The sequence below is a fragment of the Megascapheus bottae genome, chromosome 8, assembly GCF_031878675.1.
Source record: "Megascapheus bottae isolate mThoBot1 chromosome 8, mThoBot2.hap1, whole genome shotgun sequence".
Classification (NCBI taxonomy): domain Eukaryota; kingdom Metazoa; phylum Chordata; class Mammalia; order Rodentia; family Geomyidae; genus Megascapheus; species Megascapheus bottae.
The window spans coordinates 9,381,558-9,860,164 of NC_143516.1; the positions used below are offsets into that span (position 1 = coordinate 9,381,558).

Below are 478,607 nucleotides of genomic sequence, written 5' to 3' on the forward strand. Positions count from 1 at the left end.
CTTTCATATACTACCTAGAGTACTTCAAGGTTTCTTTGTCCTCAGATTTCTTTGTTCTTACACCCATGGACCAGAGTCTTTTACTCAAGAATCCCACAGTGAGGGATGAAGAAGAAGAGATAGGATTCTTGCTGTTGTTCTCTCTGGATCTTCAGTTTCATGTGTTCCTGGATTCATTAATCTATACGGCGTTCTCTCTCCCCCTACTTTACATTCATTATTTTCTGCTATATTTTATTAAAGAATTTATTAACATTGATTTTTGCATCGTATGGCAAATGTCATGTTTAACAAACTACATTCATCTATTGAAGGTTCCTAAGGCCGGCTGCCTGTCTGTGTTACCACAGGTAATCAAGACTATGACACTTAGGGATACATAAGGACCTTTTATGGCATGGATCAAGTAGTCTTCTGACCCTTGACCCTCCACTTAAACCCTGAGAATTGGTCTTAAGAGCCTCAAGTTTTAAGAAATTAAAGATTAACATCATGAAGATCATGTTGGGCCATACTTTCAGAACTGCTCTCATTTCCCTCATTTCAGTTCCAGTGGGTGCCATCTTAGTTTAAGTCTGAACTAACTCTCCTTTAAGTCTTATTTGTCCTGCTATATTGTTAGCCTGTAATTGAATGCTAACATAGTAGCTGTGTGATGAAATGTGCTAGTATTAAATTAAGTGGAAATGTCAACTGGATGTGGCAGTTCAGACTTGCAATCCCATCATTCAGTGGAGAGGCTGAGATCAGAGAGCCACAATTCTACGCCAGTCTGGAAAACTAAACAATGAAATTTTTACCACACATACAAAATCTCAATGCAATCCCTTCCATTATTGGTCTTTCATGGTTGAGAGTTTCTGGGTACTTTTTCAAATTTTTATAGCTACTTTTTTAAACATTATTTCATCTTAACAGACTTTGGTCTCCTTGGATACAGGTTCAGGTATCTGGGCTGGCTGCATTGCCAGGGACTGGTACAGTGATACAAGCATGGCACACAAGATTTTAGAACATAATTAAAATTAGGCTGAGGGTTTGTATGTCATAGATACATATTAATCTATGTAACAAATCATTATGTCTATAGAGTCATAAATTTTATGTGTTTATATTTCCAATACCATGTCCATAGCATTGGGTTCACAAATACTGAGTCAATCAAATGTTTTTGAATGAAAAGAAGATAGTGTTAAACTTGGAATTAGAGGTGTGAGGCATGCATGTGATTTTTTTCAAAGCTGTTTGCTTTTCATCTACATTAGCTGCACAAGCAGGTATTCTTTGGGTCATTTCTGCACATGTTCAATGTATGTATGCCAGTCTACCTCCCCATCTCACCACTTTCCCTTCCCACTTCTTAAAGTAATCTCCTAGATTTCGTAGTTCCATTTTTACACAACTTTCTTGTATCTAGTTCTTTTTGTAAAAAGCAATGATTTGAAAATCATTGAAAAATACTAATAGATAAGAAAAGTTTTCCAAAAAGAACAGTTGGCTGAGCCAGGTAATCCTGGCTAGTCAGGAGGGTGAGATCTGAGGACTGCAGTTCAAAGCCAGCCTGGGGAGGAAAGTCTGTGGGGCTCTTATCTTCAATGAGCGACCACCAGAAAACCAGAAGCGGAGCTGTGGTTCAAAGTGATAGAATGCTAACCTTGAGCTAAAGAGCTCAGGAATAGCACCCAGGCCACAAGCTCAAGCTCCAACAGCAACCACAACAAAGAAAAAATTGGCTGTAAGCGTGAAAAGAAGAGGCCACTGCAGGAAGGATTCAAAAGACAACATTGCTGAGTCTTTCTACTTGGTTGAAGGAATGATTTGAGTAGGAGTTATCTAGACTCACCACCAGTGAATTACAGTTCACATGTGTTCTCAGATAGAAAAATCATCTTTCCTAGTTCTGTTTAAGTACACAGGTTGCAAAATAAACAGAATTTGATTGGGTACACAAGATTCTAAAATTCAATTGTAAAATAATGAGCATTCTCCATGTTTAAAATAAGTCTTTCCTATACCATTTTCTCTTAGAAAATTGATTTGTGAAAATGTCAAATGACTATTCCACATTTTGTAAATCAGGAACTATTCTTCAAATATGTGTAGCTAGAATCTCTCCCTGTTATTAGCCTCTTATTATGCAGCTCACCCTTCAATCCACTGAAATAGTCCTTTCTGTTAATTGCATAGTATTTTATTATTTGCAGAATGTAAAATTAGCACTTTAATCATTTAACAAAAGTTGGATCCTTAATCCAGGCCTTTTTTTTTTTTTGCCAGTCCTGGGCTTGAGCTCAGGGCCCGAGGACTGTCCTTGGACTTTCTCAAGGCTAGAGCTCTACCACTTGAGCCTCAGCACCACTTCCGGCTTATTTTTTTGTATGTATGTGGTACCGAGGAATCGAACCCAGGTCTTTGTGCATGTTAGGCAAGCACTTTAACCACTAGGCCAAACTCCTGGCCCAATCCAGGCCTTTTCTAAGATGAAGCACATTGTTTGATACATAATGTTTAAGGAAAAAGTTCTTCATGGCTGCTGATACAGATAATAAGATTTTACTCAACTGGAATATGCTTATGAGGTTAAAGTAAGAAAGAGAGAGAAACACACACATTGAAACAGACAGAGACATAAATTGGTTTCAGTTTTAACCCCCTAATACTCGGTATTAGGATCGAAAAATATTTATAGCCAAGGACCATGGGTAATGATTTCTGAAATGAATTTTAAGAGCAAGGTGACTCTGACTAGACTAACCTGGCAAGATTATTTCTGAAGGAAGGCAAGAAAAACAAGATATTGATAAGTTATGGTTATATTCTGGGAACGAGAGCCTATTTCTATGTTTGTAAATATTGTAAATCATAGGTGGTAAAGGGGACTTTCCTCGGCTCTGTATTACATGGCCAGCAACTCAGAGGTAAGCCCAAAGCAAACATCTCAAGCTAATGACATTATGTAAGTTCCAGGATTCAAATCACTTATCCTGAACTTTCCAGTCATGTTTGAGTCATTTTGAGTTTCTTCCCAGAATCATGTACAATTTAGAGTTCTTACTTGCATGGAAACCGAACATAAAGAATTCTAACTAGAATAGCGATTTGGACGTGATCTTGGATGTTGTCAAGATCAAATGTAAGTGGGTGGATTTCATGAAGTATAAGTATGGTTACATGACAACAGGGAGCCTTCGCCAAGCCTAGAGCTTTGTGGGATTTAGGGAGAAGAACAGCAGAATGTTGGGAAATGTCGGCTACTCTGTCAGTCCTTAGTAAGTCCTTCTGATATAAGAATTAGCCAGGAAGTTTGAAAACCTGATAGTTGAACATGATGGCTTAGCTATTGAGCCAGAAACACATCCTAGACTGTTGACCTTAACCAAAGGACTCACGACCCATATTATGGCAGGGTGTGACTGCCTTACAGCCTACAAAAATGACAGCTCAGTCTCACCAGCCAAGACCAAAAGCTCCTCTGTCCACCATGTGGAAATAGGACATGACAATGGCTGATGTGCAGAAAGCAGTGGATGACACATTATCCAGCTATGTAGAATCAAGCACCCCATGTCTACAGACTCTCAAAAGTCTGAGGTCTTGAGGACTTTCACCTATGCACACTTTCTAGAACCTGTCCACCCTTCCTGCCAGAGAGTGAAGATTTACTTTGCTTTTACTTCACCCTTGTTAAAAAAAAAAATCTTTCCTCTGTTAACTCTTCTCTGTGTTTATCCTTAAATTCTTTTTCCTGATAAGACCCAAAATTTTCTGGCCTCTGAATTGAGTGAGATGAATCTCTTGACATAGTTTAGTGACCCTGAAGAGGAGACCAGGGAGGTTGCCATTCCAGCACATGTGACTTCCTCTCCTTTTGTTTAGTAAGTTCACCCCATTTCTTTCTCTTTTTTTAATGTATTTTTTTTTTGCCAGTCCTGGGGCTTGAACTCAGGGCCTGAGCACTGTCCCTGGGCTTTCTCAAGGCTAAAGCTCTATCATTTGAGCCACAGCACCACTTCTGGCTTTTTCTATGTGTGTTGTACCGAAGAATAGAAAAAACCCAGGTCTTCATGCATGCTAGGCAAGCACTCTACCACTAGGCCAAACTCCCAGCTAGTTCCCCCCATTTCTTAACATATGAGTAGGGAAACTTTGGTTTTACGCTCTCATCTGGAAACCAGTCAAACTTACATTACTAGCAGGAGATGAGGGAAGGGCAGCAGTAAAGATCTTCCATTCCTCCTGCCTGTGTTTGAGAAGAGCAAATAATTACCTGTAACTTAGCCTTTTCCATCTTAAACTCCCACTGAATGGTCAACACGTAAAGATTTTAGGCTCTTTGTGTATTTTCTCTCCCTTCAGCTTCTCCTGGATTCTCTAAGATTGTTTTGCTTTTCAAGGTTGGTTCCAAGCTTTGTTATCTCAGCAAGCCCCATATTCTGTAACTCTTAGATGGTTGTAAGACCAGGAGAGGAAATTTGTAAAGATATCTCATTTAAAAAATCTACGCAACAACAAAATTTACATAACAATGACGGCCATGTAGGGATAGGTGATTTTTATTCTTTTTATTCCATCATGAACATAGTTTAAATTTTTAAAGGTAAAAATAAAACAGTGAGTAGAAGATACAAAGGAGCCCAAGCTAGTTATTTAACTGGATGGAATTTTTTTTGGATGAAATAAAAGGCTTTGTCGTAGCCCCTCAACTGAAACTTCTGATGACATTTGTACCAAAGACGACAAACATCATCCTAATCTAAGTGGAAGAAGAAAGCGAGCATAATGAAAGGACTGAGATATCCTGAGGCCAAGGGAGTGCTGAGGCTGCCATGGGGGTATTTTGCCTGGTATACTGCATTCTTTCTTGAAATCCTCAGCATCACTCATTCCCTTCCATCACATCACAATTGTGTTCCTCAGGCACATCATTCAAGCTGTCCTTTGGGATTTTTCCTTCTGCTTGTGTCTCAAGCTCCTTGGAGGTATCTGCTCAGCAAACTCCCTTGCTATACTCAGTTTAATTTCCCCTTTGCAAAGTGGTTTCCACTGATCTTATTAACACTAAAAATTGTCTTCTTGCCTGCTCCCTCTCTGTCCCACCTCTCCATCTGTATCTGCCTCTGTATCTGCCCTAGTCCCTTTGGAAGGGGTACAATTTACTTATTACCCTGGTCTTTGCTGACTCTCAGACCCCTCCACTAGGGTACCATATGTGAGTCAAAGATTTATATTTCTTTTATATGGGATATATATGAGGATCTTACATAGTCAGTAAACATTTGTCAAAATTTGCAGATTAGATTTTTAACTAGCATAAATTATAACTGAAAAATTAAGAGAATTTATTGCCAGAAAATTCCCATTTGAGAAGGAGCACTTATTGACAAGAGTACAATCTTATATTCAGATTATTTAATTTAATAATTCCTTATTCTGTCAATGAGATATAGATATTTTTATTTTATGAGGATGCCTTATTTTCTTTCGCTCTTATGTATTTATTTGCCCTTTTTTGATGGAAAATGTTAATATGCTCAAAATTAAAAGGTGATATAAGAAGATATATTCGGAAATATATTACATTTCAAATTTTTTTTCATATTTCTCCCTCTTCCTGGTAATCCCTGGGTATTAATTTTGGCTATATCATTTCTTTCTAGGCTTCTTTTTATACAAAGTAATAAATGCATTCTCCTTTCCTCTCTTTTTTTTGTAGAGAAAAGTTGCAAACTATATATCTTCGTTCCCATTTTGCTTTTTTCACTGCTATTTTGAAAAATTACTCTATAGCAGTTCATGGAAATCTAGTTATTTTGTCCAGTTACAGAGTATTCCATTAGATGAGCATAACACATGGTTTATTAAGGTTTTCTATTTATGAGCAATGAGGCTGATTACAGAATTTTGCATTTAGACACATGCCATGATAAAAAGCCTGCTTCCTATTTTTATATTATTAGAAGTAAATCATCATTCATAAATGATAAGAAATGGAAGTACTGAAGCAAAGGCTGAATGGGCGTTTTGTTGTGTGAGTTATTACTAATTCGGTTCCACATAGATTTCATGTTTTTTTCATGCTTGACAATAATGTACAATCTCAGTCTTCTGAGTAGCTAGGATTACAGCCATGAGCCAGCACTGGTGCCTGGGCTTCTACCTGTTGTTAAAAAAAGTAATTTAGGGGCCGGGAGTTTGGCCTAGTGGTAACGTGCTTGCCTAGCATGCATGAAGACCCAGGTTCGATTCCTTGGTACCACATACGTAGAAAAAAAAAGCTGAAAATGGTGCTGAGGCTCAAGGGTAGAGCTCTAGCCTTGAGAAAGTCCAAGGACAGTGCTCAGGCCCTGAGCTTAAGCCCAGGACTGGCAAAAAAAAAAAAGTAATTTATGGGCCAGGGAGCCCGGCCTAGTGGTAGAATCCTTCACTAGCATGCGCAAAATCCTAGGTTCAATTCCCTGGTACCACCTACACAGACTAAACTGCAAGTGGTGCTGTGGCTCAAATGGCAGAGCTCTAGCTTTAAGAAAGTCCAAAGATAGTGCTCAGGCACTGAGTTCAAGCCACAAGACTGGCAAAATAAATTATTTACCATCACTGTAAAGGTGATGTGCAGAAGGGATACTGTTACATAAGTCAGGTGAACAATGATACCCCTTCCTGGGCTCTCTTCCAGTTTTCCCTACTATCCCCACTCACGAGTAGCTTAGTTCATTTTCAATATAATGCCTAGTGTGTGTCATGGCTTTTGCTTTCATTCACCCTTCGTCTCACCATTTCTGTGCCTCATCCCTTTGCCCTGTCAAAGACAGATAAATGAATGAACAAGACAAAAGGAAGCCCTGTGCTGGTGGCTCAAGCCTGTAGTCCTAGCTCTTTCAGAAGGGTGGGATGTAAGAATTGTGATTTGAAGCCAGCTGGGGCAGAAAAATGTCCTGAGAGACTCTTCTCTCCAATTGACCACCAGAAAACCTGAAGTGGAGCTGTGGCTCAAAGTGGTAGAGTGCTGGTCTTACATGAAAAAGTTCATGGAGAGCACCCAGATCCAGAGTTCAAACCCCAAGACCAACAGCAAGAAACAAACAAACAAAAAGGCAAAAAGAAATGGAAATGGAAAGAACAACAAAGAAGAAAAGAAACTCCTGTTTCTATTTCCTGCAAATTTTGATAAATTTTGGTAAATATTATTTTATATGGCCAAATGCACAAAGCTATTGTGGCTATATGATTCTCTCCTAAGGCTTTTCTCCTTTGGTCTCACTGTGTGAATGCCTGGAGAGCTGTATAATTGACCATGTCCTAGTGTATTCTTTTTTTTTCCTTTTCCATCCAGTGTGTTAACTTGTGTATTTACTTGTAGATTTATAGGCACATTCTAGTTACTACAACATGTTTCTTTGGGTCTGACGTACTTCGCTTAATATTATTTTTTCCGAGACTTTCCATTTCCTTTTGAATTCTCTACTTGATTCTTATGCTTTTCCTTTTATATTTCAAAAGTTACTTATATATTTAAAATGCTTTTATTTTATTTTATTGTCAGTCGTAGGACTTGAACTCTGCGCCTGAGTGCTGTCCCTGAGCTCTTCAGCTCAAGGCTACCACCCTATCCCTTGAGCCACAGTGCCACTTCCAGTTTTCTGGTGACTAATTGGTGATACAAGCCTCATGGACTTTTTAGTGCCACAGTTGGCTTTGAACTGCCATCCTCAGATCTCAGCCTCCTGAGTAGCTAGGATTACAGGCGTGAGCCACCACTCCAGCCTCACTAATCTTTATTTATAACACAGACTGTAAGTGCATTCTTTTAGCATGTCATCTTTTGACTTTGCTTGTTCTATTTTTTTGTATAAACACGTGAATTTCACTTTGGGCATGAAAAATCCTTTGGAGCTTTATTTACAATGGGACATTGTAAAAGAGAGGTGTAATCAAGGTATTCCATGTGTGTGTTATTTGCCCTTGCTGTGTAACTTCACAGAGTCTCCATCTGTGGGCTGAAGCTGGTACAGCAATGCCTGTGGTACACTTTCCACAACTCAATGGAGGCATTTAGAAATCTGTGCTAAGGCCTCACCAGCAGGTCAAATGGCTGTGGAGAATTGAAGCAATTTTCATTGACAGTTCAGTTAAACCACTCAAGTAGATAGATATTTATGAAGGTGATTAAATTGTCTTAGTGAATTTTTGTATATCCACATACTAATGGGTACTACTACATCATTTACTTCTTATTAAAAATTACTTCAAGGCTATCACTGGGCCCTTCAGATTCTGCATTGCTTTGGATGCTTGCGTTACAAAGTACTAAGGAGCTTGCTGCTATCAGGACAAGTGATTTTTCAGTCACTGCTAAAGAGGCAGTCTCACGAAGCTAGCCCTTCCCGTGTCATTGACAACTTTTACATCTTCTTTCTCTCTATCTAAATAACCAAGTGGTCCTTGCTGTGTTCTTTTCCTTTGCCAATTAATTATCTAACACAAGTAAATGCCGTAATACCTTAGTAAGTATATTTGAATGGTGTGCTTGGGTTTGTAGAATTAGGAAAGTTGTTTCAGAGATCTTTTTTTTTTTTTTTGGCCACTCCTGGAGCCTGAACTCAGGGCCTAAGCTCTGTCCTTGGGCTTTTTCAAGGCTAAAGCTCTACCACTTGAGCCACAGCACCATTTTTGGCTTTTTTTTTCTATGTATGTGGTACCATGCATGCTAGGCAAGCACTCTTACCACTAGGCCAAACTCCTGGTCCCTGTTTTAGAGGTTTTTATTTTTATTTTTTATTTTTTGCCAGTCCTGGGCTTAAGCTCAGGGCCTGAGCACTGTCCTTGGATTTTTCTCAAGGCTAGAGCTCTACCACTTGATTCTCAGCACCACTTCTGGCTTTTTCTAAGTATGTGGTACCAAGGAATCAAACCCGGGTCCTCGTGCATGCTAGGTAAGCACTTTAACCACTAGGCCAAACTCCCGGCCCTGTTTTAGAGGTTTTTTTGTTTTTTGTTTTTTGGTTTTTTTTGCCAGTCCTAGGCTTGAGCTCAGGGCCTGAGCACTGTCCTTGGACTTTCTCAAGGCTAGAGCTCTACCACTTGAGCCTCAGCACCACTTCCGGCTTTTTTTTCTATGTATGTGGTACCGAGGAATCGAACCCGGGTCTTCATGCAGGCTAGGCAAGCACTTTAACCACTAGGCCAAACTCCTGGCTGTTTTAGAGGTTTTTAAATGAGCATATTTGACTCCATTTCATTGTATATATTTTCAATGAAAAAAAAATAGTGTTTCCATTTTGATGTGATTTTTCTGTTAGTTCATACATGAAAATAGGGCATATTTTTCATAGGTATTTTACATATCTGCATTTTATTTCATGTTTCTTCACTTAATGATAAAATATAAGATCTCATTTCACCATTTACAAAATAATATACAAAATATTTCTGTATTTTTTCAGAAATTTAAATTGAATTCATTATTTAATCAAATACAATCTTTTCATTTGAATCTTTAAACACCTGTCAAAATAGAAAGGGAAAGGAAATTCAGTTAAAAATGTAAAAAGCAGAAAGTGATCAGAAAGTTATATTCCAATGGTTTACTAGCTCAGTCTTACATGGTATTCTAACAAATGTTGTAGACCTGAATGACTGAGAGAATTAAACATTTCTAGGATGCACATATTCATATATAGACATTCATATAAAACCATTTAGGTCATATACTTACTAATTGCTTTCCAATTTCATTGTCTGTTCAAAAAACATATTTAAAATAAATTAGTTATCTTCTGTTAAATAGCAGATGGGTACAGTTTCAAAGCTTTTCATGAAGATAGGATGGATAGCTTTTAAACTATTATTTTTTGCTTTTAAATTATTAAAAATAACTGTACATTTATACAGTTACAGGCATAAGTTGCCTTGATAGTGGAATATGGCGTAGACATGCTTTGTCTATATGCCTCACAGTATAAATACTGTACCTGTTTTATACATAATGTTTTATAAAATCTAGAAGCAATATTCCTGATGAAAACCTATCCTTTGAAATATCCTGTGTATGGACATTTCATTCTCTCTTTTTTATTTCTCCTTTTTTTTCTTTTTTGTACCAGTCCTAGGGCTTGAACTCAGGGCCTGAGCATTGTCCTTTGGCTTTCTCAGGGCTAACACTCTACCACTTGAGCCATAGCACTACTTCTGATTTTTTCCTGTGTATGTGGTACTGAGGAATCAAACCCAGAGCTCTGTGAATGATTGGTAAGCACTCTACGACTAGGCCATACTCCCGGCCCTCCTGTGTACAACATTTTAAAGTACTGTTTCAAGAACAACAACAAAAAAGTAAAATATATCCCAATCAGTGAAAGATTTATTTTATATTTTAAGACAAAATTTCACTATGTAGCCCAGGTTAGCTTTACACTTGCAGACCTATACCTGCTGGTCTGCAATCACTGTGTTTGATTTACCAAATGTTGAAATGATAATGACTTATTGAGTTAAATATATTGTTAAAATTAGCTTATCCCTTTTTTGCTTTTAGTTTTAAAATTATCCTTAAGTAGTTGTATAATGGAGGTACCATATAACAAAGCAGTTTATGAATATAATGCATCTTGATCAGGGTTGCCCCATTAGCATGCTTGGAGGTACCATATAACAAAGCAGTTTATGAATATAATGCATCTTGATCAGGGTTGCCCCATTAGCATGCTCACCTACCTTCACCCCACCCTTTCCCTTACTTTCCTTAATTTTGTAGTATGCACAATGAATTCTGAAATTCACTCTCCCCCCCCTTTATTTGTTTGCCTCTCACCCTTTGGTCCCATCCCCCCTTTTGATTTTGTTGGGCTAGTCTTTCTAGAATATTATACTATTTGAGCTCTCCATGGTGTCTATTATACTTCAGTTAATTAATTTGAAACCATTTGCATAGCACCCAGTGTATTTACTATTTATTTCACCTAATATAATTGTTCCATTTCTTTACAAATGGTACATTACCTTTCTTTCCAATGGGTGAATAAAATTCCATCATGTATATATAACATGGTTATACAATGGTTAAACAATCTTACATTCCCACTATCAGAGTTCCCTTTTGCCAAATTTCTATAGAGAATACACAATTCATATTTGACACCATTTCTGTCTATTAAGTCTCTTTTTTGTTGTTGTTGTTGGTAGTGGGGCTTGAACTCAGGGTGTAGGCGCTGTCCCTGAGTTCTTTTGCTCAAGGCTAGTGCTCTATCACTTTGAGCCACCGTGACACTTCCCATTTCTAGAGCTTCATTGGAGATAAGATCTCTCAAACTTTCCTGCCTGGGCTGGCTTTAAACTGCCACCTTCAGATCTCATCCTCCTGAGTTGCTAGGATTACAAGTGTGAGCCATCAGAGCCTGGCTTATTAATTTCTAATACTATTTAACTTTGTAATGTACTTGACCAGTGTTCCCTACAAGGAAATATTGTTTTTCTTTCTTACCTCCATAGCTTTTATTAAGAGCTTATATAAAAAAGGAATTGTATATTTAAAATACAGTTTCTATACACAAGGAACCAGAAAATATGTGTGAACAAATAAGTTGAAATATGAGAGCATAAATGCTTTAAACTACAGGCTCAAATCACTATGGGTCTAGAGAAGAAACAAGGAAAAATCACTATTCTAACCCTCTGTCAAGCCATGGTAGTGTGATGGCCTTAGTTAAACAGCTTTCAGACCAAAGCAATAAATGAAATTGAAACCTGGGAATGTAGAGTGGAGTCAGATTCCTGGATGCATGTTTGTGAGGGAAGAAACTATAAAAATAAAACAAAGTGAAGGAAGAACTATGGCAAAAACAAACTATATCCAGTGGGTTTGGGTGGAAGTGTTGGTTTTGTATGAAGTGCATTTGGGTATATAGGAATATAGTTCTCCCTGATAGAAAAACCTAGCTTTGTTTCAGCAAAACCAAACAGAGTAACATGAAAGCAGCCATCTTGTACCTGATAACTGCAGAGATACTTTGTCACTCTGAGTTGGAAACAAAGGCTGCCTCTTGGAAGATACATTGAAAGTAAGTTCTCCTAAATTTCAAAATGGCTTAAGTACTCATTCTCCTCCTTACTGCCCTCAAGTGGTTATGAAAATCAGTTATTTAAGCTATTATCTACCCCCACCCCCACCAACTGATTTGCAATTTAGGTCATCCTTTCATTAATTAGCTTTTGCCAAAGGAATGGATTGTTCCTTAGAAGATACAACATGGGTTAGTTATTCCAAGTAGCTATTTCCAAATGAAGGAAGTGAATGTTTGTTTTAGATAGTGGAAGGCCTAGAAAAGGACAGAATCATGGGAATTCAGTGGTTTCTTGTGACAGACAAAAACAAAAAACTAAACTTTCAAAAAGTTTTTACAATTGTTTCTCTGCTACAAGAGACATTTTGAGACTTCCCAACATTCAAGCAAGCAGTGTTATTTAAATATGACAGGATAATTATCTCTTCTCTAAGTGTACATGGTAGCTCTTTTCACCTTCCTCTGAGCTGTAGAAATGGGTACCTGGGTCATTGGTAAAGATTGTGCAGCAGAGAATCTTGGACATGGTGGAATGTCTTTGCATGTAGGATACCAGAGTGAGGAGCATATATCTGGAATGCACCACACATACAAAGATGGCATACAAGTCAGTGAGGAATCCAAATGTAAGAGTTCACAGAAAATGGGCATTTCTGCTTTGAACTATAAGAAATAAACTCATACCTATACCTTTAGGAGACAGTAGCTAAGGATCATGGGATCTGCCATGTGTGTGTGTGTGTGTGTGTGTGTGTGTGTGTGGCTTGAACTCTGGCCCTGGGCATTGTCCCTGAGCTTTTCAGCTCAAGACTACCGTCCTACCCCTTGAGCCACAGTGCCACTTCTGGTTTTCTAGTGGTTAATTGGAGATAAGAGTCTCACAGACTTTAGTGCCCAGGGTGGCTTTGAATCACGATCCTCAGATCTAAGCCTCTTGAGTAGCTAGGGTTACAGGCATGAACCACTGCACCCAATTCTGCCATGTTTTTATTTGTGACAAAACATAAAATGTTACCTCTGTAGTAAAAGATGTGTATATTGTAGCCTTCATGTTATGAATGTCAGATCACTGCAGGTGCTTTGATTTCATACATCTTGGTTTAAGATTAATGAGGCAATAAGTTCTCAGGTTCTAGTATTAGTGAGGAACTTGGATCAGGTTCTCTCTTATAGATCACAGAAAAGAAAGACAAAAATAATGATCTACCAGGATTCTAGTACATGGATTATTTAACACCATATCATTTGGAAATATATGAAAAACTATTCAAATGGCTTTGGGTGAAATTGTGGCATTAAATTTTAGGAGTTTATTAGGAATGTTAAGCAATGGTAGTTACTGAAAGAATATTAAGGTGGTACTCATTGACTATATTTTATAGGTGTCTATAATGTGTAGGCTCTTTCTTCATTTTGTCCTGTACTGATTTTAGGATTACTTTATTCTATTCTAATCTTTTCACATTCGCAACATATTTTAAAATATATAAATCACATGTCATGCTTTAATCTCAAGCCTATTTTATATGTGTCATATCATTTTAATGACAACATTTTTAACCAAAATAGTAAACTGATAGCAAGAATATTTAGAAGCACTCTAATAGATGCATTGAAATTTTTAGTTTGTATACTTCAATAGTCACTCATTAAAATATATACCCACAATGTATTGTACATTATAATGAACTTAGTAAACAAGTTGTATAATTATCACCAGAACCCATTTTTAAAACATCTTCATCACCCTTAAAATCTACTTGGGCTTTTTGTGTAGCTAACTTCCAGCTTCTACTCTCTGCCTTTAGCGATCACCAGTCTGTTTCCCACCTCCATAAATTTGTCTTTCCGGGCATCTCTTATAAATAACAGCATACACAATGTGGACGCTCAGTTTCTTAGCTTCTACGGCCAGTTTTCAATGCCCTTGAATGAAGAAAGTCAAAAGGCCTGGGGGCTTCTGGTGTAGGCCGGACACTTGCCGGAGATCATGAGAGCTTGCTTTTCTTCTCCCAGAGGCGAAGCTGAGTGGAAAAGCATTGGAAAAGTGAAGTCGAGTGGGGAATAAGAAATAAGTGTAAGGAACCAAAAAGAGCTGGGAAAGGTGTCTTTCATTTTAACCAAGTCTTATTTAAAACTATAACCGTTCAGAGATTCAACACCTGAAGGGACACACTAGAAATAGTACAATAGATTCAGCGAAATTCTAAGCAAGATAAAGCAATTTCCAAAAAGAGTTGGAAAAAAATATCTTCATATGAAAGCAGAGGGGACCAGTGAACTCCACATCCCACAGGAGTCTGGCTTGATGAAAAAACATATGCTTAATTTCCATATAGATACAGGAGAATTTAATGAGTCCTAGAAAGATTCCTTTATCCTTCAACTGCTTTTTTTTTTTCAAACTCTTAAGATGAATTATATTTTTAAGAACTTTGAGTTGGGGTTGGTAGATTGAATGGACAACCATACTTGTGAGATCTTCAGTTATTACTGTTACTTTTATTGTTATTATTATAAAGGAGATGCAAAGGGGGTTTACAATTTCATATGGTAAGAGATTTTACACACAATGAGGTGCTAGCAATAACAAAATTCTAGAAACTAGAATTCGAACTTAAGGCAGGCTACCCTGAAGGCTGAGGAAAGCCCGGCTGATAGCAGAATGTCACCCGGTACAAGGTGATTTGTTCTGTGGGTCTCTTCACAATGAGATGGATGGCAGCCCACGACGGTGGGTTGCTTGCTAGTTGGTTGTCTGTAGATGAAAAGGAAAATCCAATTTGTTTTCCAAACATGAGTGAGACTCCATGCAATGTCTATAGAAAGATTTCAACATACCAGGAAGTCGTGCAGGATACTTCCCGCACACTGGATTTCCGAATTCATTCTGACTTTAGATGAGGCTCAGGAAGGGCGAGTCCTTCCTATCTCTGGAGTCCACGTGCGTGCGCATGAGACATTCAAACCCAGCACTCTGGTAGAAAGTGGGAGCTGGAGTTGGTATTTGAATCATCCTTCTTACTAAGCAGCTGGTCTCTTTTACCAGCTGATATTTCGTATTAAATTGTCCCGCTGAAATTTCATCAGATGGCATGCCGCCTGCACCCCGCATGTACCTCCTGTCCCTTTTGTGGCTCATTGTAGACTTGGACAATGGGGAAATCTGGGAGGCAGCTGCGAATTTTCTGGGTTTTCAATACGCTCAGCACAGTTGTCAGCAATTTCGTCCCACCTCCTCTTCCTGCCCTTGCATTCTGAGTCCAGAGCACGGACGACAAATTAGTCCCCCCAGTGTGGAGAGTTAGGCCCTCCTGTCCCCACAAGGCCAAATGAACTCCTTCCAATTCGTGGAGCATGCTAATCATCAAGAATTAGAGACAGTGGAAAAGCAGGATCTCTGTGTTATGCAATTCTTTGTGTTCCCTAAAATGTTCTTCCTGGGGTGAACAGGATTGTGTCTTTAATACCTATATAAGTTTGAGGCATTTGTTTATTGCCTTTGGACTGGGCCTTTCAAACATGGGAAAACTCCCCATCAGAATGCTGGGCTGGGGGGAGAGAGGGGCTGGGAGTGATGCCTAGTGGTAGAGTAGTTGCCTCTCATGCATGAAGTCCTGGGTTCAATTCCTCAGTATTATATGCACACAGAAAAAGCCGGAAGTGGAACTGTAGCTCAAGTGGCAGAGTGCAAGGACAGTGCCCAGACCCTGAGTTTAAGCCCCAGGAATGGGGGGAGAAAAAAGAAAAAGAATGCTGGCCTTGGAGAAAGGGTGATCTCATTTTGCTTACTTTTATATTAATTTTATCTTGTTTTATCTGTTTCTTTCTTTCGTGATAGAGATATTGCCAGTCTCAGCAAAAGCTCAAAATCCTATCCAAATATAAATAAATAAATAAATAAACCAAAAAGACTTAAGGTGTGGCTGAAGTGATAGAGCACTTGGCTAGCAGATACACAGCCTTGAGTTCAACCCTCCACTACTGAAAGAAAGGAAAAGAATGTGTCTTTTGTTTCCAGATACTTACCCATTCTTCAAGCAAAGTGCTAACTCCAGCACTTTGCTTTTGGCTCAAGCAACATTAGGCAGAATCCCTGAGCCATGCTTTGCCAACTTGGCAGAATGTTGGCTATTTCTGGGGATTTTTTCTCTCTTGAATCTTCTCTGATTCCTTATCTGTGGCTGCATTTCAAAGGCCACCTTGTGGTCAAAGCCCTGACTTCATGATTATCCTTCCATGCCTTGCCAGAGACCTGTTGAGAGTGTATGATGCTCAAGGCTATTTGCTGTAAAGATCTCAGCTTCCTTCCTCCTCCTCCAAACTGTAGTACAAGGAACTCATTTTCTTTATATATATTTTATTGTAATTAATAGAAGGGTCACATTATATTCCCCAGATAGAAGGTACATTACTTCACACACATTGATACCCTTCTCATGTTTTAGTCCCCATTTCCCTCCCCTCACCCTCACCCCTCATCTTGTTTTCCTTCCTTCCCTATCCTATTTCAAGTAACCAAATAAACATATGTACAGTATATCAGATAACAAGGTAAGATACTGTAATAATATGACATTCCCAAGGGACAGCAAAAGAGCTGAGAGATAACATAGTACATTAAGGACCACAGTCACACATTATATGGCTTTTGTTTCTACATCTTGGAGGTCCTTTCATTTAGTGTCATTGTCTATGGCCTTATGTATCTAGGTTTTGCTCTATCATAAATCTATGCTAGGAGAGTCTAAGGTTTCTACTGATTATGACAAATGAGGGAAACCACTGAGCCTATGTTCAAGGAACTCATTTTCTTCCCTTCTTTCTCTGCTCTAAGGTAAGTCAAAGTCCCTCTTTGAAAAGACTAATACTTCTGTCCCACTCCCTGATCCCATTCTACTTATTTTATTAACAATGTGTTGGTAGAACATGCATCATACCCTTTTCATTGATTTCCTATGATAGCAGCATCAAAAGAACCCCCTATTTCCTCTTCATGCAAGGCCCTAAATCCTATTGTCACCATGTCCTACCAGAAGTCCCTCTGCTGGCATACCTGTGGATTCTCATGGAGAAGTACAACATGTGTCAAGAAAAGAAATGAAATTTGAATTATTTTCAAAACAGATTATCTAGCAATTTAGTTCCATTTCACGAGTAAAATAAGATGCTCTGACTATAAAAGATTTCCCTAAATCAAAGATAGATAGATAGATAGATAGATAGATAGATAGATACTTTGTTTTTGCATATCTTAGGACTTGAACTCAGGGTCTGGGTGTTGTCTTCGAGTTTCTTTTGCTCAAGGCTAGCACTTTACCACTTGGTCTACAGCACTACTTCCAGCTTTTTCTGAGTAGTTTATTGGAAATAAGAGTCTCAGGGACTTTCTGGCCTAGGCTGATGTTGAACTGTGATCCTCAGATCTCAGCCTCCCGAGTAGCTAAAATTACAGGCGTGATCATATACCAGCTCCTGGCTTTCTAAATCAATAATGTTTATGACAGGTGATTCATACAGAGAATGAAGCCAAAGCATCATGCTGTGTGGCGTGTGGATATGTACATACTAGAAATATTTAAAGAGCTTTTCCTGTCTTTCATGTGCTTCTTTCCTGAAGGAAATGTTAACCACTCTGCAGGATAATGAATGCTTTTGCAGGGTTTTGTGGGGAAAGGAGTTATATTCTAGGCTTATGATCTTTTAATGAGTTAAGCAGGAAAAAGAACTGATACTAGGAGGATTTTTCCCCAACACAATGGGCTGGAAACAAAATGCTACAGGATTGCAAAAGCTACCTGCTTTTCAATATTAAGTGTTGCCATCTCTCAGAAATGCTAAATATATTAAGTTGTATTTGCTTTACTTAGATTGTGGTGATTCGATTTCCAAGTCTCTAAACAGCAGCTACAGATCCATATTTCTCTCTTTCTATTTCATTACTTGCTGATAATTATATTTTAAGCTGCTTTGGAATTCATCTCATACGATGTTATATATTTCACATTGGGTTGTAGTGCTGCCTGAATCTCTAAAGTTTGCCTTCTTTTAAGGGCCATTTAAAGTCAGTTGAAATCTGAAAGTGAGGTAAAGGGAGAAATGATCATGTTTTAATCAAGTCAAAAACAACGAAATACTAGCCCTTATATGATGAAATCTTTTATCATAAAGAATGCATGGGAATTAACTCTTTGATGTTCAAAATATATTTATAGTGAAAGAATTTTAGGGCTAGGGATATAACTCAGATGTATGGTAGAGCATCTGCTTAGTATTCATAAGGTCTTTGGTTCAAATCCTAGCCGCGTACACACACATACACACTGGAAACTGAATTTCAAGTCAAAGCAAGTATTACATTGAAGACAATTTGCATATTAAAAATGAATGGCTGGACCCACATGAGTAGAAACCTTGGGCTCTACTAGCAGAGATCTGCAATAGAGCAAAACCTTGATACATAAGGCCATATAGTATGAAGCTAATTGAAAGGACCTCCAGGATATTGAAATTAAAGCCATATAACGAATGATTGTTGTCCTTAATGTACTATGTTATCTCTCATCTCCTTTGCTGTCCCTTGGGTATCTCATATTGTTACAGTATCTCACTTTGGTATCTGATATATTCAATTTATTTGTATTTGGTTATTTGAAATTTTGATAGGGAAGGGGGGAAAACCAAGACGGGAGTGGGGGGCAATGGGGGAGAGGGTAATAGGTACCAAGACATGTAAAAGGGTATCAATGTATGTGAATTAATGCACCTTCTATATGGCAAATATCATGTAACCCTTTTATTAATTAGAATAAAAAATATTTTAAAAAATCACCAAACTAGTGTAAGTTTCTGATGGGATTGCATGGGGTAGTTGACCAGGAGTGGAAGCCCCTCCTGTTTCTACACAAGAATCCCAGAAACCACAGGGATGGGTTCGTCTCTCAGTGTTCCCATGTGCCTCTCAGGCTACACCTCTTCCTAGAGAATGAGAGACTTTCTTTTGCCTCTGAACTACATGATTTGAATAACTTTTATCCACTGTATTATTCATTCTTTTTTGTAGATCTGTTCTTTCTGCAGTAAATCTTTTCTTTCAAATCATTTAAAAATCTGTCTTCCTAGATACTTTGCAGTAGAATAGATTTAAGACACTGAAGATCTTAACTCCATTATACAATTTGGAATTGACCAGTGATAGTCTATGTCTCCGGTATAACTATTTAAACCCCTTGACATTAAAATATGAAACCAGTCTGTCATTTTGGGCCATTTCCTGAATAATTTCCAATTTTGAAGTTATTTGTACAGAGGAAACTGCTATTTAACAAAGGATATATCAAGAGAAGACAGGAGCCTGTCATCTAATTACACGCATCCCTTATTATCTGTATTAAGTCGGCTGTGCCCCCAAACATCTTTTCTTATCTGAAACCAAACTGTGGAAAAGCCCTAATAGAGACCAGAAGATACACTTACTTACCAAAACCACCAAATGTTCAAATCCTATTCAAAATCTTTGTTTTAGAGATCCCAGGAGACACATGTTACCTATGGAATCATTTTTCAGAGACTTGTGGGAGCATTCTCAGGTAAGTCTTGAGTTAATAAGACTGCTGTCCTCAGTATAAGAGGATAAAAATTAAGAAGCATAATTTCCCTTTTTTAGAAGAAGTCTCCCAGTGTAGGGCTATAACCAATAGTTATCAATCCTGAGACCTGAATTGCTACTATAAAAATCTATAATGCTGAATTCTTCCATATTTTAGCACAACGGAGAAGTGCAATATCCAGAGGCTATCAGGAGATGGTACAAGAAGAATCTAAATAGGGGCTGGGGACACGGCTCCAATTATGGAGAATCATAGCAAGGGGGAGGCCCTGTATTCAGTCCCCAGTACCTCCAATTAAAAGGTATGCTTTGGTTTTTTAGTATTACAAAAGCAGAAGAGTAGGGCATGTACTGTGGTTTGAATGGGAAATGTTTCCGGAACTCATGTTTGTGGAGGGCCTAATCCCCAGATGGGAGTGTTATTTTGGAAGACGATGGAGATTCTAAGAGGAAGGGCCTAGTTGAAGCGGGTGTGGCCTTTCACCCCTCTCTGCTTTCAGGTCTCTAAGAGATGAGAAACCTGGCTTTGCCTCATCTTGCTGGCATCATAACCTTACCACAGGCCCACAGCAACGGAGCAAGTCTAGACAAGGCATGTGGATGCACCATTTTTAGTGGCAGGGTTTGATCACAACTCAGAAGATGAAGTTAGGTGTGGAATTTTCTACAAGGATCCATGGAACGCTTGAAAAGTTTGGGATCTTGGAGCATCTGGGGCTTAGGTTTTCAAATTCAGGATGTTCAACCCATATTACAAAGTGGAAAGGGCACTGAAGAGATGATTTTGGACCTCAAGAATTCTGTACTTTGTTTCTGGAGGCCAAGAATGTAGACCCCTAACTGTGTTTCACAGTGAGCATTTCTCAGGCTGGATTGCACATGAAAACTAAAGGCTGAAATCCTGATTCTCTGTAAGACAAAGGAAAGAATTCATGACTGGTAAGTTCTTCTCAGTTAGTGCTCTGTAGCTAGAATCAAAATCTGCCATACACCCAGCATTCACCTGCAGCTTGGCACAGTGCCTGTGGGACTGAAGTGTGAGGGAAACCCCGTGCAAATAGGCTGCCTCCTGTGATGCCAGTGAAAATGTCGTTTATCTCCTGTGTTCTGCAAGCATACGTCGAACACTAACAAGCTTATTAGATTAAAAATGAGGTCAAATCAAACTCTTGAGTCTGAAAAAGACTAGAATGACATATGTTGTTCTGCTAGAATTCGTAATTGTAAAGACAGATGGAATGTGATACTGTATTGAGAGAATCTGGAAACAATAGATTGCCTCTATTATTTCACAGTTCCTAGAATCCTAGGTCTTGGTTCTGAAAACCATTCTCTGCTAACAGGATCCCTAGAGAACTGGATACTTTTAGAACATGTGATGGGAAAGTGTAAGAAGTAAGGCCGGACATCATGATAATCCAAAGGTTCACAAGGCACAGGCAAGACAGTCTTTGTAGGCCAGCCTTTGCTAGACAGTGAGTGCTAGCCCAGATGGGGTTACTTGGTGAGAACCTTTCTCAATAGTGTGTTTGTGGTATTACAGAGAGAAATATTTTGCATCTCAGTGGCAACATGGAAAGATGGCCTGAAGGAAGACATCCCATCACCAGTAGAAAGATCTCAAAATGTAGGGACTGCTAGCACCAGTAAAGAAGAATGTGCTGCAGAGTAAGGCTATGGTTTTGAGATGGATCCAACATGGTTTCAGATTTGCCTCCTCATTATCAACAGGTGGTGCGAGCTGCTAAACCAGAAATTCCTTAGTTTCTCCTTTGGCTCCATGCCACAACCTCAGAAAAGCTAGACCAGAGAGACAAGTCCACCTCCCTCACGTTCTCAGACCTGGTTTAAGAGGAGAGAAGCTAATGAAAGCATGGTTCTTACTCTAGGCGCCTTCTTTGCAGGAAAAGAAGGTAAAAGAGCTAAAACGTGGAAAACTGCGATCAAAGACTCAATGATGCCACTTTGTGGTAGGGAAGGAATCTTAGTCTTCCATTAAAGGTTATGATTGGAGGAAAATCAAAACATTCACGTTTTGACTCTTGGGTTATGGTCTTTTCCATAAACTAGATGTACTCATGTGACATAAAAATTAGGATCATGTAATTTTTTTACTCTTTGATTCCTTCAAACTCCCTAGGGGCTGGGCGTTTGGCCTATTGGTAGAGTGCTTGCCTAGCATGCACAAAGGCTCGGGTTCGATTACTCAGTACCACATCCATAGAAAAAAGCCAGAAGTGGTGCTCTGTCTTACATGGTAGAATTCTAGCCTTGATAAAAGTCCAAGGACAGTGCTCAGGCCCTGAGCTCAAAGCCCAGGACTGGCAAAAAAAAAAAAAAAAAAGATGCCTACCAAACATACCAAGTTCAATGTATATGGACTAGGTGGGTATTTCATCATTCCCAAAGAATTAGATAACACAGAGGACCCACTAATTCCTGTAACCCAAGGCATGATTTTCCCTTCCAAGAGTTTGCGATCATCTGAAATCACTACAGAAGCCTGTATCAACCCAAAGCACGAAGGTCCAAATTCTTCCAGTGTTCATATGGAACATATTTCTTTTCAAAAAATACTGCATTTCTATAGTCTTAGGAAAAAGTTGAATATGTGTTAAATTTTCTCACAGTTTCTTCAAACACCTCTTATATATTTTCTTTGAATCTGTGATTCACTATTTGTTCTGACCATTAGCGACATGTGAGAATGCAGGAAGCAGCGATGATGAGGTGGGTTTTTTTTGTTTGTTTGTTTGTTTTTTAAGTGTGAAACACGGTCTTCAGATGGAAAATTGTCCATCAAGAGCCAAGCTGTAAAAGGCAAAGCCCTCTCTCCCATTTGTTTCTAACATCTGCTGCTCTGACCAGTCCTTGCTGGCATGGCATCCTTTATTCCGTTTGCTCCAAGAAAGGCCCATTTGATGATTTCTTGGTACCTCTGGCTCTCATTCCTTGCCTCGAAAGGCCTTTCTATCTTCATCTGCCTTTCCAGCAACTGAGTTCTCTTTCTAGAAGACTAGATTCTTTTCTTTATTTGATGCTACAATTGCCTGTAAAGACCTAGTCCATCTCAGTCCATTATGTCTGGACACTCCTCCTTCCTCACAAAGACCCTTTGTAATCTCCTACTCATAGGCGCACACACACACACACACACACACACACACACACACACACACACCTGAACAATCTTGTAATTCTCCTATATTCACTTGATTTAAGGAGCATTGTAACACAGGAAATCACATCTAAAACAAAATCAAGGTAGTCTTATGTCTAGAAACAAATATTTGATTCATTGAAAACTCGTACAGCTGACGTCAAGGACTGTTAATGCAATTTTGTTGATTTGAGGCATAGCATGACAAACAAAACACTTGAGCATGTTTAGGTATCTTCTTAAACATATTAACGTGATAAGATAAAATTTAGTTCTCCAACTGGAGCTGAGCAGTTAAGGTAGCATGCGCTGGCAGATAATCAAACTAAGGCCTGCTAATTAAATTGTGTTGTAGTGGGCCACAATGCAGTTGATGCCAGCGGCGCCATGATTCTCACGAATTGCTGTTTCTGATGAAACAGAGCAGTAGCTTTCCACTTGAATATTTTCCAGAGCAAAGAGAACTGCTTGTGTATGCATGTAGGCTTGCAGGTGTTGAGAAGCTCATTTGTAATATTTTCAATGGATATTTTTGTATCCTTAGCAAGCTTTGGAGTTTTGTGTCCCCTGCTCACTGATATGGTCAAATGCTCACCATTTACAAGAATAAAGTTAGACATTTGATATATCCTCTCAGGAAAGAGCATGTGTGCATACCTGTTTTATATACTTCCCCTAAACCTCAGGAGATAGCAATACCTTAAACTACTGTCAAATAAGCATCCTTATTACTCTAAGCAAGCTCACCAAATACAGAATATGCCATTCTAAGAAGACTCTCCTCCAGACTACAACTGTGCATGTATAGATAATTTCTGTAACTGTTAGGTTAAGTCAGAAAGTTCAAGTGCAAAGTGATGGTTGGACATAATTTTGCTAATTCTTGATCCCGATTGCCACAAAACACACAGATATCTATCTGATTGATTGGTTCCTGTCATGCTGGCAGTGTCAATAATGAATTCTACATTTTTTTCTTAGATCTAGCTGAAGTGACCCCAAAGGCCTTAGTCCCCAATTTTTGTACCACTCTTACCTTCATCTCTAGATTACCAAATAGCAGTTAATCTAATGCTTAGGAAATGTATTGTGTAATGCACAGGAAATGGCAGACATCGCAGAAATCGTTCTCGAGGTAGAAAATACAGATTCTAATTTTCATGCTGACAGCAGACCCTAAGGAACAATCATTTGTCTGGATTCTTTTGCACTATTTTCTTGACAGTCTTTAAGTAGTTGTAACAAAAGAATCTGAATTCATTAAGTCAATTTTTCTCTGTTTTTGCACCCACGACAGACCTCGAAGTATTGAATGTGAATCCTTTAATGGCTGTTTAAGAACTAGCTAGAGCTGAGAGTTGGCCTAGGGGTAGAGTGCTTGCCTAGCATGTACGAAGACTTGGGTTCGATTCCTCAGTACCACATACATAGAAAAATCCAGAAGTGGTGTTGTGGCTCAAGTGGTAGAGCTCTAGCCTTGAGAAAGCCCAAGGACAGTGCTCAGACCCTGAGTTCAAGCTCCATGACTGGCTAAAAAAAAAAAAAGAACTAGCTAATCTTTCCAGCAGCCTGAATTGTGGAGAACAAAAGCTTGCTAGCTTTTTCCTCTGCTATACACACAGGATTAGCCCAGTACCAGGCATGAGGTAAACACTCAGGTGTCTCCTGAGTACATGAATCCATGTGAGTAAGACTTCTGGGTCTTAGTTTTTCTGTATCCAAAATCCTGTGGTACTTACATGATGTCTGACTGTCATTCATACTAAACATTGGTGGACTACCATTTCATGTTCCCTAGCTTTCTGAAGCTTTCAAAATGAAAAAGCAGTATGAAACTAGTAGAGAAAAAAGTGATAATTCTTGTGGATTACTCGAGAAAAAAATGTGTAATCGATATAAACAAATAGGATTCTGCAAGATAGATTCTTTTAGCTAGCAGGAAGGATAGGGCTGGGTGTTTCCAGGTTTGAGGGAGGGAAATAACAAAAGGAAGACACGGACCAACAAAGAAGATGAGATGTATGAGGAAATGGGGAGGTTTTGATTTGTCTAGTGTGTGTATCATCATGCATATAGAATTAAAATTTCTACCTTAAAATCTGTTTGTCTTTGTTGCTCTATATAATTAAATGATGGAGTAAATGTCTTAGTCCAGGTCTTCATCAGAATTATTTAATTGTGTTTTCTACTTCCTGGAGATTCAGATAACAAATATAACATCCCAAATCTTGGGCAGACCAAGTGACAATGTAGTGTAGTCATAAGAAGAAAAGATGGTTATCCCTATCCCGCTGTGTGAAGGCTGAGTTTGACAATAGAGATGTTTGCCTCCTTTCAACGATAAAGGGAAAAATTCATTCTGAAAAGCAAATGGATAGTAAGAGTGGATAATAGTCTCTGAAATGACCAAAAGGAGAATTCCAATTGCCTTAATAATTAGAAGTAAGGCTGAAAGTCAAGAAATTCAAAGCCTGTTTACAAAGCCATGACCTTCCTATTTATTTAAGGACATAGGTGACCACAGGCACACAGTTAGAAAGTCCAGCAGCCATGGCACAATGCTTTTGATTAATAGCACTGAAATCACAAAGAAGAAGCTCAACTGGGAATTACAGCCAACTAGAGGCACATCCAATAAAAAAATGTTCCCACCAAATGTGCACAAGATGATAAAATGCTTTGTTTAACAGCAAGAGTGATGAATGTGAATGTCCTATTTATTCTTCAAAAAAAAAGAATTGACAATGCACGTTTCAACAAGTAAAAGTGTGTAGGTTGCTCCTTTTGATTGATGACATGAGTATACTTAAGAATAAATATTAAGGCAAAGAAAAATACTTCTTTTACAATCTTGGGTAGATGTTCCACTTTGAGGTATAAGAAACTAGTCTTTCCATGGGACTACACTTAGAATGCGAAACCTGAAAAACCTACAAGAAGAAAATATATGAAATGTCCTCCATGACATTGGAGATGCCTAAAGATTTTTTGGAACAAGATCCCAAACACACAGGAGATAAATGCACAAATAAACAAGCAGGTTTACATCAAAGTTTAAGCATTTCTATGTAACAGAGAAAACAATGGACAGCTTACAGGGTGTGGCGGGGAGGCAGGAGTTTCTCATCACACATCTGAGAAGTGTTAAAAGTTCAGAATGGATATAAACAACACAAACAACTCAATAGAAAAATCAAGTAATCAGATTTTGAAATGGGCAAAGCCTGGAAACTACTTTTTCAAAAAAGATATACAAGAAGCTAGCCACTGGAGGTTCCTGCCTGAAATCCTTGCTACTCCAGAGGCTGAGATCTGAGAATTGTGATTCAAAGCAAGCCAAAAATGGAAGTCTTTATCTCCAATTAATCACCAGAAAACCAGAAGTGGTGCTGTGGCTCAAAGTGGTAGAGCTAGCCTTGAGCAAAAGAGCTCAGGGACAGCGCCCAGGCCCTGAGTTCAAGCACCATGACTGAAAAAATAATAATAAAGATGGTGAGTATGCCTATGAAAAAAACAGTTTCGCATCACTAAATCATTACTACTCATCAGGAAAATGCAATTAAACCATAGTAAAATGATATCACATTGATGCAGTTAAAATGATGTTTACCAATAACAAAGCAGAAAATAACAAGCGTGGAGAGAATGTGGACAAAAATTATTTACATCATGTTAATGAAAACCAATAAAGTGATTCTCCAATATGCTAGAAATAGAAGCATGATATATTCCAGCAATCTCACTACTGGGTATACATCCAACAAAGATGAAGTGTGTTAAAGAGATGGCTTCCCTCTCATGATCATTAGAGCTCTATATGTATACACACACTACACTGTAGGTATACATAGACATGCATGAAAACAGGTTATGAATTTTGGATGTGTATTTAGCTATATGATACAGGCCTGGGAGTTTGGCCTAGGGGTAGAGTGCTCGCCTAGCATGCATGAAGACCTTGGTTCAATTCCTCAATACCACATACATAGAAAAAGCCAAAAGTGGTGCTGTGTGGTTGAAGTGGTAGCTCTAGCCTTGAGAAAACCCAAAGACAGTTGCTCAGGCCCTAAGTTCAAGCCTCAGGACTGGCAAAAAACCCCCAACTACCTGATATATACATACATATGTATACATATGTATAAGGAGCATATTATTCAACTATAAGAAAGAGCAAAATCCTATCATTTGCAATCATGTGGGAAGACATTACGGGAAGCTGAGTTGGGCAGACAGCTGGGAAGGAGATGGAAGGCAGAGTTCTTAACCTTAGAGATAATCTCCCAAACTCCCATTCTCCCATGTGAAAATGCTATGTGTGCTGGGCATCATTTTTAGTATCAGCAAATGTCACATACCGACCTTTTGTTTTCACTTCCATAACCTGCACATGGTGTATATTTAGTTAGGACTCTCCCAGCTCTAAGAAACCTATTTACCCTGCTGTGAAATATCTTTACTTGATACATAGGTTATATAGACTCAACAAATAACCTTTGTATCTTCTAATTTAAAGATGTAAGATGCTGGGCTAATAATTTTTGACCTGCAGTCATATTGTTCTCTGCTAAGAAGTGGCTTGGTGCAGTGGGTCTTATAACTAATTTGAGGAAAATTTAGCTGGTTTGAACATTTTAATATATACCTTAACAATGACACTGAGATGGTTGTTGATTTTACCAGTTTTGTAGGGTTTATGGCTAAACAGACCAATTAGCTGTACTTTTTTAGTATTTTATATTTATTTTTATACATATACAAATATAATGGATGCAAACATTTCCTTTTCCTTTCCATTTAATATTGTCTCTTACAAACAATTGTGCCCTTTTTTAATGATTAAAAAAATCTTCCTTTTCACTATTTTGAAACAATTTAAGCTTCCACTTTTTTGGTAATGGTTATTTCCATCTTCTACATTTTTTCTGATGCCTAAGCTATGATTTTGCATTATACATTCTTGTTCTTTCAACATTATTCTAAGGACAAAATTAAAAAGAATCTAGTTTCTCCAATATCATTTGACTTCAATCTTGACTCTAGAATCAGGCAAGAGTCTAGACCAAAAATGTTCTGGAATATTCTACTCCACCACTGCATGTGGGGTTATTATTTTACAACAAGAGTAAGGAAATGACTTCATGACACTGAAATGAATAAGACAGCTCAAGTACTTGCAAGTCTTTTTGGAACACTGACAACTTAGCTGCTTATAATTGTGGGAGAGAGGGTCAGCTATTTGGTACAAGAGGAGGTGACAGTCCGTTTACAACTCGTTAGTTTTCAATTCACTATGCTAGAAGAACCTTTAATATGTACAGAGGCAGCATTAGTCCAAACTTAACAGGTATAATCTTAAAGCTATACATTTTCTCATAACTCATTAAGGTTCAGCATCTGAAAGTCCAGCTTCTTAAATCTTAAAGCAAATTTTCATTATTTTAAGATCATTTTTGATGTCTTCTCTAAAATTACTCCAGTTATTTATATTTTGCCCAACCTCTTCGCCTTGTTTATAATTCCTAGACAATGGCTGTGTCCTTCATGGATTTTATTGTATTGTAATTTGAAAGGACCTTTATGAGATGCTGTGGAATTTGATTTTACAAAGAATTACTTGACAAGTAATGTACCCTTGCTACTGAACAGTGAGAAGAAGAAATGACAACTCTCCATAGGACTTGTCAGCCTATGGACAGTGATGTCACTGAAAGCGGATCATCATCCATCTCCTTGAGATGTTTGTTGAGAGGTCTGGCTAGCTGCTGTTTGCATAGTATGCAGCCCTCACCAATTAATGGTGATGTTTCCTATCCGAGCACTTAAACAGTACTTCGAGGAGTACAGACAGTGGTGACTAGATTGGCCCAGATGCTGTCTCTGGTACACAGGCATGCCTCGCATTAGGTCATTTAACTTGAAGGAAAAACAAAAGGCGGGTATTCTTGCTATTGAATCTGACTCTGTTTGTATTACTTCTTCAAGGATCCACTCTTACAGAACCTGACCTAATACTTCAAATATTCAACATTTAGAGGCATTTATGCAAATATATCTCTTCTCTTACCTTTTTTTTCTGGGTACTTGGTAAAAATCAGTTTAGCTTGTGCTCTTGAATTTGAAATCATTTCAGGGAAAATGTCCAATAGGATGTTAAATATATATGGGTCTGAAGCTCCACAGAGGAGGATAGACAATTAAAAAAAAAACCAAAGTTATTGGTTAAATAGCTTGTAATAAACTATGGAAGAAGATGATACCATTCAATAAATATATTCAGAATAAGAGGCTTGCAGGATGGAACACTAGTTAATGCCCAGATTTAAAGGAACATATTAAAATAGAAACTAGTAGAGAAACCTATGGAGAAATTTTCAGGGGAAATAAAAAGATATTATGAAAGCTCTGAATAAAGAATGACAATCTTCAAAATTGAAAGGATTGCATGGAAAGCATTCTTTGGATTTAAACATCAGCTGATCACTGTGGATTTATACTATGTGACATCGCTCTGTGGGAAGAGCTGGAAGGGGGGAGGGGAGGAGGTGGCCAGTGGGGCGAGGAAGATACCACTCTGCTTCCCAGAGGAAGCGCGGAGACATGAAGAATTATTACACATGGAGGGCACTGTGCAGTCAAGAAGCATTTTAATGTGTGGATTCTTCAAGAAATGAACAGATAAAGTCAGATCAAGAAGCATGTTAGTGTGTGAATTTTAAATATAAGGGCCTAAAAAGAGAGTACTTGCCTAAGACAAGCAAGGTCCAAGGTTCTTGATCCCATAAAATCATTTATTTATCCATTCATTCATAAATGGGGTAAAATAATGCTCATCTTCTTTAAGGAATGAGTGTGAAAATTAAATGATACCTAAGACCTCATATAGAGTCCGTAGCTCATTTGAGGTAACACAATAAACATTAATATGAATCAAGAAACAGATATGTAAAAACAATACAGTAAAACACTCGTGTAAAATTTAATTAAATCACTTATTTTCCTTTCAAATACAGCTGAGCCTGGCACTGGTGGCTCATTCAGCAATCCTAAACTACTGTGGAGGTTGAGATCTGAGGATCTTGGTTTGAAGCCACACTGGGCTATGAAAGACTATGAAACTCTCATCTTTAGCAAACCAACCAATAGCCAAACGTGAAGGGGTATTTCAAGTGATAGAGAGCTGACCTTGAACAAAAGAAAACTAAGGGATGATATGGAGGTGCTGAGTTTAAGACTTGTACTGGCTATATATATATATCTGCTCTAATTAACTGAAGTATAATTTCGTATTGTTTCTCTTATTATTTCACAAATACTCTCCCAAGTATCTGTGAAGATTAAATGTGATAACACACAGCATTCTGCGTGGCCAATGCCAGTTTTCAGATTGTTTTTATCCCTGTAAGTAAATGGATTTCATTATGATAGGATCTTTCCACATTTCTTAATATGATGCTTGAAGTCCTCAAAATGGTCATCTGAGACAAAGAGTGTGGAAGCATTCAAGTCCCTTTTAGCTATAGCTTTTCTTCAAGAGGACTTAGGTTACTGCAGGATGTAGGAAGGAATGGGGGCTGGTCTGGAAGGGTCAGGCTGGGTGGGGTGGTGGAAGAGCACTTCACTCTCCGTGCAAAGGTGAACTGTAGAGAAGGATCAGAAACAGAAGAGGGGAGCACACAGAAAGGTAATGCTGGACACAGGCCACAAGGTGCTGTGGCCTTGCCCTGAGTTTTCTTCCTCCCATTGATTAGTTCACACTGGGAATTCATAGCAAGCGTAAGTCTGAGATCACATAACTTTGGATAGTAAGAAATGAACTTTTCTTGCTGGAAAAAGGAAAGCGCATATGGTATGTAGGTTATTAGATGGAAGAGGGATGAAGACAGATGGGCTATTATGAAGAGCTTAATGAGAGTGAGATCCTTTCATTGAAATTTCAAGCCTTGGGGAAGTATCCTAGAACAGCAGCATTCTTGGTGAGGCTGCTGGAGTGTCAGGCCTGACCTCCAAGGGAGACTGAGCTCCACTGCAAACCAACAGCAGGAAGAGCCCCGAAGGAGGGCTATCTAGCAGATTTAAGGTCACACCTTCAGAAGACTTGCGCTTAGACATAGGCTGAAAATCCCAGAAGCCATGTGAATTCTCATGTGGAATTCTCAGTGGAGAATCTGAAAGGATTAATTTGAGATGCGGCAGACATGAAGTACGTGTACAGAATCAAGAAATCCTCACAAATGCTTTATTTGTCTTTGTGTCTGAGATGATGGAGCTTTAGGTGGGTTATACATGGAAACTGGAGAATTTTAGAATAGCGAACAGGGAAGAGTTGACCACAGCTGTTCAGTGCTCAAGCTCACTCAAGAGTGCAAACACACAAAAAAATATAAAATCTCTAGAAAAATAAAAGAAAGAACTATCGGGAGGTTAGGGACTCAACTCACCATCAAGAAATTATTTACAATTGAACAGCATAGGAGGGACAGAACTTGTTATTGTTTAGTAAAGGACTGATGATTTAATTATTCATTGAGTTTTGGCCACTGGACACCATGATTGTAAATTCTTAATTTACCTCTGTGATTAGGCATCTGTCTTAGAAATGAGGAGTACCAAAATGTAGGGATATCACTTAATTGAATCCCAGATTACATTATGTGGCAAAGGAAGGCCTTAGTGCAGACTCTGTGGCTCTGAGGGCTTACTCTTCCAAGAAGGACCTACTTGTGCTGAAAGTGACAGAAATAGATGCCATGCAGCTTCCCATGTGTATTCTATTATAGAGGAAGTGATCATCAATCCCAATAGAATTTCTGCACTGCTTTGGGGAAATTTCAGATCGGATGACATCTCCAGTCCCTTCCAGCCAGAGAAGGTTCTGAGTCACTACTCAGTGAATTAGGGACAAACTTCACTCTGTGACTCATTACTGGTCAAATGGACTAACCAGTTCGGGCTATCCATAAGCTCAGCATAATGTCACTGCATTGCGGGAAACATTTCAGGAAAATGAGGGAAGACAACACATGGCAGAATAAATGGAGATACTTAGGAACTGAGGTGCAATATATTTTATTGGGCCTACTTGTATGAAAAAGAATACGATCCTTTTGAATTTCTTCCACAAGATTTAAGATTAGGAAGTTGTGATTTGAACTCAGGTTTTCTACTTACTAGAAAAAAAGTTGTCCTGATGCACAAGATATAAGAAGGTAATTTGGAATTTAGACGAAGATCTCCATTTCTGTTCCTCTTCCTTGACATGTGACTATGGGAATACCAATAAATTCTCATAAATCTCATTTCAGGGTCTTGAGAGTAGGCTATTATATATTTCCTTTCCTTTCCAATATAAAATGGTTTATTTTAACTAATGTCTGACAGATACTCTATTAGTGCACTATATAGTAGATTGTATTGTAATTCATTCAATATTATATCTGTTTTAATTAGCTTAAATTCAAGGGAGAAGACTCCCCTAGAAACACTGAAATGTCCTAAATGAAGTATAAGCAACTGTCAGATGTCACAGAAATAAAAATATAGTACAGAATGCTCACTGTTTTGCCCTGACAGTCTTCAAGTGTCAGGAAACAGTGTACAGGCTTGACTCTCTAAGGTGAAGGAAACATGCTGTCAGTTTTCTAACATCATTGGATGACCACATGCTCCTTTACTGACATGAATTCTCCGAAAAGGAAGGAAAATATTGAACATAGTAGCAGAAAGAGGAAGCATCAATAAACTAGCTTTCTCTGACGATTTTACATAGGTGGATTCAACCAATAACAATCTGAAACCAAGCATTCTTCATTTACAATGGACCATGTTATCTTTTAGGCTGTGCAATGCCTACTCATGCTTGCTAACACTCGTGAGAGAAGGCATAGTCTTTTCCTCCAAGAATGTGCAAGCATCCGAAGGCAATATATAAGGTTTTCACAAAGTGACCCAAAACACCGAAGTCCACTACCAATACAAATTCTGAAAATGTTCATATGGAGCATTTTTTAGGAATGATTTCCAATTGTTATTTTTATTTTTATTTATTTATTTATTCTTAAAGATTTGACAATGAAGTGTCTTTTTATTCTCTTGCTCTGAAAATGTGCATGGAGAAATTAAACCAAGGGAAGTAATAAAATGTATAGGTCTCAGGTGTTTCAAAGGAAAACAATAAAATCAGGTAGCCACTAATACGCTCAGACATTGCAGACTTAGTGGTCCTGTATCAAAAATTAAGAATGGTTTCTAAAAGGATGGGGAAAACATCTACCACCCTTTACAAATTTAAATAGAGGGCAGCAGACATGCTTTACACTTCAAAACTATGGTAGCAGTCAGTCTCAATGTGATTAAGGTAAATGTAGAATGGAGATGTTCTAAACACAGCTAAGATTCAGCAAAATGTTAAACACACTAAAATCATGATTACATTGAAAGAAAATGCACAAAAACCAAATAGGGATTTTGAGGGTTTTTTCATTTGAAGATATTCTTAATGCTATTAAATTCACAAATATGCTAATTTAAATACCCAATCCTATGTATCTAAAACACACAATGCATACATACAAGTATCTATTCTCTCCACATGTCAGCGCCCATTCATATCATGGTTTGGAAATGAGGAGAATAGATTCTCCTTAAATTGCAAGTCAGTAGGTGTTTCTTTACAGTTAACTTTAGCAAAATTCATACAAAATAGTAATTAACAATGATCTTTACTTGTTAACTCACAAGGAAACACCTTCAAAACTGCATTTTGTTAAAGTTTCTGTACTAAAATGTAGAAAAACTGAACTGCACAAATATTGAAAAGTTAATTTTTTATTCCTGGTACCACTACCACAATTTACAGGGCAATATACCTGATGTAATGAAAAGAAAAAGAAAAAGACAAAGCTACAATAGATAAAAGACCTCAGGAATGTACATCTAATTGACACTACATTGCATTAATCAAAAGCTGCACTTTTTGCAAACTGTGGCTAGGACAGTCCTGAACAAGAAGGGTTTCCTGTTTAGGCTGCAGTAACTTTTCTGACTATGGATCATAGTTCCTTCTGTGGCAGATTTTTACAGTTCCTCTAATGCATTTGGGACAACTGTCTTGAAGTAACCTTTCCTGACAACTCCTCACTCTCTCTCCTGCTAAGAACTGTAGCCCTTTTTCTGTTGTTTTAAAACCTTCTGCTACCATATCCACCACTTCCACCACCAGATCTATAACCACCACCACATGGACTGCCAGAGCTTCTTCCACCAAAACTGCCCCCCTTCATGGGTCCATAATTTGATTGCTGTTGTCCACTGTAATTTCCAAAGTCATTATAGTTTCCACCACCACCGTAGTTACCACCACCAAAATTTCCTCCTTCATTGTAACCATCATATCCTCCTCCTCCACCACCATATCCACCACCTTGGTTTCCATAACCTGGTCCACCTCCACCATAGCCGCCTCTACTACTATAACCAGGACCACCGCCACAGTTGCCACCATCACCTCCAAATCCATTGTATCCACCATCACCTCCTCCCCGTAGCTTCGTCTGCTGCCACCACCCTCACCACCATAGCCTCCTCTTCTACCAAAGTTTCCACCACGTCCAAAATTACCTCCTCCACCTCCAAAGTTTCCTCCACGACCCATAAAGTTGCCAGATCCACCTCCATGACCTCTTTGTGATCCAGCAGATTGCATCTCTTGTTTAGAAAGAGCCTTTTTCACTTCACAATTATGCCCATTAATAGTGTGGTATTTCTGAACAACCATTTTATCAACCGTATCATGATCATCAAAGGTTACAAAAGAAAATCCTCTCTTTTTTCCACTCTGCCTGTCTTCCATAACTTCTATGGTTTCAATCTTGCCATATTTTTCAAAGTAGTCTCTCAAATTATATTCTTCTGTATCTTCTTTAATACCACCAACAAAAATTTTCTTCACTGTTAGATGGGCTCCTGGCTTCACAGAATCCTCTCTAGAAACTGCTCTCTTTGGTTCTACAACTCGCCCATCAACCTTGTGGGGTCTAGCACACATGGCTGCATCAACCTCTTCAACACAAGAGTAAGTCACAAAACCAAAGCCCGTGGAACGCTTTGTCTGAGGATCTCTCACTACCACACAATCTGTGTGTGTGCCCCATTTCTCAAAATGTTCTCTTAAACTGTCATCTGTAGTTTCAAAGCTCAGACCACCAATAAACAGCTTCCGCAGCTGCCCTGGTGCCTTTGGATCATGGCCCTCCATTGTGAGACTGGACTCGCCTCTTCCAACTTGAGTTCAATATGGCACCGAGAGGAAAGTTAATTGTTATTTTTAAAGGTGATTTACAGAAGGGTTACAGTTACATTAAGTCAGGTAATGAGGGCAATTTTGGGCAATGTCAGACCTTCCCTTGATCTCTTTCATTAAACTTCCTTGGGAAAGGATACTGCCTGTTGAGGCTGGGGCCTCCGTTTCTCCTTGGGCTAGAGCAGGGAGCAGGGAAGATGTGGTGGTGCTGCCTTGTTCAGGGAGGAATCAGTTGCTCTCTTCCAGCAGCAGAGTCTGTTTCTGTTCTTCATAAAGATTAACACAAGTTTATCTCAATTTACACTGCATTTCCTATACTTGGATTTTCAAGAAAGGAAGGAAAAGTGTCTGGCATTATTTCAGTTCATATTTTCACTTGTAAAGTGCCTTTCTTACTGTTCTTTGCTGCAAACAACACAGCTCATATGTACCTGCGTCAGGTTTGCACATTGATCTACACAGCCAAGCCTTCTATCTTTGATGGGGCCCTAGGTTAGCTGGTGTCAGGCTTGAGGAATGCCATGCATGAAAGAAAGCTCTGTAAAATCCTGTGAGCTTAGCGTGGATGGCAAATAGAAGTGTTTATCATTCCTGAATCCTTCAGAAAACCAAAGGAATAAAAATAGAAGATTTCCTGTCATTTATGAATAATGTTAGTCTGAAACCAGATATTGACTCTTGAAAACTCTTTTGGATATGAATGAATTTTGCCTCTTTACAAGTTAGTATCATTGGGAAATTGGAGAAACAATTTATAATTTAGGTATGTAATTTTTTTCATGTCAACTGTAACAAGCCTTTCCTAGGGCAGACAAAAGGCTGGTTTCAGAAATCACTTATGGATTGCCTTTTGGTAAAATACTACTTCAAATAAGATCAATAAACTAAAAAAATATGAACTAAGATTGTCTTGACCAGTCAATGACAAACAAATTGTGTTAGAATGCAACATTCGCATCTGTAGTCCACAATGAAAGCTGAAAGTGAAAGAGCAAAAGATGACCAAGACTTTGGTGAGGCCAATGCATTATCTCAGAAAGTTCTTAACTGTTGTGAGTCTGAAAATGTCCCACTACGAAAGTCTGAAACGTTTTGGCTCGTTCAGTGCTAGTTACCTATATAGTAGGTAAGCTAAGGCTTCATACCAAGTTAAAGCAAAGCAGAAACCCCAAAACAGTCCTCCAACCAAACATTGATAGTTCCTACCAAGCAACTCAGGAGGCTGAGATCTTAGGATTATGACTCAAAGCCAGCCATGGCAGGCAGGAAAGTGCATGAAATTCTTATCTTAATTAACCACCCAAAATGCTGTAAGTGGGGCCAGAATCTGGCCTAGTGATAGATTGCTTGCCTAGCATGCACAAAGACCTGGGTTCAATTCCTCAGTACCACATACATAGAAAAAAATCCAGAAGTGGTGCTGTGACTCAAGTGGTAGAGCTCTAGCCTTGAGACAGCCCAAGGACATGGCTCAGGCCCTGAGTTCAAGACCCAGGACTGGAAAAAATGCTAAAAGCGGAACTGTGGCTTAAGCAATAGAGCTCAAGCCTTGAGCAGAAAAGCTCAGGGATAATACCACAGTCCTGAGTTTAAGCCTCAAGTGGCTGGCACCAAAAAGAAAAGTTCTCAAACATCACATTTACTTCCACCTGCCATGCTATAATCCTATACATCCCATACCTGAAATTCTACCAGTCCTTACAAGAATCGTGAGCTTGGATCATTGTGTTTGATATGCGGATTCTTTAGCGACTCTGAATATGAAGGGTTAGCTTGTGATGGTCATTGCCTGGTTTTATAATAGTGTTACAAACCTACTGTGATTCTTAAACATATTTCTCTTTGGCTATAAAGAGGAAAAGGGAGTCTATGTCAAAAGTTATCAGTAGTGAGTAGTTATAATGGAGTAGATTTTTTTTTTTGCATTTTTAAGGTCACACACCAAGGATGGATATAAATTGAAATTTGTCTTGTAGAACCACCAAGTTTCTTCCACTTTGAGATTACTCATTTGTTTATGGCTTTACTTTCTATATCAGCAGAAGAAGACAAAACAGGCGGAGGATTCTGCTGTGGCCCTGGGTCTGTGGCATGGTATGAGTCAGGAAATAGCATTCATGTACAAGAGAAGTCAGTTACTGCCGAATCAGTTCACTGACATTTGGGACAGGGCTGAAGAAATTTAAATGGCTAATCTTACACATTAGAAACACAATCCTTGAAATGAACCTGATGAAGCAGAAATTTCATAACTAGCCAACAGAGAAGCTGAGTTTTGAGAAGACAAAATGAGGAATGGCTCTCTCCCAATGTTTTTCCTCAAGCTGCTCACCTACAGCCAGGAATCACTTCCTGTGCTTCTAGAATTAATCGTAAGGATCATTTCTTATACATTCCCTAGAATTTATGTTGAAAATGAACTCAATAACATTTGGGGGAGTGAGGGGAATCAGGAGTGAAAAACAGGGAGAAAATGAGGGGAGAGGTGACACTAGTCATTGCCTGACTTAAATTACTATAATTCCTCTGTATATCACCTCCACAATAGCAATTTAAAAATAAGAATGGTAGAACCCTGATGTTCAGGCCTTGTGGGAGAATAGAAAGCTTTACTCCCCAATTAGTGAACACAGATGGCCTCACCAACTTCACTTCAAAAGGTCTTACGCATTTCCCCCCACTTTCTCTCCCATTGCTTAACCACATCCCCTCCACACATTTCAGCAGAGTTGAGCTGGATTTCTTTTCTCTCTTGCAATGGTTGTGGACTAAGAATTCCCTGCCTGTCAACTCTCTGGTGCAACTCTTCTTTGACATGATGCAATGGCCTTTCCCCTCAGTGGTCTCTTTGGCGGAGGAGAATCTTCTTGTTACACTTCAAAGAATGGTTATGTCTAACCTCCACACACTTTACATAAGCTTAAAAGCTACTGCTGCTGAAAAGTGGTGACTACTTACTTACCTGAGTCCACAAATTAGCTAAAGGCTTGGATTCATTTGTCTTTGCTCTAAGCCATTCTCTCTGCAATTACTTTACAATCACTTCGAAATCCAAGAAGATCAGAACATCTTTAAGACAAGCAACAATACCATGTACCAGGCTATCCTTATTTTTCCTGACCTGTGATGAATGATGATAAAAACATAAGAATAATATTTTAATATATATTCCATATTTTCCTGTCTTAAATTGTCATGAATTTAGCTGTATTGTGTTGACTTGTGGTATTTCTTGTTCTCTAGTGCTGTTCCCTATTTTTTTTTTGTAGGGGGGGAGGCATTCAGCCTGAAATATCTGTAAACTATTCCACTGAAGGGTTTTAGTTCAATTAGTTGGTCATCTTGTCTTTGCTATCCAAATTAAATGTTAAATTTCAAGGTGGGGAATTTAGTCAATGGTAGAGTGCTTGTCTAGGAAGTATGAAGCCCTGGGTTTAATCTTCAGCCACAAAATAAATAAGTAGGTACATAATATATTAAATAAAGTAAATCAAGTTAAATTACCTAATCAAAATTTATCACAATAGCATATTTTTAAAAAGGTTGGTAGACAAGGAAAACCCAATGCTTGACTCGTCCTCTGTAGATACACTTTTTCAAGATAAATGATAGATTCTCAAATGATGAAACAGATGATCTCAGAAAGGTGGTTAGAAGCCAGGAAGTTTAAGAAAGGAAGTGAAGTCTTTGAGGTGGCACCCCCGGGCTACGGGGCAGAATCAGACAGGGGTGTCTGTGCCAACAACTGTACTTCTCACTCCTCTCTTCCTTTGCCTTCTTCTTTCTTTCTTTCTGTCTCCAAGGAGTGCCTGAACCACTCAAGGCCTGAGAACATAGCAGTGGACAAAACAAAAGAACACAAAAACCTGCCAGATGCACCGGCTAACATCTGTAATCCTATCTACTCAGGAGGCTGAGATCTGAGGATCTTGGTTCAAAGCCAGCCTGGGTACTAAAAAGTCTGTGAGGCTCTTATCTCCAATTAATCACTAGAAAACCAAAAGTGGTGCTGTGGCTCAAGGGGTAGGGCAGAGTTCAAGTCCCACGACCTACAAAAACAAAACAAAACAGAACCCTATTCTTATTTAACTTACAGTCTACTATGACATTCTCCTTTTCTATGGAATCAGATCTCAGAACCCAAATCAAAGGCTTTGTGTAACTGACTGGTGTCATTTGGATCTGGTATAAAAGGCGTTAAAGGCTTGTTTGTGTCTTGTTCAGTGGTTGCTTGATTTGGGGAGGTTGTGGGGCCTTTAAGAGGTGGAGCCTGTGAGCTCTCAGGTCCCCAGTGGATATATTCTAGACTCAGGAGGGACCTCAACATCTTTCACTCTTGGTGCACTTAGCCACAAAAGCAACAGCTCTCCTCTGCCTCTGTCTTCTCTGCCTCAGTCTTGCTTGAATATGTTGTCCCCCTAGGTCCATAGCAACAGGTCCAGTGAGTCACTCACTGCAAGCTCTGAACTGTGAGCTACAATAAGCCTTACCTTGTCCTAAGCTGTGGGTCACAGTTCTTGCTAGAGTGACAGGAAGCTGATGAACATCCTGAGAATGAAAAAACAAATGGCTTCTATCAGACAGGTTGATGTTTGGCCTGGGCTGTTTGACTAAATTTCCCCAGCTTCTGTTCGAGCATTCATCACCACTCAGAAAGACATAAGCCTCTAACTCATAGGGATGAACATACTGCAGGAATTTATGTGAGACCATGGGATTTGAGACCATATTCAGAAGGAGGTCTGCTCATTCTCCAGGGTTTAAGTAACTCTCAGCTCCAGCAGAGTAACTCCAGGTGGGCCGTCGGCCCTGATGCTCTTGAGCCAAAGGCTGAGTAACAATACTAGAAGAATACCTAACACAAGATTTCACAACCCCAATTGGGGCCTATGCTTGCTTCCACTGTCTATGAAAACAAAACAAACCACCCCAGAAACCTCCCATTTCCATGTTTCTAGGCTCTGTAACATACTTGTTTTTTCCTATTAGCTTCTCATTTGTTTTTGGAGATACTGGAGTTGAACTCAGAGCCTTAAGTATTGTAGGCAAGCCCTTTACCACTTGAGCCACACTTCCTGCCCTGACTCCGTATCACTGCACACACACAAGTCAACTAAACCCACCTAGATTCTTAACATGAGACGGTCACACTGGTAACATTGTAATTGTTCTCTAATATAGAGGATATATTGACAATTTTAGTGTGTGGGTTGCTAGTTATAACTATAAGAGATTAATTATGATATGCAATACAAATGTTCCTCTGGGCACTGTTACATATTTCTATGTGAGTAATTTTGTAATCTTTTCATTTATAAAGGATATGCCAATATGCTTATATTTAATTTCACTTAACATATCTATATAACATTCACTTATGATTTTCCAAAGACATGAATGAAGATAATATGAAATTTGTAACTAAGAAGTAAAATATTATTTAAATTTTTAAAATTTTTATTGTAATTAATAGAAGGGTTACAGTTATATTTACCAGATAGAAGGTGCATTATTTCACACACATTGGTACCCCTTCTCATGTTTTTGTCCCCATTTCCCTCCCTCCACCCCTCCCCTCATTTTGTTTTCCTCCTTCCCTTTCCTATTTCAAATAAATAAATAATCATATACACAATATACCAGACAACAAGGTAAGATACTATAATAATATAAGAATAAGCAAGGGACAACAAAAGAGATAAGAAATAACATAGTACATTAAGAATAACAATCACACATTATATGCCTCTTGTTTCCATATCCTGGGGGTCCTTTTATTTAGCCTCATCCTATATGGCCTTATGTATCTAGGTTTTGAGCTATCATAATCCTCTGCTAGACGAGTCTAATGTTTGTACTAATTATTACAAATGTGGGAAACCATTGAGCCTATGTTCCTTTGGGTCTGGCTTATCTCAATATTATTTTTTCCAAGTCTTTTCATTTCCTTACAAATAGGGTAATGTTATTCTTTCTGACAGCAGCATAGAATTCCATTGTGTATAAATACCACATCTTGTTGATCCAGTCATCTACTGAGGGGCATCGGGGTTGGTTCCATAACTTTACTGTGGTAAATAGTGCTGCAATGAACATTGTTGTGCTAATGGATTTAGTATGTCCTTGTTTCTGGATGATGGGTAAATGCCAAGTAGTGGAATTGAAGGGTTATAGGGGAGCTCTATGCTCAGTCTTTCTATTAAAAATTTTTAAAAACCAGGTTGGCTTCCAATGTTACATAATAATTTAACAAACATACACTGTGGATAAGTATGATTTCATATAAAATATAAAAATGTTAACTTGTCTATATATGTATCTGGAACAAAGGAAGAGACATATATGCATTTTTGTTTTGTTTTTTTGCCAGTCCTGGGGCTTGAACTCAGGGCCTAAGCACTGTCCTTGGGCTTTCTCAAGGCTAGAAGTCTACCACTTGAGCCATAGCACCACTTCCAGCTTTTCCTAGGTGGTATATGGTACTGAGGAATTGAACCCAAGTCTTTGTACACTAGGCCAAACTCCCAGTCCATATATGCAGTTTAAAGTGATAAATCTTATGCTATTTTTATTCTAGTATTTTAAAAAGAAGGTTTTGAGTATAAATATATATATACACTTTAATATATGTTACATATTAATGTATATATGTACATATTATATGGACATATATGTTATATATCTAGAAAGAGATCTCCAAATATCTATTACTAGAAAACAGATTACACAAAGGTCCTAGGGGAGTAAAAGTACAGAGTACCAAAGTTTTATGGTTCTCATGATTTGTTGTTTGTATTATAATCAATACTGCTTAGAACTCTGGTGCACATCTGTTTGTGAATTTGTATAAAATATGGTTGTTTTCTTTTTCTGATCTAAAAATTTATTTCTAGAAAAAGTCTAGCATACAGTACAATATTGTGAGCTAAAGTCCTCAGTCTGTACTTATGGTCTACACATTTATTCATTCTCTGCAAGCACAACCTTCTACCCTTTTGCTAACTTCTCCCTTTTCCTCCTCTCCCCATACCACAGCCATGCCTCTAGCACCCACTGTTCTATGGATTATTACTGTGTACTTCTGACTGACTGACTGAGTGATTGATTGAATGATTGACTGGTGCCAGTGCAGGGGCTTGAACTTGGGGTCTGGATGCTACGTCTGAGCTTTTTGGTTCAAGGCTAGTGTCCCACCATTTGAACCAGAGCTTTGCTTTGGGCTTTTTGTTGTTAATTGGAGACACTTTCCATCCCGTGGATGTGGTTGAGCCATGATTCTCAGATCTCGGTTTCCTGAGTGGTTAGGATAACTGTTGTAAGCCACCATGAATCTCATAAGCTCAAGTTCATTTGAAGGGTATCTATTCTGTTCCATTAGACTATGTGTCTTTTATGTCAGTGGCATTTAAAAGATTATTATAGCTTGGTAATATAATTTGAAATCACCAAGGTGAATCCAACTTTGTTTTTCTTTCTGAGGATTGTTTTAGAGCTTTATTAGTTTTTCTAGTTCCACATTAATCTTAGAGTTGTTCTTTCTATTTCTGTGGGAAAAATCCCATTTGGAATTTGGTGTGGCAATCACTTTGCCTAGTAGAGACATCCTGCTGCAACCAGAACTGACTGGATACACTGATCAGTGAGCACGGTCTGTCCGTTAGATCAGTGGTAAGGAACACACAGCCATACCCTGACACACATGCAAATTATCCTTTGATTTTTTTTTAATCAAAAAATCCAATTAAATTTGAGAAAGAATTTTTAGACAGAGTGTATCAAGCTGGGGGGTAAAATCCTCTTCTACATAACTAGTCCTATTACTGCTGTTTTGAGCATGAATCGAGATCATATATTGAATATTATATTCACACTGCTGACACCAAATGGAGACAGTGAAATTGAACTTATTTAGGGTCAGGTTCAGAGAGGGCGAGGATTGCTGCAGCTCACTGACTTTTCTATTTGCACAGTTCTCCAGCTCCCTACCATCGCCCAAGTCCACTTGGCTATGAAACAATTTGGGTGTCATTGTGGCCTGCCTCTCTGGCCACTACACACAGGAAAAATTGTGTAACTCTCCTGAATTCTACTCTTGAGTAGCTAGACAGCAGTAGATATGAACACAGAGTATAGTAAGAGTAGATGTTAACTTCCTCTAACTTCTCCTAATATTAACCTCCCCTAACTTCCTTTAATATTCCAGTCTCTCCTCTAATAGGGCCACAAGTTTTTTAGAAAGAATTATCTAGCATAAATCATCTGAGCAGATGAGTAAGCAAACAGTTGGGACAACAGTTAATAATAATAATAGTACAATTGCCATTCTAAATTGACTGAACAGCAAAGTCAACGAGGTCTGACTTTATTTTATGGAAAAAGATTTGGAATTTGGTGGGGCTTTAGTACACCATGCTACTGTTAAGAAGAGTAGATTTTGCCTATAAACGAGTTTCAAAATTTCAAGTACCACCAATTTTCTACAAAAAGTCTATAATTATCATTGAGGTTTTAATAGGAATTAAAATGAATAGGAATTAAAATGGGATGGAACCGGCTGAAGTGGCACTGAGTTACTCAATTCCAAAAACTATTTAGTGTGTGGGGAGGGGTGGGGGGGGATTGATTGACTGCATTTGCAGTTGGATTCCTTTCTTCTGAGCAGAATTCTAAGTGCATCCACGAGTTCCTCCCTAAAAGTGGCTTGGGGTTTCTCAAACAAGCAAGAACTCGCAGAAGTAGGGTGTGAAATCTAAGCACAAGCACGGAGTGTGTTGCATCAATTCCCGTAACCATGCCTTAGAAGAAAATAAATGTCAAGTCGGTGTTCCCTCTGCGGCTGGAGCTATTCCTGGGCCTGAGCAGAAATGAACTGTGGACCGGAGTGGGGGGAAAATCTCTGGGGTCTCCAACCCCTTCCCAGTGGACTCCGTGCTGGCCTCGTGCTGGACACTGGGGCGGGAGGAAAGGTCACTGCCCAGGGAGACACAAACACAAGGCCTGGCTGAGAGGCCCTGGCTGCAGGATGCCCTGGGGAGGGAGCCTCCCTGCACACAAGCTCCCGGAAAGGTGCGCTTGTGTCTGGGTCTACCAGGCCTGTCCATGGATGATCCCATTCCTTACCCCTCACCCTGACCTGGTCCAGGCAGCAAGACGGTGTCCACACAGCAGTCAGGCTGTGCCCTCTGCCTGGGGGGAGGCTCAGCCCGAAGAGGCCAAAAAGAAGGCCAGCCTTAGGGGCCTGTCTCCTACTAATCACACTCTGGGTCACCTGGAGTGCCCTGGAAGACAAGGACTCTCTGCTCCTCCCAGGCCTCCTCTTCCCAGTCAGACCCAGGGCTTAAGGATGAAATCTGATGACTTCAGACATTCATTCTTATGTGACAAACTCTCAGTTCCGTCATGTGCCATTTAAAAAAAAAATCATATTATATCTGGTCTTGCCAAGACAAGTGCAACTCATTATCGTAACATAAATATCACTACCAGCTAATATCACGTGTCAAAAGCCCTTGAAGAGAAAAAAGCTTCCCACCCTGTGAGGAAAATTCTTTCCTTCCCATATGGTAGACTGCAGAAAAGAATCAACTTCACTGGTCACAAATACATTCTAAAAAGTTGGCAATTAAGCTCCATAATTTAGAAATTAGCATTCTATTGGGGATTCATTTTCTCTTCTTAAAAATCATTGTAGCTGGGTGCGGTGGCTCACGCCTGAAATCCTAGCTAGTCTAGAGGCTGAGATCTGAGGATCAAGGTTCAAAGCCAGCTCAGGCACAAAAGGACCTAAGACTCTTCTCTCCAATTAACCTCTAGAAAACGGGAAGTGGGGCTTGGCTCAAGGGTAGGGCAGTAGCCTTGAGCTGAAGAGCTCAGGGACAGCGCCCAGGCCCAGTGCAAGCCCCATGACCCACCCCCCCAAAAAATCATTATAGGGTTTTACTATAGTATGTAAAACATATGATTATGGACCAGGAGTGTGGCCTAGTGGTAGAGTGCTTGCCTGGCATGCACGAAGCCCTAGGTTCAATTCCTAGGTATCATATACACAGAAAAAGCTGGAAGTGGTGCTGTGACTCAAGTGGTAGGGCACTAGCCTTGAGAAAGCCTAAGGACAGTGCCCAGGCCCTGAGTTCAAGGCCCAGGACTGGCAAAAAATATAATTCTGACAGCTGAGCATGGGATGCTTGTCTATAATCCCAGCTACTCATGACACTGAACAGAGTGGTCTTGATCTTGACTTTGAAGGCAACATGGGTTACATAATAAGACCTATCTGAAATATACATATACACAGATATGTGTATGTGTGTGATGACTGGTACAATAACACCTACATAAAAACAACTTTTTAAAGTTTTTGTTTGATTGAGACTAGCCACACCACACACACACACACATACACACACACACACACACACACACACACACACACACACACACACACTATCTTGACCAGAGTGGCTAGGATTTTGCCACCATACCCAGCTCTAGGTTTTTCAATCACAATTTAATTATCATGTTGCCTTTACTCTCCAGGAACATTCTTAAGCCAGTACCTATCTAAGTAGCTGCTCTGTAAAACATGAGTTTTTTAAGTGAACATTTCCTCTGTCCTCAGTAAATGTCTTAAGTCTTCTCTTCACCACCTGCAATTTCAAATTTCTTCTTCTGAGTAAGCTCTTTTTCACCCTCTCTGTTCCAATTCCCATTTTGCAACCTGCTAGCCACCTTTCTAGAGGCATGGCTAGAATCCCCTTATATGCATAAATATCAAAGCAAAAGAAAATACACTTGAAGTAAGAACTAAGAAGATGGGCAAAGTTATTAGTTTAGTGGTAAGTTACAAGCTTGCAATTCAATAGCAACTTCTAACCTAGAAAGTATGTTTTCAGCCTGGTGCAGTGGCTCATGCCTGTAATACTGGCTATTCAAGAGGCTGAGACCTGAGGATCAAGGCTCAAAGTCAGCCTGGGCACTAACGGACCAGAGACTCTTATTTCCAATTAACTTCTAAAAAAGGGAAGTGGGGCTTGGTTTGAGGTTACGGCGGTAACCTTGAGCTGAAGAGCTCAGAGACAGCGCCTAGGCCAAGTTCAAGCCCCATGACCCACAAAAAAAAATGCATAATTTAAAAAAGAAAGGTAAATAAAATAAATTTTGTTAAGGCCTTAACCAGTCTCATAAGTATGTATCTGGGGCCTAACATGAAGAAAATCTGAGACAAAAGAATAAGTGAGGGGTTTGATACACCTCTGTCACGAACAAATGAGACAAACCCACAGGTAGGGCACTGAGCAGAGCAAAGTAGCCAAGTCAATGAAGAACTCTGCCGAGAATGGAAAAGCAAAGGAGAAAGAAGTGAAATTATGCAACCAGGGCAAGTTTCCAAGGAAGAGGGAAAAGAAAAGAGCTCAATTGTGTGGGGGAAAATGAGAGAAGTTAAGGTATGAAAGGAGTTGCATCTTGCCAGAGACTTGCAATTACACAAAGCAAAAGAGAAGGACCAGGGAAATGTTCTCTGTAATAACTGGGGAGAGAATGTTGTTAGCTGAGGGTTATAGAAAGAAGGTCGCCTTGCTCAGTCCTTACCGCTTGCTCTTTTCAGAGAATTGCAGTTGCCACTGATTAACCAGACAAGCTACTGTTTGGGTTTAGAACAGCAAATATGGTAAACAGGCAAATAAACCAGAGTTGGTATAGTTTTCTAAAATTTAGGTTTATTAAAGTTTGTTATTCTAAAAATTCTTAAGAATTCATGGATCTGATGATAGAAATCTCAGTGTCTTGTTTTTGATAGATCCCATCAGACTTAAATTCTGTGACTAAAGTTCAGAAATGATATGTGAGTATCAATACTAATCTACTGCAAGAAGTATTCATAGAGATGCATGTTTTAGTGCACTCTAATTTTCATGTAAACAATTGTAGTTGTGTCCTGCTGCTTCTGGAATAAGTCACCAGAGATATGGTAGCTTCCATAGTTATAGTTGACAATTCTGGAGATTAGATGTCTAAAGCTCAGTCTTGCGCGACACACAAGAAGGTATCTGTGGGCCTTCATAGCTTTGCGAGGCCCTGGGGGTGGTAATGCTTTCTTGTTCTTGCCAGCTTCCTGAGGCCCTCACATCCCTGGCTCTTGATCCACTTCCAGCAATGACATCATCCCAGTTTCTTCTCGAGGATCACCTCTCCCTCTCTGGCTCTACTGCCTCCCTCTCAGGTTCATGTGTTTTCAAGATCATATTGCCTAATTGAATAACTCAGGATGATCTTCCTATCTAGGACCCCTAATTTGATCACCTCTCTAAAGTCTCGTCTGCCAGAAAGAAATCAATATATTTATAGTTCCAAGGCTTAAGACATCAGCATTTTGGGGGTCATTTATTCTGCCCACCATGATGATGTGATGAGTTTAAGTTATGGTATATGAATTGTGAATGTAATTATTATTAATAGTTCAAAAATGGTATGTTACCTAGTAAAAATAATAAGAACTTGGATTGGGAGTTTGGTCTAGTGGTAGAGTGCTTGCCTAGCATGCATAAAGCCCTGGGTTCAATTCCTCGCTACCCTATACACAGAAAAAGCTGGAGCTGTGGCTCCAATGGTAGAGCACTAGCCTTGAGAAAGCCGAACGACAGTGCTCAGTTCCTAAGTGCAAGTCCAGGACTGGCAATATATTTCTTTAAATACATATTTCCAGTCATGGGGCTTGAACTCAGGGCTCTGGTCTGGTCCCTGAGATGTTTTTGTTTTGATTTGGTTGTGAGGCTTGAACTCAAGGCCTGGGCACTGTCCCCTGAGCCTCTTTGTACTCAAGACTAGTACTCTGTGACTTGAGACACAGCACCACTTCCGGGTTTTGAGTAGTTAATTGGAGGTTAGAGTCTCACAAGGACTTTTCTACCCCAGCTGGCTTTGGAACATAATCCCCAGATTTCATCCTCCTGAGTAGCTAGGATTACAAGTGTGAGCCACCAGTGCCCAACTCTTAAATACATTTTAAAAGTTGTTATTGTAAAAGGTGATGTACAGAGGGGTTACAGTTATATATGTCTGGTCATTAGTACATTTCTTTTTGACCAGTGTCACCCCTTCTTCCCACTTTGTTATATTTACTATATATTTAGTGTAGGTGATTAAATGAGATGGTGTCTCTTTCCTGGGCTGATTTTGAACGACAATCCTCAAATTTTCATCTGGGCTATTTTTTATTGTTGCTTTTTCCCACCTGACCCCCTCCCCAGCCACAAATTGCATAGTTAATTTTCTACCATGTCTAGTGAGTATCACTGTTGCATGTTCACCTTTTGTATTTCAATCACAAATAGCGATTGCATAGCTAATTGTACAGCTGGCATTGATTTATGATGGTCTAAATCAGGATAAAATACAATCATCTTCTCTGGCACATTCTCCTTATTGTTTCTAGGTATTAGAGACTCTGGGCAGGGCAGGAGGGAGAGTTGGGGGTCAGTGTGGGGGTAGTGTTTCCACATTTATGTCTGATGCTTAGGTTCTTCTATCTTTTCTTTGTGCTTCACTTTCCTCATCTGAAAAATGGATTGAAGAATGGTACATTCTTCAGTGATATTGTATAACATTGACATAATTGCCTGACACTATGTCCTGCAAAAGTGTCTGCTATAGAATGAATGTGTGTTCTTACTGACCTTTCTTTTCTTTCTCTCTGGCACCAGTCTAGCCCAGATTGCACATGGTGTTACCTTTGATGACTGCAGTGATCTGCATTCCATTTCTCCAGATTCTGGGGTCTTTCACCATGGCACTGACACAGTCCACGGGACTCCACACACTTAGACAAGAAGGTTGAACACATACCACACAAGTACAACATGAACATACATATTTCTGAGAAGTTCGAATTTTCACTCAACTTACCAAAATTAATCCCAGATGCTTTAATGTGATCCATAGTTCTAACTCCCTGAGTTGAAAACAAAACTCTTCAAATATGAAAACTATTTTTCCTAGTTCTTGCTTGCTAAGCTAACCATTCTTCCACAAGTGTTTATCTTCCTTACATCTCACCTCTTGCCCCTACTCAGCTGAAGGTGTCATTAGAAGATGCAGAAGATGCATCTCACAATAGCCCTTTGACCCACACTGTGCTGCTTTATTCTTAGGCTATGATGGAAAGAAAGGTATACTTTTCCTTTGGCATCTCCAATTTTCCCTTTCTTGGAATTCCTCTTTCAGGGTATGGATTTTAACTCATGTTAAAATTCAGTTGCTGTTTTAATAATGTGGGGAGGTGAATGATCAGCTTCAGGTCACGGGCCCTGTCCAGATGCTTGTCTGTTGCCTGCTGTGCCACGCTGACAGCCCTTGCAAGGTGTAGGTGCCATGTTCTTGAAATTCTCACTCTCCAAATGTGTAATCCAAGCTAACTTTTATTCTTTACAACTTCTTAGTCTGTAGTGCAGTAGCAAAAGGAAGTGAAATATGTTCCCATACCAAGCCACACAGATGTGAGGCATTTCCCGCTTGTACTCACTGTTTTTCTTTTGCTTCCTGAATAGAAAAATATCCCTGAATGGTAGCCTTGAGCTAAAGAGCTCAGGGACAGTGCCCAAGCTGAGTTAAAGCCCCATGACCCAAAAAAGAAAAAAAAAAAGAAAGAAAAGAAAAATAGCTCAGAAGTTGCTCATACTCACAGCTAGAACCCTCCCTTTCTATTTTCTTTGACCATATCACTCCCCTTTACTCTTCCTATGGAAGACATTGGTGACAATTACTTCCTTCATTTCATTCAAAAGAAAAGCCAAAGGACTTTCAATCATTAGGAGGTTGGGTCTTAATACTTTTAAGAATGAAATAGCAGTCTAACTTGGGAGCTAATGCTACATTGTGAATGACTAAGATGTAATTCTCACATCCTTTGTTATTTCTTTTTGCTCCTGCAAACAGTCTTTGCTCTTCTACCATGCTGTAGTCAAGGAGATGTTGGTATAAGATAATCAGTTCAAAGAGAGCCTGTGTGTAACTTTCCCCTTGTCTATGTTCTTTCCTTTGTTGATGCCTGAAATTTCGATATACTCATTGCAGCCCTACCCGTGAATTCCGATCATTTAGGACTAATTTACATTACAACAGAATCATTCAAAAGAATCAGGGCAATCAGAAGTATCTGCAATGATAATCAAAGGTCTTTATTTTCCATGTTAATTTCTTGCAAGCATTTTGGAAAAATAGTCATATCGCCAAATATACTTTCAATGAAGGAAGTTGTTATGACCAAACATTATTCTGAGGGCAAATGGGAAAAAAAGTTACTGAAAAGCAAATGTTTTATTCTGATTACATTTTTCCCATACTTTGTACAAGCATAAGGAAAAGTCCAAGGTCAGAGCACACAGATCATTCTCCTTTAATAAAACAGAAGGTCAGAAGAAAGCATTTGATAAACAGAGATCCTAATTTAAAAGATTTTAAAACATAATTTGAGATGCAATTGTCATAAGTGTGGAAATCACATGTCTTCTCGAAATCATTTTAAAGGATGCTGTTTTTATCTCCTTGATATTCTTTCACATGCCTAAAGGTTCTTTAACACATGTTAAGTAGTTTATTTAGCATTCAAATTTCGACACTTTGATTATCTTTTTTACTCTGAAGAACTAACTACACTCTATAAAGAAATACATCGATTTTCCTCTATTGCTACACTTCTAAAAAGCATCAGATAAGTGGAATTCACCTATTGTCTACTAATCATTAAATACATTTGTATTAGAAAGAATATATAGCATATGAAATTACAAGCCTTTCATGAGCTAAAGACACATTTTACAACTCTCAAATAATATTTACAATGTAAACATCACAATTGTCACATCAGAATGAAAGAAATCACAACATTCACAACACGATGTGTTTCTTTTGGTTTTGCTATTAAAGTTGTTTTCTTGAATTAGTTATGAAGAACTCAAAATGTAATCACTTTGTCTACTGATGTTTTCCTTCAAGAATTCTGAAAGAGAAGAAAAAACAATAGTGCTTTATACACAAAAATACTTGCCTTTCAGAGAAAAAAAATGCTAGCCATTGGTATGGTGATGCATTGTCAAATATTGTAAATAGATTTGCAGGAGATAATGTAAGCATTAATGTTTATATCATCTTGGGGCAATGTATTTTGCATCTATATTTATATTGATACCCAGCGTAGCACTTTGCAGTACAAAAATCTATGCATGCTTTATCCATTCAGAACATAGTTATAATGCTATTGTGATTTTTTAATGCTTAAACACATTTCATAGGTCACAATTTGACTTTTATTGCGATATGTTTGTTGTTTTTCAAGGAATCCAATTAGACAAGAGTGTTTGGGCATTTTAGCATCAATGAGCCACTCTATAATTTGGTGGTATTTCCCCACACTTAAATTAAATGAAGAGCTAACAGACAATCATGAGACTGAATGTTAAGCTAATAAAAGCAGCCTAGTATAGTTCTCAGAAGCAAAGCCAGTTTCTCTCTTGAGTGTGAGTCAGGCTTCTCTGTTTTTCATCTCAATTCAAGGACAAGAATAAGGCTGAATAAACTAGAAAGACCAATCTGATACCAAACTGCTTATGGCGAGATATCTCTTTTATGTGAACGGAGCATGGGATGAGTCATGAGTGTTAGTTGTTTGCTGGCTTTGGCCCACTTCAGGTAGAGGTTCTTAGATGAGTGCTCAGGGTAGAAACATTATTTATTCCTATGATGTTTCTCACCAAGTGACTCTTCCCTACATATGTCCTCGGCTGATGGCTATAGGAATATAGGAAAAGTGCAAGACACACTCACCACATGTCCTTAGCTTTGGGCCAAAATGTTTTCCTCATTTTTCTAGCTCTTCAGGGAAGTCAGGAGATTCACCCTCAGTGCTACAGATTAGGAGGACATTATACATGTTAGCACTGTCACATGAGAAAGGCTACAGAGGAGCTGGTATAACAAAGTCTAGGCGATTCTTGGCGCTCTGTCTAGGCTATTCTTCATACTCTAGAAAGATCATCTCTGCTTGCTGCCCAGTCTTTGTATCTAAAATTATTCTTACATTAATGTCTTTTAATGTATAAGGATAAATTTTGTCTGATCTTACACAAACAGAATTATTTATACTATTCACTGTGTACTGACAGAGGCAGGCAGACAGACAGAAGTATGTATCTGTAGCTTAACCTTTGAAGACTATTTGTAATTTCCTCATTTTAGCAAGTTCTATGTCTTTACCTCCTCTTTCCATTCAGAATTGAGTTCAAGTATTTCTTTACAGCCATTTGTTTTCTAAGACGGGTGTAGTTGTCAGTGAATACAGCATCCGAGTGTCGTTTGATTAATGCAGGGTCTTCTGAGACATTACTGCTAAGAAATGTGAGAAAAACAGAAACCAAAGGCTGCAATGAGAAATGGCTAATACACCAATGTTCCACACCAGTTTATATAGGGTCTATTTGAATTCGGTTGTGAAGTTGCAAATGAATGGCACTTAAATATTAGTTGGGCGTGGTGCCTCATCCCTGTAATCCTAGCTACTCAGGAGGCTGAGATCTGAGGATCAAGATTCAAAGCCAGCCTGGGCACAAAAGGACCTGAGACTCTTATCTCCAATTAACCTCTAGCAAACAGGAAGTGGGACTTGGCTCAAGGGTAGGACGGTAGCCTTGAGCTGAAGAGCTTAGGGAGAGTGCCGAGGCTGAGTTCAAGCCCCATGACCCACTAAAACCCCCCCCAAAACCATATATGTGTGTGTGTGTGTATGTGTGTGTGTGTGTGTGTGTGTGTGTGTGTGTGTGTGTAGTCAGCAAACTGTATTTCTTTCATTCATAGGCTTCATATCCATTTTACTGTAGAAAATACACTTATTCAAGTAAAACAAACATTGTCAAAGAAATATTGATTTTGAAAAGTTGAATAACTTATCAACAATAAAGATACAATTTGTAGATTGAGCAATGATAATATGGCTGATAAAAGAAATGAATCATCTTTACCTAACTCGTTTTCCAATAAGAGATTCAAGGTACTTTTTAGCAGAAAGTTGCCCAAGGAGTCTGCTAAAGTCACTGGTGAAAACTCCATCAGCATGTCTGGTGTTTCTAAAACAAGGAAGGAAGGACAATTCCATTTCGTAAATGGTTTTCTAAACTGTTACACTAGCTCAGTCAGTAACAAAAGCAATCATCAGCTTATTATTAAACTGCCCATTAAAATATTGTGGAAAGCAAGGTTTTCTAATACTCAAACAAAAGACATTTTCCAGGCACTTAAATCTGCATATCCTTTGCATCGCAAGCCCAAGACTTTGAAAAATTAAAGAAATAGCTCTTGAGAACTAGATTTCCTTAAAATTAATTTCCTTTAAAATTAATCTTTCTATAAAATACTGGTGTGATAAATCTATTTATAGTTTTCATCAATTGATGGTGTCTTTTTCTGCTACCCTAAACGGAGGTTCATGTAATAAAAAAAAATGTACTGGCTGTCACAAGTTCACAAATATACTGTATAATTTATTTTTTTCTACCAAAATCTTAGAAGAAGCAATCTCTTAAGGTAGAGAAGATTTTTAGAACCTATGTACTGCTTTTTCAGGAAAATACAAAATAATGTATACTTTGTGCTTAAAGTATTTGATCTGTATTATAAAGTTACCTCTGGACAAGCATTTCTATGAGTAAACAGAAGTAACTATCAGACACCTTATGTGTACATAAAGGTGGATTTCTTTCCTTTGTTTCTCTTCCATCATGAAATAATATCTTCTATAGTTTTATCAGGATTGGCCCAATCTGTGATGTTAAAATGACATGCAACAGAAGGTATGTAAACCATATGTTTAAAATAGCCTACGTGAAAATCATACATAGTTGTTACAGGTGACATAAGTCAGCCTGAACAGAGCCACTATATAAAGAAGCATTTAGTGCTGTGATACAGTACTGTCTCTGTCGTGAGATGAAACTAGCACCTGTAAATCTCCAAAATATATTTTCCAAATGAATTAAAACAGTAAAAACAAACGCACCTGGATACATCATAATAGGGTGTGTCATTTTCAGCTAATACATTTTGTAAGATATCAGCATCTGCTTTTAATGAAACTTGCTCAGGCTCATTTCCTCCTTCAAATTGGACTCTATCATCCAGCCTACAAGCAGGAGCAGAGCAGAGGTTTAATTCACTTTTATCTCAAACCCTGGTACTCAGATTTTTTTTTTAACAATTTGGATCACCCCTTCACAATGTAAGAATGAAACAATGGCCTCTATGATTAATGAAAATAGTAAAAGCAAAGTTTTTATTCTTTCATACAGTAGATTCTACTCAGTTCTTACAAGCTACATATACCAAGCACAAGTAGTACTTGTCAGTCTTGTCAAAGCATTGGACAAATATACGCTCTTGGTGTAATTCCCTCCTAAAGAATACATTCACTGTGTAGATTTTTATACAAAGTAATGTTTTGGAGATAATTGAATATTCAGTGTGAAACCTGAGACTGATTCATGTGTGTGGTGATATTTCATATCAATTGTCCAAAATACCTTTCAAGAGTTGAGTAGTAACTGCTTTTCTTCCCTCTAAAACCCTGAGCTTTGCTTCCAAGATTTACTTAGATATGATACATTTCTCTGTATTGACAAAAAAAATACAAAGAATATTTCCATTTATGAATAGTTATTCAAATCCAATAAATTTCTGCGGACCTTCTGGCCTCTAACCTTCTATCTTAACCCAACTTTAATAAGGGATGCACCATGTTATATTGCGAGACTAATAATTATCTATCTATCCATCCGTCTGTCTGTCTGTCTGTCTGTCTGTCTGTCTAACTATCCACCTATCTAACTCTATAGTATGACACTGATGCGAATGCATGTACATCTTTAGCACAAACACACTTTTAAAATTATACATGTACATATTTTCCCCAGTAGGGTAAACTTCCAAAGAGTCTTAGCTACTGTTAAATTGTTGTGACACATTTGTGGTGATGATACCAGGCGAGGCCTGACAGCCAATGCAGTCTTCAGCCTTTGTGAGGTTATTCATGTGCTGTGATGTACTGGTTCAGAGAGAGCTGTTCCCTTTTGTTGTCAAGGCCAAATAGGAGCTGGCTTCAAACTTCTCCGCGAACCCCAGCAGCTGAGCAATTACTTACCCTGTTGAGCAATGAAGTAGCAACCGGCAAATAAACAAAGAAATGAATATTTGCCCATAGCTAAAGTGTTGCTTGTAAACTGGAAGGAAAGCTCAAACTAATGTAGTTTTGATTTACTGTGTACTTGTTTAACACAAATCTATTCTACTTCACAAAACCTTTTTAGAGCTGTGGTATGTTCTGTGAATTAGAAATATACAACACATCAAACAGTAAAAGCAAGGAAAACCAAGCCCATTCTCACAGAGTGATACTAGTATACCAAGGAACACTCACTTTTTGATATTGAAAAAGTGAGGGTTTTTTTTCTAGCCAAGATTTCTATCCAACATACTCATACATATTTCATAAAGAAACTATTATCTCATGACCATTCATTGACTGATCTTATCCAAAATGACACATTTTCCCACTAGATTCTGAACTGAACCGAGAATAAGTAACTGAATAAGTTACTAATTATTTAGCACTGATTTGAATAAAAGACAAATTTCCCTTCTACCATGTTTGAGAATGGGATCTGCTTGTTTTGCCAAAATAACTACTAATTCTGTCTCTCCTGCCCTCAAAGTTAAATAAATAACACATCATTAAAAACTTGCTATTTAGACCAAGGAATGTTCAAGTATCTGACTGAAAGTCAATCATCTTTGTAACCTAGAAGGAAAAATTAAGCTAATATAGTTCTAATGTATGTTTTTTTTTTACTTGACACAAATTGATTTCATTTCGGGCAAACTTACCTCAGAGCAGAAGGTTGCCCATAAAGGGGCCAGGCCAAGGTCTGAGAGAAGAGGACACTGAAAAGTGTCAGGAACACCAGGAACTGGGGCTTTCTTCTGGCCTCCATCCCTGCGCCTTCACAGAAAGAAACACATGAGTTTTTCCAAACACATTTGGCACTAGCACGTGATTCTAGACGTCTAGCAATATCTCTGAATTAGGAAAGACAAATCTCATAGTCAAGAAAAAGCTCAACTACACCATGACGACTTCTTCTGTCAATACTTTTCCTAGTGGCAGATGCTTGTATAAAAAATAGGATCCTTTTATTTTTTGCCAGTCCTGATCCTTGAACTCAGGGCCTGGACACTATCCTTGGGATTTCTCAAGGCTAGAGCTCTACCACTTGAGCCACAGCAGCATTTCTGGCTTTTTTTTCTGTGTATGTGGTAGTGAGAAATTGAACCTGGGTCTTTGTGTATGCTAGGCAAGCACTCTACCACTAGGCTAAACTCCTGTTCCCCCCCCCAAAAAAAAATAGGATCCTTTTTGTCTGGTTTTGTAGCTTCCCAGACACTAAGTTGACCTGAGCGAATATTGGATATTGTGTTTCAGTTGTCCTGGAAATCATTTGAGGAATAATATTTTTATAAGAATGGTAGCATCCAAGTTTATTATTTTTTTGGGGGTAATGATAATACTTCAAGAAATGGATGCTTTTTTAACTTTAAATTTAGTATCTTATTGTCATCTGGTTGGCTACCTGTTTAATAGATTTTCTGCTTTGGTGAATTATGTATGCATGCATGTGTAGTCAAGTGGGTGCATGTTTGAATCTAATGTGTAGATATACATCAGCATAAAAACAATTGTTCTGGTATATTTCTTGTTCATTCCTTCAATAGAAATAGTAGTGGGAACTTATTTTCTTATGCTTGCATTAAAAACAACTGAATTCAATTGAGAATGAAAATTAATAACCCCCACGCCACAGAACAGCATCTGTCACAGCAGCAAATTGCACAGTAATCAGAAAAACACACATTTAAGAAACAAAGCTTGTGTTTCTTACATTTGCTCCACTTAACACATTTCATTTCTAAATAGTTTCTAGATTTAAAGAAAGCTAAGTGTTCAAGTACTTTTTGTCCTGTTGCCTTTGGAAATCAGAACCTTTTAAACTTAATTCCTTAAGTTTTTTTTTTTTTTTAGTTTCTTAGGTTTAAATGAAGAAGAAAATGATGTTTCCTAGGTTCACTTAATCAACACATAAAATAGTTCTTCAAAAATAACTACACAAGCAAACACAACCTACTTGAGTGTATTTCTTTTTTTTTTTTTTTTATCTGACTTAGTAAAGGAGTCAGCACCAGTCAGAAAATCCATACCTATGAGAGAAATGGATACATTTCTATTCTTAGCGGGTGACTGGAGAAACTTATCTTTTTTTGCTATTGCAAAAGAGAAACACTGTACAATTCTTTTCAAGAGGGGGGGGAAATTTAATGTATTCTGAGAAAAGTGCCAGATGCGAGAAAAGGAAAAGGAGAAAGGGACTTACCTTGGTCAGTACTGTTCTGAATGAAGAGTCTCCCTTCTGAGGAAGGGCTGTGGAGCTGTCCTGGGTGCTGAAGCCCTGGGAGGCCTGGAGAGGTTCCACCGGTTCTCAGCCCCTAGTAATAGGAAAGGATCGGCTGCTCTTGACAGCTTCTGCTCTGCAATCCACTCTGACCAGCATCTCAAAGTCCCTCATTTTATAGGACTTGCACTTAGGACTGAGCAATCACAAAGCTCCCCGAAAGACGTCACAGTCATAATCTCATGGGATGAATAGGTCTTGAAGTTCATCTTAAATTGTCGTCATGTCTGATTTATATAAATTTATAGCGAGTAACTTCAAGATGTAAGATTAAAAAGAGGAAAGCCACTTTTAAAACAGAAGTATCAAGTTAGTGTAAATGCCTTAATATTTAATTAGGTGCAGTGAATTAAAGGAATGACTGTTATATGAAAAGTAGGGCCGTAGGACTGCTTCTGAAAAATAAGTACTGCATACAGAAACAAATACAGAAAGCAAAACAAAAAAATCATGTTCACAATGCTTAAGATGTATTATTATTCTCCATTATTACAAAGCATCAGTCCACCTATTTTTTCTTTTTTGTATTATTTATATAGACCTGACTTAGTTTCTCCTGAAATCTAGTCTAATTAGAAAAAGTACTAGAAATAAATGTCACATTTCTTGACATTATACTTTCTTTGTGTAAAACTAATTCTAGGGAAAAAGTGTCAACAAACGTTCAAAGATTTTTCCCTGAGATAGTATAATATGAGCATTATTGTATAAAACAACCACAGCATTGATATTTCATGTGTATATAAAATGTAATTACCAATTCATTTGACATACACAATATTAAATGGTCCTAAAATGATTTTTACAGACAGTGTCCTCTAGATGAGTGCATTTTTCTTTCCTTTTAAAAGCTGGTCTCATTTTGCATTGAATTATTTCATATTTCCCCTCCCTACCCAAACACACACGTCCACATCAGGGTTTGTACATTTCTGACTCAATTTCTTTGAAAGTAGTTTGCTTCAAAGAATTGCTTGAAAAGCATTCAAAGAGTATTTTGATAGTTCATTTCTATTTGTGGGTTTTTAACTCACTATATCCTAACACATTCAATTAAAGTTTATGATTACAAAATGCAGCTATCCGGAAAAGCTAGTGAGAAACAAAGCAAAATGCTACATGTTTGCTTTCATTTGTTTTTTGTTTAAATTCTGATATGCATAACCTCTTATATTTTTAAAAATCTACTCCTAAAGGAACACAGCTCCCAAGCCCTCATCCTATTTTCTACTTTAAGATTTTAGGATCTATTTGCTGCTGTCAGAGTCAGACTGATCCAGTAAAAGAATATCTTGCTGTACTTAATCATATTTTCTAATCCAGTTACAAGAAAAATTAAATGAATTAAATTTCAAAATGTCTGGAAATTTGTTCCCGAGTTGACAGCTCTGACTTAAGCCAGAGTTCCTGTGGCTTAATTCCAGGAAACCTTCTTTTTTTTTTTAACTGATTATTTCAAACTAAAGGTTGAAATGGTCCTCAGATAGTTATTTCCCTTAGCTCTTTGTCACCCAATTCTCAGAGCACCAATTTTGTTTAAGAGCAGCAAGGGCAGTGTAAGTTGATTAGAACACACAGACAAATCAGTGCTGAAAGAGAAGCAGGAAGAATAAAAAAGCATAAAAGTCGACTATTTCTTGGTCTAAGCAAGCGTTTAGCATTCACAAAGAGTGACTGTTGTAGATGTCTCTAATAGTAGAGAAAGTTTCTACCTTTACAATAATAAAACACAAAAGTAAAGACCCAAAATAGTTCAATTCTATTACCTTTGAATAAAAAGCGAAACAAATCAAAGACCTCCATTTTTTATTTTTTTGTTTTGTTTTGTTGGCACAAGTTAAACAAGAAAGCAAAACCACTTTGAGATGGAATTATAGCACCACCTGCAGGTTTCAAACCTTAATCCACAGCTTTTATGGAATAGTACTTCTCTTTTTCTTTCAAAGAAATAGCGATTAAACCAGATGCCTTTTAACCAGCTGGCTTAGGCAAGCATACAGAGAATAATTTAAAAACAAAGGACTATAGTTGAATTTATCCTAACACCGAATTACATAAAACTCAACAATACAACTGTGAGTTTATCTTTGAAATCTGCTTTCTTCCTCCTTCACACATCTTTCTGGAATTTTTCCCACATCTCCAGTAAAATTTTATTTCTTCCAACTTCTCACCAAAGTGTTATTTGTAATAAGAACTCTCACTCATCTGCACAGGGAAAAGATATAAAAAAAATCTTCAGGCTGGGAGCCTGGTCTAATGGTAGAGTGCTTGCCTAGCATGCATGAAGCTCTGGGTTCAATTCCGTGGTACAACATACACAGTAAAAGCCAGAAGTGCTGAGGCTCAAGTGGTAGAGCACTGTCCTTGAGAAAGTCCAGGGACAGTGCTCAGGCCCTGAGTTAAAGCCCCAGGACTGGCAATAAGTAAATACAGAAATAAATACATCTTCATCTCCAAATAAGCAAACTGATGTTTAGAGAGCCTAAGCACATTCCCCAAGTCACTCAAGTAGTGAGTAGTTAAGTGTAATAAGAAGTAAGTGGATCCCATGTCTCCTAATCTTGATGTTGGAGGCAGCTTCCCAGTAGGAACAGGAAATTTGTGCAGGTACTGCTGTGGGCGCTGCAGCTGCTAACATACCAGACAAGGAAGCCCAAACGGTCACATCTCCTCTTCCTTTTATTCCACCAACAGAATCAAAGGTGGGGTCAGAGAACCCACATTCTCCACTAAAATGTGCTGAGTGAAGCAAGGTGAGATGGGAGAGATTCCCAGGATCCAGCAGACATTTGGATTCGTCTTTGTCTTCTAACTGCTAAAAGCTCCTGTGGGGAGGGGTTCTTTGCATTATTATTGTATTTTATTGTTGGGGTAACAGTATAGAGTACAGTTATGAGAGGGGGTCTTACTGCTGGTGGGGACAAATGTCTCAGCTGTGAGCACAGGGGTGTGTGTGTATGGAGAGAGGGAGAGAGAGAGGGAGGGAGAGAGAGAGAGAGAGAGAGAGAGAGAGAGAGAGAGAGAGAGAGAGAGAGAGAGGGAGGGAGGGAGGGAGGGAGGGAGGGAGGGAGGGAGGGAGGGGGAAGGAGGGAGGGAGGAGAGAGAGAGAGAGAGGGAGGGAGGGAGGGGGAAGGAGGGAGAGAGAGAGAGAGAGAGGGAGGGAGGGAGGGGGAAGGAAGGAGGGAGGGAGAGAGAGAGGGAGGGAGGGAGGGGGAAGGAGGGAGGGAGGGAGGAGAGAGAGAGAGAGAGAGAGAGAGAGAGAGAGAGAGAGAGAGAGAGAGAGAGAGAGAGAGAGAGTGCTTTGGCTGCCTAATTCACCCCATGCCTCTGTGTGTCTGTCTGTCTGTCTGGCCATCACAAGGCGAGGTGTCCCAGAAATAAGTGGGCAGAGCCCTGGGCTGGCACGCCTGTGTGATGGCTGAGTGGTGAGAGCTGGGGAAGCCAGGTCCACTACGGGATCTGAGCAGGGAATGGAACGCTGGGCTCGCCCCACTCAGTGCCAAGCCGGTGCATCCGGCCTGGTGACTTTCACTAGCGAGGTTTTTTTTAAAGAATTTATTAACATTGATTTTTACATCATATTTCAAATGACGTGTTTAACAAACAAGTGTTCAAGAAGGGACTCTCTATATACAATCACTGGCACTTAGATTTTAGAGCATAATCAAAATTAGGCTAAGGGTTTGAATATCATAGGTATCTATTAATCAATGTAATAAAATATTGTGCCATAAATTTTTATGTCTATGTAGTTGTGTTTATATTTTCAATACCATGTTCATAGCACTGGGTACGCAAATACTGAGTCCTCGCTCTTGTACTCTTTGGATTTAATAGCCACATATTAAGGATACCATGCACCTTTTGATCCTTAGGTCTTGACTTGTCTCACTCAACATGATTCGCTCTAGATTCATCCACTTCCCTGCGAATGCCATTATTTTATCTTGTCTGTTGGCTATGTAGAATTCCATTGTGTGTATATAACACATTTTCTGTATCCATTCATCTGCAGTAGGGCATCTGGATTGTTTCCATCGCCTGGCTATTGTAAATAGTGCAGAGAAGAACATAGCTGAGCAGGTGTCCTTATCATATCCTGGGTTATGATGTTCAGGGTAGATGCCCAGGAGTGGTATGGCAGGATCATAGGGAAGGTCTATTTTCAGTTCTTTAAGAAACCTCCACACTGCTTTCCAGAGTGGCTGAGCTTGTTTACAATTCCACCAGCAATATAGTAGGGTTCCTTTTTCTCTACAACCCCGCCAGCATCTGTCATTGTCTGAGTTCAGAATATTGGCATTCTATTTGGGGTAAGGTATCTTACGGTTGTTTTTATTTGCATTTCCTTTATGACCATGGATGATGAGCATTTTCTCATCTGCTTTTTTTTTTGTCATTTTAACCTCTTCTTTCGATAAGTCCCGCTTTAGTTCCCTTGCCCATTTAGTCATTGGCTTGTTGGGTTTGGGGGTGGGGGATTAGTTTCTTGAGTGCCTTGTAGATGCTGTATATTAAGCATTTGTCTGATATATTATTTGTAAATATTTTCCCAGTTGGTTGGCTGTCTTTCTACTTTAGTAGCTATGCTTTTATCTGTGCAGAACCTTTTTATTTTTAGGAAGTCCCATTTATCGAGTCTCTCGCCAATCTGTTGTGTCCCTGGGAAGTTTTTGTGTGTGCCTATGAGTTCCTCACTAGGGAGTTTTTGATTGAACTAGGTGAGACTGATCATGATGAACTGTATTCATAAACTATTTTATTTTTTGTTTTTCTTTTCTGTTGTTGCTTTTTAAACCTGGTCCACAGTAGCAAGTCCTGGCCATTTACTTATTTCTGTTTATTTTTAAGTTATCCTTAAGTAGTGGTGCAGAGGAGATGCTATATAGCAAAGCAGTTTGTAACTGGGTCCTCCCTCCAGTGAGCCCAGCCACCCTTCCCTCCCATGCCTTCCCTCACTTGTCTTTTTTTCTGTTCTGTTTTTTCCCTTTTCAGCAGTCCTGGCTTGAACTCAGGTCTTAAACACTGTCCTTGAACTTTCTCAAGTGAGCCACAGCACCACTTCTGGCTTGTTCTACGTATGTGGTACTGGGCAGGGGTACCCCCTCAGCAGGGGTCTTGGTTCAGGCTAGGCCAGTTCTCTACCACTAGGCTATGTTCTTGGGCCCCCTCACTTCCTTAATTTTGTGGTATGCACCGTTAATTCCTGCCCTCCCTCACTCCCTTCATTTGTCTTTTGAGTGTACCCATTCCTTGGTGTTGATTTTGCTGGGCTTTGGCCTAGTCTTTCTAGAAGAGTATTCTGTTGTGCTCTCCACCTGCCCCTACCGCTTCCCCTTGCTTCTCTTGGGGATTTGCTATTAGTCATGGAATCCTGAGTGATCTGAGCTCTTTATTGCTTTTAATCTAGAAAATTTGGATTTATTTTCCAGATTCTTACAGTCTTATTGTATGATTGGGTGGATGTAAATGACATTATAATGAGAAAGCAAGTGAAGACAAGGGAGACCATCTTTGCTTCCTGTAGGTGGGAACTGATGTGTAGATTGAAGAATAGGCGGTAGACCCTGCTCTGTATATTAAGCTTAAGGACTGAGCAGTGGGGCGGGGTGGGGGGGAGAGCATGCCTTCATTGTACATCTGAAGTGAACATTGTTACAAAAAATAGCAAAGCAGGGAGACACACTCTCTAGGCCACAGTGTAGGAAGTGAATGTCATGCCCTGCTGGGGAGGACCTCAAATGCCACCCAGAGGCTGCCTGGGGGAAAGGGACTGCCAATGACCCAGTGTTGGGCAACCTGTCCAGCATTAATGTGAGCGGCTGTAGCCGGGGACCCGCTGTCATTGGCTGTTCTAGCACAGGACTGGACGCTCAACTCCTCACCAGGTCAGTGGAAGTCTCCCAGGTTTTCTGCTGCCATAGCAGCCTTCAGAAACCATGTTGCTACCCAGGGCGGGGCGGGGGGAGCAGGAGGGAGGCCAGTCCTGAAATGACAGATATGCAGAAATCACTGCATCCAGAAATGACTGGGTTTATGTTTTCTGTGGTAATGGAGGAGCTAATAATCAGAGAAAATGCTGTGACATGAAATGGCTTTCAGTATATCATCCCTTGTGCCCAATGACTTTGAATTTCGGGATCACAGTTTGACTGAGAGGAACAAAGGCCCTCCGTCTTATTTAGTATAAACACCATTGAAAAGCAGTGCTGAGAGAGAACCCTGGGAACTCTGAGCTCCACTCTCCGAATGGAAGAGGTGGAGGTGGGGTGGCCCCTGACCTGGCACACTGTGTCCTGTCCATTGCTTGTGTCCTTCAGCTATCCTACCTGACCTCCAGCTTTGACACTCGTTTCCTGGAAGGAGTCATCTTTAAATCAATCATTGTAGAAGCATGATGGAAGATCACTCTAGCCCCAAGCCAAGTCTGCCAGAGGTCTGAGCAATTGATTTTTTGAAGGTTGTGACTGAAACATAAATTTGAAGGCCATCGAGGCCCTTGATACTATTCAAGTTCCTTTAGGAAGCGGGCTTGGATCTGTCACCAAGACTCGTCCAGAGAAAAGGTCCACGTTCTGCTTCAATCCCCACCCAGACCTCACAAGGGACTTCTTGCAGTAGTTTAACACCTCGCAGAGGCAAACCCAACCCTTAACCTCTCCACCTCCTCAGAGTTCTTGGCACCTAGCCCTCAGGAATGGAAACTCACTATCTAAGAAGGAAGAGTGATGGCTTGTTTGATAACTTCTTCCTCCTCCACCTCCTCCTCTTCATCCTTTTCCTCCTCTTCCTCTGCATCCTCCTTCTTCTTCCTTAATTATCATACTAATATCCTGTGTCTGAACTGATTCCACTGCATTTTGCAAAATGCAATGAAATCACTAATGACCAATTACTTTCTTTTTTGGAGAAACTGCTCATTAAGTTTTTGAATTTTTTTATAAACGTGATGTACAGAGTGGTTGCAATTAAGTCAGCTAAAGCATTCATTTTTTTGCCTCCCTCCCTCAGTCTTTCTTAGTCTTCTCCTACTCACGAGTTGAATTGTTCTTGTCAGGTGTGTGCCACTGTTGCATTTGCTTGCCTTTGGTCCCTCCATTCCCGTGCCTCTCTTTCATTCATTTTTATTGAAGGGTTCTGCAGCATGGTTTCCATTCTAGAAATCAGGATATGAGTACATTACATCTTGATCAATGCTGTCATTCTGTCCTCCCCATCTTCCACCTCCATCCTTATCCTCAAGCTACTTAGTTCAGGTTTTCCATAACATACCTTGACTATAATAACTATATTTGCTCAACTTTCCTCCCTCTGTGTGCTTCCTCCCATCCTCCCCCCTCCCCTGCACAGTGTTTCAGCTTCCTGATAATTCATTTTGTTCAATAGTTCAGTTTATTAAGTTGTTCAAAGGACTTACATGATTAAGCTCTTCCCCTAAGTATACCATCCTTTAGTCAATTTATTTGTGTGTATATGCCTACAACCTTGTGTATATTATCATGTATGCAACTTCCACATATGTGTCATTTGTATCTCCATTTGCCTTTTTTTAGTTACCACATTTTTTTCTAGGCCCATCCATCTTCTTGAAAATGATGCATTATGCTTTCAGTTAGATGAATAAAATTCCATTGCATCTATGTCCCACATTTTCTTTTTAATATTATTTTTAAGATATCTTTAAGTAGTTGTACAAAGAAGTTGCCATTTAACAAAGTTGTTTATGAATATATCTTCCAATATTCTCATTCTTCCCTCCCCTATCCACCCCTTCCCTCCCTCTTTTTAAGTTTGTAGGCTAGACATTGAATTCTTAACTTTACTCTCCTCTTCTCATTTTCAATCCCTGTCCCCATTCCCCTTGACCCCACATTCTACCCAGTTCCTGGTGTTTGCTGAACTTCTACTTTGCCTTTCTAAGGAATTATACTACTTGAGTTCTCCCTTGAATCTACTGTATTTCAGTACATACATTTGTGGACACTTGCATACTACCCAGCCTATTCACTCTCAAGTTTAAAGGTGACATCTAGCTGCCATATATAAGGGAAACCATGTATTCTTTGTCTCTCTGGACCTGGATTACTTCACTGCTCAAAATAACTTTTTCCACGACTTTCTATTTCTTTACAAATGGTACAATATCATTCTTTCTAATGGATGAATAAAATTCCATGGTGTATGTATGTCCCATGTTCTTGATCCATTCATCCATCCATCCATCCATCCATCCATCCATCCATCCATCCACTAAGGGCATCTGGTCTGATTCCATACCTTGATTATGATAACTAGCATTGCAATGAACATGGTTGTACTGGTGGCTTTACTGTATCCTAGTCCTGGGTATTTACCCAGTAGTTTACAAACCAAGATACTGTACCACATTTTCTTGATCCACCGATCTGCTGTAGGGTAGCCGGAATGTTTCCATAAATTGACTACTACTATTAGTGCAGCAATGAACATGAATGTGCAAGTTTCTTTACCATATCCTAACTTGTAATTATCTGGGTAGATGTCCAGGAGTAGTGTTGCTGGATCATATGGAAGTTCTATGCTTAGTATTTTAAGGAATCTCCAAACCACGTTCCAGAGTAGTTGCACTAATTTACATTCCCACTGACAGTGTAATAGGGTTCCTTTGTCCCTACATCACCACCATTGTTTGCTGTTCAGAGAAAAGAACTTTCTTGAAGCTGGAGAATCTACTAGGAGGAACTGGAAACTCAATGTTAGTTTGATTTGTATTTCCAAGATGTTGAGTATTTCTTCATAGTTTATTGGCTATTTCATTTTATGAGAAGTTCCTATTTGTCTCATTTGCCCATTTATTACTTGAGCTATTGATTTTGGTGGAGGGGGCAGGTTAGTTTCTTAAGTTCTTTGAGTATTCTGCATATTAAGCTTTTGTTGGATGTATAACTGGTAAAGATCTTCTCCAGTTCTGTAGGTTTCCTTCTTAGCTTAGTAACTATGCCCTTAGTTATGCAAAAACATTTTAGTTTGATGCAATCCCATTTATTGATTCTTCCTCCAATTTGCTGAGCCTTTAGAACTCTGCCCAGCAAGTTCCTGCTTATGGAAATAAGTTCTAATGTTTCTCCCCTCCATTCTTTCTATAATAGTTGCAAGGTTTCAGATCTCACTTTGGGGTCTTTGGTCCATTTTGAGATGATTGTAGTACAAAGTGACTGACGGTCCAGTTTCAGTCTTCCTAACAACATTTGTTGAAGAAGCTGTCTTTTTCCAACATACATATTTGGCTTCCATGTCAAATATTAGTTGGATGTAAGTATATGGGTTTATTTCTGAGTCTTCCATTGATCTTTGGACCTGTTTTGTTTCTAACAAACACACCAAGCTGTGTTTGTTAGAGCTGTGTGTAAAGTTTGAGGTCTGGATTTGTGATACTGTTAGCATTTTTTTGGCCTATAATTGCTTTAGCTATTTGGGACCTTTTGTGATTCCATATGAATTTTTTGTTAGTTTTGACTTTGAAATTTTCAGGGGTTTTGCATTAAATTTGTAGAAGACATTTGGCAATGTGGTCATTTTTACAGTCTTAATTCTATCTATCCATAAACTTCGGAGGGCTTTACATTTCCTGGTGTCTTTTTTTTTTTTGCCAGTCCTGGGCTTGAGCTCAGGGCCTGAGCACTATCCTTGGACTTTCTCAAGGCTAGAGCTCTACCATTTGAGCCTCAGCACCACTTCTGGCTCTTTTCTATGTATGTGGTACTAGGAATTGAACCCCAGTCTTCGTGCATGCTAGGCAAGCACTCTACCACTAGGCCAAACTCCCGCTCGCCCCCATGTCTTCTTTTATTTTTTTCTTCAGTTTTATTGTTTTTTCTAAGGAGGTCCTTAACTTCAGTGGTTAGATTTATTTCTAGTGTTTTGGTTTCGAGGTTATTGTTAACAGAACTGTTTTCTTGATTTCTCCTCTCCCTCTTGTCTCTCTCTCTCTCTCTCTCTCTCTCTCTCTCTCTCTCTCTCTCTCTCTCTCTCTCTCTCTCTCCTCATTGTTGGTATACAGAAAAGCTACTGATTTTTGTGAGTTAATTTTGTGTTCTGTTACTTTCTCAAAGTTATAGATCAGCTCACTCTAGGGTCTTGGAGGTGTTGTTTACAGAATCATTTACACAGAAGTTCATATCATCTATGAATACAATGTCCTAATTTCTGATTCATGAAACCATCATTTGCAGCTAGAAGAAATTCAAGATGATTTAGTCCTGCCATTTGCTTTTGAAAAATCATAGCAATTCCATTCCCCAAAGGGCAAGTGACAAAACCAGAAACAGAACTGAGATTGGGATTCTTCTTTTCTCTCTCTGAGTAGACTGAGAAGATAGCTAATGAGTCCCCACACTGCCAAGAGGACGTGTCTTGTAAACAGAAGAAACAGGAAGCCAGAGAAGGAGTGTGTGGCCATCTGGTGGCTTGAATATCTAGATTTACCATGGATGCCTGATTAATATGTATTGATGATGTTAGCTGGCAGTTAAGTCCACCAATTTACATTTATTTGGAAATAAGTTTTATCTCAAATTATAACTAAATGAGGCTCTGGTTGAACAGCATCAGGACTAGGAATCAAGCATTATATAGATGTATAAGTACTCTTTCTGGTCCTGTTTGCTTTGGGGTATCTCGAAGAACCGCCATAATGGAAAAAGGAAAACAGCTAGTTTTCCTCTTGAGGTAATCCCGAATCTAATAACACAGGGGAAAAAAATACAGAGACTTATTCTTTATTTAGAAAAAGTTCTGTTCTTGGCATTTTTCTTGAGTAAAGAATAAGAATTAAATTCTTTTGATAACTTAATTTCTAAGCACACATATCAATAATATTTGGCAGTTATGCTTTCATGGACAATAGTTCTTAGGACATAAAAAGAGAAAAATGGCTGCTCAGTAGACTGAGATCTGAAGATGTATAGTTCAAAGCTAACCCAGGGAAGGAAATCCTGTGAGACTCTTATCTCCGAATAATCACAAAAAGCCAAAAGTGGAGCTTTGTCTCAAGTGAGAACAAAACCTCAGGGATAGTGTCCAGGCTAGAGTTCAAACCTTCCCCCACACCCAATGAAGAATCAGCCACCATTATCTCTCTCCCATATGAGCTCAGCAGAGTAAGACCCCACACACACCACCTCTGGCCTGCCAAGCTCTTCTCAACAATGCCCCCACATCATCTCTCCCCCAAATGTCTCTGCCAGCAAGATGTCACGAACCATTCGGTAGATACAAGGATGGAAGTAGGAGAGACCCTTTTCAGTGACCCACTGAGTGTTCAACTCCCTGAAATTCTGGGCATGCATGCTTAAGGATCTTTCTCACTAGAAGATTAAAGCTTCCACTGGAGGGAACCAGAAGAACCTGGTTCAGTTCTCTGTCTTAGGCACTGTATTTTCTACCTTGTTTGCTAAGGACAAATATAATAGGGAATGAAGGCCAGGAATTCAAGGCACAGAAAGGAGAGGGTCTCCCTCTCGGTAGAAGACAGAATCCATTAGGTGATCCACCAGAGACTGAGGCAAAGAATTGGAACAGAGTTTCAAGGCGTCCGTGATGTTTTGGGAGAGATTTTGGAGGTGTCCCTGTCAGAGTCTTCACTTGAGTGAAGCAACATCGTCAAGCTAAACAGATGAGTCAATGGTCTTTCTCAGACAGGTTTTGTTGTTCCTTTCCTTGGGGGCAGGTTTTACATCCCCCCAATCCCCCGCACCCTGCACCCCATAAAGGTGCTCTGCTCCTTCTAGATTCCGAGATGGCTGCAAAATGAATGGTTCAGAGCAACAGATACAAACATGGAGAAAGGACTGCCACACTTTTATTTCACATTTTTGTGTTGTTAATTTGTGGGTCACATAAGAAGGCATGGCTTTTGGATGAAAGCATTTTAGAAGACAAAAATGTCTGTGGCTGTGTATTCTGTGGAAGGCAGCCCATCCCCTCTGCAGTGTTTTAAGGGGGAAGCACCAGGAGTTGGTAATGCTTTCTTTTGTAATGTTTTAAAATAGGCTTATTACAAATGTTTTAAAACTCCCTATGTTAAGAACTTATTAACACATGGTAAGTTACAAATTTGGAGTTTCTCTAGTATGATTTGGAACACAGCCTATATCATTTCCAATGGGACATCGACATCTTTCCTACGAAGACAAGGTTGCTGCAATGAAGTATCTCTCCCTGTTCATCCTCTGTCAGCATCTAAACTTTCATGAGAAGAGATCGGTCTATCCTCATTGGCTGATAGAGCAGGCACGGGCACTCACTAATGTGACAAACAGAATTTCCTTCATTCAGAGAAATACGCAGCGAGCACACTCTAAATTGATGATCACACCCATGTATGCCAAGTTTACTTTTGAGGAGATTTTCGTGGTGGATGTGCACACTCTTCACTTCCCAACCTTTTCTGAGGAAAAATCCTTCTGATGAAAATGTACAAAACCTGTCCCTCGTGAGAATGTGTCACTTCCACCCATGTTATCCACAACGCACAAGATTGCTTAATACCTTCTTGGAAGTTATCTGATTATGTCTTCAGGGCTTTTCAATCTTGTTAGGAAAGACTGTTGCTGATGTAGAAACCTTTCACGGAAACACTGCCTAACTCAATGTGATGGGACTTTATCTCAGTAGGAGTTATATCTGCTGATTATGTTGTTGGTTTTTTTCCATCGTGATGACTGCCTGAACGAAAAACTCTGCGATAAAACTACTTACTTTCATTACCCTAAGGAGATTTATTTAGGACTCAGTTGATTGCATTTCATAGTTCCACTTTATGATAAAATCAAACTGTGGCTGCTATGGCTTATAATCTGAACTTGCTCTTCTCATTCTTGAATAAATAATTTGGATCTGCCCTATGGGCTCTGTGAATGATGTGTCTGGTCCCCTGCCTTTCTTTCGGCTCCTAATTCAATACCTAAGAGCTAAATCTGTGGTCCATAGTTGTTAAGTGTTTGTAAGCAAGGATTTGGTGTTTGACTGTTAACCTTATTACCGGCTCCACCTCACTTCCCCTTGGCCCTAATTTCACCTCTGCTTCTTTTTTATATGATCATGTCTATTTATATGACCATGCCTTTAAAAATTAAATATGATACAACCATGCAAAGATAAAAGGTAGACTCAAGGAATATAAAGAAGAGAAAAACTATTTTAGCAATTCCATTCCCTTGCATCCAGTTTTTTTTCAAAGTAAACCAATAAGTATTTGGAGCTTTGTTCTTATAGTGTCCTCTAAAACGTCAGAAAATTTAGAATGAGACAGAGAATGTGATGAAATTATTTTAGCAATGCATGTGATTTGTTGGTGGATATAGAATCTCAATTCTCCATCTCCCTTCCTTTGTCTCCTCTTTCCTATTCTCCTACTTGTCTTCCTCCTCCTCTTACCTTCCTTCATTTTATGGTACTGAGGATCATCATTTATAAACACTCTACCACTGAGTTATGTTCCCAGTCCAGCATTTGTCAAAGCTCCTTATCCTTAGGATGTGGGAATACTGAAAACAGAACTCTGATCCACCTCTATTTTGGTTATTTTGGTTATAACTACCAACATGCACAGGTGGAATCAAACGATAATATAAAGTAGTGAAACGGACTCAATTCAGTTACAACAGTTCACTATAGACTGCATTATTCAATAGCACAAAGAATGATCTAGAGAACATTCTCCTTGCAATATTGGCATAAAGAAGGTAGCATTACCATGATATATTCAGAGGACATTATCTCTAACTCCTGCCAGTATGTATTGCCATATTTTTTGAGGTTTTCATTATATAGCCTAGGTTGCTCTCAAATTTGCAATCTTCCTGTCCAAACTCTCAGAGCTGAGATTACAGTTATGTGCTAACACTAATACACTGGGCCCAAGGATTTCTTCTTTCCCCTTTTGTCGGTCATGGGGCTTAAACTCTACACCTGAGCACTGTCCCTGAGCACTTCAGCTCAAGGTTAATGCTCTACCACTGTGAGCCACAGCGCCACTTCCAGTTTTCTGGTGGTTAATTGGAGAGAAGAATCTCAAGGACTTTGACTTGGAACCGCAATCCTCAGATCTCAGCCTCCTGAGTAGCTGGGATTACAGGCATGAGCCACCAATGCCTGACCCAATGATTTCTTAATAAAGGGTCAGCAACTCAAATCATTATATCTGGTGTTTATAAATTTAAAATTAAGGCAAGCTTTTCCTCAAGTTCCTTTACAGTGTTTTTTTTTTTACATTATTCACACTTAATACTCTTCTTCTTAGTTGCCTTTTAAAACTCTGCACTCCACCCTCATCACTCACATGTTTCTTTTATGCCTTCTCCTAACATCAAACATAGCCTCAGCCTTTCATGTGCCACAAAAATATTAGAGATAAATTTCCTTTTTACAATTGTCTTTCAGCAACATTACCTCAGAAGCATTGTCTAATCTAATTAAGCATCCGTAGATTGGGGATCTGGCATATGTTGTTTTATTTTTTAAAAAAACAATGTCCCGTAAATGCAGTTTTCAGTTTACACTTATGAAGTCAAAATGTCAAGATGACTCAAAAGCAATACACTAAATTGCAAGTGAACTTTACAGATTTGATTTGGCCAAGATAGTACAAGATTCAGTGAGACGGTGTGTCTACAGTAGGCCAGAGCGAGCAATCAACAATCACTCAGGAAGATAACACCGGAAGGCCAGACTCACACCACTTATGCAAAAAACCTTAGGGTAGAATTAACCCAACAGAATGAGAATTTTCTTCTAAACAAATGTCAGAGCACTTACATTTACTTTTAGAGTCATAAGTGTAGATACAAGAGAAAATATGTATCCGCTCTGTCTCTCTGGGCCTGACTTATTTCACTTGAGTTGTATGCAAGTATATGCAAAGGGGATACAGTAGATTCAAATAAAACACCAGCAAGCAGGCACTTAAAGGGGTGAGGCAGAGTGAAGGGGAATACAAAAGAAAAGTCGATGAATAAAGAAGAAAAGAGTGGAGAATGCAGTTAAGAATCTGATGTTTGTCCTACAAAATTAAAAAGAGGGAAGAAGTAGTGCTGGTAGGAATGGGGGAAGGGTGATGAAAGGTTGGCATTGAGCAAAATGCATTTTATTCATAAACCACTTTGTTAAATGACAATTTCTTTGTACAACTACTGAGTGCCTCGCAGGCATTCCTTGGCTTGCGGCTGTACTGCTCTGGCCTTCAAGGTCATTGTTTTCCTCTCTATCTCCCCACCACTTGTTCTCTATACCTCCGGCTTCTTTATAAGGCCATTTCCTGTATTTAGGGGACACAGATATCATCTAGGACCATCTCCCTACATCAAAATCCTTAATTTAATTATGACCACACAAATCAAATTTTTTCTTTTTCTTTTTTTCTGTTTGCTTTCTTGCCAGTCCTGGCTTGAACTCAGGGCCTGAGCACTGTCCTTGGGCTTCTCAAGGCTAGAGCTCTACCACTTGAGCCACAGAACCACTTCTGGCTTTTTTCTAGGTATGTAGTACCCAAGAATTGAACCCCAGCCTTCATGCCTGTTAGGCAAGCACTCTACTACTAGGCCAACCTCCCAGCCCTTTTTTCATGCTTTAATTAATTCATTCATTTTTTAGTTTTAAGCATTTTAATTGTATTTTTTTTCTCAGGGTGATGTATAGAGGGGTTGCAGTTACATTCGTCAGGTAGTAGGTACATTACTTTTTGAACACTGAGAGCCCTTCCCATGCTCTTCTCCCTCTTGCTTTTGTTTTTTAGTGGTGTTTTACTTAATAAATATACCATGGATCCAAATGATATCATTTTACCTTTATTTGATAATTAGCAACACATTTCAAATAAAATAAAGACAACTTAAAATGTCTTCAGTTTAGGCCTTGATTTCACATTTCACCCACAGCACACTATTTACAAGGTTTTGATTCTTTTTTTTTTTTTTTTCCAATCCTGGGGCTTAAACTCAGGGCCTAAGCACTGTCCTTGGGCTTTTTCAAGGTTAGTGCTCTACCACTTGAGCCACAGCACCATTTCTATCTATTTCTATGTATATGTTACTGAGGAATCGAACCCGGGTTTTCATGCATGCTAGGCAAGCACCCTACCACTAGGCCAAACTCCCGATCCTTTATTTTCTATCTATGGCTGGGGAGCAGCCAGGCTTCCTAACACTAAAAAGCACCAGAGGACTTTTGGTCTCATTTCCTTCCTTTGAGAGATATGTCCAGGAGCTTTCCTGCCCAAGACAAGTACTCTACCACTGTGAGCCAAAGTTTCACTTCCAGTTTTTAGGTGGCTAACTGGAAATATGAGTCTCACAGCCTTTCTTGCTTGGATTGGCTTTGAACCTCGATACTTAGATCTCAGCCTCCAGAGTAGCTAGTGTTTGTTTGCTTCTCATGCTAAATTTGAAGAATGACACGCAAGTTAAAATTAACCCTCTTGCTCAGTTAAAGTTGCCTTGAAATTTTACTGGGTTATAACTTGTAAATGTCCTTATGAAAAACCCGACATTTAAGTTGTTTGTTTCATTAGTTATTATTTTTTAATTATTTTGCTTATGTTCATCTTGTCTCTGTCCTTCTTTCTTACCTTACCTCCTTTTTTCCTTCTTTTCTTGGGAGATTTAATTAGCAAGTATCTTCCTACAGACATTATGAAGAATAATTTCTCTTGAGGAACAATGGATAAACATTAACCTGTACAAAACCAACAGAATGCCCTATGGCATGTCTATTATATACAAATTGTTTACATTCTTAACTGTGTGGAGATATCATTAGTTGTGACCACTGTGTCATAAACACTAAAGTGATTTCAGTGGTTTTCTTCACTGAAAATCCCCCTGGTCAGAGGCACGCTGGAACAACAGCATATGCTAATTGTTTGTCCTTAGGAATGAACTATACCATTTCTGAAGGATTTCTAATGAGTGTCTGTCCTCACAAAGGAAGGGTAGCTTCTCAGCTCTGCTACTCACACCCTTTGGCACTCACCTTTATGGATGCCCCTACTGTGGCCATGGACAGTCTGTCTGTTCTTATGACCACATGGCCTGAATGAATCCTTTTCCAGAAATTCTTCAGAGAGGCTGGGGTTGAAGTTTACAGAAAAGCAGGTGAAGGACATGCTTGGTGACTAACATTGGCTCCAGGGAGAAGACTTGTTCATGGTTCAAGACCCCTTGATCAAGTGTTGGTCAAATCCAGACCCAGGTTTACAGAAGAAAATGGCCCCTGAAAGAAAACTTGAGCTTGATGTTTTATATATATAGTCAGTTATGGAACTTGAACTCAGGACCTGGGGGCTGTCCCTGAGCTCTTCAGCTCAAGACTAGCACTCTACCACTTGAGCCACAGTGCTACTTGCAGATTTCTAGTGGTTAACTGTAGATAAGCGCCTCAAGGACTTTGATGGCCGGGCTGGCTTTGAACCACAATCCTCAGTTCTCAGCCACCTGAGTAGCTGGGATTATAGGTGTGAGCCACTGGCTGAAAATTTGCTTTGAGAACAAATAAATGTGATATTTAGCTGCCTTTGTTGAACCCTTCTATGACATCACCACGCCATCCTATGACATCACCAAGCCATCCTATGACATCACCACACCATCCTATGATGCCAGTAAGCCAGTCTGTGCCATCACGGGACTCAACCTCCTTTGCTGGACTCTCACTGTGGGATGGAGGAACCTAAGAACTTCCTGGGTTCTGTCATTTTGTACACCTAGAAACCCATTTCAAACAATCCAAAATTGTAAAACACCACTATGAGTCACTTATCCTAAAAAAGGTGAAATAGACATTGCTTCGATTCTGGTCTTAAGAGACCAAGTGACTTTTTGTCCTTTGTGGCCATATTGGCATGTCAATGAGGATTGTAGACCACAGACATCTCCGTTTTTATTTCAGTCTACCACATACACAATGCATCACAACCTATCAACAGGTCAGAATCGCTGTCTTCAGGAAAGTTCACACAGAATACAAGATGCAGAGCTATAAAGCCATTTGAGAAAATGCTGCTTTGGTGTGAGAAATACCCAGTGTGGGTGTGTGGAAATGTATGTTTAAAGGAAATGTGTTTGACCATGTCATGTCCGCATGGGACAAGCATATGCGGTCTACATTTGATCTCCTTTCAAAAACGAAGAGGGCATGAAAAAAGAAATCTGTGCTCAGAGGAGCATCCACTCAGAGGTCTGGAAAGGCCTTGATGATGGAGTCGTAGGCGGGCGGCTGGGGGGACAGCCCGGCTCGGAGACTGTGGCTGGACCAGCGGCAGTCAGGCCGGCTGGCACTGCGGGATGCGGGGCTGGCAGCCGAGGGTGTGGGCAGGGTCATCAGCTGACTCTCGGTGTCCACAGGAAGAGGGGGACATTGCAGGAACGGGTGGAAAGTGGAGGCCCTGAAGCTGGACTTCCTGGGGAAGGAATTGGCCAGCTCCAGAGACGCTTGTCTCTGGAAAGTCAGGCTGGCCAGGCTGAGGTTGCTTCTGCGTTCACAGCCACTGTGGCGGTAGAATCCCGTCCTGCTGGGGCCGTGGCTGTAGGAGGGCCTGGACCTTCTGGGACTCCACTGAGAGATGGGGGCGCTGGCTCTTCTCCGGGACAGACACACGAACAGCGCCCAAACCAGTCCTCCCAGCACCAGCCCAATGGCCATGGAGACGCTGAAGGATATTACAAGGTCCTCTGAAAGGAAGGAAAGAAAGGACAGAATCAGTGTGGAAACACATCCTCAATGAAGCAACACTGCGGGGTAGAAACTAACCCGGGATGCAACACCAAGAATTAGGGATAGAGGCAATGGCGTTGGATAGCCAGGCGTACAGGCTGGAGGCTCATTCCTGTAAGTCCAGCTACGCAGGAACCTGGTATCTGAGGATCATTGTGGGAAGCCAGTCAGAATGGACAGATGGGAGCAATTCTTATCTCCAATGAAGCAGCAAAAAGCTGAAAGTGGAGCTGTGTCTCAAGGGGCAAAGCACCATCCTTGAATAAGAATACAGAACACCAGGCCCTGAGTGGAAGCCCCAAGGTGCAGCACCAAGAGAAAAAGGGAAAAAGAAAGAATACTCATGCTGAAGTCTTGCTTGAGGTCATCAGTTATTCCCACAGAGCTGCAAATGTCATTCAAAGATCATTTCCTCTTGAATTACAATTGTAAGCGAGGTGCCAAGAGGACAAGGAATCTGGGCCTTGCTCTGGCTTCCTCTTTCCTCCTCTGTCATCACTCACTTACCAGGGTCTCCATGCTGTCTCACTTCCTGTTCACTCTGAGTGGAGGACCATCTGTAGAGATGACTGGTTTATGTCCATTTCCTGAGCTCCCAGACCTTCATATGTATCTGGGACTGCACGATGGCATGGCCTTAACCTCCTTGCTCTCCAAATTCTGGCTCATGTTGTTGTCATGCCCTTGTTATGATCATGAAATTCCTTCCCTTCTGAATGTCCACAAGCCCACCAGGCCACACCAGTATCCTTCAATTCATGGAACTTGTTATTTGTTCAGACTTCCTGTCCTGGAGAAAGTGTGTGTGTGTGTGTGTGTGTGTGTGTGTGTGTGTGTTGTATCATCCCTAAAATGGACTTGCTACCTTAGTAGGGCCTTGGGAAATTAAAAACATATTCCTGAATACAAAGGAGTAGGTGGCTGCACCACTCCTTTGCATGTAAACCTCTCTGGGTTTTAGAAGCTATCTCCAGCCTCCCCTCCTCTGCTCTTTCCCACCTTCTACCCCCTGATCTAACCTAGGAACCATGCTGGATTTCTGCCTATTTCGAAGCCTGTCATTCTCTCTAAATTTCTGCAATATTCCATATTTTTTTCCTGCATGCAGTTAGTTTTTTGTGGTAATGAGGTTAGAACTCAGGAACTCCTGTTTGAGCCACACCTCTCAGCCCTTTTTGTTTTAGTTCACTTTTACCTAAGCGCTCACACTTTTGTCCAGGCCCTCCCACCCCTGCCTCCTCAGTAGCTGGCCAACAATTTTTAGACTTTGTCTGGAAATTTCATTCTTCAGTCTCCATATGAAGTGTCTCCTCTCAATAAAGTCAATGACATTTCTAGACAAAAATCAATTGTGTTAAGTAGACAGGTGAGCTATACATTTGTGTGTGTGTGTGTGTGTGTGTGTGTGTGTGTGTGTGTGAGTGTGTGTGTGTGTGTGTGTGTGTGTGTGTGTGTGTGTGTATTCTACATTGAAAGACCATGGGCTGGAAATTAAATGGTGAGTCCTGTAAGACTATAACCCTCTGAATCTTGGGCAATGTGACTCCCTTTCAACAATAGTCACTAACAGAAACCGAGCCTGGTAAATCCAGGCCTAAGAAGACACTTTTCAGCTCCCACTCTTGTCCTTGGGAGCCCTCTAGTGGTCATTACAGGAAAGAGGCTCAGCTGGCTTGCTGGACCTGAGACTCTGGCAACCTCTTATTGCTCTACTCCAGAGCCTAGCATCCTTGATCTGTGGATGAGTCTACACCATCAGACTGTGAGATAGGAGTAGAGACTAGCAAAAAAAAATTCCTCAGGCTGCATGAAATGGAGTTGACAGGAGATTTTGAGAGGAGAAACTGGTTGCGGTTACCCCTAAAAGTGTTTAAAGCTATCCCTTCCTAGGATGGCTTCCTTTGAGCCTCTTAATGATGTTTCCTGACAAAATATCTCAAGACAAATGTCAGCAGTGGGGTGACAGCAAGGATCCATTTCAGGACAAACGTTTAGAAACTTGTAATGTATAGTCAAGGGAAGCCAATGTTTTGTATCTTCAAATAGTGGGGGAAAATTCACAAAGGTAGCACCAGTACACTGAATGAGCATTTGTGTGCATGTGAGATTACGGTTGTATTTCCAAAATGCATTAAGAAAGCTAATGTACTATCTGAACTCCAGTGAGCAAATTAATATTATTTATTTTTTCCCTTTTTGTGTCACTGCTTTTCTCTGACTACACTGGCACAGTGCTACTTGAGTCCCTCCACCCTCGCAGGTGTGGGACACCAGCTCCTGACTCTGCAGGCAAATTAAAGAATATGGTAAAACACCACCGTCTTCTTTTTTTTTAATTTTTTTTTATTGTAATTAGTAAAAGGGTTACATGATATTTGCCAGATAGAAGGTGCATTAATTCACATACATTGATACCCTTTCACATGTCTTGGTACCCATTTCCCTCCCACCCCCACCCCCCCACCACTGTCTTCTTAAATGTAAAGGTTTGGGTTTGTGAGCAAGAAGATTATTTTTGTGACACTAAAACTAGAGCAGCACTTCTGGGGAGCAATGTGACAATGAGTATTTAAATGAATCGATGGTCTGATAACATCTTTGAAGCTGTATGGTTATTGTTGATGTTCAAAGTTGGGGAAAATAACTCCAAATATCATCAAATATAGCATTATATAGATACCCAAAGTAACTAACCACTTTGAAGTATCCATATGAATCATCAAAACAATGCTATGCACATCGATAGTGAACACTGGGTCGAATGCCAGTGGCTTGTGCCTGTAGTTCTAACTACTCAGGAGGCTGAGGTCTGAGGACCCCTGGATAGAAACAGCCCAAGAAAAAATGTCTGTGAAACTCTTATCTTCAATGAGCAAAAAACAAGAAATGGAGATGGCATTCAAGTGGCAGGGCACCTTCCATGAGAGGGAAAAGCTAAGAGATAGCTGTCAGGCACCGAGTTTGAGTCCCAGTACACACACACACACACACACACACACACACACACACACACACCCGTGCGTGCAAAATAATAAACCATTGAGTGTTTAAACAAATGTAAAACAGAATATGAAGTCATAAAAATGGGATAGGACAAAGCAGGGTGCAGTACCTCAGGCCTGTAATCCTAACTACTCAGGAGGCTGAGATCTGAGGATCAAGGTTCAAAGCCAGTCCAGGCACAGAAGGACCTGAGACTCTTATCTCCAATTAACCTTAACAGCTAGAAAAGGGGAAGTGGGGGCTTAGCTCAAGAGTAGGGTGGTAGCCTTGAGCTGAAGAACTCAGGGACAGCACCCAGGCCCAGGGGTAGGGCAGAAGCCTTGAGCTGAAGAGCTCAGGGGCAGTGCCCAGGCCGAGTTCAAGACCCATGGCCCACAAAAGAAATGGGATAGGACAATTCATTGCCTTCGATATGTATATTTTCCTAATATTAGTTTAATTGTGTATTCATATCATAGAAATTACTTTGTAATCCAAGTGAATCAAATTTGTTTTGGGGGAACCATTGTACTAATTCTTATAGCTTAGCTATCCAGGCATAATTTTTAAATAGTTGCAAATGATAATGTTGACCAAATAATTTCAAAGATTGCTGAAGACTATTGGTAAAACAAACAGCAAACCCTCATGTTGCTTCTTAAACTCTCTTAAACCCAGACAGTGAAAATAAAAGTAAAGTGCAGAAACTCAATCACAGAGAAACATCAAGTAACTAAGATATGGCCCATTCCATGGTAGCCTCCCACATATAATTTGTTATTAACTGGAATTAATGTTTCCTCTACCTGTGTACACTACAAAATTCAGAAAATATATACTGAGAGTGGTATTTCTTGGTCATACTCCATCTTCTTCATTCTCTACTGGCTTTAAATAAAGGTTCCTGAAACTCATTAGGAACCAGCCAAATCAATACACGAAGTGACTGGCACACAGATCCCCAGTGAATTCTCGCTATTAGATGTGTAACTTACTCAAATCATTTGTCCTTTGCTCGAGTCATAATAACAGCTACTATAGTGTTATACAAGTCTAAGACCCTAACGTGGGGTATGGTCAGTGTAACTGCCACTTCAAAGTCCAGGTACTGGTACTAAACTTTAGCAAAGCTCCCCCTCTAGTGGCCTTCAGATGTCATTACAAGCATCCGAAAATGACCACTAGCAGAGACAACTGAATTGATTAAAACACTCGAAATCCTTTGCAATTAGAAGAACCATCAGAGCAGCTTTTTACTGAAGTGGTCTGTGTAGTTCTCAGTATCTTAGTGGATATGATAGTTCTGGCAATGATAAGAGATTTGATGATATTTAGGCAATATTTAGGACACATAAATTTGATTAAGTAAATTCAGTAGTGAAATACAAGTATTTTTTTTTAAATAAAGTACGTTGCACTTATCTGCTGGAATATTATGTGGTCTATTTTCACACACTCTTCAATACACACAAAATTAAACAGAATCCAGCATCTTCTCACTGTCTGTTCTGCAATTTCTCTGGGCCAAGTGAGCACCATCTGTTTCTGGAATATTCCAAGTGTCTGTCAACATCTTTCTGGTTTTTACCCTTGTTGCCTGCTCTGTTCACAAGTGCAACTGCTGTCAATACAGTGGTCAGCTGGTAGAGGTCAAAACGTTAGTGGCGATGGATCACCCTTAGGTTCTGAGCTCTCCCCTTCCTGGAATGACAGTTCACTAGCTACGGCTCCATGAGGAGTGATCAGAACTCATCTCTTCCACTCTCCTGTGGGTCACTCCACTCCAGCCTCCTTCCACTTGCTGCTCCCCAAACTCCCTGCTGGCCTCCTGAGAGTGGGCTTGTGCAGGTTCTAATACATTCCTGAAAATAGTTCTGCAGCAATCCACATGACTAAGTTAGGTTTCCATTCCTAAGCTAACCTCAGCAAGATGCTGGCCATTCGATTAAAATGACAGCTTGTCCCAGCTCTAATACCTAATGGACGCTATTGATTTTCTTTTCTTAGTTTCTTGGTTATTGAAGGTATTGTTTATGGTCATAAAAAAGTAAATGGCTGAGATCTGAAGATCAAGGTTTGAAGTCAGTTCGGTCAGGAAAGCTCATATCTCCAACTCACCACTCATATCTCCAACTAACTACTAAATGTCAGAAGTGAAGCTGTAGCTCAAGTGATGGAGCACTAGCCTTAAGCATAAAAGCTAAGAGATAGTACCCAGGCCCTGAGTTCAAGCCCCAGGACTGGCACAGAAAAAAAAGAAAACGAAGAGATGGAGGAGGGGTGGGGAAGGAGGACGGGGAGGAGGGAGAGGAGCAGGAGGAGGAGGAGGAGGAGAAGCTAAATGAGATGCATAAATACACTATAGGTCGTAAGTATGACTTGTATTTAGAATGGCTAGAAAAAGCTTTGAAAGAAATAAAATTTGAGGTGCTTCTTTGTTTAGTGAGGGTAGACAAAATTTGGGAAGTAGTCCTGAGTTCACAAGGGGCAATATTCCGAGTTTCACTGGCCAACAGTATGGCAAGAATGGAGGGTGAATTCTCAAGGTACAAGATAGCACATCTCTTTCTGCCTATCATAGACTAGCCCCTGAGAACAAGTGTATAATACAAATGTAAAGTATTTTCAGATTCTCTTTGATGTCACCAGAAATCCAGCAAAATATTGAGGGAGAAAAATCTAGAATAAAAATATCCATACCATAATAATGTCTAAAAAAGACTTCTAGAAGTCTGAGCAGAACTGTTTACGAGTTCTGGGGTTTCTGGGGAGAAGGCTCCTGAGGAATTGGAGCCAAATTTTTCAGCTTTTGTGGTTAAAGGTCTACAAAGTAATTTGTTTGTGACAATAAGCAGGGTAGGGACCTAACTATGATACTACCAGGGCAATATTGTAGAACACATTCAAGATGTCCTGGGTGTAGTATGAAATGACTTGACACCTGAAGAAACAGGAAGATGTGACTCATTCTTAATAGACAAGACCCATCCACAGCATGGTTACAAGAACATGACAGTGCCTCATGCATCTGGGTTTAGTCAGTCAAAGCAACATTCTCAGAATGAATGGAAAGCCGGAAAGGGCCCGTAAACAGTGGACTTCACCTAGTTACTGCTGTACAGATTTTACTGTTATTGGCATCAGCAGTGAACACAAATACATTGGAAGTACTTGTCAGTGGGTGTCAAGAGAGACAGAACTGGATGAAGAGCCAAAGCTCCCCTTCCTCCACTCTCTCTGATTAGACTATAGGCTTATATTTGCATATGTGTGGTCACCTAATCATACAAAGAAAGGAATCTTCTTGAAAGAGAGAGGTTGGTGAGGGTTAAATTAGGTGCGTAAATGCAAATTAAGATGCCATTATTTTCTAGTTTTTCACCATGCTTATACAACAATGAATGGTAGGATAGCCCATAGAAATGACATAGGGAACTCTCAAATACTAAGGGAATGACTTGAACTCAATGACACTGGCTCCTGTTTCATGAGAGTCAGGTATAGCAAAGGTGGTGGACTGTGACCCTGCTGCCTTGATGGGAAGATTCCTAGAGAAGGGAGCAGCTGGGAGGAGAGCCAAGGTGGGTGGTGAAAGGGACGGGAGGCATCTGGGTTGTAGCTCTGGGCCACCTTTGCTGTCAGCTCTCACAAGGGCCTTTACTGCTTGCACGATATTTAGCAAGTGTTGTTCTTTGCATCTTAGAATGATCTGCCTGTTTGGGGCTTGTAGAAATCTTACAGAACTTACAGAAAGCTTAAGAACAACAGAGGGGCAAGTTACCACCTGCGACAATGAGCAGCATCAGAAGTTTCCTTTTTAGCCTTCATTAAAGGAAACGAGGGAAGTTACACATGGAAAAGCAATTTTTATATCTCCTAAATGTGTTACATTGGTGAAACTTGTACAGTTCCATTGACAAGTTTTGATTGTTTAAGCTATTTTTTTAAACTATGTTTTTAATCTTCCTAATTCTAAGTGCCAAGCAGACAATGCATTATGCTTCACTGTACAAGATTTAAAAAAAACTATCTGGCAGAAGTCAGTGATCAAAATAAATATATCAATATAGTATAAAAATAAATAAAAAACTTGACAATTTATATCTCAGAAAATGCATGTATAAAACTTTATATTTAATATGTAAGATATATTAGGTACATATTGCATTTTATACACAATTTCCTCAATCTTCCACCTATTTTACTCAAAGCAACATTTTTTCTGCTCATTATGTTTACACTGGTTTTGATGCTTATACACGAGGTTCTCTTCTTCTTTATTATGCACATCTATTTTCACTATATTCACAAGTCATGATTAGGATTTTAGGATATTTTTTCAATATAATTTCATTGTTATTATTGAGGGGTTGTAAAGTGGGGTTACAATTCCATAAATCAGGTAATGAGTACAGTTCTTCTTGGACAATCTCACCTCTTCCTTTGCTTTCTCCCTGCTTCCCTCTCTGATCTCTGCCCACAATATACACAGTTTATTTTTCACATGGTATATATTGACTACCATGATGGCATTAGTTCATTTCTGTGACCCCCTTCTTGCCCTCCCTAAAAGGACAACAACAACATAAAAGACCCAAAACAAACTAAACAGTAACACTAACATGGTGGGTATTTTTAACATATTAAGTGTAAATTCCTTTGAAAGCACAGATTTACTTACAAAGATATCTAAATTTAAGCACCAGGGGAGATACTCCAACTAAACAGCTCATTTATTTAAGCTTTAGTTATGTTTTTATCTTTAGAAAATAAATGATTTTCCTCTTAAGGTAGAAAGTTAATTCTTAAAAGTTTGAAAGAGTCAGTCTCACTTTTTGCATTCTTATTTTTGCAGTATAAGTGAATTGGCTTCGGAGTAGATTATATAGTGACTTCCTTTATAATGATGAACTTAGGTGCAGTCTCTTCTTTAGCATGCATTTAGTATATTTGCAGTCTCCATAAATAATAACTGCAAGCAATACTTTTACAAATATATATGTAGACACCTTCCCCCCCAAATAAAAAACTTATTGTTGCCTGACATCTAAATGGAATAATAATCTATAGCATAATCAAAGCCATTCTCTATAACATGTGAGCACGGATTCTTTTTTTCATCTCTGATTTTTTTTTTGCCAGTCCTGGAGCTTAAGCTCAGGGCTGGGCACTGTCCTTGGGCTTTCTTAAGGCTAGAGCCTCTTGGTCCTCTGATTAATTTTATTATATGCTTTTATTAAGACATTCATCAGTAAACCTCCTCTTCAATCTTGAAGTGAACAGAAATAGCTATTGCTGAGAAGAACACACGAATTCATCTTTGCTCATTTCTGTGGCCTTGGGCCACTGGACTAGATCAGCAGGGTAGCTCCCCACTTCTCACCTTATGCACCTGAAACATCTCCTCCGCAGACAGAAAGAAGCCTCATATGGTTTTCTGATGGGATTCACCAAACTTGCTTTGAACATGTAAATACGATTGTAGATATCTCTGTAAAATTATTGCTTTCAATTTGACACAACTTGTCCCCCGATGTGTCAACTGCCCCTTCGTTCCTGAACCTCAGTCTGGAGTTAGTAGTGAGGGTTTCACCCCAGCAGCAGGACCTCTGGACAGGTCACTGTCACTCAACTCAGCCAAAATGTATACTTTCCTACTGTCCATCTCCTCTTCCATTGTGAGCCACACAATGTTGCGTCCACTTCAACTTGTCTAACTTCCAAACATGTTCCTGTGTTGTAGGTGTCATAATACTTTTGTAAATTACATTAAATACAGAATTACCACGTAGATTCACTTCAACAATTCTGAGTATAGCATATACACTGTATATTCCTTATATAGAGTATAGCACTTACACTGTAAATTGTAAAACAAAAAAACTGAGATTATCTTGTTTCCATTAAATAAAACATATCATCATAATTTTTAGGCATTGAAATATAATTTTCCCCTAACAACTGTCTCATCATGTTCCAAAAGCCAGTTATTTCAACCTTAGGTTTCTTTTCTCCTTTTATTCTGTTTTATGGTCTCGTTATTGTGTTAATTTTATTTTCTGTCACTCCAGCCAGCCAAAATCTCTATCCCAGATTCTTAATGTTTCCATAGTCCCACTCTAGACACCTTTATACAAGTATATTTTTTGTAATAAATCTAGGAACACTGTCAGTGATCTGTTTACAGAAAACAAAAGCATTTCTCTGCATGTGATAAGTTAAAATTAAAAGCAATTAATGAAAATATCTTACCCCAAAAGTTCTCTGGCCAAGGACTCCCTAAACTTGTCGTGTTATTAGCCATTGTCTTCACAAACAAGAGAAGATAGAAAGCAAAGCCAGTATGTTCAAAAGAAGCAGTTTGATTCTATGTCTTTGTGGTTCAGTAAGAGAAAAATAATTTTCACACAACCCCTCATAGACTTGTGTTTGCATAAAAGGAAATAAGTGTATCATGTTTCCTGCTTTTATACTCAAATTAGCAACCCGTTTTTCTTATCTTGGAATTCCACATGGTTCCTGAGACACAAAACAATTTCCTTCTCGTCATTTCCTTGGCTAGGTTACCAAGTACCCTCCTCTTCTCTTGCACCATCAGAGCTGTTTCAGGACAAGAGACTTTCGTGGTGTCTCCCCAGGCACTGGTCACAGGGGAAATCTAAAAGCTCTCAGCTACAACTCTTTGGGTTTCCTTTACAGAACATTGAGAAACAGACAATTTTCTAGTGTCTGAAAGCCCATAGACATATAGTTCAAAGAGGCTATTCAGAACTCCATATTAGACTGAAACATGATTAATTTTAGTTACTATTCTTCATTTATAAATCTCATCTATTTCCTGAAATCCAGCATACGAGCTGCTCTACTTGGTATATTCATTTTGAAAAGTTCTTTCATAAATGTCTTTGTGTAATTTATTTGCAATCTTGGCTACACTTTTAGTTGGTATTTAAATATCAAAAACGATAGTTTCTGCACTGAAAGAATCTACTTAACATCAGGCAGGGGAAAGTTAAAATGCAAAACTTTTAGTGACTATAATATTAGTGTGTCAGCCAAGCACAATGATCCCAGAAATTTGGCTCCAGAAGGATATGAGAGAGCTGAGAGAGGGAAGAGCTTGAGGAAAGCCTTCTGGAAATGACAGACATTGAGATTCTTCAACAGTCTTTGTGAGCTTGGTGAGCATGAATTGAGTCCACCAAGTCCAGGGCGAGTGATCAGAAATGGGAATCATAGTATACTAAATACCTGTGATCTGATTGGCTCAATCTCTGAATAGCTGTGTTAACCCTTATAAAACCTTCACATTTTCCCTAAAACCCTGCCCTAAGATATTATTTACTGTGAGTTATATTGATGAAGTGCAATACATTCCTGAGAATCCCTAGGACACATGGGGCAAAAAGACATTTCATACAAGGTCTACTACCCTACTTCTAGCAAATGCTATTGTTTTCTGTCCTTTGTCTCCATTTTTATGAATTGGCTGAAATTTATCTCCACATAATTCAGGTAAATAAGTCTATTGCTTGAGAAAGGTTCCTATTTCATTTCTGCTTTTTTTTTTACACTTAGTGACAAAGATTATTGTATCTACTTTTCCAAAACATAAAGCAGAATTCTTCCATTGCTGCATATATTTTTAAGAATATATATTTTTATAATGAAAAGCTAGCTGACTTCAGTACTGCTATGTCTCCTGAAGCATATTTGTTGGTAGAATAGATAACTGGATTTCTCACAATCACCTTGTGTGCTACCCGAGTTCCTCCCATCTCCGGTTGGAGTGCTGGTGGGGATTTCCTTCCATTGTTTCACATTGAACCATGGAGATTTTCAACCAACACATTTCACTTTGACAGATGGTCAGAACCCAGTCAAAACCCTGAAGAAAAGTTGTTTTTCTGTGGAAGGATGGCCTAGCAATTTCTCTCTGTCTTGGGAATTGCATGTTAAGAGCATAAGCCCTTGCCAGCCCATGTAGTTCGCGTGGTAAGGACTTTCTGCTTTCTCCTGGCATACATCCACGGGAATGAGCATTGATGCTGTGATTTTCTGCTCCCTTGATGGGTCAGGCCAGAACAGGAAGTTGGCTTTTAGTCTTTTCAAAAATGTTAGGGATGCTTTTCTCCTGTTCATTACTTCCCAGGTTGAGTTTTTAGACCTGAGGCTCTCCATAGTCACAAAGTATATTTAGAGGATTATCTCTAACACAGACATTCCAGGGACTTGCTTGCTTTATTTAAGTCTCTGAGAGAAATCACCTTCTCCCTACTATTCACTTCCCCACTGAAACACACTATCTCCTCTGGCCTTTCATTGTCTTCAGAGTTCTTCCCTTCCTGACCTTGTGTTATGAATGTGTGTTCATCTGTTCTGGTTGCCATAACAACATGCCATAATCTGGGCATCTGTAAAACAATAGCCAGTAATTTCTCACAGCTCTAGAAGCCAATTCCCTCAGTGTGAAGCCCATGCTCTTACAGACATCGAGCTCAGGATTCTCATCTCCTACAACAAAGGTGTGAGACTTCATGCCCAGCTTCTTATGAGGTCACTCATTCCATTCACCAAGGCTTTGCCTCTGCTCAAAGGCCCTCAGAATGCCATCCCCTGTGAGTGAAGGTTTCAGCCAATGGATTTGGGGTGGGTTCAGATATTGAGGCTGTATCAGCGTGCTTTATTTGGTTGTTTGTCTTTTCCACCAGAAGTATGGTCTTGGTGTGTCGTGAAACATTAGTGTTGTGGAAGCTTGATCCCTAGTGGTGGGGCTGATGAGGTGTGACCTTTCAAGAGTTGAAAGCTTACTAGGAACTAAGTAAATCATTTATGGACTATTGCTGGGATCACAGTCTAGGCAGTGCATACAAGTGAATTTGCTTCCCCAAAATGGGATATCTTAAAAAGAGTGAGCTTTCCCTGACCTCGCTAGACTCGCTTTTGACCCTTGAGGTCACTTGCCACACGGATCTAGCTACACAGAAGAATATGTCAGCATCAAGCCTTTGACACTCTAGCACTGTAAACTAAATAAACCTCCTTTCTTTATAATGTACCACACCTTGGGTATTTTGTTATAGCAGCACAGAATAGACTATGGCACGAGCTTGAATGATCTGCCTGTATCTCTATTTTCACTGGTTAACCTGGAAGTTAAATCAGATATCAATGTTTCAAGGTCTCTTAAGACGCATTATCAGTCACGTTAATAATAGAAGAAAACAAGGTTCCTTAACACTTGAAAGCAAGTTAAAAATGATCTATTCGCCAGTGTCTTGGTGGTTTTCAGTTGTGACTTATAACTTGCTACTGCTGAAGTGAAGAGACTATTGTCATCTGTAGAGGCAGAGCGCCGAGGCTGGGGCAGCTGTCAGACTCTGGCTGGCAGGATGGGTGGTGGAGAGACCCCTGCCAGCATGGATCCTGCTCCTAGACCAAGGTGCCATAACCGCATTGAGCCTATGGCCAGCATTCATCATTTTCTTCCTTAAGATAAGAATGCAAGAAATGCTTTGTCCATTCCTCCTCAAGTCCACATTGTAAAAGAGGACGGGCCCTTATTGCCTATCATAAAAGTTGCTGACAGACACCTCTGTACCAAAAGGCAGAGAAGGACCTAATGTGTTTCTTCCATTCTAATTTCCACACGATACAGACACCTTCAAAACCCCACTCCAAAGACCCAGGGTAAGCTACCACGCTCTATGTTTAGGTATGATGAGGGCTAAAAACCTATGTAGAAATATAATTGGACAAAAATAAATGATCAGCCCCAACACTAATAGTGAGGGAAACAGAAAGGCCCCTCCTCATATCACTTTTGGCTCTGGAGTACATTAGAACATGGTGACACAGGTGTCTTGTGATCTTCATCGGACATGATGGGTCAGAGAACGTGTTTATGGCTATCTTCGCTTTGGTTCAGTGTTTTCTGAGTTCCAACAATATTCAATTCTTCCAACAAACAGCCAGGATCAGTATTTTGAAGCTTCCTTCTTGGACTTTCCATGAACTAACATATAAATATTTTTGTGCACACATTCAACTATGTTATTTTTAAAGCAACGATATATATTACCAACTTAGTTTTGTAGTGTCACTTTTTAGCTCAATCATATATCTTAGAGATTATCCTATTTTGTTTCCTACCAATTTATGTCTTTTCTCAACCATTTCTCAAGTTTTTTGAAACTTTAAATACAAAATTATGTAATTATTCCCCAAACGTCTACCATACACTGAGTGTTTCCGCTCAGATCTAGATGTCATGTGTGTTTCCCTACATTTAAAATGTATTCAGATAAAAGCACAGCTACTAAAGTAGAAGGACAGCCAACCAACTGGGAAAAAATATTTACAAATAATACATCAGACAAATGCTTAATATCCAGTATCTACAAGGAACTCAAGAAATGAATCCCCCCAAACCCAACAAACGAATCACTAAATGGGCAAGGGAAATAAAGAGAGACTTATCAAAAGAAGAGGTTAAAATGGCAGAAAAGCAGATGAGAAAATGCTCATCATCCATGGTCATAAAGGAAATGCAAATAAAAACAACTCTAAGACATCACATTACCCCAATTAGAATGCCAATATTCTGAACTCAGACAATGACAGTTGCTGGCGGGGTTGTGGAGAAAAAGGAACCCTACTACATTGCTGGTGGGAATGTAGACTAGTTCAGCCACTCTGGAAAGCAGTGTGGAGGTTTCTTAAAGAACTGAAAATAGACCTTCCCTAAGATCCCACCATACCACTCCTGGGCATCTACCCTGAGCATCATAACTGAGGATATAAGGACACCTGCTCAGCTATGTTCGTCTCTGCACTATTCACAATAGCCAGGCCACGGAAACAATGCAGATGCCCTACTGTAGATGAATGGATACAGAAAATGTGACATACACACACACACACACACACACACACACACACACACACACACACATATACATACATACAATGGAATTCTACATAGCCAACAGACAAGATAAAATAATGGCATTCGCAGGAAAGTGGATGAATCTAGAGCGAATCATGTTGAGTGAGACAAGTCAAGATCTAAGGAACAAAAGGCACATGGTATCCTTAATATGTGGCTATTAGATCCAAACAGAACAAGAGCGAGGACTCAGTATTTGCGTACCCAATGATACGGACATGGTACTGGAAATATAAACACAACTACATAGACATAAAAACCTATAACTCTATAATGTTTTATTACAAAGATTATTATGTATCTATGGCCTACAAATCCTCAGCCTAATTTTAATTATGTTCTAAAATCTAAGTGCCAGTGATTGTATATAGAGATTCCCTTCTTGAATATTTGTTTGTTAAACACATCATTTGAAATATGATATAATAATTAATGTTAATAAATCCTTTAAAAAAGTGAAGGAAAGAAAAATGTATTATGTCACCTTAAAGCACAAAATAATTACTTCAGAACTATCACATTTACCTTAATTGCTCAGTAACAGATATAATGTGTGATTTATATTTCAACTATTGATTGTTAACCTAGTATAATTAAGCTTTTACTTTGAAATGTTAGCAATTTACTATCATATATTATATAATAAGAAATTATATACATTTTAAATTATATTTTATTTTTGTTGACAGTTCTTTGGTATACTGGGTACACAGTGACCATTTAAAGGTCCTTCCCTTTTTCCTTCCTCCCCTCTCCTCCCTCCCCTTCTTTTCCCTTCCCTTCCCTAAGTGGAATTCATTGTCAAGGATAGTTTATGTGGCCACTTTGTCTGCTGTATACTTGAGACAAAGTGAGAGCTCATAACATGATAGATTGTGCCAAAGTGTCAAAGTGTTTTACTGCTTTTTCTTTCTTTCCTTTTTTTTTTTTTTTTTTTGGCTTGAACTCTGGGCTTGGTCGCTGTCCCTGAGCTCTTCAGCTCAAGGCTAGAACCCTACCACTTGAGCCATAGTAAACACTTGCAGTTTTCTGGTCGTTTTTTTGGAGATAAGAGTCTTGCAGACTTTGGTGTCTGGGCTGGCTTTGAACTGTGATCCTCAGATCTTAGCCTCCTGAGTAGCTAGGATTACAGGAATTAGCCACAAGCACCCGGCTTGTTTTACTGGTTTTTATTGGTGGTCTTAGGTATAGAGGAAGTAATCACACCTGTTCTCTTTCAACACACTGTTGTGTGTGTTCTCACCTCTGCCATTTATTATTTATTTCCTCCTTTTTATCTTCATTGATTTTCAGTCCTCTTTGTTACATAAATATCTGAGGTGTTGAATAAGGCTTGGTGTTATAATAATATCTGTATAATCATTTTGTAATCGTATGGCAAAAGTCTCTGCCACAAACATATACAAGCTATATGTATAGCCACTTAGTGCCTGATTTCCTTTTTGTTCCTTAGAACATTTTACATAATGACTCGATTTTTTTTGAGGGCCTGGGTTTGACCTCAGGCCTTGTGCTTGTTAGACAAGTATTCTACATCTCAAGCCACAGTCCATTCCCTTTTGTTCCCTAGTTTTTAGATCGGGTCTCATGCTCTTGCCTGGGCTGGCCTTGGACTGCTATGTCCTACCTCCATCTCCAAAGTGGCTGAGATTACAGATGTGGAACACCATACCCCATCAAGACTTTAAAAAACTTACCCCTTCTGGGACCGGGAAGTGTGGCCTAGTGGTAGAGTGCTTGCCTAGCATGCATGAAGATCCTGGTTCTATTGTACCACGTACATAGAAAAAAAGCCAGAAGTGGTTCTGTGGCTCAAGTGGTAGAGCTCCAGCCTTGAGAAAGCCCAAGGGCAGTGCTCAGGCTCCGCGTTCCAGCTCTACGACTGGCAAAAAAAAACCCCAAAAACCAAAAACAAAAAACCTTACCCTTTCGCCAAAATTTACCTTTTTAAGAACTGAAGCTTTATGAAATAGTCTCAGGCTTACTTCTTCCTGCTAACTGGGTACTATTGTTTCTTCTTGACCTGTACAAAACTTGTACTACGTAGGTTTTGTTGTAAGATCAATTCTAGATATTCTACTTTATTCTAATTTGATTGTGGCATGGCTACTTTTAATTATGGTGTATTTTTTTTACATTACAATTTCCTTTATTTTCCACATTCATGTCACAATTATATATCCTGGATTCACACAGTTGACAGATTACCCTTGTACTCACATCATGCAGATTTCCTCATTACAAATACCAGTGCTGTGCGTTAAGTCCTTGTCCCAAAGACACCCTCCCAGCTTGGCTGAATCTGAAACTCCAGGCCTTACTCAGGCCTTACTAAGAAGACTTCTTTATCCCCTTGGCTTTCATGCAGTATAAGTCCCCACCCCTCTGTAAATGCGCTTTACCCCCTACTTGAGCACTCCATGTACCCTTAACTTCCCTACTCTCCACAGCACCAAAGCAGTAGGTACAAGGGCCTTAAGACAATTCTTCTTCTCCTCCTCCTCCTCCTTCTCCTCCTCCTCCTCCTCCTCCTCCTCCTCTTCCTCCTCCTCCTCCTCCTCTTCCTCCTCCTCCTCCTCCTCCTCCTCCTCCTCCTCCTCCTCCTCCTCCTCCTCCTCCTCCTCTTTATGGTGTATTCTTATGAGATGTGTTTATTTGCTTATTTTGTTTGTTTGTCCTAGAGACTAAACAAGGATTCCAAAACGCAATCGCTTTATAACCTGAGCCATGCCCCTAGTATTTTATATATTTATTTATTTATTTATTTATTCATTTATTTTTGCCAGTCCTGGGGCTTGAATTCGAGGCCTGAGTGCTGTCCTTGGGCTTTCTTAAGGCTAGAACTCTACCACTTGAGCCACAGGACCATTTCTGGCTTTTTTTCTATGTATGTGGTACAAGGAATCGAACCTGGGTCTTCGTGCATGCTAAGCAAACACTGTACCACTAGGCCAAACTCCCTGCCCCTATGTTTTTTTTTACATATATTTTTTATTGTAATTAATAAAAGGGTTACATGATATTTGCCAGATAGAAGGTGCATTAATTCACATACATTGATACCTTTTCACATGTCTTGGTACCCATTACCTTCCCCCCCCCACCCCACCCCTGTCTTGGTTTTCCCCCCTTCCCTATCAAATTTCAAATAACCAAATACAAATAAATTCAATAAATCACATAACAAAGTGAGATACTGTAACAATATGAGATACCCAAGGGACAGCAAAGGAGATGAGACAACATAGTACATTAAGGACAACACTCATTCATTATATGGCTTTTGTTTCAATATCCTGGAGGTCCTTTCAATTAGCTTCATACTATATGGCCTTATGTATCAAGATTTTGCTCTATTGCAGATCTCTGCTAGTAGAGCCCAAGGTTTCTACTGATTATGACAAATGAGGGAAAACATTGAGCCTAAGTTCCTTTGAGTCTGGCTTACTTCACTTAATATGATTTTTTCTAAGTCTTTCCATTTCCTAACAAATGGGGCGATGTCATTCTTTCTGACAGCAGCATAGAATTCCATTGTGTACAAATACCACATCTTGTTGATCTACTCATCAACTGAGGGACATCTAGGTTGGTTCCATATCTTTGCTATGGTGAATAGTGCTGCAATGAACATTGTTGTGCTAGTGGGTTTAGTATGCCCTTGTTTCTGGATGGTTGGGTAAATGCCAAGTAGTGGAATTGCTGGGTCATAGGGGAGCTCTATGTTTAGCCTTTTGATGCACTGCCACACTGCTTTCCATAGTGGTTGAATGAGTTTGCACTCCCACCAACAGTGTAGTAGTGATCCCTCCTGGCCACATCCCCTCCAGCATCTGTTGTTATTTGTTTTCCTGATCCTCCTGCCCCTATGTTTTTGAGATAGAATCTCCCTATCATTTTACTCAGACTGGCCTCAAACTCATGATACCCTGCCCATGCCTCCAGAGCAACTAGTATTTCTCGTGGTATTTCTTGATGTCAGGTAGGTAATTTGAAAGTATATTTAGTTAACCTGAACAAATGGAAGCGGGACTAGGGTGTTGGTGGCTCACCTGGAATCCTAGCTACTCACCAGGCTGACATCTGAGGATTACAGTTTGAAGTCAGCCCAGGAAGAAAAATCCGCCTGCTCTTATCTCTCCAATTAACTATCCAAAAGATATAAGTAGGTATGGGCCAAATGGTAGAGCATCAGGCTTGAACAAAAGAAGCTCAGGTCCTGAGTTTAAACCGCATACATATCTTTCCCCCAGAAAAAGAATGTGAGTGGGTTTCATGGGGCAAAACTGAATTTTTTAAATGTCATAAGTATTTTGTACAAATTATATTTATGTAAAATCATTTCTAAGTAAGTGACTAGTAGGAATGAAGACACAGGAAAGGTTAAAATAATCAGGAATTTGTGGTGAATGTTAAGGTTTTTGAATGTTACTTATTCTATCTTTGTCTCACATTGGAATAGTGGCATGATTTTTCATTTTGTGTAACTTAAAATAAATTTGATCTTGTATATACATATATATACTTAAAATAAATAATTTGTGGTTTTTCTACAGGTATAAAAATACCTTTATTATAGTAACTTGTGTTAAGAAAATTCATAACATAGGAGTTTGGCATAGTGGTAGAGTGCTTGCCTAGCATGCACGAAGGTCCAGGTTTGATTCCTCCGTACCACATACATAGAAAAAAAAAAAAAGCTGGAAGCGGTGCTGTGGCTCAAGTGGTAGAGCTCTGGCCTTGAGAAAAGTCCAAGGTCAGTGCTAAGGCTCTGAGTTCAAGCCCCACAACTGACAAAAAAAATATAAAAAAATAAAACTAAAAAAAAAGAGGCCGGGAGTTTGGCCTAATGGTAAGAGTGTTTGCCTAGCATGCAGGAAGACCCAGGTTCGATTCCTTGGTACCACATACATAGAAAAAAAGCCAGAAGTGGTGCTGTGGCTGAAGTGGTAGAGCTTTAACCTTGAGAAAGTCCAAGGACAATGCTCAGGCCCTGAGTTCAAAGCCCAGAACTGGCAAAAAAAAAAAAAGACAAGGAAATTTTTTGCCAGGAGTTTGGCTTAGTGGTAAGAGTGCTTGTCTAGCATGCACAAATACCCAAGTTTTATTCTTCAGTACCACATATATAGAAAAAAAAGCTGGAAGTGGTGCTGTGGCTCCAGTGACAGAGCGCCAGCCTTGAGAAAGTCCAAGGACAATGCTCAGGCCCTGAGTTCAAGGCCCAGGATTGGCAAAAATAAATAAATAAAATTAAAAAAAAGAAAATTCATAACATAGAAACTCATATGAATTGTTCCAAATACAAAATGAACTTAGTAGTATTTTCTACTAAACATACTTTTTTTTTGGACTGGTCCTGAGGCTTGAACTCAGGTCCTAGGCACTATCCCTGAGTTTTTGTGCACAAGGCTAGTGCTCTAATACTTTGAGCCACAGTGCCATTTCAGATATTTTTTTTGTGGTTAGTTGGATATAAGAGTCTTATGAACTTTCCTGCCTGGGTTGGTTTTGAACCATGATCCTCAGATCTTAGCCTCCTACGTAGCAACGATTATAGGAGTGAGCCATCATGATTCAAATATCCTTTCAACTGCAAATCAAAATGCTTCTGGATGACTTATATTAAGAAAATATGATACTCTGAATGGTATTTTTATTTTTTTATATGTCTCATAGGTCATTAAAATTTGAAAACAGAAAGCCAACTGGGCTGGACTAGCTGTTTTTGAGTTGTATTAAATAAAGACTCATTTCCTCTAACTTGGTTCGCAGCCTAAGAGAATTCCAAGAAGGACACTCCAGAGACATGTCCTTGAACCTTGCATGCAATCAGTAGAATTGTATTACAGTGAGACTGATTGGTTTTTCTTATCACATACAATTTATATTAGTGAATAACAAACCATAAATCCAGAGTTTCCAACATTTAAACACTTTCCATCTTGTGACTGAAATTGTATTGTAAACTTTGGGAACAGAACTGGTTAGTTTATTATTGTAACTAGTCTCTTTCAAAATAATTATAATGATATATATGATATATATGTATATACAAATCATAATACAGTAGGTATGCTCATCAGGAAAAAAATAAAGCCTATTTTATTATTTTTTTAAATTGTTGTTAAAAAGGTAAAGTACAAAAGGGTTACAGTTACATAAGTCAGGTAAAGGGTTGATTTCTTTTTGGACCATGTCACCACTTCCCTCTCTCTCTCTCCCAATTTGAAAGAATATATAACCTATTTTTAATAAAATATGTGACTTCATACTTTAAGTAAGCCTTAAGGGATTATTTTGGTAAAATGGTGTTTCGTTTTATCACAAAAAAATCAAACAAAATATATGTGGATCTGAATTATATAATGTTTTATGTAACTTTCAGTTTCTATTTAAGCACATTTCATTGTATGCTTTCCTTTGTTCAGGTAATATACAATGTAAAAGTGTCATTTGTGAGGAAAATTAAAAAAAAAACAACACCAAACCTGAGTAGCAGCTTACCTTCAATTAGTAGGAATTATATTTCTTCTTTCTGTTTTTGATGTTCTTATATATGAATGACAACTAAATATCTGTTTCATACATAGAGATGTTTGTCCTCATCACCCCTTAAACTCTAAACGTATGAACACAAACACCAAGAAAAGATGGGATACAGAGGGAAAAAAAGCTGTGACTTAGTGGTGTTCAAGAAAAAACCTTTACATTACACATTGTAGCTCATTAGGCCCCAATTAAAGACAAAAGTGCTAGGGTTTTAAGATTAAGTGAAAAGAAGCTAAGCAAAAGCAAAGATGCATTGCGATTCTGTAATTGTGTTCATAACAATAATTTACAATTTGTCGTGGCATGAGCCCAGGTCTCAATTATTTCTTTCGGCCACAGTATTCAGTATAGTAGCCACATCTGGTTACTTAGATGTTTAGTTGCTCAAACGCTTAGTTCTTCCATCAGGCAAGCTAGCTGTTCTTTATCTTTACCAGCTGACATGGGTCGTATCTCATTCCGTTTCCAGCAAGAGTTTGATTGATCAGTCCAAGTTTACTTACAATCACCATGTTTTGAAAACGCATCCAAGAAATAATGGATTATATCTTCACTCAAAATTATCAAGTGTATTCCAAGTTTAAGGTTGTATAGTTACTCTCAAGGTTTTTAAGGCAGTCATATGGCAGAAAAACAGGAGTGCCATGGCATTGAAAGGCTCTATAATGTCAAGATAAACACACATACACACAATTTGGGCTGAGCTAATTCTAGTTTCTAGCCACTTCTGCTGATTAACCAAGGACACAGAGCTTTTAGGAGCCCTTTTTCCTTACTTAAAGACATGCTTATCTCATACGGTTATAAATTTTAGATATCATGTATGTAAACACTCCCTACAATACCTAACACATATTTTTTAAATTAACAAATAAGAAAACAAGCTGTTAAGGGTCTCTCTCACACAGATAAACCATATTTTTGAATAATGATTATTTGCTAGCAAAAGTACCTTATAAGGCCTTAAATCATTTCAAAGGATCATATCAAAAGTGTTTGTGATCACAAAACAGTGAGGAAATGACCAAGTTTACAATGGGAAAATATGACCCCAAAAGAGTCCCTGAGTCAGAGAAAGGCAGAGAATTCTAAAGGCCAATGAAGGGGGAGAGAGTGAGATGATAAAGAAGGTTCCAGATGCACACCCATAGAGGAGGAAAAACTAATCTCCTACGAATTTCCTCCTGGAAATACACCAAAAAAATATGTCTACACAACATGACTTAATTAGACAGGGAAGGGAAAAATAGTATCTCACTACAAGACTGTGTGGACACTGCTTCTCTATCAAATTACTTCGCTTCAGTTAGAGGTGCAACTGTGTCTAACAGATTCAAGAGAAAAGAAGAGAGCAAAGCTACTGAACAGTACCTTCTCCCGCTGTAGTTTGGAGTCTTGAACGAGTGATGCCACATTGATGTGCCATGGTTTAATGGACATTACTGACCAATCCCTCCATATCTGCTATGCATTGTTTTGGGCTCTGGCAGCCAAAGGACCCTCTGAGGTCCTTGGTGAGAGGCAGTCTAGTTGCTAGGAAGAGTTGTATGTGGGCTATGGGGACAGCAGCACTGAAGTGACACAGATCACTCTGGCTCCACCTGTCTGGACCATGAAGGAGTTGATGTGATAAAGCCCTGGAGCTGGACATTATCTTGAACATTGCCTCTGGGTCCCCGGGGCGACCTGCTGCCTGAACTTAACCTGGACACTGCAAAAGATGGGATGTTAAGGAAAAAAAAGATAATTCACTGCATTCATATAGGATTAGGCCTTTTTTTTCCTTTTCTGGTGCCACTCTGGGAGCTTGAACTCCCAGAGCCTCTTTTGCTTAAGGCTAATACTCTACCCCCTGAGCTACAGCACCACTTCTGCCTTTTTCTGAGTAGTGAGTAGTTTACTGGAGAGAAGAGTCTCATGGACTTTTCTGCCCAAGCTGGTTTTGAACTGTGATCCACAGACCTCAGGCTCCTGAGAAGTTAGGATTACAGGCCAGAGCCACCAGCACCTGGCTAGATTTTTGTTTGTTTTCTGGTGGGCAGAAACAGTGGGACTAATTTGGATGAAATCAGAAAAAAGGCCAAATACTTAGGCAGAAAATTCTTAGAAAACTGTGAGGCCTCAGATTCAGGACATGATTTCCAGTTGATCATGAAAAGAAAAGTGAAGACCTCATAAAGACAGGAAGAAAACCTATGATTGCTATCTAGCAGATGTGTGCCATGCTATAAACAGGATTCTGATGCTGCAATGATGAGAAAACATCACAGTCACAATCTTTTCAAACCTAATAGCTAGCTCTATCTAGAAATGCTGTTTTACTCCAGTCGCTATTCATATGGATGGTTTAATAAACATATATATATATATATATGTATGTGTTCTTACTGTGAAGCATATTAACACAAAAAATCTGTCTTATAAAGATTCTGTTGTAAAACCTTATTTATCTTCCATCTTAGAAAGCTCTGAAAAGGGTCCAAGAAACTCAGCAGAAGATGGCATTACATAGCTCCCTATCTTTATTCTTAAAATTACAGAAGCTGAAAACTTAAAGACTATTGCATTTATTCTCTGACACCTCCATTGTAAGCACGTAGGACTTGTTGATTTATTCGTCTGTGTTAATGACATATAGCTTGATCACTGGGCACAACTGACAGTCACATCTATAGGATTTTATTAATGACCTGTAGCTAAAAAAATACAATGTTGTAAACCTCTTAAGCCTAAGCTCTCTACTCATAAACTCCTTTGTTCACCTTGATCTATTTTCCCCCATTTTGACAATATGCAGGATTTAAAAGTGGCGAGAGTCATGAATATCAAGGTCGGTGCAGTGGTTCTAGATGCAAACCCCATCCTGTCACTCTCCTCACAAATGGCTAATGCTCTGCACAGAAATGAATACCCTGGTGTGACATCTCACCATTTCTACACTAGCCAGCTAGCATCATACATCTCTGATGGTCAGGTATAAGATTTATTTTATTTACCTATGTATTTATTTTTGTTGGGCCTGGGGCTTGAACTCAGAGCCTGGGCAGTGTCCCTGAGCCACTCTGTGCTCAAGAGTAGTGTTCTAACTCCACTTCTGGCTTATTCCGGGCAGTTATTGGAGATAAGACGGGTGCTTGAACATGAAATGTCCCCCTCACAGTGATGCATTCTGAATATTTTAGAACTTTTTTTGGGGGGGGGTGCAGACTTGTATCCTGTTTCATCAAAGGAAAGGTCCATGTACATAGTTTCCAAAATGTGGAAAGGAAGCATAGTAGTGAAGAGGTAAAACAATGTGAAGGCAAACAACAACTCTGTCAGACCACAGCAGGGTCTACTCTACGTTGGAATTAATGGGCTAAGAGACTGAGAAGAAGACAGGCAGTGGCCAGAGGCAGCAGTGGTTATCACTGAGATCATCAGAGGCAGCAGTGGTTATCACTGAGATCCTTGGTACAGCTAATTGTCACGGATGATTATGACAGAGCTGTGATCACTGAAGTTGGGGGTCAAAATAGGACAGGAATAATTATGGTGCAACAGCAGCAGCTCCTCAGGAAGCATGAGGAGAGAAGTTCTGTCCTAAAATGTGTCAGTAATGCTGAAACAAGTATTCCTTGTCCTTTTAAAAACAGCATCAAAGTGTTCATTGCAGCACTATTCACCATAGCAAAGATATGGAACCAACCCAGATGCCCCTCAGAAGATGAGTGGATCAACAAGATGTGGTATTTATACACAGTGGAATTCTATGCTGCCATCAGAAAGAACAACATCACCCCATTTTTAAGGAAATGGAAAGACTTGGGAAAAATCATATTAAGTGAAGTAAGCCAGACCCAAAGGAACATAGGCTCAATGGTTTCCCTCATTTGTCATAATCAGTAGAAACCTTGGACTCTCCTAGCAGAGATTTACAATAGAGCAAAACCTAGATACATAGGCCATATAGGATGACGCTAAATGAAAGGATCTCCAGGATATAGAAACAAAAGCTATATAATGTGTGATTGTTATCCTTAATTACTATGTTATCTCTCATCTCTTTTGCTGTCCCTTGGTTATTCTCATATTGCTACAGTATCTTACCTTGCTATCTGGTATATTGTATATATGATTATTTGTTTATTTGAAATAGGGAAGGGAAGGGGAAAAACAAGATGAGGGGAGGGGGTGGGGAAGGGAAATGGAGACAAAAACATGAGAAGGGGTACCAATATGTGAGAAGTAATTCACCTTCTATCTGGTGAATATAATGTAACTCTTGTATTAATTACAAAAAAAAAGAAAAAAAGCATCAAGGCACCACATAAAAATTCTAAAACAGTATCACCATTATCACAGACTGAAAAGATTCAATCTTTCAAACTTGAACATTTGCATTAGCCTGTTCAAGTCTAAGTTTATAGAATACTGTTCATTTGTTAATAACCTTCATTCGTACAACTTTCCCTGCCTTTCTTCTGTGTCTCAGGCATAGAAAGCTGACATCGCATCGCTCAGGCTGTCTTTCCCCAAGGGCTTAGATAAAATTTGCATTCTGCCATGCTTTCCCGGGAGGCTTAGAAGGCAGAGGGCACAGATACTGTCTCTGGCAGCTACAGCACCAGGCTGAAAATGGCTGGCGGAACACATGGGAAGGCCCTCCCAGGAGCCTGGGGCTGTGCTGCTGCTGGTGGCTTGCTGTCTTAACCTCTGGGTGGCAGTAACAACCTGCTGATTTCTGCATTTACCTGCAGTGCTGTGACCTAAAAGCTAAAGGCAGTGGCCACCCTTCAAAACCAGCTCACCAGTCAGGGCCAACATTTAGTATCTCATTCCCTGCATCAGATCCTTTGGCGCATCTCAACTGACATCATGTATTTCATGCCAGATTGATTCCAAGCCTTCGAAATAGGACTCTTGCTTTCTGATCTGCTTCTATTTCCCTACACTGGTCTCACTGACAGTGCAAAGCAGGATTCTAAACAGATCCACACATGGTGGCAAAAAGCTACTAAGTTAATAGTTCTTGAAGACACGAATTTAAGAGATCAGTTTAGCAGTTCTTGCATTAGGAAAAAGATAAAACAACAAACTATGATATGTGCCAACTACATCCAACCACTCCAGGTGTCAAAGGGTAAAAATGACATGCTCAGAAGTATCACCCTGCCGAATCCAGGCATAATCAGAGAACGTCTAGAGCCCTTTCAGCTACACCATGATTGAGTAAACGTGTGTGTGTGTGTGTGTGTGTGTGTGTGTATACATATATATGTTCATTCAATTCCAAAGTGCTATTACTGTAGCTTGATAAATCATATAGTGAGATAAATTCAAAGCATTGGCCCATGTTTTCTATGAAATCTAAAGCCTGTATTGCAAAGAATAAAATCTGAGAAATGAGGATGGAGTATTTTGAAAGGTTTGGACGAGTCTGACATGCTCCCAAGTCTTCCTTGATAAGAAAACTAAGCTCTTGTCCCTTGTCTGTCCTTTCTCCAGTTGTTAGAGGTTAATATTACTTAGTTGAAGGCATTACAATAGCAGGAGGCCCCAAAATTCCCTAGACCTGAGCCAAATCATTGTTGACCAAGGCCAGACCCTGACAGACACTGAGTCACTATAGCTTCAAAACCTAAGAGAGCTGTTCTGATGACACACAGAAAAGTGTGTTAAGACTAAATGAGGGAGGCGGGAGGAGAGACCCTCTGGGTCATGCTGTATATATGGTCCCGTGAATGAAGAGTCTCCCCCTCCCCAGCCCCCATCTCCCCCATGGCTAGATCCCAGACTGCTGCTTTTGATAAATGAGCAACACGGTCTAACTCTGGCAATTTTTCTATGGTCTTAGCGGGATCACATAACACAGAAATGATGATCAGCTGCTTTCTTATGGATATATTAGTTATGCATGTCATAGTTATGTGCCGCAGGATGATGCAGGCCTTGTGGTAAAGCTGGGCTGAGAGCCAGGTGCATGTTTTCCTGGGTTTTCCCCCTTCCTATTGGCACAGAGAGGGGGTGCTTAAGAACCCAGCTGCAGTGGCATGCTGTTAGTGTTTCCTAGAAAGGGGGATCATTACGAAGAGAAGACAGGTGAGAACAGGCCTTGGGCTTGGCAACTCTGTCAGTGTTGACTCTGGCAAGTATTTTGGCATGTTCCTGTTTTGAGAAATTAGTATCTTAGCTCAGTCAGGCCATTGGAAAGTAAAGTATAGACAGACGCTTTTCCTTTCATTTGCCAACTTAAGTGGCATCTAGAATCGTCATAACTAATAATAATGATGCTAATTATATCTTGCATTTGTAGGACACATGCCAGGCCCGGTGCCACTCATACATGTAGGTATTAGCTTATTTAGATCCTATAACAGTCCTATGAGTGACTTACGAGTATAATTCTGAATCACAGGTTTATAAAAATCTGAATTTATGAGAGGAGAATTATCAAAGAAAATGCCACACAGGTAGTTAAAGATGGATCTGGGAATCAAAGGCTTTTCTTGTAAAAACTCAAGAATACTATATTGTTAAAGTATCACTGTACTTTTTGGTTACTTTTTTTAAAGTCAGTTTGTATAACTGTTGCTGTTTCTTGATTTTGTAGAGCAGGCACTCTGTATTTGCGTCATGTCTCCACATCTGGCTTTCTGGTGGTTAACTGGAGCCAAGGGTATCATAGACATTCCTGTCGGGCTGACGTCCAGCCATAATTCTCAGATCTCAGCCTCCTGAGTGGCTAGAGTGTTGGCACTGACAGCAGAACAGTTTCAACGTTCTCCTTGCGCACTTGTCGTTTGGACAGAACAGCATTTGCACAGTTCTCATGGGATACCATAGGACAACATTCCTATCTCACTCGGCAAAGTCCCAGATCACCTGAGAATGCTGAGGGTAGAAAGGGCACATTTCCTGGTTCTTGCTGTGTCCCCACATGGCTGAGCAGGCAAGGGAGCTCTCCATCTTCTTCACAAAGACACCCATTCCCTTCTTGAAGCTCAGCCCTCCAAGGCACCACTTCCAATCCTACCAAGCAGGTTTCAACATACACATTGAGAAGTTCAGTCTAGAGCCGCACGAATGACCAGCTGCCCCGTAAGTTTTACCTACCACACATCTCTCATCAATCAACTCATTTTTCTCCTGTCACTGCTTCAAAAACAAATGTGATGATGAGATTTTTTTCCTAAAGGAAAAATGTAGCCACTTCTTAAAAACTCTTGGACTCTGGTCCACTTCTAACTCCTCCCTCTCCCCTATCATAGGTGAAAACAAAAATCTAGTGGCATTGCCTAATGAAACACTTGAATAGATTAATGTAAAGGCACATCTCTTGTAGGTCTATGTTTTTATGGTCTTCCATCATTATCATCATCACTATTTGCAGTACTGGAGTTTGAACTCAGGGATTTATGCTTACTGCGTGGTGCTCTACCAGCTGAGTCATGTTCCTACCCATTTTTGTTTGTTTTTCAAATAGAGTCTCCTCATATTTTCCAAGGATGACTTAGGATCATGATCTTAAGTAGTTCTTTTCTTCAGTAAGTCCACCCAAGGAAGCAGCCGCTGAACCTATGAATCAAGCGTGGAGACTCTTCCTATCCCATCTCTAAGGGTCAGTACTGATCATAAGAGAGAACCCACAGTCCATACCCAGCAGGCCTGAAGTGTGGACCCCCGACTGGTCATCACCTGGGTAGGAGAACACTGACCCAGAACCCCCAGCCTCTGGTGTTACCCCCACAAAAGACGTCTACTGTACCTTTAGGTCAAGTCTGAGTACAGATTAGATAGCAACCTTGCCCCCCCGACCCCCAACTCTTGCCTCATGTACCTGATGTAGCAATCAGGTTCTCAGGTTCTGAAATGATAAAATCAGTCTTTCATTTTGAAATAAAAATTTTTAAAAAAGAAAGGAAAGAGACCACATAAGATTGGTTAACCAGATTGTTCTTAGATGCTCTCAATTTGTTGGGATCCAGAAAAGAGAGAGAGAGAGAGAGAGAGAGAGAGAGAGAGAGAGAGAGAGAGAGAGAGAGAGAGAGAGAGAGAGAGAGAGAGAGAGAGAGCGAGAGCGAGCGCGCGCGAGAGAGAATTTGGAGCCAATGGGAAGGTGAAGTGAGAACATTAGTTCATACCTGAGTCCTTCCATTCTGAAAATTTAAAATTCTTCAGCTTACAGTGAAGCTTCGAGGATAGCTGTTTTTATTTTTTTTTTTTAAAGACTCTTGCAACATACTTTCAATGATCTTAGTTGCAGCCCCTCACCCCCACCCTTGGACTTCGTTGCTGGTGTAGAGAGGCTGTGTTTGACTTTGCTTGGAAACCAGAAACACCACAACAAAATAAAATCTCCCGAAGGCTACTACGCAACATCAGGACCGCTTTCAGCTCAGAAAAGTGGCTTCCTGAGGAAAGAACCTGACGGTGCCTATCCAAAGCATTATCTGAAACAACCAGTTTGAAGATAGAGGGGTCCAGCGCCTGCTAAGCCTGTATAAACAGTAACAGCACAAAGCCTGGCTCGTTTCCCTCCAACTCCGTGGTTCAGATTGATTCCGCAGCCAGCAGCAGCTCCGCGGCTCCCCGGAGGAGGCAGCGTTCAAGGAGCTGCGGAATCTGGAGTGGAAACGCATCGCCTGCCTCCCGGGACCCTGGGGACCCTCCCGGCCTCGCCGGCCTCTGGGTACGCAGAGACCTGGCCGCCCAGAGTCCGCGTTCGCAGCCAGCCCGGCGCAGCGCTGGTCCCCTCCTCCGGACCCCCGGCAGGTGAACCCCGGTGACAGCTCGTCGGAGGAGGGGGGGCATCCGGGGACTGGGGACTGCGGAGCAGCGGAGGAGGCCCTGCATCTGTGGCAGGTGAGCGGCCTCCGGGTCCCCGCCCCTAGCTGGGTGGGGGGGAGGAATCGGGTGCGGGGGAGGCCTCATCGCCCACCCCACCCCGGTGTGTGGCGGGGAGGAGACTCCGATCGCGGGGTGGGGGGTGGAGGGCGGGCGGGCAGGGGCGCGGAGGGAGGGTGTGCGCGCCAGCTCCGGGAAGCGCGGCGCCAGACTGCAGGTCGGAGCTGGGGTGGTGGTGCTGGGTCCCTGCGGCGCCTCCCCCTACCTCCCTGCCCGCATCCCTGCAGGCCGCGCCCGGGGTCCCCGCCACCGGGCTGGCGGCCAGCGGCGCGCCCCGGGAGGGAGGAGGCAGGCGCTCGCCCGCGTCGCCCCGCGGCAGGGAACCCGATCGGGATGCAGAGCCGGCGCAGGTAAATGGGAGGACGGACAGACGGACCGGACCGGCGGACGGGCCGAGCGAGCGGGGCCGGGACGCGGGAGGAAAGCTTCGCCGCCGGCTCGTGCGCAAGTTTGGGCTTGCGCGCCGAGGCTCCGCGCCCGGGCGGAGAGGGCGGCGGCGGCGGCGGAGCGCGTGCGTGACGCGCCGGGGAAGGCGGCGGGGAGGCGGTGGCAGCGCGTACGCTCCCGTCCCCGTTCGAATCCCCTCCGAGCGGCCACTTCCGCCGGCGGCTCATCCCTCCCTCCCCGGGCTCCGAGGATGCCGAAGCCCGGGGCAGCCCGGCCACCCTGGAACGGCGAGGGTCGGAGCTGCGGCTCCTACCCGACGCGGGACGCCGGGCGTTGAGCGCACTCTAGGCTCCTCCCTTCCTTCCTCCCCTCCGCCTCCCAGGTTATTCTGGGGAGAGGGGAGGTGGGCCCGGGGCCGAGGCCCCGCAGATTCCCCTCCCCCCGGGGGGGCTCCCTGGGGGCCGTGGCTTCCCGGCACCGCGGGCGCTGGAGGAGGGGCCGCCTGCCACCCAGTCTGCGGGAAGAGCAGGTCCTGCGCGGGGTGCGCCCGGCCCAGGCGTCCGGGAGACCCGGGGCAGCCCCGGGGGCAGGGAGACCGGGTGTGCGGTGCAGGTGGAGGTAAGGGGGTTCGAGGCTGGGAGTGCAGGCCTCTGCCGGGAAGGAATTCGGGGCCAGCCCCGGAGAGAGAAGCCATCAGCCAGGACAACCTCAGCTCCCGGAGTGACCATTCCAGTTCGCAAAGTTCTGTGGACCTGTCCTTTTCTCCCTCCTGTGAATGTGAAGGAAGCACAAAATGAATGCTTTTTGTCCTTTTCTAAGGCTCCCCTATTTATTTATTTATTTATTTATTTATTTATTTATTTATTTATTTATTACCATGATCTCAGAACCATTTCCTTAAGATAACATTCGCACACAGAAGCCAAAAGCAAAACGATAATAATTTGCAGTCAGGTCAAGGTTATTCGTACCGTCTTCAGCCTGCCTAAAGTGCTGGCTTCATCGTGAGTCATGAGGATGTTACCTCGGGAGAGGCGTTTTATTCCAGAACGAAAACGATTAATAATAGTAAGGGCAAAGAGTTCCTGGCCTCAGCACAATCCGGTACTGAAATGCATGTGTAGTTTTCCTGTTTTGGACTTTGTTGATTACTTTGTGGCAGACGTAGAACAAAATGTGCCAGATCTCCACTCACTGAAGTATGTTTCATGTTGAAGATAAGAAAAAAAAGAAATCTTCCAGCAGACACGGGTTTTTAGTATTGCTAGCCTTCCCCAATCATTTGCTCAACTCTTCTAGCTTGCTTTGCTATTTCTTGGCCACTGATTTTGGCACAAACTGCTTTACTTGTACTCCACTGCCAGGAGTGGAGAGTGCAAGCAGCTAGGTGACTATGTAAAATTTTGGCTACAACTGCTTGGTGCTTCTCCAGTGGGAACTGTTCTGTTCTCTGCTAACTGTGCAATATGCACAGCATTTTTGCAACTAGAAAGACGTGTGGCTACAACAGGAAATAAGGAGCCCATAACGGAGCAAGGTGGTGTTTTTTTTTTCTTTCTTTTTTTTTTTTTCTTTGCAGCTCCAGCTACTGCAGCCACACCCTGTGGCCTGAATGTGAGTAGCATACAGGGCCAATTCTCCTTGTGGGGACAGATTCCTTGTAAGTATGTTTAAGGAGGACTAATACTGGGAAAGGAGTAAAATACATACTGCAGGGAATTAGATAACTTAGGGTCTAATTTATACTGCAGGCTCACAAATCATTTTGACTCATGATACTTAATATTTTTCATTTTGGTTGACCCTGCTCTCTTTCGTGATTACTTTTTTTCATATTCTTCTGTTTCTGTGGACAGTATCTTTTCTTTTTACCCTGAGTAATTGAAAATAGCAAATAATTAACAGCATGTTAATTATCCTGGTAGCCTGCATGTGTATATTAATAGTTATAATACCTGCAATGGGTCCCTTGTCATCCCTACGTTTTAGCCATCTTAATGCTTATTCATTTTTGCCACTACTAAGCAGTGAAAAGAGAAAACTTTAAATAAAATTTAAAATTAGGCACTTAATATGGACTCATTCCAACAAGGCTTGAATAAAGGGAGGGTGGGGTTGAAATGGTTTTTCAGTTTTTACTGAACAGTGGATTTCAGTATTAGTGCTGTCTTGTACTTAAAACTTAAGGCTTTCATTAAGTAATAGCTATACTTCATACTGTTACAAATCTCTTAATGTGTTTATGGTCTCCATTGACTTATAGAATAGTCACGCTCTCTCTGGATTTTGCAGGGAATTTCCTGCTCAAGTTTCCTAATATCTATAAGTTGAATGGTCTTGCTTTAAGGTGTATGGTAGGGGCCTAGTGGTGTGTTTCTTTCTCCTCCTCCTCCTCCTCCTCCTCCTCCTCCTCCTCCTCCTCTTCCTCTTCTCTCCTCCTTCTCTTTCTCCTCCTTCTCCTCCTCATCTTCCTCCTTTTCCTCTTATTCCCCCTCCCTCTTCCTTTTTTGTTTATAGTCTTCTGTAGGGCTTGAACTCAGGGCCTGAGTGCTGTCCTTGAACTTTTTTGTTCAAAGCTAGTACTCTACCACTTCTCTACTTCCAATTTTCTGGTGGTTAATTGAAGATAAGAGTCTCACAAACTTTCCTGTCTTGGCTGACTTTGCACCATGATCCTCAGACCCCAGCCTCTGGAGTAGCTGGGATTACAGGTGTAAGCCACTGGTGCCAGATTAGTTTTTCTTTTTTTTCTACTGCTCTCTTTAGTATTCCATTTTGGAACCATAAAGAAAAATATTGCTGTAGTAACCTGTTGTGCATTTTGGAAAGAGACTGGGAATGTAGACCTGTGACATTTCACAACTGTGTTTTTCACAGTTGTTGGTGTTAAATTGTCATTCAGCTAGAAAAATCCCAAATAGCAAAGTCGAACTTCCCTTTGTGCCCTGCACAGCAACTATGGCAGGTTGTTGCGATTTGTTCCCACAGTGGACATGGATTCTCCTTCAACAAGGTCAGCTCATTGTCATATTTGTTTCTCTCTGTTTCTTCTGGAAAACTGGCCATGTCCCAGGAATTGTCCATTGGTGTACAATCTACCCATATCCACCCAATTCTCCTTTTGTAACTCAGGGCCTAGCTTTACCTCTTCCCTCCTTGTCCCTCACCATCCATATCCCACACCTGCTAAGAGCTGCTCTGATGACTGGAGTGTCCTGGGCTCCTTGGGAATTCTGGATCTTAGTACCTCGGGTCTGATTTGGTAGGTCGTGTCTGCAGCTAGTGCGCTGCTAGGTCAGTTTAAATAAAGTTCTCTCGATCAAATACCAGTGCTTGTATTGTGGTCACTCCTGCTGCCATGGGTTTTGGAACTGGAGTGGATAATCTAGAACATCCTTCCATCTTAGGACCATGGTTACCATTGCAGCTAGAGAAACTGAGGCCAGGGGAGGAAAAATGGAAAGTGAATAGATGGCTGAACCTCAACTACATGATAAATATTACAAATACCTCCTTCCTTACTTGCTTCCTCATTTATTGTTGGTTGGTTGGTTTCTCTGTACTAGGGCCTTTGTAAGTGCTACATCTCATGGCTATACACAATTCAGTGTTTTTCTTCTTCAACCTTAATTTCAGCAGGATAAACAACCTAATTTTTCCTAAATGAACCTCATTTTCTTGCTGAAACTGGGACTCAGAAAAGTTTAGTTTTCTTAAGGACCTGTGATCAGTAAGTGACATAATTAAGAGTCAGCTCCAGGCCTCTAGTCCTACAGGGTCTGTGTATTTCCTGGGCCCTGTCATCCTTGTCCAGTAGTTCTTGAAGATCTCCAGGCCCAGATCTAACCCCAAACCGCGAGATGGAACCAATGTCACCCCAGAACTCATATCTTCTAACTCCCAGGTTCTATTATCTTTCATTCACTTAAAGTCTCTTACGACACTAACCCAAAGTATCAGAAAGAAAAACATGAAAATCATAATTTTACAGTGTAGGATATATGCATACACACCAATGATGAGAAGAGAATGGTTTATCTTAGACCTGAACATTGAAGGATATTACAATGACTTCTTTGCTGGGAAGAAAGAAGTTGGTTTTTTTTTAATTCAGTGAAATAAAAAATGTATATTAAGGGCATAATGTGTAATCAAGGTCATACTTAACATCAGTGGCTGAGACATGAACGCAATACATGTGCGAGTCCTGGGCATCATGCAGAGGTCAAGGTGTAGCCTAGCATGCGAGGCCCTTGTTCCCTTCCCCGCCTTGAGAAAAGAAATTTATTTAAAACAGTTATAGATTTTGTTATCAGTAACATATTCAGTATGATTAGAGGGAGACAGGGGTGCTGGCAGGATGGAGAGGAAGTCCTGCCGCATGCTTGGGGCTGGGCTGAGCGCAGGCTCTGTGTGGGATGAGGAGCTTGGCTTGAGTGTTTAGGGGTGCCATGGATTTCTTCAGCTGGAAATAAACTCGTGATCCTGCAGAGATATTCCAAAGGTAAATCCCGTGCAGCCTCTCCTCTGCTGAGCTCCACTGATGGCTCCAGAAAGCTCGAGTATCCTCCACTTTCCCTTGTGCACGCTCTGACCCTTCCCATCTTCACCTCTAGCCCTGCCCTGGATCATGTCTAAATTGTTCTTACACTGCTGCATCTCCCGCTGTTTTCTAAGCTCTTAAAAATAGGTGCGGTGTTATATTTATCTTAGAAGCCCTAATGTTGAACATAGAGCTTAGATACCCAGAATGTATTAATTATATGGTATCAGTAAGGCTAGAGAGTGGGAGAGGGAGAGAGGGAGGGAGGGAGGGAGGGAAGGAGAGAGAGAGAGTGAGAGAGAGAGAGAGAGAGAGAGAGAGAGAGAGAGAGAGAGAGAGAGAGAGAGAGAGAGAATATGAATGAGAGGGAGATTAGTTGCTTTTGGGATTAATATTTTGGGACACAAATGTGACCTGAAAGAAGCAGGGTGATCTGCTTAGAGAAATCCCTTTTAATTCTGTAATTCTTGATTGAAAGTGGAGTCACTTTCTCTGAATTCCATTGCCGGCTCTAGCAGCTGAACTGAATTTCTTTCATCTACTTTAGATGTGGATAAATAAAATAGGTAGATAGGCAGACAGATTGATATCAGGAGGTTATATTCTTGCACATTGCAATCTACCTTTCTAAAACTCAGAAGAGCCAGTTATTAGAAAATCCTTAAGGCAAATCTCACTGTAAATCTGCCAATCAAGGTAGCCTTTGGTCTATCAACAAGTAGAATATTTTCCCTACTACAGACAACTGTTGGGCAAAGAATTTTTCCAGATCGTCACACAAGATGGTACAGTTATAAGTAATTATTTATCTTGGAGATTCTTGTTGATACATACTCTTCTAGGCTAGAGAAAGCCAAGGAATTGGCCATACTTCTGGCACATAGTTTTTAAGTAGCCAACAGACATCTCCTCAACCTCCTGTCCAATGATGCTGTTTGCTGTGTCTGACCCTGGCTACAATGTGAGGCTAGTGAAGCCTCTGGTAATTTCACATGCAGAACAGTGCACACTGTTCTGTATCTTTTGTCGATGGATATCTATAAGAAGATATTTCCAACTGAGAATTTGCACATTTTAAACAGGGACCAATAACGCTCTTTTAAGTCAAATATACTTAGCAATTACTCTTGATTATTTACCAATCCTTCATAAGTATGATTGCTTTACTTACCAGTCCTTCATAAATAATATTGCTTTACAATTCATATACTCAGCTTATAATGGTACGTACAGACTCTTCCTTCTTTTATTTTGACATCCTTTGCTTTGTTACCCCTCCATTCTTTTTCCTCTGTCAGTTCCTGGTCCAGAGGTGCTCTGCACATTGTAATCCAGTATCTCAGGCACACAGACCTGGGTGGCCTCTTGGTTTTTTCTCTGTTTGGGAGAGTTTTCGCTTCTCTTACTTCGTTCTAATTACATAGTTCATGGCGACATCATGTTCAACATTAGAGTTAGGAAATCCTTGTTTAAGTACATTTCTCAACATCAGAATTTCACCAAGGACTTGCTTACTTTTTCACCACCCACATCCACAGCAGAGAATTTGGGGAAGAATTACACGAGTGATGTCCTCTCTGTAGCTTACCCTTATCCTGGCCCTACAACTTTAGAGTCTTTTTATAGAAGGAGGTAAAACGAAGACTCAACTTGCATGGCTCTACTGGGTCCTGCCCACAATCTTAACTACTCAGGAGATTGAGACCTGGAGGATCATGATGAGAAGCCAGCCAGAGCAAAGAAGTCTACAAATTCTAGTTAACTAGCAAAATGCTGGAAGAGAAGCTGGTCTCAAGTGATAGAGTGCCAACTATGAACAAAAAAAGCCAAATGAAAAGACAAGGCTATGAGTTCAAGCCCTGGTGCGTGTGTGTGCACACACACACACACATTTTATCTTGTAAAATAACTATTTTAAAAGTCTGAATTTGTTTTATAAAAGAATATTTTGACATTTAGACTCAACTGACCAACTTGTTACTGGGAGCTAAGGTATGGTTTCATTACTGGAAATCATACAAAAACACAGAAAATGTCTTTACTAAACAGCTAAAATAAGCAAAGATAAGTGAATTGCTTAGTATAAAGGCTAGCACTCAGTGTTTTGAATGTAAGCCATAGATTAATAATTTTTTTGGTGTTAAAAGCATGGAGTGGAGTAAAGTAAATATTTCTCTTTGAACGACTAGTTTTAGTTTATATTTTATTTCTGTTGTTCCTCGACCGTTGTAGAAGCTTCTGAAATTTGCATAGTGCTTTATGTTTTCAACATTAGTTCTTTCTCTCTCCAGTCAATCAGGTGTTTAAATGGAGTAGAGATAGATATCCTTTCGGTACCCTTAGGACCCCAGCCAGATTGTTTTTGTAATTGTTCCTTTTTTTTCTTCCTTTGGTTTTCAGGTTTCTGAGTTCTGCAAGCCAACTGTCCTAATAGAAGAGGAAGGAAGCGGGTCAGTCCTCGGGAGTGCTGTCTCCTCGAGGACCTCTGCGAGTGCCTGAGACCCACTGTAACTGAGCAGATCTAGAAACTTCCCCCGGGTTTTTGGTGTGGCCTAGCCCTGCGCTGCCTCAGGGGACATCTCCAGGTGTTGGTTTCTGGCTCCATGAAGCACCATGGCCACCTCCAGAGCTGCCTCTCGGTCCCACCGGGACATTGCCAACGTGATGCAGAGGCTGCAAGGTAAGGAGCTGACCAGCAGCTGGTCTTCCCATCTAGCTGATGGTTCAAGCACCAGGTTGACTATAGGTTTCATTGCTTTGGAATTTTATTCCGTTTTCTGGAGCACAGCAGAACTGAGTGGATGGCTTCAGCGTTCGTTCTCTACTAAGCCCCTCTTGTATTGAGAAGCAGCCTTCCTTGGGTTACATAAGAAGACAAATGTGGAGCGCTTTGTGGTTTTGAATCTGTGTTAGAACCTTCTAGATGGCCACCGGCTGTCCAGTTGGGCAAGCAGAGTCACTGGCAACTGTACTGAATCTGGCCTTCAGTGACCGCCCTGAGCTGGGACAGCAAGGACAGTGTCCTGACCCTGCTGGATGAACAGCTGTGTGGGTCGGCAAAGGGAATTCAGAGGGCGTTGCCCAACTGGATGCCCCGAGATAGCTAGAATTTTATTTTATTTTATTTATTAGCAAAATGAGGCTGAAGAGACTCTGAGAGAGATGCAGTGATATGACGTGTGGTTAATGGATGACAGCTGGGTGGGTCCCACATCCTTCATCAACAGTGACATGTCATCTAGGCAGCAGTCAACAGGGAGACTGGCCTCAAGTCACATACGACCCTTAGGCTCTAAAAATAATTATCTACTGCAGATATAATTATGCAGATAGAAAGAAGTTTCCTCTGTTGTCATTAATTCCAGGGGCCCTTGTTCCCAAGCTTAGGATGTATATTGTAGGATATACAATTTCCAAAGTTAGGGAGCTCTCACTCAAATGTTTTCCCGCTGACATGAAAATAGCATGACATGTCTGTCATCTCCAGCAGGTGGTCGCTGTGGTTTTGTGTCCAGCTATCATCTCAATCTGCTGTGATCACACTTTATTTACCTACAGTGTGTGTGGTGGTAAATTTCAGTTAATTATTCTTGAATCTCAAAATAGTTACATTGATTGAAATAAGGTGGCGAATAAGACAATGCTGTCTATTTGTAGACACGAGTCCTTTTTTTTTTTTGTTGCACGAATCGGTGTATATACCATTCCTAAGCGGCTGCACTTAGACTGAAGGGTTCTGATATTTCAGTAGTGTTCTGTTTGGTGATTTACTGGTTGTAAAAGTGTGCTTATTTCTTTGAAAAAGTCTGGAGCCCTCGTTCCCATTCCCTACTCAGCATCTAAGTTCCTTGGGTGCTAAATTAGGGACAGTATCCTGCTAAGACCCTTCTAGGACTGCCTTGTGCAGTTTAGTAAGATAATGAACTTAAAGTGCCTTACAAACTCTTGCATGCTCTGATTTGGTGAACTATTCAAGTAGATGCAGGAAGACCTCAGAGGAGGAGAAGGCAGTACTTGTTCATTCTACAAAAACTTTTCTTAAAAGTTTTCCAGTCAACCAGATCTGGAAGGAGAGTGTTAACAGTTATATGCATTCTACGCTGTGTGAAACTAGTCGTTCATGTTATTATATAATGAAACAACCCAACTTGTGTACGAACTCCTCTTCTTTTCCACAAAAGTTATCACAAATCAGACGGGTATCTGAGTAAGTGAGAACACGGAGTCTTCACGTTGTGAAAGCACCCATGACTTTGTGTCTTTTGGTGCCAAATGTAAGATCTGCATTGCTGCAAAGTGAGATGTGTCTAGGCACATGGATGGAAGCGGAGTGAGATGGCAGGAAGCGGAAGGTAACAAATGGACCCATGGTGAAGTGTGTGGGTGCAGAAAGCTAGGAGATCTGTGGGCGCCCTGTCTCATCCTGCCTCCTTCCAGATGCTCTGCACACACAGGACCCAGCCCTTGTTTACAGAGGCGGCAGGTCATCTGTCAAGGGAAGTTAAACACTCTTCTCCTGCTGCAGAGCCTCTAAACAAGGGACTGAGGTCCAATTCAATGGAGGACTGGCTTTATTAGCCAGATAATGAAGACAGATGAGGACATTTATTTGAGGAAAGATTAATTCCCATTAGCTTAAGAGTCAGACTTGTTGTATTCGAAGTTCAAATCTGTAAGAACATTCCTCTAGAGTCTCTTTCCCTTCGCCTATTTCAATAATAAGTCATGTTTTTATAATCTTTTTTTTCTGACTCTGGTTTTATTGTCTTTTCAAAGCCATACTTAATGAAGGCATTTCAATATTGGTGGCTTGGCTTTACTAGGTGGCTTATGTTGTTTACAGTGATCACTGTGAACTAGTTGTTTTTCTTTTCTTTTTTTTTTTTTTTTTTTTTTGGGTGGGTCATGGGGCTTAAACTCAGCCTGGGCTGTGTCCTAGAGTTTTTCAGATCAAGGCTACTGCCCTACTCTGGAGCCAAGCCCCACTTCCCATTTTCTAGAGGTTAATTGGAGATAAGAGTTTCAGGTCCTTTGGTGCCTGGGCTGGCTTTGAACCTTGATCCTCAGATCTCAGCCTCTAGACTAGCTAGGATTATAGGCGTGAGCCATGGTGCCTGGCTGGACTGGTTGTTTTTCTGCTTTTAATTTTGGTTCCCAGGGCTGGGAGACTACAGCATACACACAAATTGCTACATAATTTTGCTGGTACTGTAGCAGTTCTGAATTTCACCTGTGCCAATATTTGTGCTTGTTTGAACATCATGTTTTAGGCTGGGATCCTGAATTATGAATGAGCAGCCAGACTGCAATGTGGAGTTTCATTTGATGCTAAGAATAATGAATGTTTCCATAACTTTACCAATTTTAATAGAAGCTTAAAAACAAACACAGGTTAACAATATAATATTGGGCTTTGAAATGTTACATATACTACATACACATATAGATGTATACACATATGTCAGATGGTTTATGGAACCATTTTTCAATTAAGTTCATATCTAAGAAAATAATGTGTCAACTCTATGCATTTAAAAAATAGTAGTGACTTTTTTTAATGTTCTTTGTAACTTTTCTAGTTCTCTTGAATAGCATTTACTGAAGAATATCATCTAATTAGTGTAACTACTGTTTACCATCATGAATATTTAGATTACTAGATCAAGGCTGCTTCTTTTATGATTGGGCAACATCAGTGAAAGTGAGAAATAGAGCAAGTGGTGAATTCTAGAATGGACACAGTACACATGCTGAAGTGTCATGGAGAATAGTTTAACATGTTAAAAAAAAGTACCAATATTCTCTGCATTGTTAAAATACTTAAACCTTTGGTATTTGGGAATAGTTTCAAAGGGGAGCAAAAGAGACAAACATTTCACCATTGAAAATATACTCAAGAACTTTACTATTACATGATAATCATGTCCTCTTGAAAAAATAAATGGATAATAACAATCTTTTCTGGTTATTCTACTTTTTTGCCACTCCTAGGCTTGAGCTCAGGGCCTGGATACTATCGTTGGACTTTCTCCAGGCTGGAGCTTTGCCTCAGCAACACTTACGGCTTTTTTATATGTATATGGTACTGAGGAATCGAACCTGGGTATTCATGCATGCTAGGTAAACACTCTACCACTAGGCCAAACTCCAAGCCTCTCTGGTTAGTTTAAAACATTTTCTCAAAGTCTTTTGTACTGTAAAAGGAAGTCTCAATCTAGCAAAACAGCTGACTGAAAAGTATAGTAATATGAAGATAAATAATGAAAATATAATTTTTTCACAGTATAAGCATAGCTTTTGAAAAGTTTGTCCTTTTGTGAAGTTTATAAGTTTTATAGTGCCAACTAGTCAAATACAAATGGATACAAATTGAGTGTATCCAAAACTTATATGCATGAATGAATCCTGTATGAGTATGGGTCCGTTTGATTGCACTTGATATATTTTATGTCAGTTCTCTAAAAGTAAGAGTGTCTAAACACTGACACAAAGAAGATAAACCATCAGAGCAAATTATATTGCCTCCATATTCTTCTTACCATACAACTTTAATCTTGTTAGTCAGTAATATTAAACACATGTAACAAAATCATTTCTTTGACCTCTCATTAGAAGTTGTAGCCAATTTTTGGCTTCTGTAATTCCAAAACCATCTTAAACTCCTAGCATTGAAGCTCCCCTACATATCCCTGTATTTTAACCGGTAAAAACACTACTAGTAGCCATGCTTTGAAGATGCTCTGACTTGTCTTCCCCTAGGGCTTAATCCAATGAACTTAATCCAGTCTTCCTAAAAAAACAAAAACAAAAACTGATCTTCAAAGCCCAACCAAAATACAAATTCCCCAGGGAAGGCATTATCATCAATATGATTTAAAAGAATTCTCCCCGCCTTTGAATTTTTCAAGCACTTTATTACATTAGCATGGCATTTATGCCTTCATTGCTTTGAATTATGTTGTTCCGTGTATGTGTCTAATGTACTCAGAATAAGAATAGTGTTAGGAGGCGCTGGACCCTTTGCACCATCTAGCATAGTGAGTATCCTATCTGTTGAGTAAATATTCTACAGTGGAAATAGCACATTTATGTTTGATGGTAGAATCTGGGAAGCCAGCAACAAGGCTATTTTTAATGTCAAAAGTCAGCCATTTAACAGTGGGTGGGTAGAGTGGAGGTGACATTCCGTATGTATTTTGAAAGTATGACTGAATAATTGGGTGATGCATCATATGTGATGTATGGAAAAAACCATTAAAGTTGGTCTTCTCACTCTCCCTTCTGTAATAAGGAAAGACAATGAAAACAGGGATGAGGGGAAAAAAAACCAGGAGCTTATTTTGGACACCCTGTCTCACTGAGAAATGAGACAGACCTAAGGAGAAAAGGTCTCTAACTTGGGTCTCAGCAAGCTCTCTCCTGACAGGGTTTGGGGCTATGCAAAGAGCTTGGAGTTGTGATAGGGTTCCTGCTGGAGGCGCTTTGAACTCCTTTGTGGGACTATTACCTCTCTCCTGCTTTCTTTCCTTGTATACCATTTCCTCTCATAGCCCACCATTGTACTCCTTGAAATCATTTCTTCTGCATTCTTCCCACACTATCTTCTTACCTTGTCCATTGGTCAGTTAAGCTTCTGTGAGACTCAGGTTCAGGAAGAGACAAGTGAAAATGTGCTATCGTGTTTGTACAGGTTATTTAACACGTGGCCCTCTGAAATTTCTTCTCAAGATTGCAAACCTAAAACTCCTGGAACTAAGTTGAGTCTGCCTTGGGGACAAGATTCAGTCATTGTGCTGGTGGTTAGACCATTCTTCCTGTGTGGGCACCTGCTCCAGGGACTTGGCTTACCCTGTATGAGGGAAGGTGGCATCACAGATGCTCCTGAACAGAATTCCCTTCAATAGATACCCATAAACAGACAAAAAGTCAATAGATTCTAAAATTCCTGGGTTAAATTCTGTTTCTATACACACACACACACACACACACACACACACACACACACACACATACACATTTATTTTTTGAGAGAGTTAAGAACCAAACATTTTCCATACAAGGTGATAGTTTTTTCTTTTATCTCTTCTTTCAGATCAGGACTGATGAGGGTATTAAATTTTTTTTAATTTTGTTTTGATACACTTGAATATCCAAATACTACTTTCTTATGTTTGAATGATAATCCATACTTTAAGCAATTATTAATCATAGTTTTACATCAGTCATTAATTGCTCATTTGTTTTAAATAGTTGAGAAGTTACTGTAGAAGAATTTATGTACACACACACACACACACACACACACACACACACACCCTGATTCTGAGGATAGGTAAATTGTTTGTTCTCAAATAAATGAAATGGAAAAAAGTTGGATAACTGTTCCAAGTTAATTCAACATCAAATTATCATAGGACTATAAATTCTTTGGATGTAGATTGCTTTTAAAATGAGTTTCTGTGGTAACATCATGTTCTTTTGTTTCCATTGTTCCCATGAACTCTTGGATTAAAAAACAATTCCTTCTTCCTCTACTGATGTTAATCTGCTATGTTTAGTAAACATGGCTCTCCACCCAAGCAAAAATCCTTCACCTAGCATTATGCAATCACTCCACCTTGTTTGCTTCTTTTCTCTTCAGATGTGAGATTCCAACATCATTCAAATGATATTTGTATCCCTTTTGGTCTGTTGATATGTCCAAAGATTTGCAAAGAAGATATTTTTAGGATTTATGTTATGGTTGTGCTTGCTTTTGCTGTGTGATTATTCTCTCCTGTGGGCCATATGATTTGTTTTGCCAAGAATTAGAGGAATTGCATATTTATTTATTTATTTATTTATTTTTTGCATTTTTTATTGTAATTAGTAAAAGGGTTACATGATATTTGCCAGATAGAAGGTGCATTAATTCACGTACATTTATACCCTTTCACATGTCTTGGTACCCATTTCCCTCCCCCCCACCCCCCCACCCGTCTTGGTTTTCCCCCCTTCCCTATCAAATTTCAAATATCCAAATACAAATAAATTCAATATATCAGATAACAAAGTGAGATACTATAACAATATGAGATAACCAAGGGACAGCAAAGGAGATGAGAGACAACATAGTACATTAAGGACAACAATCATTCGTTATATGGCTTTTGTTTCAATATCCTGGAGGTCCTTTCAATTAGCTTCACATTATATGGCCTTATATATCAAGATTTTGCTCTATTGCAGATCTCTGCTAGTAGAGCACAAGGTTTCTACTGATTATGACGAACGAGGGAAACCATTGAGCCTAAGTTCCTTTGAGTCTGGCTTACTTCACTTAATATGATTTTTTCTAAATCGTTCCATTTCCTAACAAATGGGGCGATGTCATTCTTTCTGACAGCAGCATAGAATTCCATTGTGTACAAATACCACAACTTGTTGATCCACTCATCAACTGAGGGTCATCTAGGTTGGTTCCATATCTTTGCTATGGTGAATAGTGCTGCAATGAACATTATTGTGCTAGTGGATTTAGTATGCCCTAGATTCTGGATGGTTGGGTAAATGCCAAGTAGTGGAATTGCTGGGTCATAGGGAAGTTCTATGTTTAGCCTTTTGAGGCACTGCCACACTGCTTTCCATAGTGGTTGAATGAGTTTGTACTCCCACCAACAGTGTAGTAGTGATCCCTCCTGGCCACATCCCCTCCAACATCTGTTATTATTCGTTTTCCTGATCCTGGCCATTCTAACTGGAGTGAGGTGGAATCTTAGAGTTGTTTTGATTTGCATTTCTTTTATGACCAGAGATGTTGAGCATTTCTTCATGTGTCTATAGGCCATTTTTGTTTCTTCTTCAGAGAAGGCTCTCTTTAAATCTTTGGCCCATTTTTTAATGGGATGGTGGTTACTTTGGAGATTAGTTTTGGAGTGATTCAATTTTTTGAGCTGTTGATATATTTTAGATATGAGGCCTTTGTCCGTTGTTTGGTTGGTGAAGATCTTCTCCCACTCTGTAGGCTTCCTAATTAGTTTACTAGCTATGTCCTTTGCCATACAAAAGCTCTGCAGTTTAGTGCAGTCCCACTTATCCAGCCTTTCTCTGATTTGTTGTGATTCTTGGTCCTTATTAAGAAAGTTTCGACCTGTGCCAAGGAGGCCTAGTGTATCTCCTATTCCTTCCTGTAAAGTTTTCAGTGTGTCAGCTTTTACCTCCAGGTCTTTGATCCATTTGGAGTTAATTCTAGTGCAAGGTGACAAAGAAGGATCCAACTTTAGTTTTCTGCAGGTGCTTAACCAGTCCTGCCAGCACAACTTGTTGAAGAGGCTGTCTTTCTTCCATTCTATTTTTTTGGCTCCCTTGTCAAAGATTAGGTGGCCATAGGTCTGTGGTTTAGTATCTGGGTCCTCAGTTCTATTCCATTGGTCTTCAGGCCTGTTCCTGTGCCAGTACCAAGCTGTTTTGATAATTATAGCTCTGTAATAGAGCCTAAAGTTTGGAATTGAAATTCCTCCGGCGCTGTTCTTTCTGCTAAGAAGTGTTTTTGCTATATGGGATCTTTTATTATTCCATATGAAATTTTGAATTGCCTCTTCTATTTCTTTAAAGAATGCCATTGGGATATTGATGGGTATTGCGTTGAATTTGTAGATAGCTCTTGGCAAGATTGTCATTTTCACAATGTTGATTCTTCCAATCCAGGAGCATGGAAGGTTTTTCCATTTCCTTAGTTCTGCTTTAATTTCCTTTTTTGGGTTTTAAAGTTTTTGTCAAAAAGGTCCTTTACATTCTTAGTTAAGCTAATTCCTAGGTACTTTGTTTTCTTTGAGGCTATTGTGAAAGGAGTTTCTTTCCTGATTATTGCCTCATTCCTCTGACTGTTGGCATAAAGGAAGGCAGTTGATTTTTGAGGGTTGGAATTGCATATTTATAATCTACATTTTTGGCTCCTATACTTTTTCTTTTTTTTCTTTTGGTCGAATGAGTAGCTTGAACTCTGGACCTAGGCACTGTCCCTGAGCTCTTCAGCTCCAGGCTAGCTCTCTATCACTGAACCACTTCCAGTTTTCTGGTCCTTTATTGGAGATAAGAGTCTCCTGGTGCTCAGACTGGCTTTGAACTGGGATCCTCAGATCTCAGCCTCCTGAGTATCTAGGATTACAGGTGTAAGCCTCCAACGCCTGGCTGCTCCTTTACTTTTGTGCAAATTCTCAGACATTACTTCATTTTCATTGACCTGCAAGTGGCTTAATAGACTGGAGCAGCAGAATCTGTGGAGGATTAATAGAATGGAAGAAAGCCAGGCTGCTAAGAGTCAGGTAGTAAGTCAATGCCGTAGAAACATCCCCATGGTGAAGGTCAAAACCAGCCCTGAGCACTGTTCCCCAAGTTGAACATGGACTAAATGGACCCCTGGAAACCTGCATACTTGTTCCTTACACCTCGCCATCAAAATGAACTCAGCATCTTCACTACATTGAAACTGCTCATATCTTTCTTAACATTTGTTTTAAGTATAGTGTTAATATTCCATTTCCCATCAAAAACATTTAGGCCACACTGAATAATCACAAGAAACCAGAAATTACTGTTCTTATTTCTGAATGTTCCGTGCTAATTACATCCTTTTAATTTCTCTGTTTCTACAATTAGTATCACTATAATGACGATGATTCGTGAGACAGGATGCATATAAAAAGACATGTTTAGCTGGGTGCCCGTGGCTCACATCTGTGATCCTAGCTACTCCAGAGGCCGAGATCTGAGAGTTGTGGCTCACAGCCAGCCTGGGCACGAAAGTCTGTGAGACTCTTATCTCCAGGGAACCTCAAGGAAACTGGAGGTGGCACTGTGGCTTAAGTGGTAGAGCTCTAGCCTTGAACTGAAGAGTTCAAGTCCCATGATCAAGAAGAAAAGAAAAGAAAAGACACATTGAAAATGTCTGGCTCTTGACTTTATCTTGGAGGCTGAGCGATATTGCTGAAGAGTGCATTGCTTGGGCACTGGCCAGTCTGAAGGTATGAGGACATTTCATTTAGAAAACATGGTCAAGTTCATGGTTCTCAGGAGGTATCTGAGCTCTCTTTTGTGTTCTGATACTGTAATGTTTCTACATTGTGATTGTAGGTAGACATCTATACATAAATCAATTAACTTAATAGCAAATGATCGTAAAGCAGGAATAAACCGAACTAGAAATGTATTTCCACAAACAGCACTCTGTAACACCTTGTGCTTGAGTTTTATAAATGTTTTCTAAGAAATAGTTGTGTTTCATTCGCATGATAAAGTGATCCCTTTATAAAATATGAATTGTTAATCCCATAGTAACGATCAAGGCAAAACACAGGATTATCATTCCTGATATATTTTGGAGCTTTATATAGCTTCTTTTATTAATTGAATTAAAAAACAATTGTTTCATAACAACGTGTTCTTATTTTGAAGATGGGATAACACAATTTTAGAATAAGAGAGTAATAAAAAAATCATTACTTGCCTTCATTCAGTCATCTTTGTATGAATCCAGTGGTTGTGGATATGGTTTTTGTTTTGTTGCTTGGGTTTTTTTTTCCTTCTTGCTTCTATGCCTCCATTTTCAAACAGTTTGTAGCTGATGTTCATTAAGAGAATGAATACTTAGAATTGTGCCACTAGTAGAAGGAAATGCTAAGAAAGTGCATTTCTTTACAGAGCTGTGTCATACCATCCTTTGTGCCCTCTGCTGGAAAAATAGAATCAAGTCTCAATAATGCCTTGTTCATTGTATTATAGACATAGGACAGTAATGTGTCATCCCTCTGTGAATATAAAATGCCTTGTACCTGCTTTATGATACGTGGTAGTGACTGTTTTATCAGAGCTGTTTTTTTTTCATGTGCAAGACACAAATATATTCCTTTTTATTGTCTTTAAAGTTTTCTCCAATGTATTTCAATAATACATTTGTTTTATTTGATTCCGCTATTGGTCATGGTTTGAGCCCTACACACACCCTTCCCTTTCACCTCAAAGGGGGCCCCCTTGTAGGTGGCCACACACTCATTATTAGTGTACAGATCAGGCTAGATCTGCTCCCATATCTTCTTTTTAGGGTTCAGCTCCTTGTCAGGCTCTCCAGGGAAAGCATCAAAAGTAATTCTGTCTCCAGGAACAGATCCATCTGGAGGAGCCAAAATTTCAACTTTCTCCGGTGAACTGGCGCACATCACCATCGCTTGAGATAGTGCCCCCCTCATCTTTGCAGGTTTCAGGTTACAAAGTAAAATCACCATCCGATTTTGCATCTGTTCAAGAGGAACATGATTCACCAGCCCACTGACAACTGTTCTTGGGGCTGTTTCTCCAACATCTACTTCTTCTACATATAAAGAATCAGCATCAGGGTGTTTTTTGGCTGTAAGAATGCAACCAATTCGAAGGTCCAGACGGGACACATCGATTGGTTTCAAGTCAGCACTTCCTGCTATTGCTTGCTGTTTTTTCTCCTTCTTCTCCCCTTTCTTATCAGCTTTCTCCTTCATTTTCTTCTCTTCTCCTCCCTCTCCTTTGACTTGTTCTTTGGGACCAGAGGAGATGGTTACTGGTGTAGACTGCAACACCTTTTCAGAAGCTGTAGGTTTAGCTTGCAGTGGAGTACTAGATGGGAGTGGTATTTGCTTTACTCCATTTTAAATTTCTGCTTGAGTTAGCTCTTGTTTCAGTTCTTCAATTTCTTTCTTTAATTTCTCATTTTCTATTCGAAGTTTTTCTCTTCTCTCAAAGTTGCCTGCAAAATTGCTTTCTCCTTAAGAAGAGAAACCTGCTGCTTAAGATATTTAATGATTTTATCTGCTTCTGCACCCTTCTGGTCCAGTCTCTTCAAAACAGCATCATTAGTTGCCATTTTTGCCACAAAACGGGAGAAAATCAGAGACGCCAGGTCCGGCCTCAACCAGGAGCATGCAGGGAAGTTATCAGAGCTGTTTTTAATGATGTTACTCAAGAATGTTTGCTTTCCAAATGATGATTGAGAAGCTAATTTTAAAAATGGTGCCAGGTTAAAAAAAAGAAGTCATTACTACTGGATTCTGGAGGCTCACATCTGTACCCACATCTGGAGGCTCAGATCTCAGGAGGCTGAGATCTGAGGATCAAGGTTTAAAGCCAGCTAGTGCAGGAAAGTTTGTGAGACTCTTATCTCCAGTGAACCAAAAAAGCTGGAAGTGGAGCTGTAGCTCACTTCCAGTGAAGTGCCAGCCTTGAGCAGAAAAAAATTAGTGACACACACACACACACACACACACAACTACAAAAACCTTCACAAAATATTTATAAATATTGAAGCTGAGCTTTTTACAGTGCATGCCTGATGTTACCACTGATCAACAATCTGGATGATCATGAAAGCCTGTGAGTTTGAGACAAGACTGAGCAATATAGCAAATCTCTCTGTGAAAATTTGGCCAATAATAATAATAAAAAAACTGGGCATCCTTGTGTATGCCTGTTATCCCAGCTAGGTGGAAAGCATACAAGAGTGAATTATAGTAGTCCAGACTGAGAAAAGAGAGACCATGTTCAATAAATAAAAAAGGGATTTGGAGGTATGACTCAAGAGGTAGAGCACCTGTCTAGCAAGTAAAATGCCTAAGTTCAATACCTTAATATTGAAAAAAAATAAGCAGAGAAATTCCTCAATAGTTTGTTTATTTATTTGTCACTTGTGCTAGTAAACATTAACTATTAACCTACCTATTGGTGAAACAAGTAAACATACTTTTTCTCTGGAAGCCTTTTTCTGATTGACTGATTTCTTTGTGTCTATGTGACTGATCTTTGTTTATAACGCTATGGTGATGGGCGTCCGCCGATGTCCCTTTCCCATAACCCATATGCAGTGATCATGTCCCAGATTCCAGATCTAATACTGAATCTGACCACGGTGTTGTGATTCTTGGGCACTGTGAAGGTAGTGAGACTGTAACCATGATGCTGCTCTTGGATAATTGTTGGGCCTCGTGGGGTCCCGCCTGGGCTCTGGCCTGGCAGCACCCAGAGTCTCTCTGGGCATGGCTGTGCTGAATCCCCAGCAGGGATGCTGGCCCCAACTCACTTTCGCAATCCTGCCAGGTTTTAGGAACTAGGCCGCATTCTGACTGAACTGCCAATGAGCTCCGGGTTCCACCGCACTCCAGATGGCCTTTGGGTTGTGGATGACAAACTGGCTTCTCCCTTGCTGACCTGCCAAGCCACAGACTGTGGGCATGCAGGGTGAAGGCTGCTCACTTCCTTCCCCACCTTGCGTTGCTGGTGTATCTAGACTACAGGTTGTTGGTGCCAATCTGTTCTTCCTTCTCCCAGGAAGAGGTGGCTCTTGTTCCTTGTCTAATACACAAAGAATGACCAGTGATTACATTCCTGAACTTAATGTTTGAACTTTGGTTTGGGGAAAATATAGATTTCTTGAATTGTATCCTCTGTTCATTTCATTTACTCTGAAAATGAAGCATTACCCTAATGAGCTCATATCACTCCAAGAAAAAGAAATCTAAATTTAGCAAACCATTTATATATATATATATATATTTTTTTTTTTTGCCAGTCCTGGGCTTGAGCTCAGGGCCTGAGCACTGTCCTTGGACTTTCTCAAGGCTAGAGCTCTACCACTTGAGCCTCAGCACCACTTCTGGCTTTTTTCTATGTATGTGGTGCCAAGGAATCGAACCTGGGTCTTCATGCATGCTAGGCAAGCACTTTAACCACTAGGCCAAACTCCTGGCCCCAATTTTATATTTTTTTATATTTTTATTAGTATTGATTAGTTATACAGGAGGATTTCATTTTTTATTTTAATATATAGAGGAGTTGCAGTTATATTCACTAGACAGAAGGTACATTATTTCTCACACATTTATACCCCATCTCATGTTTATGTCCTCCTTTCCCTTCCCCCAACCACTCTCCTCATCTTTTTTTTCCCCCTCTTATTCAGGAGGATTTCATTTTAACATGTCCATAGATGCATATACATTGTGCCTTGGTCAGACTCCCTCCCTTTGTGTCCCTCCTCTACCTCCCCTTTCCCAAAACAATCTCACCAAGAATCACTGTTCCATCTTCACACAGGGATATAAATACTGTGGATCACATTAATGAAAGGCTCAAGTTTTAATCACAGCTGTAAATTCCATGTTATTCCCGTAGCTCTTTAGCTACTTCTCCTGCTGAGTGCCTGTTCCATGGGGAAGTGAAGCAGTCGCTTTCTTTTCTTGCCCAGCATCCTCATCTTCTGAAGCGACACTGTGCTGTCTTCAGTTTACCTCCTTTTTCTTACCCGACAGCTCTATTGCACTGATGATCAAACAAGGTTGAATTTGCTCAACCTTTATTTCTTTGCTTGTGCTTTATCTAAGATGTTTTGATTTATTCATGATCGTGGATGAAGGCCCAGGCAAGCAGACCTCACTGTACGTAAATTAAGCCTGTGCTAGGTCAACTTATCCTCTATAAGTGCTGTCTCAAGGAAGTCAGTGGATCCTTGTCCTCTTGTGTTTAGGCACTTAACTCTCTGCTGAACTTCTTGTTCCTGCTTTTGAATGAACATCTGCTTCCTCCTTTGATGTGATATCATTTTCATATACCTTATGCTCACTTTAATGAGCAAAGGATCCTCCCTTCAGACAAGCTCACAGCAACAATATATTCTAATTTCCACTTCTTATTGTTGTTTTCTTAAATTTGGAAGGCAATCTCCCCAAATTATCTCGTTGTAATTTTGCAACTTTAAGCCAGACTGAAGGTATGGGGAAAAACAATCATAGCCTGAGTTCCATCAAGACAAGATAGAAGCTTTTTGTTCTTACCCTCACTGGATGTTGAGTTCCTTACTATTATTTTTTCTTTACTGCAGCTATATTTAACTAAGAGCTTTTAAATTTTATATGCACACACTCATTTTCCAACCGTAGAGAACTTTTCAGATTATGTCTTTTTGTTTTCTTTGTGAAATAACAGCCATTAAGAGGAATACTTCCTTCCAGTAACCCCAATTGCTTCCCATCTATTCATTCCTTTGGATCTTAAGAAGAATTTAGACAGCCTGAGGCAAGTTAAGAAGAAAGGGAATCTGAGCTAAAAGATTGTGTGGACCTGGAAGAAAAATAAAGGGGCAGATTTCCAGCGAATCAGTTCATTTCTGTTTTGGCATTACTTGCCAGAAAATCATGTTCCCTATCACTAAATGCAGTTCTAAAATCTTGCATTTACTTTTCTGTTTAAGAGAAAAGAAACACTAGACAAAGGTTGTTTAGTTTGTTTGCTTTTGCTCTGTAGACATTTTTTTTGTACATAATTGTTACTATTTGCTAGCCACATTAAAAATTCCTCGTCTGTCAGGTAAATGTCCGACTCTGTTGTCTTTAAGGAAATTGGGTGATAAGTTTTGTGCAGGTGCTCAGTGCTTACTTACTTATGGGGAGGGGGTGAGGCACCCTCTCTTCCAGGGTGTCTTGTTTGTCATCTCTGCTGAGGGTTTCTTTTTTTTTTTTCCACATCAGAGCTATACTTTGAGTATGAAACCATTCATCTTTGTTACTCTGTGTGACATTTTGGGGCCTTTCGGCTATTACTATCGCATAAAACAGTACCTCACTTATTACTGAAGGTTGCTGGCTTTTGCTGGTACTAAAAGAGACATTTCAAGTAAATGAATGAATCTCCCCAGTCTCTAACATTATCTTTGGACCAGCCCACATAGTGTTTTGTGAATAGTTCTGGTTCACCTAACTACTTCCTCTTCCACCATGGACCTACCAGATACCATGCTGTATATTTAGTACTTCCTGCACCTTACCTACCCATGGTGCTGCAGGAAGCATACAGAAGTCCATATTCATCATTGGATTCTTAGGATAAGTGGATAGTACAAGACATAGTCATGAAAATCACAGTAGCCTTGAATTAAAATGAACCTGGCCATTGATTGGGTTTTAATTCTTACCATTGATTATTACTATATTATAATTATAGTTTGATAGTAGTGTAAGGTTCCAGAGGAATTAACCAAGCTTCATGGAGCTTTTGATTTTTTTTTATAGTTGACTTATCTTTATCTGGAAATTAAGGGGAAATGCATAGAAGTATCTGGTAGCTGTAAATAGTGCTTATTCAGAGCATTAATTTCAAGAATTGACATTGTTCTTTTCTCCTTAGTCCTTTGGGAGCCAAAGATATATTTAGTTCTTTGATCTGATAGCATTACTAATATAGCATTACTCAGCATGGCAGGGAGGGAAAGGGGGGGATATGGAAAGCTCTGTACATGGGTGATAACCAAACACTATTAAATAAATAGATCCTAATACGATAAGACTGCATGGAACGCACCCTTCCTGATGTTCCAAGAGCCTCAGAGAGCTGCCTGCAGTGTTTCCCTTGGCAGCCCTGAAAGGTCCTTATTAACCATTGGGTTCCGTAGAGGACCACAGAGAACCAGTGGAGAAGCTCAGAAGTAGTTACATTTTCTGCTTTAAATGGGCTTACAGGATCATTTTCCCTCTTGTGAATTTTTTTTTATTATTGAAATTACTTTTAACTCAGTTGAAATTTCCTGGACTGTGTTGTTCACTTATCTCCCATAAAGGGTGTGAAAATTAAATCCAGATGTTTGTTCTCAATTTATGATTTATTCTGGAAGACTCAAAAGAGGCCTCCAGCCTCTTACAAAAGAGAATGACATCACTTGGGTTTGCCTTTGTTCCCTTTCTCTTTGTGACATTGGTGCAGAACAGCAAAAAACATCTGGATTAATGGGCAAGAAGAGTTGGATTAAAATAGATCTATTAATTATGTAATAGAATGCTCTGGGAGATCCTTGCATTATCTATCAGATTAAAACATTGGATGAATATTTATAAGTAGGTGAAATATTGGATGGGTATTGATAAGGCATTGGTGATCAGCATTCTTGATTTTTCTTCCTGCCTAAGATAAACCAGCTTAGGAGTGGGTGGTTAATAATTGTTAAAGTCATGAGTCATCTTCATGTTGGCCCTTCTTGCAGTCTACAAATGGATGCTTTCTTAGGAGATTATCTGTCTATTTATTCTATTATTCTTTGTGTGTAGCACAAAGATTTGAACTCAGGGTCTCTTAATTGCTTGGCTTGCTTGCTTGGCTAGGGCTGTACCGCTTGAGTCAGCCCTGCTGTTATTATAGAATAGTGATTCACATAGGAGTGAATCATCACATAGGAGTGAATCATCACATAGGAGTGAATCACTATTCTATAATGAGCAAGTGATAATATCATTGTTTCTATATAGAAAGAAACAGGTTTTTAATTTTTTTCTTTTTTTCATATATTTTTATTGTAATTAATAGAAGGGTTACATGATATTTGCCAGATAGAAGGTGCATTAATTCACATACATTGATACCCTTTCTCATGTCTTAGTCCCCATTTCCCTCCCCCCCACACTCACCCCTCATCTTGTTTTCCTTATCAGGGTTTTTTTTTTTTAATCTAGAGAAGAAAAACCATGTCATGCTACATGCTTATGTATTTCCTTTTTGATTTTTGTGGTACAGGGATTTGAAAAGGACCTTGCACTTGGCCCTGGACAAATGCTCTACTCCTTTAGTCATACTCGTGGTGCTTTTATTCCTCTAGTTCCTTTTTTGAATAGAATCGTTCGTTTTTGGCTAGGGCTATCCTTTGACTCTGACCCTATCTATTCCTACCACCTAGGTGTCATGCCACGCTTATTTGTGGAGATGAGGATCTCACTAACTTTTAGTCCAGGCTGGTCTTGAATCACAGTCCTCCCTCCTCTTGTGCAATGTAGTGGGGATTGTAGGTTTAAGCCCCTGCACCTGGCTTAAGCATAATGAGATAAAAGGAGGACTCGCGTGCATATCATTGTTCTCTATTTATATCAAAACTGTATAATTGGTATGCCCTGATGAGCTCTGGAGTTTATACTCACCCCTTCTGAGCAGGATGAGTATCTGGACGAATAAAAACAATTTGATGGACGTTTATTCTGCGCATGCTCAACTAGAAAAGAACGCTTTCATAAGTTAGAGTTTGAAGCAGAGAGGGCAGTTCTAGAGGGAGTTTGATTGCTATGTGATCCATATCTGCCGAGTGTTTTAAAATATATTTCTTGACATATGCTTAACAGGCATGCATCATGATGCTAAAACTTTAGTGTCTGTCAGAGTTATTAAAATAGCTCAGATTTCCCAGAGCAGTGCATGCCAGCAAAACCCACCAGCTCATATTCAGTTTAGCAAAAGTCCTCCACATCCTTAAAGAAATACCTATGAATTAAAAAGAAGGCAGGAGGTTTTGTTTTGTCCACAATTAGGTGTCCATATTTTCCTCAGGCATGCCACAACTCTTGTGTTCCTGGTGCAGACAATGAGCTGTTCATGCTTGGATCTTCTTCTGAGACTACCTGAGCCTTCTAAGATAAGCCAAATGCTCATTAAATGGATGGTGCTCAATTGTCGTAAAGCTTTGATAGTCAACTGGGAGGGAAACATAACAGATTTAGTTCAGCTACTTTTTAAAATTGTTGCTTTACAAGAATCATAGTTCATAAGAAGTGAAAGGCCTGCAAGATTACACTCCATCTTGACAATAACCAGTTGCTACTTCTAGTCACCAATTAGAGTGAAAAGCTTGAAGAGTATGAAGTACAGAAGCCCTTTTAGTATTTTTGAACTTCTTGTTTTATTACCTTACATTGCCAGCTCAAGTTAAAACTAGAAGGAAAGCCAGGTGCTGGTGGCTCACACGTGTATTCCCAGCTTCTCAGAGGCTGAGATCTGAGGAAGGCAGCTTGAAGCCAGCCCAAGGAGAAAAGTCCCTGTGAGAGCCCTACCTCCAGTGAACCACTAGAGAACCAGAAGTGGAACCATAGCTCAAAGTGGTAGTCTAGTCTCGAAAGAGTTCAAGGACAGCGTCCAGTCCCTGAATTTAAGCCCTATAATCGACCAAAACCAAACCAAACTAATACAAACAAAAGAAAAACTCCACAAATCCCCCAATTGTAATAATGCCTTTTTTTTTGTTTTTGCTAGTCTGAGGCTTGAACTCAGGGCTGGGTACTGCTCAAGGCTAGCGCTCTGCCACTTGAGCCACAGCACCACTTCCGGCTTTTTCTATGTATGTGGTACTGAGGAATTGAACTCGGGTCTTAGAGCATTTTAGGTTAACTCTACCACAAGGCTACACTCCCAGCTGTGATGTTGTTTTTAAAATGATAAAATATACTTTAAATTCTTTATTATACAAAGTTAGTCTTTAGATGCGTATCGATGTACTCTCTAGCCAGGGAACAGAAATCAGAGGGGACCTTTTTTTTTTTTTTTAAATCATCCTCAGGGCCAGGCATTATTTTAAAAATGAGTGAAGAAACTTATTGGACCAATCTGGGCCCCAGCTCTCTACAGCAGTGCCCTTCATTAGGAAAGTCAGCCTCCTGCTTCCTCATTCCGATGTACAAGCAAATAGAACATCAGCATCTCCAATTAGCTGCCTGGGATGTATGATTTTTGAAGCGTCAGTGTGTGGAATTTCAGAGTGGGACAGGCTTAAGTTGGAGAGACAGCTGTGGTTTGAGTTTGGTGTTTTGTTGGAGCTGGCCGCCCAGCACACTTTGTGCTCTTTTTCAGCATCTCCTCTAGGGGCAGATGTCGCCCAACTCCATTTCCTGCTCTGTTGACAGATTTCTGTTCCAGTGTTTCCAAATTTGGGAAAGGATATATCGTTTCTGGCAAGGCTGTTTGGAAGAGTTAGTGGCAGAATGTTTAGGTATTATAATTTTTTGTAAAATATATATACTGCTCATTTATTCATTTACCAACTGTTAGATAAACTTTACTTACTACTTGAGATGGAGTGGCCAACTGAGGCATATTTAAGGGCTGACATTCAATCAGAGACCTGAATAACAAGAACGGACCCTGAAAACAGAGAGGGGAATCTCCAAGGCAAATAAACAGCAAATGTAAATCCTTGTGAAGCAAAGTTGTTTCACTGTACCTGGAGCATGACAGATGAAGGGTGAACCCAGTCCTTAACATTGAGCTATCAGTGTTACCCAGGGCCAGGTTGAGAATCAATTGTATGACACAGATTTGGACTCAGAGAATTGCTTAAGGCAGAGACTCTGTGTATTTGTGATTGTGGAATAAACAGATGGGGTCTACCAGAGGAAGATGATCGGTGTAGAACGATGTGGGCCTTTCTCACTTGGCCCTTCTCAGTGTATATAGTTCAGTGAAAGGAGAGGAGATGGCAGTGGAGACAGAATAGAGGTAGCAATGAGAAACAAAGGAGGAGATGAGGTGGCATCCAGGTGAATGGGTTTTGAGAAAGAGGGTGAAATTTGGAATACCTATGCCCCGAGAAGCCACTGACAGACTGACTTGTGTAATGTGGTGATGTGGAGGTGTCTTCACTGGAACAGTAAGGATTATGTTCTGATTGAAGTAGATCAAGACAGTCTGAGAAGGATGGAGTGTTGAACTTCCTTAGAAGATTATTTCAGGTGCAAGGGAGTCGAGACATTAACGGTCAGTGGAAGGAAGCATGACCATAGGAAGATATTTGTAACAAGGAACTATTGGAATGATGTTTTAAAATGAATGGCCTGGGGCTGGGAGTTTGGCCTAGTGGTTAAAGTGCTTGCCTAGCATGCATGAAGACCCGGGTTCGATTCCTCGGTACCACATACATAGATAAAAGCCAGCAGTGGTGCTGAAGCTCAAGTGGTAGAGCTCTAGCCTTGAGAAAGTCCAAGGACAGTGCTCAGGCCCTGAGCTCAAGCCCAGGACTGGCAAAAGAAAAAAAAATAAAATGAACGGCCTGTAGAGAGTTGTGTCACGCCAAAGAAATTCTTTGAAGATTGGATAGACTTGTAGGCTAAGTTTGAAACGATTCCTTAAGTTACCATTATCTCAAATCCACACCTCCATCTGTCTTTGGATCTCAGCCTTCTAGCACTTTCATTCCTCCGTTCTAGTTTTATCCCCCTGGGCCATGCAAGCCACATTTGGTCACCTGTGGATGTGAGGTGACCCTGGACTTCTGGACACCTCTCTTTCATAGACCAATACACTTTTTGTACAATACTCTTCCATATCCCTTCTCAGATTTGACAATTATGTTTTCCAGTTGTTCACATCCTCTGGAAAGAAAATGGTATAACTCACAGATTTCCTGTATGGGAGAAACATCAGCTTCATCACGGGCTTTGTGTGCCAGACAAGGATTCTTCTATTCACCTATTTTTGCCTCTCTAGGACCCAGCCGAATGCAATAAAGAAGGATATGAAAGTATCAACATTTCCTTCATATAAAACCCTGGTAAAAAAAAAGAAGTCACTGAGAAGGTGGGTGGGTTAACTCTAAGAGTCTGAGGGTTTGAAAGAAAGATAGAAGAAATTCATAAGTCATAGTACATTCATGCCTCAGTAGCTATTAGAACTGGTCCCAGGAACCAATGAACGTGCGAAAATGTGCAGATACTCAAGTTGCTTACACAAAATCGAACAGTATTTACATATAACCTTTGCGCACTGAAGTCCTTATAGGATTTAATAGCATGTACATGATATATAAATAGTAGTTAGGGAATAATGACTAGAAAAAGGCCTATCTATGCTCCATACTGATAGAACCAACATGTACCTTCTGTCTTTGGTGTATATTAGCAACAGTATTGAGCCTTTTTGATCCATGGTTGGTCAAATACATAGATATTGAATCTGAAGGAAGTTGAAGAGCAACTAACTATGACAAACTGTGGAGAGTTGTCCTGAAGACAGGCACTCACAAACTGTAGAGTTGGTGAGGATGATAACCAGTGGGGAACTTGACATTCTTCATGAAAATCTTAGGATGTGAGGGATGTTGGAGTAGATGAACACTGTTGTCTGCTGCAGTGGGTATCCCACATCTAGAGAACGGAGGAATGGGTGGGCTTGGGTAGAAAGTCAGGCTCATTCTCTCTCCTTCAAGGTTAACTGGGGAAAGGAATTTATAGCAGCAAGGAGTGACAGACAGGTGAGGAAAGAGAGGATCATACTGACAAAAGACTCTTACCTTGTACTTGCAAAAAGGGGGCTAAAGGAGGTTTTCTTTGTTTGCCAAGGCAAAGCAGTAATTTTCGAATACATTGAAGCTTGTGAGTTTTTTGTTGTTGTTGTTGTTGCTTTAGAGAAATTACATTTATAATTATTGTAAGAATAATTGTTTTTGCCTTTTGGGTGCCACTCTAAAAGAGCAGTGTAACATATGAAAGTTGCTGGTGTGATCTGCACTGTGGAAAATCAGAACATCTTAATTTACATGTTTTGCTGTGATTGAGATGTTTTATTGTTATACCTTTAGAAGGCATTTTCATTCAAATGAACACCTTTAGCGTTTAGGGGAAAGTTGGTTCTTATACCTCTACTTAACTAAAGCATGCTTTTATATATTACAATGTAAGTTCAAAGTCACAAACAAATGGATGCAAGATCAAAAGAATCTACCTACCTATTTATCTATGTATGTATGTATGTATGTATCTATGTATGTATGTATGTATCTATGTATGTATGTATCTATCTATCTATCTATCTATCTATCTATCTATCTATCTATGTATCTATCTATCTATCTACCTATCTATCTATCTATCTATCTAGGTATCTATCTGTAATATAATTGAGTTAGGTTTTCTAAATATTTTGCTTCATTATGAATTACTGTTTCAAGGGGACCACTGTGGTTGGTGTCCAGGAGAGAAGGCCATTCTGGAACACCCCGCAGGGCTTCTGCTCTGCTGTCTTTTAGTCCCTCCGCATTGGCTTGCCTCAGTGTCAAACCTTAATGATAATATGAGCTGACAGATAAAATGCTGACTGCAGATGTCTCAGACCAAAAGCTCCCATTTGCGTCTATTTTTGTACCTTTGGAAAATTGTAATGATGACCTGTGGCTCTGTGTTTAGAGTTATTATTACCCAAGCTCATTTTTTTTTTGTGACTGATTTTTCTGATAAAAGGATGAAGATAGGGCAGTAGCCTTGAGCTGAAGAGCTCAGGGACAGCTCCCAGGCCGAGTTCAAGCCCCATGACCCACAAAAAGAAAGGAGGAAGAGCTTTCACATTAATATTTTTTAAGCAACCATAAATATGATGATAAGTGAAATTGTAATTTTTTTCATAAAAATGGTTCTTTAAGATTGCTAGTAGTCTTTTTCCATGTAACTAAATCTGTTCATACAAGATGTTTCTTTATCATGGAATCCTATGAAATGGTAAACGAAAGCTCTTGATCTCTTCCAAAAGGACTGAATGAGTACCCATGTTTAGACTCATCCGGGATCTACTAGTCTGCTAGGAGAGTCACTCCTGGCTTACTCTGTGGCTTCCTCGGGAGGTGGTCTCCACAAGTCTCTTTTGGATGCAGAATAGGGAAGAAAGTTGCCTTGGGAGCTGTTTTAAAATGAGGATGTCTGTCCTTATTTCTAACATTAATCAGGACTGTAGAAGGAAGCAGCCCGGGTCTGCGTGAACACAGAGCTCCTCCTGTGAGTCTAGTAAGACTCCTTTGCCCCTCCTCCTCCTTCCCCTTCTTTCTTCCTCCCTGTCCTTTCCCTCCATCTTCTTCTCTCCCCTCTCCTTCCTCTTCCCTTCTTCTCCTCCCTCTCTCTTCTTCCTCCCTTCTCCCCTCTTCCTTCCTTTCTTCTACCCTTTCTTTCCTCTTCCCATCTCTTCCTCCTCCCTTCTCCCCTCTTCCTTCCTTTCTTCTACCCTCTTTCCTCTTCCCTTCTCTCCCTCCTCCCTCAACCCTCCTTCCTTTCTTCCACTCCCTCCCTCCTTTCTCTTCCCTAGCAGGTATCATATGTAATGCAGGGCAGTTGGCCCTCTGAGAAATTTTTTTTCTCCAAGTCTAATCTTGACCATTTCTGTCCTATTATTTAAATTAACTACCGGCCATATCTCTCATTGGCTGTCTAGTTTCTATCTACTCAGTGAGTGAAATCATTCTCTCCCCCCCTCCCCCCTCTCTCTCTCACACACACACACAAGCACTAATAGACTAGTTTCTGCATTTCTATGTGAGGCTGTTACAAATTCAGAATATTTTAAACATCGCGTATTGTCATCCAGCAGAGTGATCTGTCTTCCCCAGTGCAGATCACATGACAGCCTCTTCATCCTCTCTGCCTCAGGGTGCAGTTATATAAACATCTCCACATCTCCAAGGCTTTTATTTGTTGACATTCACATCACCTAGCACTCCATGGATTTCACATGTCTGTATCTGATGAAGTAAACAGACAGGTGAGAGCTGGCAGAGTTTTCATGCCAGCTACACTGGTACTCTCGAGATTCTCCGGGAAGGTAAAAGGTAAAGGTGAAGAATTTCTAAATTTCCTTAATGATCAGTAAGCTAGACACGGTGGCTCACACCTGTACTTTCAGCTTCCCTGAGAGGCTGAGATTTGATGAATGTGGTTTGAAGCGAGCCTGGGGAGGGAACAAACCAGCAAAAAACCCAGAAGTAAACATGTGGTTCATGTGGTAGAGCTCTAATCTCGAGCAAAAAAGCTGACAGTGCCTAGCCCAGTAGTGGCCTGTACATTTCATACGCCTTGTGCATGTGCACACACACACACACACACACACACACACACACACACACACACAAATGAATAAATAAATAGAAGAAAATAGGTCCCTTCATTTTTTAAAAAATAAGTTCAAGCTCATGCATGAATATTCAAGGGCCTTATTCACTGAACTCCAGATCAACTCTAAGCAGTAGAGCAGTTTCCTCCAGACAATAACCTGACCTAATAAACAAAACAAAACAGAAGCCTAATTTCTGATTATTGCTAGTTACCCTCGAGTGCACGGAAATGGAAAGGAGAGGACTTCCTGAGCTCAGGTCCTGGCTTAGCTCCAGTTCCTCAGGTGAGCAGGCTCCCAGCTCTCATGATGAGGTTGCCACAACAGACCCTGCAAGGAAGAGGATGTGGAGAGAGCAACGGAGACTATTATACAAGAGGAACTTGCTAAAGAGATTTCATTCCCTTTCTGCAACTGTGTTCCCCTGCAGCTCACCCCAGAGAAGCAGTAGCTCCTCATTTGCAGTGTTTGATGACTCAGAAGCTCCCTCTGTTGTTCTACTAGCCATGCGTTTGCTTAATTGAACTGGTTTTTCTCCAGTTTTGGTCTATTTAAATGTCCCTTCTTTTCAGAGATATAAGTCACAATGAAAACTGAGAGCAATCTAAATATTTTAGGAGATTGGTTAGATATGTAGATCCACCCAAGGGAACAACTGTGGACCATAAGAGTTTTGGAGTGGGTGTTCTGGGAAAAGATAGGGAGAAAGGATATTGTTTCTCCCTGAGTCTGACCAAAAACAACAAACTCAGCTAGGTGCCTGAGGCTTATGGACAGCAGGAGCACACAGGTACACATGATTATCATGCCAAAAACTCTTTATCAAGTACTTAGAAATGATAAAATACATTTTCATGATAGAAATATGGGTGTGCCCAAGTGCTGAAAGGCTACAGTGGAAGCAGGCAGTGGTGGGAAGTGAACGACCTGAATTGACAAGATTGAAGATATAACCTTAGTGTTTCCGACTCTGTGTCCTTGTATAAATCCCGAGACATCATTTATTTTTTCCTCTGAAAATATAGTTTCTTAGAAATGAATATTGAAAGTTATTTATTAGTGGTTGCAACTTATTTTGCCAGTCCTGCGGCTTGAGCTCGGGGCCTGAGCACGGTCCTTGGGCTTTCTCAAGTAGGCTCACACTCTACTACTTAAGCTGCACCACCACTTCTGGCTTTTTCAGTGTATGTGGTACTGAGGGGAGGAGTTGAATCCAGGTCTTTGTGATTGTTAGACAAGCACTGTACCACTAGGGGCCAAACTCCTGGCCACTAGTGATTGCAACTTTTAAGGTGTATTTAATGGTCTTCCCTTGTGAATCAGGATATTTATATTTCAAAAGCACTTTGAATACATAATCATGATTATGTGATTAGACATGATTTCGTTTTAAATTTCCTGCTGAGCCAGCTTGATACCTCCCACAGTTCACGATTGCCCTAAATTTAAAAACATCTTTCTTAACACATGCATGCACGCACACACACTTCTGTGAACTGAGCAGGGCTAATGGTTAGGACTATTTGATCACGTTACAAGGAGGGGTACTGACAGCTGCTGTGAGATTGGGAAGCCAGTACCCTTCCATGTAGGATGAGATTACGTGAGATCCGACCTTGTACTAGGCACTAGGAAGGAGAACTCTCACCAAATTCCATGGAAGAGTAGAAAGTTTGTGAGGTGACAGGACAGAGATAATGAAAGACAGGACACCTGCAGGTAGCTTTTTTGTCTTCAGAGAATTCTCATAGCACAGTGTCTGAGTTCCCAGGATGTGTGGCCCAAGCAAGAATGCCAGGAAGAATCATTTTTGCCTGACATCGATCACACAGCATCACCATGCACTGGAAGGCAAATCCTCCTTGGGCAAATCCTCAGGCCACCCAGCTTCAGGAGGGGAAATGGTTTCTAACTCTGAATGGATGAATAGCAAGATCCCATGTCAGCACGAGGGAACAGACGTGCCCCACTGCCTTTCACTGGAAAATCATCATCTCCAGTGGGTATTACTTGCAAAGTTAGTAATGATACCATTAAAAAAGAGAAATATCATTTTTATATTTGTTTTAAACTTAACCTTTGCTACATTTAAGCCAGTGAAGCCTGTGGATTGACAGGCGGTAAAGTATCATAATTTTGTTGATTTCTCTTTCTTCACTAAAGGCATCGAATACTGAATCTCTTCTTAAATGAGTTAAGAGTGTTATCTTATTATTATTATTATTAGTTAATAGATTTCTAAGTGGAAAACTTAGAAATAAAATGTGAATCTTGCTGACAAAATGGTAAGACAAAGGAAGAAGTGACAGCTATGTATGTGAGCTACTATTAAGATGAATATATAGAAGAGACTTGTAGGTAGAAATTAGAGGTCAGAAATTCTTCATTTGGGAAGTTACGAGGAAGACGGCCTGTAGACGTCACAATGCTCACCAGGCTTAACACCTCTGAAGTTAGAGATCAAACTCAAAATGTTGAGACTAAAGAACATCCTAAAGCATATGCTATTTAAACCTCCTCAATTTTACAAGGGAACAAAGGTTTGGTACGAATTCTCTGCGCATTGCAGGAAAGAACTGTTTGTGATCTGAGCATTGTTTGTGTAGCCAAGAGACACTTCACAAATATACAGACACACCCCGTGCTTCACTCTCCAAGTACTTTATCATATCTCGGTCCAGCAGAGCAGAGACACAGGTAGGCAGGGAGGTGTATAGATTGTCATTCGAGGAGACAGTTTTTTCTGGTGGTTTCTTTCTAAAGGACTGTTAGAAGCAAGCAAAGTATAGCATCATGAATGAGTAAACTATTTTATTGGCTTCTTTCAAATAAAAAAGACAATAAAGGAAAGCGAACAAGCAATGAGAAAACTCTAGTCTGTAATAAAGGGCAAATGGGAGACGAATTATTTCACTCCACTTCCTGTCTGGGAAATCATCACAGAGCATGGAAACAGTTTCAGTGTTAGAAATGTTTGTAGACTCCTGAAGGTTGTCATGTTAGCATTCTTGCTGTCATCAGTCACAAGGAATGGCCTTTGTCGGGACAGGATGCAAAGCCTCTTGGAAAAATCTGTGGCTGAGATGCCCAGAATTCTGCCTGAAGCCTGACTGTCAGCTTAGCTATGAAACCTCTTCTTGGCTCTACCTCAGCTATAGATCCCGATAAAATTCTTCCTAGCATGGAACTACTGCAGATTTTATTCTTGGTAAGGAAGAAAAATATTATTAGCCCTACTGATTATAAATTGTCATCCTAACCAAAGTTTGGCTTACTTTGGAAGACATTTCAAGCTATTGTGGTGATACACACCTGTAATCCCAGTTCATTCCTGAAACCCCAGGTGGAGGCAGGGAATTAGGGGATCCAGGCTCATTGTGACAAAGTTTTCAAGACCCTATCTCAAAAACAAGATAAAAAGGAAAAGTCTGGTGACATAGTACAAAAGGTACTAGCATGCACCAGGCGTTGGAGCTAATCTCTAGTACTCTGTGTAGTGTGTGTGTGTGTGTGTGTGTGTGTGTGTGTGTGTGTGTGTGTGTGTGTGGTGTGAGTGAGAGAGAAGGGGGATGACATAAATGAATTATTAATTATAAAAGAGTCCCTATTGGCAATGAAAAATACCATTTTATATGTTTCTCTATTTCTAAAAGGCTCATCTACATAAAATTGATTGCTACAAATCCTGTTTGATTCAGGTCACAACCATTATCCAGAATTCTTTTTTTTTTGGCTCAGTCATTAAGTCAGAGTATATCTCCACACCCTCTGTGTGCTTTGAGGATTCTTTGCTCTTCTTTAGTATGGCCAAATGAGATTAGACTCAGGGGAGTTTGGAGACAAAGCTGGATTTTTCCACTGATTCTTGACAGCCAGATCTGAGAGTCTGGGAAACCTTTTTGAACTTCCTCTGGCTGATTTTAATAACCAGGTCAAGAAACTGGCTTTCTACCATCACACCTGCTGTGAACAAAATAATATGCCAAGGTTTGGAATGCACCTCCGTGTGTGTTTGTGTCATTGCCTTACCTGGGAATTCCAGCATCTTTTCAGATAATCCAGTTTTTCATAGTAATGATTTAACCTCAGAGTTCTGAGAAATACACCAGCAGAATAAATAAGCAGATATAACAAATAGGCAGAAAATAAAACAAGCAAAAAAATAAAGTCAAAAGTACCAGAATTGGTAGCAGGGGCATGGCTCATGTATGTTGTTAGCCTCACTGACCATGAATTGTCATCCTAATCAAAGCTTGACTTAATTTAAAGAAATTAGAAGCTGGTGTGGTAATCCCGGCTGCTTGGAATGTAAAGACAGTGGGAATCCATGGATCCCGGGTAGTTGAAGTTTTCAAAACCCTATGTCATAAACAAGACCAACATGAAAGATCTGGGACCTAGTACAAGGAGTAGAGTGCTTATGCTGAGTTCAATTCCCTGTACCACTAAGTCAGTCAACCATTTATTTATATACATTATACAGTGTACATAGCAGGGCTTAAACATCCAGATGAGAATATTCACCCTTATTTGTATCACAAGTACCTGAGAATTAGCTCTTGTGCTCTTTGTCCCCAGCCTTTTTGATGACCTTAGCCCATTTGCTGTGACCACTGTCACACTTTGCCTTCTCTGTAATACTTGAGAACTTGATCATGTAATTGAGGGTTCATTTATTTTAGAGATAGCCTGTAGATATAGAATATGAATGCATTCCAGTCACTGCAGGAAGTAAGTAGCTACTGCTGTTTACTGTTAGGGAAACAAGAATGATTGGTACAGAAGATAAATCTAAAACAAATCCCACAGCAGGAACTGTGCAAGAGCTGAGTGAATGGCCAGCAGAAAGACAAGCACGGGCATGTTCACGGATGATGCTTAACATCTTTGTCCTTGTTTGGCAGTAGTTATGAGTTTACCAAAGAGTGAAAACTTTTTTTAAACTGAGTGTGTGTGTGTGTGTGTGTGTGTGTGTGTGTGTGTGTGTGTGTACATGCACGCATATGCACGCACAATAATCCTAGGGCTAGAACTCTGGGTAGGAAAATCTTATCAGTTTATTATCTCCAATTAACTACTGAAAAAGCTTGAAGTGGCACTGTGGCTCAAGTGGTAGAGTATTAGCTCTGAGCACAAAAGCTCAAGGACAGTATCCAGACTCTTAGTTTAAACTCCAGGACAATACACACAGGATGCTTTGATGTATTTTTGGATAATCAAACAACTACAAGTGTGAATACTTAACGTTTACATTGCTTACTCTTTGGCAAGAAGAGTAAGAGTAGAAAGCATGATTCTGTTTTTCATTTACTTTGTTGTAACTTTGTTGGGGTCTTTTGGCTCCAGTCCCTCTCGGTCAGCAGGAGGGATAGGGAGAACACTCCCCGACCAGGAGGAGCCTAGAGAGGAGAGGGTCTACTGACCGCCTGAACCCAGCTCTCCTTCCCTGGAGGACAAATAGGCATCAGGGAGGTTCCTCAAGGCAGGAATCTCTAACCCCCCAGCCCCCCTGAGCCAGTCCCTCCAGCTAATATACCCTCACTCTAGGTGAGTGATAAAGCAATAACACATTTGTAACCAATGATAATCAAGTCTTGTGCCCTGCCTCTTGCTCCTTGCCTTGTCTCCTGCCCCTTGCCTCTTGGGTGTTGCCTTGCCTCTCAGCAGAAAGTTATTCACAGTACCAATGATATTGGCTCCCAGCAAACTTCATAATAACTTATTTAGTTATTAATGACAAATAATTGGAAGATTCAATAGAAGTTGTCAGACAGGGTCTACACAATCCTGAAATAATTGTTAGACTTGTTTTGTTTTGAACCTGATTCCTGTGGCATTCCACTGTAGTTTACATTATCTTGTTTAATTTATTCTTTTCTGAATTTCACCATTTTGTGGGGGGGTTACAATTTAACAGGTCCATCTCCAGGTCTGCCCAGTGCCTCTGGATCAGAATCACCTTTCCATTGTTCTCCCTATCCCATTAATTTTGTTTTAGTTTCTAACTAAATTGTATATCTAAAGAGAGATTTTTTCATATATTTTTTTATTGTAATTAATAGAAGGGTTACATTATATTTGCCAGATAGAAGGTACATTAATTCACATACATTGATACCTAAAGGGAGATTTTTAAATAGATGGAAGTCTGTAGAAACACATCTCTCTCCTTTTTTTGTCCGTCATGAGACTTGAACTCTGGGCCTGGGTGTTTTCTCCATGAGCTCTTCAGCTCAAGGCTACTACCCTACCCCTTGAGCCACAGTACCACTTACCCTTTCCTGGTGGTTGATTGGAGATTAGAGTCTCACGAACTTGAGTGCCTGGGCTGGCTTTGGACCCCAGTCTTCAGATCTCAGCCTCCTGAGTATCTAGGATTACAGGTGTGAGCCACCACACCCAGCTCAGGAACACACCTCCATCACAGGTAAGATCAGATCACCTGTAACTTTCAGGTGTATTTATTGTACTCATAGTGTGGCCTTAAGACAGCTTTCTAATATTTTTACCTACTTTATTTTCATAGAAAGTTACATAAGCCGCCTATGGTGACAGATTGTTGTTCTCCCATTAAAGAATTAAAAGACAGGGAAGTATTTCAGGTAAACAGATTATGTTTCTTTTGAAAGTTATGAAAGAAAAAAGTGAAACTCTGCATCCAGAAGGGAGAGTTGGAGGGGGTTGGGCGGTGTGAAGGTTTCAGGGAACAGGCTCCTTCCACATCTCTTTCCTGGCACTTTCCATCTGTTGCTTGATGGCTTGGGTATGCACTGCCCTGGCTCTTTTCATTAGTTGAACTGGTACCTCAGAAGAGTGTTTGAGTGGAAACTCACAGCATTATCAGAAGAAGCATTCATTCAGGAGCCCAAGACACATTAGAAACAAGAAGTGCCCTGATGGGCAATGTATTATCTGCCATGTGTTACGTCAACATCCCTTTTATCACGGAATGCCTAATGGTTCCCTTTTCTCTTTCCTGTCCTGTTGCCAAAGGCAGGTAGTTTATATTTCTAATTTATCTCCAAGTGACTACAAAACCTCATACCTTTATGCTTATCTTTCCAAAGACCTCTGGATTAATTACAGTGTGGCCCTCCATTGCCAGACTACCAGAGGATCTTCTAGGGTGCAGCTTGTGTTTATTGTTCTTCTCACTCGCTTCTACTTTCATCATCCTTCAAAAATAATAAATTTTCATCACTGCAGTGGATGTACACATCTACTCATTATTCTCATGGGTGTAATTGCCTTTGCATCTTGGAAAGTTGGGCCTACAATTTTAAAACTTATGTGCAAAGAAATCTGCTTCTCTTCTCTTACCCATAGGCCCTGATTATCTGTTTTCATTCAGTAAATAAAGGTATTTATTGTATTTCCAACTGGTTTCTTATAATTATTTTGCTTACATCAGTTCCCTACATCATTTGGAGTTTATTCTGGTGAAAAATGAAGTTCTAAGTGGGGTTTTCTAGTATAATTTGCCTTCTACTTTTATTTAAAGCATTCATTAAGTAGTCTTTTGCATTTTGTTTAGATAAACAAAAATTTCTTCTCTGGGCTTTTATTCTGCTCTGAGCTATGGCACTATACTAAGTAATGGAGTTTTTTTTTATTACAGCTTAATATTTGATAAGATCTCTCTTCCTACCATTCCCATTATTTTCCTTTTATATCTGAAATGATCTTTATGAAGGAGTCAGATCTCCCTCCCTTTCTTCAGAAAACACCAAAGAAAACTGTTTTGACAAGGTGGTAAATTTCACTTTTTATAAAAATATTGCACTGAATGGATAAATGCCAATCACTGCTGTAATAACTGGTTTTGAAGTTCAGGGAAGAAGACAGATTCTCCTAAAGGCCTTGTATCCTTTCATGTATGTAATTGTCTGTCAAAATATATTTTTTAGTTTTTAATTTGTCACCTCTAAAGTTTTATATTATCATTGTCTGTAGGTATGTACAGAGGAATGACCATTCAAGGAATCGGTTTGTGCATACAGTTCATCTTGATCAGTGTCGTTCCTTTCAGCGTTCTTCCCATCCCTCCCAACAAAAACCCTCCCCTCAATTTTCTAATTTTTTTTGCTATAGAATATTGTCACTGTACCCCCTACTTTCTCTTTGTTTATCCCATCCCATTGGCTCCTCCCATCTCAAATACCAGTTTCCTGGAATTCATTTTATTGGACGCTGAGTTAGCTTTGCAAAGGAATTAAACCACTTGAATTCAGTGGGTGGACTTTATTTCATCTAAAAAGATTCTGTGGTAAAAAAAAAATGGAGGAAGAAAAAGCTTAATTAAATGCCAAGTGCTGGTGGCTCATACCTGTAATCCTAGTTACTCAGAAGGCTAAATTCTGAGGATCATGTCTAGAAGCCAGCCTGGGAAGGGAAATCTATGACACTGTAATCTCCAGTTAAAAAAAAATGCCAGAGGTGGAATTGTGGTTCAATATAAATATCCATTTTCACTGTCGTTTTTAAAAAATGATACATGCACGGAAAAGTTACAAAAGTCTTACTGATTGCTATAAAACAATTATAAGGGCACCAGGTTAGGAAGATAATGGATGCTTTTATTATTGAGAAAAAAGAATCTACTTTTTGTTGAGAAAACATTATTTAAAAGGCAATGTTTAATTATTCATCCACATGTAAAAATAAGTACATAAAATACGTGATATGTATTTATGTAAACATAACACACATGTTTGTACAATAGAATATTATTTAACTTTTCAAAAGATGGTTGCAGGGCTGGGCATGTTACTTCATGATAGAGTGCTTGCCTAGCATTCATGAAGCCCACAGTTCTATTCCACAGTATCCCATAAACAGAAAAAGGTAGAAGTGGTATTGTGGCTTGGTAGCCTTGAGCAGAAGCTCAGGGACAGTGCCCAGACCCTGAAATCAAGCCTCAGGGCTGGCAAAAATCAACATCAAAATGGTCCTGTTCTTTTGGAACCTTGAGTGTGTTATGTTAAATGAAGTAGCCAGATGTAGCAAATAACTGTGGAAATGGCACTGCCGGCATCCGTGAAACCTAAAAGCTAGTGTTAGAAACCTCTGAACAATGGCCCCCACGTGCAGAGAAACTGGGGGACTGAGGTGGCAGAGGGGATCACAGGGAGCAAGCTGGCTTCTGCAGGCTGGGGAAGTCTGGAGACCTGTGGTGCGATCACGGTATGTGGCTAAGCATACTGCAAATCTGTTAAGAGCCTACTGTAGAGGCTGACTTGGGTGCTAAAGGTAACTCAATGTTTGACTATAGTAATTGTTTCCATATATATATATCCATATATATACATACATAATATACATAGAGATTAAGAACATTTTATTTCAGACATATGATAAAAATGTGAATGTTTAGGGGCCACGAGGTTGGCCTAGTGGTAGAGTGCTTGTAGCATACACAAAGACCCAGGTTCAGTTCCTTGGTACCACCTACATAGAGAAGCCAGAAGTGGTGCTGTGGCTCAAGTGGCAGAGCACTATCTTGAGGAAAACCCAAGGACAGTGCTCAGGCCCTGAGATCAGTCCCCAGGACTGGCAAAAAAATGTGAATGTTTAAAGTAATACCTGCAAAAATAAGAGACATGTAGCAATGGCGCGCGCGCGCGCACACACACACACACACACACACACACAGCTTCTGTGGAATGCTTTTCTCCCACAGTGATCACTCTGAAAGTCTGGAGGCTCCTGTGGCACCCCTGGTCCTGCCATGTGTGGCGCTGTTAATCCTTCAGCAATGACACCTTGCTGAAAGTACATCTGTGGTTTTTCTTCCAGCCTGGTGTCCACTTGGCACCCATGTGCTAGTAATAATTCCACTCAACCCTATCCTACAGCACTGTGAATCTGAGATTTTAGTGCCAAAAATGCTACCTTAGCTGTGCTCTTAAGCCTCTTTGAAAAGTGGCAGGAAATGGTGTGTGAATCTATACTTCACAATTTTGCATCTTCCTGTGTCCTCTTGGCACCTCTTTCCTGTCCTCCTCCTCTGTTGCTGCTATTTTTTTAAGTGCTTATTTTGTTTTCCCTTCAAGTTGCTATTGTTTCTTCCTGAAAAGAAGCAACCTTTCCCTTGATAGTACCAAGGAGAACTGAAGGAGCGGGGTTTTCTTATTTCAATAGGAGAAGTGAGAGTTTGCTAGTCTCCAGTAAGCCAGTGTCACCAGGGCACCTCCACAGCTTTCTGTGGCCTTCATTCCACCCTGGTCTTAGTGGACTGAGAGATGCCTAATTGGTGGTTCACCCACACATCATGGGTTCAACACTGGGGGCCACTTTGGTAATGAGAGAAGGGCTGACATGCCTGCTTGTGCCCACACCTGCAGCAGCCCTCTCCCCTCACACACATGTGCACACAGGTGTACTTGTTTGGGAGGAAAGAATAATTTGAGAAGGTGATACCATGTTGGCATTGCAGGTCTTTTTTCTCCACCAGATAAGGAATCATAAAGCAGGAAAAGTGGGAGGAGAGGCAAAGATTATTTGAAAACAAGTGGAAGGCACTCTACCATTTGAGCCACAGCTCCTTTTTTTTGGGGGGGGGGTGGCTAATTGAAAATAAGTCTCATAGACTTTACTATCTGCACAGTCTTCAAATTGTGATACTTTAGATCTCTTCCTGAGTAGTAGGTAGGATTCCAGGCCGGACTATGTTTTTTTTTTTTTAATGTATTTTATCTAGTTGAATAAATAATGTAAAACATCTACAGTATTGTGTCCATACTGAAAATGTTGGGATTCCCATGCAACTTGAGATAATGTATATTGCTAAGATAGCAATTAGAACTTAAAAATGATTGTTATTATAAAGGTGATGCACAGAGGGTTACCTAAGTCAGGTAAACAGTACATTTCTTTTTAAACAATGCCACTCCTTCCCTTACAGTAACTGAACTTTTTAATATGTGAGTATCACAGTATCAAATTCTATAATTACATAATCCCTCTAAATTAATAATTTTAAGAATTTTTAGAAGCTAAATAAGTTTTATCAACAACAAAACACTGAACATTACTAATACTTTTGTTTATTCTTACTTTATTAGCATGTAACTGACAAAAATCGCATATTTATATCTACAAGGTGAATGGTATTATGACTGGATACAGGTATGTGTTGTGAAATGATTAATGTAATAAACTTACCACTAAGATATTAACGTGATTAATGTAGGATGGAAAAAGCAAATTTTGCATTTCTACTGAAAATGCTTCTGGAAGTCTTCCTGTGCATCGACCCGAGTACTGTTCCTGTGTTAGGCTGGCTGGGGAGTGTGCTTTTGGTGTGAGTGCAGGGAGTCAGGCTGGAGAATGAGAGAGCTGAGCACCTTTGCTGAGACATTGCTGTAGTGATCACTGAGGGACTGCTGGGAGGAGAGTTGCAAGTTCCCTTAGTGAATGCCATGTTTGGTGTAGAAGCCGGTTGAATTAGGACAACTTACAAAAGCAGGGAAAATAGACTATGAGAAAAGCAAGCTACAAGACTCCGGGTGTGATAAAAGGTAGTTGGGGCTGTTGTTGTTCTTGCCTTGGGTGTATGGGTTTGTACTCATTTTTTAAAAACCATAATGAGTTAGAATTCCTGCATGGAATGCGTGGAGAAGACTTGGAAGTAACTTGGAAAGTTTTAAGTGTTTCTCTTCATATTGTAGCTGAACCCCAAATGCATGGAAAGTGAATTGAATAACTATGGATTTATATTTATGATTTTTGCAAAGCGTAAACTCAGCCATTTATAGAAAAAGCTTAACTATTTAGAGATTAAATGATTCACAGGTAGTTTTAGGAAATGGTATCTAAAACCTAAGACACTAGTGCTTAAATGTTTTTTCCATGTATAACAGAGCTAAATAACTTTCTCAAATTAAGGAACAAAAGTATTTTTGAAACCTGCGTCTTAGGTCAAAAACTTTCATTTCTTTTGTATTCCTAATACCAATTTTTAAATATATGTTTATGTCTTCATGTGAAAATAATAGATTTAAAAAATGTATACTTTATTATTCAAATGTTTTTCTACATTTATGAAGGTACACTGGCAAATCAAATGCACGAATTTAAGGTGTACAAGTGTAGAACATGTAATTACTAGCTATATTCATCGTGCTATGCAAGAGATCTGAAGAACTTTTTCTTGCAACATCCCCAACATTTTGTACCCTTTAACTCTCTTCCCTCAATTTCCTTATCCTCCGGTCACTGGAAACCTGCATTCTGTGCTCTTCTTCTGTGAGTTAAACTTTTGTAGATTCTCCATAGATGGGAAATCATGCGGTATTTGGATTTCTATGCTTGGCTTACTTCATTTATTATGGTATCCTTTAGTTTTATCCACAGTGTCAGACCTGTCGGAGTGTTTGTTTTATTAGTTATGGATAATAGTGGATCACATCTATCTATTCATCTGTCACCTCTGTTTTATTTATCCATTCCTTTATTGGTGGGCACTTGTGTGGATTCTGTATCTTACCTCTTGTGACACAATGAGCAATAGGAAACAGGTATCTATGATGCTGATTCATATAATTTGGGTATATATAGAGAGATAGTTACAATACAGATAGCAATATTTATATCTGGAGGTAAGCGATCATAGGATATTCTATTTGTATTGTTCTGAGGAGAGTTCTTACTGTTTCCACGAAGGTTGCATCAATTACCCTTCTCCACAAAGAAGCAAGGGTGTTCTTATTTTTCCTCATCTTTCCCAACATTTATGTTTTGGTATTTCGATGGCTCATCTGAACCTCTTAGGGGTAATATCTCATTGTGTGTGTGTGTGTGTGTGTGTGTGTGTGTGTGTGTGTGTGTGTGTGTTAACTGATGCTTTGTGATGGTAAATGTGTCTCATATATCTGTTAACTGTCAGTGTCTTATTTTGAGAAATGTCTAGTAGGATCATTGCAGAAATTAGCGTATATGAGTTCTTGCTTTTGATTTGTTTGAATTTCTTACACATATTGGATATGAGACTCATATCAAGTGTGTGATTTGCAAATGCTTTCTTTTATTTTGTATGCTGTCTCTTCTCCTTGCTGATTATTTTCTTTGCTATGCCGAGGATTTGTAGTTTGGTGCAATCACATTTATCTAGTTTTTGCTTTTGTTGGCTGTTCATTTGAAGTCATATCAGAAAATCCAGTGTCAAAATGCTTTTTTCTTATACATCCCTGATGGCTTTGGGGATTTAAGCTTCAAATATTCAATCACTTTGAAGTTGGTTGTTGTGGTTAATGTAAGGTGCAGATCCAAATTCATGTTTTCCTAGCAGCATATATCAAAAAGGTGGACTTCTTTCATGGTGTATTCTTGGCATCTTTGTCTATTAAAGAAATGACTATAACTCTAATATTGTATGCCTTTACTGTATTTTTCCTATGTAGTCTGTCCTTATATTCTTTGTGTCAGTTTGGTTCCTTATTGTTTTGGTTACTGAGAATTTATAGTTTGAAGTTAAGGAGCATGGTACATTCAGATCTTTAGTTTTGTTTTTATTAGTCATGATATTCTGGGGTTCCTGTGGCATCTGCTGTTGCCCAGATTTGTTGTATACTTCTTGATTCTCATCACAATGACTTATCCATTGGTGAAACTTGGTTTTAGTATCTTATTGCTGTCTGTTTCAAACCTCAGTTTTGTGATTTGTTGTGTAACTGCTCCAATGTTGGATTCAAGTATATTTACAATTCTGTAGGCTTTTAATGAATTGAGCTTTCTGCCATTACATGCTTCCCTTCTTTGACTTATGACAGTATCGGAGAGTATACTTTGTCAAATATAAATACAGTAACCTTATTCTTCTTTATTTTATTTGCATGGAATATTGTAATCTGTTCCTTTGCTTTCAGCTGACATGTGTCTTAAATGATACTCATGTAGGGGACATATAATTGGATTTTTTTTATTCTTTAAAAAACTAATTTTTTTCCAATACTCTATATATTTTTGAAAACTTAATTTTATTGTCAAGGTGATGTACAGAGGGGTTACAGTTATACAGTATGGTGATGAGTACATTTCTTGTCAAACATTATTACCCTCTCCCTTGTTTATTTAAAGTAATTAATGGTCTATAGAGATTTGCTACTCTTTGTTGTTTTTCTAAGGCTTGTAAATTTCATTTATTCCATTCTCCTCTTGCTGTCCTTTTTAGTGATTTGTTGATTATTTCTGGCAGCTTTCTTTCTCTTCTAGTTATCTTATGTGTACACATATAGTTCTTTTTCTGTGTTGTTTTGTTTTATTTTGGGGGAGTATTGGGGTTTGAATACTGGGCCTTACTCAAGCACGCACTATACCACTTTGGCCATGTCTCCATCCCTTTTTGCTTCACTTATATTTCTGAGATAGGTTCTTACCTTCTGCTTGCAGTGGCCTAGACTGTATGCTGCTGTTCAGGCTTCTTTCCTTAGCAGAAAATACAGGAATACTCTACAACTCTCAACTTATGCCAACTTTTTGGTTCTGTGAACTTTTTACTCAAACTTCTACCCTCCTGGTCACAGCCTTCTGAGTAACTAGGATTTCAAGCATAAGCTACTTTACCTGACATATATTACAGTTCTTTTTTATATGCACTAGCCATAAAATTTGTATGAAACAATTTTATCTTTAAGCTGATATAATTTGTGTATATATACCACACTTTCTGGATCCATTCATCTCACTGAGGGACATCTGAGTCGATTCGTTATCTTAGCTATGGTAAACAATGCTGCAACAAACATAGTTGTCCTGGTGGCTTCAGTGCATTCTGGTTATTTGGATAAATGCCCAGGAGTGGGATTGCTGAGTCACAGAGGAGTTCTAAGTTTAGTCTTTTAAGGACTCTCCATAATTCTTTCCAGAGTACTTGAGCAAGTTTACACTCCCACCAACGGTGTAGTTCTGTTCTCTTTTGGCCATATCCCCTCCAGCATCTGTTACTGTTAGTTTTCTTGATATTGGCCATTCTAACTCGGGTGAGGTGGAATCTCAATATTGTTTTGATTTGCATTTCTTTTTTGTCTAGAGATGTTGAACATATTTCTTCATTGGCCATTCTTATTTCTTCAGAGAAGTCTCTTAAGTCTTTAGACCACTTATTAATTGGATTTCTGTTTCTTTGATTTGTTTTTTTGGGGGGAGGGGGTTAATTTTTTGGCTCTTTGTATATTTTAGATATGAGGCCCTTGTCTGATCCATAGCTAGTGAAGATATTCTCCCATTCTGTGGGCTTTCTAGTTATCATGCTAGCTATGTCCTTTGCTGGGTGGAAACTTTTCAGTTTGATGCCGTCCCACTTATCCAGTCTTTATTTGATTTGTTGTGATTCTGTGATCTTTATTTTGGAAATTTTGACATGTGCCAAGGAGCCCTATCAGAAAGAATGACATTGCCCCATTCATAAGGAAATGAAGACATGGAAAAAATTATGTTAAGTGAAGTAAGCCAGACCCAAAGAAACATAAGCTACATGTTTTCCCTCATTTGTAATAACTAGAATGTACCTTTCAATCTACAAGTAAACCCCAAAGATAGTAAAAGACAAAAATTATACTTGGACATGATTAATTAGACATCACTCTAAACATTCACATGGTGATACTAAAGGAGGATACTCTTAGGAGAGGCTCACAATCAAATAAAATGATGCGTATCAAAATATACTTCAAGAAATGGAATGAAGAGGATTTTTATTGTACTGATTGTGGTTCTTCCCCTCCCCACTTTGGTTTATTCTCTTGTTATTTTTTATTTCTGTACCATTTGTCTTGTAGATATTTGGGGAGGGGAAGAGATAGCACACTATGTTAAAAATGAACTATACAGAGTTGTGGGGGAAGAGTGCCAGAAAGGGAAAAAACTGGGAGAAAATGAGTAAGGAGGTGACACTGCTCCAAAAAAAATTCACTCATTACCTGACTTATATAACTATAATCCCTCTATATATCACCTCTACAATAGAATATAAAACAGAAATGTACTCATTACCTGACTTTTCAAACTGTAACCCCTCAGTATCTCACCTTTCAACAACAATAAAAAGATTCCTCCCCCCAACAAAAAATAAAACCCATTTTTTTTCAGTTTGTCTTCACAGCAGACCCAAACAATGTGGCAAGCACACAGTAGCAGCATAAAGCAAGTCATTAAGTAATCTGAATTTCTAATACTTCTGCTTATTAGTCCATAGTTCTCTAGGCACCGTTATGCCTTCTAAATTTCTCGTGTATCTCCTGATTTTGTTTTATTTATGGGGTGATGTTTTGAGGCATATAAGGACTAGGGTAGTGACTGAATGCATTGTCTTTAACTTTTATAACTTCCTCATGAAGAGCACATTGAATATCCATTCTCTGGACTATTTTGAGATGTGCAAATGCACTGTTAACTAAGTTCATCTTACTGTGAGATGGAACTTCAGCACGTCTTCCTAATCATAGCTTAGCTCCCATTGGCTCAACACACACCTGTGCTGAGTTCCTTTGCGGGACTGACTGGAAAGACCAAGGATGACTCCCCTCATCTGGTGGTTGGTCCGTCTATCAGATGACAGTTCTTCATGTGAGTTCTCATCCTCCAAAAGAAACGAGTTTTCTTGTATGGTAGTTCTTAAGACAGTGATACCGACAAAACAAGCTGCCAGATCTCCTGAAGTCTAGCATCAGATGACACAAGTCATTTCTGCTGCATTATTAATCAAAGTAAGCACACTATGAGATCAGATTTAAAGGAAGGGGAAATCAATGCCACCCCTTTTTGGAAGGAAGGACAAAGTCACATTGCAGGGGTGGGTTCATACTGGGACAGAGGATGTTGTGGCCATAACTCAAAATTGGTTCTCTAATCCCCTATTAAGATGGCAAGAATCTCCAGCTTTGCACTGGGTACCTGGCTCCAAGTTCTGGATTGTGCAATCTGCTTCTGGCTCAGGTATAGATGAGGCCCCTAGGTAATTAGTCTGGATCTATATGCTTGTTAACATGAAAAGATGATGCTTATTTTCCATTTATCCTACAGGTGATGGTGAGACAGGGCAGTGGATGTAATGGGAACAAAAGCAAAAATAATGCAGTCATTCTAAAGTCCCATGAACTTGAATCCAGGAGCAAAGGCTGTTCCTTGTCCTTTAAAAATGTTTATGTTGATAATACTAGGGTTTGCATCCAGGATTTCATTCTTGCTAAACTGGTCCGTGACCACCTGAACCATGACTCCAGTCTTGTTTTTTATTGGTTATTTTTAAGACAAGATCTCGCTTGCCACCAATGCTTGGTGCATGTAAGCCCCAGTATACTATCTTTAGGCTTCCCACAGGCTGGGTAGCCCCACTCAGCTTCCCTCCATGAAGATGGACACTCATGGATTTTTCTGCCCTGGCTGGCCTGGAACTGTGATCCTCCCAATTTCAGTCTCCCACATAGCTTGGAATGACAGGAAGGGGTCTCACAAACTTTTCTGTTCTGACTGGCCTCAAAGCATGATCCTCCCATTAGCAAGGGAGTAGCTAGGACTACAGCCGTGATCCACTGGTACCTACCTGCTCCTTGTCTTCTTGATATGAAATAGCTTACAAACTGTGTGTATTAGTTTTTCTTAGCTTACTTCCTAGACAAATAAAGTCACGATTCTGAGTGTTGATCCTGCCCTTTACAACTTCTTAAAAATCTTGATAATTTTGTTTTCTTTTGAATTTTTATTGTAAAAGTGATAGGCAGAGGGGTTACAGTTACATAAGTCAGATTATGAGATATTTTCCCCTCATTTTTCTCCCAGGTTTTTTCTTCCTGACCTTCCTCCCCCACAAGTTGTGTAGTTAATTTCCAACATAGTGTCTAGTGAGTTCTAGTGCTGAATTAGGATATCCTTTGTCTCACCCTTTCTGTGCTTTCCTCTTGCCCTCTCCAAATCAGATAAACTTACATACAAGACAAAAGGTACAGAAATTAAAAACAGGGACAAAAGAGGAAAGACAGAAAAAGAAAAAATATATAAAATAGTAAAATAAAAAGCCTCTTGTTTCTATTTCTTGGAGTGCATTTCAATAAGCATCATTTTATGTAACTATATGTGTATAGCTATTAAGGTCTTGTGATCCTCTCCTAAGAATATCCTCCCTTGGGAAGTGGCACTGTGGTTCAAGGGGTAAGGTGGTAGCTGTGAGCTGAAGAGCTCAGGGACAGTGCCTAGGCGCAGATTTCAAATCCCACAATTCCAAAAGAATATCTTCCCTTGGTCTTATTATGTGAATGGTTAAAGTCCTGTTTAACTTATCATATCCAAGTGTAATTTTTTTGTTTGTTACCATTCATCATGATCACTTGTTGGGTTATAGGCACATTCTAATGACTACAAATGAAGGAAACCATATAATCTATGTTTCTTTGGATCTGGCTTATTTCACTTAATGCGATTCTTTTCCCAAGTCTTTCCATTTCCGTATGAATGAGGCAATACCATTATTTTTGACTGAAGCACAGAATTCCGTTGTGTATATATTCCACATTTTCTTGATCTATTAGTCCATTGAGGGGCATATGGGTTGATTCCACATCTTGACTATGGTAACCAATGATGCAATGAACGTGATTGTGCTGGTGGATTTAGTGTGTCTGATTTGTGGTCGAGAGTTGATACAGGAGTCCAGGAGTGGGATAAATGCTCAGGAGTGGGATTTCCAGGACATAGACAAGTTCTATATTTAGCCTTTTAAAGAACCTCCATACTGCATTTCAGAGTGGTTAAATAAGATTACACTCCCACTAGCAGTGTAGTAGAATTCTCTCTTGGCCACATCCCCTCCAGTGTCTGTTATTGTTAGTTTTCTTGATATTGGCTATTCTAACTGGGATGAGGTAGACTCTTAATGTTTTGATTTGCATTTTCTTTCATGGCCAGAGCTGTTGAACATCTTTTTGTGTGTCTATTAGCTAATTTTTTCTTTCTTCTGAGAAGTGTCTTTAAGTATTTAGAGAGGTTTAATTTTTGAGCTCTAAATTAGATATTAGACCCTTGTCTGATGCACAGCTAGTAAAGAACTTCTCCCATTCTGTGGGCTTTTTCTTTAGCTTGCTAGCTATGTCCTTTGCCAGGCAGAAACTCTTCAGTTTGATGTAATCCCATTTATCCAGTCTTTCTTTGACTTTATTTTTGTGATTCTGGATATTAACTGAGGAAGTTTTGACCTGTGCCTAGTACCCTAGTGTTTCTCCCATCCCTTCCTGCAGTATTTTTATGGTATCTGGCCTTATGTTGACATCTTTGATCCATTTGGAATTGATCCTGGTGCAGGGCGATAAATCGGGATCTGGCTTCAGTTTTCTGCGCATGTATAGCCAATTCTGCTATTTGTTGAAGAGGCTATCTTTCTTCCATCCTGTGCTTTTGGCCCCCGTGTCAAATACTAGCTGGATGTTGATCTGTGGGTTCATTTCTGGGTCTCCTACTCTATTCCACTGGTCCTCAGGCACCCTCGTATGCCAGTACCAAGCAGTTCTTATTTCTGGCTTTGGAACAGAGTTTGAAGTTCGCTGTAGATACTCATCCAGCACTGTTCTTCCTGCTGGGGGTGGTTTTTGCTAGTTGAGATCTTCCATTGTTGTGGACCTCACATCTAACATTGGATACAAACTTTCATCCTCTTTCTAGGCAGGTGGCTGCATGGCTATTGCTCCTTCAAGGCCCACACCTCATATCACACCTCCCACCACCTTCCTTCTATTCTGTCAGCCAGAAACAAGTCGCACATTCTCCCCATACTCTGCCTATGCAGAGTGTTAGCTGAGGTGGCCTGGGAGATCACCGTAGGGTGTCTTGAGCCCAGCTCTCCCAGGGTTACCTTCTTGTAATCTTTCATATGTACAGGTCAGTCTTGCTGCAGTGCTGAGTGATCCTCTACTATACATGGCTCCTCATTTGTCTTGCTCTGCCTCTCTAGCTTTCATGCCCCAAACTGCCCTGTTCATCTCTCTAGGGCCACTGGTACCTAGCACAAACCTTAGTACTTAGTCTCAACACACTTTTCTAAAAGAAATTTGTTGAGGATAATTGATAAGTAAGCTTTTCATAAGCAGAGAGCTCATGTATTGTGAAAAATATTCACTGATTCTTTTCAGAGGGCTAGTACAATTGCTTTTGTATTTGGTGTTCTATTAAGCTTTTAAAACAATTCTTGAGGACTGGGAATGTGGCTTAGTGGTATAGTGCTTGCCTAGCATGCTTGAAATCAATACCACATAAACAGAAAAACAAAAAAAAAACAACACTTGATAGAATGAATTCAAAGATGAAATGAATTTGTGATTACCTCTAGACTTGTACAACTGACTTTTTATTAAAGTCAAGAACTTATTTTTATTTATTTTAAAATAAACATGGAAGATTCCCCCATTACCCACAACCCTACAAAACTTTTGAACGTGGAATATTCAACAGCCTAGGTTACAAAACCAGCAAAAAAATACTCCAGTTCTCTAATGATGAATATTTGAGAATAATTGTTTCGTTTTTACAGAATTCAATACCTACTGGGAAAATTCCTTAGCTAAAGGCTAAAATTACAACTGACTTTTGGGGACATGCTTTTGAATGTTGTGTTATCTAACCAGATCATTTTTTCTTCACTGCAGATGAACAAGAGGTTGTACAGAAACGCACATTCACAAAATGGATCAACTCTCATTTGGCCAAGGTAAGAAAACCATGTAGAGTTGCAGGCTTGCAAATGAATAAACCACTAAGTCCTTAGTGTGATGAAGGTCTCTGTCATTGTCACTTGTACTGATCAATGATATCAGCAGTCCTATCCGTTGGTTTAATAGCTCTATAGATGGTTTTCAGGTAGTTCATTTGTGCAAAATATTATCACAAAAGTCCTTGAGCATACATTTCCTCTACTTGTAGAGTTTTCTGTGTAAGAAAAATTTCTATAAATAATATATTGTCAATCGACATGTACAATTAGGATTTTTATCTGCTAAGAGCTTATTGTCAAGGTCTTTTTGAACATTCCTCTAAGCTGGTTCATGTGTTCCTGAGAGGGAGGGCTGCTGTGAATACTGAAAGTCAACTTTACCTTTTCCCTCTCATTTCTGCTTTGATTTGTTCTACAAGTCTCTCATTTATGTTAGTATTTCTGACCACATGTACAAAGGAGAACCTGTCTCTTAGCTCATGTCCCCGGAATGTCACCAGGGGCCCAGTACCCCTCCCTCTGCTGTAGAACTCAGTCACCTGGCGCTTCTCCAGATCCTTCAGTAACGAGGGCAAAGTTCAGAACATTTTAAATGACTTGTTCTACTTTGTGCTTCACCTTTCCATGAACACTGGGAAGCTCTACATTGTTATACTTTGAAGGCCATGGCTAATCTTTTGAATTCTGTTGTAACTAAGAACTTGTCTGCAGTGCTAAGCACCACACAAATATGCCTAATCAGAACCAGCCAAGAGTCATCTTTTGAATAGCATAGGCATGATGAAAAAAAAAAAGAAAGAATAGCTCATTGTTATTTAATGACAATGAAATGATTAGCACAGATTATATAATGATCCATGGCTTTACACACCTGGAAATGGGTTCTACAGAGAATCAAGTCCAAAGAAGAGGCTAAAATCCACATATTTCGCCTACACTATTATTTTGGCATGAATGATGCCATTTAAATGGCTCAGAAAAGGGTGCCTATCTTGCATACACAGTGATCCATTATAACCTCAATGTAAGAGCCATTTTGGTCTTTTTCTCCCCCGCCCCCCGTACTTATAATTTTCTTTTCTTGAGAAACCTTGAAAACTGAACACTGAAGCAGAAGAGTAACTCTATGGTCATTTCCTTGAGCTTATCCATGTCCGTGTTATCGATTACTATAGTATTTTTCTAAACATAGCCTCAAACCACAGATTCACTGGTGGGCATTTCCTCTTCTGACTCCTATTGGAAAACATTCTGAATATCAGATCTAACACCATTCTGAGCTCTGGCAGGTGGGGATTTATAGTACTGATGTGAACGTGACTGCCGTCCCACAGCTGAGCTGATAATCACTATCTGCCTCTTGTTCTCTTCCTCATCCTTTGTCCTTCACTGCCTACACTGAATTTCTACTTCTAGCTATACCCCTTCATTGTCCTACTGTCCACTTCTCTCCCATGCCTGAATCACCTATCCCCCTTTTCCGTCTCCTCTATCTCCAGGTCCTACTCATTCTCAGGCTCCACCTCTAGTTTCCTTTCTCTTTCACTGTCTCTCTCCATCTCCACCTCTATTTCATCCATACCTACTCCATGTGCAAGTCTTGAACTTCTCAGCCCACTGAAGTTACATTTATGAATGGTCTCAAATTACAATGGAGGCACCCTTCCCTCTTTATTGCAGTGTGCTTTCTCATGTGACAATTCTGAAATGATACCTGCCTCAACAGAAGCAAGGTCAATTTCAAGTATGACTTTCCTTCAGGGTCAAGACATTATGTGACTTCTTGCTGCTTTAGTGAGTGGGCCTGCTTGTCATAGCATTCTGGGATGCTTGAACATGACTGGATGATTGGTCCCTGTACTGGAATACCCCTTGGCTCTAACAACACAGAGATGAATCCCCCCCCCTCTCTCTCTCTCTCTCTCTCACACACACACACACACACACACACACACACACACACACACACACACCATTGATCAGTCTCTGAGGAAGTATATTCCCAGGATCTCTTGCATATAGCTTCTTAAAACACTAACCTGTGGCTTCTGATTATCAGCAGCACAGAAATCACCCCAGACAACACATTTTCAGTTGTAGAACAGGCCCAAAGCCAAAATGTAAACATCCCCTTGTAGAGAAAATAATCCACAAAGGTGAATTATGACCTGTCTCAATTTTGAGCAATGGCTTTAACATTAGTCTCAAAAGCTTGCATTGTTTTCTGGAGTCTCTTGAAGTTAAGTTTCCCACTTGTCTGGCGTATTCAACAATCAGGCAGATGGTTTGTTATATAATGGAGAAGTCTTCTGCCACTAAGATGGGGCCATCACTACTATTGGTGTTTAATGGGCTTTCGCTGGTTAATTGTATGTAAGAGATGCATGTACTTTTCTGCCTTGTTGGTTTCAAACTAATCCTCAGATCTCAACCTCTTGAGTAGCAAGGATTACAGGAATGAGCCACTGGCACCCATCCACATACCAGTCTGTTGGGAGTGAAGAAACCAAAGCGTTTAGTCTACAACAGACTGTAGATGGAGTCTGAACTCTGACTTGAAGCAAGTGAGAATTTCTGCTACATTGCTAATGTGAACTTAGGAGCACTGTCTTAGAAGTTCAATGGTCATGATTTTATTGCCATTTTCCTAGTTGATGCTTGCTTGCATGCTTGACTCTGTTATACTAGCTTTGCACTTTAGAATTTTCAAAAAAATAATAAGCTGATTAGCAAACAATTTAAAGAATTAAGTAAAATTTTATTCTTTGCTTATGTTTACCCTTCAATTTTCTGTTGATGTGTGTTAAAAGAAAGCAAGCTAGGGAATAACAAATCTCCAAAAAAATCCCTTTATTTTCCTGGTCATCTAGATTTCAGGTTTAAATACTCCATGATGGGCCATGTCCTTCTATCAACCAAGAACTAGACAGGAGAAAATGTTGAGTTAGTCAGAGAGTATGCAGGAATTTTAACATTTCTGAAAGACATCTTGTAAATATTTTATCCAGGCTTGGTTGTCTAAGAGGCTAGGGTCATGAGCTGAAATGAGAACAATAAATTTTGAATTCTTCCTAATATCATACCTTTTAAATATTTTAAGCAATCTAAAAATATTAAAAATTTAAAAGATAATTTAAAGGCTCCAAGTTTGAAGACATCTGTTTTCTCAAAATCTAATTTTACACGTTGACTATTTCCAAGATAAGCTTTAATAATTGTTAGTGTTAGGTTTAATACCTAAGATACTGAGTTGAGAGGCAAAATCTCTGTTCTCGACGTCTTGTCTAGGGCCATTCAGTCCTGGGGTCATAGGGGAGATGTTCAGAAGTGAATTGAGACATGTGCTGGTGGCTCACACCTGTAATCCTAGCTATGCAGGAGGCTGAGACCTAAGCATCACAGTTCAAAGCCATCCCAAGCACACAAATATGAGAGTCCTTTACCTATAATCAACTAGGAAAAAGCCAGAAGTAAAGATATAACTTAAGTGGTAGAGCACTAGCCTTGAGTAAAAAAGTGAAGCAAAAGCAGATGTACACATGTATGAACACACACAAAGTGAATTGGGGGAGTTTATTTTTTAAATGAAATCATCATTTGTTTTCCTTTTTTCTGACTGCTTTTCTCAGTTGTAAATTTATAAACCATTTACTTGTTTACTGATGGTATTCCATATTGGTGTACATAATTCTTTACAAATACAATGATAGCAATTACAAAGAGATAAAGTACCACAATATGTTTTTTTGAAAAATATACTTTTCTTAAACCCAATACTTCATTAAAAATAGGGAAGAAACCCGAGGACTTTCTGTGAGTGTTCTATGACATTTTTAGTACAAGGACATAAATTATTCAAAATTGTAGTTATAATTGGCTATTCATTTTCAGTTGTTTCCTTTGTTTTGAAGTCTATGCTTCTGTAATTATGAAAAGCATTGAAATCTAAAATATACCAAAAGACTATAATAAGCATTCACAAAAGTTATTTAATAAACCTGATCACTCCTTTCAGGTGAGACTATTTTTAGGAACAGAATGTGTACTTTTCTTATTTCTTATTACAAAGAATCTTATGTCATTGTGCTCTGTGAGCTCTGCTATTTTATATTACCCCAATGTTGTTGAAATGGTGGGTTTGCAGAGGTAGATTCCCGATTCTATTCTAGCATGTCAATACAATATTTTCACATCTTTTATGAAATCTTCATAGTATGAATCCTCTTACAAAGTAAGAACCTAAAAGGCATAAATCTGAGGTTATTTAGCAAGGGATACAGCTAGATTTCCATTTCAGTCTCAGACTGAAACTCAGATTTCAAGTCCAGATTTCAGTCCCAGGAAGCCCAAACTTGGTTACTGCCAGTCAGGCTTGGCTGCTTTGTTAGAATACCACAGAGACTGTGGATTAAGCAGTATTGATTCTCTACTGTCCTGAAGATTGGGAAGGCAAAGGTGCTAGAAAGTTCATTTCTTGGTGAGGGTCATCTTCTTGCCAGAGAGAGATAGAGACAGAGAGAGAGACAGAGAGAGAGAGAGAGACAGAGAGAGAGAGAGAGAGAGAGAGAGAGAGAGAGAGAGAGAGAGAGAGAGAGAGAGAGAGGGAGGAAGGGAGAGAGGGAGAGAGAGAGACAGAGAGAGACAGAGAGAGAGAGAGAGACAGAGAGAGAGAGAGAGAGAGAGAGAAGGAGGAAGGGAGAGAGGGAGAGAGAGAGACAGAGAGAGAGAGACAGAGAGAGAGACAGAGAGAGAGAGACAGAGAGAGAGAGAGAGACAGAGAGAGAGACAGAGAGAGAGAGAGAGAGAGAAGAAGGGAGAGAGGGAGAGAGAAAGGTGTATATGTCTCTCTGTCTTTACTTAGCAGAGAAAAGCCACTTTGGTCTCTCTTCTTCGTGTTATAAAGACAATAATAAATCTAAATGTTATCATTTTCCAAAGGCTCCAACTCCAGTGAATTTGGTAGGAAGCATAAACAGCCTACTACAGGCACTGAGCATCGCGTTTATTTCATTATTCATTCATCAAATGTGCTAGGGATTATGGATGCATTGGTGAAGAAATGCAGACAGAGTTCATGCCATATGGTTCTGAGAATCTAGTAAAAGACACACACAGTGAAGTTTGTCCAATGAGTAGCATGAGAGGAAAAGTGGCTGGTGACAATCACATGACAGGCTAGTCAGAAGGAAGATATACTGGGCTTCAGAGGGGAAAACAACAAACAAACATTTAAACGGAATCCTGGGAAATGGGATTGAGTAGATAAAGGAATTAGTTCTTTCAAAGGCTCAGAGGTAATAAAGGGCATAGAACAGTGAAGGAAATGAAGAAGCTATGAATATCTGAAGTTGCAGGTCCAGAAGTGGCTTGGAAAACTAATCGCACTGGCCCTAAGCAGCATGGAGTTTGTATTGCAAGTCTGTTAATGGGCAACAGAAGACGGAAAGTTGAGCCCCTTAGGCAGGGGGGAGAAGATGACCACTTGGGATCTGGCTCCCTTCCTCTTTTTTTGTGAAGGGCAGCATCAACAGGACCACTAGAAATGGAATGTCCCGCAGTAAATCAGATGACAGGCAATCTAGCAATGGGGAGTAGAGTAGTAATGGGAAATGGAGAAGAATAGATAAAGAATGTATTCAGGGGTAGATTTGACCCCACTGAGTCAGTAACACCGTGTAAATTTTCTTCTTTGCTGTTTTTCTTTTCTTTTTATCTTATATGTTTATATAAACATCTAAGTGTAAGAGGAGGCACGGAAATGGAGAGACAAGTGGAGCAGTGGTTAGTTATCTCTGGAGTGGTTGTATACAGAAGCAAGACTGAGTATGTAGGATGTGCTTACAGTGTAGAGTATTAGCTGGGATCTGGGGAAAGCTGTTTTCACAAAGGGTGACGTGCACTTCATTTCCCTGCAGAAGAAGATCAAGGCCTAGTGAAGAGAATTGAATGTAGTGGTTCAGGTCCATAATCTCAATTCTGCTGAAGTTGGACATAGGAGGATGGTGATACCTGGCTAGCACTGAGCAAAGCATGAAATACTACCTGAAAAATAAACCAAAAAGGATTCTGGGTATGGCTTAGGTGGTAGAATGCTTACCTACACAGGGGAAGGCCCTGAGTCCAAGAAGAAAGGACTGGTAAGGAGAGAGAGAGAGAGAGGGAGAGGGAGAGAGAGAGTACGCATGGGCAAGGCAGAGTTCTAAGTCTTCTGAGAGGGGAAAGTGAGGAGTCTAGGTGGGGGCTGAGATTGCAGCACAGCAGAGTAGAGGAAGCTTGCCCCTTTTGAGATCACAGGCCAGGAGGGTGTGTGTGTGTGTGTGTGTGTGTGTGTGTGTGTGTGTGTGTGTGTGTGTGTGTGTATTAAGGCAGAGACAGAACTCATGGAAAGCAACGGATTTGAAGGGATCCCCAGGGAGGGGCCCACATTTCTTACCCAGCAGCTTAATCTTTTATACCTCAACAAAGAAATTATTTTGGGGGTAAATATATTAAGGATTTGACAGCCACAATATGCCCTTCCTGCATATTTTACAATTTATTGATCTCAGAACATTTTTACATTTTATGCCAGACCCATAGGCCAATGTCAGCCATCCAAATGGCTGCTTTAAATTCATCTTTTCCAGCCAATTCTATAAGCTTGATCAGTCATTAGGATTGTCAGTCATACCAGTATCCATATTGATTCTCTCCTGGGCTTGACATTTCACTTTTTATCTCTCATTTTGTCAAGTAGAAGAAGACAACTCGTATTTAAACTCCCTGGATGAAATCTTTGTGATGCCTAGCTGTGAAATAGATGACGTGGCAGTCAGCGCTTTGTGTGGAAAACAGGTTTCAAGTAGCCAGTTTTCAGTGTTTTTATAAATGATGTGTCTGTTCCCTATGTGGAAAGCAATCCTTTATCCATCTGCCGGCCTTATGTTTAGGGAACTGTCCAGCACGAGTATGGCGCATGCAGAAGGAATGACCTGGACACTGGTGGATCACGCCCGTAATTCCAGCTGCTCAGGAGGAGGCGGAGGAGATAGGAGGATTGTAGTTCAAAGGTAGCACACACACACACACACACACACACACACACACACACCAGAAGTGGAGCTGTGGCTTCAACTAGTAGAAAATTAGTCTTGAGTAAAAATGCTCAGGAAGAGCGAGCACGACCTGAGTTCAAGCCCTAGGGACTAGAATCGAAAAGCAGGCATAGGGAGTGGAGGCAGTATGAGAGCAGATATCATCTTCATCAAATAGTATGTAAGATTTCTAGTGATTGCTTAGGCTACCGTAGCAATCTTACATTGGGTGGATTAAAGTGAGAAATGTGTGCGCCACAGCTCTGGACACCAGAAGGCTTGGCTCCCCTAAAACTCCTTACCTCAGACTAGCTTCTGTGGCTGTCTCCAAGTCATACCTGGCATTCCCCACCCTTTGTCTCTGTGGATGCCATCATCTGTGCAGATTTTTTACAAGAACAATAGGCCCTTGAATGAGGACCCAGGCTGAAAGCCTTGTTTTAACTTGTAGACTTCTCTAGAGACTCATTTTCCACACAAGGGCTCATTCTGCAGTACTGTAGTTAAGCTTTCAACATACATGTGCGTGTGTGTATGCATGCGTGCATGCGTGTGTGTATGTGCTGTTTATATATATTACATATCTGTTGTTATATATATATACATATGTGTATATATGTGTATATATGTATATTTTTGCCGGTCCTGGGGCTTGAACCAGTGTTCTACCACTTGAGCCACAGCACCATTTCCAGCTTTTTCTGTGTACGTGGTACTGAGGAATTCGAACCCAGGGTTTCATGCATGGTAGACAAGCACTCTACCACTAGTCCATGCTCCCAGCTCCAAATATGTATTTTTAAGATGGGGGAACATTCAGCTTAGTAGAGATCCATTAAGAGCACATCTTATTTTAATATTCAGACACATTTACACCTTTAAAATGAACACACTGGATTTTTCATGTTTGAAAAAGAAAAGTTAGCTGGGCGCTGGTGTTTCATGGCTGTAATCCTAACTGCTCAGGAAGCTGGGATCTGAGGAATGTAGTTCAAATCCAGCCTAGGCATGAATGTAGTTCAAATTAAGCCTAGGCATGAAAGTACACGAGACTCTTATTTCCAATTAACTATCAGAAAACTGGAAGTGGTGATGTGGCTGAAAGTGGTAGAGCTCTATCCTTGAGCTGAAGAGCTCAGAGACAATGCCCAGGCCTAGAGTTCAAGCCCAACAACTGACCAACAACTGAGAGAGAGAGAGAGGAAGACAAAGAAGGAGGAGGGAGGGGGATGGAGGGAGGGAGGGTGGGAGGGAAGGAAGGAAGGAAGGAAGGAAGGAAGGAAGGAAGAAAGAAAGAGAAAGAAAGGAATGAAAAGTAATCCTTGGAAGTTATGATGGCATGACGCCTTGATGGTTATAAAATTTCACTTCGGTCGTTTCTGTTGTCTCTCCAGTTACTTTTCTGCCAGTGTGGAAAGATGATGTGGAAACACTTCCTTAATTGACTTTTCCTTCCATCTGTTTCCTGGCATACTCTCTGGGGAAATTACTAGTGAACTAACATGGGCGATAATGAAGCCAAGAGGCAAAGGCAAATGTGTTAAGGTACCCGGAAGTCACCCCTTAGTTATTTATATTAAAGCCACATCAAGTATTTGATATCACAAATAGGATGATTAGCTGATTTAATCAATTCACAATGTGTACACACAACAAAGCCTCATTTATACATTATAAATACATGTGATTTTTATTTGTTGATTATACCCTAATAAAGCTAGAGAAAACAAACCAATGTGATAGTCCTAAACATATGGATCCATTAGCTACTTCTAAATATGCAGCTGAGAATTGTGAAGAAAAATTGACACTTCAAACTGGACAGCATTTTTAAGTTTAAAGAATGTATGAATGACATATAAAAACTGCAGAGCTTTTGTATGGCAAAGGACATAGCTAGTAAACTAATTAGGAAGCCTACAGAGTGGGAGAAGATCTTCACTAACCATACAACAGACAAAGGCCTCATATCTAAAATATATCAACAGCTCAAAAAATTGAATCAATCCAAAACTAATCTCCAAAGAAACAACCATCCCATTAAAAGATGGGCCAAAGACTTAAAGAGAGTCTTCTCTGAAGAAGAAACAAAAATGGCCTATAGACACATGAAGAAATGCTCAACATCTCTGGTCATAAAAGAAATGCAAATCAAAACAACTCTAAGATTCCACCTCACTCCAGTTAGAATGGCCAGGATCAAGAAAACTAATAACAACAGATGCTGGAGGGGATGTGGCCAGGAGGGATCACTACTACACTGTTGGTGGGAGTGCAAACTTGTTCAACCACTATGGAAAGCAGTAAGGCAGCTCCTCAAAAGACTAAACATAGAGCTTCCCTATGACCCAGCAATTCCACTACTTGGCATTTACCCAATCATCCAGAAACAAAGACATACTAAATCCACCAGCACAACAATGTTCATTGCAGCACTATTTACCATAGCAAAGATATGGAACCAACCTAGATGTCCCTCAGTTGATGAGTGGATCAACAAGATGTGGTATCTGTACACAATGGAATTCTATGCTGCTGTCAGAAAGAATGACATTGCCCCATTTGTTAGGAAATGGAAAGACTTAGAAAAGATCATATTAAGTGAAGTAAGCCAGACTCAAAGGAACATAGGCTCAATGGTTTCCCTCATTTGTCATAATCAGTAGAAACCTTGGGCTCTCCTAGCAGAGATTTGCAATAGAGTAAAACCTTGATATAAAAGGCCATATAGTAGGACGCTAAATGAAAGGATCTCTAGGATATAGAAACATAAGCCATATAATGAATGATTGTTGTCCTTAATGTACTATGTTTTCTCTCATCTCTTTTGCTGTCCCTTGGTTATCTCCTATTGTTACAGTATCTCACTTTGTTACCTGATATATCGGATATATTTGTATTTGGTTATTTGAAATTGGATAGGGAACGGGGGAAAACAAGATGGGGGTGGAGGGGAGGGAAATGGGGACCAAGACATGTGAAAGGATATCAATGTATGGGAATTAATGCACCATCTATCTGGCAAATATCATGTAACTCTTCTATTAATTACAATAAAATATATATGAAAAAATCTCCAAAAGTTTAGGCAGATTATCATGTTTATAATATTGCCAACATTACTTATTTAGAAATCTACTGCATTTATTCACTAGCAAATATTCTGGGTTTTTTGGTGTGTGTTAGTACTTGGGTTTGAACTCATTGCCTAGGTACCTGTCGGTTAGCTTTTTTGTTCAAGATTAGTAGACCACACAAAATCCACAGCTTCATCTCTGGATTTTGGTAGTTAACTGGAGATGAGAGTTCCGTGGTCTTTCCTATCTGAGCTGCTGTTGATCCATAATCCTCAGATCTCAGTTTCCTGAGTAGCTAGAATGGATTATTAAGCATAAGCCATTGGTGCCCAGCTGAAATTATTTTTAAATGCTGTTTCATGAGCTAGGCAACATTCTTGCTGCTGAGAATGTAGCAGTGAACAAAACAGAAAACAAATGAATTTGCATCGGACTGGAGTTTGTGAAGGATCCTTGGATTCTGAATTTTGAAAACAAAACCAGCAAAGCCTGTGTTGGTCAGCCATGTTGGGTGTGAGAAAAGACGCAAAGGCATCCCAAGGGAGTACTGAATGACATAGGCAGTGTGGGAGTCTGCTACTTTTATATCACATTCTGAAAATATTCTAGTGAATCTCAAATCCAGGGCAGACTCTCCACTCCAACCCCACCCCCTGCCCACTCTACATAGAGTGGAGGGCAGTTATTGCTTTTGGAATATTTATCCAGAATTGAATTCAACCATCCAGGAAGTGGAAATGATGATCTTATCGACAGCAGGAAATGAGAAAGGATGGGAAATATCTTCTTACGTTTGCTAGATCTCTGTGTGGAAAATAATTACAATGGGGGCTTTTCTCAAGGGACCAAAAGAGTAACACATAACAATTTTAAATTATTCTACTTTGTTCCAGGAGATATTGAGAACATTCAACATAAATACAATGACAAAACCTTTTAGCTGCAACATTGGTTTTATTCAGCAACTGTCTGGGGGCTATGATAATAGTTTTAATGAGGTGGCCCAAAGCTGCTTTGGCATTTGGGGATATTTTAGTGTGGTGGGTTCTTTGTCAGCCTTTGCAGGAGGTAACCTCCTGTTCCTCAGATGGCCAATCTCTCTTCCCTTCACAGAGCTCTCTGTTCCCAGTGCTTTGCTCATTATTTCCACCCTGGAGATAATCATCAGACTGTGGATGGGACGGGAGTTTCTTCCTGTGTACTCTCACTGTTTCTCTGTCTTTCTGTCTGTCCATCCCTCCCACCTGCCATGCTTCTCCTTTTCTCTTCCTTTTTTGGTCTCTCTTTTCTTTCAGATATATGCATAGAGTTGTAAAGCATTACTAATTTTAGTATTTTGAGGAACCACCATAGTTGAAGGCTAGCATGGATTCATTAAGTTACATTCCCACTCACAGTGAGGGAAGTCTAGGTCAATGGCTTTGTAGTGCAGAGGTCTGAGGGGGGGAGGGGAGAGAGGGGGGGAGAGAGGGAGAGGAGAGGAGAAAGGGAGAGAGAGAGAGAGAGAGAGAGAGAGAGAGAGAGAAAGAGAGAGAGAGAGAGAGGAAGAGAGAGAGAGAATGTATGTGATTCAATCACATATAGTAGTTCAGAAAATGAAGTGGAATAAAATGTAGTGTTGATATAACTCTGCTCCATAAATTAAGATGTTTAGTCGCATTACATTCATTTGTTTATTTCTCTTCTTTATTCTCTTGTCCCTTTTTAAAAAGTTTACTGCTGGGTACCAATGGCTGGATCTTGTGTCTCAAATGATAGCTCACTAGTCTGGAGTGAAAAAGCTTAGGGATAGTAACCAAGACCTGAGTTCAAGCCCCAGGACTAACACACACACACACACACACACACACACACACACACACACACAGTCTTACTAAATTTAAGTGTAGAACTATCTCAGCAATAGAAATACCTACTATGTATTATTTCTTCTATGTAGTTTATATGACAATATAGCCATATTTTTTCATGCTCTAACATTTTTCATCTTGTATATAATTTATAATGATTTCCTTATATTTTCTGTCATGCAAATACTGTAATTGTTTTTGACATCTTTTGTCATTATATATTAAAATATTCTCTTAAACATTTTCCACTAATGAAAATTTTAGGGTATAAAATTGATACATAGGGATGAGAATGTGGCTTAGTGGTAGAGTGCTTGCCTAGCATGTTTGAAGCCCTGGATTCGATTCCTCAGTACCCCATAAACAGAAAAAGCTGGAAGTGGTGCTGTGGCTCAAGTGGTACAATGCTAGCCTTGAGCAAAAGAAGCTCAGGGACAGTGCCCAGGTACTGAATTCAAGCCCCAGGACTGGCAAAAAAATATTGATACATAATACAGTGAACATGGCCATCCTTTCAGAGACAAAATTACAAAAACAGATATGGATAAGGGCTAAATACACACTGGGAATTAGACGCTATTAAAGTGACTCATGTAATATACACATGTACACACAATCTATAGTCAATAATAGCAAAAACCAGATTATTTATAGTAAAGTTGGGAAACAGTCCTTAAAAATAATGCCAAAGATTCCTTTGTCTCGGAGTGAACCAAGGATGGAAATGAAGGATATGACTTGGAGGAGAGAGGATGGGGAGGGGAAAAATTGGGAGAAAATGGGGGAGGGGTGGCACTGTTCCAAAAGAGAGATACTCATTAACTGACCTAGGTAGCTGTAACCTGTACTTAAACTTTATAAGAATTTTTTTCTTTTTTTAAAAAACTTATTGTCAGGCTGAAGTATAAGAGGGGTTACAGTTACAGTTCGTAAGGTAGTGAGTCCATTACTTCTCAGTGTTACCCCTTCACATGTTTTTCTCACTTTTTCCTTCCTCCCACCCCTCCCAAGTTGTAAAGTTCATTTCCAACAGTTGTTTTATGGCTATTTGTCTCCAGATTTCACAAAGGTGTGATCTCGCTCACGTCCTAAGAAAATGGGAATAGCTCTTACTACTTTTGCCAGGGAAGCTTTAGGGGTACAAAGAAAGAGGGAGGAGAAAAAATAGAGAACAAGGTTGAGATCTGAACCATTTGGAGCTCGCCAAGCTGTGCCAACTGCCCAGCAACAGAGATGGCTGTATTTTCTCTGATGTTTTATAGGTTTAGACACTAGACAATTCTAGAGGTGGAGGAAGGGTATAAGCTTGTTTGGGAAAAGTTTCTAGAAAGGTTCCTCCTTTCTCCTTTTGCATCTCTCTCCCCTCTCTCCTCCCTTCCTCCTCCCCTCCCTCTCTAGGTTTTCCAAGACAGGTCAGGAGCCCATCTCCTATACCACCTCAGACTCAGCATAAATATGGATTGGTTCTACTCTAGAGGGCAGGAAGTGCAGAATACAACTTTCCGAAGTAATCTACACAAAAGACTGCCTATCAAAATTTCCATTAATTAAAAATGTTTAGTGTGGTCTTGAAAAGTACATGTCAGCCTTCTGTCTAGTTCTTGAAAGCAATATGGACAAAACCTCAGCCTTCATTTTGCCATTAAATCAGGCTCCAATAAATTACCCTCATTTCTGTCTTCTTTTTGGCTTCCAGCCCTGTGACCCACGTCTGGCCATTGTAGTCACACTGGTGCTGCATGTATGTTTACCACAAGAGAAGTATTTTAGCTTGAAGATTTTCTAGACGATAGAAAATTCTTCCAAAAATCAAATGAGATATAGTCACAGTTCTAGAGGTCACTGTCTGCTGCTCAATCTTGAGCTAGGTGCAAGCAATATCTTGTGAAAAATGAGAAAAAGGATCCCCTAAGTACTGAGGCATTTTTCATTACCAAGTGTTTTTTCATAAATGAATGTATTTCAGTTAGTTCACACCGTGTTGACATTCACTTACTCAATGTTTCAAAGAGGACACTAACCTTGAAGAAAGGATTTATTTAGCGGATCTGTGTCAACAACATTTTGCACTAAGAGGACTTAGGACTTGATCAGAGCTGGGAATAAGTCGGCACTGGGAATGATTGATTCTTTTTTGAATGATGTAAGTGGCTCATATAATAATTTTGATTCTTGCTGGACCACATGGCTCCCATTGTAATGGCTCCTTTTATGCTACATTATTTTATTTATATGCTTTCTAATACATGTTTGCTATATAATTATGAATGGTAAGACTTAGGAGGGACTGGTTGAAGATACACAATTATTTTTGAACTTGTATTTCACACTATGAGGATAAAATGTGTTCAAGTTGTTCATTTTATATATAGAGAAAAATACATTTAAAATTAGAATGCCAATTTCAGAGTATATAATTCATGTAGTCCTAAGAGAATTATAAATGGACCATGTCAGTGGGTAGAGAGGAAAGTTAATTTCAACACATTTGGCTTTAAAATAGTTCTATGTAAGAGCATGTTTCCAAAAAGAAAGGAAGGAAGGAAAGAAACAAGGAAGGTAGGAAAGAAGGGAAGAGAGAGATTGAGAGAGACAGAAGGAGAGACAGATTGCTAGGTACTGGATTCTAGCTGTCTACTCAAGAGGCTGAGATTTGAGGATCACAATTTGAAGCCATCTTGGGTAAGAAAGTCCATGAACTCTTCATTTTCAATGAATGATCAGAAAACTGGAAGTGGCACTGTGACTCAAAATGGTAGAATGCTGGCATTGAGCAAAACAGCTCAAAGACAGTGCCCAGGCCCTGAATTCAAGTGCCCTCTTTTTGTCCCTCTCTCTTACACAGACATACACACACACACACACACACACACACACACACACACACACACATATACACACACACACACACACACACACACGATAGCTGACATTCAGGAACTACTTGTTAGGCCCTTTACAAGATCTGTGAACATCTCTCCCCATGGCCCCTAGCATTATCATTATGTCATTATGTCTTCACTTTTAAATGAGTCATGCATGATAGACCCAAATTCAAGGTGTGTCGAGAATTTGGTAACACTCATGAAAATCAGAGGATCCTCTCAGCCCGGCATAGGTGCTGGCTCTGTTTACCCACTTTGGGGATGTTGGGTGCTGGTCACTCTACTCTGATCTACTTTCATTGCTCCAAAAGGAGGTTTGTTGGCTGTGCCAGGCTGTGACACAGAATGTACCCAAGCCCCGTGGAATGGGAAGACTGAGTCTGAGACATGGCTAGGCTAAGAGAGCTTCCACCTTAGGACGTGGAGTCAGGGAATGCCTGGAGAGCATTCAAGCCTCCTGAAGCCCCAGTACTAGGTGGGCCTGCATCACAAGCAGGTGGGGAAGCTTCTCCAGGCTGTCTGCAGTGCCTCCTGCTGCTCCTTTGGGAACTGCTATAGTCTGCTTCGTAGCCTTTGCAGCTGATGGTATCCTCTTTTCCTTCTTTTATCCCACACTCTTCTCATGACTTTCTTTCTAGAATGCAGTGAGCATACGAGTTTCTATCCTAAGCAGTAGTTTATGAGATTGGTGAATATTGACTTCTATCTTGGCTAGACTGCTTTTTTGTCTTGAAGTTATCAAGAGTAATTGGTAAATATATCCAAAATAGAGGATCTGAGAGGTAAAGCTGCATACCACTCAGTGTGTGCACTGTGCATAGATGAGGTCCTAGATTTGCTCCTTAACCTACTACTGCCAAAGTGTATATTGGTAGAATTTCTCCTACCAGTTTCAAATGCTAATGGGAAGCATTTGATTTTTCAGCGGAAGCCTCCGATGGTGGTAGATGATCTTTTTGAAGATATGAAAGATGGCGTCAAGCTCCTGGCTCTTCTGGAAGTCCTGTCTGGGCAGAAGCTGGTAAGGATTTCCTCTGACTGTACTTGTCAAGTGGTTTCTGTCTGGAATTTGGGGGTTGTGGGGTTGGGAGCGTCAGGGAAGCTGTCATCACCCAACATCTGCCTGTCTACGGTGTCTGCTCTTCTACCTGTCACTTCTCGGAAGCAAATTTTCTTTCCTGTTCCTACAAACTCCTAGAGGTTTGAAAATACTGTTTGCAGTAGTCATCTGAGAAGTAAGAGCAGGAACCTCAAATGGCTACCTTTGGCATTGTATTGTAACCAGGGACACAACAAAAATTAACCACTGTCTCACTTTAGGTGTTGTTGCCCATTTGAAAAGAATTCCTAACATGTATGTTTGATATTGGTTGAACAATTAAGCAGGCTCTTGGTGGTGACATCTCCCATTATCAGTTATTTGGGACAGGACAGGATGTTCAGAAAGACTGCCTTTTATAAACTGTGGATCCAATAGAGTGAAATCCATTGGAGAATGAGCTATCACTATCAAACTGGAAACACTAGCAGATAATAAAATATTAATTTTTCTTGTCTATGACTTTTAATTCTGATAAAGGGAGCAGTAAGTAGTTTGTCAATGTAAATTATTTATCGTTGGTGGTAATGGACAAAAGAGAAGGTTCAGGATTATTTCAGAATACTGTACTTACAAGTCTCAGATTGGCAGTGTTCTTTTTTCTAATCATTTGACCATCATTAGCGATTGTATCAATGCATTTTCAAGAATATTTTTGTCTTCCCATGGTGATTCAATTAGTTTTGTGCAGGGAGATCGCAAAGCAACTTTTGTAAGTGGATTTACTGGAAGATACAGCCTGATGAGAAGTTTGTGTGACTCCTTTGAAAGGTTCACACTGTAGCAGACCCTCGTCCCCCCGTGTCCCATCTCAGTTCCCCGATGACTTCAGATGTCAGAGGTCGACCGTCCCATACACTGATAATGATAGCTTACAGTATATGTATATATTTCCATTCATTTAATTAACATTTAGGTCCCATCAATACCAGTGGTTGAAAGATTGAAGAGCATCTATAACAGCGATTTTTTTTGCCAGTCCTGGGGCTTGAATTCAGGGCCTAGGCACTGTCCTTGGACACTGTTTTCTCAAGGTTAGTGCTCTGCCACCTAAGCCACAGCACCACTTCTGGCATTTGCTGTGTATGTGGTACCAAGGAATCGAACCCAGGGATTCTTTTTGAATGCTAACAAGAGTGAAAGAGGAAAAGAAATACATCTGGAAAGTTTTATACTTCCTACTGGCTCGTTATTCTTCTCCTTTATATTGCATCTAAGAAAAGCTGTGCTGGCCTAAGAAGATGAGAAGAATAAGAATCATCTATCAGCCAGGAGTATAACCTTATGTTCTGGGAATAATTCAGATTCACAATAGAATGAGAGTACATGAATGGCACATTTCATCACTGTCAAAAAGAATGAAGTTTGGTGAAAGGAAATGGTGTAGATGAAACTTGGGGGTGCAATGTTTGGTAGAAAAGACGTTAAAAGAGTCATGCTTTTCATTCAAGGTAAAGGTTCAATAAATGTTTTGGTGCATGCGCAGGAGTGACATGAGCATTCTATACATTCTTACTTCTTCCTGCTTTCCTTCCCCTAGCCTTGTGAACAAGGCCGTGGTGGGAAACGTATCCGTGCTATGGCAAACATCGGTACTGCCCTCAAGTTCCTTGAAGGAAGAAAGGTAAGAGGCAAAAGCCAAACCCTTAAACAAGAAGGCTTGGGCATCCTGGCATTGTCACTACTGGATGTGAGAAAATGCACAGATAGACAGTGTCATTGTATATTGATATTAGATTTACTAAGGAGTTACAAAAGAGGAAATTCACATCACTCTGCTCACCTTCCTCTACTTTTTGTTTTTGCCAGTCCTGGGCTTGAGCTCAGGGCCTGAGCACTGTCCTTGGACTTTCTCAAGGCTAGAGCTCTACCACTTGAGCCTCAGCACCACTTCCAGCTTTTTTTCTATGTATGTGGTACTTTGGAATTGAACCCAGGTCTTCGTGCATGCTAGGTAAGCACTCTACCACTAGGCCAAACTCCCGGCCACATTCCTCTACTTTTAAGCACTTCCTAACCAGAGCCTGCACTGTCATTAAAATAAGAAAGTTACAGTTGAAACTACTAACCAGAGCACAAATTGTTAACACCTTTGGCCCAGGGCTCAACCCAACCTCAGTGCACGCTTTTACTGTGTCTGCCTTCTAAGGCAAGTCCTTCTTTTCTTGTCTTCTATGACCTTTGAAGCTTTTGGCAGAAGGACCCTGGATACAGGTTTGTATGATGTTCTGTCATAGTCTGACTGAGGCTATCCATTGCTGGCAGGAACTGCAAGGAAGGCTGGCAGTGTTCTTCCCTGTAGCAGAGGAGTCTGTGGTTTCCTCTTGCTACTGGTGTTAACAGCGATCCTGTGAAGAGTGGTGGGGAGAGGGGTCATAGTCAGTTTCCTATTACAAACACTTGGGGCTGGCCATTGACAGTGAAGGAAATAATTGACTTGTCCACAGCACGATCTCATGCATCTCGCTGCCTCCCACCATAACAGAGATGTCACAGGAGAGATAGAGAAGCCCTCCTCCGCCTCTTTACAAAGCCAGCAGTCCCCTGGATTGTGGCCCCTCCCCACGACCTTATCTTGTGCCCCTTTTTAAACACGATCTTCAAGTAATTGTACAAAGAGGTTTTGATTTGTGTCCATCATTTCCCCCATCTGTCCCAACTCCATCTCTCCTTTCCAGCTACCTGGGACAATTTTCCACACAAGTACATTGAATATCATGGCTGTATCTACCCACCCTTCCTATCTCCCCTCTCCTTAACTGTCCCCTCCCCGAGGCAAATGTGTATTTTAGCTATCTGTTATTCATTTTGTTAAACCTTTAATTGTTCCAAGGACTTGCACCAGGGGAGTCCTCCCCTGTAGAGTGCATATTTTAGTCCATCTGACTGTGTATATATGTATTTGGCCTATATTGTGTTTGCATATATGTTTATATTGTGTATCTAATTTCCACATATGTGAGGGAAAACATGTGGCTTTTGCCTCTCTGAAGCTGACACACTTAGCATAATTTTTCCCTTCAAGCGACGTCATATTACCTCGGCCTTATCTTGATCCTCCCAGAGGCTTCATTACCAGTTCTCTGAGATGGAGCTTCTAATACATGAAATTTGGAGAGCACGTTTACTCACAGCAGCTGGTTCCTGTCATCCTTTTCTGTGACTGCCGTTTCTCTCATGGTTGAGAAATACCTTATGGGAGGTAACGGATACTGTCTAATTTCTCTGCTCATTTTCAAACTTTCACACATTGCCTCCAAGAGATACTTGTGAGGTGTTGCCTTGTTGGCAATTTGCGTTCCTCTCATTCAGTCTGCATTTGTTATGACAGGCATTCTGTATGAAAAAGATGACATTTCTCCCATACTTGCCCATTTATTTGTACAACTGTTTATTTCCTTCAGGATGAACTTATTTATATTTTCTTTTTCCTGTAGATGCAATCAATTATTAATAATAACTTTTATTGCATTGTTGCTCACATTGCTCTGGCTTGAGCCTTGAGATCTCATCCACTGACTTCTATGTTCTCTGGCTTGGCCTCCCTTCTCCCAGGCACGTCCTTAGTTAGTGTAAGAACACTTGTCCCAGCCTTGTCTTTTATTTTCCCTAACCCAGACCCAGAATCAGCTGGTTTTCAAAGGAAGCTTTGCTCCTCTTGGTGGTGGTGGTAGTCTGCGTTCAGCCCCGGGTGTGCTGATGGTTGCGAGAATCATGGCCCCTAGGCTCTTGCCACATTCACATCTAGAAGATATGTAGGCTTGCCAACGAATATATAAACATACGCTGTCCTCTCTCTCCAGGCCACACCCCTGTACACATCTGCACACAAACCTTGTTCGCTGCAGGTCTGTGTGCATGTGTGTATTGTATACACCATTAGGTTAAAGTGATAACTTTGATTCCAGCAACACTGTGAGATTTATTCTCTCCTTCCATATTTTTTGTCCCTGTTCTCATTTTTAATACATTTATGTATTTGTTGAAAATGAATCCACATATGAAATAGGTCTTGGAATACCAGTCCATATAACCATGGAAAACATCACAAACTGGAGAACACTCTCTGTGTAGTTCTGTCTGCACTTAACACTGTAGTATCGAGTCTAAAAGCTGTTTTCCAAATGTACTGATGATAGATCCCAGTCCTCCTTCAGTGTGCTTACAAGATGCATTTATAACCGAGTTGATTTGTATTTGCTTTTTATGTAGTATTGTGCTATACTCACAAGCACACACCATACATCAAACACACATTACAGGTGACTTTAATTCTTCGTTTACTTTAGGGAGCAGGACACTACCACAGCTCACCGACACTTCTGTATTGCTGGAATCAATTCCGTGTGTCTTCTATATTACTTCCTAGAAATATGATTACTAAGTCTAAAAGTAATGTACATGTAATATGGTTAATATTTCCTAAAGGGCATGCCTCCTACATTTAACTATTTCTACTTGGTGAAAACTTTAGGATGTGTGTGTGGCATTTGCAGACCCAAGTTTATAAGTGGATGGTCACATAATTCTGAAAAAAATATAGAATGGTATGATTTGTTCTTTTCAATCTGTATGTTGTGAATTAATTTATATGCTTACAAATTTATGATCAAATACTGAATATGAAACAGGGTACTTTAACACAAAGATTAGATTGTGAGCATTAAATAATGTACTCTGTGTGTGTGTGTGTGTGTGTGTGTGTGTGTGTGTGTGTGTGTGTGTATTCCTGGGGTTCAAACTCAGGGTCTTGGTCCTCACACTTGCTGAGTAGGGAGTACTAGGATCATGCCCTTATTTCATTGGTCTATTATATATTTTTCAAGCAGAGTCTTGAATTTTTTTGAGCAGGTCTGACCTTGAACCACAATCCCTCTATTATCCCCTCCCATGTGTCTGGAATTACAGACAGCACCTCACTTTGCTCCATTGTTTATATTTTAATAAGTTGGTGGTTCAATGGATCAGTATAAAGTTTGATGAATTCTTAAAATTTGATGCTTCATAATTCTAAACATTAGCACATGTCATGAAATCTTGGTGACAATGATTAAACTAGGAGTATACATTGTTTTTCATGTGTTTTCTGACTTTGGTAGGAATTGTGGTACCAAAGTCAGAAGACACATGAAAAACAATGTATACTTCTAGTTTAATAGTAGTTGAATAGTTTAGTAGTAGTTGAATAGTAGTTGATTGCGTGCTTACAGATTGACAGACTTACCATATATGTCCATTTTGCTTGTTATTTAAAAACTAGCCTGTTTAATAGTTGAAAAAATTGGAATTTATCTGTAGACAGAGAAATATTCTTTACAGTTATTTTTGCTCCTAAGAACTTAATGGTAAAATCTCTATTTTACCAATTCTCAACTTTCCTTTGTCTTTAAAAAGCTGTGCTGTAAATGTAATGCGTTTGTTTCCCTTTGAGCAAGTCATATTGACTTTAAAAGAGCATTTGCATCTGTATGTCATCTTCTCCCTTTGTTTTCTATGGCAGTCCATGTACAGAGGATCACCGGTTAGTATAAACTTTAGAGTTTTTAACTCCTGGTTTCTATAGGTAAAAGACAACCTAAGTTTCAGGTCTTTGGTAGCCACCTGCAACGTAAGTGCTTCTTCCTGGACCACTCATCATGGTTTCTTTAAGTGCACACAACTCCTAAATGTGAAGAAAACCACATTTTGTTTGGTGTTTTTATTAGTTAATCCCTGCATGGTTATGTGTGTATATATATATATATATATGTTTGTTTGTTTCATTTGTTTTTTAACTTTAAGCAAAAGAACTCTGTGAAATCCATTTTGTAGCTGTTTTCATTTTGCCCCAATGTCCACCAAAAACCACATGCTTGCTGTTTTGTGGTCCATGTGCGTCTTGTCATGTATCATGACACAGGATAACCAATTCTCAGTAGATAAGACCCAATTTTTGCATGATTAAGTGGATTATGACATTCTAACTTACTACTAATAGAGCGTTTCTGTTTAAATAGATTAAATTAGTGAACATCAACTGCACTGACATAGCTGATGGCCGACCATCCATTGTTCTGGGCCTGGTGTGGACCATTATTCTGTATTTCCAGGTATGGTGCTGTGGTTCCTTTTTCTAACCTAATGTACAGCCATGGGGGATGAGAATGGTAGACTCATGAGGCCCTTCTCTGCCTTTCCTTTGGGATACCCTCATCTATACACACAGTCTTTTGGAGGCAAATTCCATCACCTCCCCTGCAAAGGTGTTTTACCTATAACCTGAACCCTTAGAACCTCAGCTAAAGACTCTCGTCATAGAGATAGACTGGATAAATATGTTTCTGTATAACTGCATACTATATAATTGTAGTAGAAGATGAGGAGATATTTGTTTCTTGTTTTCTTCCGTCATGGAGAAGTTCCAGTGTCCTATCAGCTGTGATGAAAAGAATTAACTTGGCATTTCTTTTAGAATAAGGGTTCTAATTAAGTTTACTCTGTTTTCCATTGTGAACACAAAATAACTGAGGCTATTAAACTTGTAAAGGAAAGAAGGAGATTAGCTCATAGTTTAGGAGATTGAAAATCCAAGTGGCTCTGATCGGGGAGCCATGGCTCTGTCCTGTCATGGTCTATCATGGTGGGGTGTTCACAGGTCAGAGAGATTGTGTGGCATGGCCAGAAGGCAGAGAGCAGCTTATTTGTACAGCGGAATCCCATAAGAAATTCATGAGTTTGTTCCAAATGCATCTTCCCTAAGAATTTTTCAGTTAGGTTCTATTTCTCATCACTTCCCGCTCTCATCATATTGGGGACTGAGTTTCAGTATGCCAGCCATAGCATGAATCTTGCTTAGGCAACCCACACCTATGTAAAGGTGTGTGTAAGATCTAGTGATGACAACAGGAAATGTAGAAAGGAGGAAGAACCCCACTCTGACTGGAAAGACTGCAGACTCTTCAAAGGGCGTTAAGGATGCTGAGATCAGTTACTTTTAGTTGGAAAAGCACAGTTCTTTGGGAACAGAGGAACAGTGATAAATCTCATACACAGATTGAAGAGCTGACCAGCAACCTGCCCCAGCTGCAGTCACTGTCCAGCAGCGCATCTTCTGTGGACAGCATGATCAGCCTGGAGACCACCAGCCCCCCAAGTAAACGCAAGGCACCCACCAGGATCCAAGGAAATGCCAAGAAGGCGCTGTTGAAGTGGGTGCAGTACACTGCGGGAAAGTGAGTACCAAGAGCTGATGGCCGTCTGAAACTCTGTGATGACTGATCAATTTATTACTTATGTTCCTTCTCCTGGTCGCAAGATTTGAAGAGACGTTGGAATAAATAAAGGCTTAACTTTTGCTTCTGTCTCTTTGATTTAAGATATAAACAGGAGATTTGCCACTAGTGCTCTAGGAAAATGCAGTGACAAAATGAACTCATTTTTCATCAGTGTGATGAGGCCTCATGAATAAAATGAATCAATCTAGTACTTTTGATTAGAAGCATGAAGACTCACATTAATCAAATCATTGTTTAGAGTTCCTGCTTGGATTAATAATCTTTACCCAAATGAATCAGATATTTATATTAGCATATCTCTTGGTAAGACTATAATGTGTCAAAATAATATGAACAATGTGTCATAATCATAAGATAAATAAGATCAACATTCCAAATGTAACAATTTCCTGAAACTTTCTAGTCACTTAATTTCTTTTCTTCCTTTGGTCTTATCTTTTATCTGGAATAGAGTTTCCCCTGTGAACTCTAGCTATTTGAGTTGAAATCTAAATTTACCTATGTATATACTTTTGGTATAATGAGGGCTAGAAAATTAGAATTCTCAAGATGTGTACCTTCTAACAATTTCAGTGGGGTGGGGTTTCAGCTGAGAACAACAATGTTTTGTGGTCTGATGAGATCAGAGGCAATTTTCTTCACACAGAAGTTGTGCTTTCACTTGATCTTCCTAGATGATGGATAAAAATCACTCACTTGTTCTCACTTCATCTGTCTAACACATTAATCAGAATCCGATTAACTCCTGCTGGAAAACCAGTTGTAAACAAGCACTTCTTATGCAGTATTGAAATGTTAAATGGAGTTCTATTTTCAAAAGAAAATGCTGGAGGAGCAGGAAATAAGGAGGACAGATTTTTTTTTTAATCTTCATGACTTGCAAGAATTTAAGTCCATACTACAAAAACTCCAAAGAGCTAAGAGAAAATTCATCTTTTAGAATTATTGGAATCCTATGAAATTGTTTAAAAATATTGATTTGGGAAGCCCATAGTTAGTTCTAATAGTGCTAATTTTAACTCACAATATTTTACACAACCTGAATATACTTTGGGAAACATGTTTTAGAGTGAACCTTATATTTATTGAGATAATATTTACCAGTATTTGCAGCTTCCATTAGTGAGGATTTCAGTAAATACTTTTCATAGAAAAAAAGTATTTTGTCATAGAAAGTTTGAGAATGTGGTAAAATTAATTAAGTAATATTTTTCCTTTAATGAGAAATAGCTATAAAGTGAATGAAATAAATGTTTTTTTTCTATTCTTTATTTTTTTGCCAGTCCTGGGCCTTGAGCTCAGGGTGAGCACTATCCTTGGGGTTTCTCAAGGCTAGAGCTCTACCACTTGAACCACAGTACCACTTTGGGCTTTTTTCTATGTATATGGTACCAAGGAATCAGACCCGGGTCTTTGTGCATACTAGGCAAGCAGTCTACCACTAGGTCAAACTCCTGGCCCCTGAAATCAATGTTTTAAAAAGATTATCAGTTTCTAGTATCCATGCCAACTACATAGTCACATTTATAGATTTGACACTTAGTTGTGGGTTCTTGCTCATGTTAAAATCACTCTTATAACATGCCTTATACACTTTAATGCATGTGATATGACATTCTCATCTTTTTATTCCACTATGATGTCAGCCTATGTCACACAGTGTTGCTTAGAAATGTGTAAGAAGTTTCTTCAAAAATTTATCCATGGTTAGCTATGATCACCTTTGATATTTTCACAATGTTTCTTCAACACTTTTTTGTCATTAAAAAGTTTCCTTTTAATAGTGTCTATGTTTGCTTTATATTGATCATCTTAATTACTAAAAAAATTAAATCTCCTGTAGAGAATTCTAAGTCTTATTAACTTGAATTTTCCATGTGATGTGCTGTAGAAAATGGTTTTACTCAATCATGTTCAGTAACAATTAACTGACGTCCACCTCACGGATGAAAAACATTGAGGTTTGGTTGGGGCCTTGAAGAACGTGCTTTTGCTTATTGATAGTTTGACATTGGTTTTGTGTCTGTTGCCTTAGGCAGATGGGAATAGAACTGAAAGACTTTGGGCGGAGCTGGAGAAGCGGTCTTGCCTTTCATTCAGTCATCCATGCCATCCGGCCTGAGTTGGTGGATCTGGAAAAGGTGAAAAGCAGATCGAACCGACAAAATCTGGAGGATGCATTCAATATCGCTGAAACACAGCTTGGCATTCCACGACTGCTGGATCCTGAAGGTATTGTTACTGTATGCTCCTGGTAGCATGTGTTTGTATGTACTAAACCCACACATGCTGTTAGTTAAGGGCCAGAAAGCTGTAGGAAATCAGGAAAGCATAATATCTTCTCATAGCAACTTTCTTCCATAGACATTATGTGCCATCATATTTAGGAACAAAATATGACATTGCCTGAGGTGGCACTTTGGCTTTGGTATATAGCCAGCTACCAACAAATTGTAGTTCAAAACCGTGGGAACTGAACTTGTGTCTAAGTGTCAAATGAAGGTCTGGCAGAAGGTTGGAGGAACAGAGGCAGAGATGTGATAAAAAATAATTACACTGTATAATCCAAAGAGGAAAACAGAGAACATTATTAATGATTTAAGGTCATACCTTTTTTTTTAGTTGTTGGCATAATGTATAGAGGGGTTGCAGTTACAATCCTTAGGTAGTAGGTACACACATTGATACCCCCTCTCATGTTTTTGTCCCAATTTCCTTCTCCTCCTCCCCCCCAGTCCTCTTGTTTTTCCCCCTTCCCTTTCCTATTTAAGACCATATTTTTAAAACATTTGTCATTAGATTCAGGAACATTGATAACCACTCAATGCTTTGACATCAATCGAAATGATGCATATGAATTTATGCTAGTTACGTTACCAAAATAGATAATCCCTCATTAATAGGAAGTGACTTTGTCTCTTTTGAGTAAGTTTTGTTTGAGGTCTGCTGTATTGGATGCGTCTACCAGCTTCTGCCTACTTTCAGTAGCTCCTTATGTTTGGGAAATATTTTTATTTCTCCTTTTTGCCAGTCCTGAGGCTTAAACTCAGGACCTGGGCACCGTCCTTGGGCTTTCTCAAGGCTAGTGATCTACCACCTGAGCCACAGCACCACTTCCAGCTTTTTCTGTGTATGTGGTACAGAGGAATCAAATCCAGGGCTTCGTGCATGCTTGGCAAGCACTCTACCACTAGGCCATGCTCCTAGCCTACTTGGGAAATCTTTAAACCTTCGTTTGTTTTTAGCCTTGAGGTAAATGAAGGAATAGGTAGAATGAAGCATAGGTAGTATGTAAACTTGTGCATGCGTGTGTGTGTGTGTGTGTGTGTGTGTGTGTGTGTGTGCACTGATCCTGGGACCTGTGCTGTCTCTGAGCATTTTTGCTCATGGCTAGCACTGTACCATATGAGCCATAGCTCCATTTATGGCTGGATTTTCTTTGTTCTTTTGGTAGTTCATTGGAGATAAGGGTCTCATGGACTTTCATGCCTGAGCTGGTTTTGAACTATGAGCCTCCGATTCTCAGCTTCCTGAGTGGAGATTATAGATGTTAGCCATTGGCACCTGTGATTTGGATAGTATTTTTTGGGGGGGGGGCAAATTGCTAGCTTTCAAAACTTGTGTTATTAAAATCCAATGAATGGTATTTAATTTATGCACATGTGTTTTGGCTTTCCAGATGTAGATGTGGATAAACCAGATGAGAAGTCCATCATGACCTATGTAGCCCAGTTCCTGAAACATTATCCTGATGTCCACAGTGCAGGCGCCGACGGGCTTGAGGATGAGGTAGCTCTCCATTGCTTTTAAATATTGGTAGTGCACTTAACTCAGATTTTGATGAGTACTGTTTTCAAACACATTAAATGAGATTTTATTTAAATAGGATAGTAACTAAGCAAGGAACAGATATCATCCAGTGGAGAAGCAAATACTGGAAATGTTTCTCTGGTTTATATGTTGGTATGTCAGGGAGACCTTTGCTAGTGATAAATGTTAGGTATTCAGTTGCAATAAATTGCAATTAAGGAATGCCACAGTGTTGGGAGCTCCAGTTTAGTTCCTTCTTTTAATGTGAGGATTGAAATAATACTGTATGGGTCATATTATTTGTACATACAGTTTATGAGATTCCTTCCTGTATGGTATCTTATGAAATCTTATTTAAATTCTAGATTCTTTTACAGCAGACATAATAACAAAAGTCTTAATTACTTATGGTGGTTACATTTTTATCTTTTTAATCATCTAATATATTTTTCATAATGCTCAATTGACAGATTTTTTGTCACTAATAAAAAATTAGAAATGAGGGGCCGGGAACATGGCCTAGTGGTAGAGTGCTTACCTAGCATGCGTAAAGCCCTGGGTTCGATTCGTCAGTACCACATATATAGGAAAACAAAAGCTGGAAGTGGTGCTGTGGCTCAACTGCTAGAATGCTAGCCTTGAGAAAGCCCAGGGACAGTGCTCAGGCTCTGAGTTCAAGCCCCAGTACTGGCCAAAAAAATTAGAAACGAAAGACAATTTCTCTATCCATCATCTTCTTCTACACAGAAATTACCTTAGGGGAAAAAATGAACCTATTTTTTCCAAATGTTTTAAAAATATATTAAAATATAATTTTTAAACAAAATGGAATCACAGTGTGTCCATAGTTTTATACTACTACTTTTCCATTAACATGGAAAAGAGCAATGCAAGCTGGGTACATTGGTTCAAGTTTGTAATCCTTGCTGATATTGTGTTTGAGGTTAGCCTGGGTATAACATACTCAGGATCTCATTTCAGTAGAATAAAGCTGGATGGGGTGACAAGAACCCATAATGCCAGCTACAGTAGGGGGATTACAGCCTACGTCACCTTTGGCATAAAATAACCGAAGCAAAATGACCTGAGGCTGGGGCCCCAATAGGAGAGCATGTGTCTAGAAAGTATAAAGTCTTGAATTCAAAACCCTAGTCCTGCCAAAAGTATTAAAGATTTTAAAAATGAATAAAGAACTCTGCAGCCCATTGTATATGAGCTGTGAATTTCTAATTTTTAAATACCAAATCATATTAAATGGGCAGCCTTGTAATGAAACTTTGCTGTAAGAGTCTTAGAAGTGGAATTCCTAGTCAAAAGGGCATATAACATGTTTTTGCTTTTGAAATGTCTTAAAAAAAGAATTGATCCAGCTAGCTATCAAATTTGTCCCATTTTGTGCTCCAGCCAGAATACAACAGGGCCTGATTTACCAGTGAGAATGGATATTCCATTCTCTTCCTATTTTGTGAATTGTAATTTCTTTTTTTAAAATTACAGACGAGATTCACTGCCAAATTTTAGCTTACTTATAAGGGAAAATCATACATGGAGAAGCTGTGCTTCTGTCTTGTGATTGCTACCAGAGTTTTTCAGTACTTTGACATTATCATGAAAATCAGTTTGAAAAACAAAAAATGTAAGGTATACTTTTTTGAACACCAGAAGGAGATCTAAGGAAGCAAAAGGACAGGAATTCTATTCTACTTTATTGTTTTCTAATAGAAACAGATCTGATATTAATAGTAATTTTCCAGTGAGTTCATGAAATAATTAAGTAACACAGAGGCATCAGTTGTCTTGAGTTTGGGGATTATGTTAACATGACATTCCAGAGAATGGCTCTAGCTTTGTGAAAAGTATAATTTGGGGAAAACTTCACTTGCTGACTTCCAAAAGTTCAACCTCAAATCTGGATCACCAGACTCATTTGTCAATGGTTTATGGAGCAAACATTTCTAAAAAGTATTGAGAAATGAAAGAAGTTTCTAGAAGCTGCTTCCATCAGCAGGAAGGCAACACTGAAGCCGGGACGTTCCCTCCTGAAACAAGCTTCTCAGCACTCCAGTAAAGTTTAAATAACTTTAACCGTCTAGAAAATACATTTTTGATGTGTTAGACAATTCTCTCTATTTCTTTTCAAAAAGACTAAGCACCTGACTTCAGGTTTTCTCAAAATTAATTTTGAAGAAAGTATGTTTTATTGTTTACTATGAACATGTAACATATTCATAAGCATCACAATTTGGATATTTTCAATAATTAAAAATACAAATCTTTATGAAGGAAGGCTTATATTAGTTATTATGGTGGGTGGTCCCAAACTTTATCTGATGAACTTTTAAGAATTTATAAACCACATATATATTTATATATTGACCATGTCCTCAAAACATGGAATACTCAAGTAGTAGCAATTTATTTCTTCATAAATTAACCTATTTTTCTATATACTTTTGATGTCTATATCATTATTAAGTCTATTTTAGTTTAAGATATCACAGACCCCACTTTGAATATAATCTTTATACTGGTAATAAATACATTTTTTCTCTGAAGATATTCCATGGGTATAAGCTGATAGTGTGTTCATAGGAGAAAGATAAGGGTTCATATTCTTCTATTAACATAATTCTTCTCCTAAAATGTTTAATTTTATTCTCCACATGACTATTTGAAGTTAAAATAAAAAGGGTTGATATATTGAGTGTTTTAAAAACCCAAACTCTAATCCTAGCTATTCAAGAGGCTGAAATCTGAGGGTTGAGATTCAAATTCAGCACAGACAAAAAAGTCTATGAAACTTCTGCTTTCAATTAACAGGCAAAAAACAAAAAACAAAAAGCTGAAGGTGGAGATGTGGCTCAAGTGGTAGAGCTCCAGACTTGAGCAAAAGTAAGCAAGGGAGAGTACATAGGCCCTGAATTGAGCTCCTACTGGAACAACAACAAAAAGAGGAAGTTATGAAACATCTTAAAGTAATTATACCTTTAAAGCAATTGCTTGTTTGTCTATAAACAGATACCTGCCCACTGAGTTCCTTCTTATTCCCTGATTTATATTGTTTCTATATATTATCTTTTTATGTTAGGAAATATTTCCAGTTCTCTCATCCTTTGCATATTGTATCCAAAGTTTTCAGGTAAGAGTCAAACAGTCTGGAATGAGTGAACTGTCTCAAGTATCTTACATGCTGTAGCTTACAAGCCATTCCTCTGCATGCATGCATCTTATGTACACATTTCTTATAATACTTTACCAATGTTAGTTCCTTTATGTCTAATAGAAAAAAATAACACGCATGTGTGTTATTAAATGTCAGCAGCAGTTAAAGTCACTGTCATAGATTTGCCCACTAATCTTTAATCCTGGGAGGATTTTTCATTTCCTCTTAACACGTAACCACACTAATAATAAAAAGATTATGATAGCTAAATTTTGTTTCTTAAAATGTAACAAGAAAAAAATTTTAAAATACAGTTAAGGTTTATTTTTGTATCTTAAAAAAGTTCAGCAGAAAATCTTTGGAAAAGGTAAGTGTTGTGTTATTTTGTTGGTCTGAATTTCCACACAACTCTTTTGTTCAATATTAAGCCATATGGTTTAATAAATTTCACACTCTATGGTATATGCTAAAAATATGTATAGAATGAATGATTTTGAATCCTTGCTCCTATGCAAGCTTTGACTACCTCTCCCAAATTTTAGATTAAGCCATCTGCCTTGCTATTACAGCTGGGCCTGAGGTAAAACATCTGTCAATATAGTAGATTTCATGTCAACAGTTATCATAGAAAATCAAAATTAACTAATAGCATGTCAAATATTAAATCCGTTTCCTTTGTGTTTCATGGAGCATAAGTTTACATATGAACAAGGCAAAAAATATAAACATGGCTTTGTGTTTGTGAGAAGAGTGGAGGAGGTAGGAAGGGGGAGAGGAAAGAGTAAGGTGAAGGTGTAGCTACCTGCAATTTGTATGTTCTTCTTCATAGGTAGTCCTGGTGTCTTTTGAATGCATATGACGTTACCAGAAAAGCTACCGGTTGGGTTCTGGAACTCCACTGTTTGAAACTTTATTTCCCTCTTCGAAATGGGTGTATAATTAGTTACGTCTCTCTTTCCTTCTATAATATCCCAACCAACAGAAAAAAAAGCTTGTGCTAAATGGATTCTAAAAAGGTTATTATAAGGGCATAATCATCAGATGATCTGTGAAATAATTTCAGTTTGTAACAACAGCGACTCTTGGGGCAGTATGGATTCCTCTCAGATGTAGCAGTTCATGCTCAACTCGTCCTGAGAGACTGTCAGTGAAGACCCACACTCCCTGCAGACTTCCACTGTTCTGCAGGTGGGCTCTTAAGAATGCCTTGCTAGGCCAGGAGTTTGGCCTAGTGGCAGAGTGCTTGACTAGCATGCACGAACACTCAAGTTCGATTCCTTGGTATCACATACATAGAAAAAAAGCCAGAAGTGGTGCTGTGGCTCAACTGGTAGAGCTCTAGCCCTGAGTTCAAGCCCTGAGACTGGCAAAAAAAAAAAATGCCTTGCTAGCAACCTACCAGGGGCTGAAATTCCTGCAATCTTCACTACTCATGAAGCTGAGATTGTGATTCTAAGTCAGCCTGTGCAGGGAAGTCCAGGAGACTCGTATCTCCAATTCATTACTAAGGCTCAAGTAATAGAGTGCTAACCTTGAGGGAAAAAAAGCTCAAGGACAGTGCCCAGGCCTGAGTTGAAGTGCCATCAATAGCACTAAGGAAAACACACACACACACACACACACACACACACACACCTCAAACAAACAAAAAGAATGCATTACCAGTGTTTTCCTGGGCATGAAAATTGACCAATAATAACAACATGGGCCTTGATGTTCACCTAATCGGCCAGAAGAGCCATCACGGGAGAAGCTGAAGCTTTTCAAATGTCTCCAGTGTCATCTCTTCCTCTTACTATGTTATCAAGTAACCACTACTCCAGGTCCGTGGGTTGGGTGATTACTGAGGGAAGACACTGGGTTAAGTGCTGTCGATAACAACACACACGACAGTTCTGGTAATTCAGGGCACAGCAATGCATCTTCCATTTAGTTGACTATAGAAGCCTGAGTTGCTACAGAATCATAAGGACCTCCAAATGTGGCCCCTACACAAGTCACCCCGGTTCATCTGGATACCTCATTAGCAATATAAATTCCTGGGCCTTTCCACAGCTCTACTGTACCACAAAGCCTGCTTGCTGTGTGACCAGCCATTTGAGCTCTCACAAACCGTCCAGGGTGGCTTGTGTGCACATGGAAGTTATTTGAGAACCCATTGCAGAGAAGAAAAAGACCCAGATCACAGAGTTCTGGGTCAAGAGAAGTTTGGCAGAGAATGTCCAGGGAGATATGAGAAGATAAGAGTTCACATTCAGATGACTGAAAATTAGAAAGCAGGAGAAATCATGGAGTATCTCAGTAGTGTATGTCAGACCCTCTGGGTTATGTAACAGAGAGGACCTTGAACTACCACCAGCACCACAGGAAAGTCTGGTATGGTGACTGCCCAGGTGAGGTGCAGAAGATGAACCAAGGCCACAGAACTGTTGCATAGTTCAGTCAGAATTTAAGCCACTTCTTCCTGCCTGTATGGACCACACTCCATTGATTCTACACTTTACCTCTCCTTTTACCAGTGTCACCAAGCTGTGAACAAGAGACTGTAGTAGAAAACTACAGTCATGTTAAAAATATAGCTATGAGGGCCGGGAGTTTGGCCTAGTGGTAGAGTGCTTGCCTAGCATGCACGAAGACCCGAGTTCAATTCCTCGGTACCACATGCATAGCAAAAAGCCAGATGTGGTGCTGAGGCTCAACTGGTAGAGCTCTAGCCTTGAGAAAGTCCAAGGAGAATGCTCAGGCCCTGAGCCCAAGCCCAGGACTGGCAAAAAAAACCCAAAACAAAACAAAATATAGCTATGATTACTTTTGATTTCTTAAAAAACACAAAATCTTTGGTAAAAAAAAAGTCTACTAAATTTTGCCCAAATTCCTCCTGTAATATGTATAGAAAAATATGGATGCATGAATTCAGTGGATGGTTTCATAAGTCTCTTGTAGTAAATAGGTTGCAACAATCTAGGAATCTGACATTGAGCAGTATACTTGTGATTTCTGTATCTTTGGAGTTTCTAATACTGAATATCATGTTAATAATGCGGACCATTTTCCAAACTTATTGAGACAGCAACTCCCTGAACTCAATTCCTTCTAAGATGGACTTCTGAGTTTTCAATGACCTTGGGCGTAGCACAATTCACCAGCCTGTGTTTCCATCTAGCTCCTTGCCTTCTGAGTATTTCTCTCCATAATGCCTTCTGTTTTGAACACATTTCCCTTATGAGCTTATTGCTCTAACTTAAGAGAACACTAAGTTCTCTTCATGTTGGAGGAGACAGTGAAGGATGGAGATAATTTAATCAGTTAAGAAGACAAGGTCTTTTCTGAGGAGTAGTTTGTTGTATTTCTTACACCAAAATGTTGGGATGAGAAGAAATAAAAATTTTCAGAAACACTTGTGATGTGTTAAATATTAAATGTAGCCATCAATTAAATAACTTTTACATTTACTAATAAAGTTCTCATGTTTTGTGGTCTCCAGAGAGAAGACAGACTAATTTTGAAGGAAATGAAAGTTTGGATAGAACAATTTGAAAGAGATTTGACAAGAGCACAAATGATTGAATCAAACCCACAGGATAGATACCAGGTATTGTATGAGAAACAGATGGTGAGTTTTTCAAAAGCTTCTCATGACTGTGCCTTACTTATGTCATTTATCCTGTATCTTCTGTGAAATTATGCCAATTAGAAAAGCCTTTAAAGAAATGATACTTATTCTTATACCTTTGAACATAATTTAATTCCAAGTAAGCAGAAAGCTTTTACACATAGGCATTGCCTCTGCACAATGCTTTTGTGGTGGTCACCTGACGTTGAAATCCACCAAAAAACAAAGACACGAACAAACAACAACCCAAAACTGATGATGCAAATGAAAATAACTACAAAATAAGTTGGATTTAATAAAGGATTGCAACATGATTATCTGGAAAGCTCCACTGAAGAAATCAGCATGCATTATGTCCCTCAGAACTATTGTCCTCAAGTTGAGGTCACTACTGGTGTTTCCCTTAGGCTCATTACTCTGCCTTTAATTGATTTTCTGCTTCACACTTTCACTTGAAGATACAGTGTCTTAGAACAGGCTTTTCCCATTAAGGAGCTATGTTTTATTCTATGAAGCTCCGCCATGTATCACCTGTGTGAGATGTCCTACGTCATAATAGAGTCTATATATTTGTATATTCCACATAATACTTTGTAGTGTATTCTTCATGTAATATTTTAGTTATTTTTAGCTATGAAAATGGATTCAATAGTATAAGAGACTAAATACCACAGGGAATAAGTTTATTCATGGATTTTAAAAATATTTACATTGGCCTATATTAGTTTTGTACAAGGGGATTTCATTGTAACATTTCCATCCATCCATCCATTCATCTATCCATCCATCCATCCATCCATCCATCCATCCATCCTACACACATACAGTGTACTTCGATTCACCCTACTTTGTGTCACTTTCCTTTATTCCCTTTCATTTTCATAGAATAGCCTCAACAGGCATCATTTCTGTTTTTGAGCATGTATAGAGTTCTTGCTCACACTCATCCACCCACTCTTGCTCCTCCCTATCTCAACAGTAGCTCCCTCCCCCTGTACAAAATAAGACCTGTCATTCATTCTTTAAAGTGTATATTAATTGTTTAAATGAATTTTACTGTGGTTATTTCACACATGAATGTATTATACTTCAGATAAAACTTTCTATTGCTTTCTCCTTTCCCTATGCTTACCACTTCCTATAATTCCACATTTTCAGTGATTTTTTTTTTGCTAGTCCTGGGGCTTGAACTCAGGGCCTGAGCACTGTTCTTGGACTTTCTAAAGACTACAGCACTTCCACTTGAGCAACAGCACCACTTACGGCTTTTTCTATGTATGTGGTACTGAGGAATTGAACTCAGGTCTTCATGCATGCTAGGCAAGCACTCTACCACTAGGCCAAACTTCCGGCCCCTTCAGTGAGTTTTATTATATCATCTTTATCCATAGACATAATACATTCCAATATTATTCACTTGGCATATGCTTTTACCATGTTTGTAAATATGCCTGACTTTATATATTTGTGTTTCTGTTGAATTTTACAAAACAATAAATATGTGATTATTTTCCATCTACTTTTTAAATTGTTTTTCATTGATGGAGTGATGTAAATTCAGTAATCTTTTCCCTCACCCAAAAATGATTGAACTAGTAAATTGAAAACAAAGAAATCTAAGAGCAAAATTTGTATGCTTATTTAATCATTGATGAGTTTTAATACTAGTACAAATAATCAAAATATAATCTGCAAACTATAAGCTTACAAATGACTCAGATTTTATTTTATCAAAAAAAGCTAAAAATGAAAAAAAATAAAACAGAAGCATATCTTTTGAGCCAAAAATATTTGTTTGTAGTTTAAAAAACAGGCTTGGGAACTATGTGAAATTGGTTTCTTAGGGAAATTTTTCTTTAACATGTACATTATGTCATCTTCTGATTTAACTTGCAAGTTATTCTCTTTTCACAAACATAAAATCTGTGGAACAAAGTTAAAGACTGATTTTATTTTTGCCATTCTTTAAATTCCATTAAGTTAGAGGAAATGAGAGAAAATTCATGTGAAAGTTATACTCACTACCTCCCTCCAGTGGCCTTCCTGTGAATCTACATGTTCAAATGTCTCCATTTTTTTTTCTTGTTTGTAAATTTTTTAATAAATGGCCAAGTGTGATATTGCTGGATCATAGGGTAGTTCTGTGGGTTTTTTTAATTGTTGGGATAATGTATAGAGGGGTTACAGTTACATTCTTCAGGTAGTAAGTGCATTACTTCCCACGCATTGTTACCCTTTCTCATGTTTTTGTCCCCATTTCCCTCCCCCTACCCCCAATCATCTTGTTTTCCCCCTTCCCTTTCTTATTTCAATTAAACAAATAACCATAATACAATATACAAGGTAACAAAGTCAGATACAGTAGCAATATGAGATTAACAATAAGGGCCAAAAAAGAGAAGAGAAATAACAGTACATCAAGAACAACAATCACTCAAGATAAAGCTCTTGTTTCCATATCCTAGAGATCCTTACATTTAGTCTCATCCTATATGACCTTATGTACCTAGGTTTTGAGCTATTGCAATCCTCTGCTAGGAGAGTCCTAGATGTACACCAATTATTGCAAATCAAGGAAACCATTGAGCCCATGTTCCTTTGGGCCTGGCTTACTTCACTTAATAAGATTTTTTTCCAAGTCTTTCCATTTCCTTACCATGTCATTCATTCCTCCAATTATCTTAGTTCTATTTTCTGCTAGACTTTTGCTTGCATACTTAGATAATATAGTTACACCTCTGAATGATACTTTCAGTTGATAACTGGACATAGAATCACATTTTACTATGTATAAATAGTATAAAATATAGAACTTAAAAGTATTACTTCTATGTCAGCATTGTGCAAATGGTTAATCTACTTACTATAAATTTATTTTAACTATTCTCTATCATACATGATATTTCAATACCACAAAACTAATATACTTGATATGTACAGGTGATCTAATAAAATACACCTCTTCTTACAGGCTTATATAACACAGATTTCGGTATCTTTTACTAGCATGATTTTGATGTATGTAATTTCTTTTGGAAAGCTGTTTATAATTTGAAGTAAAACAACTATCTTCATAAATACCAGAGATGTACATTCTTATCTCTTCTTGACTAATACCAACTGGCATGTAAAATAGTGTAGGTAGAAATGAGAAGTCCTAGGCTTTAATCCTGCCCCTCCTATTTGTCTGTGAAGAGTCACTCTTGTCTTCATACTATTAATTCATGTCTATGTTGTTGGGTTGCATAAACATCAGAGAGGGTAATAAGTACAAGGGGTCATAGTTTCAGCTCACTGGTTTATAGCTGTCTTTACTATAATAACTGCTATTGATATTATAGTGATCCTTCACTTCTTGTGAGAATTACGTTCCAGAGACCCCCTGCCACAAAGTAGCAATGGTATATTTATTTTATTATATATATACATATATGTCAAGGCTTTCTACCTTTTTATAAACCTTTACTACTCTCTTATGAATCTTTTCCACACACTTATATTTTATATGCTCCATAGAAATACTTCTGTACTGCAAAATCCTGCCATAGAGTGGAAACTTGCAATACAGAATTAGAATTACATGAGAGTCAGATTACAGCATTTTTAAGAAAGAATCAGTGAAGCCACAATAAGTGAAGTTCACTGTAATGAGGGAAGGCTGTAACATCAACGACCTGTCTTAACTGTTGGCCAAACGGATCGCTGTTTAGGAAATGTGGCTTCCTTTGCTTTTTTTTTTTTGTGACTCATCTGTGGTTTTTCCTCTCTTAGTCATTTAAGCACTTCAGAGTTCAATATGAAATGAAAAGGAAGCAGATTGAACATCTTCTACAACCATTGCAGAAAGATGGGAAATTGTCCCTTGACCAAGCATTGGTAAAACAGTCCTGGGACAGAGTGTCCGCTAGGGTAAGTTCTCCGTGGCTCATTTTCCCCAGGCTCAAGTACTGTAGTCAAGATCATGTCACAGCTTTTCTAACATAGCATTAAGCAAGAGGTGCCACTGCACTATGTCAGGTAGGAAAGACCTATCTATGAGGCACTGTGCTCTCTTCTACACAGGTGAAAAAACTGGTGTTAGTAGCTGTTTGCCAGTCATGGAGGAAATGATAGATTGAATATCTGAGAGACTTCTAGGCTACTTTTTGCCTTACAAAGCTTACCTCTAGGTGGTTTAGAATCGGTAATTCTGGTCTTGTCCTGGAAATGAAAAATCAAACACTTGTTTTCTCCTCTTCCTCCTCCTCCTCCTCCTCTTTTTTTCCTCTTCCTCTTCCTCCTCTTTTTTTCCTCCTCCTCCTTCTCCTATCCTGGGCCTTGAACTCAGGGTCTGGCACTGTCTCTGAGCTTCTTTTGCTCAAGGCCAGCACTCAACCACTTAAGCCACAGCATCACTTATGACTTCTTCTGTTTATGTGATACTGAGAAATTGAACCCAGGGCTACATGTGTGCAAGGCAAGAACTCTACCAGTAAGCTACTTTCCCAGCCTCACTTTTCACATTCTATAACCATGTTTCATCAGCGTTAAGAATCAGTTAATATGTTCTGTAATTAAAGATGTTTTATAATCTGATCATTCATGAATTTAAAGGAAAACTGCCATCTTTCCTATTTACATCCTTTATTAAAACTTGAAGACCAAGATTTCAAAACCTCAGATCTCTTTTATCCTTATTAGAATATTGGACTCCAGATAACCATGTTATTTATTTTGGTAGCCTATTTTTCATCAACTCCACCAAAGAGTAATATAATCCCTATGCACCTTAACTCATCAGAGTAGATGAGATAGGAAACAGTGTTTGAGAGTTGGGTTCTAGAGAAGAAATGAAGAGCAGATTAGGACATCTGAGGCCCACTGACTCTTGGGAACTTATCTTTCTCTAGAGCTGTGTAGGTAACCCTCATGTTGGGGTTCTCAGTTGACAAAGAGAATGTGCTTAGCATATGGTATATTAATGACTTCACCCCTTCATGCCATTGAACCCAGATTTTCCCTTTCAGCAAAAGCAACCCTGAATATAAGTGGGTGCTTTATTGCTATTTCCATGAAAGAAAATAGCAAATGCTTCCTTTTAATATTCTTTGGTGGTCTAACATGCATTTTGTTTGTATGAAATTTGCTGTAACACTAATTTTCCTCCTCCTCCTCAAAATGTGAATCTCAGCATCATAGATATTTGCTTATTTTAGACTTATTACATTAATTTGTATTTATTAGCTTTAAACATATGAACTTTAAAAAGCATTTTTAGGAAACTTTGATCTCAGGAAGCTAAGATCTGAGGATCAAAGCCAGCCTGGGCAGGAATATCTGTGAGACTCTTTTTATCTTCAATTAGCTACCCCTGAATAGCCAGACATGGAGCTGTGGCTCGAGTGGTAGAATACTAGCCTTGTGCAAAGAAAAAAAGAGAAAAAAAAGCTCAGGGACAGTGCTCAAGCCCTGAGTTCAAGCCTCAGGATCAGCACAAAAAAATTGGGAGGACTTTGGGTATTAGGGGAATTGTCTTCTGCATGAGAAATATTTTACTTTTCTGCCTGTTTACATTTTCAGCTTTTCGACTGGCATATCCAGCTGGATAAATCTCTCCCTGCACCTCTGGGCACCATAGGGGCCTGGCTATACAGAGCTGAGGTGGCCCTGAGAGAGGAGATAGCCATACAGCAGGTCCACGAGGAAACAGCAAATACCATCCAGCGCAAGCTCGAGCAACATAAGGTAGGCGTTGTGGTTGAACCTCGTGTGAGTATCATCACAGCCTCAGAGCTCACTGACACAGAAGCCTGGTCAGGACTTAGAAGGGAGGAGCCTCTGATCAGCTATCCTATGAGACTCAGAGGCATTTTTTTTTCTTTTTCACAAAGTCTCTGATTTCCATTTTCTGTTCCTAGTAGGTGAACTTCCTGAGATAATTTCTAGTAGGTCCACTGTATTTTTTTTATCTGTTAACTATTTTGTTTATTTGTTACTGTAAACTTTTTTTTTAAGAAAAGAAAAGCTGTTGGCCATGGTGACTCATGCATGTAATCCTAGCTACTCAGGAGGCTGAGATCTGGGAATTGCAGTTCAAAGCCAGCCGAGGCAGGAAAGTCCATGAGACTCTTATCTCCAGTTAAGCACCAGAAAACCAGAAGTAGTGCTGTGGCTCGAAGTGGTGGAGTGCTAGCCTTGAGTTGAAGAGTCCAAAGACAGGACCCAGACCCAGAGTTCAAACCCCATGAATGACAAAAATAGGTATGGTTAAATATGCCTTTAATTCAAGTTCCTCAGCTTCAAGACAGCCCAGATGTAAATTAGTGAGACTCTATCTGAAAAACAAGCTGAGAATGATAACATATACATGCAATCCCAGCTAATCAGTTGGCAGGAAGCAGAGATAAGGAAGATTGTGATTTGAGATTGACCCAGGCAAAAATCATGAGACCCTCCCTAAAGCTAAAAGCAAAAATCAAATAGAAATGTGACTCAAGTAGAAAAGTACTTGCCTGTGCATGAGTTCAATCTCCTTTATTGGGGAATATTCTGCATTTCCCCAATAGTTGGAAATTAGTCCATCAGTGTGATATAACTACTCTGTGTTAGTATTTGGGCTCGTGAGATTTAACAAACATGAAAAAAAACATAGCATGGGATTCAGGGACATAAATAAGGATGCCTGAGAATATTTCCCTTCTATCCTAGTCTAAGAAATAATTCTCATTCTTGTCAGATCTTTGCAAACTTAGAATGCCTGATTTTACATGCTCCACACTTTTTAAAAATATGTTGCACAATTTTGTCACTTATTGCATAGAAGGTATTTACAAATTAGAGCTCATTTTACAGATTTCTATATTGCAAAGAGCTTTTTATTTTTACTCTGTGTGTGTGTGTGTGTGTGTGTGTGTGTGTGTGTGTGTGTGTGTGTATGTGTGTGTTGCTCATGGGGCTTGAACTCATATCCTAGGTGCTGTCTCTGAACTGTTTTGCTAGCACTCTACCACTGAGCCACAGCTCAGCTCTACTTCTGGCTTTTTGGTGGTTAATTGAAATCACATGGACTTTCATGCTGAGACTAACTTCAAACCACAATCCTCAGATCATATCCTCTTAAGTAGGTAGGATTATAGGAACGAGCCATTGGTACCTGTTTTCTTTTCACATTAGTTTTTAAGTTAATAGATGTGCTCAAATATAGTAGTTTTGCAAAGCAATAAAAAAAACAAAGCTTATATTGTCTTTTTGGTTTTCCAAATACCCAGGGATCAATTATCTTAAAAACTGATTTAAAAATAGATGTTTTTCTCTTTTACAGATGGAGGGCCATGGCTAGAGAGAAGATAGGTAATGCCCAAAGCCAGCTGATGATCCCAGTTATTTATTTATTTTTTTAATACCAGCACTAGGGATTGAACTCAGGACCTGGATGCTGTCCCTTAGCTGTTTTGTTCAAGGCTGGTGCTCTAACACTTGAGCCACAGCTCTATTTCTGACATTTTGGAAGTTGATTAGAGAGAAGAGTCTCCTAAACTTTCCTGCCTGAGCTAGAGCTGAACTCCAGTCCTCAGGTCTCAGTCTTTCTGAGTACCAAGGATACGGGCCTGAGGAATATGCTTCTGGCTGAGCCCAGTCAATTTAAACACTAAGTTTAAAATATGTGCACAAAGCAATTCACCATTACAGCACATGCTGGCTGGTGACACTGCTGAGATTTCTTGGAACAGTATTGCCTTGGCAAAGTAAGATTCTCAAGTCGTACATAATTTTGACAATGGCTGTGCGACTCCACTCCCTGATTCCACCCTGGTTGCACCATCAGCCCTAAGAAGGCCCTTTTCTCCCCTTCATTAAAAGTCTTATTTGTCAGATTTAAATGCATAGCATGGGGCTTAATAAAATCAGTAGTCCATACATGGTCCACTGTCCTGGGTTAGTGCCTTTATCTCCTGTTCCCTAGGGCCTGATCCCATCCTAGGCCTGCCTTGTCACACACTCCGTGGGGCCTACGTGTAGTCGCTGTCACTAGTAATGGACACCTGCCATGATGGCTTTGCTCAGCATCTCACTCTCCTGCCAAAGAAGGCTGCCTCCTATGTCCTGTTCTCCACTCCTCCCCATCACTCATTGTGGTTCTGTTTCCAGCCTTTTCATTTCATTCCTTCCCTTTAAATTCTGTTTAAATTCATTGTGCATAAAAGTCATCTCTTGCTGGCTCATGCCTGACAGCCTAGATTCTCAGGAGGTTGAGAGCTGAGGATCTCAGTTCAAAGGCAGCTTAGGCACATAAATCTGAGTGACTCTTTGCTACAATGAATTGCCAAGGAGCCAACATTGGAAGCTGTGGTTCAGAAAGTTAAGGAATAATGCGCAGGCTCTGAGTGCAGCAATTCCACCCCCAGTACTAGAACCAAAGTAAGTGAATAAATAAATGTAGGGTTTGTTTTTGTTGATACCTCCCTGTTACCTTCATCCACATCTCACTTTGTCCTACAATCTTGATAGAAGCAGAGCATGGGTTAAAATTCCTCCTCTGCCTTCTTCTCTCTCTCCCCATGGGCAGCCACCATGGCATGTGCTGGCAGAATGAGTTATGCAAGTGGGCTGGGCCATCCCTGGGTATTTCCTAATTCACTCCTCCATTTCTGGGACAACTCTTGCCTACCTTATCTCCTCAAACCTTCTCCACCTCCTCCCCATCCTTTCTTCCCTCCTCCTAGCTGATGACATTACTTCCCATTTCACTGAGAAAATAGAAGCAATCAGAAAAGATTTTCCGCAAGCCCCCATCACGGCATCAGCCCACCTACTTACATCTGTGCCCGACTATTGAGTCTTCGCTTCTGTTACTATGGATGAACCATCTGTGCTGCGAGCTAACCAACCTCTCCTCATGTGCCTGAGATCCTACCCCCACTTCCTCCAAAAGCTAATTCTTGTCATCGTTCCACCATTTGTTTGTACTTTGATCTATCTCTGTTGGATTGTGATTTCCATCCATATGCATGTATGCTGTTGTTTCTCTCCATGTATCCCCTTCTTGTTTAGGTGCTGGTGTCTCATGCTAGTAATCTTAGCCCACTTTGGAGGCTAAGGTCTGAGGACAGTAGTTCAAAGCCAGTCTGAATAGGAAAGTTTGTGAGTCTCAACTCCAATGAATCACACATACATACACACACTCGTACACACACACACACACACACACACACACACACACACACACACACACACGCGCGCGCGCGCGCACGCACACACGTCAGAAGTGGAGCTGTAGTTCAAATGGTAAAGCACAATCCTGGAGCACAGAAGGTCAAGGATAGAACCCAGGCCCTGAGTTCAAGTCCCAGGATGAGCACACACACACACACACACACACACACACACACACACACAATATGTAGAGTCATTGTGGTGTGGTGTTCAGGAATGTTTAAAACATCAAAAAATTAAATATAACATGTAAACAGTGAAGAAGAAAGGATCAAAGACTAATTCTTGACAGAACCCAACACTAAGAGATGAAAAAGTAGATGAACCATGAAATGTCTGAGGAAGAAGGAAATCTAATTACGGTGGTGTTTTGGAGCTATGAGACACAAGTGCAAGTGAATAAGAGCTTTCAGTAGAATAGCCACTGTGATCTATCTAACATGCACTACTGCAATTTTTGACAGAGACTTTTCTGCTTCCTCCCCCTCTACCTCTGCCCCTATCCCTGCCATCCCTCCCTACCTTTGTCCTCTCTTAGTCATGGGGGATGTGTGTTGATCACCCTCTCACTTCCCACAGTAACACCAAGTTCACAGCTTTTCTTTGTAGTTTTCTTTGGAAAGTCTTTTTTTTTCCTGTTTTGATGTTCAAGTACAGGATTACTTTATCTTCTCCCAACTTGAAAGCTGCATTCTTAAGTGATTGAATACTTTCAATAATTTCCAATCTGACATCTCTTTTGCTTGATATCCGTTTATTCATTTATCGATCTCAGAGTCTGGGGTGTTCTCTCTGAACTTTTTTTTTTTTCTGAAGGCTAGCTAGCACTCTACCACTTGAGCCACAGCACCATTTCACCATTTCTAACTTTTGGGTGTTGAATGGGCAGTCAAGAGTTTCCCAGACTTGTCTGGCTGGGCTGGCTTCAAATCTTGATCCTCAAGTCTCAACCTTCTGAGTAGCTAGGATTAGAGGCATAAGCCACTGGTGCCTGGTGAATTAATCAGTATCTTAACCTCTTAATGCAAGTTTAAGAACATGCTAACTAGATCATTTTCCTCCTAAATTATAGCCTATGAGGGTCAAACATTAGATGAATGACATATTTTTTTTTTCAGCACCATGAGCGTCCTGTTTCTGCTGGTTCTCACTCATGGTACCTTGTTTCTTGTGTCTGGAAATCTGTATTCCTTGTAGAGAATTGCTATCTAGTGGGCTATCCTGGTCTCATTCAGCTCTAGCTACAGAGAAGAAAGCTAGTTTTGCTTTGTTCTACAACCCAACCTCCTGAAGCACTGGGATAAATATATTCTCAGGTCAATCATTTCTCATTCGGTTTTACTCACTCTGTGGTCCAGTTAGGGTTATGTCTTGCTACAACTTAGAAACTTAAAACATTGTTTTCCTCCAAACCCATGAATTAGAATCCTATATTTTCCTGATATACATAGTTGAAGGGTCTTCTCAAGTTCATTGCTTCAGGGTTTCAGCTGTTTTTGCTTTATTTTCTCCAGTGGATCCACTGGGTTTAGAGAAACATTATTCATTTTATTTTTAGGGGCGAATGTGCGATGCTTTCTAGTGAGTTGAAATAATATACAGTTGAGTGTTCATTCTGCTAGTGTAATGGACTGATGTTTAGAAAATATGGCATAAATCTTTCCATTCTTGGTGCCAGCGTGCATGCGTGCATATTTGTGTGTGTGTTGGGGCTAGGGTAGGGCTTGAATTCAGGGGCTGGACAGTCCTTGAGCTGTTTTTTGCTCAAGGATAATGCTCTAACACTAGTGAGCCAGAGCTCCTCTCCCCACTTTTTTCGATTAGGTTCTTGGAGATATGAGTCTCATGGATTACTTGCCTATACATGCTTCAAACTGTGATCCTCAAATCCCATCCTGCTGAGTCGCTAGTATTATACATCCCATCAGTGCCCAGCCTTTGACAGTCTTCCTTGTTTTGTTTTGAGAAATTGTCTAGAAATTGTGAAAAATGCATCTTTTATGAAAACATAGCTTTTATAAGTGAGCTTGTGGACAGTAAAAAATACTGTAAACAAATAAAAACAGATGCAAATGAACCTAAATAAATGAATAGAGTTGATTAAAAATGCTTGTAGTCATCACATTTGTTCTTTTGGAGAAGCTTTAATACAAAAGATGTATTGTAATCTAATTGGCTTGTGACGACAAGCAAGAATTACTTGAAATTGCCCACACACACTCAAAAAAACTTTTTTTAAATAGAGAATCACAATGCCTTTTTACCACTAAGGGGTTAAGTTTCCTATGCTTAGTTTTCTGCTTTTAAATCTAGGAAGGAAGAAAAAAAAACCCGGATACTTGTTTATACCAGTCACTGCATCCTTCAGACCATGTACCTTTAAAATGTCTGAATGAATTGCTCTAAAGTATCCTGTGTGTTTAAAAGATGCCATAATTATTAGCCACAGCTCAGCAGAGTCTTTCACAAGCATGGACTTTTGTGCCAGGTAAAAGCCCATGACAGGCACCAGCTACAGGGCAAGGTGGCAGCGGGAATGAATTGTTATTACATTGACTCATCCAAGCAGCCTGGAAATTATGCTTCCCAGCCTCCTGCGAACATGATTTTTTAAAAAAATTTCTTTTCATTTTTAATTTTTTTAAAACTGTATCTTAGGATCTGCTTCAAAACACAGATGCCCATAAAAGAGCATTCCATGAAATTTACCAGACCAGGACTGTCAATGGGATCCCGGTGCCACCCGACCAATTAGAGGACATGGCTGAGAGGTAAGAGAATGGCTGATTTTATACCAAGCCCGTAGAAAAAATCTAGGAGGATGCTTCATACATTTCTTGGTTTTTTTCCAATGAATTATTGCTTGCTGTTTTCCTTTTTGAAACAGAGAGGCTCACATTTGGTAAATGAGAAGTGGGTCCCAGCTACAGAGGCTAAGAATGCCGGCATCCTAATATATTATTAACTCTCAAGGTTGAGCCCAAATCTTCCCACGGCTTGGAAAGCACAGAAATGGTTTCTTCATGGGCTGTATTTTTATTCAGTACTGTAGGAACATTATGTAATATTGCAAAAACAGCTTAGAAAAGAAACAGATGAGCGATGTGACGGCAGGGGAGAGAATGAAACCAAAGGCTTCAATCAATCGTGCTTTGCCTTGAAGCTGGGAGCTTGCAGAGGAAGCCGACACCCTGCCTGTGGAATCACCCCATTTTGGGGACCCTGTACTCAATGATATTTAAGGCTGACATCTAAGAGGTCCAATAAGCATCGCTCTGTTACTATTGGTTACATTCTGTGTTGTTCTGCTTTATTTCTAGGTTTCATCTGGTTTCCTCCACATCAGAGGTGCACTTGATGAAAATGGAATTTCTAGAGTTAAAGTACCGCCTGCTCTCGCTGCTGGTTCTTGCAGAGTCAAAACTGAAGTCATGGATCATCAAGTATGGGAGACGGGAGTCCGTGGAGCTGCTTCTTCAAAACTACGTAGTGAGTTTGGGGCTTTGATAGAGAAGTTCAGTGTTGAATTTGAACACAAGAATCCTAATGGGATAAATTGGTTAGATACAAGGTTATGAGATTTCCACAGTCATCTAAAACCTAAACCTGTATTCTTTGGAAATGGTTCTTCTAAGCACTTCTATTAGAATTTTTTTAAAAAAATTTATCTTATTCATCCTTGAACCATCGTAACTGGGTTTTATTTACTTAAAAAGAAACTTTCCATGTTATAGTTCATACCTTGCATTGCAACCCACCTATACCAGAACTATGAATCACAGTGCTTAAAAATTATCTTTGTGTCTTCAAAAATCCATGTAAGGAAGAATAAGAAGAGATTGCAGTTGTCTACTTGGGAACTCTGCTTTGTAGGTTAGGTCTGTGTGTCTCTTTTCTGATCTTTTCCTAGCATTCTTCATACCAGTGTTTACCCATGTCTAGGATAGCTGTGTCTGTTATTCCTTGTATTACCTTCTTAAAAAAATATCTCAGGTTTAGGTTATTGGTACAGATGATTCTATATGTGTCTAGAATAGTAGCACTGAATTAAATGAAAATATCCAGCTGGTCTATAAAAGTAGTCTCCTATGCATGAAAGTCAGCATATTCTATTTAATAAAGGAAATCTATCGCTTCTGTAGACATAAATAATTTATTTACAATACACATTTGCTCATAAAAGTAATGCTGATAGAGCATCTCAGTCATTTACTGATGCATTTATGGTTAAACACCAATTCCGAATGATAAATCAATTTTGAAATATCAGCCCATTAGTCACGGTGACTCAATAATAGTATGTGCTTGAATAGTTACTGACATCATATCTTCCTTCACCCAAAATCTATTTCTGTTGTACTTTAATTTTATTTTCTGAGTGCTTGATGAATGACATATATTTAAGTTAAAAAAACAGATTTAACTGGCTTATAGCAATCTTGTTTTCTCATCTTACTAAAATTGTCTAGAAAACATTTGTCAAAAACTTTTTTAGTTATTTTTAAAGTTCACAAAAAATCCATTTAAAAATTAAATACAGATCCCCATTTATATTTTTAAGTTTTGTCTTATTTATACCAAGTCCTCTGAGCACAGGAGATAATTGGACAGGATCTATTTGTAGTTATTTAAGAATAGCCAATCAGATTTAAATACCAGTAGGACTTTTTCCCTAGGTTAATGTCAGAATATAATGATGTTAAGAATGCTCCTTGAGCTCTTCAAAGGATAAAGAGAGAATTAATATTAATGATTACAGGTCATATTTCCTGCCTACTCCATAAAGTTAGAGTTCACTACACTGCTTATTTCAGAATGCTTTAGAGTTTTGTAAAGCTGACAATCACGTCCCCGAGGAGAGAAAGCCTAGTCTAAGAGTGCTAATAATGATCCAAGCTTAAGGACACTTTGTTTCTGCAGTGTTTCATATACTGAAAAAACAGACTTCAAGCACTGGGCCTTTAAATGTCCAAGTTATTGCCTGGTATCAATAGCTCACACCTGCCATCTTAGCTTCCCAGATACTTAGGAGGCTGAGATCTGAGGATTATGGTTTAAAGCCAGCCTGGAAGGAAAGTATGAACTCAGCTCCCATTAACCAGCAAAAAGCTGCAAGTGCAGCTGGAACTTACATGCTAGTCAGTTCAAGACCCAGGACCAGCACAGACACACACACACACACACACACACACACACACACACACACACACACACTCTGCACAAAATCCAAGTCATGTGCTCTAAGTGGCATAGTTTGTAAAATGTAGTCAAAATTCGAACCCAACTCTTTGGAAATTCAAATACTTTTCAAACAGGAGCATATGCCACTATCTAAATAAATAGCCTGTGAAAAATGTCTTTAACTGAAAAGGCCAAGCAATGAAAAGATCTTGCAAGTGAATGAGCTAAAGAAAGTTGTTCACATAAGTTAATTCAGTTTTCTTTGGTTTATGTTTGGAAGTATTTTACTCTTGCTGTTATTGGTGTGTGGAGCAATGTGTCTGTTCTGTAAAAAGCTTGATTTTAGTGAACTCAGTCTTTCCCAAGGTTTGAATGGTAACAATGATGATAATAATGACAGAATGATCAGAGGCCCATGAATCCTTGATGCTCTTTGGAGGTGCATGGAAAGTCATTTTCTTTAGAGCAGATGTTCTGAAAGAGTGTGCAGACTTCCTGCCATAACCATAATGGTGATAGCTGAAATGATTCCTCCTCTTAATATAATGTATTATAACAACCTACTGATACATTATCTAATAACCCACATCATAACTGTCCATAAAGTGTCTATCATTCTTTTGTCCTTAAATGTCATTATCAATTCAATTTAATCAACTTCAAAAAAGAGATGCCATGTTTTTAAGGGTGAGAGAACTAGAAAGTGTGCTTGCCAGCTTGGATAGACAGCAAGTCTTGGAAAATACTCAAAAATAGTTTCAGGGAGACCATATGTTAAATTCGTTTCAGTCAGTTGTAAGGCTTGAACTCAGGGCCTAAGCTCTGTCCCTAAACTCTATTGCTCAAGTCAGTGCTCTACCACTTTGAGCCACAGGTTTGCTGGTTTTTAATTCAAGATGAGAGTCTCGGAGACTTTCCTGCTCCAGCTGGCTTCACACTGTGATCCTCAGGACTCAGCCTCCTGAGTAGCTAGGATTACCAGCATGAGCCGCTGGTGCCGTATGCGATTGATGAATGACCACATGCTGTCAAGAAAGTCCTTGCTCATAGAATTGCTGTCTGTGACACATGACTCAATTTCCCTATAAGTAAAACATGATGTTTTAGTTGCTTATAAAAATGAATAGAACAGCTGCTGGAATTGGATTCTGTGAATTCAACAGAAGTATTGTGAATACTTACTTTTCTAGTTTTAAGTATTTAATGACTATATAGGCAGGCCTGTCATTATTATTTAAAATCTGCAGGATAGTTACTTCATATTTTTCTAGGAAGTGTATATTTATCTCACATTCAGTTGAAAGTCCAATAAAAATTAAAATAAGATTATTTTCTTTTCAGAATTTCTAGTAGCAGGCTGGGAATTTGGCCTAGTGGTAGAGCGCTTACCTAGCATTCACAAAGACCCAGGTTGGATTCCTTGGCACCACATATGTAGAAACAAAAAAAGCCAGAAGTGGTGCTGTGGCTCAAGTGGTAGAGCTTTAGCCTTGAGAAAGCCCAAAGACAGTGCTCAGGCCCTGAGTTCAAGCCCCAGGACTGGCAACAAATAAATACATAAATAAATAAATTTCTAGTAGCAATGTTCAAAAATAATGACTCCTACAACATTTTGGCAATATTCTTAAAACCCTTGGATTATAGGGTTTGGACTTTATGAATCTATAGATGTTTGTTCTCTTATTCTTTTGCAATTAATTTGTAAGCCATTTCAGCAAAAGAGTATTTAAGTTTCATGTTCACTATAGGTAAAATTTCCCATTTATTTGATACAGTTAGCAAATGCTATCTATGTATTAGACTCTGGTTCTTGGAAAAAACTTTGTCACTATCCTCGGATGGAGTAAATGAAGTATTTCCTTGCTGTGTTGATAAGTTAAAATTGAAGCATAGTTAGATTATATTATCAAAAGAACCTTAGATTATTCATGACAATGAAATTAAATTTTCATTTTTCTGGGACAATAAATTAGAATGAAATATCCATCCATTTCTTTTGAAGAAAATTGTCCTTAGCATTGTATGCAGGCTAATATTTACAGTCTTCTAACCCTTCTTTCCTAGTCTTTTATAGAAAACAGCAAGTTCTTTGAGCAGTATGAAGTCACGTACCAGATCTTGAAACAGACAGCTGAGATGTACATCAAAGCTGATGGGTCAGGTAAGCTCACTGCAGAACAATGCCCAATGGTCTCAGAGGAGGAGAAAAAACAAACTAGGGGAGGAGAGGAGGGAAGACAAGGATATGGAGACAGGATTGCTCAGTGTACCCTAAACACATGCATGAAAGTATCATAATAAAATCCAATACTCTGGGCTGGGAGTTTGGCCTAGTGGTTAAAGTGCTTGCCTAGCATGCACAAAGACCCTGGTTCGCTTCCTTGGTACCACATATATAGAAAAAGCCGGAAGTGGTGCTGAGTCTCAAGTGGTAGAGCCCTAGCCTTGAGAAAGTCCAAGGACAGTGCTCAGGCCCTGAGCTTAAGCCCAGGACTGGCAAAAAAAAAGATCCAATACTCTGTATAATTAATACATAGCAATTAAAATTTGCTGTTGTACTGACCATAGTGGAATGTAGAGCCTACAGCTTCCCACAGGCTCAGCTCAATCAGTTTCTCTTGTAGAATCTGTGTTATCATGCCATTGTTTTTGGACATAATATCTTAGTTCAATTCTTTTGAATCTATGCAATATCTACCTACATAGCCATAGTCCTCTCTCTCTCTCTCTCTCTCTCTTTCTCTCTCTCTCTCTTTCTCTTTCTCTCTCTCCCTCCCTCCCTCTCTCTTTCTCTCGCTCTGTCTCTCATCTTCCAAGAGAAGCAAAATAATGGTTCACACTGAGCATGGTGGTACACACCTGTAATTCCAGTTATGTAGGAGGAGAAAAGAAGATTATGGTTCAAGACCAGTCAGAGCAAAGTTAAGGCAAAACTGCATTAAACAATGACAACAAAAGACCCAGTAGTTCCAGTCGCTCATGCCTATAATCGTAGCTACTCAGGAGGCTGAGATCTGAGGATCAGGGTTTGAAGCCACCTAGGTCAGGAAAGTCTGTGAGACTTTCATCTCCAATAAACTGCTCTGAAAAAACTGGAAGTGCTCCTGTGGCTTAAGTGGTAGAGCAAGATGCTCGGTTTCTGGCCCAGGCCCTGAGTTCAAGCCCTCGGACTGGCAAAAGAAAGAAAGATACGAAGTGAAACAAAACAAAAACAGACTTCAAAACAAAGCAGAAAAGAAGGAAGGGCTTGACTCAAATGTAGAGTGCTTGCCTACTACACACAAAATCCTGGTTTCAGGCTCTATTACCAAAAATGAAAAAAAGAATCGTTGTTTTAAAATTGAAATTTTCCCACCTACTTTCAGTTCTAAGCACCAAAATAAAAAAAAAACCCAACAATATCACAAGTCAATGTGTGAAGCATATTGGCAAATTTGTAAAACTGTGAGAGTTGTTGGAAACGAGTGCTAGCATTTGCCATGGATGCTAAGGCTTGTGCAGGATTGCGACTGCAGGAAGGAGTGGTGGGGGAGAGGTCTCTCCGTGCAAGGATGGGTTACCGTTGTCTCCCTGTGTGTCAGTGGAAGAAGCAGAGAATGTGATGAAATTCATGTCTGAGACCACGGCGCAGTGGCGGAACCTGTCTGTGGAGGTGAGGAGTGTGCGGAGCATGCTGGAGGAAGTGATCTCCAACTGGGATCGCTACGGCAACACCGTGGCCAGTCTGCAAGCCTGGCTAGAGGATGCAGAAAAGATGCTCAGTCAGTCAGAAAGTGCCAAAAAGGTAAGACCCAGTCATCTGATGGGAACATGACAGGTGGGAGCTTGAGGGAGGACAGGCCTTGATTAGAGCAGTAGAGAGTGTTCTGCATTTGCAAGTTGACCCAGCAAATCTCCCTGTGCCTTCAAGTGAGTACATTCCTTCAGGCCAATGCAGTTCTGGCTGGTTCAGGTTCTGTTCAAGGGAATCCCTGCCCTGGCAGTGCAGGGTGTATTGGCTTTCATGAGAAGGAGAGGCAGCTACATCCACTGGGCAATAGAGGGCGCTCTGCTCATAATGAAGACCACGTTGAGTAAGGCCAGACCTGTGAAGACATGATGCTGAATCTGTGGTGTGTAAGATACCTCACTGGGATATTCTCATATCTTTGGATATACCCTTTGGAACTTTCTCCATCCCCATTCAGGAGTATCATTCTATATAGAAGTGATGTCATTTTTCACTACTCCTGAATATGCAGGTGTGTCTGTATGTGGGGGCTTAATATTTCACTTTATGTCACCTGCATGTAAATGCCAAATGAAATAGACATATATATATATATATATATACGTACATATACATATTTCTTGCAGGAATCTAGATATTCTTGCATGGAGAATAAATGTATATGTAAAAGGCATGTAAATGTCAAGCTTCAAAACAAAAATACCCTCAAGCCTCCACAAAGAAATAAAATACACACAGTAGAATGAATTATTGCTTCCCATTCAAGACGAGTTCTTCTATTAATGTTTGCACAAGGCAGATGTCTTATTTTTAAAAATGTTTTACCTTCCTTTGCTCATACAGATCAAATATTCTTCTGTAATTACCAGAGTGCAGTAACCATGCCCCCGGACAGATTTGAGCCTTATCTATTCACACCAAAAGTGCCATGGAGATTATCATTGTGTTCCTTTGTACTAGAGTAGAGCAACCAGGGACAGAGTGTTCTATTTATGTAGGAAATCTTCCCACTCATGGCTTTTGAAACGGGATTTGAATTACCTTTAGATTGACTGTGTCCTGTGTGTGCACTCACACACACACATGTGCTGTGAACTTAGCCATGAGTCTATGTTCGGGCTGTGAACTTAGAAATGAGTTGGACCGCTGTATTGCTAGTGTTTATGCCCTTAAACAGATAAGAAAGGATGGTATGTATAGATGTTCTCGAGTCCAATACTTCATCTAAAATGTCTCTTCTCAGTATTTTTACCTCTGTGGTTTTAAGCTCTCTTAATTCAGCCTGTATACTCAGATTTTAAAATCAAAATGAACAGGAAAAAGATTTATTAAAAATTTTCATGGCAGAAGGGTAAGCTTGTTTAAGTTCACTGTATGAATATATGGAAAATGTACAATGGAATCTCTTTATATTAAAGCATATGTTTGTTTTTCTCTTGTCTGTCACGGGGCTGGAACTCAAGGCCTGGACACTGTCCCTACATTTTTTTCACTCAAGGTTTCTATCACTTGAACCACAGCTCCAAGTCCAGTTTTCTGGTGGTTAATTGGAGCTAAGAGTCTCATGACTTTCCTGCTTGGACTGGTTTCTGGCCTACAAGCTTTTTCTTGTTTGTTTTTTTGGCTTTTGTTTTCGATGGTTCTGTGGTTTTAACCTAGGACATTTGCTTTTCTGGAGCTCTGTCACTTGAGCCATACATTCGGTCTGGCATTTTGCTGGCTCATTGTAGATGGTTTTGAATCAGAATCCTCTAGATCTCAGCCTCTAGAATAGCTAGGATTACAGAAGTGAGCCTTGGCGCCTGGAATCGAATTTTTTTTTTAAAGAAAGCTCTATGTTTCCCTATAATACTTCTAAAGTATTTACTAGCCTAAACACCCTGTATGAGTCTCCATCACTTATACTTTTTATCACTTAAATGATGATCTTGCTTTAAAACTAGGACTGGCAAGAAAGTCTACAGGACTCCAATGCCAATTAAGCAGCAAAAAAGCCATGCTGCAGTCATAGCTCAAGTGATAGAGCACCAGCCATGAACATAAAAGTTAGGCAAGAGCAATAGGCCATGAGTTCAAGCCCTGGTACTGTCACAAAAGAAAAGACACACAAAAAATGGCCATCATGTTTTGTTTTGCATTCAATAAGAGATATGCCATAAGTTTACAAAAGATACTGGAAGCCACACGTAGTGACTCATTCTTGTAGACCCAGGCAAGTCATTGCTTGAGGCAGGTGTTTGAGACCAGCCTGGGTCACATAGATAAGCTTGTCTTGTGAAGATACTCAGTATTTTCCAGTAGCTTGAAACTTTATTGAAAAGTTGCATCTTGGAAGAGATTGAAGATTTCTCTTCACCTGTTTGCAAACTTCCAGAATCAAATATACTTTTTTTCTCTCATCAGTTTATTCTCCTCTCAGTGATGGCTAGATGGCACCTGGTATACAAGTGTTTGCATGCATATGTATGTGTTCTTTGTTTAGGATTTTTTTCGGAATTTGCCTCGTTGGATCCAGCAACATGCTGCCATGAATGATGCCGGCAACTTTCTGATCGAAACTTGTGATGAATTGGTTTCTCGTGACCTAAAGCAGCAACTGCTCCTGCTCAATGGGCGGTGGCGGGAGCTGTTTGTGGAGGTCAACCAAGTACGACTTCAACTTCTTGTCTGTGTTCACTCCAGATGTGTGTGTGTGTGTGTGTGGACACGTGTTTGCCCGTGTATGGACATATGGGGGGTGGGATCTGTTTGTTTACTTAATAAGCCTCTACTGATTTAGGCAGGACAGGAAAAGCATTGGAAAGTGCTGCTGTTTCGCACTTGCTTATTCAGTCTCTTCCACTTATCATGGAGTGACGTGCTAGAGAGACGGTTTGATTCAAGATTATGTGGCCATATGGAGCCTGCTTGGATGGTATGATTTGCTTTGCAAATCACAGCTCTTCATTTGGTATGCTGCTTTCTTCTGCAAGGAATTGGATTTAACTTCAGAGTCCTACAGAATGAGAATGAGGACTTAGACTCGAGCTTAGAAAGCATGTGACAATGTCAGGCAGGGCTGTGAGCTCCACCCACCTGCTGAGAGCTTCCCAAACCTTTTCTCCTTTCTGGCAGTATGCTCGGGCAGACGAGATGGACAGAATGAAGAAGGAATACACAGACTGCATCACCACCCTCTCTGGGTTTACAACTGAAGCCCAAGGAAAACTTCATGGGCCCTTAGAAGTATCATTTATGAATGTCAAATTATTAATTCAAGATTTGGAGGTGAGAAGGTTCTAGATAATAAAATGAAACAAAACAAAACAACAACAAAAAACAAATAGCCAGCTGTCGGTGGCTTATACCTGTAACCTTAACTATTCAGGAGGCGGAGTTCTATGGATTATGGTTCAAAGCCAGCGAGGCAGAAAATAAATATATATATATATATGAAAAAAATCTATCATAAAACTAATGATTGACAGTATTAGTCAGTTCCTGGCAAATATTGTGTCTCTTTGTTCTAGTGATAATTTTGGCATAATTGTTGGTTTGTGCTTTTGATTAAAAAAAGTACTTGAATTTTTTAAACATATGTTTTGATTTTACAAAGTAGCTTCTAAATAGTTTTTCAAATTGATATTTTTTCCCTCAACCAAATTACACAACATTAAGAAGAACAAGAGACAGCTATAGATAGTATCTCTTCATAGATGCCTCCAACGGTAAAAAGAATTTACTGAACAAATTGTGATATTTGCATATTTTGAAGAGCCTGTAACTCTCAAAAATAAAGTGGTATTCAATCACAGTCTAATTTTACAACATAATGACCAATGCTCATCATTTTTTTCTAAAAATGGAAGGTGTAAAAAATACAATGATATTTTAGTAAGATGTTGGCTTCAGTTTTCATTTTATGAGATAACTATTAATAATTTAAAATTTTGCTACTCTTCTTTTAAATTTTTGGTAGTCCTGATATTTGAACTCAATAGCTGTACACACCAGATAGGTATTTTGTCATTTGAACAACATCTCCAACCCCTTTCGGTTCAGTTTGTTTGCTTATTTATTTATTTATTACCAGTCCTGGGCTTGAGCTCAGAACCTGAGCACTGTCCTTGGACTTTCTCAAGGCTAGAGCTCTACCACTTGAGCCTCAGCACCACTTCCGGCTTTTTTCTCTGAATGTGGTACCAAGGAATAGAACTTGGGTCTTCATACTTGCTAGGCAAGCTCTACCACTAGGCCAGTCTCCCAGCCCTAGTTTATTTATTTATTTTTTTTCAGAGAAGGTCTCACCTTTTCCTCAGCACCAGCCTAGAACAATGCCCCACCTAGCTATGATGACAGATGTGTGCAGCCACGCTTGCCTAGTTTCACTGATGGGGTATCCATTCCCTCATCTCCATCTCTGGCGTAGCTAGAATTACTAGTATATGCTACTTCACCCATCCCACTAAAATCATAATTTATGGGTTTTTCTACAATGACAAAGGTATTATTTTTTAAGGAAAAAAAGCTTTATTTTTTAAAGTCATAATTACCACACATATTGTTAGGATGCTTTTACGCCATGCAGACTTTTTATAGTATAGGATACATTCTTCAAAAATGTAAAGCTTCCTTCAACTCATCTTTTTGGTTAACTTAAGGGAAGGGCCTTTTGATTTTATTTGGGTAGCATTGCTTTTCTATTAGTAAAGAAGGAAAGCCGCAACTTGAATCTGTAAATGTTTATAGCGACCCTGGAATGCTGTCCAGCGCAAACAAACTTTATTTCTGCTTTCTGCAGAATCTTGAAATTGAAAGACAATGTCTTGTGGGCTAATGGAGTTTTTTAATTTTTCCACCATGTCTGTGCAGGACATTGAGCAGAGGTTGCCTGTGATGGATGCTCAGTACAAAATGATGACAAAGACAGCACATCTCATTGCCAAAGAAAGCCCCCAAGAGGAAGCCAATGAAATGTTTGCGACCATGGCCAAACTCAAAGAGCAGCTGACCAAGGTGAGAAAGCATGCAGTGAGCACGCACACACAGTGGGCTACCTGTGCTTTGGTGTGCCTCACGCTTCCTCTGTCACCCTCGGCAAGTCCCGTCCTCATGATAAATTACACTTTTATTTGTATCAGGATTCCTCATAGCTCAGTTTGGCCATTTATATCTCATACATAAATTGTAAGAAGCTGATCAGCATCATGAGTGATAAAATAGCATACTCTCCTCCGTTAATATAGAAGTGCTAGAGATATATTTTATTTTAGGGTATGTTCAGAATGGAGTCAAGTGTTGACACATAGGCAGTGGAGAAGCCTGAAGTGGATAAGAGGTAGCAACACAGGGTGTCAGGGAAGAAAGGAACAAAGTTGTCTTCCTGTGCTCAAAACCATCCCCAGTCCATCTCAGTGTGCAGCTAGGAAAGCACATGCAAGTCAAGCTGGAAGGTGCCTAGAGAATGTGGTGATTGCTGACTGTCTCAGGTCAGATTTCAAGGCCAACGTGGAGATGAGTTACGTGGTTTCTGAAGTGGAATTTGTACCATCTGCCTTGCCACAGGAATCATGTTAATGTGAAAGAGCTAAGCAGATGGACAACTCAGATGAATTTTCATGAGAAAACACCATTGGCCTTTATTTGTCTGAGTGGCAAAGTCATTTTGTGGGGTTTGTTTTGGGGGGGGGGTTGAAGGAAGTTTTAACAATTGAGAGGAAATATTGTTAAAGAAACGTGTTTACAGATATGTAAGCCCTACATGGCTGAGTTTTTTTTTAGAGCTCTGCACCGTGCTTCAAGCTTTCAACGTGTGGCTTTTGTGGCCTTTTGTGGGGATTTTGCCTTTGTGTCTTTAAAGGTCAGAGAATGTCACTCCCCCCTCCTGTATGAGGTCCAGCAGCTGTCCATTCCTTTAGAGGAGCTGGAAAAGCAAATCACGTGCTTCTACGACACTCTGGGGAAAATCACCGAGAGTATCACTGCGCTTGAGCGGGAGGCACAATCCAGTGCTCTTTTTAAACAGAAACATCAGGTAAGAGAACTCCCTGGGGGAGGCCTCGCTACTTTCATGCACCTATCATGAGACTGAAGTGTTGTTCACAGTTAATAGAAATTCAAAATTAACAAAAAAGATCCCCCTCCCCAAATAGTAGAGTACTAGTAACTCCACACAAAAATGCAGGTCCTGGCCAAAGATGAACCCTGCCCATGTCTACAGGAGACGTTTGATGGTCCCAGCTGTATTCCAAAGGCAAGGAAGGGAAACACGCAGGGCAGTCTGGGCTGGTAAAAAGCAAGGCTCTTACCTTCTTTATTATAAAATTTCCTGAGTTGAGCAAAATTAGGAAGTCCAGTTTCGGTGAACCCAGTAGCATGAGCTAATCAAGCGTTGACGAACACCCGTTCTGTGTGCACGGACGCTGAGCATTCTCAATGCCAAGTATAGATGCGCACGATGTCTCTGAGCCATGACATTGTGGTTGGCAGTGATTATTTGGCACTTTGTTGTTGTTCATATGGAGTTTGAATTCATGGTTCTTTTGCCTGAGCCATGACGCCAGGTCTTCTTTTTCTGGCTGTTTTTGTTTTGTTTTATATTTTTGCCAGTCTTGAGGCTTGAACTCAGGGCCTGGGCACTGTCCTTGGGCTTTCTCAAGGCTAACACTCTACCACTTGAGTCACAGCACCACACTTCTGGCTTTTTCTATGTATGGGGTGACAAGGAATCAAACCCAAGGCAAGCACTCCACGTCTAGGCCGTGCTCCCAGTCCATTCGGGCTGATTTTTGAGATAACCAGCAGTTACATTTGCTGGGCAAGTGCATACTCTAATCTTCCTATTCATATTTCCCACCATTATTGGGACAGCAGTCATGTGCTACCGTGCCCAGCTTCTTCCTTTGAGGACTGAGGTCCTCACAGTCTCCCCTATAGCTAGTGTACCAAGTACACACCAGGGTCCAGCTGTTGGTTGAGATGTGGTCTCATGTACACACCCTCGCTGGCCTTGAACTTCAGTCCTTCACATTTCAATCTTCCAAGTTGCTAGGATTACGAGCATAGGTCATTGACAGCTTAGCTTTTTTTTCTGTTGGGATTTGGTCTTGAAAATTTCTTTCCCTGGGTTTTCCCAGAACCTAGATCCTTCCAGTCCTTTCCTCTTTCATGCTGGGGTAACAGAAATGTACCACTATAAACAGTTATTGATTTACATGGGATCTAGTGGATTTGTTTTTTTGGCCACCTAGGTTTAAACTCCAATCTTTCTAATCTCTGCCTCCCTAGTAGCTACAGAATTACAAATGTGAACCACCAGAAATGGGCAGGAATATATTTTAGAAGCAGAGTCAAAACTCCAGCGCTGTCTTGAAATAGGAAGGCTGCTGACACTAGAAGGACCTTCTGTTACCAACTCATCTGCTTTGCATTTATTTAATTTTCTAATTAAGATGGAAAGTTTATTGAATTGCTACCAACAGATCTAGGCATTCTACTCCATGCATCCACAAGAAGTTTAGTGTTAAGAAAATCTCACATTTTTAAAAGAATAAGAATAGATATAATGTGTTATACATATATGCTAGCATATACATGGTATGTATATTAGACCATATATTATCATAATATATAGAAAAGTTTTTGTCATTATCTTGACTTTCATTGGAAACAAATTTGCACAATTTTCTGTATATAGCTAGATGTATATATATTTATATATATATAGTTTACATGCATACTTAAACATATAGGAAATAAATAACTGCATTGCATTTTTATGGAGTATCCATAGCCCATTTTACTGAGTTCTTCTCTTTGAGTTGGAGAAAATATCTGTTTGAACAAACAAAAAACTATGAAGTATTTAAATAATAAAATTTTTGTACCTCATTTTTAGTGACAAGAGCTGTATACTTAGCAGTCTCCTGTTGACCTAATTGATTTATTTGGCTGATTATTTTAAATGATCCTTCCTGTCACATAGAGATGAATACAATAAAGGTTTGGATTAATTGAAATAGATTCCTCAAAAAAATGGCAGCTCATTTAGTAGAAAGAGCTTAATTCCTGAAATGAGCTGTACAGATACTCTTACCTTAAAAATGAGCAGATTACAAAGTCTTGATTAACTTGAATTTTATGTTAAAATAAAGGCAGTTATTCCTAATAATGTGTATTCTGTAATTAGTATCATAATCATTGCCATTGATAGTGAAGCCAGAGTCATTATGTCACCAAAACCAATTCAAAGTACTTTTCACCACATTGGGTAAAGATTATTTCTTATTGAGACACGGTGTCGTTTCTTGCTTTCCCAAATTTCTATATAAATTGCCTTCAAATAATTAAAGTGATATTTACATTATATTGATAATAGATATTGATATATCCTAATATATTTTCAACTAATGTTATTTTTTCTACCTTCAAATAATCAAGAAAAGTTACATCTTGTTTTTAATGTGTGCATCTAGATAGCCACATAACATCTAAATGAGCATTTTGAAACATTTTTAAAAGTGGTTAAGGATGTTGACATGGAAGTAATATGGATCCAAGACAGAACACGAATCTCTACTTTAATTGAGGATGATGAATTTCCTTTCTGACTATTATCAAAATTGCCAGGATCTGTAGCAAGCTTGTCTGACAGCCTGCAGATGTGACATGTTTACAGTCTTCCACAGGCCTCTCAGCCTGCTGCCTCTTTATCAGGACCTGCAGTCCGATGTTTCACTAACAGAGGTGATAGCTTGATAAACCTAGTATTTCAGATGTTAGAAATGTAAAGTGCACAAGTAATACGTGGTCTGGTGCGTCATACTAGCACGAAAGCATTAAATATATTTAGTCTGATTAAAATGCAAAACTGGGGGTGGATTTAATGATGGTTCTATCACTAAGCTCTAGTCTATCAACCATTTGGGGGAATGCAGACACTAAATAACAGCCATGTCAATGTCCTTTTATGTTAAAAAGATGAGCATAAAATTGAAAAAAATCATTGTGATATTTAAACGTTATGTAAAAAGCTACAATGTCAGTGGTTGTTGAAAACTGAGCTCTGAAGATATGTTCCCCAGAATCATTCCTAACTGTATAATGCTGTTATTTTTTTTGTAATGTTGTCTATCCCTTCTTCCTTCTCTTCTAACATTCTCCTCCCCATTTCCCTTTCCCTCTACTCTCCCCTAGCCCTCCCCCATACCTTACTTTTCTCTTTTCCTTCCTCTTTCTCTTCTCTCCTTTTGTCTTTCCATCATTTTCTTTCCTTCCTTCCTTCCTTCCTTCCTTCCTTCCTTCCTTCCTTCCTTCCTTCCTTCCTTCCTTCCTTCCTTCCTTCCTTCCTGCTTTCCTTCCTTCTTGACTGCCCTTTGTCAGGTAACCAATATTCATTTTGAGTTTTCTCCCCTGTAGGAACTGTTAGCTTGTCAGGAAAGCTGTAAGAAAACCTTGACCCTCATTGAGAAAGGGGGTCAAAGTGTCCAGAAGTTTGTGGCTTTGAGCAACATCTTGAAGCATTTTGATCAGACAAAGCTACAGAGACAGCTAGCAGATGTTCACCTTGCCTTCCAGGTAATTTTCTTTCCTGCTTTAGTGGCACAAACCCAGAACAGCACAGGCAATCAGGACAAATAAGCAGAACTTGCCAGAATATGTCACTATCAGATATCTAGAAGGCAACCATTTTTTCTGCCTCCCCTCACATCCCAATACTGATATTGAAAGGAATTAAGTATCTTCATCATGATGAAATGTCTGTCTTCCAAGTATTTGTTAAAACAACAAAAAGTGCTATATGAAAATATTTCAACAATGATGAAGCACCATCAAATTAGGGTCACCACCTGTGTACACTGTGTGAGTTCTGCCTGTTATGAGTTGAAATATTCATGGGAAAATGCATTTACAGGGAACGTGTGCAGTGCTTCCGTTTCCTTGTCACTTCCATGAGGTTTGTGCTGTGGGAGGCATTGAAATGCAGCGTGATTTCCATGATTGACAGCCTGTTGGGGGACATGGCTAGGTCACAAGCAAACGCAGCAGTATTTTCTCTAAGAGGCCCAAGCATCTGTAGATTTGGATGCGGGGAGGGACTTGGTGTCCTCCCTGAGGACACCAAGGGATGACTGTATTTTTTTCCCATGAAGAACATGGTCAAGAAGACTGGAGATTGGAAGAAACATGTGGAAACCAACAGTCGTTTGATGAAGAAGTTTGAGGAGTCGCGGGCAGAGCTGGAGAAGGTGCTTCGGGTGGCGCAGGAGGGCCTGGAGGAGGAGGGGGACCCCGAGGAACTGCTGCGGAGACACACGGTGAGTATGCCTCTGCCCTTAGTGGCACGCCTGACCCAACGGCATGATGGGAAAGTGATCTGGATGAGAAAATCAGGGGGGGGGTGACTCTGAGCTAGGAAGGCAGGAGCTTTGTGGATAGATAACCCCCTCTCCTCACCCCCCTCAAAACACCCCAAGAACAATTGACTTGTTGACTTATCAAAGACCATTCTTAAGCTTCTGGCACAGTAAAGAGGATAATCCTGGCTCTCTGACTGACTCATTATTTAGCTCAGAAATTCATATGTAAGTAAAAATTCTCTCATTTTCTCTCTTCTGTCTCTGTGTCTTTTGCTAGTTAGTTGGGTAGTTTGTTAGATTTTTTTTGGTTAGTACTGAGGTTTGAACTTGGGGTCATGCTTGCTTGGCTTGCTCTATTAGCTGGAACTCTACCACTTGAGTCACACTACTCACTAAACTTTTTCTGCTTATTTTAGAGAGAGAGCGTTTTATGGATTCCCCCACACACCCCCAACCCTGAACTGGCATCAAACCACATCCCCCAATTTGCTGTGATGACAGAGTAGCTAAGCTTCTAGGTGTTGAGTTTTGCTTTCTGGTAGGGTCTCACTTCCTGCCTGGCACAAGCTGGGTATGCACCCTCCATGTTATCCTTCTGGGTAGCTAAGCTTGCAGGAATGTTCTACCATGTCCTGCTTACATCCAGACTGTTTTTTAAAGAAGGGATCATGGGGACATAGCATGCTCAGTTTTCCTTCAAAGCATGATCCCAGCAATCTCAGCCTCTCCTCAGAGATTCAAAAGAGATCTTGAGGGGAGTGGCCATTTGTTTTACATCCTGCTCATCATAGTCTCATCTATATTTTGACGTTTGGAGTCCAGCAGTCGATGCCCAGCTTGTCCTCATCCTTGGAGCCCACTTACTTAAATCAGACCAGCGGTGGGGAGGTTACCAGTGCACGAAGCGCTCTGTGGGGTGGCTCTGTGCAAGAGTTGTCCCAACATTTCAGGACATTTTTGTGGACCACACCTTCAGATGGTGAGGCTAGGTAATAGGATTGGAGCTTTCTAGGTTTCGGGTCAGTTTCTGTGGTCAAAGGGCATAACGCATCTCCTTCTGTTTCTAACACCATGACTGTCTGGCACTCTTTGTTTTGTAGTTTCAAGACATCTCTGTATGGATGCGCCTGAGACCAGGGGAGATACCAGTTAATATCTACATGTGAATTGCCTCTGTCATCTAAGGCATTATGACAAAATATCATAGATGGGTGGCTTCGTCAAAGAAGTATATTTCATTGCAATTCTAGAGGCTAAAAATTTGAGACCATGGATCTAAAATTGGTAGAGTTTTGGTGCAATTCCTCTTTCTGGCCATCTTTTCCATGGCCTTATATGTCAGGAAGATCACAAGCTTTCCAGGCTCTCTTGCCATACAGTCCTAGGTCCTGTCATGAAAGTTTGATTCTTTTTTTTTTTGTTGTTGTTGGTTGTGGGACTTGAATGCTGGGCCTGGGAACTGTCCCTGAGTTCTTCAGCTCAAAGCTACTGCCCTACCCTTTGAGCCACTTCTGGTTTTCTGGTGTTTAATTGGAGATAAGAGTCTCACAGACTTTAGTGCCCCATCTGGCTTTGAACTGCCATCCTTAAATCTCAGCTACCTGAGTGGCTAGGATTATAGATGTGAGCCACTGTGCCTGGCTGTGGAAGTTCTATTCTTATGACCTTATCTAAACTGAATCCCGTCCCCCTACCCCCAAACTCCCTTCCCTGCCCCAATAGGTCCATCACCCAACCAATTCCATCAACCTTGGGGTTAGAGCTCCACCAAACACATTTGGAGGAGAGGAAGGTCCCAGTGTTTCAGTGTGTGGATGAGAGGACTTGGTAATGGGCCCTAGGAACTGTCATGTCTAAAACACATTGAAGTTAAAACATGAAGGCTTGTGAGATTTAGTTCCAGCTTCTCGTCTGTGCTTCCGACCTTACCAGAGAGGAACCAGAACTCAATCCTGATAGAATTAAGGTCCTGGGGTCTTTCATTTGACTTCTAGAGTAGCCTACCTAATTGGAGAGGCAAAAAGATCTTTATTTTTCCCCACCCAAAACGTAAAATGTACTACTGGTTGATGGGCAGAGGAGATGAGTTGTGAATCATAACTGTAGAGAATTATACCATATTGCTAACAGCAGACAGGAGTTACACAGTGCTGAGAAGAGGGTTGCAGCTGGCCATGCCCCCCCACACACCCCCAGAGCCTCGCTTCTGCCCAGCTTCATGACTGCTCTTCCCTCTGTCAGGAGTTCTTCAGCCAGCTGGACCAGAGAGTGCTCAACGCCTTCCTGAAAGCATGTGATGAGCTCACAGACATTCTCCCCGAGCACGAGCAGCGAGGCCTGCAGGAAGCTGTCAGGAAGCTACATAAGCAGTGGAAGGTGGGTGAGGATGCACACAGAGCTGAGAATACCACGCCATGTGTGATGGTGGCATGCGTGGGGAGCACAGGTGTAAGAGAAATGTAGAAACTCATGAAAGTCACTTTCCTCATGAAAAATAACTGGATTCAGGGGCCAGGAGTTTCCCCTAGTGGTGGAGTGTTTGCCTAGCATGCACAGAGACCCGGGTTTGATTCCTTGGTACCACATACATAGAAAAAAGCCAGAACTGGTGCTGAGGCTCAAGTGGTAGAGCTCTGGCCTTGAGAAAGTCCAAGGACAGTGCTCAGGCCCTGAACTCAAGCCCAGGACTGGCAAAAAAAAAATTAACTGGATTCAGCCATTCACTGGATGGCTCATGCCTGTAATCCTAACTACTCAGGAGGCTGAGTCCCGAGGATCCCGCTTCAAGTCAGCACCCAAACAGGAAAGTCTGTGAGGTTTTTGTCTGCATTAAGTGGAGCTGTGGCTCAATTGGTACAGCACTAGCCTTGAAGAAAAAAAAATCTCAAGGACAGTGCTCAGGCCCTGAGTTCAAACACAGGTTCTGGCACAGAAACACCAGCAAACAACAAAAGAAAAACATACCAGAACAACAACAAAAAAATCTGACTGGAGAAAGGCACAATATAACCCAGGCATAATTTTGTTATCCCACTTGGTAGCAGCATAGAGTCTTATCATAGTATTTGGAATTCTTTCCTGCTTTGAGAAAAATAGGTATGACAGGGACGCTTAACTTATTCAACCACACTTAGTAAAATCTTCTCAGTTGAATTAATCATCTTAGGCATACTACTTAAATTACAAATATCTATGTAAGTATGTATGTTTGTATCTGGATATATATATATATTTGTTGTTTTTAATGATTTTACTATCTGCCTTATAAAGCTTGGATCTAAAAATATGAATAAAAACATTTATATGGTAAGGATTCAAAGATAGAAGAAAAAGCATAATCCTTTCCTCTAGGATTCAATTAGGGAAATAATGAGTTGCAAAGAATAAGTATAAATGTACAGATGAAGAAGATCTTCTATTTATGAAAGCTTTGAAAGAAGACTGAGCTCACCTGGGGAGGGAGAAGAGTGTGAGATGGTACCTTAAAGAGAGAAGCAGAGACCTGGAGAGTGTACACAGAGCAGGACATGGGAAGTCAGTGCGGCTAGAGTCACATGCCATAAAGAACTGTGGGAAGCCAAACTGGGCCCAGCTCATGCAGCCTGCCTGACCTGGCTGTCAATCCTGGAGGCGTAGGCCATGCCATTGTGTATTCCTAGCAGGAAGGAAGGCTCCTCCCCTTCTGCTACAAGGGAGCAAGCTATCAGAAGATGCTGTCTTCCACACATTGTATTAAAAAGTCTTAGGGACTTAGAAGACTGGCAGATAAAACTCAAAAGTATGGGATAGTACTTTGAAAATCTCAGCAACATGGGGTAAAACATCATGCTTTTTTTTTTTTTTTTTTTTTTTTTTTTGTGGATCATGGGGCTTGCACTCGGCCTGGGCGCTGTCCCTGAGCTCTTCAGCTCAAGGCTACCATCCTACCCTTGAGCCAAGCCCCACTTCCTGTTTTCTAGAGGTTAATTGGAGATAAGAGTCTCAGGTCCTTTTGTGCCCGGGCTGGCTTTGAACCTTGATCCTGAGTAGTTAGGATTATAGGCATGAGCGACTGTGCCCAGCTTAAAACATCATTCTTGTGTGTAGAAGAAGCAAAGTAAAGGAAGTACATTTTGTGCTTGCATTTGATGTCTCAGGAAAAAAAATAAAGAAAAGATTCTTAGATTCAAGCTTTCTAACAGGACTTTGAAACTCAGCCATTCGAATAGAGCCTGACAATGAAAGGTGTATGTTCCTTATGTGCACACACGTTTTACTCTAGAGATGTGATCTACTGAAGCCTTCCTTCTGCCTATCACTTTTCTCATCAGTTGGCTAGCTACTGCATTTTAAAGATGATCCTTTTCATTGCTTTGGGCTACTTAGTACAGAACTAAATGTAATGCTAAAGCCTATGTTCCTATCATAGAAGAACATAAAAACTGACATAGTGTGCGTTTGGTTGCATGGTTGTTTTTGAATACATGGTATAGGGAGAAGGAGAAGGAAGTTGTCAATAGTCCTAAGGTTTTTGTTCTTGGTGTTTGGGGAGAGACAGTGAAGGTTTCTTTGACTTTGAGGGGTGGGTCACATACCTGCCCTCAGTGGTGTACCTGCGTCAGAGGATCCATGCTGGGTAACAGGCAGCATAGCACCAGAGTGTGATTCGAATCTCCACTCAGAAGCTTAGCTTTGCCACTTACCCTGGAACCTCCATGGTCTCATTGTGAAATGAAACAGGAACACGAATCACAAGCAGGGTTACTATGAGTATTAAATAGAACCTTCACTCTGGGATGATCCTGATCACTGTGTCACCAGTGGTTGGAAGTATAAAGTACATGCGGTAGACTATTGTCCCAGTCTGTGTTTTTGGAACTTTCCCTGGCATGCAGGATCTTCAAGGGGAAGCTCCTTATCATTTGCTTCACCTGAAGATTGCCGCAGAGAAGAACAAGTTCTCAGCATCCCTTGAGGAGTGCAGAGCTGAGCTGGACAGAGAGGCCAGGCTCGCATCCCAGGAAGGCAGCGAAAAGACCATCGAAGAGCACAGGGTATGTCTCACGTGAGCACTGGCTGTGTAAACATGAGCAGGCATGTAACAATTTAATGGGTGCAATTGGACTTGGGAAAAAAAGAAGTAGCCTCATGCCTCTACATGGTCCTGTGTGTGGCAATTTTCCTTTGGGTCTTCTTTTTTTTGTGGGTCATGGGGCTTGAACTCGGCCTGGGTGCTGTCTTTGAGCTCTTCAGCTCAAAGCTATCACCCTACTCCAGAGCCACAGCGCCACTTCCCGTTTTCTAGAGGTTAATTCTAGAGGTCCTTTTGTGCCCAGGCTAGCTTTGAACTTTGAGCATCAGATCTCAGCCTCCTGAGTAGCTGGGACTACAGGTGTGAGCCACCGCGCCCAGCTTCCTTTGGATCCAGAGACACTGTGCGACTCCTCGTTGGATTCTAAAATCATTTATTGCTTACTAGATTTTCTTCAGCGACAGAGGTCCTCATCATCTCTGTGAAAAGAGGTTGCAGCTCATCGAGGAACTCTGTGGGAAACTCCCGGTGAGGGATCCCGCGCGGGACACCCCTGGAGTCTGTCACGGGGCCCTAAGGGAGCTCAGAGCAGCCATCGGCAGCACCTATGAGAAGCTAGTGGAAGACCCGGACAAGTGGAAGGACTACTCGAGCAGGTACTTGTGGGCCGTCTCCAGAGAGCCAGGCCATCTCCCTTGAGGATCTCTGTGAATGCAAAGATCATTATTCTTTCTTTCTTTCTTTTTTTTTTTTTAAAAAAAAGAGAATTAAATGACGTTTCAGTCAGCAGAGGGAGGCCTCTTATTTCCAAATAGCCCAGATGTTCTGTGTGTTGAGGAAGATGGTAAATCCTTTTTTCTTGTGTGTTTTCCTAGTCCCCCATGCAGAGGGGACTTCTGCCTCTTTGGGTTGGTTGTCTCACCCCAGTGGGGACAGGTGAGTTGGGTCTCAGGCATCCATTCCTTCCTCCATGGTCTCAGGCGTGATATCTTTGTTCTCAACTTGAGCTTTTCCAAGCTTTGAAGCCTGGAGTTGGTTACCCTGTTCAGCGCTTTGTTAAAAGTTTCCAGGAAGTTTGATAATCAATTGTTTCATTTCTGTCAGTGAATTCACAGTACAGAGTATATTCTAACCATGCCAATATTTTCCTCCTTCGAAGAAGAAAAGGTTTTATGTTTTTTCAGATTTTCTGAGTTCTCGTCTTGGACATCTGCCAAGGAGAGCCAGTTGAAGGGAATCAAGAATCAGGCCATCAGCACTGCCAACTACAGTGAGGTCAAGTGTGTCGTGGATGTAAGTTCTGGCCACTGTTTTGCTAGAGGAAAATTTCTAGTGAGAAAAAAAATAAATAAATAATAAATAGTGTTAGATAATATAGCTGATGTTTTTCTTTCTCCTCTGGAAGCATTCCCCAGGCTTCTGAGCCTTTTCTTAAAGATTACTGTGGAGGAATGTGGGCTCTTTTTCTATTGAATCTTTGATAGCAAATCAACTTTGCTACTTAGCCAGGCTCTGTGGTACCTCTTGTTCATTGTGAGCAAATGGGCGAGTGCTGAGTGAAAAATCACTTGCATGGGTGGATAAGTCCACTTTAGAATTGTTTCAGAAAACAAGAACATTGAACAGTACATTTTCACTCATGCAAACACCAGGACAGAGAAAGAGTATGAAAGTGGACAAGGCAGAGATCTCATGAGGCAAAGACAGCATGTTCTCTGCATCATGTTCAGGATAGACAGGCCCATTTCATCCCCGCTCTCTGAACAAGGATACAGTTATGGATAAACCCAGCCAGGCTGGCAGAGCCTCAGGTCTGAATGCATTTGGGTTCTATGAATGGCTTCTGGCAGGCTTCTCTACCTCTTACAATGGCCTTTGAATTTGTTATAAGTGTTTCAGCATGTTAAACTCTTACAAGTCATATAATCGTTGCTAAGAAAAATACATTTTCTTTCTTTTCCTGCTCTCAGTGCTGTTTTCTTTTTCCATACATTTTTATTGTAATTAATAGAAGGGTTACATTATATTCTCCAGATAGAAGGTGCATTATTTCACAAACATTGATACCCTTTCTCATGTCTTGGTCCTCATTTTCCTCCCTGCACTCTTACCCCACATCTTGTTTTCCCCCCTTCCCTATCCTATTTCAAATAACCAAATATGCATATATACAATATATCAGATAACAAGGTGAAATACTGTAACAATATGAGATAACCAAGGGATAGCAAAAGAGATGAGAGATAACATAGTACATTAAGGAAAACAATCACTCATTATATGGCTTTTGTTTCTATATCCTGGAGGTCTTTTCATTTAGTGTCATACTTTATGGCCTTATGAATCTAGGTTTTGCTTTATTGTAAATCTCTGCTAGGAGAGCCCAAGGTTTCTACTGATTATGACAAATGAGGGAAACCATTGAGCCTATGTTCCTTTGAGTCTGGCTTACTTCACTTAATATGATTTTTTTCTAAGAGAGAGTCTTCTCTGAAGGAGAAATAAGAATGGCCTATGGACACACGAAGAAATGCTCAACATCTCTGGCCATAAGAGAAATGCAAATCAAAACAACTCTTAAGATTCCACCTCACTCCAGTTAGAATGGCCAGGATCAAAAAATCTAATAACAACAGATACTGGAGGGGATGTGGCCAGGAGGGATCACTACTACACTGTTGGTGGGAGTGCAAACTCATTCAACCACTATGGAAAGCAGTATGGCAGTGCCTCAAAAGACTAAACATACAACTCCCCTATGACCCAGCAATTCCACTACTTGGCATTTACCCAATCGTCCAGAAACAAGGACATACTAAATCCACCAGCACAACCATGTTCATTGCAGTAGTATTTACCATAGCAAAGATATGGAATCTTAGAATACAGAGACTGCATGATATTCCACATATCTGTATATGAATTTGAGGGGATGAGTGGGTTGGGGAAAGATGAGGGGAATGATGAAAGAGGTGACATTGAGCAAGATGCATTGTACTCATAAACTTACTTGTTGGATTGAAACCCCATTTAAGGATAATTTTAAAAAAATAGAATACAGATACCATTTGCTTTTGGAAACAGCCATTTCCTGACTGATTTGCATTTCCTCTGGGAAAACCCTGGTGTTTTCTCAGCATGAAGATTACAGGCTCCTGAGCTTACATAACAGTACACACCACTGCAGTGCTTTGCACTAATCTACACTGCACTATGCTACACTATAGTGCATTGCACTGCATTACAATGCACTACAGTACACTGCACAGCATTACACTGCACTACGCTACACAGCACTGCCGTAGACTGCACTATAGTATACTGTACTGCATTCCACTGCACTGCACTCCTACACCGCACGGTACTACACAATACAGCAGTATACCACAGTGCACTGCAGTACACTGTACACCAGATCTTGATGTCAGAGAGCTGGGCTGTGACAGTTACCATAGATCTGTCCCTAATCCCCAAGTCAAAGGCACTCTGGAGGTTTCATAGTGATTTTCTTTTGGCTGGTAAACATGCCCTACCTTGATTATAGCTATAGTCCTATTTATGCATCTTAAAATGTAGGGTAGGGTGTTGACTTCTGAAAGCTCTTAAGAATGGGATATTAAATCTGACTTAAATTTAAGCCAAAGTAACTCTAGGGTATCCATAACAGTACTTAACATGTAAACTCTTCAATAAAAGAAATATCTGACAACAATAACAACAACAAAGGCTGTCATTTCTCTTTCTAAAAATATGGGCCTTCCAGTTCACAAAGACTGTGTGTGTGTGTGTGTGTGTGTGTGTGTGTGTGTGTGTGTGTGTCCCATAGTTCCTAATTTGGCATCTCGTCCAGTTCACAAAGACTGTGTGTGTGTGTGTGTGTGTGTGTGTGTGTGTGTGTGTGTGTGTCCCATAGTTCCTAATTTGGCATCTCGTCCAGTTCACAAAGACTGTGTGTGTGTGTGTGTGTGTGTGTGTGTGTGTGTGTGTGTCCCATAGTTCCTAATTTGGCATCTCGTTTTCTATTTTGATATTATTAGAAGAATCTTTGTAGGAACAAGTAAATATCTAATCCATCTACTTGTGAAGGTCCTGTCTTGTTCAGTATAGGCAGAATGGGCATCAGGTTTTGGGCATTAGGCAGCATTTTTTTTTGGACTTGGAAACTGTTGTTAAGGACACATGCAAAAAACAAAGTAAGCAAGTGTTCCACTGCTGTTTGAACAATTGGCAGTTTTGTCTGCACTTTGCAAAGCTTTTTGGACTGAGTTATTTCTTACTGGGAAGTTAGGATTTGCAATTGTACTTCTTCATTAATCAGAAACATTTTCTTTCATTTCAGGAGATCAGAAATGATGTTGGTAAAAGAGGTGAAGCTCTTAGCTGGCTGAAAACCAGACTTAAAGTTTTGATTGAAGTTTCTTCTGAGAAAGAAGCCCAAAACCGAGCTGATGAGCTGGCCAAGTTATCTAGCTCTTTCAAGACACTGCTTACTTTGCTTTCAGAGGTACCTTATCCTCTCACTCTAAAACACTTTGGGGCCAGAAGTATGACAGCTGTCCTTCATTTCGTTGTAGTTTAGCGAGTTGCTTATATAAAGGCAGTTAGGAAAGATGAATAAAGTATTTGAATAATGAAGATATTATTGTGAGATGTATTACTTCAGGTTGATAAATGGTCCCAAACTGACCAGTATACATTTAATTTAATTGTTTCTTTTACTTGTATTTTATTTTTGCAATCCTATCTCTGTTACTTTAAGGTGCATAAAGGTTAAGAAAAAGGCTTGGAGAGTCAAATAAACCCAGGCCAGAGATTAAATCTGATACCCAATTTTCTACATAACTTTGAGTTTATTTGGTGATTCCAGCTCTAGCTCTAACATGTTTTTATTGGCATTGATTCTTCATACTCATCTACCTTCAACTTGGGTGTAATTTGGATTAGTGTTCTTTTTGCTATTTTTTTTTGGTTGGACATGGAGCTTGAACTTGGTTTGGGTACTGTCCCTGAGCTCTTCAGCTCAAGCCTATCACCTTCCTCATGAGCCACGCCCCACTCCCCACTTTCTAGAGGTTAATTGGAAATAAGAGTCTCAGGTCTTTTTGTGCCTGAGCTGGCTTTGAACCTTGACCCTCAGACCTCAGCCTCCTCAGTTAGCTACTGAGAGGCATGAGCCACTGTGCCCAGTTCCTTTTTGTTACTTTATCACTAGTAGAAAAACAAAACAGAATAGAAAAGATATACTTTCTGTTTAAATATAGATTTATGCAAAAAATGAGGTTGGCAGTCATACCTATCTTTTGTCAATAATCCATTCCATCTTTAAGTTGATGATTTGCATTGTCCAGTGCAAAAAAAGACTTCAGGTGTATTCCCCATCACTATAAGGAAAAGTCACTTCTTCGAACAATGCTGATGACTTTAAACAATGAATAAGCTCTGTAGATCTAACACATGGCATGGAGATTCTAGTTGGTAAGTCAATTTTGTGTGCTCTGAAGTTTCTTTTAAAAAGTTAGACCTTACACACTCCTGGCCGGGAGTTTGGCCTAGTGGAAGAGTGCTTGCTTAGCATGCGAAAAGACCCAGGTTCAGTTCCTCAGAACCACATCCATAGAAAAAGCTGGGAGTGGTGCTGTGGCTCAAGTGGTAGAACACTAGCCTTGAGGAAAAGCCCAAGGACAGTGCTCAGGCCTTGTTCAAGCCCAGGACTGGAAAAAAAAATTAGACCTTACACACTCTTATAAATGAACACAAAAAATGTGTGTGATATGAAGAAGAGATTCATTAGCTTGACCAGAGAACTCATTTCATAATGTATATCAAATCATCACACACCGTGCCCCGTACATATGCATATTAATGTCAATCGTACCTCGATTTTTGAAAAGATTTACGTGAATCTAATTAAGTCACATCTGATTTACATTTTTTTTCATGAAAAACTAGATTGAAAAGATGTTAAGCAACTTTGGGGACTGTGTTCAGTATAAAGAAATTGTGAAGAGCTCCGTGGAGGAATTAATGTCTGGTAATCAAGAAGTCCAGGAAGAAGCAGAGAAGATTCTAGACACAGAAAATCTGTTTGAAGCTCAGCAGTTACTTCTTCATCACCAGGTAGAGTTCTTTCATTCCTGCCAAGTTCCTGCGTGAATTTGGTAGCTGGCTACAAAACAAGAGAGAAGAAGAGACACAGGGAAGGAGCTGCTTCAGTGGGTCAAAGAACTCAAAGAACTTAACACTGTTTTTTTTTTTTTTGCCCGTCCTCTTAAATAGTAAATATTTTGAAATACCTTACAAGACAAATTCCCAGACCATGATTTGATTTCATCAAAAAGTTCAAGGAATACTATCTGTATGAAACTGGCTGGATTGGCCTTTGCATAAAGTAAAGGAAACCACAGAGGAATTACTTTCGTAATACTCACTCTGCTCTTGTTATTGTGTTAAAATCTTACGTTTGTAACTTTGAGCACATTTTACTTTGGGGAGTGGTAACTTGAAGTGACAGATTTCTGGTACTAGAAGTAATTGAAATCCAATTTATGTTAGTAATAATTTTTATTTTTATTGGTTGATACCAAAGAAGGAACCCAGGGCCTCAAGCATGCTATGCACACACTATTGCTAAGCTCACCCATCCCCAAACTTTGAAAATAAATAATTTTAATCAGTTTAATTTTCAATTATCTGTTAGAACACACTAAAATATGCCTATAAATGGGATATATTGTTTATTGAACTCACTATACATAAAAATATTGAGGGGCCGGGAGTTTAACCTAGTGGTAGAGTGCGTGCCTAGCATGCACAAAGACCCGGGTTCGATTCCTCAGTACCACATACATAGAAAAAAGCCAAAAGTGGTACTGAGGCTCAAGTGGTAGAGCTGTAGCCTTGAGAAAGTCCAAGGACAGTGCTCAGGCCCTGAATTCAAGCTCAGACTGGCAAAAAAATAATACTGAGTGACAAAATTCTAGCCAACTTGATATGTAGCACAATTATAGCTGATTTGAAATATTGTACAGAAAAACACAAGTTGCTTTAACAGTATGTGTAAATTGGAAGACTCTAGATTTAATAGATTCACTTAGTATTATAAAGAGATTGTGCTCAAGAAATTAATGTTTGAGGCAACACTGTTCTCAATGATTTGGAAAATTATTAGTTTTCAGTGTAGGACAAATGTAAGAATCTAAGTATTTATATTTTGAAACATTTCATATTTCTTGGACCAAATATCTGTCTATAACATATGTACATACTCTGCGAAGATTCAGAAGCTGCAAAGATTCAGAAGATTTGCAAACCACCATTTTACACTTCAGGAAAAATATTTTTATTAAAATGCAAATTTTCGGCATAATTTCAGCACATTGACCATTCTAGATAAACCATGAGGGAAAAAAATCTCTTAATATTTGCATTTTATAGTCTAGGTGATAAAAACAGAATTTTCAACCGCTGAAATGACTCAGGTCAAAGGAATTTTGTTGCCACATTCTTTCTGGAGAATTAAACATTTTCTTGAAGCTGAAACAGCAGCCAAAACACTCAAGACAAATTATTGCCATTATTTAGAAAAACAAGTGTTATAAATAATGTCTACCTTTGAGATAGTACAGATTCCTCCCTGTTGCTGATTTGACCATCAGGTTCAACCCTGAAACATAGTTTGGGCCCAGCTGCTGTGTGTGGTAGTACCTTTTCTACTTCTTTTCCCATGGGTACCAGTGGCCCTGCCTAGTGGCTCAGGGAGTAATTTTTATTCCTATCTGTTACATGACTTCCAGCAAAAGACGAAGATGGTCTCGGCCAAGAAGAAAGCCCTGCAGGAGCAGATGGTGCATGCTGTGCAAGGAGCTGGGGGGCTTGGCTCTGGCCAGGAGGAGCTGAGGACTCTGGAGAGTACCCTGGCCAGCCTGGAGCAGGGCCGGGAGAGGCAGGAGCGACGTATCCAGGTACAGCTGGGCTGGTTCTGAGAGCCTTGGGTTATGTAGCCTTCCCCAGGGGTTCCTCTGTCATTCATCTGCACTGTATGGCTGATGGAGAAACCGCCTGGTATGTAAGTCCTCTGTGTAGATGTGGAAATTCTCAGACAGGAGACATGGACTGGTTTATTCTATGTGAATGTTGTTCATAGTTTAGGAGATGAATGAAACTGTGGAAGTGTTTTGTGATACACTTTGCTAATCTGTGATAGTGGGATGTGTTATTTATTTATTTATTTATTTCCAAATTTAGGTCACCTTAAGGAAATGGGAGCGATTTGAGAAAAACAAAGAGACAGTGGTCAGATACCTTTTTCAAACAGGTTCCAGCCACGAACGCTTCCTGAGTTTTAGCAGCTTGGAAAGTTTATCTTCAGAACTGGAACAGACAAAGGTATAGTAACAAAACTGGATAGACTCTTGTGCTCACTTTTCAGAGGAGAAAATGCACACACATGATGTCTCCTTTGTTTCTTTGTATTTACTCCTTGAATATATCCCATTATTTATTAATGACAGACTCCTGAGAGGAAAAAAAGTCAAGACTTAAATCTCAAGAACTCAGGGAAAGGTTTTCAAAAAAGTGGCAAAGGGTTAGCTTTCTAACAGAAGCAGAGATTTAAAAAATATCTAGAGGTGGGGTTAAAACTTAGAAGAATCTGAAACCAAGAACAAACAGGCATTCCTGGAGGGGGAATGACATGGGTTATCCACGTGGAGGCCACGAGGATTCTGCGTGGTAAGATGGAACAAGGAAGCGTGGGCCGCACAGTAGACTCCAGGGCCTAAAATGCCACCACCATGCAGCATGGAGTCGAGCCATGACTTTTAAGGAAAGACTCACACCAATGGAGATGATCTTTAAGGAAATACATTTCGAAGCAGATGTAGAAAACTGATTGAAGGCGTGAAAGACTCACGTCTTGGGATTCACCTAGAAAAGTTCTTGCCACTAGGCGTGCAGAAGTTAAATAGGCTGATAGGTGGCAGTCGAGGCTGGAAGATCAGAGCACAAGATGAGGTGTTGCTGACAGTAAGCTAGTCCAACAAACTAGAGTGAAGGAAACCCAAGTTTTTTTTAAAAAAAATTTTATCAGGAAGTATATTTTTTATGAATGTATGGCTAAATAAGGTTTTGTCAATTTTATACATTTTCCATTCCATTAAGTATGTACCTCTGAGAAATATGCACAATGAATGATAAAGGACATTTCTTCAGCTTGTTATTTTATTTTATTTTAATTTTTTTGTGGGTCATGGGGTTTGAATGTGACCTGAGCTCTTCAGCTCAAGATTATGGCCCTACCCTTGAGCCAAGCCCCACTTCCCATTTTCTAGAGGTTAATTAGAGATGAGTCTCAGGTCCTTTTGTACCAAAGCTGGCTTTGAACCTTGATCCTCAGGTCTCAGCCTCCTCAGTAGCTAGGATTACAGGCGTGAGCCACTGGGTCTGGCATTTATTTCATTTTATTTTTTTAACTTTTATTGTAATTAATAGAAGGGTTACAGTTATATTTGCCAGATAGAGGGTACGTTACTTCACACACATTGATACATCCCTTCTCATATTTTTGTCCCCATTTCCCTCACCCCCTGCCTCCCCTCATCTTGTTTTCCCTTTCCTATTTCAAATAAACAAATAAACATATATACAATATACCAGATATCAACAATATGAGAATATGAGATACTATAACAATATGAGAATAATCAAGGAACACCAAAAGAAATAATAAATAACATAGTACATTAAGAACAGCAGTCACATATTATATGGATCTTGTTTCCATATGCTGGAGGTCCTTTCATTTAGCCTCATCCTATATGGCCTAATGTATCTAGGTTTTGAGCTATTATCATCCTCTGCTAGGAGAGTCCAAGATTTGTTCTGATTATTACAAATGAGGGAAACCATTGAGCTTATGTTCCTTTGGGTCTGGCTTACATTACTTAATATGATTTTTCCAAGTCTTTCCATTTCCTTACAAATGGGGTGATACTGTTCTTTCTGATGGCAACATAGAATTCCGTTGTGTATAAATACCATAGCTTGTTGATCCAATCATCTTCTGAGGGGCATCTGGTTTGGTTCCATATGTTTGCTATGGTAAATAGTGCTACAGTGAACATCATTGTGCTAGTGGCTTTAGTTTGTCATTGTTTCTGGACAATTGGGTAAATGCCAAGTAGTGGAATTGCTGGGACATAGGGGAGCTCTATCTTTAGTCTTTTGAGGAAATGCCACACTTCTTTCCATAGTGGTTAAACAATTTTACACTCCCAGCAACAGTGGAACCCCAAGTTTTGAGTCTGACCAAGATAATGAGGTAGAAACTGGTAATGTGAAGGAGCAGTTACTGTGGAAAGAGGTCCAGAAACCCTCCAGATTCTAGCGTTTATAATGAGCTTGACATGCGCTCCCTGTGAACTCATACACATGGAACTTTCTCTGTAGAAAGTGGGCATAGCTATCTTTTATATGGCTGAGTTGGGGTATTTCTTTTATCATGACATGATTGAGGGTCATACATGGATTTGAACTCAATACTAAAGGTCATGGAAAGAGTGCAGGCCAGAGCCAGATCACATCCTGTCTGTTGGATGAGATTCAGTCCCTTCCTTGTGCATTCTGCCTCTCTCATGCATTGTCTTCACAGTCCTTCGCCATGAGGCCTTGCGAGGCTCATTTGTCTTACTTGTGTTTGATCAGCAACATTCCACTCTACGGATCCCTCCGCATTGTTTCCCCTACATAGCTCACAGAAGCACGTTGAGACATCATTTTCTCCATGGTCTGGGTTTGGAGGGACCCCATGGGTGGGGTGGGGACACTTTTTTACACTGGTGATGTAGTCTTGGGGCCCTGAGGGAGTAAAGTGTGCATGCACTTCACAACGGAATTGGCAGGCTCTAAGCTCACATATCATAATTGTGGGTGCTTTTATACACAGAACTCAGTGTTGGGACGTGGTCATTTTTTAGGGTGCTGCCAATCTTTTACCTAAGAAGCTGTGCTTATTTGATTTTAAGCTCCTTCTTGTAGGCTACATTAAGCAACACTGATATTTCTATAACCATATTAAATCTTTCAATCAGTAAACTTACGCTCTAATTTTATCTTTTGGGAAATGATCTGAGTAGAAAATGCTTACAACTATTGATATTAGAGCTATGTATTAGTTGTTTCTTTTACTAGAAATAAGACAGTATTCTTCTTCATTCAAGATTATCATCCCATGTGTCTTTTCTTTCTTGTAGTTAGCATTATTTACCTGACAAAATTCAGATCACATCTAAAATGTACCAGTGTGTCATGCAAATTAAATTAACTTTGAAATTAAAATAGCTCAAAATTGTTGAAAATCAGTGACTAGATTTACCAAACCATTTCCCTCGATTTTATATAAGGTACAAAGAAAGGATAAATGGTACCTGACAGGTGTAAGACACTTAAAAATGAATTTTCTAGTGGAATACTAAGAGTGGAACCCTGAGATAAACATTGTCATCTGAATTTTATAAGAAAAGGACCTAAAAGGTAATTTTCCAAAGTATAGCATGCAATAGTCAGTAGAGCCAGAATTCTAGTCCAAAATGATTAGTTCAAAATTTACTTTTTTCCAATTATGGTATATGCATACAAAATATATGGCATAATAACATTAACAATAAATTCTATCTTTTTTTTATAAAACTAATAGACAATAAGTCTTTTTTAAATCAGAAAGACCACTGGCTTGCTTAAGATGCCCTTCAATTAAACAAATGTAGAAATAAATTATCTGTATGATTGAAGAATCATTCACTATTGATCATTTCATGAAGTGGCCTGTAATAAATAAAAGTGTTTGTATAAATTAGTTATTAGAATGTAGATCTTAAGTGTTCGGCCTAAATAAGAATTCGTGAAGAGGGCTGGGAGCGTGACCTAGTGGTAGTGTGCTTGCCTAGCATGCAGGAAGCATTGGGTTCAATTTTTCTGTACAACATTACACAGAAAAGCCAGAAGTGGTGCTGTGGCCAAGTGGTAGAATGCTTGACTTGAGAAAGCCCAAGGACAGTGCCCAGACCCTGAGTTCAAGCCCCAGACTGGCAGGGGAAAAAAAAGGAGGATCCACTATGAAACCATTTCAGTAAGATTTGCCAGTGGCTATGGAGATAGAGCACTAGTTCTATTTATAAAGTAAAAATATAGGAGCCATATGAAAGTGGTGTAATTGTGCAGGAAAGTATCCATCTACACATGTATACACTTACCTATCCATTTATCTTTTTTAGAAGACATTATACAGTTATGAAATTCAGTAGAAGGCAGAATGATAGAATACTAAATTTGCAGTGTAAATGTTGTGATGTCTTTTCTCTTAGGAATTTTCCAAGCGGACAGAAAGTATTGCAATCCAGGCTGAGAACCTTGTCAAGGAAGCATCTGAGATTCCACTGGGACCCAAGAATAAGCAGCTGCTTCGGCAACAGGCAAAGTCAATCAAAGAGCAAGTCAAAAAACTAGAAGACACGCTCGAAGAAGAGTATGTGCTCCACAACTCCTAAACTTTCTTCTATGGGATAAAATTTAATTCTGTGTTTCCTGTGTCCTGTATTCAAAATAGTAATTTAAAACTTCAAAGTGTCTGTATATTTCAACACGTATTGAGGAAGTCACTCAGTTCAAAAGCAAGTGTTCTCAACACAGAAACCCATATCTATAACAGAGAAAAAGGAGAGGGGGTGAATCTTAGACTGATTATGTTCCTGAGAAAGCCATAATCTATTCAACTCTGTGGCGGTTGCAGAGGGAATCTCAAAAGAATATTTAATGTTTTGGGTTGCATTATTCTGATGTCAGCAGAGAGGAGAGATGCTTTGACAGTATAGACTCTAGACTTCAGTATACATTACATAGACCGAATATCTCCAAATCAAAGCTCACAAGCTTATTTGCAGTGCCTCAGTATTCCAATTATGGCCAGTTAATATTTTATTTTGTTGATTTTAAGGATCTGTCTTAGACTTGAGTACAGTGGCTCATACCTGTAATCCCAGTTGTTAGGAAATCAGAATACAGAGGATCATGGTTTTAGGCCAGCCTAGGTAAAAATTCACAAGACCCCATTTTACTAGAACAACTTGTGCCTGGCATCCCAGTTATGTGAAAAAAAGTAAATAGGAGGATTGCAGTTTGAGTCAGAAAATGAGGGCCCTATCTCAAAAAAAGGGCTACAGGTATGGCTCAAGTGGTAAAGCACCTACCGCTCTACCTGTTGTGAGACTCTGAATTCAAATCCTAGTACAGCAAAAAAAAAAATCTGTTGCCATTCCAGGGGTTTGAACTCAGGGCCCAAACACTGTCCCGAATCTGTTTTGCTCAAAGATAGCACCGTATCGCTTAGTACCAGACAATCCATGTCTGGCTTCTTGTTTGAGGAGTCTCACAGACTTTTGTGCCTAGGCTGGCTTTGAACTGTAATCCTCAGATCTCAGTCTCCTGAGTAGCTAAGTTTACAGTCATAGCCACTGGCTCCCAGCCAAAATCTATTTTTTAAACATTTAATATTTGTTTACCTGAAAAGCACAAGTAACCTATTGATAACCTATACATTTATGAGGTCATAGCCAATAGTCTTCAAAATAAATATAGCTAAAATTTCTACTTAGTGACAGATCAAACTCAGAGCCTGTTATTCTTAAAAAAAAATAAGCACAGTGGGTACAAAATGGAAATGGAAATATTTTTACACTTTGACAATCAATGTGCCATTATGCTTTGCTCAATGTCTTCAAGTGCCTTTTGATAAACAGACATTATCTTACCTGAAGCCCTCATCAATTCAATAATATACTGTTCATTTCTTGGTTTCTTTTTGACTTAAAGCCATATTCAGCTGCTCACATATATAGCTAACACAAGCTGAAAATCTATTGTTGAAATTTCAGTTATTGAATTTTTTACACAGAGAGCCCAAATTCTCAAAACAGGTGCTCATGGACAAGAGTTGACAGTCTTTTTTTTTTTGAATCAGGACCATAAGACATCTGAATAGCTGAGAGCAATATAGATTATAAATCATTGCCTAGCCATAATGCTGGAAGCAGTTCTACCTGGCAGGGAGGGACTCGTTCCATCATTTCTTCATTCGTAAAGATGCACTTGAGAAAAATCATTCCTGTTTTCCAGATGCTTTCAAAAAGCATCCCAATAGCATTTTTCCTTTATGAGCAAGAAAAGCATGTTGTTGAAACAGGACTATTAAAAAGCTGGAATGTGTTCTGACATAGTTCATTTAAACTATAGACCTGGAAACTACCGGTCATGTGCACAGTTTACTTAGATTATACTGATTCAAACTTCTCCAGACCAGGCCTAATTTTGTTAAAATCCCATCAATGCTCCTTTGTCAAGTGCTCATTTGGAAGTATTAGGAAGGCCTGAGTTTGACAAGCTGCTCTGATCAAGTGTATGTCGTTCTTTTTGTACAAAGTGTTCCTATCAGAAAGATTCCCACCTATCCTTACTCTCTTTTCACCTGATGACTTAAGGGGGAAAATGTGTTGCTATTCTCTATGAAAAAACTGCGTTCTTAACTTCATTTGGTTGATTTTAGTATTAAAACCATGGAAATGGTGAAAACCAAGTGGGATCATTTTGGCAGTAATTTTGAGACCTTGTCCTCCTGGATAACTGAGAAAGAACAGGAACTCAATGCCTGGGAAAGCTCCTCATCGCCCATGGACATGCAAATCAGCCATATCAAGGTGACACGCTCACACATTCCATTTCAGTCCGTGTGTAGCTCTAAGGACTCCTGTCCTACATTTGTATCATCAGAAGGTATTTGGTCCCGGGGTGGGGGAAAAGGTCTTCCATTGCTCTGTGGCTCTATGAAAAATAAATTTCCACAAAATACTAAGCTAAGAGGCTTTGATGGATACTGGGTACCTTTAGAGATGGAATTATGTATTAATAGCATCTGATTTATGCCTTGCCAGTCAATGTTGTGTGCAATATCATTAAAATATTATCTCGTTGCATTATTCTTTTCCTTGATTTTGAATTCACATATTCCCCCCCCATGGAGTACTTTTTAAATTAATTTATACACCATAAAATGCATTCATCATTCACCATTGTCTTTTATAAAAGAGCCATTCCAAATGCGTGCCTCAACTATTATGGGGAGCCTCTTGCCAAACACCAAGAAGAGCTTGAAAATTGTGTTTCAGGTGAAGCTGTCAGACTCAGCTCTTCTGTCTTCACGGGCAAAGTTGGGCCCTATGTGGAGATATTCTGTTCTGAGAACTCCAAAATAACACATGGAAATGTTGCCTCTCACCCTTCCTTCAAAAAACTTATGAAAAGTGGGTGGGAAAGAATTGAACTTGGAGTGTCTGTGTTTTCTTTCTTAGAAATAATTTGTACCACACATTTCTAAATTTTTAGCCATTTTTTTTCTAGCTGTGCTCCTTATTTGTTGGGAGAAGCAAACCCTTTGCCACTTCTTTCTATTAAACGTTGTAAACCATAAGGGGAGGAGATGAAACACGATGACTCAGAATAAGCAAGGTGGGAGGGAGCAGTGTTGTATAGCTAAAATTATGCACTGTGCAGATGGGTCCTGTATTCATCATGTGCCCTGTGTAGTCAGGTTGCAGAAGGTGGGCTACACCAGCCCACTCATCTTCAGTGAGGCGGGAGGAAAAATCAGGTGCCAAAACCCCTAAACAATGTTAGTGAAATCATTAAATCTTTAAGTCTTGAAGGAAAGAATTCTAAAGCTTGCCTTCTAACTGTTTTCATGAAATTATAAGAAATAGGAAATTTAGAAATATAACAGGAAGGAGGGAAGAAGCTCAAAGAAACAGTACCTACAATTCTGCCTCAAACATTATTTCAAAAATTAACCTATGCTTTTCAAAAATAATTAGCCTATGCTTTTCAGTAATTCACTTACTGTTATTTTAAGTTTTATTCCAGAGTATCCAAAAATATAACAGTGACCAAACATCATCTCATTGCTATTCTTCAGGAAAATTATGGTGGTGTATTGTATTATTAAATATCTACTCAGCTATGGATTATCTTTACCATCAATTGTATATAAATATGTCCAAAATGGCACAAAAATGAATAAGCGTACCAAGAAAAGGCTATACATTGGAAACAAATGATAGAAATAGGTGTCAATGTAATATGGTTTAATAAATTCATGTTTATGAATAAAGACTGCACTACAGAAATATGAAAAATACAGAAACATGAGCATTTGCTCATCCTGAATTAATGGATTAAAATTAACAATGTATTTATATTGCTGAAAAAATAAAATTAACAATGTATTTATATTGCTGAAAAAAATGCTCTAAAGACATTTGTGTTTATCATGACACGCTATTCCAAATTGGTATAGATGAACAAGAAGAATGCAGGCTAGACTCATCCACAAGCATCTTTTACTCTTTGGCAGAACTTCTTTTGTGACCACAATCCAACAGAATGTCTGTACGGTTTGTACTTAAGAGATTCTGGACAGCATGTATCAGTCTACAAGTGAAGAATTTTGTTCTTAACCAATATAGTTTCACTGACATTAGTGGGACAATTAGTGGGTAGTAGACCCTGGATGCTTGTTGAACTTGTAGAGTAATCATTCTAGAAAATATAATAAATTCCAGAGAAGAAAGATTATATTAACATTCAAATAACAATTGCATAGCAGTTATACCATGATAGCCTTTGACAGGAAAAGTCAAATAAGTGCTATCAACTACCCACTTAATCTGATGCAACTTATTTCTCAGTAGACAGGAGTCAGAAGTATAGTTTTCCCAAAATAACAGGATTGTTTATTTAAGTATTTCACATTGCAACCTGACATTATTATTATTATTATTATTAATTATTGGCATTGGTTTGGCCAAAATGATTGGCCCTTTTTCTTAAAGAAACAGTCTTCAGTCTTATAAAAAGTTTTCTTCTATATTTGAGAGATATATTCCACCACTGCTCAACATATGCACAGATGCTTCATAGCTGGTATATATAAAATGTCTGCTCTGCCTTCAAATTAAAATAAGGGTATGTAGGCTTTTCCCAGAGTGTGGACGGATAAGGAAGAAAACAATGGAATCCCAGATCGATGACATCCATATCCCTTGGGACTTTGGCAGACACTCCCAGGCCTACCTTAGCCAGAACCCCTGAGCTTGGGTAACAGGTCTGTCTGTATGGAAGCCATTGGTACAAAGAACATCTGGCAAATTTAAAAAGACGGACTTTATGTGGGAACATAATCTGAAACACATTGAGTTTTGTGAGAAAATGACGATACTCGACTATATTTTAGAAAAACTACACAACGGCGATATTAGTATTTTGGTGGGGTCCTGGAAACACCTATAGCTTCCCCAGAACAGATGATAAAAACATTTGATTAATAAGGAAAGCAGATCTCTGTATCAAGAGATTCAGAGACACTTTTTTGTTTATTTCACCACAAGAAAGAGAGGCTACATCTGTTTTTTTCTATCCAGTGATTTACATCATTTATCCATCATTTAACTTCTGTGATGCCGTCTTCAAGCCTGTCCTTACCCAGGGAAGGCAGGAAACACAGTGTCTATAATTGCTTTACACCTACCCAAGTATATTTAGATGTCAGTTAGGGAAGTGTTCTTGCTTTTTTCCCCCCTTTGTGCAGATAATCATGTTGTCTTTTCAGGAAAGCAAGCTTGCTCATCCTATTTTGTTGTTTGTTTTAAATATTAGGACACAATTCAAGAAATAGAAAGTAAGATGTGCAGCATTACAGAGTTGGAAGAAGAGGTGCAGACTTTTGTTCAGTTTATTACGGCTGGAGAATCTGCTCGAATCAAAGCCAAGTTGACACAAATAAGAAGACACTGGGAGGAACTCAGAGAGCATGCCCAGAGCCTGGCAGGAACAATCCAGGGACATTTATCACAGCAGCACAAGTTCAAAGAGAATCTTACAAAGGTGAGAATTGGCCCATGCAAGGCCAGCATTATTTAGCTCACCCTGTGCCTAGAGAGAATGCAGTAGGAAGTAGAATAATAAGAAGGCAATTTGCCCCACATCTAACAAGTTGTTAAGGATGGATTATGTTCAGGTTGATTCCTGTTTTAGGGGGTATTTTGAGATATCTGTTAAAAAAAAAACAGCAACAACAAAATACCCTGTAAGTAGTTGCACAGAGGGATTGCCACTTAACAAAGCAGTTTATGAATAGATACAGTACACCTTGATCAATGTCACCCCTTCAGCATTTTCACCCATCCCCCCCCACCTCTTTCTTCACGCTTCTTAATTTTTAGGTTATCCATTGGATTTTTAACTGCATTTTTCCCTCTTCTCATCTTTATTTGTCCACCCATTTCCTCATGATCCTACCTCAACCCTTTTGAGTTCCCCACTTCCTGGTGTTTTATCTTACTTTGCTTTGCCTTTCTAAAGAATTACACTATATGAATTCTCCCTTAATTCTATCATATTTTAGCAAATAGTTCTGTATACATCTGCATATACCACCCACAGGATTCGTCTTAATGATAATTTTTCTTTTAAAATAATGGTACTGATTTGTTTTTGTTTATTTGAAAAGGCATTTTATCATCACATTGAAATTTACCAATGAAAAGTAGGTATATTGCTTTTTCCTTTGATGTGGATTCTCACATCATGGACTGTCTTGATTCCTTTAGATCCAGCAATCTGTGTCTGAGTTTGATGAGAGACTTGCTGAGCCAGCTAAAATATGTTCTTCAGCCACAGAAACATACAAAGTTCTCCAAGAACAGATGGTAAGCGTGTGAATGTTTATTTTATCCCCTCAAAAATTGGGTAACTCTTACTTGAAGAAGAAGCAGAATGAATATTTTTAGGCAAGTGGAAATTGGAGATGTTTATGATGTTTGTTGAGGAAATATGTGGATCAGATGCACTCACTTCATGTAACACATATAACACAAGAAGTGAGCATATCTGATATTTGTATATAAACTTATGAAAATAAGATTTTTTTGTGTACTCCAGTAGTGGGACTTTGACTTAAGACATTGCACTTTTGACTGGCTTTTTTCATTCAAAGGTTGTACTCAACCACTTGAGACATACCTACAGGTGGTTAACTGGACAGAAGAGTCTCTCAGATTTGTCTGTTTGAATTGGTTTTGAACTTACACTCTCAAATCTCAGGCTTCCAAGCAGCTAGTGTTAATGGTATAAGCCACGGATCCCTTTTTATTGGAACTTGTGGTATTTTCAGATTACAGCTCTAATACAGTCTGTTACTTCCTGCCCACCTCACAAGCAAAACAGTGTGCAAGAAGAGAGTAAGGACAGAGCAGATTTCACATGTTGATCCATTGCTCTCCTTTTTATGCAATTAGCCCGTCCTCACTCAACTTTTTTCTATCTGCACTCTGAGTAGGCAGGTACTGCCAGGCTTTGCCAGGACAAGCACATAGCTCTACGAAGAAGCCAAAAGGGAGAATCAAGTCAGGTATTGGTGGTTCATGCCTATAATCCTTGCTACCGAGGAGGCTGCAATCTGAGGATGTAGTTCAAAGCCAGCCTAGGCAGAAAAGTTCACAAGACTCATATCTCCAGTGATCTACTACAAAGCTAGAAAAAGGAGCTGTGGCTCAAGTGATAGAGTGACAACATTGAGCTATAAAGCTAAAGGACACTGCCCAGACCCTGAGATCAAACCCCTGTTGTGGCACAAAGAAACATGTTAAGTAACAAAGAAAAACATAAGTATTGTCCCCATTCCATATGTGTTTGTGCAGAAACACCCCTTACGCGGGGAAAGGGATTGCACTGGTAGAAAGCAAAGGATGCATATTAAAGGAAGAATACTGGAGAAGTCAGTCTCTTTTCTCTAATGTTTGGATTATAGAAGAAAACATTTGGAAATGAGTTGTTTTCTCAGTCTTGAATTTTCCAATCTCTAGGATGAGTGCTATTGGAAAATATACCTTATAGAATTCTTTCACAGGTTGAGTAAGATAACTTGCACAATGTGTGTAGTAATATGCAAAACATAGTGTCTGCCATATCCGAAGGCCCATTGTTATTAATAATTTTGATCATTATTATTAAATTCCTGACAGGATAACAATTGTTCTGTGTTTATATCATCGTTATTTTCTTGCTATGGCTACTTTGTAAAGTCCACTTTATGTGCAGGGGAAAGCATCATGGATGTAGGATCTCGTATACACCTCCAGTTTTAGGCCTGTATCAATCCTATGAACCCCAGAGGCAATCCCATTTCCCTTTGCCCTCCCCACAGGACCTCTGCCAGGCCCTGGAGTCTCTGAGCAGCACAATCACCACCTTCTCCGCCAGTGCCCAGAGGATGGTGAACAGAGACTCATGCATCCAAGAGGCAGCCGCCCTCCAGCAGAGATATGAGGAGACACTGAGGAGGGCAAAGGAGAGACAGACTTTGCTGGAGGACCTGCTTGCTCACTGGCAGAGGTGAGCAGTGCTCTGTCTTGAGTTAGTGGAGCAAACTATTCTTTAAGTGATGACAAATGTTGATGTACTGTGTACAGTTATGTACAGATATACAATGAGTGAACTTGTGCATCTACTGTGGAGAAATCATGATCTTCATTTTAACCTACAAGGGGAAAAGGTTCTTACCTTTTACATCAATGCAAATGGCAGATGCATACACAGAAGGGAGCCCAGTTTTGTACCTTGACATCTAAGAAATGACACTAATGTTTATCCTGGTAGTGGCTGCCGAACCCTCCAACCTGGAAAAGCTTTTCATCGTCTTGCCTGAAAATGTTGGATGAGTCTGTTTATTTCCTCTGTTTTCTTCAGATTGGAGAAAGAGCTGTCATCCTTTTTAACCTGGTTGGAGCGATGTGAGGCTATAGCCAGTTCCCCAGAGGTGGATATTTCTGCAGACAGAGTCAAAGTAGAGAGTGAACTTCAGCTAGCACAGGCAAGTTCTGGCAGGGGCAGATGGGGGGAAAAGGTGAAAGCAGGAGAATTGAAAGCTCATGGTACCTTTTCATTGCTTTATAAAAATTAATTAACTAGTCAACAAAATCTCTAACTTGCTTATTTGTTTTTGTTTTTGTGGTCCTTAAAGTATAGTGAGCTATCATGGTCTTCTGAAGAAAGAGAAATTCTGATCTGAAAGGTGACAGACTGATAAATAGAACTTTATAACATCTGCAGTCTGTTAGATAACCCTGTAACAACAAGCTAGGCATGGTGGCATATTCCTTTAATCCCAGTCCTTGGGAGGCCTGACTTTCAAATAAAACTGATTTGGCAGGAGAGATGCGGAAAGGATGCACAAGTACATAGATGTCCTGGGACTGGCAGTCAATGCCTGAAGCTTTCTCCACTTTTGTACTAACAAAATTTTGAGCCCTAAAAATTGTCTCTTTTTTTTTTGCTAGTTCTGGGGCTTGAAGCAGGGCCTGAGCACTGTCCTTGGGCTTTTCTCAAAGATAGCACTCTACCACTTGAGCTATAGCACCACTTTTTTGTGTATGTGGTACCAAGGAATCTGTCTTTCTAGAAGTCATATAATGTAGGAAAAAATCAACAGCAATCATTACCCTCAAGAAAGATAAAAATACAAATGAGCACAAATCTTGATAATAGGTAGGAAGAGTTTTATTACCTCCTGGAAGAAACCAATTTTTTTCTTAACCTAAGAAAAATCTTTTAGGTATCATCGAAACTTTGGACAATGTTACTGATTTGTAGAGATTAATAACGTGCTTCAAGTAATGCTATTGGTTCTAGGAAATTCAACAGGTAAAAATTCTTCTCAAAAGAGATTTTGATCTGTTATAAATTTAGACCCCAACATTCACTATCCATAGAGTAGATTGGAGAGGAAACAAGCTTGTTTTTGATGAGCTTGGTTGTTTTCAGGGTAGTATAGCTGCAGATAAACAAGCTTCTTTTAAAGCCCCTTCTAGAAAATAGAGGTGTCTCCAGAATCTTAACCCAGTACCCATCTTCAGATTTCCTCGTTGAGAGCTTCTGACAAGGCTTCAGGTCATGCCCTCATCCTCCATACTTTCTAGCTTGTGAAACATGGATTCCCTCTTCGGGCATATATAGGCCCTGTCCTGAGGATAAAATGGGACCGACTTGTCCCTGTTCCCTTATAAACCTGGGTGAGATGGTCAAAGAGACAATGTCATTGCTCCTTAGCTTTAACGCTGACAAAGCTGAGACTCAGAGGTATCTGAGTTTGGAAAAAACTATGTCAGCGGGTCTTGATTCTGAAAGAAATCCACTACTTCCATAATTGCCCAATTTATGTCTTAGAAAACTCATTTAGGTTCCAAGAATGTTTTGTTTTGTTTTGTTTTTTAGAAAAGTGGTAGTTCTATTGCTAAATCAAGTAGAGAAAGACTCCCTTTTGCCCAATGACGTCCATTCTAAAGGGGAGACAAACCTCTGGGCATGGAGTGCCTGCTTCACATGGCCCTCTGTAGTTTGTGCTGCTGAGCCTTGTGCTGTGCTATGCCTCCTCTAGACAATACAGACTGAAGTTGTGTCCCAAGCCTCATGCTACAGCAGTCTACTGCAGCTGAAGGAATCCCTGTTCTTGATAGCTTCCAAAGATGATGTGAAGATGATGAAGCTGAACTTGGAACAGCTGGATGACAGGTGGAGAGACTTGCCACAGATCATCAGCAAAAGGTTGATCCTTAAACACCTTCTTGAGCTGTTGGGTTGTCTTTCCATGAGGGGAGCTATGCTCTTAAATGTGACCTGGGCTTCTAGGAAGTAAAGCTTTGTTAACTGTTGTTGAACCCAGGTATCTGGGAGATGATTATGAATGAGACGAAAACTGTCACTTGTTAAATCCAGGTCCTTAAAGATGAACGCTGAGATAAACCTTCCCTCCAAATTTTAAGGTTACTGTCAATACCAGTAATATTGAAGAGAGCAAGCTTACTAAAGCATCTTTTAATTACTTGTTTTCCATGAGAGAAAAGGGTCTCCAAATGTCTATCACAGGAGTTGTATATCCATCTGCTATTCCATTCCATCCAATGTAGGTCTTTGGAGAAAGCACAGAAAGTTGTTTTTTTTTTAATATTATAGGGAAGCCAAAAATAGATTAAATTTTAATTGACAAGGTGACTAATGACTGACATTTCAATCTTCCTCACTAAGAGGGCCCAAACTTTCTCTTTAAAATGGCAGTAATTAACAATATAATATTGGGTAAGCATTGAACTTCTCTGGTGATATTTAAAGTTCATTCATTCAGCCAATATTTATTGAGTTCCTGAAATAGTGGAGCCCGCTTCTGTGTGCTAGGAATCATCCTCTACTTCTGTGGAGCTTGCATTTCTTCCATTGTTTATTCATTTGTTTAGATAATCAATTAGCAACTATTTTTAGGGAACCTACTGAGTGCCAGGCACCACAGAAATACAAGAGCTGTGAAAATAAACAAATCCTGACATTGAGTACTTCACAGATCCTTATGGGGATAAGAAGGAAACCAATCAGAGAGACAATCACACGGTGTAGTAGAGATACGTATACACACGTGTATGCGTGCCCATACACACAATGGGGACATTTGAGTGGTGGGGAAATGCTATTCAAAATTAGATTATTAGCTCTTGAAAAATAAGGAATTTTCCTTAAACAGAGTAGACTCTGCCCTTTGTCTCTGTCTCCAACTCTGTCTTTGTCTCTTTCTCTCAGAGGTAAAAGCAAGGGCATCAATACAACACAAACATGTAAAGGCATTTAAAATATAATTTATGCATGTAAGGATATGTCAATTAAAAAAGTTAAAGTCTGGATACAGACCATTGTAGCAAATGTTAATATTTGATTTAGATTATTTCTAACATCATTCTGGGATCTTCAATCATCTATTAAGAATCACCTAAACTATTTGCTCTGTGAACATTGACTGATTCTTGGTCAACTCTTGAGATCAGTCTCTGAGTTACAGTAGTTAGCAAAGCAAAGGCAATATTTACTTTTGTGGAGGGTGAGGTGGGCGAAGAAGGGACTGGTAGAGGTAAATCTATAAACAAGGAATAAACAGGACTTATGGACAATTATGAAAATGAGAAAATAAGACACCAGGGCAGAGGCCACAGATGCAGCCTTCTTTACACTGCGTGGTTTACTAAGGCCTGCCTGGGGGATGGGATCTAATTAAGACATGGATCTCGCCTAAGAAGCAGACCAGGCTGCACTATAACAGAGGCAACACAAAGAGCAAAGGCTGTGGGAAGGGGAGGAGAGGGGATAGAGCTGCTGCAGATGATACTAGAGAAGCTGATCGTGCAGAGTCCCTGGTGGACCACTGTAAGACGTTTTGGAGTTTTGCCTTCTTACATGCAACAAGCAATGGCCAACATGTGGAACCATGTCAGAATCCTCTGGTCCCAAGAAACCTTGTGGTCTCACGATCTCAAGGGTGAATGGTAGTGAGATTCAGTTAGCAGAGCAAGCAGCTCTGGAGAGTGTTGGGGGCCGGACAACTGATAAGAGGATTGTAGGTGTGCACTAAGGTAGGGATAGTCGCTGTGGGAGAAGAAGGCAGGACCAGGGAGTGGACGTGGTAGTGGGATCCAGGAATGACAAACATGGGTCAGGTAAGTTGAGGGGACTGTGGGCTGCCTGGTAGTAATTGTGGGAAACCAGTCTGTAGGAATTTGGAAACATCCGGAAGTAGGATCTCTTTATCTGTGGCAACATTGCTTTGGCCCTGTGGTAAACTTTATTCCCCTGATATATCATCAACCCATTCTTTCCACTCATTGGGTGTGTAAATTTTCTCCTCTCTTCCTGTAGGATTAGTTTGCTTCAGTCTGTGGTTTCAGAGCATCGCCAGTTTGATGAGCTGCTGCTTTCTTTCTCTGTCTGGATCAAGGTGTTTCTCAATGAACTACAGACTACTTCTGAGATAAGCTTAATGGACCATCAAGTGGTTCGCACTAGGCATAAGGTAAAGTGTATTCCTGTAGGAATAAAGATCGGAAAAGAAATGCAGCCTTCTAAAACTCACTGAGCTATGATTTAAAATTTTATGTGTTTGAAACTGGTTTAAAAAATGGAACATGTGCATCCAGCCAATGTGTTATGCAGATACATTAAACAGCGATTCAGACAGCTTGGTATGGTAGTGCATGCCTGTAATCCTACCACTGGGAGGCTCAGACAAGATGATGGACTGTTAGAGGCTGGTCTGGGCCAGCCCAGCCTGTGTGGCTGAGATTCATAGGGAGTTATTGCCTTAAAACAACAACCGAACCCCACCCCCTCCAGATAAAATAGCTAGCCACTGCCAGGCCCAGTGGCTCAAGCCTGTAATCCTAGCTACTCAGGAGGCTGAGATCTGAGGACTGTGGTTCAAAGCCAGCCCAGGCACAAAAAGACTAGACCATGAGACTCTTATCTCCAATTAACCACTAGAAAATGGGACGTAGGGCTGTGGCTCCAGGGATAGGGTGGTAGCCTTGAGCTGAATTGCTCAGGGACAATGCCCAGACCCAGGGGTATGGTGGTAGCCTTGAGCTGAAGAGCTCAGAGACAGCACCCAGGCCCAGAGTTCAAGCCCTATAACCCACAAAAACAAACAAAAAAAACAGAGTTAGCCACAGTACGAAACTTATTTCCTCATAGTAGAGGAAATTATGTCTGATGCTAAGTGATAAGAACGCCCATGTTAAACTTGTCAAGTTTGTTTTCACCCAATACTGTAAATTAATACATATCCCAAGATTTTAATAATAGCATTCCTGAATGTAGTTTTCCTAGCCAGAAAGTGACTTAAAATCTGTAGCTCATTTTCATTATTTGTAAATTAGATATAGTATGGCTTTCCTGGATCCCCCACCCCCAAATATACTATGGATCAGATATTGTTCCTCAAGCACTGAGATGGCAAAGAAAAACTCCAAAGCACACTTAACAAGCTAATTGGCTTTATGAAGGGAAAAGTTTGAATACTGGTGAGAAAACATTAATTGCCTATTCTTTAAAGAGACTTGTGAGAATGGTGTTTGTTATCTTTGGGCTGATGTTTGTTCACTGTGGTTTGTGGATAGTTCCCAGGTCCCAGAAAAAGAATAATCCTGCATTGTACAATGGGCAAAGACTTTAAAAGATATATACCTTCAAAGGACAAGGAATTTGTTTACATGGCAAGTTTCCTGAAGTAAATTCTCAAGGGAAAAGAGCTTAGGTACTTGGTGGTGAGGAAGAAGCTGTCTAAAGTTCCTTGGTCAAAATGAGGGCATTCCCTAAGGTCGTCAAGGTGGTCAAGATAGAGACAGATGGGAATTTCCTGTTTAAGTGGGAGTTTGTATTGGGATTTTTGCTAATTTTTTTCTGCTGTATTTTTATCATGATTTATCATGATCTGGTCAAATTTCTATATATCATTTCAAATAAAATGGCCCTCAGATTTGAAATGGATTTCATCTTTGTGTTTGAGATGAACTATATAGGTGAGCAAAATGGGAAATTTGACACCTGTTTCTAAAAGATTCCCTGTGAACAAGGTTTAAATATGAAGTTCTCCGCTGGGCATTGGTGGCTCTCGCTTGTAATCCTAGCTAATCAGGTGGCTGAGATCTGAGGATCTAGGTTCAAAGCCAGCCTGGGCAGGAAAGTCCCAGAGACTCTTATCTCCAATTAACTGCCAGAAAACCTGAAATGGCTCCGTGGCTCAAAATGGTAGAATGCTAGCCTTGAACCAAAGAGCTTAGGGACAGTGTTCAGGCTCCCCCTCTCCCTTGCACCAAAAAAATTAAGTTCTCCAATGTATTCAAAATGAATTCTTTAATTAAAAAAATTATCCTTAGGTATTTGTACATAGGTGTTAACCATTCAACAAAGCAATTTCAACCTGAACCTTGACATCAAACAGCCTATGGTCTCTGTATGACATTAACCAAGAAAGCAACTAACTCCCTTCTCTTTCAGGACCATGTGGCAGAAATCCAGCACAAAAAGGGAGAGCTTCAATGTCTGCAGGGCCATGTGAAGAAGTTGGGGTCTCTCGGGCGAGCAGAGGATCTTCACCTCCTCCAGGGAAAGGCAGAAGACTGCTGCCAGCTCTTCCAGGAGGCCAGCCAGGTGGTGGAGAGGCGGCAGCATGCCCTGTCCCAGTTGGACGAATTCCTTCAAAACCATACCACCCTGTCCGGTGTTCTCCACCGGCTAAGGCAAACAGTGGAAGCTACCAGCAGCATGAACAAGAAGCAGTCGGACTCACTGAAAAAGGACCTAAATGCTGCTATCCAAGATGTCAAAATGTTAGAATCCACTGCTATCAGCCTGGATGGCCTCCTTACGAAAGCTCAGTACCACCTGAGGAGTGGGAGCCCAGAGCAAAGGACTTCCTGCAGAGCCACAGCGGATCAGCTCTGCTTAGAAGTGGAAAAGATCCAGAACCTTCTGGGGACCAAGCAGAATGAGGCAGATGCCCTGGCTGTCTTGAAAAAAGCATTTCAAGACCAGAAAGAAGAGTTGCTGCAAAGCATTGAAGACATCGAAGAAAGGGCAGATAAGGAACGACTGAAAGAACCCACTCGCCAAGCCCTGCAACAGAGGTATCAAAAAATGGGATGGAGGGAGAGGGGTTCATTATCTCTTCTGTTGTCTATTTGTTCTGAGATTAACTTTGGTGCAACGTTTGAATAGCACTTAAAAATGTGAAGATAAAATGAATGACTGCTTGGTTGTTTGAGAAATAATAAAGAAAAAACCTCTCATTTCCTTAAGAAGATTTTTCCTAAGGATAGCACTGCATATCTCTGGGCTCTGTCTATATAAAAACACCTAGGTCATATTACCTACATGTAAGCAATGTCTTACCAAGAGAAAAATTCGTTTGCAAAAATGCAGGCAAAGACCCAAGTTCTATTGGTAAAAAATATTACAAAATCCTTCCTTGGAAAGGATTAAGCACATTGCTGATACGAGATGGTGTGGTCAGAGGTCAGAAAATGGGGTGAAAAAGTTTTTTCTAATGGAGAGGAGCTGAGCAAGGTGACAAAAAGAAGATGGGACAATCTTGCAAGGATTTGTTGGGTTTATTAAATCTCACCATGCTAAGGCTTCATTGAGCTACTGTGGCCCAATTTCCTCTGTTCTTGTAAGGCAGGGTTCATGCTTAGAACTGCTCATGACCATTCCCTAGGGTAATTCACCAGGATGAGTCATGTATAGTTTCCTTTGCTCTCTAAGACAGTGCAGGCAGGTAGCCATTAGGGGCTTCTCTGTGGCCACTTTTAATAGATTTCCCAACATTTTTATGTTAGGGACAAAAGGAAAGATCATTTTCTCATAGTAACCTCTCCAATATTTTATTATCTATTTTAGATAATTTAAGTTTCTAGATGTTTTCCATAAAGCTTAGTAAAGGTATTGCGATTCTGGGGGAAACAAATCTGATCGTGAAATGTAATTATTTGCGAGGGCTTGTTCATAACTCAGAAATGTTTTCTTATGAATAACCATGTTATAAGAATTCATCTAGCTTTCCTCTTGGGAGTCTTAAAGCAAAGGAAAAAGAAGACAAGTTCTGTAGAAAGTTGACAGTGAATAGTGACAGTGACTTCCAAATTTATTGAGCGATAGCCTGAGTCAATTTTTAAAAATGACCCTGAAATACATCTTTATCAATTGTTATAATCTTTTTGTTGTTGTTGTTGTTGAGATTGTGGGTGTGAACTCTTGTATATTTTCCCTGAGCTCTTTTGGTCAGGGCTAGCACTCAACCTCTTTGAGCCACAGCTCTCCTTCCATTTTTTAGTGGTTAATTAGAGATAAGTATTTCATGGGTACTTTTCTTCCTGGACTACCTTTGAACTGTAATTCTCAGATCTTAGCCTCTTGAGTTGCTAGGATAACAGGCGTGAACCACCTCAAGTCAAGTTTTAAACATTTTTCTTAGGTTAGATGTTTGCATACAGCAGATATTAAGTTCACTACTTTAGGAAGTTTGCACTCAAATCACCTTCTCCTTCTCAGGTTGAGAGTGTTTAATCAACTAGAAGATGAGCTGAATTCTCATGAACATGAGCTGTGCTGGTTGAAAGACAAAGCGAAGCAAATTGCTCAGAAAGAGGTATCTTTTGCTCCTGAAGTTGATAAGGAGATCAATCGCTTAGAAGTCTCCTGGGATGACACCAAAAAACTCATTCAGGAAAAGTAAGATGCAATATCTGGGTTGGTTGGATGACTTGTTAGTAATTTTGTGACAGTAGACTTTGCCTCTACCTTTACTTTGAGACAGTCAAGGGTTGAGTAACTTTTACCATGAATGAAGACCAGTAAAAATAAACCCACTTGTGCCAATTATTATTCACAAGGCTACAGAAGCAATCTGATGGAGAATATGTTTTCTTCAGTTAAAAAAATACTGGAACATTTAATCATTCATATACATTTAAAACATGTAATTCAAAACTCCACATATCATGTACGTAAAGTGCCTTTGCTGACCGTCAGTATAGGCCTTTAAAGTTCAGTCATGACACAAACTTTATCCCATTTTATAAATACTTTCTAGATTATGATTTCTTGGCAATCCTTCCATATACACTATAGCTTATTCAATCATTGGCTGATTTCTTTCCTTTACATTAGTTCTGTCTTTTATGATAAATTATGGTGTCAAGAATATTATTTTGCTTGAATATTATTTTGCTTGACTCTTAATATACACACAATCTTGCTTCTCTGGGGGAAAATGTATGTATAGAATTGCTTGCTCTAAAAAAAGATACAAAACCCACATATTTTGATCATTTACAAGAACTCATAATCAACAAAAAAATCGTTACATTGCATTGGAAGAGAGTTCATATGTATTTTAATTACTGAACTATGTTTTGCCTTCTTTGTTTTAATTTTGTTTTGTGGTTGCATCTTTGCTTGCCCCTAACTTAGGTTACCATGAAATAATTAAAATAGCATGGTAAAATAATTTTAAAAAGAGAAATATTTGGGTGACTCATGTAAACATGCTTGAGTTGAGGGATGTTCGAGAGCTTAGAATTCAGTAGCAGGAACCAATTGCGTTCTTTTGACCTCAGCAAGGACAAGTGTAGTTTTGCTCTTGGTTTCAACATCTGTCTATAAATAGTCAGTCACGCAATGATGTCCCAGTCCCAGCCCCATGGTGTGGAATTCACTCACTCTACATTCCCTGTTACTGTCTTTAATCACTACAGCCAGAGCCAGTGCTGTGGACTTATTGACTTAATGAGGGAGTACCAGAACTTGAAGTCAGCAGTAACTAAAGTCCTAGAGAATGCCAACAGCGTTGTTGTAGCTCGAGCTGTCGTAAAAGATCAGGAAGACCTTCAATGGGCTTTTTCTAAGGTACATTTCCAACGTCCTTATGTGTATAGATTAGTGTATTTTTACTCATAGAGTATCTCTCTGTACACTTTTTCTTGTCAATATATTTAGATATGAGCTGTCTTTGCTAACAGTTTGGCTTTGTAGTTACTTTTTTTTTAGTGGGGGGCTAGTCTTAGGGCTTGAACTCAGAACTTGGGCACTGTCCCTGAGCTTCTTTTGCTCAAAGCTAGCACTCTACCACTAGAACCACAAAGCCACTAGTTTGGCTTTTTAAAATAGAATTACTGGGACCATGGCATTCCTGTTATTCACAAAAAATGTAATCTTTTCTATAAATTGATGCGTAGACCCACATACACACATATAGTTGATTAGCTCATTAGTTTCGGTAGAAGGTCAACCATGAATTAAGTATCTGTGAGGCAAATTACTGTTACTGTATTTAAGTAGATGTACAAGAAATTTTCAAGTCAACCTGTCCATTTATGAGTATATTGCATCTTGATCAATGTCACTCCTTTGACTTGAAACCCTTATGATTGATCATTTTATTCATTAAGGAACCTTTTATGTTCACAGCATGAAATTGCCAAGAATGAAATGAATTGTAAACAGGAAGAGCTGGACAGTTTTACCAGCAAAGGAAGACACTTGTTATCAGAGCTGAAGAAACTCCACAGTAGTGACGTGACAGCCGTGAAAGCAGACACGGAGAGCATGGTGGACCGGTGGCTGGATGTAAGAGCACGCAGGACATCAGTGCATGCTACATAGCTCAGCTCTGAGTGAAGCTTCTCCCATAAGGACTAGCCAGGGATATCAATTCCATTTTGAACTGTCAGTGATAAGTACAAAATAATATTCTGAAGAAAGTTAATATTCACATACGTTTAGGAATAGATCAAGAAATATTGACATTCTTTGGGGGCCAGTCCTCCCGCTTGAATTTGAGTCCAGTGCACTGTCCCTGAGCAGTTTTTTCAAGTATAGCAATCTACCACTTAGCCACAGCTCTACTTCTGGCTTATGGATGATTATTTGGAGATAATAGTCTCATGAACTTTCCTCCCTGAATTGGCTTTGTACCATGATACTCTGCTTCCTGACTAGCTAGAACTATAGGTATGAGCCACCAGTACTTGGCTGTAGTATTTTGATAAAATTTATGAAGACATTTTGGGGATTTTACTTAGTAATTTCAGTTATAACAGATTGCATCTGATTGTTTTTCTTCTCAAAACTCTTGAATTATGGCTCAAGCCTGAATAACTTACCAAATTCTTTTAGAATACTAAACCACACATATAATATGAATTTAAAATAAGGCTATAGGTTTTGCACTGGTTATAAGGCTCTAGTTTTGCATTGAAAACACAATTATTTCATTAAAACATTTTATTAACACTGATCTTTACATCATAATTCAAATGTCAAGTTTAACAAACAAGTATTCACGATTGGAGTGTATGCAATAACTGGCACATAAATTTAAGGACAAAATTAAAAATTAAGCTGAGTCTTTTATGTCATAGATACTTATAGATCTATAGAATGTATCAATATGACTATCAAATATATACATATATCCATCATAGACTTATATGTTTGTATAGTTATATGTATATCTCCCAATTCAAGTCAATGACCTGACATACCCAAGTACTGAGTCATCGCTCTTGTACTGTTTGGATCTAATACCCACATATCAAGGAGACCCTGCACCTTTTGTTACTTTGGTCTTGGCTTACCTAACTCAACATGATTTACTCTAGTTCCATCACTTCCCAGTGAATGCCATTATTTTTTCTTGTATGGTAGTTAGAAAACACTGAACTTTACACACACACACACACACACATATACAAACACACATTTGGGTTTTAGTTTTGAATGGGGAGAGGTTACTGTGGTTTGAGTTCAAAGCTTTATGTTTACCCAGCTTGACTGTGTGCCCCGCTGGTGCTCTACCACTTGAGCCATGTCTTTAACCTAAGCTTTGCTCCTTGTTTGGAAGATGGTATCTTTTGGACTTTTCCTCCCAGGCTGCTCTGGACCTGGTCATCCGGGTATCAGCCTCCTTAGTAGTTCAGAGTACAGGTGTGTGGGCTGGGAGTTTGGCTTAGTGGTACAGTGCTTGCCCAGCAAACATGAGGACCCAGGTTTGATGCCTTGGTACCACAGACATAGAAAAGCCAGAAGTGGTACTGTGGCTCAAGTGGTAGAGTGCTAGCTTTAAAAGCCCAAGGGCAGCCCTCAGAGCACAGGTGTGAATGAACCATCAGTACCCACCCCTATCATTTCCCCTTTATATGGACATGGAATACATCCGTTGATCTCCCTGAAAGTTAATATATCTAATCTCTAATACACATATATGGATATTTTTTCCCTACCTTTGAGCTAAAATACCCAGTGATTCTGTTACCTTCATATTGATAAAGTTATAAAGTTTAATCATCAATCGACTCCCTTACTTAGTAAGCTAGATAGTAAGCTAAATTTCCTAATTTACACATTGATGTTTGTGCAAATATAACACATTTGGGAACTTCAAAAAACTCTGTTTACTTCTTTTAAGATGTTTCATAGAGGAACAGCAATACTTGGAAGTTGGTTGCTTTCCTATGTATTTTCTTGTATTACAAATATGCTCAAATCTAGCCTATTTGCTACACAAATAAAAGTGCTCGCTGTACTACTTTGAACATGTATCTAACTTATGGTGACGGATGGGCCTTACTCCAGTTCACCTTTATATTGAGTTTAGTTTCTGTGGTGTCTATCATGATTGTGCTGCCATTAAAATGAAATGAAAATTAACACCAGCAATTCAAACAATTCTCCTAAGAATGGAAATGATCTATGTATTGGTTGGTGTTTATATGGTGAATCAGACACTCTAGTTAGCTTGCAAAATATTCCTATAAAACTTTGTCAGTCAGAGTGTAGTTTTCTAGACAGGAAAGCATCAGCAGGTTTTTGAGAATTGTAAAGCCTCCTGCTCTTAGTGACACTTCTGCTTTCTATCCTAGGTGTCAGAGAAAATTGAGGATAATATGGACCGGCTGAGACTAAGCCTGTCCATCTGGAATGAGGTCCTTGCACGTAAAGAAGAAATCGATGGATGGTCAAACAACTCTCTTCCACAACTAGCGGAAAACATGGGCAACTTGAATGACAGTCTCAAAGCTGAAGAATTCCTTAAAGAATTTGAGGTAATGAAGTACTCGTCAATCATTTCGATGAATAAAGGGCTGGGCACCAGGATTCCTGCCTCTAATCCTAACTACTTGGGACACAGAGATAGGAAGATCACAATTTGAGGCCAAACCAGGCAAAACATTAGTGAGACCAGTCCAAAGTCCAAGCTAGGCTCCATGTGCAGGCCTGTAATCCAAGATGCTTGGAAATGGATGGATTGCAGTGAAAGACCGCACTAGGCAAAAATGCAAGTCCCTGTATGGAAGGTAAAGTAAGAAAGATGGCAGTAAAACCCTTTGTTCAAACTCTGGAACTGACAGAAGAAGAAGGAGGAAGAGGAGAAAATGAGGGAGAGGAAGAAGATTGCCCCCAAATTAAATTGTACATGTATACACAGTCAATTATAGTAAAACCAGAGTTAAAGAATACTCAGAATCCATCAGTTCCTCAAGACTCCACATATGACTGTATTCTAGGCCCCTGGTTATTGAAAACTGTTACGTATGTATCACAGACAGCAGCTCTAAGAGAACAGAGATGCCTGCATCTTCCAACCTCATAGGCAATGAAGTTGTCCAAATGCTATGGCCTGTTGTCTGGATAGAAGGAGCAGTTGTCAAGCCAACTTCCTGTGGCTGCCCTCGGTACCCCAGGGAGCCTGGGAGCCTCAGAGCTCATTCAGTGTGACCAGGGTCAGTCATGCAGAGATGAACTTTTTGTTACTGATGGTGACATGCTAGCTAGTCCCCTTTGTGACCCAGTGTATGCTAGAGCCTGTCCCAATGCAGAGCAGGGGTGAGAGCAGACCCTTGTGTTCAAGTCCCTAAGGGCTTGGATGACTCCTGCAGAAGGTCCCTGCCACTTCTGTGTAAGCAAACTACTTTCTCAAAGGCAAAAGTGCCAGGAAGCTTGTTAGTGGTTCTAAGGCTCCCAAATGTCCTTCTTTTAAAGTGAGAAAGAACGCTTATTAGCTACTTCTTTGTAGCTCCAAATAAAGCTTTAAGCGTCTTTACTCAATAACAGGCCTTCTGTTAGTCTTTCTACTTGGGTGTGTTAGTGTTTGAAGGGGGTGGGTGTGGACAAAAAGTAAAATATGAGAGTTCAATGTTATATGCTACAGATTTACATTTGAGATGTTTCTTCTATTCACATACCAGCCACCATGATTAAGCATTGTGGATGAATGTTGCTTGAAATTCTTCTGCAACTATTTATATTGCCATGGTAATAGGGAAAGTTCCACTAATGAATAAATGACAGCCTATTAGAAATTACTGCCAACTCAAGGATTTTAGTTGGTTTTCATATTTTCCAAGAGGGTTTTCTTCCCGCTAATGAAAGAGTAGGAAGAAAATTCCACATAACCCCTTCTCCATTCCAAGTGAAACTTAATTGTAACATTTTCCACTTTCATGAATAAAAACAGTCCGCAGAAACTGAAGCAGATAGTTTTATCCCACGGGCTCAATCTTGGGTTTTTTGACTGTTAATGCTGGAAATCCTGAAATGCTAGATTGAGCTTGCCAGTGTTTTTAATGCATTCTGTGTGGCTATTTTGTCTTTTATCTTGGTAGTGTGAAGTAAAAAACAAAGCCTTGAAACTGGAAGAACTGCATTCTAAAGTTAATGATCTCAAAGAATTAACTAAAAATCCAGAAACACCAACAGATCTTCAAGTAAGTGGACAATCAGTTTTGTAATGTCATACTTATATAATAATATAGTATGTCTTTCTCTGTGTTATATATATGTATATAGTATGTATGTGTATATTGTGTGTAGGTATATTTATGCATATATGCATCTTCATTGTCATCATCATTATTACCATCATTTCAAGCACACAAGTGGACCTTTCAATACCTGGATGCAAATATAAACATCTGCAGAAATCCTTGTGCCACTATCCATCTATATCTATATCTATATCCATCCATATATGTCCATATATATCATAAATATCCCTGTATATAAATCCTTGTGCCAGAATGCTTATATATGCACACATATACATATATACATATATACACATGTATGTATATATATATATCCAGGTATATGTATATATATATATGTTTATATATGGATTCAATTAAAACATTATAATAAGAGTGTTTCTCTTTTCCTTACTAAATTCTAGGAGCATCATCAGGTAGCTTGATCCCATGAACCATTTTATGTCTAGACAGGAAGAGGAATCTCTGTGATAATAAATATATAGTCTATTGGTGCTTTTTTAGTGATTTATTCAGTGGCTGGATTTGGGAGTTGACCTGGCAAGCCCCTACTCCTGGTCCTTTGATGGCACAAATTCCTGGGAACCATGAAGCAGGACCAGACAGGCCAGGATCACTAGAAACCTGGGAGAAGTCAGTGTTTGAGTCCTCTAAGCGAGCAGCTTAGAAGGTTTCTTGCCTGTTAGCCCCACAGCGCCCTGACGAAGGGTTCTGCTGTACCTTAAACTTCTACTGTCGCCTTGCTCTTAGGGCCTTTCTCTTCATTGTCTTCCTTCCCTCTACCATTCTCACTAACTTTTTGCATTGACCTAACTAATCGAACTGGCCAATTAGCCGTGGCTCCACTTTACTCTGAGATATGTGCAAGGATGTTAGAAGTTCCACCAAAAGTAAGATCCAAAGGAGGCAATAATCATAGCCCAGGCTATAAAAGATCATTTATGGCTGTCACTTCTTACTGGGGTATTGTTGGGGAAAAGTTTGGACTATTGAAGAATGAAGGTTGAGCCAGAATTATAGAAACAAGCTTCTCTCTCTCTCTCTCTCTCTCTCTCTCTCTCTCTCTCTCTCTCTCTCTCTCTCTCTCTCTCTCTCTCTCTCTCTCTCTCTCTCCCTCCCTCTCCCTTCCTCCCTCCCTCTCCCTCTCCCTTCTTCCCTCCCTCCCTCCTTTGCTTCCTCCCTCTCTCCCTCTCCCTCTCTCTTCTTTCCTCCCTCCCTTCTTTCCTCCCTCCCTCCCTCCCCTTCCCTTCCTCCCTCCCTACATCCCTCTCATCAATTTCAAGAAGTATAGATGTCTGAACTGAGTCCAAATCACTGCAGAAGGATTTTCATGGGCACTACTTAGGGAGCAGGAGTAAGCTATCTGTCCCCTGCATTGATAGTGTCTAGTGTTTCATCAGAGAGACAGGCAGTTTGGCTGACTTACCTGTGTTTACCAAAGAGGAATTGACTCTTGGGGTTGCCTGTGGCTCCCAGTTAGTTTGGGGTGACTGCTCGGCCATGAGTCACAACAGAGGAAAAGCAGAAACCTCAGCATCCGAAGTGAAATGTGTCACAGACTGGGGAAGGACAAAGCAAAAAAGGGTCAGGAACTTGGTGGTCAGTGACTCTGTACCTCTGGGCAACTTCAGCAAGAGGTGCCAGCTACAAGGAGAATCTCAACAAATACCCACAGACTAAAGCAGGTGAGAGCAGAAAGGTGAACACAAGATTCCTGCCCCAACTCCTGTCCCATGATTCAGAACTGGCATTAGCTACTATCCCTCCTTGCCTTGTCCAGTTACTCAGTAGGCTTGGCAACTTTTACTCCCTCATTTTCCTGCCTGGAAAAAGCGTGTGCCCATTGGACGATTTCCATGGCGAGGCATATGTGTTCTTCACAAAGGTGCCCATAAACAGAATTCCTGCCGAGTGAGTGTTCAGTCTACCCGGACTTTCACAAGATCTTGCTTTCTGTTCAGTTTATAGAAGCAGACCTACGGCAGAAACTGGAACACGCTAAAGAAGTAACTGAAGAAGCCAAAGGGACCTTGAAGGATTTCACTGCGCAGAGTACGCAAGTGGAAAAATTCATCAAAGACCTCACAAAGTGGTTGGCAAAAGTGGAAGAATTGTTGATGAGCTGTGCCCAAGCCGAGACTTGCGAGGGGCTAAAGAAAGTCAAGGTAGGTAAAAACTAGCTTAAGGGATTCCAGTGGAACAGTCCTGAGCTATTCTTCTTTATGCAAACTGTCATAAAGCTATCATCTCTGCTTTCACTAATTCACAGTGGGTATGCTAGCACCCAGATCAACTCGTTTACCATGTTGATACAGCAAAGTTAGTAGCATGGGAAGAACGGAAGACAGATGTCCGGACATGAATAGAAGATCATTGCTCTCAGGCCTGCTTAGAAGCTATGCTTGTTAATACATAAGCATTTATTTTGGTAAAAGAATGAATACTATGGAAAAAAAGATTTGACTTCTCATCAGTTTTCAAGTTAGAAAACTAGATCTCTCTCTCTCTCTCTCTCTGTCTCTCTCTCTCTCTTTCTCTCTCTCTCTCTCTCTCTCTCTCTCTCTCTCTCTCTCTCTCTCTCTCTCCCCTCCCTCCCTCTCTCTCTTTCTCCCTCCCTATCTTTCAGTTCTTTTGGCTTCCTGAGACAGAGTTGTGCTATACTTATTCTCTTTTGGCATTGAACTTATTCTGAATTTCTCTCTCTCTCTCCCTCTTCCTCCCTCCCTCCCTCCCTCCCTCCCTCCCTCCCTATCTTTTATTTCTTTTTTTCCATTCAGAAGTTGCCTTTATCTCACATATTTAAAATCCCAAATATAGTGTCTTGTATATATCCACTTTTTTCTTTTTTTCATATATTTTTATTGTAATTAATAGAAGGGTTACATTATATTTGCCAGATAGAAGGTGCATTAATTCACATACATTGATACCCTTTCTCATGTCTTGGTCCCCATTTCCCTCCCCCCACCCCCACCCCTCATCTTGTTTTTCCCCCTTCCCTATCCAATTTCAAATAACCAAATACAAATATATCCAATATATCAGATAACAAAGTGAGATACTGTAACAATATGAGATAGCCAAGGACAGCAAATGAGATGAGAGATAACATAGTACATTAAGGACAACAATCACTCATTATATGGCTTTTGTTTCTATATCCTAGAGGTCCTTTCATTTAGCGTCATACTATATGACCAGTTTCTTGGTTTTTTTTTTTTGCCAGTCCTGGGCTTGAGCTCAGGGCCTGAACACTATCCTTGGACTTTCTCAAGGCTCTACCACTTGAGCCTCAGCACCACTTCTGGCTTTTTTCTATGTATGTGGTACCGAGGAATCGAACCCGGGTCTTCATGCATGCTAGGCAAGCACTTTAACCACTAGGCCAAACTCCCGGCCCAATGACCAGTTTCTTGATACAGCGTTGTGCTATACTTATTCTGTATTGGCACTGAACTTATTCTGTATTTCTAGGCTGACCCTGAACTTGATTTTCCGCTCACTCTGCCTTCTAAATGCTATGATTTCTAAGTGTATACCATGACACTGAACTCCAGATAATTTTTCCAATACTATATTATTTTTATGAGATGAATGTTTGTATCTACAAATATATATATATACACATGAACACATATAATATATATACTATATATTAAAAATCTGAAAAAACATTCTGCTTCCATGCCATCTGCCCATATTTAGAGATGGTATTTCTTGTCCATAGTTTTCTAACATACCTGAGACTAAAGATATATGTTTTTTAAAATTAAGTATGGGTATTGTTAATGTGGACTGTGACCTGGAAATAAAGCACAAGTAGCCCATTGAAAAATATTAACTATGATTGTTTCACATTGAGTGACTAAATCCAAGACCCTTGGTTAACATCCACAAGGACTTATTCAATGTTCTTAAATCCTTAGCCTACCACCCATATCCAAGCTACTTCCCAACAGCCACTTGTTACCAAGGCAGACTGAAATAATTGATTAAATTGTCAAAACAGATCAAATAATCCCCAAACATGCAGATACTACTGCATGGATTTCAATGTCATTGGATCCTGATTTGTAAAGACTATCATGGTGCCATAGTTGAAGAAAATCCTTCACAGTATACTTTTATTCTCTAGGACTTACAGAAAGAGCTTCAAAGTCAGCAAAGCCACATCAGTGCTACACAAGAAAGTCTCAATAACTTGTGCCGCAAGTATCATTCAGTGGAGCTGGAGAGCCTGGGACAGGCAATGACTGAGATGATCAAAAAACATGAAGCTGTGAGTCAATTGGGCTCCAAAACCCAGACCAGCCTGCAAGATGCCCTGGAAAAGCATTTCAATGGTGAGCTCTCATAGGCCTTAACCATTTATGTGAAAAGTCTGAACGAAAGACTGCCTAGAAACTGCCAGCCAAGCTTGGAGGAAAAGTCCCAGAAAGATGGCATTTTAAATTCACTTGTGCTTTGGGGTTTGAACAGTAGAAGTGTTGGGTGGGGGACCTTTGCCCTATGAAGAATTTGTCCTTTTTCTCCTGGGGAAAATAGAAAGCTAGCATTTTGATGTTTCTGAATTTCATCAGGATTTCTAAATAGTCACTTCCCAAATTGTATGGAAGCTTTTATATTGTAGGCTGAAATATCACTATAAGCCTGGGTACTCGAAGAGGCCACAAGCAGGGTAATGACATATTCTAGGAACTGCCAATCCCACATTTCTGCTTCTGCTTCCACACAACCATGCCTGATCTCTTACAAGGATGCAGAACAGTTCTCTTAGTGTAAAGGAGAAAGGGTTCTTCTCCACGCCATGATAATGCCTTCTATGCTAGACTGTTTCTCCCTTTACGTTCATACAATCTGAACCAAATGAAGGAAACCAGATGGGAAAGCAGGAATTCCAGGACTATAAAACGATTCACAGTCTCTTCTCTTACCTGCTCATCCCACCAGGAACATTTGTTTAGAGAATGTTGTATTGGTTCCTCCATGACTACTTTCATTTCATGATATTTTATAGGTGTATGGGGTTACATGCTGGGGAACAGGGGTGATTCTCAAAGCTCACTTAGTGTGTGTGACTTATTCTTGATTGTTGTTTCTTTCTAAAGATTCCTTGCAGGAATTCCAGGAGTGGTTTTTTAGGGCAAAAGCAGCAGCCAAGGAATCATCAGACAGAACTGGTGACAGCAAAGCTGTAGAGGCCAAGCTCTGTGATCTTCAGGTATGGAAGTCAATCTAGCATCGTCCGGGCCCCAGACCCCTGTCTCATGCCTTCCATCGGACCTAAACCAGTTCGAATCCAGATCTTCTTTTCTTCCCCAGTAGAATTGGGCTCTTGAATCAGATGGAGGCAGGCAATGAAAAAAGTCTTGGAGAGAACAATTCAGAGTTAGAAAACTGTTAATTCCCTTTGTCACTTGATTTGCTTATTGGCTACTCCTTGGATTCATGGAACACAAAATCCAGTTTTAATTTGTAGAATGGTAAAGGTATATATGATTGTATTTATTTCTTAACACTTTATTTTTCTTGTTGGTTGAACTCTGGGCTTGGGTGCTATACCTGAGCTCTTCAGCTCAAAGCTAGCGCTCTACCCCTTGAGCCACAGAGCCACTTTCAGTTTTCTGGTGGTTAATTAGAGATCATAGTGTCACGTTCTTTAGTTCCCGGGCTGGCTTTGAGCCTCAGTCCTCAGATCTCAGCCTCCTGAGTAGCTAGGATAATAGACATGAGCTACTGGTGCCTGGCTAATTATTTCTTATCACTATTATAAAAGAGGTTTCATTTTCTTTTTTAAAGAAGAAGGTGTAGGTCAGGAGTTTGGCCTAGTGGTAGTGTGTTTACCTAGCATGCACGAAGACCTGGGTTCAATTCCTTTTCTGATTTTCTGGTCTTGCTCTTCTATCTCAGCTGAGCTCTAGAGTCTCACTCATGTTATCTTTTCCTCCTGAAACAGAACATCTTGGATTCGGTCAGTGATGGGCAGAGTAAGCTTGATATGGTGACTCAAGAAGGACAAACTTTGTATGCACATTTGCCTAAACAAATAGTCAGCAGCATCCAGGAACAAATCACCAAGGTGAATGAAGAGTTTCAGGCGTTTCTCAAACAGTGTCTCAAAGACAAACAGGCCCTTCAAGACTGTGTTTCAGAGCTGGGGAGGTACGTTGTGCTTATGAAGGCAGGTTTGATCACACACAGAGCTGAGATACTTGAAATGATGAACGTAAAATTATAATATCTTTTGACCTAATTAAGTACAGATTTATTCTGGTTAAATGATTGACTGCTCAGTACCTGAATTTATCACATGGCTTTATTTTCTAGAAAAATAAAACCTAAGGAAATATACTCAGTACTCATTGTAGTTGACATAATTGCATGTTATTTTTGTCAAATTGTCTAACTCACAATCTTAAGAGCTTCGAAAAATGAAAGTGCTTGTAAGTTATCCAACCTATTTTCTTTGTGTCCACATCAGCTGGGGTAAACTCATGGCAGAAACAACTATTGAATTCTGGGCATCAAGGTTACAAAAATAATATGCGTTATTGTACATAATATAAAACTAGAAGATAAAACATCTTCATCCCTACAGGGGAAGAAGTCAGTAAAGAGCAAATCATATTTCTGAGGTCTAAATGAATGTCGACTTTCTTAGAGAGTTCATATTGCTATAAGAACTTAGAGATTTTGTGCTGAATTCAAATTTTCTTAAGAAACAAAGACAGGGTCTAAGAGTGATGAACACACCTAATAAACCTAGCATTCAGGTGGCCAAAGCTGGAGAATGGTGAGTTCAAGGCCACACAGAGTTACATAAAGAAAGAGAGGAGGGAGGGAGGGAGGGAGGAAGGCAGGAAGGAAGAGAAAGACAGAAGGAAGAATGAGAGAAAGAGAGAGAAAGACAGTTCTCTTTCCTTTCTTTCTCTGGCTTCCACTGAGCCTGTTATCTACTGGGCCCAATTGAAATGTGTCTGGGCTAAGAGATAAGGTTAGGTACCTGTTGACATGGAAATGCAATTTCATTTTCAATCACCAGCTGTGAAATCAATTCAACAAGATGACTTTATTATTTTCCTATTATATCTCAAAAAATACTGTGACACAATATATCACTTTGTTACTTAAATGAGTAATAATATAGACAGGCTTATTGTTGAGTTTCCTTTAAAGCTTGAAAAATCCTGGTATCCCAGAACCTAGCTATTAGAACTTACAAAGAGAATTTCACTAAGTCATTTTTTTTTTTAGCTTTGAGGATCAACACAGAAAACTAAATTTATGGATCCATGAAATGGAAGAAAGGTTAAAAACAGAAAACCTGGGAGAGAGTAAACAAAATATCTCTGAGAAGAAAAATGAAGTTCACAAAATTGAAATGTTTCTGGGAGAGCTTCTGGCTGCCAGGTACAGTACAGAGATTTAGAGTGGTGGGCTGGTTTTTGGCTTGGTTGTTGATTGGCTCATTGATTGTTGTTTTTGGTGGTGTTTCCTTTTGCTGAGAATGACGCACAAATGATTGTGCACCTATACTAGTATTTTAAAGTAAATGACTTGGCTTATTGAATTTTATTAATTAATTTATTTTGACAAAGGTCTTTATGAACAGAGTATAGAATGGAAATGAGAAAACTCACTTGAATCTCAGTTCCATCTTCAAACTCTTGATTTTAGCCTTTTAAGATGGTGTTAAGAATACTATTTCCCTGGAGTTCTTTTGATAATTAATATAATGTGACGATGATATGAAAAAACGTCACAAATTCACAATGATTGTAAAGATTTTTAAAAGTGTAGGGAATCTCAGTTTCCATGTATTCTTTACTACGGTAGCTTCCAGTTCTGTTTCCTATGCGCTCAATCTGGTGCTGTTGTTAGTGAAGCAAAAGTTTTGATCCTTAAGTTTCCTTGTCATTGTATGCTCCTCTCCATTGTATTTTCTGTTTTCATTGTTTCTAGGGCTCCACTCCCAAGCTGAATTTCCCATCTGGGCTCCAGGCTCTACTCTATTTAAGTGTTCTGTTTTGTTCCTTAAATTCATGCCCCACCCCTGACTGCTTATGTTCAGTACAGCTGCGTGTTCAATCCATTGCTGAGTGAATCTGCAGATGTGAAATGCAAAGATAAGGAAGCCCCCTGCAGTTGTGGTCATGCAAGTGTGATAATTACTAGTCTTCGACATCATGTGAACCCTTCAGGGGCTTTAAGTCTTCATCATCTTTAGTGACATCTTCTAGTAGAGAGCAAGAAAAAACAGGAAAAGTTTACAGAATTAGCAGAGTAATAACATCAGTCTAAATATCTAACCTTGAAAAAATTATGCTGTCCTTTATTTTGCCTGTTTTGATATTATATACCAAAAGCCAGCCTACATCTCTGTCTTTCAGACTTTCTAAATGCTACATATATCTATGGTTTTCATTGTCTTCTTCTGATGTCTTCTCTTACACTGAAGCAAGTGACTCAAATTCCCACCATTAACCATCTCTTCTTTTGCTCCTTGTTTTAATACTGTGGCTTTTAGAGAAGCACATGGTCTTTCTTGAGGTTTTTTTGCCCTTGTGATCTTCCTACTGAATCCAACACTCGTCCGTAACACCCACAACTGTGAGTTCCCCACTCCCATGTATTCCTCTCCCTGAGCAACCTAGCTTCTATCATACCTACGGTGCTATACCTCTCAACCTTCTGGGAGATTTTTTTTTTACCACATTTCCATTGCTTTATGTATTTAGAGACGATACCTTATATGAAATTACAGACCTGAGACTCGTAGAATTTTTATCATCCAAGAGGAATTCATCCTGTAGGAACTAATGAAACCTCTTGTCTTGAGTTGTTACTTAGCTCACATTCTCGCAGAATGGACCCCTGCCCCCAACCTCTCCAAACACATTGCAAGCAGAAGAAGCACCTATGAGAGGAGGTGTGGTCTGTGGCAGTGGCGCACAGTGTAGGGTCTATGTCATACCACTCAGAAAATAATAGATGGAGGAGATGCCTTTGTGTTCCATCTCAGAATCACAACTGATTGTGTTCTGACATCTCCACACTCCACACAGGAATCCCCCGGCTAAGAGTTTCAAGTTCTCTAGGTCAGAGGTGACAGCGACTTTAGGCAGAGGGGACAGAAGTAGATCACAATCAAGGGTATACAATCCCAGTTTGGCAGAATATAAGAGTTTTGTTTGGGTTTGTTTTCATTTGTGTTTTATGGGGCAGAATGGTTTATGTAATTTAAAAAAAACTCAGAAAATTGTATATTTGAAAAATGCTAAGAAAACAAATTTCAGATGTTCTCAGCACAAAACCTAAGTATTATAGGTATTGAATTCACTTGTTTTATTGTCTCCATTGTTTAAAAAATAGCACTATTTTGTACTCTGTAAATGTATGTAATTATAGTCAATTTGTAATTTTAGAAACAACACGATTAGCTAGCTTGCATTAAAGAAAAGAATTTTTAGAACTCTGTAAAAAGGGCACCAAGCCATTCTGTGATGGCATTTTTCCCTTCACCCAAATAATGCTAACTCCAGAGTGAGTGGCCATGATCACGAACACAGAGAGAACCTATGAGCACTTGACCACGGGTTGAACCCTTGCCATAGCCCTTTAAAAAACCCCTTCTGTATCTCTACCCAATGTCCTGTTGGGCCCTGGGAGAACATGAAGGGGGCAATCACTGGCATATGGCACCAGACAGCCTTAATGGATGGCACCTTGCAAAGCAAGACAGAAGTAGAAGGCACAGGAAAGGAAGCCTGCAGCTCCCTCTCCCCAGGGTTGTGGCCTGGCTTCCTGGGAACACAAGGTCTACAGCGGGCTAAAGTTGGAGCTGAGAGAGAAGCAGGAGAGCTGGAGGTATTCACAAAGGAGGCATCACCCACATGTGTGGACAGGGCAGCAGAGTGTGCATTTCGGCGGGGGGCGGGGAGGGAGGGAGGGTTTCCAGGTCAGACTATTCAACAGGATTGCACAGATGGAGCAGGTGATCTGAGACCAGAAGTCTGGGCCTGTTCTTTCCAATACATTTCTAGAGAGGTGGTAGGCTTGGCCACTGTTTTTTGGATTTGGGCACAGCATAAATTGCCTCTTATCCCTCAACAGGCCTGGACTCCATCCAGTGACCATGTAGGATGGCAAAGAACCAGTTAGGTTTCTAGCAGTTTAATTTTTAAAAACTTTTTATTGTTATTGCAAAGACGATGCATGGAAGGGTTACAGTTATAGGAGTCAGGTGAAAAGTACATTTCTCCTACATGAGGAACACGAAGACACAATGCTATGTGCATCACTCAAAATAAGACTTATTGAAATGAGCGCCAGGAAATAGGAAACAGAAGGGGTTTTTTTTTCTTTTTTGCTCCAATATCAGCAACCACTTGTCAATGTCCCCATGCTTTAGAATGTTGTAATTAGCTGGACCAAAAACATCTATTTTCTTTTTAGAGAGTCTCTTGATAAGCTTTCCCAGAGGGGACAGCTTCTCATCGACGAAGGCCATGGTGCCGGGAAGGGAGGTCGTCTGTCTTCCCAGCTGCTCACCAGCTACCAGAACTTACTCCGGATAACCAAGGAGAGACTGCGGGGCTGCCAGCGGGCCCTTCAGGAACATGAAGCTTTGGAGGAAGCGCTGCAGGACATGTGGTCCCGGGTGAAGGATGTCCAAGACAGACTTGCCAGTGCGGAGAGCACACTGGGCAGCAAGCACGCCCTGGAGAGAAGGCTGGCACAGATACAGGTAGGTGAGGAACAGCCAGACTAGCAATGGGTTGCTCAGCTTCTGCGGGATGGATCTGTCCGAATTGTTCCAGGAGCATCAAAGGAGAGCTGTACAAGTGGAGACACTGGGCAAAAAGCCCGTGGAGACCCCAATTCCCCCTTTGAAATGAAACATCTTTAAGCCAGTTGTGGTACGATGGTACATGCCTGTGATTCCAGCAAAGCATGAATAGAGGCAGGGGAAATCATGAGTTCAAGGCCAGCCTAGGCTACAAACTCTGTCTAAAACAGAAAAGAAGAAAACATGAAAGGAAAGAAAATCAAAGGAAGGAAAAGGGAAAAGGAAAAGGGTAGAGCAGAGGACAAAAAAATCAGAAGAAAAAGAAACATTTGTTGTTCTGATAGCTTTCTCTGTTCCAGGCAGTATGCAAGCTTCTGGGAATATGGTGGTTAAGGTACTGGTATTCTCTCTAGGATCCCATGGTGTAGCTGGAGAGGCCAAGTATGAACAGCTCTTTGCAGTGTGTGATAGGGACATGTTGGAAGCACAAGGCAGACCAGCATCTTAGAGTGCAGGCCGTGAGTGAAGGTGACCTTGAGATAGAGCAATCTGACAGGCAATGAAAGCAGGGGATACTTAATCTCTTGACCAGTATGTCAAAATAATTCAATTTCTCTTTTTATAACCAGTCATCCAAATTAGAATTTCTGGGCTACTGGCCCAGTTTTCTATCAATTTAATTTGACCTTGACATTTGGCTCTCAGACTTCCCATGTATAATGTCTAAGTATTAGATTGTGACAGGTTCTAGAGTATAGGTTTTGACTGTGTAGTGAACTCTACCATCCCGGGAAGCAGTATGTATGGGAAGCATACATCTATATGTGTGTGTAATGTATATATGTATGTATATGTTTTTGTATATATAGGCTTTCATATTCCTACTAACATGTATTTGTTCTTACTTCCCAGGATATTCTCCTGATGAAGGGCGAGGGAGAAGTGAAGCTGAACATGGCTATTGGCAAAGGGGAGCAGGCCTTGAGAAGCAGCAACCAAGAAGGCCAGAAGGCAGTTCAGGCTCAGCTGCAGACCCTTCAATCCACGTGGGCTGACATCATGAGCTCTTCCGCCCAGGCTCATAGGTACACAGTCTATTGTTAGTGATCATTTGCCTAAATGCACCCCAGTGACTTAAAAAGATGGAGACCAGGGGTGGCTGCAAAGTGTGCTATTTTTGCTGATCCTGTGAGCACTAGCCTTTATCTATGTTGCATTGCTGCTGTGGCCCTTGGTTGGTTAGCTTGCTTTGTTTCTAAGATTTTGGTTGTTTAAATGTTTACACCTCCCTTGTATCTTTCATGGAATTTTACATATGAGATAGGCTCAAGAAAATACTTCGTTTCGTGTCATCAAAGCAAAGTAACACACTTCTTGCTTAACTTTGTATTTCTGAATAGCAAATGTGGAAAATTGCGTTGTTGGCAGTGTGCGGAGCTCAAGTATCACTCTGTTCTTCAATTGGAAGTGAGTCAATGCACACAACGCTTGCAGCAAATGTATAGTGTTTCTATTTCTCACCATGATGGAGATGTACCAAATGGCAACAAAGAGTCAGTCACATAACCAACATCCTACAAAATATGGAGCATTCTCATAAGCAAGATATCAGCCCATCCAGAATGATGGGAGAACTTTTGTAGTACTGTAGGAGGTCCTCCAGACATAGAAGAAGTTCAGAATATAACGGTCAGAATCATGGAGAGTATGGGGAAGACAAGATTGCAAAAGGCTGGTCAACATATTGGTATAAGATATAGTTAGAGTAGTACAAGAAATTCTGTGAAAGTCCAAGGACAGTACCCAGGCCCTGAGCTTAAGCCCAGGACTGGCCAAAAAAAAAAAAAAAAAGAAAAAAAGAAATTCTCTGGTTGCTAACACACAGTAGGGTAACTTCTCATAACAATTTTCCCTTCACATTTCACAAAGCAAGAAGGAACTTACCTGAAAGATTGCACCATGAAGAAATGACAGCTTTGAGTACCTTCAAGCTTGACTTAAACACTACACCAGAGATGCATGTAGCTAATATATCATTTCCCTGTTAATATGTGTCTTATCTCATCAGTTAAAAAATAACTCAGAAAGAAGGAAGGAGAAAGAGGAAAGACAAGGAGAGAGAGGAGGGCAGGGGAACGAGAAAAAAAAAGAATCCTTTTACTGAAAAGAAAGAATTCTCTATATTGTCAAAGCACTTACGGAATGATATCCAGTACAGTCATGATAAATAAATGAGTAGCAGACTGAAGCACCTCAAAACAAAACATTCCGTTGCAGTGTATACAATAAACAATAGTTACATTAAATTCTGAGTAATTTAATTTTGTTTCTGCGCAAGCAGTGATTGATTCTCAAAGTAAATAGGACTTTAAAAATCAAGGGAATAATTCCTAGTGCATAACAAAAAAAAAGTCTTACTCTGTCACAAAATACTGGAATATAAACTAGGTTTCCCAATGTATGGTGGTAGGCCAGCTTCTTAAAACTATATAGAAATGTGAGTGAGTAATTTCAGATGTTAGAATAAAATGTGAAATACACGAAGCAAATTTTAGGCTTCCTAACCTCAATAAGAAGTTACATTTGACAACCACTTAGTTAACAATAGCAGTGTTCAAATATTGAAACAAAAAATATTTTTTGCCCTCTAAGGTGAGAATAGGAGACTTTTCAGAAAACTCTGGCTCAGGTTGAATTATTAATGTACAAGTTTTCAAAAGACACTATAGAAGAAGGCAAGTCTGGGTGTTTTCCAGACAAGTGACATCGATTTGGACATTCTAGAACATTCTTTGCCTCTAAGAATATATGATCGAGCTAACTTCAGAGGTTGATTTTCCCCATGATAGTGAGCATCATCTTTGTAATATGTGATGTTACCCTCTAGCACTCTTGAGTCTGTGATTGGCCAGTGGAATGAGTATCTAGAGCGGAAAAACCAGTTGGAGCAGTGGATGGAATCAGTGGATCAAAAAGTAGAACATCCATTCCACCTGCAGCCAAGCCTGAAGGAGAAATTCTCCGTGCTGGACCACTTTCAGTGTATTGTCTCCGAGGCGGAGGAATGGATGGGGGCCCTGCAGCGCCTCCCCTTACAGTGCCGGGAGCTGTACGAGAAGACCCAGGATGACTCCTTCAAGGAAATCACTCAGGATGAGCTGAGGACTCAGTTCCAGGACATAACCACTGTGGCCAAGGTCAGTCAGAGTCTTAACTCCAAGAAAGCTCCAAGGCCTAGAGGAAGCATAAAGAGTGGGTTAGGCAATGGGAGATCTGGCTTCTCTGAAATGACTTGCATGGTGTTCGTAGTGACATATTCCACAAACATAGGTAGTAAAGGCTCGTGCTTTACTACCTCTGAAATTCACAGCGCCATTCTCTTTTGGCAGTCTTTGATGATTCTTTAGGTTTTAGTCCGAGTCTGTTTTGATGTGTGGCTTGTGAAGTTTCCTGGGCATGAGTGTTGAAAGGCATTTTTCTTGTGCTGAACTTGTTGTATTATATGCAAGTTTACTTACCTCTCAGAGTTTTAATCATGTTTAAAATTCCTTTCTCAGTAAAATTACATTTTCTTATTCTCCAAAATCTAAGCTACTTAGCTGGCTGTGGTAGCTTACACCTTTAACACCACACTGGGGAAACCAAGGCAGGAGAAATTCAAGGCCAGATGGGCCTACACAGTGAGGATCTACCAAAAACCAAGCAGATAGATGTGCACGCGTGCACACGTGTATTTACTACTTCATATAATTAATTATCGTATAATTATCATGTAATGTGTTTACTACCTCATATAATTAGGTAGGATTACAGATGTTAGCCACTGGCACCTGGCTATTATTTCTTTCTCTATGTAAATCTTCAGTTTGATTTACAATTTTTCTTTTGCATAGTTATGAATGTCACAGAAACTAAAAGAATTTGTCAAGGTTGGTGGATGGGAAGGGATAGGCTTTCTTACTCACATTTGCTGCTGGGAGCCATGCCTCCAGTCCAGCATTTTGCTGATGAATTGTAGAGCTAGAATCTTAAAGACCTTCCTTTAAGAAAATGGTGTCTGGCTGGTAACTGCTATCCACCAGGGCCTAGCATTCTAAGAGGAGCTGAGTGAACCAATGGTGTCAAGAAGAATTTTGCTTTTGTTTATCCTTGCTTTGGTTTGCTTTTGGGAACTCTGATTTATTGATTCCACAGTGACTGACAAATGTCTGTTTAACCTTTATTTTTATCTTCATAATGACTAAGAGCTTTAACCATGGAATCAGAAAGACCTACATTTACAATGTGGCTTTCACTTTAAGTTTAATTTTGTGGCTCTTTAAGTTTTGTTCAATAGTTGTAAAAAGGGGTCACAATCCAATAGGTCAATTTAAAATTTTAAAATGCACCTTAATCAGTGGTACCCTTTTCTAGCTTTGACACTTTTTGGATGTCTGATTTTGGGCACATTTACCTAGTGTCTAAAACTTGTACATCCTTTGGTGTTAAATAGTAATTCTAACAATATTCAGAGCACAGAACTGAGGTGAGAGTTAGATGAGAAACTAAACTATGTTTAAAGTGCTGAGCAGAACACTTTATCGCAAGCTAATAGTAAGAGCTGCTTGAATAATAAGAATGGTTATTACCCTAATTGAGATTAAATGGGTCATTATGAAGCAGGATAACCTGAGGAAACTGAGGCCTGGTGAAGGCAACTCATCAGAAATATGATATTTAGAAACACAGATGTGCCATCTTTGTTTCAAAGAGAGACAACAGAATTAATACCTCACACCAAGAAGTAACACTTATCTGACAGGATGTATGTCTTCCTGAGAAAAAATACTTTCCCAAACTTAAGCTACCTCCTGCCCCCAAATGCAGATAGCAGGCTGCCTCCTTATCTCAAGGATAAGGATCTCTGTCTTATGGCAGGATGCATTCTTGCCTGGAAACTCAGAAAGTAACACCAGGTGTGATTAGAGAAAGGAAAAGCACCTATCTTTTCATAACTTTAAGCTAGACCCCCTTGCCTCATCATATAAATACCCCAATGGCAAAGAGTTGTATGTCTCTCTCTCCATGTGTGTCTCTGTGTATATGTCGGTGTGTGTCTCTGAACCTGTGTGTCTTTCGTTCTTTCCTTGTAAGAGCACCCACACTCTGCTAGAGTGTGCCCTTGCCTTTCTGTCTGCTTTTCATCTGTGCTTGCCTGCTCATTTACTTATTCAATAAAGTTCCAAGTTTTTTTTTTAACCATTGTTACGTGTCCAGGAATTCTTATTCTGCCAGCAAAGTGAAAGACCCTAAGTGAAGAGTTCCTATCTTTAAAGGAAAACTCAACTAAAACTCATCTCCATCCAGTTACAGAGATATTAGCCAACATTTATTAAACATGGATTTTTACCCTATGCTTACAGAATAACCATGACTGCTTCCTTAAAGATTTTGAAGATTTGATAATGTCTTTTTAAAATAGCAGTCTCAAGTCTGGCACCGATGGCTCATACTTGTAATCCTAGCTACTCAGGAGACTGAGATCTGAGGATCACAGTTCAAACCCAGCTCAGCACGAAAGCCCGTGAGACTCTTATCTCCAATTAACCATCAAAAAACCAGAAGTGGTGCTGTGACTCAAATTGGTAGAGCAGTAACCCTAAGCTGAAGAACTCAGGGACAGCAACAGGCTCAGAGTTCAAGCCCCACAATGACCAAAAAAAAAAAAAAAAAAAAAGATAGTAACCTCAGAGAACATGGATGAATAAGAATGGAGTCTTCTGAGATAAAGTAGACCTGTGAGGCCTCTCAATGCATGGAGTCTCCTAACTCGTCTCTCCCTTGTTTCCTAGGAGAAAATGAGAAGAGCTGAAGAGATTGTTAAGGACCACCTCATGTACTTAGACGCCGTCCAGGAGTTCACAGACTGGCTCCATTCAGCAAAGGAAGAACTTCATCGCTGGTCAGACATGTCTGGGGACTCATCGGCCATCCAGAAAAAATTGTCAAAAATTAAGGTTAGAACATAGACTACTACTACCAGTATACTACTAAAATAATACCACACCACACCATTTCATAGGTTCTAAACACAGCTGGCTTACTTTTGATGAGGTCTTGATGGATGAGGGTGTTATGAAAAAGTTGTCTTTCCTCATTTGGATTAGCCCTTATTGTTTCACTCCTCAGTAACTGAAAGTATAGTTGAGGCTTAAGAAAACAATTCAAAGGGATTTATTTACTTGTGAGCAATGTGTGGTGTTATCTGTGTTCCTTTTTGATATTATTCAAAATTCAGATTAGTAGAATTGATGATTTTGAATATTCATCTGTTTTCATGCAAATATGCTTATCGCTACAGCGCAGGGAAATGAGGCCTAATTTAGCTTTGAGGACTAAATTAGGCCAGTCATACAAAATAGTTTGCATCAGACTTAGCACCTAGAACGTGTGAAAATTCAGTGGGTTGGGTAATTTTCCTTTATTGGCTAGGGAGCGGCAAAGTGAGGGGGCCAAAGGTGAAGGTCAAGTCTGGACCAAGAGTCAGTAGATCAATCATCACCCTAGGAAAGTCCACACTTTCATGGTAGACAACAAGAAATCAATAATAACCAGGCACAATTTGATCTATCAGGTTGGGGGAATGGTGAAGAGGCCAAAAAAAAAAAAAAGAAATTTATTACTTAGTTTTAGCAAGGCATTTTTTTATTGACCAAATACCTCCTGAGTTTTTTTGTCTGTTTTCTTGCTTTCTTGCTTGCTTGTTTTGGTGCAAATCCTGGAACTTGAACTCGGGGCCTGTACTCTATCTCTGAGCTTCTTTTGCTCAATGCTAGTACTTTGTCTCTTGAACCATTGCTCCACTTCCAACTTTTGTGGTGGGTCATTGGAGATAATAGTGTTAAGGACTTTCTTGCCTGCGCTGGCTTTAAACCATGATCCTCAGATCTCAGCCTCTTGAGTAGCTGGGATTATAAGTATGATCCACCAGTGCCTAGCTCACCTTGTAAGTTTTTAAAGGTAGAAATAGCAGTAATAGATGAACACAGACAAGAGATTAAATTTAATCTTTTCATTAGGTCAGTTTATAAAGTATATAAAGCTATTTACTTCAGGTATCAGCCCATTAAGAAGGGCTCATTTTGTTTTTGTTGTGCTGCATCAGTCTGACTCCCAGTAGAACTGAAATGTGATTTTTAATCCATTTTCTTGGGGTGGGGGGTGGGATGAAAATAAATAAGAGTCTGTAAGTGGAAACACATTCCCTGTTCACTAGTCCATCCATTTAGAGGAAATAAGATTTCACTTCCTTACAGGAAAAGATCTAAGTCAACCAGTGCCTGAGTGCAGAGGCCTGGTCTGGGGTGACTGGGTGTTGAGACATCCTGGATTCTGTGACCACTAGTGCAAGCTCTCCCCAAAGCATTCCCCTGCTGTAACTCTGGAGTGTGTGGATCCACGGACTCTGGGTCCTTGTGCTCATTTGCTTAAAGTTCCTGGCAGGACAGTTCCCTCTGCACATGCTTGAAAACTTGCAGTCCAAGTGCTTCACAGCCTCCTTGGTTTCCATGGTGACATTCCATTACAGGAGCTGATAGATTCCAGAGAGATCGGGGCCAGCCGCCTGGGCCGAGTGGAGTCCCTGGCCCCTGCAGTGAGACAGAACACAGCTGCCAGTGGGTGTGAGCTCCTGCACACCGAGATGCAGGCCCTGCGGGCCGACTGGAAGCAGTGGGAAGACAGCCTCCTGGAGACACAGAGCAGCCTGGAGAATCTGGTCAGTCAGATGGCCCTCTCGGAGCAGGAGTTCTCAGGGCAAGTGGCTCAGCTCGAGCAGGCCCTGGAAGAGTTTGGGGCCCTGCTACAGACTTGGGCCCAGCAGTTAACTCTCCTGGAGGGCAAGAACACGGATCAGGAGATTGTGGAATGCTGGCAGAAAGGAGGAGTAAGTTGCTTTCCTGTTTTCTATGGGTGGTTATGGTAAAATATTTTCTTTGCTTGTTTTGCCTTTCTTTAGTTGCTTAGAAAAAGGAGACGTGCAATCTTCAGAAGTGAAAGAAGTACTTTATGTAATTAAAGTTGTAAAGTCTGATCTTTCTCTTTTTCTCAGAAACCACATGTTGGTTTTTAAAAAAAAGAGTATTGTGAGCGTTGTGGTGGGAGGAGATATTAAGGCCTGAAGGAAACATATTACAAGTGAAGGCATTTTATTTTCCTTCTTATGGTGCAAGACTCTGTAATACTGCTTCAGCCATTTAGCCTGTGGGTAGAGGCATAAATAGACAAAGTAGTCATAGCTGTTTTCTTGCCAGTTAACTGTTTCAAACAACCCATGGCTTTGAAAGACACATCAAGTAGTCTGTTTCAGTACAACTTGGCGACGTCATCCTGACTAGAGTTTTGGTGTGGTTTTGACAGCTCTGCTTTTATGAGTTTGTTAATATGCATTAATACAACATCGTCTGCCTTCACTGATTACCTCTGGGTCTTTTAAAACAAAAACAAATGGCAAGTTCTTCCAGAAAGTGAGGAAATGAAGCAGAAACAGGAGTGAAGACAGCAGAAGTTAGAAATCCTCACCTTTTCTTTCACTGCCCTGCAGTACCTTCGAAAGCTTCTGCAGTATTTGCAGTTTTAGAATGCTCACAATCATGACTGTCCTTAAAAGGAAGTTTAGTGAAGTCAACTCCTGCTTCTATTTATATTATAATCATTTCAAAACAGTTCCAGCCAGTTCCAGACAAAAGTCATGAATTTTCCAGCATTGTTTTGCTTTCAATAAAAATAAGTTTATAATCATTTCTGCTCTAGATTGTTTTGTTTTCATGTGTTAAGGCACAGCAGTTAGTTCTGTAAAGTAAGGACAAAGAAGTTGGAAATATATCCAAGTTGTCTGATTATGAGAAAGTCAGTCACAGTGTGTTTTTAAACTCCTTTTAATTTCCATGTTTTGACTCAGTTTTATTTTCTTTTCCTCTCACGGATATGAGTGCCAATCCCTCCCTCTCATTCCCTTCCTTCCTTCCCCTCCCTCCCTCCCTCCCTCCCTCTCTCTCTTCCTTCCTTCCTTCCTTCCTTCCTTCCTTCCTTCCTTCCTTCCTTCCTTCCTTCCTTCCCTCCTTCCTTCCCTCACTGTCTTTCTTTCTTGCTCTCTCTCTTTTTCATTCTCTTCCTTTCTCTCTTTCTGTACCAGTCCTGCATTGAGGTTTTTTTTTGCTCAAGGCTACCACTCTACCTCCTTGGTAACTGGTCTACTTCTTGTTTGGGGTGATTAATTGGAGGCAAGTGTCTCATGGATCTTCCTGCTTTATTGGCTTTGAACTGTGATCTTCAGATCTGAAACTCCTGAGTGGGATTACAGGCATGAACTAACAACACCCAGACCCTTTTTAAAGAAAAATTTGGTTAGCCAGGCATGGTCACTCACGCCTGTAACCCTATCTACTGAGGGGCGCTGAGATCTGAGGATCATGGTTCAAAGCCAGCTGGGACACTAAAGGACCTGAGACTCCAATTAATCACTAGAAAAGAAGTGGCTCTGTGGCTCAAGGGGTAAGGCGGTCACCTTGAGCTGAAGAGTTCAGGGACAGTGCCCAGGCCTAGAGTTCAAGCCCCATGACTGACAAAAGGAAAGAAAGAGAAAGATTTGGTTAGGCCTTGATGGCATGACTGTCTTTGCTGTTGCTGTTGCTCACATTGCTAGTGATGCTGAGTGTGAGGGGTCTGGGCTGTCACCCACACACAATCATGTAATGCCACATGTGATCAGTTACACTGACAATTCACAATGGCCACCCTCTTTCTCTGCTGGGGCCCCATCCACACCTGGGTCTTTGTTAGAGTGTCTCACACATTCTATTCCTAATAATATCATATATATTCTATTCCTAATAATGTCATTTTATATAAAATGGTAATGAAGGCGTAAGACAAATTTTTTGATATAAGTTCAGGGCTTGAACTAAGGGCTTGGGTAATTTCCTTGAGCTTTCTTGCCCAGGGCTGGCACTCTACCACTAAACCATAGCTCAGCTTCTAGCTCTTGGGGGTGTTAATTGGAGATGAGTCTCACAGATTTCCTACTACTACATGCTCAGCCTCATGAATAACTAGGATTACAGGAATGAACTACCAGAGTCTGATTAAAATAATGTTTAAGCTGGGAGCAGTGGGGCATGCCTGTAATCCTTTCTACTTAGGAGGCTGAAAAGACCGAGAGACTCTTATTTCCAATTAACCACCAGAAAACAGGAAGTGGTGCTGTGGCTCCTGAGGTAGGGTGGTAGACTTGAGCTAAAGAGCTCAGGACAGCCCCCAGGGCCAGATTTTAAGCTCCAAGATCCAACAGAAATAAAATAAATAAGTGAAATAAGATAATGTTTATAAAATAGCATGTTTTCCTGGGCTCTGGGCTCCTGATAGCAATGTTTGGATATCAGAAGTCTGTCATCATTGGCAATCATAATAATAATCTCCAAACACCACGAAGATTTATTTTATTCATTTGAATGGTGGAGCTCAAGAAATCCTTAAACACAAGAATGAATGATCTATAAACTTTATAACATGGTGTTTGTAGAACATCCTGTGTGTTGTGTTTGCTACACTTTTTTTTAAGTTTGTTGTTTTCAGTGTACTAATAATGCAGACATTTCCCTTGGCTGTAAGAAGAAAAAAATGTATTCTAGGACTTAACTAAATCAAAAGTGTAAAATACAAATTAGAATTTATATAAGGAAAATCTCTGCTAAAATTACTTGTTTGTTTTTAATTTATTTTTAATACTTATGCCTCATTTATTAAAATGCTTATTTATTAGGCTGGGAGTTTGGCCTAGTGGTAGAGTGCTTGCCTAGCATGCATAAAGACCCGGGTTCAATTCCTCAGTACCACATACATAGAAAAAAAAAATGCCGGAAGTGGTGCTGAGGCTCAAATGGTAGAGCTCTATCCTTGAGAAAGTCCAAGGACAGTGCTCAGGCCCTGAGTTCAAGCCCAGGACTGGCAAAAAAAAATGCTTATTTATTTAGTTTTATGGTACAGGGGTTTGAACCCAGCCCAAAACTTGAAACTCTTCCATGTTTGCCATATCAGCAATACATTTTTGCTCTACTTGCTTTTCAGCTAAGAGTTCACATGCTTTCCCAAGGCTAGGCTTTTCTATGCCCCTTGCGTAGCTGGGATTACAGACGCAAGCCATGTTGCCTGATTTATTCATTGAAATAGGATCTCCTATCTTTTTGCCATAGTTAGCCTAAAAACTCCACCTTCTCAGTCTCTGCTTCCCAAGTAGCTGATTACCAGTGAGAGCTACCATGCCTAGCCTTGAGTTTTTATTTTAATGTACAGTTTTGACCAAATCTTGTCACTTTTAATGTCACCCAATTTCTAAATGACCTCAGCACTTCCAGTGTAAGTGAAAAGAACTTCTTTAGATTTTACAGTGTTGTTCCTTAAAGAAAAGGTTAAATAGGTTGTCAAATAAGTTATTTGGGGTTTAGCCTTTGGAGTTTCAGAGAGAAACTTTCTAATTGCTGTTTAAGAGTTTTCAGAATTAGAATGTATTCAACACAGTTCAGGCCCTGACCTGAGTAAAGAATGCACAAACCAGGCCCCCATCCCACCTCTCCTGATAGGTCTAAGTAGAAGGACACGTCTGAAAGAAAAGGAGATGCTTTGTCAGTTATGCTCGCCAGCCCCTGTGAAGCCACAGCTGCAAAGCAGGGCAGAGGAGAAGCTAGTGTTGGTTCTAATTCCTGAGGCATGATTGTGACTCATCTAGGTAGCTAAGGTGGAGGAAAGACACCAAGATGCAAACTTACTGAAGAAGGAGATGTGGGAGAGGAGACTGGAGAACAGGATTTGAATTAGAAGAATATTGGGCCATTTCCAGAAAGAAATGCTGAAGATGTGAGCAGGGGCCCCAGGTGGTGAGAGCCAACATGCATAGGGGTGAAAATAGAGACCAGACCTGGATGTCCTAGGAATGGAGGTGACGGGGGATGCAAATGGAGGGGCAGAATGGTGCTCCGACTTCAGACAGGCATCTGTGGGTACTCAGTCGTGCCACACAGAGGGTGTGGTGCAATGCAGACCAAGAATTCTGAAAAGAGTTTACAAAGACATTCAGGACTCAATTAAAAGACCAAATATCTGTCTGATAGGTATTGAGGAAGGAGAAGAGTAGATAGCTAAAGGCACATAGAATAAGAGCAGAACAAATTCCCAAGTTTTGAAAAAAAAGAAAAGCCCATCCAGATATGAGAAAGCTTTGGAATACTCAACAGATCAGACCAGAAGAGAACCTCTCTAGGACAATTACAGTTAAAACATCATAGAAAACAAAGAAAGATGACTAAAACCTGTCAGAGAGAAACCACACTTCACTTACCTAGGAAAACTTTCTGAATGAAAGCAGATTTCTCAATAGAAACCCTAAAATCAAAGAGAGCTTTGAATGATACATTTAAAGACAAAATAAAATCATTCCATGATAAGAACTGAAACAACTGACCACCATTCCACCTACAGTACCGAAGATTCTCAAAGATATCCTGCACCCAGAAGAGGACCACGAATATGAAAATCATATAGAGGGGCTGGGAGTTTGGCCTAGTGGTAGAGTGCTTGCCTAGCATGCACAAAGACCAGGGTTCGATTCCTCGGTACCACATACACAGAAAAAGCCGGAAATGGTGCTGAGGCTCAAGTGATAGAGCTCTAGCCATGAGAAAGTCCAAGGACAGTGCTCAGGCCCTGAGCAGAAGCCCAGGACTGGCAAAAAAATATATATATAGAGAAAGCATACCTTACCAGGGTAATAGATACAGAGAAGGGAACCAGGAAGAGAGGCATATATATATATATATATTATATATATATATAATATATATATAATGTTACACTTTGAAATAACCTTTCTTCACCTCTGACCAATCCCTCATGGAATTGGTCTAGTCCAACTATTTATTAATGTAGTCTATAATGTCTTTTCTTCTCACTTTAATCCTTTGCTCACTTCAGCATGTACCAACTTTATATTCAATGTTGGAAGTCTGCCTGGGGCTAGAAAAGAATCAGCCAAGTGGGGGCTAAAGAACAAGCTCCATTCATCCTCTGAATGTACTGTGCCGATCCATCCCTCACTAATCATTTATAATAGGATTTGTGCAGACATATATGAAGATAGGGACACTACTTAGTTTCAGTGCTTGCTCTTCTTTCTCCTTACTTTCTATTAGGAGATCCTGGAGGCTCTAAAGAAGGCAGAGCCCGTGACAGAAGAGCTCAAGTCTCAACTGAATGAACTTTGCCGATTTTCCAGGGACCTGAGCCCATATAGTGGAAAAGTTTCTGGATTAATTAAAGACTATAATTGGTAAGTTTGAATCTCCTTTGGGTGATGATCTCATTGTGTAACTCAGGCTGACTTTTAAATTCCTGGACTCCAGTGATCCTTGTGCCTCTGCCTAGAGAGAAGCGGGTTGCACATCACTGCACCTGGCTTCAGAATATTTTTGTACAAAGTAGATGCTGTGCTAAGTATGGTGGCACACACCTGTAGTACCAGCCACTTAGAAATCTGATGTGGACAATCACTTGAACTTGTGAGTTTGAGAGCCACCTAGGCAGCACAGCAAGACTATTCTAAAATATTTAAGAACAACAAAAACTCAAAGAAGCCACAGAGATTAAAGTTTTTATTTTAGAGTGTGGTTTCAATAAAAGCACTAAGCATTAAATAACTGCTAAATTAAAGAACCATCCCCCAAGAACTGCTGATTCCAGAAAGCATTACTTTAATCAATTGGTTTTCCTTTCATTAAATTTTCAAATCATGTGTTCAGTCTTTGTTTGCAAGCATCCAAGAACTGCCAGAATAAAGAACAGATTTTGCAGCACAGATTTCAAAAGGCCTACAGGGATTTCCAGCAGTGGTTGATGAATGCGAAAATCACTACTGCCAAATGTTTTGATATACCTCAGAATATTAATGAAGTTTCAGCAAGTCTTCAAAAAATACAGGTGAGAGTCTTTTTCTATTGCTTCTAATCATAGTACTAAAGTGAACTAAGGTGCCGCTAGGTTTTTTTTTTTAACCATCACACTTTAAAATTTTATCAAAAAAATGAGTTTCAAGTAAATTTCCCTTGAAATGATGAAACAGAAGTTCATCTATTCATATGCACGTTGTATTATTTGTGTACTTTGGTGGCTTAGGAGGTAATAAAGGTCTTCCTTAAGGAGCAGGCGTGGTGCCTGAGCACTCTAAGTAGGATGTTTCACTGTATTTTCACTCTAGCCCTACCAGCTAGGTAGGGTTATGACTCTCAGTGTTGGTCACAGAGCTGATATATGAAATGCAGGGATATTGTGTTGGTTTCTTGGTTTGGGTCCCTTTTCTATTCTTCTCTTCGCCTAACTGGAAGGAACTTCATAATGCAGTGTCATGCAGAACTCTCAGGTCCAATCAGCTTCTGTGGTTGCATTGCCATTCTTAATTGTGAGTGTGTGTGTGTGTGTGTGTGTGTGTGTGTGTGTGTGTGTATTTATGCCCTAGCTGCTTTGACAGCGCTCTTATTCTTTTCCCCTAGATGTCAAATGTAGATGGAAAGCTACCTGCAAGTGCTCATGCCCTGAGGTTCGCCCCTATCTACCTCAGTCTTTTGAATTCTTTCTTCCTGATACCAGAAGACAACTCTTGCTCTGGAATTTTGCTTCTGTGAAATTCCTTCAGCTTTGCCCCAGGCTAGGGAATAGAACTTTGGAACTTCAGTCACAAGTTTGGAGAAATCCAGAGCTGTTTTTCAAGATAATCTTTTCTGTAACTCTCAGTGTAGATTTTTGTTTTGTTTTGTTTTTTTTGTACAAATTTTCCATCTATTAGAACAAATGTCCTATTCATCTCTCTACTTATGACTCTAATGATATATCCAAAGAAGGTTACATTCTAAAGAGCATTAGACCTTCACAATGCTGAAGGCTCAAGACTGAGGCAGTGGAATCTGCTCAGCTCTTGGAAGGACCTCATGGGAAATGGTATCCATACCAGGAACTAGCAACCAGGTCATCAGACAGGAAGATAACAAGAGGAGGAGGTCACTAGGTGACCACAGTAGGGAACTTCCAGCCCAAGAACCATATATATCCTGTGAGCAGACACATAGGTCTCTCATGGGCTTCCTGTGACCTGTCTGCCTATATTAATAATTTTGTATGACCTGAAAATATTATTATAAGGTATCAGCCTTTCACAGGAAGCCTATTCATGAAAACAAGAAGTTCCTCCAATGGCCTGTTCTCAAGGTCCTCAAGGCCTTCTCTTAATCTCTTTAACATCACCATACTTACCACTTGGTTTATTTATGTATTATCAACTTGTGAATAGTTGATAAGATAGCGCTCTAGCATATTGGAAAAAGAAGTCATAATTTTGCAATGATAAATAAAATATAATTTGATTATTAGGGGTACAATGAATGCATGCAATCACAAGTAGTTTACTTCTTCTGATTTTACTGGGAAATACACACACACACACACACACACACACACACACACACACATATGTGAAAGGATTTTAGACCACAGATTATCTTCTGGTAGTTCCTGTCCTATTTCTTTGCAGGAGTTTTTGTCAGAAAGTGAAAATGGACAGCACAAGCTTAACATGATGCTCTCCAAAGCAGAACTTCTGAGCTCTCTGCTGACCAAAGAAAAAGCAAAAAGCATCCAGGCCAAAGCTACAACTTCTAAAGAAGATTGGAAAAATTTCCATTCAAATCTCCACCAGAAGGAATCTACCCTGGAGGTATGATAGAGTCCACCCAAGAGGTATGGTCTATGTAACTCACTGTCGATGGCCATGAACCCTAAGTCACAGGGTCAGTAAATCACAGGACCTTGTAATGGTTTTTGGTCATTGTTCTTAGCAAGGGACTAGTCAATTCATATGCAAATGATAACTGAGATAAGTACCTCCTAACTAAGAGTGTCAACTGAGGTGAAGAGTTAGGTGGCTTCCCCTTAGTGGAGGAAATCCTCACAGATTTGCCCACAGGCTTTCCCAGAGGGAGAACAAGCTTTACATTTTAGCATGGTACTCCATCTTCTGCTTGAGATGTCTCCCATTTGGAGTCTGTGGTAGTAGAATAAAGGCAGATTATAAACGAGGCAGTATCAGGGGGTAGACTGATTGTAGGAGGTAAGTGTGCAAAGACACAATGCTTCTGCCCTTTAATTTCCTCCAGTTAAGTGTAAACATAGCATCAGGCTACAATGCACTAATTTTTTTTTCTACTTTGTATACCAACTCTTCTCTCAGGAGAAAATAGAGAGAAATGGTTGGTCCATGATTTGATGATGACGGTAAGTAATGAGGAAAGAAAATATGATAATAGAGAATTGCTGTTTAGAAAGAGAACTTGGCATTTCCTCGATTCTTTTCCAAGATCAAGCAGCTGGAAGTCCCAATTTACTAAAAGGACAGCCAGAGTGGAGTGCTTGGAATTTCACCCTTCACCCTCTGGGAGTCCTTAGTACGATGTGCCTGAGCTCCCACACGTGGGCTGGGTTATGTACTAATACATACAGTGTTGCTTGCAAGATTATCTTGTTCAAGAAGTGCCACCCGGGAGTTTGGCCTAGTGGTAGAGTGCTTGCCTAGCATGCATGAAGACCCAGGTTTGATTCCTTGGTACCACATACTTAGAAAAAAAGCGAGAAGTGGTGGTGTGGCTTAAGTGGTAGGGCTCTAGGAAACAGTCAAGAAAAAAAAAAGTGCCTCAGAGTAGGGAAGTAGGTTGGGAATGACTTGCTTTGTTAATCTGCCTGTGTTCATGACAGGCATAATCATTTTATTTGATCTATTTCCACTTTTCTACCCTTTTTTCCTAATATGAAGAGATAATAAATGCCCAGAATGAGCTAGGTACTACAAGAATGATACAAGAGAGCTAGTCTCTTGCTGTACCACTGGAAGGCTAAGCAATCTCTAGGGAGAGAGAGACAGTTGTAATATAATATAGATGTGTTCTGGGTTGGGATCCGGTATTCATTGGCAGCTGGCACTGAAGAAATTAAGGAAGGTGCCCAGAGAAGTGATATTTAATGGAACCTTGACACCTAATCATTCTTAGAATTTGCCAAGAGTAACATGAATTTCACATAGAAGAAACTGAATGCACATAGCATGTTATTAGTGCTAACTATGAAATGGGAATGTCAGGAATTTTTTTGATATTGGCATGAAGTTTTGCAAGAAAAACAAGATTAAAGCCAGATAGGAAAATGTCAAACAGTGTAATTTGACCTTGATCCTTAACTGTGAGTTTGAGGTCAGTCTGGGCTACTTAGTGAGCCCTGTCAAAAAGAAGGAAGGAAAGGAGGGAGGGAAGAAAGGAGAAGGGAGGGAGGGAAGGGAAGGAGAAGAATGGACTTAGGCTTAGACAAAACTGTTTAAATTGCTGATGAGTTTTCAAGCATTTCTTTGATTCATATAGAATCATAAGTAACACATTCAAATTCATCTTACTCTAGCTCCTTATAAAGAATAACCCACAGCTGGACACTGGTGGTTTACACCTAAAATCCTAGTTACTCAGAAAACTTAGATCCAGAGAATCATGATTTGAAGCCAGTGTAGGCAGAACAACTTGGGAGAGTATGTCTCCAAAATAACCAGTCAAACACTAGTCTGGAAGCATGGCTCAACTGGTAGAGCTCCAGCTGAGCAAGCAAACTGGGTGGGCACAAGGCCCTGTGTTCAAATACCAAAACCAGAGAAAAAGACAGAGATGGCAGGTACCTTTGCAAAAGTGAAATGGCACCCTACATCACATTATTGTCACACTTCCAAGCAATATCCTCCCCATCTCCCGAATATCTGTGGAAGAAGTCGTAATAATGCCAGTGAGCACATATTTATCTCTTTAATAATCAGAACCAACTTTTTAAGAGACATAACATAAATTATATATGTATCGGCTTTAAATGAATAACTCTGGTCTGGCATCCCTCCCCATTTTATCTAAAACTTGGCAGAATCTAAAGATCCAAATGAAAGACTTCGAAGTAAGTGCAGAGCCTATACAGAACTGGCTGAGCAAAACAGAGAAGCTGGTCCAGGAAAGTAGCAACCGCCTGTATGATCTGCCTGCGAAGAGGAGAGAGCAGCAGAAGCTCCAGGTGATGAGACCAGTCAACTGTGTGATAAACATCCCCATCCCTTCCTCTGCCCATTCAACCTAAGACCACATGCATGCTGGGCACCCTAGAGTTACATGTGACGGCATCTGGAGGCACAGTGCCTCCTTTCCTCTTTCCTGACCAATGAGATGTTTATCTGCCTTTTCTCTGAGATCTGATTGGTTGTCTTCCTGTAGTGCACCACTGTGTGTTGCTTGGAAATTCTCCATCCATCAGAATGTTTTATTTCCCTATCCTTCGAGCCTGAGCTCCGTCTGCCATGTGCTTTTCCCAGCATCTGGATGGTAACTCGCTGCTTGTGCATTTCAGTCTGTCCTTGAGGAAATCCACTGCTATGAGCCTCAGCTCAACAGGCTGAAAGACAAAGCTCGGCAGCTGTGGGAAGGACAAGCTGCCAGCAAGAGCTTTGTGCACAGAGTGTCGCAGCTGTCTTCTCAGTATCTAGCGCTAAGCAATGTAACCAAGGTAACTAACTCCTGCCCTGTGCTGTGTGTGAGTGTGATACCCATGTCTCTAAACTGGTGTTGCCATGGGCTATGCAAGGTGGGCACCCTGACATACCCACAGAGCAGTGACTCCAGGTCGGCTTGAAGTTCAATGTTAGCCCTGTGTTATACCTCAGTGTGGTTCTCTAAAATGGCAAAGGAGGCCTCAGAGACTAAAGGGATTTCCAGTCTCTACTATAACCCTGAATACTCCTGTCAATGTGAAAACACACCCACAATGCTTAAGGATAAGTCAAAATTTAAAGTTTCTGTTCTAAAGAACTTCAGATTGAATTGCACTTGAAAAACATGACTTCACCACAGTTTAAAATTCAGTGAGGTTAATGTTTTTTGAATTTGTCCAAAGTCCATACATTCATGACAATAGTTAAGGATGTGTTGGTTGAAGATTTAACTTCAAATCCTAAAACTGGGCTCAGAATTCATAAAACTGGTGATTCATAAAACTGGTTAAATCTCCTCAAATAGCTTAAAATAAACTAGTGGAATTCCAGAGACCTTATTGAGAACACTTGGCCTGAGTGTTGTCCCTGAGCTTCCTTTTGTTCAAGGCTAGTACTCTGCCATCTGAGCGACAGCTTTATGTCTGGCTTTTGAGGCAGTTTAGTGGAGATAAGAGTCTCACAGACATTTCTGTCTGGGTTGGCTTCAAACCACGATCCACAGATTTCAGCCTCCTGAGTAGCTAGAATTATGGATGTGAGTCAGCAGTGCCCTTCTATGAATCTGTTTTTGATTGAGTCTTTTCTTTCATGTGCCCTCCTCTGTTTTACTGAGATGTTTTTTCTGCTCGTTTGAGTCTTCAGTGAATATTGTTGGGACAGTTACAGTGCAGGTCTTCCTATAGTCTTGTTTGTACTCATGTTTATTCCATGAGGGAGTTAATTTTCTCATTCTTTAGATGATCTGACAGAGCTAAAGTTGATGAGAACAACCCTCTGTTCATTGGTATTTACTCAGATATGCCAGAAGTACTATATTCTCTAATGCTTTAGGAACTGTAAACTATTCTTAAAAAGTCTTCACAAGATAGGATATAGCATGCAGTGAGTGCACCCACTTGTTGATCAAAAGCTAAGACAACTGCGACTGGAATCCAAGGTGAGACATTAGGAAGAGATTTTGCTGAGTTTGAAAATGTTGATTTACATACAAATGTCGAGGAATAGTAAATTACAGTTACTCTGCTCTAGGGCTTACTTAGTTTAGGTCTTTTGTTTTGCTTTTTTTTTTTGCCACTTAGGATTATATCTCATGTGTGGGATGAGTTCAGACTTGAATCTTAATTCTATAGCAAATGGGTGACAGATTTAGTCATTGTAAACCAATCACTGGCTTCCTATGGTGTGTAGCCGTCGGCTCTGCTGGAGGCTCTGTGGAGTGGGTGGCTAGACGTGCATCTCTGTCGTTGCCAGGAGAAGGTATCGAGGCTGGACAGGATTGTGGCCGAGCACCATCAGTTCTCCCTCGGGATGAGGGAATTACAAGACTGGATGACCGATGCGGTTCACATGCTGGACTCCTACTGCCACCCTACATCCGACAAAAGCGTGCTGGACAGCAGGATGCTCAAGCTGGAGGTGTGTGCCCTTAGAGACCTCGGCCTTACGGAACTTGTTGGCTTCACAACGACATCTCAAGCCTTCATCTGCTGGGCCTGGTTATGCACTGCTGTGTCTCTGAGGAATCTCGAAGTGCATTCTGGGAGTGGTAGTCCGAGAGAGTCACTCCTAACCAGACCTGAATTATGTGACCCTAGACTAGGGTCACAGTATAATCAAATACAACCCCGATTAGTTACTTTCTTGATAGCAGGGCGAAGAACATTTTAAATTAGATCACAGCCATGTTTATTTGGGGGAAATACTTTGATGCTGAACTTTATAGAGTTGAAAACATTGTTCATCTTACTCAACTTCTTTGGTTGCTTGGATCTGTCAACTCCTCCCATGCTAAAGAGTCAGTTTCATTGAATTTCTGATGAAAGTAATGAATCTGTGCCCACAGATCTGTCCTTTGTCTCATGGGTGGCCTCTAGCCGATTATGACTATATCTTCACACCAGAAAATCAAAGGTGAATGTAATGTGGCCTTTGTCCTCCAGCATTTCCTTGTCTGAGACCGAGGTTGAAAGACAGGAGACAGTAGCTCAGATGGAGATAGATATGTGTGAGGCTGGTGGAGACACAGGAGTGTGGAGTTAAGAGGCTGACCAATAGCTTGGGAGTTTTTAAGGAAAGCAGAAGACTTGCCTTAGCAGATGAGTGGGCATAGATCTGAGAATGTTGCCACAGAAAGGAAAAAGGAAATGATTAGCAAAAGCCAGAGAAAGAAGTTGCTGAGATCTTGTTTTCTTTTCTTTTTTTTGCAATGGACATGGGGGGCCACATGGGGTGGGTTGTAGGCTGGGGAGAATGTAAGGTCCAGCTTTGGAAAAGAAGTAAGGCTCGGACTTTTAAGGGGAAGCTGCTACCATCTTTATTAGTCTGAGCTGAAATTTCACTCCCATATGATGGAGGCATATATATTGAAACATATATTCGATTTCAACGGAGATGCTGTGCCACTGACCTGAACTTTTTTTTTCCTTTTCTTTTTTTATATGTTTTTTTTATTGTAATTAATAGAAGGGTTACATGATATTTGCCAGATAGATGGTGCATTAATTCCCATACATTGATACCCTTTCACATGTCTTGGTCCCCATTTCCCGCCCCCCAACCCCCACGTGACCTGAACTTTTATAAGCATTTCTTTCTATGACCTTTGAGAATTCATGAATTCTACTATATAATACATTTTCCCCTGTTAAAGCCAGGATAACATATCAGTGAAAGGAAAGAATTCTTAAGAAAAGACTCAAGGTCTACAGGGCCGAATCTCCTTAGAGGCCTCAGGTGCCTCGCTCTTGTCACTCACCAGCAAAACTTCCTGGGGCACGCTGTAGATACTTCATGACACCCTGCTACCTTCAGGATTTCTGGACTGTTTGAAGCCAGGAACAGTAGGTACAATCGAAAGGTCTTCTGTGCTTGCTCTATAGGCCCTGTTGTCAGTGAAGCAGGAGAAAGAGATTCAGATGAAAATGGTAGTGACCAGGGGAGAATACGTGCTGCAGAACACCTCTGCAGAGGGTGCCCCAGCCATTCAGCAGCAGCTGCAGGCTGTGAAGGACATGTGGGCGTCTCTCCTGTCCACGGCGATTCGGTGTAAAAGGTGAGTGCGCTCAATCACACAGGCCAGCCTGTATTGACACATGGTGCCTGTGGACTCTCCTCTCCTCTCCTCTCCTCTCCTCTCCTCTCCTCTCCTCTCCTCTCCTCTCCTCTTCTGTCCTCTCCTCCCCTCCCCTCCCCTCCCCTCCCCTCCCTTCCCCTCTCCTCCCCTCCCCTTCCCTCACTTGCCTACTCTTCCCCTCCTTTTCCCTACCCTCCCCATGTTTCTTTTGTTATTTCTATTTGCTCAAAAGTCAAGAGATAAATATATGTTCAGTAATGTACAGATGCCATGATTAAACTCACATAGATTCCCCAGACCCTCTGCTGGCTGAGGAGAGCAGAATGGCCCCAGGTACAGACGTGGGCCTAGGGCATCACTATGTACTCTCCTGTGCTTTCTGTTCCCCTTCAGTCAACTCGAAGGAGCTCTTTCCAAATGGACAAGTTATCAGGATGATGTGCGGCAGTTCACTGGCTGGATGGACGGGGTGGAGGGAAGCCTGAGCGAATCAGAGAGGCAGCATGCGGAGCTGAGGGAGAAAGTAGCTGCACTGGGAAAAGCCAAGGTCAGAGACCGGGTCAGGCCTCACTGAGCTCTGATGGCATGTGAGGCTTGACTTCTAAAGACTAACACCTTATAAGACCAGAATTCTGTTTGTGCTTATTGTGCGTCTAAACGGCCTTCTCCAAGACAATCACATAAGCCTATGTGATGACCATTTAAAATTTAACCATTTTATAATACGTGTTCATCCCTCCATACTGCTCATCTTAACAAGTCAAACTGATTTCTTTTTGTTACATTTTTCTTTTTGCCAGTCCTGTCCTTGGACTTTCTCAAGGCTTAGCACTCAACCACTTGAGCCTCAGCACCACTTCCAGCTTTTTTCAATGTATGTGGTACCGAGGAATCGAACCCGGGTCTTCATGCATGCTAGGCAAGCACTCTACCACTAGGCCAAACTCCTGGCCCTTTATTACATTTTTTACATTGCCATTTTATTTCCCCACCACCCCGGGCCCACAGTGACATCCCAGCCCCTGTGCATGTTTGGCAGGTACTCTGAGCTATATGGCCACTTTTGAATCTTCATCATCATATCCAGGGATGCTATAACTACCAGAAGCTTTTGCTTAATAATCACTTTAGAGCACATCGTGTAATAAGCCATCATTACCACATTTGCACAGAAATTCTGTGTCTGGTCATTTGGATCATGCCACAATGAACATCTTAAACGAGAACAGATGGACTCTTGCCTCAAAGTCCAGCTGCCAAAAATCCCACTCAATACAGTTAGGAAACAGGCCAGAGATGACAGAAACAATATCTATAATACCAACCAGCTCTCCATTGGAGCAGAATTGGGAGATCATAGTGAACAGCCAGGAGACAGGACATGGAACCTGAGCATGGAGACACATGGCATAGCGTAATGGCGCCTGCACTGGCTCAGGCTTAAATAGATTCAGGGAAGGGTGCAGGGTCACAGGTAACTCCCAGTCCCAGGTACTGGACTTGGAGGCCTAGTAATCTATCACCCAAGTGCCCACCCCTGTTCCCAGGGATTCCGGCACCACCCATCACCTGAGGGAGGGGACTCATCTTCCCTCAGACCTTCATTCTCCATGTGCAAAGCTTTCCTGAGGCAAGCAGAGCCTCAGTCTGCATTCGATGAGTAGCCTTCCTCACTGCTAAGCTGTTGGACACAGGGAGGAGAATTCCCTCTACTTCCTGGGAGGCACTAGGATGTCTGAGATGCCAGCAGCCCCCAGCACCTGGTCAGGTACAGGCATGACTGGACTTCAATACCCTACTTCAAGATCTTTAAGGAGAAATATAAAATATTTACATGGGAATTAGTGACTCAGAAAAAGTTCTGTGCTCAATACAAAACACACAGATATATTGTCAAGTTTGCATTTGTCCAGGTACAAATATGTGTACATTATTAGTGAATGGATTCATAGATGGATGGATTATCTGACATCATTATTAACTCCCCATTAAAGTCTTCTTTTGAGAAGGATAATAGATATGATTGTGCATGAATAACTCTGTCATTCTCAAAAAATGTTCTAGTTATTAAATGAAGAAGTACTAAGTCACAGCAGCCTACTGGAGACCATTGAAGCCAAAGGGGCGGGCATGACAGAGCATTATGTCACCCAGCTAGAATTCCAGGAGCTACAGGATCGATACCACGCGATCAAAGAGAGGGCCAAGGTAGGGCTAGCCCACTGCTCATCCAAAAAGTCTTTGGACCTGTGCTTGTTTAAAAACGTGCTTTTTATTTTCTTAAGTGACATCCTAGTGGAAACAGAACAAAGCAAAATAAATTGTCACATATTCACCCTATCACAACCCTCAGCTAGTATTACAGCATCAGGCTCTCTCTTAATCATCTGAAATGCCAATTGCAGGAAGCAGTAACCAAGGATGAAAAACTTGTTCGCTTGCACCAAGAGTATCAGAGGGACTTAAAGGCATTCGAAGTCTGGCTGGGGCAAGAACAGGAGAAGCTTGAGCGATATTCCATTCTTGAAGGAGATGCCTGCACTCACGAGACAACACTTCGAGATCTTCAGGTAAAGTCTCCTTTATTCAAAAGCAGAGGATTCTTCCCTGTGAACATGGAATTCTTATTTTAACCAATGGGAGGTTACAACAGATTCCTGATACATATTTATATGCATTGAGATCAGCTCTTGCAAGACTTGATCTTAGCGATTTTGTGTCCTTGGAAGTAAATACAAGTTGAGGTCTTTTGGTAGGCATTTGTGTATCTGTGTGCGTCTGTGTGTCTGTGTGCAATACTACTGGGCCTTGAACTCAGGGCCTCATAGTCTAATTTACCTTTTTCTGTTTGAAGCAGCCACTCAACCACTTGAGCCATTTTTTTTTCCTTTTATACTTCCCTGTTTAATTGGAGACAAGTATCTCACAGACTTTCCTGCTCAGGCTTTCTTCCAACCATGACCCTCAGATCTCAGATTTCTGAGTAGCCAAGATTGCAGGAATGAACCACCAGCACCCATCTTTTGGTAGGCAATGTGAATCACCAGAACTGGCTCTCTCGGGAAATGCTTTCAGCTATTAGGATGGCCCCTGATAGGAGCAACTAGTGACCTAACTTATATTGTTGATGGATACATTTGCCTGTGTCCTGAAAGATAAGCTTTGATGTGAGATACCACAGCGGGAGTCAATAAAGTGTGACACAATGTTAAGTCAAACTGCTCAGGGTACCTTACGCCTATGGTTATGACTCCTATTCCCGCTGCTGATGATACAGTTCCAGGAGCAGAGTTCTAGGAAAGGAAATTAAATGAGCTAGAGAAAAGGTTGTGCTCAAGTAGCAGGCTGCAATGTGGGACAAGATGGCAGACACAGTGGGGAGGTTGGTCTAGCCAATTGCCCTCTTCACTCATTTAGCACTTACAATACAACGTGAAAGCTGTGGGCAGCAGATGAGAAGAATACATGTTTGTCCTGGCACATGCCACATGATTTTTAGGTCTTATATGTCACCTGGGCCACAGGTGCCCCACTCCTGCAAGATGGTAGATGGTAAATCTGTATAAAACCATTTACCAACATCCTTAATTATATGATTTTTCTTTTCTTTTAAAATAAGATTTGGTCACACTGACGATTGTAGGGTAAATCCACGGAGGTGAACTTTTGGCAGAGGAAATATATTTATACCTGGGCTTCTCTTTGGTGTGATAACCCATCCTTGCAGATTTGCATTCTTGGTATCCTCCAAATCTAATTGGATTGGTCCACAGCATTCCTATTAGTCCATCCCTGGAAAAGGATCTGTCCTTACCAAAAGAGGATCCATTGTTCCTATCTTTGTGGCCCTGAGATCTTGGATGTCAAAGCAATAAGTGTTGGGCTTCTCCAGAAGATTATGAGCTGTACTAAGTCTCAGTTATGTCTTACCATAGGGAAGAATAAAATAGTACTACCTTAATAGGAAGTACAAGCTGCCTCAGTTGGCTGACTGTGCAGCGTGAACCATAGGTAAAATATTACAGCCATGCCTTTTCCCTGAAGGAGCTGCAGGTACACTGTGCAGAGGGACAGGCGCTGCTCAACTCAGTGCTGCATACCAGAGAAGATGTGATTCCATGGGGCATCCCACAGGCAGAGGACCGGAGCCTGGAGTCACTCCGGCAGGACTGGCAGACTTACCAGCACAAACTGTCGGAGACCCGGATGCATTTCAACAATGTGGTGAATAAACTGAGGCTCATGGAGCAGAAGTTCCAGCAGGTAGATGAATGGCTCACAAAAATGGAAGAGAAAGTTAGCGTCAGGAAAGAACGGCAGTCTAACCGGGCGACCAAGGAGATACAGCTACATCAGATGAAGGTACTTCTCATGAAATTCTGACCCTCTTCAAATAGGTGCTTAGCTTACGTGCTTTGCTTCATTGCAATATTTGATTTTTGCCAGATGTTGATGGCTCATGCCTGTAATACTAACTCAGGAGGCTGAGCTCTGGGGATCACAGTTTGAAGCCAGCCCAGACAGAAAAGTCAGTAAGACTTTTACCTCTAATTAAGTATCAACTAAGCCAGAAGTAGAACACTAGTCTTGAGTGCAAAAAGCTCATGGTCATCAGCCAGCCTTTGAGTTCAAGCCCAAGATTGGCACAAAAAATTAATTTTTCTAAGGCTTACATTTGAGAAGATTGCTTTCTGCTTGTCTAAGAAAGTTAAAATAAGTAAAATGATTTGAATAGAACAGTCTATAATAGCTCAATATTTTGCATTTTTATTCACTATTGCCTGCTACTTGGTAAAAATACATAAATAATAGCAATATCATTATTTAAATTACATTTCTAATATATAGTTTTTTAAATTTGATGCATTAAAATAATACTTCATAATTATTATATAACTTTGAGTTTTGTGCATTTCTCTATGCTCATATCCACAATAATTCACAGGAAATTTTTTCCATTTTTCACTAATTTAGAAACTGTTCCAAAGCACAGGTAAAACATATATTTCAATTTTTTTTGTTGTTATTGTTGGTTGTGGGCCTTGAACTCTGTGCCTGGGTGCTGTCTCTGAGCTCTTCAGCTCAAGGCTGAAGCACTAGCTCTAGTACTAGCTCTAGCACTTGAGTCACAGTGCCACCTCTGGTTTTCTGGTGGTTACATTGGAGATATAAGATTCTTACAGACTTTTTGTGCCCGGGGTTGGCTTTGAACTGTGATCCTTAGATTTCAGCCTCATGAGTAGGATTACAGGCATGAGCCACTGGCTGGAGTCTGGCAATGTATCAATTTTTTTTAAAGTTTTTAACCTGAGTACCCCAGAAAAATTTCCAGATTGATAACCACTCAGTTTTCGTACTGTTTTGCTATAGGATAATTTTTAAAGTATAAAGTACTCAGTTATATATGACACCTTTTCAAAACCATATTTTGGTCTAATGATATTTCAGACATAAATATTGTATTGAGAAGGTGCATATGATATTTGTCTCCCTCAAGAATGAGTAGGGGTTGAGTCTTTGCCTCTTTCCTTCATTTCAGAAATGGCATGAAGAAGTGTCTGCACACAGAGATGAAGTTGAAGAAGTGGGAACCAGAACCCAGGAGATACTAGACGAGAGTCATGTCAACAGCAGAATGGGCATCCAGGCTACCCAGCTCACCTCCAGATACCAGGCCCTGCTTCTCCAAGTGCTGGTGAGAGGACCACCTGCGCTCATGGAGTCCAGCTGGCCTCAGCAGGCCAAAGGCATAGACACCTGGTGGTCCACCAACACCCCGACGTGGGATTTCATTCACAGTTCAATTTTCTCCTTATTTTCATAGGAGCAAATCAAGTTCTTGGAAGAGGAGATTCAGAGTTTGGAGGAATCTGAACTGGCCCTCAGTTCCTATTCTGACTGGTACAGCTCTACTCAAAAGAATTTCAAGAATGTGGCTACTCAGATTGATAGAGTAGATAAAGTGTTGATGGGGAAAAAACTGAAGACCATGGAGGTGAGCATACAACCATTCCTGTTGCACGTGCAACACCTGTCCTCCCCTGGCTCTTCATTCCTCATGTAGATCCTGTAAGCTGTCTGTTCATCCTGATGCCATGTGACCAGTGAGCCCCAGCTTCTCAGTTCTCTCTCTCTCTCTCGAGAGGGGGGGGGCAGTTGTGGGGCTTTGAATTCAGAACCTAACCGCTGTCCTTGGGCTTTGTCAAGGCTAGAGCTCTACCATTTGAGACACAGCACCTTTTCCAACTTTCTCTATGTATGTGGTACCGAGGAATCGAACCTGGGTCTTTGTATATGCCAAGCAAGCACTCTACCACTAGGCCAAACTTCCGGCCCTTCACTCCAAATATTGTTAACAGCTCTTCCAGGCCAGAGCTAGCTTCTGCCTGTGTGTCATCTGAATGGCTTAAGCACAGGTGCCCATGACATCTTAACATGAGAATGTTTGACATTTAGATATGAAGAGGAAAAAAGTCCAAATCCTCTCTCTAGCCTGTGCCTTAACAAAGAGTTGTGAATCATGATCTGGAGCTGGTGGCACACAGCTACAATTATATACACTTGGGAGGTGGAGTTAGAGGGATCTCATGGTGACAATATCATTGGCAAAAGCGTGAGATGCTATCTTAGAAAGAAAGTGAGAGCACGCAGGTCAGCAGTCCGGGGCAGAGTGCTTGCCTAGCAAGACTCATAATCCAGATGTCTAGAGAGAAGTCTGTAATGTAGAAATGATATATTTACCAAGACTTTTCAACTATCGGTTGACGTTTAAAAAAAAAAGTATTTCTGATTCCTGTCAAGGTCAGGCCTAGAAATAACTGTACAAGGTTTTCTGAAAGGGAAACATACCTTAAAAATGAGACTTAAAAAGAAATAAATAGAATTATAGTTGTTTATTTTGTGCTCTCTTTCTCAGGTTTTGTTAAAAGACATGGAGAGAGGCCAAAGTTTACTGAAATCAGCCCGAGAGAAAGGAGAGAGGGCTATGAAATTCTTGGAGGAGGACGAGGCTGAGACACTAAGCAGGGAGATCCACGGTCATATGGAGAAGCTGGGGGAACTGACCAGCACTGTCCGGAAAGAGCACATGACCCTGGAGAAAGGTCTTCATTTAGCCAAGGAATTCTCTGATAAATGGAAAGCCCTGACTCGGTGGCTCTCCGAGCACCAGGACATCCTTCGTAATCCTGAAGAACCCAAGATGGAATTATACGAGAAGAAAGCTCAGCTATCGAAATACAAGGTAGTCCCTGGCTGCCGATGGGAAGGTGCCTGTGGGGGTCCTGAGGGGACACACTAGGAGGGAGATGACTCAGGCAGGCTGTCACTTATTTTGTCTTACACAAACCTGTTCTCTAATACTCTGACCTAGGAAGGACTGATTTGGCAAACTAGATTCACTACCGTTGAATTATTTACCCCGGCAGGGAAAATATCCCCAAATTGTTATCAATTCAGACCTTTCCCCAACAGTATGGTATAGATTTATCCATCTCCTGGATATTCTTCTTGCCATCAGGATCCTGTACCATATTGCGCTCACCACCCATCTTTGGGTGTCCAAGGCCTAGAATGATACATTAAAAATGAGGTGCAATAATGATTGAAAGGCAGTAAATTCGAATTGACCAATAATAGCTGAACAGCTTAGAAATAAATACTAAAGAATAAATACTAATGTCCATACTGGTATACATGGTATGGAGATTTTATCTGCTAGAATTTTTGAAGCACTATCTAAGCATATGTTAGATCGCCTGTGTTTTAAGTGGACCAAAATGATAGTGGTAGTCACGGCAGTGCCGCTGGTGATACCCAATTTTTGTTTCTGCCAGAAGCTTGCGCAAGCACCTCCAACCAATCTCTATTTCCAGGCTTTGCCTCCTTCCTTGCCAAGCTTGGCAGCTTATCTTTGAAGATGCCACATCTTCCCAACCCCCAACCAAATTCCTGATCTACTTAAGTAGTATTTTTATCTTAACACAGCAAGATGCTAGCTGGAATTTATCTCCTTAAGGCCATATCTTATTCAAGCCGAAACATACTCTTATGACTCCAGAATCAAAAGAGAGTGGGCTCTCTCTATTTTTTGTTGAGATTTACTTATCTCTGTTGAAAGGAATGGAGTAGAAAGCAGAACCATCAACTGTGTCATATTTAGCCAACGGGATTCTGCTTCCTATTTTCTTTCCCACATAGTAAAGAGCTATGTGACTACTTTCCTGGTAAAGCTTATTTTAAAAGTGTATTAGCTACCCTAGCCATTCTGTGCATTTAGTGCTTTTTAGTTACTAATTCAGAAAATACATGCTAGATCTTTTTTGGAGGTCTGTTGTATTGTGCATGCCCCAGGCATCTGTATATTCATCTTGTAAGCTCTCTCTGTGTTTTATTCTTTTTGTTGTTGTCGTGGTTTTTATCATTTTAGTCACTGCAACAAATAATGTTGTCCCATGAGCCATTGGTCAACTCAGTGCGAGAGAAGGGGGAAGCGCTTTTGGAATTGGTGCACAGTGCCACTTTAAGAGACAAAGTGGACAAACTGCAGAGTGACTACCAGGACCTCTGCAGCATGGGGAAGGTAAGAAGAAATCTGAGGTTTAGACACAGTAAAGTCCTGACTCCTTTTACTCTGTCAGTTTTAAGGACTGAATGGAGTCTTTATTTTTCCTGTGAGCAGATGGGTATGTAAATGACATGAAAAAAATATCCCTTCATTTCCATTGCTCTTCTATTTGTTTCATTTTTACTTGTTGCTATGTATTGAATCTGGAGCCTTGTACATGCCCAGCACAAACTCACGGACTGTACTTCTGCTTGATTCCATTTGTTTTGGGCCATAAATAATCCTATCTGTGCATTCTGAAACTCAGCAGTATGTTTGAGTAGGTTATTTGGTGCATACCACCTCTAATGGTCACCTGATTTTACAAGGAACGTGTCCTCAGTCTGGAGGCGAAAGTCAAAGACCACGAAGACTACAACAGTGAGCTTCAAGAGGTAGAAAAATGGCTGCTGCAGGTGTCTGGCAGGCTTGTGGCACCTGATCTTCTGGAAACAAGCAGCTTGGAGACAATTACCCAGCAGCTAGCTCACCACAAGGTGAGATGTCTGCTCTGTGAGCAGAATTGACCATGCTGCCTGTGTGTGTGTGTGTGTGAGTGTGTGTGCATGGGAGAGTGTGTGTACACACATGTGAGTACATACACATGTGTGCCTGTGAATGTGTGTGTGCACGCATGTCTGCAAGTGTTGCAACTCTAGGTTTTGATGCACAGAGTCTGGTTGTATAACCCTGGATAGCCTTGAACTCACAATCTTCTGTCTTTGCGCTTGAATTCTAGCATTACAGGCACAAACAACCGCACCCAACCCCACATTCCCCCAACATGAAACTCTTCCTTGAGGAATATCCCTCTTTTCCAGTATTTTGTCAATATGTGACCACAATAAATTGAAAACACTTCCAAAAAAAACAAGAGAAGAATTGGACTGTGAAGTTGTTGATCTTTGTCTGTTTGATGACTAGTTGCTTCCACACTGACGTGGATTTGTGGGAAGTCTGAATCTGTTTTATTTGCAGGCAATAATGGAGGAGATTGCTGGTTTTGAAGACCGTTTAAACAGCCTTAAGGAGAAAGGGGACACTCTGATTGGACAGTGTGCTGACCACCTGCAGGCAAAGCTGAGACAGAGTGTACAAGCTCACCTGCAAGGCGCAGGGGACAGCTACTCAGCCATCTGCAGCACTGCCCAGAGGGTGAGCATTCTAGAACCTTCTAGAACCTTCACTCACTGTGATGAGTGAGAGAAAAGTTGGTCCAGTCTGGAGGTTTCCAAAAATAGTCTGCAGGATCATCCTGTTTTGTAGCCAGAGGCAGATTTCACAATCAACGTGAATGCAAAGGAGGAGGCCAAATCTTTGGTGTGACTAAATTTCACATACTCAGTTTTATCCAACCCCTTTCCTCAGTGAACAGATGGTAGGAAAATGTTTTTAAGATTGTTTTGATTGTTTTTAATTATTGCACACCATGGAAATATTTTTCTAATTTTCCTCTTATTCTTTAGCAATTAAAATAAATGTATTTTTCAATCTTCCCAAGCATCTTTTAAACAACTTTGTATAGTCTAGTCTCTATTCTAATACTTTGATGCATTCATATAGAAATTGAGAAGAGTCAGTATCAGTAATAGGAAGATTTCCATTGAAATGAAATCCTTAATGATAGAAATAAATTTAAGGCAAGTAAAACATCTTTTTAATAAAAACTTAGCATGTGAATTGCCTTATATTATTCAAGAACTATAAATGTTATCTTAGAAAGTTTGATAAGTTTTTGAAGATTGTTTATGTTCTATTTTGTTCACTTGTGCCATTACTAGGACTTAAACTCAGGGCCTTGATGCTGTCCCTTAGCTTTTTTGTGTGTTCAAGCCTGGTGTTCTACCACTTGAGCCATAGCTCTACTTCTGGCTTTTGAAGATTCTGATTAATTGGAGATGAATATCTTGGATTGATCTTCCCTGGGGTAGCTTTGAACTGTGATTGTCAGCTCTCAGTCTCCTGAGTATTTTAGGAGTATAGGCATGTGCCAGTGATGCCCATGCATTTTTGACTGGGCTGCAGAGAATGGTCTTCATTGGTTATTTTCAAATGAGTCCTATGTGATATAAAATTATCGGATATAGCACTTTACCTTCCAAATGTTACTTTAAAAGAGGGAAAAATCACAAGAGGAAAAGAAGAGAGAAGACAAAACATTACTGTGCATGGATCATTCATCTGCTGAACCAACAAATTGCCAGCTTATGTCTGCACTGCAGGCTTTCTTTTCTATGTATTTGAATTGTGGGGCTATGACTTAAAGTGTTTTAGGAGAGACATTAGTAAACGTTGGAAAGACCAAAGTAATTGTAAAAAAATCATCAAAAAATATCAAAAGCAGATGAGACTCTAAGAACATAGATGCACACGAAATTCTCAAAAACAATAGAGAACAAAAATCATTCTGTCTTGTTCTGGAGTAGAACAAGCATAAAAGGAGTGGGCTCAGCATCAGAGAAAAATGGTGAGCTTGACAGATGTCCAAGAAAAGCAATGTTCAGTTATTAGTCCTGTTATCTCAGTGAGGAAAAGTATACCACACAAAACTCATTTTCTAATTTTGTTGGGGGGAGGAGGGAGGTAGAGAGGAGAAGTAGTGAGATTCGAATGGAGGGCCTCAAGCATCTTAAATTTCAGCCACATACCACCAGCTCTTTTTGCTTTTTTATTTCTCATCCTTTTAGCCTACATAGGCCTAGACTTGATCTGTATGATTTCTGTCTCCCAAGTAGACAGGATAACAAATATGAGCCACCCATGCTCGACTCTTGTTTTCCTAATAGAATTTTTTTGCTCAGGAAGCATCATAGGTATATTTCACCTTGATCTGCAAGAGATATATAATTGTTTCCTAATGTGCATTGATGAGTGCATTGAAAATTGGTTGCACAGTTGAGGATTCGTTAATTGAGAAGAAATATCAAACAAGTGTGTGAATTTCTCTGGGTTATTGTTCTGAAATACAACTTGCAAGATGAGAGAAAGCATGAGTTGTCTCACCCTTCTCTGTGATCATTTAGTTCTCATCATATGAGAAGCATCAGAATCAGAAATGTTGCTTATGTTTCTTTACGATGATGCTTTATCTTCAATTTTAGTTCCTAGCTTAAACCAAAGTGTAGTATTTATACCATCTGGGGGAAATGTTTTTAAAAACCTTTGACTGAGCTGAGTGCTAGTGGCTTACACCTATAATCCTAACTACTTAAATCTGATTATTACATTTCAAAGCCAGCTTGGACAGGACAGTTCATGAGACTCTTTTCCCAAATTAACTGGGGGGAAAATACCCTTAAATTGGAGCTGTGGCTTAAGTAGTACAGAATTAGCCTTGAATGAAAATGCAAAAGGACAGAACCTAGGCCCTGAGTTCAAGCCCCCAGACCATTACAAAAACATAGAATCTCTTCACTTACATTTATTAGATTTTTATCAACAATTTTATGCATTTCAACACTCTTAGGCAGTATCACATCGAGACATGTGGCTGGGTCAAGAAATTGTAGGCTAGCATGTACCCATTAAAATTTTGGGAACACATGTGACCTCCTTTGACATGTGCACGGGATTGAGGTGGCCCCAGGGGGCACTCTATCCCTTAGTTTCGATGTGCTGGGATAGAAGGACGCGCTCACAGGCTTAGCACGACTGTCTTGTCTCAGGTGTACCAGAGTCTGGAACATGAGCTTCAGAAGCATGTCAGCCGGCAGGATACTCTGCAGCAGTGCCAGGCCTGGCTTTCTGCAGTCCAGCCAGACTTAAAATCGAACCCACAGCCACCTCTTAGCAGGACAGAAGCCATGAAACAGGTAGGAAACTCCTGAAAGTTTGCTATTCTTTTTCTAAACATAGTTTTAGTTTTATTGTGATTAAGGCACTGTGCAGAGGGGTTACCATTTCATAAGTTAGGCAATGAGTACATTTCTTTTTGTTTGTTTGTTTTGTACAATATTTCTTCATCCTTTTCTTTTCCTCAGTTTTCCCCGCTCATCCCCGCCCACAAGTTGTACAGTTCATTTTCTAAGTGGTATATACTAAATAGCATGGCTGCATTTTTGACCCTCCCTTTCTGTGCCCCCATTTGTTCCCCTAAAAACAACAACAAAAATCAAATACAGAACACCACCACCTACAAAACAATGTTATTCTTGTGAGTTATTCACTCCGTCAAAACATACTAATTGTCTTTGATGTAGCAACCTGTACTGGCTTCCTTCTGGGAAATAAGTATGGCTAGGTAATAAGGCTGACTCTAGTTCCAGCCATGAAGATGGACAGGATACTGTGAGCATGGAGACCCAGAAAGCATGCAGGTTGAGTCTGTAACCAACAATCAACTCTGAAGCTTGATCACTGACTAGCGATTGGCTACATATTTAATTTCTCTCAACCTAGTAATTTCCTACTAATTCAAGTGAAGATGCTCAGTAGAGTTATTGCTCAGTAGAAAATATGCTGTGTAACACATACTTGACCTATTCTTTCTGGCTTAAGTAATTGAGATGATTTATATCGGGAAAGGATCTAAGTAAGTATACACACTATATTTCACAAAACTTGTATCAGAACAAAGCAAATAAAAGTTGGCTGTCTCTGAGTCGATAAGAAATAGCAGAAACAGCCAGGCTTTGGGTTCACATCCACAATCCTAGCTACTCAAGAAGCTGAGGTCTGAGAATCACAGTTCAAAGATATCTTGACAGGAATGACCATAAGATTCTCATCTCCAGTAAACCTACCCTTCCCTACTCCCACCAAAACATTTCTTTAAAAAACCAGATGTGAAGCTGTGGCCCAAGTGGGAAAACTCTAGCCTTGAGCATAACAGCTCAGGGACAATATCCAGGCCCTGAGTTCAAGTCCCAGAACTGGCACCAAAACAAAAACGAAAACAATAAAACACACACACACACACACACACACACACACACACACACACACACATTCTACCTTTTGAAAATTTACAATTTTTAACATACATTAGTTATATAAAGTACAAAATTTTATTTTCCATTTCCACACATGCTTTTTTAACATACTTAAGTCAGATCCATTCTCTTCCCCTCTCTTTGCCCACTTCTCCCCATATACCCTTCCGTATTCTTTTACTTTCACACCATTTTTTCTCTACATTGCACATAGGAGAAGAAATGTGACACTTGTAATCCCCGACTGATCTCCACCTCCATCCACCTTCCTGCAAGTGCCAAGATGTCACTCTTCTTGGCTGACTAGCACTCAGTTGTGGCTGAAAAGAAAATCCCTCTTATGTAAACATCTTCATGTTCTTTCCACTCCAAGTTTTCTTAAATCATTCCTTGTCTTATGGCTCTTCATTATCAACAGATTTTTCTCCTTTGTTACTAAAAATAATACCTAAAGAGCAAATGATGGGGGAAGGTACATGGGTGGGGGGGGATCTATTCATACTATGGCTTTTTCCAGAACAGGACTTTCTCCTGAAAGTCCACACTTTCCCAGAGTAAATTTGTAACCCCTCCTTGGGTTCCAGATTCTGTAGTTCTGCGGTTCACTGTTTCTGCCCTTCTGTAACTCTCTCAGTGGATTGCCACCCACTTGGAAGTAGCCACACAAGGGAATTAGAAGTGTTAGGGATAGTTGGATCTCAGCTGCATTGCTTCTACTTTCTTTCTTGCTTTGTTGCTTTGCTAGTTTGTTAGCATTCCCCCTGGACATCTGTGATCATGTTAAACTGAATAGGCCCTTGCCTGGCTCATACACACACACACACACACACACACACACACACACACACACACACACACACACACACACACACGCACACCTGCACAGTCATGCTACTGACTCAACCACTTCAAAGGCAGACAGACGGGTTTGATTGGCATCTTGATCCTTGTCCCAGGATGCATGTTGTTTGCTTACCATCTCTCCTGTGCTAACTGCTTCATATGTGTATAATAACTGTACATTCCCTCATCCCAACAATTTAGTTCCATTAAAAATAGCATATTTTTCATCAGGCAAAGAATTTGGGGAAATGGAAACAAATATCACACTCACCTTTGAAGTTATTTTTGTATAAAAAAAACCCATTGTAAGTGTTCCATCATAAAGGATATCTAGGCTGCCTCCAGTTCTTTTGGAACTAGGCAAACTACTTAAATTTCCAAATAAATCATTATTCTTTTAAGTTAAGTACATTAAAAATAGAGTTCTGATCTTGTATTCTCTTGTCATTTCTAAAATTTGTTTGGAACCTATAATCACACAACATGCTAGATAGTGGTTGCAATCCCGGTCACTTTCTGTATTGAACACAGCACGTGGTGGTTCTGACTTAGGAATATATCTGTGTTGAGGACGTGTCCAGGAGAGTCCTGCTAGATGCACACTGTGTCATTGCTGAGTGTGCCAACTGCAGGACGTTCTCCGCATGTGCTAAGAGTGGCCTAGTGCAGCTCGTGTGGCCCCCCAGTGTCTTCCCATCACATTTGGAGTAAATTTTATATTTTGTCCCACATCCTGTGCATAGGCTGCTCTGTCCCCCCAAAAGAAGCTTTTTGATAACTGAGTCCCCTTGTCTTCATCCCACGGAACCAAAGCTCTGGCTCCTGTGTGGGAAGAAGGGCTGACTGGCCCTGGAGGAGACATTTAGCAAACTAGACACACTTCCTGTTGTCACCGCTGGGAGTGAGGAGGACGCTCCCGACCTCCCCTGGTACAAACCTGGACCAGCATAGGACAGCACAGAGCATCCCACCACGTTCAGCACGGGACTTGGCACGACAAGGCGCTGAGCCTCAGACGTCAACAGTTCTGTGTTTGGAGGCCAAGAAGCTCTACACAACCTCTTGTCTCCAACTGGGATGCACAGGCCTTCATGACTCAGCCTCTGTCCATCTCCCTGACTCCTTCCCCTTCCTGTCCACAGTGCTCCAGCCTGGAAGCTTTGCCCTTTTCCTCTTCTGGTATAGCTTGTCTCATGTTGTGGCAAGGCTGGCTCCTCCTGGCACATCTGCTGGCCCGCTGCTCCCCAGAGATCTTAGAGACACACTCCTTGTGAGTGTGAGCACTTCTTTCTCACATTTTCCTCCATGTCCACCTTTACTTTTCCACCTGCTGTTCAGCACTCCCAGACTCAGTGCTGCATGCTTGTGTATGCACCCTGCTGCTCTCCTAGGGCTGTGTGCTTTATGCCTGGCCCCTAAAACACAGCCTCCCTAGACTCGAAGATCTGAGAAATCCTTGGGGTTGGAGGTATGGCTCTGCTGATTGAACGCTAGCCAATGAGCAAAAGGGGATGCAGGTACCGAGCCTGAGTCCTGGTCTTGCACCTAAAAAGAAAAAAAGAAAAGAAAAGAGACAAGAGAACCAACAGCCTTTCTTAAGTTTATGGAAAGAAGAGAGTAAGCCATGAATTTCCTGTACAGACAGGAAGCCCAAGCCTCCTTTGTTCCTGCCTCACTCCCCTAAAGCCCCAAACTCATGCTGGCATTTGTCTCCAAGATTGCCTGTTGGATTTGTTGGGCTGGGCTGGATCATAATCAAGATCCTTCGAGCTCAGCCGCCTGAGTCGCTAGGCTTATAAGAGTGATCCACAGATATTCACAGCTTCAACAATAAGCGTGTGTACTTTATTCTGATCATTGTGTTTTATGCAGGTCAAACACTTCCGGGCTCTGCAGGAACAGGCAAGAACCTACCTGGACCTCCTCTGCTCCCTGTGTGACTTGTCCAACCCTTCTGTGAGAGACACAGCAAAGGACATTCAACAGACAGAGCAGATGGTAAAGAAAAAAAAAAAGAGCAAATTTAGAAACTTCCCTGAATTGTCCATTTTGTTGTTTTCCCTTTCTGGACTGGTACAAGTAAGGTTTAAAGAAAACAGCTCGAGCATCATTCCTATGAACATTATAAGTTCAACTAAGTCATCATAGAAGCGTAAGTATGCTGATAGTGGTGACAGGGATGAGCGAATCATTGAATCCCTTTCTACTTCTGTCATTCTCATCATCTGCCTCTATTATTTTTAATTCTTTTTCTTTTCTCACATCCTCTGTTTTTGTTATTTCCCCCTGTCCCATTGTTTTCCTTAAGTAATGTTTAAAATGTGAGCCCCTCGACTCTGGCTTTATTTTATCGAGGACTTCAAAAAGCATGGCATCTGTTATGACTCATTTAATTCCTGGCTGTGGATCTTCATGTTGAGATGGATTCTGAAGTATATGTGGCCTCTGTGGAAAGTTCTATGATGAGTTATCAAAACCCGACCTCAAGTGTAAAAACCTGACCTCTAATCTAATGAGGTGGTACACTTCTGTCATTTTGGCACTTGGGAAGGTTGAGACAAGAAGATTGTGAATTTGGGGCCCACTTTGGTTGCATAGTGAGACCCTCTTGAAAATCAGCAAGGAAGGAGGGAAGGAACAGAGGGAGAGAAAAGGCAGCACAAAATTCCTGTGCTCAGGGTTTCTACCCTGCTGCAGGCTTTAGCACATTAATACCACACACAATTCAGATGTTGTTTTCATATTGATATTGAATATTCACAGAACAAATAAAATGATCCAAAAGAACAGAAGAAAACAAGTATTGTGATAATATTTTTTTTCTACTTTATATGAGTAAAATTGGTCTGTCCTTAATCCTTATGAAAGATGATAGAGGACCGGGAGTTTGGCCTAGTGGTAGAGTGCTTGCCTAGCATGCACAGATACCCAGGTTCAATTCCTCGGTACCACATACATAGAAAACAGCCAGAAGTGATGCTAAGGCTCAAGTGGTAGAGCTTTAGGCTTGAGAAAGTCCAAGGACAGAGGTCAGGCCCTGAGCTCAAGCTCAGGACTGGCAAAAGAAATAAAAGAAAAGAAAAGAAAGAAAGATGGTAGAATCCATATAGTTTATAAATGTAATTCATTGAAATAATTCATATACTTTCCAAAATTAAGCAAAATATACCTCTAGGCAGACCCAGAACACTAATAATTCTGTTTTTTTAAGATACAAAGACAAGTGTGCCCTAAATAACAGTGTAACTTTTCTAGTTACTCCAACATCGAATAGATATGCCTAGGGAAACAAAGGCACAAAGTGAAACGTTTAGGGCATTTTCTGATCTAATAAATAGTTAAATTTTCTTATTGCTTGACCACATTAGTTCATCTCACAAGGTATAACTCTAAGACAGTTAAATTTCCGGAGGAAAGAAGGATGTGTTTCCTGGAATTATCTGTGTGCACATGCATCGGTCTGCCCATTGATCCACTGAAGGGATATTTGATTCATGGAGCAGAGGTTTTGCAAGCTGCACCTAACGTGTCATCTGTGCTTTCTCAAGATGGAGCAGAGGCTGGCCCAGGCACAGAATTTGACTCACGGCTGGGAGGAGATCAGACACCTGAAGGCCGAGCTGTGGATTTTCCTCCAGGATGCAGATCAGCAGCTGCAGAACATGAAGAGGAGGCCCTCGGAGCTAGAGCTGAACATTGCACAGAATATGCTTTCCCAAGTCAAGGTACGGCTTGCTTTGGCAGAGACAAGAAAAAATGAAAAGTACTCAGCACCTCTAGTCAACCCTTAGACCTCAGCATAGCTTGCTACGGAGGGAGAGAGTGAGCAGCCCAGCTTTGGTGCCAGGGAAAGACAGATCCCAAAGCAAACATGCAGTTAGTTGGGTGCCATGGAGGGGGGGGTGGGTTAAGTACTCTAGAGGCTGAAGCAGGAATATCTACTGGTTCAAAAACAAAAGAAGTAGAAAAAAAGGGAAGGAAAGGTAGAAAAAAGAGGTAGGAAGGATGAGAGGGGAAATGAGACAGAGAAAGAGGAAGAAAGGAGGAAAATATCGTGGAAAGAAGGGAGGGAAGGAGAAATAGGAAAGAGGGGAAGAAGAGAAGGAAGGGAAGGGAAGGAGAACGGGAAATTCAAGGGGAAAGGGAAGGAAACGACAGGACAGGACAGATGATAGAACGGTACACATAAACTTTCCTGTGTATCCTTGGGGTTCCCTGGGCCATGTTTCTCAGAGGACCTTCTCTCCATGCTGGTCCTGTGCAGAGAGCAGCTGTTACTGAGCACATGTGGCCAGAAAAGTCCGCTGCTAGATAGAAACAAACAAGCATAGCTAATACGTAATTCGCTAATATGTAATTAATTAGAATATAATAGAAATCTGATTTATGTTACATATAACTTAACCGTAGTAGAAAACTATTTTTATAAGTACATTCATAGGATTGGATTTAATTTTCAACAAACAAGACTTTTTTCTATGGCAAGGAGGCATACTGTGTATATATATATATATATATACTTCTTCTATTGGAATACTGTTTGAAAATATTGAAGAAATAAGTGATAACATGAAGTTGATTACTTTTACAAAAGTATGAGCTCCTGAAAAGTCTAGGATTCAGCCTCATGTAAAGGAAAGATACTTTTCATTTTCCTTTATAACGGAGTTATTCTGAACACAGGGATTTATATTCACAAAGTGATGTGGTGAATTTTTGGTTTCCTTTCCAGTATCTGCCTGTTAAGGAATATGAAATGTTTACAACTCTTGGGGCCAGGCTTTGGCCTAGTGGTAAGAGTACTTGCCTAGCATGCACGAAGATCCGGGTTTGATTCCTCAGTACCACATACATAGAAAAAGCTGGAAGTGGTACTGTGGCTCCAGTGGTAGAGCTTTAGCCTTGAGAAAACCCAAGGACAGTGCTCAGACCCTGAGTTCAAGCCCCAGACTGGCCAAATAAATATTTTGAAGTCTTATATCTGTTTAAGTATGTGTGTTGGGAAAAGTTCACAACCTGTGACCTATCTGATGCCTTCAGGATTTCATGAAGCAACTGCAGAGCAAGCAGGCGTGTGTGGGCACCATCGCAGAGAAGGCAAACAAGCTAACTGGGAAGCAGGAATCTCCTGAGCACAAGGAAATCAGCCACCTGAATGAGCAGTGGCAGGACCTGTGTCTGCAGTCTGACAAGCTGTGCTTACAACGTGAAGAAGATTTGCAGAGAACAAGAGATTACCATGATGGCAGGAACCTTGTTGAAGCCTTCTTAGAAACATTTACTACAGAATGGGACAACTTGGCCAGGTAGTGGGATTTCTCCAGTGATTTATCATCATGCTAACCCAGGAAGTTCTTTGTTTCTGTACACAAACTTAGAATGTCTTATTTTTAAATCTCTACCATTATCAACATCGGCCAAACATTATTAAGAGCCAAATGAAAATAGATTCAGGGGGTCCCTGGTTTAAAATTTATTACCAGCAGACAAAAGATAGATAACTGTTGGAAGAATAATAGCTGTGTTTTTCTGTGTGACTTAAAGACTACCCTTTTGTGACCTTCGGGGAGATTCTGAAAATATTCCTAATGTTGTTTAAGTACTGACTACGGGCTTTCACCCAGAGATTTATGAAACAGCTTCTTCTTGAACTTGTACAAGCTAGAGATTTCTATCCAGTCTGTGAAACAATCCATTAACTAGAATTTATGTTTGGTCATATTCTAGAAATTAGCGAGCAATTCAAACTCTGGTATTTGCATCCCATTTTCAGATTTTACTGTGGTTGAACTTTCCTGTGATACTTTTTTCTTTGGAAAGTAAAGATTACTTCCCACTCTATGATACATTCCCTCCAAACTTTTCCATGCTTTTGAGCAGTAGAATGAAAGAAATCTGCAGTTCCACTGTAATGGTGATATAATAGCTTGTGGCAATGAAAACCACTAACATTATCTAGATGTACTTTAATCATGGAGAGGATTTGGGATTTGAGATTTGTTTAGGGGCACTGTTTTCTGATTTGCTTACTTTTCTGTGATACTGATCACTTTACTGGTCTTGGAGTTAAATCCAATTGGTACATGCCAATCAAAACAAAATATACTTCTGACTTACAATAGGCACATTAAACCTAATTTTTTCAAACAGAACTTCTCATCCAGTCTCCCAGCCCTGATTCTCACCTTGTAGAAGAGACCATTTGCATATGTAAATCTTTTTTATTTTTATATCACATTCTTATTTTTGAAGATTTCTAATACTTTGGTGCATCACTGAGCAAGAATATCTAGGAAAAAAAATTTAAGACTGAGTAGCCTTTAAGTCATCAACTTTATGACTTGGGACCCCCGCTAGAGCTTTATCGTTTATTAGCTCTTGTTCCCACAAGAAAACATGTAAGTCATGAGTAACTTACTAATTTTGGTCCATACTACTTGCAGCAATGCGTAGGTCAGTGTTTCTCAATATACATCATCTAGGGATCTTATCATTATACAGACTGCACATCATTTAGCCGAAGCAAGAGCCAAAAGACTTAAGCTAAAAGCTTGAAGTCTGACATGTCTAGAGAACAGCAGAGAAGAATCTAGGCAACTTGATTTGTTCAGGCTTCTAATATAGAAATCTGTGAGAGTTCTGCTGTATTCTAACTATAGCATCTGTATTGATAGGCCTTGAGTTGACCCAAAGCAAACAAAGTCCACGTAAGGAAAATGGTGAGAAAATGGAACAAGCTGTTTGCTCATATATCTTTCAATATTTTTACAGATCAGATGCGGAGAGTACAGCTGTCCATTTGGAAGCTTTGAAAAAGCTGGCATTGGCCTTGCAAGAGAAAAAATATGCCATTGCAGACCTGAAAGATCAAAAGCAGAAAATGATGGAGCATCTGAACTTAGATGACAAAGAATTAGTCAAAGAACAGACCAGTCATTTTGAGCAACGCTGGTTTCAGCTAGAGGACCTGGTCAAGAGGAAAATCCAAGCGTCCATCACTAATTTGGAGGAGTTAAATGTGGTGCAGTCCAGATTTCAGGAGCTGATGGAGTGGGCCAAAGAGCAACAGCCCAGCCTTGCAGAAGCACTGAAGCAGAGTCCCCCTCCCGACATGGCTCAGAACCTCCTTGCAGATCACCTGGCCATCTGCAGTGAGCTGGAGGCCAAGCAGATGCTCCTGAAAGCCCTCACGAAGGACGCTGACAGAGTGATGGCTGACCTGGGCCTCAGCGAGCGCAGAGTGGTCCAGAAGGTGCTTGCCGATGCTCAGAGGCACGTGGATTGCCTCAGTGACTTGGTGGGCCAGCGAAGAAAGTACCTGAACAAAGCCTTGTCTGAGAAAACCCAGTTTCTCATGGCTGTGTTCCAAGCCACCAGCCAAATTCAGCAACATGAGCGCAAGATCATGTTCCGTGAACACATCGCTCTGCTCCCTGATGATGTGAGCAAGCAAGTTAAAACGTGTAAGAGCACACAGGCCAGCCTCAAGACCTACCAAAGTGAGCTCACTGGACTTTGGGCTCAGGGGCGTGAACTAATGAAAGGACTCACCACGGAGCAGGAAAAGGGCGAGGTGTTGGGTAAACTTCAGGAATTGCAGAGTGTCTATGACTCTGTGCTGCAAAAATGCAATCACCGGTTGCAAGAGCTCGAGAAGAATTTGGTGTCTAGAAAGCATTTTAAGGAAGATTTTGATAAAGCTTGTCACTGGCTCAAGCAAGCAGATATCGTGACATTTCCAGAAATCAACCTCATGAACGAGAGCACTGAGCTTCATACGCAAGTGGACACGTACCAGCACATTCTGGAACAGTCTCCGGAATATGAGACTCTTCTATTGACCCTGCAAAGGAATGGGCAGGCCATGTTACCATCACTGAATGACGTCGACCATTCCTACCTCAGTGAAAAGCTAAATGCTTTGTCCCAACAGTTCAATGTCATCATGGCCTTGGCAAAAGACAAGTTTTATAAAGTCCAGGAAGCCATTCTGGCTCGCAAAGAATATGCCTCATTGATCGAGCTGACCACACAGTCTCTGAGTGAGCTGGAAGGTCGGTTTGTGAAGATGAGGAAGGTTCCTGCAGATCTGGTCGTTGAAGAGAGCCAGGCGCTGCGGGACAGCTGCGGAGTTCTTCTGGATGAGGTGACCGGCCTGGGTGCCGCCATTGATGAACTGAACCAGAAGAAGGAAAGTTTCCGCAACACGGGGCAGCCATGGCAGCCGGAAAAGATGCTCCATCTTACCACCTTGTACCACAGGCTGAAGCGGCAGGTGGAGCAAAGGGCGAGCGTGTTGGAAGATACCACGAGTGCCTACCAGGAGCACGTCAAGATGAGTGAGCAGCTGGAAGGACAACTAGAGGCCGTGCAAACGGAGCAGTCCAAAGTGAACGAGGAGACGCTGCCTGCAGAAGAGAAGCTCAAAATCTACCATTCTCTAGCGGGAAGCCTGCAGGACTCGGCCATCCTGCTCAAACGGCTGGCTGTGCATCTGGAAGATGTCTCACCTCACCTGGACCCCTCGGCATATGAGAAAGCCAAGCGTCAGGTGCAGACCTGGCAAGAGGAGCTAAAGCTGATGACGTCTGGCCTTGGGGAGACGGTAGCGGAGTGTGAGAGCCGGATGGTGCAGAGCAGAGATTTCCAGACAGAGATGCGCCGCTCTCTGGACTGGCTGCGGAGGGTGAAATCAGAGCTCAGTGGGCCGGTAAGCCTGGACCTCAGCCTTCGGGACATCCAGGAGGAGATCAGGAAGATCCAGATCCACCAGGAAGAGGTCCAGTCCAGTCTGAGGATCATGAGTGCCCTGAGCAGCAAGGAGAAGGAGAAGTTCACGAAAGCCAAGGAACTGATTTCTGCCGACCTGGAGCACACGCTGGCAGAGCTCTCGGAGCTGGATGGGGATATACAGGATGCCTTGCGCGCCCGGCAGGTGGGTAGGCCTTGCTCTGCTGCTCTGCTTTCATTCTGCTGAGTCCCAGATGTGGAGAGGAAAAGCCTGGTTTGAGTTGCTTGACTGATGAACATCATTTCTTTGGACTATTTCTTCTTGTAGAATTTATGTTGAAGTAGTTGTACAAAGGGGTTTCAATTCAACATGTCAGTGCATGAGTTCAATCTTGATCACTGTCACCTCTTCAGTGGTTCCGTGTGTGTGTGTGTGTGTGTGTGTGTGTGTGTGTACTTGTATGCCTTACTAGCACTCTTTTGCTCAAAGCTCTACTTTCAGCTTTTTGATAGTTAATTGTAGATGAGACTCACAGACTGTCCCACCCGGGCTGGCTTCAAACTGAGATCCTCAGATCTCAGCCTCCCAAGTACCTTGGATTACAGGCATAGGCCACTGGTGCCTGACCAATTATTCTTTTGTAACAGACTTCCCAAATCACTCTCTGTTTGAGCCTTGCCCTGGACTGTGGCCATTTTCTGCAAAAGGACTAGTTCCTTTGATCTCTGGGCTCTTTTCCTTTACCTGTCCTCGCTCCTTCTAATGCTAGATTTTGACCTGTCATCTAGATAAATGGCAGCTTTCCTCAGAACACTATAGTAGCTACTAGATTGAAGTAATCTCTGCTTTTGCAATCGCAGATACTTGATTTTAGGCAAATGGTATCCTTTGAGTCTCAGTCAACAGCAACAATGCATCTCAGCTGCTTAGCTCAGGGCCTGATATGAGTTAGCTCTAGATAAAACATAGCTATCATTTCCTTTTCCTTTTCAATTAAGGCCAAAGCTTTAGCTAGTAAAATCTAGATCTGAATGGTTAGGTGATATAAACTTGACTATAAAATTCTAACTTTTTAAAATAAAGGCTATTGAACTTGTGTCTACTAACTATAGAAGTAAAGAGAAATAAGCTAGAGGGGAAGGTACAGATTGATGTTTTTATTTTTTAAAAACATGTCACCTAAGCTCACTTCTTTTGATTTTGTGATACTGTTATTTTAATTTTTTTAAACTGGGACTTGAACCTAAAGCTTACATTTTCACTTGGCTTTCCCACTCAAGGCTGGTACTCTGCTACTTAAGTCACAGATCCACTTTCAGCTTTTTTAGTGGTGATTAGAGATAAGAGTCTCATAGACTTTCCAGGCTGAGCTGGCTTTGAACCGAGGTCTTCAAACCCCAGCCTCCTGGGTAGCTAGGATTACAAGCATGAGCCACAGTGCCTGAGCAGATATAATTAGAATTCTAAACATTTTAAATTAAAATTCTGTTAGTTATCTCTTCTCTGTGATCTTATTTGACTGATTTTTGTCTTGGCGTGAATAACTGAAGGATAAAAGCCCAAGGGCACGTGTGGCCTCCACAAAGATTCTTGGCTCTGGCTCTGCCCTCCCCATTCTTCACTCAGTTTATCCTGCTTCTCACTCTGCTTTCTCTACCTCTTCCGTGCACTCTGGCTGGCAAGCAGAGCCCACCTGTGCATTGGCTGATAGCTGTGTGAGTGGTTCCTTTCCTACTGTTTGAAGAGGCCCGACTTCTAGACATACATTCCTAGCCTCCTAGTGACCCTTTTCTTTCCAAAAACTGCTTGTACACTTTTGGTCAGTCGTGGAGCTTGAACTCTGGGCCTGGGTGCTGTCTCTGAGCTAGCACCCTACCACTTGAGTCACGGCGCCATTTCTATTGGATGTATTGAATACTATTTTGGAGGTGTGGTGCCATTATACTTTTTACTGACTGAAACCTTATTGTATTTTTATTACACTTCCATCATGCCATGTATTGCCAAGCATTATACATATATTTTTATCTTTTTTTTTTTACCAGTCATGGGCTGGAGCTCAGGGCCTGAGCATTGTCTCCTTGGACTTTCTCAAGGGTAGAGCTCTACCACTTGAGCCTCAGCACCATTTCTGGCTTTTTTTCTATGTATGTGGTACCGAGGAATCGAACCCGGGTCTTCGTGCATGCTAGCAAGCACTCTACCACTAGGCCAAACTCCCGGCCCCATATTTTTTTTTCTTTAGAGAAAGTTTCAGAAACTGTCAGGATACCAGCATAAATTTCTAAGTAGTTTCTATCATTATTTATGATTTGCTTTAACCCCCATCATAATATTCTAATAAGAATAGCAGAACAAAGAATAAGAGTTAAAAATTGCACATGATAAGAATTCTGCCAGTTTATCAGTTCCTTTGTCCACAGACCTGTACATCCATAGGACTGAGGATTAGACAAACGAATGGAAAGATAAAACTGGTTCTTGCAGATATACCTGGAGTTGATTGTGTGTGCTCTTGTATCTCTCAGGCCACTCTGACTGAAATATACAGTCAGTGTCAAAGGTATTATCAACTCCATCAAACAGCTAACGACTGGCTCGAGGATGCTCAAGAGATGCTGCAACTGACATGCAATGGTGTCGATGTGGAGAGTGCGGAGGAAAACCTCAAAAGCCATATGGACTTTTTCAGCACAGAGGATCAATTCCACAGTAAACTAGAGGAACTCCAAGGACTGGTGGCCAAGCTGGACCCGCTCATCAAGTCCACTGGCAAAGAAGAACTAGCCCAGAAAATGGCTTCCTTGGAGAAGAGGAGCCAAAGTCTCATCCAGGACTCCCGGACTCAGTCAGACCTCTTACAGCGGTATGTACAACGGTATTATGCTTATATTTCACCAGAATGAATTTTCCTCTCAAAATCAGTCATGTAAAATGCATCTGGGTTATCCAGGAAATCCATCTTTTTTTTAAACAATCATCAGACCTATTGGCAACAGAGTTCTCTGTAAAAAGAATCTGTCATTTCCAAACTAAGCAGAACTTAAGATCCCATACCCAATGAAACCGAAGGAAGAAGGAGCAACTGAGACCCTAGCAAAAGGAAGAAAGATACATAACATCTGACTGGTTTCATTGTCAATGTTGAAAGAGTTAAACCTGTTGTTCTATGTCAATCTAACATTGATAAATCTGTAGACTAGAATGATGATGCTATTATGAAAGTAAATAAAAATGATTGCAACAGTAGCTAAGTATAACTGTGCCACAGTACTGTAAACTTTGTTTTTATTGAGGTTAAGTAATTATATAATCTGTCATTTCTTATCACTTATTGATTTCTATTGGAATCATTAAAGATGTACAGTCCAAGGCCAAGAGTATCAGAAAGCAAGGGAAGAGGTTATTGAGTTGATGAATGATGTGGAAAAGAAACTGTCTGAGTTTTCTTTGTTGAAGACATCTTCTAGTCATGAAGCAGAAGAAAAACTGTCTGAACACAAGGTCAGTTTGGTCATCTGTTCCTTGAAAATATCCTTATTTATCTTTTCCATAGATCTTAATGACACGATCACTAAATCTGCATTTCCACCGGGCTTTCTTAAAATATGAGAGACAATTACCTTCTATCACAAATGTTTTAAGTGAATGAAATGATACCACCTTTTAGGTTTCTCCTTGAAAATGCATAGCTAAGACTAACAAAAGACATTCAGAGCACTTTGCTTCTGATACCATAGGAAATTTAAGAAATGTCAATTTGCTGTTGAGAATTTAGATGAATCCAAATAAATTTTTTTAAAAAATCCATGAGTCTTATTCACCAGGCATAGGATTATTCTGAAATATCAAATTTAATTTACTTATACATTTGCTGGTGTGTGTGTGTGTGTGTGTGTGTGTGTGTGTGTGTGTGTACATGCCCCAGTCCTGGGGCTTGAACTTAAGGCCTGGGCCCTGTCCTTGAGCATTTTTTGCTCAAGTCTAGCCACAACTCCGCTTCTTTCTACTTGGAACGTTGATTGGAGATAAGAGTCTCACAGACTTTTCTGCCCAGGCTGGCTTCACACTGCAGTCCTCAGATCTCAGTCTCCTAAGAAGCTAGAATTATAAGTGTAAGCCACTAGCACTCTGCTGTTTACTGATTTTTAAAAATAAGAAAAAAATGTGAGAGACATCAAAGGCTTATACATGCAATTCTAGCTACTCAGAGTTTTGAGATGTGAGAATCCAGATTTGAAGCCAGCCTGAGTAGGCAACTCTCCAATTAACTGTCAAGAAGCTGGAGATGGAGGTATGGATCAAGTGGTAGAAGACCAGACAAGAGCAGGAAAAAAGGCTGGACACTGATGGCTCATCCTTGTCATTCCAGCTACATGCCTATACTCTCAGGAGGCTGAGATCTGAGGTTGGAAATTTGAAGCTCGCCTCAGTGAGACTCTTATCTCCAGTGAACTATCAAAAGACAAAAAGAAAAGCAGAAGCAGAGCTGTGTCTTAAGTGGTATAGCACTAGCCTTGAACAAAAAGTCAAGAGACAGCACCCAGGATCAGAACCAAAAAAAGAGAAAGAAAAAGAACAGTCTTCTCAAGTAGCCAACTTTTGTTTAAAATAAATAAGTACTATTTATCTCGCCTCTTAACAGACACCAAAACTCCATTCTAACTCAGTTTAAAAATAAAGGTAAAGCTATGAAATAGTAACCCTTTTGTACAACACTTAAATAACAACAATGACATTATATTAGAAAAAGGGAAAGCAAGAGTTGTTAGATGAAGATAAATTGATGCATGAACATATCCATAAAACTTTAAAAAGAAAACCAGCTTCTTTGCCCGTTACCTCTCTTCTCCACCCTCACTTCAGGCTTTGGTGTCAGTGGTTGACTCTTTCCATGAGAAAATTGTGGCTCTGGAGGCAAAAGCTTCCGAGCTGGAGAAAACTGGAAATGAGGCGAGCAGAGGCACGCTGAGCAGATCCACGATGACTGTGTGGCAGCGCTGGACGCGACTCCGTGCCGTGGCCCAGGACCAGGAGAAGATTCTGGAAGACGCGGTGGATGAGTGGAGAGGCTTGTACAACAAGGTAGCCTACATATTTATTACACAAGTTAGGCCTGCTTCTTTTCTCACTGATTACAAGGATTTGGGGGGAAAAGAGCATTTTGCTCCTTTTTAAAATGGGTCTTATGCATTTTTTAACCTTTCTTCATCTCCTTTTTTTCCATATATTTTTTATTGTAATTAATAGAAGGGTGACATTACATTCGCCGGATGGAAGGTTCATTATGTCACATTCTTCACCTCCTTTTTGTTGGTGCTTGAACTCAGGGTCTGGGGTGATGTCCCGGAGCCTGAGTTTTTATGTTCAAAGGCAAGTGCTCTACCACTTGAGCCAAGAGTCCACCATTTTGGTGGCTAATTAGAAATAAGAGTCTTATGGACTTTCCTGTCATGGCTTCCTCAAAACCATAATCTCAGATTCAGAATAGCTAGGATTACAGGCATGAGCCACTGTCACCTAACTTTCACCTTTTTTTTCAGTGTCATATAAATGATATTTTGAAGCAAAATACAATGTGCAATTTGTCCCCAACTCAGGGTCAAGTTATTTTAATCAGAAAACCAAGCAATGAAATTTTAAAAGACAAGCAAGGTATTTTGGGACCCCATTTGCTTTCTTATGGGATTTGGAAGTCATGCAAATGATTTTTTTCTCTGTGGGGTAACTCACTGAAAATTCATCTGATTTTCTAAATCCTGTATTTCATCTCTTCTGTATTTTAACTAGGGTCTAGTGTTTCAGCTAAGACTTCTTTTATGATTCCAAGACATGAAGTCATGCTAACTTTAATATTGGCAAGTTATTTGTTCAATTTTAAAATAATTTATGTTTCCCATAGTCTCTGATAATTCTGATGAGATTTTGAGATAAAAATTTATACCCAGAGTGAAACCAGGTGTGATGGTTAACACCTATAAGCCCAGCACTCTGGAGATGGAAGAGGGAGGATTGTGAATTTGAGGCTTGCCTGGGATACATGGTAAAACTTAATCTTAAGAAAACGACAACAACAAGCTGAGTGTTGAAAGCTTAAGCCTGTAATTCTAGCTACTCAGGAATCTGAGATCAGAGGAGAGTGATTTGAAGCCAACTCGGGTAGAAAAATCTGTCAGATTCTTCTCCAATGAATCAGCAAAAAGACAGAGTGGAGGGCTGGAAGCATGGTCTAGTGCTAGCATGCTTGCCTAGCATGCATGAAACCCTGGGCTCGACTCCCTGCAACCACATACACAGAAAAAGCCGGAAATGGCGCTATAGCTCAAGTGGCAAGAGTGCTAGCCTGAGCAAAGAGTGTCCAAGGACAGTGCCCAGGCCCTGAGTTCAAACCCCAGGACTGGCAAAACAAAAAACAGAGTGGGCATATGAATCAAGTGGTAGTGCATCGGCCTTGAGCAAATAAATAAGTAAATAAAAGTTAAATGAGTATGTGAAACCTTGAGCTCAAACCCCGATACTGGCAAACACATGAAGCTCGAACTTCCTTTTCCTGTTGAGGCGATTTCTCCAACTTGTTTCCTGAAATTTAAAGTGTGCACTGACCATCTCTAAGGTGTCTCAATACACGACTGTCAGTGTGACATTTGCTGACAGCATTCTATTTACTTTTCAGTTCATTTTTGAGCTTCATTTTGTATGCTTGTGATTAGGTCCAAAAAACCACTGAAATAATTAATCAGCTGCAAGAGAAGCTACCAGGAAGCTCAGCTGAGAAAGCTTCGAAAGCAGAGCTCTGGGCCCTTCTTGAACAGCATGATACGTGCCTGCTAGAGCTGGAGCAGCAGCAGCTGGCCTTGGGCCCTTTACAGCAGCAAGCACTGAGCATGCTCCAGAATGGAGCCCTGCTGGGCCCTGGAGAAGAGCCACCCATCCTGCAGGAAATCACCGCAGTACAAGATCTGTGCCTCAGGTAGTTGTACAGGGAATGACGTTGGGGAGGGCACCTAGGTATAGAGGTGCTTCATCATTCTACCTTCAAATATGGGATCACCACGCCCCATCTTCCAGCATGAACCCCATGCATATCTGGTAGCATTTAGAGATACCCTTGTAAATGAGCCAGACTGTGTCTGCATTGCTGTACTTGGCAGTGGAGCAGCAGAGAAGGAGCCATTTCAGTAGAGCTCACAGAATATGCTAAGGGCATGCAGTGAAGAGGCAGGCAGGGCCGTCTACGGAGGCTGAAGACTGGGTAAGGCTTGAGCTGGGCATCAGGTATGAATCCCGTAGGAAAGAGCTTGGAAGGATACATGTCATCTTCAAGAGACTCTGAGTAATAAGAGTAATAGGGGTAGAAGCTGGTATGATTCAAGGGAAATGGAAGAACTTGAAACAGCAATAGTTGAGAAGTCTTTAGCTAAAGCTCAGTGACTCAGTGGTAGCTATAAGCCACTGCATTTAGGAAATAGTTAATCTTGAGGGTGTGTAACCTGCCCGATTCACTTCTTGGGTCAGAAGAAAGGGGGTCATTAGATCATTTCGTTACTGAATGAACTGATGTTACCTCATAAATCCTACATTCGCCTCTTAGTAATTGATGAAGTCAGGGTATTTAGACACCACTAATTGAAACCTTTTTATCAGAATTACATTAGTTCAAATCCAAAGTTGAGATTTGGACATCATTAACAATGATAATGGTAAAATGTGTACATTTTGGTTCTCTCTTTAAAGACTAGCTTCTAAGAAGCTCCAGTGCTCTCAATTGCACATATTTTAAATGCTACTGACGGTGCCATCTGGGCGGATTTCCAAAGAGGAAGGATATAATGCAGCAGCATCCAGATGCTTTAGATAGAAATTCATTGGCAAAAAAATGAACTCTCAGTTTTCCAAGGATACATTTTTCACATCAGATGATGAACATTCTCTTCTTATACTAGAACTGAATCTTAGTTTGACTGATCCTTGACAGTTTGGGGTCTGTGTCTTTACAGCGTACTAGATTGCATTTTTACAGTAACTCCAACCGTCGTGTGGCCTCTGCGCTGCCAGCCAGGGGAAAGAGCTAGATTTCCCTTTTATACATGTTGTTTCAGTAAGATGATGTCATGTGGGGGTGTTCCTTTCTCTTCAAATCCACTTCTGCTTTCTCCTCCTTCTGAAGCATGCAGGAGAAAGTGAAGAACGATGGAAAACTGGTAAAGCAAGAGCTGCAGGAAAGAGACGTGGTAGAGGCTCAAATTAATTCTATAAAATCCTGGGTTAAAGAAACAAAGGAATATTTACAAAATCCAACAATAGAAGTAGATGCACAGCTTGAAGAAATGCAGGTATGAAAGTCTCCTCATTCTTATAGCCATGCAAAACTATGTCTTTATAGTTGGAATCCTAGCTACCTTCCCCTTCTCCCCTTCCCCCCTCCCCTCTGAAGGAGATCTAAGGATCAAAAAAAAAGGTAGAGATCTGAGAAGTCAGGAAAGTCCAGCAGATTCCCATCTTCAGTTACCCAGCAAACGCTGTAATGGAGCCCAACCTTGAGTGTAAAAGCCAAGGAACAAGCCTCCAGGCCCTGGGTTCAAGGTTCAATCACCACACACACACACACACACACACACACACACACACACACACACCACTTGCTCCTTTTTTCAATTACACATTCTTATTCATATTTAATGAAATATTTTGGGACATGTATAAAAGACATTAGGGACTTGTATAAAAGACATTTAGCATTTGTTCATTTTTTTCTTTTGTCTTCTATAGTGGGATATACTTTAATTCAGTTTACTTTTCTTTCCAGATATTTTCCTAATCTCACATTTATTCATACATAGAAGGACCAGGGATAGCTTTGTGTTTATATACATAGAAATTGTGCTTCTTTCAGGCTACCAGAAACTTCTGATTTTAATCTTGTCTTCAGATCCTCCTGAGGGAAGCCACAAATCACCGTGAGAATGTTGAAAAGATGACTGAAGACCAAAAGAATAAGTATTTGGGTCGTCACACCATTCTGCCTTCTGAGATCTCCCTTCAGCTAGCTGAAGTAGCATTGGAACTGAAGATTCATGAGCAGGTAAACTTATGCCCAAACAGTAGCTTTCTGTTCTTTTACATGGTTTATCTTTTTATATGAGAGCACTTGATTTCCATATACATCTTCTTAGCATCAAATAACTAATCACCGTAAAACAATCAGTATTGTTAGCAAGAAACACAAAAATTATCATAGATGTAGATAATCATGCCATCAAATGATGATAATTTATCTGCTTCCCTGTTTATTCTATGAAAATGAGGGTTCAAAGACATAAAAATGATGCATTTCATGATTCAGGTATTTATTGAGAACCCAGAGTGTGCTATACACTCTTTTCTTATTTTAGTTAAGCAGTTCAGTGAGATAGAAAGTAAATAGGTGGAAGTAGCTGAGTAAAATTAGTAAATAAAAGAAGAACAAGCCTGACTCTGGCTCAGGCATGTGATCCTAGCTACTCAGGAGGCTAAGATCTGAGGATCACAGTTCAAAGCCAACCAGGGCAGAAAAGTAGCCATGAGACTCTTATCTCCAATAAACTACTAAAAAAAGCTGGAAGTAGCTCTAGTGCTAGAGTGCTATCCTAGAGCACAAACAGATTAAAAGACAATGTCTAGGCCCTGAGTTCAAACCCCAGGACTTGGGGTGGAGTGGGGTGGAAGGAGAACAAATCAAAATTCATATTGTGGGTTCAAGGAGGGGACAGAAAGAGGAATTTCAGTCAAATTAATGAAGGAAAGAAGTACAGAGACAACAAAGAAGTACCAATAAACAACATATTTTAAGTGGTTTTTAAAGAAGAGTGGCAATGTTATTTCTGTTGTTGAGACCAGAAAAAGATTTTCATCATAAGGAAGACACAACTTCATGTAGTAAAAATAGCTTTTGAAGCATCTCCATGAACTTTTGGGACTGCCTTGGTGGCTTAAAATTAAAGTCACTAAACTTTACATAGAAACATTCTGAATGCAACAAAGAGAATATGTATTATAGAAACTGATCTGCTGCATGGAATTGAATTACAAAACATTTAAAATCCAAGCTGTGCTGGACTTTGCAATCTCCAATGTAACATAAAAGACAGGGCCTTGTAAACAAAATCTCATCAAAGCCCAATTTTACTGAGTCAGCACTTTCATTTTTACCCCTACATTCTGTTTTCTATCTTTTGTGTGTGAGCTAGTACTGGGGATTGAACCCAGGGCCTCCCTCTCTCAGTTAGATTTTCCACTTATGGTTGGCATTCTATGACGTGAGCCACATTTTCACTTTCTTTCTTTCTTACATTCTTTTACTTAGACATACGAGTCTCTAAGGTTTCTCTGAGGTCTTCAAATCATTATATTTAAATCTCAGCTCCCTGAGTAGCTGGGATTGCCAGAGTGAGTCATTGTCATACCTGTCACTTAACTTGTCCTACTGTTGAGAAGTCTCTTGGGACAGATGACTTGGTTAGTTTGGACTTGTAAAACATTCAAATTTCTCTCTGACTACATCTCACTATAATAGTGTTAGTCAAATGCATTCCAGTCACTTTAGTACAACTCAGAGTGGTGGGTTTGGTATATTAAGATTTTTCATATAATGTCTTTACTTCCTTCTTCTTGACCATCTTCTTGCTAGCATTTTACCCAAGCAAATATAGAAAAGTTTGCCATCAAACTAACTACACCAAGTCTATGAGTCTATCTCAGTGCTGAGGGTCTACTCTAGAACCTCACACAGGCTAGGCTGGAGGTCCACAACAGAATCACACCTGTAGCCTAATCTTGCTTCTTACCACCTTCCTCCATATTGGATATGCTTTCAATGAAGGATGTTGCTGCAAAGTTTTAAAAAATGTTAGTCACTAAGAGACATTATCAAGAGGTAATTTGGAGAGCCAGAGGCATAGCTCAAGCAGTAAGGGAACCTGTCTAGATGCTTATTAAATGCAAGGTTCAATCTCCATACAGAAAAAAAGAAGTGTTATTAGGAAATAAATCCCTGTGCCTGCAATGACTAAGGATTTCTTACTATTTAATGAAGTAAAAGGCTTATTTCTACTTACTTATCCTCTAAAGGAGTTTGTGTGCTGAGGGTCACAGGGTTGGTACAGAGAAGCTAGGATGTGGCTGCGTGCAAATATTCACTACATGAATTGTGGCCCATGCATCCATTGCTGTTTGCCTGCTAAAACTACAGCAGAAAGAATGCAGTAAATGCCTGAAGCTAGTGGGAAGCAAGACAGCCTGGAAAGCCAGGGGAGCTTGTCACTAGTCCATTTGCCAAAATACCATTCTTAGCTGAGTGCCTCCATAGAATTTCAGTACCTATTATCCTATTTTAACCATGATCGCTTTTGCTCTTTTCCTCAATTATTTAGATTCAAGACAAAGTAAAAGAAATTGAGCAGAGCAAGGCCACGAGCCAGGAATTCAGCAGGCAGATCCAGAAGGTAGCCAAAGATCTCACAACTGTTCTGACAAAGCTGAAATCCAAAACTGATAACTTAACTCAAGCGAAAGCTGACCAAAAGGTAAGGAGGAGGGGAAGGGAACTATGAGGGGTGTGGGCAATCAAAGAAACTGTTCTATTGAAGTTGCTTTGGTTTGGGATTCAAAAGAGGAAAAACCCCACATGTCACTGGCAGACTTCACTAAAGCCCCATCATTAAGTAGGCATATTGTCAATGTACTAGAATGTTTCATTATAACCAGCTACAAGTACAAATATACATGCATGTGAGTATAAAAGAGAAGAACATGAAAAGATGAAATGGCTTTGGGGTACAAGTTTATAAATTACAAAGTAAATCTGTTTAAATTTTTTTTCTTCTTTTGGTGTTTAAATGTGTGTTTGTATTCTAATGAGAAGTTAAATGACTTTAACTCATCTGGGGAGGCCTCTCACTCAGGAAGTAAACACAAAGATTCCAGGACATCCTGCTCTGGCTCCCAGCCCAAGAAACCAGAAAGATGGGGTCATAGTTAAAATGGTCCTTTTAAATGCTTGGCTTTTACAGAGGTTATTGAAAAATATTATCCTTCCAATCTTAGAAAATCCGGAGAAACTTATTTTCTATAGCCTAAAAGTCTTTTATTCTACCAACTGTGCAGGTGCTGGGAGAAGAATTAGATGGCTGTAATGTGAAGTTAATGGAATTAGACACCTCAATACAAAAATTCTCAGAGCACCACAGCCAGCTGGGCAAGCCCTTGGCCAAGAAGATTGGAAAACTAACCGAACTTTATCAGCAAACCATTAGGCAGGTGGAGAATCGGCTCGCTAAGCTCAATCAGGTATGTGCGCCAGAGTAGTCATCAAAATGCTCTAAGGAACAAACTATAACCTGACATTTTCCTCTAATAAGAAAAAGTCACTTAACTGTCATTTATTTCCTACCATGCTTTTATTCCTGAAATTTATATGTAAATGTATATGTGTTCCGTTTCAAACCATGTAAGTAGATTGTGACAGGGAACATTCTAGAAAAGTATTTTATGAAATGAAAACCAGTTACTAACCATCTTTATTAAATCACTTGAAAACCTCATGCATTCTAAAGTAGGCTATATTTATTAGTTTTCATTTTTCAATGGGTTCAGATAGCATATCATTTTTGTTTTTTATTTATTTGTTAATAGTACTGAGGTTTGAGGTTACTAAGCAGGTGCTATAATCCACCATGACAATTCTTTCTTATAAACTAAACTTTTGCACATAAATTAAGTATTCTTCTATAATGAGGGTCAAGATAAGACTAGATGTTGAGTCTCAGGGGAGGGAAGAGGAAGGACAGGGGAATATGATGGAAGGGGTTTCTAATCAATATCACTGGACATTTTGATGGACATGTTAAATTGCAACCTTCTTGTACCACCTTTTACAATCAGAAAAAAATAAATATACAATTTTATTTTTAAAACCAGGACTTGAAATGTGATAGAATGTGAAAGTGATAGGAGAAGATTAGAGCATCAGAATTTACAGGTGATAAATGTTATCTGAATCTACATGATATCTTTTTCAGGCAACAGCACATTTAGAAGAATACAGTGAAATGCTTGAATTAATTCTGAAGTGGATTGACAAAGCTAAAGTCTTGGTACATGGAAAGATAGTATGGAATTCTTCCAGCCAGCTTCGGGAACAGTACATTTTGCATCAGGTAACTTTAAATAAAGCACTTTCAAAGAGGAACTTGATTTAACTGGCTAGACTGACACAAAATTTAGAGGGCTATGATGCATTGTAAGTATTGGGGAAGCAGATGAAGAAGAATTATCAAGGGTTTGGGCTTAACAGAAAGTAGCTACCCATGAGATTCTCTATAAATAAATATCCACCGCTTCCCACAGACCTCCCTTCCCTTAAGACTAAAAATGCATCTTTGAGAGGGAAATTCTTGAGGGAAATTCCTCCTCACAAAGAGATCTTGCAAAGCATAGAAAGATTACAGGCTCCACACTCAGACTAAAGGAGAAAAGGAAGCACAGCTATCCAGGAGTGTGCAAGAGACTTTTCCTCTCTTAATTCTATGTTGTCACTTGTGAGTGTGGGGTAAATAATATGCATCTGCCAGACAGAAGAAGATGAAGTCACTCCACCACTGAGCAGATCCTGCCCCTGCCCCTATCTACCTGGCACGTTTAGGTCCCTGAAAGCAGTTTCCCCCTTCTCTCAGTCTTTCTGCCAGGCCTGAGGCCTTCCTCAGGTCTGGGGGTTGGAAGGCACCGCTGGGAGCAGATGAGGAGTCTATATCACGTGATGGCTGAATTACTTCATTTCCTCTCAAGTCTGTGCCAAAAGTATTCTTTTACTTTTGGCTGTGTTACCCAGGAAATTATTTCATCCTTTTGTAAGTTGGACTTGACTTAGTTGGCTAGATGCAGATACATAATGAGCTAGTTGTCTGGTAACAAAATATAGACCGACTTTTATTTTTATATGTACATCCTCACATATGTGAGATTTTCATCTATAACTTACATATACTTGTTCCTTTAACCCTTTCTTCCTTTCCAGTTAATAGAGTTCTACACGAAAGCCTCCTGCTTTTACGTTAACTTGCAAGCACTCAACTTCATTAGAAATCCTGAAATGCAAGTTTAAGTAAAAAAAAAAAACAAGAGAGAATTTTATTTTCAAGTTAATAGTATTTAGGTTTTTTTAAAGCCTTAATTAAAGAATGAAGAGCTTTCAGTTCAGTACTAGTATCTTATACCTAGCTATTCAAGTGGCTGAGATTTGAGGATCTCAGCTACAAACCAGCCCACACGGAAAAGTCCAAGATACTTACATTCAATTAACCAGCAAAAAGTTGAAAGTGGAACTGTGGCTCAAGTGGTAAAGCTGATCAGCCTTGAATGAAAAAGCTAAGGGACAGTGCCCATGTTCTGAGTTCAAGCTTCAGTACCAGCACAAAGAAGGAAGGAAGGAAGGAAGGAAGGAAGGAGGGAGGGAGGGAGGGAGGGAGGAAGGAAGGGAAGGGAAGAGAAGGGAAGGGAAGGGAAGGGAAGGGAAGGGAAAGGAAGGGAAGGAAAGGGAAGGGAGAAAGAAAGATGAGTTTTTAAAAGTCTGCATTAGGAATACAGCAAATAAAAGACTGTGACCCTACCCCATGGAGCAGATCAATTAGGGGAGAGATAATTTTTCCTCTACTCTTTTTAGTTATTTATTTTTGGCACTGGTACTGGGGCCTTGTGATCTATCTTGGCTCCCCATACCCTGCCCCTACTTAAAGCGGCTGTTGCTCTATAACTTAAGCCAGACCAAGGAAGGATCATTTCATTACAGTTTAGCAGGTACAGGGAGAAAGCATTTGGAGTGTTAAAGCAACAACAGGAAGCTACCTCCCAACTCCATTCGTTTCCGCTCTTCTCTTGACCTTGCAGTTGGTTTTTACATCTTTTGTTTTACTTGTCACAAGTACTCAATGATTTTTACTCGTTTCTATTGCTCTTGTTTCAGCTTCTTTGAATGATAGACATCTAGATCTTAAAGTACAATGTAAGAGCTGACAAGTTTGTGTGTGTGTGTATGTTTGTGTGTGTGTGTGTGTGTGTGTGAGAGAGAGAGAGAGAGAGAGAGAGAGAGAGAGAGAGAGAGAGAGAGAGAGAGAGAGAGAGAGAGAGAGAGCGCATGCACACACCAGTCCTAAATACTGTCCCTGAGCTTTGAGGGCTGTGCTAGCACACTACCCCTCTTTGAACCCCAGCTCCACTTCTGGAGGTAAGAGTCTCACAGACTGGACTTTCCCACCTGAGCTGGCTTTGAATCTCGATCCCTAGGCCTCCTGAGTAGCTGAGGATTATAGGCATGAACCACCAACAGCTGACTCAATCAAGTCCTTGTTCAAATGTGGGAAGAGGCAGACCTAGAGATGTGGTCAGGGTGGTTGAGTACCACCTCTGCTGGAATTCTTCTGATCTGGATGCAGCCTGAGTCCCATGGTCCTACATCTAATAACCCAGGTGCTGGCAACCCATGAAGGTTCCTGGGCTTTGCTTTGCCACAAAACAGGGCTGGCAGTCAGGTAGTTACTGAGTAGGAGACAGGAATAGCTGTGTAGGTCAATCATGGTAGTAACCACAGAGGAACCTGCCAGGGGGGATTCGAATTCAGTTCTCCTGGCTCCCCTTCCCAGCCTGCTAGGCTTTAGCCACATGAGCTTACTGATTGTAACCCCTCTGCCTGTCAGCCAGTTTCATGAATACTGACAATTGACTCTAGACCCTGCTAGACGAATCCGAAGAAATCGATGGTAATCTGGAAGCAATGGCTGAGAAATTACAGTGCCTTGCTAGCATGTACCACATAGAAGAAATGTCTCAGCAAGTGGCAGATCTGGGCCGGGAGACCAAGGAGTTAGAGCAAATCATCAGAAGTCGATCACAGAATCTCCAAGATGCAGCCAAGGTAAATCTAAACATTAAAAAAAAAAGGGAAGGCAACAAACCTCCAACCCTTTTTGCTTTCTTCATTTCTAGAATAAGAGCTCACTGCTCTCCTCCTACTTAAACCTCCTTTATAGCTTGGATGACAAGCGCACATCACCGGAAGCAGTGTTTATCGATTGGGATGTGGTGGGGGGTGGGAAGGGGTGGGTCTTAGAAAACTTTCCTCCCCAGGTTAGGCTTAAACTTGAACCTTCTCATCTCAGCCTCCCAAAGAGATGGGATTACAAGTATGAATTGCCCTACCTGGCTGTGGTTTCTTGACTAAGATGCTGGCCCTCTTCATTTATCACTTTGACCTTCTGTGTTGCTGTGCACCTGGCTTTTACTCTCCAGGACATGAAAAGATTTGAGGCTGAGCTAAGAAACTTACAGGCAGCCTTGGAACAAGCCCAGGCCATGCTGACATCTCCAGAAGTTGGCCGCTTTACTCTCAAGGAGCAACTGTCCCATCGACAGGTAAGCAGAAACATTTGAGGGTGATGATGTGGCCTGCATTCTAAACCAGAATGGGATGGAAGGGTATGCATTCTACATGCCATTAGAATCTCAGCACGAGATGCGTGACTGAGAAAGATCTCTTCCTTACAAAATGTAGCTACAATCCAGTAGATGTTGTGTGTGTGTGTGTGTGTGTGTATGTGTGTGTGTGTGTGTGTGTGTGTGTGTGTCTGTGTGTGTGTGTGTGTGTGGTGTGCACATGCACATGTATCTCTTAGTATGCACAGGTGTCTCTTAGTAATTTTATTTAAGGCTGCTCTACTGCTTGAGCCATAACGCCAGTTCCAGCTCTTTTTTTGTGGTATGGTTAATTGGAATTAAGTGTCTCACTGACTTTCCTGCCTGGACTGGCTTCAGATTACAAGCCTCAGATCTTAGCCGTATGTGTAGCTAGGATTCCAGGCGTGAGCCACTGGCTAGGATCTTGTCCGTATTCAGCTTTTCAGTGGTGACCATGTCGTTGCAGCATTTGCTGTCGGAGATGGAGTCACTGAAGCCCAGAGTGCAAGCTGTGCAGCTGTGCCAGAGTGCGCTCCGGATCCCAGAGGATGTGGTGACCACCTTGCCACTGTGCCATGCTGCCCTGCGGCTGCAGGAGGAAGCCAGCCGGCTGCAGCACACGGCCATCCAGCAATGCACCATCATGCAGGCAGGTGCCCACATGGGCCGGCATGGGGTTCTGCCAGCAGGGTGTGGCGGATGAGTCATTGGCTGCTCTTCTTAGTTGTGTGTGGGCTCAGCCATCAACACAGGTCCCCAGGGCTACCTCTGACAGACGGCTTCCATAAAGTGAGATTTAAGTGTCATCATTTGGATCAACCACAAAAGCCTAGGAAGCGCTCTATCAAAAACATCCTTTGGTGAAAACTAACTTTTGTTGGTTTTGTAAAAATATATATATATATATATATATATATATATAAAGGATGACTGGTAGAGCAAATTGTATATAATGCTATTTATATTCTGTCTTTTATTCATCTTCCAATCATTTGGAACCTGGTGATAGAGGCTATTATCAAATATTACAGAATATTCTCTCCATTTTAGCTTCTTAATTCACTAAATACATTTTCTTATACCAGAAAAATGAACTACTGAATACCTTTGCCCCCCAAGCAAGACTCTTTGCCTTTTCACCTAATAAGATAAAAAAAAAATCACCGACTTCAAAGAAATGGTAGGATTTACTACAGATCCTCTTCAACTACTATTTATGTTTTATCAAAAATAGCAGCCTTCTAAAATCAGTATTGTTTATTTATTTGGGGATAGGGTTTAACTATGTCAGGCAGGCTGGCCTTGAACTTGCTACCCAGCCTGGACTGTTGGCAAACCTCCCATCCTTCAGCTCCACCTCCAGAGGGTTGGAATTATTACATTGACACTAGTGGTTCATTTTTCCCCCAACTATCCTCACTCCTTACACGTATGCACGTTCATGTTTTTTTTGTCTTGTACTTCAGCACTTGTCCAAGAGTTTATTTGTTCAGTATTTCTTCAGTGGAGAAAAAGAAGCACTTCTCACTTTCCGACCACTGCGTATGTTCTGAGGATGAGCAGGCTGAAGAGAATCTTAACCATGCACCTATTTCAATTCCATCAGTGATTCTGTTGTAGGATTTGTATGTGTTCCTGTTTAGGGGCTTGAACTCAGGACCTGAGTACTGTGCTCTACCTGATGCTCTACCACTTGATCCATAGCTCCACTTCTGGCTTTCTGGTGGTTAATGGGCGATAAAAGTCTAACAAGCTTTCCTGCTGAGGATGGCTTTGTACGTGAATCCTCAGCTTTCAGTCTCCTGAGTAACTAGGGTTATCGGCATAAGTCACTGGTGTCTGGCTAGAATATTTTAAAGAGAAAGTTTTGACATGGCTGAAGTTGAGACGTTGAGACATCTAAAGATTCACAGGGGAATGGGAGGTAACACTGTACAATTACTCGGGTGGTGATCTCAAGAAGGAATGATAGTTTTTTCTTTTCCCTTTCAAAGGAGGCTGTGGTGCAGTATGAACAATATGAGCAAGAGATGAAGCATCTCCAGCAGCTGATAGAAGGAGCTCACCGGGACATCCAGGACAAGCCTGTGGCTACAAGCAACATCCAGGAGCTGCAAGCCCAGATTTCTCAGCACGAGGTGAGAGGGGCTGGAGGCAGAGCACCAAGGACAGGATGAAGCAGTCTTGATTGACAACTGCAAGAGAGAGGCTACCCTGTCCTGCATGTATTGAGCTGATTCCTGGGCAGTATTTGGCTGTCTTTGCATTTCAGTTGTGATTTGTAAGCAAGCTGGCCTATGATGCCAGTGCTTAAGAGGCTGAGATAACCAGAAAGAGACAAGAGGAAGGAAGAAAGAAAAGATGAAGGAGAGGGAGGGAGAAACGAAAGGAGGGAGAGAGAGGGAGGAAGGAGAGAGAAAAGAAAGGAAAGGAAAGGAGGGAGGGAGGGAAGGAAAGAAAGTTAAAGGATACACACACCTTTTTCTGAGATTGATTAACTCATTAATTCACAAGCACTACATCGCATTTCAGTGGATTTGCCACAGTATAAATGATCAGCCCACAAAAATCATGAAATACTAGCCAACTTAACTAGGTTAACTTTGAAATGCAAATTTTGATAATCCATTAAATTAGTCATTGGAGGTGGTAGCTGAGCTGCTGCTGTGTGTGTGTGTGTGTGTGTGTGTGTGTGTGTGTGTGTGTGTGTGGTACTGGAGTTTGAAGTTGGGGGCTTGGACTTGCAAGGCAGTTGCTCTACTACTTGAGCTATACCTGCAGCCCTTTTTCCTTAGTTATTTTTCTCGTAGGGTCTCCTACTTTTGGCCTAGGGCTGGTGTTGGACTTGTAGGGTTACAGCCGTGCTCCATGATACCAGCCCTGAAGTTATACTTGCATTACAGATGAGATTTTCAACACAGGAAAGGACATTCACTGTGATTATGTGTGTTCATGCAGGGCCTGACAGCAACAACTTGCTAGGGCACTGGTGGGAATGGACAAAGTCTAATTCCAACCGCTTCACAAAGGATGGCCAGATTTACGCTCTAGGGGGAAGGCACTAAGCCATTCTTTGTAGGAAAATTCAGTTTCCTTGTATTAAAGGATGCAGTGAGCTGGCAGATGGCCTCAATATTCGTGTGAACCAATTATAACAAATGCCATTTATCATGCTCAGGACCTAGCCATCGGAGTCCATATATAAATAGCCGTTTAGTGCAAAAAGCCAAAAACAATTCACAATGAAATCATTGAAAATTTCTGGCTTTAGCAGTAAAGAAGTGGTGGCACCTTTTTGTTTTCTTCTGGTCCTGAGGCTTGAATTCTGGGCCTGCGCATTGTCTCTGAGCTTCTTTTACTCAAGGCCAGTGCTGTACCACTTGAGCCACAGCACCACTTCTGGCTTTTCTGAGTAGTTTATTAGAGATAAGAGTTTCACAAAGTTTCCTGCCCAGGCTGGTTTTGAAGCAGGATCTTCAGATCTCAGCCACCTGAGCAGCTAGGATTACAGGCGTGAGGCACTATTGTCTAGTGTAATGGCTCCTTTTAAAAACTATATTTTAAACATTCCTATTCTGCTGTACACTGGAATAAAGAAGCCAAGCCAGGGTTGACTTCTGCTGGACTGGACGTCCTGAGAGACAAAACAACCCCAACATCATGGGAATAATGTGTGTGACACATCCAGGTACATTACTGAATGTGAAGTACACAGCATTTAAACATGCATATGATTTCCTTATATCCCATAGGATATAGTCTATGCACAATGACATATATGACACAAAATGACAGCTTTCCCAGGCAGAGAGGCCAAGTAAAAGGAAAAGAATAATTGTTTTGTCTTCTTGTATGAAGATGCATGAAAATACTTAATCTTTAAAATGTATATTCCAGCAAGAAAGTATCTCATATTTAAGATTACGATACTCCTAAAAATAGATCTTAATTACCCTTTATGAGAACTATCTTCTCTCAGAATGAATTTCCAATAAGCTCTTAATAGAAAGTCTTTAAACTTCTGTCTCCTATTCTGTCACATCATTTTTCAAACGCAAATGCAATTAAAAGCCATTCAATTAGAGTAACACTTTTAAGGCGTGGAAGGTCACAAATAGTTGAAATGTGATAAGAACGTGGGAGGTAAAAAAATTGACAGAATGCCTATAATTTTATTTGGGGAACAATTTCATATGTACCCTCTAGCTTAGCAGGATTCATAAAAACCATTTGGACAGGCACTTGATTTTGTGACCCATCCAAAATAAATGACTTGACTGCCATTTCCTGGATGGACTCGGTGTTAAAAGCTGATGGCTGCTTGTCTTTTTTTTTTTAGTTTTCTTTATCACATGACCTAATTTCCATGGCAGGAACCATCTGGTTAATTTCAAATGCCTTTAGGAGCATTTAGAGCAGGGAGCAGGTTCTGGAGTGTTGGTGATTCAGGATGGTAAAGAAAGCATCTCTTGGAGGGTTAGCTTGGTTCCCGAGCTGGGTCTGGGCGGCCTGGGCGGGGCTGGCAGGTTTGCCCGGGTCTGGGTCTAGCTCTGGGCTGTGATGCTGGCTGGCTGGCGGCTGCACATCCTGCCTGGCCGGCGCTGCCACCTCATTGGCCAGCGCTGCAGGAAGATGAAGGCGGTGACAAGCTCTGACACCACACTGCTGGGGCGGGGTGGGGAAATGTTTCCTCAGGAGCTGGCGCACAAAATCAAGGGCTACCAGGAACAGATCGCCTCGCTGAATTCCAAGTGCAAGATGCTGACCATGAAAGCCAAACACGCCACCATGCTCCTGACGGTGACCGAGGTGGAGGGACTGGCCGAAGGGACCGAGGACCTGGACGGGGACCTCCTCTCCGTGCCCCCAGCCCACCCCTCTGTGGTTATGGTAAGGATCCCGGTCCCTCCCTCCCGCCATGGCTCTGCGCTCTAGATTGGACTTGGCCCTGGATCCCTCTCCAAGGCTACCTTTAGGTGTCAGCCTTCTGGGTTGGCATTAAAGGGCTGTTTCCTTCATTCTCTGGGAGTCCTTTAGAACCAGAGCCAGTCTTTGACATCCCTGAACAGGGACAGTTCAAATGAAATGAAATTATTTGCTTGAGACGCTGAGTTACCCGGGTCCAAGATCTGTTCTTTCATTTGATTATCATTTAGCAATAATATTGAAAGGCTCTGTGCTTTGTGTAAATAAAAAAAAATTCCTTTGCATGGGTGGCGGTCTGGTTTTCTGAGGGATGGGAGAATTGCTTGTGCTCTGTGTGTACATGTTGAATGAAATTTAGAAGGGAAACTATCATGGGCAAACAAAAATCATAGAAATAAAGAATTCAAAGTTTAGCTGGGGGTTTGAAGAAGTAAACTGCATGGATTTCTTTCCGTTCCACAGAAAATGCATTGACTGTCATTCACTTCACATTTAACCTGAACTAGTTTCTTTCCCATGTGCTATGCCTGGAGCAGTGAAACACCAAGCCTGTTGCCTGTGGAGCAATAGGCTTCTTTGTTTATTTACCTTTTTTCCCTCTTTCCTCCTGGGTACTGGGGATTGACTTCAGGGACTGACACTACTACTTAATCCCAAGATGTTGCTTTTGATGCATTCATTTCCCTAAGATATTTGGAACTTGAGATGCTATAAGACAGCGTTGTAATTCATAGATTTGTTTTACCTCACTCAGATGATTCGTGAGTGTTTTTTGATGGGGAGGAAATATTATTTATGAACACACAACACTCAAAAAGTAGATTAAAAAGAAAGTTTTTCATTAACAGCCGAACTCTTGGATATCATACACCTCCCCATCTGTGTTGGTTTTGCAAATGATTCCCTAAGAATATTCATGTGAACACAAACTTCTGCGTGCTGACACAGAATTTAATATGTCAATTAGTGTCTCAGGCAACAGCATCCATGTTATATAATTAACTGTTCTGGCCTTGCATCTAGCCAAGATTTTTGCTCACCTGGCTAACTGACTTTCCTGTCCTTCTGGCCCGATTTCCTGTGTCAGATGACAGCGGGTCGCTGTCATACCCTGCTGTCTCCTGTCACAGAAGAGTCCGGAGAGGAAGGAACCAACAGTGAGATGTCCTCCCCACCGGTCTGCCGCTCCCCTTCACCCGTGGCTCACACTGAGGCAGCTGTTACCCAGGTAACTCTCCTTTCTGTTCCCCTCTCCTTGAGCTCTGGGAGGAAGTGTGGCTCCATCCTCTTCTGTGCTCAGGAGGCTGCGGGTGTGAATCTTCCTCATTGCATTTGGTTTCTGGGCCACCAGGTGCTGCAATTGCGCAAATAGGACTGCTAGGTGAGACCTCTGGCCCAGCATGTCATCCCCTTTTCCTGTGCTAAGGACAGTGAGATAAGCAAAAAAATCAGGTCGTGGGAATTGTAGCCTAAAAACGCTTCTTTTAAACAAGACTTCCTTGTTGCTTCCATTCCACCAGTCAGATCAGATAGGGTCCTGCCTCCTAAGAGCAAATGAACGGCATCTGTCACACTGTCATAAAAACAGCACAATTCTGGAGTGAGCTTTACATTCATTGAACACAGTACTGACATTTATCACACAGAAAATGTGTTCATTGTGCTATGTTTTTATTTTTTCCTTTTTATTTATTGATTGATTTATATTTGTGGTCAGTCCTGAACTCAGGACTTGAACTCAAGACCTAGGCTTAGGTTAGCCCTCTACGTCTTGAGCCACAGTGCCACTTCCAGTTTTTGAGTGGTTAATTGGAAATGAGTCTTACAGGGACTTTTCTGCTTGGGCTGGCTTCAAATTGTGATCCTCAGATCTCAGCTTCCTGAATAGCTAGGATTACAGGTGTGAGCTACCAGCATCTGGCTGCTTTTGTTTCTTATAACATGAAGATTATATATGGGAACAATTATGAGAATCATTATGAGCTACCTTCTGTTATACAATGCATTAAGTATATTTTTTCTAAAATTATACAACCAGACTTTTAGTGAAAAATACAGGATACAATTTTTTAAGATGCATTTATGATAACTCAAATTTTAGTGCATATTAAACAATACTGTATTTTGCTAAGCCAAAGCAACTTTCAAAAATTTTAATTATAGGACTATGAAATTACATGTACTTAAAAGAACTGAACTGTATTATCAGAAAAACCACTAACCCATGCAAATATCTTATAAGCTTGTCTTTAAATTTGTCAGTCTTTTTATTTGAAGTTCAAACGTTCAAATTAGGACTTCAGTACTAAACAGAACCGTGGTCACAATCAAAAGGGAATGCACAATTATTCAAACCTTTAGGCAGTGCAACTTTCCTAGTAAAAATCAATATGGCTCTGCTTGACACAAACCCTTGAGTTGGGTCTTGCAAATGAACCTACATAAAGGTGACAGTAGCCTCACCCAAAGGACCTTAAATTCCAAAGAAAAAGACTAACAGAATGAATAATAACAAAAGTGGTAATAATAACAAAAGTGATAAGCTAGGAACGGGTAAGTAGCTCACTCTAGTAATCCTAGGTATTCAGGAAACTGAGACCTAGGGATTGTGATTCAAAGACAACCTAGACCAACAAATGTGACAGTTAACTAGCAAAAAGCCAAAAGTGGAGGTCAGGCTCAAATCCTACAGTAATAGCCTTAAGTGAAAAATCTAGACAAGAACTCAAGGACCTGAGTTCAAGGTTCAGTACATGCATGCACGTGCGCGCGCATACACACACACACACACACACACACACACACACACACACAAGACCAGATAAAATTTAAAGGCATAACAAAAGGGTAATGTTTAGGATGTCCTGAGAGATGAAGGCAACTATATTCGAAACCTGATTTAAAATACATAATATATGTTGCTCATCCTTTGACACAATGCTCGTCTCTGTACTCACAGGTTCCTAGAACTAGAGACACCACTCCAATCAGCTGACCACTATATTGAAAATTGTTATATACTATGTACAATTATTGAATAATATTGAGTTTTAAGAGACTAATAGTCAAATTATAAGTCTACATGATGCCTATTTGTTTATTTTTTTATTAGTGGTACTGGAGTTTGAACTCAGTGTCTCATATTTGGTAGGCTAATGATCTACCATTTGAACCTTACCTCCAGCCTTGCTTTATGCTGGTAATTTTGGTAGTGACCAAATTAAAAAGCTTGACCCATGGCCCGGGAATTTGGCCTAGTGGTAGAGTGTTTGCCTAGCATGCATGAAGACCCAGATTTGATTCTTCCATACCACGTACATAAAAAAAAGCCAGAAGTGGTGGTGTGGCTCAAGTGGTAGAGCTCTAGCCTTGAGGAAAAAGCCCAAGGACAGTGCTCAGGCTCTGAGCACTGGAAAAATAAAAAGCTTGCTTCAGTGGAAGCTAAGTAAATAAATTTTGCTTGGCATTGCTTAAATAAATAAATGTGGTCACTATCACCACGTGTTATTCCAGTATAGCAATACAAACGAGAAGACGTGGAAGCCCTGGGAGCAACAACTGACTAGAGAAGCCCTGGACAATGTGTTGGCAGCATTGTCAAGGCCCAGCCAAATATAACTGCTTCATGAAAGCACAGCTGTGCAACAGCTTTTGCTTGGGCTGTAAGTAGATCCCCATTACATAACAAACAGAGCCAAGTCACAGCCAGTGGGTTTGCATGCCGGCAGTAGCCCTGAGAAGTGGAGTAAGAATAATTTAGCTCACTCAGGAACAGAACCCTGGGGTGTCTCTGGAGCCTGCTGCAGTTTCCTACTCTACTTTGATGCAAACTGAGACTCAAACTCCACAGAAGCGTTGAGAGAAGAATCACCTTGAATAAAAAGCAGTAGCACAAGAGGCCATCTGGTCAGAAGCGCCCCAGTGTCTCAGCCCTTCCTGCTCAAGGTTGAGTAACCCTGGAGAGGTTCTTACCTCCTATTTGTAAGTGGGAGGTGAGGTTACTTCACTGCCAGACCTAAAAGTAAATGTGATGTTAATTACGGCAGTTCTCTGTAAACCAGAAGATATGGCTTGGTGCTGGTGGCTGGTGCCTGTAATCCTAGATTCTCAGGAGCCTGTGATCTAAGAATCTCTGAAGTCAGCTCAGGCCAGTAACTCGGAAAGACTCTCATTTCCAGTGGACCAGCAAAAATGTCAGAAATGAAGGCATGGCTCAGGTAGTGAGTACCAGCCAAAAGCAATGAAGGACACATCTCCAAGGATGGTCCCTATGGAGATAAGACGATTCACAGGGCTTGGTTTATGTTATCAGATGTGTGTGTTCCTTAAATAGACCTGTGTTATCTACTTCCAGAAGGTGGCATATTTTCAAATCCTTTTAAAATCTTTAATCACATCCTTTTAATTTTCTTTGAGTATTTGTACAAAGGGCTTACTGTTTAACAAAGCAGCTTTTGAATATACCTTGGTCAATGGTACCTCTTTCAACACCCCCCCCCCAGCTTTCCCCCTCTCTTCTCAATTTTGTAGATTATACATTGGATTCTTGTCTGCATCCAATCCTTAAAAAAAAAAATAGCAGTTGTCACTTCTTCCTACAGTAGAGGCACCAGCCATGTGTACAACAGAAAGCCAGAAGAGAAGGAATTTTTAGTAACAAATTTATTTAATTCTAGTTCTTTTGAGGACTGTATTTATATTAGAGGCTTAGTGTAAAAAGAAATTAAAAACATTTAAAGCTATTCTTTTCCTTTGTAATTGCCCACTACCCTTATCCTTGGAAAATGTGCTCTCCACTTCCAGTGGTGACTGAGGTCATGTAGCAAGCTCTAAACATATGGGGCTTCCTCTTATGCACATTACAGAGAGAACATTACAAAGTACAGCAGTGTAGCCAAACACATGGATATGTAGATCTGAAACTTGTAAAGTCACCATTGAAGAGCTGGTATGACGGTACACCCATGTAAGCCAGACTCTCAAGAAGCTAAGACAGGAGGATTATGAGTTCAAGGCCAGCCTGGGCTACATAACTAGGTCTCAGCCAAGCCTAAGTTATATAGCCCGACTTTGTCCACAATCAACACAAACAACTTAAAAAAAAAACTAGCAAAAAGAAAGGTGGAATACCCAGATCATCACAGTAATCACTGGGGAATGATCTAGAAGCTTCATCAGCAACACTGTAAGAAGAAAGTGTAAGCATCACCTGGTAGTTCCCTCTCATTTAGCCCTCGGGTACTCCTCCCCTCCCCATGGTAGCCCCTTGCTTCTGTCACTCAGCCTCTTATAAAAATATCTTGAGAATCTCAGGTGCCTGACTTGCAAGCTGGCCTTACTCTGCTGGCTCATTCCTGGTCTGCGCTGTGGCAGACCCCAAACACCAGGTCATTTCTGCTGCTGATTTCCCTATGGCTGAACTCCTTCTTCGGTAATTTTTTCCCCAGGATGTGCTTCTTATTGAGACTTGGTTATTTTAAATCGATGCACTGATGTTACACATTACAATTATGAGTATAATTGCAATTATTATAATAGTACCGCAGATAGTATTGCTAATTACTTCCTGACTAAACTTTTACTGACAGATAACTATACATAAAAGATATTGAAGCACATCAATAATACATCTTGGTACAGTAAATTTCAATACTAATAAACCACACAATGTTGTTTATAACCCAAGAGATTAAAACATTTAAAAGCTTAAGAATTTAGGCTTTTAAGCATCCACTTTGATGCTATCTTGTGGTCTTGCAGGAAAGGAGTAGAAGAGAGCTATTTGTTACCCCTGTCCTAGATATGTTCAGTTTTCTCATTACATTTCCCCGTATTTAATATTTCATTTGCATGTATTGCTATAAATTATGAACCTAGACACAGTAAACATCGGGCTACAAATGTAAAGTTAGTGTTTATAGATTTACTTATTTTAACAAATGCTTTTAAAATTTATTCAGAACTTTCATTAGGCACTGAACAATAATTTAGTTAAGTAGGTCCCTTAGATTCTCTAATGTATTTAGTACTTAGTCTTCAAATGCTTGTACAACACGTAAATCCTTTGTATTTTCATGTCATCAAATATAAAATAAGAAATAATTTTTGGCCATCTGAAATACTGGCAAAGTTATATTTACCAGGAATTTGGACCAAATGTTTTGTTTTGTTTTGTTTGGGTGAGTTATAGGGCTTGAACTCTGGGCCTGGGCACTGTCCCTGAGCAATTCAGCTCAAGGCTACTGCCCTACCCCTTGAGCCACAACTGTACTTCCCTTTTTTTAGTGATTAATTGGAGAGAAGAATCTCACCATCTTTAGCTGGCTTTGATCTGGGATCCTCAGACCTCAGCCTCCCGAGTAGCAAGGATTACAGGCGTGAGCCAGCACACCCAGCTTTGGATCATATGTTTTATTTGCAGTGAAGCCATCTCCAAAGATTTCCTTTGGAAAATATGTCCCCCCTCTCCTTAACCTGTATCTTTTTATTTTGTAAGTATTTAGTGTTCTAGGAGTTTGGGTGCTCATTTGTGTAGGGGACAACACCAAAGTCAATCTGTCATAGCACCAGAATATTTTCAACTTACAGATCAGATGTCCTCCAATAATTTTTAATTAATATTTCAAAAGGTTGCTAGACTTTCTATTATATATATAATTAAACTGGGAGAGATTGAAGGAAGAGGTGAAATGACCCAAAAAGAAATGCATTCTTTACCTGGTTTATTTAACTGTAAACTTTCTGTACACACTTTTATAATCATAATAAAATTTTTTAAAAATGTGTATTGGAGACTGAGCAGATCTCTATTTGCAGTTCTTTATCTATACATAAAATAACTTTGTAGAAAGAAAATAACCAAGTGGATAGTATTTTCTTATTGTTACACAGAAATAAATATAGCTAAAGTTAATTCCATTATCCAAAATTAAAAATAAAATAATCTGAATACTCTTTGCTTTTTTTAAATTCAAGTATGTACTCAGGCCCTAGAAAAGGGGGGTAAACTCCATTCAGGCCTCAGCTCCAAGAACTCCATTCTGCACAACCAACAGCTCCCAGAGCTGCTTGATGTAGACTGTGGTCTTTACTTCAACTGTAACACTGAGCTTTTCCTCCCAGGACATCGCTTATTACCAAGCTCTGTCTCCTGAGAGATTACAGCTGGATGCTGCCAGGATCACCCCCAGCCCAGCGGCATCTCAGGAGTCCTACGAACTAGGTCTGGAGCCATCTGCTACTGCCAAACTGGGTGATTTGCAGCGTTCTTGGGAAACCTTAAAAAATGTGGTAAGTTTCCTCTCCACCCCCACCCACGGGCCCCCCCCCCCACCAGCTAGGGATTGGTTTCAGACTCACCCACTCCTTGAGTATTATCTTATGCAATGCATGCAGTGACACAGCCAGCCCCCTGTTGGGTAAAGCCAGGAGGAAAGGAGTGTGGTAAGCTAGAAGATAAGAGGTCCCCCACTGTAGCTAATATCTCTTTCTCTCCTGTTCAGATCAGTGAAAAGCAGCGCACCCTCTATGAAGCACTGGAACGCCAACAAAAATACCAAGACTCGCTCCAGTCCATCTCCACAAAGATGGAAGCCATGGAGACAAAGCTTAGCGAAGGTCTCCAGCCAGACCGGAGCCCAGAGAGCCAGATGGCTGAGCATCAGGTAAAAGGGGTGAGGCTTCAGCATCCCGCTTGATGGATGGGTGTGGTGAGCTGCTCCCCACTGGCCATTCTTGTGGAATAAGCAAGATTCCATGCCGTGGTCTAAAAAGCAAAACTGGGACAATGGACCCTGAGTTTTCTTTTCAAAGGCTCCATGCCTCCATGTTGCTTTATTTCTTTTTCTTACACAAAGTACCTTTTCTCACCATTGCCAGATGCATTTGATGTTGTGAGCTCCAGTGTTATGAGAATAAAATTCACTCCAAATCTGCCCACTGTTGTAGTAGCGGGTGTGTGTCCACACCACGATCTTGTATAGTAGACTGTATGTTTCAGCTTTCCGTGGGCAGAGGTGCAGTGACAGCTCCTAGCTCATGGCTGTTCTGACTTGGGTCATTTTAGAAATGGCTGCATAAGCCAGACAGAGCTTCAGCTACATGATGAGAGCAGAGCTGACGATGTGAACCTGATTCAATGAGGTGATGTGGTTTCAGAAGCAGGTATCTGTGGAGATGTGCAGTCCCTTTGCAGACTGGGAAGCCAGCTGCTCATCTGTGTGTCAGGTGTTGTGAGGGGAAGATGGCCCCTACTGCAGCACAGCATGGAAGGCTGGGACAGCAGATAGCAGGGGCAGGAAAGATGTCACTGCTAGATATTAATGAAGACCTGTTGAAAAAGGAAAGAGGCCTGTTGTGGTGGCACATGCCGGAGAATTCAGGCAAAGTCAGAAAATGGCCTAGGGCGTGACACAGGTGGAGTGTTTGCACAGCATGTGAGAGGGGCCGTGTGTGTGTGTGTGTGTGTGTGTGTGTGTGTGAATAATGTTCTTTCCTTCTGTCCATTAGGATCACTATCTTTCCAGCTAGCACAGCCATAGACAAAACTTTAGGGTGCTTTTGTACTGGGGGCCCTCTCAGGATAACACAAAAGATGTGAACGTTTCATCTGAAGCCTGTACCTTGAGCAATAGTGGTTTCATGCCTTTGACACTTTTGTAACTCCTCAAGATAGATATCAACATGAACACTCACCCATCTTTAGGCCTTTTTTTCTTTGTTTCCCTACATCATTTCAGTCATCAGCTCCTTCAGAGCCGTGAGTGACCACAGCAGTGCTTTTCCCCCTTCCAGGCGCCACCCATGCCTCACCTGGCAACTACCTTTCCAGTTTTTCTCCTTCTAGAAGGGCCTCAGGGTCACACCAGCCAGCTTGGCCATTGTGGCAGCCTCCTCACTGTCATCTGAAGAGGCTGGCCCTGTTCACCAGCGAGTTCCCTGCTACTCCTGGCTGCTTCCTGGTTCCTCAGTGCTCTCTGCTCCCGCCCATCCCCAACCTCCTGCAGTTTTCATACAACCACAGTTAGCAGACTGGAAACACCCAGGATCCATGGGGTTCAGAAAACAGCTGCCAGAAATTGAGGACAGATGTCTGTCTTCGAAGGCGCTCCACATTAGAATCGACTGCCGAGAGCAAAGAGGGCCTGGAATCACGTTTTTAGAGCTGAAGAGAGAAACAGAAAGACAGTTCTTGTGTCACACCATGGAAGTGGGTTATAGATTTCTTCTGTCTTAAAATGTGGGGAAGTGATCACTTATATTCCCACCACTGAGGCAGACGAGAGTGAACACACTCCTCGAGTGACAGAGGAGCCGGTCACAAACTGGCTAACTGAAGTCAGTGGTGTCACCATATTACAACCAGAAAGGCCTCGAAATTCCAGCTGGCATCCTCATTTTGACACTCGGGTGAGCAGACCCCAGGTTGCTGGTGCAGCAGTGACTGAGGGAAAAGCTTTCTGCAGAATCACCGAGGACGTGAGGCTCAGCCAGGCTATGACACTTCTCTCCACTGGAAGTCCACCTATGAGTCTGACCCTCAATATCCCCTGCAGGCCCTTCTAGATGAGATCGTCATGCTGCAGGATGAGATCCATGGACTCCAGTCAGCCCTGGCAGAGGAGCTGGTGGCCGAGGGCCAGGAGTCGGACCCGGCGGAGCAGCTGGCCCTGCAGTCCACGCTTACCGTCCTGGCCGAGCGAATGTCCACCATCACGATGAAGGCATCAGGAAAGCGGCAGCTGCTGGAGGTGAGCTGGGGTCTGAGGCTGCCCTGGTGTCCCTGAAAACCCCTCAGGGTCTGGACATGTCACACAGTGTCATTTATGGACACGACCTCACTTCCAGGGTCAGGATGACAGCATGGCCGGTGTGTGGCCACCGTGGTCCTGGCTTGTGAGTTCTGACTGGCTGCAGGACCATATGCGTTCCTGAGAATGTGCTTGCAAATTCAAACTGCCCTGGTGCTTCAATATTGTTGGGTAGAGACACATTTTGGCTACTGTAATGTATGCATTAAAAACTCAGGGATTTTTTCTTCTATTGATACTCTAATTCTTGGTCCCAAGAATGGATAGTATTTCTATAATTTGGTTAGACTCAAGGTCTCAGGAGAGCCTTTACCACACTCGCTCTGTCTCCAGGGCCCAGAATCCTCCTGTACATCACTGGCTCTCAGTACTATGTGAATTGAATATCAATTTGTTTACCTGTTATTAAATCATAATTCACTTGATCATATATTTCATTCATTTTTATTTATTTATTAAAAGTCTTTTACTGCTCTTGGGACATGAACTCAGGGTTGCAATGCTGTCCCTTAGCTTTTTCACTTACGGCTGGCACTCTGCCACTTGATCCAGGCTTCAATTTCCAGCTTTTTGGTGGCTAATTGGAGATAAGAGTCTCAGAGACTTTCCATCCTGGGCTAGCTTCAAATCCCAGCCTGCTGAGTAGCTAGGATTACAAGTATGAGCCACCCACAGCTGACTCCTGTATTACTTATTTTATATATTATCATTGTATCTGCCCCACTTATTAATAATCTCCATGTTAGACTACTTAATAAGAATTTTAATTAAAGACTAATAAATGTCAAATATTTGTAAGATCATTTTCAAAACAAGATATTTAGTACATCTGAAGAGTTAACTTTAATTGGACCTTACTCTGAGCCCTGTCCCTAAGCTCTTCAGCTCAAGGCTAATGCTCTACCACTTGAATCACACAGCGCCACTTCCAGTTTTCTGGTGGTTAATTGGAGAGAAGAGTCTCATGGACTTTTGTGCGCAGGCTGGTTTTGAACCGTGATCTTCAGATCTCAGCCTGCTGAGTAGCTAGGATTACAGCATGAAACACTGGCTCCCGGCTGAACCTTACTTTTGTGGGGTTTCAAAATAGTAAAATGATTGGCTAGAATATTTTCAATGCAAATCATTTTATTGATGGATTGATTTACTGATTTGCTGCTGATCCTGGGGCTTGAACTCTAGGCCTAGGCATTATCCCTGAGGTCTGTTGCTTAAGGCTAACATTCTGCCACTACGGCCATAACGCCACTTCCGGCCTTTTTGGTGGCTAGTTGGAGATAAGAGTCTCAAGGACCTTCGTGTCCAGGCAGGCTCAGATCTCATATTGTGGCCTCCAGAGTGGCTAGGATTAAAAGTGTGAGCCACTGGCGTCTGCTTCAACACAGATTATTTTTAAGCATTGAAAAGCCCAGAGATCTAACCTAAAGTCTGGATTTCACTTAAGATTCAGGAACCCTGAGCCACTCTTTCTCATGAATCTGCATGGTGGCTGCCTCTTAGGTGAGCAAAATCAATGCTCCCTAGTTTGCCGCAGTCCCCACCACTCCCTGCTGAGTTCAGGTGTCTGTTGTCATCTACCAGCAGCTGCCTTATGCTCGTGCTGGGTTCGAATCCTTGGCTTATTTCCATCGTTCCCATGACCAGCTGCTTCTCTAGGTTTGGCATCTGCACGGGTCCCTTTCAGCTGGAAAGCACGTTAGAGTCATGAAAGGATCCTTTCTCAACTACTCATCTCAAGACCCATCCTGCCATGGCCAAGGGGAGGGGGAGGGTGTGGAGGATGTGCCCCTCCCCCCTCCACCCACCTGTGTCCCCCTCTTCTGCGCCTGCAGGAGAAGCTGAATGAGCAGCTGGAGGAGCAGCGGCAGGAGCAGGCCCTGCAGAGGTACCGCAGCGAGGCCGATGAGCTGAACCACTGGCTCCTGAGCACCAAAGCCAGCCTGGATGTCACGCTTGCTGCCCCCAAGGACCCCATGGACATGGAGGCCCAGTTGGAGGACTGCCAGGTAGGCGTGTGTCCGCCTCACACCACACACAAGACAAACTGCAGAAAGGCTTGGGGTACACATCATTCCTCACCACCCATCCTCTCTCTGTATTCAGGGTGTGTAAGAGCTGGCGTGAACCCAAACTCAGATGTGATTTAGGAAACATTAAACGAACAAACTTGTCCTCTCCTGTCAGTGGGCTCCACACTTGACAGAATAGTCAGCTTCTCCGTGTTTCAAAACCGAAGACACCAAACTCCTTCCGGGGTCTGTGTTTAGTAGTTCAAAGGAAATACAAACCAAGTGAGACTGAGCCGCAGGGAGTCTAACCTGGAATCACACACCAGGAAACTTCCGTGGCTGCTCACGTGGGTCATTTTCATTCTGATCCTGGTGTGTTGCTTGGAAATCTTTTGCATCAGTTTTAGAAGATAAGAGGTGAATGGAGCCATTTCCTTTTTTTTAATTTCCTTTTCCTCCTCCTCTTCCTCCTTCTCCTCCTCCTCTTCCTCCTCCTGCTCCTCATCCCCTCTCCCCTCCCCATCTCTGTCTTTGTCTCTGTCTCTCTTTCTGTCTCTATTTAGTTATTTATTTTTTGTGACAACCTAGGTTACCCAGGCTGGCCTAAACTTTTGATCTCTTGCCTCTTGGCCTTTTTGTTTGGAAGGCTGAAATGAATCTGCAATGAATTCTGACAGAGTCCTTTGAATGAGAGAGAGAAAGAGAGAGGGAGGGAGAGAGAACGCATTCATATGTGTGTATGTATGCCAGTACTAGGACTTAAGCTTAGAACTTAGGGCCTGGGTGCTGTCCCTGACCTTGGTTTACTCAAGGCTAGTGCTATACCACTTGAACCACAGTTCTGCTTCTAGGTTCTTGCAGGTTAATTGGAGATAGGAGTCTTATACCCAGGCTGGCTTTGAACTTCCATCCTTAAATCAGCCTCATGAGTAGCTAGTATTACATTTGTGAACCACTGGTGCTAAGCTTTTGAAGTAGAGAATTTTTCACTTCCTCTCATGTTTGATCTCTGGGAATTGATTGAGAAGTACTTACATTAAAGTTTTTATTCTCATACTATGTCTTTAGCTCTTTATTATGAAAATTTCCGCATACATAGCAGAGAATACACATTAGTTTTCTGCTAGAAAGCCTCAGAAACTCAGTTTAGAAAGAAGAGAGGTAGGCTGGGATGTAGCTCAGTGGCAAAGCGCTTGTCTAGCAAGTACAGCATCTTGGGTTTGATCCCCAGAACCAAAAAAAAATAAAAGAAAGAAAAAAAAAGAAGAAAGGTTTGTTTGGGCACACCAGGAGAGATCTTAGTGTGTTAAAGATTGGCTTTGAAGTTGTGGCAGCATGGTACATCATGGCAGATTAAGTGGGGGAAAAAGACTTTCAGCCTCATGATTGGATGAGGACAAAAAGAAAGATCACAACACTGGGACCCATTTAGAGGATTCCCTCCATGACTGAATCCTTCCCAGGGCCACCTGGGAGATTCCACCGCTGTGCACTGACCCCCAGCAGAGGAACAAACCCAGGCACCAGGGTATCTGGGTGTATTCCAGATCCAGGGAAATAATGAACATCTTTAAAAGAGGCAAGGGCAGTAGCCCGAGAGAGGAAAGTCTTCTTCTGGATGACAAGGGGAAGGTGGATGGCATGGTATTCTCACTGTGATGAGCCATAAGCCTCCTAATCTAACACTAAAATATTCTTTAAAAGAGTAATAATGCGATAACACTCTCATTACCTGTTAACTACATAAAATATGCTTCAGTGGATAGGAGAAACTAGACAATATGTGGAGTGGGATAGCACATGCTTATAACCTCAGCTCTCTGAGGGTGAAGATAGGAGGATGGTGGTTTGAAACCAACCAAGGCCAAAATATGAGATTTTTTCAAAAACAAGCAAACAAAAACCTGGGGAGGTGAATCAAGTAGAACAACATTTGCCTAGTAGCTAGGAGATCCCATGTTCAATCTTCAATATTGTCCCTATATCCCAGAGAGAGAGAAAGAGGCTGGGGTGGGGGTGGGGGTGAGGAGAGAGTAAGAAGCCAAGACGATTACAAAAAACCCACCCACTTTTCAAAGCGACAAAAGGCATCTGGGGAAAGCCAGCTTGTCTCTTGGGACGTCCTCTTCCCAGGGGCCCAGGGGACCAGGGGCTAGTGGGATCAGCAGCTTCCATCCTTACCCTGCCATTCCAGAACATGCTGGTGGAGATCGAGCAGAAGGTGGTGGCGCTGTCCCAGCTGTCAGTCCACAACGAGAACCTGCTACTGGAAGGCAAGGCCCACACAAAGGACGAAGCAGAGCAGCTAGCCACGAAGCTGAGGACACTCAAGGGGAGCCTTCTGGAGCTGCAGAAAGCCCTCCACCACAAGCAGCTGGGCATCCAGGTGGGCGCTCCGTGGCTGGCCCCCAGCTCCGGTGTGAGATGAGTTGGTCTGAGATAGGGTGGCGCCTGGGCATTTTCAGCCAATGGCTGAGGATAAAATGCATGACCATTCACATTTCAGCCAGCCGTGTGTTCATACTCTGCCTTTTGCATGAGTTTTCAGCTAGGTTTTATTAAGATTTCTTGAATCCACGGACCCAAAGAGAACAGCCACTGTGAGACCAGAAGCTAAAACTAATCACGATTAAAAATAATCACCCTCCAAGCGCAGGCTGCAGGACGAACGATCTGCGTTCACATGCCTATAATTTTGGTTGATTTCTCCTACATTCTACCCTTCAGATGTTCTCAGATTATTTGATTTCGTGGTCATAGATTCCGTTTGAATTGAATCTAATTCTCGCCATAGAAGAGGCAGAGAGAGGCAAGAGTATGCAACTGAGGACCAAAGTTCTTAAACTTTCATCTGTCTCCCTGGTCAGCTTCTTCATCTTCATCTACTAATTATAGCAAGGCAAACCCCTCTTTATCCACAGGGCTGTGTTCTGAGGCCGTTGTATGTTTTAGCCAATACCCATGAGAAAGTTTCTTGTATAAACTAGTCTCAGCAAGAAGTTAACAGTAATCACTAATAAATTAGAACAGCTTTATTTTGTTCATTATTAATGAACTGTAATAAGAGTCATCTATTCTGACAGAGACATAACAAGTAATGTTTCTGGATTATGGTGGGCGGTAGGTAAATGGAACCTCAGAAGGTAAAACAGTGGATAAAGGGAGATGGTTGGACTTAAACGAAATATCCTGAGAATGTTAATGCAAGTAATGTTCTCAATAGACACAGAAAGCACAGTGTAGGTGACAAGAATAGTCATCTCCCACAATCTGTTGGATAGGGCAGCACTGCTGGCTTACAGAAAGTGTGGGTTGAAGCTGATAAAGTCTAGGGAGGGCCCCAAACCCCGTCCCGTAGTCCCCACCCTTGGTGGCAGGAAGTTGTTTAAACTGAATAAAGTTCTGCCTCTGCTACAGCTGAAAGGTTTCCTAAGGCTACTTCGGGGTGATTTGTAGATACTAAACAATAACAATAATAATATGGTAATATTGAGCTGAGTTGTCATTGGCTATTTTCAAAATAACTATAAATATTATCATCTGTCATCTATCATATTTCTAGCATATGAAATATTGATGGGATTTTTAAAACTTATTTGACATTTTTTTTGAAGAGCTTATTTTTCCACCTACGGGGATAGAAGTCACCCTGTTTATGTTACTTTTTTTTATAATGTAAAGGATCATTTCATGTCATGTAGAAAATGAAAGGGATTCTAGACGTGTCTGAAATTAACTAAAGTTAATAGGGAAAAACACCTTCTATACATCAAATGGAGAATTTAGGAACGTTATGTCCATTAAAGCATTGGAATACCTTCATATTTTTTCTTATTTTTCCTCCTCCTTTCCCTCTTCATCTGGTTCTCTGCCCTGCCCTTTGTCCTTTTCTCTATTCAGAAAGCCATGTACTCGCCCACCATACCACACCCAACCCCTAACACCTTGTGCTTTTTCACCAATTAGACCAGTGTGGTGGGTGGTCAATGCTATTTTCCTCTAGACAGACTCTGGTGAAGCGATGTGGATGAAGAGCACATGGGAAAAGTATCTCTTCATTTCCATGGTATCTCTTTTGGTGAAAGAACTTTAGGGTATTTTTACCCATTAGCATCCACTGTAGGAATGAGTTTTCCCTCTGTCCACAAGAAGCTGCTTTGTGGAGAAATGTCTCCTTTAACATCTAGCACCTCTCAATCCTCACTGATCTAGGGAAAGATTAGTGCCCGGGAAAGTGATCCTTGTCCTATGTCCATAAATAAATAGCTCAGGTTACCTCACCCTGTGGGAATATTAGTGACAGGAGCCACCTTACCTCCTGTTGCCTATGAGAGAGAGAGAGAGAGAGAGAGCACGCGAGCGAGAGCACTTCCACCTTACAGAATACAAATCCATAAATACCATGCTTATGCTCTTCCTGCCAGCGTCTTCCTACTCTGAGGGAAAGACTGAAGTTTGAGTAGATTCTTAATCATCTTCTTGTGATTCAAGTCTTAGTGTTCAGATTGACTAAGTCAGAGAGAAAGTCACTGACCACACACCCAATCAGATGTAGCCACACAGAAATCACACACCAAGCCCGTACCATTTCTTCTGGAGTGAGGCTCACAGTAAGCCTTCGAACCTGCACATTTGTCTGTGCATGTGCGTTGTTCACTCACTGCCATTTGTGACAAGTAGCAATTTGGCGTGAGGAATTTGAAAAGAAGTGTCTCTCATCCGAAGATGGTCACCAGAGCGGAGGAGTTCGTGGCTTCTGAGGGCTGGGGGAAATTTCCAAGGAAATCTTCCAGCCAGGGGCTGAAAAACAGATATTTGCTAAAGAAAATGACAGAGAGGAAGTGGTTTCCTTCCCACAAGGCAAAGTCAACAGGCCAAGGCTAAGGCCACTGTGTTGTCAGCTGAGTGGCTTCCACTGGGGATGACTTGGGTTTAGTGCTCTGAATCCTTGAGCTGCTTTTCTCCTCATCTCATTCTCTGTGGATTCCATTTAACCTGAGCAGCCTGGACAGGACCACCCTTCACACACTGAGACCAAACAGGACGCTCTTAGGAGGGAGACACGAAGGGAGAGACTGGGAGAGAATGAGGGAGCGGAAGACACTGTACAAAAGGCAATGTACTCATTACCTGACTCGTAATTACAATCCCTCTGTATATTCCTTTTAGAATAACTATAAAGTTAAAACATGTTTTTAAGGCTCATCTCCAGAGTATGGCGTCTTCCAAGCTTCCAAGCTGCTTTCCCAGCTTCACCACGTCCCCTGGTCTATTCAGATTTTGAACCAGTCCATGGAAACCGTTGGTCGAGTTCACATACTCAAGGGCCTTGCTCCCCCCACACACAAAGACTTGTGCATTCCTCGCATGCGTGCTGCCTCTCAGTCAAGCCGGCTGTCAGGAGCTGGCAGCATGCCTGGGCACTGTGCCCTGCTCAGGTCTTTCCCCCAGGGACTGAGGGGCCAGTCTAAGGTCTTTCAGAATTCTAGAAGGTAAATTGGACTGTGAACTTACTGCATCTCAAAGTATTGAGATCCTTTTGGGCCAATATCCTTCTGGAAAAATTGAACCACCTGCACATGTGTGTACAAGTGGACCTGGATAGGCAAAAGGGCAAGGAGAGGCAGTGACAAATGCAGTGTGATAATGCTCTACCCAAAAGCCTCCCCCCCATGCCCCACACAACCAAAACCCTCCAAGGATCTAACGTTATCATCTAGACTAATACTTGGTGACCATATATGAGGCCGTACCTCCCTCCAATATTTCTGAATATAATCATCTGCTTATTGCTCTTGCCCAGGGAAATGCCAGAGCTTCAGTTAGTTTTATGGCTTAGTCCTTAAAATGTATGTGCATCTATATCTATATCTACAGCTATGATTTCAGGTCCAAAAGCTATTAATTGGCTGTAATGATCAGAGACCACCTCATTTGGGATAAAGCTTTGCCTGGGTGTCCTCTAACCCTCAACTTCTGTTTCCTGTGAAGCAGGGAGCCACACAAGAGAAGGAAGAAAGTGATGTCGATCTCACAGCCACTCAGAGTCCAGGCGTGCACGAATGGCTGGCTGAGGCACGCACGACGCGGACCCACCAACGGCAGAACAGTCTGCAGCAACAAAAAGTAAGATGTGTCCAACTTCGTCCAAGAACTGGAGGGAAATATTTCGAAAGGACCAGTTGGTTCTTCACTACAGAATTCCTTTACCCTCTCTTTGTGAGAAGCAAGACATTGATCGTTTCAATGGCTCACTCATGATTGCTGGGGTGTTAAGAGAAGCTTCTAGTTAAGGTTACCAACAGTATGGTGCTACTATAATCCCTATCCTCATGGAACACTCTGCTTTCTGATTGGCCCCATTAGAGTCTGTTTCATTCTGATTAAAATGTCAGGAAAGAGACGCTTGAATGGCATATTATTTTCCCAAAGAAATGCAACTTGGCTTTACTTTTGAGTCAAGGCCACCACAAAAGAAGATTGGAAACTGTTGTCTCGTGAGAAAATGGGATTTGGGGTCCAGATGAATGATTTTCCTTGATAATTTAACTTTATGTAGAAGGTGTATTAAAATGCTGTGTTTGCTGGGTTCCAGGTGGCTTGTACCTGTAATCCTAGCTTCTCAGGACACTTGAGAGCTGAGGTTTGAAGCCAGCCTAGGCAAGAAAGCCTGTGAAATTCTTATCAATTAACCAGCAAAAAGCCTGAAATGAGAAGCTCAAGAATAACACTCAAGGCTGAGTATAGAACATGTATGCACACACACACATATACGCATACATATATGCATATTATATTTTTTGCCAGTCCTGGGCTTGGGCTTAGGGCCTGAGCACTGTCCTTAGGTTTTCTTAAGGCTAGAGCTGTACCACTTGAGCCTCAGCACCACTTCTGGCTTTTTTTCTATATATGTGGTACTGAGGAATCGAACCCAGGTTTTTTTAAGCCTGCTAGGCAGGCAGGCACTCTACCTCTAGGCCAAACTCCTGGCCCTATAATTTTTTTTAATAAAAGAGAAAAAATATTTTTTTCTGAGAAGAAAAATCCTTTACTACAAATGGAAAATGAAAACCACATCCTCTGCTGGTCCAGTTCGTAATATGAGTACAGGAATCTGAGAATCCGTCTTGGTCAACTCAACACCATCAGTTCTGTAAGATAAAAGTGCACTTATGACCACTAGAGGGCGCCATTGCCCAACAGATTTCCTTTTCTCCGCAGCAGCTAACCTTTATCAAAGCTGATAAGGTTCCAGCTAGTTTGGAGGGAGCATTGAAGATTTATTCGCAGCTCACTCTTTTATAAAATATGAGCATTTAGAAGTTTATGGCCAAAGTTCCCTGCAAATTTTCTAGAGAGAGAGTAGCATGGTTGTCAACTATGAGTTGTGGACAGTGATCTCAGAAGGGCTGGTCTGTGGCATGGAGGCTCACGCGCTGTTTGCATCTGTCTTTTGCCTTGCACAGGAGCTGGAAGAAGAATTAGCAGCCCAGAAGAGTCTCCTCCGCTCGGTGGCCAGCCGTGGGGAGGAGATTCTCACCCAGCAGTCCTCCGCAGAGCCCCCAAGTGGCCCGGGGTATGTTCGCAATGCCCTGAGCATTCCCCTTAGCACACTTGAAGTTTCTTCTTTGTTTTCTTTTCTTTTGTTTTTAAGAAATATTGGTAGAATTTAGTTGTTTGGTTTCATTTCAGGATCTTGAATGTAGCTGCGTGTTATACCATTTGTTTTGTTTTGTGTAAGCATCACTAACAACAGTTATAGCTAATGAATTTCTCCAGTATGCCTAGCATTTGGCTCCTAAGTCAAATAGGAAATATGTTATGAAACTGGATTGAGAACTTCTTCTTCCTTCTCCTCCTCCTCCTCCTCCTCCTCCTCCTCCTCCTCCTCCTCCTCCTCCTCCTCCTCCTCCTCCTCCTCCTCTTCTTCAGCAAACATTTTTTTATGGAAATTTTACCAACTGAAAATGTTCTAGGAACTTTTCTTTTAAAATCTAATACATTCTTATAAAGAAAACAAGTTCAATGAAGCATCTGTCCTCCTGTCCTACCCAGAACTGTAGTTTGGTAGTTCTCTTGGCAAATAACTTTGGCTGTATTCCCCATTTATGAATCTCCCCCCACCCAGGGATAATAATGTAAAGGAGAGGTAATGTGTGTTAGGAAGATAAGTTGTCTTTTTAAAAATTTTTTGGTAGGAAGTAAAATTCATAATGCCAAATAATTGAAAAGTCAGGAAAAAATAGAAGAAAAATGTTATGTGTAATCTTAACAACTATATATATATGGTATTAGATATATAGTATTATAGATAGATAGATAGATAGATAGATAGATAGATAGATAGATAGATAATGTTAATGGATCTTGGTAGCTCATGCCTGTAATCTGAGCACTGAGCTAATCAGGAGACGGAGACCTGAGGATCCTGCTTTGAAATCAGACCAGGCAGGAAATTCCATAGGACTCTTAACTCCAGTTAATCACAGAAAAAGCCAATAGTGGAGCTGTGGCTCAAGAGTTGTGATAATGTGCTAGCCTTGAGCAAAAAATAGCTCAGTGTAACACCCAGGCCTGAGTTGGAGCCTAGCGTAGAAAAAAAAATGAAAGATTATAGTCTCAAAAATACATTTATGATTACTAAGTAAAATGTGGAATAAAGTACATACATTTTCTGTGCAGGATAAGAACCAAAACAGTGTAATAATCAGACTAGCTTTGGGGAAGGAAGTTGTGGGGATTGAAAGTGTTTCTTTATGATTTAATTAATACTAACATCATATTACTGACTAATGACATCAGTGTTGATACCACATGTATTTTTATGTACTACATGGAGATATTATAGAATATGAATATTAAATGTTTCCTTTTTATAATTAAGTTTTATACTTAAATAACCCTAAAATGTAAAAAAAATGTGCTAAAATATCAAGGAGTTAAAACATCTGTGGTACTGAGCACCTTTGTCTCCCGCCTGGCATCCTAGCTACTCAGGAAGCTGAGATCTGAGGGTCATGGTTCAAAGCCAGCCTAGGCAAGAAAGTCTGAGAGATTCTTATCTCCAATAAACTACAAAAAAAAAAAGCTGGCGGTGGAGCTGTGGTTCAAGTGTTAGAGCACTAGCCTTGAGCAAAAAAGCTTAGAAACAGCACCCAGGCCTTGAGTTCAAGTCCCAGGACTAGCATGCATGCATGCACACATGCACACACACACACACACACACACACACACACACACACACACATACACACAAGTCTCTATTGTCCACCATGATTAAAATAGTTAATAGATATGTGTCAGTGGTCACTCCAGTGAAATGCTCCGTTTCTTCCATGTTGACTGAGTGAAGATTTATCTTTGCCTGGGCTCTGTGGATTTCCGGTTGCCCCCTTCTGCTAGTTTCCTATATCTTTTTTTGCAATATGCTTCTATACAGAGCCAACCACACATCTCTTTCCATCCAGACTGCAGGCAGGAGCCAGCAGGATCAGCCTCAACTCTTACCCTGATTATTTTTCTTTCCTTGTCTTGGCCTTCAGCATTGGAGAGATCCCAGAGGACAGACAAACAACTACCGCTTGCTTTTGTTCAAATACGAAAATGATTTCACAAAAAACCTTGCCACACAGTGGCAAGTTAAAGACTGCTATACACTTTGATATTGATACAATCCCCCTATAGAGGCATCTTTCAGCACAGTTCATTCTTGTGTAACTCTGCTCTCCAAGCCTCTCAGCACCAGGAACACAGTAGCTATGGCTGGAGTGACAAAGAAAAAGGTGTGTTAAAAAAAGTAAGAACAGAACAGCAGTGCCAAATAAAAGCAAACAAACAAGAAATGCAACTAGATTCAGCCTTTTAATTACTATCTGATTTTCTCAGACTACAAATGTGACCCACTTCACATCTTCACAAACTGTTAAAGATGACGTGCCTGTGAGATGCCAAGGGAAAATCGACTGGAAATCCTTTGCCTTCGAGAGGAAAGGAGACTAGTTTCCAAGGAAAATGAAAGGCTGTTTTCTAACTTACAATTCTTTTGATGCTGGTTTTTTTTTTTCATGTGTGCGTGATTATATATAAAACTGAAAGTGTTAAATCATCCCTGATTTCATTTTTTTATTAAAGAATTTATTAACGTTGATTTTTACATCATATTTCAAAAGACCAGTTTAACAAACAAGTGTTCAAGAAGGGAATCTCTATTTACAATCACTGGGACTTCGTTTTTAGAACTTAATACAAACCTAGTTTCATTTTGTAATTGATTCTCTCTTCCTCCCCCTCCTCTTTCCTTCTTACTCCTTCCTCCCTCCCTCCCTCTTCTTCCCTATCTCCCCTTCCCTCTGTTCCTCCCTTCTTCCCTCCCTCCATCACTTTTTAGCTGCGACTAGCTCTGTTCAAAATAGCCTTACATGCCTCCAACAGACAAGGGAGATTTTCTGAGTTCTGTGCTAAGAATCAGCAACCTTGTGCCATGGGTTTCCAGAACTTTCTAGGCTTCCTTCAAAAGGCTTCGCCCAAAGACACCACTATATTTACATGCTCTAAGAAGAAGTGGCTTTGGAATAGTGTGTGTTATGAACTCTTCCCTCACCCCCACTTTTTTGCCACCTCAGCAGAAGGCCTGGCTTGAATACATTAATGAGTAGCTGTCATGGCGTGTCATTGCCCCTGGAACTGAGGTTCCCTCCATGATTACTGGCACCTCTCTGTGCATCCCTGGTCCTGGCTCGCCAGAAGCTGAGCTGGAGCAGTGGGTCCATGGGTGGAGATGGGCCCTTGCCTTAGAGGCTTTGCTGATGTGAAACAGAACAGCGTCACAGAACTGATGTGCTCATGTATGGGATTTGAACTTTTTTTTCTTACTATTTTTAGTCTACCATGTTAGGGTTTGAACTTCCTGCTCAGAGCAGGGGACCTGGCCCGGCCCAGTCCTGTGGGCATCACCAGCTTCCCTTCATTTCCCTGCCACTCTGCGCCTTGCTGAAGGGCATTTCCAAGATTCCCAGTTCCTTTGGACACTTCCTCCCCTGGGGCTCTGTCTGAATTTGTGCTGTGCTCTCTAATTCTGAGTGGGATGAATATTCTTATCTACTACTTAGCTATTATGCATTTATTTTTTGTAAAAACTATTCTGTCAGGCTTAATTATAACATAAAGAAACCGTTCTGCGTGTCTCCTGCTGTCAAGGCTACTGTGTGGATGCCTGCTTCTGAGGTGTAAAGGAATGAATGGATGGTCTTGGTCCTGGTTTTCAGGCTATGACTAGCACACAGCAGAGGATCTGTCTCCTCCTTTTGCACACATTGTAAACTTAGATTATTTATTCTTCTAATAGTGAAAACCCTGATGTGTTATCCCAGGAGTTGGAAGGGGAGAAGTCGTCAGCAGAAGACCAGATGAGAAAGAAGTGGGAAAACCTCCATCAAGAATTTAGTACCAAGCAGAAACTTCTACAGAATGTTCTGGAACAGGAACAGGAACAAGCGGTAGCAAACATTTTTTCTTTTCTTTTCTACATGAATTAATGTTTTAGAGATCTACATGAAGACTCAGAGAATTTAATGACAGTAATCTACACTGTGTAAATGATTCTCCTTGGCTGTTTCTTTTTCTTTCCTTTTTAAAAATTATATTCATTCACTTTTCTTTAGACAAGGCCTCACTAGCCAGCACACGCTGACCTTGAACTGACAGTCTTCCAGTTGAAGCTTCTCCAGTGCTGGGATTGCAGTGTATGCCATAGTACCCCAGCAGGGCACTGTATGCAGTGGGGGTTATATTCCACCAAGCGCAAATCCAGGGATCGAACAGACAGTGAAAGGATTTGAGGCATAATGGCTGTTGGGCCTCTCAGTGCAGAAGCCAAGGAACAGGGGAGAGCAAGAGATGGACGGCGCTCTGTGTATCTGGGCTTGCTCGGGGAATTGACCCCCATCCGTGGAAATTCTAGGCGCTTCACCGTCAATTTGAGGAACCGCACTGTAAGCAGAAGACACAGCCTTGAACTAGGGGCCGTCCTTGCTTCCCTAGGATCCAAATTTATGCATATTAATTCCATGCCTCCTTCCTATTCTGCACATTAGACAACCCCACAGCTCTCCATGTGGCTCTTTCAGCTGTGGGCACCTGCAGGCTTTGTCCTGCGTGGTGAGGCTGGCCATCACCTGTGACCCGCTGCTGGCCCTGCGAGGAAGAGTGTCTCTCCTCCCATGCCCCCACCCACTGTCCTCCATGCTGAGCTTGGGGGCCCAGCTAGCCCTGCCTGCCAGCATTCTCCCAGGGTGACAAGGTGGCTGATCTGTTCGGGCCTGGCTTCGTGGTCCTGGCTCGCTTGCCTCTGGGGTTGGAGAGGGACTGCTTTGACCGTTCTCATGACATTGGTTGTATCTGACCACTGGCGCGAGCCTCGCAGGCAGTTTTCTTCTGTTGGGTATGAAAATGGAAGGTAAGGAAGGGAAAAAAAGCCTCTAGTAGGTCACAGTTTCCATGCAGAATGGGAGCATTATTTAATGAGCATGAGTAAGGTCTACCCATCAATATGTCTAGTTACCCTAAGGCTTCACCTCTGCCTCATTTCAGTTTCTCCTTTTTGAGTGTGTGCCAACCCTGCGGCTTGAACGCAGAGCCTGGGCACAATCCCTGAGCTCTCCAGCTACTGCCCTACCCCTTGGGCCACAGCCCCACTGCTGGTTTTTTGGTGGGTATTTGGAGATAAGAGTCTATGGACAAGGCTGGCTTTGAACTCTGATCCTCAGATCTCAGTTTCTTGAGTAGCTAGGATTACAGGTGTGAGCCACTGGTGCCTGGCTTGATAGTTTTGATGAAGATAAGAGTCTCACATACCATAGACTTTCCTGCTCCCGCTGGCTTTGAACTGTGAGGCACCTGGCTTCAAAGTTCTTCCATTTTCATACTTACAAACCAGCATTTTTGCATGCAGGTAGTCTTATGTGCATAAAAGCCAACACAATTTGGGGGTACCTTATGAGGGAATTTTACAGCCTCCATTACTCAGAGCAATTTTTCTTCCATTAAATTCAGAATGTCTAGGCAGAATACCCCATATGACTTTGAATGAGATATGGCTCTAGTTTCTGAGTCTGTAACCTAGCCTAGGAAATATTTCCCACCTTTATGACAAAGCTCCCTTGGCAAACGCTGTAAGCAGAAACAAAGATTCAAGAAAACGTTTTTTTCTGGATATATAAGGCCATATAGGATGACACTAAATGAAAGGGCCTCCAGGATATAGAAACAAAAGCCATATAATGAGTGATTGTTGTCCTTAATGGACTAGGTTATCTCTCATCTCTTTTGTTAACCCTTGCTTATCTCATATTGTTACAGTATTTTACCTTGTTATCTGATATATTGTATATATGTTTATCTGGTTATTTGAAATAGGATAGGGAAGGGGGGAAAATAAGATGAGGGGCGGGGGTGGGGGGAAGGAAATGGGGACCAAGACATGAGAAAGGGTATCAATGTTTGTGAAGTAATGCACCTTCTATCTGGTGAATATAATATAACCCTTCTATTAGTTACAATAAAAATTATATATATATATAACTTTTTTTTCTAGAATATACTGAAGCATGCCTGAGCCCTGGATGGGCCATGGCATGGAATCACTTAGGTAAGATGCCCCTGTGTTGTCCACAGCTCTATAGCCGGCCCAACCGCCTGATACCGGGAGCACAGCTGCACAGTGGGGAAGGGCCCGTGCATGGCAAGGCAGTGGTGACATCACTGCTGGGAGGACTGAGCCAGGCCTTGGAGGAAGTTTCGTCCCAGGTAGGGATGGGCTGGCAGTGTTTGACTTGGTCTTGGTTTGGCTTAGAGTCCTGTCCTTGACCCCTGTGGAGTTATTTCAGAGTGCAGAGGGCCAGGCACAAGGGATAGGTTCTGAGACAGAAAGCCACTGGCCCCTGAGCCTGGGATTTTTTCCCTTGATTTCTCAGACTACCATTGTTGATTCTTTATCACTCTGCGCATGTGTGTTGTGTGTGTTCCTTTTCCAGGGGGCCCTGGCAAAGGGGCAGGATATCCACCTGCAGCAGAAGCTATACGATGGCGTGTCAGCGACGTCCACGTGGCTGGATGATGTTGAAGAGCGTTTGTTTGTTGCCCCAGCACTTTTACCCCAAGAAACAGAGACTTGTCTCTTTACCCAAGAGGTAGGTTTGGCGATTCTCATTCATGCAGGGGATGTCAAGGCACTTAGAATATTGATCTTGTGCTATTAGTTGTGTAGAGAAAGAAGATCAAGGAGAACATAGCTCTAAAGTTTCTAAAGTTACATTTCCAATTAGTACTTACACAACAGAATTGGTGAACCCTATAAAGCCCTCAGTCATATTGAGATTTTGCATTTTTATGCTTTATTTGCGTGTGTCAGAAGAGGAGAAAGATGGGGAACTTTTTATATAAAATTACTGGGTCTCCAGTCCTCTCATGTGAAACACAGACTAAAACTATGCATTAGTGGCTCACCTGTAATCCTAGCTACTCAGGAGGCTTAGACATGTGGATTATGGTTTGAAGCCAGCATGGGCAAAATGTCTGTGCAATTCTTATCTCTAGCAAAAAGCAAAAAGCCTGAAATGGAGTTGTACCTCATGTGGTAGAGTGTCAGCCTTGAGTGAGGAAAAAATTAAGCAAGAGTGAGAGGACCCGAGTTCAAGTTCCAGTACAAGCATGCCAAATAAATTATTTAATTTATAAATAGAAATGGACAAAACCTAGTTTTCTCAAGGCTTATGATTAGTATTAGCTGATGTTTTAAAGTCTTAGACAAAAACTAGGAAAATGTACTCACTGCTTTGATACACTAAGCTGGAAGACTTTTGGAAAGTTGCTTTGAGGAAAGGACTTGATTTGCTTAGTGATTTCTGGAGCTAACTGGGGTAATGGGGTTTTTCTTCTGTGATCCCCAGGCTCTTGCCAAAGACATTAAGGAAATGTCTGAAGAGATGGATAAAAACAAGCACTTGTTTTCACAAACGTTCCCAGAGAGCCGTGACAACCACGACCTTATCGAAGGTGCCCTGGGTTCCCTTAGCAGCCGGCTGTCCCTGCTGGACTCAGCAGTGAGCCAGCGGTGCCACCAAATGAAGGAGAGACTGCAACATATACTGGATTTCCAGGTAAATAAGACATTGTGGGGGATCATTCAACCTTCTCAGTGGACAGTCATTAATCAGCAAGCCTTGTGAGATAATTGCATTGCCAAAACCCTAGTAGACTGAACTGAAGGCTTAGGAAACTACCAGTATCATGCTCCTAGAAAAGCAAGAGTAACTGGGTCCTGGTGACTCATGCCTGTAATCCATACTATTCAGGAAGCTGAGATCTGAGTTTAAAGCCAGATCAGACAAGAAAGTCCATGAAATTCTTCTCTCCATTTAGCCACTAAAAAGCAGGAGAGCTGTGGCTCAAATGATAGAGCTCTAGCTTTAAGCACAAAAGCTTAGAGACAGCAGCTAGGCCCTGAGTTCAAGCCCCAAGACCAGCCTTCCTCTCCCCTACTTCCCCCAAAAAAGGCAAGGGTGTGGAAACTAGGTAAAAGATAGGCAACATAAAATTTTAGGTGAGACCAACAAAAGCCACATTTATAGTTCATTATAATTACCAGCCAGAAATACTAGCCCAGACTTGAGAACCTGGGAGACTTTGAAATGACTTTAGTCTACTTACTCTGGCCATTGTTAAAGTATATTATATTACTTTCCAGTCCTGACTCCAGACTCATGACCTTTAATTGGTGTACTAAAATTCAATAGCCAAGTAAATAACAGTATGCTTCTGAAACTTTCTCATGACGAGTCACTAAAAGTAATATAAAAGGCACTGATAAACTTCTCGTTTCTAATAAAAAGTACCCTGTGAACACGCTTCAGTTTTAACTGAGTGCTCTTTTCAACAAATGTAGGACAGTTATTAGATACACATCATTGGTGCCAGGAGATTGACTTCATGTTTTTTTTCATATATTTTTATTGTAATTTGACTTAATGTTTTCTTTTGCAAAAAAAAAAATTAAAGAGCACTATGAAGTAGCAAATGCTGCCTTTACGGATAAACATGGATTTTTCTAGATACCCATCTACAAGGACCATTTCTGCCACCTTCCAGTAGTCCATGTTCTTTCCTCTTATTTTCTTTTCTTTCCTTTTTTTGGGGGGAGGGGGCGCTGGTACTGGGTCTTGGACTCAGGCCCTCAAGCTCCAAAATTTGGATTTTTAACACATGATAGGTGCTCTACGAATTGAGCCAGGCCTTCATTTCCTAGTATTTATATAGAAAAAAAAGCTACAGGTGTACTCTACCAACCCAAGCCACACCTCAGCAGATATTCTATTGTCCATTGGCCAAATTTCAGATGCACCATTGTCTTAATCTTCTCAGTATCTCTATTAGTAGTGTGTTTTTTTTTCTAATATTAATTTTGCAAAGTCAGAAAACCAAGTAGTATAAAAGGAAAAAAGCTAGGTAGGTAAATGATGAATAGATGATAGATGGCTAGATATCTATAGATTGGTAGATAATAGATGATAGCTATATAGTTAAGTAGATACATAGATAGGATATAGATACCTGATACATAGATACATAGATTCATTGTGTTTCTCATATTGCACTAGGCCCTATCTTTTCTTTTGTTCCATCTCCATTTATTCTTTCTTTTTCTCTTCTCCGGGGATTCAGCTCCAGGCCTTTGGCATGGTGGGCATTCAGTCTATCACTGAGCTAACACCCCTAATCCTACATTTTTTGCCAGTGTAATTTCACCTATTATTTTGCTTCTTTAGCCCCCATACAGATGTAAACATGCATTTTCTTCTGCAGTGGATCATGGGTCTTGTCCATCTCACCACACACAGGTCAGAATTTTCCCTCCTCACGGATGTGCATTTTGTCTGTGACCTCATCCTGGACAAGACACTTCTGGAGCTGAGCTTCAGCTTCCAATGATTACCAGGTCCCTTATGGGTGTTTGCTGACTTACAAGAACTAGAAAAGGCCTAGGGGCTCACACCTATAGTTCCTGATACTTTGGAGGCCAAAACAGGAGGACCATGAGTTCAAAACTAATTTGAACAATTCAGGGAGATCATATCTCAACACAGAAACAATGAAAGAGCAAGAGAAGATTGAATGTTTATCTTGGTGGAAAAGCATTTTCTTAACATGGCAAGAGCCATTGACTTTAATCTTCAATACCAAACAAAGTGGAAGGAAGGAAGGAAGGAAGAAAGGAAGGAGGGAAGGAAGGAAGAGCTTATTGGTTAATATTTCTGAGATTTCTAATTTTTTATAACTTACATACTGTTTCAACTCATTATTTCCTTTGAAATAATATCTATCTCACTTTGGTGCAAATCTAACTCAATGTAAACACACTGAACATTTAAATGAATGATGCTTGTGAAGAAAAACATTCATTTTTTTATATGTCTTTTTTCCTTTTGGGAGATAACACAAATTTCTTGATAGCTTTTGCACAGTCTTTGAAAAGGAAAGAAGAAAGTGAGGGAAGGAGGCAAGAAGGAAAAGAAGAATTATTTTAATAGTCCTATTATTTTGCAAAACATAGTACTCTGTGTAGTCAGTTTTTTGTTTCTTTTGGTTTTTGTTTGTTTTGTTTTGTTTTGGGTGCTGGTCTTGAGGTTTGAACTCTGGGCCAGGGCACTGTCACTTACTTTCTTTTCCTGAAGATTGGCACTTTATCACTTGAGCCACAGCTCCACTTCTGTCTTTTTAGTTATTAATTTAAGAGTCTCACAGACTTTCCTGCCTGGCTGGCTTTTGAACTGCACATCTCAGAGCTCAGCCTTCTGAGTAGTTAGGATTACAGGCATGAGCCACCAGACCCCTCTTCTAGTCTATGTTATCTTAGATAAAGGCCATTTTCATGACATTTCGGCAGTTATGTTCCCGTATATTCATTTAGAAGATTAGGCTTATGAGCATGGCTTGTGGCTTTGAGGTTTTAGCTACCTTTGGATCACAAACAATGCTTGTGTCATACATTTTTCAAGAGTCAGTTTTATCACCTCAGTGAACTGTTAACCAATTCTTTGTATCTTCTCCTGGATTAATATTATTTCTCCGAAAAATTAACTTTCTACAGTGTTCCAGCTGGGTTCTCTTTCTCTGTGGGTTTCCTGTCTCCAGAGTCAACCAATGGGTTGAAAGAAAATCTTGGAAACACCAGTTGTATTTGTACTGACCCCTAAGCCATCCGTATAATGACTCTTTGCACAACGTTTACACAGCAGTAGGCGTTGTACAGAACCCAGAGCTGGCTTCATGCTTGGGAAAGGAAGGGCATAATAATGATATCTTCCGTCAGGAACTTGGGTGCTTGCCGGGACCCTAGAACCAATTCCCACTACCCCTGACGGATGGTTGCATGATCATTTCTGAGAATCTGTGATATGCTTACAACAGTTTCAAATTCCCCATGATCACCTTCTATCTTCCTGTCACCTTCCTTCTCAGAATGACCTGAAGATGCTGCGCACGTCACTTGCAGACACCAAGTATATCACTCTGCAGAAATTGGCCAACGTGTTTGAGCAGCCTGTGGCAGAACAAATAGAGGTATCGATAGCCGGCTTTGCCTAGAGGGGCAAACGCATTGATACTGCTTTATTCTGAAATTTCAAAGCTTCTATGAAAAACTAGTAGCTTGGTGGAGCATTGTTGTTGTACCTAGTTTGCAATGCTGGGCTTGAACAATGCACAGGTGACATCGAGTCTGGTATTTATGTTTGCACAGGACTAAGAAATGTGAGGTCCATGTGTCAAGGTCAGTGGATGTCCTGAAGGTTGTGCCCCTCCAGGAAGAAGTTGAATGTCTAACTATCCTTGGAGAGGCAAAAAGCACTATGGACACTGTAAGAAGGGGGAATTTCCCTCAGTACAACCAGGAAAGGCTTAGAGAACCATAGACCACATTTGGAATTTTAACATAGAAGAACCTAGAAGAAATGTGTCAAGGTAAAGCAAATGGAAAAAAACAAATGATATGCACCTAGAAAATGGCAGAAAACCACAAATAATCCCTAGTTGGTTCGGTGTAGCATAGATTGAAAACACTAAAGGGAAGGGAGGTTGTTCACATTTAAAGCAGCATGCAGAGTCTATATATGTACAGCGCCAGAGAACAGGGACTTAATTCTGTCAATCTCTGATCTTGGATTATTATCCATTGTGTAACCCATTAGCTGGAAAGGAACAGACAAACAAGAACACACCACAAGTATGGATATATTTACTCGTTTCTGAGTTACCAGCAAGTGCGCTGTCATATAACATCTGTACAAAGGAATTTAAGAATCAAAGATAGAGCTGGCTTGAGGGGCTTGTGCCTATCATTGCAGCCACTCAGGAGGCTGAGACTCGGAGGATAATAATTCAAAGTCAGTCTGGGCAGAAAAGTCAATGAGACTCCATCTCTAAAATAACCAAAAGCAGGGCTGGAGGTGTTACTCAAATGATAGAGCAGACAAGCATAGCCAACTTGCTCACGTACAACACACACACACACAAAATAGAATAAAGAAAAGGAAACCACAAATATGGCTGAACATAAATTGAAGTGTGAGATGTTTTTGAGTATGGTAGATTGCCTTGCACACGTCAATGTCTTGTGCAGTCACAGGGGAAGTTTGAGAACGAAAGGAGTCCATTTCTGAGCCTGCTTCTGAGAGTACCAAGGTTGGGGAACAGGAGATAAATCGTGAGGTTCAGTTGCCACCACCATGAGAAAGAATGAGGACTGGAACTGTAGAATGGCAATAGAAACAGAGAGGAGGGAAGATATGGAGGATACATGGGGAATGCCAACTAAGTAACAATGAGAAGTAGTAGGATTTCCTTACCTAATTTCAGTGGATGCCAGGGGATCTTGATGTAAACCTTAGAGAACCATGTGAACACACGAGAGATGGCCACTTAAAAAACTTGTTTGAAAGTTATAGGGACATGTGTATCTTCCTAGCTCAGAAGTTCACCCACTTTTTAAAGAGATCTCTGGCTTTTATATCTTCCAAATGAAAAGTTGTTTTTCTTTTTCTTATGCTGATACTGGGGCAAATCATTTTCTTTGTTGGCTTCCTTACTTGTTTTGTTAGTGTTGCTGTTCTTCCGAAGAAAGGATGCACAAGAGCTCTATTGTTCCCAGTCCTGAGTGTTTGAAAATGTTCATACTCGGTGCTCACACTTTTTAAATTGCTTGCTCTTTATGGAACTCTTGATCAGAAATCAGTTTCTTTAAAGACCTGTAGACATTTGTTTGTAGCCTTCACTGGGAAATCTAAACTTGATGGAATTCCCAAAGGTCCCAGCATTCTGAAATGTCAACCTTCTACGCTTGTGGGAGGGTCTATTTTTATCCTCTGTGCTGGGAATTCAGTGGGCTCTTTTGATTTGCTAGCTCTCATCTTTCCAGCTTGGAATTTTTTCTAATGATTTATTTCAAATTTTTTATTTCTTAACTTAGTCTTTCTGAAAGTCCTTTTAGTGAGATGTTGAATGTTTTCATTCATTGCTGAAACTCATGATTTATTTTATTTTTGCTGAATACTGTGTTTATTTTTCTTTGTTCTCATTATCCTTAAGTACCTGTATAAAAAAGTTGCCATTTTTGCTTATCAATTTTATTTTTGTTTTTGTTTTTAATCAAGAGCTGTGTGTGTGTGTGTGTGTGTGTGTGTGTGTGTGTGTGTGTGTGTATCTTTTTTGCTCTACCTTCTCTGTGAAGGAATTTCACCTCCAAACTCTCCTGTGTAGTTTTGCATTTTTGCTCTTATGTGGCTACTTTTCCAGGCCTCAGTGTGTTTTTTGAATGATTCATTTTATGATATTCTATCCCTCCTCCCTTTTTTTAGTGGACACATTATCTTTTGTAATATCTCTAGTGATGGATGTTTATTTTTTGTGTATTTTTGTCTGTTTTCTTCCAAGTTGCTGTCATTTGCTTAATTACATTGGTTTCTTCCTCACTGGAAACTTTTCTTAGATGAATTGTGTATTTTGCTTGTTTTCAACTTGCATTTAGCGTAAGGACATAAACAGTGAATGGACACTCTATGTAAGGATGGAACTTGATGATTTTAAGATGGGTGGAGGCAGAGCAATTCATTGGCATTTTCCCTGTCCGATTCTTGGCTCTGTGAGGTTGCTTTCCATTTTGTGTCTTGACCAGCAGAGGACTAGCCATAGCACTCTGAATCAGAGCAACTTTGGCACCCCGGTCCAACATTCTGTCTCTTTATTTCTGTATTTTCAATCCAGTACTTAAGCCAACTGCTGAGCCTGTTACTTCTGTCTAGAACATAAACTTTCAGAGTTTCTCTGGAAAGAGAAAAGAGTTATGTAGAATGAAGTAGTAACCCCAGCGACTTATGGGTTCTTTAAGCTCCTTCTTCAGTTCCCACCACCCCATCCCATTTTATTGAGGTTCCTGAGTTCCTCCTGCAATGCCTGTGGCTTTAAGATTCCTCTACTAGAAGAAATTCAGCTTCCAGAAGTTATGTTTTATGCTCCAAAACTTTGTTGGTATTATCTCCTCCCTATTTCCTTTTCCCTGTAGCTTTATGGAGGAAAACACTCCAATAAACAAGCAAAATACGTGCTGTAGTTGCAGTGGGTTGTATAGGAAAGGAAGGATTAAACCCATTAGCATTTCATCTGTCCTATGTAGTCCAGGCTCTTTCCATTATCAAAGGCAACTGAAACTGTGAATTTTCCAAAACCTTACTTAGATGAGGGTTTGCTGGGCCGCCGCCTCCTTTCTCCACATGCTGATAGAGATGTGTTGCATCATGAAGCTTAGCACTTAATTCTGTTCAGGCTTGTTCTGTGTTGCTCTCATTTCCTGGCCAGACTGTCACAGGATGAGGTCCGAGTCTGCTTGTGCAGACCTCACACTGAGGCGGCGGCGGCGGCAGACACTTCCAATCCTACAGATGGACTGATATTGGTTTCCTAGCACTGAGCATGCATTTCTTTACAATGCTTACCTTAATTTTCCACTTGCTCTCAGAGCCTCCCTCCAGTGATATTTCCAATTCTGTTTCAAGAAATGGAACATGGGCCTCAACAAATCTCAGCCAAATGTCCTCTTATAACTATGTCCCCCGGCCTGACTTTTTGTTCAGGTGTGGTCATTCACCTGTCCTCTTCTGACCTGTCCACTCCCACGCCTCTCACTCCTCCATACCTCCAGAAGGGTGATTTGCGGGATAATAAAGGACCTTCATCTTGTTTCTCCATATAACATGTAACTGTGGCTGTTATGTAGTGGTGAAATGGTTCTTTTTGTACATATTCAATTATATTTTGTAAAGTATAAATCATATTTGGTATTGCAAATCATATTTGTATCCCAAATAGGGAGGTACAGTAGTAATTATCTTGTTGGGGAGAGAGGGACTGGCCTTCTGCACTTTAATGACTCATAAATCCTACCTAGGCAATTCAGCAGGCTGAAGAGGGACTGAAGGAACTGGACGTGGGAATCACTGAATTAAAAAGGCGTGGTGACAAGCTGCAGGTGGAGCCACCGGCCCTGCAGGAACTCACCAGGCTCCAGGTATAGTCTTCAGCCAGGATCGCTGGGCTTCAAAGGTGTAGGCAAATTGCGCGTCAAGAACGCCTTCTTCCTCCATTTCCTTAGCTTTCTGTGTGCAAGTGGTGGCTTTTTGGTCTTAACTTTTCTTCCAAGTAGCATTTACAAAAATTTCTGAAAATTTCTGAGTAAAATGAATTACACTCCACGTGCTTCTAATGCTTCGTAGTTTTCTGCCTTTTATGATTATTCTGATGGTTATTTGTTGGGTTAAAAATCAAGTAACAAATAACTGATCTAATCTTAAAAATGTGGTCATCAGCCAGGTGCAATGACTCATGCCTATAATTCTAGCTACTCAGGAGGCCAAGGTCTGAGGATCACAGTTCAAAGCTATGAGACTCATCTCCAATTCATCACTAGAAAACCGAACGTGGTGATGTGGCTCAGGGGGTAGGGTGATATCCTTGAGCTGAAGAGCTCAGGGACAACACACAGGCCCAGAGTTCAAGTCCCACAACCCACAAAAAAGTGATTGTCATCATTGCTATTTATGTTATGACTTGAAGGTGATTATTACCTACTTAAATACGCAAATATTCAAGGTAAGACTTTTCAGAAAGTGTGTTTTGTGCGGAGAGAGATTTCATCTTGTCTTTCACATGTTACTCGTGTATCTGATTGGAAGAAAGACATAGTTTTCATTCTCAAAAAACAAGCAAAAAAATTAAACTAGAGGGTGATTCAATTGGGACAGATTTCTCAGCATCTTTGAGTAATAGCGAATACCACTTTAGGTTAATTTGCTTGCTGAAATCTGACACCTGACCGAGAATCCGACGTGGAGGCATGAATCAAGTGGTAGAGCACTTGCCTAGCAAACACAAGCGAACACTGAGTCCATTAGTGCCATGAAGTGAGTCTGATATGTGGAGAAAGTGGCTGAAATAACACATTAGTGACATTTAGCATCAGATAGACAATATCTTTATTATGTTATATCAAGTAAAATGTATAAAGCTGTGGACAGTCAAACATACATAAGACTTGTACAGGTCTTATCAGAGCAATTGAGGATTAGTTGTATGAGTCAAGTACAAGGTCAAAAGTCCTTTCTTTGGGAAAAATAAAATAGCTCTTCTAAACAAGTCTACATTTCCACTCTGTCTTATCCCTTCATCTGATCCCAAACCCTCCTCCCCCGCCTTGCACTTTTTAATGCACTTTTCCCACAGTCCTTGAGTGTCAGGTGTAAGAGTCAAACGTCATAGCTGAAAATAGTTATTAAGTTGAACTTATCCAGATTCAACCATTTGGCCTTCTCTTCCTTCCTGTGATACATTAACCAGGTCCATATGCCTCAGTAAATTTCTGTTTGGTGTATCATGAGCTCCTAAAATGTCTTTCCAGATTAAATCATTGTTTACCTCCACCACATTTGGCAGAAATAATTGGCTTTTCCAAGTCTCTTAGTCTTGCCCTTCATATTAAAGTCACCTTACTAACTCTTTATTTTAGCGATAGTCCAAAATCTGATATTATTTAACAGATAAAAATGTTAAGGATACCATACTGAGTCTATATAATCATCTAAGTGCTGAGAACATTATAACAATTAGAATTAAAATTTCTAGGATGTCTTCTTAGACATATGGACATTATGTTACCACTTTAACGCTACATATGTGGGAATCAGGAGATGCTTGTCAAATCTACATCATATGCCATTTCTAAGAACTATTATGTTGTTTGTACTCTTAGAAACTTAAGCTTAATTTTTAATGGATATATTCTTTAATTTTCTGTTTGTGTTTCCCCCTTCATTTGCAATTTCATTTCATTATTTTATTTACTTATTTTTATTTATGTTGTGCTGCTGCTGATTGAAATACGGTCCTCACTCATGCTAGATAAACGCATTACAGCTGAGCAACATTCCAGGCCATATATTTTTATTATTCAATCCATCTAGGTTGTATTTTGTTATGTCAGGCGATAACATGGTAACTTTACTTTCCCTCAAATAGTTGAGTTATTCCCACCTTACGGTGTTTATTGACTATTTCATCCTTTGCCCTAGTTATTCTATCATTATTTATCTAAAATTTCTCTTTTGCACTTTATTATTGTTCAATTAAAACAAATAAACCTAAAAACAAAAATAGATAGGAATGCTGGAAAAATATTAACAGAAGAGCATGAACTTTTGAGTATCAAATAGTTATGAAGACATAACCCTGGAAATAATACAGTAGAGGCATGAGTAGAGAAGTCTAGAACTTTCCTTATTTGAAAGACACTTGTGAGACGTAGGTCATAATAAAGACAGGTTCTGGAATTTACTAGAAGGAGAATCCTTGGTTGGGTCCTTGGCCTGGCGGATATATACACATCCGTATATCTGTCTTTGGAGCCGTGCCAGCTCCATGGCCTGAGGATGACTCTTGCTGTCTCTGTTTGCTAGGATATGTATGATGAGCTGGTAATGACCATTGGCTCACGGAGGAGTGGTCTGAACCAAAATCTCGCCCTCAAGAGTCAGTATGAAAGGGCCCTGCAAGACCTGGCCGACCTGCTGGAAACTGGACAGGATAAGATGTCCGGAGACCACAAAAACATCGTGTCTTCCAAAGAGGAAATCCAACAGCTACTGGACAAGCATAAGGTAAAAAAGCATAAGAAAATAGAGCCGCAAAAACATCTTCTCAAACTTTGGTCAGGTTTTCTGTAATTCCCAGTGCTCTCAATCTCCCATGTGCCCCTCTTTGTGCCATTGCCTCCTTAAGAGAGTCCATACATGTATACTCAAACACATTGTCAATTATGATAGAGTGTATGTTTTCATGACTGTATAAGTTAACCAAGAAAACTAACTTTACCAGTCATTTTACGTAGCAATACCTTCTCTCTGTATAAACTCTCACCAAGGAGAATCTCAAGGACGGGTCAGAGGAACCCAGCTTCTGTCTAACTCTGCTTTTCTTACGTGGCCTTTATGGCCCTTCGTTCCTCTAGTGTTTGCTGCTCTCTCTGCCCTCCAGTGTCCTGGAGTCCTGGCAAGGACGTGGTGCTCTGCTCTGGGAATGCAGAGCTACCCCTCAGCTCTGGGATTGAGGTGATGTGTGTTCTCTGCGTCATTCGGTTTTTCTGGCCTATGAGCATGTTCTCCTCTCATTTAAGGCGTCAGAGCTTTTTGTGGGGACACCAAGTTCCTTGACTACATGAACAAACTTGCGTCCCTGTGACTGTGCCATCAATGTGTGCCAAAACCAACCTGTGGTTGGACACTACTCCTTAATAAATACCTTTCACACACACACACACACAACTAGCACTTGCCATTTTAGCAATGACTGATGGAAGTTTATGAATTTAGAAACTTAGTCTCCTGGGTCGTGAGAATTCCCTGAAGGGAATCAAACTGGGTTTGTAGACAGTTAGCATATTCTACCATCATGTTGCTCTCTGATGGTGTGTGTGTGTGTGTTTGTGTGTGTGTGTGTGTGTGTGTGTGTGTGCGCGCGTGCAAGTGCGTGTGAGGATGCCAGTCTAGGGATTTTGAACTCAGGGCCTAGAGACTGCCTCTGAGCTTTTGTGCTCAAGGCTAGTGCTCTACTAACCACAGCTCCATTTCCAGCTTTTTTCACACGTTGGTTGGAGATAAGAGTCCCAAGGACTTAGTGGTCCAGGCTGACTTTGAACTGTGATCTTGGCTCTCAGGCTCCTGTGTAGCTAGAATTATAAAAATGAGTCAGCAGTACCTAGCTGTTTGGTATCTTTTAATGGTGGATTTGGGGGTGGGGGAGGGGATTGTCCTTTTTGTTCTTTTATTCCCAGGCTTTTTCAGTCCAAACTTTTATAATTTATTAAAGCCTTATCATTTGGCTTTGAAGATGCTGCTTTAGAGTTCACAGCTGGCTTTTCTCAAATGTGACCATAGCAATAAAAGATTCTGAGTTATTCCAGAAGGAAAACTAGGATCAATGAGCTTTAGAAAAAGAAAAAGAAAGGAAATAAGCTTCAGTAGTGGAAGAACTCTATAAGAAGGAGGATACTCCCCCTGAATGAAGATCCTCTCGGGCATGGGAAGGAAGCCAGCTGGTGAGAGGAAGCCTGGGGGCTGGGTGACTGCTTCATCTATCCCACCCAGCTTTGGAGATTCTCAGATCTCAGTTTGCTGATGAGCCATATTCAGAAGGAAAGTTCTGCAGTGTGGAGAGGGAGCATAGATACAGCCACCAATACTAATTCCAATTCCAGCCCCGGCACTGTCATGACTGACTTTTTTTTTTTACAAGCCACACAGACTAAGCAGATTGGTGTTCTCATCCTAAATGGAAAAGAATGCTACTTTTCCAGACATGGGTAGTAGCACATGCCTGTAATCTCAGAGTCTCTAGTGTGCCTTCCTACTGCTCCGTACTATAATCCATCAATCAATAATGAATAAGAGTGCCAGGCAAGGTGGCTCACACCTGTAATCCTAGCTTCTCAGGAGGCTGAGATCTGAGGATCAAGTTTCAAAGCCAGCCTGGGCACAAAAAGACCGAAGACTCTTATCTCCAATTAACTTCTAGAAAACGGGAAGTGGGGCTTGGCTCAAGGGTAGGTGGTAGCCTTGTGCTGAAGAGCTCAGGGACACCATCCAGGCCAAGTTCAAGTACCATGACCCCCCCACACACATAAAAAGTAATGAATTAAAATGACGAATAAGAATTAGGAACACACATTCAAATGTTCATAAAGCCATCTGTTTCATGGAGTTTGGTATAAGGATGACATGGCTAAGGTAAAGTTTATGGAGCCTCTTGCAAGTAGTACACATTCAGTTAATTCATATTAATACACAAAATTCAAATTAATAGGCGAGTGGGGCTGGACACAGGATATATGATAGGGCTCATCTTTTATCCCAGGATCTATTTAACACATTCAAAAAAATGGCATTCCTGAAATATCTATAGGGTCATGTAAGGCCTACAGTTCTATTTTGAAAACACAAGGAAAATTAAAAATACTTGAGACCAAATTAGTGTATGTCAAACTCTGCTTGGCAGCAAATCATAGGCCCATAAAACTCTCCAAAAGCTTAGAAAGAAGGGTCTAAGGTGAGCTGTGAAGGCAGGAAAGACACTGGGTGTCTCTGGAGAGCAGCTGGAGAAGAGCCGTTGGAAGCAGAGTGTGGCCCCGGATGAGTCAGAGAGAGACAGGAGGGCAGGGATGTGTGGCCATTTATGAGAGACTCAGAGAAGTCAGAGAGGCCAGTGTGCAAAGACTCGGAGGGGCTTACCTGCTAGTCTCCTATGAATAACTTTGATCTGGGGTGGGGGGTGGTTGTGTGTGCAGTTCCAGGAACAGGACTCACTTGTGTGAGGTCAAGAGCAGAGGAGCCCACAGTCTCATTTCTGCAGGGGATCACAGGGAGTGGCTCGTGGCTGTCACTAGCTGAGGACCAGTGTCTATGATGAGTGGCGTTCCAGCCACTTCCTCATGAAAGCAGTTTTGGTTCTTGGGTATGTATGGATGAGCACCTGACCTCTTCCTATCTGTGATATTGCAGGAATACTTTCAGGGCCTGGAATCTCACATGATCTTGACAGAAACACTCTTTAGAAAGATCATCAGCTTTGCGGTCCTGCAGGAAACTCAGTTCCACACAGATCTGATGGTTCAGGCATCTGCTGTGCTGAAACAGGCTCATAAGAGAGGTGTGGAGCTCGAGTACATTCTGGAGGTAAGACTGTCCAGGTACTGTCTTCCTGACCGCAAGCCTTCCAGGCGGGGCACATGTCCCCGTTCGCATCCTGTGACTCAAGAGCTAGCTGCAGGCGGGTGCTCCAGCCTAGGCTTTTCTCCAGTAGGGGTCGCTCATTAAGGGTCCTTCCAGCTTCCATTAGGTGTGTTTTATAATTGTCAGTCATCCAGGTGAAGACAGACCTCAGACTTTGCCTGAAAAAAATGAAAGAAGTATATCCCCAGCTCAGTTCCCGTGCAGTTTGTCTTGTTAGAAGACAAGAGGGCCCAGCAGCCAGAGGAGAGATGGAGAGGTCTAAGTCTACAGTACTCTTAAGGCAAAAGGCAAACAGTCTACTTGGCATAAGACAAAGGACACTAGAGTGAAGCAGAACACTTCGAAGATTAGAAATCAGAAAAATCAGATTTTTAGAACCATGTATAGGGTTTCCCTCGGTTACAGGTCTGAATTGGTCTCTCATTAAAGGAAACTGACATTTCATCTTCTCATTCATCCAGTCACCTTCAATTCATTCTTTTTCTTATTCATCGTAAGTGAAGGAAGCAAATGTTTACTTATTCAACATTTACCAAACTGTCACCAGTTCCCATGAGCTGAGTACACAAAGGTCAATGGGTCACTTCCCTCACTAGACTGTGAGGTCACCAGCCAGCAACAGACGGATCAGAATATAATACATCTTTACAGGGAAGAAAACAGCACTGGAGACCAACTAGATCTCATCCATGCTAAGAAAGAAGGGGTGCCTTTCCAATGAGGATGAGTATTCTAAAATGGAATTTGACCCACAGGCCAAATGTAACCCATTGCCTCTTTTGGTAGACTTTATTTAGAACCTATCGAATTCAATCACTTCACATCTGGTCCACAGCTGCTTTCACCTGATGGGACAAACATGAGCAGTTGTAATAGTTACTGTGTGGTCCACAAAACTTACACAATACACTGTTACAAAAGGAGTTTGCAGGGACTGGGAGGTTGGCCTAGTGCTTGCCTAGAATGCATGAAGCCCTTGGTTTGATTCCTCAGTACCACATACACAGGAAAAGCCAAAAAATGGTGCTGTAGCTGAAGGATGCTAGCCTTGAAAAAGCCCTTGCAAGGACAGTGCCCAGGCCCTGAATTCAAGCCCCAGGACCAGCCACTGCTCTAGAATCAGAGTAACTTGGACTTAAACTTGGACTTGGACCTTAGCTTCCTCACAGTCTGTGCTCTTGAACACCAGGAAGGTTCTCCATAGAGGCTAACCACCCAGCAATGTAAATGTGCAAAATCCTTTATAAAACTCTCCCTTCTAGTTATAGTCACCATAAAGCCATTGTCCAAAAGTAAACACTGAGGACAGACTGGTGGAACAAACAAGTCTCTTTTTTTTCCAAGAAAATTTTAGAGATGATAACCCCGGTACTTGCTCCTCTCTTCTACCACTCCCTGCCCTTTCCAATTTTACCTGAATGGCCTACCATTCACATTTACACCTTTTAAAATCTCTTCATCCCTGAACTAACATGAAGGTAGCTAACTCCAAAAATTCTACACATGGAATTCCTCAGTATATTATATTTTAGAGAGATCTTTAGCATTGGAAATCCTTACAACAATCAGAATACTGTGTGGTGATAGTTTATGTTTTAGTGATCCTGTCTAGTTTTTACCAGAGCACTCTTAACTGCATTGTGAATTCCTCTTTTAGGAATGAGTCTGAGACTGATATCTTACCAAGGCACACAATTAGCAATCATGCCATGTCTGTCTGGCTTCGTACTCTGGAATGTGCATTTTAGTAGACTGTACTTGGAGCTTATCAAATTCAGTCACTTCACAGCCCATCATATACCGGACCTCTTTAAACCGCAACCCTGGTGCTCTTTCCATTCCCCTAGGTGGCTCAGTTTTATTTCCTCACACCACAAGAAGTACAGGTACTGTTGATCTATTGCCTGCTGTGGATTTCCTTCTCCCTTCCCCAGAGTATGAGATCCCTGAGAGCAGACATTAGGTCTATTTTATTCACGATTAGATTATTAGATCCCTAGACCCAAACCCTGTTTAATGGTTAATGAATATGTTGGAAGTGTGCTTACTGTGACATCTCATTGCCATACCAACTGCACATTAATGTGAATGGGCACATTGAAAAACTGTTCATTTTTTTGTCCTGTGGATCTTGTGGCTTGACCTCGGCCTGTGCGCTGTCCCTGAGCTCTTCAGATCTCAGCCTCCTGAGTAGCTAGGATTACAGGTGTGAGCCACCACACCGCACAGGCTCTAGTGGACATTTTTACGTTATCAGAAAATAATTCAACTGATTAGAAAGAACTATTTTCCAGTTTCAAATGAGATAAAGATCTGGTTGCAGGAGTCAGCAATTTGGCATTTTTCCTTAATATATCTATGCCCAGTATTCCATTTTACAAATGTCTGTGATTACATTTTATTTGCACACATGATGTGTTGAGTTCCCATGTTGTATGAGAAGCAACCCTGCCACTTCTTCTGTCAAAATCCTTCCTGTCGTACAGAAAGAAGCCAGGCACAGCAGGTCCTGGGTGTCCTGAAGTCGTCAATCCATTTAAGACTCATGGTAGAGAAATTATCTACCATTAGCACCAGTTGATTGTGGAGAGACATTTAGTGACTTCTCTATGCCACACACCTAGTTATGAACATTGGGTCTACTCACAATGCATTTTGTGCACACAGGGGTTGGTTCCCAGGAGTATTCTTTGGCTCATAAACTTATGTTGTCTTTCTAGACATGGTCCCATCTGGATGAGGGTCTCCAGGAGCTCGGCCGACAGCTGGAGGTGGTGGAGAGCAGTATCCCCAGCGTGGGCCTGGTGGAGGAGAGCGAGGACAGGCTTGTGGAACGAACAACCCTCTACCAGGTCAGGGCCCCCATGGCATCTCAGGGCTAGGGGAAGCCACATTTTCTTTAGGGTCTTGCTGTTTTCATGGAATGAAAACAAATTGGTGATCAGGTGTTTCATTAGTCTACTTGTCTTTCAAACTATTGAGATCAGCTAGTTTGTGAGTTATTTATAGTAGAAGCAGCTAGTGTGAGTTATTTATAATGAGATAGAAATATCTCCTGGGCTGAGTCCGTCACTTAGTAGTGAAATGCTTATCTAGCACTCACAGGGGTTTCAGTTTCATCAAACCTCCACTCAGTATTCACTGAGCTTTATATTAGTATCACAACATAAATGAAATAATCAAGATTGATCTTTTCTAGATGTACCGCAAGTCACTGAAGCCCTCATACAAACCATTTCTACTCTGACAAAATGACACATCTTCAAGTTTTCATTGTCAATTGGTGTGAATAGTTTCTACTTGAATGATCAGCAGGAATCCTCTGTGCACCCGAGAAATGATAGTTTCAGATACAGGAATGCAAACCAAAGATTTGACACAATTTTGTCTACCATTTCAGCATTTAAAATCCAGCCTTAATGAATACCAGCCCAAATTCTATCAAGTGTTAGATGCTGGGAAACGACTCCTGATGTCAGTCGGCTGCTCAGATCTAGAAAGTCAGCTCAGTCAACTGGGAGAGCGTTGGCTGAATAACACCAACAGAGTGTCCAAGGAATTGCACAGACTGGAAACGATACTGAAACACTGGACCAGGTAATAAGGCAATGGTCTTGTGCACTGTCCCGTACATGTGCTGGTGCAATAAAGTGCTGTGGTAGGCTTGGACTTGGAGAAGATAGGCAAGTTGTAAAAATGGCATAGTTTGAACAATACAGATGAGAAAGTGACTAGTATGAATATTGTGTGTATGTGTATGTGTGTGTTTGTATGTGTGGTGTGTATCCTTGTGTATCAATATGGGGGTTTGAATTCAAGCCTTCTCACTCTCCCTTGGATTCTTGCTTAAGGTTGGTACTCCACCACTTGAGCCATACCTCCACTTCCTACTTTTTGCTAGTTAGAGATAAGATTCTCCCAACTTTTTTTTGCCCAGTCTGACTTTGAAGTGAGATCCACAGATCTCAGCCTCCTGAATAGCTTGGATTACAGGTGTAATCCACCAGCAACTGGCTTCCCAATTGGATTCTTATATAAACACGTAATTAAAAATGGGCAAAGAAGAAATTGCATAATGACCTTATCAATCCTAAGGTGTCCATCACCTCCCAAAGGAACACCCCTGGGGCAGGCTACACTTTCAACATAGGAGCCTCAGGGAACTTTTCATCTCCAAACCATAACAGCAAGTATTCAGGGAAGGTAGAGATTTGATTTTTATATATCAAAGCACTCTTTCTATGCCATGTTCGTTTCAAGTTGCTTTTTCTAAACCATCAGCCGGTATTTCTCAATAGCATGAATGTGAAAGAAGAGATTCTTATTGTCAACCAGTAAGACCCAAAGAGACCAGTTTGATCAAGGAATAAATATGAGGGAAAAAAGAATATTAGAATATTGACGTAGTTCACTTTTGTTCTAAGTCTGTTGGTGAAATATAACATACAGGAGAAAAGAGAGGGATCGGATATTTCCTCAGTGGATTCCTTTACATATGTATAGGTACCAAAGTGAGTCTGCGGAGTTAATTCACTGGTTACAGTCTGCAAAGGACAGGCTAGCATTTTGGACTCAGCAATCTGTTACAGTCCCACAAGAACTGGAAATGGTCCGTGATCATCTAAATGCTTTTCTGGTAAGTTTGGAAATCTGAGGTCCTTTGGTTCCATTTCTTTTTTCTAGTCCTGTAGGCAAGGCCTGACCCCCACACCCAGATGTCAGCCATGAATGGACACCGTGAGTAAGCCAGGCTAGAGAGAATGAGGCCATGTTAGCTTTGAACACTCAGTATTTATCCTAACCAGTAGGGCTTACCATTGATTAGTATGCTTGGCACTGAATGTTTCAAACCATTCTCCAGGTTTTGATCTGAGGTTTTGATCTGCTTTCCTCTAGAGATTTTTCTATCATACTCCTTTCAATATGCAGAGGAAGTTGTATAAGGCACTAGTCTGTATTCTTACAGGAAAGGCCAGGCCATGTAATCTGACCTGAACTTTCCATGGCTCTTAGGAGTTCTCGAAAGAGGTGGATGCCAAATCTTCCCTAAAATCATCTGTGCTGAGCACTGGAAACCAGCTTCTCCGGCTGAAGAAAGTGGACACAGCCACGCTGCGCTCCGAGCTGTCCCATGTGGATGGACAGTGGACTGACCTGCTAGCGAACATCCCCGCTGTACAGGAGAAGCTCCACCAGGTATGCGGAGAAGGGTTGATTTACATGGTCATCCTCTATGATACCTTAAACCCAACCGTAAATCAGCTTGATCTCAGAAGCTGGCTTGTCTCTCTTCCATTATGGTATACATTAAGTGAGCTACCAGATAAGCACCTCTCCAGAGTTCTCGTGTGTGTGGTGTGTGGTGCGTGTGTGCTAACATCTCTTCATTTAGACTGTTTTATGATCATAACTACTTATAAAATGATGTAGAAGTTCCACTGTCTTACCTTCAAGAGAAACACCGAGTAGTCAGCAATGGTAAGCAGCATCTTACATCACTTAAAGAAAGGAATGGGTTTGGACAACTATGCTGCTGACGTGTTTTATTGGAAGACAAATCTTCCAGATCATCTCAACACAGCTGAGCTGTCTGCCATATCACTGGGCAATGCCACAACCACCATTGTGGATGGCAGCCGACAGTGAACAAAATGGCATTATTCCATCCATGACGATTTTCCTCTTGATCTGGAAATAGGTTTGAATCTTCTAAAATCCCATAACATTTTTTAGGGGTCTTGAACTTGGGGTCTGAGCTCTGTTTGCTCAGAGTGAGAGTTCTACCCCTTGAGCCACAGCATCACCTGTGATTTTCTGGTAGTTAATTAGAGATAAGAGTCTCATGGACTTTAGTGTCTGGTCTGGCTTTGAGCCCTGATCCTCAGACCTCAGCTTCCTGAGTAGTTAGGATTACAGGCATGAGCCACCAGCACCCAGTCCAGAACCTTTTATCTCTTTTTTTCTCATTGCCATTTGTCACTGTGTACTCAGGAGTGACAGCTGAGTGGAAGGAATATGACACTTGCCCCTAATCAGGAGCTATACGTGCATGGAAGGCAGGAACTATTCATCTTTCTCTACAGGATTATATCAAAGCTGACATAACTATTTTAAAATATTCCCTTTGCTCTTCCTAATTACTGTGACAAGTAAATACATGAACATGTAATATACAAAGTGAAATTCGCAATCCTGAGGATATATCTAGGTGGAAGACAAGAAATTGGCCCTGGTCTTTGTAAATACTAATATGCAAAAAAAGAATCTAGAAAATGATGGGTTATAAATGTGATGTTTTTCTTCCTTCTTTTTGTGATCCTTGAGTTATTCTACACAGAGTTTTACACGATAATTAATAAAACACATCTGTTGAACGTTTTGTAGTTCAGTTATTTTAACTCATAAAACTAGCTATAAACTAAGATAATATTTTCTTCTCACTGGTGTTTTGATTAATTATTCAATATTTACATAAGGTGACAGTATGAGACAGCAAGAGAACATAAAATGGCTAGCATTTTTCTGTGTTTGTCTGAGACTTCAAGTTTCTAAGACCTTGCAAATGTCTTTGCGAAGCCTATGTGTCTGGGGTATGTTCATAAGAGCAAGTGTTGGGCTGTAAGGTTTGGTTTTAAAGTGTGGGTGGAGCTTGTTCTTTCTCTTGGAAGCTCCAGATGGACAAGCTGCCATCCCGCCATGCCATTTCTGAAGTCATGAGTTGGATCTCTCTAATGGAAAGCGTTATCCAGAAGGATGAAGAGGATATAAAAAATGCCATAGGCCAGAGGGCACTTCACGAATACCTTCAGAAATATAAGGTACATAACCTTTCTGTGTGGTTAACTTGTTGTCCATTTTAACTATCTATTTGAAAGGAGTCAAAAACTCATATTCAAGGGGGGCTGTGGGGGGCATGGTTCAAGTGGCCATGCCCTCAAACCCTAATACCTCCAAAAAAACCCCTCAGAATGGAAGAATCAACTTTTGGAATGTATATATTTCATACCCAGAGATCAGACTCAGTGACCACCTGAAAGTGAGCACATCGTGTCCCTACTGAGAGCTCAGGGAAGTATCCCCTGGAGGCATCGTTTTGTTATTTTAAAATATGCAAGCCAGGTGCCAGTGGCTCACACCTGTAATCTTGGGTACTCAGGAGGCTGAGACCTGAGGATTGCAGACTGAAGCTAGCCTTGGCAAGAAAGTCTATGAGACACGTATTTCCATTTAACCACAGAAAGCTGAAGATGGAGCTGTGGCTTGAATGGTCGAGCACTATAGTGTTTTGATCAAACACAAAACAAAATAAAAAACTACAGGGACAATGCCTAGACCATGAGTTTGAGCCCCAGAGCAAGCAAAACAACTAAGTAAAAATGCTGATCATGCAATATACATTGCAATTGAGAAATATTTTATAGTGAGTTTGTGTCATTCACCAGGCTCTATATTTTCCATACATGTATGTGTGTTTATTGTATAGTTAATATCTGCAAAGCACAGGTCAGTGAATTAAGCAATTCTATCACTTCTATAATATCAAAGGGGAAGTAATATTCATGTTGAGAGACCCCAGTAAAATAAGAAATTAATAGATTAATAGGACAGCTTATTTTCTTCTTCTTTTGGCCTTCCTTTTAGGGCTTTCAGATAGACATTCAGTGTAAGCAGCTGACAGTGGATTTCGTGAACCAGTCCGTGCTGCAGATCAGCGGTCAGGATGTGGAGAGCAAGAGGAGCGATAAGACAGACTTCGCTGAGCAGCTTGGCGCCATGAACAGAAGCTGGCAGCTCCTGCAAGGTCTGGTCACGGAGAAGGTGAGTGTGGCAGTGTTGCTTGGATCTACCTGAGAGCCCTGAGCACAAAGCCAGGGTTAGGCTGGAGCTAGAATGCTCTCCCAAAGGTTTCCTGACACAGTGCTTTCCTTCTCTGCATGTACTAGAAAGAAAACTGTGCTCTTCGTAAATGTCACGTTTTTATTTCTTTGGAAGATATGTTTTGAGACCTGTTGTTCCCTTGCATATGGGCTTTAGTCCTTTTTTGTTTACCCAGAATATCTTTTTTGGGGGGAAGGGGGGGACACGTGCATGTATGTGTGTAAGCGAGCAACGTACAAGGTGCCAAATTCTGGGGCTTGAACTCATAGTATACCTGAGCTTTTGTTCTCAAAGCTGGCTCGCTACCACTTCAATCACAGCTTTACTTTTGACTTTTTTTTTTGGTAATTAGAGATAAGAATCTCACAGACTTTCCTGGCTGGGCTGGCTTTTGAACTACAATCCTCAGAGCCTCTGGTGCCTGTCTGTCAAGGAATGTCTGTTTATACCTTTGCTTATTTGTGCTACTGCTGGTGTTTGAACTGATGACTTCATGCCCTCCGTTGGCTGTTTGCTCTAAACTGTCACTCTCCACTGGAGCCACATTCTTATGATTTTGTGTGTGTGTGTGTGTGTGTGTGTGTGTGTGTGTGTGTGTGTGTGTGTGTGTGTGTGTGTGTGTGTTTAATTGGAGCTAAGAGTCTCAGAGACTCTTTCCAGGCTGGTTTTGAACTGCTGTTTTCAGATATCAACTTCTTCAAAAGGTAACACAATAGGCATGAGCCACCAGCACTGGACTAGAAAATTTTTAATCAGAAGGTTTTTGTTTGTTTGTTTGTTTGTTTTTGCCTGTCCTGGGGCTTAAACTCAGGGCCTGAGCACTGTCCTTGGGCTTTTCTCAATGCTAGCACTCTACCACTTGAGTCACAGCACCACTTCCAGCTTTTTCTGTGTATGTGATACCAAGGAATTGAACCCATGACTTCATATATGCTAGGCAAACATTCTACTACTAGGCCATGCTCTAGACCACTCCCACCCACACCCAAATTTAATTTGTAAGACACAATCTCTGAGGATGTTTGCTTTATAACATAAAATGGCAACTTTCAATCTCTTGTGTTTGTTCAGATCCAATTGTTGGAAGGCTTATTGGAATCTTGGTCAGAATATGAAAATGACATAGAAAGTCTGAAAATGTGGTTCGAAAGTCAGGAGAAGAGACTGAAGCAAGAGTTTCGAGTTGGAGACCGGGCTGCTGTGCAGACTGCCCTGAAAGACTGTCAGGTGACCTGTCTGATACCAAGAATGTATTTTTTAAATACTTAACTATTTGACAAACATATTTGGTAACATATTTCTCTGATAATTTGACATTTTAGACTACATTTTTTTTCTTATTCCTTGTTTGCTTGATTTTGCAACAAAGTCTTACTGTATGTAGCCTAGGCTAGATTCAGACTCACAACACTGGGATTACAGATATCCAGTACTTAAATGCAGGGCCTGGACACTGTCCCTGAGCTCTTTTGCTCGAGGCTAGCACTCTACCATTTGAGCCACATTACCACTTCCAGTTTTCAGGTAGTTAATTGGACATAGGCATCTCTTTGGATTTGAACCTTGATCCTCAGATCTCACCCTCCTAAGTAGTAGGATTACAGGTGAGAGCCAAACACCCATTTTAGGATTTTTAGTTTAGTTTAGTTTGCTTTTTAAACAGATTTTTAAAAGGCATTTTTACCTTTTTAGAGAAGTAGAGAGAAATGCTCTGAATGGAGTGTGATGATCATCAGATTTAAGAGTTGTCAAGAGTTTAAGTACATTTACTTGAATTCTTTCTCTTATCTCATTTTTATTAACACGTTATTAATTGAACCAAGGGGTTTGATTATGACCTTTCCATGCCCACCTCCTCCATTACTTATTTAGCTGCCACTTCACTAGCTCTTCCCTGTGAGTGGAGAGGAGCTTCAGAGGCTGGCTGCATTCCTTTATCACTCTTGGCCTTCCCAGGTGACACGCCTTTCCTTTGTGTCCTATGGGGAAGCTCCTAGAATCTGCCCTGCTACTAGTCAAGAGAATGTGGGGTGGTGAGAATTCAGATATTTTCCTGGGGTTATTCTCTCATCAGACTTTCTTAGATCCAAACAAGCAATGTCAGAGGTGGCAATTGAGAATGCAATAAAATTGCTTTCAAGTAATTCACTATAAAAGTAGAACAATGACATGTATTTAAAGTGCTTTGAAAAGCAGAGTCTGGAAAGAATGGGGAAAGATGGTGGAAGGCATAACGCTGGCCAAGAATCCCTGCACACTTAGCGGGACACACTGAATTTGTATAAATTTCATGTACAAGCTTTTGAAGTTCAGGAAAGAAAAGAAAGTAAAGGAGGGAATGAGGGAGAGAGCTGGGAGGTGAGTTGATCAGGGTATGTCATGTACATGCGTGGTGGACCACAGAGAAACCCACTTAGTACAACCTCTGTATGCTAATAAGAATGCATTAATGTAGTGTGTTGTACGTTAGCCAGGACTTTTAAAAAAGTGTTTCCTATGAATAATTGAAGGCTAAGAGGTGTGGTAGTACAAGGGAAAAGATCTTTTCTCTAAATCTTATTTCCCTACTTTAGGTTTTAGGAAGAAAGGACTTTGATGATCTGCTACTTTCTGACCAGTTATAAGAGCTTATTTTGATTTATTTAGTTATTTATTTTTCTTGGTCCAGAGGTTTGAACTTAAGGCCTGGATGCTGTCTCTGAACTTCTGTTTGTTTCAGGCTTGTGCTGCTACTTCTTGAGCCACAGCGGTTCTTCAGGTTTTTTGTTTTGTTTTGCTTTTTGGTAGTTTATTGAAGATAAAAAGAAGTCGCATGGACTTTCCTTGTCTAGCTTAGAACTGATTCTCAGATTTTAGCATTCTGAGTAGCTATGATTTCAGGCACTGTGCTCCTTCTTTCTCTTTTGTTATTGTTGTTTCATTTTACTTTTTCTATTTTCCATTTTACTTAGTTTTCTAGGCAGGTCTTGCATTTGACTGAGAGACGCTGTGTCTGGAAAGTTTTGCAGATGTTTGCCCAAGTTTTACCTCTTGTAGGTTCAGTTTGGGCAGTGTGTGGAGAGAAAGGTTACATTGTGGTTTCAAATGTTAGCTGGTGATTTCAGATGAGAAGTTGTGCCTGCAGGCATGTGTGAGAGGGACAGAGGGACAGACAGCAAGAAAGCAGCTCCCACAGTTACTTTGGGACTATCACCGTGGATCATAGCAGCCTAACTGGCAACTTCAGGTTGGCGATGCTACAAACTTTTATAAAATTTATTGTCATTTTTGAGAAATTATGCTTTTGGACCAAAGTGTGAAATCTAAGCCAGTATACTTAAATCAGTGCCTGGACTCAAGCTTTATTTGGTTTTAAAACTTTTGACTATTTTTCCAGTCTTTTAGGGATGATTTATTAATGTAAAGCAATATAAAAACTGATATTTATGAGTTAATCCAAGTTGAAAATGATTTATTAGTACAAAAATGTTAGTATTGGCCTTTCCCCTCACTAATCAGAGAAGAAACATACCTTTATTTTGTAGAAAAATCGAGTTCAATGACCTTTCTTTGCTGTTTTGCTCTTATGATAACATAGTAAGTAGGGCATTTCTTGCCAGTTAATTATTTCTCACTGTAAATTTAACACCTATTGATAAATGAGGATAAACTTAGTTTCTAATAGTTGAATTTTGTAATCATATTAAAGAAACATAGCAAAGATTATTGTTCACTAATATATAAGGACATGATAATTACATATAAATTAAGTATCAATTGTGATTGTGATATATTTCTTATAAAAGTTTTTCAAAATCAAACTAATTATGGCTGGGCACTAGTGGCTCATGCCTATAATCCCAGTTTCTCAGGAGTCTTAGAGAGGAGGATCATGGTTCAAAGTCAGCTCAGGTTCAAAAGTCTGTGAGACTGTCATCTCCAATTAACGAGCAGAAAACCAGAAGTGGCACTATAGCTCAAGTGGTAGAACGTTGGCCTTGAGCTGTAGAACTTGGGGACAATGCCCAGGCCTAGAGTTCAAGCCCCACGACTGACAAAAAAAAAGCAAATAACTAATTATTCTTTCCATAAGGAAAATAAGGGACCAATAATTTTAGTTATTAGCCAATTAATTCCCTCTTAATTATCAAAGCTATCAGACCATTGAGAAAATATAAGCAATATAATATTAAATTTCAAATTATCCTTTTAAGCTGCTGAATTTCTAACAAGTCACTAAGACAAAATTAGCTTCATAATTATGCAGGAAATAAGCATAAATAAATTTGTACTGAAGCTGGGTTCCAGTGGCTCACCCCTGTAATTCTAGTTCCTTAAGAGGCTGAGATCTGAGGATGCTGGTTTGATGTCAGACCAGACAGAAAAGTCAGTGAGACTCTTCTCTCCAATAATCACAGAAACAGCCTGAGGGGGCTGTGGGTCAAGTGGTAGAGTGCCAGCCCTGAGCAAAAAGAGCTCAGGAGCAGTGTGTCAAGGGCCAGGGTTCAAGAAAAAAAAATTGCTCTTGAATCATGATTGACTGACAAAAGACTGACTGTAATAACCTTACAACTCACTCCTTTGTGACAGCTTTGAAATCTATTTCAAATAATGCCAGGTACCACTGATTTATACATGTAGTCCTAGTTATGCAGGAGGATGAGATTGAAGGATCACAGTTCAAAGCCAAGCTGGGCACAAACATCCAGGAGACTCCCCATCTCATACTTTCTCTCATATGTAGAAACTAGAACTAATTTATGAATGTGCTAATAAACACCGAATGCAAGTGTACACAAATGCATTAACTGAGATATGGTATTGGCAGGGGAGCATTCAAATGGTGTCTTTCCTTAGAAAAACAAACTCACAGTTCAACAAAATGAGTATCAGGATGCTAGTACTTGAAAGGTGGCTAGTGAGCTAAGGGAAGGATGGCAGGTGAATGCAGAGAGACAGGGAGGCAGTCAGAAAACTCCATGCATATGTACTCATGAGCAGATTTGTTGAACAGGAACATCTTTGCACAACTCCTTAAAGATAATAAAGATATAATTTTAAAAGTAACATGAAGCCTGGTGCAGTAGCTCATCCTGCCTATTCAGGAGGCCGAGATCTGAGGATCGAGGTTCACAGCTAGCCCAGGCACTAAAGACCATGAGACTCTTATCTCCAATTCACCACTAGAAAACCGGAAGTGGCTCTGTGACTCAAGGGATAGGGCAGTAGCCTTGAGCTGAAGAGCTCAAGGACTGCGCCCAAGTCCAGAGTTCAAACCCAATGACGAACAAATAAACAAACAAAAAAGGTAACATGGGAGCTAAAAAGAAAAGAATCAACAATAATTGTAAGCAAAGCCACGCGCTCTATCATTAATTTAGTAGAGACTAGACTCATACAAATACCTTCTTAATGCCTACCAAATCACAGTATTATAACTCACATGTGGATCCTGAGAAGGGATTAAAAATAACCTTTCTTAAATTAGTATTTATCCAGATCTAAAAGAATTAAAAATTATCTCCATCTTATCCCCAAGGGGTGTCACATGTATTTTTATTTCTGATCATATCTTTGCCCCTGATATCTCATCTCTTCAACTTGTAATTCACACTCCTCCAGTTTGGGATTCATGAACTTAGTCCCAGCATTGGCCAAGGAGAGCAAAGCCTTTTCACCAACTCTGACTGCTGGCAGGCAGCATGCCTTTGACTTGATTTTCCACTGATTTTTATATGCAGAGTTGATGTATCTCAGCCAGCTCCATTGGGATTTTCCAGAAAAGCTTGATGCTTTCTCTAACAGCATTTTCCAGTTGAGAATAGGGCATCTGCTTTTGTATACATTAGATGCTCTTCACATTACCATTTCTTTCCCTGAACATTTCAGTCTGACAGTGATATATGCATATTCCAAAAAAAGTAGGATTTGAATTAAGGAAAAGGGTCTGACCAGAGTGGTTCAATGGCTCAACATGGTAGAGCCTGAGCCTTGAGCCGAAGAGCTCTGGGATAGTGCCCAGGTCCAGAGTTCAAGCTCCATGACTGACAAAAAAAAGCATCTGACTTTTCAGAATCATGTAGAATCAATGGTTTAGAAAAAAAAGAGATGCTAGAACTCCTTCTCCATCTTTTAAATCCACAAGGAAGCAAACTGAGATCCCTATTGAAGTTTCTGGCACAGTGACTTCATTTAAGAGCACCAGAAATGTATCTGGGATGGAGTAGAATGTTGAAGACAGAAGGGGTAGCATTGGTCAAAGTGCATTGTACTTAATAACCCGATATATGACATTGTAACCTTTTTATACAACCACATAATAATAATGATCATAATAATAAAAGAAAAGGAGAAATGCACCTGAATCTCAAATACAATGCTATTTCACTTCCTTCTATAGGCTGAATGATGTAATATTTTGAATACCAGTGTAATATTTTGAGCACCAAAAATATAATTCATATTACCATGTCCTCTGTATTGCTTCTTTCTTGTAACTTTTTTGGGAAAGCAGTTACATGATGGTACTTTTTTATCTAGTTGGCAACCATATTTTATACTTTAGATTATGCTAATTTAATTAATTTTATGGGAAATTAGATTTAGTTTTTTACATCTAAGGGTAGGAAGGAAATATTGCTGTTGAAATCCTCTTTTGAGAATAAGAATTTTGGGGAGATTAGTGGCAGATTTTTGGCATGTGACACAAATGGCTCAATTTCAGTGCACCCTAGAGTTTCATAATAGAACAATTTAAAGTGACAATTTTTTTTCTTAAATCTTTCAGGATCTGGAAGATTTGATTAAAGCAAAAGAAAAGGAAGTGGAGAAAATTGAGCAGAATGGACTTGCTTTGATTCAGAACAAGAAAGAAGAAGCCTCTGGCACAGTTCGGAGCACGCTTCGGGAGCTCAACCAAGCCTGGGCAAATTTGGACCACATGGTAATTTTGCTCCCAGACTCTTGGCCAGCTCTTGTTGAGATTCTGGGATTTGACTTTTTAAAAGTAACTAAGTAAACAATTGTCAAATATGCATCATCTGTTTATATTATTATGTCTATTTTATTGTCTTCTTTAAAAAAACACATGTTTAGCTTCTGATGTTTCTTATAAAAACATTATTATAAACATCACTCTTAATAATTCCATCCTTACCCATGTCTATAGGTGCCATCGAGACACCGATATTTCTCTAAGTGTTTGTCCCTAGTGTTGAGTTCTCTCCTGATCTCTAAATACAGAGAAAGACAGGAAATGTATTTGGTGAGCATCTCCCAGAAGAAGAACAATCTCCAGTCTCTCCTGCTCTTTCTACCAACTCAGACAATGCCATGGGCAGAAAACCTTAGAGTTATTCTTCACTCCTCTCTTTCCCTCCTGCTCCCCATCTAATCTATGAGGGCATCTGTACTCAAGGGACTAGAATCCAGCCCATTTCTCTGCAGGAAACACCCAAAGTTAGCCTTAAGAACTGAAGACAAAGCCAGGACCAGTGGCTCATGCCTGTAATCCTAGCTACTCTGGAGGCTGAGATCTGAGGATCATGGTTCAAAGCCAGGCCAGTCACAAAAGTCTGTGAGAGTCTTATCTCCAATTAACCACCAAAAAATGAGAAGTGGCTCTGTGGCACAAGCGGTAGAGCACTAGCTGTCCTCGGGGACAGTGGCTAGGCCCAGACTTCAAACCCCATGACTGAAAAGAACGGAAGACAAGCATGTGAGATGAAATGAACTGGCAGCTCCCAGCAAGCAGCCCCAGCGGTCCATGTACTTGAGTTCTATTTTGCTTTATATGCTTTTATCGATGAGCACAGAAGTCTAAAGACAATACTGCATAGGTGCAAGTGAATAGTTCTTTCATGAACGTGTTGTCTCCTGGGAGACAAGTCATACTGAATAGTGATCATGTATCGCTTTGGTTCTTCTGCACATCTCGTTCCTGGCCTGGGTAGTTCTGGCCCCAGTGCCCAGGCCTGCGGAAGGGCGTGTGTGCTTTTCCCAGTGCCCATCATATGGCAGCTCCATTGCTTGCTATGCTTTTCCTCTCTACAAAGAAGAAGAGCAAGAAAGACAGATGCAAATTAACTTATACGTTCTCCCTTAATCACGACCTTTCTTTCTCCATGTTCAAAAGAATTGTGTTTAGATTAGTGGCGAGACCCTACAGGTCCAAACTAGATTTTTTTTTTGCCAGTCATTGGGCTTGAACCCAGGGCCTGAGCCACCATCCTTGGACCTTCTCAAGGCTAGAGCTCTACCACTTGAGCCACAGCACCACTTCTAACTTTTTTCTATGTATGTGGTTCTGAGGACTCGAATCCGGGACTTTGTGCATGCTAGGCAAGCGTTCTACCACAAGGCCAAACTCCCAGCCCTTAGAGAACTTTTAAAGTGACATCCACCAAGTAAAAATGTTTCTGATGCGGAAAATGGTAAAGAATTTCCTTGGATATTTTGTCTTGATGTAGTCATTTGAGCATGTGTGTGGATTATGTGTGCACATGTTAGCTACGATATAGAGATACAAGTAGAAATAAGACATAGATTATTTATAGAAATACAAATAGGTGATGGACAAGAAGGGAGATGTAGGTCTAGTTCATTCTCGGCCTCTTTGGCTCCAGTGTACATTCCAACAGCACGATCTTTTGGTTTATTTACCTCTTAGTGTGATCTTAGCTCATTTTAATACTTTGGTTTCTTAATACTTCAGTTTCTTCATTTATAAGATAGGAAATGAAGGTATACTCACTTTATAAGGTTGCTCTGAGGGTTCAATAAGTTAAGACATTTCAAAAAATCATTTTTTATGACCTGTGGACACAGCTCAGTGACAGAACCTTTACCTGGCATGTGCAAAGCCTTGAGTTGGATTCCTAGAATTATAAACAAAAGTTTATTTAGTTCATTTCTTTGTTTTATTCAATATGTTGACATCCCCTCTGTATGCATGTACTTACATATGTGTGTATGTAAGTATGTATGTATGTAAATATATGTAAGTCTGTATGTATCTGGCAGTTAAGAATTGTAGTGGTGACAATGCATGATTTTTGGACAGGTGGGGCAGTTAAAGGCCTTGCTGAGATCAGTGCTTGACCAGTGGAGCAACCACAAAGCTACCCTGGAGGAGATTAACAGTCACCTGATGGAAGCCAGGTATTCCCTGTCTCGCTTCCGTCTGCTCACCGGCTCCTCGGAAGCAGTGCAAGTTCAGGTAGACAACCTGCAGGTAAGACATGGATGTCATCAGTATTCCTTTTCCTTGGTGAAACATGTAGGACTTAGCAAGCAGAGCCATCATCGGGACATCTTTCCACTGGATTCTTTTCTGAATATTTACAATTAATTTGACCTGCTTTATTGTAACTGAATTGAACCAAATGCTGGATTAGCTGATCTAAAACGCAACGGCGTTTAAGGTCCTGTGATTGAACTTCAGAGCAGCCACATAAATGCATTTTGTGAAATGATTTTGTAGCCAGCTCAACTTCCGTGACCCATTGTCACCATCCTTTCTGTCTTCTCCCTCCTTCCTTTTTTGTCTTGCATCTCCAAACACAATTCTGAGGGATTAAAAAAGGAATAAAGAGAAAAATAGCTGAAGTGGGGTAAATGTTCCAGCACTGGGCTTGCTTGGCCTCGGTGCCATTTCGGTGATCTGTGTAGTGTGCTCACGTTCTCTTTCCCAGCCCACAGCTTGGCTATGTAGCATTCATCTGTAACGCAGTCACTGCTCTCTGTCTTAAGCTCAGGCTCTTATCCTTCTGAGGTAACTACCCTCAATTCTCCGCTGCTCCCACACCAGTGCTTATCTGGGTACTGGAGCATGCTTATCTGTCACTAGTCTTTCTTTGTCCCCTGATAGGGTGGGGTGTCCTCAGGTGTGAGCCCTTGATCTAGCCTCCTTCATGGATTTGGCCATGCCTGTTGATGTGTTGCTAAGAGAATATCTTTTGGGGAAGAGTAGGGAAAAGGAAGAATGAATAATTGTTTTCTATTAAAGAAATAGCCTTAAATATTCTTAGTGTAGAGATAGAACTTAAGGATAGTACGCTGAGAAACTAGAGATTTAATTACCAAGACTTAGTGGGAAAACCACTGCAGTATATAATAAAGATCTGGCTTTTGGCTTTGAGCATTCAACAGAACCACAATGTAACTGCCAGTATGTGTACTATAGATATATATTCTTGTCCTTCTCTAGAAGAGATGGTGTCACAACTGTTAGTTGTGACACGTAAAATGTTTACCTTTCAAAAGTTTATGAAACAGTGGAGTAAAACCGTACATATACATAACTGTGTAAATTCTTTGAAATGTGCGTGTTAGTTTGTAAGATTAAACCTATCATGTCATCTATGTTATTTTTCTCCCTTTTGTTAGAATCTTCATGATGATCTAGAACAACAGGAAAGGAACTTAGAGAAATTTGGCTCAATCACCAATCAGTTATTAAAAGAATGTCACCCACCGGTGACAGAAATGCTCACCAGTACGCTGAAGGATGTCAATATGAGGTATGGAGCATGTTTAAGTTGATCATTATATATATAGTATGAAACTATAAATGTGCTAGAATTATTATAACAATATGTCTGGACTGAATGATGCCCACGATGTAACTTCATGATAAATATGATAGATTTTAAATTTTTCTCACATTCTAAATTTGAGCTTTGTTGTGAATTCTACTCTGTTAATTGTTATGGTTTTCACAAAATGATTGTAACATTATTGGGAGTGAATTCATTTAGGAAGAATTAGCAATGTCCCCATCGTCTGCCCTTGAAATACAGTTGTGACTTGGCAATGTTTCATTACATGCAGTTGGGGTGAATCAGCCTCCGTTATTTCCATGTTTCCATGAACTAGGATCATGAAAAATAGAATAGTAAATAACAGCATTTGGTGAGAGAGGATCATCTGCCCATGAGCTCTGCCTATTACTTCCAGATGGAGCGACTTGCTGGAGGAGATCTCAGAGCAGCTGCACTCCAGCAAGGCCCTCCTCCACCTCTGGCAGCGGTACAGAGACTACTCCAGGCAGTGTGCCTCGGCAGTTCAGCAGCAGGAGGATCGAACGAAGGCCCTGGTAAAGGCAGCCACACACAGCGACATCGCAGATGACGAAGTTGCCACGTGGATTCAAGATTGCGATGTACGTGCAGGAACGTCACATTCTTCTGTTCCACAAACTTACCAAGGCTACTTCTGATGTGTGTGAGCTCTGGGGGATTTTTCCTCGAGGAGACAAACAATCATCTAGAAATTATTGTTCTACATATGAAAGGGCACAATTACACAAAAGATCTGTGAGGTCTTCTATTATTTCGTTTTTAGAGATGAGCCCACTTTTCCATTTTTTTACCTAATGGAATGCGATCAAAGAGAAATCTGAGATGATCAATATAGGAAGAAATAATATATCTTTTAAAAGCCTACTCGGATTTGTGATCTATGGTGCAAACATTGACATAAATAGTGTCATTAAAGAATTTATTGGGCTGGGAGTTTGGCCATGTGGTAGAGTGCTTGCCTATCATGCACGAAGACCTGGGTTCAATTCCTCAGTACCACATACATAGAAAAAACTGGAAATGGTGCTGTGGGTCAAGTGGTAGAGCTCTAGCCTTGAGAAAGCCCTAGGACAGAATTCAGGCCCTGAGTACAAGCTCCAGGACTGGCAAAAAAAAAGAAATTACTGTGTGAAAGAAGCCTACCTCTCTCAATTTAATAGCATAATTCTTCTTAATAGCTTTTAAACAATTACCTTTTTTCACTGTAGCTGCCAGTAACCTACTTAAGGTTTTCAAGAAAGGCTCTTCTCTTTCACCCATTACTAGCTCTTAATATTTATCTTTGTCTTTCACTTAACACATTTTTTACAAAGATCTTACAAACCTCCCCAAGCAGTTCATTAAAATTAGGCATATCATAAGATCTACGTAAGTGGGTGCTTATACCTTCAACGTGCGAAAGGTTAATTTTCTAATAAGATCATCACTTTTTGCCCACATAGTTTAGCTTTACAGGATCTTCCACTTGTAAGATTCCAGAGGCTCAAGTTGTCCTCTTGTCTCTGTCTCTCTCTACAGTGGTCACTCTGCAATCAGAGCAAGCCCTCCACCCTCCCGCTTGCTCAGGAAGAGTCCCAACACTAGGCAGATGTAGCAATCTTTGTTCCACTCCTCACATTGCTGAGAAACCAGAAATTGGAATTCCCATTGGCTTAGAGTTTTGAGCATCTGAGAGTCGGAGATGCCATGTGTGAAAATGGAGTTTCAGACAACTCTTAGCCCTGTGTACCCGACCCATCCCTAAATTCTCCACCTCCCTGACCTTAGGGGTTACAATAACATGAATATGATGACATATACAGAACATAGCGTGGTCAAACTAACCCCTGGTGTCTATAGCAAAAATAAATACACAGATGTAAAACAGACCAGTCTTCAACTGGATTTCAATAGTCTTTCCTCTTTAGTGCAATGTAAAGAGGAAAAGTACAAAGAAGAAAAAAACTGCCAAAATGTTGACAGTTATTGGCTCCCCTTATGGGTCTTGGCAAATTGTGATTATTGCTTTATGATTTTGAACATTTTTCCAGTCTTCATCATAAAGTGGTGTGACTTTTATTTTCACAAGCATATTTATATGTTGTGTATTGTGTATATGGGCATGTATGTATGTAGTTTTCTTTTTTTGCAGTATTTACACATAAAGTTAATTTTTTTTGTCAGTCTTGGGCTTGAGCTCAGGGCCTGAGCACTGTCCTTGGACTTTCTCAAGGCTAGAGCTCTGCTACTTGAGCTTCAGCACCACTTCCAGTTTTTTTCTATGTATGTGGTACCGAGGAATGAAACCCGGGTATTCTTGCATGCTAGGCAAGCACTCTACCACTAGGCCAAACTCCCGGCCCCATGGTTTTAAAATTATATTCAATTCTGAATCATTTTTTGCAGGTATTATTTAGTGTAATGATTTGGCATAAATTTGTACATCAGGTCTAGAGGCTCACGTCTAATCCTGTCATATTAGGTGGCTGAGGTCTGGAGGACTGTTATTCAAAATCATCCTGGACAGAAAAGTCTGCCAGACTCCATTTCCAATATAACCAGCAAAAAGTCATGCTGAAGGTTTACCTCACATGGTAGAGCACCAGCTGAGCAAGCAAGAATGAAGCACCTGAGTTCTATTCCCTATATAGACAAAGAATAAAAGAATTGTCTATATGTAGCCAAATATGATAGTCCATGCATGTGATCCCAGCCCTTAGTGGGAAGAAGCAGGGTCATGAGTTCCAGACCATTTTGAACTACATAATCGGTCTCTCTCAAAAACAACTACAAAAACAAAGCATTGCCTGTTTAAATGTATGGTCTTTTGCCCTTTATTGCTGATATTGAAAAGTATACTTATCACGTTGTTTTATTTTAGTTTATTTTGTCGGTCATGGGGTTTGAATTCTGGGCCTGGGCACTGTCCCTGAGCTTTTCAGGTCAAGGCTACCGCCCTACCCCTTGAGCCATAGCCCCACTTACCATTTTCTAGTGGTTAATTGGAGTTAAGAGTCTCACGTTCTTTAATGCGGGCCCTGGCCTTGAACTGCGATCCTCAGATCTCAGCCTCCTGAGTAGCAAGGCTTGCAGGTGTGAGCCACCACACTCAGCCAACGTTGTTTTAAGAAGTCACCTTCTCCTCTCCTATAGGACCTCCTCAAAGGACTGGGGACAACCAAAGATTCTCTTTTTGTTCTCCAAGAGCTGGGAGAGCAGCTCAAGCAGCAGGTGGATGCCTCAGCCTCGGCAGCCATCCAATCCGAGCAGCTGTGCTTGAGCCAGCAACTGCGGGCTCTGGAGCAGGCCCTGGACAAGCAGCAGAAGATACTGCAGGTACCTGTTCATGTTCAGGGTATGTGAGACATGGACCTTTCCATGGCATTAGGCATGGACACGACACAGATGAGTCATCAGTGAGCCTGATCACCTCCAAAGCAGAGCACTGACAAATGCCAATGAGGACGGGGGGAGCCTTGCCTTGTTCTCTATAACATCATGTTAAAATTGGTTTCAGAGACAAGTCTCTCATCTGTGCCTGGTGCCATGAAACGTCCAACTTACAAATGCTGAATGGCTTTACCATTCATATCAATAATCATGTAGGTATTGAACAGCATTTTATAAGCACCACGAGTACATTTCATCATGTATTTCAGAAATAACTTGCATTGGCTGTCACTTGATGGCAAAAAGAAATAATGCTACTCTTCAGACAAATTATATCAATGAGGAAAAGAAAATTTACATCATCCCAATGTTCTTTTAGGACTTGCCTCTTGCAAATGGCAATTTGATCATAAGATTGCATAAAGCAATTTCAGTATCTATGTGCTTTTTGCTCCATTGAAATGTTCGTTAATCTCAGTAAGATCTGTTTCTTTTGTGGAACAAAGGCTGGAGTGGTTGACTATGAAACCTTTGCCAGGAGTCTGGAAGCTCTGGAGGGCTGGATGGTGGAGGCTGAGGAGACCCTTCAAGCTCAGGACCCCAGCCACTCCGCTGACCTCTCCACCATCCAGGAAAGGATGGAGGAACTGAAGGTAGGCACGCTTGCGCCTTCATTCCCACTCTCCATCTTCTCTCCTCAGAATGACAGGAATCACCCATGACTGATATGCTTAGATCTCCTTCCTCTCTGGCTGCATGAAACTCTCTCAGCTCTGCCTGCTAAAAGGAGAGAGCTGTGAGCTGTGTATTGGCCATGACCAGAGACCGCCCACCCTGAACCAGTCCTAGAATCCACCTCATGCCTCCTTCTCTTCTCCAGTCAGCCCCTGGGCACCCATCACTACCTTTGTAGCTCCAGCTGTAGCATCATTCAGTCTCAGCGGAATCTACACCAAGACCGCAGCCTCCTGGGTATCTCGCCTTCACCCCTCCTCTCTCCCTAACCCCCTGCCAGAACGATCTTTGTCATCCACACATTTTACTTTGTAGCCATATGCCAAAACATCACATTGTACCCCATAACATTTATGTAGATGTATATATATAATTACAATTTGTCTTTGAACAGTATTGACATGGAGACTAGGGAAGTGGTAAAATGGTACACTACCCATCTAGCAAACCTGAGGCCCCGAGTTCAAATTCAGCAGGAGCCCAACTACATTTTCCTCACCTTCCTCTACCACTCACTATCTGACCATTTACTTTTATTTCTGTCCTTGCATCTTTTACTTCCTTTAAGACTTCTCTTAGGCTTTTTAAACCATTTCATTTATTAACTTATTGGCATTTTCTGAATGTATTTATTATGTGTTAAGTTAAAAGATTGGCATTTTCCGAACGTATTTCTTATGTGTTAAATTAGAAGATGCAAATATTCACAACCTATAAATGAATGATTTTCTGTTCTTCATAAATGATATATTCAGAAGTTTTCCCAGCATATAACAAATAAATATAAGATATAGCATCTGTATGAGCTATCTGTCACTTACTAAAGCATCTATTAAAGTATTGATATTATTTATACCATGCTATTTTCTCTGGTTCACACATAAAATGCTCACTTATTGTGTAAAGGATGCAGATTCCTCCATTGAGCTTAATTCTTCCATGTCCCTTTGAAGGGGTAACTAAGTTCTGTCTGGGTTTTGATATTATCAATCCTGTTACCATGAACAGCTCTCCATATAGTTTTGTGCTCATGTGTGAATAAAAAGATTGTTGTGAGGAAAAGATACAAAGAACTTCCATGTTGGGATTGTTTTGAGGATAAAATGGCAGATTACTTGTAAATCTGTTATAATATTATTTGATTGGTAAGAGCTATACGATTATAAAGCTATTGCTGTTGTTATTGAATAATAAAGAAGCATATCAGCATGACTAAATTAAATACCAAGTCATCAACATGAGTTTTAGGAGAATAAATAGCATATAAATGAGATGACACATGCAAACTTCTAATACCCAACGAAAGATTCTGGCAGTCTGGCAACCAGTGTGGATTGAAGAGGAGAGTCAGTGGATCTGTATTTGTCTTGCAGAGATTGTAAGTGGTCCAGATGTGCATGGGAGATCACCAAGCAAGTTCTCCCTGAAATCAGAGATTCACTGTGCTCATTGAAAGTTCTGTCTTTTCTGCCCATGCTGCTAAGCTTACTTCTCTGAGTCTAGCCCTGCCTCTCTTCCTTACAGGGACAGATGTTAAAATTTAGCAGCATGGCTCCAGACTTAGACCGCCTCAATGAGCTGGGATACCGGCTACCCCTGAATGATAAGGAAATCAAAAGGATGCAGAATCTGAACCGCCATTGGTCTCTAACCTCCTCTCAGACCACAGAGAGATTCAGGTAAATGAATATGCCTCTTGGTCTCTCGTCCCCGTTGCCTTTGTTTGTGGTGTTACTATAACAAAACACCAGAGACTGGGTGCTTTATAAAGGAAATGAATCCGTGTTGTCATGCTGCTGGAGTCAAGGAAGACCAAGATCAAGTTTGCAGCAGGTTTGGTGGTCTAGTGAGGGTTGATTACTACATTCAAGATGGAACCTTCTTTTCCATTCTCCAGAAAGGAGAAACCTTTTAGTTGGGCACTGGTGTCTCATGTTTATAATCCTGGATACTCAGGAGGCTAAGATTTGAGGATTGCTGTTCAAAGCCAGCCTATTAACCACTAGAAAACTGGGGAGAAAGGGGGAGGAGCTGTGGCTCATAGTGTAGAGTGCTAGCCTTGAGCAGAAAAGCTCAAATACAAATACAGGTTCAAGCACCATTACCAACCAAAAAAAAGAAAGAAAGAAAGAAAGAAAGAAAGAAAGAAAGAAAGAAAAAGAAAAAATAGAGAAAAACCCTGAATTCTCACATGGGAAGAAAGCTGAAATAGTTTAACACCATTCATGAATGGAGAATTCTCAGGGTCCAATCAACTCTTAAAGCCCCATTCATAATGCTAGCATATTGGCTATTAATTGTCAGTTCTAATTTTTGATGGGGACACTTCCAAAGTACAGCACATAGACTATAAATTCATGCTTTTCATCTATTTTTAAGTTCTAGATTTCCCAGTAATACTGACAGAGTTTGAACTGAAAGTGGAAACTCAAATGATAAAATAGTTAAGCATTATTGAATATACTAGTGTATCATGTTTTTTGTTATTTATTTATGTACAATATTAGGGCTTAAACTCAGGACCTAGAGCTCTGCTTACTGCATTTACATAATTTGTGCATCATTTAAAAATGTAATATGTCAATTTTTTTATCTTTTTAAACTTTTTAAAAAAAAATCTGTGTTTTGTCAATATGAAATGCAGTGGAAGTGGAAGTGGACGCTATTTAGCCTAGTTTTATGCAGTAAAAATAGGAGGAATAGCAGAATAACTGATATTACTGCTCCCTTTGTCCTATCAGCAAGTTGCAGTCATTTTTGCTACAGCATCAGACTTTCCTGGAAAAATGTGAAACATGGATGGAATTCCTGGTTCAAACTGAGCAAAAATTAGCAGTGGAGATTTCTGGTAATTTTCAGCATCTTCTGGAACAGCAGAGAGCACATGAGGTGAGTTTTGTTAGTAGCCTTCAGGTTAATGAGAAAAGTGAAGGAGTTTTTCAAGACACTGTCTAATGTCATGTGGGAAAAGCAAGATGTTGCACCTGGTCTGCCATCAATAACACAAGGCAGGGCCGGGAGTTTGGCCTAGTGGTTAAAGTGCTTGTCTAGCATGCATGAAGACCCGGGTTCGATTCCTCGGTACCACATACATAGAAAAAAGCCGGAAGTGGTGCTGAGGCTCAAGTGGTAGAGCTCTAGCCTTGAGAAAATCCAAGGACATTGCTCAGGCCCTGAGCTCAAGCCCAGGACTGGCAAAAAAAAAAATAACACAAGGCAGTATGCTGTGCCAGAACTGGCATTCAAGGCTGCTTCCTGGGGAAGGGAAGGAGTGAAGGAAGTTATGTATGTGGTTTTCACCTCAGACTGTCGACTGTATTAATGTGGCCAACAATCACTTAAGAGACTATGCTTTGATTCTTAAAAATGTCTTTGGTGTAGGACTATTGTTTGTTCTTTAGAAAAGCAACTGTGAATTTTATATCAGAAAATCACACTCTAAGTATCTGTCTTGATAGAATTGAATTATAGTGGGAAAGTACTCATGGGACCCTAGATTCTAATCCCAGGACTTCCAAACGAGAGAGAGAGAGAGAGAGAGAGAGAGAGAGAGAGAGAGAGAGAGAGAGAGAGAGAGAGAGAGAGAGAGAGAGAGAGAGAGAGAGAGAGAGAGACAGAGACAGAGAGAGAGAGAGAGAGACAGAGAGAGAGAGAGAGAGAGGGAGGCAGGGAGGGAGAGAGAGAGGGGGGGTTGAAATACATGAACTGGAGATAAAGAAAAATATAAACCAGACCCTGACTAATAAATACTAACTTTAAATAATTTTACTGAAAATCTTTTGAAAAGAGAATTTAAATGTTATAAAGTGGCCTTCGATCTGGTTGTCCAGGATCAATGAAGGACCATTATGAGGCCTGCTAGGCTGCTGACAGAGGAAAGGGCTATGGGAACTGGTGAGGTTCTAGAGAAAACTGCTGATGGAAATGCACAATGGAAAAACCTACTTTGAAAGACTTGGACAGCTCCTCAAAGTATTCAACACAGTTACCATGTAACCTAGAAATTCCACCCTACTTTATATCTATAGAGATAAGAATATGTATATGGGTATATGTGAGTATATATACATCTATATGACTACATATATGTATATGAGTATATCTACATATGTATGACTATGCAGTATACATATATGAGTATATGTGCGCATACATGTTTGTATGAGTATATATGTATATTTTTATTTATATATTCTATATCCCCAAGATGAATGGACATGAGTCCACTCAAAACCTTAACTACATTGCTCACATTGTTCGTAATGTCATAAGTGATAGAAGGCAAACATGGAAGCAGTTCAGATGTCCATCAACTGATGAATGGATAAATTACGTCTTACACAAATAGTCAAATTAATAGAACATAATTCAGCACTATAAAGGAATCAGATCATAGTACAGACTGCAACATAGCTGAACCTTGTTGAATTCCTTCCAAGTGAAGGAATTCATAAGTGATGGCATATCATATGATTCTACTTAGGTGAAATTCTTGGAATTGGCAATCCAGGCATAGAGACAGAGATGAGTAACTGCTCAGGGTGATAATCGAGAGTGAATATGGAATTATCAGTAATGAGTACAGAGTTTTTTGGAGGTATAATGAAAATGTTTCATAATGGAAATGTTGTACAAGTAGGAAATAGAATTAAAACATTAAATTCAGCCTTTATTAATTTATTATTTATACATGGCAGAACTAGTTTGAAGTCAGAGTCTCATGCTTAGTAGACAAATATTCTACCACTTGAATCACACCTATAGCCAAATCAGACATGTGAATTGGATGGACTGAGTGAATATCAGGCAAGTTATACTGCAATAAGGCTGTTTGCAGGATGTCCTGGGTACAATAGTCTCAGCTACTCAGGTTGAGGAGGCAAGAGGATGGCATGAACCCACGAGTTGTTGGTCAGCCTGTTCAATAATAAGTTCCATCCATCTCTAAAGAAAAAAATCAGAAATAATGTAAAAGATGTTAAAATTTATTTTTATTTATTATTTTGACTAATATTTTTAACAGTGTTAGGGATAGATCTCAGGATCTCATGTTTTTGTAGCAAGAGAGTTACCTCTGAGCCCTCATTACTTATTAGTGAAATAATTTTATTAACCTAGTTAGAGCAGACAAAAAGATCAGAACACAAATTGTACATTAATCTTATTCAGTGCTTTTGAAAAAAAATGATGGACAGTAAAGCAAAGGTTCATTTTCAATGACTTAGTTTTTAGACATCTTAACTAAACTTTTCTCTCCTCTTTTTTTTTTGTTTTTGCCAGTCCCGGGGCTTGAACTCAGGGTCTGAGCACTGTCCTTGGACTTTTTCAAGGCCTAGTACTCTACCCCTTCAGCCACAAAACCACTTCTGGATTTTCCTCTGTATGTGGTATGAAGGAATTGAACCCAGGTCTTCATGCATGTTAGACAAGCACTCTTACCACTTGGCCAAACTCCTGGTCCCTAAACTTTTCTTTAAATTTTTAAATTTTTTCTTTAATTTTTTAAAAAATTGTTCCTATTTAAGTGGTTAAACTGAAGGGTTCGATTCATCACGTCCGTTTAGGATTACAGTGCATCTTGGTTAATGTCACCCCTCCATTTTGCTTAACCCCACTCATTCACTCCAGTTACTGGTTCCATTTTCACAAATGCACCTTAAATTATAGCAACTGTACTAACTCACCCCTCCTTTCCTGGTTTGTCTACCTCTCTCCCATTGATCTCCTCTTCTCATGACAACAACACACTTCAGCATTTTGTTAAACTATGAGTGACTTGTTTGAAACAGTTATACCATTCAAACTTATCTGTTTTTTTCATTCTCTATGATTTTTCAAATAGTTGTACTAATGAGTTTCCTTTCTTTTTTTCTTTTCTTTTCTTTTTCTTTTCTTAAAATTTTAATTATCAGGGTAATGTATAGAGGGGTTACAGTCATATTCGCCAGATAGTAGGTATATTACTTCTCACACATTGATACCCCTTCTCATGTTTTTGTTCCCATGTCCCTCCACCGACCCCCTCCCAATCATCTTGTTTCCCCCCTTCTGTTTCCTATTTCAAATAAACAAGTAAACACATATACAATATACCAGGTAGCAAAGTCAGATACAGGAACAATATGAGATTAACCAAAGAGCAAAAAAGAGAAGAGAAATCATATAGTACATTATGAACAACAATCACACAAGATAAAGCTCTTGTTTGCAAACCTACCTTAACTGATGATGTTTTAAAACAGTCTTCCTCTATTGCTAGACTTATAGCCCAGTTCAGTTGGAGGTAATTTTTAATCACCGTGTTAAAATGAGAAAAGTTTTCAGTTAATTAAGTACCCTCAATCTGTTCTCTGTTTCTCTCAATTCTAGTTGTTTCAAGCTGAGATGTTCAGCCGTCAGCAGATTCTGCACTCCATCATTGTGGATGGGCAGCGCCTTCTAGAACAAGGTCAAGTTGATGACAGGTAGGTCTTTGATAAATTATTATGAAGAAAGGTTGCAGCAAATTAGTCATTTTCTTTTTAATGTGATTAGAGGGCATCTATCCAATCTTCCTAAGGCAATTGTACTATCATAGAGTCTTAATAATTGGAAGGAAAGGCTTGTCCAAATCTCGGAAATGAGTGAGCATTGAATCTTTGTAGAGAACTGCTATTACATGATATGAAGGACAGAGAGTAATTGGAAATCACCTAGCCAACCTCTGCTAGTCATCTGTAAGGACTGGAATTAATGAATAGATCCGAATGAATTGTGTGCGCGGTGTGTAAACAGATGCTTCTAATAGTCTCATGCAATTATGGCAATTGTATCCTCAAAAGAGCATAGACATCACCAGACCAGGTCGCAGATTTAGAGATGAAAGATCTGAGCCCACGAATATGAACAGATTTGACCAAGGTCATCGAACTAAGTGACCACTGAGTCAAGCTTTGTGGTCCTGTGTCCAGGGACTAATCAGTACTGAATTTCTACCTGCCAGTGTCGCTGGACTGTGAATATGTCCTCCATGTTGAATCCACTGCATTCAAACTGAAATGCTTCTTCCTCCTCACTGTTGTAAACAGTTATCTATTAAACATAGTATCTCTTCTCTTAGACTTGCAGTATGCCAAATGGCAGGGCTTCTTTTTTTAATATTTACATTTCCTGGAAAGGAGATTGTATTTATCTCATCCATCTCCATGTTTATAGCTGAAGAATTAACCCCAGTTATTTTATTTTACTTGACCACTTTTCCCACATTTAGGCAGAGTAGTTGTGATTATAATTAATATATTTTCAAAATATAGGAAAATAAATCAGTTTTATGGAGAATTTTGCTTTTAATGTTTTGGAAGCAATTCTAGTTTTAAGTGGATATTTCTTTGGAAGTGCATGAAAGACTTTCCTGGTTAAGCTTGGAAAAAGAAAATGTGATGTCATATTTATTCTATTCTAAGCAAGCCAGACTTAAATGTGAACTCTACTGAAAATTTAAGGCTTTCAAAAGAAAACAAATTCAAATGCAATTAACTTTTGTTTTATATGCAATTAACTTTTATCTTTTCTTTTATCATCCTTCAGCCAACTCTCTAACAATATGATAAACATTCAAGTCATTTAGTAAAATAAAATTTAGAATTTCTTCCGAAGCCAGTATCTTAAACTCTTTTGTTGCGGGGGGAGGGGGAAGACACCAAAGACATGAAAATGGGAGAGTTGGACCTGAAGAAAAAGAGTTTTTAAAGATGCACATGAAAGAAGAAAAATCAGCTTAGCGCCTGTTGACAATAGGAAGATTCCAGATGACCAATGTATTTGTATTCAAAAAAAATAATTTGTGAGGTTAATTTTGTAGAGCTTTGGTTTAAGCAGATATTTTCCCAAGCTGATGGGTCACTTAAGACAGCTTGATTGCACACAGCAAAGACAAGAGACCCTAGAAGGTTATTTGGAATACAAAGCAATATGCATGGATCTTCTGGTGTTGTAGCCCTTTCCATGTTTCATTCTACATTTTCTTAGTTGGCAGATGCTTACAACTTAAAGAAACATCGTGACACTAACACCTCAAGATTCCAGTTCAGTGCTTTAGCCTCCTTTTTCTCACACTCAGAGAACGAACACAGGACACTGACCTTGACTTTTGTTACCACCCCATGCAGACATCTCCTGTTTGCAAGCACCAACAGTTCAATGCTTTACTTTCAGGAGACCAAGTTGCAGATCATTGAGAAATATTTGTAATTTATTATCTTCCATCACCTCTCATGGCTTAGAGTGGTAGGGAATGTGCACCTCGGCTAATCAAGAAGTTTCATCCTGGATCATAGTTTCTTATTGTATGATTATTTTTTCTGCAGGGACGAGTTCAACCGGAAGTTGACACTCCTCAGTCACCAGTGGCAGGGAGTGATTCGCAGGGCCCAGCAGAGACGAGGGATCATTGATAGCCAGATTCGCCAGTGGCACCGCTACAGGGAGATGGTGGACAAACTCCGGAAATGGCTGGTTGAAGTGTCCTATCTTCCTGTGAGTGGTCTGGGGACCAGCCCCATACCACTGCAACAAGTGAGGACCCTCCACGATGAAGTGCAGGTAAGATGCAAGTGCTCAGTCCAGCCTTTTCTGCATCTCCACGGTACACTTGGCTTTGGCCTGGAATTAGGACCAGGGTTGTTCTGCAGTGTCAAATACAGAACGATTCCGCAGTTTCAATACACAGAACGATTGCACTGCAAAGCAACGGTGAGATTAGAGTCGTTCGGGGCTTCTTCCAAGAATCCACCAGTTCACTTTCCACAGCGGCGGCCTGCAGCTCAGGGTGGAAAGAAAGGCAGGAAAGGAACCAGGGCTAGTGGTGTGTGAGATTTTTGGTTTTGGTTCTGTTTTCTCCAGCCACCCTTTATTCTCACTCGCCTTGGAATTGGGGTCTGAAGCATCTGAGACATGAGACATGAAGCTCCTCCTTGGCAATCCTTTCCCACGTGTGGTTCTTCCTTTAAAGCAGCTCAGCACTCACTGTTTTCTTCACCCAAATGAACTTGCTGAAGAAATGGCTTCCATTTGCCACTGCTAGCAAATTGGAGTCCTCTGGTCACATGCATTCACCTGCTGCCATTTCTTTCCCATGTCTCCAACATGTGTATCTATATACATGGCACAGGGACCAGACCCGTGGCTCTCCACGGAGTCTGAGCTCTGGGTCCAACATTCCCCATTTCTTACATCCTCCCAGACTAAGGAAGGGTCCTCATCAGCTCTCCAACCTATCTGCCCATGCCCCATGTTTCTCCTAACACAAGTCTATAGCCAGCGCTTTCCTGAGTAAATGGGCAGATCCAACCTGTCCTAGCATATCCAATGCGTATCCTTCTTCCATCCCACTTTCTACTCTACTGCTAAGTGCTTCATTAAGACTTTTGTGCAGAAGTGGAGGTGTGGTTCAAGTGGTAGACACCAGCCTCGAGCAGGAAAACAAACAAGAGAGAGCACAAGGTACTGAGTTCAAGCCCTGTTATTGGGGGATGAAGATTGCTTTGCTGGGTTCTCACCACACCTATAATCCTATTTACTCAGAAGCTACTCAGATCTTCTAAATCTGACAATCCTGGTTACAAGGCCAATCCGAGAGGGTCTCATCTCCAGTTGACCAGCAAAAAGCTAGAAGTGGAGGTAGTTCAAGTGGTAGAGCACTAGCCTTGAGTGAGAAAGCCCAGCAAGACTGAGAGCTCTGATTCAAGTACAAACAGAAAAAAAATCCAAACACATCACCCTTTCCTACTTCATGTTATTCCGCATGGCATCTGACATATTTGTCCTAAAAGCCAAATTTCCATTGCAAGACTGTCTCAAAAAAAAAAAAACAAGAAAAAGACAACAAAAGCAATAAACAGAAGAGCAATAAGCAAAAAGCCAAACTTTCTATGCAAGACACAGTTGTGCCTCATTCTCGGCCCGTCTCTGTTGCATGTGTCCCACACGCAGCCACTGAAGTCCACAGATGTTTCCTGATGTCATCCATTTCCTCTTGAATAGGCTGTCTTCACCCCCCTGAGGAGCGCTGGTTGTACTCAGCTCTTCTTTTTATTTTATTATTGTGGGAGTCCTGGGATTTGCAGGGCCTGGGCACTGGCCCTGACCTTCATACTAGGCTAGCTGCACTCTACCACTTTGAACCATTTCTAACTCTGTGGTAGTTAATTGTAGAGAAGAGTGTCGTGGATTGTTCTGGCTTTGAAACACAAGTGTTCAGATCTCAGCCTCCTGAGTAGCTAGGATTACAGGTGTGTGTTTATTCATGTCTTCTTAATCCAGTCACATCAGATGTTGAGGAAACACTCATTCAGTATTTATCACTCTGGGGAAGGGCTCGCACACCGCACTGGGCCCAGTGTCCCTCTGTATTCCCTGGATGTCACTCTTTTAGATAATAGATTTCACATTGTATCATGAATGTATTTATCTGGAGGGCAGAAAAGAAGTTTCTGCCTCTATTCTCATTCATTTTGTACACCACTCATTCATTCATTCATTCATTCATAATGTATCAGCTCAGTAAATCAATGCAGGCTGGGTGAAAGTACATGATATATATGAGTCATTTAAAAATATGTCACTGAGCTGGGTGCCAGTGGCTCATGCCTGCAATCCTACTTACTCAGAAAGCTGAGGTATGTGGATCGTGGTTCAAAGCCAGGCTGGGCAAAACAGTCTATGAGATTTTTATCTCCAGTTGACCAGCCAAAAGCCAGAAGTGGAGCTGTGACTCAAGTAGTAGAGCATTAGCCTTGAGCAAAACAGCTCAAGGACAGAGGTCAAGCGCAGGATTGGCACACACACCAAAAGCAGTTTGTTGGGGGAAGGTTAGATAGAGTTTGAGTTGGGAAAGATGGAGAATGATGGAAGCGATAACATTGCCTAAGGGGTATTGTACTTATAGACTGGTTTCTTTTAATGGAGACATTTTTGTACATAAGGATAAAGAAGTAAAGAGTAAGGATAGGGACGTGGTGGAGAAAAGGTGACATGGTACGGTGTCTTCCAGTTCAAAGAGAAGGTGTTCCTGCGGCAACAAGGCAGCTACATCCTGACCGTGGAGGCCGCCAAGCAGCTCCTGCTCTCGGCTGACAGCGCAGCTGAGGTGGCCCTGCAGGCCGAACTCACGGACATCCAAGAGAAGTGGAGCTCAGCCAGCATGAGTCTGGACATGCAGAAGAAAAAGCTGGCCTTCCTGTTGAATGTAAGTTCAGGGAAAACAGCCCTTCTAATACGTGTGCCGCTTCCCCTGCTCTTATTTTCCTGCAGAGCAAACCTTGCGAGATCATTGAGCAATAAATACCTCACAGGATTTTTATCCTGGATTTCATAGTTAAGACTTTGTCCTATCTTGCATGAACTGGAAAAGTTTTCCAAGTATTAGCACTTTATCTTTCAGAAAAATCCCCCAGCAAAGTAATTTAAACCCTAATCAGACCATCCAAGCTCTGATTTCTCCTGATTAATAGCCACTGCTAAGCCTTGAGCCATGTGACGACTTTATGATGCCAGACAGAAATTCAGCGAGTAGGTTCCACTCCCTAACTTAAGACTCTAAAATGCTTTTCAAGATTGGTATCTCTTATTTTTATAGCACAGGAAAAAATGCCAGTTGTCTTGGTTTATTTAAGCAGGTTACTGTGTAATAAAATCTCCAAGAGGCACATTAAAACCCTGAGTTGGATATCACGTGAATACTGAGATCTTTAAGGAAGTCTAGTCTTTTTTTTAAAATTTTTTTTATTGTAATTAGTAAAAGGGTTACATGATATTTGCCAGATAGAAGGTGCATTAATTCACATACATTGATACCCTTTCACATGTCTTGGTACCCGTTTCCCTCCCCCCCACACCCCCCACGCGTCTTGGTTTTCCCCCCTTCCCTAGGAAGTCTAGTCTTATCCACAGAATCAGCGATGGAGTCTGGTGGCAAAACACTTGCCTAGATTCACCCTCATCTCCCACAAGAAGCTGCTCATTCTCACTACATTCTTGTGTCATAGTATCATTAAGTCAAAGGTTGAAAAACAGCCTGATCCAAAATCATACAAACTCAAGTGAAGACCATATTAAACCCAATAAGAACCTATTTAAATCTCAATCTCTCCATCTGTTCTGTGGATATATAATTCTACTTCCTCCTGGCAATGAGTTAAAAAAATAATGGCAGTAAATAAGGTAGTATACTAATAATATATAGGAATGTAGTATAATAATAATGACAGTAAATAATGTAGCACATACTGAGCTCTAAGTAAATAATTAACATTGCTGATGTTATTTTCATTTAAAAAATGAACACAGATTCTACAGTTTTATATATGCTGGCACTCACCAATACTTTGAGATGATTAAGTGTGCTTTGTCGTTGTCTAGACAAAAGGGAATGAATCATGCAAATGGAATGTATTTAGGATTTTTGTTGCCTGAAGTATATTCATTCTATAAATTTTATTTAAGATGTATTTAAAATGTACTGTTTTCTGCATAGGAACCAAATGGATCAAAAGACATCTACAAAGTCCCATTCTTACATATAGAAGAATTTATCAGTAATTTAACATGCCTGGTCTCTTTTTTCCTTCATCTTGCTGTCAGGAAGGGCCTTAAACATTTTGTAACTTACTCTGAAAAGAGCACGTTAATCACATATCTTTTTCTCGTGTGTGTGTGTGTGTGTGTGTGTGTGTGTGTGTGTGTGTGTGTGTGTGTTTGTATGTGTGCACGTGCATGCGTGCCATGTGACTTTGGAAATATTCTTAAGACATAATCCACTCTGAGGTGTGAGTCACTGTCTCTGCTTGTCTTGTCTATCTGTCAGATCATATATAAGCCATCCATTTTGATCGATGTTTGCAGACCATGCTATGAAGTTACTTGCTTATAATTCATGTAATGAAAAACTTGGTTATAAATTCATTGTCCAACTCACCCTAGAAAAGGGGAAGTTCTGCTCTTCTCCTACTAGAGGTTTTTTTTTTTTTTTCTTTGAATCATATACTGCATCCTGTTTCCTGAGGGAGGATTTTTGAACTCAAAGTTTCGTGTTTACACAGCCTCATTTTGAGGTAGTTTCACTTCAGTTTCTCTATGTTTAGCTTTTAACCTAGCTTTCTATGTATGTCTGCCAAAAATTTCATCATCCCTATCCTATTTGCTCATTCACTGATATCTTTTAATGTTGTCATAGAAAGAAAATACCTTACCCTGTTTGTGTTCAATCAGTGATCAACCATTGACTTTGTACTGATAGCTTTTAGGAAGTGCTAATTTACTAAGGATATTGTGCAGTTTTAGCAGAAAGTGGATCATTTTGGAAAGACCCTAAAAAAGTATCCTTCCATCATCCATCACTGATGAATTGATGGATTTTGTGTAGTCTAGAAACACAGATACTGTGAAATATAGAACAATTGGAACTGCCTTCTGTTTTTTTTTATGTTGGAGGACACTCAGATTGGTTAACTATTTGTAATCAGGAAAAGGAGATGGGATTACACACTCTAGGAAGATTCATGATAGGAATTTAAGTAGGAATGAGAACCCATGGCCTGTATCAAACCTATTAGGAAACAAAGGCCATTTGGAGTAAGGAAAGACTCCTGTGGATATTTCATATAAAAGGCAGATATAGGAACAGTGCCTTGAAGTTACTGTGCTAAATACAATGGGTCAGGAGAGAATGTGGAAGAACCCAGAACAGAAAAGACTGATGATAACAGAGGATGTTGGAAAGTACAACTTGATTCCCATCATATGAGCTACTCTGATTCAATTCATACCAATTGTCTTCTTTAGAGCTCAGAAAATTCTCATGTGGAGTGTAGACACTGGAAGGGAGAGATGAGAATAGACACCATGACAGTATAGACCATACTGGCAACATAGAAGACACCTACTCGGTTGGAATTATTTTCTAATTGTATTGATGGGACACATACACGCTTATCTGTAGATAATCAGTTTGTAGATAGAGTCCATCTCCATAATGGCTCTTTTTTCCTCCTTTTTCTTTATTGTTAATTACAAAAGAAGCATGTATGTGTCATAAAAACTCAGGTAATCATTGAGGTATGTGGAAGGAAATCTGAATTTCTCCTACAATACTACCCAGTTTCTACTGCCAGAAGTACTCACTGTTTTCAGTGTGTTGTATAGCCTTTCTGAACAGTGCGTGTGTTCTCTCTTGATGAGTACTAACTCCACCCTTACTCAGAGCAGCTGCTCTGCCCGCATACCTTGCAGTATCTTCCAGAACACTTGACACGCTAGATCTTTTCACTGTATTTCTTTTCGCTGTTTGGTTTTGTTCTGCTGGCCTTGCGGCTTAAACTCTTGAGTTGCTGTCCCTGAGCTCTTTTTGCTCAAGGCTAGCATTCTACCACTTGAGCCACAGCACTACTTCCTGCATTTATTGTGATTAATTGGGGGTAAGAGTTTCACAAATTTTCCTGCCTAGGATAGCTTTGATCCTCAGATCTCAGCCTCCTGCGTAGCTAGGATTACAGGCATAAGCCACCAGCATCCAGCTAAGTCTGTTGCTTTATTCATCTACTTTTGGTAATACTGGGGTTCAAAGTCAAGGTTTCACATTTATTATATATATGCTTTACTTCTTGAGCTATCCTGCCTTGCAATGCTTCAACAGTTACAGTTTGCGTTATTTACATTTTTACAGAAAAAATGGAAGCCCAGAACTTTATGTGCTTATTAGAGCCACACAATGAACAAGTAACTGAATTGGATTTGAACTCAGATCATATCCTGAAAACAATCTCTTTCTCTTTATCTCTAGGACTGGGAAAAATGTGAGAAAGGAATAGCAGATTCACTGGAGAAACTCAGAACTTTCAAAAAGAAGCTTTCCCAGCCCCTCCCAGATCACCACGATGAACTCCACACAGAGCAAATACGGTGCAAGGTAATTAGCTGCATGGAGAGGAGCCCATCACCCACCCTGTGCCCAGTACTGTGCCAGAACAGGGTCTGCAAGAGCAGCCTCCATGTAGATGCCTGTGATGATTTATATGGGGATCCAAGATCTCAGGGGACACCTTAATGGCAAATAATTCTTAGCTGCCACTTGCTTTACTGATTTCTTGCAGTGGATGAAACTATAGTATTGTGTATAGATTACCCCGAGGAAGCAAAAGGACATTTAAATCATAGCATTAAAAAATTCAAAAGCTGGGTGGAGGGCAATCACAGCAGTCTTTCAAAACTTCCGTATTGGAAACCTGGGATGGTGGATCATACCTGTCATCATAGCTACTCAGGAGGCTGAGATCTAAGGATCACAGTTCAAAGCCAGCCCTGGCACTAAAGATTACAAGACTTTTTTTCATATGTTTTTATTGTAATTAATAGAAGGGTGACATTATATTCACCAGACAGAAGATGCATTACTTCACATACATTGATACCCTTTCTCATGTCTTGGTCCCCATTTCCCTCCCCTCACCCCCACCCCTCATCTTGTTTTCCCCCCTTTCCTCATCCTATTTCAAATAACTAAATAAATATATATACAATACATCAGATAACAAGGTAAAATACTGTAATAATATGAGATAACCAAAGGACAGCAAAAGAGGTGAGAGATAATATAGTACATTAAGGACAACAATCACTTGTTTCTATATTCTGGAGGTCCTTTCATTTAGTGTCATACTATATGGCCTTATATATCTAGGTTTTGCTCTGTTGTAAATCTCTGCTAAGAGAGCCCAAGCTTTCTACTGATTATGACAAATGAAGGAAACCATTGAGCCTATGTTCCTGGCTTACTTCACTTAATATGATTTTTTCTAAGTCTTTCCATTTCCTTACAAATGGGGCAATGTCGTTCTTTCTGACAGCAGCATGAGCACGAGACTCTTATCTGCAATTAACCACTAGAAAACTGGAAGTGGGGCTGTGGCTCAAGGGGTAGGGAAGTAGCCTTGAGCTGAAGAGCTCAGGGACAGCATCCAGGCCCAGAGTTCAAGCTCAATGATTGACAAAAACAAAACAAAACAACAACAACAAAAACCTTCCATATTGGAGAAATCACTCTGGTAGAAGGATTACCTTGGAAAATCTACAGATGGTGGCCCAGAGATAAGCATGTCCCACCTTCCAGACCCCCTCAGCAAAGAAAGCAAGAAAAATAGCTGACCTTAGTCAATGTAAGCAGTCATCCAATCCTTCAATTACTCGGGCCTGTAACTACTGCAAGATGGTAATCCACACCTCCAAACATATTTGGAAAGAAATCAATACAGACCACTCCCTGAAGCATGAGATCATGAAGGCCTGCATGATTTAGTGGCTGTAGGATTTACTGCGTGCACACCTGTGCAGCCAGGTAGAGTGCCTGCCTAGCAGTTCTCTGAAGAACAGTGTGCTGATCATATCAAAGAGACCATTAGAAGTTCTATCATTCAAGTCATCTATTTCCTCGACTCGTCATCTGTACATTATCGTTCTCCTTAAAATTTTATAAAAGACAATTTGGAAACATGAAAAAAATTGAATTAGGAAAGGTAGAAGGTGATATACTTTTCAACATGGATGGTTAAGGAAGGAAGGATGAACTCATTATCTTGTGGCATTACACCATGAAGTATGTGGCGGTCTCCTGCTGTGGTCGTGTATAATTGTAATTCCCACACTTGGGAGGTCATGACTTTGAACCTTTGCCAAAGAAAAGTATGTGAAGGTTATAAACATCAAAACAAATTTATTTTAAATCTGTGACCATAAATTTATATTAAGTAAGGCTTCTGATAGCCAAGACTACACACATTTTAAGGATTCTTTTTCTTTTTTTAAAATTTTTTGCCAGTCCCGTGGCTTGAACTCAGGGCCTGGGCACTGTCCGTGAGCTTTGTCAAGGCTAGAGCTCTACCACTTAAGCCACAGCACCACTTCCGGTTTTTTCTGTGTATGTGATGTCAAGCAATCGAACACAGGGACTCATGCATGCTAAGCAAGTACTCTACCACTAGGCCATACTCCGGCCCCTTAAGGATTCTTTTACCTAGCTGGTGACTGTACCAGTGTGATTTCAGCTGGCATGAGGTCATTCTGTTATTTCTGTTATTAAAAAATTGAAGTTTCTAAAAGTATAATAACTTTACAGATTTATCACATATTAGAGTTGTCTGAATTTAGAGGCTAGGTTTTAAACCAGACTGACATGTAGTAGACAGAATCAGAGACAGTTGTTTGCTTTTCTCTTTCTTTCTCTCTTTCCCCTCTTTCTCCCTCCCTTCCTCTCTTCTTCCCTCCTTCCCTCCCTCCCTTCCTTCTTAATTACTTCCTTCTTTCTTTTTCATCTCACTGTGTTATCTGAGGATTATTTTAAGTCAGGATTGTCTAGCCTCCGCCTCCTGATACTGAGATTACAGAATTGCATGACCACACCAACACTATCATTTCCTTTTTAACAAATAACTAAATCTGGATATTGGAACTGATGTGAAATAAGCAGTCTTTACATATACTTTTACCTAGCATAGAAATGTTGCACCTTTAGTTTACATAGATACTTTGATCTTTCAGCCAGATGCTCTGATTTTCTTTTATTCCACAAAATACATGAAAAATATCCGGCTGCTTTTGAGCTGGTAGATTGAAAGGATGTATTTCAGTCTAACTGCTACTCTGTCCCAAAATACTCTCAGCAGCAGAACAAAGCAATTATCTTGAAAATTCAAGCTAAAACCTTGTTTGCCTAAATTGCCTGGAAAGTTATCCACAGACGGTACCATTAATTACTTTTGCTTTTAGAAACTTGTCTCTGGTGTGAAGAGACAAAAAGAGAGGGGACAACCCATGCGAAATTCTCTATTCATACTCTAAATGAGCTGGCAGAGAACAAGAGTTACACAAATTGCAAGACTAGTCATTCGTCAAAGCACTGCAAAAACTAATGTCAACTCATTCAAATATTATTATAAGGATTTTCCCCCCTTAAATCATTTTGTGGAAAGGACAAGCACATAATTAGCAACTTAAATAAATCTCTGCTTCAGCAGACGTATTCAATGCATAAAGTCTTCTCTGTTGTGACGTGTAGGTTCACAGCACAGAATATGGCTGTTCATCATGCAGGGAAGTGAAGGTTCCATCTGGGCTGTTGTCCTTTAAAATATGCCATTGGTGTGATCAGTAGTTCAGGACTAGCAGGGGTTTGCAGCATCAGTTTAAAGAAGATGAATGCACCACAAAACTTCATTTATCAAAACGCTATCAAAAATATCTCAGTGAGCTGGTAAACACATAGAGAGTCTGAGAACAATTGTGCTCTGAGACCAGAAGCACTTGACAGTTTATCAGATTGTAGGAAATAAACAAAGCACACGATAAAGAGTGGGAGCGGCAGGAGATTCCAAAATACCACAAGTCACTGACAATAGTGGGCGAATCAAGGATTTTGTTTCAATCTAGGAATTAGAAAGTGCAGTTGGGACATGGACGGAGGACTTGTCAGAGCTGACACTCTTGAGGGATACGCTTTCTGCCTACATCAGTGCCGAAGACATCTCCATCCTTAGCGAGCGCATGGAGCTTCTGCAGAGGCAGTGGGAGGAGCTGTGCCACCAGGTAAGATGACGTCTTTGGGAGTAGCTCACCTTGGTGGAGAATCAGGGTCCACACGGGAACCCACTTGGTAATGCACCTCATAGATGGAGATAGGTTATTGCTAGCACAGTTCAGATGAGGACACCTGTAGTTTAACGTATTCTTTTCTCAGCCTTTCTCTTTCACTGGGTAACATAATACATGTTATGAAGCTGGATGCTGAAGGCTCATGCCTGTAATTCTAGCTACTCAGGAGGCTGAGATCTGAGAATTGTGCCAGTCCAGGCAGGAAAGTCTATGAGACTTTTATTCCAGTAAATCCCCAGGCAACTGGAAGAGGTAACGTAGCTCAAAAATAGTAGAATTCTAGCCTGGAGCTAAAAGCTTAGGGATAGCACCCAGGCCCTGAGTTCAAGCTTTATGATCAACATAGATAGATAGATAGATAGATAGATAGATAGATAGATAGATAGATAGATAGAATTATTTCTCATTTGGTAGATACTGGTGATGTCATATGTGCTCTAAACATGGAGGGAATGCTGGCTATGTTGTAGCATGCCTATCATCCTAGATGCTCAGGATGCACATAAGGAGGCTCATGATTTGAAGCCAGCCTGGGCAAGATGTTAGAAGGAACCCATCTCATCAGAGAAGCTAGGTTTGATGGCATATGTCTGTGATCCCAGCTACATGGGAAACAGGTAGGAAGATCACAGTTCAAGGACACCTGTGCACAAAACTGTGAGGATACTTAATAATGAGAATGAGTAATCTAGAAGATAATTAAAGCAAAAAAGGGCTGGGGTCATGGCTCAAGTGATACAGTGCCTGCTTAGTAACCACAGGCTCTGAGTTTAAACCTTAGTGCCACCCAAAAAAAAGTAGGGGGGGACATGGGAGATGACTTTGCAGGATGTGTTCATGATTTGAGTTGTGAATGTACACACAGCTCCCTGATCTCGATGAGCAGAAGGAGAAACCTACACGGACCTACTCCTACCAGTGGTAACACAGTAGTATTTCAAAATTCATTGGTCCGAAAGGAATACAAAACTGTGTCAGAAAGGCATTAGCATGATGCATCCTATAAAGAGAAGATATTCAGTGATGACAAATAGTAGGAAGTTATCACAGCATTATTTATTTTCCTTTGTGAGCCTATGCACTTGTGTTTCTTACTTTTGAGAAAAGTCTAACACTCCTTGCTGTACTCTCCTTAAACATATTGGATGAAATAAGGCACACTTAATTTCCTAGCTAATTGATGCCTACAACTGCCTCAAAGACATTAGACTTCAGGGTTAGAATTTGGCTTGTTTCCTGGGCACCTGAAACAGATGCCTCCATTTAAACCTTGTGTGGCTTCTCCAGCTGCTCTTTTCTTCCCCTCTGGTTTTCGTACCCATCCCATGCCACAACACCTGTGATATCATTCCATTCATAGGCTCCACCCCCTGTATTTTCTCAGTCTATGCCATCATGTGCCATGGATTCTTCTTATTCTGGCATTTGCAATCTAGGTCCAAGACACTCAGGCTCTTAGGTTCCAAGACCAATTCTGTGAATAGCCAGTGCCTACAGCAGCTAAGTGTTTGTTAGGTATTGTCAATAATGAAAGCAAAGCATTGGGTTTACGTCTTAATACTTACCTTCCTCTAGGGAGAAAATAGTGATAACATTTAAATGTTCAGAGATAAAGAGAGGCTTGGTTTTACAACACTGTTTTGACTGGAAAACTTGTGTGATAATGGCATGGAAGTAGCATTATTTCTAGTTCACTAGCATTCATATGTTAGAAAATTATCCACCACTAAGAGTCTGAAAAGACATTTCAAAAGTTGCTGTTGATCATCTGAAGAGATAAATACCTTTACCTATGGGGAAACCAAACCATGAAGAAAAGGAAGCTGACTCTATATCAGTCTAAAACCTGAGGCCTCAGGCCTTCTTATCTCACATTATTGTAGTCTTCATTATTTTTTTCATTGTTTTTGCCACTCCTGGGGCTTGAACTCAGGGCCTGAGCACTGTCCTTGAGCTTTCCTCAAGGCCAGCACTCCACCACTTGAGCCACAGCATCACTTCTACCTTTTTTCAACAGCACCACTTATACCTTTTTTTAGTGTATGCAATACCAAGGAATTGAACCCAGAGCGTTGTGCATGCTAGGCAAGCGCTCTACCACTAGGCCCAACTCTCAGCCCAATTAAATTATTTAAACCAGGAGACTTTAGCCCTGAGTTTCATAATGTTCTAGGAAGAAAAGAGTAAGTTACTAAGTCTTGAGTTAGTTATTTCCGGTGTAAAACCACCACAGGAAATTAGCCAGTGCCTGCTCTATCAGAAGAGTCATGAACTTCACTTAAGCATCCCTACTAAGCAGCAAGTGGTCTGTTCTGTTCCTTCCAAAGCAGCTGAGGAGAAGTGAGGAGTAGCTGGGACTACAGGTGAGCACAAAGCCTGTATGCTGTAAGTAAACATGGCAGAGCGGGATGGATGCATCAGAGAATCCCGAGGAGTGCGACATGCCTCCATACACCCATGGATTGTACCTGATCTTCTTCCTGTTTTTGTTTTTAAGACAGCGTGCAATTCTAGTTAAGCTGTTGTCACTGACTGTTGTTTTGTTTCAAATTGTCATGCTAAGACTCTGGACTTCAGGGAAGAATGCACTTCCTGCACAGCTGTCTCTGTGGGGGCAGCGTAGCATGATGTGCCGGTGGGAAGATGCAAATGTGTGTTGCACTGACAAGTCATTTGAGGGCTTTCATGGAACCCCAAGAAACAGATGGTAATACTCACAGACATACAGTCATCATATTAGATTTATAAACAACAACAAAAAAAACCCTGCTACCCACTTTTTGAATGTCCACCCTTAGAAAGCTTTGGACTCTGGTTTGTACCCAGGGCTTATAACTTATCACCTGCTTCTCCTTCAAGTTAGACCATTCTTCAGCAGCAAATGAGAGCAATGTATCTGGGGTGCACGATGGATACTCTTCCTGGAGAGAGTGAACGTGGGAGGGCCAAGGAGAATAAAGGAAATGCTCAGATGGGCCATGTCTAGAGTCGTGTAGTCATAGAAAACACAGCCAGCCCTGGGAAGCCTTCAGGACACACCAGTTCCCTTTCTTAAATGTGTGTCCTGCTGTCGGCTGTGTCCTGGCATGGAAGATGGTGCTTGACATGTTTCCTACATACAGATACTGTTTATGACACACAGGAAATGCTCCTGTAGTGCCCTGGGGGCCAGAGAAGTTCAGGGAACAAAGACTGGAGAAGATAGGCCTTGCTCCTCTCATCACCAAATGGTGAAGACAAGTTTTCAGTGTCAGCTGCCTGGGGGTCTGGGATCTTCACGTCCTATCGCAGCTGGCATCAAAGCCTTCACACTTCTTGGTGCTGTCTCTTCCTGACCATTCACCAGATGCCTCATCCTTGTTCCGTGGTCACTCTCCTTGTCCCTGGAAGGCAGATAGCCCTCTCTTATAATTGGCACCTCTCAAAGTAATAGGCAGCGTCACTTCTGTGGTGTTGGTGAGAAGAACCCTAGCATTTGCCCCTAGGTCATGGCTAATATTTGGAGAAGCTGCTAAGAGGAAGACACATTCACCCGAAGTCTGAAGGGCAGGAACTTCTGACCTTTCTGAGAAATTAGTCTCACATGATGACAATGTACTTAAGGCTGACAGCATTTGTTGTGCCAGAACTTTAACTATTGCCATGCTCCTGTATCTGAGGTTGAGTGTGTGAAAGGAAAAGGTTGTACCCACCAGAAAATTCAGTCTCAGTATTCTAGCTGTCTAGAGGCATGCTGTTCTCTGAGTTTGGGAAGGCAGTGGTGCTGAATGACTGTTCCATCTAGGTAGAGGTTAAAAGATGAAATTGGACTATAAAACTAATTGGGGAGGTAAGGCGTTGGTCCTGGAGACTGAACTCAAGGCCTCCCATTTGCAATGCAGGTACAGTACCACATAAGCCACTCCTCTGGCCCACACAAAACTTTTTAGCTTGTATTAGCTTTCTCTATTTGTAGCAGTCTTTGCTACAAGTGTGTTTGTGGACCTTTTGCTATTCTGCATTATTCTGACTCAAATAAAACGAAATGGTAAAGGAAATTTATTAATATCACCATTATTATTAAATACAATTATATAATTAATTATATATTTATGTCTACATAGTCTCATAGAAATGTATAATTATGATGATTAATTATAACTAGAATTAAATATTGTTATTAATGAGAAAATTTTTCAGTGATACCTAATCCAAAGAAGTGTTTACTTTAAAAGATCATAATTAAATCAAAGAAGTGCATTTCTAGGAGCAGAAGCTCAACAAGTATAATAGATTGATTGTGACACTCACTGTCTAAATAACTCCTGTGCCTCAGGTTAGCTCTGGGGAAGGTAGCCTGCTCATGGCTTCATTCCCAACACACGGGAAGAAATAAAGACATTTGTGTTTCAGTGAATCTTAACTTTATCTGCATTGTTGTTACGGCGCCAATCTTAAGTGAAACTAACAATCAGGAAACACATATGACGCCTGAGAAATATTTCCATTTTCATCTTAAAAAGGAGACTTATTTAAGTTGCATATAAAGTGAATGGAGAGATGAGGGAAAAATTACACATTAAATTTAGCAAAATGTGGCAAAATGTTTTAACCATTTTTGTTATATGATCATATATTGTGGGTGCTTAGAATATAATTCTTTCTATATTTATTTGTTTGAAATTTCCCTCAGTGAAGTGTTGAGAAGAAAAAAAGTGCTCAGGAAGGTGTTTTGTTCAGGGGAATTAATAAGATCGGTGGCATTGTTACTGTGTTCTGTGAAAGAACTTTCCAATTCTTGTCACCACTCAAATTGCCTTTTGTTTTGCTAATGTGTACCTCAGCTCATCTAGAAGCAATCTTTAGAAACTCAGTCAGCACCAAGAAACAAGAGCATTATGAAGTGAGAGACTTGTAGAATTGCAGAAAGGATTATCAAAAACCATGGAATGGATTCAGAAATCTTAGAACTCCATAATAAAGAACCATCTTAATTAGAACGTGAGCAAAGTGATTGGTTAGGTGTGATCCAAGGAAGATATTCAAAGGTTATATGAAAAGATCCTCAACTCCGTTAGCCATTAACCATTAGGGAAGATACCAAAGTTGGAAGTGGAGATGTGGCTCAAGTGGTAGAACCTCAGCCTTGAGCAAAAAAGCCATGCTAGAGTGAGAGGCTGTGCGTTCAAGCCCTCTTCCCTTCTCCATCCATTCTTTCCAACTTCCTTCTGGGTAGGCCACTCTCATTTAGTGGTATTTTCTCTGATCATGTATGAGTACTAAGCTGAACCAGTTGCTCTATGAAGGTGGCTTCGTTGGACTTGAGTAAGTATATGTGAACTTTGAAGAAAAGAAACAAGTGCCCATTGTTGATGCCAATCCATGACTGTTGCATTCTAAGACAGATCCTGCATTTAAGGAACCAGTAACTGAAAGTTATCCACAGCTATTGCCCACTTTAGTCCACTCGGTGCTGTGACTTGTCTCTCGTTAACCCTTTGCATCCCCTTCCACCTTCCATACTCCAGGCTTCCCTCAGGCGGCAGCAAGTAAGTGAAAGACTGAATGAATGGGCAATCTTCAGTGAAAAGAACAAGGAGCTGTGCGAGTGGCTGACTCAGATGGAAAGCAAAGTTTCACAGAATGGAGACATCCTCATCGAGGAGATGATAGAGAAACTCAGGAAGGTACGGGGTGCATGGCGGCTCCTGTTTCTGCTTTCCTCATGCTTAGGCATTCTTCCAACCAGGACAGAAGAAGGGCTTGAAATTTACCATCAGAGGAACATGGGATGGTGGGCATTTTGATATAAGCTAGAATCACATAGAAAGGCATCCGTAAAATGCAAAATCTAGAGAACATTTATAGTTTCTGGATAAATAGTTTGAGGGTCATTTACAGTCATTACATTTCTACCCTTTTTTGTTTTGGTTTGATTTTTAGTGAGATTAAAATAATCAGGGAAACTAAAAGGAAAAAGATATCTGTATCTATATCTGTTTATATAGATACGTCTAAATAGATATATCTATCTATAGCTCTAAATATTTTTGGTTCTAGATATCAAGAGATATCTTCAGTTTAGGTGTCTATCTGTATCTAGCTGGATTTGTATCCAGAAATGTCTCCATAGGATCGATAGGTAGTCAAATGGACTGCCGCTTAAAACTGCTTGTGATAGTGGGCACCAGTGCCTCAGACCTACCATCCTAGCTACTTGAGAGGCTGAGTTTAAGAGGATCACAGTTTGAGGCCCACCTACACACAAAAAAAGTCATTATAGCTCTTAATTAATGAAGACCTAGATGGAGTGGCACAAACCCATTATCATAGTTCCACAAAGAGTCTAACACGCATACCTATTTATGCCTCCAGACAGGAAGCAAGAACCTTCTTCAAAAAATAGCCAGCAACTTGGGTGCCAGGGACACACATTTATAATCCTTGCTACTCAGGTGGCTGGATGAAATCTGGAGATCAAGTTTCAAAGTCATCCCAGGCAAGACAAATCCAAGAGACTTTTGGCTTCAGTTGACCATTGAAAAGCTGGAGCTGGAGACATGGCTCAAGTGGTAGAGTACCAGCTATGAGGAAAGCCCAAAGCCCTGAGTTCAAGCCCCAGTATCAACACAAAAAATTTAGTTAAAAATGTTAATAAAGTAAATAATAATTAGACAAAAATTAGGGCTGGAGATGTGTCTGAGTGTGAGAGCCCCTGCCTAGCAGACACAGGGCTTTAAATTCAAACCCCAATGCTGGCACAAGTAAATGGATGATTTCGGTATTGTTTCTGCATTATTTTTTTTTGTTTTGTCAGTCGTGGGACTTGAACTCTGGGCTCTGTCCCTGAGCTCTTCAGCTCAAAGCTACCACCCTACCGCTTTAGTCATAGCACCACTTCCTTGTTTCTGTAATATTTTTAAACAAATAATCATTTCAATGTTAGTTTATGTTTCTCATATGTCATTTTAGTATATATCACTATCATTCACTGTATGCTTTATTTTTCCTCTTGTTCATTTCCTTCTGGAATGAAAGTTCTACTGGGCTGTCATGCTATGAAACATGATGTGTCTTTTACCCATTTGCTATTTCTCCTGGGCCTGATTTTATATAAGAACGCAGTCTATACTTCCTGTCTGGAGAAAGTATGATTTCATTCATTCTGGCAAGAAACATCAGTGTTTATCAGGAAAACTTACCTTTATCTAGTCACACAGAGAAAAATATAATTCCAAAGGTATTATATAACATTAATATTTTTATCTGCTTTGTATGTAATGCTCTAAATTCTTTGAAAAATCTAAAATGGTGAAGATACCACTTTAGCATTTACTAATGGGGCACTTTGCTAGTTACTAGGCACCAAAAATATTCTACAAGACAAGATTGATGTACTGTTTTATCCAACTGTTCTTAAGTATGTTTATATTGTTTTGTTTAAGTATGTCTATACTTTCACTGTTTTTCATGAAATTCAGTTATGGGTGGGTAGGGAAAGAAAACTCTCCTAAAAATTACAAAAAATAGAAAAAAATTCAGCTTTCCATATAGGTAATTTTATTAAGAAATACTGTTTGAAATATTAACTCTACTAGTTTATATATAAAATAGTTCCTGAAAGTGAAAAGCCTGTTATGAGCTTCTTTATGATATCTCTTTTGTAAAGGAAAAGACTTGCTAAAGAAAAGCTCTGAATTTTGACTCTCAACATACTGACAAAGTTCCGTTTAAAAGATAATCCAGGGAGCTTGTTTCCCTGTAAATGCTTTTCAAGACTTGGAGTCATTTGTTTGAAATCAACATTTTTCAGTCAAACCATATCAAATGTGTGATACAACATAAAAACTGCTAATAAAGGCACCCAGTGCTTTAGTCTCTGAAGCCCATTGAAAAGTAGGTAGGTGGGGCTGTTGACCAGGGAGAGAGGGTTCAAATCTTACATGGATCAAGTTTCCCCAGCTTGCATTTGGTTGGTGGCCCTTTTGGCTTAGGTTACAGACTTGGAGGCTATCCCTTCTATGACACTAATTTTAGAGCAAGGAAGGTAAAAATATATATAGTCATGCAAAGCTCCTTGACAGACACCTCAACCAGAAATGAACAGTTATGCATAAAACCTGGCCTGTCTCTCACTGCAGTGAGGAAGGATCACCCATCCATTTGGCATCTCTCTCTTGCTTATGGTCCATGCCCAGCTGTTCTGTTTAACCAAAACAATATAGAAGAGCTAGTAAAGAAACTAGGCTGGCTGTTGCTGGCTTGCTGTGGCCCAAGAAGGCCTGAGACTGGCTAGTTTATTAAAAGGACTATTACTTTGACATTGACTTATGTGTTATCAAATATTGGCACTGTGTAGGGATTCTGTCTTTAAAATGAAGGAATTAGCTGGGAGCTCATGACTGTAGTCCTCAAAAGGCTGAGGTCTGAGGATAATGGTTCAAAGCCAGCCCAGAAAGTAAAGGTAGTGAGATTCTTTTCTGCTGTTAACTACCAGAAGACCAGAAGTAGAGCCGTGGCTCTAAGTAACAGAATGCTATCACTGTGAAAAGTGCTGAGGGATAGCAACCAGGCCCTGAGTTCAAGTCCTACTACTGACAAAAAGAAAAAAAAAACAAAAACAACTCTTCAACTTCTTTGCACAGATATTGTAATTGACATACACATATGTATATGAATTTCAATGATACGATTTGTATGTGTGCATTAAAATAACCCAAACACATCAGGTTAATGATTAGAACAACAATTGGACAATGTTAAACCCTTTGTACTTACCTAACAAATACTTCAATTGTTTGCTTCATGTTTTGCTTAGTTTTATTTTTATGATGCAGAGGATTGATCCCAGTATCTCACTTAGACTAAGCCAACACTCTACTACTGAGCCCCACCATTAGCCTAGAAATATTATTGTTTATCTTCTTTCTGTTGTTGGTTGTAGGGCTTGAACTCAGGGCCTGGGTGCTGTCCCTGAGCCTCTTTGTGCTCAAGGCTAGTGCTCTACCACTTGAGCCATAGCACCATTTCTGGTTTTTGAGTGGTTATTTGGAGATGAGTCTCATAGGGACTTTTCTGCCTGCCTGGGCCAGCTTGCACAATCCTCAGAAGATCTGGAGCCTCCTGACAAGTCTGAGCCACCAGCGCCCAGCTGTTTGTCTTTTTCTAACCGCCCATTTTAAGTAAACAGGGAACACAATCCCTTTGAGAGTATCCATATAATATGGAGCTCAGCTCTGCCTACATACTGCACATAATCACTCCTGCTCATTCTTGTGCACATGGTCTGCAGCTCACGTGGTGTTCTCAGTCCAAACTTCTTCCAAGCAGTAGAAAACTGTAATTACCGTGTTTCTAGAGGAGCTGGATGAATACATTAAGAATATGTTTTCTGACCTCTGTGATTGCTATTTATTATGCAGGATTATCAAGAGGAAATTGCTGTTGCCCAAGAGAACAAAATACAGCTCCAGCAAATGGGAGAGCGGCTGGCAAAAGCCAGCCACGAAAGCAAAGCCTCAGAGATTGAATACAAGCTTGGAAAGGTCAACGACCGGTGGCAGCATCTCCTGGATCTCATCACAGCCAGGTAAAAAGCGCTGTCTCATTAGGACACTTGTGTGCAGAGTTTTAAAATCTTTTCAGTCCCCCATCATGGAAGCGATGAGGTAATCCAGCAAATCACCGTCTCTTTCTGGGTTATCCCATCATTTGGGGGAAGTGTTTGTGCAGTCCTCACAAATTCATGAACTGAAAGCTCGCATTCTTCTTTTACGGAGCCAGTGGAAATGAGAGTCTGTCAGGTTTATCTGCTTGCTGGTTGGTTGTCTTCTGGGCAGGAAGTGAGCAGCACCTGGTGTGGTCGGCATGTGTTAGGCTTCCTGTGTGGGAAGACAGCAGGTGTGTGCCACCATGCCCCACTCATCCTGGGGAGTCATGTGTCAGAGACTTTCAGACCCTGAGAATGAAACCACCGAGACCACCTGTCTCGAGGACTTCACGGTAGGAAGGCACACACACAGCAAAACCCCAGGAAAACAGTGAGCCCTTCTCATTTTCCACAAAGAGATGGCAACACCTTGTTGGAATTCTTCAACCATCCATATGCATGAAAGTTGAGCGTTCTAGCACTATGATCTGCCTCCTCGCTGCCCGACCACTACACTGAGAGCAAAATCTTTAAAAATCAAGTCCTCTTTTGTGCTCCAAGTACCCTGATTAGGGAGGTCTCCCCCAGATCCCAATGGCTGGACTGACTTGAGTGTCCATGTAACCCAGGCACACGAGTTTAACATCTAAACTTCCTTTAGAGCTTTCACTGTGTCTGTGCTGTGGTGAGAAATGTGGATGTGCGGTGCCAAAACCACCTTCATTGTGATACCCCACGTGTTCAGACTCGCGTCCATTCATAACATTTTGAGGGACTTTTCAGGTCAGAGTTTTCTAGCTGTTCTTCAGTTTACTTTCCCCAAAGACACATGAATAGCCTTTCACTAATAATAATGGTTATAAGATGTATACATATGCATGTATGTGTATGTATGTATATATATGTATATATGTGTATGTATGTATTATCCAATTATATAAATATTCAATATATGAATATAGAAGTATATCTAATTTATTTACGTACATACATACATACATATATATAGGTATGGTCCATTTCCAGTTGACTTCTTTAAAAGCAGACTCCATAATGTATTAAGCATTAATTTGCCCTGGAGTTTAATACCATATTGGATTCACCAGCTCCCTTTAGGTCCTCACATTTGTTTTCTGCTTCCTTGTTTTCCTGTTTACTGGTACAGAGTAGATGAGCGTTTCCATACTTGTCTTTAGCCACAACACCACTCCTAAAATAGTTCCTTACTTCAGTTTATTCTCAACTTTCCCACAAAACATACATGACCTTTATATTTGGGAAAGGTTGATATTTCTCATCTATTCAATATAGGAAATTTGGAAAAATTTGATACTCACAAAAGAAAGCAGTTACCTGTAAGCTTCCTGTAAAAAAATAGATTTTTTCTCCAGTTCTTTCACATAACATGCTATTTTGTCACCTTAGGTCATTTTTTGAGGGTCCTTCCTGCTTGAAAATTGGCTTTTTAAGACATATTTATTGTCTTTACATAGTTGTACTAAGCAGGTCCTATTCAACAGAGCAGTTTGTGACTATAGCATCACCTGATATGTCACCCCTTCCAATCATCTCCTTGTCTTACTTTTGTTAGTTGTTTAGGATTTGTATTGCATTTATTTTGCCATTTCACAAAGCAGTTTAGGCATATAGTGCATCTTGATCTGTGTCATCCCTTCAACATTTTCACCCCGCCCTTTGGCTCATTCCTTCCCTTATTTTTCTTGATTGTGTTGTCTCTACAAGTGTGTTCTCCTATAGACAAATCAAAAGAAGACTAATTTTTCCTAATCATCATTCTCCAGTAATCTATTAGGAAAGTTCTCTAGATACTTTCCCACAGAATAGCTTTTCCTCTGGTCTTCTCAAACAACCCCCAAAGTCCTACTTATACTGTTGAACAAGAAGAAAAAGAGAAGTTGCTTCATTTCCTGCTACAATTTGCTGTATTTAGTGGTTTTGTGAGTGTTTTGGGGTTTTTTTCCCCTGCAAAGAGCCTTCCCAGTGTGACAAACAATCCAAAAGAAAAGTCGCCTGGACTCACTTCTGTGGGTAATGTGTGTGCAGCCAACATTATTTTTGCTATCCTTTCTTTAGAGCCATGCCCTCCTCCTCTGGACAGATTACACTGAGCTTCCCCCCCCCCTTCTTACCCTCGTGGCCTACATTCCAGGAGATCAGGCCTGGCACATGTTAATGAATGTGTTTTATTTAGAAACATGACCACTTGTCAGTGCTCAGTGTCATGTTATCAGGCAGAGGCCACCACCATTTGTCTAGCGTGAACATTGTTATACGTCTGTGTGTCCTAGACCAGAAGACATTTTCACCCCTACACAGAGCGTAGCTTTTTTTTGCTCAGCAGAGCCTAACTTTTGCAAGAGGAAGCTTCATGGTGGTGGTGACCGATTTCCGCACCGTGGGGATGGCAGAGGATGGCTGTGTGGACGGCGAGCTCCCAGACTGTGACTGCGATGTCACCAGGCAGGCGTTCCCTTGAATTTCTTCCACTGTGCATAGTTTTCGGGTTACATGAGGCTTATAGGATAGATGCCGGAAGTTTTAATCCAAGATTGCTTTGGCCAATGTGAAGGGAAAGTGACGGGTGTTAGGGGGTGGTAGGTCATGTCCTCCCAGGAGTTGTTGGTTTGTTTTCTCGTTCCTCCGCTGGGCATGTGCAGATGCAGGGAAAGGTTGCTGGGCCATGGGATGACTTGGTAGTCCGGTTGTCTCTGGGGTGTATGCGTCATGCAAATAGCATGGCAACAGTGGAGGCAGAGACAGACATGGGAAAGAGATTCAGAAAAAGACCCAGTTGGTCTATCATCTGCTATTTAAAGGACGGATTCTGATGCAACTCCAGTTCAGCCTTAGCTACTTCAGAGCTCCCAAACTCTCTTTAATAAATCTCTTTATAAATTCTAAAATTATAAATTTTAAAAAATCACATTTCAGAGGGCTGGAGGATTTTGTGTGTGAGATGTAGCAGCTTTTGTGTATGTTTGTCATTTGGGGCCTTTAAACAATTACTATAGTAATTAAACGTATCAGTATTAAGATGTTACTATTGATATTTACATAGGATACATGGAAATGCATAAAATTATGTCTGTACTGTAATGATGACACCATGTAAATATTTAGCTTGTAATCTTTTTCATTTTAACTAATGATATAATGGAAAATGCTACTTTATTTAATTTTTTTAACCATGTAATTCACCATTTCTTTAGATGAATAGAATTCACTAATGGTGCTTTGGGTTCTATTATACTTAGAATTTGGGTTTTGTTTTGGGTTCTGACTATATGATTTGAAGGAAAGGAGTGATATACTATATATGTGTGGATGTGTATGGACTGGGCATGTAGAGTATCTGCATAAATACATAAACATGTGCATGCATAGTCATGGGCTGGTTTATTAGGATTCTGCATTACAATATCTCTTTCAAAAGTCACCTGCCTGAGATTCCCACTGGACTAGGACAGGCAAGCTAGGACCCACAAGGACTTGTGGATTGGCTAGGCTTGTGTGCTCACGCATACACAGATGCCATAGAAGTAGGCATCTCATTTGAATTATAATCCTAGATACTACCAAAAGCCCAAACTTCTGACAATGCTAAATAAAAAGAAGTATTATGATATTACAACCAGGGATTTCCTTTAAAGGAAGAAGGGGAAATCCATGAGATATTTCTTCTGGAAAAGAACAATCTCTACCATGAAAATATCAAATTTAATACACTACAGTAAATGTATATGGGCTTTCCTGCCCACTTCTCCCATTCTCATGTCTACACCCCCCTGCCCACACTCAGTGCTGTTTGTACTAAAATATGCTTTCCTTAAAATGAAAAGAACCACTTAACTGTTACCCCCATGGACTTTACTAAATTTATACTTTATTTTGAAAGAGGAACTTGTCCCTGATGAACTGTATGAATATTCGTTTCCGTGTCACAATGCCCCTGACACATTACGCACTAACCATGCTGTCTTGGAGTTCATTCAGTCTATAAGATTACGAATCTTGCCATTTATTTTGCTCTTATAGGCAGTGCAATAGAATTGTGTTTACTCACCTCCCTTTGTGCTGTGGATCTCTAGCTGATACCTATCAGCTTTGAGTCAGGAATATGAATGGATTGTTATTGCTTTGATGAACAGACCATTTACAACTCTTACACCTACAGGAAGGAAGAACATATTTAATATCATGATGAATACTTTTAAACTACAATGTTCACTGCAAATACTTTATGTCAACGAGTTGCTCATTGTTAGTTCGCACTGGAGCAATGTCTGGTTTTAAACTAAACACTGAGATTAATCTGTAGCAGGAGAAGAGAATGTGCACATCCTTAGTTCAGCTTTCTAAAGAACTTCCCATGGAGGGAACCACCACAGGAATGCCAGGGGATTGCAATAAAGGGAGTCAGGATGCTGCAGCATCTCCAGGACCCTAACAATGCCATGAGGTTGCAGTACAACCCCATTCTGAACCATAGTTGGCCCTCTGACCACCAAGTGTGAGGACAGGAAGCTGGTGAGGTGGGAGAGCTTGCAGGGATGACCGGCTTCCGAGGGCCAAGTCAGGACAGACATCTCAATACTGTGCATCCTCCTCTCGTTCTGCTCCTGAAGGTCCATTCGATATGACCAAGGAAGGTCATGCTAATTTCCATGCCCATCTCATAATCCTGGGCAGGATGTGCCAAGAGATGCAGAAGGATGTACACTGTCATTTACCCACCCACTGTCATTTGTCCGAAATCGAGCCTTTATGAATGAAGGGAACGTGAGTGGCTTGTATGTGAAAAGTCTTGGAAATATTGTTCAAGGTCATCACCATCAAGGGTCAAAAAGGGCTGGGTGTGCTTTGAGCTTCCAACGCTAATTAGGAAATTCTTATCTTGAGTGAAATTGTGAGTCATGATAAACATAGCAGCAGTTTCATCACCAATCAACAGAATACATTGTGCAATATGAATATAATTTTTTAAATCCGGGGGCTATTTTCTAACAAAATAATTCTCAACTAACTTGAGAGTCATTTTCCAAATTACGAAAGTGATTGACATGTAGGTGCTGCTGTTATAGCTAATCAAGCACAGGTAGAGTGGTGAGTTTTAGTTGCTGGTCACGGTGAAGAGTTCTTCAGAAGCACTGGTGTGACACTGACTTGACAACAATGACAAGGAGGAGAGGTGATTATGTCAGGTTGGGGGTTGCATTTTCACTTGAGAGAGAAGCACTCATTGATCAAAAACAGTCAAAGAAGAGATTCGATTGATTGTAAGGAACTACAAATAAATTAAAACGATCAAGGTGCTTTAGAGATGTTACAAGTTCTTTAGAATAGTGGCTGTGGATGGAAGAGGCTTGTTGGGAATCTCTGGGGTGGAGAGGCAGAGCTGGGAGTTTGCACATGAGGGCTGAAAGCACCCTCGACCAATTCTACATCCCGCTTTGAGAAGGATTCACTTAAAACTGCAGCTGAGTACAGATGCGAAATCCTGATGTTTGTGAGTGTGAGCTGAGGACATTCTGTTGAAGAATCTCCTTAAAATGCGTCCCATCCCCACAGTCTTAAAACTCACATTGCTCTTGACATTCTTTTTCAACCTCTTCAAGTGGGCCAAGATGACATACTTTGCTTATCTTCTGTTTACCTAAATTAAGAACAATGACTATAAGCTGGTCTATTTCCTCAACCAAAAGAAGACTCATGAACTAAAGGTGTAACAGTTGTGAAGTTTTTAGTCATGTATCACTACGGCCTTTCGGTTTAGAGCAATCTATGTACACTCAGTCATGTCAGGCCCACCAGAACAGATCATCGATACTTGCTATTACCTTATGATAACACAGTAAAAAGCATTGCTCTATCCATCCCAAACTCCTTCTCATGCTCTGCCCACATGGAAGTGTCTTCCCATGTACACACTCTCACTTATGTGCCCTTGACCTAGTGTGACCTTGCTGGGTACCCATCTGCCTCCCCCTGCCTCCCCAGCATCCCTGCTTCACACCTACATTCGTTTATACTTGCTCCTCCCTTTACGTCTCTATCTGGCTGCTTTTCTGCCTAAAACTGTTATAGGCTATTCCAAGTAATAAACTTCATTAACCTGAGCAAACAAAAACTTATTCTTTCTTTGCACAGTGATCTTTATGGAACTACCTACTCATATTCCTAGCCTGTTTTTCTAAAACATGGTACACATTTGTTTACCATAAGTACCTTACACAGGCTGCATGCATCCTACATCCACGTCTTATGGGTGCACAGTCTATGAGGAAGTCCCGTACAGGCTCCACAGCCCTTCTTCTGGTCAGAAATGAGGGTCTCTGCAGTTTCTCTACAGTAGGGGTGACTATTCCTTCTCAGATTTCAGCATCTGTCAGAATCACCTGGAGAGCCTGTGCAGTGGGCAGAGTCTCTGGCCAGTCAGACACAGTAGGACTGGATTGAGTTGTGGAATCTCTCTTGGCATGAGGTCAACCAAGCAACTCTGGCTTAGGTACCTTTTGATCACCCTGACCTGTATTTCTCCTGAACCTCCTGTTTCAAGTCTGTGCTGTACTTTCCTGGTTTTCCTCCTCTTTTTCAGTTATTTTTATCTTAGCCTGTGATCCCTCCTTGAATCAACCTACCTCTCTCTCTCTCTCTCTCTCTCTCTCTCTCTCTCTCTCTCTCTCTCTCTCTCTCTCTCTCTCTGTGTGTGTGTGTGTGTGTGTGTGTGTGTGTGTGTGTGTGTACACCAGTACTGGGACTTGAACTCAAGGCCTCAGCATGGTCTCTGAGCCTTTGTACACAAGGTTAGCACTCTGCCACTTGAGCCACAGTTCCTCTTTTGGCAATAAGAGTCTCATAGACTTTCCTGTCCAGGCTGACTTTTAACTGCAATCTCTGGATTGCAGCCTTCTGTTATAGACATGAGCCACTGTCACCTGGCTTGAAAGAATCAGCCTTTCAAAATTCCTCCTACACAGTCTAAGACCCTCCCTCTAGGCTGGGCATCCAGAAAAAAAATGTTTTAGTTTATTCTTCTCTCTGCACTTTAGAAATGCATTTTGATTTTTCTACCAAGTCTGTCAGGCACATAAAAACCAAACAATGCAGTCTACCTCCCAAGAACCTGGGAGATCCAGAAAGCCATTCAAATGGAAAACCCTGGCCCTTGGTCTCCTTGTGTCTCATATCATTCCGACTGAGGACCACAGCAACTGGGTTTTATGAAATCCTCACTTTGCAGATGAGGAAACCGAGGCACAGGGAGGTTCTGCCCTGTGGCCTAAGCTATACAGCCTGCCAGAAAGAATCTAGGAGTTTGGGCTATCAACCCAATGTTTGTTTCTGTCAGTGGAGGCCACAGGAAAAGGCCTCTTGCCCATGCTATTGGCACTGGATGTTCATCTTCTCTGCCCACAGGGTGAAAAAGCTGAAGGAGACACTGGTGGCTGTGCAGCAGCTGGATAAAAACATGAGCAGCCTGAGGACATGGCTGGCTCACATGGAATCAGAGCTGGCCAAGCCCATCGTCTATGATTCCTGTAATTCCGAAGAAATACAGAAGAAACTCAATGAACAACAGGTAAATCTGAGAACAGGTAGAAAGCTGTTAGATGCTTGTAATCCTGGCCAACAAGTACATGTGAGATGTACTTGGCATGGAGGATCAAGGCAGGACCACTGAAAATGGAGTGGATGTGTATAGGGAAGTATTAGAGGCAAACTTTTTGTCCAGCTCCCTAATCTGGGAAGTTAGTAGGTGAAGATAAATAGTCCAAGTGTAGTACTACACATAAATAATCCCAGCTACTCAAGAGGTAGAGATAGGAAGGATCATGACTTGAGTTCAGCCTAGGCAAAAAGTAAGTGAAACCTCATATGATTCAAAGATCAAGGTTGGCACAGTGGTGCCCACCTAGGATTCCAGCATTTCAGGAGGCAAAAGTAGAAAGATCATGGCCTCCCAGGCCAACATCACTAGATCTTATCTGAAAAATAAGTAAAGCAAAAAGGAATGGAGACATGGCTTGAGAGAGGTTAAACTGCAGTCCACTTCCTGCTCCTCAAGAAAAGAAAGGAAGAAAGAAATAGCATAAACATGTAAGCTAAAAATATTGAAGTAAATACCAGAAGAAAGATCTTGAGGCTGGTTGCCGGTGGCTCATGCCTATAAGGAAGCTGAGGTCTGAGAATCATGGTTCAAAGCCAGCTCAGGTAGGAAAGACTGTGAGGCGCTTATCTCCAATACCCTACTTGAGAAGGCTGGAAGTGACACTGTGGCTCAAGTGGTAGAGCACTAGTCTCGAGCACAAAGAGGTTCAGGGACAGCACCCAGGCCTGGAGTTCAAGCCTGTGGAATGAGAATTTCCAATTAAATTGAAATTACATGGCAAGAAACATATGCATAGCAGTGATTCAAACTAGATTCAAATTCTATCAGTAGCAATCTTTGTTTTGGGGAAAATGCATATATATATTTTAAGTTAGGAGTCCCTTGAAATATTTTTCAATGTAAGTGAATGAGCTTACCTTGGAGATTTGAACTCATTAAAATAGATATATTTTAAGAGAATTTATCTTCTAATGTCTATAAACGCTCTAAAACTTAAAGGTATGATTAATACACTCAACTACTTCTCACAGACTTCAAAAAATAGTATGAAGGAGATAAATAGAAGGAGTAACACTGAAAACATAAACACGAGACTTCTGAATAAGTTGAGGAATTGCTAGAACAAGAGAAAAGCTGGAAAAATTTGAGTACTGTGTCCACAAAATTGAAAAACATTAGTAAATAGGCAGAAAGTGATACTTTTGTATGTCTCCCTTTCAGCAATGGAACTTTGACTTGTTTTTGTGTGAACTGAGTCAAAAGCCTATGTTTATCCATTTTCAGGCAATGCTTAAACGATACCTAAGCTAATCTGCTAATTAGAAGAAAAGGCTTAGTTTATTGTTTCGGAGGTTTCAGGCTCTTGTCTGCTTGGACCTGTTTCTTTGGGCTTGACACAGCAGCCCCATATCATGGTGTATTCACCATGCATCCAAATGAGAAATGTAGTAGATTGGAGCATAAATAGTGCCTTGAGGACATGTCTCTCCCAATGACTTACCTTCCTTCTTCCAGATCCATCCCTTCTGGTAGCACCAGAGGCTGTGGACCAAGGCTTTATTTAACACATGGGCCTTCCTGGAACTATTTCAGATCTGGACTATAGAAAAGATCACTGGAGAAGATAGTGCAGGATTTGTGTTTGTATTCTATGCAGTTAATATGAAGATTTCACATAGGGAAGTTGGGGAAAATTCAATTCCGTAGTTTTCATGACAAACTCTATTTCTGTGCTGCATTTTAAATTGTCCTCTGAGGAAACTGCAGCTGCTAATTATCATCATTTTAGAATAAATAGATCCTACCTTCTTTGAACCATGGTGGCATTCACAGTTTAGAACAGCTCATGGAGCTCTGAAAACCTAAATCTCAGCCCTGGAGCACTGGCTGTTCCAGGGGCAAATAGAATCTACCAATCGATCCATCCGTGAATGAAGTGATTGATTTGAATGGAAGCAACAGACCTGTAGCATCTAGAGTGAGACAGCCCTCAGGTCATAAAAGACGAAAGCTGGCTTCACCCAGGCTCATCTGATTTGCTCGATCAGTTTACATTGTTGAATTAATTGCTCACATAGCCCGAGTCTTTCCAGGCCCATTTTTCTCACCCTGTCCCCCCGAGCTTGCCTGGTAGCACAAGCGGGGTCCCAGGGCCTCCTGCATTCCAGGGGGTGAGAGCCAAGTCCTGGGGTCCTCAGGGCTGGCCTTGGTCCAGAGCAGGGCCGGGTCCATGCGCCCTCACCCAGTGGATTGCGCCTGTGCCCCGCAGGAGCTGCAGCGGGACATAGAGAAGCACAGCACCGGAGTGGCCTCCGTCCTCAACCTGTGCGAGGTCCTGCTCCACGACTGCGATGCCTGCGCCACCGATGCCGAGTGCGACTCCATCCAGCAGGCCACGCGCAACCTGGACCGCCGCTGGAGAAACATCTGCGCCATGTCCATGGAGAGGAGGCTCAAGTGAGCGCGCTGGCCTGGCTAGGAGGGCGGGGGGCCCAGGAACGAAAGGCGGTCACCAGGCTCCCTGTGCGTCTCCCTCCGGTGGTGACAACAGCTGCCAACAGCCTTGGCTTCTCCCATGCTGCCACCCAGGTTCAGGAGGGGAGGGGCGCAGGCCAAAGGTAATCAAAGCCAAGCTCCCTCTGATCCGATCCAAACATAAAAATATGCCTACTTGCCAAGCAGTTGTCATTTTATAGACTTTGTGCTTCTGAAAAGAATACCATTCCTCTTTGGAAAAATCAAACAAGAACTATATATACCCATAATCCTGACTGCTCCGGAGGATGAGATCGCAGTTCAAAGCCAGCCGCATTATAGTCTGTGAGATTCTTACCTCCCATGAGCCACCAAAAAGCTGTGGAAGTAGAGCTGTGGCTCAAGTCGGTGTTAGAGTGCCAGCCTTGAACAACAACAACAACAAAAATCCAAGTAACAACATTCACCACGTCCTGGGTTCAAGCCCTAGTACTGGCATAAAAATAAACACATTTGTCCTTTAAAGCCCTTCATAATTTAATATGGTGAAAGAAATTGTAATGTGTCATTAAAAAATATTGTACTGCCCAAGAATAAAATCATTGTACTCTCTAGAAAGCCCAGTATCTCTAGAAAGCCCAGTATTTGTTGTGGATGGCTTTGATGTAGGACTTCAATGAATTTTCCAGACCCAAGGTTTATTCCTACAAAACACAGACGTGAGGATACACTAGCATGAAGTATTTCCTTGGAAACAATTGGGAAAATTCATGTACTGCGCTTATAATATTCAATTTGACTTAATTCCAAATCCAGAACTGCAGGACATATGTGGGGGAAAGAAACAGCTGTTTTATTTTAGCTCACACAGTTGTCTTTCTCCCCCCTCCCCTCCCTCCTCTCTCTCTTCCCTCTCCCTGGTCAGTTTGGCTCAAGGCACAGTTATTGTTTGGCATGGCAGCTGCTCATTTGGGCACTGTGAATCCCATGGCAGGCATTGCAAAGCACTCTTTAGTCCACGCAGTCTTAAATAATGTGAGTCTGTTCTTTCATTTGTGCTCTCAGAATTGAAGAGACGTGGCGATTGTGGCAGAAGTTTCTGGATGACTATTCCCGTTTTGAAGACTGGCTGAAGACTTCGGAAAGGACAGCTGCTTTCCCCAGCTCTTCTGGGGTGCTCTATACCATTGCCAAGGAAGAACTAAAGAAATTTGAGGTGATTTATTAGCTCCAAATATTGGATGCATCTTTTGCGCTTAGTGTAACCAACTGTGGTCAGAGCTCCAAGACACGAATTGACTGTCCACCCAGCCGTTATTTATTGAAATTGCGGGCTGATGGCCGGGTAGCCATCCTTAACGTTGCCTTTTAAGCAGGCGGAGGAGGTTGGAATGGAGTTGTCACTGTAAGATCAGCAAGTATTAGAAAGAAAGTAGTAATACAGAGAAATTCCAGCTGGAGCCTGGTTGTATGTGCTTGTAATCACAGCCGTTGGGAGGTAGGGAGAGAAAATCCTTAACTATACAGCAATAACCTGTTGGAAGGGGAGGGGAGGGAGGGAGGGAGTAGGAGAAAGAAGAGGAATAGAAGGAAGAAGAGGAAGAAAAGGAAAAGAAGTAGGGGGAAGAGGAAGAGGAGGAGGAAGGAGGGAGAGAGAATGAAGGAGGAGGAAATTTATTGAGGTATCTCGAGGGGAAGAGGGGGAATAAATTTTGGTTGAGTAGTCATAAATGGAGATATGTATATATGGATAGCAACATTTATTTCAGACTCTGAAATAAATGTTATTCTGAGTTGAATGGTGTTAAGTCCAGAGAAAACAATTCCTGTAGAAATAATTTTCCTTTGAAAAGTTCTAGGAAAAAACCCTAGTAAACAGCAGTGGACTTGAGGTGAACCCCAAATTGAAAGACTCGTGCTAGAGGAAGTGACCCTGCTCTGTGTCTTTTTACACTCAGCTCCAGAAAGGTCAATCCTTTATAATTGGCTTATACTACAAAGTGGATTATATAAAATCCTCCTTGATGATATTTTAGACTCAGATTTTATAGCAAAAGTTACTTATATTCTCATCTTCAATGACTTTTTTTTATCAAGTATCTTGTAGTTAGTATTCTCAGAGGTAGAAATAATTTGCAGAAGCAGATTTTTTTTGCTCAAGGACAAGTCCTGAGCCTGTTGAATTCTATCAACACTTTGGAGGGGCCTGGTTTTGCTGAGGTGCCATCTCCCATCACCCCAGATGGGAAGAATACTCTAACAGAAGAAACAAAAGCAAAACTTGCCTTTCTTCCTTGAGGTAGCGTGAGGGAATTTTAATTTTTAAAGAACTGAAGATTGAATTCACTATGACAGGAATCTTAAGGGCTTAAGAAGCAATATTTAAAGGAAAGGCATTTACAAGGCTACTATGTGATAGCATGTAAACAATGCAATGACCCAACAGAAACCAAATTGGGGGATGTAGATGAGTACAGTCCAATTAATTATCTGTAAAACTATCAGTACAGCACTAGTGTTCAAGTCAGTCATATGCCATACAAATAAGTATGGGGGAAAGAAAGCTGGGAAAAGAAACATATTTAAATTTAAAAAAAATAGAAAGCTACTTTTATTTTACTGAAGTGCCTTTCTGTTTGTCTTCCTTCCTTCCTCCTTTTCTTTCTTACCTACTTTCTTCCTTTTTCCTTTCCTCCCTCCCCTTCCTTCCTTCGTTCCTTCCTTCTTTTCAAATTTCAGCAATGCCATCTAATAAAAATAAATGAGTAAAATAAAACCTGAATTATATGTTTATACATACATGTATGAATATTTATATTTATTTGTAAATATGAGAATTTATTGCTGTTCCCCATTCTCTCTCTCTCTCTCTCTCTCTCTCTCTCTCTCTCTCTCTCTCTCTCTCTGTCTCTCTCTCTCTGTCTCTCTCTCTGTCTCTCTCTGATGTTCAGTCCTCCATGCTGATTAAGCAGGAATTCTCACTGCTGAGCCATGCCTGCAGGCTTGAGCTTTGGTCCTTGTCTTCCTATGAGATCTTGCTTCCTGCACAGGCACACATCTGGGCAGCCTCTGCTTTTGTCAGCCTTCCCTAGTATACCAGGCATGCACCACTGAGTCCAGCTCTTTCCTGAGATGGAGCACAGGACCTTTTTCCTCCCAGACTGGCCTGGAATCTCAATTCCAACAGTCTCAGTCTCCCAAGTAACTGGGATTGCAGGTTTGAGCCATGGGCGCCTGGCTCTTTCATGTCCTTGATGAATCCAACCTCTCCTTTTCCTTCAGCCAAACAGAAGACTGTCTTATAAGGTGAATTGTTGGCCATCGTTAGGAAATACCCTTCCCCTTTGTCTATGGTAATGCCCTTTCTGTTGCTGGCACTGCAGTATTGAAACTGTAAACCATAAATCTCTTCTCCAACCACTCACTGACTTACTTTTGCAACTTTAGGCTTTTCAGCGACAGGTCCATGAAAGCCTGACCCAACTGGAGCTGATCAACAAGCAGTACCGACGCCTGGCCAGAGAGAACCGCACGGATTCTGCCTGCAGCCTTAAACAGATGGTCCACGAAGGCAACCAGAGATGGGACAACCTGCAAAAGCGTGTCACGTCCATTTTGCGCAGACTCAAGGTTTAAATGACCCCTCATCTATGATTGACAAGTCCAGAGGGCAGGGTCAGACTACTTGAACTCAGTGTTGAGATGTGAAAGGAGCCATGGTGGGAGTTTGGGTGGGAGAAGGGGTGAGTGGGGGAGGTGATATTTGAAGGGACTGAGGAGACAAACTTAAGAAAATGGCTTCCCCAAAGAACATTGGGGTTGACTGTGTCAGCTGGGTTCATGTGTGCTTTGTTTTTCTCTCTTCTTCTTGCACCAGCACTTTATTAGCCAGCGCGAGGAGTTTGAGACTGCACGGGATAGCATTCTCGTCTGGCTAACAGAAATGGATCTGCAGCTCACCAACATCGAACATTTTTCTGAGTGTGATGTTCAAGCTAAAATAAAGCAACTCAAGGTAATAGAACGGTCCATTTTCAAATGACTGAGGTAAAGGAAACCTGGGGAGAAAGGATCTTCGACCCTTTTGTGGAGAACAGAATGAAGAACTCTTGTAAGACAGTTCTTCATGAAGGCTAAAAAGTATCAGAAAATACTACAGTTTTAATTTTTAAGAGGTCTACCTAGCAATAACCACTGTTAACACAAATTCTTCTCAATATTTATTTGAGTAACACATGTTAATGATTGACTTTTGTGTTCATGTTTCTGCTAGTTCACTTAACTTCCGTGTTCCAGAATAATACGATTTCTTCTATTATTAGAATTACATCCTACACATTCTTCCTTCTTGCATGCCAACTCAGTTTTAAATACATTTAGTCACTTGTACTATATAATTAAAATGCTGTGATTTGCTAGAAATTTTAGTAAGAGGGCCATGCATTGATACAAGGATTTCCTGAAAGGGTAAGTATTGAAGAAGCAGAACAATTTGCAAGGCAGCTCATGAAGCTTTCTCTAGTATGCATAGATAGATTTGTGGGGAGAGGCGGCTCTGGGGCTTAAACCTAGGACATGCAGGACACATACTATGCTACTGAATTACTCTCCTCAGAGATGCATTAAAAAGTATCCTGGTACCCTTATGCTTTGGGTTGTTGTAATAAAATAAGAACATTTCCCTTAACTGCAAATGATTAAGATGGAAGAAACCCTAAGATTCTGCCCAGTGCCTCCTCCTCCTCTTCCTCCCTCTACTCAACACCACTCCTCAACTCATCCCCCAAGAAAATCAGCATGCAGTTCTTACAAAAGGGCATTTTTACCAAGGAGAATTGGAACTATCTTTGGACTCTGGCAGAACTTGGAACTTATTAGAGTATTCTTCCTAGAATTCTTTGCTTCTCAAATCATCCTAACTTTTTATGCTTTTATGCTTATATCCAGAAACCACAAGAAGAAGAAATTTCAGAAGAATCTGTGGCATTGTCACTTGGATAGCTTCCTTTAGTTTGTGTTTGATGTAGGATTTATATGGTGTGGTATAAAACAAAGAGTTCATGTCACACTGTTGTTTTTACCAACAATCACCAGTGCCGTTCACTTGGTGGTGAGGTTGGATATTTTCCCTCTTGTTTTCTCTACCCACATTGCCTATTGGTAACTTTTATTACCCAGACCTCTTTTCTAATGTTTCCTCTTCTGGTTCTAGAATTTACAATTTCATTTATAAAGAAATAAATAATCTCTTGGCTTGTCATTGTATATGGTAAATTAAATATCCTCTGCATGGATTTTCTAATAACATGAGAAATGCATCACTTACAATTATTTCCTATTACCGGATGCAGTTGAAAAGTTCACATGGCACTGGTGTCCCCCTAGGCCTTCCAGCGGGAAATTTCATTAAACCACAGCAAGATTGAGCAGATAATGGCCCAAGGAGAACAGCTGATTGAAAAGAGTGAGCCCCTGGATGCGGCCGTCATCGAAGAGGAGCTGGACGAGCTTCGGCGCTACTGCCAGGAGGTGTTTGGGCGTGTAGAAAGATACCACAAGAAACTCATCCGACTGCCTGTATGAAACAATAAGTTGTTTCAATATCATTAACTCTAGAAAGGGTTGATCACATAGGTTCGGAGTCAACGTTAGCTTTGACTCTGCTGTCTAAGTTATGTTGGACAAGTTGATTCCCCTTTCTTACCTCAATTTCTCCAATTGTAAAACAGATGAAACCATAGTAACTACCTGGTAGAGAGAATTGCTTTGATCATTAGCTAGATGTATGTATATATATATGTATATATACATGTGTATATATACATATGTATGCATTATATATACATCACATATATATATATATATATGTATATGCTTTGAAGAGTGCTCGGCATATATGTTCCTGAAACAGAAAGAAGCTTTTAGAAGAAATAAGGAAATGAAGTGACAATGTGAACAATTACTCCGTTCACAGTTTATCTTTGGTGGGTTTTCTTTTCCTTCTATGTTTTCTAATCACCACAAATATCACATCTCTAGTGATGTTTATTACAGGATTTGGAATGTTTTGTGATAAGTTATATTTTATATCTGAAATATGAGGCACAAAAGACAGCCTAAGGTTCTTATTTTTGTTTAATTTTGTTTTGTTTTGTTTTTGTACTGGTTTTGGGGCTTGAACTCAGAGCCTTCAGCCCTCACTGGGCATTTTTGCTTAATACTGGTCCTCTGCCATTTGAGTCTTACCTTCCTTGCCCGTATTTTGCTGGATAATTGGAGGTAAGAGTCTCAGAGACTTTTCTGCCTAGGATGACTATGGCACATTCCTCAGATCTCAACCCCAGAGTACCTGAGATTACAACTGTGAGCACAGGCACCCAGTTTAAGCTTCAGTTTATGAATACTTTCTTCTTATTCCTGATATGTGCCATTGTGTATCTGTGTTTCAAGCACAACACAAGGTAATCTTGTTTACATGGTATAGTCTTCTCACAGGATTCTTTGAGGAAGGTGTTAATATTAGTCCCCTTTCCCAATAATAAAAATGGGAGCACATGTAGACAGATTTTATGATTTCTTTGAATTGTTCATTCCTTTATGTATTTGCTAATAGAACATTCAAAAGTATCACCACCACCTGGCAGGCAGGTGGGCCAATTGGCTTGAGCACTGAGATCCTTTCCTTGAGAGGCAGAACCTGAGGGATGGGGGGGTGGGGAGGGAGAACCTCGAAGCCCTGTAGCAGGGCCCTGCAGTGACTTTGCTGGCTTAACTTCCTGTCTAGCTGCCTGACGATGAGCATGATCTCTCTGATCGGGAGATGGACCTGGATGACTCTGCACCTCTCTCGGACCTGCGCTGGCAAGACCCATCTGTAGATGGCCTGCCCTCCCCCCAGCCCTCCTCCAACCCCTCCCTCTCACTCCCCCAACCTCTCCGGAGCGAGAGATCTGGACGGGATACCCCAGCCAGTGTGGACTCGATCCCCCTGGAGTGGGACCATGATTATGACCTCAGCCGTGACCTGGAGTCTGCTGTCTCCAGGGAGCTGCCCTCTGAAGATGAAGAGGGTCAGGAAGACAAGGATTTCTACCTCAGGGGAGCTGTTGGCTTATCAGGTAGGAACGAGCCTGTTCTGTGGGGAAATGAACCCTGTGCCAGAGACACATCAGCTAGCCAAATTCACCTTCCATGAAGTGACCGACACTAGAACAGCAGTGTGCCATAGCACTGAATGGAAATCATGGGGTAACAACTTGGCGCAGAAACAGAGGCTTTATGGAAGAAATGTTTGAGCTGAGACCAAGCTGTTGGTCAGGCAAAAGGAATGGGGAATCCAGCCAAGCTTTGGTGATTCACCTTGGTGCTTTTGGTCATGTGAAGTTAGCTCAGAGTGACAAGGCTGTAGGTTGGGTAATACGGAGGGGGCATATTGAAGGCCATGGAGAGGAGTTTAGCTGTCATTCTGAAGGCAGTGAGAAGCCACAGTGGTGTCTAAGGAGGGAAGCATTGTGATCAGATGCATGGGTTTACATTATATCCGTGTAGACATTATGGGAAGAGAGCATATTTAGAACAACAGAGTTCTGATGAAAGTGCTTTATAATCCAGGACAGAGATAGGATGCGGCCTAAAATGAGGAAGCAGCACCGACTCTAGAGAGAATGTAAGGTGGGGAGAAACCATGAGGACTGACTGAGATGGAAGTGACTTTCTGGCGTGGGCAGTCACTTGATGGTGAAAGGTGAAGCTGGTTCTAGATCCCGAGGACCACAGAGGGAGACTATTGTGGGAGGCAGGTGAGGAATTGGGGAGGCTGTTGAGCTTGCTCGTCTACATCCTGATTTTGAGACACTTGTACAATTTTTGGATATACTAATCCAGGAGTGTAAGTATGAATCTGAAGTACTGGACCTAGAAATACAGTTTATCTATCCATATGTCAGTGGCGATTGTCCTAGGTAGGAATGAATGATAGAGGAAAAGAATCTAGAAAGAAACTGGGAAGACCAATAATAAAAACCCAGCAACATATGTAGCAAAGAGTTGCTTAGAAACTAATTACAATAAAAACTACAAAAAAAAAGAGTTGGATGGAAGAGCAATATTTATAGAAGGTAGCACAACAGAATAAAGGATTTCACTTGTGGCACTTGCAGATTTCTCAAGCACCTTACCTACAGTTCATATGGTGTTTTTGGATTCCTAAGCACGTGGCACTGTTCTGGCAAATGGTGTCTTACACTTCTAATTGTCACTAGAGCCCATTATGAGGCCTAGGAAATCAACTAGCCCTGCTTTTACACATAGCCACAGGTGACTATTGTGAACCAAAATGGGCTGTGTCAGCTGAGATGCAGGGAATGGGAAGTACACTTCCAGCCATGCACTCATTCCAAAGGCTGCACAAAGCTAGAAACAAGCTATTAATAAGATTTATGTCAATCGCAGGTCATCCTTTGGATATCATGGGTTGGTAAGATTTAACATTAAAGTCCATTGCCCCTGCTCATCACTGATGGAAGGTATTCAGTGTTCACGTAGAGATGCCACAATGCACCTCTTTAGAATTGTGTGGGTTGAAATCCCTGTTCGGTTCTTTCCTACTATCTAAATTTACATAAGTAACTTCCATGCCTCTGAATGCCAGTTTCCCTATCTGTAAATGGGCATGCTTCAACCAAGCATCCCTTAGGTTCCTAAAAGGATGATTGTGTTTAAAGAGTGCCTGACTCAGTAAGCCCTCTCCAGTCACTGTCAGGGGAGCATGTGACTATTCCTCAGTGTGCCCGAAGGCTGTCTTATCTACAATGACTAACTTCCTCCTTTCTCCCTAGGACAGTTATTTTCCTATCACAAGAGAATCAATGCTTCTACTTAGTTGCCAACTTAAGACTGTGATCTTGTTGCAGATATAGTGATCCCTGAATGCCCTGAGGCCTATGTAAAACTCACAGAAAATGCCATCAGAAATACCTCTGGTAGGCATAAAATTCTAGCCCCTTTCTTTCCTAAAACAAGCCTCCTCTCTCAGCACTGCTGCTGGATCTCTCATGGCTTTGGGGCTCAAGCATGCTAAAGCGCAGCCTTCTTCTCTTCCTGCTGTGCTAGGGAGAAAAAAAGAGCTGATCGTTCAGAATACTATATCAACAATGAAATGAAGTCATGTCTTAGTCTAGGGGGACTCAGTCTTGTTGAGGATTGAGCATGGATGCCCACTTAACAGGAGAAAATAGGAGAAAGCAAAGCAAAGTCCTCAGCAAATGTGCCCCAGTGCAGTAGTTGGTTGTGGGGGAGCACTAGCTTTGGGGGATGGCAGCTGACCTCTAGCTGGGCTACAAGCACAGCCTCCTCTCAGAGATCACATTTGACATACATGACAAGCCAGATTGCAGCTCTAAAAGTATAACATTTTAACTTAAGAACATTCGGCTCATAAATAAAACCAAATGTTTTCCCCAGTATCTTGGACCATTAGATTTCCCTTTGGACACAGAACGATTCCTCACACAAGTAGTATTAAAGAAAGAAAAATGGAGCTTGTTTTACTCAATGCTGCACTAGACAAACTGGGTCATTGGAGTGGAGAAATATGATAGGATAGCAAATGGTGGGATTAATTATTCCTACTTTACACAGGAAGTGAGGTGGTGTTACAGAGAGGGTGGTTTTCTAAGCAAATCCCACTGAAAGGCCTGTCTCAAATGGATTCAAAGTCCCTCCCCCAATATATAAATTTAAAAGTGTTTATTAATATTTGATCCATTTTCATTATACGTCAGAAGCACTCTGCTGATGTGTGTTCTCACTCAGGGCCAAGATTATAACAGAGAAGAACACACACACACACACACACACACACACACACACAAACACACACACACACACACACGCACAATGAAGTTTCACAGCTCTGAGAGAATGAGACAGGATCTAGGTAGTAAGTAAAAGCTTGTAGAGAAAGAAGGTTGACATTGTAGCTTGCTTTTGATTTTGTGTCACACTTTAGATAAAAGTTGAGATACTACTACTGTGATATGTTCCTGCAGGTCTTTTCTGAGCTACACTTTGCTCAGAAAGTGATTAAGTGCAGGATGTAGCCAGCCTGAGCAGGAAAGTCACGAGACTCTTATTTTCCAATTAATCACCAAAAATCCAGAAGTAGGGCTGTGACTCAAGTTGCAGAGTAGGACTCTAGTTTTATATATTACCAGCTATTATTTTAATTTTGAGTGAAAAAACTAAGAGATAGGGCCTAGACCTTGCGTTCAAACCCCAGTACTGTCACACACACACACGCGCGCGCGCACACACACACACACACACACACACACACACACACACACACAGGCATAACCTCCTCTCATGTCTAAGAGTTAATGGAAAGAGCCTGAGAAGTAAGAGCTTCCGGGTTCAGAAAAACCTCCCACTCCTTATCACACGCAGATTATATGGAGGGTGCAGATGCTTCAGGTAGTTTAGAACAGATCATGGAATCTGTTTACAATGCCCAGGCTGCTGAGACCCTTAGCCACATATACTCTCTGATCCAACCCTTTAAATGGCTAACCCACCGAATCCATAGTACTTAATCTGCTTCATAATTAATTGCCCCCCCAACACATGTCCTTTCTCTGCTACCAGCTAAAATACTTTCTGAAAATTCTTCAATGTCAAGCTTGCAATTAGTCAGACAGTATGGGCGTGATTGACAGAGGCTTGGGTCGGTAATTCTGCATGTGATTGACACTGCAGGAGATCCCAGTGCATTGGAGTCACAGATCCGACAACTGGACACAGCCCTGGATGACAGCCGCTTCCGGATACGGCAAGCTGAAAATACCTTCCGCGGTAAAACTCCCATGGGCCCGGAGCTGGATACTAGCTACAAAGGCTACGTGAGTGTCTTGACCTGCAGGCCCCTAACCTGTACCTGGATCACTGGTCTGTGACAAAAAATGGCTCGTCTGCATCTTGAGAGCTTTAGAAGTTTTTCCAGACACTGCGGTGTCCTTGAACTCATGAATGTGGCTGTGCAAAAACAAAGCCCTGTACTGTTGAAGATGACCTAGTCTGTTTTCAGAGTCCACTGGCATAACTGGCCTGTTCCTTAAGCTAAGTGTTTAGTTAAACCCATTTTAGTTGGATGAAGCAAAATGTTCTTGGCTCCCAAGAATCGTTAGGCTCTTTTCCAAATTTAACTAAGAATGTTTAGACCAAGGTTAGACTTGGAAGAGCAGATTTAGCTAATAGATTACTGACATGGATTTTTTTCAGTTCTTTTCCTAGGCTTTTGATTCTTTTAATGACTGTGGGAATGTTTATGGGTCGTTTTGTTTTTCTTTTTATTTTGCAATGGTAAGGATCAAATAAGAGCCTTTCCTACTCAGGCAAGTGCTTTTCCACCACGCTACACCTCCCTATATTCTGTGGGGAAAGCAATTCTGACCAATAAAAGGATGTGTATTTGCAGTGCTCATTATACATCCATTTCATATTTTCCATATTTTTCCTGGTCCACTTATTGACCAAGTAATTTTCCTTTGAGAAACACTTGTCTCCTACACATATTAACTGAGAGATTTTTAAAGCAAATCTCTTCCCAGGGTTTTACTTCCTCTTTTAACTACGTTAGTAAACGAAAAAAGAAAAGAAAAGAAAACAAAACAATTCCATGATGTAATCACACTTCACATGGGCTACCTATTGAAATCGCGGAGGAAAACTGATCTAGTTTTATATGTTGATGGTAATGTTCTTCCAATGCTATTCTACTGACCTCTGGATTGTTTAATGTTTAGTTTTGGTGGAACTGGGGTTTGAACTCATGATCTGATGCTTGTTAGCAGATGCTATAGTAGTAATCCATGCCACCATCATTTTTCCTACTGGTTATTTTGGGTTGGAATCTTACTTTCTTCCTGGGCACACAACTGGACAGAAAATCTATTTTTTTTTTTTTGCTAGATGTATGCCACCACATCAAGCTGCTATTTCTCACAGAGATTGCTTCCTGAGGCTGGTCTAGAACCATCCTCCTCCTAAGCTTAGCCTTCTAAATAGCTAGCATGACAGATGTGTGTTACTGTGTCCAGCTATTGGCTGAGAAGGAATTTCACATATAAATATCTGAGCTGACCTCAAAACTGGATCCTCCCAATCTCTGCTTCCCAAGTAGCTAGGATTGCAGGCACGAGCCCCTGGTGCACAGCTGTGAGAGCGCCTTTATGCAGTACAATCAATGCAAATTCAGTTACTGGGGTTTGAATTCAGGGTGTCCAGCAGGTACTTTACTATTTGAATCATGCCCCTAGCCCTAATAGTTTGATAATTACCATATTGATTACTGAAATTACATTTGAGATTTCATTTAGCTTCAGTCTAAAGCAGTCAAAATACTAGGTACCAGTGGCTCACACTTATAATCCTAGCTATTCAGGAAGCTGAGATCTGAAGACTACAGTTTGAAGCCATACTGGACAGAGTGGTAAGGTTATCTCCAAGCTGTGGCTCGAGTGGTAGAGAGCTATACTTGAGCAGAAATGCTCAGGGACAGAATCCAGGTCCTAAGTTCAACTCCAAGGACCAAATACATACATCATATATACATACATACATACATACATACATACATACATACATAGCTACCACTGGGATTTATTAACAGCTTCGAGAGATAACAAATGATCTAAATAGCAGGAGTGTCTTGAAATTATTTGTTCTTTTATTTCACTTAATGATTTGATAAAGGATCTCATAAGGAATCCCAGGCTAGCATCAAACTCTCAGTGTTCCTGCCTCAGTCAGCTGAGAGCTGATATTACGGGTATATACCACTGTCTTTTAATATCATATATGGTACTAAAGATTTATTGGAAACTATCTCTTTGATTTCTAGAATTTAATCCTGTGATATCAATTAGACTTTGCTTTAATTTTCTCCTAAGAGAGTTGGAATTACTTCATAATCTTAAACATTACAGTTATTTAATATGGAAATGCTCCCAAGAGATTGGTGGGATATTAGTTCTTCCATATTTCAGTGTAAGGAAGAAAAAGAAAAAGAAACTTGCAGAAACATACACATGGTTTTGCCAGATTGGTTTTATTTCTTTTAATTCAGGAGTTTAAAAGAAAATTGGAGGACTTTACACATGACTCATGCTGTGACTATATCCTCCGGCCCTGTTGCTTGTGTTTATGACTGTTGTTTGCTGGAACTACTTGGTTTTAAGCTGTACTTTCTTGTATGTGTATACTTGTATTGAGGCTTGGATTCAGTCTCAGGCTCGGGCTTGGCTTTTTTGTGTGTTTTCTTTTGTTTTGCTAAATCTGGCATTCTACTGTTTGAGCCACTCTTCACTTCCTGCCCTTTGCTGGATAATTGGAGAAGTCAGGTTCATGGGCTTTTCTGACTAGTTGCCTTCAAACCAGGATCCTCAACTCTTTGCCTTCCAGATATCTAGGCTTGAGCCACCAGCTCCCAGCTAAGCTGTACTTACATTTTGTTGAGCAGCACAGGGAGGTAGAATGCAGTTACTGCCCTTGTTGAGGAACTACAAAGATGCTTCCCTCAGAAGCACTTGTCCTATGAGACAATGTTGACAGTGACCTCCCTCTCTTCCTTCCTTCCTTCCTTCCTTCCTTCCTTCCTTCCTTCCTTCCTTCCTTCCTTCCTTCCTTCTTCCCTCCTTACCTCTCTTCCTTTTGTTCTCTTTCTCCTCTAACTCTCCTCCTTACTTTCATCCTTCTTCCCCTCTTCCTTTCCTCCCTCTCCCCATCTCTCTCCCCTCCTCTATCTTGACTATCTCTGTCTAAACAGATGAAACTCCTTGGTGAATGCAGTGGCACCATTGATTCAGTGAGGAGACTGGAGCACAAACTGAAAGAAGAAGAGGAGAACTTTCCTGGCTTTGTTAACTTAAACAGTACAGAAACCCAGACAGCTGGTGAGTATGTTTCCTTGTGTTCGAGTGGGTGTGAAATAACAAGAGTCCAAAGGACTTAGTTACAGCTCCACATTCCATTGGGTTCCTTTGCTTATCTGATATGAAACTTCTGTCTTGCTGTAATGGTCTTCTATGATGGAGGAGAGAGGCATGGAGGAGAGAGGCAGAGAGCATCACGGGAGCTTCCCTATCCCATTTATGATAATGCACCATCTTGAATTGGGCCAGTCTAAGTCCTGTTGTATAAAAGAACCAAGACTGGAGAAACCTCTCTGTTCACATGCTTGCTTATTATTTCACAAAGTCCAGCACAGTATTAAATCTCCTGTGACCCATTTTTTTTTACTCTGTTAAGGTGAGAGAAGCAAATAGGAGCCACACATTGTCCTCATTGAACTATTTGCACGTGATGACAGAAATGTTTTTCTTCACATTGCTCTTTGAAGCCAGCCACCAATGTATGGTGAAAGCATTTTCTGAATGTAGCAGGTGCCGAGAAGCCCTCACAGTTCTGCACATGTCCTGACAGGTGTGATTGACCGATGGGAGCTCCTACAGGCCCAGGCCCTGAGCAAGGACCTGAGGATGAAGAAATGGCAGCAGTTTAACTCAGACCTGAACAACATCTGGGCCTGGCTGGGAGAGACAGAGAAGGAACTGGACCAGCTCCAGCATCTGCACCTCAGCACTGACATCCAGACCATTGAGCTCCAGATCAAAAAGCTAAAGGTAGTTGCCTCCTGCCTCTCCCACCCTAGCCAAACAGGTCCCTGCCATCCTCAGAAGAGTAAATGTCTACCAAAGATAACCAAGAATGCTCACCTCACCCCAGCCACCCAAATCTCAATGATTCATAGATGCAGTAGAAAAAAAATGGACCACTTTGTAGAATGATCCACCACATCAATCACTGAATGGCCATTTAGATTTCATGGAATGTCTAGGTATCTCTATTTAACCTCTTGGTAAGGAAAACATAAGTAAAGTCCAGCACACCTCTGTCAAGAATTGGAAAGAAATCCTTTCCAAGCCAATATCTGTGTCATCTCTTGGGTGACCTGATGCAATCATGTGATCTCAAACCGTCCACATGTATCAACCTGGCTACAGTGGTAGCCATAGCAATTTTGTAGTACTGGATAAAACAGAACACAAGTGTTGAGTATTTGTGGCCAAGCACCTGCCACTTGCCTTTGATTTTTTTGGCCTGAATCAGTAGAGAGCACAAATGGACTGCTTTTATGCCAGCTCTGGGTGTCAGAAGTCCTCACTGCCCTGAATTGCATTCATAGGTTGAAAGTGTGGTTTCTTTTCAGTTGCTAAACTGCTCCTGGTGTTGGGTGTTTGTTTGTTTGTTTGCTTGTAGAACATCAGATGTGTTTTTTACAATGTAACTACCTCAGATCTCCAGACACAGGATGAATTGTAGTTCGTTCCTGTCCCTTTTGGTTATGCTGTTACATGAGGTAATGTCTCTGTAGCTTTCCATTGGCAGTTGTGTTGTTTTGCTTTATGTTTTCAGAAAGAGAAATGAGCCTTCTTCACAGATATCCCTATAGTGACATCTTGCAGTAAAGTTTCTGCCCCCACCCGAAGAATTTCAGAAACAGTACTGCATGAAAGATGCAATTTACAGAATCTCTATAATGACATACTTTCTCCTCTGCAGTCTGTAAATGATTCTAGTTAGTGTTGCATTACAGCTAAATTCCTCGAAATAGTTATAAAACAAGTGTTAACCAGAATCCAACACCCCATGAGATGAGGCCAGAGAAATAAGATCTTGGAAATCAGCCTGTGTGCTAAGGGACTAGAAAACCATTCTTTTCACCATCTTTCCCTGGTCCTTCTTGTGTATTCGGTTGATATATCTGTGGTTAAACACGTAAGTGCTTTCCATAATATCTTTTCATCTCATGTTCTCTTTGTGTCGGAAGCTCTGGTATAGCATATTACAAATCTGCTGACAAATAAAAGCATAAGTCACACTAGGAACATAACAGAACTTATAAGAAATTACAAGTGAGAACTTATAAATAAATGCAGCTTGTATAGTTCGGATTTCTGGAGTTGTTCACCTGAACTTTTTTAAATATCTGAGGAATTTTAAAGAAAATTGAGCTCTGGGTTGTTTAGAAATGCATAAAGCCACAAATCAGTTGTGGGAACTAGGTTCATGTCTGTACCTGAGCTACGTGGAAGGCTGAGATCTGAGGATCAAGGGAAGAAAGTCCGTAAGATTCTTATCTCTGATTACCAGCTACCCCCCACCCCTGCAAAAAAAGCCAGAAGTAGAAGTATGGCTCAAGTGGCAGGTGGTTAGCCATTAGAAAAATAAACCAAGTAAGAATTCAAGCTCCACTACCAGCACACACAGAAATGCCATTTATCTGCATTATTTATGAAGTTAGACTAAATAGGTTAGCCCAGGAAATCCCCATTTATTTTCTCTGCCATCACAGAATATGGCCCAAGACACAGTGATGATCACTGGATTTCAGAATGAAACACACTCTTCTTAAGCTGTTTTTTTTCTAGTGATCTAGGATGACTTCACTAGAAGAAGTAATTTGTAAGCAGGTTCCCTCTTGCTCAATGCCAGCAGAGCTACATTTTGTTTTGTTTTGGTTTGGTTTTGCTATGGTCAAATCATTGTGCTTGGTGCTGAGTTATTCAGCTTCCCTGGGCCACTGCACAGGATCAAGGCTGTTTCTGGGAAGGCTCCTCTCCATTTTATTTACTCTTCTCACTCTGATCATGAACTCCAGGTCCTCAAACCGTTGACATGCATTGTAACAAGTTAATTGTCAGTGTTTGTTCGCCTTACAAATGTGGGTGTTTCCAAGGAATTGTGGTATACACCTGTAATCCCAGCACATGGGCTGAAGAAGGAGGGTTATAAATTTAAGCCCTACGTAGTGAGCTCTTGTCTCACACAAAAACTAAAGAGGGAAAAAAGATAGATGTTGTGTGTGTGTGTGTGTGTGTGTGTGTGTGTGTGTGTGTGTTAATACTATTGTGTCTCAGTTATCAAACCATCTTGATCACATTTTCTTAAGATCCATCTCTGTAGTCCAGTGGCATCTAACCAGTTTCTAACTACAGAGTTATTCTGTGATTTGCACCCTACCATCTCTGGTCTAGCCATCCTATTAAGGCCAGTTTTAACTAAGGAATCTTTGACTTTGAGTGAAATCATTCCAGAGTCTTAAACTACTTTTACTTAAAAAAAAATGTATTCTTGGAGCCAGGAGTTTGGCCTACTGGTAGATGCTTGCCTAGCATGCATGAATCCCCAGGTTCGATTCCTCAGTACCACAAACATAGGAAAAGCCAGAAGTGGTGCTGTGATTCCAGTGGTAGAGTACTAGCTTTGAGAAAGCTCAAGGACAGTGCTCAGGATCTGAGTTCAAGCCCCAAGACTGGCAAAACCAAAACATAAACAAAAACAAGCAAACGTGTATTCTCTGCTATCTGCTAGGAGCTCCAGAAAGGCGTGGACCACCGCAAATCCATCATTCTCTCCATCAACCTGTGCAGCTCTGAGTTCACCCAGGCAGACACCGAGGAGAGCCAGGGCCTGCAGGACCGCCTGTCCCAGATGAATGGGCGCTGGGACCGTGTGTGCTCTTCGCTAGACGACTGGCGGGGCCTGCTGCAGGATGCTCTGATGCAGTGCCAGGTCAGTGGGCCTTGGGACAGGTGGCATCTGGTGCCAAACCTTTATTATCGCAGTCAACTTCAAAGATGCACTTGCTCCCTGAAACCAATGTCTGAGTGAGGTGACTTTGTATTTTAGTGACAAACCTAGACATGAACCTGGATTCATGACTATTCCCAAGCTAGGCACCTGTGGCTCACACCTGGACTCCTCATTACTCAGGAAGCTTAGATCTAGGGATCATGGTTTGAAGCCAGCCCAGACAGGAAAGCCTGTGAGATTCTTATCTCCAATTAACCACTGAAAACTGGAAGTAGAGTTGTAGCTCAAGTGGTAGAGCTCTAGTCCCGGGCAAAAACACTAAGAGAAAAATGCCTGAGTTCAAGCCACACACACACACACACACACACACACACACACACACACCCTTGTTTGTCCTGCCATTCCTTCTTTGACTCATTTGTTTATTTCAGTCATCCCCAAAACACACACTTGCAGAGCAAGTAGGCAGATATTTCTTGGAGATGAAGTAAGCATTATAGATACTTATTCAACCATCCATATCACCATTATTTGCTACATTTCCACAACATGCTAGATAGGACACTAAGCAGTGAAATATAGCATAACGTCTTATTTTGTTAGGAAGACAAAACATAGGAATTGCCAGGTAATCATTAAGCACAATACTTAACAGACCCTGGTGATGGGAGCAACTGAGTAAGACTACTTGGGGAGGGCAGTCAGAGCAGTTCCACTGTCCTTTGAGGTGACACAGGAAAGGCACTGCTAGGAAGGAGAAATACCGAAGGTTCCAGAAGCAGGAACAGAAAAGCAGCCAGGGAGACCAGAGTGTAACAGGTAGTGATAAGGAATGGAGAAGCCATTGTAGGCCTGAGCTGGGAGTTTGGAAAATATTCTAAGCCCAGAGGGATAGTGAAGGGCTTGAAAACTTGTGAAACGAGGACAGCCAGGCAGTATTGCCCCAGGACCTCCAGTAGCATGCCTTGCCCATCTTGTCCAAAGGGATCTGGGTATCTGTGATTGAAGAAATGAGCACATGGGTAGACAGAGGGAAAATAGGCCTAGATCTTGAAACACGGGAAAACACAGAGCACAAGAGAGTCATTTCTTTCCAACATAGCTCCATTACTCTTCTTTGAGATGCCAACTTACTTTATGTCTATGTCTTCCCAAAGGATAGATCCAATGCTTCCATTCTGATCATTATGACAGTACCAGGTCCTTGCTAAGAAAGGAGTTGTGCATCTGATTGATCAAACCAATGTGCATACGCCAATGAGAGCTATGGGAAAGAATGGTAATGTATTCTAGAAAAATAATGACCAAACAAACGAGGTCATTCATGGTTACTTTATACTCTTGTGTTTTGGAAGGATTTCCATGAAATGAGCCACGGGTTACTTCTTATGCTAGAGAACATTGACAGAAGGAAAAATGAAATTGTCCCAATTGAGTCTCACCTTGATCCTGAGATTCTGCAGGACCGTCACAGACAGCTCATGGTAAGAATGCTGGCTCTTTATTTCTAGCAAAGATGCATAGTTTTTTGACTGTTGGGGTTAATCTCTTACCCTGTCATGGAAGCCTCTAAATTAATTCCTTAGGGTTTCCAGTCTCTGTGAATTAAATGTGCTTACGTCCCTTTTGCCAACTGTAACCTTTGTTCAGGTCCATTCATCTTAAACGTGCTGAATTTCAAGTAACTTGTCTTCATTAAGACAGCTAACTTTTCCTTATTTTTAATTGGAGTTTCATATGGTAGCATAGTTTGTAGCTCACTATGAAAGGATTATAAAACTACCCAAATACTCATTTTAAAATGTCCTTTATAGAAAGGGAGGGGTTACTTAGGTCTGAACTAAGGGCTTTTCTCTTGTTAAGCTAGTACTCTACCACTTGAACCTCAGCTCCAGCCCTGCTTTTTGTTACTTATTTTAGATATGGACTCTTCTGAACTTTTCTGCCCATGCTTGCCCCAAACCATGATCCTTGAAATCTCAGCTTCTGAATAGCTAGGGTTACAAGCCTGAGCCACAAGCACTGGGCTTTTCTTTTCAAATAAATTATTCTTTTCAAGATAAATTAAATACAACAGGTCCTGAAAACTCAGGAATAGTGAAATGTGTTGAGTTACTTTATTGTCGTAAGTGGACACAAAGGAAACATACCAGTTCTCAGGAAACAGAAACCTTCTCTAGCACTAACTCCAATCTGAAAGTTACTGTGCAGATTGTTGGGAGAATATAAAGCTCTATGTGTTCAAATGAATTTTATAAAAGATAGGAGAGAAGAAAAAGTTTTGCCTTTCGCAGCTTTCTGCATTTTTAAAATGTACTGTTCATATTCAACACTTACTAACCTAAACTAGCAATCCTAGCTTTCAATTCAGTGCTAGAAAGGTCACAGAAAGCAAGAGGAAATTGCTGTGCAATTGTATTTTCACTCAGCTTTGACCTCTGGCATTATGCGGTGAGTGATGAATAACCTTGAGTAGAGATCAGTCTGATCAGACAAATCTTAAGTTTTGCTGTATCCTAATCTTCATGTTTTCTTTCTTTACAAGTTGTTGATATGCTTCAATTACATAATACTTTAAATACCTCCACATCTATTACCCAATCTAAACCTTCCAATGATGCCACTGTGCATAGAAGTCATAGGCCTGCGCCCTTGAGTAAATAAGGTCAGAGATTCAGAGGCCTTTTGCAAAAGTAGTTTTAGGATAGCCAGGATGAAAAGCCTCCTTTTGAGCATGAGCTTCCTATGCCAATGCACATGTGTGATCACCTGCTTTGAGAACTTCGTCCAACGACTGAAACTGCTGATATGATACCTCCCACTGTGTGCACAGCAACTAAAGCGAGAGCTGCTAGAGTCCCAACGCAGAGTAGCCTCGCTGCAAGACATGTCTTGCCAACTCCTGGTGAATGCTGAAGGTGCAGACTGTCTGGAAGCCAAAGAAAAAGTCCATGTGATTGGAAACCGCCTCAAACTCCTCTTGAAGGAGGTCAGTCGTCATATCAAGGACCTGGAAAAGGTCCTGGACATGTCAAGCAGTCAGCAGGTAAGCCCTCATCAGGCTTCAGAGAATCACATGCCCACAGAAAGCCAAAGCACAGTCCCTACCCATGCAGCACGTGTCCGGATAGGGTGTCCACTTTCAGCTTCCAAATCCTGTCCATTCATATAACACATATCTTATGTTGTAACACAACATGGTCTTGGCTTCCATTAAATCCAGAACACCTAGCTCCTCTTGTTAAACTACTGTTACTGCCCCTCCCCACATGACATTTGCTTTCATCTGACATACTTAAGACTTTACATAAGACCAGTTCACCATGATGGAACAAACCAACCGTTGGTATCAGTTTTGAAGTCCACACCGATAAAGCACAAATCCTCCTCATGCCTGTATTATTATTCACAGATGGGCCTCTGCTCGTTTGTTTTCCCATTATCCTTTACTGTTGTGAGAAATTCCCTGGCTGGTACAGTGATTTGCAGTTAAGATTTCCAACTTTCAGTTGTAAAAGCCTCTCATGGAGTCACACAAAGCCCCCTGTAAGCTTGTGGAAGAGGAATCTGGTCAGAATAGTGGCTGAGACAGAGGTAATTCAATTTCTCTGATTCTGTAAGCTAAACTCCTGGAAGATAGGCATTTGTTCCTGACTTAAATGAATTGAATTCTATCCTTAGCTGTCAAAACAGACTCCTTTGTCTCCCAAGCCATATCAACTCATGCACATCCACTGTCCCCAACTAATAAAGCTATAATAATTTCACTATGATTTTACTTTTCAGAAGGGCCAAATTTACAACCAGGAAATCTCACTACACTAGAAGAATGAGGTTTCCGTGTAGTTGTGTGGTTGCCTTTCTCTCAAAGAATGGTGAAGATAATAGGAATAAGAAGGGCTGGCATAAGGAAACCCATGGTTTGGGGACATGGAATCGCTAAAGGATCCTCTTCCTCTTGTAGGATTTGTCTTCCTGGTCTTCTGCTGATGATCTGGACACATCAGGTTCTGTGAGTCCCACGTCCGGAAGAAGTACCCCAAACAAACAGAAACCGGTAACTCTCCACTGGTCCTTGTCAGCTAGGCTAAGGTGGGGAGGGGGGGTGCATTTGGGAATGACAATATGTGTGTACAACCCAGGGTCCACAGGTTCTTAAAGAAAGAATCCCTAAGCAGGAGAGGGTTGTCACCAGCATAGAACTGCTTCCCAGCCCTTCTAAAGGCCCTTCCAGAATGTGCTCAGGAATGGAGAACAGCTATTTTGTTTATCAAAAGATTTGAGGCTCAACATGTGGTTGGCATGCACGACTTTTCTTGTTCCCGTGGCCATTCTAGCATGGACACATGGGGCTCCTGTGTCCCACTGCCGGTTCCTTCCATCCAACCACCACCACCATACCCACCTATCCTAGGTGGGCTGTCGCATGCTAAAGGCCTCAACCTCAAGTGGACAAGCTGTGAACATCGAATGAGTCCACAGAATGGAGCAGCAGAGGTCTTGCTGATTCTCAAGCACAGAGGCTTCAGAACAGTGCTCTTTGAGGGGTTTTGGTGTCTGTCCTAACCCTAAGAAAGTGGCAGCTGCACAGGTGACACCCCCCTCCCCCACAAAGCCAATGGTGTGGCTGGCCGCCTCACAAAACACAGGAAGAGAAGGCAAACTCAACCCCTGCTGCCCTCTACCTTGACTTCTCTGTGTAATTAAGAGCTTGTTTTTTGTTTTGTTCTTTCATTTTTAGTTTTTGGTCCAGCTTTATGAGTATATGCATTCCATTTCCCCTTTAGTTTTTAGAAGTAATGATTTCATTTGTACTTTCTTTTTGTTAAATACACTCACATTCTATGCTGATAAATGTATGATCCTTCTTAGGACTGTTTTATTTTACTGCATTCACTAGTGTCCTATAGATCCTAGTTTAAGAATGTGAAGGAATACTGGCTTTTCAATTCAAATTGTAGCCTTGATTTATCTTGGATACTGTAATTTGTTGGGCTTCATTATCACACCAAATCACATCATATTACTGCCAAAGAATGAATAGTTTTATGTTCTAAAAAGTGAAAAGAATGATGTGAAGTATCTTTGAAATATAGAGTAGGTGCTGGGTGCTCATGGCTTGTGCTTGTAATCCTAGCTACTCAAAGGGCTGAGTTCTGATGCTCAAGAACCAAAGCCAGCCTGGGCTGGAAAGCCTGTGGGGATCTTATCAACCATAAACCATCCAAAAGCCGAGAGTAGAGGTATGGCTCAAGTGATAGAACACCAGCCTTCAGCCAAAAAGCTAAAGGATTCAGATCCTGAGCAAAAGACCAGTCCTGGCACAGAAAGAAGGAAAAGGGGAGGAGGAAAGAAGGAAGAAGGAAGGATAGGAAGAAAGAAAGGAAGGGAGAGAGCATGGGAGGAAGGAAGGGAGTAGACAGAGGGAGGGAAGGAGGGAGGAAGGAGGGAAGAAGGGAAAGGAGGGTGGGAGGGAGGAAGGGAGAGAGGGAGGGAAGGAGGGAAAGAAAGGAAGAGAGGAAGGATGGAAGAAAGAGAGGAAAGAGGGAAGGAAGGGAGGGAGGGAAGAAGGGAAAAGGGAAGAATGGAAGGAGGGAGGGGGAAGAAAGGAAGGAAAGAAGAAAGGAAGACAGCAAAGTGAGAGGAAGGAGAGAGAAAGGGAGGGAAGGAAGGGAGCAAAGGGAGAGGAGGGATAGAGAAAGGGAAGGAAAGAAAAGAAGTGAGGGAGGAAGGGAGGAAGGGAAGGAAGGAGGAGGGAGGGAGAAAAATGAGAAAGGAAAGAAGGGAAGGGAAGGGAAGGGGAGGGGAGGGAAGAGGAGGAGAGGGGAGGGGAGATGTGATAGAGCAGAACCTAGAGAATTTTGTTTAGTATTAGCAAATGCACAGAGATGTTTAGGTAGCACAGTAGATTGTGTTTTGACACAACAAGGAGAGGTCTGGTTATCACTGCGAGTTGTCCTCCAGAACTATCGTTTGTGTTTATTTTATGACTAAAAATTTAGACATGAACTCATATAATTTCTTCAACTGAAGAAAAGCCAGTTTCCTTGGTTCATGGGTACTGATCATTTCGTTTAATTTGTTTTTTCTTTGCTGCACTTTTAGTTATCTTCATCAGTAGCTTGTCTTTATTTGCCTGGACTGAACACTCTTCTTTCTTTACCCCTGTTCATTGCAAACAGCCACGAGGCAAATGTAGTCTCTCCCAGCCTGGACCCTCTGTCAGCAGTCCAAATAGCAGGTACCTTATTCTCCTGGTTTCCACACTGTTCTAGAACCTCAAGAGGATGATGAAAATGGCTCATGACTTTCGGAGGCCTGTATCTGGTCTGCCTCAGGATAGTTGAGAAATGACTCATTTCCACCCACCTCCTCTCCTAGTAAATTGGAAGAACTCATTCTCAGTGGAAATCACAAATCTCAGAGCATAGAATATTTGGATTTCATCAAACTTTTGTTAACTGGCCCATCTGGCCTTTCCATCAAAGGGCATTCACTGTATCTGTCCATTGTTTAAATCAGTGACGATTCAGTCACCATTGATTCATGGCAGATTTTTTATCATCCTCTTCCTTTCTAGATTTTACAATAAGACAGGTAATCAATCCGTGAATTATTACTACTCATAGAACCCACAAATCTGCATAAAATAAACTAACATCCCCAGCTTTTATTTTCATCTTCCTGTTTTATCCAGATTGTGGGTTTTTGGATTCTCAAAATGGCCAAGTCCTGATTTGATGTACTTCATTGAAAATTTACAAGCACCTTTCTCTCTTCTGCTTGTCTTAAAACTTCCCTCTTGCCAGCAGCACACTCAGCCACTTACCTCCCTCGCACTTGGCAAGTTCTTTCACTCTCCATCCCCTGTCAGCCCATGCCCCCAGTAACCTTCCAGAGCTGAGCCTCAGCTGCCCCTCTGCTCCAGCCCTGCTTCCCTGAGCCCTCATTTCTGCAATTAGAAGTGCTTTGCCTTCTTTGTTGTTGGTGTGATGTCTGTGCTCCTTAGCCTTTCCACTGATCGATTTGTGTTCCAGCAGCTTTTTTTTTTTTAAATGAAGACACTGTCTTTGAAGCTAGGTTTTTTTTGTTTTTTTTTTTCGTTCCAGTCCCATGAAGTTCTCCACGAAAATATTTGTCCCTCTGGAACTTTATCACCAGTGAACAGGAATCTAATTCCTGGAAGGAGGGTGGGGATAAAGCAATGTAAAACTGTAAACAACTTCTGAGTAATAGTTTTAGTTCCCCAGCTGTGTGCTAAAGGGCCTGGCTAGTTTATGTGGTCATTCCCACTCAGCTGAAGTAAGGCAGAATGTATTTTGACATTGTTTCTTGTTTTTAAGCTTCCTTTTTACTATGATTATTATTTGCTTTTCTTTCTTTTTTTTTGCTCAAAGAGAATGTTGTGGGGGCTTCTTTTTTATTCCTAGCAAAACATCAATAATGAAATATGGAGAAAAACTCCAGAGAATCTTGAATGTAATAGTGGGTGTTGATACCCTTTTTCCTCCGCATTAGAAAAGAAAAAAGACTTTGTTACAGGTAGAGCATTATGTGATATTATGCCTCTCTTTTTTCCCAATCTATTGGTGGGCCATGACCAAAGATGGAAAAGATCCCCATAGTATTCCAGGGAGGAAAACAGGATCTTCAGTCTGATGGACACAAGTGATTGCCATGAGAACAAAAGAAAGCTTAGACTTTTGAGTGATATGGATGGCAGCTACCTCTAGTTCCCAGATTTCCAATCCATGTGCTCCCACAATTGTCTCAGATAGCTGCAGAGATCTTCTCCCTATGCCAAGGACTGCACATATTTCCATGTGTGCTTAGGCTAGGACAGCCATGTTCTCATCAAAACTTCTGCAAGGCACCTTTCAGCTCTGCTCTGCCCAGCACTGTTGATTAATAAAAATCTTTCTGAGCTTTCAGCAACAAGTTCACTGTGCTTCACAGGAGGGAATGGAATAATCTTTACCTGTGTGGTAAACTAAATCAAACACAGATGGGTTGAACATTCCTGGGCTTCTTAACTCCTTGGCACCTTAGATAGATGCAACCATCCCTGACAATAACATGCAGAGCCCGTGGGGGGAAGGACCTGGAGGGGAGGAAGTTCACACACTGCCCATGTTTCTTTGCAGAGAGACTTCAGGTACCGACTGTTTGATCTTGCACTGGTCCAGCAAATCTGAAAGGTCACTTCAGTAGAACAGCACCTCGGGAGGTCTGCAGTGAGATTCTCTTAGGCACACTTTTTTCTTCTAAGAAGAGAAAGACTGATTTGGCAAGGTCTAGTATTAGTGAAAAAAAATAATTAGATATGTTTTTGTTGTTTAAAGGCAGACAGAGTATTTTCATACGGATTGAGACTAGTAATCACTGAGCACCTAATATGTCTAGGCTGTAGCCCTACAAAATTAATCCAGAGTGGCTCCTTTCATGTGTCAGTATGCAGAGTATTCCTAAGCCAATTACAATGACTATCCCAGAACTGCCCCCAAATTATGAGAAATTTTAACAAAAAAATCTGTGCTTAAGTCATAATAACTCTTAACTATTCAAGATTTCTGTTCGAGATTTTAAAAGTTTTAGAAGTAGGCAATGCTTAGGATGACCCAGGCAATGACACTTCTCCATCTGACTTAAAACTTTCTAACCCCATCACCAAGAATTCTTCAGTGCTGTGGCTAGAGAAAGGAGTCATTTCTCTGAGTGTGGTGAGGGTAGATGATACTTTCATTTTAATGCTTAGAATGATAATATGCCAAACTGCCCAGGATCCTGCCGGCCTCTGGCACCTTCAGCATGGAGAATAAAGATGGAATGGGAATGATAAAGGTGTAGCTGAAGTCCTGAGATGGAAAGGGAAAGACCTCATTTGTTAATTTGTTCAAAGTAGCCAGATAGAGATAGGAGGGTCGCATGTACATTAAGGACTCCTATAAATGTTTATCGGATCCTTGTAGAATTTGCTTTCAGATCCTTTCTGTCAAACTCTTCTTGGAGATCTGTTTGTTCTAAATAAAGAGCCTGATCATACTGTAGGCCCCTGGGAGGCAGCAGGCTGCTCATGCCTGCCCCAAGGTCCAGGAGAACTTCAGTCGGCTTCTGCTTTGAACCAACGGCATTCCCCTTGTAAATGGAGGAGGACTCAAATAGTTTGAGAGATTTGCCACATCCCTTTACACACAATTATTAAACCAGAAATGCATCCTTGAGGCTGGATGCAGTCATTCCCAGGGATATGAGTTAGCATACTCTTGGTACATTATACAGATAGTACTGATAGATTTCTGACATTTACTTAGTGCTTACCATGTTTCAAGTACTATGCTAAGTACTGTATATATTAATTCCCTCATTTAGACTTCACAGAAGGGTATAGACAAGGACCCAATATATGAGGAATGTGAATGCCTAGCTCACCTGACTGTACTCTAGTGCATTAACTGTGCTACTTACCAAAGGACTGTTTGTGGGTAAATCAAACAGGTGCACAGGATGCCTAAGGTTGTGGTGGAGCAGCTAGACAGGTAGTTTTAGTAAGAAATGAACTCTTAAAAACTTACATTCTGAGCCTCTTATCAAGGAAGCACTGGGATTCAAAGATCACTAGGGAAATCAGTAGACCATGGAAAGCCTAAAAATGTCTATATACAGATTCATGTACCATACCTCCAGTGTTGGCTAATAAGGAACAAAATGAATTGAAAATTTCTTTCCACTCAGTGTTACATGATGTGTGCCCAGAATTAACTCATTTTCTTTTCTTTGACTGCATAGAACTTTTTGAGTCATCTAGCCTGTGATCCTATTCAGATTTCTCTTGTCTCTCTTCTATGCACTGTCTTTGGTGTGTCTGGTGTATTGTATTGTTAAAGCCTGCTTCTTCCCTACCTTACCATACTCCTTCCATTATAACTAGATGTATATTTTGGAACAACAACAAAATAATTCTTGGGCAATTATCTATTCAAAAAGTGAAAGGGGAGGAATGCCAAAGGTAAATGTTTGCTAGTAGAGAATGAGCACATTATATTTGGACATAATTCTTTGACATACCTCCATTGTAAATTTCTTAAATAAGCTTACATATTTCACTTTTCCTACAGTCCATCATTTAGATAGTAAGACCAATAGAGAGTATCTAGACAATTTGTTTCTTCACCTGTTTTTGTTCTCTCCCTGTTGAATTTCCCAAGAATCTCTAAACTTAGGTGATTTGAAATCATAAATACATACCCTTTTACTTTGAGAGAATCAATCTAGCAGTCCTAAAATGTCTAGAACACAGTCACCCTGAAGAACAGGTAAATTTGGGTATGTTGAACCTCCAATAGTTGCCAAGTCCCCAGGAGATGAGCATGTTTCTCGAAAGGCAGGTGAGACATCTCAGTTGACTGTGTAGACAGTTGCTAAGTACTGTGTGTCCCTGTTTCAGCCCATTGTATCTCCCTGCATTGGCATCCTTTCATATCAAAAGCCACCCAGCAATGAAATGTTAAGGAAGAATGCTCTGATGTTAATGTGCCATGTCCTTTCAAGACCCCAAGATGTGTGAGCCCAGGATCTGAAAATGAGCTTCCTGGGGTTTTCACAGCAATGAAGTAGTCAACGCACCACTCTCATTTTGCTCTTGATCATTGACCTAATTACTGAAAAGATAAAAGGAAAAAGCCAATAATTGGCAAAGAAGAGCTATTCTTTGTGTTGATTTGCAATACTAATATGTGTCAATCTGCCCACCAGTAAAAGTATTTGAAACAAACCACTGAACCATGGTCTATCAAACAGGAATTTTTTTTTTAGTATATTAAGATTTCTACCCTCTTTTTCAAATGAGAAAACCAAAGGCCAGAGAGACTAAGGGACTTCCCCGTAATGATATAACTATGTAAACACAAAATATTCTCATGTCACCACCATGATTGAGTGGTCAGGAGCTTTATGACTAGAGACATTGATAATTAATACCAAGAATGCAGTGGTAAATATGTTAGGGTACAAATATTTTCTGCTTCAACATATGAGATGGCTGTGACATAAATGACCCATTGGACTATCATTTTGTGTCACCAAACAAAAGGTCGATAGTGTGGTGAACAGAGATTTTGGTGAATTCTTCCCATGCGATCTCTCTGATTGTGAAATTTGGGCTGACTCATTTAACTGTCTATAGAGCCCAGATTCTGGGAGTTGAGTTCCAAGGTTGAAACCAGAATTCTGACACTTGGTAGTAGTGTCATCTGAAGCCTACTACTTATATTCTGAATTTCCTTTCCATGGTCTATAAATGAAATGAATAAGTCTACACCCCAGTGGACTGTTAGAAGGATTAAGTGAGACAACCCAGAATGTTGCCTGGTGATTTGAAGAATAACAGTTAGCTCTCCTTAGCTACTTGTCTACATTAGGAAATAGATTACTTGCTAGGGCCCTATCTCAACATGATATTTTATAGTTAGATAACTTGAGAAGTTTCTATTTCTCTCCATCCATCAATAAGGCATATATGGATGACATTTTTCTTTTATGCCTTACTATGTCTCTGTAAAATATGTAGCGTTTTTCCTTTTTTTCATTAGGAAAAATTCTCTGGGCTTGGCATAGGGTACTTAAGCAATTTGACCACTTGATGGTGATTGAATTATTGTGGCCTCTCAGTTGAAGCTTGTTTATACTGCACAATTAGTAGAAATCATAAGTCATATAAAACATGGAACTGAAAAGTTGGGAAACCATCTAGACTGATTTGAAGAAGTCAGTGAAGGGGTTGGTGCACGAGGGAAGAAAGGTTGTTTAAGGACACACAACCACTAGAACACAACCTGAGAAAAAGCATGGTTCTAAGTTCTACAAAGAAGTATTTGTTGTTGTTTGTTTGTTTTCTCATGCTATAGGACAGTGCAGTTCAAGGATGTTGGAGGCTTCTGCAGAAGTTGTCTCTCTTCTTTCTTCAGTAGTTAAATAGCAGAGCTTGGAGTATAGCCCTCGCTTTACCTCACTTAAAGAAGATTATATATGGTTTTCATTTTAATTAGCACTTTCTTAGATGCCACCTCTATTGTCCCACTGATACTCAGATAATCTGTCTTCAAGAATTAAAAGTTAATAGGAAACTACGTGCAGTGTTTTCTTATGATCTAGACCTACAGAGTTACCAAGATTGTTTTATCTCTTCATATTTTCCCATGCACATGTCATGTTTCCCTAATGATGCTAAAACCATCCGGGAACGCATGCTGATTATGTGAGAATGTGTCTTCTTGCTATATTTCTTTATTCTTTGTACCCATACCATGCTTTACAAGTATGGATTATACAAATGACATTTCACTCTTCATCTTTTCCACAAGTAAACAAAACACTAGATGCTCCTTCCCAAAGAAAAATAGGAGCATGCGACTCAGAGAGGCCACCTCCCCATTCAGGATTCGTTTTTAAATGCTGAAATCTGTGCTCAATCTCCAGTGCTCTGTTGTAAAGGATGATTAAAATGAGAAGGTATGGAACTTTGACGTTCAAGATAACAATCTTTCCCCTCAAAGAAAAAAAAATGGTGTCAGCTTTCCAAAGCCACAGAGTTAATGACAAGAACAGCCTAGAATCCATCCTTCAACAGCAGTGTGTTGTTAGAGAGCTCCATGACTAGTCCTTCTTCACGTAGCTTTGAAATCCACTATTGTGAGGGTCAGACACTGGACCAGTGCAAGATGCAACCATGGTATCCTTCCATTGTCTTCACTGACAAGATATATATATATATATATATATATGTATACATACATGGGCAATGTATTTTCCAACAACTTCTTCCGTAGTGGGATAATGATCCAAGTACACTATCGAACACTGGCATCTCATTGCCAAGCTGGGCTGTGTTTTGCATGGCCCCATCCCGTCTAAGATAGCACTGCTACCCAAAAGAAGTATCCATCCAGTATCTGAATTACTTGAGGTTTTTTTTTTATGTTGATTTTACTTTCAGGTCCACAAGAGGTGGCTCCGATTCCTCCCTTTCTGAGCCTCCACCGGCAAGGTCAGGTCGAGCTTTCCTGTTCAGAGTGCTCCGGGCAGCTCTCCCTCTTCAGCTGCTCCTGCTGCTCCTCATCGGTCTTGCCTGCCTCGTACCCATGTCAGAGGAAGACTACAGCTGTGCTCTGTCTAATAACTTCGCCCGATCATTCCATCCCATGCTCAGATACACAAATGGGCCTCCTCCACTCTGAACCAAGCAGACACAGACACCATCTGCACAAGAGCTGGTGACAGGAGGAAAGCTGGGCCCAAAGCGGTCCCAGACTGTCAGACAGGACCTTGATCTTGGCAGAAGGCCTCAATGTGGCAGCTTCTTCTCTCCCCTACATCCAGTGTGTGAAAGTCCTGGCTTTGGAAGTGGACGATAAACAGTGACAGGAGGAGAACAGAGAGAAGCCCTGGTATTTGGAGCCTGAGCATGAAGAGATGAAGGGTGTCCAAAGTTGCCTGGTCTCATGGATTCTGGGCCTTCCGTTTATCTGATGAATAGCCAAGGACTTTAGTGGACCATCTGGGCAGCCTCCCAGGATTCTGCTGCCTCCCGCCACGCACCATGTCTGTATTGTACAATCTACCAGCCAGTGAGTGCTTTGGAGATTCTAGAACCTTGTAACATAGGATTTTTAAGAACTTACACGGCAGCTTCTTCTCTCCCTTGTTTTCCTTTGGGGTGTGATGTTCTAACCTTTGCTTTAGACGCACAAGCTGTAAATCTAAAAGGCACTTTTTTTTTTAAGTATAAAGATAAAACCTAGATGTAATCAATAAGATCACAGAAGGCTTTATGTGAAAAAAAGAGTTGAATGTTATAGTTTAAAAATATTTATGTATGTACAGTTTGCTAAAGCCAAGTTTTGTTTGTATTAATTCCTTTGCATTTATTATAGATACTATAAAATATTGCGTCTCTTCCTTGTTCTTTCCCCTACATAGATGACTCTAAAGTTCTGTAGTCAGCATGGGCATACATTACCATCACCTTTTCCTAAGACTGAGTGGCAGAGTAGGTGAGGAAAGAAGTCGTTTGGTGAGTTGAAGCCCTGAGGCATGGCTTTCCCCAAATGCTAGCTTGGCCATTTAAATAAGAGCCAAACATGACAGATGAGACCAGCTCCCTGCCCACAGCCCTAGCAATCTTGAGTGCCTGATTGTAAAGGAGGAGGTCTGGGGTCCAATTAGAAGCACCTCTCCCTATCAGCAGCCACCTGGGGCAGGTTGTGTGTGTGTGTGTGTGTGTGTGTGTGTGTGTGTGTGTTTTGGGGGGAGAATGTTCATGGAGGGATCAAGGGAAGTGGGAACAGAGAACAATGTCCCAAGTGGGGGGGGGTATGGAAGTCCATTGGCAAAGGAATTGGAGAGAGAGGGAAGGGAAGGGTTAGGAGGAATTGGAAACACAAGCAAACAGGAACGGTTAGCCAGAGACAACAAAGAGAAAATCCCTAAAGCTAAGATGGAAAAATAGACTTAGAAACAAAAGTGTCGTGAAGTCATAAAAAAAATTAAAAACCCAGGGGAAGAATGAAAGGGGTTCAGGAATACTGTCTGTGAGTGGGACAATGGATTTTTCCAGAAGGTGGGTCTGCAGCAACAACCCTCATCGTATGAGAAGTGAGAAAAGACATCTTTGTAAGATTTCCAGCAGGAAGTCAGCAGTCAGGCTGAGATTTACTGTCAGAAGGACAGGTTGGGGTAGACTGATTCATAGCCTGTACCTTGGGGCCAGATATTAAGAAATTACAACTACTCAATTTTATTGGCAGTCATATAAAAGATCATAAAGCAAGAAACAATGGGATAGGATGATTGATGGAAGGTGTGCCTGACTAGAGAGGCAGGGCCTCCCAGAACAGCTTGATGGGCTGTTTGTCTGCTCTGTGCCCACTGGCCTCTCCACCCACACCGTCACCCAACAGCCACAGGGAACTGGATAGCAGTTAAAGTAATATGAGACTGTATGTCAAGTAGGCCTAGCCATGTCTGGGGAAAGCAGCAACCATCCACAGCTCACTGGGTGGGCAGGAACTACTTCAAACACCCCGAGTCAGGTCCCAGCGAGCCCTCACAACTTCTTCCTAATTGCTCATTCTAAGCAGTCCTCTGCAGAGTTTTAACCCCTTAAGGCTCCCATCCATCATCTTCTGAAACTTGAGGTGCAGGTAATTGAGGAAACCAGACAGTACCTGATAGAAATAAGACCAAGCTTTGACGCCTGCTAGACAAAACTACAGAAAAATCTCTAATAAACTATTCAGAAAAAGCTGGAAGTGGTGGTGTGGCTCAAGTGGTAGAGCGCTAGATTTGAGCACAGAAAGGCTCAGAGACAACAGCTCAGGTCTGGAGGTCAATCCCAAGACCATCAAAGAAAAAAAAAGAACGAAGAAAAAAGACCTTAGGTCTTTGTGGCAAGATGGTTTCTTCGCAGTCATGATGTGATGAGAGGAAGTTGTCACTCACTGGTCATTGTGATTTCAGATTTCATAATACATTGTAATAACACTGGCAGATTGTCAGATTGTTGTAAGGCAAGAATACCAAGAAGCCAACATTTTGAGAAGTCAGATCTTAGAGTCTTTATTAAAAGGCCAGTGACTGCATGGTAGACTCCTGTCTCAAAGACCAGCTGCCAGAAAATACACTTAATATAATTAGAAAACAGACCAGAGAGGAAAGAAAGAACAAAAACAATACCAACGAGCCAATTCTGTTCCAATGGAGAGCTAAACTGGAATACCACAGTGACCATAGAACACCCAGGAGATAGGACATGGGACTCAAACATGAGGCATGGCATAATGGCGCCTGAGCTGGTTCAGGCCTAAATAGGTTCAGGTCAGGGGGCAGAGTCACAGGAAATCCCAGGCCTTGTCACTGGACTAATGGGTTCAGTGACCTATCAGCCAAGTGCCCACCCCTCTCTTTAGGGATTCAGGCATACCTGTTACCTGGGAGGCAGTGGCTCCCCCTTCCCTCATCATGGGGCCATGAGGGTGCCCAGCTGACCCTGACCTCCTTACTTCAAGATCTACAGCAGAGATTAAGAAAATGAAAAGTGATGGCATTGGTTCTTCCAGTCACCTCTCTTTCCCAGTTGTGCATCCCCCCAGAAATCTGGAAAAAATCCTGTGTTGCAGGATGCCCCTCCCACATTGAATAAGGGAACCAGGATGAGGAGAAGGTACTTCCTGAAGTCTTGGCTGAGTGATGTCCTGAAGCTGGTCAGAATGTCTGATAAAAGCACGGCAGTACACATGCTGAACCATGAGGGAATTGAATTTAGGAACTGAGGAAGCTGGATGGGACTCCAGCAGAATCTTCCTAAAATTGAAGGTCACAGAAAAATCAAGTGACCTTGAAAATTGTTGAACCCGTTACTGAAGACAAGCATGAATACAGCATTTGAAACCACAGTGGTAAGGGGACAAGTTCCTTGTAAACTGTGCTGTGAGTGACAATGTTTGATCCCAACGGTGGTCCTGAAGAGATACGATGCCTCCCGGATGCTTTGTTTTACTTCCAGTACCTGTAGAACACCGAGCTTTAGTGTTGCTGGGCACCTTTTTGTTGTTTGGGGGATTTGAACTCAGAGCACTTACTCTGCTTGCTTGCTTGGCTACCTATGGGCTGTGACTTGAGCCAGCTTTTTGCTAGTTCTTTACAAGATAGGGTTCTGCTGACTTTTCTGCCAGAATTGGCTTCAAACATCAAATCTTTCGGTGTCAGCCTTTTGAGTAGCTGGGATTACAGACGGAACCCACTGGTGTGGGGCTACTGGACAGACTCATTATTCTTGGTGAGGTTATTGGATTCCGAAGGTAGAGCCACCATGTCTATGCCAGTTTCTGGCATCCAATCCCAGTCTTAAACTCCATTTGTTTAATGGTAAGAACATAGCCTTCCCCAGCTGCAATTGGCCAGTCCACACACATGTAAATGTGAATGCAAGATGGCAGGAAAGGAGTGGCCAGGAAATTCCTAAAGGTGCTTCACAGTCAGCAGAGATGAAGTCAGGTTCCAGCTTACAGCACCACCCTGGCTCCCGGCTGGGCTGGCAGGCCATAGCCCACACTACATTGCCCTGCCCATGAGCCCTTTAGTCCCCTTCCAGTGGCCACAAGGGCAAGAGGGTGAGCAGGTTCTCAGCCTGCCATCTAATATAACTCAGTATCCACTGGGCATGATCAGGACAATGTCCTGTGCTGCTGATAAAGAGCTGTCCATTGCTGCTTTAATGATAGCAGTACATAATACGTCATTTATAGATGCAGCGAACCACGTCCATCATTAATAAAAAGTATAGTGTAAATGTGTATTCTAGTATAATACGTCATTTGTAAATGCAGTGAACCATGTCCGTCATTAATAAAAAGTATAGTGTAAATGTGTATTCTAGTTATAAATATACTAATATATTAGTCAATTAGTTTAGAATAAGTAAATTTTGTTTTGGTTTTTTGTCAGTTCTGGGCTTGAACTCAGGGCCTGGGCACCGTCTCTGAGCCTCTTTGTGCTCAAGAACTTCATGATGCCAGGCAAGCACTCGACCACTAAGCCACATTCCCAGTCTTAGTAAAAGTTTTAATATCTCCTAAGACAAGCCCTATTTCTCATTGTCCAAGTGACCATTTTGACAAAATGAATTACAAAATTTTAAATTGCAAAAGACTTTTTGTTGTTGTGACACCAGAGCTTGACCTCGGGGACTTTACACTCACTGGACTTGCTTACTCATACCGGGTGCCCTATCACTTGGGCCATGCTTCCAGCCTGGATTTTTCGCTGGTTAGTGATGGACTTTCTATCTGACTTTCATGCACAGGCTGACTTTGTACTGGAATCCTCCCCACTTTCGTCTCCCAAGTAGCAAGGATGACAGACATGAACCACCAGTGTCCATTATCAGACAAAGAAAAGTTTACAAAGAAAAGTTCAGTTTCTTATCTCTTTATTGATCATCTTCAAATTTTACTATCTTTTATATGCTTTTGGATTTTAATTTTTATTATGTTTTCTATGCCTTTTGATTTTTCTCATTCACACAAAATACACATCTTTTGTTGTTTTTTTTTTTAAATGGGCTATTTTTGTGTGTGTGTGCTTGTCAGTCCAGGGATTTGAACTCAGGGCTTGAGTGCTAGCCTTGAGCAAAAATGCTCAAGGCAAGCACTCTACCACTTGAGCTACAGCTCAATTTCTGGTCTTTTTCTTTTTTTGGAGGGGGGAGGAGGTGGTTTTTATTGGAGATAAAAGTCTCATGGACTTTCCTGCCTGGACTGGCTTTGAGAAAAACCACAATCCTCAGATCTCAGCCTCCTAAACAGAAAAAAATATAGCTGTGAGCCACTGGCATCTGGGGAAAATGGGCTATTTTCATTACCCTTTACTAATTTTTAGTTAAATAATGTTCAGCAACATGTTAGTTATGCATCCATCTTAATGATGCAATATCTCAGTATCTTTCCTCTCTTTTGAAAAGTAAATTATATTTATTATATAGGGCTGAGACTTGTCACGTTATCTTGGTGGATGAGTGTAAGATTCTAGTAGTGACAACTGAAGCACGTGGCATGGTAGTCACCTTAGGGTCACTTATGGTGTTGCAAGAACCAATAAAGTCTACTTATATAAAAGATATCACTAGTACAATACAATTGCATTGTTGAGCATTCGTTATATCACTAAACCTGCCTGCTTGCAGTTCTGCTGCTTGGCATCTTGGGATCTATTTCTCCCCACTCCCACCAATTATTTTTCTACCTCTGCATATTGTCACAACAGGAAAGGACGTATGGGACCTCACCTCGTTGAAACCAATGCATCTTTTTGCAGCCGTTGTTTTCTTCTTATTAAATGAAGCTACACTCACTCTTGCATGGATATATGGGCCTTTGTCCAACGCTGAATCCTCTTTAAGATGCACTGGTCCAAGTGCATCCACTGTTCAATGGAGAATACGTTTGCAGTCATGTTTTCTTTCTCCCGAGCAAGCTGTGAGTTTGCAGACCTTCCAGTGGTGGAGATGAGCACTTCTTGCTCCCGGTGACCTTCTGGAACCTACACAATCATTTCCAAACCAGACTCATTCCCAGAGTTTGCCTGTCCCAGTTGGGTGGGTTTTAATCTTTCAAGGAACCTTAAAATATATATAAGGGCACACCTCAACCCAGTTAAACCCTGGTCCCTGGAGATTCGAATTTCAAGCTGTGTTGTCATTTTCCAGAAGAACAGACAATTATTCTGAAACCCAGCAAGGACAAGACACAGATGCCTCCTTTAACTTTAATTTTTAATAGGGTGGTTGTTGAATACAATGGGGTCCGTACTTAACCTTCCCTGTCCTACAACTATTTTTAAATGGGATCATTCTACATGCTTTGATGAAAGAAGATGCCACATATTTATCCTTAAATTTAAATAAAAGACAAATATGACTTTATATAGCATGACCTTGCTTTTGTAAAAAGAATACCAGATAGATAATAGCTAAATATAAATTCATAAATGTTATAGATGATAAGCACAGACAGTGGATACATGATAGATACAAATAGATATAGATGATAGATAGATCATAGATAGGATAATAAGTCAAGAAAGAAGAGACATGCAATACTAAGCTTGACCCTGTGACTGAAATCACACTGGGAGAACTTAGACAATTTTATTATTTAAGTTTGACAGGGTGTAGGATTATACTTTTAGGTGCAGACCATTTAGAGAATGTCAGTAAAAGCTGCTGACCAATGGGGGATGTGGAGAGGGGAGGAAGAGAAGCGGGTGGGGAAGGGGGAAGGGCCATACTGGCAGGAGGGGTTTGGGCTAAAGAAGAAGGTGGAAGAGGAAGTCTAGGGTGGAAATGGATTGCAACTATGAAAAGAGAAAAATAAAACCTGTTGACATTTGGGGGGGAAGGTGAGAATGGGAGGAAAAGTGATACGGTAAGATTATTTGAATACATTGTAATTATATATGGAAATATAACAAGGAAATCCTCATCTTGTATAACTAATGTAGACTAATAAAAACAAAACCTATGGAAAGATCCCATATGAGAGAGGGAAAAAAATAGTGTCATCTCCAAAAGGAAAAAAGCTCCTCTATAACTTAATGCTGATGGGAAAAGTTTGCTGAACTATGAAAATGTTCCCACTTAACACTTCCCAAGGCAATCATGGCTGCCCACAGGCAGGAAAGTCTTCTGTCCTGCAAGCCAATCATGTGTCTCTGCACACACCTCAGAGACACACCCAGAAGTGTATTGCACAAATTCCCTCTCAGCTAACTAAGTTGGCAATCAAGACAATCATCCCACATACAATACTGCTTTTTGGAAAGGTAAAGGAAGAAAAGAGAGGAAAGGGCAGAAGGAGGGAGGGAGGAAGAAATGGAGGGAGGGAGGAAGGGAGGGAGGGAGGGAGGAAGGGAGGGAGGGAGGCAGGCAGACTGAACGGAAATGAACTGGATACTGTTCAGTGCCCAGGGTAGCAGGAAGTACACGACAGGATGGCAGCAGAGTCTGGCACATGAGAAACCCTACCCAGAGTTTGAGACCTTTTGGTTGCTGTCTTTAAGCCTCCATCTCTCCATAAACCTGCAAGTGTTTTCCTTTCAGTTTCGGATGTCAGAGACCAGAACTGGGTAAATGATGCTTTCCCTCTACCAATGGCGCCGTGCCTTCAATCCCTGCTTAATGCTTTTCAACCCTAAGATGAATAGCTGAAACCTCAAAGTACTCCAAAATCCAAAACTTCTTGTGCATTTCCTGGATTAGGCATGGTCAGCCAGTACAGTTCATTCACGCAGACAAATCATCTGAAACATTCCAGCTTCTGAAACACTCTTGGATGGTTCTGTGTGTTTAACATTCTTACCAATGAGTAACTCCTGGATTCTCCTGTGTGATCCATTCTAGAAGCATCATGTTGGCATGATCAGCCATTCCCTTTCCTTAAAGGAAATGCTTCCTGTGTGATGGTGGAGTCTCAGAACCTGGTCTTCACACTTTGCGCCTCAGCGGGAAGAGTGTGACATACTCCCCTGCCACTCCTGTGGCAGTGACCTGCCCTACCTGCCCTGCCCTCCTCCCCTCGGCCTGTGGTCTGGGGCTCTGGGTATTAAAACGTGTTCTTTCTGGTAATAAATGCAGAAACTCAGGAATCTTTACAGCTTCAACTCCTTCCTCCTGGGTTGAACGCGAAGGCTCAATCTGCCCAATAAAAATATTTATGAGCTCCCAGCACCTTCCTGCAGCTGCTCCCCCAGTTACTGTCTTCTCAGTGACAAGACAGCTGATGACAGGGATGCCAAGGGGCCCAGCATCACCTAGCCGTATGCAGCCACTGCCCTTCCCAAGGGGCTGACTGGCGCTTGGCAAAGGATCAAGAGTCTTCCACTAGCTAATGCTCGTTCTGCTCCCCAGCTGCGAGACCTGTGAGATCACCCCCACCTCCTGACACAGCCTCTCTTTCCAGTGCGTCCCCAGATGCTTCTTTCCTCCTAGTTTTCTGTCTTCATCTCATCAGGACAAACACTTTACCAGGGCTGTACGCACAGCCAATGTCTCTGTTCTGGGTCAAGACACAGGAGGAGATGGGTTCTGGGTGAGGCCAGCTGGCTCTGAACTAGGCCCTGCCTCTGGCAGTGCCATCGTCTCATGCTTCGACTTTGCCATTTACTGGCCAGAATGCACACTCTTCCAAGGGCGCTAATGCAGCAGGGCCTCTTCTGGCAGGAAGCGAGGATGGACAAGTGTCTTGTGGACCGCAGTAAACAAGAGCCTAGGGTCCTAATAAGTGCTAGGGATGGTGGTAGCAGAATGTCTGCTCAAGCTCTCCTATTCAAGGACGGCCCACCAGCCAGAAAAGGAGCACATTTCTCCAGCCACGGT

At 40.6% G+C, this 478,607-nt stretch overlaps 3 protein-coding genes and 2 pseudogenes across 4 annotated transcripts; 1 reads left to right on the forward strand and 4 right to left on the reverse strand.

Annotated features, from left to right (window-relative positions):
• Positions 1-34,002: 34,002 nt before the first annotated feature.
• Positions 34,003-35,078, reverse strand: LOC150059518 (heterogeneous nuclear ribonucleoprotein A3 pseudogene; annotated as a pseudogene).
• A 15,231-nt stretch (positions 35,079-50,309) lies between these two features.
• Vip (vasoactive intestinal peptide) lies at positions 50,310-57,737 on the reverse strand. 2 transcript variants are annotated; one of them, XM_090337622.1, is made up of 7 exons: positions 57,587-57,737; positions 56,046-56,160; positions 54,166-54,288; positions 53,132-53,236; positions 52,371-52,499; positions 51,942-52,021; positions 50,310-51,117 (listed from the first exon to the last, which is right to left on the reverse strand). In XM_090337622.1, the coding sequence occupies exons 2-6, from the start codon at positions 56,150-56,152 to the stop codon at positions 51,976-51,978; spliced, it is 510 nt and encodes a 169-aa protein (XP_090193748.1). In that variant the 5' UTR covers positions 56,153-56,160; positions 57,587-57,737; the 3' UTR covers positions 50,310-51,117; positions 51,942-51,975. The 2 variants fall into 2 exon arrangements, with proteins under 2 accessions (XP_090193748.1, XP_090193747.1); XM_090337621.1 differs by having other exon boundaries at positions 52,371-52,502.
• Positions 57,738-75,427: 17,690 nt separating this feature from the next.
• Myct1 (MYC target 1) lies at positions 75,428-85,793 on the reverse strand. The gene is made up of 2 exons (XM_090337944.1): positions 85,649-85,793; positions 75,428-76,371 (listed from the first exon to the last, which is right to left on the reverse strand). Exons 1-2 carry the CDS (start codon positions 85,698-85,700, stop codon positions 75,872-75,874), a joined length of 552 nt encoding a protein of 183 aa, XP_090194070.1. The 5' UTR covers positions 85,701-85,793; the 3' UTR covers positions 75,428-75,871.
• A 20,690-nt stretch (positions 85,794-106,483) lies between these two features.
• Positions 106,484-470,623, forward strand: Syne1 (spectrin repeat containing nuclear envelope protein 1). The gene is made up of 147 exons (XM_090337945.1): positions 106,484-106,548; positions 113,110-113,389; positions 157,998-158,059; positions 173,873-173,968; positions 175,587-175,670; positions 179,547-179,567; positions 180,043-180,135; positions 181,079-181,257; positions 183,356-183,552; positions 185,000-185,109; positions 188,219-188,269; positions 191,778-191,885; positions 195,678-195,815; positions 197,466-197,630; positions 203,757-203,869; positions 204,419-204,587; positions 208,344-208,440; positions 209,861-210,063; positions 212,492-212,656; positions 213,124-213,276; positions 214,861-215,004; positions 215,849-216,022; positions 219,406-219,564; positions 220,140-220,304; positions 222,588-222,722; positions 225,221-225,379; positions 225,805-226,013; positions 226,542-226,650; positions 229,697-229,861; positions 231,307-231,474; positions 233,151-233,318; positions 233,602-233,742; positions 237,717-237,877; positions 239,951-240,101; positions 243,112-243,339; positions 244,065-244,163; positions 245,660-245,847; positions 246,202-246,325; positions 247,889-248,055; positions 250,186-250,339; positions 252,322-252,950; positions 254,374-254,553; positions 255,579-255,729; positions 256,291-256,449; positions 258,744-258,926; positions 260,487-260,588; positions 262,610-262,813; positions 264,784-264,991; positions 265,757-265,869; positions 266,605-266,810; positions 267,903-268,058; positions 271,104-271,395; positions 272,350-272,522; positions 274,325-274,634; positions 277,269-277,433; positions 279,005-279,361; positions 284,658-284,794; positions 285,264-285,441; positions 287,045-287,227; positions 289,459-289,602; positions 289,933-290,088; positions 291,545-291,709; positions 293,173-293,345; positions 293,760-293,913; positions 295,431-295,574; positions 295,772-295,936; positions 297,411-297,728; positions 298,906-299,061; positions 299,191-299,361; positions 300,283-300,609; positions 301,795-301,947; positions 302,301-302,468; positions 302,950-303,126; positions 305,637-305,783; positions 309,618-309,743; positions 311,294-311,470; positions 312,786-313,051; positions 314,517-316,680; positions 319,005-319,342; positions 319,836-319,980; positions 321,343-321,561; positions 323,187-323,446; positions 324,644-324,809; positions 325,406-325,558; positions 327,885-328,037; positions 328,618-328,800; positions 329,532-329,669; positions 332,234-332,419; positions 332,794-332,916; positions 333,425-333,607; positions 334,953-335,096; positions 337,654-337,848; positions 338,972-339,112; positions 345,007-345,174; positions 345,387-345,548; positions 347,439-347,633; positions 349,526-349,699; positions 351,897-352,088; positions 355,694-355,828; positions 357,169-357,278; positions 361,047-361,197; positions 363,374-363,505; positions 363,733-363,888; positions 364,648-364,857; positions 368,216-368,317; positions 372,195-372,314; positions 374,755-374,955; positions 377,851-378,024; positions 380,802-380,933; positions 381,482-381,678; positions 382,585-382,717; positions 383,095-383,277; positions 384,750-384,899; positions 385,723-385,899; positions 387,031-387,186; positions 392,726-392,881; positions 395,000-395,170; positions 396,325-396,458; positions 396,895-397,099; positions 399,651-399,833; positions 400,394-400,540; positions 402,147-402,301; positions 403,364-403,511; positions 406,992-407,086; positions 408,968-409,202; positions 411,652-411,846; positions 415,438-415,563; positions 419,076-419,231; positions 424,805-424,963; positions 428,699-428,865; positions 436,363-436,525; positions 438,825-439,012; positions 440,096-440,246; positions 442,478-442,660; positions 442,908-443,045; positions 444,416-444,607; positions 445,815-446,148; positions 447,943-448,011; positions 449,786-449,928; positions 452,853-452,979; positions 453,509-453,708; positions 456,461-456,661; positions 458,038-458,166; positions 459,516-459,728; positions 460,647-460,739; positions 462,865-462,923; positions 469,674-470,623. The coding sequence occupies exons 2-147, from the start codon at positions 113,323-113,325 to the stop codon at positions 469,912-469,914; spliced, it is 26,469 nt and encodes an 8,822-aa protein (XP_090194071.1). The 5' UTR covers positions 106,484-106,548; positions 113,110-113,322; the 3' UTR covers positions 469,915-470,623.
• LOC150059522 (aminoacyl tRNA synthase complex-interacting multifunctional protein 1 pseudogene) lies at positions 123,563-124,600 on the reverse strand (annotated as a pseudogene).
• Positions 470,624-478,607: the final 7,984 nt, after the last annotated feature.

Bases quoted from the DNA above. Each gene is read 5' to 3' on its own strand.
- Myct1 (XM_090337944.1), bottom strand. From the start codon at position 85,700: ATGGCTAATAACACGACAAGTTTAGGGAGTCCTTGGCCAGAGAACTTT. The intron at 76,372-85,648 runs GTAAGATATTTT...CCTTCCTTTCAG, and splicing joins TTGGCCAGAGAACTTTTGGG to AGGACCTTGTAATATCCTTC.
- Vip (XM_090337621.1), bottom strand. From the start codon at position 56,152: ATGGAGGCCAGAAGAAAGCCCCAGTTCCTGGTGTTCCTGACACTTTTC. The intron at 54,289-56,045 runs GTAAGTTTGCCC...TCCTGCTTGTAG, and splicing joins GGGCAACCTTCTGCTCTGAG to GCTGGATGATAGAGTCCAAT. The intron at 52,022-52,370 runs GTAAAGACATAG...CCTAATCTGTAG, and splicing joins ATTCTGAATGGAAAGAGGAG to CACTGAGGGTGAATCTCCTG.
- Syne1 (XM_090337945.1), top strand. From the start codon at position 113,323: ATGGCCACCTCCAGAGCTGCCTCTCGGTCCCACCGGGACATTGCCAAC. The intron at 225,380-225,804 runs GTATGTCTCACG...ATTGCTTACTAG, and splicing joins AGACCATCGAAGAGCACAGG to ATTTTCTTCAGCGACAGAGG. The intron at 357,279-361,046 runs GTATGTTCGCAA...TTCTTCTAATAG, and splicing joins GAGCCCCCAAGTGGCCCGGG to TGAAAACCCTGATGTGTTAT.